The sequence below is a fragment of the Gymnodraco acuticeps genome, unplaced genomic scaffold (assembly GCF_902827175.1).
Source record: "Gymnodraco acuticeps unplaced genomic scaffold, fGymAcu1.1, whole genome shotgun sequence".
Taxonomy (NCBI): domain Eukaryota; kingdom Metazoa; phylum Chordata; class Actinopteri; order Perciformes; family Bathydraconidae; genus Gymnodraco; species Gymnodraco acuticeps.
Genome location: NW_022990647.1, coordinates 688,822 through 1,147,531, shown reverse-complemented (window position 1 = coordinate 1,147,531; position 458,710 = coordinate 688,822). Strand labels below are relative to the sequence as shown.

General features: G+C 41.2%; 18 protein-coding genes across 38 annotated transcripts in view; 8 read left to right on the top strand and 10 right to left on the bottom strand.

Moving 5' to 3' along the window:
• The window catches only part of ppm1lb (protein phosphatase, Mg2+/Mn2+ dependent, 1Lb), a gene marked incomplete in the record, with an annotated part of 29,293 nt that extends 24,007 nt beyond the window's left edge, over positions 1-5,286 (top strand). Inside the window, 2 exon segments of the mRNA XM_034229443.1 lie at positions 983-1,144; positions 3,356-5,286. Coding sequence (XP_034085334.1) covers positions 983-1,144; positions 3,356-3,696 — 503 coding nt within the window.
• A 1,132-nt stretch (positions 5,287-6,418) lies between these two features.
• LOC117554838 (ADP-ribosylation factor-like protein 14) lies at positions 6,419-8,769 on the top strand. Its single transcript, XM_034229387.1, has 2 exons — positions 6,419-6,925; positions 7,710-8,769. Exons 1-2 carry the CDS (start codon positions 6,611-6,613, stop codon positions 8,019-8,021), a joined length of 627 nt encoding a protein of 208 aa, XP_034085278.1. The 5' UTR covers positions 6,419-6,610; the 3' UTR covers positions 8,022-8,769.
• Positions 8,770-15,188: 6,419 nt separating this feature from the next.
• Positions 15,189-26,891, top strand: kpna4 (karyopherin alpha 4 (importin alpha 3)). The gene is made up of 17 exons (XM_034229351.1): positions 15,189-15,494; positions 17,242-17,286; positions 17,375-17,464; positions 19,067-19,096; positions 19,197-19,249; positions 20,029-20,124; positions 20,426-20,511; positions 21,164-21,250; positions 21,362-21,531; positions 21,976-22,020; positions 22,173-22,304; positions 22,424-22,552; positions 23,211-23,315; positions 23,428-23,499; positions 23,960-24,122; positions 24,225-24,319; positions 24,626-26,891. The coding sequence occupies exons 1-17, from the start codon at positions 15,426-15,428 to the stop codon at positions 24,719-24,721; spliced, it is 1,563 nt and encodes a 520-aa protein (XP_034085242.1). The 5' UTR covers positions 15,189-15,425; the 3' UTR covers positions 24,722-26,891.
• Positions 26,892-27,092: 201 nt separating this feature from the next.
• trim59 (tripartite motif containing 59) lies at positions 27,093-31,598 on the top strand. The gene is made up of 5 exons (XM_034229352.1): positions 27,093-27,381; positions 28,665-29,017; positions 29,134-29,355; positions 29,455-29,664; positions 30,015-31,598. Exons 2-5 carry the CDS (start codon positions 28,763-28,765, stop codon positions 30,618-30,620), a joined length of 1,293 nt encoding a protein of 430 aa, XP_034085243.1. The 5' UTR covers positions 27,093-27,381; positions 28,665-28,762; the 3' UTR covers positions 30,621-31,598.
• Positions 31,599-31,837: 239 nt separating this feature from the next.
• smc4 (structural maintenance of chromosomes 4) lies at positions 31,838-51,648 on the bottom strand. Of its 2 annotated transcripts, none has more exons than XM_034229367.1 (24): positions 51,431-51,648; positions 49,841-49,998; positions 48,671-48,861; positions 47,924-48,115; positions 46,764-46,940; positions 43,737-43,901; positions 43,088-43,215; positions 42,718-42,858; positions 41,056-41,206; positions 39,236-39,400; positions 38,892-39,125; positions 38,554-38,739; positions 38,288-38,449; positions 37,959-38,184; positions 37,758-37,834; positions 36,998-37,150; positions 36,595-36,721; positions 36,142-36,331; positions 35,208-35,352; positions 34,717-34,890; positions 34,302-34,484; positions 33,878-34,110; positions 33,584-33,767; positions 31,838-32,271 (listed from the first exon to the last, which is right to left on the bottom strand). In XM_034229367.1, the coding sequence occupies exons 2-24, from the start codon at positions 49,986-49,988 to the stop codon at positions 32,107-32,109; spliced, it is 3,897 nt and encodes a 1,298-aa protein (XP_034085258.1). In that variant the 5' UTR covers positions 49,989-49,998; positions 51,431-51,648; the 3' UTR covers positions 31,838-32,106. The 2 variants fall into 2 exon arrangements, with proteins under 2 accessions (XP_034085258.1, XP_034085257.1); XM_034229366.1 differs by having other exon boundaries at positions 51,406-51,626.
• Positions 51,649-51,788: 140 nt separating this feature from the next.
• On the top strand, positions 51,789-86,385 carry ift80 (intraflagellar transport 80 homolog (Chlamydomonas)). 3 transcript variants are annotated; one of them, XM_034229368.1, is made up of 20 exons: positions 51,793-52,439; positions 52,562-52,622; positions 52,964-53,185; positions 55,113-55,223; positions 55,398-55,466; positions 58,200-58,309; positions 59,353-59,442; positions 59,525-59,662; positions 76,114-76,293; positions 77,672-77,790; positions 78,436-78,510; positions 79,084-79,262; positions 79,351-79,415; positions 80,843-80,978; positions 81,089-81,236; positions 82,222-82,393; positions 84,674-84,763; positions 84,856-85,028; positions 85,219-85,342; positions 85,773-86,385. In XM_034229368.1, exons 2-20 carry the CDS (start codon positions 52,586-52,588, stop codon positions 85,881-85,883), a joined length of 2,349 nt encoding a protein of 782 aa, XP_034085259.1. In that variant the 5' UTR covers positions 51,793-52,439; positions 52,562-52,585; the 3' UTR covers positions 85,884-86,385. The 3 variants fall into 3 exon arrangements, with proteins under 3 accessions (XP_034085261.1, XP_034085259.1, XP_034085260.1); XM_034229369.1 differs by having other exon boundaries at positions 51,817-52,439; positions 79,099-79,262; XM_034229370.1 differs by lacking the exon at positions 59,525-59,662 and having other exon boundaries at positions 51,789-52,439.
• Positions 86,386-89,770: 3,385 nt separating this feature from the next.
• On the bottom strand, positions 89,771-90,828 carry LOC117554825 (uncharacterized membrane protein C3orf80 homolog). Its single transcript, XM_034229372.1, has one exon. The coding sequence runs from the start codon at positions 90,615-90,617 to the stop codon at positions 89,910-89,912; it is 708 nt and encodes a 235-aa protein (XP_034085263.1). The 5' UTR covers positions 90,618-90,828; the 3' UTR covers positions 89,771-89,909.
• An 11,537-nt stretch (positions 90,829-102,365) lies between these two features.
• si:dkeyp-97b10.3 lies at positions 102,366-124,538 on the top strand. Of its 2 annotated transcripts, XM_034229393.1 has the most exons (17): positions 102,366-102,756; positions 105,043-105,074; positions 116,736-116,768; positions 116,964-117,029; positions 117,774-117,803; positions 117,916-117,951; positions 118,314-118,355; positions 118,450-118,499; positions 119,014-119,066; positions 119,147-119,373; positions 120,287-120,540; positions 121,584-121,709; positions 121,832-121,967; positions 122,254-122,301; positions 122,388-122,459; positions 122,608-122,898; positions 123,234-124,538. In XM_034229393.1, exons 1-17 carry the CDS (start codon positions 102,707-102,709, stop codon positions 123,269-123,271), a joined length of 1,584 nt encoding a protein of 527 aa, XP_034085284.1. In that variant the 5' UTR covers positions 102,366-102,706; the 3' UTR covers positions 123,272-124,538. The 2 variants fall into 2 exon arrangements, with proteins under 2 accessions (XP_034085284.1, XP_034085285.1); XM_034229394.1 differs by lacking the exons at positions 116,736-116,768; positions 116,964-117,029.
• Positions 124,539-124,566: 28 nt separating this feature from the next.
• Positions 124,567-126,436, bottom strand: il12a (interleukin 12a). Its single transcript, XM_034229395.1, has 7 exons — positions 126,397-126,436; positions 126,107-126,264; positions 125,940-126,029; positions 125,590-125,631; positions 125,203-125,346; positions 125,076-125,117; positions 124,567-124,905 (listed from the first exon to the last, which is right to left on the bottom strand). Exons 1-7 carry the CDS (start codon positions 126,413-126,415, stop codon positions 124,765-124,767), a joined length of 636 nt encoding a protein of 211 aa, XP_034085286.1. The 5' UTR covers positions 126,416-126,436; the 3' UTR covers positions 124,567-124,764.
• A 3,634-nt stretch (positions 126,437-130,070) lies between these two features.
• Positions 130,071-350,908, bottom strand: schip1 (schwannomin interacting protein 1). 5 transcript variants are annotated; one of them, XM_034229412.1, is made up of 15 exons: positions 350,786-350,908; positions 350,455-350,548; positions 339,211-339,278; positions 338,818-338,904; positions 337,751-337,892; positions 287,182-287,246; positions 286,916-286,987; positions 286,235-286,370; positions 167,829-168,608; positions 139,784-139,902; positions 138,221-138,338; positions 137,397-137,594; positions 132,593-132,716; positions 131,820-131,913; positions 130,071-130,969 (listed from the first exon to the last, which is right to left on the bottom strand). In XM_034229412.1, the coding sequence occupies exons 1-15, from the start codon at positions 350,806-350,808 to the stop codon at positions 130,918-130,920; spliced, it is 2,172 nt and encodes a 723-aa protein (XP_034085303.1). In that variant the 5' UTR covers positions 350,809-350,908; the 3' UTR covers positions 130,071-130,917. The 5 variants fall into 5 exon arrangements, with proteins under 5 accessions (XP_034085303.1, XP_034085305.1, XP_034085304.1 ...); XM_034229414.1 differs by lacking the exons at positions 286,235-286,370; positions 286,916-286,987; positions 287,182-287,246; ... (3 more) ...; positions 350,455-350,548; positions 350,786-350,908 and adding an exon at positions 171,335-171,875; XM_034229413.1 differs by lacking the exons at positions 286,235-286,370; positions 286,916-286,987; positions 287,182-287,246; ... (3 more) ...; positions 350,455-350,548; positions 350,786-350,908 and adding an exon at positions 170,353-170,880.
• Positions 350,909-351,322: 414 nt separating this feature from the next.
• On the top strand, positions 351,323-352,315 carry LOC117554861 (P2Y purinoceptor 4-like). Its single transcript, XM_034229429.1, has one exon. It carries the CDS (start codon positions 351,323-351,325, stop codon positions 352,313-352,315), a length of 993 nt encoding a protein of 330 aa, XP_034085320.1.
• Positions 352,316-352,707: 392 nt separating this feature from the next.
• On the bottom strand, positions 352,708-369,301 carry mfsd1 (major facilitator superfamily domain containing 1). 6 transcript variants are annotated; one of them, XM_034229417.1, is made up of 17 exons: positions 368,978-369,301; positions 368,756-368,808; positions 368,448-368,560; positions 368,283-368,325; positions 368,061-368,128; positions 367,748-367,856; positions 367,498-367,600; positions 366,888-366,986; positions 366,474-366,585; positions 365,786-365,842; positions 365,297-365,453; positions 364,645-364,742; positions 364,404-364,516; positions 364,262-364,309; positions 363,990-364,056; positions 353,309-353,417; positions 352,708-353,093 (listed from the first exon to the last, which is right to left on the bottom strand). In XM_034229417.1, exons 1-17 carry the CDS (start codon positions 369,132-369,134, stop codon positions 353,034-353,036), a joined length of 1,566 nt encoding a protein of 521 aa, XP_034085308.1. In that variant the 5' UTR covers positions 369,135-369,301; the 3' UTR covers positions 352,708-353,033. The 6 variants fall into 6 exon arrangements, 5 of the variants coding, with proteins under 5 accessions (XP_034085308.1, XP_034085311.1, XP_034085313.1 ...); XR_004570326.1 differs by lacking the exons at positions 352,708-353,093; positions 353,309-353,417 and adding exons at positions 353,597-354,027; positions 357,017-358,281 and having other exon boundaries at positions 368,978-369,297; XM_034229420.1 differs by lacking the exons at positions 352,708-353,093; positions 353,309-353,417 and adding an exon at positions 357,187-358,278 and having other exon boundaries at positions 368,978-369,298.
• A 2,112-nt stretch (positions 369,302-371,413) lies between these two features.
• Positions 371,414-375,716, bottom strand: LOC117554860 (P2Y purinoceptor 13-like). 5 transcript variants are annotated; one of them, XM_034229425.1, is made up of 5 exons: positions 375,521-375,716; positions 375,204-375,292; positions 374,297-374,501; positions 373,824-374,213; positions 371,414-372,424 (listed from the first exon to the last, which is right to left on the bottom strand). In XM_034229425.1, exons 3-5 carry the CDS (start codon positions 374,477-374,479, stop codon positions 371,951-371,953), a joined length of 1,047 nt encoding a protein of 348 aa, XP_034085316.1. In that variant the 5' UTR covers positions 374,480-374,501; positions 375,204-375,292; positions 375,521-375,716; the 3' UTR covers positions 371,414-371,950. The 5 variants fall into 5 exon arrangements, with proteins under 5 accessions (XP_034085316.1, XP_034085315.1, XP_034085318.1 ...); XM_034229424.1 differs by lacking the exon at positions 375,204-375,292; XM_034229427.1 differs by lacking the exon at positions 375,204-375,292 and having other exon boundaries at positions 374,297-374,498.
• Positions 375,717-376,518: 802 nt separating this feature from the next.
• On the bottom strand, positions 376,519-378,885 carry LOC117554856 (P2Y purinoceptor 13-like). Of its 3 annotated transcripts, none has more exons than XM_034229409.1 (3): positions 378,741-378,885; positions 378,279-378,341; positions 376,519-378,055 (listed from the first exon to the last, which is right to left on the bottom strand). In XM_034229409.1, the coding sequence occupies exon 3, from the start codon at positions 378,045-378,047 to the stop codon at positions 377,052-377,054; it is 996 nt and encodes a 331-aa protein (XP_034085300.1). In that variant the 5' UTR covers positions 378,048-378,055; positions 378,279-378,341; positions 378,741-378,885; the 3' UTR covers positions 376,519-377,051. The 3 variants fall into 3 exon arrangements, with proteins under 3 accessions (XP_034085300.1, XP_034085301.1, XP_034085302.1); XM_034229410.1 differs by having other exon boundaries at positions 378,291-378,341; XM_034229411.1 differs by lacking the exon at positions 378,279-378,341.
• A 4,308-nt stretch (positions 378,886-383,193) lies between these two features.
• Positions 383,194-385,493, bottom strand: p2ry12 (purinergic receptor P2Y12). The gene is given in 3 exon segments (XM_034229406.1): positions 383,194-384,489; positions 385,235-385,327; positions 385,329-385,493. Coding segments are annotated over 3 exon segments (1,059 nt in total). The 5' UTR covers positions 385,488-385,493; the 3' UTR covers positions 383,194-383,682.
• A 9,995-nt stretch (positions 385,494-395,488) lies between these two features.
• Positions 395,489-409,416, bottom strand: igsf10 (immunoglobulin superfamily, member 10). 2 transcript variants are annotated; one of them, XM_034229337.1, is made up of 10 exons: positions 409,304-409,416; positions 408,725-409,003; positions 405,530-405,659; positions 404,889-405,279; positions 403,691-404,461; positions 401,624-403,513; positions 399,993-401,498; positions 398,823-399,720; positions 397,938-398,304; positions 395,489-397,857 (listed from the first exon to the last, which is right to left on the bottom strand). In XM_034229337.1, the coding sequence occupies exons 2-10, from the start codon at positions 408,925-408,927 to the stop codon at positions 396,328-396,330; spliced, it is 7,686 nt and encodes a 2,561-aa protein (XP_034085228.1). In that variant the 5' UTR covers positions 408,928-409,003; positions 409,304-409,416; the 3' UTR covers positions 395,489-396,327. The 2 variants fall into 2 exon arrangements, with proteins under 2 accessions (XP_034085228.1, XP_034085229.1); XM_034229338.1 differs by lacking the exon at positions 409,304-409,416 and having other exon boundaries at positions 408,725-409,138.
• A 14,948-nt stretch (positions 409,417-424,364) lies between these two features.
• aadac (arylacetamide deacetylase) lies at positions 424,365-431,953 on the top strand. The gene is given in 6 exon segments (XM_034229342.1): positions 424,365-424,786; positions 425,916-426,144; positions 426,685-426,754; positions 428,438-428,609; positions 429,920-430,240; positions 430,242-431,953. Coding segments are annotated over 6 exon segments (1,233 nt in total). The 5' UTR covers positions 424,365-424,645; the 3' UTR covers positions 430,542-431,953.
• Positions 431,954-438,937: 6,984 nt separating this feature from the next.
• LOC117554864 (succinate receptor 1-like) lies at positions 438,938-441,019 on the bottom strand. Its single transcript, XM_034229430.1, has 2 exons — positions 440,569-441,019; positions 438,938-440,338 (listed from the first exon to the last, which is right to left on the bottom strand). The coding sequence occupies exons 1-2, from the start codon at positions 440,569-440,571 to the stop codon at positions 439,388-439,390; spliced, it is 954 nt and encodes a 317-aa protein (XP_034085321.1). The 5' UTR covers positions 440,572-441,019; the 3' UTR covers positions 438,938-439,387.
• Positions 441,020-458,710: the final 17,691 nt, after the last annotated feature.

Sequence of the window (458,710 nt, the reverse complement as noted above, 5' to 3'; positions counted from 1 at the left end):
TGTTCTTTCTCTGCAGGACTTTAGATCTCACACAATAGGCCTCAGATTCGGAGTCCAGACTCTGCTTTGCCTGGCTGGGAAACTAAACAAAGAGAGGAAGGAGGAGAAGGGGAAAAAAGCATTTTAGAGAGTAGTACAAGGAAAAAAAGTGACTTCAAAGAGTGTTTGCCGTGTTTGTGCAACAATTGTTCTCATTATTTTTACTGAAGTTGTTCATTAGTGGTCCTAAATTCAGAGTAGCTTTATATGAAAGAACATACATTTACATTTTTATGTTACATAATTTTTAACCAGGACTGTAAATTACAATTTTCCATAATTGTTTTAACATTGCTAGCACTGTGACTCTAGTCATGGGGACGTAGTTCTGTGCTTTGGCCCACCACTCAATGATTATTGAAAATGTCTTGACAGCTATTCAAATGAAACTAAAATGATGATATTTGGTAAAGAGATTCATGCATCCATCAGAATGATTTGTTATTAGCGATCCTGCTGTCACACGTAAATGAGATGATAAGCCTTCTGAACATCAGCAGGTTAGTGTTGTCATTATGTGATGTTGTATTACACCCTGCATTGCAATAGGTGTTACTCTTATGGTTTATGAATGTAAAAATAATACCTTTTATTTGTCATGGGTTTTAGTTTGTTCGATGCCAAAAATCTTATTTTCTTGGTTATTTTAACCATGAATAGTTGTATTCACGGGCAGAAGCTCAGTCCGTAGGAACTTAATTTGGAAACAGGAGGGTTGCCGGTCCACTTCCTAGGCAGTGCCAATGTGGCCTAATGCAAGGATGCACTATTGTCATGGCAGTGCAATGCCTTGAAAGTGGCATCTTACCCCTTATAAATGCACTATATTGCAATAGTTATTGACAGAAACTGTTCCTTTTAACTGCCCATTCTAACTCTGATATAATCCACTTTCTTCTCCCTCTGTTCCCTCCCGCTCGGCTCTCTCCTCCTTCTGTCTCAGGTACTACGTGTCTGGTGGCCCTGCTCTCTGATAAGGAGTTGACGGTGGCCAACGTTGGAGACTCGCGTGGAGTTCTTTGTGACAAAGACGGAAACGCTATTCCTCTGTCGCATGACCACAAACCTTACCAGCTAAAAGAACGCAAGAGGATCAAGAAGGCTGGTGAGGAAACAGCTGCAGTCCAGACCAGTAGACCTTTCTCCAGCAATTTTAAGCAGAACAAGGCTTTAGTTCAAACTTAAAGCTACATCGACACACAGATTGTTTTCATAAAGAGCATAAAATAGTCTTCTTATGATCAAAGCTGAGCACCATTATCCTTTTTCTCCACTTTGTGCGTGTCTGTGCTGAGGCTGACATCAAACCCTAGTGACTGATAACTCTATCTGCCTCTAATGCAGCATGTTATCAAATGCAGCCAGACAGTGCACAGTATTTAAGGTGTATTTGAAGGCATAATTCTCCCATCTACCCTATCTGCATACTCTCCATGCTGAAGAGAGTTTGATGGCAGTTTGCCAGATGAATCAGTTACAGCGTGGTCACTGTCAGGAAAGCCCACCATCTCCATCTAATGGTCTACTTGGGTACTAAATGAAAGCTCACAGATTTAGTTTGCATTGTGTTGCTGTTTACTTATTCATGTGACATACTTGCAATTATAATACTACACTTGAGTTCCTACTGTTTTAACTTCAGTGATGGGGCAGAATCTAATGATCATAATAATTATAGTTTCTCATAAACAGGAACCAGTGCTATACTAATAAAATAACAGCATAGACACTAGTCCTCTCTCCTGGGGCGGCATTTTATTTTGTTACGGTGGTGTTTATCTGTCTCTGTGACACAGTCCTGTAAACACTGATACTCCAGAACAATTACTGATAGAAACTCAATACCAAAACCACAGGCTCCTCTAATTAGTTTTTGGAGTACCATACATCTACATTTTCATTAGTGAAACCAGATTTTCTGGAATCTGTTTCAAGTACTAAATGGTAAATGAAGTCTCTGCACTAGAAAAAGAAAAGTAAACAATAACACTTGATACTAGAACCTCAAATTGCAACAACCATTTACAAAACAGTCAAACCACAAACGGCATTTTTTGAAAAATAATGGAAGTATTCAATTAATACGATTTTTAGGAAATGGTTCACTTATAATATGTATTATGATGTATCAGACTGTTGACTTTATATTTCCTTAACTAATAATTATAGTAATTAGTCATTATCTATTTTTGTATCTTTCTTTATTTTACTTCAACAATTGTTTTATTGTATTCTGTAAATTTTAGGATACATTGTAATTATTGTCATTTTAGGATTTTTGCAAATCCATTACTAAAGGTTTAACTGTCTGTGGCTCTCATACAAAAAACGTAAAAAAAAGTCATTTGAATAGTCCTCTGACTGAAAAATTGCAATTTCAAGAAACTTAGTGCTGACTTTAGTAATGAAATCTAACTGATTAATAATTAAAATTGATTTTAAATACAAGTAATTGGTAATAGTGGTGAGCATAAATAAATATAGTCCCATGATAATTTCAGGGCATAACTAATTAATGCATTTATTAAGCTAACTGCTGCTCTCAGCCGCTAACTGCTTAGGGTAATACTTCAATGACTAATGTCTCCCTTGCTTCTGAAAGCAATTTGTACATTCTATTCCCTGGTTATATTAAAGCAGTTAACGACATGAGCAAACATGAGGACACAGAGTTCATGTTCTCTGCTTTGCTGGGAAATGGGGAGTTTAGCAAACTAATAATAGTAACAGAAAGTTACACATAATGGGATTTGTTTTTATAGCCTAAACTCGGATTGTTTTTAAAACAATTTTTTTTTTTAAATCCTTGCTATGGCCTTGCTCACCAGGCTAGGGAGGCATCTTGACCTCATATGGAATTCCTCATCCTATCAGTTCCAGTACAATTCCCTCCTTGCAAATCTGTTGAAGCCATAGAGGACACACAGCTGTACTTGCAGGATGTGACATAAATTGAAATCAATCCAACATAAACAATTGCGTTCCATGAGCGTAAACAATGAGCACTGAGTGAACACATGTGAAGGGTACTAATCCAAAATACTATTTGCTTATTCGATGTGAACATAGTAGTCTCATAGATGAACAGACATGTTGCCAGTTGGTTCAGAGAAACAAAAATAGTCTTTTGTTTTGCAGTTTCACGTCAGTAACATGGAAAACATCTGTTTCTCTACTGTTCCCTCTACCTTTGTTTTCCTCTATCCTCTCACTTCCTCTCATTCTCTCTACCACCTCCCCCCCTCCATCTTGTAATTTACCCTCAACGTTTTGCTTTGGCACTTTCCAACTATTTCCCCTCTGTCTTCCTCCTCAGGTGGTTTCATCAGCTTCAACGGCTCGTGGCGTGTGCAGGGCATCCTGGCCATGTCCCGTTCTCTGGGCGATTACCCGCTGAAGAACCTCAACGTGGTCATTCCCAATCCGGACATCATGACGTTTGACCTGAACAAGCTGCAGCCGGAGTTCATGATCCTGGCCTCGGACGGCCTGTGGGACACCTTCAGCAACGAGGAGGCGGTTCGCTTCATCAGGGAACGACTGGCCGAGCCTCATTTCGGCGCAAAGAGCATCGTCCTCCAATCCTTTTATCGTGGTTGCCCTGACAACATCACCGTCATGGTAGTCAAGTTTAAAGGGAAGGCCAGCGAGAAGTAGACACAGCAACACACAGCATCTATATCATGTTTGAATATTAGTGAGAAGTAATAGGGTTAAGATGAGAGATTTAAAACTCAAAACAACATTTTGGGTGAGAACAATTTCTGTCACAGATATTTGCAGTTCCCCTCCTTTACTTTTATTGCTTTCATTTAGTTATGCAACAACAGATTGAGCTGTGTGTGTGTGCGTGCGTGTGTATGCTTGAGAATATGAAAATAATTGATATATTTCACGTTAACAACCAATGCATTGCCTGTCCAATAATGAGAAAATGACAGTAAACAAGCTAGCATGGAGTTTGACTTCCACGTTATTTCAGAGGTAAGGTCTTCCACTATGTGACCACTAATGTTTATGCTTTTAGTTTTCTAACTCTGTTGTCACATCATTTAATTGTAGACTTGTGTCTACCAAGTGACTGCACTGAAAAGGTATTTTTTTCCTGGATCAATTACATGTCACTGGTGCAAATATGATTGTATTCCCTTTATACAGGAACAACACAAATGTTTAAATATCACCATTGATATTGTACAGCAATACAACCAATTAAAATGGTCGCATCACACTTGCTGATCATGGGAATTTGATGTAAGGATGAAAGTGTTTTGTCTTGAGTTTTATAATTTTAGATGTTGAATGTCTAAGTTCACTTAAATTGATTGCTGTTTTTGTGCTGATAAAGTCTCAATTCTGTTTTTATTGTTGATACATATTACATTTGTTAAAGCTGAGACTCTGGTATGATCCCCACCTTATCAGCATGTATGTAACTACTGATAATGTAATGCTGCAGATTGTTAAAAGAAAATCTCACGTACAACTTAAAAAAAATCATTTTAAACTTGAGGAAGGAGGTAATAATTAAGGTCTCACAGGCAGTTACAATTGTGAATGATTTAGCAATTTCAATTATCAAGAAAGATTTACCACCGGCTTCTTTTTTTACATAATTATTGACGTGCTAGTCCTTTATCTGAGGTTTCTTCAATTATCACATGACAAATTAAAGTTACAATTTCAGCCTTTAATGCCATGTCCTCTCTGCTATTGATCATTATTAACATTTTCCTGAACTGTAACTCAAAATTTAACAAGCCTTTGAATGAATTGTTATTGTTGCCTTATTTTTTAAACTGTTGATTTCCTGTTATGAAGTCTGCTGCCAAAACTACTTTCAGTTTAATGTATTGCCGTCGATCATGCCATGCACACTGCTCGACCCTGAAGTCGTACATTTGAACTCACATGTAAAATAGCATTATGGGAAGAAATGTCTCTTAAGAGACATGGAATTGTAAGATGAATGTACATACTGTCCTCATGTTAGTATCACCCCTCCACTGTTCATGCATCAATGAATAAAAGCAGTGCGCCTGTTTCTGGATTGTTTAACTTCAGAGATATATATATCTATATCGATATATATATATCTATATATATATATATATCAGAGAAAACTGTCTGTTTGTGCTTTTTCAGTTCACATTCTTCCTAAAATATGTACCTTACAAAGTGTTTATGTGGGATTTGTACTTGTTTTTGTTGATTTTAATAAACTGTACACAAATACAATAACAATTATTCTGAAATTTCAAATTGTAAATCTAAAAGCGAACATTAAAAATGATATATGATCATTTTGTGTGTTTTTTTATTTAGAATGTATTCAGTAAAAGTAACTCATACATAGACAATAACCGGAAAGAAAAATAAACGAGATCAAAAATTGTAAAAACAGTACCCGTACATTATGTATGGGGACTCTGGGGATTAATATCAATAAAGGTAATACTTCAATTGATAGTAAATATAAGACATCTTTTCCCTGAATGCTTGACATATTTGCACTTGGGTTAAATGTATAGGGGCACTAAACAGAAACATGAATACCTAATCTTTTCTCAAGTATTTCCCTAAAGTTCTCTTACATGTTTGTTTTTTCCAGCGAAATAAATTAAACAATGGGTAATGAAGAGCTGATTTTAGTCAGGTTATGCCACCTGCTGGGCGATGACAATATATTCTTCACAGCAATCCACATTTAGTATGTCAGGTGATTCTGCTGATTGTTACTAGAAAGTAAGGAATATTTCAACAGATCTAACAAAAACAATTCAAAAATAACTCACCCTAGCTTTAAGATGTCATACAGAATGAATTGGGCAAACAATCAGAAGTCAGCCAGAATTAGAAATGAAATAAGATGCACTCAAATTAAATCTAGTGTACTAATTGTGACAATGTATAATTCCAATTATATTGTCCAGTGCTGATGTTGTACACTATTGTGTAATGCTAAAGTCTGTTTCAGTAATTCAAGATGTTTAATGTATGCGTATTTATTTGGGATCAATAACAGATTCCCAGAAACCATTTTTGCTGACAGGTTTCTCAAAGGCTCACATTTTGCCTACATAATCTCAGTCTAAAGATAAAACTACATTTACCCATCAGCCCAGGGCGAGCTATCCCCCAGCTGAATGTTCCTGTGATGACATTGCTCAGGGACATCTAGCCAGGAAGAAACATAATCTTACCGGTGTACCAAAATGGACTTCCTGGTTGGTGTATCTGATGATCTGTAGCAGGTGTGATGTGACTCCTCTACTAACTGTGCTGTGGTAACCAAAGAACTGTACGCAGTTAGTTGCACCATCACTTTGGATATAAATAGCATTACCGAAAGCTACGCAGACACAAGAGGAATCCCATCACAACAGAGGGGAGGGATCACTCTGCGCACATAAAGCATACTGACTGCAGCCAGTCTCTATAAGAGACGGGACACACTAAGCCTATAGATAGTCAGTACAAAGGGAGCCATTGGGTACAGCCTATTTCACACAGCTATACAAAAAGAAGAAGAAGAAGCTTACTTTATAGTCACGAGCTGCACTGTTAGGACATGGGCCTGCATGGATCCAAGCCTCGAAAACAAGCACAGGTCCTGATGCTGGGTCTGACTGGATCTGGAAAGACCACACTGCTCTACAGGCTGAAGTACAACGAGAGTGTGCTGACCGTGCCCACTGTGGGCTTCAACGTGGAGACGCTTGAGACGGACAGGAGCAGCCCGGGCCTGACGGTGTGGGATGTGGGGGGCCAGAGGAAGATGAGGCCCTATTGGAAACATTTCTATACTGATACAGCCGGACTGGTGTTTGTGGTGGACAGCTGGGATCAAAAGCATCTGGATGAGGCCCGCAAGGAACTTCATCGGGTAATTTAAACAGATACTTTTATACTCTTAATTGCACATATTCTTCCTTCAGTAAGAATTGTGTTTTTGTTACTTCAATTGGATGTTTGAGCTACATTGAGCAGAGTGATGTATGCAGAGTTGTACTCTTTAATAAATGGCTCATAGCAGAAGTTAAGCAGATATAAGAACATTTGCACATGCTTATTAATGTCTTGTCAACAACTATACTATACTAAACCAATTTGTACAAAACTGTGTATAATATTTTAATGAATGATGACAATTCACCCTGCAATAACACTTGAACTTTGCTTAGTTTATATGTAGTATAAAGAACATTTCATTATGACTAAATTCAAGATTCAAGGCTTTATTGTCACGTGCACAGTTGCTACAGTGTAGATATGGCGATGGAAAACTTAAGTCACAGGCTCCTCCAACAGTGCAACATGAATACATATAGGACATAGAACAAATAAAACAGATAAAATAGAACACATGCTCTATTAGTGAAACAATGTATGAGTAACTAAATCATATTTCATTACAACTGTTTTTTGTGTCTATCATTAGTCATCTGCTTATGCACCAGTACAGCATGCCAAACAGAACAAAATATCAATTGTTCGCAAACATATTAATAAATACCCTTATCTCTGTTTAAAACGACATTACAGTGTGCAGTATGTGTGCTCAACTACTCAATGCTTGATAGATATAGGTTAAACACAATAAACCAGTTAACTAAAAGATTTTGTACACAAGTTGACGTTTTTTTGTTTGCTTTCTTCTCCACTTTTAGGTCCTGAGGCATGAGAGTCTCAAAGGAGTCCCTCTCGTGGTCCTTGCCAACAAACAGGACCTCCAGGGCACTCAAAGCCCAGAGGCTCTTTGTGTGACACTGGACTTGAGAAGATTGTGCGAGGGCAGGACCTGGTTCATCCAGCCTTGCTCAGCCACCACCGGCGTGGGGCTGGAGGAGGGCTTCAGGAGGATCGTCTATCTGATGAAGACTCCATTCAAACAGACTCAAGAGGACATTAAGGTTAAGATGAAGTCCAAAGGGTTCAGTATCACAGCTATGAAAAAAGTGGTTTGTCTCTGCAGCAGATGATGGGGGAAAATCTGGTTTGAGAATCATTCAAGTGATTTGCAGGAGTCCTTGTTGTCTGCCTGTGTAATTCAGCAGCAAATGGCCTCACTGTGGCGTCTATAGGATCAGAGTATAGGAGGTGATGAGAAAAGGGATGAGATTATCTCAGTTTTGATTGTTAATCTACGTAACAGAGAGAAGCTTTATTCAGTGCTGATAAAGACAAAGTGTCCTTGGACCATGGTGATATCCCATGAGGGTGCTGTGATCTTGGGTTAAGACAGCTGGTGTGTCAAAAACTGATATTTGAGCTGAGCCTGAGAGAGAAACTGAACCTTTTGTAAAACAGAGTATTTGCAATGATTCAATCTAAGAGTTGTCTCTATACATGGAAATACAGACCAAATATATATTGGTCTGTGCATCAAAACAATTCGGTTCTCCAATTGTGCAACTTTTGCTTGTTTGTTTGTTTTATTTATGTTTAGTTTTATATTTATATTTTTATCAACTTTTATGAAATATAAAGACTTGTTGTTTTGTATAACTATTGGGTCTGTACAACACACATTTGACTTAAACAAAGGCCTATTTGTGACATTGATGTAAAATGTAGATGTTGCTACATCATACAAATTAAAGCCATGACAAAACTGTAAAATCTGTCAACTCAAAGCGTGTTTTCAATATGTGTTTATTACCATGCTTACAATATGTCAGTGTTGTTTTGTCTAATGTTGCAATGAAATAAAGAAAAATTCATGTTAAAGTCCTGAAATTCAAATTCTTAGATTTTCACATATGGGTTATACCAGGCATTTTTAAAGGTATGTCTTAAAACATACTTACATGCTTATTTTTTGTATTGCAACTGCTGCACAACAATTTCACTTAGGATAAATAAAGGTGTTCTTTATTTTATCTTGTCTGTTTGGCCCCGGATTGGTAAACCGGCCGTTGGCTATTATAGCCTACTGATAGTATCAATTAAAGTAAAGCAAAGTATCTATAGCTGTAAGCTAAAATAAATGACTGTAAAACTAGAAAGAAATAGATATTCAGTGCATGACATTAAGGATTTTGGGAGATGGCCCTGTGGGCCATCTAAGCTAATTTACAGATGGCCCTGAGCCCAATAGAGATTGCCCTGAAAAATGCGCGCGGACAAAATGACGCACGAAGGGTTTGGGGGGCCTCCCCCTAGAACATTTAGATTGTTGCAGGTCTTAGATGCTGTCTGGTGCAATCTCTAGACTGAATTATAAGATGAACCACCACAATATTATATTGTACAATTTAAATTTTATTTTTAATTTCACTTGTTTGTTTGTTCTTGTTTGTGTTTGCTCGCTTGCATGCCCTGCATAGCTTTAAGAAATACTTAAGTTGTTGGTCAAGACACTTTCCATCTGATGAAGGCAAATGCCTTCCCAGATGTAAAAAAAGTAGAAAACATTACATTCAGTTATAACTGCCAAAACAAACATTATTTACACTATTATGGCCCCTGTTAAAAATGTTTGTAATGTTATCTAAATTGGTCGAACGAATGCCTCCTCATCCGGAAGCTGACCGAGCAGACCCGAGCAGCAGTCGAGAGGAGCCGAGCGCATCCGCGAAGCACACAAAATGGCGACGTCAGAGTTCCCGTTAGCCGGCAAATCTAAATCTCTTCGGTCAAAATAATTTCCCTTTAGCGCAATACCGCTTCAGTTGCGCCACTTATGTGACAGACAAGAAGAGTATGTGACAGACAAGAATAGTCAATTCTAATGTCCAGGGGCGTCGCCTGGACCTGGAAACATTCGGGGCTTAGCCCACAGTGGCGGCGCTACAGTCGAATTTTCTACTGCAAGACTCCCCACACGCACATACACAATTGCGCCATCTGGTGTCACAAACGTGTGCCTGCATTAGCTTTGTTACGGCAATGGATTGTGGGAGATTCTCATAGCAAGTGAGGATCTCTTGAGGGTAAGGTGCCTGTATTATCTTGGTGGACAAAATGTATGTTTTTATTTTATAAGGACAATAACGTACTGTTGTGTTTGTTTAGTTTAATGTTAATTGTTTAATGCTCACAGTCACAGCAACATGTTTTTTGTGTGATTGGCTATTTGTTTTATATGATTTATCAACGTGATCATTAATAGCTAATCTGAGCAACAGATCCCAGCTCACGTGTCCTTTTATGCTGTCCATTGAAATGCAGGTATGTGAGTTTTGTACACCAGTTTATTTATGTTTAATGTTTCACATTGCTCCACATGATGCCTCGACTACAAAGTCTTCCATGTTTCTTCGCTTCTTCCTCTGTGTCACAGTTTCGGGAATATCAAGATCATTGCACAGGGCCTTGGTCTTGTCATAGACCTCATGTGCTTTCTCGTTACTTCGGTAACTTTTCAGTGTGTTCTCAACTGCTGTCTTGTAATCTACAGCCTGCACCAAGTCAATTGTTTCTTTCTGCAGGTATTTGTGCAGGCCCTGAGTGGTTGAGAGCCGTGTCTGGAACATGACAAGCATGTAGATGGTACTGAATTTTCAAAGCTTGCTTTCCAGTCCCTTTGCTAGAGGGGCTGAAAGGCTCCCTAAAGTCTTGATCAAAGCAGGGAGGTTTTTGACATGCCCAGCGAACAAGTTGTTTGTCTCCTACCTGTTTCTGAAATGTTTGCAATCTCTGATGGTGGAAAGAGATGTGGAGAAGAAAGAGTAGAGACACTCCAGGAGATCAACGCAGGTATGTGAGTTTTGTACATCAGTTTGTATAAGTTTAATGTTTCACATTGCTTGTGAAAAATATACTACCACTATACGATCACTGATGTTTTGTTGTTGACTGGACACTTATTTTGTAAAAGAGATAGCATGAGAGGATCTCTTAAACAATGCAGCTCACGTGTCCTTTTTATATGCTGTCCATTGAAATGCAGGAAAGTAATCACCAGCTCTGAGTGATCTGTTGCAGAGGGGACACTACACCGGAGTTACATAAGTGCAATGAGTGCTATTTTGGGGGGAACTAACCTCCTCTGGGGTCCCCCAGGAAGATTTTTTTTAAATTTTGAAGTTAAAAGCATCAATCTTGTGCGGTTTGAGAGCAACATCAAGAGATATGGATACATCTCTCAACACCCATATGTCAAAAAAAATCAAAGAATCAGAATCAGAAACGGGTTTATTATTTTTTTTTTTTTAAATTGTTACCCATTGACTCTTGTCTGTTCTGGTGTTCCTGTTCATTGTTGTCTCCATTGTCGTTCTTGTCTGTTGTATCTCCTTCTTGTGTGTCCCTTTCTCCTGTTCTCCTTTCTTCATCCTCTGTGATGACTGTGTAGGTAAACACAAACAAGTATGTAAGTCAATCAGTTTCCAATGTGTCTTTATTAAAATGAGTGTCACCACACTGTCACAAAATGTAATACTAACCAATTGAAAATAGTTAAATTTACATTGGAAACCTCTTGTAGATATCACTATTAAGAGTAGTTATCTGCCAATAGGACAGAATCATTCCTACAAATGCAGTTTGAGTAATTCACTTAATATATTCACTTAACACTTTAATATAGTCATTTTCACTTAATACTCTAATATAGTCATCTTTCTGCATTCAAAACTAAGGAAAGCTGAATTTGACATTGAAAAATTTGACAGGAAAAAAGGCCTCCGACAATGCAGATCATTTTTTTATCATATCAATTTTAAGATGGGGGTCAAGGCTTAATATTTGGGAGCATAAGGCACTTTCACACTGCGGTACTTTTCCCACAAAGGTTCATGTGAACTTAGTTCATGTGAACTCTTTAGTTCGCATGAACTAAGTACAGATCGCGTTCACACTGGAAAAAGTCCCTGGGGGTGGATTAGGCAAATGAAGCCACTGACGTCACTTGTTCTTCTTCTGCTTTGGGTTTACTGGCAGGCCGCAAACCACTTCACGGCGTATACTGCCGCCCAAAGTCCCCGGCCGGAAGTCCCCGGAGTTGGGGACTGGCTTCAGTAGAAGCTGCTGGGAGTCCCAGCAGCTTCTACTGAAGCCTTCCGAGTAAATCACCAGAACGCCGACACCTCCTCATCTCCACCACTCCCATGTTTTATTTTGTGTTGCCATAAGTTAGTCTCTCTGCGTTTCTGCGCTGGGCTAATGCTAATAATGCTAATGCGAGGATAATAAAATGGCGGCTTCACAAAACTTTTTGGGAGTTTTGCGGGGCGTGGTTTGCAATCCTTCCAGCCAATCAGAAATGTAGCTCTTTTCTCACAAAAGAGCCGCTCGAAAGTCCCTGCTCTCTAGCAGGGACTTTCGTGGGGGTAAAAAGGTTCACATTAACTAATTTTAGTACCGGCTCTTTTTGGTGTGAACGCGATAAAAGAGTTCACATGAACTAAGTTCACATGAACCTTTGTGGGAAAAGTACCGCAGTGTGAAAGCGCCTATAGTGTCCCTTGCCCCCTTTCAGGAGCCCCACTGGATTGGCTTTGATCTGAAATATTTGTATAAAAAGCTTGTTAGCTGGCTGTCCATCTCATAATGTTCACATAGAAACTAGCTGTCAATAGGAAATATCAATCAGAAGAATTATAATTTCATACAAAAATCTGTCACAAAAAGAGGTTGCACATTTAAATGCAGGTGTTGTTATGGCAACGTCAGTGACCAAATAGCCACATTTACTGCTGCAAATACTTCAAACATGCTGTCTACACGTAAAGCAGTGGCAACTATGCCACCATTTCAGCTGACTTTTTCTCAGAAATACTGTCACATAACATCCATATATTTCAGTGCTAGGTTGATGCTTAGCTAAGCTAACTATGAAACACTTGAACTGACAGGTCTCAGGATCAACTGTGTACTGTAAGGTAGCTTCTAGCTTCATGTCGAACACTGACAGTAAGTCAACATTTCCCAGAGAGCTTTCTTTGAAATCACCAAGTAACGCTAAAAAACACAACATTTAGATTGTATGACAAAGTGTTTATTTAATATATCTGGCTAGCTATAGCTACTTGCTAACGGTTTAGCTTACCCGCGCGATTCAAAGTAACGTCAACGTAGCTATAATGTATGCTTTGCTTACATGTTCGCATAACTTGTAAGTTTACTGACATTTATATACCTTGTTAACCTGGCTCAGGTGGTGGCTCTGGGGTTGTTGTGTGAGCCACCACTTGAGAATTGCCATCTTTTTTATTAAAAAAATGTCTAATGTCCATCTTCAGAAACTCCGCGTCCGCGGCTGAAAGTTTAAACACCGTCACAGAGGAGAGGTAAGTACCTGTCAGCCAAGAAAACACGTTTATTTCCATGCAACTCTCTGATTGGTTTGGTGGTGTCTTGCCTCTGTTGCATTCACTGAACACGGGAAATTACATTCCTGCCGTCCTCTAGGTAAAGTACGGTTCATGTATTATATTATTGAGGGAGAATTTGTCCGGGGCTAAAGAAAAAACATCCGGGGCTAAAGCCCCGGATGCCTACCCCAGGCGACGCCCATGCTAATGTCTAACACTTAATGTGGAGAAAGAGATGTCCTGTATGGGTTGATTGTGCGTTGATCTGTTGGTAATGCCTCAGGGTTCCGGTGGGCATGTAAACAAATGCATAATGCTGCGCTATACTTTGTGGCCTCATCCGGTTGCATAGCGACACTTATTGTTTAGGTGTCTTTTAATAAGCAGGTAGTCATATCATTAGCTAGAACTAGCTGGATCTGATCGATATGGACATAAACGCGAGTGAAGTCTAATCTGACGGGAGAGAGAGATCAGCTGCTGCTGACGAGTCGACACGCAGCTCTGCATGATCACATGCAGCGGTGAGCGGACAAAACACACACTTTAGTTTAGAATATCACACGTAGCTATTTTAATTACCTCTCAAACTACCTAAACTAGTTATAGATAAGTTTAGTTTTACTGTCGGGTCTCTCATTACTGGATCCGCGAGCTGCATGATACTGGCATAATAGATTGCCCGATCGGGCAACCAGCAGGTGAGGCTTCATTGCCCGAGCTAAATACTAGATGGCCCCGGGCCATCGGGCAGTCCTTAATGTCGAGCCCTGATATTATGGATGCAGTGGTAGAAAATAATAAGTAGCTACATTTATTTAAGTGCTGTACTTAGGCTTACAATGTTGAGGTACTTAAATGGAATGCAGCTTTTCTACTTCACACACTTTAGTTACTCGACGACCTCTAACGAGGTATATGAAATACATTGCCTTGCATTTATTTAAATCAAAACACCTTCACGATAAAGATTAATTAAAAATATTGCAGCAAAGACCAAAATTAAAATGCATCTTACATTGTAAGAATGTTCAAGAATAATAATCTAATATAAAATATGGTGCAATGAAAGCGCATCTGGCTGAATAGTGATTACTTCTACTTTTAAATTCAAGTATTTGTTTGACTATCATTACAAACTTTAACTAAATAATGTGGGACTTTAATTGTAACAAAGAGTTTTCTAAATTATGATATTAGTCGCCTGTTAATTGTCATTAAATACAATGATCAAACACAAGGGTGTTTCCCCCCCCTTTTATTCAAGAAAATATATATGTACATCAACCTTAAATTTGTGATTCATTGACATCAGTGTACAGTTAAAAAATAAAAATAAAATAAATATTAAGAAAATAAATCAATATTAAGAAAAAAGTGATACAAACAAAAGGTAACATCTCAAGTTAATATTAATAAAATACACATTTGGTTTTGAGTTCCTTCTTGTTTTGGTGCTTTTTATCTAATACATCTAATTTGTTGTACAAAAAAAACATTTGTATAAAATCCATCACCTTTAAAGTTTATAAAAAATGTCTTACTCAACATCAGACAAACAGTGTGAGTATAAACAGTGATTGAATAAATGAAAAATGTTATCTTCATGTAAATTACAGAAATCACAAGAATAGTCAATATCAATGTTAAATCCCTCTAGTGTCTTTTTTTACAAAATATATTGTATGAAAAATGTTGACTGAAAACTCTTACACTTTTATTGAGTGAAAATGTATTTCCAACTAGCCACATTTATTTCCAATTGATAACTTCATTAAGTGAAGCCCAGAAGAATCTCCCAGAGGGCAGAGTTACACTTTGGATGCTATTTCTCTTATATTTATGTGAGCATTTATCCATGGTAATCTGGGTTTGTATCTTGTAAAGTGGCGCGCCCCGCAGAGACACGTTCACAGTGAAACCAATGAGAGTGAAGGGGATTTCCCCACCCTTCCTCTACGCCACAGCGAGGCTGCCCTCCACCACCGGCAATCCCAGTATGCACCGCGGACAGAGCAGCAAAAAATAGTCCGCTAACGAAAGGCTGAGAAAAAGGAACCAGAAAAGGATAGCTCACAAGCTAAATTCACGATTTAGATTGTATTTACCGCAACTAAAACTGCGAACATGGCTGACAACGAGAAACTGGACAACCAGCGGCTGAAGAATTTCAAGAATAAGGGCCGTGATTTGGAGGTAAAAGTTATACAGATTGGTGTCGAAGATCTCTTCCTTTTCTCGGCGCCGCTCTGTTCACGGACAGTTTCGCCTTCTGGCTTCCTTGTGACGTCGTTTCTAATTTCTACCATCGGGAACTTTTTTACCTTAATCCTTGGCCAGGGCCAATATAATCAGTTATATGTCGCTGGCCTTAGCTGTGCTAACTCCATTTGCTTTCGCTGGTTTCGCTTCACCGTGAGAGCGCGGTGGTTATAAAACATGTCAGAAACGCTAGTCAGAGTTCATCGCCTCCGCTGTATGTACTCTGCTAGCTCGATGCTAGTGAGGCCCACGGGGGACATGCTAGCGCTACTCGGGCATATCAGCCCCCGGATCGGTTTAGGTCGATGTGTTGGCTAGGAAAACTGATATACGTGCCTCTAAAAGTATATTTAACTGACTTATATGTTTTATTAGCCGTATATTTGCATGTTTGGAAAGCTAACAGAGCGGCAGATTCGCGTTATTTTGGTACTGCAGTTAGCTAACCTATGTGCTAACTGATTTGCTAGCCACCGTTAAGCTTGCTGGTAGAGCTTGATGGTGGCTGCAGTTCCACCCATCCCCCGTCTTTACCACCAAAAACAATGGCGGAAACCAGTTAGCCTTTAAACTGGCCAGTTATCTAGACATTTTTAAATTGTGGCGTAGTGTTATTGCGGTATTAGGTGTTTTACCAACGTTACACATGCTTAGAAAACGAGGTTAACACGACCAGCTAGTTAACACGATCACATGACTCTGTTAGATCAAAGCTACACGTTAGCTAACGTTGCATCCATAAGTTACCACTTGATTTATAGTCGGCTCAACATGCCTTTGCTTCGTTAGTGTTCGCAGGGGTGTTGTTTTCAGGCGCCTTCACTCAAGACGTAACTATATGAGCAGGATATAATCACACATCCTGTTTGACAAGTAGCTACTGAAGCGGTCTAGGCCTCTAGACATACGACTAGCTACTTGATAATCACTTGGTGGTCTGTCGGTGATGAACACAAGCATAACCAACAAATAACATCATTTAATGTGAGGTGTATAGTAAAACCTTTATACTCAGTTACCTGTTTATCAGGCATAGTCTTATAATTCCAATGAACACAATAATACATGTCCCTGTTTGTGTTGAAACTGCATTAGATAGGTGTTGAATCACCTGCATGGATGTTTTGGAGATTCACTGTTAGATCACTAAACGATACTATTCAACAGCAGGAAACAGTACAGTCTGTATAAAAGACAGAATCAGCACCTCTTTCAACCAGCTTCAACAAAGAAACTGAACAGTAAAACCTTCATGAAAGACTCACTGTGGGACTGCAGTTTTTGCTGAATAAGTATACTTGTAACTATAGTCTTTTTTTTGGTTTTGATAACACCATGAATTGAAATTGTATATTGAAGAATATGTAAGTTAGAGGTATTGTTGAGGCACATCTTACAGTAACTTAAGCGAATTAGATCAGGCTCGGGTTTAGGGTGTTCAGCAGTCACATGCAGATTGTGGGATGTTGACCTAATGCTCCAGGTATGACTGATACTACAGATTGACCCTGCTTTCATAAACTTAAACTTGATCCTTTGCCCAGGTTTAATTAGCTTAGCAGTGTCACTATTTGGCAATGGCATGTTGGGATTGATCAAAATGGTTGCTGGTTATTTGTATGCAGATCTGTGCCGCTCTAGAAAATAGTTCCTAAATGTTCTTATGCTATCTCACCCACAGACTATGAGAAGACAGAGGACTGAGGTAGTGGTGGAACTCAGAAAGGTTGGTACATTTGTATTATCTTGTCTTCTTATGATGAATTTCTTCTGAAATGTGCATGAAGTAATATCTCTGTTTCCCTCCACTACAGAACAAAAGAGATGAGCACCTTCTGAAGAGACGAAATGTGCCCCATGAGGACATCTGTGAGGACTCTGACGTTGACGGAGACTTCCGATCGGTACGATGCTAGTCAACTGCTTCTTCTGAGGGTGGCCCACATTAGGTTCCTCTCCCTGGCAATACAGTCCAGAGGTTTAGGATACGATAACATTATGTCCCTATGATGCTGTGTTCTTGCTCAATCTCAGTTGGGTGGGGCAGAAGTGTGACAAATATACAGTCAACAAACGTTCTCCATGCTAGGCGGTGTCTCATTATCTTCAAGTAAGAGACCGGTTTCAGTGCAGCCTCCTTTGTAGAATCACAAAATTGCACTTTGTAAAGCTGTCCGTCATCAGCATTGTAGTCTTTTCTAAATATCTTCTGTGCTCTTGTTGCCCAATACTTCATCTTTGGGACCGGAATTCATGTTATGCAGCATTTCAATTTCAGATAAAACATGCAGTTATAAAGAGAATAAATGACTACTCTCATAACAAGTATTCAAAGTTATAGATATGGGTGTGGTAATAATTTGTGATACATACAAGAGCTTTTTATAATGCAAATAGTCGTTGGATTGTGCCAATTTGAGGCACTTTATTTTCAGGTTAGCATTAATATTACCATCATTGATAAGCCAAACCATTAGGCCATGTGCTCATTATATTTAAGGGTTCACAGTGAATGTCACATCCCTTCATGCAAGTAGTTTTGGCACACGTCACATACACGTTTTAGGGTAACAACGTAAAATCTCCCAAAAATCGATGGATCGAGAATCCCACCATCACTGGGGGGCTCTAGGTCGTGTGGTATTGCTGGAATAAAAAGCCACTCAGCACTTCAGAAATTCAATCACAGTAACTGCCTAGTGCCATTGAGAAGGCTGACTTTAAACAGGCTGCTTAGCAATATATCAACAATGACATGCTGCTCTGACTCACTGCAAGACATTAGAGTGGCTTTTGTGTGTACTGACCAATCTGGTTTAAATACTCAACCAGCACCACCTGAGTTCCAGCCTTCGCTGTTTTCAACATTCCTAGGTTCTAGTGGTCAACTTCATGTTGTGTATTCAGGGTTGTGTTTGGGTGTTTTTCTTTTCTAGTTAGTTTTTTGTTGCACGTTACTCCACCGCGTTTATTTAACCGTGCAAAGTAATCGGCTGGCTATTGGAGGCACCAGCCGACTCTCATTTAACTGGGCCTGCTTTCATGGTCAGGGCTTAATTAAAAGTAAGAACGATACTCTGCACACTTGATTCTACACTGGGCCTTCAGCTCCATGTAGAGGCAGTCAGGTGAGGGTGCCAGTTGGCACATTCTCACGTTGAATGCTGGCCTTCACGTCCGGCCTGCTGACTGTTCCAATAGAACACCAGATTGGCTCAAGTGAGAATGCAAGTCACTGCTTTGTCCTGGTGGTATTTCCTGATTCCTAATGTCCTGTTTCTCGTAGTTTCTTTGGTGGCTCTATTCCCTGCCGTGTCAACTTTACAGAAAAAGCAATTCTAGGAAATACTTGTTTAAATGTGAAGCTAGGAGCTAACCTGCTCAGCCTCCCGTAGTACTGCCAGGAATTAAACTGGGGTATTTTCCTTGATCAAACCACTGGATAAAAATGTACTGCATCTTATCATCTTGTACTTTTGACTAATGACTCTTTACTTTCCTTTCAGCAAAACACTTCCCTTGAAGCAATAGTACAAGTAAGTAGGATGTTACATGAATTGGTTATTCTTTGTCATTTATCTCCTCTTATGGGCTGTGTATATAATGCAGAATTTAACTTGTGTACTTGCGTTACAGAATGCCACCAGTGATAATCAGGGCGTCCAGCTGAGTGCTGTTCAGGCTGCCAGGTAGGAAAACCCACCCTCACACTCTTCTATTCTACTGATCATCTCTTCAGTTTACACCAGCAGCTGGCATCTCGTTTTATATTATTATACTTTCTTTATAAACATTTAGGGTCACATTTCTCATGTTGCCATTGATGTTCACAGAGGACTATAGAGCGCTACTATGTACTCTGCTGCTTATTAACCTGTCAAAGACACATTTGGATTAAGCCAAACTAAAATGGCTGTTCGCTATGAATGAACTATACCGAAGCTGGACAATAGTCAAGTAGTATTTAAATGTCTGGTTCATCGGGTGTTTGTGAGCCAGAGACGCTGCACCAATACTTTGATTCAAATCGATGGCCTCTTGCTAAATACAGTTCCAGTGTTGAAATTTCAAGGACTGAATGTTTTTCCAGCTCTGTTAGACAGCGGTGATTTACAGTAAGTCAGCCCGGTCTGATTAATGGACATAGTAAATGGCACTGCGGCTCAGGAGTGCAGCCCTGTTTGAGATGAAGAGAATGCTGCATGAGGAAGCCAATGTTTCTTTATTATTTTACAGCTAGTTATTTTTATTCTTTCATCTATTCACGCGGCTTTCTTGCCTTCAAGCGTGTCCTGACTTAACGTTGAGGTCATGAGCCGGGCGTTCACTGAGATTGTGATTGACACTGTGGATTCTTGACATTCTTTAGCTGTTTCTCTCTGTGTGTCATTGGTTCTTCTTGTTTGCATTTCTCTGTAAAGCCATCAGTATGAGTAATGGTCTTTTGTGCTCTCTTTTGTTTTTGTAGGAAGTTGTTGTCCAGTGACCGTAACCCTCCCATTGATGACCTGATTAAATCTGGGATCCTTCCTATACTGGTCCACTGTCTGGACAGAGATGATAAGTAAGCAGGCTGCGAATGTTTCTTTGTGCTTGTGGCAACGCATCATGCTCTTTCACGTGTGATAATATTAGTAGCATTATCCCGATCATGTTGAGTCTATGCACACTTCAAATGTATTCAAATGCACACGCAGGGTTTTATCCGCGCCTGCATCTGAAGCACTTATGTAAATGTGTTCTAGTTTCACCTTCCAGGGATGGCAGAAATATAAATGACTCATCAGCAGGCTCTGACTGTTACGCCACGGCCCAGTCACAGTGACTTCAACTCAGCCTTCCGTTTCTCTCTCACCTCTTCACAGCCCGTCTCTCCAGTTCGAGGCAGCCTGGGCTCTCACCAACATCGCGTCTGGGACCTCGGAGCAGACCCAGGCCGTGGTCCAGTCCAGTAAGAGAACACCTTCTTTTCTCCTGTCTCTACAACATCTCAGTATAAACCTCAATCTATTACCTTTCACTTTATAAACAAATGTGCTTTTATTTATTATAGTAGGTGTGGCATCCACACGTGTTGCCATGTTATTGCATTTGCTTTAGTCAAATGCATCAACGCGGATTCATGTATTTAATGGAGACATTTTTGTATAAGTGTTATTTATTTATTTCCATTAGTCAAAACATTGAAATGGTGGATGTGATGAACATCGTAATGGAGCTAAAGCGAGCTGCAACATGAGAAAATGAAAACACTTAAATGATTGATTTATTCATCTTGACAATGCATGACATCTTTATCTGATTGAATTATGCAGAACAGCAGTGTTTAAGTGTCTCTGGCTTCAAATACTTTAATAATAAGATTCAAAGGATCTGAATGCCACATCTTTAAGCGATGTACTACACAGTGAAGTTACTTTGATATTTTCCTACTTTTGCTCTTCTTTTTATTTCTAAGCATGTTGTGGCCTATTCCTTTTTAAGTGTAGATGTGTCCAAGTGGTCATTTAAAGATTCTGAACAGATGAGCTGTTTGAGTAAAAGCCCTGCAGCAGAGAACAAGATTCCTCCTGTGATTGATACCTATCTGTCTCTTGGTGTAGATGCTGTGCCTCTGTTCCTGAGGCTGCTTCACTCCCCTCACCAGAACGTGTGTGAACAGGCGGTCTGGGCCCTGGGCAACATCATAGGTGAGTCGCTGTGTGTGTGTGTGTGTGTGTGTGTGTGTGTGTGTGTGTGTGAAAAATACATACCGTGAGTCCCTGGACGGCGTGTGAACCGTGTGTGTGTGTTCTCTCCAGGTGACGGCCCTCAATGCAGAGACTACGTGATCAGCTTGGGCGTGGTGAAGCCCCTGCTCTCTTTCATCAGTCCCTCCATCCCCATCACCTTCCTGCGCAATGTCACCTGGGTCATGGTCAATCTGTGCCGCCATAAGGACCCTCCACCACCCATGGAGACCATCCAGGAGGTGTGTATGCCAGAATGAGACATGAGTACATGTGTGTGCTGTGTGATGCACAGTTACATGGGTGTTTGTGGAAAAGCAATGATTCAGTGTTTATGAGCGAGAAGCTTCCAGTGAGGCATTAATCACCCAGTCTTCAGTTCATACGGTTCCAGGAGCAAAATATCCTGATCGTTAAAAAACAAGAGGATGCTTCATACTGTCTGAAGCTAACAGATAGAGGATCGTTTATGATACAGGAAAACCCTTTCCATACCAGTCACGTCAGATGTGGAACATTCATGTTAGTAAAATATGGGAATAAATCAAAAATAATAAATGTGGACTTCTTGGTTTAAGTCAGGCCTGAGGATGAAGGCAAACATAAAGCTGGTTTACATAAAAGAAAAGCCATGTTTGTCTTTTTCTCCCCATAGTCATCCCTCCTGTGTTTTCTTCTGTTCTCAGATTCTGCCGGCGCTCTGTGTGCTGATCCACCACACTGATGTCAGCGTAAGTAGCTTGAGTTTTTTTACACAGGCTGTGGTGCCTTGGTCTCTCTTTACTATTAACAGAGCAAATTCAATAAATGCTTCACTGTTGGAGGAAGTTGTTCTGGTTGCAAAGTGTAATGATGGGTTTCCTTTCTTCTTTGCTGCCTCCAGATCTTGGTAGACACAGTGTGGGCTCTGTCCTATCTGACGGACGCTGGGAACGAGCAGATCCAAATGGTCATCGACTCTGGCATCGTCCCTCATCTGGTCCCTCTGCTCAGTCACCAGGAGGTCAAAGTTCAGGTATGAAGGGACACCAGGCACGACGATGATTATGTTAAGGATCACACCTATAAAACATCAAGCATGGTTTAACGGTTATTATTCTCTTAACAAATGTAACGCTTCCTCTTCACACCCAGACTGCTGCTCTGAGGGCCGTGGGGAACATAGTGACCGGCACAGATGAACAGACCCAGGTGGTGCTCAACTGTGACGCTCTCAGCCACTTCCCCGCACTCCTCACACACCCGAAGGAGAAAATCAACAAGGTAAAACTACCTCCATCTTCCTCCTGCACACGTACATGCCCCCCCCTGGCAGGTGTCGTCTGCCTGGAAGTGATGAAATCAGAGACTTGGTGCTCGTGTGAATGCTGTGTGAAAGTCATAGATGGGGCAGATAGTCATTTGTAGGGATTCGCAACATGAAGAACCTCCAGGATGAAGAAGAAGACCTCAGTTGAAGTTAGTCAGTCAGATCGGGGGGGTTGGGGGAAGGGTTGTTGGTGTGGTTGTGATTGAATGAGTGATCCCTTGGGTTGGTGGCCAGAGGGTGCTGAAGACCACGAGTCTCTGCTGATATCGGAGTGCATCTGAGACCAGTCACTTTGAAACAGAGGCCCACTGTGACCCGGACGATGATTAGAGCCTCAAGAAACGCCTTGGCCCCGCCCACAGCACTCTGTCTCGCCCAGAGGTCCCACCCCTCAGCGCGGACCTCTGGATTCTGATCCAGTTTAAACTCATAAGTCTTTAAAAAGAGCGAGTGCTGTTCAGTCCTTTTGGCTGCTAATCATGGCCCCATGCCGTCAGGTTCCTCCTCTAGTTAAAGGTGTGACACGATTATAATCTTCTGGCTTCTCTGGTTAGGATAAAACGTCTATGTTTCTATTTCCTTAACAATGTATTTGTGTTGTTTGTCCTGTAGGAGGCAGTGTGGTTCCTGTCCAACATCACAGCCGGCAACCAGCAGCAGGTGCAGGCTGTCATCGATGCCAAGCTCGTCCCCATGATCATCCACCTGCTCGACAAGGTGTGTGTCCGTCTGTCTTTAGAAGCTGTGCAAAGAACAAGAGGATCGTGAAGGATTCCGTTTAATGAGCTTGTGGGTGAAATATGTGTTATTAATGTACTTTTGTTTTTAGGGTGACTTTGGCACTCAGAAGGAAGCCGCCTGGGCCATCAGCAACCTGACAATAAGTGGCAGGAAAGATCAGGTAAGAATCTTCTAAACAATTCAAGTTTTAAAGCAATGACATGTAGTCATGAAAAACTGTGGGCATATGAATACACTTGATTTATGTAGCTCTGTCCTTGGGGTTAGATTTTTATTTTAAAAAGTACTTTTACAGAAGAAAATAAAACAATCCAAATAAAATGTGAATAAAGCAGAATACATAAGCAGAGAGTTAGAACCAACACATGAACAATTTAGTTATAATAAAACATTTCCTAAAGCTTTCACAAATGGATATTTTATAATTCAAAAGAGGCTGAAGTGTGTCTGAGTAAAGGGAGAAGTTAAATAATGTTCTCTCAATTTCGTTTAGTTTGTGAAATGATTCCTTTTGACAACAGACATTTGAAATGTTGTTTTGAAACCAGTCATTTTTCAAAAGGACTGGTAAAAGTAGAAATGAAAGTGAATACCATGTTGCTGTTCCCTTCTGCCTGCAGGTGGCGCACCTGATCGAGAAGCAGGTGATCCCTCCGTTCTGCAACCTGCTGGTGGTGAAGGACGCTCAGGTGGTGCAGGTGGTCCTCGACGGCCTCAGCAACATCCTCAAGATGGCAGACGATGAGGCCGAAACCATTGCTAACCTTATTGAGGAATGCGGCGGTAAGTCCCATCAATGTTTGATTATTATCTGTGTGTTTCTTAACATTAGGTTTCATGCGTGGTTGTGTGGCGTCTGACTTGTTGTTTTCTTTGGTTCCTCAGGTTTGGAAAAAGTAGAGCAACTGCAGAATCACGAAAATGAAGATATCTACAAATTGGCATACGAAATTATTGATCAATTCTTCTCTTCTGATGATGTAAGTGAATCCAGTGTCAAAGATGATTTCACTAAAGTTCAAAGTATCAATCCAGTGTTGGTTATCAATAGATTTGTAAAGTTGAAGCCTTGGACTATCACATTTTATATTTGAATGTAAAAAGAAAAGGTTCCACCACATTTAAGTTGATTGACAGACGTGTTGACGATAAACAGTGAAGATCTAATAATGACTCGCAAGTTAGAGTTTGCTTTTGGTAAATCTTATTATGTAGAGGCACCATTAGTGTTTAAAGTACTGTCATGTCTGCTGCACCTTGTTAACGCTCTCTCTCAAACCCTTCAGATTGATGAAGACACCAGCCTGGTCCCAGAAGCCATCCAAGGTGGAACTTACGGCTTCAACTCTGCCAACGTGCCAGCCGAGGGATTCCAGTTCTAGACGGCATCTGGGGTATTCTGGAGTTTTGTTCACGATGCAGCACTCTGTTCAACATAAAAAAATTAGGAGAGAAAGAGCGAAAGAGAGCGAGTGTGAGAAATTTGATCCATTGTGCTTGGCTCGTGGGATCCATGGCTGCATCTTATCTGAGAGAAAAATGTGTGGATTTCATTTGGCCTTCCAGGGCAACCAGCCCAGATGAAGGTTGAGATGGCGAGTGGGTGCGAGTGAGAATGAGTGGCTACATGTTGCAAAAAAAGCAAAACATCTACATCGAATGCGTTGAGAGACATGCCGACATAACTTCTGTGTTATTGGAGCTGTCGCCTTCGGAAAACTACTTCAAACGACAACAAAAAAACTTGCCCGGGGAGAACCAAGGACATCCAAAAATAACAAATCAAGAGATCTTGACATATTCCGATACAACCGAAAATAACTAATTTTGAACTGAGATGAACCACGAACCATCACAATTCTACGGTCCTCCGAAAAGAGAGGGTGCCACCCTCAACGTGCCCCTCCCCCAATCGGCCACGCTATCAGACATGTGTGTGAATGGACCCATTGTGTATGAATGTCTGGACTCAGTGCTGAGGAGCCAGGTTCATCTCCTCCAACGAAACGCCCCGACAGGGCACCATCCTCTCCCTCTGGTGGGCGGGGCCAGGAGTCCGGCTGCGCGTGTCGCATGTGCGAGAGAATGGACGGATGAGTTGTTGTGTGCTTGGCTGCGTGCGTGACTGGGAGTATGCAAGACTGGGTGAGAGCGCATGCAGAGAAATTCAATTACAACATCTGAAGAGAAACAAAATTGCAACAATGAAGTTAGCAAAGGTTTCAGGAAAAGAAATTCTGCCTTTGAAAGAGAGGCTGATCCACAAATCCCTGAAAGGAAGAACTTTGGAAATGAAAAAAAAAAATCATCGTCATCACAAGGATTCTTTTTCTGTTTTGAATTATTGTTAAGTTAGTATTAATTGACACTGGACAATGCTATTGGCAGGTGTGGAGCAGCAGTGCATTGTATTAAGATGCATTTGGTGGCTTTTGGGCTTTTTCTTTTTGCCTCCAGTGTGTTCCTTTTTATGATATTTTTTATTTTCAGCTTTTAGTTTCATTGCTTCTGTAAAGGTAATTGACGACGATGGTAATCCACCCTCACCTAGGCACCAGACATGGGCTTGATGCTGTGAAACTGACACCATCACTAATCAAACGACCTGTTCCCGTCACCTCATTATTCTCCCCTCAATCTACAGCAAAACCACTGCTTTGCAGTATCGTTGCCATAGCTTTGACTTATCACAAAGGGAGAAGAGAACAATGGCCATTTCACGTAGGATTGTGAATCATAACCTTTGCATGTACTAAACTATAGCACAGTTATTTTTTAGGGTATTTTAGTTTCCTTAGACTGTGGATACAGTGTAATTTTCATTTTAAGTAAAACTGTGCTTAAATGTTACATGTTTCCCTTTCCCTTTCCCTCACTAGTGTCCGATTTGCTAAATAATCTATGGTTTTGCACATGTACTGCAAAGTGAGGCCTGAAGGCATGTTGGTGGCTTTCATAGGTTTTGACCTGCCAACAACATCCTACAATATGCATCACTCAACCACAATCTTTGTTGTCTTTCTAGAGTAATCCAATGATGCTTTTTAGTGATACTTGAGAAAAAAATAAGGACTTTATTTCAGGAGCAGCAGGAAAGGATCTGCTAATGTATCTCAGCTAGACAAAGAGAGGATTTAGCCTCCTTTTTCTCAAGGTCAAAAGGTGTCCCACACGTCAGACTGGAGTTGTCCAAAGTGGGTTCTCCGGAGTAATAAATAACCCATGAACAAGTTTGCTGTACCTTTTTAGTACCTTGCAGAGTCATTAGCCCCATACTACTCTTCCCTCTTATACCAGCTAGGTGTACAAGCTTACCCTTTCCATTTTTTGTGTTAACTTCAAACACTGTAGTAAATGATTACACATTGTGCTCATAAACCTTCTGTTGAACATAGGGGTCTTTTTTTTGCAGCATTCCTTGTTAGCAAACATGTGGTTTCAAATCTGAAATTATGATATGGAAGGTATAAAAAGGTGGTTTGCCCAAAAACCTTTTTGGGAGATAGGCTACAGGATAGGTTGTCTTCAAGAAAATAAATAGTGAAACCCAAATCGAGAGACTGTGTGTGCGTGTGTGGTCTGTTGTGAAGATGTTGTGTGAATAATCACTGTCTTTACACTATTTTGAAATGCTGATATTGCTTGAAATTCAAATCGAGGAAAAGCGGGCCCTGATTGGCCAGGAAGACCGTTTCAACGCATGCGTACTAAAAGAAACAAAACAAATGATGCCTTCAGGACTGCCGGAAAGGTCGCAGTTATGACAGGGGTGGAGTTGTTACATCCATATGAAGAACATGTGCCATGGTTCATTTCAAACTTGCAGTACTAGGGAACTAGCCAAGACATTACAAGAGTGAAATATATATATATATGCGTAACATTATTTTATTTTTGGAAAGAAGAGCCGATTTAAAGCAACGTCTGGAAACAAACATTTAATAACAAGATTTTTACATACGCGCTTGAAGGCATCATGAGAAGGAACAGGAAATGAGAGCTTTATTTTGGACAGACCCTTTGCTCCGAGCACGAGCAGACGGTGAGTTCAGATTTAACGCTCAACATCTTCTTAAAACTGTCTACCTTGTGTCACCAACCCTAAATCCATTACATGATAAAAACCGATGAAAACAAATGGTTGACAGGTCGCTGAGAAGGTAATCGAAATAACTTAAATGTGGCTTACGAAGCCATTAGCATTTGAGGGCGAAGTTGATGTAGTTTAGGAAATGTTAATCTAAACCAAATCAATTATGCGGAAACATGGTGTTTTCATTTGATGCTTTATGAACCCACATATGCAGTTATGTGCTTCTTTTCCTGTGAAATAAAACTATGCGGTTGGTTAACTATTCAAACTTCACATGTCCGATTAACTTCGCGAAATAGTTTGATCTTTTCACTCTCGAATCTGTATGGTAAAGCAGTCAACTTTAATGCACTCATTACATGTTGTAATATGGCACATTTAACTAATATATATATTGTTGATCGGGCTGCAACAAGACACCTGTTGCAAGTTTGCACCTGGTTGCTCACACGGCTGCAGAATTACCCTTAATTACAATAAATAAAAATCTCTAAATATGGATCAGGTTTGTGGGGTCAGTTACACAACTGAACTGTGGGGGTGTGGCTGGGGGGAACTGGGTGTGTGCTGGCAGAGGGCCTCCTATTGTCACTGTGGTGCCAGCTGTAACAAGAGGAACACGTGACCTTGTTGCTGTTTTTCTGTCTGAGGCATTCCTTACTGTCTTATGAGATTTGTTTGAAATATAGGCAGTGGTCACTTTACTAGGTGAGGCACACCTGTACAATCTGATTAGTAATAAACAAATGTAAACACTTTTTAATTTTAAAAACTGAACATTGTGGTAATGTTTGTAGAATTGATGGCATAGCTGTTGTATTTGATTGTTACAGATGAACAAAGTTTCAGTCCTCTTGAGTCTATAACTCAGTAGTGCACTCAGTCACAGAATGTAGTACTGGAGACGGTGATGAAAAGGGGCTTTTTACAGTCATGAAAATACAGTAGCTGAGTGCAGTGAACTACTAAAGATAATTGTTTATAACTAATTAATCTGTTGAATAGTCTTCTCTTAGAATATTCTGTTAAATTCCGTTTACAGTCCAAAGAACCATCAAATCCTGACACATTTAGGAAGCTGAAACTTTCAACCAGTGTTTGGAAAATAAAACACAACAATATTTGACGATCAAAATAGTTTCATTTTAGGTTTGACTCCCTAAACTCAATCACATTCTGTCCCATTTTTCTATTTCTACTGATATAGAAACAAAATGTGTTTTGCTAAACAGGTGCGGCCCGTAGCTTTTCCTCCGTCCTGCTGTCCTGGCTGCCAGATCTTCTCCCCCCCCCCTTACCTTCCCCCTGAGCCCGGCCTCTAGTCTCCACCATGGACAACCTGGAGGAGGACCTGACGTGCTCCGTGTGCTACTCTCTGTTCTCGGACCCCCGGGTCCTGCCCTGCTCACACACCTTCTGTAAGAGCTGCCTGGACAACTTGCTCCAGGTGTCCACCAACTATTCCGTCTGGAGGCCGCTCCGAGTCCCACTAAAATGCCCCAATTGCCGTGGCGTGGTGGAGCTGCCTCCGATGGGCGTAGAAGCTCTGCCCACCAATGTATCACTGCGCGCCATCATTGAAAAAGTAGGAGAGAACACAACTTTTACCCTTTGGCAACCTTTACGAATGAAATCCTCTTATTGGTTTCTAAACTTTGCTGCTTCAGTTTGACTTACATGTTTGCTCATCTGCTGTTTCAGTACCAGAGTGACAGCTCGCCGCGACACCCTTCCTGTGAGCAGCACCTCAGGCAGCCTCTGAACATGTACTGCATCCAGGACCGGCAGCTGATCTGTGGTCTGTGTCTGACCATCGGGCAGCACCAGGGCCATCCCATAGACGACCTGCAGGCGGCGTTCATCAGAGAAAAACAGACGCCATCTCTCCTGCTCGCCAAACTCTCTGAGCAGAGATGGGCGCAGGTGGGGAATCTTTTAAGTACGGGCTGTGGAAATCTGTTTCACTAAACTCAATGTAAATGCATGTAGGAGTACAAATCCTTTCTGTTCCTCCTCTGTCAGGTGTGTGAGCTGGGGGAGCAGTTGGAGCAGGAGAAGGCCCGCTGCGAGGGTCTGGTGAGGCAGGACCGCCAGGAGGTCAATAAGTATTTCCAGACCCTGGAGGTGGTGCTGGCCAGGAAGAAGCAGGCCTATCTGGAGGCGCTGGATACAGCCGCTGCAGAGGTGTCGCGCGCCTACGACCCGCTCATCCTCAAAGTGAAGGAGCTGCAGGTGAGTCTCGGGGCTAACTGCCGCTATCCATTGTATCTGGATTAAGCTGTTTCCAGTGACGGATTTTGCTGAGGTGAGGCGTCCATGCTGGTTTAGCTTCAAGCGCCTCAAAAATGATTTAATGCCATTGCAGATATGTCAGAGTAACCTAGGGTTCTGTGTCATAATTTCCACTTGGGTATTGACAATATCACTATGTATAAACTTAAATACTGATCTGGGCGAGTTGTCGTGAAAAAGGGCTGCCCCAATTTCACATTCTCCCTGATTGATCACATAATAATCACGGCCCAAAGGAAGCAGGAACGAGCACATGTTGAAAAGTACCGCTAACCGCCTTATCCCTGCAGGAGGAACAGCTGGACCTGGTGTCGATGGGCTCCTCGATGGAGGAGGAGCCTAACCCGCTGGTGTTCCTGGAGCAGGTGCATCTGTTCAGAGAGAGGGTGGAGGAGTTCATCAAAACGCCTCTGCCCTCGGCAATCAACCTCTCCGTCACCCCGAGGGCAGCGGAGCACCTCCAGCAGAACTGGCCCGCCGTGACTATCGGCAGCCTGGAGGAAGCCCCCGTCCCCAAGGTGTGCTGCTGCGCCAGATGTGGCGGCGTGGAGGCCGGCGTGGAATCTGAGGCTGGGGGGGATCAGCTCCACGGGGAGAACTTGTGGCGTGAGCTGCAGCCGACTTCTTCTGTGGTGCTGCTGGGGCTGCTGCTGCTGGCAGCGCTGTGGGTGAACCCGGTGGGGGGGGCCTCGCTCGGTTTCTCTCTTCTCTCCCAGTTCAGTCAGTTGGTCCAAGGTCTGAGCGGTGATGTCATCACATCTGTGTGGGACTCGGCGGGGTCAGGGTTCACGGTGATAGAGGCTGCTGTGGAGAGATGGAGCGCTCACCTCTCCTCTGTGGGAGAGAAGGCCTTCGAGCAGCTGGCCGCCTTCTTCAGGACTCTGACATCACACTGACACACACCGAGTCTCACTGAAGCACTCCTGTAGTACAGCGGGTAAAATCCAACTGAAAAACCTTTAAACATCTGCTTTTGTCAATAAAGGCAATAAATAAAGGCAATGAGTAAATGAATAAACACAAGGCAAGACATAATTGATACTACAGAAATAATCATTAAATATAATTCATATGACCTTATCAAGCTTTAGTCCCCTTCAAGATTCCTTGTTGTCTTATGCAGACCTGGGGAAAAACCCGAGTTACGTCTCGGGTATTTATGTTCAAGTTCTTGCAAGTTCAAAATGTGAGCAGTTTACTTTTGATGTATTGAATTGTGTTACTGTCAAGTGTTATGTTTTTCTAGTTATGGTTCACACTGCCTCGCAATTAAGCATTTATCCTACCCAACACTAATCAAACAGTTTTGAAGCTTTGCATAAAGGACTGTAAATATTGGGGCATTTCAGCAGCTCTCCTGGTGTCAGAGAGCTGCTGACCTCAGAACAGCTGCTCCTGTATATCCTCACAGCTGTGTGTGGACTTTAGAGCTGATGGTGAACACACGACTCAGTGCCTTTAACCATCACGCTCTTATCTCGCCCAACTTATTTGCCTTTTTGTACTGGATTGTAGTTTCACCAGGACCAAAAGCTCAACCCTCTTTTGTTACTCCAGCGGTGGGCAAATATATGAATTGTATTATAGCCTTTATAAAAGCTTTACCGTTGCAATTTTGCATCAAATAATTAAGTATTTTTGCTCTGGCAGACCCTTACTGAAACACCAGTCAGTATGCCAAGCTGCATTCCTAAATATTATAATCTCATGTATTGTTTATATTATAATATATCATAACGGTATGCTGTTACAAGCATCACACACTCAGACATTTTGGTTCATGTCAGGCGTTTTCCACAAATGTCACGCCAACCTGTATTAGTTTAACTTTTTGGTTACTGTATTATGTAAATTATAATAAAAGTTTGAATATATATATATTTGTTTTTCTATATCTGTCCATGTGCCAGTGCAAGATGGGCTAGAATTCAATGTGTAGCAGTATGTCTGAGCACAATTAACAGCCGCTTGCTACATCTGTCTGTCATATGAAATCTGTGGCGTCCAACCATCACATGACCTCAGACAAATCACGACTGTGCTGGTCTTGCACAAATGATATTTAAAATGATAAAGTCGACAGGTTTGTTTCATCATTAGAGTATTTCAGAAATATACAGCATGTCAAAAGAGTTTATTACATTTTCATCACAAAACTATTTGTACAATTACACATTCTTTCATGGTTTCAGTTAATTGAGTTAACAGACACTTTGAATACAACTTGGTTAAAATATGCACAATAAGTGTCTGCAACATTTATTGCTTCAGAGTACAAATAAAAAATAGTAAAAAGAAAGGCAGCATTTCGTAGGGTAAAAAGATGTACATTATGTCCATGGTGTGGAAGAAGGAAAGGAACAGCGAGAAGAAGCGTGAGGGTTAGGCAGTGACTGCGTCGTGCTCTTTGAACACGACGGTCTTGGGGTTGATTCCCACGCTCTTGGTGGTGTTGTAAGTTTTGTAGATGCCGATGAGACGGTCAGCGATCTCGAACATGTTGTTCCTCAGCGAGATGATGATGAACTGAGCGTTCTTTGTTTGCTCCTGCACGGACACGACAGAAAAGAGAAAGAAAGTATTGATATAGAGAGCTTGAAACTGCTTTAGAGCATACAACTGCTGCAGAGGTTCCTTCAGATCGTACACTGAAGCAGGAAGTGGATTGTGTTTGCGCTCCTAAAAACAGGCACTTTTCTCTGCACCCCCATCAAACCAGGGGGGCACCTCAGCAGAGATCAGCTCCACAGTTCTGAAAGAGCTGGCTAACATGTTTCATTGTTGAAGCATCACTGAACTCCGAAAGAACCCGACTTGCTAATCCACTACACCCTTACTAAAAGTGTACTTTCATCTCCTAACACACATCCATACTAAAAGTGTACTTTCATCTCCTAACACACATCCATACTAGGGCTGCACCATTTTGGGAAAAAAATCTAAATCTCTTCGGTCAAAATAATTTCCCTTCAGCGCAATACCGCTTCAGTTGCGCCACTTATGTGACAGACAGGAAGAGTATGTGACAGACAAGAATAGTCAATTCTAATGTCTAACACTTAATGTGGAGAAAGAGATGTCCTGTATGGGTTGATTGTGCGTTGATCTGTTGGTAATGCCTCGGGGTTCCGGTGGGCATGTAAACAAATGCATAATGCTGCGCTATACTTTGTGGCCTCATCCGGTTGCATAGCGACACTTATTGTTTAGGTGTCTTTTAATAAGCAGGTAGTCCTATCATTAGCTAGAACTAGCTAGATCTGATCGATATGGACATAAACGCGAGTGAAGTCTAATCTGACGGGAGAGAGAGATCAGCTGAGCAGGCTGACGAGTCGACACGCAGCTCTGCATGATCACACGCAGCGGTGAGCGGACAAAACACACACTTTAGTTTAGAATATCACACGTAGCTATTTTAATGACCTCTCAAACTACCTAAACTAGTTATAGATAAGTTTAGTTTTACTGTCGGGTCTCTCATTACTGGATCCGCGAGCTGCATGATACTGGCATAATAGATTGCCCGATCGGGCAACCAGCAGGTGAGGCTTCATTGCCCGAGCTAAATACTAGATGGCCCCGGGCCATCGGGCAGTCCTTAATGTCGAGCCCTGGCAGGCACTTTCAGAAGCACTTGGCAGGTGATTGGATCAATCTGTCTATCACCTTCTATCATGGGCTACTTCTGATTGATTAACAATGGCTGGTACATGTGGAGCACAGCACTTCTGATTGGTGTGGATGACTGAGACACAAGAAAAAAAAATCGCAGGCTTTGCGATTTCATAATCGCATCATTTCAAATCGTGATTTCGATTTAAAATCGATTAATCGTTCAGCCCTAATCCATACTCACATAAATGTAACAGGCCACGATGGAGACGTTCTTGAAATCGAGCGCAGCATCGATCTCGTCCATGAAGTAGAGGGGGGTGGGTTTGTAGTGGTGCAGAGCGAACACCAGCGCCAAAGAGCTGAGGGTCTTCTCTCCTCCTGACAGGTTAAAGATCTTCTTCCAGCTCTTCTTTGGAGGACGCACACTGTGGACGGAGACAGAACACCACAGCTCAAACAGAAGGTCAGAATCCATGTACACAAAGGTAACAACCAAAAGGTGTCTGGTCTTCCGTCAGTGCATCTGTCCTCCCACCTGAACATGATCCCCTCAGAGAAGGGGTCCAAGCTGTCGACGAGCTCCAGCTCTGCGTCGCCACCCAGTGTGAGCATCTGGTAGTTCTCCTTCAGCTTGTTGGTGATGATGTTGAACCCGGTCATGAACTCGTTGAGGCGCTGTTTCCTCAGGTCCTCGTAGCCGTGTTTGAAGCGGTCCCTCTCCGTGGTGATCTGGTCCAGCTGAGCCACGCGCTGCAGGTACAGCTCCTCCTGAACACAGACAGACACACCGTTCCCTTTGTCAGGACTTCAGAATCACCATCACAACTCACCTGAACTTTGTAACTCAATAAATGACTTTCATTCACAATTCAAATGTAGTTTTTCTATTTATTATGAGCACTAATGTGAACCTCTGCTGGGGTTAGACAACAGGATGTCTGTTGTTAATGTTTGCATACCTTCTTCTTGTACTCAGCGATGGCCCCGAGGTTGGGCTTCATGTGAGCACACTTGGTCTCCAAGGTGATCATCTTGTTGATGATGACGTTGGGATTGGGGATTTCTTCCAGTTGGGCCGGGGTGAGAACAGGAAGCTCCTCTGCGGGCTGGCCCTCGACCGTATGAAGGGACAGCTTGGTGGCCTGGGAAATAAGATCCAAGATCAAGACTCACACAAAATATTTCTTCCAACCAGACAATAAATAAGCAAATACCTAAATCCGCCCTTCATTTTAGAAAAACCTAAAAGATGGGTGGAACTTCTAAATGTTTACTTATTGGTTGTTTAAACATCAAGTGAACTATGTTTGTTAATTCCCCCCCATGGCAGGGCTCAGCTCTCTCTGGTGAGTATGGAGTTATAATCACAATGACCTCTTTCTGCCAGTGCTTGATCTTGTTGTTGTGCTCGGTGATGGTGGTGTCGATCTGCTCGATGCGCAGCCGCACGCTCAGAGACTCCTGCTGCATGGCGTGCTCCTGCTGCTGCAGCACCTTGATCTCCTTCACCACCGCCTGGTACTGCTCCTGCACCTCGGGGAGCGCCGCCTGCAGGGCAACAAACAATAGCACTTTCAAATGAATACTATTATTTATTCCAGAAAGTGTCCCGAATGATCAGGAATCCCCTCATTCAGATCAGGACAGCAACACCTTGAACTACACTTTGACTTCATGTCAAATTGCAATAGGGATTGTGGACTTAATCGCTGTGACTTCTGATGGAAAGGACTCTTCAATGTACTCTTCATTCCTTACTCACTTAGTTTCTTCAATTCTCAATTGACAAGGCCCTTTTGTAACCTAGTTAGAAGAGACCATGTTTCTGTCTCTGGGAGCAGGACTAGTGAATAAGGGGGTCTAACCTCAGCCTCCTGGCAGGCCTTCATCACGTCCCCCGCCTCGTCCTCCAGCTTCTTCAGCTGCTCAGTGAGCTCTGCCATGGACTTCTCGTTGTCCTCCAGCTCCGCCTGCTCCCGGCTCACGCTCTCCTCACACTTCTTCAGGTTGCTGCAGAGGGCACAGGGAGACGCCATTAGCCTCTGTCAGACTGGTTAGTATGTGTCTGTGAAAAACTGAAGATAATAATGATAGCAGTTCAGGTGTATTTTGTAAAATGAGGGCTAGGGAAAAGGCAATGGCAACATTCGAACACTACTACTTTAGGAAGGTGTGCACCACAACATCATAAAGCTCTTCTTGCACTGAAGCAGCAAAGCTCCTGAACGATCCAAACCTTTTTCAGACCTGAGATCTATAACTTCAAAATGCTTCTCCAGTCAAAAATAAAGTTCTCTTAGGACTCCGTTGAACTTCACAGGACAGTTATTGATACAACGGCAATGTTTGTGCGAAGAGAAAACCTCTGCAGCAGTGTCCTCACTGCCTGTCTGAACACATGAAGGAAGAAGAGCGCTCACACAGGAAGCCTCGGCCTCTAAGTCACGCTGTGTTCTGAAAAGCTCCTTCAGCGGAACCAAAACACCTCGCATGCAGGCCTCAGCCTCTCCTTTTGACCACAGCATCAGTCTTTGTGCTCCAGATACTGACGACCAGATGCCTATTCCAGCTGCTACAGCCGCAACATTTATACCTCAAAGACGGTTATAAGAGGAGAGGAGTCGCTGAGCGTTCCTGTAGCTAATGCTACTTATAATGGATCATTCAATAATGAATACATGTTAAACATAACACTAGTTACTTCCTTGTCTCACATAGTAAGCCACTTCAATGAACCACCAGGGGAATGAAACATATTTCAGTTGATCCATTGGACTTGGAAAGACGTGATCTCCTCACCGGTCGGCGGTCTTTATGGCCACCTTCGCCTTGGTGATGATGGAGGAGCAGTCGTCTAACTCCTTGCTGATCTTGTCCAGCTTGTCCTTCTGCGCCTTCAGCTTGTGGCTGTTGATGTCTACGATGAGGGTGTGGAGCCGCTTCACCTCCGTCTCCACCTTCCCAGCCTCACTGGACGCTGCGTCAAAGTCTGAGGGAGAGAAAGAGGGGCAGAACAGAGAGGAGGGTATTATTTCAATATGCAGGGTCTGATCACAATGCACAGAGGAATACACATTAATACCATTTTCATGAATATTACTGGCATTTCGATATTAGAACTCAATATGAACGCTTTGTCAGCACCATTCCATGATGTAGAAGGACAGCTTCTCCACACATTGCAGCTCAGACTAGCAGGAAATAATCAGTAGGTTGAAAATAATATGTCTACAGTTTAGAGAAGAGCTCCACCTTTCTTGAAGGCGGCCAGGCTCTTCTCCAGCTGCTTCTGTCTGGCCTTGTCAGGGGCAGCAGCCAGCACGTTGGCCTCCAGCTCCTTCATCTGAAGCTTCAGGTGAGTTTCCTGATCAGCCAGACTCTGAAGGAAGGAGAGAAGGACATATGTGACCTGCTCTATCGAAATCAGTCGTATACACTGCTGGAAAGAGGAGATTCCTAGCTTTCACGAACCCCGGAAAACGATCCACGTTTATTTTGAAATGAGCCGTTGCGACTTCCGACTGATTTGGATAGAGCGGGGCACATATACTTTAATTTCATTTTGGGCTATTAATAGTAGGGCTTATTTAAAAAATACAACATCAAATTGAGAGACATCCCCAGTGAATGAAAAGAAAGATGTGTGTGTGCGTACGGTCATGCTGTTGGAGTATTTCTCCAGAGTGTTCTTCATGTCTCGGAGCAGAGTCCTCAGCCGCTGCACGCTCTCCTCCAGCTGCAGCCTTTTCTCCTGGCAGTTCTGCAGCTTTGACACTTTCTCCGTCAGCTGGCTCTCCATACGGTCAAGCTGCAACAAAAGAAGGAGAAAGAACATCTTCATTAATTCAATTTTCATCCAGCATCTAGGAACTACTTCCAGGAAACATTCTTAAAGTAAAACTTCAATCAGGAGTTATTCATCAAACTTGCTTCACCCACTTGGAGTTGTGAGAATAGTTTGAGAGTGAGTCTGGGTTAGAGTCACATGTCAGGAAGACTGACCGCACCAATAGATTCAACTTCATTCCAGCTAAAGTGTCACTTGTATCAAAATCTAGTTCAATGAAAGTAAAACATGAACATCATTTACATGAACTGATAGTAATACATCTAATCTGCTTTTGAGTTGTTGTATTGCATCTTCAATGTGAGCATGCCTTGGTACAACAAGTATACTAAGCAAAGCCTTTGCACAGAAGGCTCTGTAGTTTAAATGTAGACTTCAATGTATCACAGACGTCCCTATCAACAAGTTTGAATGTACAGAATTGTGACAAAACTGTTTCTTGTTATTATAATTCAATCCAAAACTGCTTTTTTTTTAAAAATCTTTTCCCGTCTTGAAAAAGTGAAAGTAGCAGCTAACATGCATCACTTTGAGTTTGGTCCACTCAGGAAGTGGGATGCACTCTCACCTCCTCCTGAGAGACCTCGGTACCGAGAGAGGAGCCCATCCTGCCCTTCATCGCTCGTCCTCCTCCAGTCATGGTTCCTGTGAAGCACACACCCCACAGGGAGATTCAGACAAATGAATACAAGAAGAAAGTATAATCTTCACTTAGAACTAGCTAGAGCATGATTAACAAAATAATTATGGGGGGAGGGGGGGCACCCACCAGCCATCTCGATGATCTGTCCCTTCAGGGTGACCACCCTCCAGCGCTTGTCCTTCTGGAAGGCCATCCTGGTGGCCTGCTCCATGTCCTGGGCCACCAGGGTGTCCCTCAGGGCGAAGTAGAAAGCTGGCCGCACACTCTCCTCCTTCACACGCACCATGTCGAAGAGACGAGGGGTTTCCTCTGGAGTGCGGATGGGAGCCATGTTTCTCTCCCACACCTTCATCTGGGGGAGGAGATGAGGAGGTATGAGGAGATGATCTGTTTAATCAGAAACCCAGAACTACTGTCTTGATCAGCTAATAAAGTCAAAATGTATTGATCTTGACCTTGTCCAGACCAATGAAGGTTGCAAAGCCGATGTTCTGCTCTTTAAGGAACATCACACACTTCTGGGCGGTATCGATGGTATCCACCAAGATGTTGTCCAGGGCGCCGCAACTAGAGGAAATGGCCACATCGTACTTCTCCTCTATGGCTCCCAGGTCTCCCTGCAAGCACACAAATAAATGATGAGACAACCTCCACTGCTTACATTTAATACAAATGTTTTGAGCACACAATAACTAGAAACCAAACATTTATTTCTTTTTACCAATCTTCCGAAGATGCCAGGGATTCGGCCACTCTTTTTCTGCTGCATGAGGGCGTCCAGGACTCTTCCTCGGCTGCGGTTGGAGGTCAGAGAGCTCTTGGCTTCGTCCACCTTCTGCCTCATTTCCCTCACCACTTCCCTGGTCTCATTATCCGTCTTCATCAGCTGCTCCAGCGCTTCCGCGTCCTGTAGAGAGAAAAAGAAAGAAGCAATTCAACAAAAGCTTAAACAAATGGCGCCATACGTGTGGCAGCAGTAGTCAATAGAAATAGTAGGCCTAGACGGGCTCGAAGTTAATGACATTAATAAGATGCGACTATAATAACTGTTGGTTTGACCTTCTTGAGCTCCTGTTCTTTCTGAGGGATCTTCACTTCCAGGTCCTTGATGGCGGTGCGGCGCTCCCGCAGCGTGCCAGAGGTCGTCTGCAGCGTCTGCTTGGCCGTGTTGAGCTGAGTCAGCGCCGTGTTGTGGCGGCTCAGGTAGATGTCGAGCTCCGACTGAGCCAGGTCCATCCGAGACCGGGTCTCATTCACAGCCTTGCTGAGCTCCATCAGCTCCTTCTCTTTGGTCTGGAGAACACAGGAAGAGCACACTTAAGCTTTACAGTAATAATGCAGAGTTTACTATCTAGAGTGAAACGAAGCATGCAACAAACTAACACCATGATTAATACACACACCTCTTTGTCCTGTTGCAAGCCGCTGGTCTCTTCCTTCAGACTCTCCATCACCTCCTCGAGTTTTTTCTCTTCTTTCACTTTCTGCTTTTCCATCTCCTCCTTGCGAGCGGTTGCCTCAGAGATGGCCTTTTCACTGCTGGCAGGCACCCCGCGCACTTCCTCCAGCTGCACACAAACAGATGAGATGTGTCAGACTCTGGAGTCTAAGCAACAGAAGCTATGACGCCTGTCTGAGTTCAACCTGAGGGCATAACTCATCAAAACACACTTGGAGCGACCAGAGGGATAGCCCCTTAAGTCTGAAGGGAGATGACGAGATTAAGGGATCGGGGAAGACGAGTTATAAAGTGAATTGATGGAATACGCTATCTGTGAGAGCCACACATTCAGAAGCAGGCCAACTGTAAACTATAAACACACACTCCGGACTGAGCAGGCCCTGGTTGGGACCGGCACAACAGTAAGCCGCGTGGCGGAGCAGGAACCAGGCAAGGCGGAGTGCTGTGTGTGCAGTGTGTGTTTCGTGGGGGTTAACTGCGGGTGAAATGCTGGGAGTGTTACACAAGCCTGGCCATAGTTGAGTACCACACGGAGCCCGGCCTGCCTCGCCCAACATGTTTCCAGAGCACGGCCATGTAGGTGGAGCAGAGAAGGAGACGGGAAGCTAGACCTACATTTACAACAGAATTCTCTATCTGTATGTGAAGAAAAGGCTCAGAAAGTGTGCAAGAGAAACATTAGTCCACCATTAAGTGAAACAGAGCACGAGTTGGCTATCAACAGACACACACTACCAATCCACTTGTGCGTTACTTCACAGCCCTCTAGTGGCTACTTTACGGCACATCGTCCTTCCTGCCACTACATTGGATTTACAATTTATTGAAGAGTTTATTTAATGCATCAGGACAAACAATCTAGAAGAAATCCAGGGGGTTTCCCTTTGTCCAAGGAGAGGAACATATGGACAAATAAAGCAAGGCCTGGACACCATTTTGCAACTGAGACAACATATTTGTTTTGTTACATAGGTAAAGAGAAATATCTGAGAATGTATTTAACCTTTCAGGCAGAATGACGACAGCTCTTCCTCTGGAAACTGTCGCTCTGCCATTAGCCAGGCACTACACAGCCTGAGACATTGTTACACAAATTAACATTATCTTTGAAACTTAAACAAGGCTTCATTTTCACAATGATCCAGAAACATTAACTTCTTTACATTTAAGAAATGAATCACTTTAGATCCCACATTAATTATGGCTAATATCTCTTAAAATACTGAAATACAGACAACAAATAATGAACAATAGAAAAATAAACAGCTTGCTGTTCTGTCTGTGCAGTTAAACACGAGCCTCTGAAATTAGAGAGGGGGGAAATGTGACAGATAAGAACCTTCCTAACCTACTTGTTAACGTTTGACTCAGAAGAACAAGTTACAATGTTGTTAAATGCTGCAATACATGACGGTTCCTGTAAGGACTGAAATGAATGTATTTCTCTCCAGGCTTCAAAACAACATCCCCTTGTTTGTTTTTTATAAGAAACGGGAAATTGTATTTTTAGTGCCCATGTATCTTTGTTGGCCGCGGTCCAGAATAAACAGAGCAACACTGTCCCGCCGGTTCTAGCTTGCCTTGATTTAGTACAACCATGTATTTCTTTATGGTTATGCATTGTACATTAGGAGGAAATGGCAACAGTATGCTCTCCTGACATATCATGCGACAGTGGGCGATCACTATTGCAGAGTAGCACACGGTGACACCAAGTCCTTTAGCAGCCTGTAGTGGAGCACCTTCTAAAGAGCAACATACCTTTTCTTTGTCCTTTTCCAGCTGCTTCTGCAGTTTCTTGTTCTTGCTCTTGGAGTGTTTGATTTTCTCACGCACTTCAACGTCCTGCAGGTCCAGCTGGGTGAACTTCTCCTTCTGAGTCTCTATGTACTTGTTCAGCTTGTTTTGTTTCCTGGTGGAGAAACAGCAATTTCACTTTAGTCAATCATGGAGAAAATGTCTTGAAATACTACAATTAAAATCATATGAATGCAGAAATTAGGGCTGTGCGATTATAGCAAAAATCATAATCACGATTATTTGGGTCAATAATTGATATCACGATTATTTTGACGATTATTCATTGACCATTTATTGAACTTTAAAACAAATAATATTTTACCAATAAACAAGATCAACAAATATGTTGGAGCGCACTTCCAAAACCATACTAAACATATATTATTAATATGATAAATAAAAATAAATTAGACCAAAATAAATTAAATCAAATATGATGCAGTGCACTGTCACAACCTACTGAAAACTCCTGAACATATAGCCAACATTTTGGTAAAACATATTCAACATATTCCACTCAGTTAAACGTTGAAGGCTGGCCAACCGTCATGGTCCAGAAGTAACAGGAAATAAATGTTGAACTACAATTTAAGACCAAATAAAAATATTTAGGCCACCATGGCAAATGCTGGTAGGGCTGCTCATGTCATCTCTTAAAGATTGTTCGCTAGAAACACCAGCCTGTTTACATGGTCTGGTTTCAGAGTTGAGCGCAGGCAGGTGACAATATTGCCACCTGTACTGACTGAAGACCCTCAGCCACGCCCCGACATATGGGGTGACGCCGGCCAATCACAAAGCTTTGATGCGTTCAAGTGCATTATTCTGGCACAGGAAGATTATGTTACAGGACATTAACGATAAAACAGAATATTGTTGTTCTATTTTTAGACACATCTTGCGATCGGCTGGTTGGGCACCTCTAGGATAGACCATAGGTCTGTTGTGGTAGCAAAGTAGTCAGCTGAAGCCACATCTCTCTCAACTTCCCCACGGCATTTGTCATATAGTGCAGGCAGCGCAGACCTGCTGAAATAATACCGAGACGGCATCGCGTAACGCTTGTCCAACGTGTTGACAAGTTGCTTAAAGACCTGGTTGCTAACAGTGCTAACTGGGCACATATCTTTAGCGATGTGAAATGTAATTGCAAAGTACTTCCAAATAGTGGAAATAGTTTGACCCTTCTTTTTAACGAGTTGCTGCTCTTGATCTGACATCTTCGCTCGCGCTGAACACTCACAACACATGTCACTCCCACGTGGCCGAGTGGGCTTTTAGGGAGGGGCGAAAGCGCACCCAGCAAAATAATCGTATTTTGTCAATTATGCTGTTTTCATAATCGTCGCAAGCCATAATCGTAATCGCGATTAAAATACGATTAATTGCACAGCCCTAGCAGAAATGTTTCCATTATAAAACAATAAGAATGATGATAAATAATATGAATATGGCTAACTCCTAACAGAACAAAACTATTTAGGACACACACGTAACAGCTTTCCTGAATCCAAACTGGACAGGGAAAGAGAGAAACTGACCACCACCAAATGATTGGATGAGTCCAACAGATTGTAACCTTTAACGCATGTTGGTTCGAGGGGAAGCACAAACATTTCTTACTTTTCTACATTTTTGAGCTCCTGGTTCATTTTCTCCATTTCCTCTGATATCTTTGCATTTTTCTCAGTGAGTTCCTTGGTGTCCTCCATGATCCTCTGCTTCTCCTGATCTTTATCCACAGCACGCTTCTGCAGATCATCGCTGATGGCAAAAAGAGATCCGGAGGAAAGTGAGTCAAACTTAGTAGTTTACACATAAACCAAAGAAACCGGCATCTGACCCCAGAGGAGGGTCCTGTTGCCCCTGTGAGGCTCAGAATGAGAGGAGAACAATGCCATTCCTATGCTAGGGTAACATTGAAATGTAATGAGGATGTTTTCTTTTTGAATTAGTCTTGGAGAGAACAGGGACATGTTGCTGGTGCACTCACACGTAATACTGGCAGAGCCGACTCTTGTGTTTGAAGATGTCGTTCTCCAGGGTGAGGAACTCCACAGCTTTGTTCTTTTCTCCCTCCAACGCATTCTTCTCCTTTTCCACCAGCTTCACTCGGTTAAGCTAGGGCAGTAAACATATTGCTGTACTTAATATCATGTGACAAAACTGTAATAACATTTATAGACAGAAAATAATATGCATTAGAGACTTATTAAAACATACAGAATTAATGTTTTATAGCATCTCCATCATTCTGATCCCACATCAATATTTCGATAAGAGCTACAATAGTATTCATTAGTTTCTAATCACTCGAGTATCGTCTTACTTGGACAAAATGAAAATACGGTTGAAATACTAATATAGCTCAATGCATGTGTGTTCAAGTGTGTGTGTGTTTTGTGAAACACGATGAATCATGTCTTGGGCAGTCTGCCAAACCAAAGGCCAAGTTATCTTACATTTCACAGTACACAACTATTAAAAAACATTTATTTTTATCCCTGATATTTGCATAAAAAGCTTACAAACTGTGCACATTTAAACCTCTACTGTATAAAGGCACAGCATATGAAGTCCAGACACAGGAAGCCAAGTTTGTCATCTCATGAGTGTGTGAGCAGCTGGTGTATGAGTGTCACCTTCTCTCCCCTCTGCTCATTGAGCAGCTCGATGCGGCGGGCCAGGGTCAGGAGGGGCTGCTTGAGGCGGCAGGAGCCGATGATGTCCTCCAGGTACTCCAGCATGCCCTCGTCATGCTCCGTCTGACCTTTGGGCTTCATCATGGCTATCTGCTCCACCTCACCCTAAATACAGTCCAGATCACAAGGGAAAAGATACTTTCATTTCAACATGGAGCCAAGAGTTCTAATAAAACACTCTTATAATTGAATAATATTGTATTAAGACTATTAAGAAGTGGTCAATTGAATTTAGATCTCTATACTTTAATGAACTGTTGATCTGCTACACACACACACACACACACACACACACACAATGGCAGATACACAGTCATGTAAAGTTTGAGAACACGATGGCTCTCCGCAAAACACACAAATATTACACTGAGCTAAATAAAAAGAGGACATCAAATTAAAATAATTTAAAACAAATGTTCAAAATAATAGACATGGTTCAATTAGATAAAACAAGTATACCATAAACATGCTTATTTACACATTATCCCAACCCCACCAATAATGATGGCCCATTACACACTTTTCTTCTTTTCCACCTTTTTAGGATTGCGGACCTCTTTGATCTGCACCGTGGGTTAATTTCCCACAGTGTATTCTAGTTGTCACCGAGGCAAAGCTCTAAGGAGTAATCATACTGGTCTGAACATGTTATTTTTAAGCATGATGGCTTAGAATTAAACTATATCTCCGTTAAATATTTGATCTTAACTCTATATCTGCAAATATAGAAACATCTCGTTCCAAAATGATACATCCTTTATAGGTGTAGAAAAAAGGAAGCTCGGGTACAACTTATGTGTGAAAGAAAAGAGAAGCCAGCAACAGGTAGGGGAGTTCCCACGTCAACCTCTGCTCTCACCAGTGAACAGAACCGACAGCTTCCTCTTAGCCAGAGGCCTGGAAAAGTGACTTTGGAGAAAAGCTAAAGCCTCTTCCAATACTCATGCAATCATGGCATGGACAGAGAGCTGAACATCTAGCAGGGAGAGTAGACATGCACACACACAAACACAAATCTACATAGAACAAAGTCAAGCAGAACACATGTAATCAACCTAACCATAAACAAGAGGATAGTAGACACACAGCAAAAATAATAAAATAAAATGTAAGAAATGGGACAACCAAGATGAAATCAGCCTTTTTGTTTTGTTCTGACCTATTGCATCACCCCATAAGCCATGGGTTAATTAGTAATAATTAGGGGTGCACCGAATAGGAAACAGTTGGCCGAAAACCGAATGCCCGAAAATGATTAATAGAAATAAATATATATATATAATGTATACATTTTTTACCAATGTTGTTCAGCTACCTGATTATGGAAATAGACATGATTATGGCAAAACTTAACTTAAATAATAATCACTATTATGGGTCCATAAAACATTTATTCAGCACTTTTGAATGCATACAGTACATTTATATATGTCATGTATTATTGCTAAAAAACATTATATCGCAGTCTTAGTGTCACCAACTCGTTTCTAATATGCAAAGACAACAAATGCGTCTATGATGTATTTTCGATCAGACGAGATCTCTCTCCCCCGTCTGTGTGCGAGGGGGCGGGGCAGTTTACACACACGCAGCTGCTACATGCAGCGGAGCACACTGCGGAGATGGCGGAGAGAACGCGCTCCGAGGTGTGGTTAAACTTTACCCGTCTCGATGTGGAGAATACTTGTTACCATAAGTGCAATAAGAGTTTAGCATGTAAGCACGAGCAATTTGTCTAAACATTTAGCAAAAGTGCACCGCATGCAGACGGAGGAATGTACCGGGTTCGACCGTCTTTCTAGCAGCTCTGTAGCCCCATCCACGAGTAACGTTTCCACGTCAGGTGTTATGTATGCTAGCAGCAACACACGGAGTTAACTACATTATACAAACATGGGTTAATGATTAGAGGAAACTGGGGTATTTAGTTTGTTCAAATTTCAGCTATTCTGTTTACAGTCTGTCATCAGATTATTTAATACGATTTGTTAAAGGCTCAGGGCAATCTCGATGACAAAGGTCAATGTCCCCCCCCCCCCCCTGTGAGCCAGCCGCGAGCATGGTCGCCGCGTCTTTATTACGTCATCACAACAACACGTTAGGTTACCAACGTAAGTCTGTTCTGACATTCGGTGATATTTTTTCGGTGCTAAAACCCTTTCGGCCGAAAGGGCCTTTTTAACCATTTTCGGCCGATAATTTTCGGTGCATCCCTAGTAATAATGGGAAGGTTACACATGTAATACAATCAGGAGGGAAAGGGATGCAACAAGAGAACTGGTGCAAACTCAGCAACACAATGCTAAATCAAATGTTCAAAATCATCTAAAAACACAAATAATACAAAATGAACAGGAATGCAGTTCATTTGCCATGGAGGTAAACAAATAAACAAAATGTTGAACCAATAAAAGCCATGGTAATGGAGGGTGTTTGATCCGGCCACACTGAAGCAGCACTGCCAATATTGGGGTTGGGGTCTCACACGCCAATATTTACGTGCTGCTAAAGCGTGGCAGGTACATGGGAAGGGGGGGGGGGGGAGAGGAGGTCGTCCAACCTGTACCCACTGGAGCGCAAAACCCATAAAAAGGCTCCCCCACCACAAAACCAGAGTTCATTTTCAAATACAGCCACTCACAAACAACCGGTCCATATATGGGTACAATTGAATTTATTCCTTAAAATTCTAAAGCAGCAAATAATGGTTCGCACCTTTTCCACACTGTTTCAAACCATGATGCGCTGCTATAGCAGTCTAAGGACTCGTAGAGAGCACATCCTCTCCTTTCCAATTCCAGGGCAACAGGTTATCCCCGCAGACAGGTCACCATGAAACATTTGACCCACAGAGGACTGTGAAATGGGCAAAGAAGGACGAGCAGAACATCTCTGACAGAATGGGATGGTCAGAGCAAGAATACAAAAGCAGAGTTAAAAGACAAATACAAATAAATGCACAATTACCTGTAAGATCAGAAATCTGTTGTGGTCGAGGTCAATGCCATGGCTTCGGAGTAAAACCCCCACTTCTTTGAATGTGGCTTTTTTGTCACCGATATGATAGGCTGAGGAGCTGTCTTTGTTGGCCGTCCTGGAAACATAGAACTTGCTGTTGGGGATGACTTCGTAGTCATCTCCTTCCTGGCTCAGAGGGGGGGGGGGGAGCAGAAGACAGAGAGCAGCTTAGTGCAGAACAGTTGGGGAGAAACTCTAACAGCTCTACTCATAAAATGATCATGCCCCTAATACTGACAAATCCACTGAGAGTGGTTAGACAAAAACACTCAATATTAAAAACAATCAACAAAAAGGCTTGTTTAAAAGCACAACACAGATCTAGGGCAGATACAATTACAGGTTAAACCACATCAGGTTAGTGTATTATATCCAGTTAAATGTACCACATTTTCAAAATGTGTCAGATACAATGAGATTATAAACGCATTGCAAACACATCGATTATTTGGCTAAAAAAGTAATAATAACAGGTCAAATAATCTAAGTTGTCTACATCACATCTAACAATAATTTTAATAAATAAAAAAAAAAGAGCAGATTGTAAAGTCAGCAGAATGTATAGAAATCAGTTTAGTAATTTCATTTTAATTTAATGGGAACTGCTTAACAATAAAGAAAGGCTTAGAAAATGAGAAGAATCAGAAATGTTACAGGGGTCAAGACAAAACTAAAACTCTGTGGCAGATCAAATTTAGATTTTTTTTAACTTTTAATTCATTACACTTTTGTCAGGAGTTTTGACATGTGATCCAATGCTAATAATAAATGGTCATAACACCCATGTTATTGAAATTCACAGTACCATCAAATAAATACAGCTTATGTGTAAGATAGAGGACTCAATCCTAGCCCCTTTGTGAATTGACTATGACATGTGTAGGTGGTAGTTGGAACTTTCATGACTGCTTTGAGTCTCGGTTTAATCAAGGGTCTGATCATTGTGTGGCAATATTATATCATGATCAAGGAGTAACAACATATAATACAAAAAAACAACATCTAACTACAAGGAAATATGAATGGTCACCCCCCCAGGCGAAATGAATTGTGTTCTCTCCTAAATTGATAGAGTGAGTGTAATTTACATCTGTGTGACAGATATATACCTTATCAATTATCTTTTGAAAATGGACTTCCACAGTACAGCTTTGCACATCCTTATGTTGATCAGAGCTGTGAATCAGCACTGAGAGCTTTTTTGATCTGATTCTTTGAGCTCTATATCCAAACACAAAGAGCATTGAATCTATCACATTGGACTTCCCACTCCCATTTGGACCAATGATGCAGGAAAAGCGCTGAGAGAAAGGTGGGGGAGAGAAAAAAACAGGTCAATCAATCATATAAAAATATACTGCAGCCACAAGTAAATACTGTAAATGTCATACAAGGCTATACGTTACAATTTAAACAGTTAGTTTGTGATAGTGAATGTTTTCCAAAAGGGTGTAGTGAAGATTTACTTTAATACACTTATATTCGCAGCGCACAGGGGGGATCAGAAAATGGTCAAAAGACAAAGTTTAACAACATATATAATTGATGGGATATGTCAGCACATCACTACCCCTTGCACAATGCACTCACTAAATCAAAATGGAGGAATGTGACTTTTCCTACCTATTTTTTTTAATAACTCAATTAAATGTTATAATGTAGTATAAACAATTATTTATTTATTTTGTATGTATTTCCAGGCAACATGTCCACAGGCACAGGTAGTTGAGCAATATGACTTTATTTAAATAAAATTGAGAAACACTAGAATGATGGTAAATCTGGGAGTTTAAAACAACACATTAACAAAGTATTTCCCACAATGGGATGACATTTGTAAGAATGTTAGATCATACCTTGTGAAAAGGCCCCAGAATCTGCTCTCCTGAGTAAGATTTAAAGTTGCGATTAACTAAATGCGTTATCATCAGTCGTGGAGCGCCCGGTTCATTGGTCATCGCTGGGGGCGGGGGTGGAGAGATGCTGCCGAGAATCTCCTCCAAACTCCGATTATCAGCCGCCTCGGCAGCTTCCCCTTGAGACGCATCTGTGGCACAGAAAAAGTACAACTTTTATTCCCCTGTGCGTGTCGTTTCAGGTGGGGGACAGTGGCGCGTGGGGGAGGGGTGGAGGAGCCAAAAAAACAAACAAACAAAACACAGGCAGCAAGTTACAACCGCAGTCAAACAGACACTCCGAGAAAGTTGACAGGCGTTATTTTTTCTTTGTTCTGAAAACAAGAGCAAAGCCATAAAAGAAAAAAGACCATGGCCGCTTATGAACAAACCCACTTTAAAATACAAACGCTCTTCACGAGAAGCGTTCATACGAGAACGTAGATACGCCACATTCATTTCGTCGATAATAAATAAGTAAATTCCACATTTCTATCATCAACGTTACACATTTACTCATGCTGAACTGCACGCCAAACGCAGGGAGGCAATCGTTTTATTTATTTATAATAATGTATAACGTTAAACCGATTATGTTGCCATCACACCAAGCCACAACGACCTGTCCAAAATCTATTGTGCTCACAGAAGCATAAACAAGCTGAGGGGTCGATGTTTTTTTAATTAAATGCATGCAGTCACACACAGTGAACAATTTCAACGTATTCCAAAGAATACACACATCACTTAATGCCGTTATGTATCTTAATCTTGTCATACCATTTATTTTACAAATTGCAAGTTATAAGAAAAACGTAAAACATACTTTTGATCTACAACATAAAACCCTCCATAACCCGAAATAATTTACCTCGTTTGTTGAGAAGGTCCGGGGAAGAAGTAAACTCGACGATATTAAAATCATCTCAAAAATCATAAGACATGTATTGATGACTGACACTTTATTTAAAAAATGATCAGCCATTATAACTACGTGTTGAGATTTAAGTAAGAAAAAAAGCTTCACAGCTGTGGCAATTGGCCACTAACAGAACGGCAGTACACGCAACGCCATTGAGTGAACACAACTTATTTAGATTCACAGACACCAAAACAGCCTTTGTTACTTGCCAGTTGTCGGCGGTGCCTCCTCTTGGCCATTGGACTTGGTCTGTGGAGGGGGTACATCCAGCTCGTCTTCGGAGTCATCCCGGGGCTGCGACCCTTTCCCTTTTGACTTGGAGGAGGCAGTAGAGATCTTTGCCGTTTTAGATGGCATGATTTTAAATCTAAAGGGGTCATTGGTAAAAAAGAAAAGAAAAAAGGATTATCCACGAGTGATTTTTGTGCCTGTCAATCTCCCAACTCCACTTTTAGTCGGTCACACGCAGCTACCAGGCTTTAATCATTTCCACAGTCAGATCCCCCTGCCGCCCTATCCAACTGTTAGTCGGTATATGTTTTTAATTGGACCATAGCTTGATTTTTTTCTCGCTCCCTCTTTTACTTACATCAAAACATACAGTAAGAACATGAATCATCATGTGTATAACCTGACGTGTGATTAAACAAAGGATATCACCCTGATAATATCAGTAAAGAGATCAGACTGACAACTGCCTGATTGATTGTAACAAATTAGATGATATTCTAACAGCAAACATTACAAATTAATAACTTCCTATGCTGTGACAGATTCGTTTCAGTACCCCTCTGCATCACATGTAGGTTTTTATTTCTGCGTCACAAAGTTGAACGAATAATGACCCTTGCAATGATGGGAAAAACGGAAAATATTGTTAACGTAACGCTAACAGGAAAACCCTGTTAATATGCAAATAGCTACATTTTCTTCCCAAAGTGCACAACCTTTTCTATGTTGTATCGTTATTACTTTAGCTAAACTGGCTCACTACCCGGTGGTTAAGACGCAACGTCCTAAATTAAACGAAGAGCTTAAACTGACACCAATATCAAATGTAATCCACTGTTATGTTGGGGGCGGAGGTGCACACGCACTAACTCGCTAACTCATTCAAAGAACGAATGTAACGTCAATATAACGTTATAACTACATGTACCTATGCAGATAAGTACTTTCGTAACGCTTGCTCGGCCACAGGATAAACGCATTTATTGTTAACTTTGCCACGTTAATGAGCTGACTTGGCTAATGTTAACGTGAAGTTAGCAGCTGTAGCTAACTATCAGATGTAAAATAATGCAGCATGCTAATGAAATAGCAAACTTTGACTATCAAACCTATCTTCGTCTTGGATGTGTAACGTTACCGAAACACTGTAAAGCATACTGTACTCAATGTGAACCGTATCGCAATTGAAAGGGGCGAATTGATATGGTATTCGCATAAATAACATTGCCAAACGCTAAAGTGGTTGACTTTAAGCAGCCAAAAGTATTTCTGCAATTTAACGTTTAGCATAGCAACATTAACGTTAGCTTAGAAAAGTTATATTTCAGCCAGGGGCGTGTGTGACTACAACAAGGCACGTCTTGCGTTAAATGTAATAAAAGGCAAAAAACAGACCACTTCGCGTTACATACCGCAGTATTGTTAGTCATTACGTTTTTAATCTGAGCTAATGTTGAAACGTATCGCGTTGTTAATGTTAACTAAGGTTGGGAGCTAAAGTTATGCGTTTCAGCAAATAGACGGAACCCAGTCATTCACTTACTCTCAGCTAAAGTGTTTCAATATACCTTCCACGATAAAAGCACGGTCTGTTAATAGTCTTCCTTTCTGACCCAAATCAGGTAATCGGAAAAAGTATTCGTTAATCCAAAATCGGCTAATATAATCCATAAAATATAGCCCGTGTCATTCCGAGTCGCTCTCCTACTTGAAAACTGTAACTTGTAAATGGCGCCTAAACTGTGCTGTCGAACCAGATTCGTTACAAACTGACGCAAGGCACCATGGAACGTTCAAAGGGCAGGGGGGAAAAAAACACGAAATTCAAAAAAGGGGACGAAGCCAACTCCGCCTCGCTCCAAATAAACAATAATAAGACGACACAAATAACAAAACTGGAAAACGCAGAAAGTAACAATATGTGCTTTTCACAATGGTATATTGAGTAAGATTATTGTCATATATTCAAAGCGTAAACTTTCTACGTGTCCAAACGGTTGCCTGGTTACATTAGAACAAAGTCCCGCCCAGAGGAACAGTTTTACATTCGAGGAAGTATTATTCGATCAATGGGCGAGTTGTGTTATTTTATTGAGTGCCATTACGAACATTCATTTTAAATGTGCCATTTATACTGGTAAATCATTCGAAATATTTGTTTTCGATGACACAACTCTCGCGATAACTTGCGTTTCAACTAGCTTCTTATGACGCTCATGACCCATTTTACATGGCTACCAGCAGTTAGCATGGATAGCTTGAGCGAGGAATTGCTAATAAGTGATGGATAGGCTTTCTGTATACTTTAATAACTATTCATGCATATTTGCAGGACCAAGTGATACGCATACATTGCTGGCTGTCCCATAACTACAGTCGGTAACGACAGAAGGATGTCCGTTATAAGCAGAAAATCAAGTTAACTTTAGCAATCAAGTAGCAGGCAAGGCTCTGGGACATCTGAGGATTCACGTTAGCAACGGTGGCATGGACCGTAGCAACTGCAGACGCTTGTTTCATCCACCGTTACAGAGAGCTACCAGAGCATGCTAACAGCTAAGTCGCCATATATTAAGGGTACGGTTAAATGTTTTGGATTGAATGTTTATGTTGTTTCTTTCTGTTTTTGACATTGTTGTGTTATAAAGAGGTTTTATATGAGAGGGCGTTCACTAACTGACAATGTCTTGTTCGTTTAGGGATCAACAGAGCAAACATCCACCATGAGATTGAAAACGTCGTTGCTACAGGAACCCAAACATATCCTTTTTACGATGTCGTTTACCAACCTTACATTGCGTTTCTGTACAGTTCAAATAACTCAACGTCAACACTTTGAAAGTGTTTCCACTATACGTGTTATCAGAATCATAATTCGTTTATATATATCCCACAGTAAGTATTATTATATTTACAAGTGTAGTCATTTAAGCCTTGTATTTATTTGCTGGGGTCGACCTAGCACCTAACTTCTGCTAAATCTAGAACTTGTTCTATTTTCAAAAGTCCCTATTTATTGCAAAATCAACCATGGGATTTCGAATGACCAATTACAAATACATATGCCTACCTTTCTAACACTTTCCTTAACAGCAGATCACATAAGGAACTTGTGAGTTGTGTTGGCTGGACCTCAGCAGATGAGCTGTACTCATGCAGTGAGGACCATCAGATACTTAAGTGGAACCTGCTGACCAGTGAGACCAATCTAGTTGTCAAATTGCCAGATGACATTTACCCCATTGATCTACACTGGTTCCCTAAGACCGTTGGTGGCAAGAAACAGAACCAGTCTGAGATCTTTGTCCTTACCAGCACTGATGGCAAGTTTTTTTAATCTCTACAACCAGACCAGCATGCTTCAAAGATTTGTATCTGAGTGTATTCATAAAATCAAAGTCAGTTTTGTTTCACAAGTTGTTTATTTAGTTAACAGCCCCATGAGAAGGGTCAGTGCAAAATTAGTTCGACAACTTTATGTTGAATGTAACCATCAAATGTTAAGTTAACCACTAAACTCATGTAACTAAACATAATGAATGGTTACAGAGTTTGTTCAGCCTGATTGTTATTCTGAGTTAACACCCAGGGTCTTCCTTGATCATTAGAAAAATCAGGTAATGACTCAGGAGTTTTTCCTTGTAGTTTAATTAAATAGCCTCCACCAGTTTAATGATGCATACAGGCATATTTATTTCCATGATTTAACTTCAAAAGAGGATTGTAGTATTGCACTAAAGAGTGAAATACTACAACCTGCTGTAGTTTTATTGATATTCAATGTCAAATCACTAAAAGTTCATTTTTGTTTTGCATATTTATATGGGTAGTGTTTGTGTCATGCATCCACATGGCCTCTTATTTCTCTTCAGCCTATATTAGATATAAACACACATGATATGGATGTTCTTTTATGGCAGGCAATGTGAGGTCACAACACTAATGGCAGTGTAGGGTTGCATAAACACACCCACAGACTGAAGCAGCAATTTTCTTTGCCAGACAAAGGAGTAGTAGTGAACACTCTGTTAAGATTCACTTTTGCAACTTACTTTTGCTTTTTACCTTCTAACAGTATACAATATAAGTTAGCTATTGTTTTCTTTACGGGGGGAAATTGGATTTAGTTTCACATTTTGACAACATTTGCATTTAGTTTCACATTTTGTGTGTAATCTTATATTCTCAGAAACAGAATATTCAACATCACATCAAATTCTAAACATCAAAATAATAAGTAAACTTAAGTGTTTAGTTTGTGTAATATTTTCTCATGGCAAAGCATGATTGCATGACTGATTTTCTTCAGAAAGGATATTGTGGTGAATAGTACCAGACTGTCCTAAAGCTGAATCATTTAGCATGAAGGATATTGCTTTGGCTGTCTGTTTGGAACAACAGTCTCATTCACTTTAACCCCGTTGAACTGCATGTGGTGTTATTATGATTTCCCACAAATGTATCATCAGGAATGTTGCAACCAACCCTATATAAATAGAAATAAAAGGGCAAGGGGTTAATACATTTTAACTTCAAGTTATCATACACATTTTAGAACAACAAGAAACGATCAATGCAAAAACAGAAGCATTGCACAGACAACGTTATGACCACTCAAATATGAGACTGAGTCAGTGCATATGTGAGTAAATCTTTGTAATATTACATTCATTCAAAAGAGTCTTTAAGTACAGCTGTACTTTCCTGTTATACTCACTACCTGCTGGACCAGTAACATCCACGTTTGTTGGCATGTCCACATTTAGCAGTGGGAGAGCTGCAGCATGCTGATTTGCAGTTTTAGGCCAGATTTAGAATTGTTTTAATACACACTGCCACAAAAATATATGTTAGGCTAGCGTTTTCAATAACTGTCTCCATGCCTGATCACCCTTCTTGTCTAGCAAATACAAAATGTCCCCATTTCAACCAACTGAAACCCTTAAGCTGTCATATATGCTATATGTTTTAAGATGATCTGAGAGGGGGAAATGAAGCTTTGTTGCTTCTTGTATATTTATTTACAGTCCTGGACTATACAGTCCTAGTTTGATCATTTACAAACAGTGTGTGCTTTTGCTTGATGCAGCAGCCTGAACCAATCAGACTTATGGAAACATATAGTCTATGTAAACAGCAGCCACATAGTAGCTAGAGTATAACGCAGATGTTAATATTCCTGAATTATTGACTGCTAACATCCAAATCACGCATAGAATATTTTTATAAGCCTGTTCTGCCTCTTCACAGGGAAGTTCCACCTCACCTCGAAAATAGGGCGCGTTGAGAAGAGTGTTGAAGCTCACAAAGGAGCGGTTTTGGCTGGAAGATGGAACTACGATGGCACTGCTCTTATTACAGGTAAAGACTACAGAGATATACATATATTCTTTTGGATTTAAAAAAACAAACATTGGTTTAATAAGCTTATATAAGCACATATGCTATAACTTTTACTTGAAATATAATGTTTGTGAATTAATCAAAAAGAAAGAAAGAAAATCTTTATATCTCTTTCTGTATTTTATTATTCAGCTGGAGAAGATGGGCAGATCAAGATCTGGTCAAAAAGTGGGATGCTACGCTCAACACTCGCCAGCCAAGGTAAGGCTAAAGACCTTTCCTTTATCTGATTTTAAACATTTATGTATCAAGTGCTTGGGTGAAACTACTCTCCGTAATTAATCATATTCACCTAACCACACCCAAAAATAAATTCACAAAGCTTAGCACATAATTGTTATGCTGGCATCCTCTGCACTATGTTGTCAACAAAATGTCTTCTGATGCCCGTCTTTTACAATACTTGCAAGACTGACAACTACAAGTAAGTCTTAAAGGTATAAGAGATGATTTATAATTCATCATTTGAATGACAGTGGAAGAAAAAGCCAATCTGAGTTTAGACCAATGAAGTTTAAAGCAGGTCACATCCACAACAGCTGCCAGCCAGCATCAGAAGCCATGTGAAGCTCTGACCAACCAGCTGCAGGCATTTAGTTAACACAACACAACATAGCCCAACAACAATTACAGCAGGGTGTCCGCGGGGTCTTAAAAAGGTCCAGGTTGATAAATCAATTTAGCGAAGATTAAGGCTATTAAAAAGTATTAAACGGCATTTTCCAAGGTATTACATTTTGTAAATTGTTTTCAATAAGTATATAAATTGTCCAAAGAGGTTATATTCTAACGTCTGCCTGAATGTAATCATTGCGTAGGTGTGTAGTGTGATTCTGTGTAGTTTATTTATGGCATCCCGTTGGATTTGACGTCATCTGAACAGGACATCGCACGCTCACTGCTTGATAGCGCGCGAAGGTCCGTTTACGCCGGTTGTTAAACAACATCGTTATGGGGAAATGCAAGTTTGCGTCCAAATGGTTGGAAGATAAGGAGGAAGGACAATCAATACTATATAATGTGAGGTAAAGTGTGTCGCCAATGTAACCGGTTAAAACTCAAAGTGGCGATGAGGTCTTAAAATGTATGGAAAGGGTCTTAAAAAAGGTCTTGAAAGGTATTACATTTGACTTCAGGATTCCTGCGTATACCCTGTACAAGCCTGTCTGTCTGCCTCTGTATCTCTTACATACACACGCGCATAGTACTAGTGATTGCCTTAGGACCTTCTGGCTCAGCGCATCTTGTGATCGAGAGAACAAGAGCAAAAATCAGACACTTGACGAGAGGAGCAGGCGCAAAGAACTTCAGTTTTATACACGTGAATCAGGGGAGCCTTCTCCTTCTGCTGCTGTATTGACACACAATTTCACCTCCTCCTCTGGCTTTTGTTTAGCACCAGACCCAGAATAACCCCCAGTAAATTAGCCTGGCAAATTGACTGTAACATTTGTACCCAGATGGCAAATAAATAGCAACACCTAATGTGTTCTCAGATTGTAATATACTGTTATTTTATATGTTGCACTGATATTTTCTTTTTCATTGTAAAAGTCTATCTGTGATTTTTGCATACATGGGCACCTCACATGCACGCGTGCCGGGGTTAGCACACTCCCTGAGCTTTCTGCAAGATTTTCTTCTGTATTAAACTCAAGGTAAAATGACATTCAAGGAGGAAATGCTTTTTTAATCCTCTCCTTGGCTGTTGGATTGTGTGCAGTGTGTACATGCTGAGTCTATTAGAACGTAACTGTGCTCAGTTCAACCAAAAGCTCCATGTTGTTGTTTTTTATTATATAAAAAAACCAGGACGTTGCAAAGATTTATGGGAGTGGAGTTTTATTAAAAGCCATAAAAAAGACTCCTAATGAATGATACATTTCTCTATCCAGCGTTCTCCTCACAGATGGCGTACTTATTAATGAATTCATCATGCTGCTTGACTTATTAAAGGTTTTTCTCTGTTGTGGGACCGAAAAAGAGATGGGGGTTGGGGGGGGGTGAATGAAATGTGGCTTCTGGGGAAATGGATGGCACACTCCTACTGAATGACGGATGCTGTGGAAAACCTGGCTGGGGCAAAGCAATTCAGCCCCAGAAGTTAGGAACAGTTTCCTTAGCTGGTTGTTTAGAGAATGAGCTGCAGACCTACAGGCTTTGTAAAGCACCTGGATATAGTAGACTTGGCACAGTTGCACACCATACTCCACATGGCACTCAGATCACTGCAGGTGTTGCTTCACCACCATATACACACACACACACACACACACACACACACACACACACACACACACACACACACACACACACACACACACACACACACACACACCATAGGAGAAGGCTGTTCTTCTTAGGTAGTATGACCCATTTGAAGAGAGAGAGAGAGAGCTGTAGGATGAAGTTCGAAATGCAAGAGGGAGGAGAAAGCAACTTGCCTCAACCCCTCTCATCGCCTTTGTCAGATCATGTGACCAGTTGGCATTTGTGAGGAACCACATGCACCTGGAGTGGGGTTAAATGTCAAGCCCTCTCCCCTCCACACGCACATAGGCACAACCCAACTCATACACACACACACACTTTCCCCTCGTTTGGGCTTATACTGTAGAGGTCAGACAGGTTTTCTCAGCTGACGTGCCTGCAAGCTAAGTGCCGCTCCATCCGGCTGAATGAGGTGAGATCTCTGAGGGAATATAATACCTTCTGAGGAGGAATTAGCACTGCTGTACCCTCGAGCTGTTGTTCGTACCAGCTCCTAGTGTGTCAAAGAGGGAGGGAGATATTCATACTCACACAGTTTTCCATTTTCATCTTTTAAATATTACATTGAGGAAGAGACAAAAGTCCTTATGTGTGAAAGCACAATCTATTGCTCTTGGTTTGAGTAACACACCATTGTTAATCTTCTGTCTTTGCATCTTTCAGGGTCTCCTGTGTATTCTGTGGCCTGGGGTCCAGACTCAGACAGAATCCTCTACACCTCAGGGAGGCAGCTAGTCATCAAGCCTTTGCAACCCAGTGCCAAAGTCATACAGGTACACCATTTTTTTTAATGTACTCTCTCTCAAGAGGTATAGATATGTGACTTAAGTAAATGTTCACTTAAGATTTTATACATCAGGGTTTTAGAATATATGTGTTATATGTATATGTTACTGAAACTTGTTTTTAATCTCGCGTTTGTATAGCAATAACTTTACCTGCCTGAGTACCTGACATCACTGGACCCTTTACCTATTTTCAGGTCTTTGTAAATTAAACTAGAGGTTTATTGATTTGTATTACAAAGGCTAAATTAAAGAAAATAAAGACAATAGATCTATGAGTCTTTGAGTGCTGTTGTACTAGGGAGGGGGCAACACTGACAACCTGGAACACCAGTAAGGATTTTCCTTGTTCACATATACATTTTTATATTATTATTTTTGATTCTGGACACCTCCTGGGACCTTATATAATAATAATAACAATAATAATAATAGTACATGTTATTTATATAGCGCTTTTCCTTGTGCTCAAAGCGCTTAAGTTGAGGGTCTCTATTTGCTTCTTTTAAACCTTTTGCTCTCTCGTACCTTTGCTGTATGACACGTGGTCACAAGCACACACATCACCTCCAGTGATGCTAGTTCAACCTTTGTTGGCTTTATTTGAAATGGGTTAACATGGGTTAAGAATGACCTGGTTTGGGTATCTGATAAGATAGGTTTGAGACAAACTGGACTCTCCAAAGGATCTTCTTTGATCTCTGCAATCTCTTACAAAGACATAGAAACACACAACAAACAAATGCATGTGTTTACGTGGATTTCCTTTTGATGCATCAAATGAGCAAGTAAGGTACTATAGATAAATGATAGAGCGTATGCATGGAAAGGGAACAGGAACAAGAAAGGCACATAGTCTAAGAACAACAATAATGCTACTCTCTCTGGAGCTTATCCTGCTCATCTTAAGTTTGTCTCTCTTTTTTCGACTCGGTAAAATTAGAGGGTTTCATTGCTCCCCACTGCTCTTCAACATAAGTGAGAAGTTATGTATGCATGTTGGAATAAAATGCTCTCTCTCCTCCCTTTAGTGGAAGGCCCATGATGGGGTTGTTCTGAAGGTGGACTGGAATTCAGTTAATGACCTCATACTATCAGGTGGAGAAGACTGCAAATATAAGGTGGGCCGTGTTTGCGTTTATATTATTTTAATATATATATATATTTTTTAAAACTTTTTTAAACCATATACTCCCTTATCAGGTGTGGGACAGCTTTGGCCGTGTGCTTTACTCCTCGTCATCTCATGACTACCCAGTCACCTCTTTGTCCTGGGCTCCAGATGGAGAGTTGTTCGCTGTGGGCTCCTTCAACACCCTGCGGCTCTGTGACAAGACTGGAGTAAGAAAAAAGTGTATTATATATATATATATATATACCTTATTTCTAAGTGGTGTCCCCTCATACAGTAGGACGTCAGGCATTGGCAGTATAAACTAGGGCTGCTTGATTATGGCAAAAATCATAATCTCGATTATTTGGGTCAATAATTGTAATTGCGATTATTCATTGACTTTGAAAACATCCATTTATTGGAGAAAAAAAATGTGAACAGTATGTTTTTAACAGTTGATTACCCTGAACTTTAAGTATAATTCAACTGAAAAACCAATAATAAAATAAATAATAATAATTAAAAAATCGTTTTATTTCGATTACGTTGTTTTCGTAATCGTTGCAAGCAATAATCGTAATCGCGATTTAAAATACGATTAATTGAGCAGGCCTAGTATAAACTATTACATACTGTATATAAATAAGTACACAAAAGCGCTCTTGTATTAACAGAAACAATTAGTCTTCCGCGGTCTTACTCACTTGAACGAGGACTGTCAAAATGGTGATATCAATTTGTATACCATCTAAGGTGGCATCATTTCAGTTGTATGTGTTTCCATTTTGGTAAAAGTTCTTCTTGTCAGTTGTGCAGATGCAGGTTTAAGGGGCTCTGTCAGATCAGCCCGTTGGATGGTTGAATTTCTTTGGAAACCCTTGCCACCCCTCATACACACCCTCTGCCTTTAAGTTAGGAGGAGGTGTGTCCATTTTATAACTTTCTGGAAAGTTCTGCATATTGCAATTCTCTGTTTTGTATATTGTAAGTCTCTCATCTGCCAATATGACATTATGCTTTGAAGTCAGTTAAGTCTTTTTTCTGAACCACACAATATCTGAGGTATGTTTCCAGTGCAGTACGGTTTATATTGTGTAGCTCTTTGCAGGCCTTCTATATCACTGTTACTCTCAAACAACGTTAAGCTGCTTTCCACATGTTCTTGTTACCTGGTGCTAATGGTAACCCGAGTTGTAATGAAAGGAGAGAATGAGGAATAGTAAGAGTTGTTTTATTATTGCTGAGCTTTTTGCCAGGAACAATGTTAATAGCTCCTCACTCTGCCCTCATGGGACATTTAGGGCTTCTTTGAGTTTATGTGGAGCTGTCAGTGCATTGCCATTTCAGACCTGTTGTAATGAAGACAAAGCGCCAGGGCCGGGTTTTGTGTGCTGATCACCAGGCATGTCATGTCCATTTTGATTTCATGAGGTTCAAATGGCTTTTATTTTATTTTGGAGAGCTGAAAAAAAGTGGACTGGATAGAGGTCTGAGTCAACACATTTATATCCTCAGTCCAGAGGTGTCATTTGTGTGTGTTTTTGATAGGTCACATTAATATATGTGTAGAGTATGGAGATCCAATTAAAAGACTGGGGAAATCTGTTGTCCGTTACTTTTAATATCCTGATCCAGGGATTTCATTGTCTTTGGGAAAGTTGCCAGACTATAGCCTTGAGCTGATTAAATCATTAAAATGAAGACAGCTTGTATCCATTTTGTGTAAACAAACATAAAAACTAAACAGGAAGAACTCAGTACAACTTGCTCCTTTATTTTTTGTAATGACCCGATTCACCTTACAGCCTCGCATTATGAGTTTGCTTACGTGGTTGGTTTGTTCCATTGTTTTGTCAGTGCACCACTTGCTTTGCTGTGGTATGTCTTGGTTAGGACAGTGTGATGATGAGGATGATAATTATGATGATTATGGTTCTGCCTTGCTCTAAGTGGAGAAAGGGTATGCTGCTCGCCTTCTCCTCCCTAAGCCCCCCAGAGACTGAGTGTTCTGTAGCATGGCGTGGGAGGCTTGCTCAACAAGAGGATGGGGGGGGGTAAAAGTGAAAACCTTATGTGCAAATTCAGACGTACACTCCTCTCGTGCATCAAGTTAGAGAATGTTTTATTTGCATCCGTGTGCACACTTGGTCCCTTTAATTACCATAATCCCATTGAGCTTGTGAGTTTACACACAAACACAGAAGCCATTACCCAATTAGAGGGGCTTCACCTGTGTTGTTGCTGTGGTTTTGTCGTGGTGCAGCAAGGGTTAAGCAGTGCGAAGAGTCTTTTCAGTTACTCACGTGACTAATGGGAAGGAGTTTCATTCTGTATCTGCTACAATGAAACCTTGCACTTTAACGTATTGCTGCTGGCTCAGCAGGATCAGTCCCGCGCATTTAACCCCTTCACCTCCCGTCCAGCTCGGCTCTCCTCTCCCCCTTAAACTCTCAACTCGCTCCTAATCTCTTTTTCTTTTTTTCTTCAGCATTTCTTTCCTCCACGCACCACAGGGCAGATGTAGTTTGTTACACCCCTAATTATCACGGTGGAGGGAGGCGGAACACAACTTGCACCCACACAAAAACTTTACATCCAGGCAAAAGAACTGGGGAAAAGTGTAGGCCACATTGACTGAACGCTAAGTCTGTTCTGTTTAGTTTATCCATAGAGAATCAACATTTAGTCATATTTGAATACCATAGTGAATTATTAAGAAATATTTAATTATTTTCATAGCGTTTTGTTGAGAGTTTGGAGTTCCTGTGTGTGGAGTACATGAGCTTTAACAGGACACAAGACACAAAGCGGTTCACTGTCCCTTTTACAAGATTTGGGATAGACAATAAGTCAGTGTCTGTCTGTGTGCCTGCCATAGTATATGCATGTGCCCACATGCCTGTGTGTGTATGTGTGTGTGCAACCATTGCCGTGCAAATGTGCCTGTGAGACAGCAGTCTATTTACGAGGCGCTGCAGCTGGTGTCTAGCGTCTGGACTCTGTCACGATCCCTGACACTGTCACTGGCTAACAAGTAGGACTCATTGTGCCAGGCGAGCACCCTCTCGCTTCTTTCACCGCGCCTCCCCTTCCTCCCCCCTTTTTCACTGCGCTTGTTTTTTTCTCTCTCCACTGTAAGGCCATGCTCGTAATCGTATACAAAAATGCAATGCTGCTTGGTTTTGCATTTCTAAATCCGGCACAATATACGTTCTTTTTGTAAACTCAAACGGGGCGAATAAGATATCATGTTAATGATGTAACTGAAGTTCTGCAGATTTATTGTCAATAGTTCAGAGTTCAGACACTTTAATATTAAATGAAGATTAAATTCTACTTTTATTACAGGAGTTATAAACTGCAGGACGTGGTCCCAAGAAATGATCAGAGGATGGGTGTTTGCTCACATAAACAGAGCAGAATCTTCTAATCTAGTCCAATTTCATATTTATTTCACCATCCTTCCTTTTGGTTTGACGCTCATTCAGGGACTTAGCGGGCATTCAAACCAAAAACAGCCTTGTGTTAAAGTGAGGCAGTCCACCACAGCGCCTTTCCACATGACATCACATTGCGTTGTGGCAGAACCTTGCCTGGTTTAACTTTTTATTTATCATTCAATTGAATGTCAATTTGAACATGGCTTAGACCCAGGCCTCATTTAATTTAGTAATTACTCCTCCTAGGGCTGCTCCATTAATCGTATTTTAATCGCGATTACGGCTTCCAACGATTACGAAAACAACGTAATCGAAATAAAACGATTATTTTTTTATTATTTTTTCCAGTTGAATTATACTTAGAGTTCAGGGTAATCAACTGTTAAAAACATACTGTTCACATTTTTTTTCTCCAATAAATGGATGTTTTCAAAGCAATGAATAATCGCATTTAATAATCGCAATTACAATTATTGACCCAAATAATCGAGATTATGAATTTTGCCATAACCAAGCAGCGCTAACTCCTCCCCTCCCTCTTCTGATCTGCTTTACCGATAAGTCAGTGTACATATCCCGAATGTCCCTTTTCTCTGAGCCTCTTTTTTCTACTTCTCTATTTGTAGTTTATATAAACAATAAGAAACCTAGTAAGAATCATCAGATGGTTTTAATGTTGGCCTCGGCTCTTGACATGTAAAAAAACTCAAATGTCTAATTCCTTGGAGTCTACATGCTTGCAGTTTTTTTCTCCACGATGTGATGTCATATGTCACCCTCCCTATGTTTTGGGAGATGAGTAAATGAAGGTATCGAAGTTAAAGGAAATAATGGCATCATTTGTTTCCATAGCTGGGTTTGTAGAAGTGTGAAACTGTGAAACTTGTGGTTACTGTCTGTTATTTAATACAATTGTCAAATGGCCCTCAACCATGACAACCAATGATTTATTATTTTTAGCTGTGGTTTTTCGCAAGCTCCACCTTCTTTGGAAAATAAATGTCTATCTATCTATATCACGAGTGTGCTAGCAAACAGCTATTCTGTCTGAATGTAAGTGGGAGATTGAGCAACTTTTTTCCATTTCCTCTTTTTCAATGATATATAAGCCCATTTCCCTTTGTGAAGCATAATGTATAAATCCCTCTATCTTTCCTCCCTCCTCCCTCTGTCAGGGTGTGTTGGACTACCTCGTGCTTATCAGTGCTCCCCCTCTTGGCTCACTTTCACTTCTGCCTTCCCCGAGGCCCTCTTTACCTCCCTTTTTCTTCTGGGTGAGTCCGGGGGGTCCCTTTAGGGTCTGTGTGAGCCTTGCTCAGCATTGCCACTCGCATGGGAATGGGTCCACGTCCAGCTGGAATCACCATCGCTCCTCTCCCTCTCGATGTTTCTTCCTCCTCCCTTTTCTCTCTGTAACGTGCAGCCTCATTCTCTATAGGATCTTTGTCAGCCATCCTTTTTGCTGCCAACTATTATTTTCTCGTAGAAAGTCTATCACTCTTGACTATCCATTAGTCTGACGGTCTTGTTCTTTTCTTGCTGTAGACTTTCATCCCCTATGACATGCCATCTTCTCTTTAATTGCCCGACTCCAGGCTTCCCTGTCTTCTCAATTAGTCCTTTTACCAGTTTTCCCCTCTATCATTTGGGAGTGTATACCTGAGCCTGTTTTGACAACATGCTGCCAACAACAGGCCCGCCAACATCTGGAAATTGCCACTGCTTGAAAAGAATAAAACAGCCCAGGGCTCTGGTCCTGATCGTGAACCACTGTCAGTGAAGCATGAAAAGGCAAAAAAAGCAACCCAATGTAGATTTATAGCTGCAAGGCTTTATCTGCTTTCATCACATGAGAAGGTGAAGTTGTGCAGTATAGTTCAGATGGAGAAAAGTGATGCAGCAAAGGTAGACCTAGAGGATTGGGTTTGGAAAAACAGCCATGAAGGGTTAATACACAGGAGAAAATATGAAGAAATAGTCAAAAAGCAATTATTGGCATGCATCTGGCAAACAAAAGAGCATGTGCACATGAGAAAAGATGGTGACTGAGCGTTTGAAAAAAACGAGAAACTTTTAGAGCGAGAGAGAGAGGGAGAAAGAGAGAGAGCAAGAGTGAGGGAGCATTGTCAAACAAAGAGAGTCCTGAGTCAGCAGCAGAGCCGTTCTCTCTCTCTCTCTCTCTCTCTCTCTCTCTCTCTCTCTCTCTCTCTCTCTCTCTCTCTCTCTCTCTCTCTCTCTCTCTCTCTCTCTCCACTTGCTTCACCCCTCCCTCCCCTTACAAATCTGTGCTTTTGCATGCTATTTCTTGCTCTCTGCGCTCTTCCTTTCTGCTCCCTCTCTGTCGTAAGCCCGCTCCCTCCATACACTGCAAACTGCTAGAAAGAAACCACAAGTTTCGCAAAGAGCCACGGCTCGATCTCACCCTTCAGAACGATCTGCCTCGCTCTTGTTTTTATAGGAATAGGAGTGTGGACAGCATATGACTGTAAGGTGCTTACATGGAGACTTCATCTATCGTCCCAAGGAGCTCATTAGTTTCCCTCCAGAATGTGGGGATAATGGTTTCTCCTTTGTGTTCTAGGTCCTTTGTGCCGAACAGGCTTTGGTGTTCTGTGTTGCTGAACTTATTCTGGCACACTCTACGGAACACAGTATACTAATGTCCTTCTTGCAGATGATCGACCCCATTTTTTTGTTTTGTGCAAGCTCATGTGTGTGTAAGCCGGTGCTTGTGTTCGTAGAGTGGGTTAGAGTAAAAGGCACTGTTGACATGGTAATACTTTTACACCTCTCTAGAGTTCGGCTAAAGGCTTGCCTTGTTGGAAACCAAAAAGGAGGGGAGCATGAAAAAGAGCTGAGAAAAGAGAGCAGTTGGAGGGGTGGGGGGCGGGGTAGTGTGGAACTGTCCAATATATCCTGTAAAGTTGGCCTAGGCAGTGAGGCTTGGAGGATTGGTCTCCATAAAAGACGGTGGTTTCTCCTTCCCTCAATCCTCCCTCTTTCCTTCTTTCTCTCTCACTGTGCTCTTGTCCCTCTCCTTTTTTTCCCCCTTTACTTCTCCACCCCTCCATCCTTGCCTCCCCCCAAAACGCTGGAGTAACTATATGACAGTGAGACAGTGCCCTGCCAGCTCCTCTGGCAGAGTCATCATTCTCAGCAGCACTAAATCACTGCCTCCACAAGCTAGACCAGCATGTCACACTCATGGAGAGAAAGAAGCAGAAAATGGGGATAAAATAGCATTAAAAAAGGGCTTTGATTGTGCACACAAATGAGCGCACACAGAGCATGTGTGTAACTGGGGTATCACTTGTAGCTTTACTGCCAACCCAGAGTTCATTAAGGGCTGTTATTGAGGAGTAAGGCTGGGCTGGAGGCAATGGACCCAGATCCCCAAAAGGATGATTTGAAAGGGTTTCATGTTGGCTTCACCCTGGGGTTCCTCCCCCCTTCTGCTGGCTTCCACACAGATCATAATGGTGCTACGCTTTGACGTTGACTAATTTATTGACTGGCTGGCTTCATATGGTATAATTTGATATATATGTTTGCCTCCACAGAGAAGTAATGGACTTGTCATCACATATATGCATGTATGCACTTAGCTTAATGTATGTGTTTGTATGGCTATGTGGATACCTGTGTTTATTTAAGTACTATGAAACCAGTATTCATGGCCATGCGTGGTTTCAGTGAGTACAGAAGACCAGCCAAGGTGTACGGATAAAGTTCAGCCTAGTTGTTATCAACGGCGTATCATGAACCCTTGAAGGATTGAGTTGTGCTTGGCACTGTCTTTGTGTGGGGGGATTCAATAGAAAGTTGTCCAGGTCTATTGGTTACAATTCATCAATTCTTTCTACCTGTATGAAAGCCTTTCGATCATCTGAGTACCCCAGTATATTTTGTACCTGCCATCGTGTGTGTGTGTGTGTGTGTGTGTGTGTGTGTGTGTGTGTGTGTGTGTGTGTGTGTGTGTGTGTGTGTGTGTGTGTGTGTGTGTGTGTGTGTGTGTGTGTGTGTGTGTGTGTGTGTGTGTGTGTGTGTGTGTGTGTGTGTGTGTGTGTGTGTGTGTGTGTGTGTGTGTGTGTGTGTGTGTGTGTGTGTGTGTGTGTGTGTGTGTGTGTGTACATGATTGTGTGTGTTAGCGCATGTGTGCATAGTTGGTGCTAATAGAATTCTGCTGTCCAGCTCACAGCTGTGTCCTGCTGATGAGTCCCAGGAGGCCCCAGCATGTGTCTATGGTTACTATGTTGAGGCTCCAGCATGAAACCATGTGTAGATCATTACTCTCTCGCTCGCTCTCTCTCTTTCTCTCTCTTTTTTTCTCTCGCTCACTATCTTCTAGTTTGTCTTGCTCCCCTCTCTCTCTCTCTCTCTCTCTCTCTCTCTCTCTCTCTCTCTCTCTCTCTCTCTCATTCACTATCTTCTAGTTTGTCTTGCTCCCCCCCCTCCCTCCCTCTCTCTCTCTCTCTCTCCCTCCCTCTCTCCATTTTTCCCTGCACTGCCAAAGCTCCAACTTGTGCCACTCTGAGTCTGCACTCGTCCCAGGCCTCTGTATCTCTCTAGCCGAGCCAAGTGGGTATTTGAATACAGAGATTTGCAGAGCTCCTCTCACTGGCCTATATTTAGAAATGGGCTTATACGATAGCTATAGTTGTTGTGTGTAACTGCAGAGTCAGGGAATGCAAATGGTTTATTGTGCAGCAGGCAGAGAAAGCACTGTGCTCGTAACTTCACTTAGTGCATATTGGGTACTTTAACAGTTGGAAATGTAAATGGTTGTTGTGTTACAGGCCATAGCTATGTAATAAGAACAAAAATCCCCTCTTGCACTGTACATCAGTGCATGCATACATACATACATACATCATTGTACACAATCACATGAGGAAACAGATATTTGCAATGTAAAGAGACACAACCAGCTGAGAGGACAGATTGTGTGGAAACCTCAAGCCACACAAATACACAGTACTGTAACCGTATTGTTGTTATTATTTATCTTGTTTATTATCATTTTTATAATAGAACATCACCATTATGTGCACACTTGTTTTGATAGTGAGTAATGTAATACAGGGACTTTTTTTTATAAACACATGATCCCATTAGATGCACTTGATTTTAATAGTATAACTTATCAATCTTCCATGAACAATAATGTACCTATACATTTGTGTTCACACATGATACAAAAATGACTAAGTTTTGGTAGATGTTGCATTAACATATTGTTCACTTGTATAGAAATATAGAATGCACACTATAGGACTTCATTGCAATGTGGCATAACGATTCAGAGATGTTTGGCAGCGAAGTAAAACTGAATAGTTAAATAAACACATAGTTTGAAAGTAGTTTGGCTCATAGCAACATCATCATATCTGTGTGCAGATTTGAATTGTGTATTCTCTTTTAAAAGGCAATTCTGAGCTAGAAGAGTCTGACCTGTCCTGGACATAAGCCCATTTCGTTCTTATACCAACAGTCAGCCCCATCCCCCATGGAGGGGTCACTGCAAACTGACATTTACAAGGCCTCCTAATCTGCTGAGAGATTGATGAACCCTCATCATAAACTGCCTCCTCCTCCTCTCCACCAAACAAATGGCTTTGTTTTTGGTTTCACTTACATAATCATACATAATTGGTTTAGGAATAGGAGAGTAGAGTGAAGAGTAGATTTGTGTCAGCATTTTCATACATGGACAGTGTATGTTTATGGCAAGGTACGTGCCTGTATATGTCAAGTGTCCGTTACACTCAGACATGTGTGTTGTGTTTATTATGTGCAGGGAGTTACACTCTGTACCTGCACTGCCAGGTCCTACGCACGCGCGCACGCACGCGCGCGCACACACACACACACACACACACACACACACACACACACACACACACACACATACACATACACATACACATACACACACACACACACACAGGCAAACTGAAGCCAGCTGGCTTTAAGGAGAGTCTGCCATCTGTTCTGATTTACTCTGGACTAGGTTGGTTCCCACTAGCTCAGTGATAGACCAGCTAAGGTAGTCCTCCTGCCACCAATGTCTAAAGTGAACTTAGTGCTATAGGCTTGAACAAAATGGTGGCTTTTCGTGGTAATGTCATGGCACAAAAAAAAAAGCCAAAATCTATTGAGTGGTTGGTAAAATTCGATCACTCTAGCTATTTTTGCACCCTGATTGCAACGTAATATACAAAGTTTTCACCTTTTTTTTACCAGATGTATGCAATTTCCTTCTTTGTACGAAGGGTCATTCAGCATTCAAGCATAATTTAGACGTTTTTATAATTTGCTTGGTCGAGAAACTTTACTTGGAGTATTCATGTGATCTAGGATGTCGAACTTGTTTTACTCACTCGTGACAATTCATAACACTGTGGGTAACTGTCATGTTTGGATGTCATTAAATGTTACTGACACAAGCAAGGGTCTGTGGATCATCACTTAGGGGTCCCACTGAAACAAAAGAGAGCCAGATAGCAACACCAGCCAGATAAGGTGAAGGATGGTAGAGCAGCGTTATTAAATATTCTGGCAGCATCCCACCAGGTCATTTTACTAGTTCACTTGTGACCATTGATAACACTGTGGGTAACTGTCATGTTTCGATGTCATTAACATTTTCGGACACTATTATATTTTTGCATTTGAGATTTTAATGACAGGCATTACAGTGTAGATTATCAATTTGTTTGTAATGTCATGACTCATGTCACATACCGTTGACAATCAAGTTAAGACAATTGTTGCAATGAAGAGGTGGGGAATCAGATAGATCTACAGCCCACAGTCCATATTAAGTGCAGGATCATTTCTACAACATAAACTCTGTACAGTACCGTATGTGTACTAAATATAGGGCCAGTACAGTACTTGTGTTGCAGCTGCATAAAATGCAGGTTTTTAGCAGGGTCACAGACTCGGGTTGACCCATTAACACTAATGGCTGGTGCAAGTTTTTCAAAGATGCTTGCTTCAGTGTGACAGGAGTGTCAGACGTAGGGCTAGAAAAGCATAGGAAGTCTGGAAATCTCATGCACCCCCTCTGATTAGCATGTTGTTGACTTGCATTAGGGCTGGGGGGGAGCAGAGAGCGGTCAGGGCAGACATATTTAATGCTTGTGAAGTAATGGGGCTGAATCAGCAGATAGCTCCACTGGGAGCCATTAGTTCAGACATGTGTCATTAACCCTTTCCCTGGCCCAAACTGCACCCCCGCCCACCCCCACTCCCCTCAGCCCGGGCCATGAAGACCAGAGCAGTGTTTCAGGTAGTGCAGATAGAGAGAGGGGGAAGGGGTAATGGCACTGATACAAACTTTATTTTTCTCCTTTGACTTTGTTTCTGGAGTATTCACTCTGTGTGCTTCAGTGCTTTGTTTTCACATTAGCATTAGCTTGTTCTGTGTATTATTTTAGTCAGTATTCCGGCTAAATAAGGGGGTTTGATAGCATTCAATTGTTGTTCCAATAAAATCCTTTATATCAAACATTTACACCCTGTCTGCTTTAAAGGTGAAGGTTAAACAAGAAGTCAATCGACTGTGTTCCCCATCATGTCAGTTGTGATAGATTTGAATAATTAAAACATTAGAAAACGTATCAAAAGGTCCATACACACTTCTCAAACTACTCCAGCAGCAAATCCAAATTTGAACTATCCAGCCGCATGTGCAATATGTTCCAACGCTCATATTTTAGCTAAATATGACCAAACACACAGCGTCTACGTAGTTGGCTAACTACTATGCTTGTGACAACCAAAAAAAAAGCTCACCATGAAGGCAAGGCAAGTTTATTTATATAGCACTTTTCAACACAAGGCAATTCAAAGTGCTTTACAAAAACGAAAGACATTAAGAAAAAGGCATTTAAAATCAGTCATTAAAAAGAAAAGCTAATAAAATAAACATTAAAAGATTCAATTAAAAGCAGCGGCAAAAAGAAAAGTCTTCAGTCTGGATTTAAAAGTAGTCAGAGTTGCAGCGGACCTGCAGGTTTCTGGGAGTTTGTTCCAGATATTTGGAGCATAATAACTCAACGCTGCTTCTCCATGTTTAGTTCTGACTCTGGGGACAGAAAGCTGACCAGTCCCTGAAGACCTGAGAGATCTGGATGGTTCATAATTTAGCAGGAGGTCAGAAATGTATTTTGGGCCTAAACCATTCAGTGCTTTATAAACCAGCAGCAGTATTTTGAAATCTATTCTTTGACACACAGGAAGCCAGTGTACAGACTTCAGAAAAGGGGTGATGTGATCCACTTTCTTAGTGTTAGTGAGGACTCGAGCAGCGGCGTTCTAAATTAGCTGCAGCTTCCTAATAGATTTTTTAGTGAGACCTGTGAAGACACCATTACAGTAGTCGAGTCTACTGAAGATAAAAGCATGGACAAGTTTTTCCAAATCCTGCTGTGACATTAGTCTTTTAATCCTAGATATATTCTTTAGGTGATAGTAGGCTGATTTAGTAACTGTTTTAATGTGACTGTTGAAACTCAGGTCAGAGTCCATGACTACACCTAGATTTCTGGCTTTATCTGTTGTTTTGAACATTGCACACTGAAGCTCAGCGCTAACTTTTATACGTTCTGCCTTGGCTCCAAAAACCATTACCTCAGTTTTATCTTTGTTTAATTGGAGAAAGTTCTGACACATCCAGTCATTGATTTGTTCAATGCACTTACTCAGTGTTTGAATTGGAGCATAGTCTCCTGGTGAAATTGTTACGTAAATTTGTGTGTCATCCGCATAGCTATGGTAACTTATTTAGTTGCTTTGTTGAAAGCAAACTTGATACCTTTACATTGTTATACTTTCTTTCTGCCATGTTGTCATTATTGGAATGCCTGTTAAGTGACTTAATTCAAGTTGAACACCGCTGCTGTTCTGTGGAAAACCCAAACGTTTGACTTTCAGCAGCCGCCTTTCAAGCCTACAGGGAATAAGTATTTCATACAAAATACTCCAGTCTAATATCACTTTAATTGTCTTGTGATTTTAAAAGGAAGAGTAAAAGGGCAGAGTTACTTGTATGCCATAGAGGCAGAGGGTACCTTTTAGAAACACGTGTGGGATATATACGCTGTATTTATTTTGAGGGAGTCACATTGTCTTTGCTTTTGAGCTAACGTTTTACTATATTTTTACGTAACCTTTTTGCAGGCCTCCCCATGTTGGCTGCGGCTGCAGGGCAACAATAGAGAGAAGGGGCAGGCACACAACACCTGCCAGTCTTAATGGTAAACATATGTCGAGAAATTCAGAGAGATTGAGCAGGAGGTAGGGGGGAGAGGGCAAGCACACTCCTTAAAGAGGCTCTAAAGAGGCAGTGTGTTGGCTGTGTTTCTTTCGTGCGTGCGTGCTGTGTGTCTGTGTGTGCAAATGTGCCGCTGCCTGCAGAACTGTCCCCATGTCTGTGTGGGCTCATGGCGGGATGCATGCTTAAAGTCAGGGTCTGTGGATCATCACTTGGGGGTCTCACTGAAACAAAAGAGAGCCAGATAGCAACACCAGCCAAATATGGTAAAGGATGGTAGAGCAGCGTTATCATATATTCTGGCAGCATCCCACCGGGTCATTTTGACCAGTTCAGCCCTCCAGAGTTTGTCACCTACATGCAACTTACGTCTGTGTGTCTGAGTCACATTAACACACACATGTCAACACACACAGGATGCATGTGTGGGCGTTCTGCTTGGTGCTCAAAGTGATCATCACAAATGTTACACGACCAGCCTTGTTCTTTGACACAAGTACATGTGTGGGTTTGTGTGTGTTTAATCCACCTAGAACTTCCATGCACAGCCATACATTGCTGCTATGTGTACATAGTCTGCGTGTATAAGCTCATTGTACGCTTGAGGGGTCTCCCCCTCTCTCCCACAGAGCTCAGCTGAGAACTACACGTCATGTCTGCCACCTTCTCTCCGGCCACAATGCTGCCCATTATGAACAGACAGGGTTCAGTGACCAGAGAGTGGGCTCCAGCTAGAAGAAGGCCCAGACCCAACTGCTACAGACCCCCCCTTACTTTTCATTTTGGCCCTTATAGACTGTTTCTGAATGTCTGCTTACTCTTTTGTTTCGCTGTCTATTACCTATATCTCTCTGCACACATTTGAAATAACCTTTCAGCCTTGTCCAGTAGCTTTCTCCGTATACAGTAGAGCTCCGCCCCTTTTATCTGCTTCAAAACCAGTTGCTGAATCAACCTCCACTGATTGAATAGCCCCCCCCCTGCCGCTCTCTCCTTTTGCTTTCGCCTACATTTCTCCTGTCTTAGTAATAGTGTATTATCAACCCAACCACCCATTTTTCCCCAGCATCAAACCTTCTCCAACACTAGTTTGGATTAGTGTAAAAAATAAACAAATGATACAATACTGTATTGTTTCATTTAGAAATGATACAATACAGGTGTTGTGATTGATCAGAATTTATATTTATGTTACAACAAAAGTTAGTTATTTGGTCTCAATGCAATCTTTAATTGTGTTTGTGCAACTCAAAAAAAAAAGTATTATAGAGTTAAATGTTTAAAATGTTCAACCCACCGAGGGTACGCAAAGTAACTACATTGTGCCAGTCCTACGTTTACATTTTCGATGTTTCTTTTTGTTTTCTTTCTTTTCTCTTTGAAGAACTTCTTGATGCACTTTTTCTCCTTTCGTGTTAGGCAGCCAGCTTTCAGAACCTCTAACCTCAAGTAGCTCATGGAGGGGAGAGACGCAGAGATTTTGTATCTGCAAGCTTTTCTTGAAAAGGAAATTCAGTAATCCCACTGTGTCCTAAACTCAGACATCGACTGACAACTCTTGACAGGCCATGGGATCAATTCAATTGAACGAATTAAATTATTTGACACACATGCACACCTTCAAAACAGACATTGGACACTCACCAGAGGGGGTAAAAACGTTCATTTTTCCTGTCGTCTTGCACACACATGAATTCCTCTGATGTGCAAACACTATCTTCATCTCATCTCTTAGACACACATACACAGAGTTTCTGTGTGCACAAATGAAAAGACACCCCCCCCCCCTTCCCACATATCACATACACACACACACACCCATTCTCACTTGCTGGCTTGCCGGCTGGCTCTAGAATGAGTCAAATGGCTCAATGTGTTAAAAGCATTAGGTAAGCATGAATCCAGCAGTGCTCCTTGGGCTGATATCATATGTCCTGCTTCATTACAGTCTGGTGTATACATTCAGCTGCATCTCTCCATCTATCTATCCCTCTCTCCTTCATCCCCCTCTCCTGTCCCCTCGGGGTGCCTTAACACGGAGCGAGTCATCTCAAGACTTTAGCTGAAAAAAAGACTAGATATCTCAGATTAAGAAAAGCTGAATCCTTTTGAGGGAAACAAAGGTAAATAGAAATTAATCTGTTTCTTGTCCACATAGCTGTACTGGCCTAATTTTACCCTCCAACTATTTAAGTTCCTGATATGACTTTAACTGCTGGGAGGGTGCTGACCAAAACCATCTGAATGGCGTGGGCATAAGGAAGACAAACAGACAGACCAGGAAGAGGGATCCAAGCAGCGGCATGTAACCTGCAGCTTGCCGACTGTTACCTCACACCACAGCTCACATCTTGCAGCTGCATGTGTATGAGGCAGCGAACAAAGTCCACCACGGCACTTGGCCTGCTGCACCACACTTGCCCCTCAATCGCAGGCAGCTCTAGGCTAACCTTAGCACTTTTCTCCCTTCGTAAGCAGTTTGCAGTGTGAATGCATGTATTTGTGTGCAAGATCACAGCTGACTCAGATCAGTCAGCCACTTGGGTTTTAAGCAAGAGTGAGGTCAGAGGGCCGGCTGTCAGATGTTGATGGGTCTGTTTGTTGGAGATGGATCTTTTGTGAGACAGTCAGCAGTATTCAAGATATAACAGAAATATTCCAGGTGTGCACAGTGGAACACAGTAAATGATATTTGGAGGAGATCAACAAATATGAAGTGTACCACACTCTGCTTTTTGGAAAACGTTAAACTGCTGGTGGATCGAGACTGTCTCAACTGATTTGTGTTGGATCAAACTGCATGAATGTTGTTGCACCTCATTCCTGCATGGGGTCATGTGTGAATAGCAGCAGGGATAATTTTTTCGGGAAATTCGTACAGTCAAGTTCCCGAATCAAGAAAAAAGACAAAAGCCAGTACAGCTGTGTTGTGAATGAAAGCAGTTACATTGCAGGGACAAACGAATAAAGGTCGTCCAACTGACACGAAAACTGATTGCAGATCATATTTTAATATGTGATATGCTTACTATTTCAAATGTACGCTAATATTTAGCAGATGGTTATTTCGTCACACAGTTATTTCTTTAGCCAAACATACCTTTTTTTCAGAAAAATGTAATGTTCTGCTGTGTGCATGTCTGCAGAGACTTGTCCTAGCGTCTTCTTCTTCTGCTGATTTTTCTGACAGTTTGCATCCATAAGTGTTGCATTATCGCCATCTGCTGGACCATCTATTTCATCTTTCCCATGGCTTGTGTGAAAAAGGCCCAGGACTGCTACATTTAGAGCATCTGTGAATATTGATAAATTCTAGCTGTGCCTGAGAGTTTATGCCAGTAGTTTACGGGCTACTATGAGTAAAATACACTTTAGATGTGCATATCCCTTAGATGTGTCTTTCACAATCTAACAGTCATCAACAGAGCAGAGTCTTGCTGACACAGCAGAACCTACATGGAGAAAAGCAACTCCTTTTGGAACTTTGAGTCCCCTCCCCAAAGCTCTATCTCTCTCAAGCATTTTCTTATAAAGAGAAGGGAGAGGTCTTGTTAATCAGCGTTTGGCTTCAGTTTGGGGGCTCGTAAACCCTCACGCTCCTTCCCTGTATCCCTGCCCCCCCCGTGTATGTAATAAATGAGGATAGCAGAGTATATGTTTACGAGCGCGAGTGCTGGACTTGGCAGGCCCGAGCGCTACTTCAGTGTCTCACAGTTCATCACAGCTCAGTGACTGACTGACTGGGCCTCTGTCTTCCTTGCAGAGTTTACATTATATGCATATGCACTCACTCATACTTGACGCCTGACACACCGCTTCTCTTCTCCAAAAATCCTCATTGTTTCCAGTTACTAAGCTGCCCCGCAGGTAATCATTACAATTGTAAATAAATATCCATAGCCATTAACTATATTGCTCTCTATCTCCCACCTATTCCTTTCTCTCCCCCTCCCTCCAGTGGTCCTATGCATTGGAGAAGCCCAACACAGGCAGTGTGTTCAGCTTGGCCTGGTCTGCAGACGGCACCCAGCTGGCCGGGGCCTGCGGCAACGGGCATGTCATCTTTGCCCATGTGGTGGAGCAGCATTGGGAGTGGAAGAATTTTGTGATCACCCTGACAAAGAGGAGAACCATGCAGGTATACAATGAGCCATCCACATTTCTGCTTCAAACTAAATAGTAAATTGTCTTTAGTGACTCCTGCTATTGGTAAGTTTAGATGTATCCTAGGAAACAGAAGAAATGGTAAAATACTGATATAATACATACTAATGAAATAAACAGAAAGGAGAGAAATACAAGTTTAAGTAAATCTCAGCTTAACAAGTGGCACAGTTTTATGCATTTACAAAAGAGTCATGCTGGAACAATTAAAAGAGAGTTGTTGTTTAACATGTTAAAGCTGCCTATGAGGGTTTTTCAACAAATGAATACCAGCATGTCTGTGGGAAAAGATAAAGGATTCTCAAACATTACCAGAGTTCTTTCAACATAACAAGAGAGAATTGAAAGCACTGTGAGGCCAGGCAGAGTGAGTGAACATGCCATGTAGAGAACCCAAATGCTTCCTAGATTTTGACTCGTTGTGGCTGTATATTGAAGTAGGACCCTCCCAGTGTGCAGCGCTGCGATGACAATGACCAGCCTGTCTAGCTGCCTCTCTCACTCCACCGTTCTCTACTGTTTAAACCAATGCTAACCTCAAGGTAGCGTTTACATGTGGTTAACACACCCGAATGTGCATATATACACACTTGGATGATTTTCAGACAGGTATACACAAGCACACCTACTGAAGCAAGGACACACACTTGCTGTGTATGGTTGCCTACATACATGTGCACTAATTTGCCATAGACCTTTTTTACCAAGTGCAGTGTGTGTAAACTAAACAAAGTTTGTTCATCAGCTGTTTATTTTCAGCGTTGCAGGCGCTTTTCTGTCTCCCTCCTCCCCCTCTTCTCCTCGTAGTCCTTAAAGTTTACATCTGCCAGTGGTTATCAGCCAGCTAAATTTACCACCTTGCGGTCAAATGTTTTTTTATTCCTGGTTGTGTTGCATTTAAATGTGGCTTGCTGGAAGGAGCAGAGGAGGAAGATTTGTAAAGCTGTAAAAATAACCCCACCTTTCACCTGGTGCTGGAAAAGGCCTTTTCATTCATTCACAGAGATGGCCGGAGGGAAGTATTTATCTATGCAGGTGAAAAAAAAGAGTACTGACCACTGTATGCACACACCTCAAACAGTACAAACTGCTTTCATCTGACCACATGCCCTGCGTAAGCTACGACATACTAGACTGTTTCCTGTATAAATAAAGAATTAATACACTCCATTCAGTTAGTGAAGCCAGTTTGTTGCATGTTCAGATTTTAAGTGTTTGTTTAGAGAAAAATGTAAAAGTGTACGCCTCTTCTGTAATTTGTCAGATGTATTAATTTGTACTCTTGTACAGAACTCTTTTTTTTTACTGAACGTTTTGCCCTCTCTCTTTCCTTTTGCTTCTGTTTCCCTCAGGTGAGGAATGTGATGAACGATGCGGTGGATGTGCTTGAGTTTCGGGATCGAGTCATCAAAACTTCTCTTGCATACGGTCACCTGGTGGTGGCCACTTCCCTCCAGTGCTATGTCTACAAGTCAGTAGCATACTACTTCTCCTTTTCACCTGAAGCTCTCCTGTTGAAAATTCTTATGTCTGATTTTAGATTTTCCATCACACACCAGATATTTGGGAATCTATTGACCAAATCTTGTTGATTTCCTGCAAATGTAACCGAAATATACTAAGATTCCACACCATGTACTACAGCTTGATAAGCTTCCACATTTTAAACTTCAAATGTGGTTAAATAATTTAAAAAACACGGGAAAACTAAGAAGTCTTGATGGGGAACAAAACAACAACCACATCACTAAAGTGTGTCTTCATGGGTAATGTTATCAGACTTCTGTGTATGTTTTTGCAGGTTCATTTGAGTTGTCTTTTTACGTTTAAACATAAGGGATATGGTAGCATTAAGAACACAGACAGCCCCTGCCCTTTTTTTCTAATTAATCTTTATTTGTCATTTTTGTCCGTTCTTTTCTATCGCTGCACTCTTCATGCTTTATAACATTTCCTTTGTTGAGTTGTCTTTCATTCTTATCTTTTACTTTCTTTACCTGGTCATGTTTCTGTGGCCTTTCCGCCTCTGCACGTATGCCAGATGTAGAACTTTAATCTTAGAAGTACGTTTTTACAGATTTTCACGTGTGCCGTTTGTTCTGTGTATTTCTGCCAGCTCCAGAAACTGGAACACTCCGCTCATCTTTGACCTGAAGGAGGGAACAGTGAGCCTCATCCTGCAAGCAGAGAAGTGAGTGTCTCGATTCCAGGAGCCGAGCAACAAGAGGGGGAACAGACTGTTGGATCGTCTAACAGCTTCTCTAATGCTTCATTGCTTCACATTGACTTCACTCATCAAGCACACACACACACACACACACACACACACACACACACACACACACACACACACACACACACACACCGGGTCTGTGCTCTCGATTAGCCAGCCATGTCAAACAATAAGGCTGGGAGTGAAACCACTGGGGGAAATGAGATGAATATGGAGTAGCTCTTGTGCAATACTCCAGTGCTAGGTCCCTGACACTCAGCATAGAGCTAAACAGATTACTGGCCATTCTGAATTCACAGTTGAGTTACATGAGTCTTGCTGAGTCAAGTCAGTCAATGCTTTGTTAATGTGCATAACATGTCTCCATTACCTGCTTGTGAAAGTCTATTAGCTGTTATAGACTCTTGACTCTTTCATTCATCATATCTCCTTACAGGACACCCTTCTTCCCTGCTAATGCCATCCCACATATAAAGTGATATATTGATATATACAGTACACTTACTTTGCTCTCATCTTCTGTATCCTCCGGTCTCCTACACCCAGGCATCTTCTGCTAGTGGATGGAGCAGGCTTGTATGTATTTTCCTATGAGGGTCGATTAATATCATCCCCCAAGTTCCCTGGTATGAGAGCTGACATCCTAAACGCCCAGGGTGTTTCACTGAGTCACGACACAATCGGCATCAGAGACAAGAGTGATGAAAAAGGTGAGGGAAGAACCTCTGTCACCGTTATGATTCCACACAGTCCTGTACTTTGCTTTAACAATGTTCTCCTTTCCTTTTGACTCACCAGTCATTCTTCTCTTTGACGCTCTGAGCGGGAAAGCCCTTGGCGATGGCAAGCCTCTGACTCACAAGGTGGGGAATCCTTTGCCCATATATTACACTTTATGTTATGTTTTTTTTAACTCGCTGTCTACACTGAATGTGCCCCATTATGTCAGTTAATTTTCTGTCTGTGATCAAGTTTCGCCTGGATTCATACCTTACCAGTTCCGTCATTCAACATAAAGAATGAAGGATTGACAATGCTGGAAGAAAATAGGGGCACAACCCCAGGATCAGCTGGTCATGTTACTGTTATCAATCTCACTGGGGATATCTGAATGGTTTGGCATTGTGTTTTATGTGTTACAATGAGTGAAAACGATAGCATGGCATGACAGAAGCAGATTGTTGCCAGTCAAGATATTTCTACATGCATACTGGAGACTCATTTGGTTAGTTACACGACACAAAGCCCAGTTAGCTATGACTCATTATTGTGTGACAAGCTAATTATTTCAAATGTTATAATCAATACATAATTATTATATGTTGCACAGTTGGGTGAATGCGAGGATTTATTATAAGTTTGGCAATCAGATTCATCACACCAAATATCAAGTAGTTTGTAAAGAATATAAGTATTAATAACTTGTGCCATGAAACTGATACGTTTGCACAGCAACTGCAACACAGACACAGTAAACCAGTTGGAGCAGAATTACATTTTGCACCAGATGTTTTTTTGTGTCACTCTCTGCAGTAGATGTGGTGTTGTAAAGACAAATGAACCCTTGAAAAATGTAGGCCTGCGTTCACTAGGTTTGAGAAATTGTAAGTAGTACAATTTGTATATTGATGTAGCCATCATTAGCATTTACCCCTACATCTTGTAGTTTAATACTTGCCAGACCCAACCTGTACTTTGAGATTGAAGTTGTTCTTTCTTTTCTTTCTTTTCCAACTGTTGATGATGCTGACTTTTTGCCCTCAACCTTAAAGCTTTAGCTAAAGGTAGTGACCATTTATTCTTTTAGCCCTGATCATTTAACAAGCCACATTTCATCCAACTAGATATGGCTGAGTATAAGCAGTATTTTCAGAGTGAGTGTCTGTGCTTTAAAGTATACTAACCCATATTCAGAAGGGAGAGAGACAAGAAAGACACAGTAAGAGAATGGGGGAAGGGTTTTGGATTCAAACTGAGAGGGAAATAGACAAAAAAAGAATTAGAAGAGAAGGAAAGGAAAAGAAGTGGAGGTAGCAGTAGTTACTGTTTGTCAGCGTGGCTTTGTCTGCCAGAAGTTCCACAGCTCCAAGACACAGCTCCGAGGCCAGCTGGCTCTGACCAAACACACACACACTCTCACTCCTTCCCTCTCATTCTGATACACACACGCTCACACACGTTGCAGAAGGGCTGTTGAAGGGCCCCTTTCCCTTCTCCTGATCTTTTGTTGTCCCTTCATCATTCACTCCCTCTTACCTTTGTGCTTGTGTGTGTCTTTATTGATATGCAGCTGGAGGTGGTGGAGATAGCTCTGGACCAGAGTGGCCCATCCAATGAAAGGAAGATCGCCCTTATAGACAAGAACCGTGACCTTTACGTGACCTCTGTGCGTCATCTTGGGCGAGAAACCAAAATCTGCAAACTTGGTGAGACGAGGAAGAGGAAACTAATGTGGCAAATGTGTAGGGACTCTTTGTTTCTACCCACAAGTGCTGCTAACACTGGATAAACATGTTGTGTGTGCTCTGTCCTGTAGGCAGCATGGTGCACAGCATGGCATGGAACGATGCTGCTAACATCCTGTGTGGTATCCAGGACAACCAGTTGACAGTGTGGTACTACCCGAGTGTTGTCTTCACTGACAAGGAACTGCTGCCAACAACTCTACTCATAAAGGACGGCAGGTAGACATCCCTATCTCTCACTTATGTACTGGATTTTAACCAAAAACGGCCGACACTTTTCACCAGAGAGTAAAATGTGTCACAAAATAGCTACTAAGAAGAGAGAGAGAAGCAGCTTTCTTGCACCGCCCACCTTATTCCACAAAGTACAACACATTCTGATTCAGGTAATTTTTTTCCAGCAGCTTCAACCATTACGGGAGGTGCTAAAGCCTGCCTGCACTACTTCTCTGCTACATTACGCTGAACCTTTGGTTGCACAGTTTTGTTTTCATTTATGCTTTGCGCCAATCCAGTGGTTGAAGTAGTTGCTTATGTTCACACAACCTCAATTTGATTTGATGTTTTTCAGTTTATTTTTTCAACATTTTACTTTTGGTGTTCTACAGGCCGACTTTATCGTGGCAGTCATTAAGATTGTTTTCATGTTATGAACAAATGGGGAACACCAGATATCAAGTGGGCTAATAAATAAATACGAAGTCTCCACTTCAAGGAATGCGTCTAGGTTTTTAGGATATCTGAGATTGAAGGGAGTTTGGACCAAGCACAGTGCAAGTTACAAAAGCAGCACTGTCAGTATGTCAAATAATCAGAACAGCACAATTGTATATGTGGTGGGCTGCCACAAATTGCACTCTCTAACAGAAATTCTGACACACACGCATTCACACATATGGAAACTGGTCAAAAAGTTGTATTTTCACACTTATTCTTGGCAGAACTCATCATTCTCCTCATGATAAATGTTAACTTGTTTATAATATATTACATTAACCGGTGTGTTTTATTGAACAATCAGTCGTTTTCTCCAACATGATTATTCATACTTTTTTCTCACGCCTACTAACACTTCTTACAAGCAGGCAAACACTGGGAGTTTTCCTTGCTGTTTTTTTTCCGTTTGACAGCAAATCTCTGAGGATGTGGCTACATGGATTTGTTCTAACTTTGAAGTGTGCGTGTGTGTTTGTCCCTGTCAAAGTGAGTTCAGCCGTGCTCCCCACATTCTGAGCTATGTTGGCACCAAGGTGACGTTACGCCAAGGAGACGGATCACTGGTGTACAGCAATATACCGCCCTACCCAGCCCTCCTGCATGAATACAGCGCCTCCGCCCGCTGGGAGGATGCTCTGCGCCTCTGCCGCTTCGCAAAGGTAAGAAACAAACACAGTAAAATTCTCACGGCCAAAATAATTCAAAAACAAAGATCTTATATCCATAGCACATTTGAATAAAAAACAACAATATAATGCTGTCATTCAAATTCTCAAAATACTCAAAATCAAAAAGAGCTTACCAGTTTCTGTCACTTTGTCACTCACCTTAAGCTGTGCTCCCAACAGCACTCTGTTTACAAGGGAGTCTTTACCAATAAGAAATAATTAATGGTATACACATGTCAAACAATAAATGTAGTAAATTGGAACATAGGGAAACACTTTGAACAACGTTTTTCCAGGTCATTGTCCAGGTCAACGCTGTCACTCAAATTCATCTTTAACTTTGTTTATTTATGTTTTTCTCCCTTTTTTGGCAAAGAAGTTACACTTAGAATACAAGTGTATGTAGTCTGTACCCATAACTTAAACCTATGTCAAAAGCGTAAAACATTCTTTAGATTTTTTCACAATCTTACCATGTGTATTATTAAGATGATATTGTTTTATTTTTAAATATCATCTTCATCGTCAATGCTGGTGATGTGTGCTTATTGTCCCTGTGAAGAAATAGTTTTCTTACATCTTCTTTGTTTCTGTATACCCATTTGAAATGTCTCTTTAGATGGTAGATACCCAAACTCAAATAAGGTTAAGGTTAGTTTATTTATAAACCACATTTCAGACACAAAGGCAATTCAAAATGCTTTACATAAGCATTAACACATAATAAATACACACACACACACACACACACACACACACACACACACACACACACACACACACACACACACACACACACACGCACACACACACACATGTATGTATGAAAGAGAGTGAGACAGAGTCCGAAATGAGGAGGTAGTAGACAGGTTTATGGGCCCAGACCAGCAGGCTTTAATTAGCCTTCAATTAGCCTGGTGACACCATTTACCGGATTTAGCCCCCATAGACCTCACTCATAAATACACGCTTCACTATGAATGTGTGAACTCGCCACATGCACACACACACACACACACACACACACACACACACACACACACACACACACACACACATGCATGCGCTGTGTTGGACTGGGTCTTTGCTTTAGCGATGATGCAATAACCACAACCTCAGGAGAAATTGACTGCTAGTAGCAAGAGAAGGGCGGGACTAAAGGGACAGAGAGAGGCACCCCCCCCCCCCCCCCCCCCCCCCCCCCCCCCCCCTCCTTGACTTCTGGTAAGAGTTTGGTGGCAGCACAGCTTTTCCCAGAATCACAGTCATTGCCAGTAAGCCCTGAACTGATAGGAGTTGACACACGTAATAGTTTAGAGCCGTATACAAACAGACAGACGTGACATACACAAGATGACAAATCCGACACATGTACACCAACGAAAGATTTAGTGAAAGTTGTCAACTTTTTGCATGAAGTTTCTGACGTCAGGCCGTGGTTGACAGTGTTATGTGTTTGTTTTTCCAGGGGTGTTTTTTTTTTATTCAATCATTTGTCATAGTGATGGACAGTAATTAAAGGGAGGCTTACAGAGTGGTGACTCCAGTGTGAAGTTTGCTCAACTGTTGTTGGGCAATTGGTGGTTAAGGCTTCATTTGAATGGATGCAGCTGCCCGGAATAAAAGTGGTGACACATTTGTTTACCTTCATTGATGTTGTAAATGGCAGACATCTTTGTTTATGTCGGTTTTCTGTGTGTCATGCATGTTTTCCTAATGGCTTGGAGCATGACTACAATGAGGCCTGCCAAAAGGATATAATAGGGGCTATAAAGCAGAATCATAGACTACACACACACACACACACACATACACACACACACACACACATACACACACACACACACACACACACACACACACACACACACACACACACACACAGTAATACACAAACCTTTAACTATTTTTGAATCTGCTATCCCCATCATGTTTTGCATAGTATTGGTAATCATTGCTAGCTAGAAAATTATTTTGCATTTTAAAAAAAAACATTTAGCACACGGTCACAAGAGTTGTTAATATAATATATAGAGTCCAGCAAAAATAGCTAACCAGTTTCTTACCTTAAGCTGTGCTTCCAACACTCTGTTTACAAGGGAGTCTTTACCAATAAGAAATAATTAATGGTATACACATATGTCCAACAATAAATGTAGTAAATTGGAACATAGGGAAACACTTGGAACAATGTGTCTTCAGGTCATTCTCTCAGATGGTGAGATTTTCTGTTTTAAAGATGCTCACTACCTTTGCTCCCCCCACCTTTAGGATCAGTCATTGTGGGCGTGTCTTGCTGGAATGGCGATGGCCCACAGGGAGTTGACCACAGCGGAGATGGCTTATGCTGCCATCGGAGAGGTAAGCAAATTAGTTAATGGCTATATCAGTCTAACACGCCTTGTTTTTAACCAGGTTCTCAAACATAAGTACCCCAACCTCTCTTCTTTCAGCTACCTAGGGTGCAGTACATCAACTTTATAAAGGAGCAGCCATCTAAGGAGTCATCTTTGGCCCACATGCTGATGTTCAGTGGTCAGGTCCAGGAGGCGGAGGCCACACTGTTACAAGCTGGTCTCATCTACCAGGCCATACGAGTCAACATCGACCTTTTCAACTGGGAGAGGTACAGCTCAGGGATTTATGGAATCTGTGTGTGAAGGTATAGGTGTTAGGAGAGGGACATTTTAAGTCTTTAGGAGGATGCTTTTTCTTAGCCTCTTAAGGCTGTCTCTTCTATAGAAGGTTTAAGTGAGAGTTCGACCATGCAGGATGGTTGAATGTGTATCTTAGTCTTCTTTTCATCTTGTGTCCAGGGCACTGGAGCTGGCAGTGAAACACAAGACCCATGTTGACACGGTGCTGGCCTATAGAGGAAAGTTCCTACAGAAGTTTGGCAGGGAGGAGACCAACAAGAGATTCCTGCAGTACTCTGAAGGGGTAAGTAAGGACAGCACTGCACTGCATTAATTCATTAATCACACTGGAAGCCACTGTTACAGCTGTTCAAGTGTTATCAGCTTTTTGTACACTCTTTTAACTCTGAGGGGATACAAAATTCAATATCACTTCAGCCTTTTTCGCTGCTGTCATATTGGAAAAACCTGCGGATGTTAGCCAGAAATGACGAAAAATCTAGAAGTTGTTGCTGTTAGCTGCCGAACTCTGTTTCTTTTGGTGGAGCATTATTAAATGATCAGGAGGAAAGAAACTTGAACACGCACCACACTTTTCAGGCGTCCAGTGTGAACCTGTCTTATTATGTAATGGAATTAAATAGCATCCTTTCGTTTTGATCCTATACTGATGAAAGCAAAATGCAGTACTGTGTCTTACTTCTCCTATTCTTGTCTTTCTGTATTTCTGCCAGGTTGAGGTGGACTGGGAGAAAGTCCAGGCGAAGATAGAGATGGAGTTGTCTAATGAGAGAGAGAAGGCTGCTAACAGCTCTGTGAGGAGCAGCGTGGCCTCACGACGTTAATGTTCAGTGGACCTTTCTTCTAAAATTCTACTTGCATAACATGGCTACGAAGCATTAACTTCAAGATCATTTGGAGATGTGAAGATTAGAATTGCTCTGATGAATATGTTGTTGACTTTGGCTCTTACACTAAAATCTTGTGGGTTGTGCTGTGTAATGTAAAACATTGGCATTCTGTTACCGCCGGCTGGATGATTTTGACTTCTGATAAGAGTATATACACTTCGCAGAGACTACAACATAATGGCCTTTCCGTCATCAGCTTCAGAGTGATTTCAGTGTGTCAAGTTCAAATCTGAATGTTATCTTTTACAGTTGTCGAGAATTACTTGATGTGCTCAGTCATGCAAAGATGTATTGCTTTGTTTTTTCAGTGATGTATGATTGATTGATTGTGTGTTTTTATATGGATAGATATTTTTACAATTTATATATTCAACATTTTGCCTCGTGTAAACACTAAAAAGAGTTCAGTAAATAAAACTGATGGAAATAATGTATACCTTTCGCCGAATGACCCTCTTTTACCTTGCTCTTTCTCTATTTTTCATACCCTTTTAATGTCTTGATGCTTCACTGGATTTGTATACAGAGATCATAGAGTATCTTTGAAATGTTTTTTTCAGCTTCACCCACAAGGTATTTCTGGGTACATGTGTGTTTTAGAGTTCAATACATCTACAGTATGTTCTTCTCTTTGAGTTATTCTTGTATTTCCTTTTCTGCTGAGGTGTGAAACCAAGTGATGGCATGAAGCTCAGCCCCCTGGTCGGCAGGAGGCCAGTACATCAGCGGACCATTATAGCCTATCCATCTCCTCTAGCCGCCCAGGAGGGACGAATGAGGGAGAAGATCTGGTCTAAGGGCTTTCCGAAAAAACAACTGCTCAACCATATCCCCCTGATGCGCGCCGACGTGGTAGAAATTGATCGTCCTATTGCCTGGAAATGTGAGTGGCCACTCGTAAAACATCAGAGACGGTAGATGTAGGAAAATCTATCAATGGGTTATTCTCTCTTGCTGTTTCTTTTTTTATCAGCACTGTACTTTTGGCTGCTTGTAGCCCAAGTTTCTCTCTGACTCACTTTCTTCTTCATATTTTACTCCCTCCATCCGCTTTCTTTGGAAGCCTATACTCACTGTGATAAACCTACTCCTCCGGGCCAAACAACATTAATTTATGAAAGGACTTATCAGCGGTGAGTCATATTTCACTTGCATTACCACGAGAGAGGCCACACACACTGACAAATCTAAATGAACAATGTGTTGTATTTATACTTTTTTTTTGTTGCATTTTGGTAATTAATTCATTAAAATAGAATACAATTCTAAATAAACATTCTTAGCCTCAACTGTAAATTAGGAATAAAATGGTCCAATTAGATTTCCAATCTTTACACTTTTGACTCTCAGTGCTATTTACTGAACAGCAAATAGACTTTTACCGCATTTCATATCTTTGAAACTACACAGAACAAAAAAATAATCAGATATTATACTTTTATTAAACCACTGAGCTGTATATCCATGTACAATGACTTGCAAGTTCTCAGAAATGAGATTGATGGCCAAACAATGAAGCTCACCTACAAAATACACTTAGTGGATAATATTTATGAGGAGGTTAATGCTCATTGATTTGACCTTTATAGTTGATCCGTTCTTTGGTCCAGTGACTCCCTGACGCAGTTTACAATGTTGCTTGTGCCCTGTGTATTTTTCCCTGTGTCTGTCAGTGTGTGTTTGTGCGTGCAGTATATGTTTTGATTTAAGGAATAGAAACCAAATATATCACTGTCCTCTCCTCTGACAGTGGATGTCCCACAATATCTGATTCCTGTCTCATGCTGGGAACTGTAGGAGACTGGATATGCCCTCTGCTCCTCAACCCACTTTTACAGTTTAGTTCATAATGAACTGCGATAGCTCCAAGGACATCCTGAAGTGCAAAATGTACACCTTTTTATGGTTTGAGTATAGGACTTTCATATGGCTTTATGCATCTAAAAGTCACATACTCCCACCTGATCTACCCATTTGTGGGCTTTAGGCATGGATTTATGCTTTTAAGTGCAAACTACAGCCACCCACAAATATCCCTCGGGAAAGGAAATCCATCAGTGTTCACTATTGGCTTTGCCATCATGGTCTGGCAGTGTCAGATTACTCACGCCACCACAATCCCACTCAGACTTCTAGTGTCGGGAGCATTAGAGAAGCTCAAGGCCTCTAATTGTGAAGACCACGGATAAAAATGCTTTAGCAGCAACTTTCTCTGTATTTGAATAGCTAAACTTGGCCAAAATTGAAGTTTATTGGTGAAGAAGAGTGCTTTGATAAAATGTCAGTTATTACACTCCCCAAACAATATGCATTTGGCTTTCTGATGGCAGATTTCATAAGGTGAAGGTGACTGGTTGCTTTAAACGCAGTGATTCACAGTTAAAGGAACATTAAAGACAGTGTAGATTAATAAAGCTTCACAGTTTATATACTAACAGCACTTAGGTAAATAAGTTGGTGTATATATTTGCCCTCGATCGAAACATTTTGTTTTATGTAACTGAAGTTAGAATAAAGGAATTTGCAACTATTTTGATTATTGTTTAAGGATGAGAATATAATGTTTACGTCATTTGTTTTACAATGTCTGATTGTAATTGACTTGACTTCTACTTGTTTGGCCTGGGACATGAAATGTACTAATGTTTTTCAAGTCTGTGTTTGAGAGAACGAAAGACAAATGTGACCATTCTCACATGTCAAATTAAAGTGACAATGACAAAGGAGCTTTTTCAATATACAATAATGAGGCATTTTAATGGAAAGTTAAATACACCCTTCAAACTTTAATCTTGGTAAACAGGCCATTTAGCTTGATGTAATGAGGTGTGTGTGGTGTCAGTTTGGTTTTCAATTTTCCAGAACCCCAAAAATATATTTTCTTATTAGACAGTGATGCAAACCAGCAAGTAACAGTAACACATACATACAAATGTATATGGTATTCTCAGTCCACTTTACCAGAACAAAGAATGGACTGCCTCCTGTCTCTGATAGATCTCATCTGTCTTGTCCTTCGTTTGGTCTGAGCTGTATAGGGTCGTGTTAGTTCTACTTGGGACAGCAGTTGTGACCTTGTTTGACTTGCTAACATTAAAACACAACTTTGGAAGCTTACACCATATCACATGGCGGCTGTAATATTTGTCATAGCTTTACTCATTTTAGAACCTAGGAGATACTAATATCTAGCAGCGGACACATGGTTCACAGCATCAGAGCATATAAAAAAAAATTGCACTTTTCTAGCTCTTGCTGTAGGCGACATGGCTCAGGTCACTGATAAAATACTAATTTATAATTTCCCTCTGAACTGTGTGAATGTGCTTGTGTGTGAGGCAGTTTGAGGAAAATATTGCTTTCATGCTGATGAAATATTTTTAAATGAAATGGCTCTAAAGCTGGCTGATAAGGAAAACTGCAGAAAGTATTCAAATTGATATTCATCCCCTCACTCCCTACTTCAGCACACATTCCAGGGTATGGTGGGAAATACAAATCGAAATATTATTCCTTTTGGTTGCACATTCAATAAAGAATATATAAAAGAAAACCAGGTATTTTCGGGTTCAGCAGAACATTTAACAAAGAAAAGCCGATAATTTGACATAGGCTAAGAATAAAACCGTCTCACAGTGCTGCTTAAAATGAAGGTGTTGAAGTAAATCTTAATGCGATTGTACCGGAGCCAAATTAGCTGTCCCTGCCACAGAGACCTTCAATTTCAGCCGCCTTCGCTTTCTTCATAATCCCCTTTACTTAACCCAGGCGGTCATTTGCATACAAAAGGCGATACATCCGCCATAATCTTACAAAACACGTACATTTTCTCAGCCTTCTTCTTTATTCTTAACATTCAGGATTATAATTGCACTTGAGTTTATATCTCTGCAAGATAATTACCCTGATAATATTAAAATAAGAGTGCTATATAGTCTCTAGCTTTGCCCGGGCTCAGACTCAGACAGAGTTCCGGGATGTCCTCGGGCTGTGTTGCGGTGCAGTCTCCTCGAGGACTTCCCGCCTCTGCTCCGCGGCTCTCGGTCCCGCCGCTCTCGGTCCCGCCGCTCTCGGTCCCGCCGCTCTCGGTCCCGCCGCTCTCTCCCTGCCCTGCCCGATACTCTCGTTTTCAGACAGCAAGTTATCGTCGGACCGGTCTCTGTGCATCTCCTGCATGCTTTCCTCATACGTGGGCAAATATTTGACCTCGTCGTATGCTGGCAGGTTCGGAGAGGCAAAGTCCCCGAGGCTATACTCGGGGTATCGGTCCAGTAGGGAGTCCTGGGACGCCGATGCGTGCCCGTGAAAGAGGGAGGGCTCATCACTGCGGTCATTGTGCGGAGGCCGGCGGGGCCGCGGGCAGATGATCCTCTGAATGAAGTAGCCCATGGCGAATAGCAGCAACAGGATGAGGATGCCGGACAGCTTCCGCGTGAACCAACCTACGTTGTCGAAGAATATGTGGATAGGGAGCTTGCAGCAGCGCACCGCGGAGTTGGCACTGCCGTTCCCGTTGGCGATGGGCGGACAGCACTGGTGGCCATCGCCGCACTGGACCTCCCCGCAGGTCCGGAGAGCATGACAAGCGGAGACCAGACACGCCGACAAAAAGGTGCCAGTGGTCCTGCACGTTATTCTGCCGCCGCCTGGCAAACAAGACGAGATCATTGTGGGGTCTCCCGGGATGGAAAGAGGCCTAATGGACGTGTTGCGTCTCCCGTGCGTGCTAATATTATAAGTCCGGTCAGGTGTTACAGGTCTGCCTTTCCTTCCAGCTGTACACTTTTAATATATGCTACTCTCATCACAGCCAGTGCAACGCGGGACAGCAGGTGCCCCCCCTCCACTGAGGAAGACCTGTCTGCTGTTATATGGTCGATATGAGTGGAGGAGCAGCATCAGTGTCTGTTTGAGCACTGATGGGAATCATGAATAGGCTACTCTTACATCATTACACGTATGGATGGTCATTAACAGTCTAATGAAACCCATATTGCTGGTCCACAGCATCTGAGATTGTCACTTTCAATCAATCAATCAAAGTTTATTTATGCAGAATATCACACATTTTACATTTGTCTCAGTGGACTTTACAGTCTGTACAGAATGATTGCAAATATGACATCCTCTGTCATTGGACCCTCAAATTGGACAGGAAAAAAACCTTTAAAGAAAACCCCAAAGTTAATGGGGGAGAATTCCCTCTCCCAGGACAGACAGATGTGCAATAGATGTCGTGTGTAAATTAAACCTCTTTCAACTTTACCTGAACTTTCCTGCCCAAGAGGACACAAGTGCAGGTGGTTTTATTGTGACCCCAAATAAAACAACCCCCACTCGGAACAATGCATGTTTTATGCAGAGCCATAATATCAATCTTGTTTGATTAAGGAATTCTGTACATTTAGGGGGAATGACCATATGAGTGAGAAATCTACAGTATAATAGTCATCATTCCGCAGTGGTTGAGGGAGGATTGAGATCCTTAAATATAAATATTATGTAAACATGAACAACTATCTACCAAATTCCAAATCTACAGCACTAGCAAGCATTTGGGATTTCATTATGCAGGTCTGAGGATGCTGCATAAACAATGAATTGGGAAATATGGTAAAGATAACACAAGAGCAGCCAGTTAATTGTTAACTGAGGTTACAGGGATAGTTTATTTGATGGAACACTATAATAGATTAAAGCTCATTCTGGAATTGAAATTAAAACAAACATTCTGTGATCAAAATCAGTCCTATACATTTATTGTCTATGGAGCCGTTTCAGACCTAATACTTGATGACATCACAATTTAAGACTTCCTTCTCTGCCTTCTGGCTTTGAAAGAGAGAAGATCATGTTCACGAATATTGATTAAACTTTAATAGGCCATGGAAATGACATATGGCCATTATTAATTAAAGAGGTTTCCCCTTTTTAAAGCATCAAAAGTAAAAATAGGCCCTACTCATCTAGCAAGAAAGTAGTTCCCATTAGGGAATTAGCTTAAATCATAAGACTATTATGTCTGATGCTTTAACGTGTAAGTATCCTTTTGCCATTGTATTTGGATTAGGTGAAGCTAATTTGAACTGTTTTATATAATGGTGATCTTTAACAGTGCCTATTGTGTTTTAAGATCCTCGTATAAAACCTTAATTTGTCAGGTAACCTTTTTAATAACAAAACTGTCAAATAATTGTAGTGGAGTCAAAAGTATCTCAAATCAAAGTAGGCTATGTAAAAGTACAGTACTGTAAATGTACTCAAACTTCATGCAAGTCCCCAGATCCGACTTCATGATCCATCGGCCCAAAACGCTGAACAATGCTTAAAGCTTGCAGCTTACTGAATCCTGTACGAACATGATGACTTTCACCAATATGAGGCGCCGACAGATCTACCCCTCTCATAAAAAATGAATAGATCCTGCAGTGTGGTTTGTAATGGCCCCCATTAGAAGAGTGTCTGGAATCACATCGGTCAGCCATCACCGAGAGGACCATGTGTCTGCAGCATTTGAGAACATAACCATAAAACGAAATCTCCAGTTGAAATGACAGTCTCCTCGCCCAACGTGTTAATTTACACTAAAGATGTCTCTGGATAACATCCAACTATGATAGATGGCTTAGTAAGCTGCTCTACAATAACAGCATATTAACTGATTTATTAAACCAGTCTGCATACTTTGTTGTATTGCAAAATAAATCTGACAATGTGAATACTTTTCTACAGGCACACGGAGGGACCAAGGTCACTTTCAAAGCTGTGTGTCCTTATGGGATCTGAAAGGATCCGAAGGAAGGATTTATGATAATGGGAGTGAACAAAGAACACTTGTTACTTTATTTCCAATAAATCACTGATCTTTGTAATGAGATTTGGCCTCGACAGTCTTTTATCCAGTCCTCATGGTGTAAATCATGCATGGAATCTTTTTAAATGACGGGAACATTTCACCCCCTCCTGTCTTCATGTTACTCTTTGTCACTAATAGCCAGTCTATTTTTATTTTTTTTCCTAAACAAGGCCTAATGCACAAAACACTAAATCTAATTACTGGAGCATTATGACGTGAAATTCAGTAGAAGGGTAACATCATGCAACCTAATTTATGCAGCATCGTATTTCTTTCAGTAATCTGCCTCGATTAGGGAAACATGATCTCAAGGCACTCTTCTAACCGAATAAACAAATACACAATCAATAGCCTGTGGACATTGGCTCTGAGAGAAACCCTCGTCAGTTCCTTTGTTATGAGGGCTTTCCCAGCACTTTTGCTATTCTACTGCTTATATAGGCTCCTATTGACTGCTATTTTTAAACACAGCTTTGACTGCTGTGACTGGAAAATGGAAAAATGCTCCAGAGTATAGAGAACAACGTGAGGCTATTAACCATTTCAATCACATCCAAATCCTACCCATGTAAGCAATTATGAAATAAGAAGTCAAATAAAAATTAACTGTGGCAAATGTTAAGTATAACTGACAGTATATTACATAGTCATATTCCCATTTTAAACAATGAATACAAATATGCCAATTTCCTTTTTCTCTCTTATTGGTCTTATTGCTCTGAATATTTCTTCTCCTCAAGTCTGTTTCCTGCTCACCACATCCTGCCCCTTTCCCCACTTTTACTGAAATCCTCCACAAAATTCTCTACCTCCTCCACTTCTTTGTCTCAATCCATCTAGGATCAACTTTGCGTCAAACACATCAAACTAATTGGAGACCAACTACATCCCAGAACGCATATTTACAGAAAGTTGAGTGTCATTGCTCTAACAGAAGTCATGTGACACCAGACACGTACTACTGTAGTTGCCGGTTGACAGATGTAGACAAGAACTGAGATGAATAGGCATCACAATTCACCAATGTAATCAAATGTATTATGCTTTATTGACACACAGAACAAATCTGTTACCACCAGCAACAAAAGAAGGGAACTGCTTCTGTTGCGTTTACTGACAAAATAATTTGAAGTTGCAGCCTCCTGTATGGCTAACAATTAAGGCGATAACACAGCGACTAGACTATATTACTGTTATAAATGTGCTGTGCTCTATGCTTCCATTAATCTGCTACAAAGGTCTCTTGTGTTATGCTTAATAATTCAGTTTTATGGGGTCCATTAGGCCTGGGCGATGATGAATGGCAGCGTTCATTTTCATGTGTCATGAGACGTTGATGTATGGACCGCCCAACTGTCAATGTCACGGTTATCGCGTTTGCATTAATTATGAAACAAAGAAGGCCTTGTCCAGCCTCAGGCTTTGTTAATAGACCCACTGATGGTTCTGGGTTTTACACTTTGTTGGCACGAGAGCAGAAGTCACGACCTCAGGGTTACTGCCCTGAGACCAACTACAGCCTGTTTAGCTTCTTTACGTACTGTATTGAAGGGCACCAACTGAACTTAACATGACGTGCCATAGTCATACAGCATTGTCCACACACACACACACATCTGAAATATATTGTGTTAGAACTTGTTACAACAGTTTTGTATTTACAGACTATGGGGGATATATGTTTTGGCCTGTTTATTTTGTTTGTGTGTCAGTTCTTTGCCCAGAAACGCAGGATACGAGTGTGGGTGTCATCAGTGTCTGTGTATTCCCATCCGTTTGAACTCTAATAAAAAGCAGGGCCTGCAGTCGATGTAGATTGTGTGAACCCAGAAAGTCCCACACCACAGCTATTTCACACCCACGTACTTCCTCTAATCTTATCGCTCTGCTGGCTCAGAGGTCTTTAAGTTTACGGGTTGTGTGTGTGTTGAGTATGGGGCATCTATATTTGTGTTTCACGTTGTTGTGTAGGTGTCGTTGTAATGGTTTAAGCATTTTTTTCACTAGATGATGTGGTTGAGTGGGACATGGCAAATGAAGAGAGAAGGGATGATATGTGAAACAGGTTACGGGACAGATTTCCTTTTAAAACTTTTCCTCAAGACTCAAAAGAGCAAGCGTATGGATGTGGTAAATTCTGGCAAATACGTTTTAAAGAAAGCGTTTAACTCTTACCTTTTATGTGGCTTGTTCTCAGAGCGTGCCGTTTTTGGCTTGAAGAAAAATGAGAATCTGACTTCCTTTGAGGAGAAACTTCCTCTAAGAGGCCAAAGATATTTAACAGAAGAGAGAGAGAGAGAGAGGGGGGGGGGGGGGGGGTAAAAACCTTTTTATGTCTCAGGGGAACAACTCTCAGTGCTCTTAATAAATCTTAGAGTTGGTAGGTTTATGCTGAGCTGGGCTTTTTGATTTTACAGTGAAAACTGTATAAGGCTGCCATATAGGCCCTAATACGCAGCTATCATTCAGAATGGTTTGATGGGTAATAGCACTAAGTGATTTGACTCAGCATTGTTGCTTTCTGTTTGAATAGAAAATGTATGTTGCCAGGAAATATTTGTATAGACATACAGTATATCAACTACTGACGTTTACCTCCTATCATTAACCAGCCTTAGATCTTAAACCTGGCTAATGTAACTGTCTTTGTAAAAAATGATGTATTAACTATAGAGGGACAATTCTTTACTCTTTATTACAAGGTGGGCTGTTTTTCGTTCAACTTTTTAAATATAATATAGCTGACAGCAGATGATGGGATTTCATTATTTGCATTTCACACAAATCAAATCCACACACTAAAACCTTTTAGAGACAGATTTCATGGGGCAAGTTCTCATCAGAGGGAGGTGAGGCTGGAGCATTTAAGGTCATTCACACAGCTTTTCCTAAACTGCTAAAAGCCTCCAACCAAGCCCCCAAAACAACGGCAAACTCATCATCCCCTATAAGATAAGCCGTCTACCGACACACAGCTGCATATGACTCAGTTACTGGGACTCACACACACACACACACACGTAAACCAGACAGACACCTGGAGGTTAAATATAGGATAAAGTTTTCCCATTCCCACATGTTTTGAGTGGAGGCGGAGGGCAGGGGATTTTTGACCCCCTGCCTCCGCACTATTGCATTGAGTCACCACTTAAGGAGGGGGGTCTGCGTCTCTGAAGGTGACTAGACCATGGCCTTCAGTCGCGTCCCTCCTACCAAACGCCCACAGTTGTCCCAGTATTCTCCTTTTCCTGGCCCCTAAATACACAGGGTTCCCTAAGGGCTCCAAAATGTGGGAGCAACAAAGCGGGAAAGATAAAAAGAGAAAGAGGCCATGACACAACATACATTACACAGAAACGCTGACAGGCTAAGTATAATAAGGAGCAATAAGTGGAGGGTTTGTGTAAGAGAAGGGAGGGTTTAAACTAATGTGAGGGTGGAAAGGGAGAGGGAGGCACATCTGAGTTCTCCAGAGACCATGCAGACACTAAACTCTCTTTATAACCCTTTTTGCCTAAATTATGGCCTCCATTCCTGTTTCTTCCCTCCATCCAGTTTTATGGATGTCCAGAGACAGGAAATCTGGTAATATGTGAAAACGCTCAACAATTAAAGCCGATCCTCTCTTGTGAAAGGAGAAACAATGAAATGGTCCCAAGGCCCTCTTAGTAACACTGTGTATGTGTTAAACACTAACATCATCAAGGACAGCTGTGCTCTCAGAGAACACAGTTTACACATGATACAGATTTATTTGGGACTAACTCTTATTTCCTTCACGAAGAACACATACTACAACAAGAAATGTTAATTGTAAAGCTTAACTTCTTCATCTTCATGCACTTTTTGGTGGGTGCGTCATCATATACTTATTCTATGCAAAGAGAGATTGCTCAAAACGTTTTGCTTTAAATTGGGATCGATCACATTAAGATCAAGTATTGCATGCCAAATAGTAGGAAGTTATGAACAGTTGTCCACTCAATGGAAAATTGTAGCTAGAAAATAAATGTCACCTTTGTGTCAACAAAAACACACACAAAAGGGAAGGGTTTCCTTGGTTTATTTTCTCATCTAAAATCACAACACACTGAAAATAGAGAACAAAAGAAGTGTAAACTGTGTGGGTGAGATGAAAAGAAACCCAAGGGACTCATAAAACATCTCAACACGTGGAAAAAAAGACGACGGCAACAGCAAACAGAGGTAACTTCTGAAAAACACACACGTATAAAAATAAAGAACAAACAGAGAAGGGAGGACTTGGATAAAGAAAATGAGGTTAGGGAGAAGTTCAGTACAAAGTTGTTTGTGTAATTGAATCCAAGTCATAGAGTTAACTTCGATTACATCAACTTACATTTCATGAAATACAACACTGCCCTGTTATTGGGCTCCCGTGCTTCCATATGGAGTATCTCCATCAACTCTTAGCCCATGCATTATACATTATGCGTTGTATGAGATTGAATGAGGATGCCCCTGAAATCTGTCATGGCTGGATGATTTCCAGAGCCTCTCTCCCATTTTCTATATGCTAAGGTGTTGCTCTTTGTGCGTGTTCACCTCTCTCCAGCTTCTTTATGCAGGGTTGCAGCCGCCATGGCTCTTTTGTTACTCTGGATCTTTCCCGTGATAACTCAGGCCGGACAGCAAAATGACCCATTGAAATTGAAAGGATAAGGAGTTCCTCAACTCCAGAGTAAGAGGACACCTTTTGTGCATCTGTGTGTGTGAATACATGTATGTTATAAAGGCAATGTTTGAGAACAGAGGTTATGGGTTTTTTCCTGCCTGACCATGTCTCCTCATATGTGAGTGCTTGTGTTTTTGTGTGTCATTTTGAGTGTGTGTCGATGTGATGGATAATGAGTCTGCACAATGAGGGCTCATATTATACGTCTCGGGTGTTTAACATCATCGTTTCCAACCAGGTTGGTCAATCTGTACAAAAAAAAGCCCTGTCTTCTCACACACACACACACACACACACACACACACACACACACACACACACACACACACACACACACACACACACACACACACACACACACACACACACACACACACACACACAATTAACTACTGTTTTAACTATTATCAGGATATGTTCCACAATCATTCAAAGTAGCAGTGATAAAACCGCTTCTTAAAAAGCACAACCTCAATCCAGAGGTTTTAGCCAATTATAGACCTATTTCCAATCTTCCGTTCCTCTCAAAAATTCTTGAGAAAGCGGTCGCAAAACAGTTGTGTGATTACTTAAAAAACAATGATTTATTTGAAGATTTTCAGTCTGGCTTTAGAACACATCATAGCACAGAGACAGCTCTGGTTAAAGTCACAAATGACATTCTAATAGCCTCTGACAAGGGACGTGTCTCTATTCTTGTTTTGCTCGATCTCAGTGCTGCATTTGATACTATCGACCATGATATCTTATTGCAAAGACTAGAGCACTTAGTTGGCATACAGGGAACTGCTTTAGGTCCTACTGTATCTATCTGAACGCTCTCAGTTTGTACGTGTCAACGATGAATCTTCCACGCAAACCAAAGTTAGCCATGGAGTGCCACAGGGCTCAGTGCTCGGACCTATTTTGTTCACATTATATATGCTTCCGTTAGGCAATATTATAAGGAATCATTCTGTACATTTTCATTGTTATGCGGATGATACTCATCTATATTTATCAATCAAGCCTGATGAAATTAATCATCTAAATAAAATTCAAGACTGCCTCAAGGACTTAAAAACGTGGATGACCTTAATCTTTTTGATGTTAAACACGAAAGTTATTGTACACGAAAGTTATTGTACTTGGCCCGAAGAATCTACGAAACAAATTATCTAAGGATATATTAACTATGGATGGCATTAATTTGGCCTCCAGTGAGACTGTAAGGAATCTTGGTGTTATATTTGATCAGGATTTATCCTTTAACGCCCACATAAAATCAATTTCAAGGACCGCCTACTTCCATCTACGTAACATTGCAAAAATCAGGCATATCTTGCCTCAAAACGATGCAGAGAAACTAGTCCATGCATTTGTTACTTCAAGGCTGGATTATTGTAACTCTTTATTATCAGGGTGTACCAAGAAGTCAGTCAAGTCGCTTCAGCTGATTCAAAATGCTGCAGCTCGTGTACTAACCAGAGTTAGGAAAAGGGACCACATTACTCCTGTTCTGGCTGCGTTACACTGGCTCCCTATAGAACACAGGATAGAATTTAAAATTCTTCTTCTCGCCTACAAAGCCCTTAATGGGCAGGCGCCATCTTACCTTAAATAACTCATTATACCCTACTGTCCTACTAGGGCATTACGTTCCAAGAATGCAGGGTTGTTGGTTGTTCCTAGAGTCTCTAAAAGTACAATGGGAGCCAGAGCCTTTTCTTATCAAGCTCCACATTTGTGGAATCGGCTTCCAGTTTGTGTTCGGGCGGCAGACACCCTATCAGTTTTTAAGAGTGCGCTTAAGACCTTCCTTTTTGATAAAGCTTATAGTTAGGGCTGATTAGATTCAGCCCCTAGTTTTGCTGATATAGGCTTAGTTTGTCGGGGGACATCTTACTTCTTCCTTCTCTCTGTCTATACCTGTGTACTCTCATGTTCCGATTAACCCAGCTTCCCCAAATGTATTTCTTTTTGGTGTCTATATATGCCGGGATCCGGAGTCATGGATGATCCTGCGCTCCTGTGCCCTGGATCTTGAGTCGTGGCTGTGGTCCTGGATCATAGGTACTGGATAGATAACCTCGTGGATTCATCTTCCTATTATACACACATGCATTTCCAAACATTTGGACTACCTATGTTGCAAATGTATTATCTTTTCAATTTACACACGGCATCTATTGCACGTCTGTCCGTCCTGGGAGAGGGATCCCTCCTCTGTTGCTCTCCCTGAGGTTTCTCCCATTTTTCCCTTTAAACTGTGGGTTTTCTTCTGAAGTTTTTCCTTGTACGATGTGAGGGTCTAAGCCTAAGGACAGAGGGTGTCGTATTGTCATACTGATATTTTGTACAAACTGTAAAGTCCACTGAGACAAATGTAACATTTGTGATATTGGGCTATATAAATAAACATTGATTGATTGATTGATTGAACTGAGCTACTGTAGAGATTAGAATATCATATCAGTTGTTTCTTTTGAAAAAGACCAATACCTTTTTTCTTTTTAAATATACCTCAATTACATAATATTGATATGAAGTATGCATTTCAGGTTGAGTGACAATGTTTTGGATCAAGTCCAAGTCAAGTCTCAAGTCTTTGAAACTTGACCTGCAAGTAAAAAAAGTATTTTTAGTGTATCAACACTTCGCATGATAATTACATTGGCAAAATCGTCAAGCCACAAATACATACCACAACAGTGCATTAAATGTCCATTTGCAAATAATGAACCATCTCTTTGTGAGCGAAAGCACAACAGCTCAGCATTTTAGCCACATTAGCTAGAGCATGAATCAAAATATGACAGTATTGGTCAGTCAGTACACTTTATTGTTCCTGATTGATAAATTGAACAACACAGGTTTAAAAAAATGTTGGGGTGTGGCACTGGAAGTGAAACCCATGTGAAACAGATCCAGAAAATGTACCCCTTTCTAAACCGTCTGTGGTACAGTTTCTAGTCTTAGGCCTTTAATAATTTAATGATCTGAGGGTAAGTATGCTTTTATTGTCTAAAAGTCAAATCAACTCTTTAGGTAGTCAAATCCTAAAGACAAAGTCCTAACTTTTGTGTAGGGTCTAGTGACATCTAGTGTTGAGGATGTAAATTGCAACCAACTGAATACCCCTTCCCCTTCGGAGGTGCTACATGTTAGACTCTGTAAAGAGGACCTGTTCCCAATGTAATAGGTAAATGCACTGCATTTGAATAGGTATTTTCTAGCAAGTCAGCATTCACATTCATACATTGGAAGCATATGCTGCCATTACACGTGCTGCCTGCTAAGGAGAGACCAACATTCACATGCACTATGTCGTATACGGTGTTGCACAACACTGTTGGCAATGTCAACTTTAGTCAATTGGATTTTGGTGTTTTGCCTTTGCATTCACACTTCAAGGACACTTCTACATGTGGATCACAGTGCTGGGGATCAAATACGAAAGGAATGGAAACATATCATGATTATAATATTCAATTTCTGCCAAAATATCCCCCTAAATCATACAAGCTGTTGTTTAAATAATTCGAATAACTGCTTCCCTTCTTCTTATATACTGAGCATATCTTTGTATTTACTTAGTCTCCTCACAACCCACTGTCTCGTTTCTTTCTGACCTTTCTCGTCCTTTTCTCTCTATTTTCCCCTTCCCTCCACTTCTCTCACTTTATCTCCTCTTATTTCCTGAGGTATTGGTGGTATCGTCTCGCCACTGAGTCTAATGTTTTGCTGTCTCTCCTTGCACCAAGGAAATGATCTCTCCCTTTAGACTCTGAGACTTGGATAATGTCCCTAAGTCTCCAGCATATCTCTTTCTCCTCCCTCATTGCTGCAAACACATCAATTCGTGAAAGTTGGACGAGCAAATCGAGATAGGGGAAAAGGAAAAAAGATCAATGTGTGGAAAATCAATAGGAAAGCCCTTGATCATTCACTCATCTCTCCCAATGGACATTTCAGACGCTCACAGAGCTCTCTGTGATGGACAGTGAGCTTTTGCCACGGATTGACACTTAAATTATTTTTATTTCAACTTTATTTTATGTTGAAACTCTTATTAGTCGAACCGTCATGAATCTAGTTTGAATGTGATCTTCTGCAAGATCATTTGAGGAAGCATGTTTTTTCTGCTGAGTTCTACTACTTGTTTTGTTGTCTGCTGCGACATCTGCTGGGTATTGCAGTTCTGCAATCTGTTGTGTTTTCCGGCATAGACTGTATATATAAAGGTTTCCCCGCTTTCTGTGTTGTATTATGGAGTGCTCTTGTCTTTCCCCTCTTGAGTCTTCTTTAGATGTGGGAGAAAATCAGCAGCTAAAAAATACGTCTCAGAAGAACGCAGCGGTCTTCTTTTTAAGCAGGGGAAACAGAATAAGCTAATATTGCTTCTTGTTTTACAACTCCCTTTCTAGTTTTTGTATAGGCCTACTTTACTTTACTGGGATAGCCTATTTGCTTGTAGAATAAACCCTAAACCCTATGGTTAAACCTTGGTGCGAAGTAATGCAAAACAATGATTATGAATGGGGTCTAAAATATTAATTGTTTTCCTTTTATTCTAGCTGTTCACTCCGCAAACAACAGGGCTAGACATGCAGCAGATTTCAATCTTGTATTTAATGCAACAGCAAACATCTCCTTATCTACTCGACCAGCGACTACTTTATTCTTGGTATCTAGTGAAAGTCAGTCTACTCTGTAAATCATCAATATAACATTACGGAGCCCGTGCAAAAGGCGGGATTTTGGGCCCCACCCACATGTTGCCTTCAGTATTGCTTCTCCATGCACTGCGCTGCAACTGCGCAGCCATCGCTAGTCTTGAAAGCTGCGCATTGTGCTATAAAAAAGCGCAGTTATGAACGTCATGATCTGTGTTGATGTATTGTTTGCACACAAGCACCGTGTTTTTAAGAGGAAACAAAACATTCACATATACTCTGCAAAACGGTTGATTTCTATATGGTTTTTAGGAATATTTCTTTTTTTCCGGTCGAATCCAGATGCTTTGCTTGTGGATGCTGCTCCAAAGTGATAAGAAGCAGTTCAGCCACGAGGGCTCCGATGACCATTACCGCCAATTACTGTCCTGCGTGTTAACAAGATACTGATAGCAGATGATAGGATCATATTGCCTTTCAGGTGCTTTAATGCGCAGCCGCTGCACGCGGGGTGGACAGAGAGTGTAACGGGGTCCGGTTACACAGGAGGATGGTGGCGAAGATGGCGAGCTGCGGAGCGGCTTCTCACCTGGAGGACGGGTAAGACTTTGTTGATATATTAACACACAGGTTTCTTCTTTTGGCTTTACAAAAGTGTTCGTGCTGTACTTACAGACAGTATGCATGCACAGGATGCGCGCTTAAATCGTGTCGCTTCAAAACAGGAAGTGGTGACTTTTGTTGCTGTCTGTTCCGAGCTCATGTGTTAGTGCATTTATAAACATTGACAAATGAGTTCCTCCGCGTTATATTCTCGTGTAATTGAATATATGTTCAAATAGAAAGTGACTGGAGTGAGACACTTTGTTGGTGTCTGTTTGCGCTGAACGCTTTTGTGTTGTTATATTGCGATGACTCACTGACAACAACGTAACATCAAGCTGTTCGAAGGGGACGATTGGAGAGCGATTGATAAAAAAAAGATTAAGTTGTAAAGCAATACGTATAAAACGTTTTATACCAATTTTTGTAACAGATTAGATGTTGTAAATACACTTGAAAATCAGTATAGAATATTGTAAGAGAGAAAACATCATACAGTGGACTACAAACAAACACTCCACTATAACTTCCTGTTGACAGTTTTGAATGAATGGTTTATGATGCAATGCATGTAGTCCCATTTGAAAGGACACTTTTATTTTAAAATGATTCATACCATCTCTTTAATAGTTGTTATATCAACCGCAGTGACGCATCGTAAAACCCGGATGTAAACTCTGGACATTTTTCCTTGTACGATGTGAGGGTCTAAGGACAAAGGGTGTCATATTGTCATACTGATATTCTGTACAAACTGTGAAGTCCACTGAGACAAATGTAACATTTGTGATATTGGGCTATATAAATAAACATTTATTGATTGATTGATATAGTTTAATGTACCTTATTGGAAAATCAGTAGAAAGACATAATTGTTGTTGTTGTTGTTGTTGTTGTTGTTGTTGTTGTACTTTTCCTGTATTAGGTGGAAGCCAACTGACATTTGTTTATCTGCACACAGATGTCCTCTCAATTCATTGTGTTTGCACAAGTTGTAGAAAGTATTTCAATGCTGTGGCTTTTATCTTTCAGCCAGATGCAGAGGACTGGGTTATCATATTGTGTGGGAGTAAGATAGAAACAAGTGAGAGCAGAGAAAGTCTGAGAACTTGTGCAGGGAGTTTATTTATTATCTGAAAACATCAGAGCTTCGCAAAGGAGAACTTTGCTAATAGGAAGAGAAGATTACCATAGCAACTAATGAGCCTTGCTGTTGTTGTGCTGTGACTATCTGGCAGAGAGAGAAAGAGCTGACCTTGAAGAGGAGGAGAACACATTGTTTCCTGGACATATGTTTGAAAGCAAAGGAAACCACAGGGCCTTATCAGGGTTAACAGACGCTAAATAAAATAACCTAATTCGTCCATTCTTTATAATCCTTTTCCTGATAGATCATATTTTTCTTTTGATCGCCAAGCTGCTACACTTTTCAATGCCTACTGGTGGTGACCTTGTTCTTCTTGTAGGTTGGGCTCTCTGTCTTTTCCCCCCTACGGATCTCAGGCGTGTTTCCTCTTGTTGGAGCTGAGCCTGCGTCAACAGGTTGCACCAGTCATCTGCTCAGACACAACATTACACATGACATGGATTGGGCTCATTGTTTGTTTGATATACTACATTCATGGATAGTGGAGCACATATAGTATAGTCAGAAGCATCAGGTATTCATGCCCCCTGTGCACGACTGGGTGATATAGTTGAAACTAATGTCAGGTTTTTGATAAAATCCTTTTCATACATGTTTAAAACGATAATGCAGATGTATGGACAATCACATTTAATAAATTAGAATGATGTGCTTGGAATCAATTCCGCAAAGTTACAGTGCAGATATCGATACTTGGATGAAACCTTATGATCAAATCAACACAATATGATGCCACTTAAAGTAAATAGAGGTTCAACTCTGAATATAAATCGTCCAATCCCCTTGCTTTATTTGAGTAATGAAAGCAGAAAAAGTGTCCAGACCAGTTTTGTTTGATGAAGAAAGTAACCGCCAGTATCTTTCCATGGCTGTACCATCGACACTGCTCTGAAAGTAGGTCAGTGTGGGAGTTGGGGTGGAAAGGTGAATCTATCACCCAACAGGATGGGTTGTGTGAAAAAGTGAGATGAAGGCAGCATACACCCTTCCTGTTTTTTTATGTGGCTGTGTGTTCCTATGTGAAAGCAGAACTGGCGTACTACACAAGCCTTTAAGAGCTGTCACTGTCTTCCTTCTTTAAATCCTCCCAGAGTGTAACTTAAAGATGTCTGAATGTTATCTCCTCTGCCCTACAGAGACGGAGATGTCCCCGCGATGGAGAACAAAGGTAAACAGCACACCAAACTCATTCTTTCCCTCCCCCGCCCTCACTGTTCTTTCTGGTTTCGCTTTCTCTCACAGCACACGTTGTGACGTAGAGCTACCTGTGTCCGCGTCTTTGTTTTTCCCTTTCCACTTTCTCTGACCTCACTCTGGCCTTCCTGCTCTCAAATACATTTGCATTAAAGAGCAGGAAGATTTATGCTCAGTCATACGATCTTTGGTGTCCGCAGTTTTGCATTTGCTATATCCTAACACTGCACACCTGTACACGAAATATTTGTCAGACTTTTCTCTAACATTTGCTTTGTGACCTTTACATTTCTTTACCAAAGTAGGCCTAGAATAATCCCAATAGCATTATTAATGTCCATTCAGTGTTTCCCCTAGGATGGAGTCATAGCAGCGGTGCTAAGGCAGGTGGGCCCAGCATAATGTGAGCGCAGAGCGCATGGAATGTTTTAGTGTGTGCACGTGCGAAATGCGCCCCGCCAATTTGTTTCTATGAGTCTGCCAGCACAAGAAAGGCTCTTAAGGCCTAGTACCAGGGCCGGTTCTCGACAATTTGCTGCCCTAGGCGAGATTTTATATATAAAGAATAAATGAAAAATCTCTACAAAAGACAAATACACTACAAAAACAGAAACGTATTGACATAGGTAATATACGTCAAAATGGCTTCAAATGTATTCAGTATTGTATGAACATGTTTGAATTGGGGGGTGGACGTCACATCCTCTATGGGGGTCCGGGGGTATGCCCCCCCGGGAAGATTTTTTTTGGAACATTTTAAAGTAAAATGCTTCAATCTGGTGCACTTTGAGCACACAATTACTAGAGACTAGATCTAGGGGGTACAACTCTAAAACACCCATATGAAAAAGATCGGTTTACATTTTAATAATCAAATAAGTATGTGAACATAACCAATAACCTACCATAGCCAATAACAAATAAATGTAACTTATTTTATTTCTGTTGTTCATTCATATCTTATTTTACCTAGTTAACCTAGTGAATTTATTTATTCATGCATATTTTTGTATCTCTCCAACTTTAAACGATATTTTTGGTTTACTGTCCTATGGTATTACATTGGAATGATTTCAAACCTGTTTTTATGTATCCTAATAATTATAAAGGAGTGCCTTGGAAATATGTGTTTACATAATTTGTGGTCAAAACGTTTGAGACCCACTGAGATAACTTAGACTAAAATTAACTATCTAAACACTCAGAGAGTCCTTTACCTCACTGAGCCTCTCAGTCTGACAGGAGAGCTCTCCTCCACCCTGGTTGTAGAAACATCTACTTCTTATATCCGTTAGCGCAGCTAGCACCAGATTCTAATAACAACAGCGCCGGTACCGGTGCTCCCTCGCTCGCTCGCTCTCTCGCTTCCACGCTCGCACTTTGGCTGTGAGCTGCGGGCGCCTGATAAGCCAACATCCCCCACTTTCATCACTTACAGCGCCCATCGTACAGGGCAAATGAAACGTGTAACCGGGGTGAAAAGGGTGTTACATTTACTTAATTATGAATGTTGTTACATCAAGGCGGAAAATTAGGATGAGCGCCAACGGTCAAAAATGTTTTTTCCTCTCCCAGAGCTACCAGCGCAGCGCCCCCCAGATCTGGCGCCCAAGGCGACCGCCTTGGCCTATGCCAAAAATCGGCCCTACCTAGTACATACAGTGGCAATGTCTCAAGACTTAGCAAAAATACACCTTTATTGAACATACAGTAACACAATACTACAAATCCACATAACAAACAATCAAAAATGAAAAAGGGTCGCCACTTATTATTATTCTAAAAGATTATATATATATATATTATTTTGTTTTGGGTACCTCACTGCAGCGGCGCGCATATTTCAGCAGCGGCGCTGTGCCGCCACTATTTGTATATAGGGGAAACACTGCCATTTTATAACAACCTGCAACAGTAATACATGTGCAACTGCTGATGATTAAGAAACCAGTGATTGGACTTCTTGCCAGATACCAGATAAAATACATCTATACAGATTACCTGTCAAATATGAGTGCTTTATTTCTCACAAATCTGAAACGTGTTAATCACATTGTGTAACTAATTTGCATAATGTATGTAAGGTAACATGAGGCAAGGTTCAAGATTCAAGGTTCAAGGTTCTTTATTTTGTCATACGAACATAGCTACAGTGTAGTTATGCCGATTACAATCTTAGGTCACAGGCTTCTCCAACAGAGCAACACAATAACACAGATAAACAGAAAAATATAGTGCAAGTAAATAGTAAATACAAAAAGAAAAATAGTTTAAAAAAGTGAAATAGTGCAATAAGAGTCTATATGCAAGTTATTGGAATGATATATTAGAGAAATAGAGAAATAATTACTAAGTAGCAGATGAATGTTATGGATGTTGTTTCAGCAGTTCAGGTGTTTAGCAGTCTTATTGCCTGTGGGATGAAACTGTCCCTGAGTCTGGTGGTTTTAGTCCGGATGCTGCGGTAACGCCTGCCAGACGGCAGCAGACAGAACAGTTTGTGGCTGGGGTGATGGGGGTCTTTTATAATCCGGAGGGATTTCTTCCTGAGGCACTGGGAGTATATGTCTTCCATGGATGGCAGCTCCGTCCTGGTGATGTTCTGTGCAGTTTTCTCCACCCTCTGTAAAGCCTTAAGATTGAGGGCGGTGCAGCTGACGTGCCAGGCCGTGATGCAGCCAGTCAGGATACTCTCTATGATGCACCTGTAGAAGTTGCAGAGTATCCTGAAGATATGTCTGTGTCTTAATGAATATAAAAGAAAGGAGACACTGAATCTATATTGACACACTAAAATGGAAACAGTATTTATTGTGTATCGGTCATGTCTCGCCAAAAGATTCATAGCCATTGCTGTACACCACACATAAACCTTTTTAAGCAGTGCTTTTGCTATGTTGTGGTGACCAGCAGATGGCAGGCAACACCCATGAACCAGTCCCAACCTTTGAAACTGCTAAATAGTGTGCGTTTGTTTGTGTCTGCATGTGTGTATCTTTACTGGTGTTTTATCTCCACCTTGTTTGTCCATCAATCAATCAATGTTTATTTATATAGCCCAATATCACAAATGTTACATTTGTCTCAGTGGACTTTACAGTTTGTACAAAATATCAGTATGACAATACGACACCCTCTGTCCTTAGACCCTCACATCGTACAAGGAAAAACTTCCGGAGAAAACCCACAGTTTAAAGGGAAAAATGGGAGAAACCTCAGGGAGAGCAACAGAGGAGGGATCCCTCTCCCAGGACGGACAGACGTGCAATAGATGCCGTGTGTAAATTGAAAAGATAATACATTTGCAACATAGGTAGTCCAAATGTTTGGAAATGCATGTGTGTATAATAGGAAGATGAATCCACGAGGATATCCATCCAGGACCTATGATCCAGGACCACAGCCACGACTCAAGATCCAGGGCTCGCGATCCAGGACAGAGGAGCGCAGGATCATCCATGACTCCGGATCCCGGCGTATATAGACACCAAAAAGAAAGACATTTGGGGAAGCTGGGTTAATCGGAACATGAGAGTACACAGGTATAGACAGAGAGAAGGAAGAAGTAAGATGTCCCCCGACAAACTAAGCCTATATCAGCAAAACTAGGGGCTGGATCTAATCAGCCCTAACTATAAGCTTTATCAAAAAGGAAGGTCTTAAGCGCACTCTTAAAAACGGATAGGGTGTCTGCCGCCCGAACACAAACTGGAAGCTGATTCCACAAATGTGGAGCTTGATAAGAAAAGGCTCTGGCTCCCATTGTACTTTTAGAGACTCTAGGAACAACCAACAACCCTGCATTCTTGGAACGCAATGCCCTAGTAGGACAGTAGGGTATAATGAGTTCTTTAAGGTAAGATGGCGCCTGCCCATTAAGGGCTTTGTAGGCGAGAAGAAGAATTTTAAATTCTATCCTGTGTTCTATAGGGAGCCAGTGTAAGGCAGCCAGAACAGGAGTAATGTGGTCCCTTTTCCTAACTCTGGTTAGTACACGAGCCGCAGCATTTTGAATCAGCTGAAGCGACTTGACTGACTTCTTGGTACACCCTGATAATAAAGAGTTACAATAATCCAGCCTTGAAGTAACAAATGCATGGACTAGTTTCTCTGCATCGTTTTGAGGCAAGATATGCCTGATTTTTGCAATGTTACGTAGATGGAAGTAGGCGGTCCTTGAAATTGATTTTATGTGGGCGTTAAAGGATAAATCCTGATCAAATATAACACCAAGATTCCTTACAGTCTCACTGGAGGCCGAATTAATGCCATCCATAGTTAGTATATCCTTAGATAATTTGTTTCGTCGGGCCAAGTACAATAACTTCAGTTTTGGTCGTGTTTAACATCAAAAAGTTTAAGGTCATCCACGTTTTTAAGTCCTTAAGGCAGTCTTGAATTGTATTTAGATGATTAATTTCATCAGGCTTGATTGATAAATATAGTTGAGTATCATCCGCATAACAATGAAAGTTTACAGAATGATTCCTTATAATATTGCCTAACGGAAGCATATATAATGTGAACAAAATAGGTCCGAGCACTGAGCCCTGTGGCACTCCATGGCTAACTTTGGTTTGCGTGGAAGATTCATCATTGACACGTACAAACTGAGAGCGTTCAGATAGATAGGACCTAAACCAGTCTAAAGCAGTTCCCTGTATGCCAACTAAGTGCTCTAGTCTTTGCAATAAGATATCATGGTCGATAGTATCAAATGCAGCACTGAGATCGAGCAAAACAAGAATAGAGACACGTCCCTTGTCAGAGGCTATTAGAATGTCATTTGTGACTTTAACCAGAGCTGTCTCTGTGCTATGATGTGTTCTAAAGCCAGACTGAAAAGCTTCAAATAAATCATTGTTTTTTAAGTAATCACACAACTGTTTTGCGACCGCTTTCTCAAGAATTTTTGAGAGGAACGGAAGATTAGAAATAGGTCTATAGTTGGCTAAAACCTCTGGATCGAGGTTGTGCTTTTTAAGAAGCGGTTTTATCACTGCTACTTTGAATGATTGTGGAACATAGCCTGATAATAAAGACATATTCATAATATTTAATAAATAAGTGCTAATTAATGGAAAAACTTCCTTCAACAGCTTAGTTGGAATTGGGTCTAAAATGCACGTTGATGGTTTAGAAGAGAGAATCATTGAATTTAATTGTTCAAGGTTTATGGCTGAAAAGCATTCTAGTTTACTATCTAGTGTAATATTAGAACTTACGTTTCCGGGAGCTGTTGATAACACTATACTGGTCAAAGGCAAGAGGTCATTAATTTTGTTTCTAAGAGTAACAATTTTATCGTTAAAAAAGCACATAAAATCATTGCTACTGAGTGCTATGGGAATAGAAGGCTCAATCGAGCTGTGGCTTTCTGTCAGCCTGGCTACAGTGCTGAAAAGAAATCTTGCATTATTCTTATTCTCATCTATTAATGAAGAGTAGTAAGCTGCTCTCGCTTTACGCAATGCTTTCTTATATTCATTGAGAGTAATATGCCAAATTAAACGAGATTCTTCAAGTTTAGTAGAACGCCATATCCTTTCAAGTTGTCTCGACTTTTGCTTTATTTTGCGGGTTTCGGCATTATGCCATGGAGCTAGTCTATGTTGTTTTATTTTCTTCTTTTTCAAAGGAGCAACAGAGTCTAATTTTATTCGCAGCGCATCTGTAGCACTATCAACAACATGATCAATTTGGGGTGGTGTACATTTTGTATAAGTTTCCTCCCTTACATGCAGACATGCTATCGAGTTAAGTATTGGTGGAATCTCTTCCTTAAATTTGGCTATAGCACTAACAGATAGGTTTCTGCTGCAGGAGCTTTTGACTAATGCTTTGTAGTCTCGTAACAGTACTTCAAAAGTTACTAAGAAATGGTCGGATAAAGCAGGATTATGCGGTTCGACTAATAGTTGCTCAATTTCAATACCATAAGTCAGAACAAGGTCGAGAGTGTGATTATAGCAGTGGGTTGGTTTATTTACACTGACAAAAACCAACAGAATCTAATATAGAGTTAAATGCAACAGTAAGGCTATTTTTATCATCGTCAACATGAATATTAAAGTCACCTACGATAATTACTTTATCTGTTTTAAGAACCAAAGTTGATAAAAACTCAGAGAATTCAGATAAGAATTCTGAATAAGGACCTGGTGCACGGTACACTGTAACAAATAAGATTGGCTGCAAAGTTTTCCAGGTCGGATGCGTAAGACTAAAAACGAGACTTTCAAAGGAGGTATAATTTAATTTTGGTTTAGTATTGATAAGTAAACTTGAGTCAAAGATGGCTGCAACTCCACCTCCTCGGCCCGTGCCTCGGGCAATATGAGTATTGATATGGCTGGGTGGAGTGGCCTCATTTATGCTGACATATTCTTCATGTCTCAACCAAGTTTCAGTGAGACAGCATATATCAATATTATAATCTGATATTAAATCATTTACCAATATTGCTTTAGATGCTAGAGATCTTATGTTTAAGAGACCACATTTAATATTCCTGTTTTGTTGCACTGTAGTAGTTGTTACATTTACTTTGATTAGGTTATTATGTATGACACCTCTATTAGGTTTTACCTTAACTTGTCCTTGGGCAGACACACACACCGCTAATATTGGGTATTTTATTGGGTTCGGGATTCCTATGGATGACTGCCTAGGAGAGAGCGCAGAGAAGCGTGTAAGACTGCGACTCCGCCTCCTGGTCTCAACTCCAGTTTGTCATGGATTAAGTCCACAAAGCCCTGAAATGTTTGCCGAAATGAGATCGGCACCTTCCAAAGTAGGATGAATGCCGTCTCTCTTAATCAGACCAGGTTTTCCCCAGAAGGCTGTCCAATTATTTACGAAGCCCACATTGTTTGCTGGGCACCACCAAGACAACCAGCGCTGAAATGATGACATGCGGCTATACATGTCATCATTGATCAGATTGGGGAGGGGACCTGAGAAGATTACGGTGTCCGACATTGTTTTAGCATAACTACACACCGACTCCACATTAAGTTTGGTGCATTCTGATCGGCGTATACGAACATCATTACCACCGACGTGAATAACAATCCTACTGTATTTACGTTTATTTTTAGCCAGCAGTTTAAGATGCGCCTCAACGTCGCCCGCTCTGGCCCCCGGAATGCATGTGACTGTGGAGGCTTCGGTCTCTAATTTCACGTGTCTCATAATAGAGCTACCAATAACCAGAGTTGGCTTCTCAGCGGGTGTCTCGCTGAGTGGGGAATATCTGTTAGATACGTGAACGGGTTGGTGGGGACCTGCGGGTTTCGCGTTATGCCCCTTCCGAACAGTCACCCAGTCTCCCTGCTGCTCGGGAGTTGCCGGGGGACGGCTAATAGGAGCTACCTTTTGCCGGTCCGCACCGGCTAACATGGGCTTTACTGTAGCTGAGTTTCTTTCTAAGATGCGGAGCCGGGCTTCTATGGCTATGATTCCCGCCTCCAACCTAACAACTATACTACATTTAACACATGTACCGGTACCAGTAAAGGAGGTAGGGAAGTAACCAAACATGAGACAGTTAGAGCAGGAAATAGCACCCGAGGGTGGGGAAAGAGCCATGGCTAGCTATCAAGCTAAAGTAGCTACCGTTAGCAAACCCGAAAAGAGTGTAGGCAACTGTGGAGTTACAGTCGCTAAGAGAAGGAGAGTTGTGAGAGCTTAAGTTATAGTAACGTGTGATTACAACGTCAGGCAGTTGCCGTGATCAAGAGTTTTAAAACGATCGATTAAGTTAAGATAATAAGCTATCAGCAACAGAACGGGTGTCAGTACCAGATATGTTCGGGCTACCAGATATGTTCGGGTGTATTTCCGTCGCATCCGTCATCCGTCATATTCGTCATATTTTACGGCAACTCAAGAGGGCCCTCACGGTCAAATTCCGAACATTTAAACATAGCCGACACTTCATTCTTTACTTTGTCCGTTATTATATGTAGAACATTATACTTTTTCTCCGTCATGTTGTTTCCTTAGCAACAACTTCAAACAGGCATAGCCTACACTTCATTCTTTACTTTGTCCGTTATTATATGTAGAAGATATTAATTTTTTCTCCGTCATGTTGTTTCCATAGCAACAACTTCAAACAATAACAACTAACCGCTAGCCGCAAAGCTAGCATCACAGCCACTGCTCCGTTTTCGGAGACTTTGCACACGTTTTTCACAAACATTTTTCACACGCTAGGAGTACTTCCACTAGCTTCGTCTGGATCTGTATATGTGATTTGATGTGTCGTGTGTCCCCCAACTCCTCTCCAAAGTTCAGATATTTAATAAAATACTCAGGGGAGTTTCCTGAATTTTCATGCCCAAAGCCAAGCACTAGGCCCTGGGTAAATTTAAGAGGCTGATCTCGGGCACTTTTGTCCACTTTCCCTGGTGGTCGAAACTCAAGCCAGACATCCTTAGAATCGTCTCAGAGAGTAGATGATCAGTGGGGCCTTGTTTTTACTGAATGATGTGTTTTTTTATGGGGAATTCAAATATGAGCTTATTTTTAGGATTTTCGGAGACTTTGCACACGTTTTCACAAACATTTCCACGCTATGAGTATGGGAGTACTTCCATTCGCTTCGCCTTGATCTGTATATGTGATTTGATGTGTCGTGTGTCCCCCAACTCCTCTCCAAAGTTCAGATACTAAAAGGTAAATAAAACATTAAACATAATGACAAAATAACAACCTGAAATATATGTATTCTATCTACACATTTCATAATTATCTAATCTAGTGGCCTTATAAAAGTGTTGGCTAAAGTAACGCAGAATATATATATTTTTTTAATTGTAAATAATTAGAAACATTATTTATGTGCACAAGTACATGGGACCCCACCATAGCACCCCACACATAACAAGCTGTCCCGAGTTCCTCCGGCTGCAGTTCCGCAGACGGCCGGTGTGTGGCAGCAGAGCGCTGGGAGCAGAGGGAGGTGAGTATATGACGGATGACGGATGCGACGGAAATACACCCGAACATATCTGGTAGCCCGAACATATCTGGTACTGACACACGGGATACCCGGAGATGACAACAACCGGAAGTTACAACATGCTTACCGCAATAGTGGTCCGTGTAGAAACAATGACAGAGGTCACAATGTGACTCGCTTGGCCTGCTTCCATCGGAGTGAAGAGGGATGCCTGCTGGCTCAGATGAGGCGGCAGCAGTATAGAGAGAGATTGGCCATAGGAGGCACACGAGGACAAGGAGAGAGAAATGGAGGAGGGTGAGTGCAGTGAGAGGTGAAGCAGACAGATCGAGGCGAGTGGAGGAGAGAGATTGATGAGGCAGGTGTTGCGTGTGGAGTAGAGATGTTAAGATTCACCGATTCGCATCGGTGCACCGGCATAAACGTTCAAGATGCGAGTGCACCGGTTGAAAGAGTGCACATCGGCTACAGTTTGGGTTGAACCGGGTTGAACTCGCGATGCATCGATGGCGTAGCGTCTTTGCATCGGTAAAAAACCGATTCATTCATATAAAATCCCCTCATCTTGTCAACGCTCAGCAGAGACGATCTTTGATATTTGCTTCGCCACTACGGAGGCCGAGAGTCTCAGTTATCAACACACACGGAAGTTGAGGAGAAAGAGAAACAGCGCACTGAAAAATACCTACATATCAAACGTTTGGCAACACTTCGGATTGTTCAAGAAAGACGGTGTAATAGCCCTTTATGCTATATAGTTGACCGCAGGTCATGGAGAGTAATAAGGTATCTTTATTACTTAACAGGTCTACAGCCATGATACATAGATCCGTCCTAGATGCGGGCTTGTATACACACAGTATCACTCCGCAGCCGCACCCCATCAGTAACGTCCTGATGGTATATGTGCGCGGCACTATATACTACAGACGGTCAACTTGAAAAATCGCTCGCAAATTGTTAACGATGCCGAGCCGCTTTAAAGTACACAAGTAGTACGAGGAACTTAGCGACGCACATAAAGAGGCGACATGGGGTCTGCGGCTGAAAAGAGAAACCTGAAAGTTAGACATATGAGTTAAATCACTCTGTTCTGTCAGAGAGAGTGGTGTTTAGTTTACAGCAGCCTGTGACGGCCAATAATAGTTTAAATGTCTTCCTTACTGTAAGCAGTTATGAAATACCTGTTTGTGAAAGGTTATTTTCTTTATTGTTCATATAGAACCCACTGCTTTCTGCTCACTGGTGAGTTAGCCTATGAATGAGTGTTAAGCACATCAGGCAGCAGCTGTATGGGCATTGCACTATGGTAGCTGTTATTTGCACATTGTTAATCATGAGCAATGCAGCCTTACATTGTTTAACTGTGAGGTGTTATAACATTGTACTCTGGAGAGCTTTTAAAGGCAAACAAATAAACGGCATGATGGGATGTGCAGTACCAAATATATAAAGCACTTTTTTGTTAATGTATGATTTGCTGCATATAAGGAATAAAACAAAAATCCTCTGTCATACCATATTGAAGTATTATTTTTGCATCGTGTTGAATCGTATCGCACCGAATCGCATAATGTTGAATCAAATCGTATCGAACTGTATCGCAACAGGGGTGAATCGTATCGTATCGCATCGCCTGGTGTTTCAAATGTATCGTTAATGTATCGTATCGTGGCAACGTATCGAGATGCGCATCGCATCGGCCTCAGTGATGGAGATGCACATCCCTAGTGTGGAGCAGTGATGGCAGCATCTGCTTGTTAGTCTAAGATACAACTCTGTGGGCTAGAGAGGACGGGCTCCAGCCATTAGGCGGCCAGGCACTCAGCCAGATGGCCTGGTGCATTCACTGCTGCTGGGAAGAGAGGACGCAGCAGCTCCTCTGGACCCATCTATATAAATGTGCCAGAATGTTAATGCATGGCACTTATCACAGGCTTCTTCACAGGGTGCCACAGTTCAACTGCTAAGGAGTGATGGATATGTAAAAGCTAGTGGTGTAAGTCAGAAATGCTGAGGGATTTTTGATGAGTAATATGGATGAAAACACACACACTACATGCAAACATAGATATTTACTAAAAGTTGAGGTTTCTCACTGCCTGGGGTTGCACCTGTTAAAGGAAGAACCCCAGTGACACAAAGTAATACTTGGTACTTTTACAAATGTTCTGACATACATTAAGATTCTATTCTTTTTTTCCTTAGGGAAGTTTAAAACAGAGCTTCAATGCATGATAAAGTAAAGAAGCAGACAAGTTAACATACTTCCCCCTATATAGTAATGGATTATTCTGTAGAAAATGGTTAGTGAAACGTTTGTGGCTAAATAGAATTAGGTTCTGTTTTTAATTTTATGTTTCCTGTTCAGGTCAAATTATCATGAGACTTTTTTGTTTACTAGTTCTGAAACCTAAGTCGGTCAGGAACTTAACTGCTGGGCAATATGATAACCACATAAATGGGTCGATGAAACTATCTAACCTTTGAAAGTTCCCGTAAAGATGATGATGATTATCTGGTTAACAACAAGTATTGGTAATGATGTATGGTAATAATAATAATTACTAATAAGATGGGAATCTACATTGACCTTTTCTCATATTTTGACATTATGGAATTCATTTAAATGGCACTAACTCTAAAATAATTACTAATATGTTACAGATAACCTGAGAGAAAGTGACGGCAGCAGTTCAGGTAAACACACATATCACATCACAGAACTTTAACTAATTTGATCTTTACATAACTGAAAAACATAATTTTAAATGTAATTCCCTTATTTAAATGCAACTTATTTCTCTCATAACATTTACACTTTGTGGCATCAATCACTTATACTCATTATTCAATATTTTACACGTGTCACTTACACTTTGAATTGTCGAATAGAGAACACAGAAACATCCACTGAGGAGAGCTCAGAGGAGGAAGACGAAGAGGAGGATGAGAATTCTGGTGAGAGGCTGCCTTTGACTCATCACTAATCATACATCTAATGAATAGTCATTTAGTCATAAATTACTTTTTAGTAGAGCGTGAGATAAGAAGATCAATATCACTCATGTCTGTACATTAATTATGAAGCTACAGCCTGGACATTGTTCATTTAGCTTAGCATAAAAATATTGGAAAACAACTAGCCTGGCTCTGTCAGAAGTCAACAAAATCCACAAGCCAGCCCCAGTAAACTAAAGCTCATTAATTATCATTTTTATACCTTTGTTTTAAAAGTACATAATCCAAAGTATAAAACATGTATTTTGCCACAGGAGTTGTGACTTTCTTGTCTTATCATCGCCAAGAGCTTGTTGTGCAACCAAGGAAGGATTCAGGACTCAATGAGCTATAATGCTTTTAATAATCCGCTTTAGAGGGGTCAGCAGTAAGACATTGTTACCATTGCACGGAGCCAGGTTAGCTGTTTTCCTGTTTCCAGTGTTTGTTTAAAGCTAAGCTAATTAGCTGCTATTGGTAGCTTCACATTAACCATACAGACAAGAGACAGATTGCTGGTATTCTGATCTATATGTGCAAGAAGATAAATACGTTTTTTTTAATGTCAAGCGAGGGACCCGTGTAAGAAGGCTAAACCCTTAGCAGCCATCTGCATTCTAAATCCTATCTACGGCCTTTGCTGCATGTCGCAATTTTTTTTTGTTGTACTTTATCCTTAATTATCCTCCTTTCTTTCACCATAAGGCTGTGCTGAGAAGAATGGAGAAAAGGAAGGTAAGAACCAACATAATTTTATCAATCCATCAAAATCTTTGGCACCAAGGATTTAACAAGGTAAAAAACAAATGGTGTTTATCTAAATGTATCTCCTTTATGTTCTTTGCAGACAATGAAGAGGCCAATGAGGAAGAGTCAACAAATGGTGAATGCAACTTGTCTCAATAACTGCTTTGTCAGACTGAGTCTACTTAACTACAACTTTCTTGTATTTTACATCCAGATGGCCATGTCAGTTTGTTGTCATAGTTGCAACTCATAACTCAGTATAACATTTTAATGGCAGCAATACTGCATAATTACGCCATCAAATGCAGAACCTTGCTGGCTTTCTTGGAACACAATATTGATGTGTAAGTAACTGTGCTCCACCCTCGCTCACAACCAAAAAAAGCTGCCCACAATCTGAAAAGATAATCTAGGGTGTTTTCCCGGAGATTTAACACAAGCTTTAATTTTCTGACACATGATTTTAATATGTTAACGTTAATTATTTCACCCTTTTAGATTCAATCCCTGCACCTGAAGCGGAGGTTTCAAAAGGGAAAGGTAGGCAGATCGTAACTGATATCAGCACAACAAATGTTCTGCAGATCACCCTGTTAACAACATCCCATTTTTTTTAATACATATGTCCTTGCAGAAGAGTGTCACTTCAAATCATGCTGTATGAAATGCAAAGCCGTTCAGCAGGTGAGCTCAGAATCCAGATGTTTATTTGACAAAATGTGTTGATCTTAATTGTGTTTAATTCTGCCTGAGTATTTTTATTATACTTGAATATAGTTGAGATCTGTATGATATTAGGGAGCAACTTGTGTAGGCCTTCTTCTTGTTTACATATCAATACTTATTCTTATTATTAGGATCCCCATTAGCACTAGCATGCACATTAGCTATTCTTCCTGGGGTCCTCACACACACAAAACATACATAAACATACATAAAACAAAAACAAAACAGCTCATAATTTCATGCAATTTACAGTGCTATATGAAGTGAAAACTAAAATGGTCATCCAATTTTATCATAAGGCCAAACAAAAAAAAATACAAATAACTACATAATAATACATACATACCCCACAGGCACAGTTGAATTGTACTTTATAATACAGAGATAATTTTTTAAGCAACCTTTTGAAATGTACTTGATAAATTTTTCTTTACGTTAATATAACATCATTTCCAAATTGTCTGTTTGACAGAGCCATGGCAATGAGCTTGTTACCCCCAGGAGGATCTCTAAGGGACGATTGCAGTGAGTATGACCACTGATCTTGTCCGTACACATTTGAATTGATTCTGTATGTCCATCATCTCTGACTCTGTATGTTTCAGGGTGCAGCTGGAAGGAGAGGGCACATACGAGTGTTCGCTCACCGGCCTGGTGTTTGAAGCATCGGAGCGGGTCATCGTGCGGTACTCAGTCCTGTCCTGGTCCAGGTTTGGCGCGTTTCTGCCGGACTCCTGGAAATTTGCTGGACCCATCTTTAACGTGGACACAGTCAATAAGGATGCTTCCGTCCTCACGTCTATCCAGTTCCCTCACTCCGTCTGCCTTGCTGGTGAGAATGAAGTACAGGACTCCTGTGTACTCTGTGTAGGACAGGGGTGTCCAAACTACGGCCCGGGGGCCAAATGCGGCCCGCGGACCATTTTGAATCGCCCCTCAGCAAATTAAAAAGTATAATGGAATATGGCCCACAAATGAAACTTGTGCTTGTCTTATATTGTACTTCTTAAATATAAAAATATATTACAATAGTAATGTGTTAATAAGACCACTTTTCAAATAAATTCAGTCAATTAAAGTTGCAAACATTTTCTAACATATCTTAGTTGATAAGAAAAAAGCCCAATGACTTATTTACATAACAAGCTTGAAATACACCCTTCCTATTTCTCCATATTATAATCACTCTGAGGTTTCTGTTGTAAGGGATGAGCTGCCAACCCTCACAAGCATAATTTACCTACATTTGATTAATTTTTCTAACTTATAACTGAACTTAAGAGGCAATATACCTCTGGTGAGTGGCCCAGCCCTTCGTATATTTTTTCTGTATGTGGCCCTCGTGAAAAAAGTTTGGATACCCCTGGTGTAGGATATAATTCATAACCATGGTCTTGTGGTGACTCCACGGCCCATAATGCAATGTTAATAGTATACATTTTTTCCAAGATTTTGCCTGGAGGTTGTCATTTAGTTGATGTTAGAGTATACTTATTTGAAGACCTGTGAAGCTGACAAAACGGGAGGGGGAACACTTTTCAAAATAAAACAGGACAAACTAAAACACCATCGAAGCTATACAATCCGTAACGGAGGCCGAGATCTATGGCCCCAGAGATCACCTCCGTTACAAGGCCTTTACACAAAATAGGTTATTTTAGTGAGTATCATATTATTTTATTTATGATTTAAAGCTGCTCTAAGGGAAACATCGAACCTTCTCTTTTCCATATGACGTCAAACAGATCCAGAAAAAGGGATGACATTCAGTGTCCTGCACATAAAGGACAACCGTCCTCTCATTGAGCCGACAGTGGACCACTCTGGGAGCCATGTTAAGTGGAACGTGACGTCTCTGTCTCCCGTGGGTCCCATCATTCAGACGAGCCAATCTGTAGAACACCACGGGGTGGTCCTGGTCTACAAGCAGGTGGGCAGTGACAACAACAACTACAGCTTCCACGTCTACCTGGCCACCAACAGTTCATCTGATATCAAGGTGAGCATTAGATGAAAAGTGAATGTGGAACTGAATAAAACATTTTTCTCAAAAATAGATGATTGACAGTTGACTTGCTCCTTTTAAGACTTGGTGTCTGAGCTGTCGTTGTCAGCGGTCTTAAGATGCATTTTTAAACCAATAAAAATGTGACTGTTTGAGAAATGTGGTCATTTCTCAGAGACTTCCTGTAGTTGCAGTTTTCCACTTTAAACAGTTACTTCATGTCTGAACCTTTGTTTCTTTTGTTGCTTTCACCATCTGTCTGGACTGACTGACATTGCTGTATCTGTTCCTTTACGGTGATAAATGACTGCGTATCGACAGGACGTTTGAATACATACAAGCTTGTATTATAAGTGCACATCTTTTACTCGGCTTCCTAAGGCAAATTAATTACACATTAATTTTGATTCATTTGATTCTTACACATATTTAAATAAAACCAGTAAAGATTTACTTTTAAGATGTGAATGAGCAAGTTTGTTGGTCTAATGCACATTTAAGTGTTTTCATTTAGGAGAGCCCAAGGGAAAAAATCTAACGGAACAAAATCCCCCAAATTTCTTTGTGCTGTTTCCTTACCAATAAATATTCCATTTGTCAAACCATCCCTTGAGTCTTCCTAAAAATGTAAATCATGACTTTTAATCATAACAACTGCCTACTGGATAAAACTCCAGCAAAATGCCTTGCCAATGAAATTGTGTGCCAAAATTGAGAACAGAATCAGAGCCAAAACAAACAGTAACTTTCACTTCTTGTTAATTTTGCTTCATCACTTGGTAGAGTTGGCCACAGATTTTCAGTTTTTCGTAATACATTAAAGTATATTTGGCGATTGATTGGTGACTAATATTAATGACCTTATCAAACTCCTTCTCATACATATCATAGTTATTTCCCGATCTGTGGATGTTTTTTCCTTTGAGACACCTTCAGTTTTTCCATTAGTAAATGTTAAACCATTTAGCCTGCTCATCAAGCTGCAAGGAAGTGGCTTATCTTTTACGTTGTCTTCCTGCTCTCCTTATGTCAAACAGGATATAGGCAAACAGGTGCGATGCTACAAGAATCGCTACATCCGAATAGAGAAGCCTCCCACATGCAAACTGGACGAGGGGACGTATCATCTCCTTAGTGAGCCAGAGGGAGAGATCAAACCTCAGGTTGGTCTCTTCGCATATGCTTGTGTGTCTACTCTTATATATAAATACACAGTAGTATACAGACATCACAATTGAATTATGTTTCGTTGTATAAATATATGTATATATTTGTCCCTGTACAGGATTTGAAATTCACCCTTGCTGTGACAAAGATGAAGGGCTACTTTGAAGCTTTCTTCGAGCAGCCTCCTCCCTTTAAATTGTCTCTCATAGAGATTAACACTGAGGAGACCGTATGGTCCGCCACCATCAGAGAAGGTACCTGCTCATTGAATCTCACACTGAATATGTTTGGTGATTTGTAGGGGGGGGGAACTAAAAGCTAGGAGCTGAGGCGAAAGAATCGGACCATATTTGTTTAAAAAGTTATAGTTTTTCAACCATTTTTCTTTGTTTATAAAACAGTTGACAATAAAAGAAACAAGGATTTTTCATCTGAAAATAAACCAGCTTTGACTGGGCTCCACATATTGTTGTGTTTTTAAGTTTGTGTGTAGTGTTACTTAACTCCAGAGCAGTCATGATGTTTACTTTCTTCTCTTAGGTGACTGTGTGGACAACACAGAAAAAAAGTCAAGAAAAAGGACCATCAGTAAGCTTCTTGTTTTTTTAATAAGATTGTTTCCACCATGCTATCAGCTCTTACCGGTTGTCTCACATCATGTACCTCTATTACAGGCAGACAGAGGAGCAGCATCCCCTCAGAAGAAGAACTCGGCTGTAAAAGGACTCGGTGGCAGGATGTGTCAGGTAACTGATCTGAGAATAACTTCAGGCACAAGCTTTAGTTTTCTCCCAAATCAGGTCATCTGAAACCGGTACACACCTGAACTGTTTACCGGTGCCCCTGTTCCCCTAAAGTTATACTGACATAAAGTACCTGTGGGTCTTTTTCCAGATGGAGTGAAACCAGCGATGACTCTGGGTCAGGACATGTCGGAGAAGCAGCTACTGCAGGTGGCCAAGCGGCTCGGGAAGGAGTGGAAGCAGGTGGCCATCTATCTGGACCTGAACTCCAGGGAGCTGGACGACATCCAGGCGGCAGAGAAAGATGTGACCATGCAGAAGCTGAAGATGCTGGTGGAGTGGAAGAGCAGGAGGCGGGCGGGAGAGGCCACGGCGTATCACCTGCTGAAGAGTTTAGAGGAACTGGATGACTTACCAAACGAGGTCCACCAGACATTGAAAGGTAATAAACACCATCTAATTGAGATAATGATGATGGATAACCAACAAAATCACAAGTGAATGGATCTCTTGTTAAAGGATAACTGTTTCGATTTCTTTTTTTATTTGATTAGATTTTTTTCGAATGTGTAAAACAATAATACAAAAATGTAACATGAGAATTATTATACAATACAAAATTAAGCAGTGTCAAATTGATATACAAAAATATTATTGATTCTAAATTATATTAAAACAAATAATATACTGTTATTGTTACTGTAATTGTCCATATTTATCTATAAAGAAACTAACAAGACTGAGTTTATTGTGTTTTGTTTTTGTTGTCTTTTCCAGGCATGGAGAAGACAATTGACAATCGAGCAGCTAAGTGAAAAAGAAACAACCTTTGGATATCTTCGGGAAGAAAATACGATTTCAGGAATTCAACAAAGCAGCGGATTGATACAGTCCAAACTTCACCTCTTCTGTTTGTGATTCTCCTCGACAATATTTCCTGGCCCTGATACCTGGGTTTTTATTTTGGCACAGTTAAAGGAAAGGGCTGGTGTCTTATCTTTCGAAGGACGCTTTCCCTATTTTTGTTGAAATGTAGTCCTCAGATTCTGTAATGAATACAGAAAAGACAAGCTGTACCTAAAGCTTCATTTATGTAGCTGTATTTTGTTTTAAAAAAAATGAACAGTAGAGTTCATTGTGATGTACAGTAGCTAATTATGTAGCCAGTAACATGTTTAAATGTAGGTGCTGCAGTGTTGAAACTGAAAAAATGGGAAAAATACAACCTGTGTATATTGTTTCCACATTATGTTTGTGGGATTCTTTTTATATAAATATTAGGCATTACGTCACACGCACTTGATTGTCTGACTGTCCTAGGCATACGGACTGATGTACTGAGCTTTTTTTATACATTTTTATATTTGTCCTGTACATAATCTTTTTTTTTTTACTACCTGTGATCTATTTTTAAGTCGGTTTTGTATGTTTATGTCCGTGTTTTATTTCACAACTCTGAACCTTTAAAAAGCTCAAGGGAGTTGCAAGAGGTCCTTAATTATGTTTCTGTGGTTGAACTTGAATTATAAATACATTCCTGCCAACCTGTGATCTTGTTATATATATACATGTTGTTTGTGTTTAACAAAAGTGTACACTCTGGGGAACAAACAAACTAACCACCAGCATTTGGATTCAGGGCCTAATTGAAGTGTATGTGGTGCAGCTACAGCCTGGCAATGTGTGTATATATTTTGATGTATCGTCTTGTCAATGCTAATTTCATATCTGTACAACTTCGAACGCCAACTGTACTGTTGAAAACATTTCAGTTAAATTATCTTATCATAAGTCATAGCTCTGATTTTGTTTCCACCTTTTTGCAAATGGCATTATTTCAACACATCTCACACACTATTTAAAAAAATAAAAAAAGCTGGAGAAATGGCATTTGGATCATGAAATCTTTGAAGGTCTACCACTATGATGAGTATTGTTTACAATCCATTGCTTCCTTAAACCTCTTACCAACAAAAATCCAGTCCGTCCTTTCTGCACCTCTTTCTATCATGTCTCTCCAAAGACTTTGTAATAATTGTAACACGGCGATGTTGACTGAATAAAAATACAACTTGACAACTTTCTGTTCACTTAAGTGTCATACGTTTTTATTTGCAAAAATTCACTTCCATTTTCAGTACTTCATTAAAAAAAATACTTATAATAAATAACAAATAACATCACAGGCCATCAAATAAATAAGTAAATATAAATAAATAATTAAAATAAATATTGTTATGCAGTGTAAAGGACTACTTGGTCGGAAGTTGTAAATGGTGGTGATGATGGGGAAGGGGCTGCATGACGTCTACTTCCTGTGGTCTCCTGAGGAAATGTAGCCCAGAGCTCTGTTGATGGTGATGATTCGGACCTGGAAGCCCTTCATCATTTTAAACATCTGTTGTCGGTTTTCGTATGAGCTGTTTTCCCACTTCGGTGCACCAACATCCTAATAGACAGAAAAGAGGTTACCAACATGGAGACTCAAAAGTCGCATGCCCTCCCCAAACCCTCTTTGGAAAATGTTAACAAGAATTCATCTAATATCAGTTTTCCTCTAATACTGTAGGAAATGAAGGTTAAATAGGGAAATAAAAAGAAGTAGGAAGACAGAAATACCTCTAGAATGTTGTTCTCTCCATTTGGCATCAGGGAGCAGCTCTGTAAAAATGAAAACATTTTATAAGTGACTTTCATAATGTTATTCCCCAGGAGATTTTCTCCTACACGTGCATGATAAACACACCTTCCTCAGGCTCTGTATTATTTCCAAAGTTGAATTTAGAAGTGGCACTTCTGTTTCAGGCAGTCTGAGGTCGGAGTTGGTGTAGGACTGAATAACAGCAGAATAGTAGGCCAAGTCCTTCATGATGTTCCCCAGACATTCACTCTGTTGAGTCGAACAGGAACAAATTACACATACATTTTTTGTCTGCTTTATAACAAAGTAAGGAGGATAACATTTATATTGGAAAATATCCTGATTCTGATGTATACAATGGCAGAAATAACATTGTAAAGCTAAAATAGATAAATAATAAATTAAAAAATTAAAAATAGATTCTGGATTTACATTATAATTGTGTCTCATAATTTCAAAAGCATTTAAAAAGGAAAGTTAACTTAAACATACCTCACTGAAAGTTGAATTTCTTTGCATCATGCAGGTTGAGTTCTGTGGGGTAAAATCATTTTAAATATGAACATTTGTTTTAAGTCAGATGGCCCTTAAGAATCGTTGGATTTGGTTATATGACTTGGTCAAAGTAAAAGTCCGTGAAAGCTGTGCTGAAATTATGAGGGTGTTTCCAAAAATATGTCCAAAATGTCTCTATCTTATTTGAGAAAATACACAAATCAGTGGGATCTTTATTTTTCCCTTACACAAAAAGCATGAATAAGCCAACAAAAAGTTGTTTTTTATTTGTAATAGTGATTTTGACCATTAACAATTAATATCAATGATATTTAAACAATTCTCACCTGAGTCAGAGTGGGTGCGCAGGCCAGTACTGTCTCAGCTTGACTGATAACCACAGCTGCATCAGTGTCAATTCTATGGAACAACTCCCTCTGTAAAATAAAACAAAGTGTAACAGAAAGAAAAATAAACATATGAACTATATGCTAGTACCGTGAATTGTACTCACATCTTTGAGGAGTCCTGTAATATTCAGGAGGAGTTTCTTAAAGAGCAAAGAGCAGTCTGCGCACTTTTCTCCGCTCAGCCCCGTGCGCACCGGGAGTGCCGTGGATGTGCGCCAGCTCAGAGACAGCAGCAGCAGCAGTATCAAACAGCTGGCGGAGTCTGCGTGGCAAGAGAATAAGAATCATCAACACATGACACTTATCGGTTTATAACAGAATAGCATGATAAAATAGTAGAAACTTGGAATATGTTCTTATATCTTAAGTTTTTTGCTCGGGCTCGCTGACTTACAGAAATTACCAAATGCCATATTTCTGGTCAGAGAGATAACTGTGCTTAATCCAGGTGAATCAGTATAAGTGTGTTGCTGACTCCCGGTGTGATGTTTTTATATGCATATACATCGGGGGATTCCCTGACACTGCTGCAGGAGAGCCAGCAAAAAGAAAACTAAAACGTCATAGGCTATGTAATTTCCTCCTTGATCTCTCAGCAGAACATGCAGAAACGGGAAGTTGCATTGTTTGTTTCAAATGTCTCACCGAGCGAAAGCAGCTCCGGGAAAAAAAACAAGCCAAAGTGTGATGTTAGTGTTTAATATTAGACACCAAACAATTTACGGTCTTACATGTGTACCAATGTTACGCAACTGTGCGTGATTTTGCCTTGTGTTTTTTTTTAAAGATGCAGGAGACAACACTGGGTCTCCTCTCTATCTCTGTGGTAGGCTAATATTAATACAGATGGCTCTCTTCTTGTCAGTTCAAAAACGTTTCCACAATAAATACTTACATGTTACAATTGATATTTTACTAGATAATTTGATTCAATAAACTTTCCATGGCTACCTACAATTATGAATCACATCAAAAATACTATGTATAACCATGAATAATCAAAACCCCTCCTACAACTACTACCATCAGAAATGACTGAATTTAGTGCTTTTACTATTTTCTATGATTAGTGTTCAGCAGTTTCTTTATTGGAAAGTCTGATTTATGTTGAGAAGCTTCTATGTCATGTGACCCAGTGAATGCAAGTCAATGTATCAGTATAAGTGGGATATACATCTTTACTAATTATTTAGCATTTTTTTTAACTATATCTTCCATTAAAAGGTTTTGATTTATTTGTAAAAAGCTTCACTGTTGTTTGACCCTATAACTCCAAAACATTGTCGTACTTCACTGGACAACTGGATTCTGCATCAAGTCATAAAGTCACAGGATATGGAAGCTTTCTCAAAAAGAAACAAGATCTTTCTTTTGAATATCCAACCTGAACAGTGCAGTTCAGTCAATGAATGCTCCAATTAAAGTCAGTAGTATATCATGTATATCATGTCTAAATAAAAAAAACATGAAAACATCATGACACATTTTTTTGTTGAAAAATGAATAGTACACCATAAAAACAGACATAGTTTAGTAGGCCAAAAATGTCTCTAAATACTCATCATTTTGTAATAAAGAAAAAAATCCTAAATTCAAGTTTTCAAAAGAAGAGAAAGAAAGTCATAAAAAACCATTAACATATAGTCAAAGAATAATATGGCATACAAATGTATCGTATGTTTTCATAAATGAAGTCATATTATGCTATAAAATGTCATGGGATAGTAGCCATCATAATAAAGTAAAAAAGTGAAAGTATTGCATGTCAAAAAGAGACGCAAATATGTCACAGAATAATATTTTATAAAAAAGTTAAAAAAGCTATGATAAAAATACAATTGTAACTTTAACGGGGGTCACCACTGAACAAACATAATAAAACGTTCCTTGAAACCTTTGTCTGATTAATAGAGCATGTTGGATCTTAAATTGATGAATATTGAACGTAATGCAAGGCCCCGTTGCTTCCCTTGCTTAGATCATGGCAATCTTTAAACTCGACCTGGATTTACGACTGCATCTCGCAAGGTTGTGACAACCTGCATCTCGCAAGGTTGTGGATTATTGTAACTCATTATTATCAGGGTGTACCAAGAAGTCAGTCAAGTCGCTTCAGCTGATTCAAAATGCTGCAGCTTGTGTACTAACTCATGTACTAGGAAAAGGGACCACATTACTCCTGTTCTGGCTGCCTTACACTGGCTCCCTATAGAACACAGGATAGAATTTAAAATTCTTCTTCTCGCCTACAAAGCCCTTAATGGGCAGGCGCCATCTTACCTTAAAGAACTCATTATACCCTACTGCCCTACTAGGGAATTGCGTTCCAAGAATGCAGGGTTGTTGGTTGTTCCTAGAGTCTCTAAAAGTACAATGGGAGCCAGAGCCTTTTCTTATCAAGCTCCACATTTGTGGAATCAGCTTCCAGTTTGTGTTCAGGCGCCAGACAGCCTATCCGTTTTTAAGAGTGCGCTTAAGACCTTCCTTTTTGATAAAGCTTATAGTGCATTGACGTAGATACGTTGTGCCTCTTCACCTATACATTTTAGTTCTTACTCTTTCACTTAAATCCTAAAAACTTAGATCTTATATTTAAAACTTTATCCAAAACCTTTCCCCTCTCTGACCTCTCGAGGTTCTATTAGAGGGTAACAGGTTGCAGAGAAGGCCTAGCCCGGCCTGGGTGTGGTTTCCTCTAACCAATTCAGGTTCCAGTGGGGACCTTTCTCCCTGCGTGTGCCTCTCCACCTCTGTTTCCTACTTCTTACTTGCTACCCTTTTCCCTCAACCTATCCTAAGGGAGTGCATGTATGTAGACACGTTAGTTTAGCTGCTATAGGCTTGGACTGTTGGGGGGGCACCTTACTCCGTCTTTCTGGCTGTTTGTACCTGTGTACTCTCATGTACCGATTAACCCAGTTTCCCCCAAATCTCTTTTTTGTGTCCATATATACGCCCGGATCCTGAGTCGAGGCTAATCCTGTTGCTGTGGTCCTGTGTCCTGGATCCTCTATCCTGAGTACTGGATCTGAGTCCTGGACTTCGAGTCGTGGCTGAACCTGTCTCTGTGGTCCTGCCTGACTCTCATCATACTACTTCCCTGATGGCTCCCACAGGATTGCTGACATCCTCGTGGATTCATCTTCTTCTTATAGACACATGCATTTCCAAACATTTGGTCTACCTACGCTGTAAAATGTATTATCTCTTTGATTTACACACGGCATCTATTGCACGTCTGTCCGTCCTGGGAGAGGGATCCCTCCTCTGTTGCTCTCCCTGAGGTTTCTCCCATTTTCCCTTTAAACTGTGGGTTTTCTCTGGAAGTTTTTCCTTGTACGATGTGAGGGTCAAAGGACAGAGGGTGTCGTATTGTCATACTGATATTCTGTACAAACTGTGAAGACCACTGAGACAAATGTAACATTTGTGATATTGGGCTATATAAATAAACATTGATTGATTGATTGATTGATATCATTGTGGCAACAGACACTTACATCCTTGCTTGACACCGTACCGTCCCAGTTTTCTTAGGAACGGTGATTTACTTGTTGTGCATTGAAGAAAGGGCACTCTGAAACTGTAGTGGACAGTGAGTCGCTGACAGGAGTTTCCTGGCCTTTTTCTTGCTGCACCATAAGACCATTCAAGACTGAAACTGACTCTTTAAATGCAGTATATGATCATAGAGTAGAGTGGGGGGATTTTCTCAGAGATACATTTTTCATATTTGACAAAGAATAACCAGACATCATTCATATAATGTTTTCCTAGAACCACAACTGACCCGTCATCATACATACAAGTGCACAAGCTGTCATCTTCATGTGAAAGGAAAAAAAATCCTAATTATGACTCTAAAGGGGTTGTCCAAATTAATAGTATTAAAAGCGACCCAGATGAGAGAGCGAAAAAAGGGGAGTTGAGTCATGCTCCGTGTATTGTGCCGGTGTCTCACTGCAGTTGCGACCACTTATTACACTTCCTATGTTCATCAGAAAGAGGAAGCTCATTTCAATTCTTACTTGCTGCAACACAAATTAAACATACTTCACAACAAACCAATGTATATGAAACAAAGTTTATTCTTTATTTTACATATCTGTACATAAACATTTCTTCCCTCAAATAAAGTTTCTGATTACAGTAGGATGAAAACGATATTAACACACTTATTCATTTAAAATGACTTGTGTCAGAAAATCAACATTCACAAAATGTCGAAGAGCAATTAGAGTGAACGTTACCAAAAGCTACAACTCCACTACAAGGCAGGCATGTTTCCTTTACACTCTTTTAGCACCTTCAAATAAACATTTCTCAGTTGAAAACTACCATTTGTGCAGAATAAAAACAGGTCGACTTTGAAATACTTGAAAATTACTGTCCAACTTAAAATGGTCTGAAGAAGTTAGTTTCCATCTGTACAATAGAGTTTCTTTTTTTCTCATGACTGACTTTCTACTTAATTTTTCACTATTATTTTATTTTTTCCCACAATTTTTGCATTTGACAGTTATAATTTAGTGGCGAATGTAGAAAGTTAAAAAGAAACGATAGCAAAGCAAGGCCGATCACTGCACAGGAAGCTGGGTACAGAATCCATGACAACACACAATCAGTTTCCTTTTTCTCCCAGGAAGCAGGAAGTGCTCCTCCATCCTTAGCGCTGGGAGAAAACCACAGAAGCTTCTTCTGTGCTGCTGCTGCAGTGGGTTTGGACAGGAAGGGAGACAAGGGGAGATAGGGGAAGCAGCAAGGAGCAAAATACTGGGGACAAGCGGGGGGTTTGGATCGACACGGGGCAGAGGTGGAATGGCCAGAGGGGGAAAGTCTGGTTTGAAGTGGGAGCTGGGCAGGAAGGGGGTGGGGGGGAGGGGAGAGGGGGGAGGGTGGAGCAGGGACTGGCATCTTATTTGGATAGGGTCCTCTCAGCCAAATGCTTCTGTTGGCTCTCAGCATGCCTGGAAAAAGAGAAAAGGTTATTATACATACAGTTATAGAGAGGATAAGACTGGTGATGTGTTTATTCATTTTGTTGTGAAGAAAAAACCCAAAAGAAAACTCCCCAAAAAACCAAGCAAATAACAAATACATGGTCCTGCTGCACTACATGCTCAGTAAGCGCACTAAATCTGTGACTAAAAATATCTATATAACAAATGCACTATTTACTTCTGTGTGAGTTACTATTTGTTGAAGGGATTCCCCAAAAATGTCACACATGAAAGTGTTCACAGGTTTTAGGGACGACAACTACAAGTGAGAAAAAGGTTATTTGTGCCTTTTTGTGGTTTCAAGGTAGCTGATAAACAGCCTCAAGTGGTGGGACACCTTTGTAGCCCACTCCTCTTAACGGCTTAGCAACTTCAGACCACATCAGCAGATACTACTGTTACAAATATAATTCTCTGAGTTAGATTTTGGATTATGTCTTGACAAACAACAAACTAATTTGTATTTTTGCTGTTTTAATACTGGTAACAATACGTTGTGAGTTAGCAAGTTACTGTTTTAAAAACTACAATTTAAAGCAGTTTTTGGGAAATAATGAAGCCTTTCGGGAAGAAATGTATGAACTCTACACTTAGGAACAGTGGGAACAAATAGGCTTGAGGTTGAGAACCACAGAATAGGAGAGTCAGAAAAAGTATTGAAGTTGGTTTGGTCCTTTTTTTAAGAGACTTGGCAATAGCAAACATATATTATGACTATGTCTTTCCAATCTTCAAACAAATATGTTTCTTGCCATACCAGAAGAGTAGAAAGAAAGGTACATGCAGTGAATAAGGTCCTCATTAAATGCCTCATCACCTGGTGAGGTCCTCTATGTCAACCAGCATGGCATCTTGCTCCATGTGTAGTTCATCCCGAATCAGCAGCAACTGTACAAGCTCCTCATTCAGAGCTGCAGGCGCAGATAACATGAGGAAGAATATAAACGTCATGTCAGGCTACAGACTTATTGGAATGACAAAGCAGGAATGTATCTACATCATATATGTACAATATGGAAATACTTTAAACACCACATATACTGTGACGCTTATCAATAGATGGACAATATATCTGCATGAAACCCTACCATACTGCCTAAAATCTTTCATTACGTGTTGATAAAATGACTCACAAAGCCATCAAACCCATAATGAGTATTGACACTCGGACCACACAAATGTGATTGTTTTCACATCACATGTTTTTCAGCTATTGTTTCTCCTTTTTCCAGAAAATATGAAGCACACACAAAAGACATTTGAAAGGGAAAGTCTGTATGTAAGTAAAAATCAGCTTATGACTCTGGACTCATTGGGGAATTTTGGAGCTGGTTAATGTTAGCTGAGAGATTATTCATCCCTGAGTAGCAGGGTCAATGCTCAGTTCAGTGCAGTGACAGTAAATACTCACAGGGGAAGCTGTGACCTGGTAAAATTCTATGAATTGTCGAACATAATTAACAGTACTTTCACATCCACTTAGAAAGGTAGGGGTCAGTATGCATGTTCATGTTTTTCCCCATTTGGTCATATCTGCAATTGAAAGTAGAGGTCAGTAACTCGTTGTATGTGTGTTTGTGGTCAACTCACTCTCGATCTGGGAGTGCAGGTCATTGACTATAACCTGGAGCTGTCCCAGCGTCATGTCTCTCAAGTCGGTGGGCTTCAGGCTTCTTTTCATTAGACACTCACTGATGTGAGGCATGTGTGGAAGCTGCCAGAAAAATACACACAAATAAATACATATTTATGCACAGGTTAAAACAAGGTTAATCTACAAAAAAACATGTTCCTGCTGTATGACTTGTGTTTCACATATTTACGCAATTCCCTTTGTAGACATTTGTGTTGAATTATGTATTTCATGCAGCAAAAAGAGCATGAACTCATGGATCTTTTGTCTTGTAAAATATATAGACATGAATAAATAAGAATCCAAAAAACCATTAGTCTGCTGTATTGACAGAATCTGTTGACAGACAATTATTCAACAACAACTCCGATAATCCATCGAACTTTTAAATAATGTATGAAGAAAAACTGCCAAAAATTCATTGGTGCCAGATTCTCAAAAGGGAGGTGTGTTGGATTTTTCTCTCAAGGAACTGGCGCTGTTATCTTTTACAACTGTTCTGACATTTTACACAAAGTAATTGATCTATACCTGAAAAAGAATAATCAAAATGTGTGCCCCTGTCCCTCCTTTGTGTTTTCCTTTGTATTTCATGTCCCCTGTTTGCCTCTCTGTGTGTATAAGACTTGTTCCCTCACCCCTAACCCTACCAGCAAACCTGCCTGCATTCAGCTCATCACCACTTAAGTAAACCAACCCCAGCTCCAGTCTTGGTGGTATGCTCTAGCCAAGATATAATATATGTTTGAAGGAAAGTGTTTATTGTGTACGTGTTACCCAAGTGAATGCTAGCTTGTTTCCTGTGCTTTGTTCCTGTTTTCCTGCCTGCCGGCAATCGCTGCCCTGCTTCCTCTTCCTGCCATGCCATCCTGACATTTATATCCATATATTTCCTCTTTCCTCTGCCAGTCATCCTCTCATCAACCCATAGCATATTACTACTGTAGAAAGTTTGATTTGAATCATGAGGTCCTTTTTGTTTTCTGTTGTTTTTATGTGTAACCAATGTGCTGCAGGTCTCCCTTGAAAAAGAGATCGTTGATCTCAATGGGATTTTCACCTGGTTAAATAAAGGCTACAAACGACGTTCTGTGTTTTTGGATTTGGTCCTCTTAGAAACAATTCTTAAAAACATAGGCATGAATGATCAAATAGGCTTTATGATTTGGAGCTGGGAACATTTGGAAAAAGTCCAGTCTCTTGGCTTCTCCTGATAACGCATCTGATGAAACAAAAAGGAATCTTACTATTTCTTTGTGTTCACAAGTGTTCACAACAACGTTTAGGGACACTGTTAAGCTGGGGGATTCCAAGTATTTAAACAAATAAACAGCACATGAACTTAGTGAATGTGTAGAGCTGAAGCCAGTAGTGATGCTGATGTTTCTCATATTAGAAACTGGAGCAGGTTTTTATTAATATCTCATTTTTAAAATTACAATCTGATTTCCCTTTCCCTTTATACTGGAACTTTGAAAATGTGTGATCCAAGACAAAGGTACAGCAACAACAAACGGTGAGAATAAACACATTACTCCTTATGAGTGAAAATGAAAGGCTTCTGTTTAATGTAGTGCTTAATATTGTATTGACTCCAAACAGTGACTTTGACAACGTATTATGTTCTCAGTCAAATTTGGAGTGTCGTCACAACATGGAATAACATTAGGCGTTTGCATCAAATTGGCAGAGAGTTTGCCTGTTGTTTACCAGACTCTCCTTCGATCAACACGCCCATCCATTCTACATTCTTTCATTTTCCCTCCCACTTTATATCCATTATTGACAAACAGTAGGTAAGAAAATGTGCACGCTCTGTTATTGCATGTGCTACACTGAGTGATGTCATGTCTCACCCTTCTTTCACTTTCACATTGGCTCTATGACCAACTGTACTAACGGTAGCCATGTGTCAGTTTCAGTTTCGAGGGACAGGACAACGCACACGTGGCAGTGGACCGAGACTTGGCAAAGAGATAATTGTGATGTGAGAGGAGATTTGAGTAGGAGAGCTCAGAGACGATGTTCATGACTCAACAGGTCAGTCTTCTGACTGCTGCTGCGTAAGTTTCTGGGATCATTCGTGCAATCTCAAATCACTGAGTGAATCTTTAAAGCAGCAGAATCTCCAGCGATGACTCAATGTCAGATTGAGGAACTGCACCTACCTCTGATTGAAGTTGAGGGAGAGGATTGCGGTTTTACAGTAGAATCTGAATAATTTCCCCTTTCTTCTCGCGATTACTTTACTTTTTGTCAGTGACTCTGTGTGTACAGATTTAGGAGAAAAAAAACTCCCAGTACACAGGCTAACAGTTGGATTCAGGCTTATTGAGCGGGCCGAATTCACTTCATTTTTCCATTGACAGTTACTTTTGAACTAAACTAAACCAACAAGAGTGATTGGTCTTTTGTAGTTTGATATATCCCCCCATGTTTCTTTGCTGTTCACCTATGAATTATCTTTTTCGTCCTTCTCTAATTGATAACTCTTGTTTTTGCACTCTGTGTCTGCTGTAACACTAAATATGTGCCCACTGTGGGACTAATTATATTATCAGATTAACTTAAGTATTTAATCAGTTAAGTTAATAAAAAGTAGTTTGTAACAATACATTTTCCTACAATTCAGTTGTCAATGGTTACCACAACTGTCTTATCTGGCCATTTGAATATTTATCCATCACTTAAAGCTATTATTTAAACTATTTATGTATTACTTTGGGCAAAGTATTCTTATTGTTCATCCAATTCTTTTAATAAACTTGTCTTTCAAAAGTCTATCAATATTTTTAGCAAGTTTTGTCAACTGTATAAATGACCTATAAATTCAACTACTTAAACAATACTTTAGCTATTTATTTTAACATTCAATCCTTACATTTAAGCTAACAATTGAAACAATAAAACCATTACTTATAGCTATATGTTTCATCTAATTCCTTATTATAAATCTAACTATTTGGATGACTCTTAGTTAATAATTTCAAATGGTTACCCTCTCTTAACTGAATATTTATTGAATATATCTATTGTTTTTACGTTATTATTTTTGATTTGTCACTTCCCAAATCATTTTAATGCAATTTATGGAGCAATAAGTGTTTGTTGAAGGTGTAATCTTATTTGAATTTGCATATGCTTTTAATAATTTATCATTTCAATTTTGTTCCCACATAGTTAACTACTTCACAATTCCCTACTACTACTACTACTACTATTACCTTAGTACCCCTTAGTTAAGGATCAGTGTTCTGGGGAAGCATTTAGCACATGTAACTTTTACAATTGAATTGATCTCTAGTGCTGAGGCCATGGCAGATGGCTGGGTCTTCAATACATCTTATTATTCACTGTCAAGATGTCACAGCAATGTCTTCCGCCTGCAGAGCACGCACTGCTATATCCCTAAACACTGAAGTCAATGCTCTCCGCCGTATGAATTATAGATGGCCCCGGCCGAGCTGCCCCTCTCTGCACTTCTGGGTGGATATATAGTGTGTGTAAATCTGACAGTGCGGGTGTGTTTGCGTGTGAGCTCCTGAGGAGGCAGTGAGGCAGATAGAAACGGCTGAAAAAATTATGAGCTGTGTCGTCATCACCTTCCTTCCTCTAAATGGGCCGAGAGGAAGAAAGCGAGGAGGTGGGGGAGGCTTCCTATGATATCATCAAAATAAACACATGTGACCTGTTCTGCTCATACTCATATGTTACTGAAACTCAACCCACCAATCTATTCCCACTTTGACTAATCAACCAAATAATGGATATCTTTTGAAATTGAATGTCACATGATGACCACAATATGTCTTAACCATAACAAAACAAAGAGAAACAGTTATACCGTATGTATTTTATACATCACATCTGGTGGATCTCTGTTCCAAATAGCCATCTTAGTTTATTTAAGGTGAACATAGGAATGTATGACTTACTCAGAGGCTAATTTCAAAGCCTTCTTTGTAAACAATAAGCCTTGTTTTTATACTATGGTTTTATAAAGTTACTTATGAGTAACTATAACAAAAGGATACACACTGTTTCAAGCTTTTGGGTTTACTTTAAACTATCATCAGTAACAGTAGAGGCGTTAGAAAACAACAAATAAGAAATACAAAGTTCTCAAAGTGTTTCTGACCACCAGGCGAATGTGAAACCAAAGATCACACTTCTCTCCATCAACTCAGAGAACAAAAAGGATTGGCTGGTGAAAGTCACACATTCCTCCCCATCTAGTCACTAATTGGGATTTTTGATCAAAACAGTGGTTTGCCGAAAACTGATTAGAACCATAAGAAAGAATCAAAACAGTAAAGTTTGTTGGTTGTCAAATCTTAACAATGAGCTGAAAGATGCTATAAATCTCAGTAGAGCTGAGGGAAAGGACAGAGCGAATTCTCTGGAAGTTAGTTCATCACTAAAACACACCCCTTTCACATACAAGTAAGTAGTCAGTTGATCCATTGTTAATATGAAAATACTGATTATAGTTGCTCAGGTAGAACCAAATGCTTGAAAACAACAACTATGCCTATTCTATTATTATATTCATTTAAATCAGTGGATTTAATGGTCCCAGTTTTTATATTGTGTCACGTATTTGCATGCTAACATTATCTTTTCTAAATATACATAAATGAATTGTGTAATATGTGGAAATACAGGAGTCATATAGAAAATAAGACTAGGTATTTTTTGGCAAAAGTTTGCATTGTTAATCTGAAACTTCATGGTCAACAGCAGTGTAAATCTGGTACTGACCAGGTCGGCCACAGGTGATTTCTTGCGGTTCTGTTTCTCCACCTCCACCTGCATCTTGGCCATGGGTTTGGCCATAGCCAGGGCCAGCTTTGCCTCCGCTTGCAGCTTCTTCTGTCGACTCACAAAGTCCATGTCCTCCAGAGACTCAGAGTCCTCCTCTGTGGTGTCCCTGTCCGAGTAGGACGAACTCTGCTTGGACTGCAGGGAGGACAGAGGAGGAAGAGAGGGTGGAATTAAATATGGAGAAGACAATGAAAAGGGAATGAGAACGAAAAGGAAAGACAAGAAAGGCCAGGTCAGAAGATTAATATTGATGTATTCTTTGCATTTTCTTATGTAGATTTGACAGGAACGTCAGTGATGGGATGTGAGGAGAGCGCAGATGAACATGTAGGGTGGTAATAAGTCTCCTCTTCTCCCCCTCTTTCTGTTAAATGTGTCTCAAGCTGGCGGGAGGTTAATGTGTGCAGTCATCCATGGCCATGGCGAGCGTATTCCAGTTCACCTCTCATTTGCTGCTTGTGAATTGGTTAACGGGCCAGAAAACATGATCAAAGACATTCATAGAGCAACTAAACCACAATCTATCCATGTGATTCATAATGAATACCTCCCCCGTTTCATTATTCTTCAGTCTAAATTTCACTTCCTTACGATCAGATCTCTACCCTTTAACCCTTTGACACAGTCAGCCCTGTAAATCAAAAATTCCCAATTCATAGTCATTTCAAGATTTAAGTATTTCTTTTAAATCTTGAATTTTGGATAAATGCTATCAAAACTCTGTGTAGGCTTCAAAGTGCACAAATGGACACGGTGCATACCATGGGGGACAGAGGAGTGTCCAGACTGGTCTCTGTCTTGCTGTCGTCTGCATCGCTGTCCTTGTCGCTGCCGCTGTCGTTGACAAAACAGATCTGTAGGTTCATCCCACTCTGAAGCCTGCAGGGAGAGATGTTCATATTAGCATAAATGCAGATAAGAGTCACGTCAGGTCACAGTGGGCTCATTCTGCAGTCATCGACTCGGACAGCAACGTTCACAGCTCAGCAGCCAATACAAATGACCTATGATGAGTTCAACAAAGTGCTTTGCCTCAATAAACGATTTAGAGTATGCAAAGTGAGCTGTGTACGCTATGAAGTAGTGATAAAGAGAGAAAGAAATGAAGACAAATTGAAAAAAGATCCTAACAGACACAAGCTACCTTAAACCACCAGAGCAAAGTGTTGGCAGAGGATAGAATTAAAGAGGGCTTTTGTTTTTAATCATCTCCCCTCTTTCTTCAATAAAGATCGATCCAGGAAGCCTCCGGTAGGTCTGATCCAATCTGCCTGGGACCGGTGGGGGTGTCTTTGTGCCACGAAGCAGCAGAATATCACTAAGTGTAGATCCAGCCCTCTGTGGATCAATAATCTGCTTATTCAATGCAGTAATTACAAACAGAGGTGATTGATTACACAGCATCCAATCAGTCCTCGTTAAAATAGGGCCTGAGAGGTTTTGTTTGGGGTAGCAGCATTAAAAACCTCCAATACAACCTACAAAACAATTGCATATATCAGCAGTAGTATATGCTATCCGATAAGTAGAAATAATCTGCAAACAGAAATACCATGGATTCGATTAAGATAATTTTTTATTAATATCTGAAGATAGACAGGAAAGTAGGAGAGAGAAAGGGGACTGAGTCTTGGTACATGAGAACTTTATCTTTTAACTATAATTCACTCAGTACATATCTTGGTGTGTACATTATTTTACAACCACACTCAAAAATCCAGAATCAGATGGGCTCTGATACAGTGTGTGAGTAATGTTGGTAACTCAGACAAGCATTGCACACATTACTGTCATCTTACTTTTTCCAAGTACTCATCAATGAGGCTTTAACCACCACTATCAGTCATAACAGCACTATTGAGGAATCCACGTGATTCAAATCACAGGAATACAAAGAGCACTGGAGTGTTTACAGGACATCTAGTTCCAGTAACTTACAGTGTAGGAGGTGGTAGTAGCATCTATGTGTGTGTGTGTGTGTGTTTTGAGAAGTGAGAGCTTCATGGTCTGTCTGTACATGGCTCACTCACACTTCACAATTCCTCTCTGCTTCCTGTCATTCTCTTCCTCCATGTCTGTTCTTCCTTTACTGGTACACAGTCAATCATTCCAAGAGCTATACCCTAGCTCTTGGAATCTTACACAATGTTTTTGTTTCTTTTGTATGCTGCTGAAATTCATGTATCTTTGGCACTCAAAAACGGCTCTTAACTTTGTGGTGGATCCCCTTTCAGGACATCCTTCGTCACGGAGATGTGACCACAAAAAATACCTGAAAACCACCGGCCACAGTTTATGTTTGAGAAATAAGTCAGAGGTCTTACCGTGAGGACAGGCTTGGTTTGCCGCTCTTGCTGCAGCTGGTGTAGATGCCCGGCCCATCGTCGAAGAAGCTGCCCAGAGCCAACTTCTGCCTGATCGACTCCCTCTCATTCTTTTGGGCCTGCAACAGAACATTAACAAGATAAGGTTACTCTTCATGGTCTTCTTGATAACCTTTCACAATAAGGTCAAGGTGGTAGGGATTACAGTAGTTATCTTTATCAAAGATTCTTGTTGTCATGGCACGTCAAACCAAGGTACTTATAGTTTACTGGCATGTTATTAAGTTACCCCGCACATTCTGACAATCCAAATCTCACGTGGCAGTATATTTATAACAGCAGCCTGATCTTAATTTACAGTAAGAGCTTCAGTGTCACCATAACAAGCTCTTATACAAAGTGTGGAGTCAGCTGGAATACTGAAAAAAGGAAATGAAATATCTGAGTAGGGATCACCTCAAGTTGGTGGGGACTAAAAGGCACAAGCAGGGGGTGCGGTTGGGCTCAAAGAACAACCAGGGAGGGCGCCACACACACACACACACACACCACACACACACACACACACACACACACACACACACACACACACACACACACACACACACACACACACAACACACACCACACACACACACACACACACACACACACACACACACACACACACACACACACACACACACACACACACACACACACACACACACACACACACACACATCACACACACACACACACACACACACACACACACACACACACACACACACACACACACACACACACACACACACACACACACACACACACACACACACACACACACACACACACACACACACACACACACACACACACACACACACACCACACACACATCTCACACATCACACACATCTCACACACACACACACACCTCACACACATCTCACACACATCTCACACACACACACACACACACACACACACACACACACACACACACACACACACACACACACACACACACACACACACACACACACACACACACACACACACACACACACACGGTCTCCTAGTTTACATATGGTAAACTCCAGACACCTGTACTACGAAGCTGGTTCAACCTAACCTGGATATGTTTGAGTTAGCCGGTTGGCCTAATATCCAAAACATACGCGCTCTCGCTAAACGGTACTACGACGCGGGTTATCAAGTGGATCGCTCAAGCCAGCCGTGTCCTATCTAGTTAGGTGCACGTTCACATGAAAGGGGTGGTATTTGGAGCATTCGACCAATCACAAACATGGAGAAGCGTACTGACAGCTCAGCGTCATACTTCCTGAATGAAAAGTCAACTATAATATTAGACATATGAAGAAGTTAAACTTTAAACATCCATGACTTAAACACTTTATCCAGGATAAAAGCCACAGAGCTGCACCTGCGAGGTGAATACAGCTGGCAAAAGAAAAAGTGTTTGAATGCATACATTAACAGGTTTATGATATCACTGCCCCGTCTAAAACACGAGTGGATCTGACTTTAATTACATTTGTCTCGAGTATTTTGTCAACTTAATGTGTTGCTTAAAATAATACTTCTGCATACAGTATGTGACACTGTGAGTGTTGCACGGCCAGATACGGCTTAGCTGACTCAGATAAGAAAATATGATACATTATGAAGTGATATGCCGCGGACTGTACTTAATGTTACTCTGATCCGGTTACTTATGTTGTGGCAGATATTTAAGTAAGCTTTCTTAACGCTAATGTTATAATAGTCAGATTGCTCTGAAGATGGAGGTGATATTCTATTAATGTTCACGTTCACACAGTCGCTGATTTTTGCCGGCCGTCTTTCCTGCGACGGCAGCTTTTCTGTATTTCCTTTCTCCTGTAATATGACTTGATCGCTTTAAACTCCGCACACTGAGCTCTGATTGGTCAGCAGGCAGTGCTTTCACTGAGTTGAGCTCTTAGCCTGCAACCTAACCTGGTCCCGACCAGGTTAGCCGCTAAGCATAAGTTACCATGGAGATCTAGCCTGCTAAAAAGAGAACCAGCTTCGTAGGACCGGAAAGCCGGAGTTTCCCCTGAATTTAGCCGGCTAAGCGAAAATCATGCTTCGTAGTATACGAAGAGCCGTTTCACACATGCTTAAATCTGCAAGAATTCCAAAGTTACACAATTCCACGGTTGCTCTCGCTTGGCCTCCTCCCAATCCTGAATTCCTAACTTATCGTAGCTTCAGCTTTGGCAGCACTTCACACACGCTCACACACACCAGTGCCCATAGGATGTCTTGTCTGTGCTGATAGCAGGTAAACACATCCAACTGAGGTGCAAACAAATAACAAGCGACTGTTTCTAATCAAATAGGAATGGGAGTTAAATTCTCTGAGGCACTTTCCACACATGCTTCTGCCGAACACAAGCATGCAAAATGAACACGACTTGGTAAGGACTTTTTTTTGTAAAAGATCAGACACACAGTCAGTCCAAACACTGCAGTGCTTTTGTCACTATACTCACGAGGCCTGGAGGACTGAAAGAAAGTTTGAGAAGAGATCATTTGACATGATTGCAGAGTTTGTTCTGCAGGGTTGGTTGTGTAGGGTTTAAAAATACTGTGCATCGACAACATTGCACTATATCCACTGACAAATAAACTTAGGGTAATGTGAATATACTAGTGTGACACCTCAGAGGGCCTTTTTTCCCAAAGCTGGGATCTACTGGTTTCAATACTTTCAGGGTGTATGAGGGGTTAAACCATGTTACACAAAACCCTTGGCCATTCACTATAGTTTTGCTTTGTATCTCTACTTTCACTGTTTAGGTGGGAGAGCAATCCTTTCTCTATAAAAATGTGTTCCTTTTCAATTATGGCCCCTCACCCCTTGCTCCCACATTCATCATTCTTCCTTTCTCCACTACCTCTCTTGCTCATTTTCTTCACCCACCTGATTAAACCTCCCTAGTCTTTATCTCTCTTCTTCTTTATCCCAAACTCCACTCTTCTCCTTCCATCTCCACTTCTTTCCATCCGCCTAAGGCCTTTCCTATTCTTCCATCTCTCTGCTGTTCGTTTTGTTCTTCCCTTGCTTATTACCACTGCAGCTCTCTCCCACTCGTTTTCTCAACTCCTTTCCCTCTCTCTCTCTGTCTGTCTGTCTGTCTCTCCTGAGTGCAGGCGTTGGTGAGAGTGCTTTCACCAAGGACAAATTAACATAATCCCACTCCACACAACAGCCCGCAAGACACACTGGCACTGGCACTGGACTGGACCTGGCACTGGTCCTTTGTGTGTGTGTGTGTGTGTGTGTGTGTGTGTGTGTGTGTGTGTTTGTTTGAAAGATAGCCTATTGAGTCAAGATGAACACACTTGAGGATTTCTATGAATTGCTTCAAAAGCTCAACAGCAGCCTGAATGATACAGTGCAGCAGACACACATTTATGTACACGTACAGAACTCAACGACGACACAGCTAACACACTGTCAGTCACGTTACTCCACAGATCAGCTCCTCCGAGAATTGTTTACAGTTTACTCCCCCCATAATGTGAGTGCTGAGAAAAAAACTAAAATATGCAAAAGCTGAGGGAGAAGACATTCAGGAAGACTCAGGGGGTGTTTTGCCTCAGAATGCTGCAAATGGCCTCATCACAAACTTTATAGCTCAACAAATGAATGCAAGACCACACACACGCACCCACAAGGCTACAAAATCCATGAACAGTAAGAGATAGTCTTGCATTTTCCATCCGATGATATGGTTGAGACAGTTTATACATAAAATATAAATGGTTTGAATGATGAAAACAATGATTTAAAATAAACAATACTTTCATTCACTGATCCTGGTAAGCTCATCAGTCCTCAAGAAAAACATACATATTGCTATCTTCGGATAATATTTGAGATGTATTTATACAAACAACACAAGGACACACACTTGCACAAAGCTGCTGATGACATGCAGCCAGAGAGCAATGTTTCATCGTAGCGCTTAATACTAATCCTACTATTGATGCTTATTCTATCCAATTACATTATGTCACAAAATCAGGGTGACATTTATTAGATGTTATTTTATTTAGTCTATACAATGTTGATGACCAGTTTATCTTCCCAAGATGACGTCAGTAGGTTTACCAATATCCACAACCAAAAATTACTTTTCACAATTATACCAAAAAATATATAAAACTAAGAAAAGCAGCTATTCTTTATAATGCTGTGGCAATGATTTGCTATTTTTTTTTAACAGACTATCAATAACGCAATAATGATCAAAATAGTTGCCAATGAATTTTCTAACGATTGGCTGTTTCAGCTCGGAGTCACAGCCTTATAGACTTAGTGACCAGAATGAAGTTTAGGCATAGTCAGGTTGAAAAGTATTGTCACATGTGAAATCGACTGTAATACTTCAACTTCTCATAAAAAAGGAGGAATAAAGCACTGCTGGTCAGACGTTACCATTGGTCGGCAGTTGGATTTGTATGCAGGACACCATCTTTGCATCCGACACCTGCCTGACAAACCAACATCCTGTCTTTGTATTGACATCATCTGTTATATGGTATGTTTGTATTGTGTGCTTGTGTTGGTGACTGGGTGGGCTGTGTGTGGTAAAACAGTCATCATGGAAGCCCAATAAACCATTTACAAAGGTGTGGAATAAGCCACTGAGCGGCGGATGTGCGAGATGGGTAGCATACAGGTCCTGCCTTTCCTTGCTATTTCATCAACCATAGCTTACTCTATCTTCTTGTCGTTCTAATTTACATGTGCTATTATGTAAATCTCAATGTTATACCTTTATTGGAAGTAAAATAGATGAATTATTAGAGCCTTTTTATGCAGGAGGCAATCAACTCCTGTCATGTTCACAGTTTCCACATGTGTGCTCCTCATCCAGGTGTGACCTCACACAATTACAATTTGAGTTCAGTGTGAATGAAATGCAATCTTGTATTTCATGGTCCAAAAATAAACAAACTTTCTGCTCCTTTGATTGGCTCACTCACTTAAACTGACATGCATATGATGTTAGTGTAACCTTTTGAGCACTTTACAGGGTCATTTTCTCACTAGAGCTTCTTATAAAACGGTATCAAATCATGAGGTGGCAAATCATACTTTCACATAGACATGAAAATTGCAGGATCCATTGCATTAACATTGCATGTGTAAAGTGGAATAGTGAGAGAGAGACAGAATGAGTGACAGTCTTAACCACATCCCTCATTTCCTGGCCTTGAGCGCCAAATTAGATTGGAGGGAACACAATTGGGGTAATTTGTGTTTTTCCTAAAATTCACAAAGCAATTTCCTCTGCTGGAAAACCCTCATTGACAAAGACATTTTCTCCTCCACTCTACAAAACACCCATTCACCCACAGATCTCGAGGGTGCTTGTTTTGAGCCCTGAAATCTTCCCTGAAAAATCTTTATTAGACAAGGGAGATGGATTTAATTATCTGTGCTAACAAATAGCATATTCTGCTAAAATGCTGGCTCTTGTGGCCAGAATTATTTAGTGGTTAAGATCCGAGATCTGATCTCTGTTTGCCTACGGATTTCTGTCCTGTTCCAAAACGCCAGGTCCAACTCATCTATTAATACTTCTTTCTTCCTCTCTTTTCACAATGAAGGCTTTTCACTTGCTCATACCTCATTCCATGTTGAACACAGGAACCAACTGTGCTCTGTGAACCCAAACACATGCGCACATGCACACACAAATACCAGATATTGTAAATCAGGGCTATGAGTCTATTAAAGTGAACCAAGAGTGATATGCGCAAGTGCGTTTGAAAGAATTGGAAGACTACATTGATATGTTTTTCAGGCCTGACAGTGAGCCGCCGCTGAGCTCACAGCTCTACAAACAGATACAAGGTCACAGTGTCTCCTGTGTGTGTGTGTGTGTCTGTGTCTGTGTCTGAGTGTGTATAGAATGTGCTGAATAGCTTCACAGTTCACATAGATGTAGGCTTTGGTTGGATTAAAATTGAATCTAATAAATGTATGATCTTTCCTTGATTAAAACAAGACCAATTGCATAACTGTTAACATACAGTTGTCAGTGAACATGGTAAGACTGGAAGCAGGGGGGAAGTGTTCAACTATTCCTTTAGAGTATGCAGACTCAAAGTCCATATCCTGTGTGTGAGACCTTCTCTCTTTCCGTGCTATCTGAGACCTGTCTGTCTAGGCAGTGCAACATTCCATCCCAGATAAGGCACCTGACCCCCGACCGCTCATGTAGTTCAGCCTCAGGTCAGTGCCAGGCTGTTCCTGTCATTCAGATTGGAAGAGAAAAACTCAGCAAGAGGCTGTATACGAGTGTGTAAAAGAAGTGGGGGAGGGTTTTAGTGGAATAAAAAAGAAAAGGGAGAGAATGACAAAGGGAGGGAGGAGAGATGAGGAGCATGAAGTGGGTTTAGACAAGACATTGGATCTCCAAGTGACATTCGAGCTTCTCTCTGTTAGAAGACCAGACTATGGATTTGTGGGAAAAGATTCAGTAGAGGAATCTGTTTTTTTCTCCCAAAGACTGCAGCAGATTTGAGGCTAAAAGCCTTGTTACTCACGCCATTATGTCATAGCTTTGCCCAAAATATCTAACCACTTTAATACCCAAACTTCAAGCATTACGTCAGTCTAAGTCTTTGAGCTATGTTAAATATAGTACACACAACACACTTTTAAAGTAATATCGATGAATACGCTTTTAACAGCTAAAAGGGCTCTTGAAAAAAAATACCAAAATCTGCATTTGGCTAATTAGCAGTTTAGCAGAGGTTCTGGTAGAGAATCTCTAGACTGAGCACTGACTGACTGAGTTTCTCCAGCTTTGAGTATTTCCGAAAGCTAAGGTAACCTGCTGCTGGCTGTAACTTCATATCAAAGACATGAGAGCAGTATCCATCTTCTCATCTAACTCTCTGAAATACATTTTGAACAATAAGTTGATTTATATGTGGCCACATATTTGGCAGACACTGTCCAAACCATCAAATTAAACATAGTTACATGTCAGACCAAAACTATTCCACATCCATTGACCACATTGGTTTTTCCAGTAGCCCTCAGTATGCTTTAGTTTAAATTAATTAGATTTATAAACCACGACGTGGTCCTTTACCTCTTTGTAGCCATCATTGAGGATGAGGCTTGACGTTCGCCTGATGACATCATCCACTCCACCAAATCCATCCATATTATCCAGCGCCTCCCTCATCTTCCCTCCCTCCTTGTCTTCCTGTCCTTTCCTCTCTACTCCCCAGTCAGTAAATTAGTCCAGACCAGCTCTTGGTGTATCCCAGTCAGTATGCATCATATTCTCAGCCAACACTCCCCTGCCATGGTCTGACAACACAACATTTTAAAGGAAACTCTACTGCTCTCCTGGTGCCTTCTCCTTGTCTTTCTCTTACATGTTGTGACACCGTTACTCTCCCACTCCTCAGCACTTCTTGACTACTCCACTCTCTCCTCAGCCTTTCCCACAGGACTGTGAAAGCACAATGGTCAGAGGTAAGGCCCCTTTAGACCCTCCCTACCTTCCACCCTCTGGTCAGGGCGGCCTCTCACAGCCAGAGTGAGCAACCGAGAGGGAGAGGGTGAAACTCACACTGGTGTTTTTTTTCCCGTTTTAACGCCCTGACGTGAGGACAGCAGCTGTTCACAACCAGTTTGGAAAGAAACACCTCAGCCATGGGATAGCCACAAATGTGATAGTGTGTGTGTTTGGGGCAATGTACTTGTGTCGATCCTGCCCGTGTGTGTGTTTATATGACTATTGGTGTGTCTGGAGCCTCTTCTGGACACTATCTCTCTCTGTCTGTCTATATTTATTCTCCCTCTGTTACACTAAGGACTCTTCTTAGATGTTTTTGTCTTTTAAGCTTCCTAACCCTCTTATCTGCAATGGCTTACAATTCTGTGTATGTTTTTCAAAAGAGAGATTAACTTTAAATGTAGATTAGCCTACATATTTTAGGTGAAATGAAATGTGAAAATGTGTGTGTTTATCTAACAGAGGAGGTAGTGTGGTTCTTTCCTACTAAGGTAAAAATAGGGCCCTGTCTGGACTCAAAAGCCAGCAGCCCCGGCCAGCTAAATAAACCCTGACAGAGCACAATGGACCATTAGCCTGGCTCACAAACACTTATACACACAAAGTCACTCACTGAGATACACAGAGATTGCTTGTGCCTTGTATCAGTGACTTACATTTTCAATCTGAGCTCTCTACGTTGTGTAATGATCTCATCTTAGCGAGACGTTATCGACCCGTGACTCATATATTTGTCATAGCCGCCCAGACAGAAAAATGATGTCCACATATGGCAGCAGAATCACACAGCAGGGGAACATGAGTTCACACAAACCATCAACTGGTTACACACAGAAATGTGAAAACAATTTCAATGTTCAAATTTAAATGAACTCATAATTCATATGCACCAAAAGAGGGGAAAGCATTACTGTGGGTTGCAACTACTGATGATTTCTCTTGATTGATAAGCTATCTGTATTTTATTCAGGCTTTTACTATGCAGCCAGCTTGTATTTCTTCCTTTAAAGTGCAGAATTCATTATGTATTGCAGTGGTAGTGCCATTATTTAAGCAATAAAGTCAGGTATTTTATTGATGTATGTGTAGTTATCTTTAGTTAAAGGCTAGCTTGCTGCATGGCTGGGATGAAAAATGCATGTAATTGGAAACCTACTATTATTTCAATGAAACAGTAGCTTAGCATGTAACCTCAACTATACATATAGAGTGAATTCTTCTTAACATTTTTTTTTTTAAGCATCAGTCATCCACCTAAAGACCGAGTCAGAGGATGAAGCATTCTAAATAGTCAGAGATGATCTAACGGGAAGACAGTGATGACAAATAAGAGATGAAATAGAAAGTCAAGGACAACCGGGTTAAAAAAAGAGTGGATAAGACAAAGACAAGAGGCAAGAGAACTCCAATGAATACTGATGCACATGAGTCACATTCATTTGTTACTCTGCCAAGAGAGAGGAGACGAAAATAACAAGAGGGAGAAATTCAGAGATAAAGTCAGTTGGGAAATAACGCATTTGCATGATAACATCAAAGATCATCTAAACAGAAGCACACACACGCGCACACACAGAACACACACATACAAAACACACAAAAAACACACACAGGGGTTCAATGGAAAAACAGGAAGTGGGTTTGATTCAGTGCTGATCCCTAAGGATTATGGGTAGAGTAGAGCGAATTGTCTGGCTGTTTCCTGAATCCACCCTCCCTGGACTACTGCTGAACACACGCATGCAAACACGCGCACACACGCGCACACACAGACACACATAAAACACTGAAGGGTGGGGTCTGCCCCTCTGATTCTCATTACTGAGGCTGACTTCATAGTGTAGGTGAGGTCAGTGCTGAATCAAATGGGATAGGAGGATGAAAGGGAAGGGTGATCCATGGGCAATGGCAAAGGGAGTCTACATACACACACACTTAGTTCAAGGGCAAAGACTGGGGATACTTTCAGGTGCATATTTGAGATACACACACAGGTTAATTCTTCTGATGCTTGACTGCCGGGTCAGCTGAGAAACAGCGAGACAGAGAGAAACAGCGAGAAATAGAGAGAGACATACATGCACAGAATGGCTTATTGTTCCAAGTGAACAGAGGGTGACTGTGGGAGAGAGGGTTCCTGGCACCTCCTGTAAGCCCGCGATCCAAGGCCAATGGCACTGTATGTGTGTGTGTGTGTGTGAGTGTGTGTGTGTGTGTATGGTACGAAGACACCTAAACCTGTGATACACTCGCTCTTTATATCAGCCCCAATCCCTGTTTGTTATCAGGTTTCTGTATCTGTAATGTCTATGGTTATACAGTATTATAACACCAGATCAAGGAACTGTGGTAAAGACTCACAAGATCTTATTTTGGAAAGAGGAGGAAAAGAACGGGGGCTGCTACCATAGCAACGTGGTAAGAATTTCTCCATGGCGATGCTGTGTGTTCCAAACAAATTGGGCTGCAAAAGGGAGCATGAGGCCACCCATCAGGAAGTCTGCTAACTCACACAGAGCCCGGAGTTTGAGGGCTGACGTTTTGGCAAATTGTATAATATTAGATCAAAAAGTTTGCTTGCTGCCCAGCAAATCTCTGATATATGGGATAACCATACTTCACTGCGCAGTCTCATATCATCTTAGAAACAGCACTTTCAAACTACACTTGTGTCTTGTTTGTGTGTATGCTAAATATGACAATATGTAAATAGCATAATACATTTTTGAATACATAAGTTCATGATATATAATCTTTTGTGTTGACTCTGTTCTCATAAGTTTGTCTGATTCATTACGATGACCAGTTTAAGGTGTTGTTTGGGGAGTGTTTGGATATCTGTGTTATTACTTCAGAGCTGGACAAGGGACATGTTAAACACAGCTTAACAAAATGACTAGAGACCATGGATGTAATTTTGGAACTAGTTATAGGAGTGCTTTTCAGTCCAATAATTGTTTTCATAGCTTACGAGTTAATATCCTTCTCATGCAACTAATAATGAACCTGACCTTGTTTGCAGTTTGAGGTGTCCTGTCATCAGATGTCTCTTTCATGATGGTGTATTATGGGAAACATTCTAGAGTGACTCTGGACAGAGTGAAAACTAGGTCTTTGTTGTGTTGCATTTCTTTTTGGGTCATAAACAAAAATGTACAAATGACACTGTGTGAAGGACTTTACATGCCAAAACTACTTCCTGGCAAACTAAACTCATTTGTTATTGTCCGTATTTCCATACTATATGTTTACTGTCTCGCCTTATTGATCTATTCTGTAACTCTACCACGATCCATCAATGGTATCTACTCATCTGCTGGTCCCCATTTATAATTCATCGGGCCACACCTCATTTACTGTGTCACAGACACCAGAGCTCTCCTTCATTCCTCTCTAGCCAAGCATTACAAACTGCTCACAGTTGTTGAGGGTAAATTGAAAATACACATACACAAAAATACTTTGTGTGACAATGTTCAGCATTCAATCAGAGCTGTGAGGCCTTGGCATGCTCACAGTCTTCCTACGGGCCAACCCGATACATCTCCCCATCACCCTTCATCCTGCTGGTAGTGCTGCTGACAGCAATACGCCGCTGCAAGATTTATAGATTTACAGGAGAATCTGAAAACAGGATGACATATTGAGACCTCAGACTGTAGAAAACACACTGCATGCGTTTAGCTAACTTAAGCTTATAAATGAACTGCAGCATCAGGATGTAGAGGACAGCGATCATAAAATGTTCTCTTGTTGGCCGCATGGTTTATTTGCTAAACTGACATGGCTTCAATTTATAGATGGTTTTGGTTGACAATGGGTCAAATGGATGCTTTATTGGTTCTCCCAGGGTCAGCCTGTGACTTAATTAACTAATGGCTTCTGACACTAAGTGAGAGCTCACCTTAAACATGATGGGGTAGGGAAAGACATTCAATATCGCAGCCAAAGACAGAAAGACCAGGACCACATCCTAATTAAAGCAGAGGAAAACAATGATACTAAAAAACAGAGATCGCCTTAAGACATGGACTGTCCCACAAGACCAACAGAAATACAGGGACAACACCCAGCATGCCGCACTCTTTTTCCACTTCGTCTGTTTACTCCCTTCCCATATTAACCCTTAATTAAATCCCTTGTTCCATCTCCTCTATGATTCATCTGTTCTTTCCCCCCATCTCGCTTTGCCTCTTTCTATCCCTCCATGTGTGTGTGTGTGTTTGTTTTATGTGTACGAGGGGCGCTGGCTGCCTGCTGGTTGCCAGGTTACCAGTCTAATTGAGGGGCCTCTAGAGAGTCACTGCTATCAGAGTCTGAACCCTCTGTTCTGCTACCCACTCTCATTCATTCTTATTCGTTACATCTTCCTGTTTCTGGTACATCTCTTGCATTAAAGCCACCTCGGCTTAGTTCACTTTCTTTACATCTGTCGACAATAAACTTCTTTAACTGATATCAATAATGTTTTCCATCATTGCTATGTATGATCTAATTTCCCTCAGAAGTAAAGTATGTATATGGCGTTCTTATTTAGTTAATTTACCTCAGCCTGTGTTGCCAATACTTCTTTTGATGATGTTTCATCTCTGCCTTTCATCTGCTGTCTCCACTAGCCCTGTGGCGTCACTTTTCTTTGCTTATCTGCTGCTCTGCTATTCTATCCTGCAATCTTTCTGTCACTCCATCTAGCTTTTATCTTCTACGAAACAAGGCAGCAAATCCTTATCCCATTACACAACTGGTCCCTTACCCACACAAGCACACATCTACCCTCCTGACATGTAGAAGTTCATTTTTTTTGGGAATGATTTTAGTCTTTTTGAGGTTTTATTACAGCAGAAACTAGAGACCTGAGGGCAATTCATTTCAAACCTAATCTCCTGTATTGGGGGCATCAGACAGAGCTGACAAGAAATCTCCTTTTATAAATGTTTATAAAGCCAGTGAGGTAAGCACTTGCACTCTAACTGCAAAACTACACACAAAATAGCATGTTCCTATGCATTCACAACAATGCTTCTACATTTAAACCCAGGGGAAATGTTGGAGAATGAACTTGGACTCGAGTTTTCATGTTGCATGTTGATTAAACACTTTAAGTGCCCATCCATCTCTGAAGGACCCTCATGTCTCCTTCATCAGTTTCTCTGCAGCTTTTCGTGCATCACTCCCTGATTCTTCTACAATTGTTTCCCCCATCAAAAGAAACTCCATTTTTCCCCTTGGAGGCCTTCCCCATATTCAACTCATTTCATCTGCCTTTCATCTACCTCTCTGCTTGTTCCCGCTCTGTATCTCTACTGCATTGCAGACTTTCTTTCCCAAGCAGCGCTGGTTACAGAAAAAACAGATCTACAGCTGGGATGCAGTGCTTTCCTTTAATCACGACTCCTTCATTCCTCCCAACTCCTTTTTAGATTAAGTGGAACATTGCTTTCACATGCCCCACCAGAGTCACACAAACTCATACACAACATGCGTGCACACATTGGCACAACCCTTTAAGCAACCATTCACATTTAAATTCTCCATTTCAATATGCACCATACTCTCAACAATATGCATCTCCTGCATACAACTCACAGCACAGAATACACTTGCACCCAAAGAGTCTATTCACAACATTGTGAACTTGCAGTTACATGCACACCTCATGCCTTCTTGACATGGATTGATTATGCTGGATGAGGAGGAGTAGGAGGGGAGGACGGACATTATTCCCTTGAGTCAACTGCTCTCTTAGCAACCAGCCAGCCATCAGATTCACAACACAATCACCTAACCACAAAAGACAAACTAATACGTCTACACATGTGCAACAATGTCCTAGTTTAAATGTGACGATAAACTCAACTGAGGAGATAAAACATGATATTCCTACAATCACAGGAGCTGACAACCGCAAAATCAGCCTCCGCTTGTGTCTGTCAAGACGGCAAAGACATTGACAATTGAAATGAATGTATGTGATGTGTCATGAAGCTCTGAGAACTACCTTGTAAGAACAGTTTTCCTGGTGGACCATCCTTCACAGCATCCTAGAGCGAAGCTGGCTGAGCTTGGGGAACGGGAAGAGCAGCGGGACAGGGATAGGATTCCCAGACCTGCAGTATTCCAGCGGAGAGGAGAGGAGGGGTTCTCACCCACTCTTCGATCCAAAGTAACAATTCAGTTCTTACCCTCTGCTTCCTATGTCTGTTTTCTGTTGTTTTTCTGGTATGTCTGTTTGCTAAAACTGAATGACAGGGTCTGATCGCTGCTTCCCCAAAGCTGAAAGAGGGAGGGGAGCAAGAGAGAAACTGGAGGAGGGGTGTGAGAACGGGAGAGAGAGAAAAAGAGGGAGGGAGGGGAGCAGTAAAGAGCAGAGTACACTCCCCGGTTGCCTTTCTCTGTCTGGTGCGGACAGAAATGGGGGAGGAGCTGTTGGACTGAGTGTATGCAGAATCGGCCATTGGCGAGAGGGGACGGTGGAAAAGGGAGGGAGGTTGAGGTTGGCGTGGGACAGGGTGGAATGTCATTCTGCTGGATTGTAATGCCGGAGAGGAATAGGGAGAGAAGGAAAAGGACAGAAGAAGAACTTTCTTAACCTTTAGCTAAATCTATCTCTGTGCTGCATGGATAGTCAAGAAAGATAGGATGCTGCGATACAAAACAATTTTGTAAATGTCAAGTTTGCATTAAATGTCATTGAGCATTTAGTCTACCATGGCCACTTATTCAAAATGTAAACCAACATTTAGCCAGTTTTAATAGTTTGATTCAGGCCAAGATGTATTCACTGATGTGTGAGTTTAATCTTTGCCTCACTGTGTTTAGGTATGTGTAGTACGTGGGCTTTGCATACATGTACATCTTCCCTTCATTTTCTATCTGTCTGTAGGGCTAGAATCTTAGTGGCAGATGGCCCGTCTTTAATCCTCACGCAGGCCAACCTACTCAAATAATCTCTCCCTTCCCATCTCCCCATCTATTCCTCTCTCCTGACCTCTTTGCATTACTGTTTAAATCCCTTTTTCTCCTGAGTTATCTTTTCCTTTTGATCTCACTGAGATGTAAACATGTGTTCTCCCTTTTGAGATTTTAGAATTGGGGCATAATCCCAGATTTTTTCCCATTTTGTCTGGTCTAGTCAATTTAATTTATTTAGCAAAAAATAACAACAACTGCCTTTTAATTTTACACTGTACAGTATTCATTTTTCTTTATCTTTAAATATCGGTTCGAACTCCGCCCCAAAAAAAACGGCACAAGCCTAAAAAGAAGATATCTCAGAAATAGCAACACATAATGCTGCATAACTCTATGTCTATAAATGGTCCGATAACAGACAAAAACTTATTCAATTTCCCAGATATCCATGTTTTATTCTACTGCACAAACAGCCTAGACACAGTTATATCCAACATTGAAATAAAGCACAAATAATACCTAACCATTATGTTTGAGAAGTTGGACTCAAAATGTTTCTTTTATATTATCCCACATAGTTTCTAATCACATCGATTAGATGTTTCATCACTAATCAAAGTACAATTTTTTAAATGCCTTTTGTTCGACTGATGGTAATTATCCAATCCTTTTAGCACAAATCCGATAGTTATTTTCTTGAACTATCGAAATGAAAGCAGTGGAACAGCGTTGCACAAGAATGTGGGGATTGTGGCATCCTGCTGTGATTTACATCTGTTTCAACTTTCTATATATTTTTTAGCCAGCTACCTCCTGTTATCTCAACCCCCCCTTCATGCTAGATCTCTCTATCCGATATTGATCTCTGCTGGGTGACCGTGCTTTTCCCAATAACACCACTCTTGGGTTTAATGACCTGGAAGTGGATCGATGAGCTCCCAGCTCTGATCTCTCTGCTGCACATCACTGGCTCTGATGGTGCCCATCTGGGGCAGATTGGAACAGGGCCCATCCCGTCACACTCACATTGGATATAATTATCTGTGCATGACATTGGCCAGCGATAATCGTGTTTCTTCTTACAGTGGAAGCTACCAACTGGGCCACGTTTAAAGCATTCTTAGGCTTATGAGAGTCGACCGGCATATAGTAAGCAGGGAAAAACAAAAAGTGGCCGAGAGATTTTAAAGTGGCTGGTGAACAAAGTCCACATTTTTGTTGGATCTTTTGTACTATTTAATGTCTATGTTGTGTTTCTGTGGGATATTTGAAGTTATGCATTAGCCAGTATACTAGAAATCTAATCAAATAATAGTTGTTGTATATTTGGTGTCTAGTCTCTGCGATTGAATGAGTCTCAAGAGAATTTTAATAGACTTATAGTAAAGTATTGTTGGATTAGCCCATTCACGTGTAAATCAACATCCCAGGTAAATCATTAGTGTCCTTATTAAAGTACTAACCAGGGGTTTGTATGTTTTAAAATAAGTGCTTGTTGGATCAGTTTACAGCGTTTGAACCTCCCAAAATGTCTTGTTACTTCCAAAGCAATTGATATCCAAAGTCTGTGAAGGATGCTTGAATACAAGAAGACACAGCATCCCCTTTTCTCTCCTCTATCACCATGGCAGCAGTCACTCTGTTGACCCCCCACCCCCGCTGACCTTCACACGGTTGTCGAGGTTACAATCTGAGTCACTGCACAGGTGTAGACTAAGACAGCACGTCCTTATCCTAATTACAAGAAGAAGAATATATCTGACACTAACAAGACTTTAAAGTGTGAAGCTCCTGATTCTCACATAATATGAGCATTAGCCTTCTTAAAAAGCTTAACTAACTGTGATAATGTAGGCAGCCTGAATCAGAACAGAGACAATTCAGATTGAAGATTACTTAGTGCAAACTGGCAGACTGCAGTTTAGCCTCCCACACACTGCCCACATTATGAAATGTCCGCCTTGGTAGCTGTATGTTGACTATGATTCCACACGTTGACAGTATATGTAATCTGTATTCCTTAACAGAGCAGGATACATTGCCATTATGTGTTTCAGTCTCCCTGTGTGTTGTATTGTACACCGAGCACTGGAGCAAGCTTGTGTCTTCGTCGTTTCCCTCCTCTCATCCCGTACATCAAAACACCACCGATGTGTGGCTCTGTGTGTTTAACTCTGCTGCGTGGGCATATTTATAGATGCAAACAGAGAAAATGAATATCTAATCATAAGTCACTGATAACAGATTGGATACCATGGTGATTCTCTCTACTGTACTTAGTGGGATACAGAAAAAGTTTGGAGATGATACTGTGGGTGGTAAATAAAACACAGTTCATGGCAAAGTCATGCTGTGACGTCTCCTCCCTTTCTCTGAAAAACAGCTTCTTTTTATTCTGCTTGCTGTTTACCCCTCCTTTTATTTTCTCTGTGGCCTTTTGGTGTAACTGCATTTGCTTTCTTTTCTCCATCGTCCTCCTCCATCTCTCAGTTTTTCTGCCTCCCTCTCCTTCTCAGCAGGACGGAGGGAGCACAGATGCTTTTAGCAAGCTGACATTTTGTGCCAGAGTGAAAACACTGCATAGCAAAGCAGGTTCGCTCAGTGTGAGGGCCAGATTCTGGCAGTAATGAGCTCGCTCTGACAGGGAGGAACTGATGTGGAAGGCCAGGGAGTGTGTGTGTGTGTGTGCGTGTGCGTGTGTTTATGTGTGTGCTCTCAGTCTTACGATCAGCCACCAGAGGTTGTTCTAATGAGGACTGCAGTTGGTTGAGGAAAGACTGAGCATGCTGTGACCATCGCATTAATATTTGCTTCACATTTTTAAATGTGAACAAATGTGTACACCAACTGAGAAAATGACCACCAGTCTTTGATGAAACAGCATTAATGACCTGACTACATTTGCCTTGACGATAAAAAATTGCACAAAGCTTAAAGAAAATCCAAAAAATCTGAAGAAAAGAAACAATCTGAAAAGAGCTGAAAAAGGTGTCATTAAACTACAGTCTAACTGATTAGTCCATCATCACTTTCATACAAAAACATCTATTATTCCACAATAACTAAATACTAACTATATAATAGTTGATAATTATAATAATAGTTTCAAAAACATTGTTCATCATTATAACCTTATACTGTACCCTTGAAATGTTGGTTGGAATTAATTCAATTCAATTCAAGTTTATTTATATAGCCCAAAATCACAAATCCTATTTGTCTCAGAGGGCTTCACAAGTCAACAAACACAATTGGAAATGTAAAACAATGTAAAAACAACAAATGTATCTTATAAGATCAATGTGAAAATACCAATTTAAAAAGAAACATAACACAATGACACAAATACAGTTAGAGTACAATAAATACAATTCCATAAAACGAAGGGTCCATGAGGATGTATAAAAGGGGGTTTAAAACCAGTCTTAACTGTACGCTGTACTAAAAAGAAAAGTCTTTAACCTACTCTTAAATGTGTGGACACTGACAATCTGACAATCGTCACTGGAAGTTGATTCCAGAGGAACGGGGCTTGGTAGCCGAAAGCTCTAGCACCTGACCTCTTTTTGTGGACTCTGGGAACCACCAACAGACCTGCACTCTGGGATCTTAATGCCCTAGAGGGGCAATAGGAGATTAAAAGATCCTGTAGGTAGGATGGTCCCTGACCATTTAGCACTTTGTATGTGAGTAAAAGTATTTTAAAATCAATCCTGGACTTAACTGGTAGCCAGTGCAATGCTGCTAAAACAGGAGTGATGTGGTCCATCTTCTTTGTTCCTGTTAAAACCCGTGCTGCAGCATTTTGTATGAATTGAAGGGTCTTTAATGATGAGTTTGGACAGCCTGATAAAAGGGAATTGCAATAATCCAGCCTGGAGGTGATAAAAGCATGGATTAGTGTTTCTGCATTGTTGTGATTTACGATGTGCCTGATTTTTGCAATATTCCGTAGATGGAAGTAGGCAGTCCTTGAAATTTGCTTTATATGGGATTTAAAAGACAAATCCTCGTCAAAAATAACATCAAGATTTTTTACCGTGGTGCTAGAGGTCATGGTAATACAATTCAAATAAATTATGTTGCTGGACAGTTCGTTCCGAAGGTGCTGGGGGCCTAGTATAATGACTTCTGTTTTGTCGGAGTTTAATAATAGAAAGTTGCTGGTCATGCATGTCTTTATGTCTGTGAGGCATTCTTGCAGTTTAACTAATGGAAATTGTACATCTGGTTTAATTGATAGATACAATTGTGTATCATCTGCATAACAATGAACATTTATGGAGTTATTCCTTATGATATTGCCCAATGGTAGCATATATATGATGAACAGGATGGGTCCAAGTACAGACCCTTGCGGTACTCCATGACTGACTGTAGTTTCTAATGAGGATTCATCGTTGACAGATACAAACTGAGACCGTTTTGATAGATAAGACCTGAACCAGTTTAGTGCAGTTCCCCTTATACCTATCAAAAACTCTAATCTTTGGATTAGTATGTTATGGTCAATAGTGTCAAAGGCAGCACTCAGATCTAACAGAACCAGGATAGAGGCAAGTCCATTATCAGATGCACAAAGCAGGTCATTTGTGACTTTAACCAGTGCTGTCTCTGTGCTATGATGTTTTCTAAAACCTGACTGGAATTTCTCAAATAAACAATTTGTATTTAAAAATACACACAATTGTGAGGCCACTGCTTTCTCGAGGATTTTTGAGAGGAAGGGAATGTTTGATATTGGCCTGTAGTTGGCCATAACCTCAGGATCAAGTTTTTTAAATGTTTTATAATAGGTTTAATTACAGCTACTTTAAATGACTGTGGAACATAGCCTGACAGTAAAGATATATTCATCATATTTAATACAGGTGTATTAATTAGGGGTGCAATTTCCTTGAACAGCTTAGATGGAACAGGGTCTAAGATACAGGTAGATGCTTTAGAGGATGAAATAATTGAATTTACTTGGTTTTGGTCTATAGGAGAGAAGCACTCTAAGTATATGTCCGGTGTTAAGGGTGATTCAGTGCTGGCTAAGGGTAGGTGGTGGTTTATTTTGTCCCTGAGAGTTATTATTTTATCATTAAAGAAGTTCATAAAGTCATTACTACTGATGGATGTAGGAATAGAAGACTCAATAGAGCTGTGACTCTCGGTCAGCCAGGCTACTGTACTAAAAAGAAACCTGGCATTGTTTTTATTTTCTTCTATTAGGGAGGAATAATAAGTTGCTCTGGCAGTGCGTTAATTAACACTTTATGATAGAGGAAAATAAGATGTTTTCAATACTAGGATATTTTTAAAACCAAAATGATTGATTTATCAAAAGGAAGAAAATAAATTGAGATAAACTATAATTGGCTGCCCTTGTGTGGGGGTATGTTGAATATTTCTGTATTTTGGACTGTTGGTTGGGAAAACAAGCAATTTGAAGATGTTGTCTCAGGCTTGAGGAAATTTAAACAAGTATTTTCCGAATATTCCGACATTACATTTATTAGCAAATGAAAATAATCATTAGCTGTAGTCTCACTACAGACTGATGGAATGATTATTCTAGTCTTATGAGTATGTGAGGAGATACAAATGCTCCGTTCTCTACAGCAACAGATGAAGCTCTCCGCATGACCACACACACACCCACACACCCACACACACACACACACCCACACACACACACACACACACACACACACACACACACACACACACACACACACACACACACACACACACACACACACACACACACACACACACACACACACACACACACACACACACACACACCCACACGGTCTGTTGGGGTCTGTGTGGGTGTGCAGACATGATTTAAACATGCCTGTTATTTTTAGCCGGATATAAACAAACCAAGATCACAACCCACTTTTCTCTCTACCTCTCCACACACACACACACACACACACACACACACACACACACACACACACACACACACACACCACACACACACCACACACACACACACACACACACACACACACACACACACACACACACCCACACACACACACACCACACACACACACACACACACACACACACACACACACACACACACACACACACACACACACCACACACACACACCACACACACACACACACACACACACACTATAATTAGGAGCAAAGACCAGTGTTTCATGTTTCAGCTCCACCCAAATGAGCATACATGTCCACGCAAGCAGCCACTCATCACAGACCTCTGTGTGTGTCTGACTCAACCTCCGGAAATAATAGAGCTGATGGATAGGAGTTTAAAACCCTTCCATGCTTGAAGATCATAAACCCCTTTTCACTCTCTCAATTTCCCGCTCTCACTCTTTTTTTGTATCCTTCTTGCAATAAACCTGCTTTTTTGAATGCCTTCAGCCCCGTTCCTACTATTAAAGCCGGCCTGTGTGCCAGTGTGTGTGTATTTGGCTCTGCTCCAAAGTGACTTTGCAGTTTGAGGACTGACATGAAGCTATAACATTGGAGGCCGTCTCCTCACTGCTACATAAATCCTAATTTCCTCCACAGCACGCTCTGCCACTCACAGCCTGAACCCCTCTTTGATCGTTTTCATAGGGTGGATAGGGGGAGCCGGGCGGAGGGGGAAAATAGTCTCCTGTTGTATTTTGGCTGTGTAAGAACATGAGGCCATAATGCTTCCTGACGCAGTGAGGAAGAGGACAATTAGCAGGGAACACAAGTGGGAATGGGAGTAGGGACAGGGGGTGTCTGGAACAAAGGAAGAAGAAGAGAAGAAAGAGAAGAAGGTGGAGATTTGCGGCTGTGGAAAATGAGTGAGACTGGGTATGAGCCTAAGCTGACTTCCATGCCAGATAGGATATACTACATTCTGAAGGAGGTATGACTCTCAGACCTTGGTGAATCATTTGAATGAATCAGAGGAAGTGTATGTTTGTCTAAGCTTTCGTGTATCAAGCAAGATGACCAATGAGACAAAAACTGCAGGAATGTGTAGCTGTAAGTCTAAACACTTTCCCATTCAAAACACTGTTAATTTATCCACAATCATAGCAGCAACTCTGATCCCTGATATCTGATATACCCACAATGCAAATGACTTGCCTGGTGACATAACTATGAATCATTAAACACAGTAGTATAGCTATAATGCTTAGTAACCAGAAAGTAAGCTTTTCCAGTTAATTTACATAGTGTTATTATTTATTACTCATCAATACACATAGATTTGAATTTGTTTGTGTTTGTTTATGTGTGCAGTCTATACTATACTGTATATATACAGTCTATGGTGCAGACAAGGGGAAGTAATCAGGTAGCTGATTAAAGTGCACTTTGACACCAGATAAGGGCCGTTTAGCACTTCTGTCACTTGAACTTGATAACTCGTATTTCTTGGGTGTTCCCAAGAGTGTTTTCCTTAGTTACAGTTGGTGTGTAGACTTTGCAAGTAAAAGTTTTGACCATACCACCAGCAAGCAGGTCAAATCAAGTTTACATGCGCTAGTGCAGCTGCGTACCTATAGTCTAGACAAAACATTGTATAATATATCAGACCACACTTGTCAAACTGACTTGCCTTTGCTTCTAAACTTGGCCATGGGATAAACACTGGGATGTTGGCGATAAATGTCTTTCAACAGCAAACACTAATATATATCTTTGCTACGTAACACACCGAGCAGAGAGTAAGTTATCAGGCTCATTTAGGAGGTTTTATGACCAACGTTTCTACTAATGTTTTTCTTCTGCCTTTTCTTTTCCTTCTTGCACAAGTAAGGGACCGAGGGCTGTCAAGGCCAGTGGCAGCTGTGCTTTCTTATCTAATTTATTATTTTCTTTATTTGTATTCCAAGTAACTATAACTTCTAAACATACTATCTTGTTTATATTTCAGAGCTGTTTTTGACTGCCTTCTTGTTTTCTCAATGCAGGTGCACATGCGGGCCGGACACGCAGTCACTCCAGGTATATGTGTGCTATAGTCTAAGGATAGAGGGTGTCGTTTTTCTCATACTGATATTCTGAACAATCTGTGCTGTTGTATTAGCTGTAAAGTGTCTCTACTGTAGGCTATTTTTATTTTATGTACATCACTTTGGCTCGACCAAAAATCGTTTATAAATGTGCTATATAAATAAAACTTGATTTGATTTGATAGTGTAACTATTAACAGAAGACCTGAAATGACATGTGGCATCCAGAGTCAACAAAAATATTTTGATCAATTTTACTAGCTGTTTGAGCTCGCCTTGGTTTGTTACAGACTTTCTCTGCACCACATGGTAAAGGAACATTCAAAACAGGCCAAGGTTTGCTTATTTAAAACAGGATTCAAATACATGAGCACTGCATATTTGAAGGTATTCTTTCCTTGACAGAAAGGGAAAAAAGTAGAGGGCTACCAAGTAGAAACCCATATATGGTCAGAGTCCAGACAGCATGAACCTGCCCTTCATTAAAGGGGTCACACTGAACACTAGTTGTGAGGAAACTGAGATGCATGGACAGATGTGCAGCTGGTTCTACTTTATGTTTCATTCTGGACATATTTAACTTTTCTGTAACACACAAACTCAAGACAAAATGTCACAACAAAAGAATGTACTGCCCTAGGCTAAAATAACATTTGGAGAATTTGTCAAACAAGGCATCTTACTTTGAGTCTGAACTTTCTGAACTTTTGTCCTGGTTTGACTACGGACACATCACGTGAACATGTTGTAGTGTTGAAATAGGTCTGACAAACAATTCAGATGTTTTGCTTTACCTGAGCTAGGTGCCCAACTTGCTGTGGGGAATCCAAGGTTAAGCTTAGATGAAGGATACTCCAATGGAAAAAAAAAAGAGAAAGAAAAAAAACATCTACCGACAGAGGCAGACTTTCAGGATACCATCAGAAGAGAAAGATATCCTTTGATCCAGTGAGGTGAAGGGGTGCCTGGACTAAACAGAGACAGAAAACTGCCTGACTAAAGCAGAGGCGGCGCAGTAAGTGTGTAAGGAGAGTGTGTGTGAGCTGTGGTGCGCAGAGGGCCGGGCGTGTTTCAGCTGGTACCGGTACTCACAGACACGAGGAGCAGTGGTTAAGCCTAGGGGGCTGAACCAGACACCAGGCACTCTCCACACCTGGCTAAAGCCCTACCCCCCACCTCTGAACCCTCCTCCCTCTTTCTTCCCATTTATACGTTTACTGTCTGCTCCTCCAACTTTCTGCCCTTCTGTCTCGCTGTATTCTTCATTCAAACCAATCCACTGAGCCCACAAACCTTCCTTTACTCCCTCCTCCACAAGCTCTTTTTGACTATGCGCTTCCTTTCTAACTTCAGGCTTCCCTGCTTTGTTTCCCCATGCAGGAGCTAATTCCAGTGTGACTACTTTATAATTATTGTTGTTGCCTATTTTATACCCACTTTAACTGCATTGAGGACTTTCAAACCCAACAATTTCTCCCTTTACCCTCTCTGCTTCTACGTGGCACAGTCTGGGCACAGGGGCGAAGGTAGTAGTTAAGTTGTTAGTGGAGGGCGGCGTGCACAGTTCAACTGCTGAACTTGTACATAATCACAGAGCACGGAGTGGAGAGAAACAGAAAAACATCTCTTTGCCTTTGCTCTTTTCTCCCACCTCTCTCTGTCCACCTCTTCTCTCTCTCATACTTTTATTTTCTAAATCATTTTCAACGTTATATGGAGTTTTTCAGCAGCCCTCTCCTATTAAGTATAGATATTCTTCCAACTTTTCCTCATGCTGAAAAAAATCCTCAAAACTGTCCTTAAAGCAGAGATGATATATAGCCCAACTTTTTACAAGGCAAATGTGTTAATGTTGCTTTTTTATATGACTTTCTTATTACATTAGTTCAATGCATAATTGTGTATCGCATTTTTACAAGTTTAGAGACTTGCAAGAAACTGAGTAAAAGTCAGCAGGGGCCTACATTTCCTGATTTGTATTTCCTGAGTCAAGATTAAAAAACAAAGCCCCCCTATGCAATTTGTTATTTTCTTTAGACCTTTTAAACCTTTTTCTAACATAGGTTTTTCTGGTTTAGGAATTCACATAATCAGGGGTTAATTCCTCAGATTTAATCTGACCTTCAGGGCCACCAAAGACACAAAACTGTTTTCAAAGTTAACTGATACAGATGTGTAAAATTGGTGAAGCTCATCTTTAAACCTTTAAAACTACCTTTAAAACCTCTAAATACAACATGGTAATACTGTGTGTGTGTGTGTGTGTGTGTGTGTGTGTGTGTGTGTGTGTGTGTGTGTGTATGTGTGTGTGTGTGTGTGTGTGAAAGAGCTCTTCTTTAAAAGTTCAAAGTAGAGTGGTGCTGCAGGTCTCAGCACAGGCCCTATCTTCTTACCACAGTTTGCCCATGGGGTGTTTTTAAATTGTGTGAGTAAGTCTGGGTGTGTTCACCTTCGGATTGAAAATTAAGTAGCCTGTAGGCGTGGATTTATTACAACACACAGGTACTTTTCTGAGTATAGAGGGCCATACATGCAGACTGACCCCATCTCTGTTTTGTTCACCTCAAGACCGGATTGGAAGAACAATATTATTGTTTGCCTTCGAGGGGTGGAGATAAACGGAGGGTTAGGGATAGGGTTACCCCAAGTGTACTTGAGGTCCCTGTGGACCCCTCTCTGCCACGCGACTCCAGAGTTCATAAGAAACTAATTACAAACAGGTCAGCCACCCGCTCAATCCTCCTCACCCAACACCCACAGCCTGCAGGCAGACGCTGAGATTACAGCAGCCAGAAACCACACCCTGACTGAACACACCTGTACCAAGATGACTGTTTCATTAAAACAATAATGAAATAACTTACAGGCTATGTGCTGGTTTTTATGGCACAGTAGCTCCATTGCCCAAGGTGTACATGTAGACCAACAGCACAAAGAAACATGTCATTGCCTGTTTAAAGACCTAAGTGACTGTAATAGGTTTTTGTTTGTATTATTGAATCCTATGTAGGGCTGCAACTAAGAATAATTTCAAACATGGATTGATTTGCTCATTAATCTGCCAATATTTTCTTGATTTATAGTATAGTCTATAAAAGGTAATACAACTGTAAAAATATAATCAGACAACTCATCACTTTAAGTGCAATCTAAAGAAAACGGTTAACGTTTTGCCTAATTGTAGTAGGAAGAATTAAGTCTGGAAATGTAACACCAAAACAGAAATGATCAAAAAGAGCTTTAAAGGTGCTGATAGGGGGATTTGTTACATTCAGACAGACATATGCCAGCTTTTTCCAGTCTAAATGTTATGCTAAATCCTGGCTGCAGTACTGAGGCTGTACTAGATCTGATTGGAGACCAGCTAAACCAGTCTCCAGGGTTTTAGCCACTACAGAATAATATCTTCCCTGTGTCCCATCTTTCTAAAAGCACTGATGCTTTTGAAGCTCTTGTGAAGCATGAATAACTGTCCCTCTGGACCCCAGCAGCATCCCAGACAGACAGACCCCTCCACACCAAACACACACATCATCATGCTGGTGGGTCCTGCCTGAGTGGATTTCTAAATATTTGACAAGCTTTTAAAAGCACCAGCCTCCTTTCCTCCAGGGTGTCTGCTAAATCCTGCAAATGTAAGAATTAAGAAACTCAGATGCCCTCTGACCTAGAAAGACACCGGGGATGACTTGTGTGAATGTTTCAGTACTGGACACTTGACTGCTTGTGTGCTCTTGTTAGCAGGTTAGCAGAGGGTCAATTCAAGCATGGTCCTCTTTTACCACATGTGTAAGTTTAGAAATAGGACTTAAAAAGAACAAATCACTTTCATTGAGGGATTGTATTGATATGATCCATATCATGGGCATTCCTCTACAGATGTAACAACAGCACTTTAATGACAATAACATTGGGATTGTGCAGGATATGAGTTTGTGCCTGGGGTCTCTTCTGGTATATCTTCAGTTCAGGTGGGATTACACGGTTAATTCCAATTTCCTATCTACTGAGGGCCATCAAATCTAAGGCACGGTTCTTCTGAAAATAGGTTTTCCCTCGTAATCGGAGAGGCAGTTGGAAGCTGTGGCACTTTATCAGCATCAGGATCAGGCTATCTCTTCTAAACACAGCAACCTACACTACCTGAACACACATGTGAGGAGACAACATGTGGTGAAGAGCATGTGTGTGTGTTTGTGTGTTTGTGTGTTTGTGCTGCATGTGAGACAGAGGCTCTCTTTCAAGATATTTTCCTCCACCCAGGTCAATTATATCACAGCCCACTGCCTAGGGAGGGAGAGACGGAGAAAGAGCAGACTCTCCCCAGACTAAAGCCAGCCAGGAGGTGACCTTCTCGTTTAAGTCGGACAGCAGGTAATGAACATTGACACACACACACACACACACACACACACACACACACACACACACACACACACACACACACACACACACACACACACACACACACACACACACACACACACACACACACACACACACACACACACACACACACACACACACACACACACACACACACACACACACACACACACACACACACACACACACACACACACACACACACACGACCCAAAACGGCCTAGTCCTAAAGATACCATCTACTATCCTTTCCTCTCTCTTTCCTTCCTCTCATCCCCCATTTATTTCTCCCGCTGCATTCCTTACATGCCTCAGGGAGACAGGGGGGGGCCTCCAGGACAGAAAAACAAAGACACACAACACACTCACAATGGCACTGGCTGCAAGCCATTGTCTGTGTGCACTGAAGAAAAGGTCTTGGTGCTTGAATACCAAATGCCCCACCACACCAATGCCCCTTTATCAAACACACATTTGCCCTCGCTTACTTTTACTCAGTGACACAAGAGCTTGTAGTTTGCACTGGATACTGTGACTGCTGTAAACAATTTTCTCCTGCTCCTCCCTAAACATTTTCAAGGCTACACCCTTTTTGGACCCACACACCAACAATAAACCCTAAAACTCTGGCAGGGATTTTGATTTAAACTGAGCGATGTCATGAGATTGTAAATGAATCATAACAGCTTTTAGAGGTTGAGCTGCTGGTGTGGCATGAAAGGCCTGCAGCGGCTCTCTGCAGACCATCAATGCAACACTGACCTCTTCTGGTAGAAACACCACATAGCCACAACAAAGTGCATCCAGATTTCTTTAAATTAGGTTAAACCAATACAAAACTGTAAGGTCAGAAACATACATTTGCTGTAGTGATTATCTGCCCAAAGTCATTAAATAATGCTTGCACTGTTGGACATATATTCCCTGAATCAGTGTACTTATGAGGGCCAGAGTTGATAGTATAGTTGAAAGCAGGGCCACATAGCTTAGCGCTACATTAGCCGACTAATCCCTCTTTCTTACTCCAGCAAACCTAACCCCATGTTTCCAGGGTGCATCTGACACAGATAACTGCTGGATTACAGAAGCCAACCAGGGCATGTGAAAACTCGGTGAAAGATAACCTTTGACACACAAGCAGCAAACCCCACAGGAACACACAGAAACAACAAGGGAAATAAAAACTTACCGAGGTGTAGTTGGTCTTGCCCATGATGTGGTTCTGGTTGTGGTTGAGGTTCTGGTTCTCCTGCTCTCTGCACTGCAGCCCAGCCAGGTGCCTCTCAAGGGCTGCCCAGTCCATGGTGGGCAAAGGCTCCTCCTCTACAACCTCGTCCTCTTTGTATCCCCCCATCCGTCCCCCAGTCCCTCCACTGCTTCCTCCTCCACTACCACCACCCCCGGCAGTGCTGCGGCTCCCCCTGCCTTTGCTGGAGCTGCGGTGGCGGGGTTTAGGAGTTCCTGTGCCACTCCGTGTACCGGGGGAGCTGAGCTGGTGGCTCCTGGGCAAAATCAGATTGCCGTTCTGTTTCAGTTCCTCTGGGACGGCTGCGACCGAGGTGGCAGTGTGTCCGCCGGAAGCCGGGGGGGGCGGGACAGTCTTCACATCCTCCAATTCTTCAGCGAGGCTGCGACTGTTCACTGTCTTCCTGTAGCCCTCACCAAGAATGTCCTCCCCAACAACGCCTCCTCCTCCGACTTCCTCCTGACCAGGAGGCTGTGGAGAGGTGTAGCCCTCTCCATACTCACTCTCCCACTCCTCTATCACCTTCTTCTTATACTCTTGGTAGTCCTCGTCCTCCTCGTAGTCCTCTAAGGTGACAAGGTCCAGAGAGGGGGAGGATTTGTAGTCCTCCAAAGTGGCCAGGTCAAGAGAAGGAGAGCAAGGTGTTACCTTGTTGGAGTTGGACTCTGAGCTTGAGCGACTGGATGCATCACTCCCCAGGTCCATGCCATCCTCCCGATAATCCTGCAACGAGAAGGGAACAGAACAAATAATGAAACTAAGGAACAAGCATGTGCAAGGACAGGAGTTTACAAATTGAGAAAAATAAAAGATAGGGGAGGAGGGAGAAGAAGAGGAAAATTAAAAGAGAATTTAAGGAAGTGTGTAGACTTAGATTAGTCACACCAATGTTGTGGTTGGAGACCAGCAACCACAAAGCACTTCCTGTCCCGCAGGAACTTCCTTTCTGCTCAGAATTATGTAGTCGTCCCTCTAAGACTTGTTTTCTGGTCTTCTGTTACACAACTGTACTGCACAAAAGCTTTCCTTAAAGGCCAGGCTTACTCATTATATTTTTCTCTGGTAAATGTGTACATGTGTGTGTTTTTGGGCTTATGCAACACTTTACAAACAAAGAAAAGGCGTAGTGCGTGTGGCTGGATATGTTAGAATAATATCCCACCACCCACTGCTACATCTGTACAGCACCACAGGGAGAAAAAACAGGGTGGTTAGAGTGAGAGTGAGTGACACTGACATGTCAATACTCAACACACCAAAATGTGACATGCACAGATGCGACCAGGGTTCCTGATAACCTTGACTGTGTTGCTCCTGCAGAGACCCAATCACTGCCTGACTGATTAGTTCACAGCTAATGAAAACGTCTGTGTTGTTTACAACCCACCACAAATCTCCACCTGACCTGAGTCATCATTATTTTCCTACACAGGAGTGACATTTTCGTCTCACACCTCTTTAAAAGTTAATGAAAAGCTACATTTCTCTAAAGGCCAAGAGAAATTAACGACACGTTCCTACGTGATCGACATTATGAGCTGCTTTGGAAAATAAATTAATTATGAAGATTGCTAATTACTGGTGTAGACCATCAAGATTTACTGTCGTTTTAAACAAGACCTTCGTGGATGAAATTGCCAAACTGTAATACAGTATTATCCAAATTATATAAAGCTTTCTTGAGGTATGGCTACTTAACCACACCTGCTCAGGCACTGGCTGTTGAGTCAAAGCACAATGCAGAAAATATCTGTGTTAGGCAAAGCAATATGACTCAGCATCTTGGAGTCCAGATACACAAATTGCTGATGGGATTTAGAGACATAAGCTACTCTATGATGAGGGGCTTGCATTTATCCATGAAATGCTAGTGTGTCAAAGAGAAGAAATGAAGCTGCAGCAGAGATAAAGATGGTACCAGCTGCTCATATTGGGCCATAAAGCCACATTTCACCTTGCCAAGGTGTTATTGGATACTTTAAACTATATCTTAATGTTATGGAATAGGCTACTTGGCCTTGGTAACATATTGCATTGCCACTAGGGTGCTGGGACCTCCAGTGTGTTCATAGGGAGAGTTAAATTGTAGTATTATTAAATCACTCGTGAATTAGGCAATGCCTAAATGTATGACAACCGTTTTGCTTGTTACTCCAAAGTCTATAACATGTTTAATCCAATAATCGGTTCAAAGGGATCATTACCAACAATATGTGGGTTCTTGACATGAAAAACTCCAGGAGCCCCCGTTGGCTTTACAATTGAAGAGGGAGGATTTAAGGTCACACAACAGTACTGGCCTACTTATGGCCTGATTATCTGAAATCGCTTAGACCTGTTATTGTACAGCAATACGTAGTCACGATTATACAACTAACAAAAAAATATAATGTTTAGCCTTCAAAATGTAGCAGAGTCCGAAGAATATATCAATCTTGCCTAGCAGTAGAGCGGAGAACAACCTTACCGACGTGCTCATCAAACGCGCTGGATCACCACACTGTCACCAGTCCCCGTGGTGTGTGAGCCAGCCTGTCATCCTGGCTTTCTCACCGGCTCTAAGTGCTATAAAACCCCGGTTACAGTCACCGGGAGGAGTTTTTCTCTCCAAAGTAGGAAGAACGCTGAATGAAATCAGCGTAGTCAAATCAAATATCGGTCAGCGATCCTTCTTCTTGAACTGTTATCCCGATCTGTGCAGCCTCCAAAACAAGCGCTTGTTTTCCAGATATGATCGCGTCAATACATGATGGTCACATGAGCCCGATTATAATAATGTAATCATTTAAAGTGTGTGCGTATGAGCGAGGAATGCGCTGCAAGGCGGCAGGCTGGAGCGGTAAAGCTGATCCGCTGCGGGATTAACGCGCAGCCAGGCTGGATTTGGCCACGAAATACATGCAAATTGACAGCTGCACAGATCCCCAACCCGCAGCCGGGCGGGTGTCTGGGGGGCGTTTAATTTATGTCAAATACTACCCTCACAACTATTCCCGTTGTTCTCTAGGTAGCTTGCAATGGGGCATCATAGCATACGCCCAGTCTTTGCGTGCGTCGAGTGTAGACTAGCCACGCCAAGTGGCATTTCTACACGGATGACAGTTGCATGATTTCATCTGTCAACATAGGCTATCATGTCATTAAGTGTTGACATTTGATTTTTAGTGCAAACTATAGAAATGTGGATAATACGCGTGAGTTTCCAAAATGTGGTCATTCATATAGGCTACTTAAATGATGTAATGCTCCCAAAAAGTCCCAGGAGGCACCTGATATCCCCCCGGCAACAGCGGTGACAGAAACGCCTTAAAGCACACTATCACACGGAGACTGACACCCAATACAACCGTGACCCCCTTAGATTCACTACAGCATGTTACCAGACACAATTAAAGTCACCGCCTGCATTAACCTTACCGGGGCTACGACCTAAAATATACGATACTCACTGTCATCATCTTTGTAGCTTCCCCGTCGCGTCTCAAGACATTGTAAAGTATAAATCCCAGCTGTTAGACAACGGCGACGCTGCTGACTTGTTTCACAGCAGCTTTATTTTAAGGGCGGGTGGCGGTGAGGCTGGCTTCGCTGGAGAAATTACAGAGAGCCGGTGAACAATTCAGTACAGTCATCGCTCTGAGTGTGTAGCCTAGTCCATGCACAGAGGAGACAACCGAGGAGTCCTGCCTGATTGGACAAAATAACGTAGATGTCTTTAAATCCCAGCAGGTCAACGCATCTTCTCTCCTCATATACAGCGATGTCCAACCAGCAGTCCAGTCCGCGCTCTCCCGCTCCCACGTCAGCTGGAAAATGAATAAGCTGCAAGTAAAGTGCGTCCCCTTATATTGTGGGCACGTTTGAAGACGCCTTTATCGCTCAGTTATTACCTAGAAACTTAAAACTAAGCGCACAAGAAGCATGCTGCTGCTCCCCGGCTGGCACAAGCTCTCACTATAACCGTGGCTCTCTGTCGCAGCCTGCAGCTCTGAGGAGAAAGTGACGACGACAGAAAACACAACTAAAGCCCAACCTTCTGCACCCACTGACCTTGCAAATTACAGCGAGCGAGAGAGAGATAGAGAGAGAGAGAGAGAGAGAGAGAGAGAGAGAGCGAGAGAGAGAGAGGAGAGAGAGAGAGAGAGAGATGAGAGAGAGAGAGAGAGAGAGAGAGAGAGAGAGAGAGAGAGAGAGAGAGAGAGAGAGAGATGAGAGAGAGAGAGAGAGAGAGAGAGAGAGAGAGAGAGAGAGAGAGAGAGAGAGAGAGAGAGAGAGAGAGAGAGAGAAAACTAACTATACAGGTGAATTATTAAATATACATCTGGTGTTCGGATTTTAGAATATTTCTAGACCTGGTTTCCATAAAACCTCAGGGACCCCTGTTCTTATATCTGCTATTTGTCTTCACATAATATTACAAAGGCTGTCATTGTGTTCTTAATCAGAGTTTAGTCCACTTCATTACAATTCATAATGGTTTTCGATGCAACAGCCCTGCAATGAATCAAGTCTGTGTGAAGGTTATAATGTTCAGATCTTGTCATTAATACTTAAAGACGTGTAGCACCTGAAGGTGGCCACAAAAAGCACATTTAAAGGTTAGCACAATAAAGACACATGGTTATATTAAAAACATAACTTCTTGTTCTACACAAATATAACTTTTTCCAGACAATAAGCACAAAGAGCAAGTTGATAAAAATACACCCACACATCAAATATGCTTGCAGATTTGAATTAGATTACCAGAGCAGTAGGAATCCCCCACAGTGCAAGAAAAGCTCACTATCTCTACAACAATCTGCACCATTAAAGGTTAGTCTCAACAATACTGACATTCTGCCTTCCTAGCCAATACTATAGAGTTTTCTAATTATGTTTGGCAGCATTTTAGACTTCTCTAACTCAACCCAGTACAACAACAACACCACAAACTTCTGCTTAGACATTTTTTATCAGCCTATATCTGCACTTTGACAAAAAAAGAGAGGACATTATAAGCTTCACAAATAATCAATAAGCCAGTCAGCTAAAAATGAATCAGTTAATGATGATTCATTGATCTTTTCAGCTATTTTTCAAGAAAAATGCCAAAAGAATAATTGGCTCCAACTGCTCAAATTGGAAGTTGCGCTGCTTTTCTTTGTCGTAATTGAAAAAGAAATGCAACTATATAAAGACCTCACTTATGGCCCTATTGAAGTTTAAGAAGAAGTTCAAGCTCAAAGATTATTCCAATAATGAAGGAAAATAAAACAGATTGATTGCTAATATATGAAAAATGTATTATGATATACTCCAGTATCATTTTTAGCTTTTGCTGGATGTAAACACTGTTGTAGACATATGAGCTAACACACACACACACACACACACACACACACACACACACACACACACACACACACACACACACACACACACACACACACACACACACACACACACACACACACACACACACACACACACACACACACACACACACACACACACACACACACACACACACACACACACACACACACACACACACACACACACACACACACACACACACACACACACACAGAGACGACAGCTGCAGTGTTAGAGCTGAAGAGGGGTTAACACCAACATGGCATGATATCTTCATGTTGCATTCCGTTTCCTCTTACAGCAGCTGGTAATTTACATATTCCGGCACCAAGATCAAGTTAAATGTTAGTGATAAACTAATCTCATCAACAGCAGGAGTAAAACATACTCCAAAGCATTTGTATAACAAGAGTTATGATTAAGAACTAGATCTGTGTCTCTCGAGTGGTAAGCCAAACATTTGCGCTGTAAAAGCGCTGTGTTGTACTTCAGTGATGTTGTTGGGAATCTTTCTCTGCTCTTCACGGCGCAGCCTAGATTTGTAGTTGTTTGAGGGATGGGAGCTGTCCTCAGTTATGTTGAGCTGATTGTATAATAGCATCACAAAGGAAACAAGCAGTCCATATAATAACTAAGCATTACTTCAAAGATCCCTGGCTGAGCCTTTTCTTCCACAAGAGTACGGAGAGCACTCATTGGGATCTCCCATGATGCCCCTTTCACACCAACGCGGTTCCCGTTCTAGCTCCGTGCTAGTGCTCTTCTGGTTCGGAACCGGTTTTTCTTTTCAGCCCCCGTTTTGTTCACACCGCCCAGAGCCCGACTGGTGCTGCCGCTGCTGCGTCATGATGTCACCGTTTACGTTGCTGATTTTCTCCCCAACGGCGCTCACAACAACAACAACAATGGGGGACTACGTTGGATCTTGATTAATACTGAGCAGAACCCAGAGGTATCACACTCAGTGGGGGATGGATGATCCCCGCAAAATGTCTCTTAACATTTTCCGGAAGCACTCCACGGACTCTGCGATGACAGCTTCTTCTGGTAGCAAGTTCCACTCTCTGATTGTTCTTGGAAAGAAAAAGTATTTAAGAGTGTCACTAGTAGCGAAAATTCGCTCAAAGTTCAAAGAGTTGGCTTTGCGGGTTGCACTTCTAACTGGCTCTAGGTACATTGATGCAACAATGGCTGAGATGTTATGGACAATCTTGAAGAAGAGAACCAAACGAGACAATCGCCGCCTTTCACTCAATTCCACCCAGTTCAACCGCTTGAGCATTTCCGTGACACTGCTGTCCCATTCATAATCTACAAAAATGAATCTTGCACCTCTTCTTTGTACTGATTCCAGGGCATCAATGTCTTTATCAGTGTAGGGGTCCCAGACCGAGCTGGCGTACTCTAGTTTAGAGCGTACTAGGGCCACAAAAGCTGTCTCCTTCAGTTTCTGGGGACAACGTCGCAGGTTCCGGCGTAGGAAGCCGAGCGAACGGTTTGCCTGTGTTACAATCAGGTTATTATGAATTTCTACCCCAAGATAAGGCTGGTGGGTCACCTCTTTTAACACCTGGCCACATAGAGTATCGTTTTTAGTGTACGGGTTTGTTGATCGGCTTGTTTGTAGGACGTAGCACTTACTAGCATTAAAGCACATTCCCCAAGTGTTAGCCGATTCCTGAAGTCTGGTCAGGTCACCCTGTAGGTCTTCTTGGTCACTTCCATTTTTAATAGGCCTGTAGAGCAGGCAGTCATCCGCGAATAACCACACTGTGGATGCTACATGTGACGGCAGGTCATTAATGTAGCATAGGAAAAGCAATGGACCCAACACAGTGCCTTGTGGGACACCAGAGTCAACATGAACTGTACTTGATTTCACCCCTTCTACGACTACTTGTTGGCTTCTTTGCATGAGAAAGGTTGTGGTCCAATCAAGTATTGGGCCGTTATACCCATGTGGGCCCAAAGCCTTTGAGAAATCAATGCCTTTCCAGGTGATTTAACAGGTGTTTTCAAATGATGTGTTCCAGGAGTTTACAACATACTACTGTCAGGGAAACTGGTCTGTAATTTGTGGCTGTGTGCCGGTCCCCTTTCTTGAATATAGGCATAACGTTTGCCTGCAGCCAGTCATCGGGTACATTTCCTGTCTGCAGTGACTGCGTGAATATGCACTTGAGCAGTGGGCCTATTTGGGGGGCCAGCATTTTGAGTATGTGATTGGGTAGACCATATGGGCCGCTAGCCTTGTTGATATTTATATTTGCCAGTAGTTTGGTCACTCCTTCAGTCGTGATGATCAGGTCTTCTATCTGCGGGGCTGGATCTCCTGATATAGACGGCTGGCTACCATCATCCTTAGTAAATACAGATTTCAATTGTTTGTTGATTAGTTCAGCCTTGTCTTTGCTGCTACTGTAGAGGTCTTCACCCTTTCGAATAGGGGAGATTCCAATGTTGTTCACTCCACACTCTGACATATTTCCAGAATAGTCTGGTGTTGTTTTCAGCAAGACTCTGGGTGAGTGTGTTTTCGATATAGTCCCAGTGTGCACTAAGAAGGTTATTTTGAACATGTTTCTTTTGTTTGCGGAAGTTTTCCCAATCACGAGTTTTGCCTGATCGCTTGGCTTTGTTGTATAACTTCTTTTTATTTTCCGTTTCATGCAGTGAGTGAGCCAGGACAGATTGTGCCGTGTGGTAGTGAACTTGATTGGGATATGCTTATCGATCTGTGAAAACAGTTAGTCTCGGAGCATATTCCAGTTGTCATTCACAGTTCGCTGGTTTTCTGTTCTAACAAATTCTGTGCTCAGTTTGGATGGCTTCCCAGCCTGCTAATGAAAATGTGTACATTTTTCTCTGGGCTTTCTTTGTATATACAGGATGGATACTAGAGTCCATCATGACAGCATGTGATCTGATATGCCTGGTATTGTTTGCACATTTTGCACAAGCGTTTGATTTGAAGTGAATATCAAGTCTAATATGTTCTGTTTTCGAGTAGGCTTGAGTTGTACTTGTGTTAGTGAATATTCTTTGGCTATGTCTAAAACATGTTGGTTTAGAGCAGGGGTAGCCAACACGGTGCCCGCAGGGTCAACGTGAGTCGCCGCGCGGCATGTTCTAAAAATAGCTCGCCAAGCAAATCCAAAATGTATAAAATACACAAAACAAAAAAGGAAATGTAATTAAAATAATCTACCCTATGCATAAACGAAACCAAAATCATAGCGAACTCTATCTACTTACTACAACTCTATATATATCTAACACCCCTCCTCCCCCCACCCCGACAATGAATATCGACCAATCACGTTCTTGCTTGATTTGCGGGACCAGCGTTGCAGTCGGGAAGAAAAGCAATGTGGCACCTCCCCGCTGATTTTCCTTCTGGCAGAATCTACACAACACATCAGCCCCATTGAACACAGCCTAGTCATGCCAGCCTATACTGCACATGAGGGGCAGAGTTTTACTCTGTGTGTTGTAACTTGCATATATATTTATTCCACTTGACGCACACACACGCATGGCGTAATCTCCACTGGGGACAGGGGGGGGGGGACATGTCCCGTTTGTGTCCTCCCACTTTACAAATATGTTTATTATTATTTTTTAACGCAAGCCGTCATCGCCACGGAGGAGCACACAGCCTCTGTGAGCGAGCGAGACAGAGGGAGAGAGAGAGAGAGAGAGCGAGGGAGCTAGGGAGGGAGGGAGAGAGAGAGAGAGCGAGAGAGCTAGGGAGAGAGAACACACTTATCTATTTAATATAGATAAAGTAAGAAATCATTCCAATGTGTACTATAGGACAGTACAAAAAACAGTTTAAAAGGGGAGTGATTAGTAAAATACGCATAAATAAAAAGAAAAAATGCTAACATAAGATAAGAATAAACAAGTTGAAATGATTTGTTATTGGTTGTGATAATATTCTAAAGATGATTGGAGTATTGAAAAGTATACAGCTCCTTTTCATATGAGTGTTGAGAGCTGTATCCATAAATTCATTTTGTGCTCAAAGTGCACCAGATTGATGCATTTCACTTCAACATTTTAAAAAACATCTTCCCGGGGGTGCATGCTCCCAGACCCCCCTAGAGGAGGTGAGGACCCCCCTAGAGGATGTGAGGTCCCCCCTGGAGGATGTGAGGCCCCCACTAGAGGATGTGAGTCCCACCCCCAAATAAAGCAGGTTAAAATAATTAAATTGCATACATGTTCTTTTAGTAAACACTGAAAACGGGTCCCACAGACCCAAACAGCACACAAAGGTTAAAGGTAAGCATATAATAATGTTAAAATGTGCTAAATATATACACTGCAAAAAAGAAAAGAAAAGAGGAGTAAAAGTAGCCCCCGACTTGTTTTCTTTTTTTGAAAGTAGCCCTCATCCTAAAAAAGGTTGGTGACCCCTGTTCTAGACCGACAATGTTTTGGTGCTTGGTAAGCACCGGTTTTCTGTGCTTAGAGCCAGCTCCGCTGCTGTGTGAACAGGAAAAAATGGTGCTTATCAGGCTCTAGCTCTGCCCTGGAACTGCGTTGGTGTGATAGGGGCAACAGAGGATTCAGCAGGAGTTCAGCCCAACAACTCTCCTTCCAAGCTGCCATTGCTTTCAACTCTCTTATCAACCAGAGAATCACTCCTCCCCTCTGCATTTTCTCCTCTACTCCCCAACAAATATTTGGTCATATTGAAGTAAAGTAAAGAGTGGTAAAGTTAACTGAAGACCTTTATGGAGGATAAGCTTGGGTTTAATCTTGCAGACAATGTGAGGAGTTCGACTTCATGTGCCCAACAGGCAATTAATTTATCATGAACTTGTCAACAGGAGGCCAATATTGTTTATGGCACTCTTGCACTATACAGGCACACGCAGTTTGTTTTCTTTGAAGTGTGCATTTCCCAAAAGTGTCAAAAGCTTCTGAAGACAGTTTTGACATGGCATCCTTCCCCAAAGTGAATTGTTCCACACAACAATAAAAGGAGAAAGAAGCTTGAAGGCAGGAGCGCCTTATGAAGATGTTCATGATGTGTCACATCAAAGCTTTTTGACCCATGTCTTCAACACACCTGGAAGAAGAAGTCAGTCTTTTTGATTGAGTAGGTGGTCAACAAAAGTTCATCCTGTTACACTTCAGCCTCAACATCACCTGTTTAGGTGTGGTGACTGTCAAACTGACATTCACTGGGATTTACCGATCACAGAGGGTACAAAAACGGAAGGAAAAACAGCTATGTCTAGTTCTACAGTATCTGGGAAAGCTTTCCTTTATCTGCCTGCCTAACAGTCCATCCGCAGCAGCTATCTGGCAGGAATCACTGAAGGCCCATTACTGACAGAGAGATAAGGCCGGAAAAAAGAAAGCCCCACAGATAATACTAAAAAGTCAGAAAACATCTTCCTCTGCTTAAATCTGTCTCAGATGTGTTTAAAAAACAGCGAGCATCTTGTCAGTTGGTGGGAAATTGAAACTGTCTCTGCCTTGTCAAGAACTCGCCAACTTTAACGGTGAGACACCAAAAATGACCTTGGAGGATACTCTCTCTCACATGCCCCCTCTCCCTTTCTCTTTTCAGGGACCAAGGGGAAGAGCTCACCTTGAAGTAAGACTCGGGCAGAACCAGAAGACAGAAAATGAGGCGTCAGAAACATGACTGTGCTACAAGGCCAGACCTACTGATGGGAAATGTCCTGCCTGGTCACAAGAGGCCAGAAAATAGATTCAATGCCCAGGACCATCACCATGTCATGTATTTCAGACTAAGAAGAACCAATCCTGGCTGTCATTACAGAATTCCCTATACTTCATAGAATATATTAATAATTTATCCCCTAAACACTCCCGCAACGTCTACCCATTATGAATTATCTAAAGCTAAGCCAAGCTGAGTTTCTGAGACTTGTAAAACATTTCATCAGATCAAAAATATTTGATCATCAAAGCAGAACATAATGTTTTGTACTTCAACACACAGATAATCAGAACATCACATACAGAAATATTTTTTGCAATCATGCAGTCCTTCAGTATTTACCAAAATGAACTAAAGCACCCTGCCATACAGTATTGTATTAAAAGGACTTCAATCCAAGAATAGCAATATTATATAATATTGCCGATCCTATGTAACATACACCTTTTTCCATATGCGGCAACATGAACACAAGTGCCACACAAAGCAGTCTGTGCCTTGAGAAAGCAGCAGCAGGATGCAGCCTGTGTGATGATGAATGGAGATGTCAGATGACCACAATGGGGGTCGGCTCCTTAACTGGACGACTGACCTGTCGTTCTAAATAGAAAGGTTAGCCAAACCGTGGAGACCAGCCATCAATCTTCTTTCTAAGCACAATGATGATTTACTCCATTCAAATCACTGAGTGAGTGAAGAGCAGCACAACAAAGAGGAGTATGTGTGTGTACATTTCTGGGTATTCCTCATTTACAAGTTAATTATATGCATGTGTGTGTGCAAGCACCACCACGTGTATGTATATTTTGAGTCTGATATGTTCATGGACTACGATGCATAACCTAGTTTTTGTAATTGTGTTTACACAATCTGATGAACCCCATGCAGCACTTGTATTGGATTGAACTACTAATACATGGCTATACTATATTGATCTTCCCTTCCATACTGTATATCCAGCCAACAATTTCACTTGCTAACAAAGTGTGAAATGAATTGTGAGACAAACATCTCGCCCATTGTATATACAAGCACTCACAGCTATTACATTCATTTGAATGTGAAGCACGTCTGTTTACCGTCTGCAGTGTAGTGAATGTGTACAGATTGGCCCAATGAGGACAGACTCAGACTTACCAAAATCACCTTAGTTTACAGGTGCTAAATGGATAATTCAGTCAGAGTTCACATAGCTAAGCATTAATCAAGAAGCATTATATCCAAACTAACAATTACAGAAAAGAGAAAAAATATGTACATATTTCTGTAGGCATAAAGAAATTGAGAGCGGGAAAGAACCACATTAAATGTGATGAAGGGAGAAGTAATATATCACTGAGGGGTATGAGAAGAGTATTACTGTGATGAAGAAGTCATAGAAGATTGAATCGGAATGCTAATGATAATGTTGACAATCACTAGAGAAATCAGAGTGAATATAGCCATGCTTTTGTGCTGATGACAATTACAGTTTCTGAGGCTACAGTTATGAGTAAGGGGATGATCATGATGAGAATCAAAACCAATATTGGCTGGAAAGATATTAATACATATAGTGGAGAAAAAAAAGCAAAAGCATTTTCGGTAGAAGTTAGCAGTTGGGAAATCTTTAAGAAAAATGTTAAATCCAACACTGCAGGCCAGACCAAATCTCCTCAGGGAGACTGGAACCAGCAGAGTTGGAGAAAGTCAGCCAAGTTATTAATGAAGTAATGACCAGAGTCACGCTGTGGAAGGAGATCTTAATCGCCTGCAAGAATGGAGGGCCAGGACCCAGTCCAGACCCATTTGGTCCATGCGGCACACTAATGCTAATTAGAGCAAAAGAAGGGAAGGTTTGTAATCTGTGTAATTAGCCCAGCCTACAGAGGCGTCCTGTGGGGCTGAGGAGAGATTCAGGCGTGGGACAGTGTGATTTTACAACTGTGTATCAATCAATCAATCAATCAATCAATGTTTATTTATATAGCCCAATATCACAAATGTTACATTTGTCTCAGTGGTCTTCACAGTGTGTACAGAATATCAGTATGACAATACGACACCCTCTGTCCTTAGAACCTCACATCGTACAAGGAAAAACTTCCAGAGAAAAACCCCACAGTTTAAAGGGGAAAATGGGGAAACCTCAGGGAGAGCATGAGACACATTAGTCTTGGCTCACTGCATTAGTCACAGTGGCTTGCGTCAGTCTGCAGTAAAGGTTATGTTAGGGCCATAGTTGTATGTGGCAGCCACCATTAGGGAATGTGTAAAGATCTTTTCATGTAGGCAGAGACCTGAAGGTTTATGTAATGGTCATAGTGAGATTTGTGACACTTCTATTAAATGTTCAAACTTTAGATCAATTTAAGTCAGACTTTTTTCTCCTCCTCTCACTCCTCTTCACGTTTCCCTATACGCTATTACTCTCTTGTCTTGCTCTTCCTGCAACGCGGCAGAAAATATCCACTTTGGTTAAAGAGTCAAATATAGAGACGGAGAGTCTGAGAGTGTGTCAGGTCCCATTCCACAGTCTCTCCGCCTACCTGGTACCCCTCCATGGCTGTTTCTGTGCCCTGTCAGCAGTACAGCCAAGCAGAGCTATGCCTCCACCCTGCCCTGTGCACAGCTTCACGCCGTGCAGTGCGCAGATGTCCACAGAATTTACTGCCCACACCAAATTGGATTGCTTTTCCGGTGTTTTGAGCAGGCCTTGTGCCTGCTGTTTTCCACCTTCTTTCATAAACGACTAAACATCCAGAGATTTGGGAGAAACAGAGAGAAGGGAGGCAGTGGGAGTTGATTTAAGAAGCAAATTAAACCAGGAAGGGGCTGAGTGAGATTTAATCAAAAAGAGAAGGGGTTGATGGTTGTTATTAAAAAAGGGGCGCTTCTCTACTATCACAGCAAATCCTTTTTTTATACATGCACACACACATGAAACAAATGGAATGGAAGTCATAGAGTAGTCCGCAGGTTTCAGTACCAGCCCAACATCAATACAACACTCATGTTTGACACAGTTTGACCTCAGAGGCAGCCCTGGAGTCTGCCAGGTTACTAGGGTGTTGTCAAGGTCAAGCACAATCTGACATCTGATCAGCTGCGATATGACCGAGTGACAACTCCATTTTCTGAAGTTGGCTGTGTAAAGATCATTACAGTAATAGAAGACAAAGAAACACATGTGTGCCTGTGCTTTCTGATGTGCATGTGTGTGCATGTGAACCCTGAGGGATCCTGGCAGGTGGTAGCACACTGTCTAGATCAATTATTGATTCCTCCTGGACTGCTCAGGTGTGAGATACTACTGCAACACACTCAGACATGGCCTCTAAACTCATAATCGCAGAGATGGGAAGAAAAAAGGGCACCTCGAAGCAACATAATAGCTGAGCCTTTATTCCATCAGCAATCTTGCTGTTGTGTGTGTAACCATATCACAAACATGCACTTTATATAAAAAGTGACAGCAGTAACCATAACCAAGATGGCCTAAAACCAAGGTGGCCGTTTCCATCTTGGTAAATATTAAACCCGCGTCACATCTTGTTTTTGCGAACCAGAGGGCCTTAGGGTTTCCTCACTTAATAATGTAAAGACCACAGTACTTCCCACACTCGCACTGAACACCAGCATTAGTTTCATTTCTGCATGCAGAGTCAACAGTGTGGACCAGAGAGTTCCAGGGATACTGCTACGATACTTGCTGTCACCTCTGGGCATCGCTGTCCAAAAGAAAAATATTGTAATCTCCAGTTTATTAAAATAAGTGTTCTCCTTATCTTTCATGCATTTCATTTGAGTCAGTTATATCTGCTATAATCAAAAGCAGACCGCCACTGAGCAACCTCATCATCCAATCAGGTTATTGGGCTGTACAGTGGACAATCTGCAATATTCACTCTTTTTGTACATCACAGTAATTACAGAGAATTACCACGTGTTTCCCGCTGACTACGACAGTTAAATGTTCCTTGAACAGTCGGTAATAGCTCCTATGGATTTCCCATGTGAACCCATTACTGCATCGGCATCTCACTTTTCTTATTTGCTGTACATTTAATCCTTAAAGGATTCTACAAAGGTTATCTCAGGAGAGTTTATTGTCATTGAGACATTGTTTTGATCTGGATTTCAATATCATCTAAGTAATGTTTTAAATATACTGTAACCATATCTGTCTAAGATAGAGCTTACTTTTATTAAAAATCTTCTTTTACCTTTTCAATTTACAGGAATTGTATTGGATTTCCTCTGATATAGTGTTTTGTTTTTTGCGAGTATCAAGTACTGTTTCTATCTTTTCAACTAATAGCCTATCTTGTTGTTTTCTTTGTTTCTAAAAGCATGCAAATAATTACCTACAATTTGATTATGTGCACAAATGTAATTTACTTTCACCCTTTTTCTTACTCCCACAATTCAGCATTATACATGAAGTAATTCAACCATCAACTACCTGGTTTGCTGCCTAACAGGATAATATGTGCAACCTTTCTTGTTGTATTTTCTAATCTGACATTAATTTATTAAGTCTCCCGAAAGTGCTCCTCTCTTCAAGGCGAATGTGTTTTATGTTCTGAAATTATTAAGTGCATTCTGGCACCCTGGATACTGTTCACTGTTCCTGTTATATGTCCTTAATTTCCAAGGGGGGAAAACTCATTTTTTATTTGCCGCCCTTTATTTTGATTGCCTTGTGAGTGTAAATTACTCAGTTTCTATCATGGATACATTATTATCTGTGCAACAGTGGTTTTCACCAGGCTTAAATATGTTAACAACACTCCTACAGGGAGTCATAGAAATCCAACCAGAATCCATTGCAGTGTCAATATTTATTATCCCAATTACATATCTACCAAACAATATGTATATAACAGTTTCCCTCTTTTCCACATACTCATTCATGTTTTTCTTTCTATCAATTGTTTGTGTCTGACAAGATAACTTTAACCTCTGTGGCTGTATTGTACATGTACATTTAGTAATCAAATATCCCTTTAAGTGATGAAAATTTCCTGACTCTAAATTAGTATTGCAGCATATTCACAATCCTAATTTTGGAGATTAGGTAAATGATGAATTAATTGGGGAGACAGTGGAGGAAATGAGATCAGATTATAGCAGTATAATGCATAATAGCCTTCTTTTTTAAGTAGATTTTATAATACAACAGTGATGATTAGAGCTAATCCATGACCACAGAGCATGGATAATGGAAGAATCAGTGAATAGATTGCCATTTTGTATGAAACGATGGTTTGGTTTCTGTAATTACATCTGTCATTTGTTAATAAAATCATTCAACGAAGGCCAGGGTAAATACCAGACCCACCAGCACTGGCTTGGTCATTGCAGCTTTGCTATGTTAAGGGGATTGGCAAATTCTGAGTCATCAGAAAGATGCTTTGAATGAGATCCAGGAGAATTGGAATATTCAATTAAAAGCCTGCTGAGCCAGAGAGCTGTGTTGGATTTGCTTTTTCTAAATTAAGACCAATTCATCCAATGGCACGTGCAGTAAACCTCACTCTGAGGCTTGAACATTTTCTCTACTGAAAAGCAATAATGAGCAAAAGGCAATCCAGCTGAACTATTGAGAGAGCCATAATGGTAACCAGCCATCCCTGCAGAGATGCCCTGCCCAAAAGCTCCTCGAACCATAAGGCCCGTCCACACAGCGGCGTGCGTTGAAGCTTGCCGGCGGGCGTGTCTGAAACTCGACCAACAACCAATCACATGAATCTCCCGCCCCAGACACACAAGCAGCGGTTTGATTGGCTAGAACTTGTACTCGCATATAATTCGATTGGCTGACGCTTCTGCCGAGGCTTCAAAAGTTGAACATTGCTCAACTTTTGCAGCGAGCCACGCCAGCAACGCTCCGCGTCGCTTCCCACAATGCAGTTCGGCGAAAAGTGACGTCACCCCATTCAAAGTGAATGGTGAAGCGTCAACGCACGCCGCTGTGTGGACGGGCCGAGTGAAGGTGTCACCACAGCCAGTACAGAATACACCCTGAGGGGGCCTTATAACCTCCATCATGATGAGCACCCTCCACCACCCCTTTCATTTATCACGTTCCTCCTTCATCAGAGCTTGTCAATGTTACAATTTTGTGTCTTTTTTCATCTTCACTGGCCCTGTTATTCTCCTTTGTGGTAAAACATTTACCATCCCTCTTCATCTCTCTCCTCCAGGCTCTATGTGCCATCGCTGATGCTCTATGCAGCATCAGAGGTGCTGCTGAAGAGGCTGGGAGGGTAAATAGGCATGAGGGCATCGAGCCCAAAGCTCCCTGGCAGAAATGGGGGGAGGGATCATCAGCAGAATATTGAGAAAACCACCCTGACTGAAGGAATCAGACAGCAAATGCAGCCTGCAATAGAGCGTGTTGAATCATTCAAAGGCTAAACAGCAGAGTTGGACTTCAATGTAGTATAGTGTGCATGCACTTATCGTTATCTGTGTGCATGGCTTTGCATCTTTGTACTTCAATAAACACATCGCTAGCAAGTCCAAGAAAATAAGTGCAAGTAATGTAAAAGAGTTTCAAATTTGCAACGCTTAAATAGATTGTGAGAGTTATAATTCACGGAAAAGGCAGGTCACTGGAAGTTCAAGTGATGAAGTTATATATGATGTCATTCAGATAGATTAATAAGGCTTTAAAGAAGATGTTCATCAGTAAATACACTTAATTATGGTTTGTAGTCTTGTTATGTAGGAGGGTGAGAGAGAGGAGGTAGGTGGTGAAGACAGCACAGGGCTGTGTTAGTTTTAAGTAAACATGCTGCAACTTTAATGGACTCTAACATCCTTAGCAGGCCCCCCTGCTAGTAACGGAGGTAAGAGAGGATGTGGGAGGCTTTCAGACCACTTTGCTCCTCTCAATCCGTCAATTTTGTCCCACTTTTCCCAGCCTGCATGTCTACTCTTCTTCCCATCTTCTTTTTCTTGAGCTCTACTCATGCATGTTATCACTAAGCTGGCAGCAGTGGGAGGCTACAGTGGAATTCTTACGCCCGAAATGCTCCCCAGGTACCATCTAACCCTCCACCACTCCATCTCCATTTTCGATGCCATCGTTCCAGAGCTGTCTTCTTCTCTCTCTACTGTAACCATTATACCATCATATCTGCCAGGCATCCAATGTGTATGTGCCCTAACTACAGACCCTCCCCTCTCCTCTCCTCTCTCCTGCATCGGGAAAGGCTGGCTGTGTTCCTGCCGTGAGCCTGAAAAAGTCTTGGATAACCGGAGTGGACTTCAAACAGGTGTGACAGGTTAGCATTTTTATACGTTCAGATACTGACTCCCTCTCCTCCTGTGGGACCAAAACGATGCGACTAATCCACAATCATACACCCTAACCTGCTGCTGGTGCTCCATTATACGACCCTGCAGTAACTGTGCCACTCCAGGCCATATCCCAAATATGTGTGCCAAACACCAAGGGATATTGCATTGACAATGATGACAGCCCTTCACTGCCATTCAACAGCTCGGCCCCTCAGACAAGGATCCACGGCTCAGTGTGAGTGGACATGCAATCAGGTGAAAATGTGATGGAGCACAAACAGCTCAGCCACTCTGTGTGTGCCCAAACACACAGAGACTAAATGTTTGTGGAGGGACACCCCTTGCATGGAGTTCTGTTCGAATGCACTCACAGGTGTTGTCTAAGTTCCTTTGTAAACATTCAACACAATAAGTGCAAATCGTTTGGGCATATCTGGGCATGTGGTATTCAATGATTATATTCTCAAACTCATATCTCGTGTATAAGCAGCTAAAAAGTGTGCTTTTAGCCAAGTGTTTTTATGCGCAAATTGAGAATGTGCATACAAATAGGTGACATTTCAGAGTAGTGCAATGGAAGCAGGCTTTTTAAAAATAATTCATACTTCAGCTTCACGGGAGAGATTCAATTACAAAGTGCTGGAGATTTTTCCAGTCATCATTTTTCTTTTGCAGTTTTTTTGTTCTGGTAATTCATTCAACATTTGGATGCAAAGTAGCCAAAGGCACATGAGGAACATGACTCACGAAGCGAGCAGAATGCATATGAGCTGATTGAACAGTAAAGTGTGTGGTTTTCTGCAGAGTTAGAGAAGTAAGGTGCAAGCACATGGCAAAACAATTAAACTATGGGCAGATAACTGATATTTAAAGTTGAAAATATAATTTAAAGACAGCTCATTAAGTTGTTAGGCAACACAGCAATTCAATATGAATAGGTTACTTTGTATTATAATTAGAAATGAATAATTAAAATAATATTATGATACACAAGAATGTTTTTTGGCAGCAGCCTGGTGTTACATGTTGTCAAGGTAAAGACAACGGCTCACTGTGTTTTATTGTGCAGCACTTTATATTGGCTCAGATCCTGAAGAAAACATATAAAGTGACTGTCTGTCCCCACTCAGATGACAGCACCGGGCTTTAATTTAAAAGCAGTTTGCACTCATGAGAATCACCCAATAATCTTTAGTTTAGCTCAGGAGTGGCAGCCTTACTGGCCATTTTGGTTCAGTTTCCCCACTTCACAATAACACATCCGTCCACTTTCCCCTAGTGGTATTGATCTCTGCAGATAGTTTTATGTGCCCCGCTTTTCAGATGTCCACTTCTGCCTCAACCCAATACAATGATGGTGATCCGGGTTTGGTTTGCAGTGCTGAAAGTATAAAAAAACATTTGTTTTTCCAGAACAAAACGTCTCAGTTGCTGTACAATCTCATATAGCTTTTCAGACCAGTGTATGCAACATGCGTTTGCCTATCATTTCAGCTATGATAGAATCTTATAACCTTTCCATTAGACTCTACATGTCAGACATCACAGTCCAAATGGTAGGGAATCACTACTCTCGGAGAAAGAATGAGATCACAGAGGAACAAGAGGAGAGCAGAATTGATAGAAGACAAATCGTCCAGCACTTTCTTTAAAAGTAGGGATTGTCTCTCTCTCTTCCTATCCTCTTCCTTTTCTCACCCTCTGTTTTCCTCCTTTATTTGAAGCTCACGTGGATACTAAAATGGGAAAAACATGGAGGAGGGATCTGGTATGTGTCTCTGTTTATGTGTTTGGAGATTACTTGAGAACACATGAGAGTTAAAAATTAGACAATAAAAAGGAATAGTGGCTTGTAGAAAAACCTTTAACAAAGATTTTGCTTTAAGGTTGTATTCTGTATAGTATATTTGCAGCCTCACACACGCGTGTGTACACAGACAAAGCAAAGAGAAAGCCATAATGCAATGCAAATCTTATGATGCATAATTTTGAGATAACAGTACAGCAGGGGTTCACTGAACATGTAAAGATGGATGTGGTAATCATTTAAAAAGCAATATGCAGCCATGCTTGTAGAAAAATAGAAAGTGGTGAAGACAGAAAAAAGAAAAAAAAGAACAGTACAAAGGAAATACGCTTTGAGGGGAGGTTTCAGATATGTACAGCAGAGATGAAGAAAAGGGGGGGGGGAGGAGGAGGTACAAGTTTTGAACAACCTCCAGCATCCCGGCGCAGTGTGAACAAGACGAGGTCATCTCTTTGGGAGCTGGGGCTGAATTCTAATCACAACAATAAGGTCAAACTAGTAATCCCTGTCCGCTGAAATGTCACTGTTCCCCTGCTCTGACACGGCTCCCCACGCACAGCATCACAACAACCAGCTATCGATCACACACTAATTAGGAATGGATGGAGCCTGCTGTATAGGATACAAGGGACACAAATCTGTACTTAACGGCACACACATCCACAATATAATTAAATATATCACATTAAACAGACATGGACACACATACTTATGTGACTAAGCTGTTTGGCTTGCATGCAACCTCCTAGGATGGGAAGTCAGGGAAATAATCTCAATGTGAATTTAGTGCAGGCTGATCGGTAAAGGAAATGGGTCTGAAGGATTAAGATAAACCTTCTATCATCACACACACACACACACACACACACACACACACACACACACACACACACACACACACCACACACACACACACCACACACACACACACACAACACACACACACACACACACACACACACACACACACACACAACACACACACACACACACACACACACACACACACACACACACACACACAACACACACACACACACACACACCACACACACACACAAAATGAAGACTATAAGAGGAAAATCCAAACATTTTATTGGGATCTGTGGTGCTCCTGGGAAATATTAGTGTGTCACTAACTAATTTACGGCAGTGAGAAGTCTGGGTTACAGATTTTCATCTGACTGGGATTTGACAGAACGAGACCAGCTTGAACTGCTGACCTCAGCTTCACAAGCTCAAGAGAACTGAGGGACCATAATATCCAGGGACTACAGAGTGGTGCCCATGTATGCACGTACATACATACATTAACAGTATTTATAATGGTTATCGGCCATATCAACAACATACTTTTTTTTAATGGAATAGCATTGTGAAGTTAGTGGACCCCAACAGAATCAAAAATACCCCAACCTACCGCTATGAATTCCTATTTCTGTTCCTATTTCAGGAGACTATGGTCCTTAACATGTTCACCTGGATAAAACTATCATGTTATGTTTAAGTTACCAGTGACTCAATATCTGAGCAACCAGGATGCTGTCTTTAGCAGAGAATGAGCTATTCATAGGTGGTATTCAAAACTGGGTACAAGGAATTTGCTATTGCAGTTTTAAAATATTGAGCGATGTTTGTTGAAACAGAAAACTAGAACATTCATGAAAGAGAGAAAAAATTGTTTATAATCTAAATTGTAAATACAGTATATGTCCAAGTTTAAATTACCCCAGGAAAAGCAGTGGCACACCAATTTCTTTTTTTCAACTTAGGGTTGGTGCAGATCTGAGGCGTTCTGGAAGTTCATTCTGCAATAGTCCAATAAAGTCTGAGATATTAAAAGATATGAATAAAATATATGGTAGTTGTATGGTACACAGATACATAATGTAATACTTAAGTTAATCTTTGAAGAGAGGAGGCACATTAGTAAGCTGCTCTGCCATCGTTGTTCAACTCATCTAGACTAACATCTAGATGGGAGCGACAGCATTGTCAAAGACCCTGTAACCCCACTGGTAGTGTGTGTATGTGTATTGTAATGTTGGTGAAGAAAACATGTGAACTATCTTTGTCAGAAATACAATAACAAAAAAGTATAAATGACAGCAAGGTGCAGCCAGAAGGAAATGCCTGGAGAGAAGAAGCCCCTTCAAAGGAAGGTAGGAATGCAGCACACAAAGTCAAAACAGAGGGAACAGTTTTTAAAGAAACTATAAAGGGAGGATAAGAAAGGATGGAAAGAAGTTTATGCACATGATCAAATACAATGGCATTTTTGAAGCTATGGGCATTATGACTCTTGATTTGCATTAAGTATTCACGTCAGCATTATGGTATTCCTTATGAAGCCATGATTGATGAGCCTGGCTGTGGTGACATTATTAAACTGATCCAACTCATTAACATTTTAACTACCTGGGTGCTTTGGTCAGAAGGGCAAATGAAAGGAGAACGATGCTAATGTAATGCAAAGATATCTTACAGTTTTATTCACTTGGTCGACACATTTTTATAGCCCAGAACATGTAGAAGTGTAAATTAAAATTCACATTGGATCGAGACATGATGTGCTAGATTTTGATGGAAGCATCGATGTATTCCCACCTTTATTCTTCTCATTCGCCTCCTTTTTGGCAATGACCCTAAGCACAGTTTTATAATATACAGGCTACCAGTCTGCTGAGTTAGACACACATTATCTATACATCCACAGAGGATCGCAAACAACAGCCTATTGCTCATAAATTGCAGCCAAGCTTTAAATCCCACGTACACACACATACAGACACCTACCTACGCAGGGACTGTTTTTCATTCAATTATTAGCATGTCTATGCAATCTCAAACAGCTTAGAGACAGACAGAGTGCTGTAAAAATGGTCTGTGAATTCTGGCCTCCATAACCGTGAGAAACAAAAAGCGGTGTGCTCATAACACCGGGCACAATTATACCACCTCCGTCTGCCTCTGCTACTTTCAGACAAAATGGATAGGTAGATTAGTTTTGCACTTGACTGGTTTTGTCTGGCAGCTCAGTCGGTCCCCGTGTCACATGCTGTCGACACATTTCAGCACTTCCCGAGGTCCGGTCACAGCTAGACAAACTCATTTGGTCTGCTGCGGGGTCTCTGACTGCCATCACCATCCTGCCTCTGCCTCAATTACTGTGAGGTATAGGAACGCAAAGATGGCACAAAGGCACTGTGAAGATGTGAGGGATGAGAAGAAGGGTCTTTGAAAGGATGGATGCAGCGATGGATGAAAAGAAGGATGTAAGGGTGGATGGGTAATAAGAGTCATGAAGGTTCATTGAAGGGGGTTGGCGGTGAAAGATAAAAGGTTGTATCAATAGTCTATCTATCTTATGCCACATCAAAGACATATAGCACAGAGAGATATTGACAAGTTCAAATATTGTGACATTGTCGAACACTCATCTTCTAGCAATTATCTTGACATCAATCCAATGCTCAAATTGCAGTTGTTGCTTTATGAAACGCAGTACAACAAATCTATTAAATCGGTTATACAAGTAGGATGAGTCACGGTTTAGTATGCTCGCTTTATCCCTATCAATTTTGCCTTTGAAGTAGCACAACACATAGTGCTGTATGAACTTGTTTAATTCAAGCATACTTGTTTAACTTGAATTCCACAAAAAGACCAAGTTTAAAATGTGCAGACGAGTGATTGATTGAAAGATACGGAAAGTACGGAAACTTCGATGAAGAGCATTAAGGGTCAATGAATCTATATTAGTGTGTATGTGTTAGTGTATGCTAGGGTGTGGGTGGTGAGAAGTGAGAAGTGTTTGTGTGCCTACATGCATGTCTGTGTCTGTGTGAGTGTCAGTATCAGAGAGAGGGTGTTTGGTAATGCTCTCCCTGTGTACGTGGGTGTGTGTTTGTTGGGGGATTGAAGTGTGTATTGCACATTTACCTCCGGAATTTTCTAAAAGCATTAAACAATTAACTAAGACCACTTTATTTGTTTATCCTTTGCCACTCATCTTGACATTGCGATAAGGGACATTGGTGAGGAATACAGAAACATGCAGAAAGATGAGTAGATGTGGGGAAAATATAATTCACTGGATGAGGGAATAAGAAAGGGGCTGATGGCTCAAGGGATGAAGCAGATGAGAATAGATGAGCACAATCAACGTTGGTGAAAAGAATCGCGATGAACCCCATTGGCCTAAAAACTAGTTATGAGCATATACAGTTTTTCAAGGCTCTCGTTCTCTCTCTCTTTGTGTGCATGTCTGCCTCTTTCCTGGTGCAGACAGGTGTACAGTAGCTGGAGCCCAGCAAACAGAGTGGCAAATATTTCAGTGTCCTGTCATCATGCTAAGAAAAGTCAGCCATGCGTCTGAAGCAGCGGCTCACAGAGAGAGACTCACTGGATGACCTCAGATCACACACAGGAGTTTCTTACTGCCATACCAAAGTGTAAACAGCATTTCTGTGTATATGCATGCTATTTACATACAGATAGAAGAGCATTCCCATCACATGCCCCATCTTGGACTCTATTTTGTCCACAGCTACAGCCAGATCTCTTCCCCTCTTCCATTTCACTCCTCAGGCTCATATGTATCTCTGTTCCTGCAGCACCCTCGGGCCCCCAGGGGACAACAGGCTGCTGGGTTGTCAGGCTGCTGAGCCCTCAGAGATAGAAGGGATGACAACGTATATGTCCCTTCGGGGATTGGCAGGGACAGAAGGAAGGATAGGAAAGCATAATGGAGGGACAGAAAAGTAGAGAAAGAGACAAGAGAGCACACCCCACAGTCTGTGAGTGGGAACAGAAAGAGGAAAGTCCCATCTTAACCCGCCCCGATTCCCTGTTCATCAAAGTGATATATTCTCTTTCTGCCCCGGCGGATATGGAGCACATACAAGCTATATCGTTCACTTTAATACCATCTCTACTACAATTCCCAGATGGGAAAAGGGGACAATGAAACTTTATAGTGTAGAGAGAAAAGAGTTTCTGTCTGCCATGCTGTCATAGGCCATATTCTATATAGGGCCTAAAGGCTCAGTTAAATACACAGGGACAGACAAGACAGGGAAGCACAGCAGGACACTTCAGAGAAAAAGCTAGAGTCAGAATATAAAACATCAGCTAAATCAAAACACTGAATTATGCATGATTTTCATAGTAAAATAGAAAACTGTTGCATAGTGTAAATCTCAGCCAAAAGCGATGAAATAGCAACCAGAGGTAAAGGTCACAAATCCTACTCCGTCATCACTGGTGCTGGGTGAGTCCAAAATATAGAGTGGCAGGAGTAAGTGACTATATAATTTCAGAGATTGCTGTGCAGTACAAGATAATGCTGCTTGCACATAAACTCTCATTCGGAAATTCAAACAACTGAACAGGGAGAAAGTGGAACAGGGATGCTGTCCAGAAAACGTGGAAATACACAGTGAGCGTCAATTTAACTGTGTCACTGTGTGTGTGTGTGTGTGTGTGTGTGTGTGTGTGTGTGTGTGTGTGTGTGTGTGTGTGTGTGTTAATGTGTGTGTGTGTGTGTGTGTGTGTGTGTGTGTGTGTGTGTGTGGTGTGTGTGTGTATTTGTGTGTGTGTTTGCGTAATTTGCCTCCAGCCTTGGTGCTGGCCGGTCTCTCTCTGGGGCCCATCTGTGTAACCATAGTGATTGAGCAGTCCCCATCTCTTTGTGTTAATAGTCCTTCATGTGTCCTGCCATGGGAGTTGATATTTGTATGTGTTTTTCTGTAGTCTTCCCATAGGAAACAACAAACAGGTGTGTGACACTTTCATTACAAAAGCTCATCAATTTCCCTTAAACTGCCGCTGGCTAACACCACTTTCCATAGTGCACTTTAAAAAAAGAAGTGGTGTGTGTATGTGTGTGTGTGTGTGTGTGTGTGTGTGTGTGTGTGTGTGTGTGTGTGTGTGTGTGTGTGTGTGTGTAAGTGTGTGTGTGTGTGTGTGTGTGTTTGGGGTATGTGGAAAGAGCAGGGTGACATTCACAGGGCAGCTGCTAGTTAAATTGAGCCTGAGCTATGTGACATAAACACATGCACACACACACTCATTCAAGTTTAGCCCAGGTTAATTTAAGAGTGTGTGACGTTAAAAGGGAGGACAGATTTACACTCAGTCCCTCTGCAAATGTGTTTGTGAGTGTGTCAATGTGTTTATGCTAGACAAGGCTGTTTCATAACACAGGAGGCACATAGTTTAGATTTAAAGGGAAATGTGTGAACATGTGCATGTGATGTTCAGCTTGTTTTGGTGGTCACTAATTGATTGTATTACTTTTCCATTGCCCTCACCATCGTCTTTCTATTTTAATTATATAAGTTAATTTATATATACAGTCTATGGTTAATACCCAAGAAGACAATTAGTGACCGAGTTGAAAAAAATATTGAATTTGTAAAGTATCATTTGGCTAATATTTGAGCAAAGCAACTACAACAATAAACTGAAAGTGTAAGCATATAGGACCGGGAGTTGGATTTGACCGGCAAGACAATGGTGAAGATATAGTCTCAAAGTATTTCTGGATTTAATCACCAATGCTAATAGGAAACTTGTAGAGTTAATGAGGCAATCTTTAAACTTCGGTCGTGACACAGTGGCGGCAGATGGGAACCTGAGGGCCTGCAGAGAAAGCTTCACTTGAGATGCTGGCCACACAGCCATCCAACTTCATCAACAAATATCTATTCTTGTAAATGTCCGGTTTAAAAGGCAATACCGATGTTGCCACAAGTTTATTAACCAGTGGAAAATGTTCCTTACTGTGGCATCCCTGGTGTTTGTGTTTACTTTACACCTCTGCCAATAAGGCTCCCCTTTATGACTAGTGTTCTTCCAGACTGCCTCTTCTTCATAGCCTGACTATCAAATCAACAGCAGAACTGTTATGCCCCGGCCACACGAGGCTTCAGAAGTATTTCCTCAGTGTTACAATGTGACCAGGAGGAGGAAACGGTGTGAAAGCTGATGATGTCAATCTGTGTCAGTGGATCATGGGGGGAAGAGGAGATCAAAGAAGGACGACAGAGTGTGTGTAGTGTTTAATGAGCAGGTCCAGCTCTTCTTCTACTTTCTTTATGGCTGTCTGTCACTCTGAGGGACAGCGTTATTCCTGCTGACACACCTAGTCTCCTACTAATCTATGACTCATACAGGGTACTCCACCTGCAGAGCATCTTCAGAGCCCTTAACTCAACCAAGAATATGTGTATTTAACAAGAAAGACAATCAAAATAAATTGACTTTTCATCCTTGCTTTTTCATCTAACCTTCTGACCACCATGTCTCCTCCTCTTCCTAACTCAATGTGTGTGCTCTTCTTAAACACTTTATCCACTTTACTTTTGTGCGTTAATACACCTTTCCCAAAGTCCCCTTCAAATTCCTTCTCCCTGGAGGACTGTAACTGGGAAATGATAGACAGATCTGCCAGTCTCAAGATACTATGCAATCAAATTAGTATGCCAGTGATACCAAGGCTGTCACAACTCTTCCTTATTAACGTCCAATTAGACATCGACATTCATGTTTGTTCATGCATGAAATGGGTGAGAATGTATGTGCCATACACAGCCAAATTATAAGCAACACCATGATGTCTCTTTCTTATACACACAAAGTCTAAAAATGTCCGCTTGTGTTAATGTGTCTCAATATGTTTCTTTGACAGGTTGCAGAACAACTATCTCTGAGACAAATTGTAACTCTGTATGCCAATTCCTTCAGTCAAAAACTTTAGAGATTTAGAGACAGAGATGTCAATGGAGAGAAGGAAACCCACACAATAAAAAAGGGACTCAAAGAAAAAGAAGGAGAAAAGAAAACAGAAAGATGTATATAGCATTCATCATCCATATTGTGAAAGATGACATACAACCTTCCAGAAAGTCTGTTCAACCGGCCACAAGAGGCCCTGCAGGGTGCAAAAAGAGACGGCTGGAGGGGCCGCTTGACACATCAGTCATACTAAGATCACAGGGATGAGACCTGAGTAGCGTAAGGACCTGAGAGGTGGCCAGCAAACTGCCTGACATATCAATCAACTAAGTCCTATGGGATGCAAGCTACAGGAAGACACAGGTGGCTGAGTGGCACGGACTGGCTGGTTCAGTACACATTGAGAGGTCATCAAAAAATGCCCGACCCATCTATCTGACAGGGAATGTAAAGCTAAACATTAACACACAAACCGACAGACAGACACACAGAACATCTAATGGATAACAAACACACTAAAACAGGCATTTAAAAACAGTTTAATGCAAGTTGGTCTGAATATGAACATATAAAATGCAACAGGCAGGCGGCCATATTCTTCGGGCTCTTCTAACACAGTGCACCCAAGGGAAATTAAACAATATCAGTCTGTAATCTCTCTCGCTGTTCCCAATCATACTCCCATGACTCGATGTAAGAGTTTTAATATGGTTGTGCATTTATGAGTGTGTAAGGACGATGGAGGGAAATAAAGGAACTGTATGGATGTATACTGTGTGAGTGTACAGTATATGAATATGTATTGTACAAGCAGATGGGCCGGCTGCAGTGTCAGGGGGTGCACATCATGACAATGAGAGGCACATATTTTAATGAATATGAATTTGCATACAACTGACACATTCAGACCAATGTTGTAGTTTGTCTGTCCCAAGCTGACAAGCAGAGCATCTGTTTGAAAAGCTGAAGAGATAAAAAGACTGAGAATAGCTTGAAATGTTCTTCCCTCAGTTTCTCTTTATTTCTTTCACGGGTCACAAACTTAAACTACTCGTACAGTTGGGAGTTGTGGGTTTCGGCTCCACAGTAGCAGGTTTCTTGCTTGAAGGGATTTTGGAGTAGTACTTACCAAGAAATAAAACCGATGAATAGCTGACTGTAAGAGCAAGACGCTAAATCTGATTTTCAGCCGCACCTTTGGGCATTATCTTGTTCCTATAAGCGAACAACCTAATTCATTGATTTACCTTTTCCCCTTTTAATGTGGAACATTGAAAGGAGGGATAGTGTGAGGGATTACAGCTCAATAACACACTGGCATTATGGCTCCCCGTCCTCCATCCACACAGGGATTAGCAAGGCAGGGAGAACCCCATGTTAGTGTTGCAGCCTAATAAAATGGCCATCATACAGAGCGGCATTTAGAGGGAATGAATACCAATGAGTGACAGAACATATTGAGAAAATTGGTAAATAAAAGCCATGCATCACAGTGACGTACTCCATCTGTTGGCTGACTGGAGCTCAGATGCAGTTCAACATGTTGGTTTCCTCGCAATGAGACGCGTCTTACTGAGAGCCTTCAAGAGGAGGACCATCTTTCAAGTTGCAGTTGGAAAGCACATTGTGGAATCTGAGTGGTTTCTAACTGGGAGTTTTAAAATAAATAGCACGTTCACATTGTATCCAAACTACATTTAACCTATAGAGCCACAATTATTGTCAATATCATTAAATGTGCAATTTAATTGTAATAATCGAAAATGGGTCTTAAAATTAAAGTCATAACGAGATGAAGACTCATTTGTGGAGCCTAGTGAAGTTTTTAAACTGCCTTTCCAGAGTGACAAATAGCATTGGACCATTTATTAACTTCCATCAGCTACCATAATACGTCCATAGGCCTGATGTACAGTATATTTCAAAACAGCCATCCTGTTTGATTAAATATACTTGTACACATATGGGTTATACATCTCATATTAGGATTCGGATTAGGATCACTTTATATTCTGAGGGGAAATTCACTTCTTCAATCTGGTGTTATTTCAAATTACACACAGGCACAAAATACATATATACACAAACACGCCCTATCGAAGGGAGAGGTGGCAGAGCGAAGGGACAGCGAGTGCCCTTAAAAAATGTACTTAAAAAAAAGGACCCTCTGCTTGTCAATGGGCACACAGACTATTTTGAAATAATATATAATACTTAGACAATCTGAAAATCCTCACATTTAAGATACTTGGTTTCACTGATTGTAGGCCTCTATCTTTGTTAATTTTTAGAAACAGATTATCTTCTCATCTTCCAGAAGCAGAATTGCTGCTGACGTGAGACAGAGAAGAAAGGCAGATGGGGGAGATTCAAAGAGGGGTAAGTGAGGGACAGAGGAGAAGTGAAGAAGAGGGGGACGATGATCAGTGTGGTTCAGCTGTGCTAATAGTTCTGCACTGCATGGCCGTCTCTCCCCGCAATGCCAAGCTTCAATGATTAATGGGCTATTTGGAGATAGCTGGGCCACTGAATGTACACAATCCCTCACATGCAGCTGAGAGAGAGAGGGGAAAGAGGTATAGGGCGGAGATAGCTTGGTGTGGATCATTCCTCACACAACCTAAGGAGAGTAAAAAGAGAAAGCAGAGGGAATTCAGGGGTGAGAAGGAGGGCAGGCATCAGGGAGAAGTGACTGGTAGAAGAAGGATAATTGAGGAGGAGAGGATGGTGCCTGGTGATGAATGCGGGGAGGTAAAAAGTGCCGGAGCGGAGAAAAAGATAAGACAGAAGGCTGGGTAACAGAAAAACTCAGAAGGAAAGAAGAATGGGAGGACAAGATGAGAAAGGGAAGGAATGAGGACCAAGAGAGCAAAGGGATATGCAGAGGAGGCACTTTGATCTGGGCCAAACAGCATTGGTATTCACCTTCACCACTGCAGAGGGAATCTCTACCTGTCACTCAAACTCTCCCTGACAGGGTGTGTACATATTTAGTTTCACACAGAACACCAATTGTGTTGATCTTCATAAAGTATTTCCTTTTAAATGTTGAACATGTTTCAAGTGAATTCCTGATGTTTTGTACTAAAATGTGAACTAAGCATGTGTTTCTATAATTGGCTGAATGATAATGTTTTTAAGATTCAAAACCTACCTTCAAAGGTACTGTTTGGTCTGTTTCCATCAACCTTTATGGTGTTTTCTATTTTCATAGCAGCCTTTCAAACTCAGCCAAGCACAAATGATCTTTGCTATATTGTTTATTGGCTTTGTTTCTATTTTTCTTTCACCGTCTGTGTGTCATTTGATAAAAACTACCTGAATGCTATCTCCATGTTCAGTTCAGCAATTACATGAACAATTTAAATTGTTGCAGGTTTTGACAACCAAAAGTTATTTTTCATTGTCCATATCCCTCAAACTCACCTAAACAAAGTCTTACCTCCAAGTCTCTAGCACTCTGTCCTCTGCCTTGCTTTGCAGAACATTATATGATTAAAGCCTCTTTATTTCCATTGCAGCTTGTTTTATTATGAATTCATCATTTTTTTTATAGATGGTATATAAACAGTTTTATTTCAAATTTTTGTTTTGATGAAGTACGTGTTTATTATAATGCTCATTTAATGATGTTGATTACCATAAATAACAGAGGATGCAGGCGTTTAAATGCTTGAATGGTATGGTCCATGAAGCCAGGATCCAATTGTCTTCCATTTAAGTTAAACAATCAGTGCAGCCCTCTCCTTCTGCTCTATCAGCCTGCCCAGCTGCTCACAGTCAGCCCATCAAATACACTGCATGAAGACCCGCTGACTGTTCTCCAGCCAGGAGTTTGTCAAAAAACAACACCAACATCAAAGAGCCACAGTAAACAAAGAACACTGACCACAACAATGGACAGAAAGACCCTCACAGCTGCTTGTTCTTCAATAAATGAAGCAGGATTTCCTTTTTCATGGTCTTTTGTCTGACTTCTGCCACCTTTTGGCTTTTCCTCTGCTCTGCTTTACTGCCAGGTTCCCCTCAAACAGCCAAACAGTAACGGAACATAATGAGGGAGCCACTAACCTAGTTCTATTGGGAGCTGCCAAGGTGTGACACCTGCCATGTACTGTATGTGTGTATGGGTGTGTACCTTTGAGACTTTAAGCTTACTAAAAAGAGACCTCATTGATCACAATATGTCCTGCTCCATTCATATGTGCACACATACAGTACATTGCAACAGGAAGGGAAGGATGGAGTGAATCTTACTTGTGTTAGAGCCAGTTGAATCATAGGTTTAACATTTTGTAGTCTAAGAACTCGTGAGAAGATTGCCCTTAACACATTTTTTTACATTTATCATACACTGGGCAAAACAGCTCTCAGGGTTTTCTAACAGTGAGACACAATATTAGCTTACAAGTGCAGTAAAAACATGAAATGTAATGTAGACAGAGGGAGCAACAAACATCAGTAATGTTTATCTACAGTGCATTTATACTGTGGCTAACATGTACCTCTGGCCTCTGAGATAAAAGTCCTCTTCTGCACTAACTTGTAAACTAAACATAACGCTAATGACCTGACCAAACACACCAACAAATGCAGGTCTTCATTTTATGCCGATAGTCTAGTATTCTGTCTTAATTGCCATTTATTTTATTTATGCCCAAACCAATATCTATAACTGCTTACTATCCTCTCAAAGCCATTTTCATTCAACACAAGAGCTACATTAGTGGTGGATAAGACGCTCAGGTAAACTGTTTTAGTATTTATTGTTTCACTTTTGCTGTGAATTCAAAATCATGCTGCAGCTGCAGTCAAGAGAACACCTCTCAGCTTTTTATTCAAATGAATCCTCCATCAAGGTGTTAAAAAAACCCAACCATAAACACCAAATCCTTGCAACCCATTTCCTAAAGTAGCAGGTGGACAAGATGATAAATTAGAACCTTTTCTATAAAGCTGTAAGGAAAAAAACATTCTGCTATACATTCAACGTTTAAAGATGCTCAGATTTAAAAGCTGTTACTTCACCACATGTGTTAGGCTCTAACGCCCTGGGACAGTTTTGAAAGGTTACCACCCTCAGTTTCACTTTCAAAGGACACAGCTTTCTCAACCAGAGATGTGGGTTAGACATCTGGAACAAGCTCAGAATAAAGCTCACTGATTGGGAGGTACTGTGGGACAGTTATAACTCTATATTAATCTATATAGCACTAGAACAATGCTTCTTTCCACTCTCCTCTTCACATGTACAGTACTGTATGCCAGTGTGCTTATGTGCATGCTTATGTTTTATGTTACAGAGATTGATGGACTTTAGGCCAGTAGGTTGCAAAGTTGTGTGGGTGTAAAGCCAGCAGCCCTCTGTCAGCCTGTCAGAAAAGCTGAAGCATGCCAGCAGCTGTGTGAGTGTCACTTTCCGTGTGTACAGTAGTGAGTGTATATTTGTTTGCAAGCAAAGTGTGTGTATGCACCAGTGTTTGTGTGTTTGACATGGGGACAGCCTGGTCCCCTGCCAACAGCTCAGCATGAGCCAAGTTGCCTCACTATGTGACACCTGCTGGCCACCGGCAAGAACAGGACACACCGGGGACAGCCCTGATGGATTATGGCAAAAAGGTGTGTGTGTGTTTGTGTGTGGCATTGGTGTTAACACAAATCTATCACACATGTACCACACTGTGGGTTTCTGAATGTAAATGACGTTTGTGCGTGCCATGTGTGCATGCATAGCACATTGATAATGTTGGATCCCAAATAATGAACAGGCTGCTTTAGTATAGGACTGAAAAAGAGAGAGGGGCGAAGCCCTAGGCACTCCAACTGTTGCCTCACAGATAATTGAGCCCACATCTGTAGCATTCTATGCTTTCATCTGTCCATTCATCTCCCAAAAGGGCATGCACACATAGCTTTCTAAACTTCCGACTGAAACTCAGGCTGCGTTCTTTGAGTTTCCTAATTCCAAATATCATAAAACCTATTTTTTCCTCATCTTTGCTGAATGGTTTCTACTTTTCATTCCTATTAAACACCTGCCCTTCTCCTATCTAGTCGTTCTCAAATACTACTCAATATTACTCCTCCCTCTATCATTTCTACATTTGCCCTTCTGTATTCCTTTCCTCATCTTTTTTGCTTCCCTTGCTTAAGGCATTGTTTTCATTCTTCTAACTAATCTGCTACCAGCAGACATTGCTGCACACACACACACACACACACACACACACACACACACACACACACACACACACACACACACACACACACACACACACACACACACACACACACACACACACACACACACACACACACACACACACACACACACACACACACACACACACACACACACACACACACACACACACACACACACACACACACACACACACACACACAGAGCACAGGGTGAAGCAGCCTCAGACATGCATGAAGGCTTAAACAGCGGTTAATCCTTCAACACAGTGTTTCTGTCTTCCACAAGGCATTGGGCCTGATGCCATTCATCCAGATCAGTGTGTGTTCATCTCCCATCCACTCCCCTTCCATACACACAAACACAAACAGCAGCCTTGTCACATACTCCAAATGTGAGACAAACAGAGGCCTGAGAATAGCAACATAAAAGACAAAAAGCAATAAAGCAGATAAAAAGGTAGGACATTTAAAAATGTACTAAGCCAAACATGTGAAGACATGAACAGTGCTGTTAGTTTGGGAGCACAATTGATGATACAGTGTGGTCACAAATAGGAAAATAGGGTACAACAATGATGTGGTTGATAGGATTGTAGGAAACAAGATGAAAACCTTTTGCCTACATTGAGTATGAGGGGCTTAAAGTAGCTTTCAAAAAGCCTCTGACTCACATAGAATGAGGATAGGAGAACAGAAAACTGAACAAAGAGAGAGAGGAAGGGAGAGAGAAGTGTACAGAGTAAATACAGGGCTTTTGAGTTTTGGCCAGGCAGACAGATTGGCTCCACATCAGAAACACAGCACATGAAAAGAGGAAATCTGGGCATTTTCTCCATTTGCATCCGTGTCCCCCCCCCATCAGTTCTGCCTGCCATCCCCTCCCAGGAATCCTCCATCCCTCCCTCTGTCTGTCTGTCTGTCTGTCTGTCTGTCTGTCTGTCTGTCTGTCTGTCTGTCTGTCTGTCTGTCTGTCTGTCTGTCTGTCTGTCTGTCTGTCGTCTGTCTGTCTGTCTGTCTGTCTGTCTGTCTGTCACTGCAGCCCTTTATGTCTCCGTCCATCCTCTCCACCTCTGACTTACTGTTGAATCTACGGCGCCTCTTTTGCCGGCAGTGCCTCTGTCACACCCTTTTTCTCCACTCCATATGTTAATCTGTTTCTCTCTATTTCATTACCACAATCTTAGAGTTTCTCCCTCTAGCACTCGTTCTTTACTTGGCTCTATACTGCTGGGAGAATGAGGTGCTTTAATGAGTCTGTTCATTCGTCCTCATTAGAGGGTGGACAATGATTGATGGAAGGAGGAGGTGATAGCATGCAGACTGAGAGACTGTGTGCACATGCCAACACACAAATGTGCACGGACAACACCCAGAACAGATTTATTGTGTGTGTTTGTGTGAGTTTGTGATACTTCAGTGGAAATGCCTCACTATATCTGAGAGAGATGGTCAGTTTGCCAAGGCCTGATGGGAAGAACAGTTGGTAATGCTCAATTGGCAAAAACATATGTGAGTGTGTATTCATGTGACGCGTGTGGATATAAAAGTAAACAGCAGAACCAGTGGAGGCTGAATAGCTTTGTCTGCCCCCCCTGGGCTCCACAGAGGTTTAACGGTACCAATTGAGAGAGTTTGTATCCCCCTGCATCAGGAAATCCAAATACACAAAACTTAAACTACTGTAAGAGGGAGAGGAAGATCTGCCACCAGGGAAGAACACTGTGTGAAGAGATTTCAAATCAGTGTAAGATTTCACATTGACATCAGACACATAAAGTTCTCACATGAACATTTTTGATTAGCCAATCAGCATTTGGGCCTCTTCGGGTGATGAGGTCATTAAAAAGTGCTAATTGGATGTTATTATTATTATTAGCCCTGATGAAGGGGATACAGGGGAAGGAGGGTGGGCGGATGACAAAATCAAAGACCGCAGCACATGACAGTTCACGATAGGGATGCCTGATACATTAGCAACAATGAGAAGAAGGCAAAGCGACAGTGTTTTGTATATCTGATAGAAAAGCTAAGTCATTAATCAAACTGATAATTGAAATTATACGATGTAATAAGTAATATTCCAGTTTATATTATTTTATTAAATAATATTTTAAACATAAGCGTGAAAGTTAATTGTATACCTATATCAGATATTACAGATATGTCTGATGAAAGATAATTGTACTTTTTAATCGAGAGAATAACAGTGGATTTAAATTACATTTAGAGGTAGTTCATTTGAATAATTGGAAGAAAAAAAATAACGATAATAAACACTTGAATTGAAAAAAATGCAAATTAAATTATATATATAAAATATAACTATAATCCTACCAATGAAACATGATATTCTAGAGGGTACAGCTCAGCCCTTTTTTCAAACCTACACAGTAAATATTTGATCATCAGATGGCATCAGAATAAATGATTGTGTGTGCTTTTGGCCATTATAAACCAAACCTGTACCTGGTGGCAGCAAGATGAAGTGCAGAATACAAAATAAAAAATCTATTTTGGTATTATCATGCTTTTAAAAACAGGGATAGCCCTGAGAAGAAGGGAGAGAAAAGGTAACAGAGAAGGGTGTTAAAAGACAGAGAGAAGGAGACACAGAGAGAACTGGACTTTGAGCCAAACATCAATCACATAGATGAGAGGATGGAGGAGGCATGGAAAGAGAGAAAGACAGTGAGAGAAAGGCAAAGCGACAGGGAGTTGTTTGATGAGTTCATACGAGTCAGGTCCTGGGTGGCCTGGAGCCAGGGATTACTGTTGTGGAAAAGCCTGAAAGGTCAGTATTGATTGACAGCTTTATAGATGAAGCATCCTTGTTTTGCATGTGCATGATGCAGCACTCTTTGCCCAAAAGCTTTCAAAAAAGCTTTAAATTGATTTGTTTTCCAACCTCATGTTTGTTTAAACATATAAATAAATAAATCAGGCAAGCAAATGTACAACCTTAACTGAACTCTGAACAGCACACTAATGCAGAACCTAATACAACCTCCCGGGCTAAACTTTTATCCCTTATAAAAAACTAGGACACACTTTTGCAGCTGTGATGTTATCAGCTCACAGAGGAAGACAGTTGTGTTTTATCAGGAATCTTAACCATGTTTGTGGAAAACCACATGCACATTCGCCCTTCTGCTATCCACCTTCCCCTGCCCTCTATTTTCCCATAAACAGGAATGAATGGAATGTTATCTTCTCTGGTTGAGATAAGTCTGTCACATTAACCCATTGGGCTGAAGCCATATCCTCTGGCCTCTGCGGCTTTTAGCCTTGATCAGTGGAGCATGACAACATTTGGTGAGAAACAATATGCAGCAAACAACTGTATTATCTACTTGTACCAGTTCCCGGCGCAGCTCTACAGCTCACATAATGTACAATAAATTACACTCTTCGTCATCCAAATTATTGCAAAGGTCTAGACCAGTGTTTCTCAAACTTTTTCATACCAAGGACCACTTAACCAATAAAAAAACACTCGCGGACCACCTAACTCCACAAATATCCCAACAGATTATAAATCGCCTGAAAATGGTACAAACAAGTGGCGACATGTGTGACGAAGGGGTTGCCCTGGGCTTTATCATGCAATAGAAAGTGAAACTTAACCTTGTTCCATTGCGGAGATATTTCCGCGAGAGTCCGGAAAACTTAAATGTATTTATTTATTTAAAATGTGAAATGTTACCAATATACTCACGGACCACTAGGGGGCGCTCACGGACCACCAGTGGTCCGCGGACCACACTTTGAGAAGCACTGATCTAGACTCACAGAAAGCTGTTATCCACCCAACAGCTTGTCTCTGCATGGTAAATTGCACTGAAATGCACAGTAAAACTTAGCATATGTATGCATGCATGCATGTATGCACAGCAGGATGTGCAAATGAATGCATTTGAAGGTGAAAGAAAAGTGACTGAAAGCCTTCAGCCACTGCAATCAATCACTAGAGCAGATCAATGGCGTGTGGTTCAGCCCTGCCAGCACTGCAGAAATGAGAGGTGTGGTAGGTGAATATGTGTGTGATTGTGTGGATGTGTGTGTGTCAGCATGTATATATTCTGTAGGCAGGGAATAAGAAGAAGATAAAATCAACTGATTATAGGCGTAAAGAGAAGGTTTCTTTAGTTTTAAATTAATAAGGTAAACTCCACTAGAGCTCAAATCTCTGCGCCTTCAAATGACCCCTCAGTTCCTGCACTGTGCTTTGCTGTCTTTAATCAGCCTGTAGCTCTTTCTTTTGTACAGGAGATTGTCTCCAAGTTAAAGCCCTCTGGTTATCCAAATGACCCTCTCGCACCTCGACTTTTTAAAGAGGTTTTCCCCACTGTTGGACCATCTGTGCTGGCAGTTATAAACAGCAGTCTGCTCTCAGGGAAAACCTGAAGCATGCAGTAGTGCAACCTCGTATTCAAAAACCCAGTCTGGATCCCACAGTTCTGGCTAATTTTAGGCCCATTTCCAAAATGCCTTTTACGTCAAAAATCCTGGAGAAGATTGTCTACAGTCAAATTATGTTTTTTCTGGAAGAGAACAATATACTGGAGGTTTTCCAATCCGGTTTTAAAACTATGCACAGCACTTTAAAAGTTTTTAATGACATCCTTTTATCTACTGACTCTGGGGACTGCGTTGTGCTTCTACTTATTGATTTAACTGCTGCTTTCGATACAGTCGACCATGACATCCTGATCTCTCACTTGGAGAAGTGGGTGGGCATTGAGGGGAAAGCCCTGGAATGGTTCAGGTCATATCTGAAGGACAGAACTTTCTCTGTCAGCCTTGGTGACTCCGAGTCATCCTCTGCTCCACTCCCGTATGGGGTCCCACAGGGCTCAGTATTAGGCCCCCTGCTATTCTCCCTCTATTTGCTCACTCTTGGGTCCATATTTAGAAAGCACGGCATCGCATTCCACTGCTATGCTGATGATAGCCAGATTTATGTCCCACTAAAAAAGAAGGAGGGTTACTCAATTAGCCCACTGCTAAAGTGTCTAGAGCAGGGGTGTCAAACTCAATTTCATCCCGGGCCACATCAGCATTATGGTTGCATTCAAAGGGCCGGTTGTGACTTTAAGACTATATACATATATATAAAATAATGTATTATAATTAGTGCTGTCAAAATTATCGCGTTAACGGCAGTAATTAATTTGTTGAATTAATTGCGTTAAAATATTTAACGCATTTAACGCATGTGCAGAATGGCCCGCCCCATACGTGCCACCAGTGGCAGCGCCAGGGTATGGCTGGGGTAGGCTACACCCATACCAAGAAATGGCTTAGCCCCACCATGAAAAATGATGTTAAAGGAAGCAAAATAAAGTCTGCCAACTCGCGCGGAGTAAATTGCACAGACAGCAGTTAGTAAGATTGATTTCAGTAGCCACGGTTTTGAAAACTTTTGTCACGTAGTGATCGTCTTCTCAATAGAACATCTTTGATAACGGCGTGGTGTTGTTGCAGGAAGTCCCGACTGGTACGCAGGCAGGGCAAAACTACCTAAAATTCCGGCAGGCAGCAAAGGTAGACGTAGACTCTAACGTTACTGCAGATAGACCGCTAGCAACCCCCCCGGCCGTCAGCTCCGAGTCCAGGCAGACAGCCCAGCAGCCACGTTACAGCCGAGCCAGCTAGTCGTGCCTCACGCTTCGAGACAGGTTAGACATTAGAATAATAGAACGTTTTATTCGCCATAACCAGTAAGAGTATGCTACAGGTTACATTGGAATTGGAATCTAATCCGTTCATTTTTGCAGGTCAGCAAGAAGTCAGCTGTGCCCCCTCCGAGGCCAGTTCAGACATAGGCATAGCCAAGGCTGCCCAGCCAGCTAGCTAGTCGTGCCCCCACAGACCCCAGCAGCCCCGTTACAGCCGAGCCAGCTAGTCGTGCCTCACGCTTCGAGTCAGGTTAGAATAATAGAACGTTTTATTCGCCAATCGCCATACACAGTACGAGTCAGTATGCTACAGGTTACATTGGAATTGGAATATAATCCGTTCCTTTTTGCAGCAGCAAGAAGTCAGCTGTGCCCCCTCCGAGGCCAGTTCAGACATAGCCAAGGTTGCCCAGCCAGCTAGCCGTGCCCCGACAGTGACAGCAGCTCCCACCCACCCCAGGGACACGTTGGCCAGCGACAACTCTGTGACTGAATACCCTACTGATAGGGGGAAATTCCCTGTAGATTTAGAAGACGATGATGTTAAACGGTACATTCTGAATAACGGGCCATGCAAGCCTGAAGGGCCATTCAAAAGGGATGGGAAGGGAAGGTGCTTTTCAAAAGAGTTCTATAACAAAACATCCAAAATTGGATGTAGAATTCCGCGCAAGTGGCTATGTTACTCGCCATCTATGGACCGGGTGTACTGTGAGCAGTGCTGGCTGTTCGGTGACAGACCGTCTGCCCATCACCTCCACCAAGCGTGGAGAATAGGAATAAATGATTGGCAGGGTCTCTCTAAAAAGATTAAGGAACACGAATTCTCTCGCTCTCATTTGGCAGCATGTGTCGTGTACGTGGAAAAATAATCTGACCATTGACGCGCAAATATCATCTGAGTTTAAGAGAGAGGTGGGGTTTTGGACCGAGGTCCTAACCAGAATAACTGATGTTACACTAACACTGGCCTCTCGCAACTCTGCTTTCCGGGGTCACAGAGAGAAAATAGGTGATATAGATAATGGTAATTTCTTATCTACCATAGAACTTATGGCGCGTTATGATCCAGTTCTGCAAAGGCTTATTGAAAGCAAAAAGAAGGTGCACTACCATTCATTGCTATCGAAAAAAGTGCAGGACACAATCATTACAGACATACAGAATGCAGAATTCTATTCGATTATAATGGATACTACCCAGGACATTTCAAAAGTAGACCAACTGAGTCAAGTGTTCAGATATGTTACTATAGCAAATGATGAAAATGGAAACCCTACAGAGGTGAAAATAAACGAAAGTTTTTTGGGCTTCCATGCAGTCACAGACCAAACTGCTGCAGGTCTAGAGAGAGAAATTCTCGAATCGATGGAGAGAAAGGGGATACAACTTGGGAAGTGCCGCGGACAAGGATATGACGGGGCTAGCAATATGAGTGGCGTCTACTCCGGTGTACAAAAACGCATAAGGCATAAAGAGCCCAACGCAGGTACATTCATTGTGCTGCGCACAATTTAAACCTTGTACTCAATGACGCATGCCAAAATATACCTGAGATAAAAGACTTCTACGACACTGTTGAAAGGCTATATGTATTCTTTAGTGGAAGCATCAAACGATGGGAGCTTTTGGAAACACACCTCTCAGGGCCCAAGGCTGGCCAGCCTACACTGAAGAGACTATGCCCGACACGATGGGCATCAAGACAAGACGCCGTCCAATCATTGCGGTTCCGTTATGCTGACATTATGCAAGCGCTAACTAAGATAGACTTGCTCTCCAAAAAAAGCGAGGAACGTGCCTAGGCGACTGGCTTGAAAAAGGCCATGGAGAGCTTTGAGTTTGTTGTAATGACTGTAATACAGGGCAAGGTCCTTGAAACAGTCAACATTGTGTCCCAAGCTCTCCAGCGCAAAGATGTGGACCTCTTACAGGCGACAGCAATGCTTGGTAACGCAACCGATACACTTGCCCAACTCCGAGGAGAGTTTGATGGCTTAAAAGCGCACGCGCAAGACCTGGCATCCTCATGGGGTGTCCATAGTCTCTTCAAGACGCACAAAGAGGCACTTTTCAGAGCTTTGCGAGGACCAGCGGCTCCAAGACCCAAGGGAATATTTTAGAGTGGCGGTATTTTACGCAAATATCGATATTGTCGTTGCCCAACTCAAAAATCGATTTGTTGGAATGAGCGAAGTTGCACAGCGATTTTCTTTTCTGCTTCCCCGCGAACTTTTGCGCGCAACAGACAATGATCTGTCTGAGTCCGCAAGTGCTTTATCAGGCCAGTATAAAGACGACCTGTCAGCCGAGTTTCCTTTCCAGATCCTGTCCCTCCGTAATGCTCTTAGGCCTATTATAAAGAAAATTGAGCGTGGAACAATCAAAGACCTTGCACAAACCCTGCTCATTGAAAATCAGTCCATTTTGCCAAGTATCCCCGATGTTGCCACAGCACTGAAATTGTTTTTAACTATACCCGTGACTGTTGCCAGTGCTGAGAGATCTTTCTCAAAACTTAAATTAATAAAGACATATTTGAGGAGCACAATGTCGCAAGAGAGACTGTCTGGGTTAGCAGTCCTTAGTATTGAGAGCCGACGCGCGCGCAGTATAGATTTAAAGACTGTTATACAGGACTTTGCGCAGAAGAATGCCAGGAGACGCGCTCGTATAAAATAATAGGCCTACAAAGCAGCTCCTGATTGCATCCTCTATGTAGCCTATAGGATGTGTTTTATTTGTTTGTTTTTTGTAGGCTACTTTTCTTTTATACAGAACGTTATATATATAAGAACCGTTCCGTTGTGTGAACTAGGCTATAACGTTCTACAATATACCTTCATGTTACACAAAATACACAGCCACTTGTTTGTATTTGTCAATGATGTTTAAATCGGATGTAGGCCTATATTATTATACAGTTCCTACTGACCTTACTGTTTAAATCAGATGTATATTATACAGAAAGTTCCTACTGACCCTATACTGTTTAAATCAGATGTATCTTTATACAGAAAGTTCCTACTGACCTATAGGCCTACTGTTTACAAAAGATACCTGAAAAAATAAATATTTAAAAAAGTGGCCGCGATGTCTATCCCATGTCACTTTATTATTGATTTAGGGGAGGGGGAGGGGCCCCATGGTCCGACCTGCGGGGGAGCCCCGAAATATTGCGCAACACCGTTGTACGCAGGTTATGTGCGTAATCTGAAATGCGTACCGTCACTTGTGTCACAAAGCGCATTTGCGTACCGACGTACTTGTGAAGCTTTTCCAGAAGGCGGTTAGATCACCGGACGACAGAGTCGGTCTCCGTGTGCACAGACAGGGCTGCTGTTAACGTCGGTCTGTACAACGGAATTGTGCCAAAACTACGGCAACCGGCTGCGGAGGGAGACTCCCCCCCCTTCACTGGAGAACTGCGCTAAAACAGCTGATCACAACGTTCACACTCTGTGGTCACAAAGTACTCCACTAGCCGCCCCCCCCTTCACTGGAGAACTGCGCTAAAACAGCTGATCACAACGTTCACACTCTGTGGTCACAAAGTACTCCACTAGCCGCCCCCCCCCCCTCCGTCGACTTTCCTGAAGTACTCCCCAGTTGATAGAAATCAACACGTAATGAATTAAGACCCCACGGTTTGATGATTGATAGGTGTGTGGGTTGTCTTTCATTTTGACACGCAGACATTTTTTATAATAAACATAGATACTGTATGTTAAATGGATATATCCGCCTTCTTTCATTTATCTTTCCATTCCCACAACAATATACATAAATAAATGGCATATTTTGGACATAGTTCGAATGGTGATTAATCATGATTAATTCATTTTTAAGCTGTGATTAATCTGATTAAAAATTGTAATCGTTTGACAGCCCTAATTATAATACATAATTTCCTGTGCATGGAATTATTATCGGATAGGGTAATAACTTCATAATTAACGTCTGAAAGCAGAAGTCCAGGGCAAATAATTGCAAGTCTCTTCAGTGCACATGTCACAAAATAAGATGCATTGTGGGACATGCAGTTTATGGGCAATGTGCCTCTGTAAAGTGGCATGTAACCGTATAATAAACATATTATATCCTTTGCATGCTCTTGCGGGCCACATTAAATGAAGTTGTGGGCTGGATTTGGCCCCCGGGCCTTGAGTTTGACACCACTGGTCTAGAGGACATAAAGGCCTGGATGGCGTGCAATTTCCTAAAACTAAATGAAGGAAAAACATTACATTACATTACATTACATTGCATTTAGCTGACGCTTTTATCCAAAGCGACTTACAATAAGTACATTCGACCAGGAAGACACAACCTTGAAGAAAACAGAATCATATAAGTACATCAGGTTTCATAGAGCCAAACATTTCAAGTGCTACTCAACTGGCTATAGATAAGCCAGTCCTTAGTATATAAGTGCTTTGTGAGTAATTCTATCGCTCGAAGTGGAGTCGAAAGAGATGAGTTTTCAGTCTGCGCCGGAAGATTTGCAAGCCTTCTGCTGTCCTGATTTCAATGGGGAGCTCATTCCACCATTTTGGAGCCAGGATAGCAAACCCACAAAAACAGAAGTAATGGTTTTTGGTAGCACCACTGGCACCACTGGCACCACTTCTGTAGACCTGGGTTCCCTGGCTCAGTACACCAAGCCCACCATTATGAACCTTGGCATTAAAATGGACCGTGAACTAAAACTTGAGTCAGATTAAATCTGTGGTAAAAACAAGCTTTTATCACCTGAGCCAAAGTAAAACCTTTTATCTCCAGATAGCAGTTTGAGACAGTAATCCACGCCTTTGTCACCACTCGGCTGGATTACTGTAACTCTCTCTACATGGGGGTCAGTGGGTCCTCCCTCGCTCGTCTGCAGCGGGTGCAAAATGCCGCAGCAAGGCTTTTAACTGGCACACGGAAATATGACCACATTTCCCCCATTTGGCTTCGCTCCACTGGCTGCCAATACATTTTAGGATTCATTTAAAAATCCTTTTATTTACTTTTAAATCCCTAAATGGCATGACCCCACCATATCTTTCTGAGCTGCTACACCCTTACACGCCCAGTCTCAGGTCAGCGGATCAACTGCTCCTGAATGTGCCCAAAAACAAGTCAAAGCTCAGAGGGGGCCGTTGCTTCTGTGTAGCGGCTCCCACGCTGTGGAACGATCTGCCCCTGCACATCAGACAGGCCGCCACACTGCCTGCTTTTAAATCGCTTCTTAAAACCCACCTCTTCTCCTTAGCGTATTAACATATTTTAGAGCGTTGCTTTTATTGCTTTTAAATTGTCTATTGTTTTTACTTGTTTTATGGTGTGTGAGCTGAGTTACTTTTTGTATGTTTTGTTTTGTTTATTTGCCTGTACAGCACGTTGGTCTGGAGGTTTAAAGTGCTCTAAATAAAGCTGTATTGTATTATTGTACATGAATGAGATTACTGTATGTTATTACCATCAGTGACGTGATTAGCCTCTCAGGCTCCAGCTCTATGAAGCTGCATCATGTGACGCACAGATGATTTTCTAAAAAAAAGAAGGCCATGATGTGATGATGATTCAGCAGATTTTCATCTTTCTGAAAATGTCTACTGATGAACAGTCACATCTGAAACATGTGAGGAAAACCATACAGTATATATCCAGGGTTCACTCTCCCTATACTTGTTATGACGTTCTTCTGACTAAACCACCACACTTTCACGCCCTTTCTCACACTCTGTGAAAACTGCTCTATGCCTTTCAGCCTCTCCAATCAAGTTTAATGTAATGCAGTTTAAAAGGCGGAGGTGCTGCAGAATCACTGGAGACAGAAAGTTTTGACACCAGTGGAACTCTTTTTAACCAAACAGGAAGTGTGATAATATCCACTTAAACTGCTGTGAACTTTTTCTGAATCTGACAATTCGAAGAATATTCCATGCAGCCAACCCTGCTCAGGCTTTTCTGTTTAAGCTGTCATCCAATCAGGCATGAATGTAATAATTGATAATCCAGTTGTCACTCACTGTAAAAGGCAAAGAGAAGCAAATAAGGGTTTCCTGGTTGAGAAAAAACGGGGCAGATTGTCTTCGGCAAGGCTTTCTCAGATTTATGGAAATGTTTTTGAAATCATATTTTGGAAATGTTAAATATTTAAAGGATGGAAGAGAATACTGTACTTATCTCTTGTAGCAGCTAGTTTTATTTTCTTCGTTTTTTCATACTTTCTATAACCTGATAACTGATCTGATCATTTTTGGAATGGTGTCTTATTATAGCAGTGTGTGGAAGCATACAACCCAGTTGGACATTTGTTTAAACTATACTGAACAAAAATATAAATGCAACACTTTTGTTTTTGCTCCCATTTTTCATGAGATGAACTCAAAGATCTAAAACATTTTCTATATACACAAAATAACCATTTCTCTCAAATATTGTTCACAAATCTGAACAAATCTGTGATAGTGAGCACTTCTCCTTTGCCGAGATAATCCATCCCACCTCACAGGTGTGGCATATCAAGATGCTGATTAGACAGCATGATTATTGCACAGGCTGGCCACAATAAAAGGCCACTCTAAAATGTTCAGTTTTATCACACAGCACAATGCCACAGATGTCGCAAGTTTTGAGGGAGCGTGCAATTGGCATGCTGCCAGCAGGAATGTCCACCAGAGCTGTTGCCCGTGAATTGAATGTTCATTTCTCTACCATAAGCCGTCTCCAAAGGCGTTTCAGGGAATTTGGCAGTACATCCAACCGGCCTCACAACCGCAGACCACGTGTAACCACACCAGCCCAGGACCTCCACATCCAGCATGTTCACCTCCAAGATCGTCTGAGACCAGCCACTCGGACAGCTGCTGCAACAATCGGTTTGCATAAACAAAGAATTTCTGCACAAACTGTCAGAAACCGTCTCAGGGAAGCTCATCTGCATGCTCGTCGTCCTCATCGGGGTCTCGACCTGACTCCGGTTCGTCGTCGTAACCGACTTGAGTGGGCAAATGCTCACATTCGATGGCGTCTGGCACGTTGGAGAGGTGTGCTCTTCACGGATGAATCCCGGTTTTCACTGTTCAGGGCAGATGGCAGACAGCGTGTGTGGCGTCGTGTGGGTGAGCAGTTTTCTGATGTCAATGTTGTGAATCGAGTGGCCCATGGTGGTGGTGGGGTTATGGTATGGGCAGGCGTATGTTATGGACGACGAACACAGGTGCATTTTATTGATGGCATTGTGAATGCACAGAGATACCGTGACGAGATCCTGAGGCCCATTGTTGTGCCATTCATCCACGACCATCACCTCATGTTGCAGCATGATAATGCACGGCCCCATGTTGCAAGGATCTGTACACAATTCCTGGAGGCTGAAAACATCCCAGTTCTTGCATGGCCAGCATACTCACCGGACATGTTACCCATTGAGCATGTTTGGGATGCTCTGGATCGGCGTATACGACAGCGTGTTCCAGTTCCTGCCAATATCCAGCAACTTCGCACAGCCATTGAAGAGGAGTGGACCAACATTCCACAGGCCACAATCAACAACCTGATCAACTCTATGCGAAGGAGATGTGTTGCACTGCGTGAGGCAAATGGTGGTCACACCAGATACTGACTGGTTTTCGGACCACCCCAGACCCCCCCCAATAAAGCAAAACTGCACGTTTCAGAGTGGCCTTTTATTGTGGCCAGCCTAAGGCACACCTGTGCAATAATCATGCTCTTTAATCAGCATCTTGATATGCCACACCTGTGAGGTGGTGTGGCAGCGGGGTGTGGTTAGGGCGCCGGCTGCTGGAATGAAGGGAGTGGCTCGGCCGGAGGCCAGACAGCTGATCGGAATCAGGTAATCAGTGCCGGAATAAAAGCATGTCGTAACCTGGTTCTGGACTGTTTTTGCAGTAGGCTGGATCCTGGAAGGTGGCAAAAGGACCTGTGAAGGTTGCCACACGGGCAACGTTGGAGACCCGTGGATACATTTGTTTGGAGCTAATAAACGCCTGTGTTACACGAACCTGCTCTTCCCGTCCATATTTGAACCCTGTGTGAGCGGAGAGGCTCACAGGTGGGATGGATTATCTCGGCAAAAGAGAAGTGCTCACTATCACAGATTTTTTCAGATTTGTGAACAATATTTGAGAGAAATGGTTATTTTGTGTATATAGAAAATGTTTTAGATCTTTGAGTTCATCTCATGAAAAATGGGAGCAAAAACAAAAGTGTTGCATTTATATTTTTGTTCAGTGTATTTGTTTCCTAAAAATATGATATAAGTATGATAATGTTCTTTCACAGTGCGATTGAAGTCACACAAAGAAGAAACAAAAACTGAAATATGAATTTTATGAATACATTTGACCATTAAGTAAATGTATTAGGACCAATGTGTACAAGTTATCAGATTGTTTGCAGGACCTTCTCCCCTCCACCATCAAAAAAGGTTCAAACAAAACCTAAATATATATATTAAAACTGAAAGCAAAGAGCCCTATCAAGTTGTAAGATACTGCACAACAGACAAGAATATAACTAAATAAACCATCTTCTTCCACTCTGAATTTAAACAATACGTTATTCTTGGACAAGAATTCCAGAGATGGTTTGTAATATCCATACCCCACGGATATGACTAAAAGAATAAACCATACTAAGGTCAGGATACTTGTGAGAGGAAACACAGATTAGAGGTTTTGTTAGAGAGTCCAGTAAAGCACATGGTAAATAACTGTTTCCTCAAGGCCTCATGCATTTATCCTCACTGAACTAATCCTACTTTGCATCCTTCATTAGATGAGTTCACTGCAGAGGACAAACATCCATACATTCACACACACAGAGACACACACAAACAAACACACACATGCACATCAGGGAGTGTGAGCAGCTGGTTATACGAGGACGTTGTTCCTTTCAGTAGGAGATGTAGCACTGGGTTGGCAAGGCAGTCACTGAGGTACATTAGATGGCAGAGGGATGAACTGACTCAATAAATGTTGTGTCAATCTTAGATTGCATGTTTTTTTTCAGCCAGGTGTGAATTGTGAGACAAAGATGTTAACATGCTACTGCATATGAACGGATAAGTGCAACTACAATGAAACAACTAGCCATAAAGCAAATACTTCTATAACACTGAAAGTACAACATATCAGCCCTTGTCAAAACTGTCAATAGACAATCATTTTAGGAAACATATTATAAATATTAGTCGAAAACCATGTACGTCCGTGTTTTGTAGGTTATTAAGCTCTGACATAAGTTAATACACAGCATGCAACTCGTTGTTTTACTCTCCCGACAGTCAAACTGATCAACTGGTGTCTTTAACCATGACCAACATCTTCACCAAGATGTGACAGGAAAGGTTCATATCAATTATGTTTGTATAGTCATATGTGTCATTTTGGAAGACACTGAGGAAATATATTTCTCTCTTGATAGGAGCACCTGAAATCACTGAAATGGGTCATTTGAAAAGTGGGTGACTAACAACCTATTTTATTGCTCAAAGAATAAAGTGAAAACAAATCACCTACCTGGGCTAATAAACCTCTTCTAAAACTTACTCTAATGTCAAAGACGTGTTATTTTCAGGCATAAAACAAGGCAATATTCTAACTCTTGATTTTCACTTGTTTATTAGTTAGGGTTGCTTCCCCCAGAGGAATGAGCCAAAGGTCATATTAGCAGTCTTGATAGGAGACATAGCCTAAATGTCTCCCCTTTCTAAAGGTTTTCTTTGCCTGCCTTTCTATCTGTGGAAGAGACACCCAATATCGATCTGGCTCTGACACATCAACGATGAGTCACTGAAGGGGGAGAGAGGGAGGGAATCTGTTTGTGTGTGTGTGTGTGTGTGTGTGTGTGTGTGTGTGTGTGTGTGTGAAGGAGTGGGACAGAAACATATGTGGGTCTTTCCAGTGATGCCTCCAATGTAACAATGTTGTTTTAAGAGGATTATGCAGGGGCTAGTTCTATAGCTCCTTTTTTTGGTGGCATACTTTGAAGGTAACAGCATGACCATTGAGAAGAACAAGTGGACTAGGGACTGGTTAACTCATGTGTCTGTACACCTTCAGAGTCTAAGACTTCCTCAACATCTTTTCTATCTGTAGGTGAAGCTTTCTCCCTCCCTCTGTTATTTTGTTCCTTTGTGTAACTCTTCTTCTCTCTCGTTTACGTCTGTTGCACCACTCCTTCCCGGTTTAAGGAGATGAATGGTTGCAGTGTACCAAATTGGACCGAGCTTGCCTCACATTCTCTGTGATTGGAAGGCCATGTGGCATGGTTAAAAGTTGGACTTCAACACATCAGATGAGTCACTCCATCTGGGGGAGCGACTGAGCAAGGGGAGGAAACAAGTAGGAAGAAATGAAAGGGTAAAAGGAACGACTATACAAAACTAAGTATTCTACTTTCACAAAGTGATTACTGAAATGAAAGACAAGGTTACGATGATCTACTTGGGCTTTTGTTTGTATACAAAGACGTTAAGAGCGTAAGGAAAATATCTGTTTCTAGTACTTCTATGTATTGAACCTTTCTTAGACATTTCTTTTTTATCATTATCTGGGGATGAAAAGCTTTCAGCACGACGAGAGAAACATAAAGGAATTAGAAAGAGAATGAATGGAGCGAAGAAATTGAAAATGAGAAAAAAATGTGATGAAATATAAAGTAGAAAAAGGGACAGGAGTTTATTCGGACAGAGAAGGGAGAGAGAGAAACAAAGACGCCGTGAAAATAACTCCGAAAGGCACTTTATTCTCTCTCGGTTTAACAATGCCAGGTAGCGTTCCAGAACAAATCACTCACAGCTTCTGCATACTAATATATTAATACTCCAGTCATTACTGCTACCATCAGCACAATGGTAAATACTCCCCTAATTGCAGATAACACTACAGCTTTCTGTTGTTTATGTGTGCGGGTATGTTTCGTGTATTTATCCATTTCGCTGTGACAGTGTGGGGGGGATGTGAGTTAATTGGTTGCCACAGATAACAAAGCAGTGTCCCCTTCCATTGCTTTGCTCTCTGCTGCGTTTGAACATGTTTTGAATGACATTTTAAGAATGACCATGATGATTGTAAATACAACATAATTTATCCGAATACATTATGCTGAAAGGATTAGTTGATTCATGGATACACATTTTTTTTAATCTTCTTCAAGTTTGTGGAGGATTGGAAAGATTTGCCTAATTTCTCCGTCTTTTTCCATTGTTAATAACAGAAAAAAAAAAATAGGCTTGGGTGATGGACAATTTGTTCGACAAAACAAGGGATTTGAAGAAGTTATCCTACACCAATAACATCCTGCGCTTGGGTTAATTGTAATTTGCTAATAGCATTTTTCTAGAAGTCTACAGAAATACTTGCAGGTCTGTGATAAGGTACAGCTGTGCTTTGAGGTAATTGCTAACATCTGCATGCTAACTTGCCTATGATGACAATGTCAGACAAGTTACATTTGAGCAGGTTTAAAGCAGGTGCACATAATAAGCTGTGATAGCAAGTTAACAATTGTTAATTATGATGGGAATGACAATAGTTTGTAGGATGTTAGTAGTGTATTTCCAATACTTGAAAATAAATGTTCTGACTTGATGATGATGCTAGATAAAAAGTTAATTGATGACAGTTCATCCTGAAGAGGATATAAATGCCTGAACCAAGTTTCGTTTTTTGCATCAGCTACTGTTTTTCAAGATTTATCTTGCCTGTTCTGTTATCAGTTATTTAATGATTTCTTATAAGAGGCATTGTGATCTGTACGTGATACAGTACATTGAAATCTTGAATTACAACAGCTATATACAACCTATTATCTATTAATAAACAGTTTCATTTTTGGAAGTATCTTCTAAAACTTTGCCGGGATGTGAAGCAATTTGACAAATGCATCCAACCTTTGTTTACATTTACACACCTTTGCTCCTTTATCATGGCCTGATGGGGTAACAGCCTCACACCAAACACCATCAAATATGTGAAAAATGCTCTGATTCAGTAAAAAGTTGAGAATAAAACAAAATCTCTGCTCCCCATTATTAAACACCACTGAACCATCAAGCTATATTTTCATTCATGAATATTACATAGCTGTCCTTGGCTGTCAGGTCATTACACTGAAGTGAGATAATAGGCCATCTAGTGGCGGGGAGAGGGTTATCAAGAACAGCCTACAGTTGTAAACAAGAGAATAATGTAGTTTTGTGTGTCTGTGCACCCAGCTGTGTTTCAATGTGTGTTAGTACAGTAGATAAGAGATAAGGAAGTCCCCAGCTTTCTAAATAAAGATAATGCTGCAAAAAGCCCCCTCCAGAACTATCTCTGGGGTAAATCATGACTATCCAGAGATCAGACAGGCAGGCTGCGTGAGGTATCTACCCAGCGGGGGAGAACTCGTGACAGACTGTTGGAGACTGCATCCTGGACCTCTTTCCTGGAACTTACTGCTCAAACAGGTGTTGGGCTCAGGTGGGTGAGAGAAAAGGGAAACTTAGCAGGCAGAGTAGAAAAAGTGATTATTGGCAACAGAGCGAAAGGAAATGATGGGAAACGCAGACAATTAAGGGACCCACTGCAGTCAGACTGCCTCCTCTTAGTCAGCTAAGACAGTGGTTCTCAAATGGGGGTACGCGGACCCCTAGGGGTACGTTGGAGTACTGCAGGGGGTACGTGAGATTTATTTTTATGTTAATGAAAAAAAAAAATACCAATTTTAGGAAATGTAACGAAGTTTGAGCAGTGTGGGTTTTATATTAACAGAGTTACACATATTTCAAAACGCGAAGTGTAATAACTGCAGTGGCCTTCCTGTCACTGAGAATAACAAAGATCCTCAGTGAAGCACAAGCCCATGTTTCTCACTATATTGTAAGTACAACTTATTAAAAAGATCAGTTCAATGCAACTAATGTCGTCTTAGTGTTATTGCATGATGTTAAAATTGGTTTGCCATGAATTTAGTGATGGATTGTAAACATTTGAAATGTAGCATTTAAGTGTTTCTCAGTTACAAGGTTGTTGTTTTAATAAATCAGACACTGATGGTGCAGCACTGTACTGTACCTCTTTATATAGGCATTTCTTCCCTAACAAATTGTTTTTGTGCTGATCAGGGGGTCCATGGCTGCATTTTTTTTCCAAAGGGGGTACATTATTGAAAAAAGTTTGAGAATCACTGATCTAAGAGACTAGAACAAATAGGAGGCTCTGTTTTTCTGTTTACAATGTAATCTCAGACTGAAGGGTTAAAAAAAAATGCCTCACAGCGCTTTATTCAGCTTCCTCTCTGGCTTCTTTCTCCACACTCTAAAACAGGCCTATATGCATCTCTGGGGAACACATGTAAATGAGAAGAGCTGAGAGGTACTCAGCATCTGTCCTGATTTTACATCCTGCGCACAAACACTGCAACACACAGAAGTACACACACAGAAGTACACACACATACACAAACACAAACTCACTACTTATGGAATATTAGCCACCATACAGGAAAAATGAAGACCAAACCCCTTTGCCCCTGATATCCACCACCACAGCAGGCTGCCATCTTGTGTATTGTATAAACAGCGTGTCCCCCTCCCTATGGGCCAGATACTTTGGCCTTTACACACTTGACCATTCACCCCGTCAATGTGTTTATTGAGCTTGGAATAAAAATGGTGCTCATGTTTATTGCTAGGCAAGCGATCCTGTGTAAAAACAAGACAGTGTTTGTTGAAACATCATCAATACTAGAAACCCCCTTTGGTGACATCACTAAGTGGAAAACACAATAAACATACATCTCCCATGGTAATTTACCCCATGGGCAGCTCTTGCACTATTAAATGAAGAGTAATAAGCTTTTTCAAATGATCAGTGTTTATGAACATTTACACAAAAACCACAGAGGTGGGAAGTAGTGGAGTACAAATACTTTGTTACTGTACTTAAGTACATTTATCTTGTATCAGTACTTTACTCCACTACTAATTTTTCTGACGACTTTTTACTTTTACTTCTTACATTTTTATACCAGTACTTTCTACTTCTTACATTTTCAAAACAGGCTCGTTACTGTAGTTTTAATCTGTGTTTGGTGGCGTGATCCTTATTATTTAGAGTCATTGTGTGCCTATTGATTTGAACACAATCCGTGTATCCATCATCTCCTGGTCTTCTCTAAAGAAGAGGGACCAATGAGAACTTTGTAATTTTGCTGTTGTTCAGCATCGAAACATTCATTAGCTAACAATGACATTATTGTTCTATTAATATAAAGGGAGGTCAGTTACTCTTTAAAACGGTTGGTAGTTATGGGTACCTTTCAAAGCCCATACTTCTTTACTTTTACTTGAGTAAAGAAGTTTAGTCAGTACTTCTACTTTTACCAGAGTATTTTTAAACACGAGTATCTGTACTTCTACTTGAGTAAAGGATGTGTGTACTTTTGCCATCTCTGGACATCAGTTAGTTGGCTAACTTACACAGCTAAACATCTTGAGATCTTTCTAGAGGGTTATCAAGAATAACTTTTATCCAATGACCTTTTCCCTCTCTGTCTGTGTCTGTGTATTCTCTTGTTCCGATTAACCCAGCCAAATCTTTTTTCTTGTTTTGTATCTATATCTACGCCGGGATCCGGAATCGAGGCTGATCCTCTTGCTGTAGTCCTGTGTCTTGGATCCTCTATCCTGAGTTCTGGATTAAGTCGTGGACTTCGGGTCGTGGCTGAACCTGTCTCTGCGATCCTGCCTTGGGTCTCGTCATGCTGCTTCCCTGATGGCTTCCACAGGATTGTAGCTGACATCCTCGTGGATTCATCTTCTTATTACAGACACATGCATTTCCTAACATTCGGTCTATATTCTGTAAAATGTATTATCTCTTCGATTTACACACGGCATCTAATGCACGTCTGTCAGTCCTGGGAGAGGGATCCCTCCTCTGTTGCTCTCCCTGAGGTTTCTCCCATTTTTCCCCTTAAACTGTGGGTTTTCTCTGGAAGTTTTTCCTTGTACGATGTGAGGGTCTAAGGATAGAGGGTGTCGTTTTTCTCATACTGATATTCTGAACAATCTGTGCTGTTGTATTTGCTGTAAAGTGTCTCTACTGTAGGCTATTTTTATTTTATGTACAGCACTTTGGCTCGACCAAAAATCGTTTATAAATGTGCTATATAAATAAAACTTGATTTGATTTGATTTGAAACATCTTATACACACATCAGTCCAGTGACGGCTAATTTCATTTAGGGACACCCAGACCCATCTGTTATTCATGCAGTCACATTAAAACTTCCCAGAGTTTAAAACCTTTATTACTCAGGTTCATGACAGTGAGATTAAATCCCACACTAAGCGGAGACCAGTTAAGACGGCCTGATTTCCACAGAGCCCTCGGGCAGGCCACTTAATCTACAAAGCCTCAACACTCATCCGCATGGATCAATGGATAACTGGGCAAATATTAGCACACACTCCCCTTAGTCTGCCTGCCTTTCACTGGGTCTGTCTGCATTGAGAATGATCTGATCAGGAACCATGTCTGTGTCCACTGAGCGCAGTGCTAGCATACCCTGACATCCTCTTAAATCTTCAATTCTGGCAGAGCTGCACATTTTGAACAAAACTGTGATAATTGTCTTTATTTAAATGCATTGAAACCATGGTGATGTGATTGTGCTGTGCCATTTTGATATTGTCCAAATCCAGGCAAATTAAGGCATAATTTAATAGTGATAAAATGTGTTTTTTTGTAATCTGATGATAAGCAACAGTTTATTGTTTTTTACATTTAAATGATTTTTCATCCATTAGCCAAGCAGAAAGTAATCCGCAACATTTCAGTGGTATATGAGCTGTGTGCCAAATTGTATTTCCAGTCCTATTTCTCTGGCCTTTCTGAAAGTAACATTATATTTTTTTGTTAAGAGTCCAGAAGTGTTACCATATTGTGGTAACAAATCTTTCCGGGGCACAATATGTATTGTAACACAAAGGATAGCTTGGGGAGAAAGGTGTGTGTCTGGCATTCTGAGCGGTTCAGCCCCTGTGGGATGTATAATATGTAATTTGTAAGATATAATATCTCTTTGTTATTGTGCGTGGGCATGTTTGTGTGTGTATGTTTTATAGTCTGTAGAGGGTGTTGTGAATATTGGAGGGAGAAGACAAATGGGTTTACTCTGCACTGATAGTTTAGTGCCATCTCTTCTCACATCCCTCCATCTCTCCTTTGAGTTGTTGTTCATGTTGTGAGGCCCTATGGTGTAATATTGAACATGTTGTAAAAGACTCACGCCCCGCACATTAGGGCTGCTAACAGACAGACACACAGAGAGAAGGACAATGGCATAAAGACGATGCATTTTTCAAAAGTTCCAAATTACTGCAGGGCTGTCTGGGGCAGCGGTGCAGAGAGGACAAAAAAACACCAAGGAAGAGAAAAATACACTTTTTCATCTCGCTTTAATTTTCCTGTGGGGCAGGGTTCAGCAGATCAATAGCAAAGTTTGTCAATGCAGAGTTTGGCTTGGAATAAGAGAGAAACAGTCAGAGTGAATAAAAGAGAAGAAACTCACTTTTAATCCAAACTGAATGGAGTTCACAAACACAAACAAACCTTAGTGTTGATGAAATGTAACAACAAATACGAATGTGATAACAAGCGTGATTAAAGAAACCCCCCTTGCCTTGTCACGCATTTGCACAAAAGCCAAGAGTTCATGTGTCGAAAAACACCATCGTGCAACATGTCTGCAAAATAAATCGTTTTAAGGATTTAGAAGACATATTTGTATTGTAGGAGTACATCTTAAGATTTGCTCTACATTTCTAGCACGAGAGGTGTGTTGGCAGTGTTCCAGCAGTAACACATGAACAGAGAAATGAAAAATAGGTCACTCTATTCAGAGTATGTAAGTGTTTTTCTAGGAAAGGTGCTAGCATCATGGGAGATTGAAAAGGGTTACTGAGTAGTGGCAATCATTTTGACAAATAATAGCTCGCAGCAACGTATTGAAAAAATAACTATAAACTATAAATTAGTTCATTTTTGAAACCATGAACTTTAGTTCAACATTTTGAATTATGAACTATGAACTGAACTAGTTCATGTAGAAAGTGAACTTTCCCAACACTGCTGAGTACATCTGTGTACTTGCTGCTGATTAGTTTTGGCAAGCCATGTGGATTTTGTCTTAAAAGGAAGCAGTCTAACCAGCTGCCACTCACATGTGGGGTAGGGGGGGGGGCAAGCTAGATTTAATTAAAAGGAAACAGATTATGAGGACATGTTGCTAAAATAAAGTAAGTAAGTAATTCAAAGTTTGTCTCTGAATAGAAATGTCATATACCTGAGATACAAAGCTAGAAACTTAAAGTCTGAAGCAGAATACCGAACCGACAATGACTTAGAGATTTTCTATTAAATTGCCATCCCCATTGATACAATACCAGTCCCATTTGTTACAGTCAATGTGTGTAAATAATGACCGATGCTGTGTAAAATGTATCTTGTCACCCTACATTTAGGAAAATGTGTGTTTGTTTTAACAGAACCAAGTGGCGCAGAGGGTAATAGAAGAGAGAGATGTGAGCTTGATTCCTCTTAAAGTGGACCTATTGTGCTATATTGGAAAAATATATTGTAGGGCCATACCTATACAAAACATGTCTGTGAAGTTTTTTGCTTAAAATACAAAACAGATCACCCCTTGTAGCCATGCCTCATACTGCTCATACCCCTCTTTTGCAGACCTGTTAGAGAAACGTGGATTTTGGGTCCTTAGCTTGAAAAAAAAAAAAAGAGGAGGCGGAGCTAATGCCTGATCAGAATTCTACCGGATATAAAGTTAAATTCTGCTGTGATAAAACGCCATCCTGTTCTAAACCACATCAAGGATTATTTCTGAAACAGTATGGAGCTCAAATGCTTTTTCTCTTGCAGGTTTATCACAAGGTGAGTTCCTTTTTATATTTCCTGCTTTTTAAAACAGGTTAGCTCTGAGTGTTAGCGAGGCTTGCTAATGTAAACAAAGACGAGTTTACGTCCAAAACACGTCAGGCATTGTTTCTGATAGCAACTTTCTGTGGGTTTGACGTCATATCGGCAGCAAATCTGTATCCGCTCGTTGTACCCCCGTTTTTAAAAGATTCGGGTACGGAGGAAAAGAGAAAGGGTTTTATTTTCTGACGCTGCGTGAGTTTCCCGACGCACCGGGGACACATATTTATGTATAAAAGACATAAAAAAGTGCATTTTGCATGATAGGTCCCCTTTAAGTTTTATCCTGATCAATTTTTATCAAAAAGACAATGAGTCGTTTTCCAGAAATTGCTTAAAGCATCAGTAATATATTTTAGAAATTGTGTTGTTATATTACTTAAACATATTCCTTGTATACACTGATTGAATGTGACTACTACAACTGTCTTCCACATCTAAAATATGTTTACAGGGTTAATGATAATTTTGGGGGAGTGGCTCTTGACGGAGGCCTGGACCGACAGTGTTGCAAACTTGCCAGCTTTCCATTAGATTTAGTGACTTTTGGAGCTACTTCTGATTGCTAATTCAAGTGTTGGGAACTTTAGGCTTGGTCTGGATTATTGAAATAATCCTACTCTTGTTGTTTTCATATTTAATTTTTTTAAAGGGCTGCACTGTGGTGTTTAAACAGTTTGCCAATTGGTTACTCGGGTATACATGTTGAATATCAATATCGGTTCAAAATAATTTGCTCTTCGGAAAGGATTTCTACTTTCCAAGGTTCAAACTTATAAGTATCCTCCTTTTGAATCTTTGTCTCAGTTCAAGTGAGAACTAAATTGCTTTCCTTTTTTGTGAAACAGCGGCACACTATTTTGACCTTGCTCCTCTCACTCATGTGATATACCTAACAAAGTCACAGGGATGGAAACAACATTTCATTTATATAAGCAACCTTGACTTGAAATGTAGCAGCTGATATTTCAGTATTACATTGAAATGACACCCTCCCTATTCCTGTATGTTCTCACTCTCCATCTCTTTTAATTCTGTGAAGTCAAAGATATAGTTCGGTGAGAGTGATTATCAGATGCCCTCTGACATTTACCACTTTCCTCTTCCTGGTATCTCTACTGATCCCCTTTCCACTTTCTTTCCCTCCACTAGTGCTCTCCTGCCTGCGATATGTAAATCGATTAACCCAGTGTCAACATTATAACAACATTTGATCAGTTCTGTCAGTGCAGAGGCGGGCCGATCGTTACAGCAGAGATGAGCGCCTGCTGTATTCGTTTGGGCTGAAGCAGCTTTCTGATTGGCAGAGTGCAGCATTGATTTATCCATTACTGAGAGGTGATAGCATTAGTGTTTATCACACAGACTTGTTGTCCTGCCAGAAATATGTTACAGTCGGTGTGGGGTTATGCATATTTAATGTGATATATAGATCTATGTGTGAATAGGACTGTGTGTGTTTGTGTGTGTATGTGCTGATGCGTTGTGCTTTGAGATGAACATTTATTGTATTTAAAATGTATCAGAAAGGTTCAAATTGACTTTCTTAAGTTTAAAAGTCATGAACATGATGCTATACAGACGTGACTCCATGGTCATTTTAAAAAAAAAAATTAATTAACTTAAAGGTAGGGTAGGTAATTCACTTCTAATACACTTTTTGTTATATTCCATGGAATGCTCTTAACATCCCGATAGCAATGAATATCTTAAATGCTTTGACAAAAAATCCATAAAAAAATGTCATCTGTGGAAGCCGTGGCACTGTAAAAAGCACGACCAATCATTTTAGCCGGCCCGGCTAAAGTAACTGGATGGCCTACCTGCCTGTCAGCCTTCCTCTGTGCACAAATTGGTCATGTGTGCGTTCGTGTGTGTTGGAGGAGGGGCTCTGTAAGGAAGTGGCAGATTTGTTCAAATTCTAGCGCACTCGAGCTGGTTTCTCCATTCCTACCTTTAAACAACTTCTGAAATATACATTTTATGAAAATATAAAACAAAAGGAAGCAACAGAATACCATCTAATCAGATCCAAATGTAAATCTAGATGTGCTGTTATAAGACTAACAAATAATTGACAGGTCCAAGATAAAAAGTTGATGTGTTTGTAGGTTAAGACCTTGATGAGAAGAAGATACATGCAAGCTTAGATTTGCTTTAAAATATATAATCATTGTACTGGTTTATCTTTGAGAATACAAAAGTGAAAGAACAAGGTCAACAGAAACAAGAAAAGGCATACTGTAGCTTTACTTTCCGGCAAACTTTATATGCAGTCTTGTTGCTACTGTGTATAATCAATTGTCCTTTGTTGGAAAAAAAGGCTTTGCTGCTTGAACCTCGTCATGAAATCTTCTGCCAAGGTAATTCTGAGGGCAGCTGTCACATTGATTCAATCCTTCTGACATATTGAAACAACTAAAATGGAGTGTGGGTGACTAAAGTAGAATGATACCATCACTGATACAGCCAGACCTGGATAAACAAGATGTAAACACTTCATCACAGGCTAAAAGTACAAATAAACTAAGGAAAACAGGACAGGGAAGCTACAAAATGTGAGCAAGAGTGCTCTAAAGCAGGGGCTCAATGGACACTAAGAATATGAATGCAGCAAATAGGCTGTTCTGGCAACTTTCTACACTGTTTACAGCACTCACAGAAAACCCCATGTGCTGCATCCCCAGATCAAAAACATCTCCCACGAGGAATAAATGACAAACAGACAGGGTTATATGAAGTATTATCGGGCAAATGCACATTGCAGTGTTGGCAAAAATATGTTAGTTAGTGTTACGGTTGATATTCTTGACATATTTTAAAATCCCAATATGAGGTATACTTGTGCACAAGCCCATTTCAAGTAAAACAAATAAAGAATATATGACAAACAGCGATGTCAAACTTTGTCAGCCTAAAAGTGTGCCTGCTCTGAAAATGATCCGAAACTTCCCTGAGAGGTGCAGTCCAGTTCTCTAGCTGTATCTCCAAAGCTTTACTCTTTTCAATCCAATCGCTCAAAGCATTATCTGAACTACAGTAAGTGCCTGTCCATGAACAGACGAGGGGATAAATCCAATCTGTTAAAAAGCCACAACTCAACTCCAGAGCCATACGGCCACCATCCAGCACTTGACCCAGATCTGTTTGTGCTGCTACCACAAAGCACACAAGGAGGCTTTGTTTTTATGAACACATGTGTATTTTTGCAGTATGTGATGAGGAAAAGTGCATATGTAAAAAAAACACTGCATAATTGAGTTTGTATGCTATAACTTGTATGTAAGCTTATGCCTGTCATATGTTTAATGGCTGAGTCTGTCAGGCAATGCCCTGTATTAAAGTTCACACATTATGTTGGTTTGCATCCACTTGAGTCAGAGTTTATCTCAGACCTTTGCACCAGGACAATGAGCCACTAGATTACTGAGGCATAATAGTTGTTTCAGGGCCTGCAACAGATTTAGAGTAATGGACATCATTGCCCCATTATTTACAGAGCATGGCTTACATATTAAAGCTTTATTGGTGTCCATCTGTCATACAGCAAATGCACATTCCTGTAAGCCACTGAAAAGAGGAGTTCATATTACATGAAAGATGAAGTCAAAGGTTTACCTTTCATTTAGTTTGGCAATGGATGGATATCATTTTACATAATAATTATAGATGTATTTTTCGTTGGCACAAAAATAAATGAACATGTTTCAGTGGGTTCATAGCTCTGCTTAAAACAATGTAGGACAAGTGTGTGGGTTATGCCTTTGGGTGGAGCTGAGGACAAAGCAGACTAGGAACGAAGAAGCTTAACCTAACATTTCAGAAATCCCTCTCAGTAAATCTCTCTCAAAAGCGAAAGGTATAAAGAATTTGAGGATGGAGAGAAAGTGGTTGATATTGGTAACCAACTTGAAATAAATGAAAATGGGGACAAGGACCAAACAATAGGAAAAAGGTTTAAGTTAAGCCTCAATCATCCACTTATCTGAGATGCAATAATGTTACAGAGTTAGCCCTTTACCGCCATTTAAAACAAAGAGGAAGTGAAAGAGGAGGTGTAGCGAATAAAGAGAACCACCTATCACTCCGTACTGTCGATATTTAACTGCGTATTTTACTCAAATGTGGATTTTAGAAATATCTGCTTTCTTTCTCCCTATCTCTTCCCTTCTCTGTTGGTCTCTCTCTATTGGTTTCCTTTCTTCACTTTAGTGATTCTCTTGGTCCCTGCATAAACACATTTTTGTTTCCACATCATTTCCCTCCTTTTCCCCAGCTCTCTTTCCTGTCTTTATTCGAACAGATAAAAGTGCTGTCGCTCTTCGACGAGACACACTTGGTTGCTTCCCCCTCTGAGACGAAGACAAAGTTAGTAAGAGAAGCGACGGAGTGAGGAGAAGGCTGATACATTCAGGTACAAAAGCTCACAGCGTTTATGCAGCCTTTGATCAGCTAAGCACCTGCCTGCAGCCCTGAGGGCCACCGCAGTTCAAAAGGTCAGCCATCCAATCATCCGCCACAACAGAGCAGCTGCAACCGTGCACTAACATTTTATAAAGCAACACTGTTTATTTATTATCCAAAATATTCTATCCAAAATGTAGAAATGCACCTTTTCAAAACGCTTTGAAGGATACATTTCATTGTCAAACAGAGCGACGTTGAACATCTTTTAATAACCACAACAGAGGCCTTACCTCACCTCCTCTTTTAGACAGTCTATTAACATACGCACAACTGCAACTAGGATAACAAGAGGTGCAGCGAGAGAAGATTGCATTATTCCACTCAGAAAAAGTTCTTTCAGTCAGTCTTCATTTTCTGTTAAAGCTGCTCAGCAATGGAACTCAATCCCACCTCCAATCAGAGACCAGACCACATTCAGGTGATTTCAATCAAAACTCAAAACATGGTTAGTGAGGAATCAGCTCTGCCAACACTGACCCAATCTTCTGCTCCTTACAACCCACTGCCTGTGTTTTAACATGTTCTTTTGTTTTGTTTTGTTTTAATGTTCTGTATTTTTAAATTGTTTATTTAAGTATTCCAAGTAATGAGTGTTGCATGTTTTTGAATGTATTGTATTTACATGTTTAAAATGAAATGTGTTTTAGGTTGACTTTTAAAATCTGTCCGGGGACTACTAAAAATAGCCTCTTGGCTAACTCTGGCACATTTACAGAAATGTTCATTAATGTGAACTGTCCCTGTTAAATAAATGAATACATTAAATAAAATAAATTAAAAGAAAGATACAGGAGGTGGTTATCTGGCCTAATGTGGAAAATGCTAGGATAGGGTGAAAAAGGTTTAAAAAGTAATTTTCTATAAAAGGAGAGATACAGGAGCAGCAGAGACAAAGAGACAGAGCAGCGCAGAGGAGAGGCCTCCTTGTGTGAATAGAGACTGCAGGATGAAGGTGGGTGGTGGGGGGGAGCAGAGGGAGCGGCACCCTGATCTGCAGTCTGTTTGGATTACATCACATACATCTTTCAGACCCATTACCGCTCTGACTGGGAGGGAGGTAGAAGAGATAGGGAATCGAGGGACGGACACAGAGCGAGAGGTTGAAAAAAAAGAAAAACTGTGTGGGTGAGAATACAGAGGTAGAGATAGAGGGAGATATACTGTAAGTGAATAGGGAGAGAGGAAGAGAGGAAGAGAGGAAGAGAGGAAGAGAGGGAGGGTAGTGGGAAGTAGGGCGATGTGGCAGGGCACTTATTCATTATAGTTCCCTTTCTCTCGGATGGCAGTGTGAAATATTCAGAGAAGGACCAGGAACAGAAACACCAGCTCCCGGTGACGTAACGCAGCTGCAATGCTGGAACAATGCCCACAGAGTGATGCTCAGCTTTAAACCAGCTTTGATGTTCATTTCTGAAGTTTTGAAACAATGAGACAAAGTAAAACTTACAGAGCAAGTTTCCAAAAATATCTTATTTGTATCTCATTAGATTGTTTGATGCATTTGTGATGCTTTTAGCATTTTGATTTAATAACTATTTCAAACAAATCTAGATGAATATGCATAGGTGCGAACCTTATAAATAGGATTTTTCCGCTACTTGTAGAAGCCTACATCACACTTGCTTGTGCTTCCATCAGTCTCTTTCTCATCTAGAAAGACGTTTACCTTTACTCCTGTCCATTCCCTGCCACTCTTCTAGCCCTGATAAACCCAAGCATGTCTTTCAGCCCCAGCAACCTTTAATCAAACTCAACGTCATCTCTGTTACCATTCCAAGGTCGCTCATTCAATCATTGCCTCTCTTATCCAGTCAAATGTACCTTTCTATATCTGGTTCCCAGTGGACTCTGCTTCCAATATGTCTTAGGGCGAACAGAGGAGAATGTGCGAGTGTATTTGTGTGTATGGAAGGGCTGTAACATTATGGATGGCTTCATTTAGGGGGGCTATTAACAGAGCATGTCCCTGGGCTGCGGACCTTTTATAAGAGTCCTCCCTGGAGAGAAAGCTAACAGAGCAAATGTAATGGACAGCATTTGAAGGCATAAAAGGAAAAAAGGACACGTCACTGAATGTGTGATGATGCTTGTATACAATTTAAAAGTCAGATTTGATAACCGAACACTGAATAATATCCATTATTTCCCAACTAAAATGAAAATGTTCTGTAAAAGGTCCCCGGACTCTGGACTGCAGTGTTGGAGAATACATGATCAGGTCCAGGGAAAATGCAGTACTCTTCTAAACTTGTAAGTGCAAATATACACATGTGCACAAACACAAATGGTGCAACAAAAAAATGCTAGTGTTTGTGAAGAATGTGTTAATATTGCTCCATTATTCTTGGCGGACAAGCCCCAGCAGTTTGCCTGCAGGAGTGATGATACTCATAATATCATACTGATGCTGTATGACCATCAATCATAAGACCAAGAGGGAACAAATATACAAACTAAATTGCATGAAGTGACTCACCAACCTTACAACTCCCTCTCCATAAATAGAGTATGTGGTAGGTGTTGCAGTTTACCAGCTTTTACTTGATCATGTGCCACAATGTATGGAAAACTGTACTGTGATTGTTTGTCGTATTACTATTTGTTGGGAGATTGAAAACGACTCCCTTTTGCTATATTGCTGTTATGGAGGAACTCTACTGGTAGATTAATATAGAGGAAACATGTATGTGTTTGTTATCCTTCAGAAAGACTAGCTGGGTTTACAGTGTCAGATTGAGGTGTTGTTGAACAAAGCAGACAGCAGTAAAACATGTCATATATAATATACCAAGAGACGAGTTAAAAGCCCAGGCTCCTGCCCACTCTTTTAATCGCTGCACCTCACAGTATATTATACCAACACCTAGACAAATGGCAAGAGAGACTGAGAGAGAGGAGTAGGATGGAGGTAATGAAAAATGTGTCGGAGTGTGTGATATGTGAGAGAAAAAGGATAACAAAAAAAAGGATAAAAAAGGTGTCTTTTATGTCCTGTTTTTATTGCAGAGAGGGATGTAGAAATACTGTAGACATACAACACAGCTTGGTAGAGGAGTTCGGGGAAAAGTGAAAATGGAGTGCAGGATAGATCAAAAAAAGGGCTTGAGGCAAAACACAGCACTTTCACATTATGTTTCCTCACTTTTAGCAGTATGGCAGCCAGAACGTGGGTTCAGCGAGAGGGAACTGGCAGTGAACGGGACTAGCGACTTGTCAGGCAAAGTGAGGTGAGAGGGCAGAATAAGTAACAGAAACGTAAGGATAATTAAAATAACTTGCTCATACATTTTCTCTAACACTCATCCAAACACAGAGTTAGCCTTCCTGTCTCTTTGTGCATGCTTTCCCTCATCAAACTGGAAAGTGGCAGTGGATGCTGGTTGTATTGGTGGAGGTAAATGAGAATCAATATGGTAAAAGAAAAGAAGAATGCTCCTCTCCCACTGCATTGATTCTCAGCTCATTGGGGTAATGGCCCTAATGTTGCAGGCTCTGACCTCACACACAGAACAGCTTTAATTACAATAAATACTCCAGCAGCCCAAACCTTCTTACACCTTATAACTACGTGTTTAAATAATCTTCTGATCGTAATCTCTCTGGAATGGAAATGAAAAAGCTTGAGTCTAGCGCACCATGTAATCAGCTGTTGAAATGTGTTCTCTTCGTGAATTAGATGATAATAAGGACTTGTTTACCTTCTTTACTTTGGTTTAGTAAATAGTTACCTAAGGGGTATCTGGGTTTTTGTGCAATCCATGGTTGTAATGGATAAATCGAAGACTCATTTTGCCTTTGCAAACCATACAGTAGAGTCTATTTAAGAAGGGGACATCCATTGTTTGTAAAGCTTTAAATGTGGTGTTTTGTCCATATATTCTCTTTAATTGATTACACAAATGAGCCTTGCTGAAAGCTCTGTCGCTATAACAAAGTATAATACTGGGTCATTCTTTTAGAACTGCAAACAAACACCTTCTTTAAGATAGTCAGCCTACACTAGTACTCACATTTTACATGAGTTGCAAATCTTTGGTAATTATTACTGGAGAAAAAACGTTCACCTTTGTTGAAGAAATTCCCTCTTTTTTTATTTTATTGTGTCGTATTTCTCCAAACTGATGATCATTTTATCTGTTGACCTGTACTTTCTCTGTCATTTCCTTTCCACTGAGAGATCATTACAGTGTATGTGTGAAGTGATGGGATCCAACAGTCCCTCACTTCATCTGCTAACCTCTGACCCTGCCAACTGCATTCAGCACCGCATCAATGTCAAAGAGGCAGAAACATAGCCCGGTGGGGTGCTAAAACAGGAAGTGCACTCACCACCTTATCTGCTGGAAGTGAGAAGAGAGGAAATCAGAACAGTCTGACATGTGGAAAGCTTGTGACCTCTCAGACTGGTAATCAAAATCAACGGCCCTCCTCTCATTCAACTTCTTTTATTGGTTGCTTCATATCTTTAGGTCAGAGGAAGGAAATGTCAAACCAATTAACAATATGACAGGAAACAGTGGGGTCTCCCCTTTGGAGAAGGTAAATGAAAGCAGGAATATACTGTATATGCCAAACATTGATGATTGGCATTTTACTCATTGTTTTTTTTACAAAAAGGACACATTATTTCCATGACAAGAGTTATAGTTTCACTGCTGTTGTCCTAAAATATAGAGCTCAGTGCAGAACTATGGTGAGAGGATGAATAAAGAGGAACAGAGGCGTAAAGGGAGACAAACTAATGTTGACACTGGGGTCTAATGATTCAAATTTTCTCTCTGTGCTTCCACACTCTCTGCTACACAATAAATGGATGGAAATGAGAGGCAATAAAAAAGACGAGATGAAATCATTTTCAAAGGCACTATATTTATTTTCCTCCCATCTCCCTCATTAAATGCTGCGCTCTGTGGATGATAACCAACACACGGACACTCTAACATGCGAGTTGGCACACAGAGACATAGACGGACAGAAATAGATGGACAGAAAGCAAACAAACAAAACAATTATAAATATATTCAAACCAGGACATACAGTATAAACATCCAGAGCTATAAAGAAAGAGCTACATAACACATTTGACATACAAACTGTCTCTTCCACAACACATACATGCAAGACTTTAAATGGTCTCCCAACAGGTGATTAGAGGGTGGTGGAGCAGTGCCATCTTGACTCATGGTGGGTGCTGCCAGTAATGCTAAGCAGCATGTGTCCCTGCCCTTTGCTGCAAATAGACTCATTTGAATACAAACCTTGCCCTACAGCCTTTAACTCGGCTCCCACGGCCACTCAAGGCGTAGAGCAGGTCTGCCTATTAGCTGCGGAAATATTTGATTGTACGTCTTTTTGCAAATCCATGTTTGCTACCACTAGCCTGCTAATATTAGAACTATTAACGAAGCACTTTTATACTAATAAAGGACTGGCTTACCTAAAGCCAGTTGAGTAGCACTTGAAATGTTTGGCTCTATGAAACCTGATGTACTTATATGATTCTGTTTTCTTCAAGGTTGTGTCTTCCTGGTCGAATGTACTTATTGTAAGTCGCTTTGGATAAAAGCGTCAGCTAAATGCAATGTAATGTAATGTAATGTAATATGATGCCAATTTAACATTGATGTTGTGAATCCTAGCGCTGCCTCAGCATGAACTTTGACCCTCAGGGAGGGGAGAGGAAGGTTGATAATGAGACACTTTCTGCCAATGCCTCCTTACATTCCCCTCTGGATGTCCTCTAAGTACGAACACTGTACTCGGCTTCAGATGTATAGAAATGCTTTAACTGTCATCTGTTTGCACTAAGGGTAGAATATGAGGGTGGCAAAAGTACCTCTGTTGGCTGTCAACAAGCACAGGTTTGGTGATGCCCCCCACTGTATCCAGACCGCATCATGATGAATTGATTGTCAGATTTGTTCTTGTCAGGGACACGAGGAGGTGTCCTGCTATGGAGTGATTTATTGAACACACACCGAAAGAGAGACACACCTCTCACGGATGACAGCTCTGCCACTCTCATTTGGTCAAGGGTGGACAGAGAAGGTGTCTGTCTTTCTGTCTTTCTTTCTTACTTGTGTGAATGGCAGTGTGTGCATTTGTTTATCAGAGTAGAGTTAATATGCGTTACAGAAACACATATACGAATGACAATTACTTTGCAATATTAATTTGATCCATTATTAACCCCTCAAAACATCGTCTTGAGGTTTAACAAACAAACAAACAAACCATAAACTCTCAGTCCCTCAGTCATTGTCATAATAATTAGTTGTAAATTCGTCTTTAATTGAATGGAAGAAAATGCCCTCTTTGCTGCGAATGCAAATGAGCCCACTGTGATGTGAACGTCTCCTTTCTCCATTTGTAAATATTCGAGGCACTTTGATTTGATGAAGATTATAATAACACTGTTCTAAATTGTAAAATATTTCCAGTGCCTATAAGACACAATGTGACCTAGTGAAGTAACCACTTCAGCAAAATGACATGAGCAAACACTTAAAGAAATACAGAGGATAAGATCTCAATCAGTAAAACATGCAGTATACTCAGGGAACCTTCAGGTGCTCTTGAGAATGAAAACACTCGTCATGGAAGAAAGCGTTTTGAAAAAGTCCTTCTTGGGTGGTGTAAAGAAAAATGTTAATGTTTAATAAAAGTCTTATTCATTGATTCATCAACATGTTTCATCAGGTTGGAGATAATAAAAATGCACTGATTGCACCAAGTACTGTTTGTAGATAGCAGACCAGCAGATCACATAATGAAATATACACCAATAGGAAGAAACAGCAAACTAAAATATTTAAATGACTAAATAAATCATAAAGAAGTTGTTACAGGGACTAGCGTTTTGACATGAAAGTGCAAGCAAAAAGCAAATTGATCAAAAACAATGTACTTATAAGATTGAAGACAACATGTACTGCTCCCATAGAGTAACACATATAATTGTAAACTGTTCAAGTTAGCCACAAGTGTCTCTTCAGTGCTTTGAGCCAACCACTATGTCCACTGGGCTCTGAAATGAGAGAACACTGTGAAATAACCCGGAGGATCAGGTGTGGAGCAGGGCTAAGTGTTTGCATAAAATACAGCATTAAATCCCATAAGCCCTCTCTCGCATCCTCTCAATTAATTTCCTCCACTCCTCCGGTCCACTCCTCCGGTCTAATACAGGCCACTGCCCTCTTACTCCTAACATGAACATCAGTGCATGAAATGATTGTCCTTAAGAAACCTAACACATAAACACTTCCTCTGCTTCATGGTGGGACTACTTTATTAGTTTTACAATTTAATTAGCACCGGAAGAGGATATTATCTCAGAGTACACTTTCCAACCGAGTCCAAATATCAGCATTATAGTAGTCACAGCATACACTCGCTCTTGTGCGTATAAAGAGAAAAGTCATGCTGATTGATTGCTTGACATCATGTCCAATATGGTAAATTGCAGCTGTATGGCTGCAGGGCAATACTTGTCATGTGCAGTGCTGGCCCTCTCGGCTTAACAAGGAGCATCTGCCGGAGGCTTTAATGGGATCCTTGATGTCGATGGGTAATATTGGTTTTTTTCAGGCTTTAAAATCTTTATTTAATTGTGTTTGATATTCAATCACTATATCTCTTGTTTTAGCTTTAATCTTCTCAGTCAGCCTTTTCTCTTGTTTTCTCCATGCACTTTACCTTAATATGCAAGACACTGTCTCATGTTGTAGAAAATATCCTCTGTTTTCCTCTCCTCCATAATTGAGGTCATGTGAGTGTTACTTGGCACATGCTCTCGCCCTAACATAAACTTGCCAGGATCCTCCCCTTGTAAGTAATTCCTTCATGCTCTTTTCTCTGCTCACAATGTCTTACATAATGCAGCTTTATTAAAAACCCTGCAGTTTCTAAGCGGCAATTAACTTTGTTTTTCAGGTTAATTGCTGTACACACTCAACTAGTCCATACTCTCATAGAAAAGGTGGATGACATATGTCTTAGCCCGCAGATGATGTTATTACAAATCGACTGTATGTAAGCAGGATGGATTGCCATGAATCAATGTGACAACAGCCATGCAGAAGGCAAGCAAAGCTCCGCTGGATTTCTGTTTATTATTGACCTAAGCACTCAAATGTGCAAATAACCCCCCATGCAGCTGTTAACCCAAACTTCCTCTCTGTCTGACTTGAGCGGTGAGTTGATAGGTCATTAGTCATTCAGCGCTATTGCTAGTTATAATGACTCTCTTCTCTCTTGCTCTCTTTCCCAGTATTGTCTGTCATCCATCTCTCCTGACAGGGATGTTAACGTAGCTCACTATAGAGGAGCTTTCTAGCCCCTGTGCCTGCGTGCGCTGCAGTGTGCTGGTGTGAGCTCAGGAGAGCCTTGAGGTTTACACAAAGAGAAGTTAAGGAAAGATGAAAGTTGAATGATCCCCCTGGAGAAACTGGGTCATTGCACTATGACAAAGACTATGAAACATATACCATTCTGGACAAAAGAACACATTGAATAATTACTGTATACAGTATGGTGTCTTGCACTGCTGATAGTTCTTACTTTGCCTATCATATTCTCTATTAAAAATATATTATTCTACAAGCTTCTGAATACATGTTTAGTCATGCTTGTCAATGGAATTTTCATTTAATTCTACTTTAATTCATTAATTGTATGTAATGTAATAACACAGAAAAAAACTACAGTATATGGGCAAAACTTAAAAAGATCGTGTTATTGATATGAAACCTAAGACTTCTAAGTTTGATTTTAAAATGTGTTTAGGAGATGGAAACAGGATGAAATGACAGTATTTTGTTACTCTTTGTGTAGAGTTGACAAAACAATCTCATCACAAGGTCCATTGTTGTCCTAGAGTTTTTGATTCTGTTGCGCAATCTTACTAAGCAGATGTAGTTATTCAAATGTGATCAGAACGGCAACTAAATTGATTTGATAACTTTCCGAAGAAAAATGTGTTTTCAAGTTGAATAATTACCCTAAGTGTTAACTTTCAAGCCAACATGGACAGGAATTGTGCTCCTGTCCAAGTGCTCAGAAAAACGTAAATTGCAACATATACAACTCCATCACAAGTTGTCAAACTTCATCTGCTGAGGAAGATCCTGTAATAAGATTGAAAGCTTGACAGCAGCTATTGACTTGTGTTGAGAGATTCTTTCGGTAACTATTGATTCATAGGCCAAGAAGGACGTTTTAGTGTTATCTATGCATATCATTTTTAAAAATCACCACACCTCCACTGAGAGTATCAAAAACTCTTTAGTAGATGGACTGAAAATCTTTAGCCAATCGCAAACCAATAGATACATAAAATATACCCTCCAATGACATCATTGATTTCCAAAAAGTTTTCAGTGTTTTTGAATATTAACTTTACTGTTGAGAATCATGTTTTCAGGCTTTAGCCTTTAAGGGTTATGGAGCTTGACAGAAATGCAATGTACAACTAACTCTACAAGTCAGCGATGAAGCAATAGGAGGTGGGATTGTGGGTATATGGGGTGGGATATGACAGGACACTGATGAAGTGAGACAGCAGTCATGTGTTAAATCACTGCTTCAGTCTCCTCTGCTCTCTGCAGCCAGTGGTGAGCAACACGAAAAACAAGATAGGCAGGTATGGGCAGACAATTCCCTTTTTCTCTTCAGCTAAAATGAATCAAACCCTCCCTCCTCTGTCCCCTCCAGGGAAACTATCTGACACATGGGATGGTTTGTTGAAAACCTTGTAAAAAGAAAAATGTGAGCTTCTTACATCTATATTATATATATATATCTCTCTCTCTTTCATTCTCCATGGATTTATCCCTGTGAATGACTGCCAAGCTCATTACACTAGTACAAAGCCAAGTGTGAAACAGATGGTTATTTCTTTCAATTGAAAAAAATGGACAACTCCTTCTCATTCATTTCCATTTGTCACATTAACACTAGGGCTGTCAGTCGATTAAAATATTTAATCGCATGATTGTCCATAGTTAATCGCGATTAATCGCAAATTAATCGCACATTTTGATCTGTTTTAAATGTACCTTAGAGGAATATTTTTCAAGTTTTTAATACTCTTATCAACATATGAGTGGACAAATATGCTTTATGCTAATGTTTCTTATCATTTGAACAATGACAAATATTCTCATGAATATTAAACACAACAACTTCTGAACATTACAAATATTCGCCTCAATTCAACCTGGAACCTAATACAATAAAAATGGTGTGGTGTGTGTGTGTGTGTGTGTGTGTGTGTGTGTGTGTGTGTGTGTGTGTGTGTGTGGTGTGTGTGTGTGTGTGTGTGTGTGTGTGTGTGTGTGTGTGTGTGTGTGTGTGTGTGTGTGAGAGATGGATCGTTGGAGCTATGTGCAACTCAAGGCATATGCTCGAACGGGAGCTGCCTGGACGCTGCAATCATGTTGCACTATCCGTGCTGAGTGTGCTGACTTCTCGTACAATGTCCCACTGTCTGGCTTCCTGCATAAAGTCAAGTGCTCGGCGCAGTTGTGGCGAAATGTCGCTCCTCTGTTTTCATTTAAGCAGCTCCTTATCGCAGCTAGCTAGCACCAGATGCTAACAACAACAATGCACGTAAGGTCTCTCTCTCGCTCGCTCGAGCCACACAGACACACACCCTCCCAGTCCTCCCAATAGCCAGTCGGTGCCTGCCGGTGAGCGTGGAAGTGTGGTCTGCCACAAGCGGGCGGCAGGAGCGGGGCTGTCAGCATCAGCTTGTAGATGGTATTTTAAACTCGATGCGCTCTGAAACTACGGGGCGGCCGAGGACAAAAAATACACATGCTTTAATCGCGTTAAAATAATTAGTGGCGTTAATTTTTTTTTGCGTTAATGCGTTATTAACGCGTTAACTTGACAGCCCTAATTAACACACCTGCCTCCCTCTGCGTGTGTGTGCATGTGTGTGTGTACATGAATGCCATATGAATGAGAATATCAAACAGACAAATAGAGTACAACTGGTAATAAGAGTAAGAAAATGTAAAATGGTGAGAGGGAGGGAGGAGAAGAAACAAGTAGGACAAATGTAGAAATAGGCCATGTGCAGTATTTGCAGACAATTACTCCTTAAAGTTGAAGGCGGAGGGAGCAGATGTGACTGTTGTTGTGCGTGTAGTATTTGTGTATCGGTATTCTTTTTTGTGCATGTGTGATATTTCAGTATTAGTGGGAGGATGAGAGTAATGAAAGGAATAGATAATCATCTCTGAGCATTTACAAACACTAACTACTACTGTACTTCCTCTTCCCTCATTCCTTATTTCTCTAGCTTATTATTGCTATAGGTTCATCCTTTTAGAACCTCGCTTCTAGACCTACCTCATTTTAATGACCTGTAAAAGCAAATGGGCTTCACAGGCCACTAACGACGGACGGGGTTCACATGAATGAATTGATTACATGATCAATTATTTGTGTGCAAGTGTAATTAAGGCCTGCCATATGCGCCTGGCTGATGTGACCAAATCCCTCACATAGATGACCTGTCACTACTGTGGGCACCACCATTTGTTTCCAAGGAAAAAAACGACTGTGTGTGTGTGTGTGTGTGTGTGTGTGTGTGTGTGTGTGTGTGTGTGTGTGTGAGCTCGTTTGATTTCTATTTGTGTGTCTCATTATTGTTTTAGGGCACCATTTATGTGAGTGTGTGTTTATCTCAATTGCATGGCAGACAGATGCGTTGTGTATGATGTGAGGTTGTGTGTCGTCCCCTCCAGGCCTGCAGGCCGATAAACACTTAAAGGTCAGGTGTTCCCTCTCATTTCTCTACCTCTCCAGGTAATTACTCCAAAGCACAGTTCAAGGCACACAAATAAACAGGAGGCAGGTACACACTCACCACAGGGGTTAAGACAGAGCCAGGGAAAGGGAGATAAACTCACTCCGGCTCTTGTAGTCTAACTAGAAAATTAAAGAAAGACACCATGATAAAAGACGTAAGCAAAGCCAAAATGAGAGAGAGAAAGTTTGAATAAAAGATGTGGTTTATTCGCATAGGTAAGAGTGCTCTTCTCATCTGCAGTATGTACTTTATGTACACAGCTTTCCAGTTGATACTCAAGGTCGTAACAAATTATTCCATTCAGCACACAGCTACACCGTGCACAGAGCTGTGCAGAGCGTCTGGGCTCCAGGGAACTACAATGCAGAGAGGTTGAGGCTGTCCTGATCAATACGTCAGACAGCAGGGCGAGGCAGGGCACTGCAGTAAGGGCACAGACACGTAGTTAACAGTGGATATTAAAGTGGAGGCACGTCTAGAAAAAGGATTGGGGTCAGCACGGAGAGAGTAACTGGGCTATAATTGGGAGAACCATATATTTTATCAAAGCCATTAATTATCAGGGATGTTTTTACTGTATGTAGCTGTTGTATCGTTTTTCCCTATGGCAGTAATGTGTGCTTACACTGTGGGTGGTGTATGATTTTTTTTTTAAGAATCTCTTAAATTGTTGAATGTAATCCCCACTAATAATCCTCTTCTTTTAATAGCAGCAGTGATAGTATGAGTGCCGATTACAGTCTCATACAAAATGCATGTGGAGAAATCCTCTTAAGGCCAAAACATGCTGATTCTAATTCAATCAAGGATCTGATACGGTGGATGAGGATTCAAACATGATTTGCTATTAGAAGCATGCATGCCTCAGCTTATGTGTGAGCGGGGCGATGTAATGTTGGCCAATATCAGTTAAGCTCTGACAGTTTGTGATAAAAGGATCAGCTCTAAACAAACATACATGCATGTACACATGCAGAAGTGTCATGATGATAAGCTTAGTGTCGCTGTCAGTGTGCACAAGTAAAGGAATCTCAGAGAATCCCCATATTCCCAGAGAGAAGAAAATCTAATTCCCAACACTCTCCTCCTTTATCCCATTCCTTGCAGCATCCTTGATCCGATCACCAGGCTTTCCCCAAGCTTCAAAGCTTGCAGTGAAAAAAGAAGGAATCCCTAATTCAAATAGGTTTCTCTCTTTTTCTTTCACTTTACCCTTGCGATTATCATTTGTTGCCGACAGAGGGTTTTGGTTACATCTGACAAACAGTCAAGACATCACAGAGATCCGATTACAAAGGCAAAGGACACGAGCACGCTGACACACATACACAGAGGAGCATTCAAAGAAAGCTGTGTTTATAATAGGCTTGCCTTCTGAGAGTGCTGTCCCTGTGCTTTTGTGTGGAACAAACTGAAAAACCTCAGTTTTGCATGAATTCCACATCCCAGATCAGCTCTTTAAAATATCAGACACTGTATGCTTAGTATAAAAGGATTTTCAAAGGAAGTTTTGTGCTTTCTTTTTCCACGGAATAGCAGCTGAAAACCTTATTACCTCTCTGAACTCCATCATGCCAGGAAAGGAATTTATGAGTGTGAGATTGAGAATATGACATTGGTGTGTAATATCTTCTTTATCCTCATGGCATGTCAGTCTCTTTTGATTCTGTTTTTCATCGGCCGCTGGCCTTTTAACAACATCTGGTTGTATGTCCTTAGCAGGCAAGCTTACTGAAATATACTGCTCACAAAAACCCCATCATTTGAGATCAATTCCATAGACAAGGTAATACTGACAAGGACAGGACAAGAAACAATTGTCCTTTGAAGAACTGTGTCATCTTGACTTTATCTGCAGGGATCTGCAAAGACAGAAGTCAGGCATGATATCTACTGTAGGTGGAGCGCGACAATCCGACAGCACTCTGACAGCTTTCCAGCAGCTCCTTGTCATCCCGCAGCATAATCAGGGCCTCACTGTGGCCAATTAACCCTGTTAATCATTGTTATGGCTGGCAAATGCACAACTATTACACACACCTAGCACCAGCCTCAGGATAAGCTCGTCAGTACCAGCTGTCAATGTTATGACCCGACTGGTGAGGAGTGTCCATGCATGAAAGGAGACAGTTGTCACGTGCAAGCACATGTGTGTCTGTGGATTAACTGAATACACGAGAACAGGTTGATAAGAAGTCTTATGAGCTGGCATGAAATGACAAGTATTGAACGCTGAAGCAGAGTGACAAGATGAATTTCAGTGCTCCAGTTTCATCGCTGGGCTAGAGCAAAGCATGAACCTCCTGGGATGCTGTGGCGGGACCCGGACTGATGAACACGGACTGTAATCCATCACTTTACTGTTCATGCATTAGAATTGTGTCCACAGCAGAGCAGAGCAATAGACCATTAGCTCTGTAATTAGCCAGGCACTAGCACAGGAAAGTAGGCAGCATACAGAAACACCATCTCAGCCACAATTAGCCAGTAAACTTTAATTAGCGCCGTGATTAAAGACAGAGAGGCAGAAAATCCTTTAGCAAATTCCTCAGCCTCCCACTCCCTACACACTCTGACAAGAGTGTCCAAAGCTAGCTGCGTCTGCGTTTTTCTAAACAAATATGTGTGCCGGCCTGTGGTCTATCTGGGCTTAAGTAACGCAACTCAGCACTTACACACACCGAGGATGACGACACAGCAAATAGGGGGCAGAGAGGGCTGTGCTATTAAACGACAGAATGAATGTGGTTCACACGTTCACCATCTACAGAAACTAGGCTGTGATACTGTAACTACAACATACTGTATGTGTGCGTAAACTGTGTACAAACTATATTCTGTTATAGTAATATAACCATGCTATAAAGGTACTCCATTTAATTTAGAGGTCTTTCTGTAAGTAATGTTGGTACAATTCATACACCCATATGGACAGAAGAGGAAATTAACATTACATTGGAGACACTTGGGACTGCCAATGTCAAGACTACAATCTTGACTCATCTAGGCAGCATTTTAAGTTTGCAGTTTGTCAAAGTAAAGCAAATTTTTACTTTAAATAAGTGTCCCATCACAGGTTACAGCCATTTGTCCTATTGGTTGCCAACTGTGAAGAATGAAGCCCTTATCTAAAATGAGCCTGCCAGATGTCAGTCACCAGGAGGACAGAGGAAGAGGAAGAGAGGACAGTGGCATGCTGCTGATAGCAAATATATATTTTTGTGTTGAGGCTGTGATGGAAAAAGAATGATAGACCTTATCATTGAAGTATTTTTGTTTCATTTATTTCTCTATCTATAAGAAGGAAGTGAAACCAACACAGAACCAGAGAATTAGGCCGGCTGTAGCCTCTCAAAACTGTGCATATACAAACACAAGTATCGAAAACAGAGAACATCTACTGTATCTTAGGCAGTAGAACACCTCACTGCATGTTCTTGTTACAACCAGCAAGCTCACTCACATAATTGGCCCCACGGCTGGAAGGGATCCATGATTCAAGGCATTGATGAACTAAGCAATGCTAATAACATGTTCTTCAAGGTTGTGTTGACGAAAGTGTAATGTATGTACATGTATGTAGCCTATGTCATGAACATGTGAAGGACTATCGTAAGTGAGCAAAATCTACCATGCCTCCTATATTTCTCTTGTTATATCGAGCCTGCCGTGGGTCAGTGAAACAGGACTTTAACATGTCAGGAAGAAAAACAGTTTACTTTAGAGAAAAGACAGAAACAGAATAGAAAGAAAAAACTAATCCTGAACGAAGTCACAAATAGGGCCAAACAAAAGCAGCAGCTCGTGACACATCCCTGTCTGCCATCACCACTGCAGGTGCAATGATTCACAGGAGAATTCATCTAGGGATGAGCTGCTGGGCTATAAATCACCTCTACTGCAAGACATCTGCACTCGCCCAAACCCTGCCTGCTCTTTCTCTCCCTGTGTTTGCTGGAGTTTATGAATGTCTGTGTGAACGTGGAGGGGCGTGGTGGTGCATGTATTTGAGTGTGCATGTGGAGACATTATTTAAATCTCTACCACAGGATCCCTTCTATCGCTTCTGTTGATTTCACTAAGGCTTCGCCCATTGATTTGTGACTGAGCAGTAAGCTATATTTAAAACATGAACTGACGCTCTCCCTCCTTTTCTCTCTGCCACTCACCCTTCTCTCTCTTGACTGTCATGCATCGCAGTGAATATGCACCATTAGAGCAGAGCTTGGTTAAAACTAAGTTGCTCCTTCCATCTATCTATCTCGCACCGTTTCATTTGGCTAGGCATCCCTGTTTCTCCCTCCTCTACCTCTCTGCACTGCGGACTGTCCCTCAGCAGTTAGACAGTCTTTAAAGCAACATATTTATCTCTGCATCAATGACATCACTAGTGAACAGAGAGGCTAAGAGAGAAATAGGGAGAGGGTGAGGGAATGGAAGAAGAAATACAAAAATTCAATCCAGTCTGATGTCTGTCCGGCAGATGCAGAGAAATATATGTTGGTGTTTATGTATACAATATGATTGTAACGCCCCTATGTTCGTCCACTGAGCAATGCATCTTATATTTTGTTGTCTTTATTGCCCACTTTGAGTTTGTACTGAGGAAAGTAAAGGTGTCTCCTCCCTAAACCAACTGTCCCTTAATGCCTGGGAGGGAGGGGAAACTGTGGGTGCATAAAACAGGAGTAGAAAACATGAACAAAATCAAGCCGTGGAGCCGTGAGGAGTGCTTTTCTTCAAACAGGGACCCTTTAGCTCTTTAGTTCCATAAGGCCTTGATGGTACTTCTGAAGCTTTGATTCCCTCGACTGTTTCTTTTTTCTTTGTCGGGCCCCAATGCATCTTATTTATTTTTCCCCCATCTTTTCATCCATCTGCATTTCAGTCTCTTCCTTTCTCCTATTCAATGGCTTTTTTGGCCCCATGGCAGTGTGTGTTCCACAATGGCTAGAGTCTTCATTGGCTGCTAACATAAAAGCCCACACAAAGACAGATAGTCTGGTTCCTACATTATGGGATGGGTCATGATCACAGAGCTTATATTAAAGATGTAACCTTTGATGTGACAAACCATAAGGTCCTACTGGTAAGTCTGAGTGAGTAAATGTGTGTACTTATACCTTTTGTATGATGGAGCTCATTCATGGTAGAAAATAAACTGGTATAGAATACTGTGTGTGTCATAGAGGACCCAAGGCTATTTATATCTTTTAGATTTAGCAGAAAAAAGGACTGCTGTACACGGGAGCTGGACGGAAACATTGGCCTCTGGTCAAGTAGAGTACAAACAGCAAAAAAGAGGAGGCTGGTATACCAGAACAATGACACCTCCCCTGGTATTTATGATAACTGTACATGGGAAAGTGGAACAAATAACATTTTCATGTTACTTAATCAAATAAGAATTGTAAAATGAAGAAGCTGAAGACACGAGAGTGGACATGGTAGCAAGGTGTGAAATGAACAGATTCAGTCTGACTTCATACAAGATGTTTCAGCAATGACCTATTGTTCTGTTGCTTTCCTTTTTTTACACACATTGGCTATACTTTTAGATTCCTGGAAACAGCCTCCCCCTCCCCTCTGTTGTCCTTTATTTCCACACCATGTCAGCTATTCCTTCACTTGCTCGCCGAGCCAGATCCAGTTATTGTTGATCCAATGAGTCTTATCAGCCAGAGCGTTTATCTGTTGCATTTCATCTTGTGCATTTTACTTGTCTTATCTGCTGAGGTGTTGTCCATCCGTCCCAATCGACAGCACTGGCCCTGTGTTTATTTTAAACCCTAATTTACACAGGGAAACTTTGTCTAAGCACTTATCTTCTTTTTCAGCATTGCACTTCAAGGAGTTGCATACAGTATATTCAGACGACACACAGGGAGCTAAGGTCTTATCACCACTATGGGAAGTCGAGTTGTCCATAGTGATGATAAATAAAACAAGCCTTTCTCGAACATTGGCCATGTCTATCAAATATAAAGCGGGTCTATATGACATTCCTCAATTTGTTCCCATTTTTCAATGACAGGGTAACATGTTAAGAAACATAGCAATTTGCTTGAATGATTTATCAACTAAGGCTAGGGATATTCTTTCATATTTGTATTGTCAACAAATCTCATGTAAACCCCAACCCTAACCCAACCAACCATACATCAGTCTGTCTTCACTTAGCCTCATGCCCATTTCAGAAGTAATTATTTGTTTTATTTAAAAAGGCAGAATAACATTTTTGAAAAAGCCTTTTACTGTTCTTTTACCATGAATCAAACAGAGTGAGTATATGTGTCAGCAAGTGGGATTGATTCAAAATAAACTAAAGTGCTCATGTTCAATGTACAAAATATATACTAAATGAAACAACATTTTAACCAAAAGAAAACATTGGTAGCTCACTGATGTTTATACCAAGTTCTTTGCAACAATGGAGCACTGTTGCACAGGGAGGAAACATAAATCAGGCTTTGTAAGCCCCAAACACTTTAGTATAATCAATTCATTGCTGTTTCTGGTCTTTCATGTGATTTGTTAACAAATGGAGAAATAAAGAATAACTGAACAATTATTATTTGAACATGGATTTATCAAGGTTATCAAAATATCATAAAATAGCATATGCAATTAGCTTTCAAAGACACATAATACCTTTTGCTTAGAAACACTCAATCAACATCAATGTATTTTTTTAGATGAAAACTGCATCTTTAATTGCTTTGCTCCTGATCCAGTTTGGTCCATAAGGAATAGAAATGGCTTCATGCACACTTCTCTATATTCTTTACTCTTGAACTGCCCTGTTAGCAGAAGGCGTATGGTCATTTATTTGTCTGGCTAGTTCCTCTCTATCTGTGCTCTCCAAAGATATACTGACTCTCCAGTTTCTTGCAGCCCACTGTGGCTGACATGTTTAGGTTTAATCAAGGAGCATCAACATCACCATGCACTTGGCACACCTCTAATAGGCATCTCCAGACTAGACACTAAGGCTTATGTGGGCTAAAACACAACACATTCGCAGAGCACCATCCATTCAGTCTCCATTACCCCACAGATAGGTTTTCTCTGTCCCACACTAGCCATCATCATCAGTCAGAAGCTAGCCTAAGCACCAATATAGACCCAGTGTGCTGTCTCCTAGCCAATTAAGTAGCAGTTATGAGTCCAGCAACTGAGCTCTGATGGGACAAATGACAAATAATCAGACACACTCAGTCCAAAATGAGCCTGGGCCTAATTGGTGGACATTAAGCTCTGAAAGGAACTTGGACCAGACGAAACAGTTAAGAGCCTGTAAGGGTGTTATGGCACCCATAAGGAATTAACTAAGCTGGCATATTGCTCTCCATTTTGCGATATCGTTAGTTTTAAATATGTCCACTCTCCACTTTTTTCCTCTCCAAACTTTCTATACACAAATTGCCAGCCAGACACAAAACCAGATGAAAATAGCCATAGAGGTGAGATCTTAAACCATGAAGAAATTAGCCAGACTTGAGGGAGAAAGATGGTAAAAGAAGGAACACTGAAGGGAGGAGCTGAGAAATTCAGAGCACGAGGGATTGAACAGACTGCAACATTTCATCATCAAAACTCCAACAAGCAGCTATTCAGAAAAAAAAGCCCTGAACCGTGTCGATTTGTTTCGGAGGATGAAAAGCCAGCGGTGAGATGAAACAGGCCTTTGATATTTCTGTCATGTAGAAAAGGAAACCATACTCTTGGGAAGATACGTCGGTGAACAAGCTCTTCTTATATCCACTGTTTATCTTGTGCTCTCTGCCAATGTATACATACACCTCCAATGAGTCCCAAAATACACTAGGCTTCTCTCCCCCCATTGCATTTGGAAACAAAACCGTTTTGCTTCTGTTGTATTGTGTCTGTGCTTGTCAGAAGAGTTACAGGATCCTATTTCTTTGACAGGGCTTCCGTGGCTTTCACAACCCCGAAAAGTGGCAACCAGTGGTTCAACAAAACGCCACTTAAACTACATCTGTGTCCATGTCCTTTATCTTTCTGTCACTGTGTTGGATCGAAGCCAGACCAATGTCTCATGTGGGCACAAGACATCAATAGCCGATCTACTGATGAAGAATATCAATATATGAAGAATAGCTGAAGACTTGATGTAAAACCCTGTGGGCAAGGTAAGTGGGATGAAGCTGAGGGGGACAGAGAAGCAAAGGAGACAAAGCACACATCACTTTCTATGAAAATAATTAGTGCTACTGTGATATTGATGGATCCCATCTTATGCTTATGTCAATTTGTTTCATCTTCTTTCTCTCTTTCTCTCTCTGCGCCTCTTTCAATCTCTCCCACTTGCATAATGGTTAATGAAGAAAAAGGAGTTCAAACAAACCCCAGAGTACTATCATCCTGCTGTCTCTCAACCTTGGGAATCAATTCACCAATGAAGAAAAAGTAGACTGTAGCTAAAAGTATGCAAAGATAAATCAAATTACCTCGCTGAGAAATCATTATTCATAAGCCACAAGAGCCGTCTGGGTTTTAGATTCATTCTGTTTTGTGGTTCAATAGGGCCAATAACTTACTGCATAAACTCTACGCTAATTGTGTTAGTCCGTGGGTGTTAGCTCCTGCAGTCCAATGTTTGATACAGGCAGTTTTTCTATCTTGATGACACTACTGTATATGAATGGACATACACACACTGCACACATACTCCCTCAGGAGCTTTCAGTAGCAAAGGTCGGGTATAAATAGAAACAGTTTAATACTTGTATCAAGTCTTACTCCACATAGGACTTTCTGAAATATTGCTATATCATTGCTATGTCTGTATGTAGTGTACTGCAACGTGTGTGTGTGTGTGTGTGTGTGTGTGTGTGTGTGTGTGTGTGTGTGTGTGATGCTTATGACCCTGTCTTGGCTTCATGGAGGATTAATTGATTGCCGTGTGGTGTCATCTAGATTTCATTTCCTTTTGAGAGAGATGTGCATCCAAGCCACAACACACACACACACACACACACACACACACACACACACACACACACACACACACACACACACACACACACACACACACACACACACACACACACACACACACACACACACACACACACACACAACACACCGCGCCCATTTCTCAGACAGCAGCGATCAACACATTAAGGAAACTCAAATCAACGGCATCTCCACTGATCAAATACAAGTACATATGGATGCATTTCGTAGGTTTCAGGACATGGAAAGAAGTTTCAAATACTGTGCTGAGAACCAATGATTGTGATATTACACAAACGCAACCCACCGATTCATCAGAACAGTCTGAAGATCAAAGAAAAAAAAATTGGTTGGGCAGTGGGGATGATTAGAATGAGTCATCAACAAAAAGCCAAGTCATGGTTGAGTTTCCTGCACACCTACCTTCTCATGGTGCAACACAACATACAGTGGGGCAAAAAAGTATTTAGTCAGCCACCAATTGTGCAAGTTCTCCCACTTAAAAAGATGAGAGAGGCCTCAGTGTTTCCCACAGATCTGAAATATACTTGGGCGGGTGGTTGCAGCGGGGGGGGGGGGGGGGGGGGGAGGGTGCCCGAAAAAAAAAAAAAAAAAAGGTTTTAACAACATGTTTCTTTATTGACTTTTCATTCCGGTATAATCATTTTGCGCAAAGATGGCACTGTTTGTCAGAGCACTTCATCCTTCTGGGATTTCATGAAGAACAGCTCCAACGCCTGTGTGTATGGGAACGCCTCTGGTGCTGGTCCATTAACTGCCAGTGTTTCCCACAGATCTGAAATATACTTGGGGGGGGTGGTGGTAGCGGGGGGTTGAGGTGACGTGACGTGCAACAACATTAACATTAACCTTTCTGTTGGTCGCTTGTTAGCAGACCCTTCACGCGATGGCAGAGCGAACAGGTACAGGCAGGGCCTATAATGATAGCCCTATAGTTTAAATCTACTACCCACACATGAACATATGGAAATGGGTTACTATTTAAAAAGATAAATGTATTTATAAATGTATTTAGGAACCTATCCATGTGATTTGTAGTGGGGGTCGACCTCAAATCCTCTAGGGGGGTCCAGGGGCATGCCCCCCCGGTAAGATTTAATTTTTTATTTTGGAGTTAAATGCATCAATCTGGTGCATTTTCAGGGGAAAATAAAGAGACTATAGATCTATGGAAACACCTATATTAAACAGAACTGTATACATTTCAATAATCATAAAATCATGGCCATAACCAATAACATACCATTCCCAATATGAAAAAAACACTGAAACTTGTTTATTAATTTATTTTTGGTTCATTTATAGTTGTGAGTGTGTCTGTGCTCCTGAATCAGCCTCTCCTGTCTCCCTCCTCTCCCCACTGCTCCTCTTTGAGGCAGCAGCAAAGACTAGTTTTCTCTCAACAAGTTTTAAAAGTGTATCTTACCTTTTTTCACCTAGTTAACTTTTTATTTATTTATTCATGCATATTTTACTAATCACATTACATTTCATTTAGCTGACGCTTTTATCCAAAGCAACTTATAATGACCGATTACAGGGACATTCTCCCTGGAGTAACTAAGGGCTAAGTGCCTTACTCAAGGGCACACTATTGGTGGTGTTCCTGGCGGGATTTGAACTCACAGCCTTCCAATCTTCAGCCCACCTCACTATCCATTAGACCAGGGGTCTGCAACCTTTTTGACCAAAAGAGCCATTTTGCTCCTTTTTCCAAAACATTTTTTTGTCTGGAGCCGCAAAACATATTTCATAGTTTTTTATTGTTATATCAGACAAAAACTAGTTTTTTTGCATTTATTAGGCTATTTATTACATGATATAAAACTGTTAACCTCTAATAAGAAACAAAGAACTCTTGGGAGGCTGTGGCTCAGTGGGTAGTGTGCTGGACTTCGAATCACAGGGTAGCAAGTTCGAGTCCCACTGCGTCAGCATGTCGTTGTGTCCCTGGGCAAGACACTTCACCCGAAATTGCTCCTGTGGGGTTTGTCCACAGTACTGATTGTATGTAAGTCGCTTTGGATAAAAGCGTCTAACAAATGAAATGTAATAATGTAATAAGGAGAATTAAAAATAATACACAGGCCTACTTTAAAATAAATTAAACACAGCACTTGGAGAGTCCTCTGCACATTTGAAGGATAAAAAAATATTATTAAAATGGGCCCACTTTGAAATAAATAAAACATATAGCTGCACCCTAAAAAGAGTTAAAGGTAGGGTAGGTAAGAATGGAGAAACCAGCTCGAGTGCGCTAGAATTTGAAAGTACACAACCGGAAAAAATATGCCTCTTCCTTCAGACTTTCTTAGAGTCCCTCCTCCAACACACACGAACGTGCACATGACCAATGAGGGCACGAGATAAGTTTGTGCACAGATGGAAGGCTGACAGGCAGGTAGGCCATCCAGTTACTTTAGCCGGGCCGGCTCAAATGATTGGTCGTGCTTTTTACAGCGCTACGGCTTCCACAGATACATTTTTGTATGTATTTATTGTCAAAGCATTTAATATATTCATTGCTATTGGGACGTTCCATGGAATATAACAAAAAGTGTTTTCTGAAATAAATTACATACCCGATTGAATTATGACTGAAGATCGTCAGCTGTCTTCCTCTCCCGTGTTGTTCCTCGATACGTAAAGGCTGCAGCACCGTTGACAACTTCTCTCTACATATCAAACATACCGGTAAACCAGCATCGTTTGCTGTGAAAGCAGATAACTCTGTCCACACAGAATTAAATCCTGTGTTCCTCTGATACTTTTCTTTGATTTATCCATAGTTCGCTCATCGAGCCGGGGGTCAGGTTATTCGCCTCCAAGAAAAGGCGCTCGCGCGGGACCGTAGCAGGATGTGACGCATATTTTAGTTGACCTAATTAAAACCGTTTTGTTTTTTATTTATGTGTCACAGTATCACCTCAAAATACAAGTTACGAAACATTTTCAACCGTGCAAGAAAATATAAATAGTCCTACAAATACTTTTATTTGATGTCCTTCTTATTTTTGTCTAAGCTCAAGGGAGCCAGAGCAGAGGGCTTAAAGGGCCGCATGCGGCCCGTGGGCCGCGGGTTGCCGACCCCTGCATTAGACCAATCACTACCCTCTCAAATGGAAATATGTGTTTACATAAATGGTGACCACACCGTTTGAGACCCACTGAGAACTTAGACCAAGTTAACTATCTAAACACTCAGAGAGTCCTTTACCTCACCTGAGCTGAGGTTATCCCGAGCTTGAATGACACACAGAGACCAATCAAGGGCTTTGATTTGATCATGTCGGCAGGCCACATCATGTGGACAGCCAGTCACCCTGTGTGAGGCAGGCCACTTAACAGGCCAGAAGGAGGCGAGATCAGAGCAAGGGAGCGAGGGATCATTGTCCACAAGTTAATCGATCGCAGATGGCGTCGTGGTCACGGACGAATAAAAAAATAAATAATAATAATTATAAAAAAAATAAAATAATTTTTTTAATAAAAAATAAAATAAACCTAAATGGGTCGCGAAATATACTTGGGCGGCCGTTAATATACCTGGGCGGCCCGCCCAAGTATAGTCTATGTGTGGGAAACCCTGGGCCTGTAATTTTCATCCTAGGTACACTTAAAATATGAGAGACAGAATGGGGGGAAAGAATCCAGGAAATCACATTGTAGGATTTTTAATGAATTAATTGATAAATTCCTCGGTAAAATAAGTATTTGGTCACCTACAAACAAACAAGATTTCTGGCTCTCACAGACCTGTAACTTCTTCTTTAAGAGCCTCCTCTGTCCTCCACTTGTTGTTGAACTCGTTATCAGTATAAAAGACACCTGTCCACAACCTCAAACAGTCACACTACAAACTCCACTATGGCCAAGACCAAAGAGCTGTCAAAGGACACCAGAAACAAAATTGTAGACCTGCACCAGGCTGGGAAGACTGCATCTGCAATAGGTAAGCAGCTTGGTGTGAATAAATCAACTGTGGGAGCAATTATTAGAAAATGGAAGACATACAAGACCACTGATAATCTCCCTCGATCTGGGGCTCCACGCAAGATCTCACCCCGTGGGGTCAAAATGATCACAAGAACGGACAGCAAAAATCCCAGAACCACACGGGGGGACCTAGTCAATGACCTGCAGAGAGCTGGGACCAAAGTAACAAAGGCTACCATCAGTAACACACTACGCCGCCAGGGACTCAAATCCTGCAGTGCCAGACGTGTCCCCCTGCTTAAGCCAGTACATGTCCAGGCCCGTCTGAAGTTAGCTAGAGAGCATTTAGATGATCCAGAAGAGGATTGGGAGAATGTCATATGGTCAGATGAAACCAAAATAGAACTTTTTGGTAAAAAGTCAACTAGACATGTTTGGAGGAGAAAGAATGCTGAGTTGCATCCAAAGAACACCATACCTACTGCGAAACATGGGGGTGGAAACATCATGCTTTGGCGCTGTTTTTCTGCAAAGGGACCAGGACGACTGATCCGTGTAAAGGAAAGAATGAATGGGGCCATGTATCGTGAGATTTTGAGTGACAACCTCCTTCCATCAGCAAGGGCATTGAAGATGAAACGTGGCTGGGTCTTTCAGCATGACAATGATCCCAAACACACCACCCGGGCAACAAAGGAGTGGCTTCGTAAGAAGCATTTCAAGGTCCTGGAGTGGCCTAGCCAGTCTCCAGATCTCAACCCCATAGAAAATCTTTGGAGGGAGTTGAAAGTCCGTGTTGCCCAGCGACAGCCCCAAAACATCACTGCTCTAGAGATCTGCATGGAGGAATGGGCCAAAATACCAGCAACAGTGTGTGAAAACCTTGTGAAGACTTACAGAAAACGTTTGACCTCTGTCATTGCCAACAAAGGGTATATAACAAAGTATTGAGATGAACTTTTGTTATTGACCAAATACTTATTTTCCACCCAAATTTGCAAATAAATTCTTTAAAAATCAGACAATGTGATTTTCTGGATTTTTTTTCTTCTCATTCTGTCTCATAGTTGAGGTATACCTAGGATGAAAATTACAGGCCTCTCTCATCTTTTTAAGTGGGATAACTTGCACAATTGGTGGCTGACTAAATACTTTTTTGCCCCACTGTATATGTTGGATGCTCTAATTAAAAATGTCTGGTGTGTGTTGGTCCATCCATCCATCTTCTCCCGCTTATCCGTGGTCGGGTCGCGGGGGTAGCAGTTCCAGCAGAGAGCCCCAAACTTTCTTTTCCCTGGCGACATCAACCAGCTCTGACTGGGGGATCCCAAGGCGCTCCCAGGCCAGCGAAGAGATATAATCCCTCCACCTGGTCCTAGGTCCTAGGAAGCCCTTGGTCTCTTCCCAGCTGGACGTGCCTGGAACACCTCCCTAGGGAGGCGCCCAGGTGGCATCCTAACTAGGTGCCCGAACCACCTCAACTGGCTCCTTTCGACGCGAAGGAGGAGCGGTTCAACTCTGAGTCCCTCCCGGATGACCGAACTTCTCACTTTATCCCTAAGGGAGACACCAGCCACCCTGCGGAGAAAACCCATCTCGGCCGCTTGTATCCGTGATCTCGTTCTTTTGGTCATGACCCATCCTTCATGACCATAGGTGAGGGTAGGAATGAAAATGGCCCGGTGGACAAAGAGCTTTGCCTTCTGGCTCAGCTCCCTTTTCGTCACAACGGTGCGGTAAAGCGACTGCAGTACCGCTCCCGCTGCTCCGATTCTCCGGCCCATCTCACGCTCCATTGTTCCCTCACTCGAGATCAAGACCCCGAGATACTTGAACTCCTTCACTTGGGGTAAGGACTCATTCCCTACTTGGAGTGGACAGTCCATCGGTTTCCTGCTGAGAACCATGGCCTCAGATTTGGAGGTGCTGATCCTCATCCCAGCCGCTTCACACTCGGTTGCGAACCGATCCAGTGAGTGCTGAAGGTCGCAGACCGATGAAGCCATTAGAACCACATCATCTGCAAAAAGCAGTGGTGCAATCCTTAGTCCACCGAACTGCAGACCCCCTCCCCCATGACTACGCCTCGAAATCCGATCCATGTATATTACAAACAGGATTGGTGACAAAGCGCAGCCCTGGCGGAGGCCAACCCTCACCGGAAATGGGTCCGACTTACTGCAGAGGACCCGGACACAGCTCTCGCTTTGGGAGTACAGAGATAGGATGGCCCTGAGTATAGACCCCCTCACCCCATACTCCCGCAGCACCTCCCACAGTAACTCCCTGGGAACTCGGTCATACGCCTTCTCCAAGTCTACAAAACACATGTAGACCGGATAAGCGTACTCCCAGGCCCCCTCCAGGATCCTTGCGAGAGTAAAAAGCTGATCCGTCGTTCCACGACCAGGACGGAATCCGCATTGTTCCTCCTCAATCTGAGGTTCGACAATCGGCCTGACCCTCCTTTCGAGTACCTTAGATTAAACTTTCCAGGGGAGGCTGAGTAGTGTGATGCCTCTGTAATTGGCACACACCCTCTGATCCCCCTTTTTAAAAAGGGGAACCACCACCCCGGTCTGCCACTCCTTCGGTACTGTTTCCGACTGTGTGTGTTGGTGAAGTTTGTATTTGTTTTGTACTTTATGGATTCATGAGGAGGAAGTGCATATTCTTGAGTGGAGGAAGAGGATAAGTGAGACACCAGTGTGTGTTCATATGTGCATGTCAGTGGTGAACCGTCAGGGCCTTCAAGGTATTCAGAGAATACCCTGGAACACTCGGATAAAACAAACAAAAAATCGATTTAATTATATAAATAAAATGTATATAAAATGAATAAATGAGAATCGTATCCGTGTTGTTGATCTGTAATATTACAGTGTTACGTTGATTTGTTTGTCCTTCTCGGACCATGCACTACGCATTTCAGTGGTTTTGTGTTAGAAAAGAAAGCAACCAATCAGATCTTGTTCTGGGTCTCTGGGTAGAATATCCTTCAACCAAGGTATTCTACATCCTTGATCGAATGCCCTGGCCGTTGCACTGAATGAGAGCGTACATTAGGACTGACAGTTTGATCAACCAATCATATATTGATTTGTAGCCAATGGGCGTATTCTTTCAGAGTTTCCCTCGGTTCCAGGGTATTCTAGAAGGCCCGCTAGTTAACTGGCTCGAGACAGAGGATCTAGAACGAATGCGACAAGCAATTCATGCTGTTTTATTGTTTTTAACGTTGAAATGACAAGTGCAACAGGTGGAGATGAAGTTGTTGCGGAATTGTTGTGAGTACCCTTTTCAAGACGACAATTCAGTGAAAAGACGGACATTATAATGCCGCGGAGGGGGGAGGCGGCGGCTGGGTGTGTCTACAGAAGGTCCAGTTGTGATAGCCACGGTTCGCCACTGGTGCATGTATGGTCAAATAGGTCTCTGTGGATTTCATTATGTGTACTGTATGTGGGAGCGTGACAGACAAAGGGCATAGAGGAGCCGTGTCTCATGTGATGTGAGACCAAATTACATCAGATAACCATTTGGCCTCTGCTGAAAGGGCCTGTTATAAATCCACAAACTCTTGTTCTCCCCGGGCAAGCTCATTTTATTCTGGCAAAGGATGCATCCTTAGCTCCGTATTATAGCAACAGAACAGCTGGAGCTTCCTCAGCTTGTCAAAGCAGGTCCCAGTCTCTCAGACGCATAGCGCTGTAGTTCTGCTGATCCAATGCTTATCCAGGGAAACTGGACCAGTGGGAGACATTCAGTGTCTTAGCTGAGTGCCTCCCTCCCGTCTGTTTTTGGAGCGCTTAATTGGAAATGGGAGAATGATGTCCGGGGTAGGTAGGTACTCGGTGGTGAAACATAATGATCCTGCTCTGTCGCTCTTTTTTACAACCGTTTCTCTCTCACTTTATTTTATTGTCTTCGGGTTTTCTTTCACCTTTTTACTAGTCTGCAATTGTCTTGTCTTCACAATTTTTTCAGGGTCTGTCTTTGTCCTCCCACATAGTAATGTTGTGTCGATGGAACTTAAGAAGGCCCAGCCTCCAAAAAAATACTCCCAGGCTGACTGGTAGAGTACATGAACGACACATCTGGAAAAATACTTTTTAACATACATCAGACAGACTCAGACATCAGAATGTAAATTAGGCAAAATAAGCAGAAATACACTACAGAGACTTTTATTTGAAAACTGATATTTGTATGTTTGTAGTGTAATTGCTCGAGGCACAGAGCCAACAATACTGCAGCTGGATATAGAATATTGTAGCCGGTAAAGTTTTGCCAAATTACCATAGTATTTTCATCAGTCTCTTGGCTCTTCCATATGAAAAGGTAAATACTAAAGCCTTCCCTTACAGCTCTTCAGCAGCTGCGGAAAAAGTAAATGAATGGATATGACGACGTTAAACATGGACATTTATATTTACCTGTGGATTATCTCAGTTTAGTAATTAGACAGCATTGTCATATGCTTGACACTGGTATGCCAACAGAGCTTTATGGATAATGCTGATGTCGGATCAGCCTGCAGCTATTGTTTTGCATTGTGCCATCTTTGATATGGGCAGGATGATACACTGAGGTGACTGTGAAAGGACTGAAGGGGGTTCCACTGATGTATGTTTTCAAATGAGGTAATATAGATGGGCTGACAATTAGCATTTAGCAATGTCATTACCATGTTTTCTTACGACTGGGGTGAATGGGAATGATCTTGGCCATGTTTCCCAAAAGAGACTTAAAGAAATAGTTAAACGTTTTTAGGAAGTTAGATGAGAAGATTGGCACCAGCATGAAGCTGTAAAAAAGCAAACGGTTGGCATAGCTTAGCATTAAGGCTGGATAGTGGAAGAGACGTCTAGAGCGGCTCTGTCAAAAAACTAATAGTAATCAAATCTAGACCTCAGCAGCACCTCTCAAGCTCGCTTATTTACATTTCATATCACTTTTTTTATTCCATACTTTCTACCACCCATACCATCTTCAATCTTGGCCCTCATTTTGATCTAAACAACACACCTGGAAGGGGGATCTTGCACAGTTGTGACGCTATCGAGATATCAGAAGCTATCCACAGACTAAACACCTTTCAAAGTATTCAAAACTGCCTCTGCGTTATTTCATGCTACAGTAGGTGTCTCCAGCGATACATTGTGCATGATGACACAGAGGATGAATGCAGTTCAATGCTGGTTGTTCCCTTAGATTCTTTATTACGGCTGCCATTCCAGAAGATGTACAACCGGCCTATTAGCTCTCTAATCATCTTTGTAATTACGCCGTCAACTTGTTAAATGTGTTGCCTTACTGTCATAAAACAAGAGCTGAGTGAAGGCAAATCAGGTGTTATTGACACTGGATAGCACCAATCCGGCTCAACTGGAATAACTTGTTATCTACTCATTGGATATCCATGGCCTATGTTCCTTCAGTACAATGACAGTATTCATGTATGTATTCATTTGAATGAAGAGTAAATACAGTTCTACACTAAGTGACCTTCAGCTGTTTGGGAACAGGCACGTATACGCTTGCCTGCTCAAACAAACGGAGAGAGTGAATGAGAAGGACAGACAGAGCGTGTCTCCCCTCTCTGGTTCCCTGAGCGGTGTCCATCAGGCTCAATGAGAGATGAGAGGTTCAGCTTGGTGTGATCTGGATACAATCCTAATGACTGAAACCTGGCTGACAGACTGGCCAACTGCATTCAAGCATATGGATAAGCACAGGCAGACATGCATGCACTTACACACATTCAAACAAACACACGCATGCACATGTACACACAAGGTTACAAACAAAGAGGAAAAATCCATTACTATTGGCAGCTGTCAACTTCAATCAAAGTATTTTCATCAGGTCTGAGGGAGCGTTCATCAGAGAGATGAGGCAAGGACACCTATGGGTAAAAGCTTCAATAACAGCCTTAATTTCTCCTCTACAACAAAGGAAGACAGAGCAAAGAGGTAAAGAGAGAGAAAGAAGACCAAAGGGCAACTCTTTTTGCTTGATTACAGCAACACACTCTCACCCAAAATAAATCCCTTTAGGAGGTAATGAAGGGCTTGCTCAATGAGTAATGAGCAAAGCATGAGCATAGTTGTCTCACCACACCACACAGATATAAAACAGGCATCAACACACACACACGGACTAAAACATACTTTCCCCCATAGAGATGACATGGCGGGCAGGGCTGATCTACCTGTACTTTAATTAATGGAATAGAAGGGTCCTTCCTCTGATAACAGAGTCATCCAGGGAGCCGCCATTGGATGAATAGTCAAGTCTGTACACACAGATTACTAATTAAGACCATTGCAATGTTTATGCCTGGTTCAAGGAGCATTTCGGTGCCCTGATACTCTCTTTGCTCATAACGCATGGTGTGTTTTCACCAGACATTGCGACATGTAGTATCCCACAATAATTACAAATTGTTTCTATTTCAGTAATAGATGTGATTATTTTACCTGACTTATTTTTACTAGTTCCAAAAAAAATGCCCATCTTCTTTGATTTATATCACTGCAAACTATATATATTTGTATAACTGTATTTCTGAAAACATAAGGAATGCATTGGCCTATGGAAATCTTTGTGCTGACAATATCCATCATAACTTCAGCATTATAATTGGTCATTACCTTTGTTTATGGTAAAAAACGTTTCACAAATGAACTGTGTACATCAGCTATGTGTATATTTATGTAATTAATTAAATAAGTATGTGTTTATTTATGTGTAGATGTACATACTTGTTGTGTCCAGAGCTAGTGCGTGTGTTTTGAGTCCCCCACTGACTCAATTATTTTTCTGCCTGCAGCAATCAGGATTAGAACTTTTACACTGCTGTAGAAAAAAATAACTCAATTCATCTGCTGGAAATACCAATAAAAAAAGGAAATTGCTTTTCTTTGGTTGAGGAGAAAGAAGAAATGTGAGAGAAAGAAATATGCGGGTATATGTGAGACACTCAGTGATGCTCAATGAAGGCTAAGAACAGCTCTGACGTAATTATAATGGCACAGTCCACGTCAGTGCACTAACATAGCAGCTGCTCTGACACCTAGACAAAACACTGCAGAGAGAAGTGACGCTGGTGGTGTTACTGTTTGATGGACTTCACAAACGTACTCTAAGTTCCTTATTTCTTGTCTGAATTACACCAAAATGCTACAAGTGAAAGATGATTGGAGTCACAAATGCCACTGAAACAGGGACGGACACCTTTGGCCCCCTGCTGAGCAAGAAAATGATTTGTGGGGGTCTGACAGAGTGCGTACTAAAGCTTGAAGAACTTCAAAGACTAGAAAGCACACGGTTTTTACTTTCAAAGTGTTGCTTAAAGATATATGTGTATGTGTGTACTTTTCCACAAAGCAATGCATCACTGTTAGAACATCACAAGCAACAGTTTAAGGCTTTGACTTTAATTTGCTTACTGAATAATGTGTGTGTGTTTGTGTGTTTGTGTGTGTGTGAAAATTAAACCATTTATCTGTGAAGCAGGATGTTTGTCTCCATGGTGAATTTCTAATATGAAAGATTAGAGGCATTCTATTATCTATTGATCAACTTCTTTACTCCTCTGTCCATACTCTCACACAAATTGACTGTGCAATAAATAAACACACTTTATATATTCACTAGGAACAAGAAATGTCAGTGTTGGAAACATTGTTGATTTTTTTTTACTATTTAGCCATGGCAATAATAGCTTTTAAAGAATGTCCTAATTTATTAATCAAGCAGCTGTCAATGCCTGACATAGATAAACGAGTTTAAGAAAAGCTGGACAGAGAAACAAGACTTAAAAGCAAACGTTTGGAAATGTATGCTATATCTTTCTTTCAAACAGTCATCAAGCCTTTAGGTTTGATACCCTTCGTGGGTCTGTGCGGATCTGCCCTGCAGGCTACTATGTATTTGAGGCAGAGCATTGCTGGTGCTGCACTCATCCTTAATCTTCTCTTGATAAGCATCTTATTAAATCTGTAATCAAATATTTCCAGAGACAGATCTAGATTGCATCCATTTTTTTGTTTCTTTGGATAACACGATTTGATGACATAATCCATCCAGAATATTTGACTGACGCGCCATAAGGACAATGAGGTGTTGACTGTTCCTATCGGTCTTTCACTGAGTAATTATCTCCTCTCGTATTGAGGTGGTCCATGGGGGACCGTCACTTTGCCTGCTTCTTTCACATGTGGTGCAATTATGGTTCTTTTTTTACAGCACTCAGCCATTCCACACACATTAAGGCAGGCGAGCTGAATATACATTTCCTTGGCTTTAATCAAAGACACTAAAAAAAGAGGTCTTAAACACACGCACACACACACAAGCAGAGAAGTTTATGATGAATGCAAGCTGCGATATAACTCCAAAGCTGGCACATTGATGAGTTTCAGACAACAATGAGGATTAAAGAATAAATAAGAAGAGTAGCAGAAGAGGAGGATGGGACTAATTCAAACAGAAAGGGTGCAATGAATACAGAAAAACGTGAAGGAGGTAATTAAATTAGTGAGTAATAAATATAAAGCAAGGAGATAAGATTGACCAAATGGTGGGGTGGAATTGGGAGAATGGAAGGAAAGAGAGGCGGAAGAAGTTGATGACATTAAATGAAAGACAGAGCCAGTCTTTAAGTCTAGGAGCTGCCTAATAACCCTCAGCTGCTGATCGGGCTGTTTCTGGGCACCGACACTAAATGTCCTGTTCAGTCGTCTTGGACCCATAATCCTCTTATCTGAGTTCAGCAGTGAAGAGTCACAAGCCACTGTTTGCTGTGAAACTGTCTGTGGAAGAGCCGTGATGGCCGCCTGTTTCTTCAGCACAGGGACCAAAGCCCAAAGACGCAAGGGAGCGATAGAGGTGGACATACGGGTGTGCACTGCGAGTTCAAATGACAAGAAAAAAAAGCAACCTAAAATAAAAGATTCAACCTGAGGTGATATTACACTGTGTTCCTAAGAGATATGCCCTTGTGCATCCCACAGCACTTAAAACCATATTATCTTGAAGGAAGTCACACTCATAAATCTTCTCTGTTATTCCTTCCAAGGTCATCCACAGAGGACTTTGTTAAATCAATGGAGTGGTGTTAGGAGGTTATCAAAGGTCAAGGACTCAGTAGTTTGACTCTACACCTCCGCCTGGAAGTCTGGCCTTATGTCATGTGACGTATGTACTAGGTAAAGCCTTTATACAGTTTTCTGACCTTGGGCAAGAGCACATGCAGGATACTATATTGGACCTGATAAGACATGCAAGGAGGAATGAGCATCATTCATATTAATTACAAAATAAAACCTTGCATTTATGAAAGCTACTTTCACCTAATCCCAACAATTGAAATGTTTTCCCCTAAAGGATACCTGCAGCTCATCAATTCCCTTTGGGAGCAAAGCAAATTAACAAAACTTTAATATATTTTTTGATGGGGTTTGTTTGGTACGGATGTATCTGTTGAGGTTAGTTTCATATATTTTACCAGTGATCTTATATTACTACGGTGTGACTGCACATCTAAGCAGTTCATAAACTGTGTGACAGCCAAATATAGACATTATTCCACCCAGGTCATATTGCACACACTGGTATTGTAATCTCTCTTCGTCTCTCTCCCTTATTTAATTAGAATGGGCTCATCTCACTCACCTTATACTGAATAATAACCATGCTCAGACAGGAGGGCAGATAGCACATGATATACCACGTATATCAGCTCCCCATTGACATCAGGACGGCAGATAGCTTGCACATCTTCCGGCGCAAACTGAAAACTCATCTCTTTCGACTCCACTTCGAGCGTTAGAACTATTAACGAAGCACTTTTATACTAATAAAGGACTGGCTTACCTAAAGCCAGTTGAGTAGCACTTGAAATGTTTGGCTCTATGAAACCTGATGTACTTATATGATTCTGTTTTCTTCAAGGTTGTGTCTTCCTGGTCGAATGTACTTATTGTAAGTCGCTTTGGACAAAAGCGTCAGCTAAATGTAATGTAATGTAATATAATGTAATTAAGGCTGTGGGAAGATAGCGGGCAGTGAATCGATGGCTTCAGTATTAAAACTGGACAGAGTAGCTGCAATTTTTACATTTCAGCTTCAGGAGCCGAACATCTTCCTTTAGTGATGGATTGAGCTAAACTATGCAATCTGGCAGCTAGTGGTGTCATTGAAGCTATTCATTACAGATTCCATAACTCATATTGTCCCTCCACCATTCTCACTTCTACTTTACTATGGTCTTTGGTTGGGTGGGGACATAGCAGAATATGTCGGAGCCAGAGTTGGGTGTAACGCGGTTACTGTAATAATATTACTTCTGTCGGTAACGGAGTAGTGTAACGCGTTACTTTTATAATTTAGTAATTACACTACAGTTACTAACATTGCCCCGACACGCGTTACTTCGTTACTTTTATAACATAATCACACTCACTGACAGACTAGAGGGGTTTCCGCCGCAGGTTTATATCGGTTTATATACATGTAGGCCTATGTAATCTGCGCGATTTGCGAGACCACATCTCCACGTGCAGTGCTGCATAAACATGGCTGAGTCTTTTCATCTGTAAACTCCCTCAACGGGGCCGCTCGCTCTCTTTTGTTGATCGCCCTCTCACGGGTGAACAGTTCAATGCCCCGCTTCATTGTAGGAATTCTGTCTCTACCACTTTAGTTTGACCATCTCTGTTACTAAGTTATGGAATACTAAATACATAAGTAATTAGATACCTTACCGTTACTAAGCTCATAAAGAATGATAAGAATAATGCGTCTTGAACTGGTTTCATTAATTAGTGTCTTGACGTTTCACAGACTGTTAGCTTGTTGTGGTAGGCTGGTAGCCTATTTTAGAGAAAGACTTGTGTTATGTCTTCCTTAATGCAATAGTAATTGGGGGTGCAAGTGGAGTCTCGCAGAGGCAAAACTGTGGCGCGCACACTGTAGGTGCGCCGCAGTCTGCGTGATCTGCCTGTAGGGAGGGGCGGGCCGGCCCTGCGAGTAAATTAACGAGTAAAGTAACGAGTAAAGTAACGAGTTACTTTATGTAGAGAGTAACGAAGTAGTGTAATATATTACTTTTTTTTAAAGTAATATGTAATATATTACTTTTTTTTAGTAACGACCCCATCTCTGGTCGGAGCCCTCTTTTGCCATTTTTGTTTTCATCTCTGTCAACAGACGGTTTTAGAAGGTAAGTTGTTTTAACCTAAAGATGTTGTATTCAATACTGTAAAGGAATCTATTGCTGACTCTTTTCTCATTTTTGACCGTCTTATCCTCAACTGTCAGGTAAACATCAGCGCTAATAAAGCATCCTGAGACACTGCTACCTTACATGCCAGTCTGAGATAATGGACTGCAGTAAACCAGATATAAATACTGTGGCTGGACACCGGGTGTACATCAGCCTCTTTAAAGGAGAACAAGATGAGCACAAACAGCTTTGATAGCAAGTCTTTTGGGATAAGGCATTTCATTCTACTCAATGATGTGCCCAGCTGTTTTCTATTAGAGATAGACAAGAGGGGTAGAAGACAAAGCTGGAACAGTTTAGATCGAGAACACAGTTTTATCTTGTTTAGTGTAATTAAACATCAGAGCTGATCAAAGGGACATGTGTAAGGCTGGGACCAAGGGGCAAAGGGGCTGGGACGCACTGAAGCTTACAGAACACAACGACACGCTCAAATATAAGATCATCTTAGCTAGTTTTGATAGAAGCACGTTTGACACAAAAGCATTAGGGTTAACAGCAAAGTAAACCATCCTAATGTTATTGTATTCTTGTGTATAGCAAAGGTTTTACGATTTAGTGATTTCCACTACCAAGGTGACCATTTAAGCTTGTGGAAAAGTACTATGATCCATTTTCAGACACAAATATTAAAACAATATTCAGTTTGACAAGCATGCAAATTCATTTGTTACATTTTGTAGCTCAATGTTTAAGAAGTCTGTGTCACGATTGACATTCCTCTGCTCATTTCCGATTTCAGTCCACATATAAATCTGACTCGTGTAGACAGGCTGTCCATCATTACAGAGAGAGAATATAGTGCTGGACTGAACAAAATGTGCTTTTGGGCAAAGCAATCTGCCTTAACGAAAAGTGAATTAGCTCATCTTGAATGAGCATAACTGGCATGACACTGGCTGCATTGAGGCCAGCCATATGGAAGCACGGTCCAGTGAGTTCTACTTAATAGCACATGCAGGCATACCCACGTTCACACAAGCTAACAGCAGTCTTTGTGCACTCACACTTACAAAGACAAGTCAGATGAAATATGTGTTCGCATGCCTTGAAATTGTGAAGTTTGCTCTCTGTCCAACTCTTTTAATCTCCCTCTCAGACTGCATTTGTTTCTTGGTTCTCAAGTTTTGGACATACACTTCATTTGTTAGGTACGACAAGCTTACATGAATGCATTTGAAGTTAACATAACCCTGATTTGAAAGCACTTGACTAAAAGAGGATATTTTCATTTGATTTAAGCCGACTCTGCTGTTGCATTTGTACCAACAATCTCTTCTTATGCTCTTGACTACAGGAATATATCAAAATCAAATCAACAAATTAGAGTCTGCTTAGTCATTTGTCATTTCATTACATGTGGTATGACTGTTATAACTCAAATATGGTAGCTGTGCCTACCACCATGCCACCTTTGAATTCACTAAACAAAATGGATATGTATTGAAAACCCAACACAGCTTTGATGAATGAGGATGTTTTGTGCTGCATTACGTATGCAGAGAGGGTTTCTCCATTCAAAATGGAACTTGTAAGAGCATAGTATTGAATTTGTGAAACTCTTAAAACATATGCAAATGAGGAATTGTGGTATAGAAGCGTATTAGATATATATTGTGATTGATGTTGTACTATCTAAATACATTTACTGTACCTGAGAGATTCAGGTAATTTCCATATCCGAGCATTCATGCCAGGGAGACAGCTGCCTACTGGAAAATGGTAATTATCCAATGAAATATTGATCCACATTCAAGAGTAAAACAGCTGGAAAGAGACAATAAATTAATAACACTAATGTAGTACAGAAAGAAATCTATAGCGATGATGTTTGGCAAGACCTTCATTTCCAGAACTGAAATGAATAAACCATAACTGGCACTAGGAAACTTCCGTCGTAACTAGTTAGCTTCTCCTTGCTCAAACTTTTTACCTCTGCTAGTCCCCGGTGAGATCTGCTTGCTACAAAGGAGTTAAAATGCCGTCGCCTTAATAGCATATGTGATCTTCTTTCTCAGCAAAACCTCTGTTCTCCCCACAGGAGGTGGGAGCCACTGAACAGTTGGATAGTGAGAATTCTTGGAAAACCTCTCTTTTCCCCTCACATTTCCCATCTCCCTCGAACACTCTTCACCACATACCAAATCACTTTATTCTCCCTCTTTCTTTCAGAGTTCATGAACTCCCTGAATGACTGATTTTGAATTGTTGGAGCTCTACATGAGGGGAAGTGTTGTCATATCAAAGCTGTCAGGTATTCTCTCTCTGTTCTGTGAATTCTGCACATATCGTTTTCTAGACATTGAATATGCAGCCTTTGCAACTGCTGCCATTCAGTATACAACAAGGGTATACAGTCATCTGTGTTCGAGGCAATATGTATTACTACAACACACAAACTGAATACGTGTTAACCTGAAAGAGCTGATAGGTGACCCAATTCTGACAAATACTACAAATTCTACCCTGAGCTGAATTTATTTTTGAGACTGCTGACTTACAATACATTGTTATGAGAGCTGTTCATCGGTTCAATTCATATCAATGACAGTCAAATAAATACCAAGTAAGGAAATGTCTGTGAAGAAGTCGCTGCCGTAACATGGGCAGACATATCGTTCTGAAAATGAAAGAGCTTAAACAAAAAGAAAGGCTTGTTTTACCGGTTAAATGATTTGTACTGTCTTTGCTAGCAACAAAGGACCCTGGTTTCACCGAAATAAGGTCGGAAACAACAAGAGGAAAGTAGATGGATCAAACAGAGACGAAAGCTTAAAATCATGTAAGTCTTTGTGATCAGCGCCTGTTCCTGCATCTATGTGAGGTGATTTGAGTCCCATCTAAGGATGGTCACATGGAGTTTACCACAGAAGAAAACACTGGCTGGTAAGAGTTTCTTGGTGAGAACCAAAATTAGGGATCTCCAAGCTGGTACAAAGTAAAATGGTTTGGAAGACATCAATTATACATCAAATCAAATCAAATTTGATTTATATAGCACATTTAAAAGCGATTTTTGGTCGAGCCAAAGTGCTGTACATGTAATAAAAACACATTACTACAATCACAATAAAAGACAATAATTTACAATGGGAATATAAAAAACAAAAACACAGGGAATAGTCAGGTGTAAATTGATGAACCTTTCCATTAACTTTTTAACTTAACTTCCCTTCATCTATTCCTTTCTTACTCTTCTTATCCCTTGTGTTTACATGTATTTTCCTCCCTTACCGCTTTTGCCACTGCCTCACCCTTCCATGGCCTCTCTTTTCACCTTGAAATTCTACATAAAATCTGATCTTGTCTTAACAAAATTCTGAATTTCAGGAGAAATGCTGTTCCTCTTTCTAATTACCATCTTCCCCTTTTATGTGTACTTTTTCCCGTCCCCACTTTTGACGCGCTTACAACAGTTTCCTCTCCCTGAATAATGGTTTGTGAATGACGGCTCGTAGTGCGGTTGCTGTGAAGTCTCCCATGTGACAGTCAGGCGCAGCGTCGCTTCTGATCTTGCTGGCGGCTCTTGAGATGATACTTTTGCTCACCCCTATTCCATCTCTGAACATAGTACAACTCATCTATTGCACTCGTTTGCAACCTTTTTTTTCTGCCACCCTCCTGTGCTTATGACGTGTAAGTACGGTTTAAAACTCTAAGTGACTTCTTCATCATCCACACTCCTTGCTCCTGTGCCCTTTCTGTTCATCACTGCCTAAATAACGAGGCCAAATTAATGTGCTCAAATATCAGTGTAGTTGTGTGCTGGTCGACAGGATGTGTTGGTTACGATAAGGAGAGCACAGCTGATATCAGTTTACTGAGCTAATAAAGCATGAAGGAGCTAAAAAAACTCAGAATATCCTTCATTCCTGTATGTATTCAAATAGTATGTATCAAAATAGACTCTGAATCATCATGCTCTGCATCATTTAAGCACCCCACTATAAATCTAGCTAAGTATTATGCAAAGTCTTTTGCTAAAGTGGAGAGAAAGTTACACAGAAGGGTTTGACTGTGTGTCTTGCAAGAGGTCAGGTGTTTACTTCATGATAACACGTTATCTCAGATTCACCCGCAGAGTGCTTGTGTGATGATAATACAGTACTGCTGAATCTTTTTGGGTTCCCTTTATTGGCTGATTTCTCTCTTCAGCTCCATAATCAACATTCCCTACACACACACACACATCATTACCGAGATGGATTTTCTGCGTGAGAGTGAGGTTAGAGGGAGACAGAGAGGGAAAAAGCTTCTTCTCCATCTTTTCATTAATCACAAATCAGTATATTTCTCTCCGGAGACCAGACCACTCAGTGGGAAGGAGAATGGGCTCTTTCTCCCCTCTTTTTATCTCCCTTCTGTTCAATATATTTCTCTCTGTTCTTCTCCTCGGCATTTCTCAAGTGTCTAAATGCCAAACCAATAAACCGAGAAACAAAATCCCCTTCCTCCCTCTGTCCTTCTGAACAAGATTACATGTTCAGTACGCTGGTAACCCAGAGAAATTGGCTTTACTTGAAAAATGTTGAGGCAGTCGTTTGCCTTAAAAACTGTAAGTAATAAAACAAACGCTCATTCAATAAGAAAAGACTGGAAGAAACAATTAAGCTTAATGCACTAAAAGTGAATTTGACTTAATAGTAAAAAAAATACATTTCGCCCAACCATTCAAGTCAATTAGAAGCTGGCAAAGGGCTGCAGTGCTAATAAGGGGTGTGGTGCAGTCTGTGGAAAGGTGCAATAGGCGCTTGCACACTGCGGTACTTTTCCCACAAAGGTTCATGTGAACTTAGTTCATGAGAACTCTTTAGTTCGCATGAACTAAGTACAGATCGCGTTCACACTGGAAAAAGTCCCTGGGGGTGGATTAGGCAAATGAAGCCGCTGACGTCACTTGTTCTTCTTCTGCTTTGGGTTTACTGGCAGGTCGCAAACCACTTCACGGCGTATACTGCCGCCCAAAGTCAGGGACTGAGTAAATCACCAGAACGCCGACACCTCCTCATCTCCACCACTCCCATGTTTTATTTTGTGTTGCCATAAGTTAGTCTCTCTGCGTTTCTGCGCTGGGCTAATGTTAATGCTAATAATGCTAATGCGAGGATAATAAAATGGCGGCTTCACAAAACTTTTTGGGAGTTTTGCGGGGCGTGGTTTGCAATCCTTCCAGCCAATCAGAAATGTAGCTCTTTTCTCACAAAAGAGCCGCTCGAAAGTCCCTGCTCTCTAGCAGGGACTTTCGAGGGGGTAAAAAGGTTCACATGAACTAATTTCACATGAACCTTTGTGGGAAAAGTACCGCAGTGTGAAAGCGCCTAATGTTTAATTCTAGTCACCTCTGAAGATAATTTGAGTGAAGTTACTGTAGATAGTTTTAAAATTTAAATTCTGTTCATATCTTACAAATTATACTGTACCTTTATGCCTGCTTAGTTCTATGATTCTTGTGAAAACAATGATCCTTTATAATAGAACAATACACTGAGGTAAAGTAAGGTTTTGAAATGTAATATTTAGGCAACATTCACTCATGTTCCTCGTGTAGACACAAATCCTGGACTAACACTGTCTGTTTAATAGAAATCACAGCTTAGATGGTCAGATCTGAGTGAGCAGACAACAATCGCTGTTGCGTGTATATGCCGTCTCTTATCTTTCCACAGTGAGTTTGGTGTAACCTTCTGCTGCACGCCTCAGCAGTCCCTCTGACTATTAGTGGGATCTCACAGGGCTGAATAAGCAGAGGGATTGTTCAAGTTGAATAACAACATAGGGAGCCAATCGGAAACACGACTTCAGACCAGGCGTGGAAAATCACTAAAAAATAAATTGAGTAAAGCCTTCATTCTAACAAGAAACAGAAAAAATGAGAAGCATACAAAATCGAAGGAAAAAATTGTTTGTGAGAGAAAACTGAAGGACAGAAATGAATTTGTTTGGTTTACTCTGATGCCCTTCACTGTTTAAACATGGAATGGTTGGTGCTCCATGACCCTGCTGGTTGAACATGTGTCCTTTCATAAGCATATGAAAATATGACCTTGATTTGCAACATATACTGCATTCAATCATGTGCGATATATATGTGCACAAAAGAAGACATTGAGCGAGTGCTATTCCAGCAACGTTGACACCTGAATCACATCTTCGATATCTATCGCCGCATCGCCATATCTTTCTACACCGATGCAGCATCAACTTGCCTGCAAGATAATGGTGCAAGGAGCGAAGACACCATGCTGACAACAATTTCCACATCGCTGTAACCTTGTTTTCGGATTTCTGTGGCAAACACAGCAAAACCTTTCAACTATATGTTCATGTGCACTCTGGGTTTGGGTTCACATGTAAAAAGAATGCAGAATAATAAGCCTTCTGGGTTCTGGTGATGTGTGTGTTGATATTTGAATAGTAATAATTGATAGTCAAATTTAAGGCCAAACGTTCTAGATATAAGCATGCTTGCACTTAAAACAAGCACATTTGGCTGCCAGTGCAGTAAGCAAATTTCACTTGATAAGATGTCTTAAAACAAGTCAGGCTGTCTGACTATCATTATAGCACAAACAATCTTATAATAAGATTAAAAAGACTAATTTCAAGCAATCTAGTTAAGCCTATTTAATGCAAAAGAAGCCTAATATCACTCAAAACTAGAGTACTTTTAGCATCAAATTACTTAAAATGAGATTTAGAGAGGCGTGTGGCGCAGTGGTTTGGTGTTAGGGGAGCATAGGTTCAAACCCCACTGCAGTCAGCATGTCGTTGTGTCCCTGAAGACACTTCACCCCAAAGTGCTCCTTTGGGGATTGCCCACAGTATTGAGTATGTAAGTCGCTTTGGATAAAAGCGATAACAAGTTACATGTAATGAAATTCTTGTTTTTAGGGAGCTAAATATAGAACACATGCTCTTAAAATAAGTAAACATGACAATTCTTTCAAAAAACACGTTTTTATTAAGTCAGTCCATAACAAACAGGATCATTTATTAAATGAACAAAGCTCTTCAACATATATACATCCTCATAGAACTGACAAACATTGGACACAGAATTCAAGTTCTCTACTTTTTTGTGAATTCTGCCCATTCAGTTATTGCTTTTTTGTATGAATGAGTAAGGTCACGCTCGTGAATACTGTCCTTCAGTACCTCAGTCTGGATGACGGATAGGAGAGTAGCAACACATTTGGGGTAGGTGAGGTGGAAGGTGTTAAAACACCCCATCAGGATGAGTGGAGCCTCGTGCATCATTTCCCTAGGTAGGGTCATCAGTGGGATTTTGCCAACAGCCAGGAGGAGGTTAGTAGAGTCTAGGATGACTGGACTGGTGATGGGCCGTTTCTGGTGAAACGTATTGGGGTCCTCGGATGGCTGAGAGCAACAAAGTAGAAAAAAAATAAACCTCAGGGCATATCAAGTTTTATTTCAGTTTAACTGATACTGACTCAGACTCACCTCAAGAACATGGAACAGTGCCTCACTTGCTGACCCAAGCTTTTTGGGTGGGGCAGTTGGGGAAGGAAACATTGAGGGAAGTGCCTTCATCAAAGCAATCGCTTGTCCAGCTGAAAAACAATATGGATACATGATCAAATGCATTGTGCTTGTTTTTGTTAGGCAATTTGACTTTGACATTAAGTGTTGTGTAACTGAAAAGTAAGCACAAAAGCAAAAAAATAGTTCTGTGCAGAGCCCAAGGGAGTATAAGCTAATCATGGAAAAACTATGCTGTTGGTGAACGACAGTGTATGCGTATCCCTGAAGCGACATGAATCTTAATGTCACCTTGGGAAATTGTACATAAACTGGTGCTACTTTTTTTTCCAAAATTGGCCTGAATGTTGCGCTAAGACAGAGAGCGTGGGAGCACCAAAATCAAACGGTTCTCCTAGGGATATTGAATGTGCACAGCGAAATGAAAGAGTGAAATAAAAACGATTGCAGTTATTGGATCAGCAAACTGAAAGTTTGGCTGGATAATGGGGGGGCAGTGGTCGGTGTGAATTTATAATATCCCTGACACTTTCACTGCAGGGGATATAAAAAGCACTTGTCAGTTGCACAAGGGAAAGCAAAACAATAAGGGTCACCATACATGACATAAGGTAGTAGTGTTTAAACCCTCTAGTGACCACTACTACCTTATAACTACCATTTTGCCATAATTCAGTCATCAAAAAGGAGATCCTGTCCTATCAAAATAATGAAAATAAGCTAATACAATCACATCCCATGCGGCCATTAAATGGTCACCCCCAACCTATAAAACATCAGTGTTATCTATACATTATACTTACATTTATCCAGACCCATTGGTGGCTTCAACGACTTGTTCCACACTCCAAAGAACAGCGCATTTTCGCAAAAGCTTTTGATCTGGTCAGTGAAGTTCTTGTTGCCTGCCTCTAGAATTCGGCCCATCTCGTCCAAAACCTGAGTGTAAAAATCAATAGAACTTTGATACAGAGAAAACAGAAAACAGAAAACAGCAAACAGATGTTAGATGTCTAAATAATTAACAAGAGATTTACATTTTAAGAGTGACACAGTTGTGTCATCAAATCTATCCATCTCACCATGAAGAAGCATTCTGTAATTTACAGGAAAAGACGGCCACTGTCATTTTAAAAGTCAACCCCAAAAAAATCACATTAAAAAGGCATCAGACACTAAATTGTAAAATTGCTGTGATTCACTATGAACTAGCTAGGTCGACGTTAGCTAGTCTACCACCACCCTTTGCGTTTTTAACTAACTGCTAGCTTTTAACAGATACAATTACTGAATACCAAAAGAAAACGTATGATATTAACGTCGGCTAATTTTGTGTTCCTTACAGACAGTTTATTTATCTGAGAGTAGTTAACGTTAGCTAGCTTAATTTTTACATACCCCATTAGTGAGGTTAAGGTTAGCTAGCAACACGTGCTTCGTAGTTAGCTAGCAATCTTAGCTAATTCAGCTAACAGTTAACCAATGAATGTACTAATACTTAATAAATTGAAAGCACTAATATGTTACATATGCCTATGCACTTTTATTCCTACGTTCAGTTACTAACGTTACCTTAACTGCACTTCTTGGTCGCTGTCCTGCCTCTGTGGTGAAGGTGAACTGACCAACGTGTTACATTCCGCTGGCGCTTGGCTTGTGGTGCGTTCAGGTGATCCTCGTGAAATAGGAAATTCCCCGTTTGCCATCATTTGGACACAAACAGCCATCCACTTGTAGACACTGAGGACTGAGGAGGATCTCTCGATGTAAATAATATAGTACTGGCATTCGTTGTTTACATCTTTTAGTGGATATTGTCATTGATCCAGCTTCTGACAAACACATGGTAAATAAAGTCACTAATTTTCCGACTTTATGAGAGATACAAACACCACATGGATGCACATTCCAGGTTTTTCTTCTTTCAGGGCCAATGAGAAGCAGAGTAGGGGCGGGTCTTCGCATAATTAAATAATGCAGCAAGCGCCAAATTCGCACACACCACTGAGAGCAATCGTTTCACACACACATACGGGTTTTGGGCCGAGGGCGACACCGTACTTCCGGTATCAACCATTTCACGCGAGGTGCATACAGAATATCATAGTCTATTGCCTTAATTAATATAGTCAACTCTAAAATACCACATATATGCATTGGCATGATAATATTATTGTGACAAGTGGGGTATTCACCTGGTGTTTCCAGAAGATAGACATAGATGCTGCCAAAATCGACCGAAGGCCACTTTTGAGGGTCGTAATTCCATACATTGTACATCCAACAACCCACACAGCTCTAGTTTACGCTGGTAACGACCTAGAGCACACCCCTCAAGTCCAGAGATGTAATCCGAAGACATGCAGCGATTTCTTCGGTCGTTAATTCAGAAAAAAAACCTAGTGCGCTCTGCCTGTCAATATTAGCTAGCTGTTTATATTAGCATCGCCAGGATTTTTGCACCTCCAGAAAAATGGCGTCTTTATAAAAAAATATATGGCGCGCGTTGCATTGTGGGTAGCTGTGACGTCACTGTGTGTGAAAGAATAGGGTCCTTCTCACTTCGGTTAAATGGATTCCTTGCGTCCCTCACTTGCGTCGTTTCCCTGCGACTAGTCCCTCCCACCAGGGAAGCATGGAGGGACGCAAGGAAACCACGAGAAGCGACGTCCTTTGTGATGACGCTGCACAGCTGATCGTCTGACAGCAGCTCTGTCCCCGTTATTTCCACACACACCCCCGCCTCTGTTAGCACACATTTACTGACACAAACATTTGTATCATCTGTTGTAGACCCAAATAAATAAAATAAAATAAGAACTCATTCTCAAAAAAGATAAACGCCATTCTTAAAATGTCTAAACGAACATTAGTTGGATTAATATTGATTAGAGTGCACAATAGAAATAAAATAATTGAGAGAAGAAAAAGAGATATGTTATCTATCAAAACCCAGTTAGATTAACATTCATTGGATTGCACACTTTCTTTGTTTGTGTGGATATGTAGCACATTCACATTTTAATAGCACTTAATGACTGAATGGAAATGACAATAAATGAAAATGTAAAACGAAAAAAGCGATCATGAAAATGTTTCCAAAAAATGAATAAAATGATTTGTGACCACGTTGTTGTTCAGATATATCACATATTTGTAACTAAATGAAACATTAATTGAAACAAAACACGGTATAAACTGAGGAGTGAGTCTCGTGAGGTTCATGTATTTTCTTCACTCCGCTGGGAAACTGCTCTCATGTCAAGAAGCATCAGATCAGTGCATGCACTGCCTCGTCCAATCAGTGAGCGATACACAGTAAGGGGGCGGGGCGAGTGTCTGAGGATTTCATCGGAGGATGGTCTGGTGGTTCCTCGATTATAGCTCCTCCATTATCGCTCCTCGCTCCTCCGGCAAAAATAAGGCCATTGGGACGGTACTCAAGATGGCGCAGACAAATCAACTTCCGGTGAGACCGAGACCGAGGAGCGAGGAAATGAAAAATAAGAGAAGTGAAACGCAGCCATAGTCGTCCACATCTGATGAAGTGTGTGAAAATCAAAGTCAAAGATATTGTGATATTTTTTTTTGTTATCCATATTGCTCAGCCATACTTGGTGTGTTAAGCTGTTCATGTTTAAATGTGTAATGTGGCATGGATTGTTTGAACAAGTTTGGTGTGATAAATGAAAAGCACCACAACCTCAGAAATTAAGATATTGTTCTTTGTCCAGTATTTCTTATGCCATAGATCAGTGATTCTCAAACTTTTTTCAATAATGTACCCCCTTTGAAAAAAAAATTCAGCCATGTACCCCCTGATCAGGGCAAAAACAATTTGTTATTGAAGAAATGCCTATATAAAGAGGTACAGCACAGTGCTGCACCATCGGTGTCTGATTTATTAAAACAACAACCTTGTAACTGAGAAACACTTAAATGCTACATTTCAAATGTTTACAATCCATCACTAAATTCATGGCAAACCAATTTTAACATCATGCAATAACACTAAGACGACATTAGTTGCATTGAACTGATCTTTTTAATAAGTTGTACTTACAATGTAGTGAGAAACATAGGCTTGTGCTTCACTGAGGATCTTTGTTATTCTCAGTGACAGGAAGGCCACTGCAGTTATTACACTTCGCGTTTTGAAATATGTGTAACTCTGTTAATATAAAACCCACTCTGCTCAAACTTCGTTACATTTCCTAAAATTGGTATTTATTTATTTTTTCACTTAACATAAAAATAAATCTCACGTACCCCCTGCAGTACTCCAACGTACCCCTAGGGGTCCGCGTACCCCCATTTGAGAACCACTGCCATAGATAATAAGAGACCAGATAACAGGGGAAAGAGACGTTGCTTGAAGGAAGAGGGAGGGGGTACTGAGTAGCTGGCAGCCCCTCCCAACAGTGTCCTCACTGCTCAGGGACCCCCACCTTGTTACCAGTTCCAGGGCAGTAACAGAGTAGAGATTGCACACCTACCTCAAGAGTCAATGTCATGCATATCATCAGTTATTCTGGTCCATATCCTTTAGGAGAGTGTGTTATGATGATTATCAGTTCATTTTTTGATTATCATTAAAATAGATGTTAATTCTTGTTTGAATTGTGTCTTTTACTGTCTTTACCAGCTGGGAAAATAACTTATGTTAACCACAGAGCTGATGCTTGAAATTCATTTTTTTTCGTCTTGCCATACTAGTGCTTAAAATAAGGCTTTTTAGCCTTGAAGTGGATGTTTTATAGACAGGTCCCTTGTTTCTAGTTAAACATAACTAAAATAAAGACAAAGTTGCTTATCAAGACAAGGCAAGTAACATTTACTTGAATTAAGTCAAAAAATCTTCCATAGAAAGCACTAGATAAGCCATTTAAACTCAAATCAAGACAAACTAGATTTAGAATCTAAATGTAAGATTATTACACTTGGTTAGATCTGCAGTTTTTGCAGTAAGTGAGGCAGCGAGGGCAGGGAGGAGAAAGGATAATGATCCTGCTGATAATGGAGGAGTGGAATCTTGTAAATGAGGCTGGATATGCACAGTGCTGCAGGCTATTCCTTTACACCCAGTGTCACACACACACACCCACACATCTCAAAGCACTTCAGGTCTACAGTATGTGCAAAATGGTAAAACACTTTGACTTACCTTTTCATGTGCCTCTGTATGCGTGAATACCTGATGTGTGAGGCTGAGAGCACGGGCACTATAAATAACACATCGTCACCAACAGCGCTGCTTAAGAGGAAGCAGGGCTTATTGCACACATGCAGAAGCAGGCTTTACCCTCATCTCCACTCAGGTAAGAATTTTAAACACATGGCTTCGGTAGATTTGAATTTTCTAAATGTGGTATCAGGTGGTGTCTTTTTCCCAAAAGTAGATATCTAATGTTTTCAGATAATTACGACCAACAGCTACACAACTTAATATATATATATAATAGCCTCTTTGTGTCTCTTGAAAGGCGCTAAATTAAATGTATTATTATTATAATAATAACAAATTCAAACAAGATATGGTGCTCAGTAGATTACATCAAAACAATCATTATTGTTTCAGTTGTAAAAAGGTTTGACTTTTATATTATGGTTTTCCTTGAAATAAAATCCTTTCTACTGATTTGTATTCAAATCCATTCAAAATCTTTTTAGCAAATTACAGACACAATCAAGAATGCACTTTGCGCATAAGAATTACAATAATTTGCAAAGTAACCGATTCAACAGATAAACACTGACAAAAAGTAAATTACTTAAAAAATACTTAAATTGGACTGGATTTGATATGGCTCCTCTTCATCCCCTTACCCATTACCCATGCTGAAAAATAAAAAACCACACAAAACCATCCTATATTTCTTTCATGAATAAGTGTTACTTTACTGCCTGACTCTGGAGAGCCCTAAAGTGGAGTTCATGCCTATCAGCTTTTATCTGTGAATGATGTCCGGTATCCATCATCTGAATTACCCACTTATAGTTTAGAAATCTTGCGAGGATGTCTTCATAGTAATGAAAGACCCTTTGCAGCATGTGGCTAATCTGTCCTTGATTACCGAGCAAAGCCCCAATCAATAGATTCCAGATCTAAGATACTGTAGTTCGCAATGGTTTCTTCTTGCTGCCCTTCATATCCCCACTGTCCCCAATCAGATATGAATGATCAATTATGGTCATGTTGCTGGGGAAATAGAAATCAATGAGATAATGTGGTGTTTGGGGGTTGTGGTTTTGGAGAGAACAGAAAAGCCTTTTGATATGTCAAAGTGGATAGAGGGCGAACAAGAGCTGAAGGAAAACTAATAACAAATGATAGAAAAAAGAAGCATTGAAAACAACTGCAATGTGCTGCCTTAATGCTAGAGTATGTACAGTATAGTAAAACGCCATTTAAAAATGTATAGGACATGTTCAGAACATTGCAGCATCAACGCAGGCATTAGAGTGCAAGCCTTGGAGTAATATCCTATTTATGACCCCAAAGGGCTTTGATCCAGCATTGTTTACAGATTTCAGTAGCCTTTTATCATCAGTGTCTCTATGTACTGCCTTTAAGCCTGCGCGTTAAAGAGAACAAACATGTGTTTATACTCTATGTAAAAAAAGAACAAAAGCAGCAAGAAATGAAAATATTGAAGGCAAGCTAAACGAAAAAAGAGCTGCTTGTTCACAAGTCTGACATAATCCTGAAACACTTTAATATTTAATTGGAGTGTCGTGAAATTAAAAGACTCAAGGAAAGGAGGCAGAGGACGAAAGATAGAGGAGACACAGCAAGGGAGAAAGAGAGAGAGGGTCCTAGATAAGCCAATGCAATACAGAACAGGAGCTCACCTCTCTCTTTAATTACACATAAGTTGATAATGGGTTATTATCTTTGAAAGGAGAGGCTCTTAACAATATTATGAGAGGGAAACAGAAGGGGGTATCTGGTTGACTGATAGTGTCCTCCAGAGAACAACATCAAGAGTCCAACAATTTGGACTGGATTTTCTGAATCTGCTTCCATTAAATCCATATTGATACTGGATTAATGTTCAGTAAATAGGAGGAGGAGTTACCCTCCCAAAACAGAGCTTGGATGCATTTTGACCCAGTATTTAACGACCTGGACTACTCCCTGCTTCTATTCTGCTGGTCTGTCCCAACAAAGCAGAACAGTGACCCCCTGTGGATTCTATGAGAAAATGTAAGCAAGGAATGGCATCATTTGAAAACAACTGTCCTACATACATAAGACATGTGCAGATTGCAATACAGTTAATTTTAGTGACGCAGCATTCATTTCAAATGGCTTTTCTAGGCACTTCATGTATGGAAGAAAATGCTCCGGGGGTTTGACTAATTCACACACACACACACACACACACACACACACACACACACACACACACACACACACACACACACACACACACACACACACACACACACACACACACACACACACACACACACACACACACACACACACACACACACACACACACACACACACACACACACACACACACACACACACACCACACACACACACACACACACACACACACACACACACACACACACACACACACACACACACACACACACACACACACACCACACACACACACACACACACACACACACACACACACACACACACACACACACACACACACACACACACACACACACACACACACACACACACACACACACACACACACACACACACCTCACTAGATGACATGTCCCAGGTGTGAAAGGGCCCATGTTTGACTTGAAAGTGATTAGCAGAGAGTCGGCCCTCGCTGCCCCCCGTCAGACATTATTGCAGTGAAGGCTCCATCTCCATAATACATAATTATAAGTTTCATATGAATGCCCTTCACCTGTCTGTGGGCATTTTAAAAGACACAAAGAGCTGGAGTGCATAGACGGAAAAGCCTTATATTGTTTTCAGTCCACTCAGATTGGTTGCAGTCACAAGGGAAAGTAAATTCTGTAGCTTCTACAGCTAGGGCCAGACTCTCTTCACATAAGGGGGTGATGGAGCGGTGAGAGGTCTAATGATTCTGTCAATCACCACCTTGGCTGGTGTGTCAGAGCACGTCTTCTTACATCCTGCCAGGGCTGTCAATCTGTCCCCCCCCCCCCCTTCAGACACAGTGGGGACCCAGCACACCTACACCCGCACCACTACTATTCACTACATCTTATTTAGCTGAGGGATTATGTCAATTCAATCTGCAGCCCTCACTCTCCAGGAATAGGAGTATAACTCCATGTGTGCTGCTTCCTCAATCAATTTAGCCCCGATGAATGAAGACAAATGATTAAACATGTGAATCGCCTCCATGAGGCTCCAATAAACCTAAAATAATTATAGGGAATCCTTAATCTCCTAACCTAGGCTTTTTGCATTGTCCCTGGTATTTCAGTAACATGATTGTAAAAGCATTGGCTGCAGTAACACCCAGCCTCCAGTGATGAGGAGACTGGTGGGGGTAAGCATTCATTTCCAAAGCCTTATGTTTCATTTGCATAATTACCATAAATCATTACAGGGATGTCCTGGTCCACGGTGGAAGAGAAGTGGGGAACACTATTGGGAAATGCCATTTCTTGGAAGGTAGTAGACAACTGGCTTAATAGCTGACATGGTGATGATGAAGTATAATTGTGTGGTTCTTGAAACAATGTTAAGTACGGCAAGGCCTGTCCTTGTGTCTGAGTGAACATTGTTACAGAATATTTGCTCTCCATTATCTACAGCATCAAAAGACCGGATAGTGTTTCCTGACTATGTGATTGCTGCATTATATTTATTTTTAAAATATGTCATGTCTTATAAATTGTTAAAACTGCTATAATAATAATTATATGTATGCTTAAGAATATTAGATGTGTCTTCTTGTTACTTTTCAAAGGGTAATTTGCTGTTCATAAAGTAAATTATTTGTGTTACTAGGTTTGTAATTTTGTAGTCAAAAATAGAATTGACTTGATATGACCTGACATTTTGTCAACACTAATCATGCTTTCTAAAATGTCTTTTTTATAAACATTGTGATTTTACCTCAATAAGCTCAATAATATTGAACAAATTATGTCCCCTGCCGAGCTTCCACTGTGTTACTGCAGCGGCATGACCTGATAAAGCCAGGAGAACAATAGGTGGTTTGCAAGTGGTAAAGAGACAGAGACTATTAGAGTGTGAGAGCCAGAACTAGTAAAGATGCCCGGAAACGAGAAACATAAAGACATTAAATATGAAAGGCGGAGGAAAAAATAAACTATGACGTGACCAGAAAAAGGAGGAGGGGAAGATTAAGAGAGCAATGATGGAGAGGGCAGAGAAGGAGAAACATGACAGCTGGCAGACGGAGAAGGCAGCACTGCTCTGCCCGGACCAATCTCACCGCACCTTAGAGGGCCAGATGGAGCAACCTGCCACGTGTGCCCTTCACCAGCCGAGACGCACATATTCACATACTCATCCATATATATGCAGGAAAACACAAGTCAACAAACTAAATACATATTCTCTACCATCACCATAGCCATTTACCATCATTTAACAAGAGGTTTTAGACCAGTGTTATGCATTAAGGTTGGATAGTTGTAGGATTATCAAGTAAAACTCTAAGAGGAGTGAACTACTAAACAACATTTTAAAAACTGGCAAAAGAATGTTTGTGTCATGATACCATTCAAACAAATGCATATCTATCTTGAGGTTATTGCTTTTTCAAAATTGTCAACAGGTGTGTCTGCTGCTACAACCGAGTCACTCCCTTAGAAAAGGACAACGTTGTAAAATGGCAAAAAAAGAAAGAAAGAAAAGCCAGTGTGATACAGGATTTCCATCTAGTGTCAACACCTGGCAACTACATTATACTGCACTTCAGCACCAAGGCAATGGACAGCTCTCTCCCAACAGATCTGGTAAAAGACAAGACTTTGATCTAAATGTAGGATTAAAACACCTAAAGATAACAATTCAAAATCTAAACGTCTTGTATAGGTTCAGAAATGCTCCCAATATTTGTTTTCATCCTCAGTTCTCAAGTAATTTAGTGGCAATCCTGCTAGAAAAACACCGGGCCAGTCCCCAAACACTATTGATTGATGTCTGGTTATAAAAATACATCTATCATCTAGACAGTCTGAAATTAAAGCGGTCGTGGTCTGTGTGTCCATGCGCCTGTGTTTGTGTGTGTGTGCTCACTCTCCCTTGTGTGTGTGCATGTTTGTGTACTTTTAGGTGGTCGGTAGGCTGAGTGTTGATGTGGTATAGTATTATGAAACAATAAAATGTAGACAGCTGATTCATATCTGGACATAAAAGCCAGAGTTTTGTTAGGTTCCTCTTTAATGAAACCTATAATTTCTGCCTCCCTCTGTGGTGTTGCCATGGAGCAGAGGGATCGATCATAAAGAGAGATATCCAGAGCTGCTCTATTTTTGCAGGATTGTCATGGCAATGAGTGAGCCGAGTTACAACGTGAAAGATCATTTACACAGTAAAGAGTCAAATGTCAACTATATTTCAGTCACACGCTGCTACAAACATCAGTCATCCCTCTTGAAAACACATGAGGCTGAAAAATAGCTTGTTTATGGAAATAAACACACACACAAATATACACACTGCAGCACAGTTGTCAAAGACTCATGTTATAGGCACAAAGGTTACAAATTCAATCACTTTAGAGATGGCTGCCACATCACTGTGTCTCCTTTCCTCCGTGTGTGTGTGTGTGTGTGTGTGTGTGTGTGTGTGTGTGTGTGTGTGTGTGTGTGTGTGTGTGTTGAAGTGTGCGTGCACCCATGAATGTATAGCCTCGCATGGTGTGGATTGAAAATCAATCTCTGGGTCGACAGAAAGCCGCTGTTAGAAATTCAAACAGGGTGGAGTTGTCACATCGACAAAATGCATTTCTTTACAGGGAAGGACAGTCAAATAAAGAGAGGAAGAAGGACGAAGAGGGAAACTGTAGTAAGCGAGACAGGTAACAGATTGTACAGCAGAGGACTGTAGCGATGAGACGTGAAAGATATTAAATATAATCATGAACTCCAATGGGAGAGGAGAGAAGGTCTACTGTCAACACATTCATTTTTGATCTGGTTTCACCCTCTGCTGCTAAACTCTCTCTCCCTTGACCTTAGCCTGGTTTGAGAAAGAGAGAGAGAGAGAGAGAGAGAGAGAGAGAGAGAGAGAGAGAGAGAGAGAGAGAGAGAGAGAGAGAGAGAGAGAGAGAGAGAGAGAGAGAGAGAGAGAGAGAGAGAGAAAGAGAGAGAGAGAGACACACACACACACACACACACAGATTTTGAACAATTCTTGTGAAAACTTATGATTGATAAATAGAAATGAATAAATATGGTTGCTTGGAAAGACCCACCGGAACAGTGTTCTCTTTGTGTTTCTATACTTTTGTATTTACACATTAATCACTGACCTTTGACACACACTCTCGCTCTCTCTGCTGTTCCTGGTGATGATCATCTGCCTTTGTTTAGAGGCCTAAGTGAGTGAGCGAAGTATTGCCTGGCCTCCAATGTTTACTATGTGTGTGTGGTACAGTATGTGTGTATAGAATATAGACAGCCTCTTGACTTTATCCACAACCTTCTTGACCTGAGTACTGACCAGTCCGTTGCTCACTTCACCTGTGACTGAAAGCTGTTTTCTCTGCAGAGAGCGCACATTTGACTCCAGTTACTCACCACTTTGAATTCTCTTCACCCCTTTTAGTCACAGGAATCCCAATCAAACTGCCTTTTTCTGTATAAAAGCTTTTCTCTGTAGCAGATGTGTGGACAAGCACCACTCATTCACAGAACTCTCCAAGCTGTCTCTGATATTGAACCTGCCTGTTGACTTCAGGCTCGGAGATTAGTAAAGAAGTGTGCACACACTTGCTATTCAGCCAGAAGGCGGCAGACCACGTCAGTATAGAATTATAATGACCAGAACATACGCAGTCGAGAAAATCCTGGGGATTTACTCTGGGCCGGTAAAATGAAGGGAGGAAGTGTTGAATAAGAATAGCTGTCCCACTGATTTCAATTCTCAATGTGCTGTTGCTCTGAGTTTGTGTATGTCAAACCAAATCCTTGAATATTTACTCTGCTCCCAGAGAAGAGGATGCTTGTGAGTCTGCATACTGAGGGACTTAGCTGAGGGATATTGCCCCCTTCTGGAGATGAATGGGAACATACGCACTGTAATATATTCTCCACATAAGACTGCACAATACTCTTAAGGCCCCAACTGTAACATTTTGTATATGTCGCAAACTTATATCACAAGTGTGTGCGAACAAAGCCTTATTGAGTAAAAAAACAAAACTATATATATATATACAATATATACTGCGTATGAGAACATTTTCCCATAAGCAATGGTTTCTATTCAACTGAGACAATGCGACACACATCCTCCTCAAACACACTGCCTCCTGAACACGGTCAGTCACAGCGCTGTCTGAAAGCCTGGAGTTTGTAATGTAAAATATGTTTGGCATATGTATGACTTACCGGGGTGCTGCCATCTGACAGGGTCGTCATGCTGATTGACATGCTCATCTTGTCAGAGGAGGAGAGGGAAGGTGGTGAGGGGCTCCTCTTCTCCACTTCCTGTCTCTGGAGGAAGTCACGCCAAGCCCGCTGGATACTACAAGTAGTGAGGAATAGAACATGTGAGAACAATTTATTTTACTTCTGATATACTAGAATGTAGGTTAGTTTTATTGTCATCAGTCAATCCACAAGGGGAAATGTCTTCATATTTCACAGCATACTTCCTAACTTATCCAAATCACAACCAATTTCCACTGTAATAACAGCTGGAGCAGTAGTTTGCAACCTTTGTGGCTTGTTAAAATGACCTACTATCTATTTGAGACCAGTTGTGAAAAGTCAAATGTTATCATGACCTGTACACATTTACACATGTTTTTTTAATCACTTTTTAAAAAGCAAAATTGAACAGTTTTTCAAAGTGAAATGTGGAATTTGAAGAAAACACTTGTGTTTTAGTTTATCTTGTTAATACAGCCTGACCCTCTTGCTATCTCAGGTTGGGAATCACGAACTTAGGAAAGGTCAGAAATATTCAAATCAGGTATCTAGAAATACAGTACTGTATGGAATCAAAAGTACTATAAAGTCCACAATATCCCTTCTTTTATTTTTAGATACAAGATACAGTATACTCACATCAACACCTTGGTCTCAATGGGCGGCATGTTGATATTGATGTTGTTGTCCAGTTTCATTGTCAGAGGATCACTGAGGAGGGGAAGGGGTGCAGGGGACATTCAGAGGACACACACAAGAGCAATCTCAGTCTGGGTTATCAGTAATTAAACAGCGATGGCTAGGTCACATCTGGAGGGAAAATGGGCTTTTAGAGCTGCACAATAGCAGGCTGCTCATGTTATCTCTGTCTTGTGTTTATTGTGTGTGAGTCTGTGTAAGCCCACCTCTGCAGCTGGAAACCCCCATCATGAACATGCTTGAAGCCACTCTGGAGGCTCTTCATCTGCTCCTATGTGAGATAGAGACAGGAGGAGAGACAAAAAAGAGGGGAGGAAAATAAGAGAGCAGTTGGCATATCAGATATGGTGCTTTGGTCCACACACAGCGAGCAAGAGTAGATGCCTCCAGTGTTTGTGTGTGCAGATTTAATGTTTGGAAGATGGGGAATCTTTGTGCTGAGCTCAGGTCCCCCTGCAGCAAGTGGTTTGGCAGTATTTTGGCTCAGCTAGAGGTATTTCTTGTAAAGTTAGTGAAGTGAGCTCTGGAAAAACTTTGCTAGTTCAGCATTTTTCAAGGCATTTGGCCCAAAAGCAGAGAGAGGAAAGTCAAACATAGAGACAGGCAGGGCAGAGAAGATACGGCGGGACATCATTCATGAACTTTAGCGCAGTTGTTACACAGATGGGGCCGACACGATGGAGATTAGAGCAATGAAACTTTACACTCACTTAAATGACTTTTAGCTCCATTGTCTGCTCCTCGCCTGCGGCTCTCCTCCCCTCGGCTCCATACTCGAGCTTAAATAGTGCTGTTTAATGAGGACAGGCCTGCCTCTACATAATTGAGCAGACTAATTCAATTACAAGGGAGCAACAAAGTTTAAGTGGAGCTGTTCTTCCTGATGAGCCAAGTGGGCCACATCAGAGCACTAAGCAGCAACCAGCTACCTCTCGCTGTATTTGTGTGTGAACCTGCAAAATTCCCAACTTTGATTTGACCTTTTTGCTTTATTGCTCCATTACTGCATAATGAAGTGTGCATGGGATAATATATTGCATCTATTAGGTTTCAGATTGCCCTATACATGGACTAACACTAAGACATATATTACATCTATAAGAAGCACTAGCACACTAAGAAATATGGCTGCACTGCAGTGGTTACTTGGTTTTTCAATCTTAGGTGTTCAATATTCATTAAATAGCAATATATGTGCTATGGCTATGTAAGGGTCTAAGAAAAAAGCACCCTTTGAAGTGTAAATGAGCATATATACAGTATATGTATTATATATATATTATATATATGTTTCTTTTCTTTTCACTATATCTTTAAAGCGTCTTTGAGCACCTGTAAGAGCGCAAAATACATCTATTATTATTATTATTATATGTAACTGAATCGCTGTATTACTCGATTTTTTTCAGATAAACACAAAGCCGCATCATGTTGAAATAAAAAGGTTTATCTTGTTTGGCTGTTTGCCCAATTTCACTGTGGCAAGCAGTGTTGTTTTTCTCATGACTTTCCCTCCCAGAAGGAACAAGCAGCTCATTAGACAGAATCAAGGACTTTGACTAGTGATCAATGATTGCATCAAGGAGCTGTTTCTCATCTTTTTGTTTGTCTCTCCCTCTCAATTCTTCTCGGATGAAAAGAGGATCTGGGAGTGTTACTGTGGCTCGGATGTGGATTCTGTTCAACCCAAACCTCCATTAACTTTTCCTGCTTTCAGAGTCAATGTCACCTCAGCGTTTCTTACATCCACACTAATGCTAGAGCTGGCTCTCTCTCCCCATCCAGTCAGATAAACAGACTCTAAAAAGGTGCCATTTGGGAAATCGGAGACAGGCAAGAAAGAGAGGAAGTAAAGAAAGAGCAAAAGTGAAAGAAATGAAGACACAAGAATAAACATAAAAGACACTAAAGAAGAAAAGTCAGTGAGTGAGATGCAGAATAAAGACTTGAGAAGTGAAAGAGACAACAAACAGAGAAATCAGCAAGTGGCAATGATGGAGAGATTAGCCTTGTGGAAACGAGAAGGGATCAGTTTGTGTGTATGTGAGTGTGTGTGTGTGTGTGTGTGTGTGTGAGAGAGATGTTATGTTCTTGGTAATGGAGTTGCGGGGAGAATGAATGAACCGATCATTTCAATTTCCCCTTAGAGTTACTGATGGCCCTGCCGGAGGCCTGGCTAAGCCAACTATAAGTCCACCTCAGAAACAAGCATTCACGCGCAGACACACACACACACACACACACACACACACACACACACACACACACACACACACACACACACACACACACACACACACACACACACACACACACACACACACACACACACACACACACACACACACACACACACACACACACACACACACACACACACACACACACACCACACACACACACACACACACACACACACACACACACACACCCTTACACACGACCAATGATTCTCCATTTATATACTGGCCACTCTATCAATAGCTTAATTCCTCCCTTTGCTCCTTACTTAATGTTCTTTCAAATTAGTATTCTGAGGTATAAACTGACAAGTAACATCCAACTGAGATTACATACAATCTGATTATAATGACTGAGTCACTGCAAATACAACACAGCAATAGAGTAATGATAATACTATTACTCAACATTTCTATAATACAACAGCTTCTAATACTTTCATTGCTAAGCTTGGATATCTTACTATTGGTAATCGTTGCAGTATCTATTTTTTCTTTACTTTGTATCACTGTATCTTTCATTGATTATGTTTCTGTGTGTCTGTGTGCGTGTGCGTGTGCGTGTGTGTGTGTGTGTAAACAGAAATTCCTACACTGATATCCGGAGCGCATTATTCACCACTTTAATAAAACCCTGACTTCAGCAGGACATTTACAACAAGCCTGATACAGAACATTGATTACAAAATCCATGGCAGTATACATTTAGCAATTGTTATGTACCATATACTAAATGCTGTATATTTTTGGTCTGAAGGTGTTTTTTTCTGCTTTACACACCTGTATCTGTACCTCCCTGCTCCGGTGGAAAACCCCATCCTGTATCTGGAGTAGGAATGCCAAAAAAAGTACCGGAACATATACCAGGGGTTTGCATAATTTAGTGGCAGTCGACAGAAAATCTATAGTCATTTTGGGCTTTGGCAGTGCCAAGCAGGATGTATTGATTGGTTTGTGTATATATGTGTGTGTGTGTGTGTGTGTGTGTGTGTGTGTGTGTGTGTGTGTGTGTGTGTGTGTGTGTGTGTGTGTGTGTGTGTGTACACATATGTGTGGTGGTGGATTTATGGTGGAGTCAGGCAGAGCAGAGAGAGAAGGAGGAGGAAGAGAGAGCTGCTGGAGGATAGACCTTGAACCCAGAGTGCACTATACAACAACAGAAGACATAGAGCTACTGACAGCCAAATACAGACCACAAGCCCTTTTGTTATCCATCCCTCCTTCACACCCTTCATTTCCTACTCTGTCATCATTCTCTTCTCTTTCACTTGACTTTCCAAAATGAATATGAGAATAATAAAGCATAGGCGTGAGAAGGCCATGAGAAAGCTCAGAATAAAGAGAGAAGGAAAAGAGAAAAAATAAGATGTAATCAAACAGTGAGAAATGTACCAATAATCTTTTTGGAGAGCACAGTAGAGGTTAAAAGGCACACAGTGTTAGGCGGAGACCAGCAGCTGCTGCGGCATTCGCTCTAACTCAACTCCATGTAGCACGAGCAAGGACTTCCACAATTATATTAGACTGTGAACACTCCGTCCAGACTTGTTGGTGACCTGTTCTGAATCTGAAGGCTGCAGTGGGCTCTGCAACCAGAAGCTTTTCCAGAGCATATCCATACTGGCAAACAGGGGCAGGGACAAGAGGCATTTTGTGTCAAATGATGAACCAACAAACATTTGACCATCTGCCTTAGTCTAAAATGATCTAAAATTCATATAAGTTGGTGACTTTTAACTGCAAATGTTCAAATAGAATTAAATAATGACAGAAACGTGCCTTATTTGAACAAACTGAGAATGCATCTCTGTAACCTCTGCCATTTCAGATTGTAAGGTAGTACATGCATTGATACCCTTAATATGGATTTGTTTACAGCTGCACGATGTACTATTACGCACTTAGCATAAACATTAAGATTTTCTAAAAATCATCTTCAATGCCCAGGATGACATTTTCCATTTTTGTCAGAAAATGGTGTTAATGACTTCATATAAATGCTCCAGCTTGTCGGTGTGCCGAGCAGGACAGGGGGGTTAAGTCAAGCTCAGTTCAGGGATATTTACAACAGGAAGGCGTTTAGGAAGGCCAAAACCATTAGACTGACCTGACTACAGACCATGAGGAAAAAAGGTTTCCTTTGAATCTATGTTATAGCTGTTGATATGCTGGGAATCAAATAGCTCATGCTGCCTGGCTTCTGATACGATCTCAGGGTTTTTATACTGCTTATTGTTTTTATAGTTTTAGTATTTGTACTGCCTCACAGCATTTTACATTTAGTTTGATTGCCTTACAGTCTTCTCTCTGCTGCCTTATTAATATACTGTTTTAAGACCTGGCTGCACATCACATTTTCTATAATAAGACTATAAAAAATGACTTAACCTCGGCTTCAAAGACTTGGCAAAGTGATTTATTTGTGGTGGTTATGTTTTTTTACGTTGTCTTTGTAGAATGTTTTTCAATTTTGGACTGCAGATTCATAAATGTGGTCAGCCGTTTTACACTGTATGAAATAGAATAAAGATATTGGCTCAGGATCATTGAAGATCATCTTCAAGTCATATTCTGTTCAAATGGAAAGCACATATCTCACCTACATTAATGTCATGCAACCTATTTTGAGTCTAGCCATACAAGGTGGCAGCGTTTCTCACCAGATGATCCACTTGTGAGACTCATCTGCGAGGAGGAAGATTCAATTCTCATTCAAAAAAGAAAATAATAAAAAAAGATGTGCTACTGTTTGAGGGAGAGACAGCATGGGAGACATGGGAGGGAGGGGCTGAGTGATGGACGCTCTAAGAGGTTAGATAGCTCAGCTGTAGGGGACAAAGGGCAGGGGAAAGATAAAGATGCAGCACTTTGCAGAGAGACAGAAAGTGATTCGGTTGAGAGTCGGCTAGGGAGTTAAAGAGGAAGAGAATATGAAAGCAGGTTCTTCGTTGGTGGCGAAAAGAAAGGATATAGGTGAAAGAAAAAGCCTCTGGGCTCTGAAGAAATTAAACTGGACCAATGCCAGATAGCCAGGCCACCACAGAAACACAGAAAATAGAGAAACGGCCTGCCTGGGACATGGCCTTCATCTCTGCTGTACATGGGGTGTAAATCTGTCCCCTGTACCTCCAACTGATCCAGGCACACATACTAACACTCACACACATGATTTAAATAGCCCTCCTACTCCTATAAATGCCCTCCTAACTCTTCAGAGACAGAGTGACAGACAAATCCACACATCTAAAGAGCCCATAAAACACAAAGTCATAATCCATTTCCCTCATTGCTGCACTATATTTTCAACTCTTTGCTCTTTAAGGTCACCATGTTCTCCTTCACTCCCTTGCAACATAACACACACGATACATCCTCCTTTTCTATTTCTTTGTGTCTACTTCTTTACTCTCATTTCTTCTTGTTTGTCTTGATTTCCTTCAACAGTCTCTCGATCTAAGTCGGTTTTCCTCTTCAATACTTGATGAGCTTCCTGGTCTGAAGTGCTGGCAACAGATTCTGGGTTTATACTCTTCCAGTCATCTTCCAGCACTGCAGAACATTGGACAGCTGTGTTTGTTTTTCAGATGAACTCAATTAACTCCAGTGCACAGTCTTCAAAAAGCTGAACGCACGCAATACGGGGCACTCCCACCCTCAAACAGTATAACCTTGAGGCTGAGAGTTATTTTAGTCACTTTTTTAGCCAGAAAGCTTTCATGACCTGTTCCTCTGCTGATGGTAACCCAACTGGTTTACACTCCATCTCACACACACACACACACACACACACACACACACACACACACACACACACACACACACACACACACACACACACACACACACACACACACACACACACACACACACACACACACACACACACACACACACACACACACACACACACACACACACACACACACACACACACACACCACACACACACACACACACACACACACACACACACACACACACACACACACACACACACACACACACACACACACACACACACACACACACACACACACACACACACACACACACCACACACACACACACACACACACACACACACACACACACACATAATCCAGAGGGCTTGGAGGCAGCTTCTATCAGTCATACTTCCCTGGGGTCCTTTGGACCAGCCAGCCAACCGGCACCATCTCTGCCATCACATTCACATCCTCATCACTCGGGGACACAGAACCTGTCAGTACACTCTGTGTGTGTGTGTGTGTGTGTGTGTGTGTGTGTGTGTGTGTGTGTGTGTGTGTGTGTGTGTGAGAGACAGATAGCAAAAACCAAGGACAGGTGCCGTTATCTGTGGCCTTTTCTGGCCAGACACTGTGTATTCTAGCCCTGTATGCATGTGTGTGTGTTTTGTGTTGGTGAGTGTGTGTTGGCTGTTTCCATTGGGTTTCAGTGTCCAGACACATGCAATGTCGTCCCAGAGTGACCCTGCAATCAAAGCTAGCTGGCACACTCTGTGCTATTGCATTCCCTAATACGTGCACACACACAAAAACACAGCCAGAGACACACACACAGTCCTACTTTCTGCTCTAGGGGTTAGGCTAATGACTGACGGTGTCAGAGACACAGAGGAGAGGAGCTGCATACTGAGAAAGAGGAAATGGCACAAAGAGGAATCTCCAGACAGTCACATGAGCTAATGCAGAACCATGGAGAAACTTCTCTGCTGTATAATGAAAAGTTTCCTCTGCCAAACATATATCATATAGCTAGATGTATTCAGAGGAGTAGGCTTTGTGGAGATCAACCAATTTGTGGATGCAAGCTTTACAGAAGGAGACTAGAGGAGTTTCCACACATATACATACATACATATTACATTGGTTGTCATGGCAATGGGCATTGTGTGGAGTCAGGCTGGGGCAGAAGCTGGTCCAACATTGAAAAATATAATTGCATTCACACAGTTTGAATGTGTGTGTGTGCATCTTTTTCTGTGCCCTATGAAGTCCATAAGGTTTTTGCTTGTGTGAATAAAATCTAAAGTGATGTGTTTATTTATTTAATCAGTCAGACTCATTGCGATTAAGAACTGTTTTCCATAAGATACATTCATATTTGCTACAGTTTCAGTGCAAGAGGGCAGAGCTGCCAACGGAACAAATACCTACAAAAAATACTAATAATAAACAGATTAGATAATTATCTTCCTGAAACATATAATGCAAATGATTCATATCAAAATGTATGATTTTGTTTGCACATTCACGTAAGGATATGACTGAGTAAATCGGGGCCAAACTTTTCCAAAGCACCAGATATTAAAGATCAGGAGAGACCCCACAAGAGGATATTTTTAATCGACACCAATGCACACCCTGAAGAGATGTAGATTACAAAATCCTTCTATCCTTTTTGCCTGCAGCAATTCCCCTGTGTAGCACTCCCTGGTGGGCCAGAGTAAAAGCTGTAAAGCTAGCCGTTAACATGCCAGAACAAACACGCAGTAAAAACAGCTCCTTTTACAACACTACTCAATACTACCTGTCCTCCACCGCAGCCGAGCAGAACACCGCTGTACTAACGACTGCACTGCACGGTACAGGGCAATATATATGCAAAGAACTGAATGTAAATGTATGTAACTATAAAGTCTCTTTTATTGGCCATTACAGTCAAGGGGAGGGTTCGACTTTGTTGCTTAATAAGATTATAAAGGCAGTTTGTGTAAAAAATAAAAAGGGTAGTAAAATAGATGCAGAGGTAAACAGAACAAGTTCCGCAGGGACTTTTTAGTAAAGTGATATGATCCTAATTGGAACTTTAAAGTGTGGAGTCTAAAGTTTAACTACGTGTAACTTTATTTGTGTCTTCCTCAGTCATTGGAAATAAGTCTATAGGGCGCTCAGTGGAAGTACTCAGACCAAGGCCCTCGCAAAGGAGGAGGTGAAATTACACCTACAAAACAAAGAACACTTAAATGTGCCATTTGGGCTTAGAAGAGTCCTCCCCTGATTTATTATTGCACTTAAAGTGAAGTTTGCAAACTTGCAAGAGACACATTTAAAAGGGTCAAATCAATACTGCAGAGGGAAAGTTATTCAGACTCCAGACAGGTTAATCTTCGAAAAACAGAGAGTCCTTCCCATGATCCAACTTGCTAGTGCCTTTTGTCAGACCCTCCCTGACATATTAAATCCCAGCTCTTTAGAAATCAGGTTTATAATGCAGGCTTTCTTTTTAAAGTTTGTAGTCCCTAATTCCAAGACGAGATACCCAGGTGGTGTCACATTAGTGATTTCAGCAGACGTGACGAAGCCACAAAAAACCTTTGAAATGTTTTTACACAGGCTGTGCTGTGCCCTTTATTAAATATATTATAACATGTAAAAGTCGCATGAAGCTTTGAAGGTGTGATAGCAGCTTCTGTACCTAAGACCGTTGTTTTCCTGCAACTCCAAAACTACACACAACTGACCAATGAAACAGACACATAAAACCGGATTTACTTTACCATGTTTGTGATCAAACTAGATGTAAATAGGTTTTTACACACACACACACACACACACACACACACACACACACACACACACACACACACACACACACACACACACACACACACACACACACACACACACACACACACACACACACACACACACACACACACACACACACACACACACACACACACACACACACACACACACACACACACACACACACACACACACACACACACACACACACACACACACACTTGAGTTGTGAGTTGCAGCAGAGCCTGTCTATTAGCAATGGTCCGTCACTATTTCAGGCTTAATGAAGTAGAAAGCCAGAAGAAAGAGAAAACCTGCAGACCTGATTAACGAGAGGGGGGGGGATGAGAATGAGAAAGGAAGAGAGGGATAGGGATGACAAAATACAAGAAATGCATAATTAGAGGTGATGAAGAAAGAAGGGAAGGGTAGAGAACGAGAGAGGGGGGGCTTTAATTGATCCGTGTAAAGCTGCAATGTGAAAAGCGCTTACCTAGTCTTAATTCCTTCAACCTCTTTACTAAATGGTCCCTCTCAAAGCTATCACCTATATCTTCTTCTCTCAAAAGTCTTTTGAAGAATCTGTGTTTCTATGACCGTAGCTTAACACTGTGGAAAGCCTGGCTTACCTCTCCTCAGCTCAGCTCAGCAGGAAATAATTAAAGTCACGGTCCAGTTAACGGCTGGTCACACTCAGCCCTGTGGGCCTCGAGTGGGAACACCCACCTGTGCTGGACCCCTTCGAAGGCTAAATGCTTATCCACACACACACACCAATGAAATCAGCCACCTGTGTAGGGCCATGCAGTGAGCGTTAGGCATTAGCTGTGGTGGGCGCTAGCTAAAGCTTGGCTATGCTCTAAAAAGCAGCAGCATGAACCGCACGGCAGGCAGCGTGGGTGTTCATTAAAACACCCAGCACCATTCACAGGGAGAAACAAGGCCATAAAAGCAATTAATCTGCCAATAAACAAGCTATTCTGCCTGTCCAACACACACGGGCATGACAATGGGAGCAGGGGGAGGGGAGCTGGGCCTCTTCTTCCTCCCGGCTCTCTTTCTCATTATCTCAGTCAGGATTTATCTGAGTAGTTCAGAGAAACGGAATCAAAGATCTTAAGTTTTTTTAATTTTATTTTATCTATTGCCATCTAAATCCTACAGTGCTAAAATGTAGAGATAGCTCTACAAAGACGGTGGGTAAAAGTCTTACATCCCAATCGCTACGGATCAGTACACTGGGTTTAGATGAAGCAGCCGCACCAGGCGGTGATGTCATCCAACGGGATTGTGAACTGTTTCAAGAAATTCAGATCTCTCCATCCCTTGTCTCTTTGCTTGATTTCTGTCTTTATAGAAAGATGTCAACTCATTTTATGGAACAATATTAATATTACATATTAGGTGGTAAAAACAAATAAAAAATTGCACATAAACACAGAAAAATAAATATTGTTGTACAATATTATAGTGAACAGCACAAGAATCTTAATGAAAAAATCAGTAAAATAAGTCAGTTTTGAATCATCTTAAAGATGTTATGGATTTGTCGTGTAATATGGTTTATCACAAAATAGCAAATATATGCACAATCACATGAAGAATATTGTAAATTATGTTCAAAGTAATAACTAAACCTTTAACACATAAAAACTAAAAGTATTTTTTTATGACAATTACCAATTGAATCATCAATTTGTATAAACCGTGAACAGATTTGTCTCTAAGTCATGGCTAACTGGGGAGCAGTTCTATCTTTTCTTAAGTGCAAATATAAAAACTTCACAGAAAATGGATGGCATAACACCAACTGCCTATTTCATTTCTACCTTAGGTCCTAACAGATATGTGTATGATTTTAAATCATCTTCACGGATCCCTAGACATTTTTCCTCAAAGCAGATGTTTATTCCCCCGGGGAACAATAGCATCCGTCAGAGTTTCTAAAACACATAAATGAATTTTACACCGCTGAGTATGAGAACAAAGGGGCTTTATCAGCCTTGTTACCGGTGTCACAGTTTGAGTATTGATGGACCTCCCTCTCCTATCCTCACTTAGTTGAGTTCTGCAAAAACAATAAACATATCTGATACAATACATTCTAATAAGCAACTGAGTGTGAGTGAGTGAGTGAGTGAGTGAGTGAGTGAGTGAGTGTGTGTGTGTGTGTGTGTGTGTGCGCGTGTGTGAACACCCAAGTGCATTTATTGCCAGGAGCTGTATAGATGAGAGATGATGAGTAACATGCCTCCACCCTATTGAGTAATGAGAGTGCTGTGATTGCCTGAGCTAAGAATAGTAAGCTGCAAGTAGCTTTAACAGAGGCATTGTCTCCCTGCTATCAGAGCCTACAGCCATACTGTAACTAGATTTATCACTACAGGAGCAGACTCGTAACAATGCTGGAGAAGGCATACGCACAAACTAATGAGCATGGAAACACAAGCATGTACTTTAGATAAACTGTACACACAGTCAGACAATGCTTTAGCTGTTAGGCATACAGGCAGGAGAGAAAGTCATAGAGGACGTATGGAAAACCGAGAGGAAAAACAAAGACACGGAAGCATAGGAGACTAAAACATATTTTTCCTCCACGGAAGGTCAACTTTAGAGTCCAAAGCTCCCATACCTCTGCATTCTCTACATCCAATCATCTTGTCTCCATAACCTCTCCTTCAGAAATGCACTCTTTGTGTTCACTTTCTTTATGACACTCTGTCCCCTCTCCTCATTATTTTCGAAAAGCCTGATATACCTGTCTGTTTTTCAACCCTGACTTTCTACAATTCAGTCCAACAAGTGTCATATGGGGTTATTCTTTTATTCAGGGTCTACAAAAACATGAGGACACCAGGTAATGCACATTAGTATATACACCATCAGGCCGTAATGCACAAACAGGCAAATGAGATGAGCGATATGCATTAACAGGTTACATCCCTCATAAAAGATGGCAGAGGAATACAGAGTCATTCCTCTTGTAAACCATCTGCTTTTTCTCAGCCTCAATGAGGGACTGAGAAATGGTAATGCAAACCACAAACACATATCCCCTCCCCAGTATGCGTCCCCTACATTTGTATTTTCCAGTCTTCCTGTCTTTTCATCTGCAATTGGCCATCACCCAGAGCCAATCTTGTGGAAAATGAAAACTATCTGAATATTCTCGGAAGAGTTGTGTGCTCTCCGAGCCCCATTTCACCTTCCGTATTTACGGCTCCACGCTGAGCTATTGCATGACTTGTCTTTGCTCTCCGGATGGCAGAGGGAGAATGAATTTGAAATTAGTTCCGGGGATATATGAGTAGGAAGGTGCATAGACACACTCACAGAGGAGTACACACACAAACATGCACACAGGTTCAATTAGTGTCCAATCGTAGGGGACTTGAGGAATAAGTCATGTTCGGCACACCTGTCTCTTCTGCAGGACTGGAATTAAAGCAGAGAGTTTAGGAGCTCTGCCATGAAAGCATCAACTGCAGGTCATAAACACACAGAGGAGACAAGCTGGAGTCTCTCCTGCTTACGTGATGACTCTTAGGGACAGATGCAATAAATAAATCACTACATCCCCCAGCCTCAAGCACCAATATAAAACACGCTTGCGTAAACAACATGAATAGATAGTGGGGGAAAAAATACAAAAATGAACAAAATATCTCAATGCAGCGATTATCAGAGATAACACCACGGCATCTATTCAAGAATATGCGTGTGTATTTGTGTGTAATATTCACCAAACTGTTCCCACCTGAGATCTTGAGTGACATGTACATGGGTAACTGCCACTGGTAAACAGCTAATGAATATGCACACTGTTATTCTAACTGCATTATTCAGACCAGCAAGAACACACACAAATGCACTATCTGCATTTTAACTCGCTTGAACTGAAACATTTCAATACAAGCGAATAAGTGAACAAAAAAAAAAGAAAGACAGACACATTTACATTTCTGCTAATCACAACGGAGTGCATAGCTGTCAGTGTGTGAGCTGACAACAGGGAGAGCAATTCAGCCCGCTAGGGTGACCTTGACTTTTTACACACACACACACACACACACACACACACACACACACACACACACACACACACACACACACACACACACACACACACACACACACACACACACACACACACACACACACACACACACACACACACACACACACACACACACACACACACACACACACACACACACACACACACACACACACACACACACACACACACACACACACACACACACACACACACACACACACACACACACACAACTCCAGTTCCTACAGAAGTTGTGATTATTCTTCCTTCTGTGTTTGACTCTGTAAGATTCGTATGTGCCTGTCATTCCAGGACTCTCTTGAAAAAGAGATTTTTAATCTCAATGAGACCTATCCTGGTTAAATAAAGGTAAAATAATAATAAAAAAAAAAAATGATGTCCATCTCCGTCAGTGTGTCTGTCTCTCCTGCTTTTAAATGCAAGAGAAATAGCAGCGTTTTAGGCTGTGAATGTGCATGCATGTACTGTAAGTGTGCCTGTGTTGTGTGTTTTAACGCAAGGATGGAGAGCAGTAAAAAAGGCAGTTGCTTCCTCCCACCACTGAATAAAACATCCCATTTAGAACCAACAGCCATCCACCATAAATCAACTGTCCACTACCACTGGGCACCGACCCAGAGAGCGGCAACGAGAGAGAGGGGGGAGCGTTAAGAGAGGATGTGTGTGAGAAACAAGATGACAGAGATGCAGTTGAACAAAAGGAGCACTGACATTACGTTTTGAAAGATAGAGATGTTTTAACACAGTGAAAAGTATCTGGTGCAAAGAACAAAGAAAGCTAAGAGAAATTCTGAAGCACATGATTGACAGTTACATTACGCATGAAAACAACACAGTTGTTGCCAATGAAAAGACCTGGTTAAGTTTTAGAGAAAATAAAAACAGCTACAGATGTCATTTAAAGAAGTTGCCTCATATTACATTGTAGTTTCAAACATCACACAAAAGATGGGTGAAAGTCCCACCTCCCTTCTCTCTCATCCTAATTGGATTGATGTGCTCGTTATAAAAGCCTGTTGTCCTGAACAAATACAAATGACAAATCTAGGTTTATATTAGAGTTACTTAAATCCTGATGCTTCTCATACAGACTCTGAGGGGTGCTTTGTGAATGAGGATCAAAATGCTGACCTCCACTGCACAAGCTTTGGTAATTCACAAATTGTGTAATTACCCACTAAGAATATAAATACTTGAAATCATAATATGTGTTTTGTAAATGTATATTTTCACTTGATTTTTATTGATGTGTGCATACATGCCATTATGTGTGCATAGTAACGTCTTTGTGTGCATGTGTTTTGAAGGTCAACTTTAATTACTCTTCTCGTTGAAAGAGTTATAATGAATGTGAAATCAGAATGAGGTGGACTGAAGGGAGGTAACGGTCAAACAGAGTAAGCGATGAATTTTTCTATAATTTTTTTTAGAGAGGAGTGTTTTTAATAGAATACTGGGGAGAGGTAATCATGTCAGAGTACCAATCATTCCTGCATTAGGGGGTAAAAGTGGGTTCCCGCAATAGGCGGACTGTTAGGGGAGGGTATCTGACTCCAAGCGGCTATCAAACCTCATCCACTCTCCGCCTGGCTGAGTGAAAGAGGAGGGGTAGGGGTTTTAACAGCCTGCGTTTGTCCATTTGACCATCTGTCTGTGTACCTGTGAGTGTGAATGCACGAGATTAAGGTGGTTCTTGTGTGCCTCCACGTGCCTGAGTCTGCAGTGTATTTCACCGGCCACAGTTGTCCAACCTTTTATAATAGCTTGCCAGTTATTTACAGCCAACACACGCTGCTGCATTTAGCCAGTCGTATATCAGGCAGAATGCATCAAGAATGGCCACACATGCAAGCACACAGTGATGTAATGCTCTTGACTTGGATGCAGGCACATAACAATAAACCTCTCTTCTTAATTATCCAGTGCTGACAAACAATAAAACGTAAAACACCATTAAAACATGGTAGACATATATTGGAAGAAACAACTATAGATAAATGAAAAGCCAAGAAAGGGATTGCTTTATGAACAGCATATGGCATGGGGGTCATGTATTAAGATCAACTTGAAAATAACTGGATCTATCCTTGAATCTGCAGGGTTTTTATATAAACAGTACTGTAATCTAGTATGGTGACACTTTTGCCACATGATTTTGTAGGCAAACAATAATATGTCAATGTCGGTTTTTTTGTGTTGTTTCCTCAAATATGTTAGTAGCACTTTTAGATTCTCTTATTTTTTTCTCTGACTGCATACAGTACCTGCATGCTATAACTTTAATTTAAAGTAACCCCAACTGTATATTCTTCTCCATTGGAAAATCTGATTTCAATCTGTCTTGTATGCTTGGGTTCATGCAAATAAAGGCCCAGTCGATGCCATTGGAAAGCATGAATGCGCCTGAGACTGTTTAGTATCTGCCATGAGTTCTCGAGATGGTTGGAACAATTGGATTTTAATCCATCTTAAAAGCTTCTGGGGACCCTTCACACTTTTAAGATATCAGATAGCATTCAGATCCGAACAAGAAGTGGGAAATGTAAAGTGGGTTTTATATAATCGAAGATTGTGTGTACTAAGGGCAAAGAAGGTCAGCCAACAGGAGGAAGTGGCTTATAGCAAAAAACACTGAAAGCTGTGTTCAATATGTTTTATTTAGGGCCGGGACTCGATTAAAAAAATTAATCTAATTAGAGGCTTTGTAATTAATTAATCGAAATTAATCGCATTTTTAATCACATATAAATATTTGACCTGAGAACAGTGAGAAGCAATTTTTTTCACATGGATTTTAGTATACCATTAGGCGCATTCACACCGCAGTACTTTTCCCACAAAGGTTCATGAGAATTTAGTTCATGAGAACTCTTTGAACCTGGGGGTGGATTAGGCAAATGAAGCCGCTGACGTCACTTCTTCTTCTTCTGCTTTGGGTTTACTGGCAGGCCGCAAACGGCGTATACTGCCGCCCAAAGTCCCCGGCCGGAGGTCCCCGGAGTTGGGGACTGTAAATTGCCAGAACGCCGACACCTGCTCATCTCCACCGCTCCCATGTTTTATTTTGTGTTGCCATAAGTTAGTCTCTCTGCGTTTCTGCGCTGGGCTAATGCTAATAATGCTAATGCGAGGATAATAAAATGGCGGCTTCACAAAACTTTTTGGGAGTTTTACGGGGCGTGGTTTGCAATCCGCCCAGCCAATCAGACATATAGCTCTTTTCTCACAAGAGAGCCGTACGAAAGTCCCTGCTCTCTAGCAGCTCTCTGCTCTCTAGCAGGGACTTTCGTGGGGGTAAAAAGGTTCTCATGAACTAATTTTAGTACCGGCTCTTTTTGGTGTGAACGCGATAAAAGAGGCTAACGTCCACGCTAGCTTCCACGCTAGCTGCTATATGTTTTGCATTGAGGTGATACTTGAGGCTTGATGTGCTGCGGTGATATGCGAATTCCTTTTTGCATAATTTGCACACAACCGTGCTCTTATCGACGCTTCCATCCGTCCGTTTTTTAAAACAACATTTCCCACTGTTGTTTGTTGTTGTCTGAAGTCATGAACGTTAGTTGGTGCTCCAGTATAATCGGTACGCCTGAAACTCATCCAGTGAGAAACGTTCCGCGGTGCAAAAATAAGTGCGATTAAAATGCGTTAATTTTTTTAACGCGTTAATTTTTGTGTAATTAATTAATCTTAATTAACGCGTTAAAGTCCCGGCCCTAGTTTTATTTACTAAACCTGCCTTAATGAAAGCACTCTCTCTTACACACACACAATTGTAACCAAGTCAGCACACAAACACACACAGAGGGGAACAAAAGATACACATTATAGGCATGTTGCAGGGGTAATGGACTTGGTAATTGCTTAGCAACAGGCAGTGGCACCACCACCTGTCTACCATGGTGCCCACTGAAGGTCAGTGTGTGTGTGTGTGTGTGTGTGTGTGTGTGTGTGTGTGTGTGTGTGTGTATGTGTGTGTGTGTGTGTGTGTGTGTGTGTGGACACTTTGTTGCATGCCGCAAACACCCAAGACCACATACTCTCACTGTCTCTTAGATTTGTCTCTTTTCCAGTATTATTTCCTCCCTGCTGTGTTTAGATCTCCGGCTGGAAGTGCTGTCAAGATACATTACACAGTATAAGACATGACATCACAATAATGTGTAAGCTGGAAAGCCTTATATAAAGCTCAGCAAGTGCGAGACACACACATGATTGTGATTTTTGTCTTCCTGAGTGGGAGGAGCGGCCGTTATTTGTGTGTGTGTGTTTAAGTGTCCGTGTGAGGGACCTGCCGGGTCATGGGTCTTTCAAGGGCCTCAGAGGAAAATTGAATGATCTTTGGGCCCCAGGAGAGGTGTGTGCTGATGCTCTGCTTTTACACCCTCTCTTTATATCACCCTTTCATCACACGCCTATATCCCTCCTTCACTCTCCTCCTCACTCTCTCACTAACCCTGCTCATGAGTTACATCACATGACACAGACACACTGAGACCCTCTCTATATCACACTCTGAATTATGGCTCCCTATAGGGTGGGATGTGTGTGTGTTGGAAAAAAAGAGACCTTGAGTGCATGCTTGATTTTGAGAGTACAAAGATGGACGGTTGGAGGATTGCTGACTGGACTATGAGTGAGTGTGTGTGTGTGTGTGTGTGTGTGTGTGTGTGTGTGTGTGTGTGTGTGTGTGTGTGTGTGTGTGGTGTGTGCGGTGTGTGCATTAGTATAATGTGTACCTGCCTACCACCAAGAAGTGGAAAAAGAGTTAGGACCTCCCTCCAGGAGTGCACAGACTATATTTCTCCTGCAAATGAAAATGGAGTGGACCTGCCACCAGTGTTTTACAAAGGCATGAGGTTCAAATCATATATATGACTAGATCACAGTCACAGTGAAACATACATGCATTTAATATTCATGACTGCTTGTGCATGTCATGAATACCCTGCAAAATGACAGGACTACTGAGGGTTATAACTGCCAGCTATTGTTTGGCTAAAAGCATCGAAGAAAAGGAACACAGGAAAGCGTTCACCATTAGTGCGATCTGCTCTTTTACTACTGACAGTGAAGAGGCATATACACAGGGCTGCACATAACTGGTGCGCATGCGCACCTCCACCAAAAAAAGAGCACCGTGTCATTTGAAAAAAGGCGCGTTTGCGTACCAACATTGAGAGAGAGAGAGGGAGAGAGAGAGAGAGAGAGAGAGAGAGAGAGAGAGAGAGAGAGAGAGAGAGAGAGAGTAGGAGGAGAGAGAAGGGGAGAACGAATAGAGAGAGAGAGAGAGAGAGTCGAGAGAGTAGAATAAGAGCGTAGAGGCGTCTACTCCAGGAAATTTCTCTTCCTTTACTAAGAGAGAGAGAGAAATATATATGCGAGTTGCATATGGACTCAGGGCCGGCCCGTACAGTGTTGCCAACTTGGCGATTTTCTCGTTAAATTTGGCGGATTTCCAAATCCTCCGGCGACTTATTTGTGTCAAAAGCGACTAACGACTAATCTAGCGATTTATAATGGTGTTATTAGCGACTTTTCTGGTGTTTGGAGACTCACATTGTTCTGCAGTTAACGAGCCCGCGGGTTGCTGCCGTGAGCCCGCCTCCCTCCCATCGTACTCACATGGCGCTCAGACTGACAGTTGCCTGGCCGCAAGCCCGAGTGCTGCTGCAGTCAGAGCAGAGAGGAGACAACCACACTCCCCCGCGTCGAGACTGCAAATGAATTGCGCATGCGCCAACTGCCAAGCCGTCCTGGTTTTGAGCGGGATTTAAATGTTGAATGTAAATGTTTCTTCACTCACTTTCACACTATAATAAATAACTGCCTTTGCTTTGCTTTGCCTCACACACAGCCTCAGTCACTCAATCACCTCGTCCACTGTGTGTGTGCCTCTCTGTGACAAGCTAAACATCATGGCACAGTCTAAATTGTATTCTCAAAAATACAGAAAGGAGTGGGAATCAAACCCTGAGTATAAAGGATGGTTGAAGCCATTTATTGGAGATGACACACGGGCATACTGCCTTTATTGTAAGAGGGATTTCTATGCCAAACTGTCATGTTAAAACCCCAAAACATACTCAAAAGGCAAAGACATTTCTGATCTACTGTCGTCTGGATTTAACTCCGGTGGTTTCAAGTTTTGATCCTTGAAGGGTTGGGAACGTTTTTTGCCTACAGCCGCCATTACATGATATGCAAATTAGGCGATGACGTCATTTAGCGACTTCTGGCGACTTTTCGGACAGCCAATAGCTACTTTCCTTACTTGGAGTTGGCAACACTGGGCCCGTAGCGCTGGCGTAATAGATGTTCGCCTAGGGCGCCAGATCTGTGGAGGCGCTGCGCTGGCAGCTCTGGGAGGGAAAAAAACTTTTTTGACCGTTGGGGCTCATCCTAATTTTCGGCCTTGATGTAACAATATTCACAATTAAGTAAATGTAACACCCTTTTCACCCCGGTTACACGTTTCATTTGCCCTGTACGATGGGCGCTGTAAGTGATGAAAATGGGGGATGTTGGCTTATCTGGCGCCCGCAGCTCACAGCCAAAGTGCGAGTGACCGTGGGAGAGAGGGAGGTGCACCGGTTCCGGCGCTGTTGTTATTAGAATCTGGTGCTAGCTGCTTTAACGGATATAAGAAGATGTTTCTACAATAATGTGGAGGGAGAGTTCTCTCCAGTCAGACCGAGAGGCTGATACTACAGCTCAGTGAGGTAAAGGACTGAGTGTTTAGATAGTTAACTTTAGTCTAAGTTCAAACGGTTTGGTCACAATTTATGTAAACACATATTTCCAAGGCACTCCTTTATAATTATTGGGATAAACAGGTTTGAAATCATTCCAATGTATACTATAGGACAGTAACCAAAAATATCCTTTAAAACTGGAGAGATAAAAAAATATGCATAAATAAATAAATAAATGTTAAGGTAAAATAAGATATGAATGAACAACACAAATACAATAAGTTACATTAAATTGTTATTGGCTATGGTAGGTTATTGGTTATGTTCACATACTTATTTGATTACATCCACTTTTCTAAGATGACAACAGAGACTTTCGACCCAAAACTGTTGACTTGTGGATGCAAACATCTAATCGCAGACTCAACCAGAGAGGAAGAAGTAGGCCTACATCATCAGCTACCATGTCTGACAGAGGAAGACAGTGAGGAGAACAGTCAGGAGGGTAGTGATGACAGCTTGTAGGATTACTGGTCGTGCTAATGTTGTCTTGTGTTCACCTCTGCATGTGTGTTCAGCGCGTGTGTCTGGCAAATAAAGTCAAGACCCCCGCAAAAGTTACGGTTTATTTCATTTTAAGATGAGCACCAAGCAACATCTCCAGGTGCTCCTTTGAGAACCAGGGCAAAAAAGTTATGTGCACCCCTGCATATACAGTACATATACAGTTAGCATTAGGGATGCCTCGATCGATCGGTCACCGATCGAGATCGGCCGATACTCACTCTCTACAGTACCGATCGATCGGTGCTCTCTAAACATGCCGATCGCGAGAGCCGATCGCATGACGTAAAATACATGACACTTTTATCTGTGCGCGGCAAAACAAGCTCGCCAAAATGGCTTCACCGGTCTGGCATTATTTTAAGGTGTCCCAAAAAAAATAGCGGTATGCAACGTGTGTGAAGCAGAAATCCTGCAGCTCCACCCACTGTGACGGACCGGTGGGCGGAGCGAAACACACAAGAGTTAGACCTAACACACTTAGCTATTTTATCTACCTCTGGAACAAGCTAAACTAGTTATAAATATATGTATTCTTCACTGTCGGGTCACTGATTACTGGATCAGAGAGAGAGGAAGAGAGGAAAGGAGAGCGCTTCCGCTCATTTCTCCCGTGTTATTCTCCAAAGTGAATGTAAACTTGAATAATGTACTTCATTTTAATGTAATAATTAAGTTGGTTGTTGTTTGTGGAAGCTCCAGTGAATGAGCCCCATTAACTGAGTTTTAAACATCACTTTAAATGGAAGATTAAAGTAATGTTTAAATCATCCATTTATGCCCCGCCCACTCGATCGGATCGGCGATCGGTATCGGCCGATACTGATTCCGGCGATCGGCCCCAAATTGGAGATCGGAGCATCCCTAGTTAGTACAAGCTGATTGGATGTAGAAATGTTCAGCAAATGCACTAAAATGTTAGGCTGAGATTGTGCTTTAATTCTGTTGATTATTTAAAAAGAAACAACGTAAAAACTCCCCCAACGCACTATGGGAGCAAGGGAAAACAAAGCTCTCCAGATTATCTTACTATCTTGTTTAGTTCGACCAAAGCAAAACTCTCAATTTATTTTCAATTAACAATAATTTACTGTTGAGCAGAAGAAAGAAAACACTAAATGTTAATATTTTAAGGGCATATTTTATTGATAATTGAAGCAAACAATGAATCTGTCATAAAATATTAAATGTTCTGATGACAGAAGCACAAGTCCAACAAGCCTTCTTGGCCATGTATCTAATGTTAACCCTGAACCTTGATGGGTGTATTAACACACAGATTAACACAAAACTAATTAATATTGATGATATGTTTATGTCAGTAATCTCTGTATTGTGAACTGACCAGATGAGAAATACATGTGTGTCTTTGAAGATGATGGATGAAAACCGGCAACACTTTTGTCATGTTAACACACACACGCACACAGTAGAAGACCATGCCACTCCCCGCTGATTGACACATGTACACAGCATACCTCACACTCCCATTTTTGGGAAGCAGAGAAAATGAGCACTTCCCAGGTTATTCAGTCTGTCTGCCTCTCTTTACCTCCCATACATATGGATGACCAAACTTGTCTGTGCTCCTTCAAATCAAACACAGTCTCTTTGTCTGGCTTAATCTCTGCCTTTTCGTCGCCTTTTCGTCTCATCTTCTTCCTCTCCTTATTTCTCCTTTCCCACCTCTCTCACATGCAGCTGCTCCGGGGTTTTTCCAGACATTTCGTTTTTCATTGTTTGCCTTTTGGTGAGGTGACACATGACACATTGTGGAATCTAGCCACCCTGGGGGAATACTAATAGGAGAAGAGCGAGTCAGTGAGTCAGGGAGTCAGGGAAACACAGAGAGACTGAAACAGAGTGAGACAAAGATGTGAAAGTGAAAAGGAGAGATTGTCATCAAAATAAATAAAATGAAAGTGAGCCTGAGTAAGATATAGAAAAGAGAGAGAAAAGTAGGGCAGCGGTGGTCCAGGAAGGCGGTAAAGAAAAATTAGAAATTGAAATACAAAAGGTCAGATCGTAATAGTAGAAATGGACAGAGAGAGGATAACAATGTGAAGACGAGAAGGAGAGGAAAGGAAAGAGTAAGGAGGGGAGATGGACAGGAGGGGGTGGTGGACATAAAGAAGTCTTGTGTTTAGTCAAACTAAAAAAATCGGGGAATACTGAGAGGAGGAGGAAAAGAGCAGAGAGGGATGAAAAGCTTTTGATGCCGTAATGAATAATTCAATTGCAAAAACAATGGAATCAGCAAAAAAGCATCCACCAGAACACTCATGTGCATACAATGCACATACTGTTGATATTTGGTTTGTTGGACAACTTCTTTCCAACTCATTTCTGTGCCGCTAGAAGATTTTATAATTGCGTCTAACTGGTCAATATCCTCTGTATGTGAATGTGTGTTGCAACTTGTATGTTTGGTTAAATGTACACATTTACCTCTGGTACCATGTGGCCCTACAGCAGGTCCCAACCTGACTTTCATTTAAATCTTTCAGTCTCACGGCCCCCTGCTGCATCGCACCATTTGCCCTCCACTCTCGGGTCAGTAACTATAGCACCCCCCAACGGCACACGGAGATTACTGAACAGCAAAGACAAAAGTAGGGATGTGGGGCAAAAAGCAGAGCTGGACAAAAAGTCTAGGGACGAACCCGTTGTATAATCATATTTAAAGATCAATAAAATAAGAATTACAAAGGCAAGACAGGGAAGGCATTCTGTACTTGAAATTAAAATGTTTAAACCCATATGTCCATTAAAAAAAGGACAGAAACAACTGAGCAGCTGTTTGTATGCGAGTCAGTTATTAAGGATGGCACTTACACACCAATTTTAATCGATCCCATATTTTCAAATCAGTGGGCCCCTCCATTTGTTGTTGATTAATTTGTTGATTTGTGTCTGGAATGTGGCACATTTGTTTGCTGCTTCACCAAGAAAAGCTAAAATAACACATAAAGCGGTTTGCAGTGAAGGGAGTGGCAGTAAAGCGATTTCTCTGCTGATACATTTATTTCTATCAAAATCTGGCACAGATTAAATCTACATTTGTTTATGCTCAGCTTTATTGACGTCAAGCTGTCAGTACACGCGTTAAATATCGAGTTTTGGTAATGTTGAAAGTGCAACGCTACGTGATTACTGACCATCTCTTTTTACAGCTTCATCCCTCCATCCATCTTGCCTGTACCCACCTCATCCTCCTTCCTGCTGGCTTTTCGTTTATCCGTTAATATAAATCCTGGGTTATGGTGTCTCATAAACAGGTCAAGCTTTACCAAATTACAACTACAACATACTTGCAACTGTGCACATACACAACAATTAAAAGGAAAAACACTTGATAAATCCTGAACACTCATTCTTTCATCAAAAAAGCGCATTCTGCATCATTCGATTTCCTATGATTACTAGTTTGTATCAGTGCAACGGGTGTGGGTCCACTTATAACCTGAGCAGTGGTTTTATGGAGTATGCTATATTTTCTTTTACACCAAGGGTGACATTCAATTGATCAGCACTTGCCACGTCCTGCACTGTGGACATTACAGCCAGCAAACAGCCTCGTCAATCAGAAGGGGCTAAAACAAACCCTACGTTTACGGCGTCTTCACACACTCCTATTATCTCGTTCCTCACCTTTAAAGCTGCGACTTTTCCATCATCACTTCTTCTCTTGTGCCTTCTGTCTCATCCGCTCTTTCTAAAAGCTAATCTCCTTAAAAAAGAAACCTTGTTCTTCCCCTTTCATCCTTCTCCCTTTGTCTCTCCCGCCTCTCTGTTTCTACCACAGATTGCCCTCTGCCCATCACCAGACCTCTCTGTCTTCCCACCTGTCTTGCCCTCATTTCTCTCTCGGCATATCCTTACCCATCATTCTTTTCACCCGAAACAACTAGCCTGTTTCCTTCCATTCCTACTGATGGATAGATCTTTTCTTCACACTTCACATCGGCCTCATTTCAAGGTGAAGTTTATATGCCATAGATCATTTTCCAATCCTGCAGCTAATTCTAATTATTAATACTGTATTATTGATGAAGCATTCAGCAAATACCCACCTCTAGTCTTGATGTTCATCCTTTAACAAATTGGGAAGGTTTGAAAGCAGGATATGTGAAGGTCGAACAAATAATTTCCTACGTGCACAGACACACACACAAAACAAATGTTCCCTTCATTTAGCTGACACTTTTATCCAAAGCGACTTATAATAACTGCAACAAACCATGAGCAGCAAATTCAGAACGGCAAGAAACATGTAGAGGTCTCTTAAGGTAGGGGAAACCATTGAAAGTGCTCGTGCATGAGCTTCAAATGGGCTTAATTTCTAAATGCTGCATTTCTTTATAGTTTTTTTTTGTAGGTTTAATGGTCAAGGTGCAAGCAAAACAGGCACAGTTTTTAAGTAACAGTAGCAACACATATTCAAAAGGTAGCAATTAGAAAGAGGGGAAGAAATGTGTTGCTTTCTAGAACACTTGAGATGGATGTAAGGAAGAAATAAACAATTGGGAAATAAGGCCGGGGTGTTTGGATAGATAGACTGGGAGGATGGGGTGAAAGATGGGGGGAGAGATGGGAGGAGAGATGACGGACCAGATGCGGGGAAAGTGTTACACGGTGCAGTGAGGGGAATGGAGACAGGTGGCAGGTTGGGTTGCTGGTGATTGACTGATGTTCAGGACAGCGGGAGATTAAAGCAGAGCCACGAGGCCACCTTGAACAACACACAGAGGGACAACTGACAGGTGGGAGATAAAAGAAAGCAGGAGAGGGAAATAGATAGAAGTAGTAGATATACAAAAACGTATTAGAAGGAATGGGTAATGTAGTCTAGTGTGAGTAAAAAAAATTGAAAGTAAAAATAAATATATCTACAATGCCTTGTTGGAGTTATCATTGTTTAACATGGTTCAGTAGTTTAGTGACGAGGGAGCCCATTGGGGAGCCGTGTGTTGTTTTGCCTGGAATATATCAATTCAAAGAAAATATGGATATTGATATATACCATTATTCACCTGAATAATATTTTCAGGTGAAAATGTAAGGTTACTACTGGTATTTTTGAGATACTGTAGACCGTGGTCGTGCTTATATTCTATGTAGCCTCTGCTTTTATGTTAATGTGAAATAAAACTGTATCTGTCAGAACTGAAAATGTTCTTCTTTTTAATGACTCCTTGTTAGGATCCATGTTCGATGTTTCATTCTCACAGGTAAGGATGGATAGGGGAATGGTGAGTGTAAGGGAATACAGGTGACACTTTTGAAAGGAAAGAAGAAAGACACAAAGCCATATGGAAAATAGTGCTGGAGATAGGAAAGAGGGGGACAAAACAGAAAGAGAAAGTAATGCAGGTGAAAAACACTAAAGGAAATGGGAGCAGAGGGAGCTGTACAAAGAACTAAATTATAGCAGGTAAGAAAAGGAAATGTAGAGGCCGGGGGGCAGTATAATGGAAGTGCAGATGAAGCAAAAAGGAAATACAAAGTATACATAGTCCAATCATATATAGGTAGTGTATAGAGGGAATAATAGAAAGGATTGTTCAAATATGACGTTACGGAAAAAAGTTCAGGTTGGATATAGAGTTTGGCAGTAAGGAGAGGTTTTAGAGGGAAAAGAGGGGGGGGTGACAGATAGAAAGGAAGGGGATGAGCTGGATAAGCAGAGAGGGGGTGTTCAATGGGCCACAACGCAGCCACTGAAAAGCCCATCTCACTCCCAGTAGGACCTCTTTCTACTAAACTACTTACAGGTGGTGGTGTTACACACATACACACACAAACACACATTTACAGATCTCAAGCAGAGCCTGTGCAATGTTTCAGTCTCTCCGTGCGTGTCTCTGTTGTAGCTGAACTGAGAGTTCAGCGCTGTGGATAACAACCCTCTGTGAGACCACACGAGCCAAAAGAGCTCAATGTGAGGAAAAATGAGTGAATGTGTGTCTTAGTGTTAGTGACAACCCTTAGCTGAAATATGCACAACTGCACCTTTTCATATCCAATGACTGTGTAGTTGCTGTGAAGGAAATATGTAATATTATACATATATTTCTTGGCGTTGATTTTTCATTTTGTAATAAAGTCGATTTTGACTTCAGTGTGACTCAGATGTTCAATTTAATCATTTTGTTTCAAGACTATTCGGAAGGTGTAAAATATGAGAATAATGTAAATGTATGAAGAAGTCTAAACATTACCTCAATAACTAAGATGCAGCAAAATTGAAAGTATGTAGTTTGACGTATTTTAAATAAAAATAAAAAAAGACCATTATCTGCTTTAGAGGCTCATGAGAGTGCTGCCTGTAAAGGATGAAATAAACACCCTCTGCAGTGGCCTGGAGTTGGGAGGAATGTATATGCTGTGATGTACTACATCTGTTTTATGATCTGACATTTGTTTTATATTTATGTATGCTGTCGCATTTCAGCATGAGGTCATGATGTATGATTACTAGTGCAGCACAACTTCAGAGAACCTGCTTGTGTAAATAGGAGTCAGGTAAGTGCACAGCATGTGATACAAGTTCAGAAATTGCACAAACCTCTGAATGATCCCCTTAATATTTAGAAGTGCTGCATAAGGTATTAAGATCAATGCAGGTTTATGTGTAGAAGTACTTCAATGTATTGCTCAGGGCTGAGTTTGGGGTGTAAGACAAGAGATTTATGTAGTAGTCTGCAATAGCCCTTTAATTCTGAACTCGGCGCAACCCATCGCACCCTCACAACCTCTCTTCATTATCATTACGGGCACTCTGCCAACACCACCTGCTATGTGTAAGTGGCCCATATCCTGCTGCATTACAGTAAAGAATATCATCTCTGGTGTAATTGCTACTCTGGTGAATGTCAATATTGCAATATTCTATTACAGAGGAGGCAAAAAGCCAATAAAAGTAATTCTTGGAACACTTGCTGCCCTATTTTGGATAAATCCTTAACGAATTTGGATTGGAAATGTATATTTGGCTGTGTCAGTGAATGGGTCATATTATAATGCAGTGGACATTGTACATCAGCTTCACTGTGTTCATGGTGAAGGGCATGCACATCTGTGTCCATGTGTGCTCTGTGAATGTCATTATTGTCTGCCTTTTAGGGAGCAGGCAGGTTAGTTGGCTGCCGTGTCTCAGCCTGTGCTCCTCACTGATAAGCTCTACTGCTTATCTCAATGAGTAATTGAGAGGTGTGTGTGTGTGTGTGTGTGTGTGTGTGTATGTGTACCTAATATTATGCGTTATTGCTTGATAGAAGCCACATGGCTTAAATATGTAGACAGACCTTATTCTCGTATTCTCTAATTAATGCTCTTATCTATTTGTCAATTTTATCATTGGACGAATCGACTATATATATATATATAACGTAAAAAAGGGGGCGCTGATTATAATCATTCAGCCAACTCTACAGTTCTCGTCAGCTTGCAAAGCATTTTAGGCCCCAGCTTTGACTTTTATGTTGGCCATCACTGTATTTACGCTCTGTTGGTCTTCCTAGTGGGGATGGATTTTATTTTCCTCGAATGGGAGATAAGTGCCCATAATGTGATTGTTCACACAACATTTGTACGCTTCCTAAAGTTGCCAATGATCCAGTGTTAAGAGGAGTACACACAGGGAAACACATATTTGGAGACATATTCAAACAATGGATGATCTCTAAGCCTTGGGTAATAAATCTCCACCGATCATTGGTTGGCTAAGAATTTGGTGATTTATACAAGACTAGCACACTTCCAGATACTCACAATGAGATATTGTCTATCTGACCTTGTGCCATCTGCCAGACGCAACCCTACTTGCCTCACACATTTCTGACATCCAATCGCACTGACAACCATGAGACCTGATCTGTGTTGATCTAATGACTAATTCTAGCCAGTTGCTGGGAAAGGCGTTCCTGTTTCTTATCAGTTCAGGACAGATGAGGTAATATGGATGAAAATTGCCTCACACAATTACCACCAGGTTTGTTATCAGTGTATTATTAGTCTATTAGTCATGCAGCATGATGCTGGAGTTAATGAAGCAGTGGCTGAGTGCAAAGACGGGCAATAGGACAGCAGCCAGCATCGAGTTATTCTCAGTAAATGTGGGGTTAGCTAAGGTGTTCCAACTAAACTATTGCTCCTATCACCTCAATTAAAAAAAGAAAAATCACTGTGGCTGTACTGAAATGAATCACGGTTATCGCTCTCTCCTTCTTTGTCTAATCACTCTGCCATTCTCACTGTGAAGCAGACAGGCACACAAACACAGAGAAAAGGAGACTGTGGCATCTCTAATCCTGTACAAGCAGCAGCAGGAGGCAGAGAGCCTTGTGACGGGAGTGTTGGAAAGAGAAAGCTCGCCTGCAGCGATGTCTCTGCTTTTGGATACACTCGGCTGGTGGAGAATCATGCATCTACACACACACTATGTGCACACACATTATGCTGGGAACCATGCGTACATGCACACACTCACACAAACCACAGCATCGGGGGTTTATATATTCTCTGCCTGCTGTCCCACCTGGATGCTCATAGAGCCTGAGGAGCACGGCAAATAAAAGCGGGTAGCAGTGAAAAGCATTTCACCGCACTGTGGGAGGGGGTGACAGGGCTCAGCTACCACACACTGGGGCAGTGTCAGGTACGCGCGCACACACACACACACACACACACAGACACACACACACACACACACACACACACACACACACACACACACACACACACACACACACACACACACACACACACACACACACACACACACACACACACACACACACACACACACACACACACACACACACACACACACACCACACACACACACACACACACACACAACACACACACACACACACACACACACACACACACACACACACACACACACACACACACACACACACACACACACACACACACACACACAGGATGTGAGCAAACCAAAGGATCTGACAGGACCTGCATTGCGGTGACACTCTTTGTTTAGAAAAGTTTGATAATAATCTATCCAACATGCCCTGTCTCAGTGTCTTGTACATGTGTGCAGTAAACGACAATATAGTAAGTCATGCTTTACAAAAGATTGAAATAAAAATAGGGTTTAATTGCTTATAGGTGTTTAATGGCAGTTACATTCTGACAGATCTTGAAAGTGTCACACCACATCTCATGTTTCTCTTTAAATGCAGTTCTTCTTCCTTTCCGTCCTTCCTTCCTTCCTTCCTTCCTTCCTTCCTTCCTTCCTTCCTTCCTTCCTTCCTTCCTTCCTTCCTATCCCTTCCTTCCTTCCTTCCTTCCTTCCTTCCCTTCTTCCTTCCTTCCTTCCTTCCTTCCTTCCTTCCTTCCTTCCTTCCTTCCTTCCTTCCTTCCTTCCTTCCTGCTGTGAATGTCTCAGTATGGAGCACTGCAAAGTGTGGACATTTCCTTTGAAGCCTGAGGTCTGCAGTTAAAGAACGCAAGCTGTGCTTTTTGAAGTTTCCAGGTGTACTCATGGCCAAGCATTAAAAGTCAATAGTGATTTAAAGCTGTGAAGTTGCCTAAACTTTTTTCACAATTCTTCAAGAAAATACCCCAGTTTTACCATCCATGCTGACTAAACGCAGTGCATCCATTCTCTGTTGATAAGGATCACACTCCCAAAACTTATATTTCCAAAAAGTTTTTGTTGGTAACATAATGTGAATACCTTTGTTCAGACCCACACAAATGTTCTTTTGACTCCCAACGCTTTGTCAACATTTGTCAAACTGGATATTGGGGGAATGTACTGTTAAACATCCATCACCAACACATTTTGGAAAAAGGGGTAAGAGTGCGACACACACACGGAATTTGTAAGGCCATTAAATTCAGTTTGATCTTATCATCAATCCCAAAAGGAACAGTGTTAACTAAATGTGTCTCATCGTCGTAGGAAAATGTGTCAGAAACAGTTTCCCAGGTAACCGCAGGACAAGGATGAGGGTGAGGTAAGAGAGGGGAGGATGGGAAATGAGAAGTCATGAGCATAAGCAGAAAAGAAGACATGTAGATAAGATGAAAAGGCAATATTTAAAATGAGCAACTCAATAGAAGACATTCAACAATACAAAGGACAAACGGACATGGTTTAAGTTAATTGTACAAGGCACGGTTAACAGAAAGTCATTCTAACCTTGCGTTTCTTGTACGAAAATTGGAAATTCTCATTTCTGCAGTATATAATTATATTCAACAGAACCAATTGACAAAAAGTAAATCTGTTCTTCCTATCAGTTGGCTGATGAAAACCATGCTCCTGTCTGGAGCTTTGAGGTGTTCAGCTTTTACCCTTGCGTCCTTTCACACTCTTAATGCTTTCTTTCACCGTCTCAGACTGAAGGAAAAGAGGAAGGGGGGGTTATGAGAGATGGCAGAGTGTTTTCCCCTTTGTGCTATTCCATCCCATTTCTTCAATAGGATCATTGACAAGTCAGAGAAACTCCCTTCACAGATATTCACCAAGGAAACTACTTTTGTGTGTGTATGTGCGCGCGTGTGCGTGTGTGCGCTTGCCTATGGATGGTAACATTATTATATTTTAAAGTAGAACCTGATGTTTTTGGCAGTATAACGGTTGTATGGTCTCATCAGTTATCCTACATTTAATTCTCCAAATATGTTATGTCACTCCCATCTTCCATCATCCACCTCTCCAACCCCATTCTCCTTACTTCCCATTCCCAGGCCTATTTTCATTCCTTGCACCATTACCGCTAATACAATGTGAAGTGGCATAATGTCTGGTAAATTAAGACAACGCTGTTGTGGATGACAGCTCCCTGGCTCGATATGGCTTTAATGGGCTTGTAAATGTTGGTAGTAAATGCTTGTCAGCAACAAAGTGGCTTCTCATCAGGAAAATGTATTTACTGTATAGAGAGGATTTGTTTCACGGAAACCTGCGTAAACAACCTCAGAATTGGCTTATTACAAGTAAAGCAACCTGCAACAGGACGGAAATAAAAAGATAGGTTTATTTGAGGAAGATTAATGCTAGTGACTAAGTTAGTTGGAAATAAAACTGGTAAAGGGTTAGCTGAGCCAACTGAGCAAAACAGTTTTTAGAATAGTCAAAATTGGTGCAGCATGGTTAAACTCCTAAAATTGGATCCTACATTTAAAATTACACCCCACCAGTTTTTAATAAAGGTTTTCTGTTACAAAGATGTATCTTGGCCCCAGAAAGGATAACCCTGAAGACATAATAGTTTCCACACGGTTAGTTTTATTTTTCGTTTCTATTTTGTGCATCATTTATTTGAAGAGTTGTATATGAAAATAAAGTACGCAAGACGTTTTATATAACTTTATATATACATTGAGGTCTTTTTAAACAATGTCTTACTGTAGTTTTGATGCAGCAGATTTGTTTATAATTCCATATGGGCTGACAAAGATACAGAAATTCACTAAACGAATACCTCAATCAAAAGTTTTTCTACAGGGTAATAAACATGTGATAGGCAAAGTGCAGTTAAAACTCATATAAGTTAAATGTGCTCAACTCCAAATTGAAGGGGGAATTAATTATATCTTTACAACACATTTGATAGATTTTATAGGCTATGGTGTCTTGCAAAAGTGCTAGCAAATTGAGTGTGGTGTATACGATTATGCAGTGCATTCCCAAGTACGCTGTGTTATCCAGTGAGTGTGTATCCGGTTATATCACATTGTGTTGCAACCTTCCAAAGAAGCAGGGGGCTTAGCAACACCTGGAGCGTGTTTGGCTCTTTAATAGCCAAAGAACATCTACATAAAATTCCAATTACACACACTCATAAAAACTCACCCAGTCTACAATATATCATCTCATCTAAGCTAGATTGATGTGGAATGGAAAGGTGGGCATATTTCAAAACAGCAAGGAGCACCCTGAAACGACATGCATCAAACATTGCCCCCCAGCAATTCGCTTCGTGTAATTAGAAGGTGACATTAATGCCATATTAATGAACATCAGCAAATACACACACAGAAAGAAAGAAAGATAGAGAGATAGAGAGAGAAAGAGAAAAGAGAGAGAGAGAGAGAGTAGAGAGTAGAGAGTAGAGAGAGAGAAAGAGAAAAGAGAGAGAGAGAGAGAGTAGAGAAACTGAGAGTGGAATTAAATGACGTAAAATGTATGTCCCAGCCATATTTACTGCTATAATAAGAGTTGAGTAAGCAAAGAGAACTGCTGGAGGGCACACAGCCTATGTCAGTGCGCACACGTGCGCGCGCACACGTCCTTGTTCATGTGACCCGTTTTACATATCAGTCTCTTGAACCAAGCGGCAGCCTTTAAATCTCCCACCTTTGTGCAGCTGACATATCAGGCATAAGAATGGGTGTGCACGTTCTCACACTCTGCATTAACCGCACATCTTACAAGCTATAGAGGTCAACCCTAAAAGGCAACAGCTGAAGATGATGCGGTGTGTGTGTGTGTGTGGGGGGGGGGGGGGTGATGGGTTGTAACACCTGTGAGAGAGATAAGAGATCGAGACATTCAAAAGGAAAGTAAATGTAGAGGGGGATGGAGGGAAAGTGAGAAAATTGACCAGATGTAATTAAATGCCCCTCAGACATGAGCGGCCTTCAGCGCAATACTCACTGATAAATCCATCCTGACTATCTCTCTTGCAAACAAAGCTTTAACAATAACCCTCTCATTCTTTCTGTTAACTCACTTGTATGTTCACACCTGGCTGCACACAATGACAAGAATGAACATCAAAACACAATGTAGCTTGTGTACAATACCGTTGTCCATCTAACTCAACCCCGACAGTGGAATGGTTCATTTGATGAAAGTGGTTGAGGTGGTGGTGTGGTGGGGGCAGCGGGAGCGAGCAGCTGGCCACCCCGGCAGCTTGCTGAGCTCCGGGGCAGGCTGTGATATCTGACTGCTGGGTCGGGGTGAGGATTGAGGTTGTGAGGGAGGTGGAGATAAAAGTTCACTGATAAAAGCAATGAAAGCAAAGAAGGGCATCGTACAGAATCTCAATCAGCCCATAATACAAACCCTGAGAAAAAGGGGCAGGGACTGTGTCTTTGCACGTGTGTTGAAGCCCTTAGATGTCATATCTGCAGTAGATGCGGCTTTACCATCTGCTGGTACGAGAGCAGCACTGTGGGTTACCTTTTTAGAAGATGAAAAGTCATTGTTTTATCACAGCCTCGACAAGCTCTTACCCTCTGCTAATGAGCGACATAACTGCATCATGAGAAAATCTCCTGTGTTTCATACACGCTAAATTTGTGACGCTTTGAAGATGCTGTCACTGTGAACAACGACCTTTCAGAAACCAGCAGGACATAAAATCCAAGCAAGGACTGTTGCCAAGCCGTTTATCAATTTTCTTTTTAAATAATTAAAGGTGGGGTAGGTAAGTTTGAGAAACCGGCTCGAGATACACTTTTTGTTATATTCCATGGAATGCTCTTAACATCCCGATAGCAATGAATATCTTAAGTGCTTTGACAAAAAATCCATAAAAAAAGGTCATCTGTGGAAGCCGTGGCGCTGTAAAAAGCACGACCAATCATTTTAGCCGGCCCGGCTAAAATAACTGGATGGCCTACCTGCCTGTCAGCCTTCCATCTGTGCACAAACTTATCTCGTGCCCTCATTGGTCATGTGTGCGTTCGTGTGTGTTGGAGGAGGGGCTCTGTAAGGAAGTGGCAGATTTGTTCTTGTTGTGTATTTTCAAATTCTAGCGCACTCGAGCTGGTTTCTCCAAAATTACCTACCCCACCTTTAACTAAATGAAAAAAGGAAAATATATAAATTAAGTTTATTTTCCTTTTAAGTAAACATACATTATTATGAAAAAATTACAAATATCCCAATACATCTCATTAAATGAATGAGAGAGTTGAAAAAGGGTCATGTGATACTAAGTGGTCATACTGGGTAAATAATGACGACTACGAGTTAAGACCTTCTGCCTCTTCAAAGTAATAGACTTGGCGAGACTTTATATTTTGAAAGTGCTAAATGTAAGAATCCTATCTTTTGTAATGGGATGTTTACAATAGAGCTTCACCTACTGATACCTTGCCTGAAAAGATTTAAGAAAACCACTTTAAAATCTTTAAAATGTCAGATTTCACCATTAGTGAACTAGCTGCAAACCTTATTCTATCCAGCACCAAAGGGCACATCTTTATCTACACACACACAGACAAAAAGTAATTTCTCAGTCTGAAAGCATACTCTAAATCTGTGGAGATAAATGTCAGTCAGTGACCCTCTGTCCCACTGGACAGGGTGGACCAAAAATTTGAGAGGGACAGAGAAAAAATGGAGGGAGGACTGACCTCTGGCTAGCCTTCTCCCATGAGTCCACACTGGGAGATTACATGTGCGAGGGAATGAGAGTGAGGGAGGGAGACAAAGAGATGTATGGGAGACTGATAAGTCATTTCTCCTTGACATTCAGGGTAGTCAGGCTGCCTGGCATGGGAATAGGCTTTTCTAATACAGGAGAGAGTCTTCCAAGATCAAGACATCACACACCGTAATAACGTTTTGTTGATCCCATAGACCACATTATAACTCTGAGTATGTGTGTGTCCATAGGGTGAGCATGTGAGCATCCAAGGTGAGAGATCACCCTCAGCACGAGATAGAGACAGGCCCAGAGGCATTCACAGCACCATCACTGCCAGCCGGTCAAGCAGAGAGGGAATGCTCTTATTTGTGTTTGTTTGGTGTATGTGCAATGCGTCTTTTTTTGAAAAAGCAAATAACTGTGCGTCTGCAAACTGTGCAACTCTTCCCTTCCTCTTTGTCTCTCTGTGAATCAATGGCCTCCGACCCAGCTGCACCAAATACTGGCCGGAGAAAATTAAACCAGAGGAATTGAAAGGACAGCAGTGTCCAGCCTGGCTAAAGGTTAGATAAAGGTGTTAAAACGTCTGATCCACCCACCTGACCTCAGCAAGAGCCAGACGGAGTAACACAAACAGACACCACTGAGCCAATAGACAGAAGATAGTTGGAAACAGCACATCAATCTACCCACACTAATCCCTATAGTTTAAAATAAGAGACTATATGTCGGTTTTTAGAATGCATCAGATATATAAACATTTTTTATTTTATATTCCATTATTTACTTTGGGCTCTTGCTTGCAGTTCCACAGTAGAAGTGATATCTCTATTTTAACCTTTATAGCCTCGATATAATGCAAATAAGGTCAATTTGTTTTTGTAGAATTCAACTAGCCCAATAGAGCCACTCCTTTTTCCAAATCCGGTAACTGAGCTAGGGTAAGTTGAGCTCACACTCAGCAACATGTTTTTGGTGAACTGTAGAAGTACAGGAAGAAAATACAATTGTCCGGAAGCAAAGTATTACTTAAAGTAATAAAGATTGTGCAGTGAGACACAATATACTATACAATTTGATTGATTGTGAATAAATGTCACTGAAATGGCTCTGCACTTTGTTGTAGGTCTGATCTTGTTAATTCAGAATATAGTATTGTTCTGTTGCTTTTAAGAATTTGGAGGACAAAAAGAATACTGCAAAATGTCACTGGTTATTATTTCTGAGCATAAGCAAAGATATTGTTACCCTCTTCCCTACCCTCATTTCCTTTATCTTTGGCTGACATCTTGTGATCTGTGGAGCATCTCAGAGATTGGTAGAGGGACAGACTAAGGCAGTAGGCAGTGGATGAATAGTGGAAAGTAATCATTGACATTGGAATCATCTCACTACTTGCTTTTTGATGTGATTTTAGAGGCCTGAACTTCAGATTTCCGGGGAAGAATCCTTGGTGGACCGAAGTTTGTAAATGAGGTAACAAGGTTTTGGCTCATGTTAAAACCATAGTAGTTGAGGCAAACATCTTCCAAAATATCTCTTGAAGACTTGATAACCCTTTAATGAAACAAAATGTTCAAGTGTTCTCTAAAACAAGTGAATGAAGGCAGGGCCGGCCCTCGGCATAGGCAGTATAGGCGAATGCTAAGGGCGCATCAACCCATAGGGGGCGCCGGAAAAAAAAAAAAAAAAAAGTTAGAAATTAAAAATAATTTTTTTTTTTTTTTTTCATAATACACAATTTCTCGATTTTGGATCAACAAAGTACATCTTATTATCTTATACTAACAGAACTACGCGTACAGCGCCCATAAACTATGGCACACCCCCCCCCCAAAATCAAGTTGAACTGCCCCAGTCCCAGTAAAAAGGTTTATGTGAAATTGTTCTTTTTTTAAAATAATGGTTTTAGTGTGCAATTATAGGTTTTAATTTATTTTGTATTTGTATTCATTTAAAATAAATCAAACTCCCAAAAAACATACACAGCTTCTTTTATTAACATTGGAATTTACATTGTAAGCGGCCGCGGGGGTGAGAGCTTTAGAGAGCTCTCTCCTGAAAGACTGAGAGGCTCTGATAACCTCAGCTCAGTGAGGTAAAGGCACACCTCTATATGATCATTATAGTTATAAAAAAATAAGAGAATAGATGAAAAACAGGTATAAAATACTGACAGTACAAAAAAGTTGTTATTAATAAACAAGAATACAGTTTGAAAGGGGAGTGATTTGTAAAATATCCATAAAGAAAAAGAAAATCTGTTTACAGTTCTGTTTCATATGGGTGTTGAGAGATGTATCCATAGATCTCTTCATGTTGCTCTCAAAGTGCACCAGATTGATGCTTTTAACTTCAATATTTAAAAAAAAAAGTCTTCCCGGGGGCATCTTTCTGTTTTGGTGGTCATGCCACTACCGGGGGGGGGGGGGGGCGCCAGCTAAAATCTTGCCTAGGGCGGCAAATTGGTCAGGGCCGGCCCTGAATGAAGGTATCGAGACCATTGTGCTCTGCTCAAAATGTGTATTTAGTTACTGAGTTCGTAGAGAGATGTTGTGGTTTGGAGGCTGTATCTTAGAGCATTTTACAGTGCCTTCAATGCTCCCTAATGGTGGATCTCAATGCCAATGTGAAAGAGATCAAAGGCTTGCACTACAGAGGCAGTTGTGTGTGAATGCACTAGAGTTGTGTTCTGGTGACTACGTGGAATCGGCCTAAGGCTAACCAGCAGATAGCCCCCAACTCGGAGAGTGTTACCTCCATATACACAAGGCATCATGTATTAAAGATGAGAGCTGCTCACACCAAATACCAGCAGAGAGCCTCCTTACACTTGTGGAAACACATGCAAACATGCAGAAAAACAGAATAAGCACTTCTGACGTGCACAAGCTTCGGCTGTTTTAGAGATGTAAAGCGCCAACATGCAACAACTCTCAGAGAGAGAGACAGAGGCAGAGGAAGATAAACTTAATTTAGAAAGCAAACAAGCTGTTCACAGTGTCTTCATCTATAATGCAGAAGAGGAAGCCCCAGAGTGTCAACAGCAGAATATACTGTCATTGGCAAAAACATACCTGGAAGTTTAAAAGCGTGCAACACACATGAATGAATGCATTTGTTCTGTGCCTATGTGCAATCCTTTCAGTCGATAAAAGTATGCATATTTGTGTCTGTGTGTTGCTCATGTTCCCACTGGATTCATGGGAAAACTAATGCCTTTGCTCACACAGAGATACACTATGACGGAGGGGCTTTGGAGGCAGTATAGGGAATCTGATGTAATGCAACTTCAAACACTCATAGGGATCAGAAGGAACATCACACACTGTCACAAAAAACATACACACACCCTCTTTCCAACTCTCCTTCTGCCAGACAGATTACTGAGGGAAAGCAGCTCTGGGAGAGAATGAAAAGATGGTAAAGAGATAATACAGGTGAGGAGAAAACTCAAAGGAATTGAAAATAAATCTGTACTTCTTAAACTACATACGTGAGTATTGGGAAAATAAAACTGACAACCACTGCAAAAAAGTATTTCATCATACGCTTAGGGAAAAGAAGTATGGAGCAAACTATTCGTCCAAACAAAAGATTATTGAGGCTATAGTTGTGTCTGTCCCAGAATGGAACTAGCTGTTCCCAGTTCGTCAGGCGAATGTGTGCTCAGAGAGCTGTCTGGGAGATAAGGAGCTAAATATAACCATTACAGAGCCTCTACACATGCTACTGCAGCCACCAGCCCACTGTCACTGATACAGCCAAGCTCCTTCAGAGATGCTGCTCTATTATCATGATCAAGTGTGGTTGGCTTCATGGGCAAACTGAGATAGAACAATTGCAGAGGTGTTTTTTGATATTCTAAACCTCAATCATTGATGTATACGGAGGTTATTCACTTGAGTCCAGCGTGTTGGCGCTCTATCATTGCAAATGAGTGGAGTTGAAGGTACGAAAAAAGCAATAGTTCAGTATATTTAGTAATACGCCTATTCACATTGTTGCCGATAGTAAGATGAGAAGTTTGATACCACTCATGTATGTTCAGTAATTATGATGCTCCTACTAGCGGCCTTAGCTTAGCAAGAGGGGCAACAAGAACTAATGGGTAAAAAGATTAAAGATTAGAAAGCAAAAAAGTAAATTAGCACGACGAGGTGTATGGTCTACGAACATATCTTTAGGGAAATTCATTTAGGAGTATACATATTTAATTGAGAAGTTAATACATGTTTTTTGGTGCAAACATTTGATACATACCTTACTACTGTACATACATTCACAGATCTATACCTTATAGATTCAGAGCTCTAGCTGATCTGTGTAAATGTGTGCTCCATATCTGAGTAATCTGACCTTGTACATGTAACCGGTGTGGTTAAGTGGTCTCTGCGTTGTGTTGATAATAAATTGTATTTACGAGCCAGCGTAAAGTTGAGACGATCTCTGTTTAATGACTGACAACAGATAAAAACGATCAGTTTTACATCAATTCCTCACAATGACTCCTCTCACATGGAACATTTTACGAAAAGCCAGAGGAAACGTGAGGACACAATATGTAGGGGGGGGAAGTCCTCACAACAAAAAACTCCTGAGCACAGCGACCACGCTTCAGAGGTTCCGCCCACTGATCTCCGACCTTGCCAGGTATTTAACATTCAATAAAATGAAGAACACAGAATAAAATAATATAAAACACAGAATTTGTGTGATTATACAAAATTATAACATATTTACATCTGTTACATACAGCAGTACCCCTGTGAAATGTGTGCATGGCACCAGAAATGACTTAATAAGGTCTCATACATTGTTTGGAGAGAAATAAATGAGAGAATGAAGTGTGAAGGAGAGAGGGATAAAGACAAAATAGGTATGAAAAGCAGTAATAGAGTAGGAAATGCTATGCTGGGTTTTCATGCAATATTTAGCAAATCTCTATCATTATGTCCAGCCTGAGATTATTCGAGGTACAGTTTTTAAATAATACCTTACGGTTTCTGGTTTGAAGCTAAAGGTCATTTTGTAGGTACATCTCACTATTGTCAGACAATAACATTTAATTTTTAACAAACTGCTTTATATTCTTATAGTTCTCCAAGACAATGTGTATTTATAAGCTTCACACACACACACCAAGGAAATAACTATTTTGGGGTGACAGACACACCAATTAAAAGGCTACAGAGTGAGAGAAAGAGAAAGGGAGGAGATGTCAAAAGATAGAGATTGTAAAATGAGAGTTAATTAAAACTGCGCTCATAAGCTGATTGATTATTCTCCTTCTCTTTCTCCCTCTCTCTTGTTTTAATGGTCTTTATACACTTTAATGAAGCCATTTTCACCACCAGTGGAGATGGTTAACCACTGCACCAATTTAAGGAGTAAGATTTATGACTAACTGTTTCCAGTGCTGAGTAAATAAAACTCTGCCAGAGGAAATATTGGATCCCCAGAACGCCATCTGGGGTTTAGTAATTAGCTGCTATGCTGGAATGGTACTCTCCAATAGTATCATCCTTTCGTGTTGCCTCATTTTAAAAGAATCAATGAGGCAATACCTTGGAAAAAGCGAAATTATTAAGAGTCCTTCCTGGAAGCTGCGTGTTAAAGTTTTAAAGATTCATACCTCCATTTTTCACCAAAGCGTTTTATCTCCTCATCTGCCAACTTCTTTTGAAGACTCTAAAGTTAACGAACTTCTCGTTGCATACATAATGACTATCGTGTCCTTTTTTTGTGCTCAACTGCAAGAGAATGTGGTAACTAGGGCTGCTCAATTAATTGTATTTGAATCGCAATTACGATTTTGGCTTGCAACGATTACGAAAACAACGTAATCGAAATAAAACGATTATTTTTTTATAATAATAATATATATATATCTTCTTTTTTTTTCAGTTGAATTATACTTAGAGTTCAGGGTAATTAACTGTTAAAAACATATTGTTCACGTTTCTTTTTCAATAAATGGATGTTTTCAAAGTAAATGGATAATCGTTTTTCATAATCGTGATATCAATTATTGACCCAAATAATCGAGATTATGATTTTTGCCATAATCGAGAAGCCCTAGTGGTAACACAGTGTTATATTTTCTCAGTTGTTTTCTTTCTGTGTACACATGCACAGACCCCTGCTAACTTAACAATATACTGTAGCCTTGCAGCAGCTCCCAAAGTGTTGGAAATTGAAGAAGTTAGCACTCAGGGTGTGAAAGATGAGATGAGGTGCAATAACAGGATTATTGGAGCAGCTAAAACATATGTAAGTTTAAAAGAAATGTGCAGCATGTATTCTGTGAAACAGCAAATCAATTCATCTATTACTGTTGCTTGACAGAAAACAAATAGACAACTATTGTGATTGATCGTTTGAAGTCATCAGGTTATCTGGTTATCCGTTTGCTGGAGAGGTTTCTCTTAGTTGATTTGCTTTATACTAGCGTAATTGTACATATATACAGTATATATATATATATATATATAGATATATATAGATATATCAGTGGCGAACCGTATCTATCACAACTGGACCTTCTGTAGACACACACACCCTGACGGTTCGCCACTGATATATATTGTAATATTTGAGGGTTTTAATACAAACAGGCTGTCTGCATCTGGAGTTTGAAATTTTTTATTTTCTAATAACTTACTTTAATACGCCATCAACAGTAAAAGAGAAAATACAGACAATTGGATTTAAAGCTATGTTTGCCTTTGTATGAAACTAGCACGCTTATTGGTGGCATTTAAAAAACGTTCAATAATTATGAGCATAATATAATAAGCATAGAAAACAACTGCACATTTTTTGTTAGCTGAAAAATAATTTAAACTCATTGATCTTATATACAATTATATCAACGTTTAATAGTCTACTTGTACAAACTTAAAAAGAGAAGGAAAGTAAAGCAAAGATTATGTTGAAATGTTCCTCCAACAAATCCCTTCATAGCATCTACCTTTAAATCCAGAAGATATGTTAACATTCAGCCAATGTTCCTGCACTCTCATCTATTTATTTCTCTGCCACTCTTCCCGCTCTCTTGGAATTCTATCTACTAATCCCTGTTCACTCTGTGGCAGGAAATTGCATCTGCTAAATGACTAAAGGAGCTGATGCATGATATCATTCTTCAAAGCAAACATTTTACTGTAAACAGTATCGTAAACCTTCTTCCCCTCACACTTGGACACAAACACACAAACACACACACACCATTATGTTCACAAAGATAGAACAGTAGCTCACAAGTAGTCATTAACCATGCACAGTGGCTACAGACTCAGTGTTTACTGTATGCCATTACTGATAAAGCCTTTAGAAATGGCATACACATTGTGTTTCACTGCCAAGATCAGAATGATTTATTTGACAGGTAGTGACAATCACTAGGGCCAATAATACAAAATGTCAGGGACCTCAGCCATTATTATTACCTCCTAAATTGTCAGGATACTGCGATACTTGTATAGCTTTATTTTCTGTCACTTATCTGGATCATCGTGGTAGCAGGCTATGTCAAATATAATATAATAATAATTTCAGTCTTAAGTTAGACTCCCAACATGGCCATAAGGTAATGCATGAGTAGCCACTGATTTAAAAACTTTAAAGAGGCATTGATTTCTACAGATAGCACCTGGCTTACACACTAACTAACTTGTCACAGTGAAGGTTACATCAGTCAGAGCTGAGACTGACTGTGCTCACCTATTTGGCTGAAACTTAACAATTTTCTTTGGATTGTGATTGACAGGTACGAGAACCGCAGGATGTCATTTGCACAAGTAAATAAGGACCTCTTGAGCAGGTTCACTGTTACCATGGTGATGGTAAAATGAGGACAGATTTGGCCAATATTTAAACTGCTAGAGGGGGCAACCAGGCAGGTGCTCTGTACGTGGGTTCACATGGCACACACATGTACTCCACACACAGTAACATGCCTGTAAAAACCTTTACAGTTGATGTAAATGCATATGCAAATACGCAAAAAAGCTCCTAGGCTGGGAAGATTACCCAGCACACCCAGAAGATTACCCAGCACCGTTTTTACACTCTAACCTGCACATGGACATCATGAGGGAAGTGCATTGCATTGGGCCAATCTATATTTGTAATCCTTTAATGTGGTATGTTCTTTTCATTGTGATGCAGTGAAGAACTGATCGTCTTTATGTGCATCAAACTAGAAGACAACACCCCCTCCCTTCAAGCCTGACTCACAGATCAAAACACACGAGAAAGGGCAGACAGAGATCAAATGTGCCTGTGAGAAATCCACCCACAGGACATCTCCAGAGCCTCCACAGGCAGACTTAACACACTTATCCAATATACCAAACACACACTTGCAAGCACAGACACACACACTCACACATATTTAACATGGCTCAGTGGTTAAAGGTTAGCTTTTCAGGAGCAAGTGTAAATCTCACAAGGTCAGTTTTCAATATGAGATCTTAGGCTGGAAAACATTGCCTGAGAATCGACTGAGCCCCGCGGCTACAACCCTTATCAGAAATCCCCCTCTGATATGACAACAATTCAGATATGCCTCATACATCTCCTGTAAATTGTGTCCCACTATTTGACAAGGACTAAGGAACACCCCTGTCTATCTGCAATTAAATACAAAGACAAACAAACAGCCCTGTGAGCAACTATATCAACAAAGAGGAAAGACACAAGATCATTATGTTGCTACAGCAGGGAATCCAGCAGCTGAAACAACAGCACTATGGCAACTGAAATACTTAGTTAGTGTAATCTCTTTCAGGGCTTTAGGTGTGCTTCAGAGATAAACAAACAGAAAGAGAAACAGATGGACACACATACACCTGGAAAGACAGAGATTGCTAGATACATAGAGGAAAAGAGGATAAATGCATGTGTCTGTGTAAGGACCATCAACACCACATCGACAAAAACAATGTCTCCTTAAATGGCCAGAGAACATTCCGTTAATCGAACTCAAACTGTTGGATTAGTGATGAGAAGCTTGCATCTCCATTATGGCTCAGACTAATGAGACAATCAGCAGAGGGCCGTCACAGCCTGGACTTTATGATATCAGGGAGGTGCTTCTGGTTTAACAGTCATTGACCAGCTCATCAATCCCTTCTATTTAGCCTGTGTGTGGTTGATGTACAGTAGAGGGGAGTTATCTGTAGATGGTGCCAACTTAAGTTCAACAATAGAGGAGGGATTATTATTCAAAGAGCTCAAACTGACCAAATAAAAGACCCCCATCACCCCAGCCACAAACTGTTCAGTCTGCTGCCGTCTGGCAGGCGTTACCGCAGCATCCGGACTAAAACCACCAGACTCAGGGACAGTTTCATCCCACAGGCAATAAGACTGTTAAACACCTGAACTTCTGAAACAACATCCATAACATTCATCTGCTACTTAGTAATTATTTATCTATGTATCTAATATATCATCCCAATAGCTTGCATATAGACTCTTATTTCACTATTTCAAAACTATTTTTCTTTTTGTATTTACTTTTTAATATTTACTTGCACTACATTTTTCTGTTTTTCTGTATTATTGTGTTGCTCTGTTGGAGAAGCCTGTGACCTAAGATTTTCATCAGCATAACTACTGTGTAGCTATGTTCGTATGACAAATAAAGAACCTTGAACCTTGATAAGAGCTCCGTAAGCAGGAATCCTAAAATCACAGATGTATAAGAGAAAGTGTGTTTGTAGACTCTCTCTATAAGGACTGTGGTTTTGTGACAAGCAATGTGCCGATGATCAAATCAGCAGAAGAAGAAGAAGAAAAAGAAGAGAATACCTTATGGACCTGCTGCCCTATTGATAAAACTTACAGCAACTTTAATTTTCTCCCCCCCTTTTGCTTTTTCCACCCTCCTCCTATATATTCACACTTTTGATTTCATCCAGATTCCCTCTCCTCTCTGAGGATTGCTACCAATGTCTGTTTCCAGTTCGCCCTTAGCCGCTTCTCACCACGAGTGTACTGCACACACAGCAGAGAGGCTGTCAGAAGAAGATTATAATGCCTCTGATCTGGTTATTGGACAGTAATGGTAGATGGCGGATGAACGGAAGAAAAAGGGGGGAGGAGATGATGGAGAGAGGGAGGGAGGTGGAGAGAAGAGGCATGTGAATGGTGAGATTTAGAGTGGGGGTGAACTATTCCAGAATTTTCATATCTTAGCAGGTCAGAAAGGATATCAACTCTCAACTATTCTCCTCCCTTCTGCTGCCCTCCTCTGCTCTTTACACTACTCCTCTCTCCCCCAGGGATCTCATTATCACTCTCTGGCCATGAGGACTGAGCATATATGCGTATGAACTCGGCTAAAGAGGGGGACGAGCCCTGCAAGGAGGGGAGTTGGGAAAGTAGGAGATAGAAAGAGATGTTGAAAGAAAGGATGAGGAGAGACACAATCTGGAGGCTGGAGAATGGGGGAATGTGTGTGTGCAGAGAGAAGTGTGCTGTAATAGAACAGTAGAGCACATAGCCTTAGGTACCAGATTGTTATTGCTACATCTGCAGATGGTCGGGAGACGCTTCCAGCTGATTTATGTTTCGTTATAGTCTCTGCGAGTGTGTATATGTGTCACATCCATATCTATATGAGGCCATATGTGAGCATGCTATATGCTTGTTTAGTTTAAGTAATGTCAGCTAAATGGCATGTTTTCTAGATAAATAACCAATTAGAAGCTCACTGGGGGGTTGCAGTAAGCTACAGCATCCAATCAAATCCCCATACACCAGCTGTAAACTATTGCTCTCATTATAATGCCGCACACACCCTGCTGTAAATATCAAATTAAGTGATTCAGGATTCTGTGCTCACACTGAAAACAACAGTAAGTGAGAAGACTACAATTAGCTAAAATGCTCACTCCCTCCACTCCATATTTGGGCCAAGATCTATCTTTCCCTCTGCTCTTTTTTCCCTCTGTCAGCTTTTCTCCATTTGTGCAACAGCTTTCATTGATTTTTTTGTAGTAGTCCTAAGATGCTCTTAATGTGCCACTGAAGACAACATTGGTGTGTTTATATGTGTGTACATGAGCTGATGTGAGCGTGCAAGTGTGTGCTTCTTTGCAAGTCCACCGGACATAATGGTCAACATTAATCTAATCTGGAGCAGTTTGGAGAGAGACGACGATGAAGAAGAAATGAGACACTTTGACATACATACCTGCGCTTGCGCATACACTCCACCTCACACCCACACAAATGGCTCACGGAGGCTCTAATGCAGAGTTATTATCCTTATAATCACTCCAAAATCCAGCACATCTTCTTTTCCTACCTCCTACTTTCAGGATTTGAGGCATTCATCGTTCTCTCTCCACCTCCCGGAGACATCAGCTCTCTCCTGCTCTCGTATTCCCTCTCTAGCACACAGCCATGATAAATCTCTAAGATATCTTCCCAATGGGCTTTCATGAAATCAATGGCTATTTTGGAGCTTCACTTTCTCACTATCAGATCAGGTGTATGCCGGGGTATATGCCCTGTGTCTATGAAGATTCTCATATGCTGAATCTTTCCACATAAAAAGAGTCATTACATTTAATTATTATAGCTGGGGGCACATAAAGAATAATCAAATAATGGCAGGGTAAAATCATTGAAGCTGCTCACATGTACGCCTGAAATGTTCATTTCTGCAGCACTAATTTCTTTAGTGCAACAGTCATGTCATATGCACCAATCTACAGAGCAATCGATCACTTTACAGATGTGTTGTTAAGCCCTTGTTAAGAGGAGACAACTATTCAGCAAAAGTTTAAATCCAAGAAAATACATGCAGGTAATTACCAGCAAAGAAGCTGTGTGGTTAATATGGCATGGCTGAGTTTGAGCTGATTGTACCAATGCTAAAGGACATGTACATTATACTGAATATATATAGAGACAACAGAAAAATATATATCATTAAATTGTTTAATTTACCGCAAACAGCAGCAAATCTTCCCAAAAAAAAAAGCAATAAAAAACAAAGGAGGCCTAATGTCAGCTTGTGCAGCAGAGTAAACTGTGTGAGTCCATGTCTCCGTGTGTGTACTTGAGTTGAATATTCTTCTGGAGTTTATATTTTGCACAAGCAATCATTTTCATCCCTACCGTATACAACTGCGAGATATACTGTTTCTCAGGAAGCCAGCTGAGCCTGAGCCTGTTTTGACATTAAATAAGCTAATAGGCAAATGTCATGGCTATTAAGTGAGTTAAGCCCGATCGATGTCAACTCCGGGGCAGAGATATATAAATTCATTTCAAATGAGACACCAACTGACACCAATAAAACAAGTAATCTGTTAGCATCTGTCTGCAGAAATGGGGGACTGTTGAGTGTTTGGGAACGTGGATGTGTGGATGTGCTTCGAGAGGCAGTGGGAGGGAAAACCGATGGATGACATAGAGTGAGGCTGGGAGAAAAGGATTAAGGGGGGTAGAGGTGGAGGCATGGATGAAGCCGTCACTTCGCTTTGTGAGATTCTCTGCGGTGAGAGATGAGAGAATGATCTCCCACGCAGGCTGCAGAAATGCTTACACTAACACTTTCTCTCCGCCTTTGTCCCAGGAAAGGAGGGGAGAAAAGTGCAAACATGTCACTGCGATAGGAAGAGATCAATGTCCACAAACACTGTTAGAAAGCAACAAAGTATGGATGATTTAGTTCATTTTTATCTAAATTCTACACTTTCTTCACAGTCCTTCCCTTCTTTTAACCATCCAGCACTGAAATTATTTCATTAGTGATCAGGCAGCCTTGCAGCAGTATTGGTTTCTTTGTGATGAAGAGGCACAGCACTGGAGCATTTCATTTTCATTCTCATCTCAAAACTTTTGCTTTGATGGTTGGTTTGTGTCTCTGAATAACACTCACCCAGCCATCCCAGAGGGCCACACTGTGAATCATGCATCCACTCAGGCTTCAGAGTCAGCATTACGATGCTATCATGAAAAAACACACTTATGCACACCTTCACAACGCCCTACAAAAACAGCATGGTTTAAAAGCTACACATACAGGGCAAACTATTCAATATGCCTATCCATTTATGTTATAAAGAGGAACAACTGAAATCTTCATTGCTTCCAATAAAACTTGTTGATCTTCCTCTATTAGTCTTCACAGATCTAGGTTCTTTGCTGTGGCCTAATTTGTGTTCAAATCTGCAGCCAATCAGTTTTGATGTATCTTTCGCAAATGAATGCAGATAAATGGACATGCAGAATGTTAAGTTGAGCCTGGAGCCGGAGGCAAGTTAGACACATGGATTGCACTACAAGTGCTGCCCTCAGCATTTCGCCTTAAACATGTTAAGCAAGTCGGCTTCATTTTAAATGGACAGACATGAAAGTGGCATCAGTCTCTCATCTTACTCTGCAAGAAAGCCAATAAGCACATTTCATAATAATGTTAAACTATTCCTTTAATTAGGAATTGCACTGTTAGATATCACAAAAAGAGATATCAGGGGAGATTTATAGTTTCAAATGATCACCTTCAGCTCATTTTATGTTTCTATATTTTGGAACAAGCTCACACCGATCTACATTGTAATCCCTGCTGACCAAGCAACACACAGCAGCAGTGTGTTCAGAACAGTCAGACTCATTGATTTACTATCAACGGGCCAGGCATTGACCACAGCAGCCATGTAGGGCCTGCCCCTCTGTGAATTAAGAATTAATTTGGGTCTAGGGTTACTGCAGGCTCAAACTCACCCTTGCTGGACAACTGCAATACATGGAAAATACACACAGAAAGTTACGATAGAAAACTTGACATTGGTATAAACGGTCAAATTCTGGGAGGTGTAGTGAGAGTGAGGATGTTTTTTCTCTTAAGAAAATGAGGAAAGAAATCCTTAGTGTGTTCTTTGGTGTCTGGTATGTGTGTGTGTGTGTGTGTGTGTGTGTGTGTGTGTGTGTGTGTGTGTGTGTGTGTGTGTGTGTGTGTGTGTGTGTGGTTCAATATGAGGTCCATGAAATATGCATGAAGTACTGTATGTTTGTACCTCCCCCCCTCCCCTACAGGCCAGTACCAAGGTCCTTCAAGCGCATGAGCTCATATGAGCCTACACACACACACGAACACACAACATGTTGCACCCTCGCCTCACATTGATGAATGTCTGTCCTTCAGAGAGCACGACAGCCACTGGAGAGTGATACAGTGGGAATGAGGACAGGCAAAGAGAGTGTGCGAGACACAGAGGGAAAGAGAAAAGGCAGAGCAATAAAAAAAACACAAGAGGTAGGAGTGTGTTGTGGGCGGAGGTAGAGGCAAGAGGAGCGATGCAGGGTAGTGGAGGAAACTAGTTGGAGTGAAAAACAGCAGTGGGTGTCCCGCATTACTACAAAAACACTATGTTGAAACGTACTGTGTGACCGGACCAGGTATGGCAAGTGTATATTGTGGCCAGATTATGTGTATTCTTGGATATTACATATACATCTGTAATGTTCTGCATGTTAATTATATTTATCTTAAAGTGACAGTAGCATATCATACTGTATGCCATATGTTCAAGAAAAATTAACTCAAATGGAATTTAACACTTAATATTTATATTGTTGAAATATATTGAGATCCATCAATTTATAATTATAATGTTTTAATTTATAATAATAATAATCAACAATTTATGTTTCTGGATTACTAAGTTAAAGTGTTATTAATGTCATGCTTCTTTGTTAAACTGACAAGACCACTCACTTTCAATTACTGGTACATTGGTTTGGATGATCATGATCAAAATGTGTTGAGTCTCAATAGATATGTGGATACTTTTTTTTAATTTTGTTTGCTTAATGTTCATGTTAGGTCCAGTATGAACTGTTGCTGGAACAAGGTTAACTTAATGTTAATTGTGTGTTTAGGTCTAAGATTTTTAACTAAATAGAACTACATTAAATTGAAAATTACTGCATACTCTATTTCTTTATACCATGTAGTGCTATAACACCGCATTAAACAGATACTAAAAATACATTCCACCACAGGTGTTAATCAATGTCACACTGACTACTAAGGGTGGGGTCGGTAAGGGGGTATGAAAGACACATATCAAGTCACCACTGCAATAAATGGATTAGATGGCTGGTAGGAATAATATATCATTTGGAAGTCTAATAAAGACGATGTTGAAAAAAGGAAAAGCAAAGAGGGCAGAGATAAAGGGGGGGCGGTTCTTTATCACATTGTTTTTTAAGTTACAGTAACTTTCTAATTAGGAAGACATTTGCTGCTGTGCTAATGAGCAACAAACTCTTTCAAGCAGAACAAACAACATAAAAATAAAGCACACATGCACAAACACACACAGTCTCACCAGGACACCAGCCCATCTGTTTGCTAGGGAATCTTGCTTCTTCTCTAACTCTGCTTAAAAACTAAATGGGAAAAAATGCATCCCACACACACAGTGAGTATGCAGACATGACATCATATTTCTCTGAGCCTCTCTATGCAAAGAGCGTAGGCAGGAATGCGTGGGTAGCTAGTGTGATTACTACACTGTGAGAGCCAACACAGACAGAGCAACTACCAAAGCCAACTGTGTGTGTGTGTGTGTGTGTGTGTGTGTGTGTGTGGGTGTGTGTGTGTGTGTGTGTGTGTGTGTGTGTGTGTGTGTGTGTGTGTGTGTGTGTCCTTGTCTGTCACTTAGAATTTGGGGCGATCCAAAGACATCTATTTCATCGCATTCATCTCCTTATCTCTGCCTCTGCCTTTCTCCCCCGACTTTGTTCCCTTCTCCCCCCTTCTCTTCTCACTGTTTATTTGCTACTCATAGTCATTTTTTCTCCTGCTTTTGTTTGGCTGCCATGCCCTGTGAGCACTGTTTAATTCTCCCCCCTGCACTCCCTCTGGAGACTGAAAGGGTGAGGAAGTGGGTGGGGGTTGAGATGGGGGAGGACAAGGGCAGAGGCACTTCATTAATCAATCAACCAGCTTTGAAAATTTACCTAATTAATGGCTAATTACAGATCTGGGCACTGTGCCAGCTGGCATCCAACCCACCTCCACCGATATGACCCCCGCAGTCCCCCAGATGACACTAGAAGTAAACACCCCGCCTTGCTCCCACTTTTTCTCTCTTCTTTATTAGTCTACCCATCCATGCATCCACTCACCCATTCTTTTTTCATCCTCGGCAGAATAAACAGATCACAGCTAATATCTCAGACGTCATAACAGAAAAATCTAGATCTCTCGCCACACTCATGTTGCACCATATGGCTGTCTGTTAGATTTTCTTTATGCGGTCTTACCGGAGAAATACCGGTGGTCACCACAGGGTCCTGGAGGCCCTCGGGAGGCACCGTCTCACCCCGACTCTGGCTGTCGCGGTCCTCCCCTTGTCCCTGCCAGCTCTCTCTGCGGGATGTGCACGCACGCCAAGCCCGCTGAATCCTGTGGATATAAGTGGACAAAGCACGTATCAGTGACATCTGCATATCGGTAGGAAACTAAATTAGGGAGTTGCCATATGGGAGGCATAACTTTGGGCATCCTTGATTTTTAGACGTTTGCATAAACAATGTGTTAAAGCAATTCCAGGCTATAACTTTACTGGTTTAATTATCAGTAAAACGATAAGAAACTTTTAAATCTATATGGTATTTTTATTTAAAACATGATGTCACCATGCACCATATCTAATTTCTCTCTCAACACTGTATTTTCTTCTTTTGAGACTTTTCTTTCCTAAATGTATTTCTTGGCTATTCTGAAACATATTCTCTCTAGATATGTTTTTTGAACTTTACTCCCCACCAAGTATCTCATCCCTGTTTTTCAACCTCCACAGATACCTCTCTCCGTCTCTCTCTTTAAACTTTATTTCATCCCTGTAGTCACCCCAGCACGAAGGTCCAGGATGGAGTGTTGGATCAATTACCCGATGGAGAAACACATTCACCTCCATTGGAGCAGAGAGACAGCTGGGCCAAATGGAACAAATTGAATTAAGCCATAACTCCTAGCTCCAAAACCAATACTCTTCCCCCCCCCTTCTTCCTCAATTCCTATTTCTGCACTTTTATTCTCCCTTTGGTCTGTCTATCTGTTCCTGCATCCTATTCCTCTGCCTGTTAAACCTATAAAAGCGAGGGCCCTTGTTTAGGGAAAATGGTGCGAGATGGCAGCCTACGAGGATTCATGCACTCAGAAGTGCACTCTGACCCTGGCTCTGAAACCTAATCAGCGGGACGATTGAATTAAAGCCGCACATAAATTGATTTCTCCCACACAACAATAAAATGCACTTTTAAGGTCAGAGGTAACATGGATGGCACTGTGTGAAATTGACTCAAAGTGTAGAACAGGTGATACTCACACAATAGCCTTGATTTCCAGATGCTTTTGTTGCTCACGGCGACAAGGGCTATTGTCATCCTCTTCCTCACTCCTATGAGGACGGCTTCTATGATAATGGCAAGTTAGATAAACACAAACATGAGGTCATAAACAACAAAAACAGCACACAGTTTTAAGCAAAACCAAATCAAGTTTATATTTCAAAGGATATTAAAAGTAATGGCATAATAAGCTCTTGGTAGAGAAAGAGGATGTCACGGTAGAGTTCATGCTCACTAGTGGGCCTTGTTATGGTAGAATATGTGTATGATTTACATCAGAGTATACGACCCTTGTTGTAGATTAAGTGATGTCCATAAAATATGAGTACTTATGCATGGAACAGTAGAGACACTTTTGTGTAATGTCTTACCTCTCCACCTTGGGAACTGCTTGCCCTCCACTGTGATTGCAGAAGCGATGATACCTCTTCACTTCATCCTGAAAAACATTAATATGCAACAAGGCTTTAATTCAAGGTTCAAGCTCAGAGACCTCGGGCTCAACAGCGCCCTCTGTGACTGGATCCTGAACTTCCTGACGGGCAGACCCCAGGCAGTGCGGGTTGGAAACATCACATCCTCCACCCTGATCCTCAACACCGGAGCCCCTCAAGGCTGCATGCTCAGTCCTCTCCTCTACTCCCTGTTCACACACGACTGCGTGGCCACACACAGCTCCAACACCATCGTGAAGTTTGCGAGGAGGTCGAAAACCTGACATCTTGGTGCCAGGATAACAACCTCCATCTCAACGTCAGCAAAACCAAGGAGCTGATTGTGGATTACAGGAAGCAGCAGAGAGAGGGAAACGCCCCCATCGGTTCCTCTGTGTCCACATCACTGAGGACCTGACATGGACTCTTCACACCACCACCATCACCAAAAAAACTCGACAGCGGCTCTTCTTCTTCCGCAGGCTGAGGAGGTTCAACATGGACTCCAGGATACTCTGAAACTTCTACAGGTGCACCATAGAGAGTCCTGACTGGCTGCATCACGGCCCGGTACGGCAGCTGCACCGCCCTCAACCGTAAGGCTTTACAGAGGGTGGTGAAAACTGCACAGAACATCACCAGGACGGAGCTGCCATCCATGGAGGACCTTTACTCCCAGCGGCTCAGGAAGAAATCCCTCCGGATTATAAAAGACCCCCCCATCACCCCAGCCACAAACTGTTCTGTCTGATGCCGTCTGGCAGGCGTTACCGCAGCATCCTGACTAAAACCACCAGATTCAGGGACAGTTTCATCCCACAGGCAATAAGACTGTTAAACACTTGAACTGTTGAAACAACATCCCTAATATTCATCTGGCTGCTTCTTAAAAAATATTTTGAAATGATTTATCTATTTACCTATATATCCTATTTCAATAACTTGAACTTGAACTCTTATTGCACTATTTCAAAACTATTTTTCTTTTTGTATTACTATTTACTTGCACTATATTTTTTCTGTTTATCTGTGTTTTGTGTTGCTCTGTTGGAAAGCTTGTGACACAAGATTTTCATCGGCATAATTACACTGTAGATATGTTCGTATGACTAAATAAAGAACCTTGAACCTTGTTATGACAAATAGATAAATAATGATAATAAATCAGAAGCATTTTGCGTACCGTCTGATTGGCATAGTAGCTGAATGACTATGCCTACATGTACTGTAAGAAAACTGCTCTTTTTTCATGATATATTTCTGTGTATAAACCTTAAGAGTGCAAGCATGTCTGGGTATATTTACAGAGATATTAATAAAGCATAAACACAGGATGTGGTAAGGAAAACAACAGGGTGTATGCTATTTCTGATGCATAACAGCATGCGTGTGCTCTGCAGGTGCCAACCAGCTATACTCCGGCTGCAGGCCAGGGGGTGAGGCCGGTCTCAGGCAGCTCTGGGCCAACTGCCATAAAGCTCAATGGGACTGGACAGATGGATGTGCTCCCAAAGCAGCAAAAGCAGCTCCCCTCCATCTCTAGTATTAACTCATCTTTACGTTAGCCAGCAGGGTAAAGCTGCAATTTGTCCATGTTTGTGTTTAAGTGCTTGTGTCAACATCGAGGGTGTAAGGATAAATTCAGCTCACAAATCAGTAATATACAGGTACTAAATGACTACCAAAATGACTTAGGTATGTGTAATGAGCAAGGCCACCATTTACGTGATTAACCCACTGAGAATTATAACCTGACTCAAAGGTTTCCTTTGCACCATGCGTGTTTTAGTGTCTATTAGCTTGTTGTTTTACACTTTATTCCTTTGGGTTAGATTCACTGCTCTCCTCATATACAGCTGCAGCAGGCAGGCAGGAAATTGTCAGACAAACCAAATAAACCCTCCCTGCGCAGTACCAAACAGCAGACAGACAAAGTAGGGACTCGCTGGTAAACATAGTGGCTCATTTAGGAGCTTGGGGGAACATATTTTTGTAAAAAACAGGTCTAAAAACAGTTTGAAAATTGAATTTGCATTTAATCAGGTGCAAGAAACTTGACTTGACAGTTATGCTAGTATTATGTAAACTGGATGTGTAAAATGCCTATTAGTTCGCCATATATGCTTCAAACCTGCTTCACACAAGTTGGAAAAATAATAAAGTGAGACAATGCATGTGGTTGATATATTGTGCATTACACATATAATGTACATGTGTGTTATTTGCACTTCTACGCTTATAGTACATTTGGGAACATGTAGTTCAGACATTTCGAAGTTACTGCATTAGTTCTGAATGTTCTCGCCTTGCCTCTCAGTGAAGCCAGTTGAGATTAAGGGTTTAGGATGCCAGGCAAATGGCCAATAAGGGTTTAAAATACAACCATATCAACAAGTGTTCTGCTTTATTAACTGCAAAATCCATCCAGATGCTCAAACTAAAATAAGAATTCAGACAAATAACAACGCTGCTGATTAAGATCAGAATTGTTTTACCTGAATATGAATATTCTCAATAAGATAATCTTATTAATATGAATACCATTTAATGAATATTAAATCATGATATAAGAAAGACCAATGGACTACTATTCACTTCTATTGTAAAACATTTTTGGAGCTTTCAAAGATTGCAACACTTGATAAATCTTGTGTCTGTCATTCTTTTGCAGGTGATATCATTGTTTACTCATCTTTTTACTTATTTTTCCTTATAGCTTTGTGAAGCACCTTGAGATGACGTTGTCTTTAAAGTGTGCTATATAAATCAAATGTATTATTATTATTATTATTTTCTACGATATTGATCTATTGTGTGTTTACAACCAACTGTATGAGATCCAGATACATGCACTTAAGTTATATGAGAGCAATAGAAACACCCAGGGAGCAAAACAACTGCAGCTGATGACAGAAGAAAGGCATTACTGGCAGCCCATAGGGTACATGACTATCTATATAACCCAGTGGCGTCACCTGGGCATTCGGGGCATTTCTGTAGAGTAGCCCCGGACAATTCTCCCTCAATAATATAATACATTAACCGTGCGTTACCTGAACCTCATCATGACACTAGAGAGGACGGCAGGAATGTAATTTCCCGTGTTCAGTGAATGCAACAGAGGCAAGCACCGGTGCCAGCAGGGACCGTGTTGTTAGCATCTGGTTAGCTAGCTGCACCATGCCCGGCGCCGTGGGAGGGCCAGGCCCTCCCATTTGACATTCCTGCCCTCCCCCAATAAACACGTTTTTTATTATTTATTAAAAATATATATATATATTTTATTTTTTTAATTATAAATAAACTGTGAACTTTTATGCTACGATATATGTGATGTCAGAACTAAAAAAAAAAATCGCAGGCTACGTCAAATAAATGCCTGCGTCTGTTGTGATTTGTGATTCGTCCCCATTTAGACCAATCACAGCGTCACACTCTGCCGCCTATTCTGGATTTGTTTATTGTTTATTGTGCATTCTGTAGACTCCCATTTCTGTTTGAATTACAAAATGGACATCATAAATCGGCTTACAAGGTCTAAGGATTTATTCAAACGAAATAGCGATGAAAGAACTGCACCTGCCGTTGCAGCAGCACGCCTTAATGTCACAAGCTTGACCTCGGCAAACCCCTGGGCTGAGTTAGCGAGCCCAATCCTTGACTCATCAAGGCGGCCGCCACCAACGCTGTCCTCCGAGGCACAGCTCCCTGTGCCCCTACCGTCACCTGCGTTGCCACACCCTGTACCACAACCGCCAGCATCCTCCTCCTCCTGCTCCGTGCCGGTGCCTCCACTACAGACGCTACCTTGCAGCACATCAACAGGTTCTATTGGGCCAGCAACCGCTCAAAGACCAACAGCCCCAGATGATCTTGGGGTTAATAAACCCAACCAGGTGAAACTGGATCGTTATCCAGGGAGATTGTTTTCAGGAAAGAAGCGCATTTTTGCAACTGCATGGGACAACAACAGACCATGGTTTGAAGATTCGTTAAAAGCAGACGCAGCCTTTTGTTTCCCCTGTAGACAGTTTAAAGTAAATACGTCTTCATCTGATGCGGCTATACTGTCAAAGGTTTTTGCGACTGGAAACACGCATTACAGACTGATAAAGGACTGTTAAGACATGCCGCATCAAAAGAACACATTTCATGTGAGAGTTTGTGGAGAGAGAGACATATACGCGAGGAAACAAATAAGGAAATTAGAACTTTGGTGCAGATCAGCTGGCACGGAGCCGTTATTACGTGTCAGCTGTCGTTGATATTATAGCTTTTTTAGCTGTCAACCAACTCCCTCTCAGAGGTGACTCGATTCACTCCACAGCATGTCCGAGTGCAGTGCATAGGAGAATAAACCATGCCCAAGGCGGGCTAAACAGCTCATCGTCTCCGTCTCTACTATTTCTCTCCGAGTGCAGCGATGAGGAAGCTGCCATCCGTAACCAGTGTGCATTGCTCGTGATTTACCAGTGTCTGTGCTGCCACGCACACAATGTTTCAAAGTGGTTTCTATGTTGCCCTTTATTTGTGTATGTTTGCGATAAGTGTGCGTCTTTACGCAATGCTGTTGGCCTTGCTGTTTGATATTGTGCCGCAGGCCCGCAGCACGTGAAGGTTTTGTGTGCCCTCCCATGAAAATCATATGCCCTCCCTTTAGATTTGTTCTGGCGCCGGGTCTGAGCTGCACTAACGGACAGGAGCTGTTTGTTCCACAACAAAGCATGCCCCCGGACCCCCCTAGAGGAGGTGAGGACCCCACTTGTAAATAAAAATAGCACTTTACCCCTACTTACACCTATATGCCGTGAGCTGATTATCAAGCCTTCCTTGTAACATACCTCATTCACACCAACGCAACTCCGGTTCAAGCTCCGTGCTAGAGCTTTTCAGGTTCAGAACCGGTTCTTCGGTTTAGCTCCGGCTCTTTTCACACTGCCCAGAGTCCGACTGGTGCTGCGTCATTGCTGGTCTCTTCAGTGGACCACTGCTGCTTGTTACGTTTCTCCATCGTTGTGTACAAACTGGATAAAACGCCGGCTTTTTGTTGTTGTTCAGGAGTTGATCCCGCCCCTGCCCCTGCCCCCGCCTCGACGTAAGCATGACGTATGTGGTGCTTTTGCTCTGGCCGGACAATTTTTTGGTGCTCGAAATGAACCGGATTCCGGAGCTAAGAGGCTGCTCCGCTGCGGTGTGAACAGGAAAACCCGGTGCTTTTCAAGCTCCAGCTCCGAACCGGCCCTGAAACACCGTTGGTGTGAATGAGGTAACAGTCGCGGGTGTACTGTGTATGTGCGTGTGGGGATTGTTGCGGTAGAAAATTCCACTGTAGCTCCCGGTACCTTAATGGGAAACCCTACATGTTTGAGCACCCTCTATTACCTCATTCACACCAACGGTGTTTCAGGGCCGGTTCGGAGCTGGAGCTTGAAAAGCACCGGGTTTTCCTGTTCACACCTACCTCATTCACACCAACGCAACTCCGGTTCAAGCTCCGTGCTAGAGCTTTTTAGGTTTAGCTCCGGCTCTTTTCACACTGCCCAGAGTCCGACTGGTGCTGCGTCATTGCGTCATCGTTTGCGTCATGACGTAACCGTTTGCGTGCCTGCTTCATAAAGCCAAACCTCACGGAAACCCCTCACAGCTGACACCGACAACAACAACAATGGCCGATTGTGCTCCAGCTTCCTCTGTACCTCTTCGGAAGACCAGATTCCCAGTAGGTAGCTGGTCTCTTTAGTGGACCACTGCTGCTTGTTAAGTTTATCCATCGTTGTGTACCAACTGGATAAAACGCCGGCTTTTTGTTGTTGTTCAGGAGTTGATCCCGCCCCTGCCCCCGCATCGATGTAAGCGTGATATATGCGGTGCTTTTGCTCTGGCCGGACAATTTTTTGGTGCTCGAAATGAACCGGATTCCGGAGCTAAGAGGCTGCTCCGCTGCAGTGTGAACAGGAAAACCCGGTGCTTTTCAAGCTCCAGCTCCGAACCGGCCCTGAAACACCGTTGGTGTGAATGAGGTAACCGCAGCGGAGCAGCCTCTTAGCTCCGGAATCCGGTTCGTTTCAAGCACCAAAAATTGTCCGGCCAGAGCAAAAGCACCACATACGTCATGCTTACGTCGAGGCGGGGGCAGGGGCGGGATCAACTCCTGAACAACAACAAGAAGCCCACGTTTTATCCAGCTTGTACACAACGATGGAGAAACTTAACAAGCAGCAGTGGTCCACTGAAGAGACCAGCTACCTACTGGGAATCTGGTCTTCCGAAGAGGTACAGAGGAAGCTGGAGCACAATCGGCCATTGTTGTTGTTGTCGGTGTCAGCTGTGAGGGGTTTCCGCGCGGTTTGGCTTTATGAAGCAGGCACGCAAACGGTTACGTCATGACGCAAACGATGACGCAATGATGCAGCACCAGTCGGACTCTGGGCAGTGTGAAAAGAGCCGGAGCTAAACCGAAGAACCGGTTCTGAACCTGAAAAGCTCTAGCACGGAGCTTGAACCGGAGTTGCGTTGGTGTGAATGAGGTAACGTCAAGCTACCCCACAGCACCCCCAAAAGAAAAATCTCTGGCGCTGCCACTGTGGGCTAAGCCCCGAATGTTTCCAGGTCCAGGAAATGCCCCAGCTATAACCTAATACATAATCGCATAAAAGTAGGGATATTAACGGATATCTATTTTGCTAGGCACGTAAACAGCTTAATGTTATTATTTCCAATATCAAAATAAGGGCAATCAATAGACTGAAAGGCTAGGGAAGGTGAAGGTTGACAGTAATAGGCATAATGTGACTGAAAAATTAGAGAAGGAAGGGAAACAGGAAGGAAGGGAGGAGAAAACAACAGCAAAAAGGCTGCTTCCCTCTAATTGACGAGTTATTAAGATCATCATTTCTCAGAGTCCTAGTTCTATCACAGAGATTGATGGCAGGCACAGAGGAATGTCCGCACTAAAACACACACAGAGTTTTCCCTCGAGTGTGTTAGAGATGGTAAGCTCTCTGTGCCCTTCAGACTAGTGTGTCCACTCAGTGAGATAATTTCTCACACACATCTAAGCAAACAAACAGAGACACACACCTGAGTGCACTGAGGGAACAAACACGCCTGCACTGAGGGAACAAACACGCCTGCATGGACACAACATACCTACATACACGTTAACATGATAAAGAAGACACAAGTCAATCTGATCTCAGAGGATTTGATTGTAGTGAGCGATGCGCGGATACATCTGCATCACACTATCGGCTGTTTGGCTGCTGCTCCACTGGCCGATCAGCCTGTGGAAATGTCCAATCGGGAGAAGAGCTGTGCCAGTGGAGATGCTCGTTAATTGTGATATCGGAAATCAATTTACATGCGCAGTGCGTGCAAGGAGTTATATGGAAGTCCACATTTACTCTTTCGCCTCAGTCCCCGAGTACAAAAAGAGCCCGCTGCGAGATGAAGGTGTTACTGCATCATGTCAGAATCAGAATCAGAAACAGGTTTATTACGAGGTAGGTTTACACGTACGAGGAATTTGACTTGGTGTCATGGTGCATAAAAACAAGAATTAAAAACACAGGAAGAGAACTAGAAACATATTTAAAATAATAAAAAATATATAGTAAAATATAACAGTATTTACATTGCAATGGAATTAAATAGAGGAATAAAATATGGAATACAAATCAGCTGTAAAACTAAATAATGTTGTACAGTGTGTGTGCATTAAATGTAATGCATACAGTACAGTAGAGTCATGACATGATGACAGGATTGGAAATGCTATTTTCTTTTGGTGTTAGGGCTTTTTGGAACTAAACAGATAATTTCTACAGAGGGAAACAAGTGCATTTATGTCATTTTGGTCATCCTTTAAATCCTATTTGAGTAGAGAGGGAGCAGGAGACAGAGAAAAATATACTAAGGTTTATAAGCGTGAAATGAGAAAGAATGAAATTGATGAACTTTTATTGACTAAGAGCTGCAGTTTTATAATGATCAGATAACAGCGTTTACGAACCAATACATTCTCTCAATACCAGGCCGCTGCAGTAACAAAGCCATCAATACCAAGCTGGAGCAAGAGGTGTAGACTGACCTATGAAGCACTTATAAGAAATAGCAACTTCAAGCAGGTTTAAATCATGAACACATATGGAGGTTAATTTCCCATTTAAAAGTATGCGGTTTATCAAATACAGATAGATCCACTTCTGTTAGAGCCATGATATACTCCCCTTAGAAAGACAGTTTAAAGCATACACACAAAAGCTGCACTTGTGGTTATTTTTACTATCAATTTTAAGGTTTTTCTTTTCATTAATGGTATCATCAAGAAGTTTTTTTAAATGGGAAAAATGTACATAGGTAACAGCATTAAAATGCTTATTTTGTCCAACCAACAGCCCATAAATTAAATGTTTTAAATTCACAAAGATTAAAAATGGAAAAAGCATAAAATCATCACATTTGAGAAGCCGGAACAGGCTAATACTTGCCATTCTGCTTGATGAAGGATACATTGATATACTGTAAATATACAATATAAAAATGTGTTGTTGATTGATTTTCTGCTGATTTTTGCAAACTGATTAATCAATTCAGCTTGTAGCGAACAGAATACATACAATATACAAACTAGTGTTGAGCTGACGTTAGTGCAGTGAAGAATGTTCAGCATTTAAAAGAGGATGGAAGGAGAGGAGAGCAAGAGGCTATCAATAAGTAGGAAGAGTATGTTAAAAATAAATTGGGACAGGAGAAGAGAAAGACATCCAGGGAAGTGTGAAGCTGGGTTGTGACGAGATGAAGAAGGTGTGAGAGTGAGAAAAAATACTGTATGTCGATCAAAATGCAAAAAGGAGAGCTTGGGAATATTCCCCCAATAGAAAGCGGATTTGGTTAAAATAGGTTGAAGGTGTGAGTGAGAGCATGTTCACACACACATATATGCCCATCATCGTTGAGGGAGATTCCTTCAGTGATCCAAGACTAAGCCCTTTCATTTAAACTGGCCTTCCCTGACAGGGGTAATGTGATTGGATGGATATCACTACAAAGCAAACTGACAGGAGTGTGTAAGGCTAAGCATCTTTGTGTATATGTTTTGGGGTTATTGTGCATTTTCGTAAAAGAAAAACATATTCTTTTCTTCGTCTTGCATTAAACCAGAGCACACACACTCACAAAAGGATAAATATTTCTTCATAAAATGATCGTGGCAGGCCAAGAGTTACCTATCCGTCAGTGTGCAGCCTCATCTCGCTCCAGCGCGGGTTATTACAACTCAATTGCAGAGAGTTTGAGTGAGCTGGCGCAAACAGCACTCAGCACAGCTATGTCCCACTGGGAGAGAGACGATAATGCACTTCTGAAATATGACACCCTTCCCTTTCACCACACTCCCACTATGTACATCCCTTTATATATTACAGAATATCTGTGTCTGGTTGGTGAACTGATGCTGCCCTGCACTTGTTTATGCTGGATTGTTGCTCCTGTGAAGCACACAATTCAATAAAATAAAAATATTTCTGCATGTTCTCTGCCTAAAGAACACCAAGGGGCTTCGTGTGTGATACTGATGAATGATTTGAAGATTCCAGCTGCTAATGCTGTGTCAACAATGTTTCCTGTATTGTATATTTCATGCACAACCCCATACGCGACCCCCTGTGGCATGCTGTTTAAATAAGCTGTGTGTAAAATGTTTAACAACCAGAGCTCATGGCCGTAAAATGCATCTGTCCCATTGATTATGAGGTAATAGCTGGATAGATTAATGTCTTTCTCTGGGGGTTCACGCCTCTGCAATGAATCTGAATCACTCACACAGACACAGCAAGTGGAGCAGCCTTCATATCCAATAACCTGCATTTCTGTCCTCACTCATAATTCACATACCAATTACTGGTTAGTCCTACATGAAGCTTCTTCATTTCCTCCCTTGCAGTCCTATATGAACCTACTCTGACATGGCGTCTCACAGAGTGAAGTTGGATTCATTTGGAAAAGTCATTTTTTGAGAGCAATAATAAAATACAACTGTCAAGTGGTGCAGTGGTACAAATCTGAAGTCAAAATTAGAGAACATGCAATGAACAAGACTGTGTGTGTGTGTGTGTGTGTGTGTGTGTGTGTGTGTGTGTGTGTGTGTGTGTGTGTGTGTGTGTGTGTGTGTTTTGGAGGGTTGCACCACCATAATATATTGCTGTGAGTCAGGTGCTGTGATGGAACAGTGCTTTCAGAGCTCACGCGCTCAATATCCCCTGCCGCCGATAATGCGCAACACTACATCACTGGCATTAAATATTCAGAAACTCAGAACAACCAGGTGAACTTGTGCACCTAACACTCACTCAAGCACACACAGGAAACATCATATACTTCTTTTAAATAGGATAAGCAAACTAATTTAAATTAGGCAGTCAATTACAACAACCACTGTTCACAAGCCAACTGTTAAAGTTTTAAAACATGTAAAATACCCCTCTCTCCACACACACCTATTTTGAGTGTCATTTATTAGCCAGAAAAGAGACAACACACAATGAAAAAAGTTATAGATGGTTTTTTTGGTATATATATTGTGATATGATCGTGACTGTGCATTAGTCGCATATGAGAAAAGTTATATGTAGCTGGAGTTCCAATAGGCCTGTATTTCTGAAACCTTTTCAGCTTCTGCCATGACACAAATCTTTAAGCCGCCTCAAGCCAACATGAAAAAGCAATTCTCCAAACTAAATTGAATTCAGTCAATTGTACCATTTGCATGGGTGAATAAAGGGAAGCTAAATCCAAAGCGGTGTACTGTATAGGGTACACAGTTGCAGGGGGAGAGTTTTAGTTTTACAGTCCCTGTCCGTAGTATGATACTTCTCTGTTGTCTCTCCAGCAAGCAGAGAATAGTTGCCTAAATTATGTCAAATTCCCCCCAAAAATAATAGTATACATTCAATTTGTTTCTTCGGTCTATGGGCTCTTTTTCCCATTAGAGACTTTGCTACTGAGGATCAACTTACTGCTCCAAAAAAAGATCAGAAAGTGAATTACATCATTGCTGAAATGTTCCCTCACCAGAAGAGATCCCATCATCCATTAGCAATATCTTTCCAGGGATATACACTGTTCACAGTCATGCCATAATACTGTACTAGTCGGTTGCCCTCTGTCCTTGATGCCTCTTACCTGGTTATTAATGCACAGAGCAAGGTGTTTCCTCTCCCGAGCCACAGCCTGATTCCCGCTGCGCAGCCTCGCCTCTTCTCCCTGATACATGCTTCTGGAAGGACAGCGCTCAAATTAGGATACACAAAATCCCCAGATATAAAATACATGTTATAAACCCTCAGTGAACGATACACCTTCACTGTGTGCGGCTGCAGAGTACCGTCATGCAGAATGATATCACTCATCAGTGCATGTCGAATCAGCCGGTACTGGAGCTGCTCGTTAGTCCTAAATAAACATTGTTGCTTTACATGTATGACTAAGAACAGTCGGTGGATGTGCCACTAACCTGCACGTGCCGTTCCTCAGCATGATGAGCTCTCCCTCTCTCCGCGGTCAGACAGAGATGAAGTGAACACCTTGAGTCGGGAGCAGCCGGAGAGACACCAGACTTGGAATTTCTCTCAGCCAATGGGACGCTGAGCGTGCGCGCGTTTTCATACAGCGCCCACCGCGCGTGTGTAGATGGTGTCATTTAACTCGGCAATCGGCTCTAATCACAGCATTAGTTATTCTGCACGCCTGCTTTCTGGAGAAGGGCAATCTCATACTACAGTATCTTCAGCCTATTATGTGCCAGTCTATTTGCTCATATCCTAGATATGGCTTTATAATGGTTTACATCACACAGGTGTGGGCTGAGACCAGGAGGGAAACACGAGTTGAACAAACACATACATTTGGTTTCAATCTTTTTTTTAACGAAGCACACGCCATCCTTAGAGCACAGAGGTGAGCTGCAGACCGATGAGGTGCAAGGAGAACAAAGTTAATTTACTCTTAAGTTAAGTGACTAGGCCACCAACTTATCAAACCACCTATTTGAATGGAGGACTTCCAAATATGTCCAGTTACCAACTACTACAAAAGGATCCTTCTACCAGTGTCCTACAGCCTCGTGTTTCTGCTGGGCTTGTGTTTGAACGGGGCCCTGTTGCGGTGCGTTTGCGGCCGGACGCGCCGCTGGAGCAGCACGGTCATCTACATGACCAACCTCGCGGTGGCGGATCTCCTCTACGTGCTGGCCTTGCCCCCTCTCATCATCAGCAACGCAATGGGCGGCTTGTGGCCCTTCGGCAACATTATCTGTAAAAGCGTCAGGTTTTTCTTCTTCGTCAACCTCCACTGTAGCATGATGTTTCTCACGTGCGTCAGCGTGCACCGTTTCATTGGTGTGTGCTTCCCTATTGCTGGTGTGCGCTTCAGGACCAGCAAACTGGCCCTCTTTGCGTCAGGGTCGGTTTGGATCCTGGCCACTGCAGAGATTTTACCGACACTGGTCTTTGCACACACGGGGGTCATCAACAACATGACTGTGTGCTTTGAAATGACCAGCCCCGAGCAATTTAAAGAGTACTTTCCCTATGGGATGTTTTTAGCCATAGTGGGGTTTCTGATCCCATTCCTCGTCGTTATCACCTGTTACACCTCCATGATGACGGCGCTTTACTGCAGGGCCACGGACAGCATCTCTCACGCCAGGACTGCTCGTATGCGCAACAAGTCTCTTTCCACTCTCTTCGTTGTGTTTCTCATGTTTGTGGTGTGTTTTGTCCCTTATCACATTTCTCGGACCGTTTACTTGTTTGTGAGGGTGTACATGCCCGCGGACTGTCATCTTCTGAACATAGTCATGATCTCCTTTAAAGTGTGGAAGCCTGTGGTCAGCTTCAACTCCTGCGCAAATCCTCTCCTCTACTTTTTGGGCAGTGATCGGCAGCGTAGGAAGCTGCGGGCCTGGCTGTCGGTGAGGAGGAAAAGAGTGGTGCCCATCCTGTGTCTGGTGGATGCAGGCAGCACTTACAGGTCCGGAGGGTAGAGCATCGTTTAGAAGTCTCAAATATCCACAAGTGACTTTTAACACTAGTCAGAGCGGTAATAACTCTGAAATTATACCACTGTCTTAACTGTTTAATAATTAATTGTATAATTATTTAAATGTTATGTAGGCTATTTAATAATGTATTTTGCAAACTTCAACAGGTCACACAAGGCACTGACTTGTGGGCATATTTATGTAGCCTACACTGACTTATTGCAACCTAAACCTTAAATAAAAGCAAAAGTAAGAGACTATATCCTGCAATGGCGGTTCTGATAATAAATGATACTGTGTGGCCAGAGGTGACATTTAACATTTGAGGGAACTGGTGCCCTCTGTCGTTAGAAGAAGGCTTTGCCTCTAGACCAGACCCAACAGCAACTACAGGCAACATAGCATTAGCTTTTATTTTTATTATACAAGAATCAAAATTGTTTTAGGTTGTGGTGTTTCTATAAAAAGGCACAAGATAAGGTGGAGCAAATAGAAAATAACTGAACAATAAAGGTATTTGGTGATACTAATGATATAACAGATAACAGTCTAAATTTCTAGAATAACAGTAACTTCTGTGGACGATAGGAATACCTTGAAGGCAAAAGGAGCATGAGTATTTTCTGTAAACGGGGACACGTTGTAGGTATTATCTTTCTTAGTGCATATTTGTCTGGAGCCACAGAGCTACAGTGTTGAAGGAGCAGCTGAATGAAGGACATCATTTCAGAACACTCCTGTGGGAAAGTGATGACAGGTGGGAAGAGAAGTGGTCTGGGAGCTGAGAGGATGAGAGAAAGTGATGGGGAAAAAAGAGCACAGTTTATGTGAAATAATAACTTGTTTAATAATAAAGTGAAGCAGTAACAAAACAATTCTCCTGTTCTTCTTTGGAAAAAAAAAAGCATTGCCAGTGTGACGTTTTGAAACTGAATTAGGAAATAATTGGATTCCTAATTGAGTCAAAGCGTAAGTGTTGTGTCTGTTTGTGCATACCTGTGCACCCAGCCTTGAGAGGTACCGGTTGCGTAAGCCAAAAGCAGACATGGGTGCCGCCTTTCCAGCCAGCTCACCCTCTGACACTTTACTGGATCGCCTTTTATTCCTGCAGGAATAATAATGTTGACATTCATCTCCAGCTTGAACTAACAAGCACTATTATTTTTGTATTACAGACAGGATTAATAAGCCACAGTCTGCTGCACAACGATAAAAAAACACCTTATTACCATTGCGGTGCAGTGAACATAAACCTACTGCAGCAAAAAACAAAGCAAATTCAAATGCTTTCAAATAATTGTGTTTAATTACATGCCATGTCTCATTAACAATTGTGATTTGGTTCTACAAAAATACTTATTTTAGTGGCTTTCTGTACAATCTCACTGTCTTTCATTGTACAATGGATCTTGTGTAATTTCTTGTACACAGCTCAATAACAGTTGATACTTTCACACAAACATGTTCAGTTAACAACCACCATAGTGCAAATGAGTGATAGGTGAAGAGAGTGGCATGTTTCTGGTTGTACAGTATGACACTCTGGTCATTATAATGTGCAATCACAACATTTTAACTACATGCTACTGACCGGCTTCTTGCACAGGTTGGGCACTATAGGGTAACTTAACTCCAGATTGAAAAACAGCGTTAGACTCAAGTCTAACCATCACTGGTAATCAACAGTGATGTCACAGTGCAAGGGACAACACATCCTCACTCCCAGGTCGGCCTATGTTGACGTTATGTCAAGTCCCCTGTCGGCTTTTTCCAACGCAAGGGGGGGGGCCTTAGCGTCTATTTTCAACGCAAGGGGGAGCCCTTAGCGTCCATTTTCAGCTTTCCGGGATGTCCATATGCTTCTATGGACGCTCATGGAAGCACGGCATTCGTTTGTGTCGGCTGCCCTTAAAGGCAATGTGAGCGTCCATTCTCATTGGATAACGGAGAATTGTACACCCGGAAGTAAGTATTCCCCTTACTGTCGATTGATTTTACAGTGATATCTGCACTACTCATCGACTAAAACACACCAGATTATCCTGGTTAATTACACAACATTGATTGGTTTAAATTGTGTGCAATGCTTTTGTATTTTTCCCCTTCGATTCGGAGAAAACAAATATGTTTTCGGAGTAAAGGATGGCAGAAGACACTACACTACCCAGAATCCCCAGCTATCGTTTGGACTACACCATGTGCTCTGTTTGACGTCACGTGATCTTCAAATTTCTCCCTGCAGAAAAAAAAAACATGGCCGAACTTCGTTTTATTCTCGGTGGAAAATGCCTATTTTAAAGTTAGTTTGGCCATTAAAATGCGTTTTGATGTCATTTGATGCGAGAAATATGAGTTGTTATTTCAGATTATGTGTGCAGTGGATGTACATGATCTTTAGTTTACTAGTTATTACGAAGATTACTTCAGGAAATTGCGTCCATAACGTTTTCATTATTACCAAGGTGGTTGCTAGGGACGCTGCTATCGATATTATTTCTGTTATGTTGTGTAACTGTTTAATGGTGTTATCTTTATTGCTACCCCCTTCCCCGTCAATGTATAGTGTTGGTCCACAGCGCAAACATATTAGTTTAACAAAATCCGCATCTAAAGATACGTTATTTTCCCCTGTGCAATTCCAGTCTCACATCTCACAGTACATCGTCATTAACAAATACCGGAAACAGACCGAAAACATTTAAAAAAAATAAAATAATACTTTATTCCGAGTGTGCTTGCTTTTCTCTTTGAAAGTCATCACATACCGGCATTGTAATACACGGTTCGGCTGCATTAAATATTACATATCTGCCGTAGTTCTGTATTTATAGAGCCCTGATGAGAAGACTTCTAGACAAACATGAGGAACTGAAAACGTGACGTGGATCATAAATATATCAGCCATTAAACAACATCTTACATTTATTTTCACACAATACGTCTCCTTGCAGTATCAACACTAATTCGGCTGACTTTTATATTTGATCCAATTGGTAGATAGGCTGTATTTACACCATAACGGTGCAGAGCTGATATAAAGGGACACCTAGTGGTTAAAGCATGTTATTGAATTTCATTATTTTTATTATTAGATATTAATAGGATCCCTATAAAGTATATTCATTACTCGTTATTCTCTACTAATAGTTAATTAAAGACTGTATATAATGACTATTTTGCACATCCCTTTCAAGATTTCATGATTTTCTAAGGTTTATTGACATAATTATCATATAGGCCTACACAACTATGGTGTAGTTATGCATTGAATGAAAAACTTGGGTCGCAGGTTCCTCAATAGTGCATTACAAGACATCTATCAATATGTGTGCATACCTCCAGCAATGTTAACTATATGTTGAAGCATTTATTTTAACTGATATTATACATAATGTATTATACTCTTATAAAATGTATGTAGATATTTAATCTCCGGTATTGAACAATCAATAAATAAAGAACACAGAATTGTTGAATATAAAACACAGAATTTGTGTGATTATACTAAATGATTTACAAATAAACACCACTGCATATTTAACTGTTACACATGCTGATGTAACGCAAATGTTCCAACTTGGGATCAATAAAGTATATCTTATCTTAAGCTGATTGATGGCTACTGCCATATTTGCAAAATGTGCCTCTGAACCTTGACAAGTGCATGTTTCAGGCTTTTCAATTAATGTAATGTAATCAATTAACAACAGGGGTCACAAACATAAGACCAGCTGTTAAATAAAGCTCTTCTGACCTTAGCTGGCATGTGTGTATATATATATTAATGCTGCCCATTATGGGCACAAGCAATTTTTACCCATTTATTAATTATATGTTTTAAATGTGAGTGTTTCCTACCCCCTAAACCTCCAGGGATGTACACAGTTTAATACTGGCAACTTCTTATTATGGGAAATACGAAAACGTCTTTTAAAACTACAACTCCCAGTAGAGACGTGCCATAGATAGAGAACATGTTGCGAAACAGAATAGCCAGCATGTGTAGATCTGGGGACGGGGTGGGGGAGGGGGGGACGCGGTGGACCCGTTCAAATCTAGTTTTGGACAGTCTGCCGTGATTCCATCCCATTTCAAGTGCTGTTCGAGGCTCGGCGTAACCCTCGGAGCACACTCTCCAATCACAGAGCTTGAGGACTATCACGGGGTTTGTCAAACAGAGCACATGGTGTAGTCCGAACGATAGCTGGGGATTCTGGGTAGTGTAGTGTCTTCTGCCATCCTTTACTCCGAAAAAATATTTGTTTCTCCGAATCGAAGGGGAAAAATACAAAAGCATTGCACACAATTTAAACCAATCAATGTTGTGTAATTAACAAGGAAAATCTGGTGTTTTTTAGTCGATGAGTAGTGCAGATATCACTGTAAAATCAATCGACAGTAAGGGGAATACTTACTTCCGGGTGTACAATTCTCCGTTATCCAATGAGAATGGACGCTCACATTGCCTTTAAGGGCAGTCGACACAAACGAACGCCGTGCTTCCATGAGCGTCCATAGAAGCATATGGACATCCCGGAAAGCTGAAAATGGACGCTAAGGGCTCCCCCCTTGCGTTGAAAATGGACGCTAAGGCCCCCCCCCTTGCGTTGGAAAAAGCCGACAGGGGACTTGACATAACGTCAACATAGGCCGACCTGGGAGTGAGGATGTGTTGCAAGGGAAGGCCCTATAAAACACTTCTACATCACTGCAGCAAAGTGAGAAGGCAAACTATGCAAGAAAAAAATAACAATATTTTTTGGGGGCGTTAAGTTACTCTTAATTATTAGAGGACTTATTTGCCCAACTGAGGTAGTGATTGTTTATCCGCCACAGTTTTCGACCTTGATACCAACACAGGGATACATCTCTTCCCACTTTACTGGAATTATGAGATTTAATCAGAGTGCATTTTGTCTCAACGTTCAGATGAAGCAAGCAAAGATTTGCGGGCAATTGCTTACCAATACCACTTAGTTTCCTGAGCTTGAAAAGGTTGCAACATTTTCTAAAAACATGTTTTATAGGTCACAAGGATAAAAGCAGTTTGTAAAAAGCTAAACATCTGGGGAATTATTAATACATGGGTATATGCACTTGAAAGTGAGCCTCTTTCTTTTAATTGTCTTTCAGATCATTATAGTGATATAATATTTGATGATGCAACAGAACATTTATCTTTATGAACTCTCCAAACCAGTGAAGAGCAGGTAAATTAATTTAGGAATCAAATAATTAAACATTGAAGATTTAAACAAGAGCTATGCTCTTTTAGACATTATAAACTATAAAGGGTCGATGACGCATATGATTAGAATTAAGTATGAAAGTCCAGAAGGGAGGATTTTGGTTGGCAACTTTTGTGAATGCTGACAACTGATATGTACATAAACAAACTGCTGAGTTGTCTGAAATAAGGCGAGTAACAGGGTTGTTCTGAGAACAAGTTGTAAAAAAACAAAACATGAAAACATCCACAAAGTTACCATTATATACATTTAAAACAATTGAATGAATATAGAAATCCTATATTGGGTGATCAATTAGCATGTCATAAAATCTAAAAAGATCTATCATATAATAGATCATTGTCTTTTGCTTAAAAGGGTTTGAAAAAACTATCAAAGCATCTTGACTTTTTCCGTAAGTTTGACACACACACAAGTCAGTGGAGGATATGACATCAGTGTGAGAGGTCAGAGAGGAACTGTTGAGGCCAAACTGAAACGTGTCATTGGTCCTCCTGGTAGGGACATAATAAGCTATAAAAGGTTGGTTTTGTTCAGACAGTCAGTTGTGATGGGAAGAGCCACAGCTGACAGCACTGGGCGGAGTCAGTAGTGCAGTCCCGCCCCGTGGCAGTTGATTGACAGCTCTGGGGTGGACAGTGCAGCCTGCTGGCTCTGAAGCCCAGGACTAGCCCAGTGTTCCCTCATCATCATCATCATCATCATCATCATCATCATCATCTGGAAAATATCAGTCACAGAACGGACCAGAAAATATTAGTCTGCGTTTTCACAATAAGAAAATATGTAAATAGATTAAACAGATAAATAAATGCATAGATAGAGAGAGAGAAAAATAGATGGCGGTATGGCAGACACAGATCTTATCTCTGGGACGTTTCACTGTAAAAACGGTTCCGATGTTGAAGTCAATAAAACTCTATTCTCTATCGTAATTTACTTGCCCTAAATAAATAAAAAATCAATGTGCGTTTAACTAAGTAACACTTAAGTAACAATGAGAACATGTTTTAAGAACTCATTAATTTATAAATTAATGTTCACATTTTTTTAACCTTCTTATAAATACGTTTTGGAAAACTTCATAAAAATGCTTTTGTCAACACCACGGTCATGACACGCCCTCAAACGAGAATACCGCGGTGTGAGGCTTCCTGTTCCTCTTTACAGCGATTATTCGGCAGCTGTACATGTGCTTGCTTCTGAACTACTTCAAATCATCGTAAAACAATTAAGCATACCACCTGAGTTATTAATTACTGCTTTTTAACTAGCAAGTGTTATTTACTTTTCTTGTATTCACCGTTTCGAACGGAACATCGACATGCCAGCGCCATTACTGCTGTTAAAGTTAGACTCAGCCCTGTCATGCTCATGTAGTCTATTTTTTTGCGCAAATGGTGTTGGGCAAAGTTTGCATCAAGTGCTTACAGACACAATTCTGTTCAAAGTGGTTAAGTTAAGAGTATGTATTAAGAATCGACTCGGCAAACCTTTCACCTGTGCCGCTCTAACGGCCCGTCCACACTACAGCTTCGACAGCTTCAAAAACGGTTTCCAACGCGTCTGCCCATTCACTTTGAATGGGGTGACGTCACTTTTCGCCGAACTGCATTGTGGGAAGCAGAGCGGAGCTTTCCTGGCGTTTCAGGCTGCAAAAGTAGAGCAATGTTCAACTTTTGAAGCTTCTGAAGCTTTCGTGGAAGCGTCAGCCAATCAAATCATATGCCAGTACAAGCTCTAGCCAATCAAACCGCTGCTTGTGTGTCAGGGATTCATGTGATTGGTTGTTGGTCGAGCATCAGACACGCCCAGCTCCAAGCTTTTTTTTAAGCTGTAGTGTGGACGGGCCGTAAGCGTTGGCCGGGCACCGTCATGCGGTCACGGGGCTCAGAGGCTCTGGTGCCGAGCATGTTGTGCGGTAAAATACCTCCGCAAAAACTATTCCCTACTACTTTATAACCCAGCGGTTATGTAAGAATAAGTTACTATAATATAATATTGGGAGGGATGAAACCCTCTTTAATGGTGGTCACACATGCAGAGCACACTGCACACAGTGAAATTTGTTCTCTGCTTTTAACCCATCCTAGTACCAGGAGTCTAGTAGGCTACTAGGAGCAGTGGGCAGCTATTGCACAGCGCCCGGGGAGCAATGGGAGTGAGGGGGGAAGGGGGTTGTCCGGTGCCTTGCTCAAGGGCACCACGGCAGGGCATGAGGTGAACTGGGACCTCTCCAAGTAGCAGTCTACACTCCATTTTTAGGTCTGGTCGGGGACTTGAACCGGCGACCCTACGGCTCACAGTCCAATCCCCTACTGACTGAGCCTAATGCGCCTATTTTATATGAATTCCTCTGTATGCATTTCACCGTTTGTTTTACTGTGAGCAATGAATTATCTTTCTACAATCTTGATGTATACCCAATTTAAACTCATGGTCTGCAGTTACAGCATCCAGTTGTTATTATACAATATGAAGTGCAAACTATATTTTTCATGCTTATGTAACGCTATAGATGCAAATCCATGTTTGAATCTGCAGGAGAGTTAACGTTAGCTCTCAGTAGCCAGTGACGGAGGTGCCATTGACTTCAGTTAAGGTGCATTCAGGCGCAATTCAATAAAAGTGTGTATTGGGCGAAGATGCATTTATAACGTCGGCAAGATGTGTTCAATGTAGTCCAGTAAAATGCAGTCTTTAGCGAGAAATATCAATAAATACTGTTGTATTAAGGAGATGTTTTACTACAATATAAAGTAGATATTAGACGGTATGCAAACGAGATAAAGGAGTGTATATTGAAGTAATTAGGATCCGCTGTGTTGAGAATCATGGAATTTTACTGGTATCTACCAATACCATCCTTAATAAATACCATCCTTAACAATTTATATAAATACAATACCATTTTAAATGATACTTATGTTTTAACAGTGGCAAACCGTGTCTATCACAACTGGACCTTCTGTAGACACACACACACACCCTCCGCCGCACCCCTCCGCCTCCGTTATAATGTCTGCCTTTTCACTGAATTGTCGTCTTGAAAAGGGTACTACTCCCAACAATTCGCAACAACATCATCTTCACCTGTTGCACTTGCCATTTCAACGTTAAAAACAATAAAACGGCATATGAATTGCTTCGTGACATTTATTTAGATCCTCTGTCTCGAGCCAGTGAACTAGCGGGCCTTCTAGAATACCCTGGAACCGAGGGAAACTCTGAAAGAATACGCCCATTGGCTACAAATCAATATATGATTGGTTGATCAAACTGTCAATCCAAAGGTACGCTCTCATTCAGTGCAACGGCCAGGGTATTCTATCAAGGATATAGAATACCTTGGTTGAAGGATATTCTACCCAGAGACAGATCTGATTGGTTGCTTTTTTTTTCTAACACAAAACCACTGAAATGCGTAGTGCATGGACCGAGAAGGACAAACAAATCAATGTAACACTGTAATATTACAGATCAACAACACAGATACGATTCTCATTTATTCATTTTACATATACATTTTATTTATATAATTAAATCGATTTTTTGTTTGTTTTATCTGAGTGTTCCAGGGTATTCTCTAAATACCTTGAAGGGCCTGACGGTTCGTCACTGTGTTTTAATTATGTTTGATAAGTTGGACATTTTATGAACTATATCAATATCATGACTATGAAACCTGCAGGTCCGCTACAACTCTTACTACTTTTAAATCCAGGCTGAAGACTTATCTTTTTGTCGCTGCTTTTAATTGAAACTGAGCCGTTGTGTTCATCAGTAAAGTGGAACTTCTGTGTGAACTATTCATATCTTAAACTGCACTGTAACTTTTTATTCATGTACTTTTTATTCATATATTTTTTCTTTTAATGTTTCTTTTATTATCTTTTACTGTTTTTAAAATGCCTTTGTCTGAATGTCTTTCATTGTTGCCTTGCCTTGCCTATGTGGTTCATTTTCTTGCAAACCAGCCTTTTTTTTGATGGCTTAAACCCCTTGTAATGCATGTGAATAGCACCTTGTTACCTAGTTACCCTCTGTTAACAGCTAATGTAATCTGGCAGTACCCGTTATGATTTCAAGATGGATTTTATTTTTGTTGTTGAGGAAAACACATGGTGTGTCCTGATTTGTAATCAATTTAGTGTTTCGTTTGTATACAGGGAACAGCAGAGGTCGAAGTGCAACAGAGGCTCGTGATGCACAGCATGAAGTTATACGTTGCCCACGAGCCAGATGCAGTTGGAATAACCATCAAGTAATAACCATGTGTCTCCATGTATGTTAATGTGTTGTGCTTTTAAACAAACTTGTTACTGTTTTATGAAAACTGTTTTGAAATAATCAAATTTTAATAATATGTATTAACATGTCCATAACATTCCTTTTTTTTTAAATCTATTTGTTTAATCTGCAATGTTTCAATGCTATCAAATATTTAAAGGGTTGGATTGAAATCAGGAAGAGTTTGTCGTATATAGGTTCCGGCAACTCAATTGTGTTTTATAATTTACTTTATTTATTCTTGTCTTATGTGGTTCTTAGCAGATTGTTATTTGCATTGGTTACACTTAATATCTTGGCTTTTAATTGTAGGCTCAATTCATCTTTTCACATGCAAAAAAAAAAAAATCACATTAGTGAGTTTATCCAACTCCTATAATTGACACATCTAAAAAAAGTTTTGGCAAAGTAACAAGTTCTTGAGTAGAGGAAAACAAAAAAAAAGTACGTTTCACCAACAAAAAAAAATGCAAAAGTTGACAAAATTTCTTGGAATCGCTTGACAATTTATTTTTTATTTTTACCAAAGCAACAGGTTTTACAGTGCATGCTACTTGTGAGAACAGAAAGTATAGTTGCACCAGGAGATCTCGTGTGGTTTGTTTTATCAAGCATCGAGTAGTGCACGTTTGGTGTGCTGTGAAAGTGAGACAGTAAAAAACCATAACCTCAATTAATGTGCCCACTTGGTTATGCTTACTAACACGCATTTGCAACATCATGTTGCAGTCGTCAAAGTCTTGTTTCAATAAGCACTTATACAAAAAGCGCATTAGTGTTTTTCCACCAAACAAGAAGGCAATTAAAGGCTTTAAGCAAAGCATAGTGATACTGCTAACATCGCTTTCATTCTGTTGTTTATTGTTTGTTTTTAATAGGTTAGGAAGAACCATAAATATGTAAGCTAAGACAAAACCATGTATGGAATTTTATTTTTTTATTTTGTCTGTGTTCACATAGATGAGTCAACATTGACACTGATAACTGATAAATTGTATCCTATTTTCAGAGAGGCCATAAATAGGTTTGCTGTAACAACCAAGAATGGCAACATTTCCATGATAACGTGACTGATCACATCTTTGAACTCCTGAACCTTGTAAAACTATTGAACCTAGGGGATGTGGATATGCAGTAAAAAATAAAAGCATGATTCTACAACTTTGCATGTGAATCATGTGTTTGGAGTGTAAAATAAAGAACATTTCCATAAAAGCATCACTTGACTGTACCGATCACATTGAAAATCATACATAACCTGTTAAATAATATATTTTTTAGCTAACTGGAAATTCTAACTAGAAACCAATTAGTACAGTGGTGCAGTGACGAGTCCTAAAACCCGGAAGTGAGTTAGCATTTTACCACTACTGGTTCCCTCGTCTCAGAGTCAATGGGATTTCTCCATGGCACGGATCACGTTTTGTTCTACAACATTAAATACATCAGCAGTGACCCCACTGGTGATTTTTTAATAGTGTACGTGTCTGAAAAACGATGGTTGTTAACAAGTGGCTGAATAGGTCTACAGAAGTTGTCGAGGACGTTGTACGTCATTACACCGAACACGGAAACACTCCCACTTTGAGTTTGTCCGCCCCTGTTCTGCTTGAAAGCAAGTACCTGCGCTCTTGCAAACTGTTAAAACAAATGCTTCAACTTTCACAATTTTGAATCTGTATTTTTTAATATCGATCTTAAGTTGACATGACGTTGAAGTCGTGCGACCCTGATGTACTCGGCTGTCGTTCGTTTTAGCACAACGTTAGCATTTTGCTTCTGGCGATTAGATTTATGATTCAAAAATTATAAAAGTAGAGTAGACATGTGGATATTATCCGGCTGAACAAAACGTGCATTTATCAGACAGGTTCGTTTTTAACAGACCTTATTTCGAGCTATTTTCCCAAATCCTATGGAGAAATCCCATTGCTTTTTTGTCGAGGGAACCCATGCGCAGCTTACTTCCGGGTAAATACGTCATCCCTGCACCACTCTATTACATATGTACCAAAATATGCCTCTGCCCCTTGATTAAATAAGTAACTTGATTAGTATTTACTTTTCTGAGATGCTTGTCTAATTGAAGGTAAGACGGCAGAAGCAGTACAGAAGTGTGAAGGGTCAAAACTACTCACTCTGCATCTGAAGTGGCTTCTTTCTGGAGTCTGGCTCTGCCTGCGGCTGACATGTTCAAATCTCCTCCTGGAGCAAGAGAGGGAGACGGTTAGATTAAGAGGTGAGTGGGGAGAGGGGTGTGCTGACGAGTAACAGGGTGAAGTGAGGAGATGTCATAGGATAAATGGAATATGATCGGTATATTTGGTGGAGAAAACTGAGACAGTACGGAGAGGGAGAGAGCAGAGAGGAGAAGTAAAGCAGTGATTTCAAAGCTCCAGTGTTCTCTTACCTTTAAGATAATCCACAAAGTACAGCATCACCACTGCCATCAGTGAAACTGCAGGAAATAAGGGGGCAAATGTGGGAAGTCACTGACAATGTCACTCAAAAGTGTCTAAAAGGAGTCCACACACAAACAGAAAATAACTGACCGCAGATGCAGACGCAGAAAAACACTTCTAAAAACAGGTATCCTTGATTGTCTAGGATAGCTCCTGCTGCCATGGCAACGAGAGCCAGTCCCAGGTTCTGGATAGACTGCATGCTGAGGGACGAAGGCAGAAGATCAACATCAGTTTGAATTAAAATAACAACAATTATCAGTCATATTGGTTTGTTTCAACTGTGAAAATGTATGTGATTGGTCATAATATAGCCATTGCAGTTACATACAAGCCATAGGCTGTCCCCAGCTGATGCTCTGGTACCACAAAGGCCACCATGGGCCACAGTGCACAGGCCAGTAAGGAGTAGGAGAGACCCAGGAGGGACTGGGAAATAGAGGACACACAGCTGTGATTACTTTTAATAATACAGGGCTCTCCACAGAGAACCTGGGTATAATATACTGCCTAAAAGAGCTTGTATATTGTATAATAACATGGTATGACAATATGCACTTTACAAACAGTTCTTGAAATATAGAAGTAGTGCAATAGAAATATCTGTTGATTCAGTTCTTAAGAAAATAGTTTTAAAATTAAATAAAAATACAATCTGTGTTTTAATTTATTTATACGCCAACTTCTATTATTTTTACCACCTCAGGCTGCAAGTTCACCTCACCATTAAAAACACAAAATGTGTCTCCACAAAGAAAAATCAATCAAGAGTTTGCAACTTTAAGTAGGAACACATGTCAACCACTTTAAGTTTAAGAACTTGTATCCGCACCCACTGTGACTCACATCTCTTAACAGGCGCAGCGAATGTACGATTACTGACAGTGCCATTCCTTCATACAACTAACCCGACCACTCTTTCTTAATGTAAAAAATCCAATGTTGTTGGGGTACAGGTACAACATTTTTTCAAGGGGCCTTACCATGGCGATCCATGGGTTCCAGAAGGTAAAGGCCAGCATCATGTGAGCGGCGAGTGTGGCGATCACAGCAACCATTACCCAAATCACATTCTTGCCTATCCTATCCACCATGAAGCCTAGAACTGGAGATGCAGGGGCTGAGATGATGTACACAATACTGGGGGAAAATAGAGAAGGATATTCATTTGTTATGACTAGAACCAAGGCAAATCCAAGTTTAGGCTGCTTAGCAACAGAAATTTGAGTTCAGAAAATATGTGCTGAAGTCAGTATTTATGTGTGAGGTGCCTTTTTTGTAATATGACATTTTCAAAGTATTCTTCATTCCCAGTTTCAGGGAGCTGAACATTTCTCAGATGGAAATGTAAATTGTCCAGCTGTCCGTTGGATCAAAGAAAATACAGGCCAGGAATTAAATGCAAAATAAATCAGAATCAGCAGACTATAGTGGATTGTTTGAAAAGGGCTATTACACCTGATCCGAGTTACCTGTTGACGGCTCTGGCTTCAGCTGGTGAGAAGTCAAATTTTTCAATGAAGAACACCCTGTAAATAAAAAGACAAGATGTTGGGCTCACAGTACGGAGAGCTGCTCAACCTTTATATTGATGTGACGACAAAAGGAGGAGAAATGGAGTTTTGCAGCAGGTAGGTCTCTGTCTTCTATTCATTGTTTTCTGCCATATTTGCATAACAAGTATTTGCTTTGTAAGCACAAACACTCGATAGAAAACCCATGTCAGTTGCTAAGTGATTTCAGAGTGCCTTTCAAAGAAGGACATGTAGATTGTAATATCCTCAATTGTTTTTTTTCACCGCAAACCCATTTGTCAAACCTCTTTCCATTTCTGACTCTCGCTCCATCCATTTGTGGTTCGATGACAACACAGCATTGTGAGGTTGCAGTGTTAAAGCTGTGATCAGGCACTGTCCTGATTTCATAGCGTTTCTCCATTGAATTCATGCCATGCCACTTAAACACAGTAGGCCTACCATATTGAGGTGATTTATATTTGTATTTAACAAAGGACAAGGAATGTTAAACACTGTTCTTCAAGCATTACATTAAAAAACTACCGCTCCATAATTTTAGCGTACAATGTCCCCGTTTTCAGAGTTAGGAGTTATTATAGTATCTCTCAATTGTGTGTGTAAAAGAAACTGATGAAATACTCACTGTCCCAGTCCAATAAAGGGGAAAATGGCGACATAGTAGCAAACGCAAATGATGAAGATGAGCCACAGGGTTAAGGGGAAGTCTTTCACGTCAGTCAACTTGATCACTTCGCCTAATATGCAAGATTAACACACATGCAACAGTTGGAAAGGCTTGTCTGATAAAGTATACAGTTAGTTCCAAGAGGAAAAATAACACACATTCATTGAACTGTTTTTACAAAGAAAGCCACATCACAGCAGAGAAAGTGCTGAAGCCAATGAACTTTCTGGCCAGAACGTCAATTTTAAATAGATAACAGCAAAAACAAAACACTATTTCATTGTCAACACTGACTTTACTAGTAAATATTGACAGAGGAGGCCAAAGAGGAAAAACAAAAGATAAACAAAACACAATCTTGGAATAGATTACCTGTTTTGCCTTGTTCCTTGTTGAGGATCTTCTCTGCTCTTTTGTCAAGGAATCCCAACACCAAGGCACAGGTGAGTGAAAACAGGCAGGTCACACCAGCTGAACATAGACAAATACAATTATAGACATGAATTCATATGGAGGAGTGACAAGAGAAATTAAAGCAATGTAAATTCAAGTTTTATGTTGGCGATTAGATTATCAAGGAATTTAAGTTATGGGGAAGGCTGATTGATTCTTTTGTCCATGTGAATTCATCTCAAATTGTCAGTGGCAGTGGAGACAGATTATAAAATGAAACACAACTGCAAGGTGTGCAATAGTAAAAGCACTTTAAGTAATGATAAAAAGTGACACTTCTTCTAACTCATGTGACTCATCTGGAACAGCCAGCCAGCAGCACTTTTAGTTCTCTAAACCACTTCTCTCTGTCTCTGCTCTGTGTGTTATCTGAGATCATTAGTTACAGAGAGAGGATCTAGTATCTTTAGCAGAGACACAGACAAAGCGCTCGTAACAGGACTCTTCATGTTTAACACCTGACAATTTCAAGCCTTGATCTCGAATGAGAAATGTACGCCTGGCAAAAGTGGAAATTCATGATAGTTACCGATCATGAGTGAAGCGCCGAGTGCGGTGTGTCCAGGAGCGCCAACGAGGGCGACGGCTCTGCTGTACACCCAGCCCATGATGTTCATGTTTACTGTGCTGCCCTTAAGACGAGTAGAGAGGAACATGAATGGACTATAGACGTTCATTTACTATCAAAAACATGGATTTCTATAAAGTGGGTTCAGTGACCTTGGCTACAGTCAAAACAAATGTTATTTGAAAACAATGATCACGTTGTGTTCCCTTACCACACGTGCCATGCTGAGCTGAAGGCCAAACACTAGATTCAGCTCCTTTCCTTTGAACCAATTCACTGCATAGGTGTTCTGGGCCACAGCCAGGGACTCTCCTCCAATACTGACCAGGAAATAAAACAGAGAGGTGGAGCGTGTAAGCCGAATGATAGTACATGACCAAGCTGATCCTAATATTTGTCTTCAGTGTTGAAGGGCTGTAATATCGGATATGTTGATATCTGGCTGCGGAAAAGTCGCCCTCATGCATAAGGATACAGAGAACTGGACACTGGTATATAAAGATGTTGCAAAATAGTTTGCCCACCCAAATACAAAACGTCCAGCTTCCATGAGCCAGAAGCGATTCAGCAAAGCTCCAGTAGCAAATATTACCTGCAAAGTTGAAAAGTTAAAAAACAACATACGAAATTAATATCTGTTGATTCATATTTAGATATATCATTTTTTTTAAACCACATAATTTTAGGAACATATATTCTGTATTTCATAGAATAACTATTACATTTAGATAGCAAAGTAACCTTACCTGTCCAACACAGACAAATAGGGAAAAGATGATGGTTCCCAGCCTGTAAAAAAGCAACAAAAAAATATTGAAAAGCAAAAAGGCTACGCAACTCTTTCACTTTCACTTTCGGTGACATACTGGACTTATAAATAGTACAATGATATAAGGTGTCAGTCTTTGTACCTGATGCCAAAAACCCTATCGAGCAGGAACCCCCCGAAGAAGCAGAGAACCACATTGGGCCAGGAGTACCAGGCATACAGCTGCATGAACTTAGCAGTGTTCAGATCCAAATCCTAGCACAGTCAGGAAGGTTAAATCAGAGTATTGTCCTCAACTGTTGTGGTTTAAACATTAAAGTCTAGGTGTAAATACAGACGTGTGGAGTGGACAAATAAAACAATCTAATATCAACATTCAGGAGTAGGATTAATGTTCATAAATGTTCCATTAAGGATATAACATGATGTAAAGCTCTGAGGGTGAATTACCTGGATGACTTGAGTTTGAAGTGCAGCTGGGTTATCATAACAGAAGTAGCTTCCTGGAACGAATTAACTACATTCACTTACTGTACACACAATGACAACGCATTTAATGAACGTCACATGAGCAACACAACAAAGCTTTATTTTTCCTGAATGTTGCTCATCAACTCAGTCACAAAGTAACAATTACGAGTGTTTAGGGAAGTGGGGCTTTTGAATGCTCACCAAATCCCAAGAAGCACATGAATACCAGGACCACCACTCGGTGCAGCAGGTGTCCGGGGTCGCAGATGGCCGGCAGGGGTCTGCCCGGTCCCCCGGCCGCCTGTCTGCCCTCGGCCTCATCTCCCTGCAGGCTCTGCCGCTCCTCATAATCCGCCATGTTCGTTTGTTTGGGATTTGCTGAGGGAAAAGTTGAAGGCAGCAAGGAGGATGTATAATCGATCACATGACCTGGCACGAATGTCACGTGGCATTAGCCTTGAAGCCGCTTTTAGCTTGTAGAGCTAACCACACGCTCGTGCCTGCCGAGAAGCACAAGCACCTCGCGGGAGCGCGCAGGGAGAGACTTGTTTCGATGTCAACACAAACTGTTTAAAGCGTCAGCGGCAGTGATGACCCTATGCGTACGGTTAGTAGTATGCCAATCACATAAAAGAGTTTAAATGCATTACTGTACACATAGGACTGTATCCACATAAATAATGAGTTTAAAAATACCATGAGAAAGCATAAAATGCACTTTATCTCCTAATTATGAGAAAAGTGTTAAAAAGGTGTTAGTTTATTTGTTTTATGTTTAATCTTGATACAAACTTTGTTTAACTATTCTTTTGAGACATAAAGAAACAGGACTTTATTAGAGGCAGACATCAAATTGTAGGCTACTGACCTTAGACTTACACTAACCTTTAGCCTATTTCACTACCATATTTTAAAGCTAGATGATGATTATGATGATTTTTAAGCATATAATGCTTCACCGAACACAGGAGGGGGCTTGGCTGTCTACAAATAAAGACGGCTAATTTTAATTCTTCCCAAATATATTGAGGCTGAACCTGAACTTTCAGCTTGGGGGCCCCCTAGTGGCCGCAGGGGCTCTATGCATCTGCATAGTCCGCCTATAGGAAGAAACGGCCCTGCCATCAACAACCAACAGACAAGTAGCTAGCCTTTTCCCCTTCTTTGTTGCACTGTTTGGGCAATGCAGTTTTGAGGCTGTGTCTGGCAGTTTTTGGGAAATAATTGTGTCCTTAAGTGGCCAAAATTGATGATTGCATATTTGAAGGAAGACCTCAGAAAGGCTTATCTCTCTTCTTTGCCTTTACACATTTCAAAGTTAAGGTCACCTTTGTTTTTGCATGTTGTTGAGTTCTAGCTCTGTTTTAAAGTGGAGTTAAATTTGTGTACCCATTGGCCATAATCTTTTAAAAAGTACTTATCTTTTTTACTTTAGTGTTTGCTTTGGAACAGTGAGGTAAGCCTCAAACATTTATTTCATTTTACTCAGTTAGAATTCGATCAATTGAACAATGTGTCAAAATGACTTGTTTTACCTAAATCCTAAACCTAAGCTTTGATACTGTAAGTTGCATATAAACCATTTATCATGGAATTCTTGACAAGAACCAGTTTATAAGCTTCTGATGATTGGCATCACTGACATGAAGACTTGACAGGTTGCTCTGACAGCAAGCTGTTACACATTGTTGCATCAAGAAACTGCAAGCCCCCACAACGACCTACCTCCTATTTATCTGGTTCTCTTCTGTCTCCAGCGTGTGCCTCTGCTCCAGGCAACATTATCTGCAGGGTTTATTTAATTTCCATGAATCTCATTTAGAAATTCTCATAATTCACTACTGCAGGGTCATCTGTCAGAGGATTTAATCTGAGGGTGACAAACAGTCTTTTTCCTGGCTGCAGTATAGCTCTTACCGCTTTGTAGCTCATACATTTCCTGCCCAAATATCAGCTACTGTCAAAGCCGACAGACGGTGGGAATGGAGGAGGATCATATTTCATTAATACATTGATCAGACCCACATGCAGACACAATTGTAAATCAGGTGCAAGGTTTCATTAATCCTGCAGACCAGTCTGTGAATGTCCTGAAACCCATCTTTAGGGTGTTGCATTGCTGGAAAAAATCTATTTATTCCAGTTCTATTTACTCTTTGCTCCTCTTGCTCAGTGCAAAATTAAATGGTGCAGTGCCTGACTGCAGAGTTTTTACAGATTAATATCGGTTAGTAGTTTTGGTTGTGCACACTAATAAAAAGTGCCTCATATTTTGATCAGCACCATGGGAAATAAAAAATCATAATTATCTCAGGGTAAGATACCACAAATAAACCACATCTAAACACAAATCAATAAGCATTCCTTTCATTTTTGATGTGATGGTAATTTATATAATAGCGTCAGAGTGTTGTGAACTATATATGATGAACATCTGTGTCAGCGCCCCTTGGGTAGAGGAACTAAGTTTAGATGGTTTTATCATTTTATGTTATTTGCTGCCTTTGTTGCGCAGCCACCTTAGTTTGCTGTGTATGAAGTGATCACTTTCCTAGTTATTTGTCCTAGATTTAATTAGAACTGTACATTCACCTGGTTTTAAACACCTAATCTAGTTAGTATAAACACCCCATGCAATTTTTCTTTATACAAAAATATTATTTTTATTATGTTATTATTATTATTATTATTCATATTGCACAGAAGTTATAGCTGTAAGCAGTGTCTATTGCAGTCCTTATTTTGTTATCATTTGGTCACTGTTTACATTGTGTGTGTCATTGGAGAATATGTGCTGTCAAGATGATTAGCCTTTCGCCAAAATGTCCGTGAAGGGAAAGTGCAGTTTACATGAGATAAGGGTACAGAAGGAAGTAGAAAATTACAGGGAACACAATTAAGGAAACGTTTTGTATGACTTAGCAAACCGAGAAAGAAGTGCTTGGTTAGTACTGTATCAAAAATAGCCTTGTTTGTGAGAACATTTCACCCGTCATACCAGACCCTTTCCTGTTACAAAGCATTGAATATTCAACAGATTGTGATCACCTTGCATTCATTTAAAAAATGTTTGACGACTGTTGTCATCAAGATAAAATGCTATTTACATGTTGAAAAGCAATTCACACAGTAATCTCATCATTATTAATTTCCCATTGTACATTGTCCAGCCTGTTACTGTGGGACCCCATTATATGACAGTCTTTTACTTGGGGCCATTTGTGACATCTCCAGTTGAGTTGATGTTGCCGTTGGTGACTCCATGGCACCTTTGTTGAACGGCCTACGGCAGAGTGCGGCTGTCAGTCTTCTCCGAAACACTTTACACAGGAACACATAGATAAGCGGGTCTAAACACACATTGGTGGCCGACAGCCACAGGGTGGTTTCCTTTGCAATGTAGAGAGCCTGCTGTGCCTTGCAATGATTCGCCATGCTGCCCGTTTGGGTGAGAGTGTAGGGGACACGGGCAAAGTGAAAGGGGGCAAAGCAGATGAAGAAAACCCCAACCACCACATACACCTTTGCCTTGGTTCTGCGACTGGCTGCTTGAGATCTGCACTTTGAGGCTTTGTAGGACTCATAAACCTTCTTGCTGATTAACGTGTAGCAAACCACCATCAATGCCAGCGTGCCCCAAAAAACCACCTGGAAGCAAACATAGACAAAACATTAAGCGCAGCAAAAGCACTTCTCACAGCTTTTCTCACGACTAATTTTGATGAGCTGTATATCAAAGGTCAGTTGAAATGTCAGCATACCAATAAATGTGCACTAAATTAAAATGTTATTATATAACAGCTGATTTGTTAAAGTTATAGTTCGACATTTGTGAAAAAAGGCTTATTTGCAACATTGGTGGAAGTTAGATGAGAAAAAAATGTATATCATGTCAGTGCTGCAAATTATGAAGCTGCTTCTAGCTTAGGTTAACACAGGGGTCTGCAACCTTTTTGACCAAAAGAGCCATTTTGCCCCCTTTTTCACCAATGTTTTTTGTCTGGAGCCGCAAAACATATTTGATAGCTTATAAAGTTGTATATATTGTTACATCAGACAAAAACTACATTTTTTTTGCATTTATTATTTATTACATTATAGAAAACTGTTTAGGCCTACAGTAATGACTGTTTTTAAATGCCTTTGTCTGAATGTCTTTCATTTTTGTAAAGCACCTTGAATTGCCTTGTGTTGAAAGGTGCTATATAAATAAACTTGCCTTGCCTTGGCCTACCTCTAAACAAAGAACTCTTATAGGAGAATTAAAAAAAATACACAGGCCTACTAATAAATCAACACAGCACTTGGAGTCCTCTGCACATTTGAAGAAAATGAAAATAATTGAAATGGGCCCACTTTGAAATAAATAAAACATATAGCTGCACCCTAAAAATAGTTAACTGATTGAATTATGACTGAAGATCGTCAGCTGTCTTCCTCTTCCGTGTTTTTCCTCCAATACGTAAAGGCTGCAGCACCTTTGACAACTTCTCTCCACATATCAAATATACCGGTAAGCCAGCATTGTTTGCTGTGAAAGCATAACTCTAACCACCAGAATTAAACCCTCTGTGTCCCTCCAATACTTTTATTTTCTTTGATTTATCAATAGTTCGCTCATCGAGCCGGGGGTCAGGTTATTCGCCTGCAAGAAAAGGCGCTGGTGCGGGTCCGTAGCAGGATGTGACGCATATTTGAGTTGACCGAATTAAAACCGTTTTTAAAAAAAAATGGTATGTGTCACAGTCTATGGTCACAGTATCACCTCAAAATACAAGATACGAAACATTTTTAACCGTGCTACAAAATATAAATAGTCCTACAAATATTTGTATTTGATTTCCTTCTTATTTTTGTCTAAACTCAAGGCGGCTCGAGAGCCGCGGGTTGCCGACCCCTGGGTTAGCACAACGGTTAAAAACAGCTTGACTCTGTCCAATAAGAACATCTAGATACCTATACCTCTAAATCGCACTTAACATCTTGACATCTATACAAAAATCATACTTTAAAAAAGTTTAGTAGTATTCCTCTACTTTATAGCTACCTGACAGAAGTAGTTGAATCCTGCATGCCAGAGCATACCAGCGTTGCTCTTCATAGAGGTGCACTTCAGTCTGCCTCCAGGGCCGCGTGGAGGCTGGTCACTTAGAATAACGTTGGGTAATGCTAACGCTAGCATGACCACCCAGACAGCTGCACTCAGCAGCTGACCAACACGAACCCGCTGCAGGGCACACTTCCCAAATGGCCTGACTATCTTCAGGTAGCGGTCCAGGCTGATGAGGCCTAGCAAGAGGATGCTGATGTACATGGTGATGTAGAAGAGAACTGCAGAGTATCTGCAGTGGAAGGCGCGTAGATATAAGGAACCCACACCAGCATCACTTAAGACTCTCAGAGGGATGGTCAGGGTCATCAGCAAGTCAGCCACGACCTGGTAATAAAGGAGGGTTGTGTTTTTTGTTTTTTTGAACGGCGTAGACAAACTATATTAAGCAAAAGCCTTTTGAGTCTTACCACATTTTTTAGAAAGACCACAAATGTTGAGGAGCTGGGGATGCTGAAGAAGATCCATGCAGCCAGGGAATTCAGTATCAGGGCAACTATAAATAAGATGCTGTAGAGACAGGGGAACACCACAGCTGTCACACTGGTATCCCGAACACACTTCATAGAAGTGTTTGACAGGGTGTTGTTCATCTTCAGATCTTCGCTACACCTTCTGAGAGCAGAGGAGAGAAGATAAAACGAAAGTAAGATTGTTACATCATAAAATACTCAATTGAGTCACATAAATATTTTTTTCTAAAGAGGAACAGTGTAATATTTGTTTTTCAGAAAATACAAACATGCCATTTCCTCTTAGAGCTTGTCCTAGAAAGAACTGTAGCTGAATTACCTTTTATGATAAATGTTTCTCTTTCTTTTATATCTTTTACGGCTTAATTCTGAAAATGTAGTTCTTTTTATCTTAATTCACCAAGTAAAGTTCAATCTGACCCTTTCAGGAACAAATAAATACTTTTTTTCCAGAAATAAACTAAACCCAGGGTCACCGCTGTATTAAAACAAAAATATTTAGAATAGGGGTTACCAAGTAGAGCTAATAGTTCTGTCAGTTCCTACTAGTAATAATGCAAACTAAAATGAACAGTAGGAGTACAGATACACCAAATATACATGATTTAGGCAACAGACCTTTGCATTTGTTCATTCTGCATTGTTTTCCGACTGACAGTATATTTACGAAACCCTTAACAGTTTAGAATTACACTAAATACTATGGCAACCAAGATATACTCTAAACATGTAAGTGTAAATGCTAATGTTAATAAGCTCTGTTACAACAATTATATATATCCTTTTCCCAGTTAAGACTGGTAATCTAGGAGAGGAACTTGTAAAGCCAATAATTGAGTCTTACCTTCTTACTGTGTCAATGAAGCAATGAAAAACGGCAGTGCTTAAAAAAAGGAACAAGTGAAATATCCTATTCCGCTTTCCTCTTCTTACCTACAGTACAGGAAGGAAATGTAACAAAAGAAAACCCCAAATTGCTGATTGAAATTCTAAAATATTGAATCTATTAAGAAATAGTACTTCTGACATAAAGAAGTTTAAGCTGCTCTGCTTCCTCAGTATTTCTCTCTTGCTGTCTTTAAGTGTGTGTGTGTGTGTGTGTGTGTGTGTGTGTGTGTGTGTGTGTGTGTGTGTGTGTGTGTGTGTGTTTGATGCTCTTACAATGGGTGGTCTCTGGAGTTACTGTGTGGCTGTCTTGTCACAATCCCAAGGAGTTTGCCAGTCTTCCTCCGGGTGAAAGACCCTTTCCTTCCTTGCTTCCTGTTCCAATTGTCTGCTGAGAGGCTTGTTCTGCTCCGTGCCAGTCCCCCTGCCTCCGCTAGCTTGCGTCAGGCTGGCTATTAACAGGCAAACACCAAAGCCATGGACTCATTTCTCGACACACATCTAGAGACCTCCTGCACCACACTGCCCCTCCTCTATCCTGCCGTTTATTTTTTTATTCTCTTATTGTGACACTGTGCCTAACCACAGAGACATAAGCAAAACAAGAGATGTGAATATTGTGCTGCTGACTTCTCATAAAATTGTGGTTGCATGGTTTCCTTAAACTCATTTACAATAAATGCAAGCTATACCAAGGCAGAAGCGGCAACACATTTACAAATAGTTTTTTTTGTATGTACTTGTGTAATTGTATAGTTTTTCTTTTATTTACTACTAAGACCACATTTTCATACATCTGTAAGCCTGTTTTTGAGATAGCATATCTGCTTTCTACGATTCCATTAGTGCTGTCTTGATAACAATTGTGCATTTTGAGAACACAACATGATTTCCCGTGAGATTATGCTCAGATCTCTGCCAGAAATAATGTCAGAGGGGATAGCATTTGCTGAGAAGTCACAGACATTTTTCTTTAACTGTAGTTCCTGAAGTGAACTCACAATTGACCTGCTGTAATACATAATCAAAATGATCAGGTCACATCATCTTTTAGTAAAAATCACACTGTCAAGAAAGAATTTCCATATTACCACATTTCCCTGCAGCCTGGTTTCTGTTGCAGAATGTAAAACTCAGCAAACCCTGTAGGGTCTGTTCAGTGGTTGAAAAAGTTAGCTCAACTGAAATAATTGTATTTAATGGGAAAAGGGTTATAGTACTGAGCAGAATCGCACCTCAGTGTGATGTTTATTAAGGAACGATTACAACAACTCTTAAGATTTACAGCATGCTTTATTATTCACTCTTAATATACATAAATAAAACAAATGTATTATTTGCAATAACCTTTCATGTTGCGCTTATTAACATGCTGCCAAGCAACCCGGCCAATGGACACATTGCACATCTGAATAAACGTATAAAATACATGACCTATTTTTACTGTCACCACAAACATTTTAGGTCTTCAGTTTGAGAAGCAAATGTTAACTTTCTTTTTCTAACTTGCTTTGCATGGAATCCTCATTTACAGTCTCTCTTTTAAAACTCTATTCACCTAATGGTTTAAACTTCCAGACACAATACAAAACTGTGACATTAAAAAAAACCATCATAATAACAACACCCTATTGTTTCATACTGTTTATCTCATCCAACCTTATTGTATTTCCTGTAAATGTTTTTCTCGCTATTTAGAGCGGCACACTGACAAGACACAAAACCTCACACCACAACGTCAACACTAAATGCACATGTTTGAAACAATATCTTGATCTTTCTGAGCCCAGATCTTAAAAAAGCATGTTCATGACCTTTGTGGTGTAATGCCTTTAGCTTTGTCTGCTGAGGCTTTGAATGAGATGGACACATTTTTTATCATAGAAACCAGTTTCTCCTTGAACTCCCGACACAGAAAGATATAGAGAATTGGGACCATGCAGATGTTTGTGCTGGCAAGCCAGAGGCTGATTTCCTTGGTAAATGTGCTGCTTAAAATATTGCAGCCGGTAAAAGAAGAATAGTTAACTTGTTGGAAAGTGTAAGGGATCCTTACAATATGGTATGGTCCAAATGACACAAAAAACACAACAACAACTAGAAATACACGGAGTTTGATCTTCTTCTGTCCCTGGTTGTTGCTGCTGCCAGAGTTCCGAAAAGACTGGATTACCTTGTTTGCAATGGAGATGTAGCAAACAGCAAGGACCACACTGACAATCCAGAAGAAAGCATTCTGGAAGATCACAATCACTTCATGGATTTTAAGTCCAACCGGTTCTTTCAGTATCATACAAGAGCTGATCTCTGTCATATTGGTCACCAATTTACTAAAACATATATTTGGTAAAGCTGTGCATCCAAAAACTGTTACCCAAATTAAGCCTGATAAAACTTTGCTGAAGATCAGATTCTTACTAAACAACTTGCTGTTAGGTGTCATGATCTTGAAGAAACGGTCCAGACTGATACAACCCAGAAAAGCGACACAGACGTACAGTGCACTGTAGAAAACAGCACTGAGATAACATGAGAGAATGTATAATGTTTTCGGCACATCCTGCAAGTCTCGTGCAGCTTTGATTGGCATGATTAAAGTCATAATAATGTCAGCAGCCACCAGATTCTTCAGATACACCACAAAGTTAGAGGTGGACTTGAGGTGCAGAGACACCCAGGCTGCCACACCATTCAGCAACAAAGCTAAGGGGAACATCAAAAAGTAAAGCGCTGTGACCACATCGTGGTTGTTAGGAAAGCTTTCACACTCCGACACATTGTGAGTTTCTTGATTCCATGTCATCTCTGCACCTGAGGAGAATGGAAAAGTTTAAAATAAATTGTAGTAGCGGGTATTTAATATCGTCTTCATGTAGGCTATGCATCATGCATTTTAAACACACTGTCCATCTGAATAAGTGCAAAATAATTTAAACCATTGACAATTTTTGTAATTTAATTACTGTCACAGAGAAATCATTTAATAGCAAATCATTTATCTGAGTTAGCTTGTTATTCTGTTTTCTCCACTCACTCTGCTGCTTACTGTCAAAGAGAGGATCCACTATCCGGCACTTATCCAAGTCAGAGCTGCAGGCTAAGCAAAGAAAAGGGTGGTGTTTACTACATGGTTGTGTAAATACATTTGTTTTCAACCAATCCTTTATCACAAACTTTTTTAATTTGTAATGTATTTAACTTATACAGTATATACATTTTCCCTAATATTTTAACACTCACTTAAAAATAGAATTAAAAAAAAGTATAAATAACAGACATTCTGAAAACAAATTCTCAAGTAAGGCTTTAATGTTATTTTAGACTTTAAAATCAGGTTAAGAAGGAACAATAATATTTGTCACTTGTCCAAATACTATGCTCTACTTGTATCATAGTATGTTATGATATGTACAAATACTTGTCTTAGATTCAGCTATCATTACTACATTTTGAAAAAATTATACAAATAACATATATTCTGATATTCAGTACTTACAGTTGAAGACTTGAGTCACTCTAGTCAAAGGCAAAGCTGCAAGATGGACCTGACAATATAAACTGACATGGTAGGTGTTAAGGAACTTAAGGATTTCCCTAGAAAATACATCAACGATTCAGCTGTGGTAAGTCTGGCAATGTATCAGGACTTATGCAAAAATAGGGAAAACTCCCTGGTCCTTAGACAAAAGCATACATCATATGGCAGACAGCATGCAGAGGAAACACCAATGAGAGATTGGATGAAGGGAAGGTTTTGATTCAGGCCACCCCTGCTCCCTTTGTTATGCACATGTACTTTAGGCGTCACCATTTCTAAATGAAGCTATAAGCATTTAATATGTTTACAGAACATTTGACCTAACCTCTAACATAATGTGTATACATCCTCATTTGCACAGCAAATGTTCCTCTCCTAAGCTCTGAGCATCATTTAGAAAGCAAAATACACAACATTTGTTTCCACACTCACCATCATTGTGTTGTTTGTAAGCAGTAAAAGCAAGTCAACTTTACCTCTGAGAGATGTTGATGATTTATTGATCCTCATGTGTTTTACAATACTTGTTTTCTTGGATGTTTGTTCCTGCAAACATTATAGAGCTGATTCTGCAGGAAGTGGCATCATTTGACCAAATGTCTCACAAATAGTCCCATAGGAGACACAGGAGCTTGTTGTTAAACAAAGAATATGCAATAGCTTCCACTAAGATGTATACATGAGGCTGGGTTTAAATTTCATTTCAATCTAATTAATTAAAAATAGGTGGTATGGGAAAGTAACCACAATTATTATTGGACTCTAGAATACTGAGGTGACCAACAAAGTGGGTGCATTGATATTACATTTTAACTTTCATTTATCGGCACTTGATACTATAAAACAACAATCAACATTGACACATATTATATTACTTAGAAAGCAATTTATTGAGACCACAACAAACAGAATACCAGAAATTCCTGGCAATTGGGCATAGCTCTTTTGTGGGAATCTATTAAAGTTGGATTAACAAGATTTAAAGAGAATATTTTTATGTAACCTTTCATTTAAAGACTTGAAATAGGTCGGAACTTTGTAAGATGCCATTGATGTTCTTGCAGCAGAAATAAATACACTGACATTCAGCTGAAGCACACTGTTCATTTTAATTCTGTAACACTTTGATAATATATATTTACTGAAACTATTTGCGTAACACTATATCAAAGTGACCCTTTCACAAGAAAATAAACAAATTACATCTTTAAATAAACATGTATTGATATACAGGTCAAACAATAACAACTGAATATGAATAGAAAAGTGGGTAGAAAGATTAAATATACTTACATTTAAAAAATAATGCACAACTCTGAGACTTGACATATATGTGTGTTAAAATGGTTAAACTCAGTACATTTAGAAAAAGAAAGAATACATTTGCCTAGCGCTTTTATTACAGGTTGTATCTCACTGCTTTCTACCATGTTTCTCTCTCTTAATAGACCTTTAGTCTTAACACATGCTATTCCCTATCCGGCCACTAGAGGGCAGTACAACATACCGATCAATGCTGAAAGACTGCAACAGCCTAATGTGTGACTAAAAACATCATATGTATCTCTAATTTATTTATGACTAATCATTATTCTTTCGATTTGGAATCATCTGCATTTTTACCTGAATATAACCCTACACAGATTCCTCAAGCTTTCATCAGTTCAACCAGCTTCTCTCTGTACTCCCTGCACAGGCAGATGTACAGAAGAGGGTCCAGGCAGGAATTAGTAGCAGAGACCCACAGGAACAATTTATGGATAATCGTCACCCAAATTTTAACACAGTCATCCATTTCTTCATCCATTTCTTCATCCATTGTTACCGGAACACGCAAAACGTGAAGAGGCACAAAACACACGAAAAACACAAGAAGGATCAGGAAGACTCTCAGCTTGGTCTTCGTCTTTCCGTGGCTGTTGTTGCTCCCAGAGTTTCTGAAGGACTGCAGGACTTTCAAGGTGATGCAGATGTAGCAAAACACAATCACTATGCTGACAAGCCAAAAGAGACTCTCCATAGATAGAACCACAAATGTGTTGAGAGTCACTCCAGCCGGACTCTTTAGGGAATCACAGAAATATCCTGTTGTATTAACAGGATTCTGGTCTGTTAGAATGATAGTTGGGACGGCTGTACCACCAAATATCACAACCCAAACCAAGGTGGACATGACAAAACTGAAGATCACATTTTGTCCCAGGAACTTGCCGCATGGTCTAACAATTTTGAAGAAGCGATCAAGGCTGATAAGACCTATTAAAGCAATACTTGTGTACAAACAGCAGTAGAAAATGACATTAGAGTAGCGGCAAGCAAAAGCCCTTAACGGAATTGATGCTCCAGGTAGCATGCTAGCTGCCATTAGCGGGAGCGTCAGGGTCATCAGCAGGTCAGCAGCTACCAGGTTTTTCAGATACACTATGAAAGTGGATGTGGACCGGAGGTGCAAAGACACCCATGCTGCTACCCCATTCAGCAATAGTGCAATAGGGAACATGAAGAAGTAAAGGTAGGAGACCGCCATATCTACTGTCACAGGGCTGATAGATGCACAACCAGAGGAGAAGGCTGCTGTGTTCTTGGACACCATCATACCATCTGGAATCAAAGAATCAAACAGACATCATAGAAAAATTCAAATTAGTTTTGACAACTGTGATCGGACATTAAAATAGAAAATTCTCAACAGGTTCTGTAAGCAAGACCTACATCCAGATATGTTGCTTTTGATTGAACACATTTGGAAGTGAAATTAGTAGCTTTTATCAATTGCTAGAAGGGTTTATTGGTATTGATTTAGTGGTGTGAGTAAGATAGGGGGTTCAAAGCAAATGTGTCGCTGAGGTGAAGACCAGAGCGCTGTGTTATGTTTCTCCCTGCCCATGATTTGTTTAAGACTTAGAACAACTACTGTTTTAAATTTATGGTTGAACCTGATTTGCATTTGTCATTATGGTTTAAAAGACATTTGCTACTATGAATTGATTTTGAATGCTTAACCAGTGCATTTGAATGCATCCTTGACACTGAACCTGACACTTACACTCTTTACACTGACTGACGGAAGTTGTTGGATCTGTTTTCAACATACTAAGTAAAGTGAAAAACAAAAACATAAAAACACATTATAGTTGTTTTATCACATGTGTATACAACACTGAAATGCCTTTTAGAGCCTGGTTAGCAAAGCCCCCCTTTCACAATAGATATGTGTTTACTTTGTAAAAGGTTTTGATGTAGGTTTTATCATTTAGAGATTTACCTGGATTTACCTTTTCAGTATATTGACAGTATGGGATAGCTGCATTTTTCCAAACATCATTACAGAAATGTAAGAACATAGATACAAATGTGGTTAAGTTATATACAGTATATATATATAATTTAGACCATAGTCCACACACAGTATTTATGCTTAAGACAATGTCACTTTGAGAGATTTTACTGGTCAAGACCAACTTAAGTTGTTCAGAATACAGTTAACTATAATTTTAAAACAGTTAGAAAGTTTGACTTATATGGAATATTCCATCAATCAAAAGTTTTCCCTAAAAAAGTGAAACAATACATTCTATGAAGTGACTCACCAGTATTGGTTAGCTCCTTCACTCCACAGTGTAGCCTGCTAGATTAACACCTTTACAAAACACATCACAGTGTCATCCACTTCACCACACAGATGCAAATCTATGAGTTGCTGTGGTCGGGCAGTGAGTTGCTGATGGGGGAAAGAGGATTCAAATAAAATAGATTTTGGTAAGCCATGTGTTATCAGGCTTCACTGCTTGAACATCTGTCCCAAGTCGCTCTACTCCAATGTGCTGTATTTGTAATCATTCTTTTGCTTTGCTTGTTTCATATTTACTTGATTGATAAACTTCACTATAGCAAATTCAAATGTTTATTGGTCAATTTATGAAATCCAATACTTATTGGATTGGATTTCAGGATTGATCTTTTCTGCACAAACAACATATTTTAAGTGAGTGTGACAAGTGATGTGACAGTGCTTACAGCTCGTCAAGTGTATTTTGTCTACAGTATGTAAACTGTACTGAAGATGTGCATGATATCATACAACAGGCACAGCAATAAACCACATTACCACTACAGTATATTAATATTTCCTCTTTTTTGTTTCTATATTCATTTCTTTGAAACCGCTAAGCTCCAATGGTTTGGCAAGTGGTTGTAACATAAGGAAATATGTATTCTTTTTATACTTACTTAGATAAGGATGGTTCTTAGTAGCAAAACTGTACAGAAATAAATCTAATGCACATAGCAACTATCTACTGTATCTGATTGTCCTGAAGAATCAGTGAATGCTTACACTAAACAGCAATACCTTCATGCAGCATGCAAAAGTAACAGATCAGATCATTTAAAAGACTTTAATTTACAGGTTGACTTTTTTATTATAGGAATATAGTACAGTATATTCTTTTCAAAATCAGCACAAATGAAAACATAGAAGAGGAACTTCATGTAGTTATAATGTGGAATACAGAACTGAAAGAAAACATACCAGTGTTGGTTTTTCATGTATGAATCAACGACTGCAAAAACATATAATACAAAAATGTTTAAAGTATTTTTACAAATATTTCAACTTTGGTGTGTGTGCTTTCCACACACAATTACTTAAAAGTTCATTGCTTTTAATAACAATGATAAAACTGAAAGGGGTAGTGTTATAATCGTTTTGTGATGATCAGCATGTTGATTATGACAATTAACGAAATATATTTTACCTACTGTATTTCTCTAATGATTATAGAAACAAAACCATTTTTTCCAATACTTGAAAACAAGACATCATCACAGTACACACAGATACTATAAACAAAAGCCTTTATCATATCCGGTGGATTTTATGTACAGACAGAAGGGTCCCTCAGATAGTGCTCACTGTGTCCTCTGATCCCCTCCCTGTGAGCCTGCTGCAGGTTCCAGGAGCCAGTTGCAGGGTCTTGAACAAGGTGTTCCTGAAAGACTTACAGAGGAAAAAGTAGATGAGAGGATCCAAAACAGAGTTTAAGGAAGAGAGGAAGAGCGTACTTTCCTTCAGCTGAAAGAAGAAGAGTTTGAGTTTACAGTCAAAGAGAAACCCTTGGGTTTGGCTCATGGTGTACGGCACGCGGGCGAAGTGAAAAGGCACAAAGCACACAAAGAACACTGCCAGAACCAGGAACACATTAGCACTCATTTTTCTTTTGGCCTGGTGGGGTTTCCGAGTTGAGGCCCCACTTGGTGCTCGACTTATTGTCCCTCCAGTGCTGCGGGAGTAGGACCTGTACAGCTCTTTGGTGATTAAAGTGTAGGATATTATCACCGTCACCAGGTTGCCCCAGAAAATAACTTGACAGACATGATTGACCACCTGGTGCCAGTACAGCCCAGCCTCTGTCTTCAGGTCCCCACACTTAAAATATGGAGACGTTGGTGTTTTACATGTCAGGATCACATTGGGCAAACAGAGAACGAGCAGAAAGGTCCAGATGGCTCCTGAAAGCAGCTTGCGACGAACCAATCGAGCTGCATTTGTCCCCCTGAAGGGCCTGAGGGTCTTTATGCAGCGATCGATGCTGATGAGGCCGAAGAAGAGGATGCTGATGTACATGGTAAGGTAGAAGAGCACTGAGGAGACCCGACACACAAATATGCGCAGCCCAGTGGAAGCCATGTTGGAATCTGATAATACCTGCAGGAACACAACATTAAATATAAAAAAGTAAGATCACCAAGTATTTAAATACAAGCCATACTGTGCATTATATTTGTTGATCAGTTAACAACTTCATTATAACCCTCACTTTATCAAGGATTTGTAAGTTAAACCTTATGACTTTTCTATTTGCTATTTAATAATATTGTCATTTTGCAATTTATACTAGTCATTTTACAATTTATTATAGCTCAATTATGCACCAATATTTATAACAATGGTTGCCAAGTTGTGAAAAGTAGTTTCAGTTGGTTATCTGTCTTTCGTTGGACATTATCTTCATCTTTTTAGCTGCAGAGTATCTGGTGCACAATCAATTTATACAATACTTCCTTTGAATATAATTACCAACTGAAGACTTGATCGATTATTTTTTCAACATTTATAATTGTGGATACCTAAGATTTTCTAACAGGATTTTAGAAACTGAAAATCACCTGACCCTTAAATAATACCACTTATAAGGTTGAAATGTGTGTTTATAACCCTCTATCAACAAGTTATTACCATCTATAACTGCAGAATGTATGCCCAATCCAAAGTAAAGAACACAACATGAGTATTTGTCAATGACTTGAATATGTCTGGCTGGCCCACTTAATGATGAAAAGATGAAAGATGAAAATTAATCTGGTTAAATAGCCAATAATAAAGTAACATGTTACAACTTAAATACAGTTAAAGTGTGCCTCATAAATGAAGAGTACCAGTTAAAACAAACCTTGAAAGGGAATGTGAAGGTCATGATGACATCTGCAACAACAATATTCTTCAGGTATATGATGAAGTGAGACTTTGAGGGGATGCGAAAAAAACACCCACACAGCCACGCCGTTGAGCACAAGCCCCAGCAGGAAGAGAAAGGAGTAAAGAACTGGAAAAACCACGGTCTTCAGAAGGTTGTCACGGGAACAAGTGCTGTTGTTGAAGCTGTGACTGCCAGGGAACGGGGGGGAAGTTGTATTTGTCTCCATGAGTGTTGCCTGAAAAATTGAATACAACTTTTGGTTTCTCATTATGATTTCAAACAAACAAAGATACCAACAACATTTTGACTTTGGAGTTAGGTCTGATCATTACTTAATTCATTTGTCATGATAAAGTGAAGGATTTACTGTATATTACCAAATGAACAGAAGTTGGAGAAAAACGTTTAAAAACACAAACATTATAGAGCGATCTAAGATAACAATGTGCATATGTTAAATGTATGTTGAAAAATGTCTGAAAGAAAATAATATAAAAAGCATTTAACCATATAAAATTCCTAAAAGCAGTTTAGAGGTTTTTATTACATTTATAATATATCTGACTATGTGCCTGACCTGTTAGAGGTGTTGATGTGAGTCAGTGAAGTCCAAATTCAAATGCAGTTCTTTGGTCCCTCTCTCTTTGTGTCCTCGACAAATGTGGTGTGACACTGACCCTCTGTCAAGTGTGTGTGTGCAGGATGACTTTTTTTCTTTTTTACTTCTCCATTTTCTTTCCTGTCACAAGGAAATACTGGAGACCGTCTAGATCTATTTCAACAGACACAAATACTTTAGTTAAGTTATGTGTATGATTAAACACAAGTGAAACACAAGCAGAACATATCTGATAAACACCAACAAGGCCCAAAATTCAATTCAATCCAATATCTAGGTTTTATTAAGCATATTTTATATTCTGGGCTTTTGTTGCACACATGTGTTTTAAAGTGGATTCTCTGATATTGAAAAGTCGTTTGAAACAATGTGGAAAGATACTATTAATATGTGACCCCCTCACTGTTCCTTTATGATACAAGTGTCACGATCCTAATGTTATGTCACGTTTTTAGTTTAGTCTGTCTTGTTTTGGGTGTTATTTTGTAATGCTGTTCTCCCTGTCTCTTGTCTTCATTCCTGTGTTTTTCCTCCTGTGTCTGATTGTCTAATTGTGTTCACCTGTTGCCCTTGTGTTTCTACCTCCCCTGCCCAGCTGTTTCTTGTCCCGTGATTACCCCTCTCTGTATTTAGTCTTGTCTTTTCCTGTGTTCCCCTGTCGGTTCATTGTTTGTCTCTCCTGTCTCCCTCCATGTTGGTCACGGTCAGTTTGATGTGTTTATGCTACCTTGTGCTATCTATGTTTTCGATTCATGCCATGTTTTTATTTATCAGATTTTAAATAAAGCTCGCTTTTGTTTCTAGACCTTTTACCTTTTTTTGTAGTCTGCATTTGGGTCCTACCTTTTCCACGATCTTAACAGTGATCTTGACAACAAGCTAATTATTTTACATTTGGTTACAATTATTGTGTAATCTACATTGCTTCTGCATTACTTAATAGAGTGGCTTAGTACACTTTTATGCATCCTTATATTTATATACATCAGGTACTTGAAATAACAGCATGAGTTAAATAATGAGTTTGTCAATGTTTGTTTTTATATGATTATTGCATTACACATTAACAGATTTCAGAGAATTAAAAACAGTAAGGGTCATGCAATATAAAAAGGATTTGTAACATGAGTCATTGAAGAACATCCTTGTCTTGATTTGGCAGCGTGTTCCAGGTGAACGTTTACTGCAGCCTATCCCAGCATGCACTAGGATAAAGCAATACTAATTGTTGCTCACTTTCAAGTGACTAAAGCGCAAATAAGACTATTACAAAAATACAATGCAATTCCTTTTAAACAAAAAACAGATTGGGAGCATATGGCAGTAAAACCCTTCTGTTTCAAAGTGGAAAAAATATAAAACAGTTTTTGGCTTAACTGCTAACAAAACTTTCTATTTTTATTTTTCAAATGTTCCTCTAATTTCTATTGTTTGTGAAGGTTTTTCACTAAAACATGTTCATGTTGTGAAACAGACATTTGTTCCCATTTTTCGTGGCTTCACCCTTAGATCTAGACAACATGAGGACACTTCCCCAAATTGTTATTAGTTATAACCCATTGCAAACATAGTCCTGTCCCTAAATCACAAAATCTGGATTTTACCCAGAAGTTATGTTCAGTGTCTGATGTAAGAGCATAGTTTTCTCTATAATCTTGTTTGTAAAGATACAAACGTGCTCTTTTTTTGCCACATCACCCATCACTCTGGGTGTAATATTGCATGTCACATGACCCTAAAGGCCTCCTGCCCTTCTTTCTATTGAGTGCCAGGAGTTGGCACAGCAATGCCTCATTTACTGCGTCAAGGGCAAGATTGGCAAAGTCAGCAGAACTCACTTCCCAAATAAGTTTTTATCTGAATGTCTCTGCACATGCTCTTTCTGTCTAGGCTGTAGCCTTTCACACCATCTACATTTAGTCATATACATGATCCTTCATATTTACATGCAGTCATGTTTCGCACAGCTGTGATCTTTACACATCTGGGTCTGATCAGTAGGCTACTGCATCAATGCGCTCTCCTTGAGAGGACACTGCTGCTTTTCAGTTTAAGAGTATATGCATGTCTTTTAGGTAATCTCTCCATTGTTCCACTTTTCTTCTTTCTATTGCTTCTATTCCTTGTCGAATGCCGATGGCTTCACCTCAGGTCTGATATGAGTTGGTCAAGCAATCAATCAATTTTCCATGTGTGATAAGCACACTCTAATATCATATTTATCCAGGAAAGGGAACACTGTGTAACCCTACTTCTTGTAATAAAGTTGTACATTTACATTAATCATTTGCAAAAAAGGCACAATCAAATTGTGTGTGTGAAGGCACAGTTGCAGACACACACATGCAGACATAGGCAAAGCTGCAATATAAAGTACGCACACACATCCTTTTCAGCTCTCTTCCAGACAGACAGGAGGGAAGGAAATAGAGAGAACGTAACACAAGACTTGACTGGATTTCTATTTAAACCCATCTGAGCCCTGTCCCCACACACACACACACACACACACACACACAACACACACACACACACACACACACACACACACACACACACCCCCCCCCTTGACCTGCCAATCTCAGACCACATGCCTGCTTAAAGGCAGCTACTGTGGCGATGATGTAGCTGACGAGTGAAAGGGGAAAAAAACTTCATTTCCTCTTTGCATGTGGGGTATTAGCTTTAGTGGGCCTGCTTTGTGCAAAAATAACCCTGTCTTTACATGGCCTTTGGAGAGTATTTTTTCACAACAGTGAATATGAGGTTATGGAAAGAAACTCTGGTGTTTGAAGTCAAACATCAAGCTAAAAACAGACACAGAGCTGTAACAGCTGTGGTCTAAAAAACAAGTTTGATGCGGGTGAACTGTGACCCCTGACCCTTACAAACAGTCCACAATTGATTATGTTGTCATAGTGACAGGTAGGAAGATGTAAGACTAGGAACTTATTACCTCATAGCGTGAAAAACGTAACCAGGGTGGTCCTTGCTTGTGGTTTGTTTGTGGTTGTCTTTGTCTTTATGTGTGAATGTTTACGTATGTACATTTAATTGGCAGGCTTTCAAATTAGCTTCCACTCGGATAGTTGAAATGTGTGGGCCACACTTTGTTTTGACAGTGTAAGGTTTCCTTGGCTACTGCTGCTAGTGTGCTGTTCAGTGTAGGTTCCAGCGAGTCTGCCTCCCATATGATAGTCCACATGGACAAATCTATAGCAGCTCATACAGTGTGGAGGGGAAGGGGAATATAACCAAAAATAAGTGTGAGCCCAAGTGATTCTAGCGTTTATTGAGGCTGAAACCACATTTACTGTCATGTACCATGAGAGTGTAAAGAATTATTCATAGCCAATGATAATAGTGTATTGATATGGTCGGTTTATCCTACTATGGCTCCTAGTTTCACTTCTTTAGGGGCGTTGTGGAGGGCCTTTTTACATCGGTAACTGCTTGACTTCTAAGTACATTCCTTAATTTCTCATGAGCCCCCATGTGTCCAGTATGGGTGTGTTGACGTCTGTGTCAAAAACTGCAGAACACCGACCACACACACACACCACACACACACACACACACACACACACACACACACACACACACACACACACACACACCACACACACACACACACACAAGCACACCACACACACCACAACACACACACACACACCACACCACACACACACACACACACACACACACACACACACACACACACACACACACACACACACACACACACACACACACACACACACACACACACACACAACTGGCATCTGAGCTTTAGTTTCTACCGGTGAATGATGTAGTTGATTCCATCTTGAGCCTCATTTTTATTGCTCACATCGATGTTTTCCTAGCAACTGCTTTTATTTGGGTAGTGCTACAAATCACTGCTCATCTCTTCGGTCTGGCATATCCATCAGTGATCAGTGAATGACCTACTAAACTCAACCTGGCCTCTTTTCACAAATGTATCCCTCCAGTTCGACACAAGATTTAGTTGTAATTTTAAACTGCATATATGTTTGGTGCAAGTTCTTGTCATTTTGCAAATATTAAGTTGGAATAATAACAATTGATCAAATCACTCAAGGGTCTCATACAGTGACAAACACACCCAATCGCCTAATTTCACATTCCTCAAGAATGTGTTAGGGTTTTCCTCTTTATAGCTTTGGTTTTATAGCTCACAACTTTAATCTCACTGATCTCATCTCTACTTTACATGTCAATGCGACAATTGTCATAGGAATTTGTGTGAATGCTCGAAACTGTTTTACAATGGAAAACTAGCTCAAAGCACAACCACCCTGTGGTGAGGCAGTGGATGGTCACCTTGGTAATGAGGAACAATTAAATTAATCCAAAGCAGGAACTGCTTTTGAGAGCCTCTGGCACCTGTCAGCAGTGGCATTTCTCTTTTACATTCTCATCCTGGGTGCTGATGTGTGTCTAATAATCCCTCACCCTGCGGCCGGAGAAAGCAGGATTCAGAGCTGTGGCATGAACATTTTGAAAAAAAGGGATAACAGCTCCCTTTGAGGGGCTGGCCGGTCTAAGATACCTGGCATATTTGACAGGTTGTCTCTGTTTGCTCAGCAGATACCTGTGTGCACACAGAGGGGAAGCAGATAGGACAAGGGCAAATGTGTCAGCTTCAGCTGTTAATACATGTGTGAAAGTTCAATGTCATGAACAACTAGAAGAGAGGAAAATACTGTGAATGCAATTTCTGAGCCCATCAGCAATTAATCTGAGGAAAAATAAGCCTCTGGGGAAGAGGGGCTTGATTTGGGGGGGGTTCAAGGGATATGTAGATAAAATGGACTTGATGAAAAAACTGACTTTCTTTATGAGCTAATGTGTGTCTATACCCTGCCTTAATTCTGAAGAGCCATAACAAAAACCTTGTAAGGTATTTTGCCGGAACCGAAGTATTTGTTTGTGAAACTAAGACATTCCAATTGTTTTCTTGAAACTAAATATTAAAACAATATGTCAGAAAAGTAGGTGATATAAAACTGCTTAAGGGAATATCTAAGGCAACTTCTATGATTCAAGAAGCAAACATGACTTTAGTAACAACCGGTGAGCTATAAGGGTCTTTTTTTCCTATATCATCGAATCATCTGAGGTTGGTGGGTCCCATTAAGACATTCATGTAGAGCAGGAAAACCACAGCAAGAGGTTTAAATGATACTGTGGCACTTGATGTGGACATGTTTTGAAACCCTCACATTTAAACCCTAAATAATTTAGAAACACAGTTTAATTATTAGAGCTTTTGATGCCATCTCTTGGTTCTCATTGGGATAACAGGATATGAGACTTTTTTTATTTTTGTTCTATTTAATTTTTTATACATGTTTAATGTGTGAATACATGACAATAGGTACAATATATTGTCATTTAAAAGGTTAACAGATAATTACATCACAGCTAACACATTTATACTAATCATGGAAAATACATTTCTACAAAATTGTCTGTACGGGAAACACATCCTCGAGTATCTGAGAAAGCTTTTTCACAGTGCTGTCCAAGTCTAAGACTCTTGCTCCTGTCTCGTTGTTTTATTTATAGGTGTTTAGTGTTTCCTCAGTGGTGTTACAGCTCCTCCAGATTGCATCTAAATTACACATTGACTTTACTGCAGAGTGGTAAATTAAACTTTATTTCCAGAAGCACAGAGGAAATGCTGACCCCATATGTGTCTGAGTGAAAGAATGTAATTTGCAAATTCCTGACTTTCTTTTCACCACAGACCTCCAACTTTGTGTTCTTGTCCTGGTAACATTTCAAAAAAGTACTATCAAACAGTAGAAATACAGAAGACTTCATTCTCACAGCTGGGGGAAGAGAGAAGTGTACGACATTGTTCCCTCATTTCAGTAAAGATGTGCAAGCTTCAATAAAAAAAAAACTCATCCCACTTAGCTTGACTAATTTATCAGTGAACTTTGTATCGTGGAAAAGCTAAACCTGTCAGACTGAAACTTCAGCCTCTGCTGTAAAGTAGCAGTGCCACAGTGTTGATGCAGCCTAATTGGGTGAGCTGGCTTGTCTAAAAGCTTTCCCCCCCTTTGAGACTCAGTCATTTAAAAGAGCTTTGATGTTTTTAGTTTGGTGTTTGTGTGACTGAAGTGAGGAAGGTTAGGTATACAGCAGTGGGCTCCAGCAGTCCACCTGGTTACTCTCTGGGGTCTAAAGGACCACATCTGCACCCGATCACTTCTCACAACCCCCACTGACGTACTTCCACTGCCCTCAGGACAGAAACTGAGGGATGTGGTCCCATTAAAAAGTGTATCCTTTAGGATAAACATACAAAACCTGTGTGCCTTTCTTGTTATTTTATTTATTAGGCCCTTCTTAGATTTAATGGTTGCAGTATCCACTTACTGTTAGCTTTGGACAATTTATGGTTACAATTGGTTTGATTTATGATCACACCTTTGTCCTTATACCTGGCTCCTTTACCTGGCTTAAGGCTCACTTTTGACACCAACAGGGAATATGTGAAGAAGACAAAAACCTTGAGGGCTATCATTCAAGTTGACAAATTACACCTGAAACTTTCCTTTACCTTTCTTATGGTCAACGTGTTATGCTATCGGTAAAACAGCGTCTTCTCTGGGGAAGAAAGGGTTTGAGAAACTTGGAACCACTATCACAGCATGACACATCCTACCTGGGAGAGAGGTGCAAAGATGAATCGTTCTTACTTGTGGTCAGAAGGTGGGTGTGTGGATTCTGAAAAGCTGGTGTGAAATTCCAACAACACCAGAGGTACTAAAGGAGATGCCGATATACTGTACAAGCAAATGTGTGTGTGCACCAGCAAGACCCGGGGTGTAACGGAAAACCCACTTAGGTTATTTGAAAATAGTTTCCCAGACATAGGCTTGGATTGCAGCAAAAATGAAGTAAGTGCTTCACTTCATTTTCTGGAGGATTTTACTAGTTGCCAAGTTTGCAGCATCAAAAACAATAAGACAGACTCTCTGAGCTTACAGAGAGGTACTGTTAGGCTTAAGGCTGCTGAGCTCCCAGGCATCCTCCCTTGAGATCTCAGTTTCCATGTTCAGACTGCTCGCGTTCAACTTTAAGTATGGAATTCCTACCACAGAGAGAAATACATCTCACTCTTCTCTTGTTTTTCTCGTCTACCGACTTTATCGTTACTTTTAACTTTTCTCACATAACTCTAAATCTTCCTCAGTTTGTCATAATTAATTCAGGCATTACTCTAAACCAGATATATGAAAACATACATCGCACATTCAATTTAAGTAGAATTCCTACATTTCAATATCACTATCAATCTTGACGGTTAAGTATCCTATAGAGAACTAATTCAATTCCAACTGAGAAATAGGGGCCTTGAATGAATAACATGTATAAGATAAAAATAAATATAAATAAATAAACATAAAAATCACAAAAGAAATTGAGAAGATATTTGACTAGAATCACTGACTTGAGTGACTATCCAGATGTGGCCTCACATTGGTTCCTGGAGTGGAGATGGACAGCTTTGCTGTTGTATGGAAACATGGAGAGTACTCAGGCAGGAATTGCTGGTTGAACAAAGCATCTATTGTTACATTTTCCCTGCAGTTTGACAAATAGTAGAAACGTTTTGGAGGTAAAAGTAAAGGTGGTCTAAAGTTAAGTTGGCAAAATATAGGTAATTACATGTGAAAATCAACAAGCTGCCTCCAGGAAATATTGCTCAATTTGATCTCTGTCCCTTGGAGAGTGAACTGTGAGGTAATGAGGACAATCTTCGCAGCAAGAAGGCATTTGATCATGTGCAGATTTCGTCTGTTTTTCCACAATCTTCGAGGTGGCCAAGGAGTGGCCACAGTTTTACCTACCTCATCTGGTGTCAAAACAGGTTTTGTTTATTCATCTTGTGAAAGGGCCGTGGTAGTACAGCTCTTAATATTACCATGTCTCACTTTAGCAGCTGCGACCAGACCAGAAATGAGTTGATTTGACCTGGTAAAGGGGACCTTCATACAAAAAAAACACCATTCCTTTCAGCAGCCTCTTATAAAACCATATTTTAAATAATATGTGTTGAACTGTAACTCTTTTACTTTAAAGACCCAAGGGGACAGGAGCAAATGGGGAAAACGTACAAATCCTCATAAATATCCAAGTTAGTGGACATATCCAAACATGAACTGCAAAACCAGAACTGAACAAATAAACTCACCATCCACAAAGGATGAATGGTGTGAAGAATGAACTGTCTTTCAGATTGAAGAGCCATAAAGAATATAGTGGTAATTAAACATTAGTGTTATTTGTGTGTGGTTGTCACACATCTCCCTTACTGTATAAAAGCAGTGTTCTCTTAAATCATGGATCAAGTAAGTCTACATTCCTAAGTTTATGGAAGAAAATTAATTGTCTCCCCATGTCTGTCTCGGCCATATCACACTACTGTAGACTGGCTCGAAACTTTGGAGAAAATCTCAAAAATGGATTTATTGGAAAATATACACCTTAGGACTGACGACTGCCCTTCACCTTTTAATGACAATGTAGCTGTTAGGTATATGGAGCCACTTTGAATGAATTACTTCCTGTTTAATGATTAAAACTGTGCTTTATACTCCAGCATCGTAAAAAGACTGTAACAAACCTTCATCAGAAACATGTGCAACCAAATATAAAAAAATTATTTATAGAATTTAATTTAATATTTATATAAATCTCGACAACATTCAGATACAATTAATAGATTTAAACCCAAATTATATTTGAACCGATGATTTTTTATGGGACACAGAATTGATTAATGATCTTGTTTGTTTGTTTTGTTTTCTCTCTTGTTTCTTGATTTATGAGGCTTTGCAAAAATGAAGTTATTGCGTCATTTAAATGAGCATCATTACAGGAGATTACCAATTGGGGCAATTTACTGAGAAATGGGTTCTAGTTGTTTCCTTTAAGGCATAGGAGTGCATTTGTCTCATGTAATGCCTTTAAAAAGGACTTTAGTTGTTAGATCATTGCTGTATAGTAAAGCATCTCACTCTCACCAAATGTCATTGTTTTAGTTGTTGTGCTGCATGTAATGTATTTCTGTCTTTTCTCAAAATATAAGTTTAAAAAAAGGAGTACATCCCTGTTCCCCCTTTCTGTCTCAAACATTTCCATTATCTCTCTTTTTAATTTGTAGGAGGGTAGTAAAATCAACACTTAGTCATAAAAATTAAAAGACTCCCCTGTGGGTCTTGCAGATTGAAGAGCTGGGTAAAATACTATTTTAACAGCTGGGGAGTTAAAAGTGTTTGTGTATGGAAGGTTTCTACTGCTACCAGAGCCATGACCTTCTTCTTGTACGGTGAAGTACAACTGGATTATCCAAATGACCTTCATTACAACTGCAATGTTAATAGCATACAAGCACTAACAGCCAGTTCTGTGCACCTTTAACAGTGATGTTTCATATGATGCATGCTTTATTGAAAAGGATGTTGGTTTATCAAATAATTAAATAAAACATAAAAAAGACATGAACCATGTTTTCTTTAGAATTTTATTTTGTCTCTCATACTGTTAAAGTAGATACTACAAATAGGTACATATACTGTATTATTACAAATGAGCATAATGTATAACATTACTGTATATTCTTGTGTACAACACAATACATTGATAGGAAAGTGTGTTTTTGACCAATACACTGCACTGTGAATAAACATAATAAATCTGCCTTAAACCTGTCATCAAAAAGTATAATACAGAAATCAGGTGTTATAAAGGTCCATGCAGATATGTTTCCAGTGTAAAACAAGCCTCCTGTTCAACAAATCTGTTTTCTTCCACTGTACAATTGTATGAATAGCTCTTGAAAGATTCTTTACCATATACAGTACTCAGCCTGTCTTTTTCATTTGATGCTAAACAACAAATCGTGTGTCGTGACAACAATCACATCTGGCCAATATCTGAAGGGAATAAAAAGCCTCTTGGGATAATTCTTTCTTTCCATCAATTTCTTACACACTTTTTTCTCCCTCTCTGTATGTTTTGTAATAGTATTCCCATGCTCAGCCAGCAATGCCTGGTCAGAGAAATCACTTTAAGTTCCACTCATTCACTGCCTGTTTTGCTCCCATGAGAACCACCCCAAATGAGAACCAACTATTGTTTTCCAGATCCCCAGATCCAAAATTAACAACTTCCCTGCCCAGGCTGGCTTTTCACAAAAAGCATGTTTTTTTCCCTATAAAATCTCTGCTTAGTTTCTGTTCTGTTAATTGTTTTGATCCAAATTAGTCACTTTTTTAAACAATGTTCCAGAAGCCTTAATCATCTTTAATCCACATGTGAAACGTTGCACCGTTCCTCACGGACAAGTGTCTGTTGATGTTTACTCTTGGTCGTGCCATAGTCCTTCATTGGAATTGTCTTTTTCTCACAATATTCGCACATATGTGACCTTTGAGTCTGTACCCAGGTGGTTCTTGGCCTGGCACTTGTATGTGCCAGAGTCTGAGGCTTTGGGCCTCTGAATGATAAGTGTGCCCTGAGGGTGGAGCAGTTCACTACCCATGGGCCGACCCTGGTCTGCCGCTGACAGAACTGAATGATCGGGTAACTCCCACATTATCTCTGGTTTGGGGATCCCAATGGCGGCACAGTTGAGCTGAATAGGTGTCCCGGTCACTCCCCTCACACTGGACGGTGGACCTGTTGTGATCCGCGGAGGGTAGGCGATGATGATAACAGGAACAGTGAGCACAGCCTCCCCAGCACTGCTCCGAGCCCTGCAGATGTAGTTCCCTTGGTCGTGGATAGTTGTATCCTGAACAATCAAAGTACCATTCTGTAGTACCTGGAAGCGCCCAGAGACTTGAGGCTGAGTAAGAATGTGGCCACCAGGAATGGTCCAGTAAATGTGGGGTCTTGGACTCCCATCAGAAAGACAATGAATGAAAAGAGGTTCTCCAGCAGCACTGCGTATTACGCCTCTAGGTCTTGTAAGGATGTAAGGCTGCCCGACATCCAAAATAATTAGTTTCTCTATGTAGCCCATGAAATTCTTTGCACCACAGCGGTACTTCCCCGCATTCTCTTTGCTAGGGTTGTAGATGACTAAAGTCCCATTTTTAACTAGGGGATGGCCACTAGTCAACCGCGTTCCATTTGGCAAAGTCCAACTGATCTCTGGCATTGGGTACCCACCAGCAGAACAGTTTAGTACTGTGGTTTTCCCAATGCGAGACACAACACGTTCGTTAAAAGGGTTTTTGAAGATTGGCCTCCTGAGAATACTGCTCACCTCGAGCTGCACCACCATTACTGCCTCTCCTCCATCATTCCTGGCCATGCAGATGAACTCAGCTGTATCAGTTGGCCGCACATTACGAATCTCTAATGTCCCATTATGGTGGACATTAATCCTGCTGCCAAAGTATGGTGCTTTTATAAAGATGTTATCAGGCATAATCCAAGTGATACTAGGCATAGGATCCCCATCAGCGTTACAGTCTATTAATTTCCTGGAGTATTTGGCAGCGACATCTTTGATTACTGTTCTGTTCTGCCGGTAGCCATTAATGACTGGTGGATTTCCTTCCATATCAAGCTTGTAGACTTTTCTATTTTCTCCAGCAGGATTTCGAGCCATACAGATATACTCTCCAACATCAATAAGCTTCACATCCCTAATATCCAGCGAGCCATTGACATGCATGAGGTAGCGTTCATTAGATGCTGCAATGACATCGTTGGTGGGCAACATCCACAGGATTTTGGGTTTGGGCTCCCCAAGTGCTTCACAGTCAAAGCGGATGTTCCCTCCAGGCTTCACTCTTGCATATGTCTGGCCAGTTGAACGTATCCTTGGGGCAGCAGTCACTACGGTTATATGTAAATGCATCTCATCCTTACCCACCTGGTTCTCAGCATAGCATGTGTAGTCCCCTTCTTCTGACATACTGACCTGGAATAGCATAACAAAGCGATGTCAATCTTTTGGATATTTGTTTTAATCAAGATGTAACATCACATGTTATTGCATACCTGGTTTAGGTAGAGAGTGCCATTGTCAAAAAGTGTATAGCGCCGTGCTCGTCCTTGTCCACTGCTAGCATCGGATTGAAGAGCGCTGCTGACCACTGTACCGTCTGGTAGACCCCAGGAGATCTCTGGCTTTGGTGCTCCTGATGCTTTACAGTCGACCTTAAAGTCGTTACCGAAGGGTACCTTCTTCTTTCCATAGTGCTTCGGCTCTATCTTGGCTGCCTTCATTGACACACTGACCTTCATAAGATGGAGATCATCACCAATCTTGTTTCGCGCCACACAGAGATAGTCTCCAGCATCTTTATCACTCATAGCGGTCACAATAAGAGTACCATTATCCAGGACCTGAATTCTACTGCCCATCCTGAAAAAACAAATGACATAAAATAGACAGACTTAGTACGAGGGGAGGAAAGAATAACACCTAATTTAATACAAGCAAGCACCATTCACCACAGTGCATGGCAAGCACAAATTACACATACTTTTGTCACAGTGTGGGTATCTTTTCTGCAATAAAAGAGGCATTTTTATTACAGAACAGTATCAGTAAACTTTCATTCCTGGCTATACTTAAATGAATTATGCTTGCAAAGATTTAATATGTCTCTGTTTGTTGTTACCACCTAAAAATAATTAACAAAGCCATGAGAACAAAATAAAATCTGTTCTCTATATTGGGGGGATAAACCAAGAGTCAATACCAAAGTGGAATAATGACTTAATCCTGTAGCACAGAAGTATTATCCAAAAACAATAAGCCTGTTTTTAAATGAGGGATCCAAAATGTTAGTTATGTCTCTTTTAGCTTTTAGTTATAAGTTTGCTGAAAATGCTATTCTTCTGTGCTTTACTGCCACTGATCGAGGATTTTTCTTTTACCTGTGCTCCTGGTCCACTATAGCTTTAGAAGGCAGTCTCCATAGGATTTGGGGTTTGGGGTCTCCTGTAGCTGAACAGTTCAGTCTCAGCTGGTCCTCAAAGAACAACACTGTCACACGCTGGGATGTCTCCACTATTTGAGGTGCAGACTCTTGCCTCTCTACTGTCAGGGTCACAACCCTCCTCTCTGAGCCAGTAGAGCTGGTAGCAATACATTCAAACTTGCCACTGTCTTTTGGAGTCACATCCTTGATGTGTAGGGTTCCATTTCCATACACTGATATCCTTGAGGCAGGTCTGTTAGATTGTACCATGGAGCCATCATTGAGGACCCAGTGGATAGCAGGTTGAGGGCTGCCTTGACCAGTACATGGTAGCCACAAATGTTGGTTTACACCTACTTTTACCTGCTGCCGTTTCTCCTCCACAATACCTGGGGGTGATGCCACCACCTGCAGACGGACTGTAGCAGTATCAGCCCCAGCTGGGTTACTGGCAATACATTTATAATTACCTCTGTCATAAACAGACACCTCCTCAATGACCAGAGTCCCGTCAGCAGACACTGATACCCTTCCCTTCTCTGTGTTTTGACCTTTGACCTGGGTTCGGTTGGCCAAGATCCAGGACAACATGGGTAGGGGGCGACCCTCTGCTCTACATTTCATTTCAACAGTGTTTCCTGCATGAGACTTTATCTCACGTATTTTTGGCTCCAGGATGCGTGAGGGGTAGGCCACCACAGACAGGGTAACAAACAGTTTATCTGATCCATAATCATTCTCTGCTAAACAGATGTACTGGCCACGATCCTTAATGTTGGCATTCTGGATAAACAGCGTACCATTGCTCAATACCTCAAACTTGCCCATCTTCCCCTTAACAGTAACGATGTTTCCTGAAGGAGAGAGAACAATATGTTATTCTAAGCAACATGAAAACATACCATTTAATAAACAAATGTAATTTAAATTGTTGCACCATTAATGAAACAAATTCAAAACACACATGAACCTATAGAACCTCTTTAGGGGAACATCTTCAAACTACCTTCCCTTTTATGACTTGTTTTTACTTCAGTATGTTTTTTTGTTCATTTAGCTTTTTTTGTTGTTTTCACATAGATTTAAATGACGTTTTCACCTTCCATTAATTCAATTGCATATGTACCTGTGGTTGAGGAGAAGCGTTTCCAAGTTATAGCTGGCTCAGGATTTCCAACCGCCTCACATGGCAGGAAAGCATCAGAGTTGGATAACACGGTGAAGCTAGCTGCATTGCCCCCAACTATCTTAGGTTTGTTGGTCATAATATTTGTAGTGGGTTCAAAGCCAGCAGTATTGGCACGTGTAGCTTCATTGCCAGTGGCACGATCGAGATTGTCATAGTGTGGGCCTTTGTTGTTGTATGGTCCCTGTTCATCTGTCATTGCGTCAAGTTCTTTATCGGCAATGTCACTGGCACCACTACTCAGCACAGTTGGTCTTATTTTCCTCACTGGTGGTCTAAGAGTGGCGTGACCAGTGTTACTCTGTATTGGTGTTTTCTGCACTTCAGTCCGAGCGGTTGTGTAGGGCCATTTTTTTGTGGTAATTGGCATGAATGAGGTGGTAGGGGTTAATGCAGTTGAAAGGATCAAGGGTGTCTTGGTTGTAGTAAAGGCAGGTAAACTGCTAGATGTGCTCCAATCAAATTCCTCATATAAGTCAGTCTCCTCCTTTGATGTTTGGTAAGCAGAAATAACTACTGGAGTTCTGTCCTCTTTCCTAGATGGTGTATAAAGGGGGTTGTAAGGTGAAAAAGTATGTTGTGGCAGTGTGGTTGTCTCCATTGTAGTTGTGCTAGTAGGGTTTAATGTAGTGATTGCAGGTTTCTTGAAGGGCCTCCTGCCCCTGAAGGGCCTCCTTCTACGACCTTTTTGTCTTCTTGTCCCACCAGGCGTCTGTCTGAATACAACCAAATTATCAGGAAGTCCCCCAGACCCAGATGATAAGTCTTCATCAGTATTTTCAATTAAAGGTAGTTTGACAGGAGGTGGGGAAGGTAGAGTCTGTGATTTAGGTGGTGTTTCAGCAGTGGTGACAGACTTGGAGGTATAGTGTGTGCTGGGAGTGGTTAGATGGTGAAAGCTAGGTTGCAGTGTTGTTAATTCAAAGACTGCAGAGGTTACATCTCCATAGTCATCATCTAATGAGCCCTTTTTGCCTTCTGTGTGTCTGGATGGGGACTCAGTCTCAGGGTCTGATAGGAAGTTTGCAGTAGTGGTCGGCAGAGCAGCAGGGGTCGTGGTTGGCGTCACTGTTGTAGTGTCAACTGTAGTTATGTTTTTTTTGGTGTTAAGTGGCTTCTTAAGCCTGCTATGTATATTTTCCCTCTCTCTGCCTCCAAACAGCCTGTTCCATGGAATTCTTCCACGGATAACATTTGAGGCGATTGTAGTAGTGGTTGTGCTGGAGATTGACTCTTCATCAGCAGAGGTTATGTAACCACTAGAAACTTCTGACTTAGACTCAGTGTGGGTGAATGGAGAATTTGAAGTAATGTAATAGTTTGTGGTAGAAGCTGCAGAGGAAGGTCTCTCTGTCATGTGTAAAGATGAATCAGATGGAGCTTTTGGTGTAACCATCTGCAAATCAGTGGTTTCGGTCTTCTTTTTGTCTTCATCCCAGTCACACGCTGAGGGCAAAATGAAGAAAACATGAAAAGACAAGAAATATATACAAAAGATTAGCTCAAGAAGTATACACTAAAGAAAAAAGCATAAAGTGAATGATGACAATTCACAAAACAAGGTTCCTCACCTGCGGTCAGTTCAATTCTATATGGCACTGTGGAATTCCCTTCCTTCTTTACTGAGGGTTGTTTCACTTTATTGATGAAGGACTGTATGTCAGTGATCCTATTGGGTTTAATGACCCTCCGGCGGCCATTAAAGATTCTCCTGCGCCCCCCACCTCTGCTGTTCTTGTTTGGGATGATTTGAATTTGCTGACGGGAGATGATGGTTGATCCGGGCGGTAGGTTGGGGGATTTGATGGTTTGGGTAGTGTGGAAGGTTATCTCATCTTGATGTCTCTCTGTGGTGCTGACAGCTGTGAATGTTGTCTGGCTTTCTGGGTCTGTAGATGTGTGAACAATGAGCTCCAATGGTCCTGGACCATCCATCATGGGAGTAACATGAGGGTCCGTGGTAAATGAAAGGGACGTCCCAGTTGACGTCTCTGACTCTGCAGGTTGTCCTCCTGAGAACTGGAGCTGTGTTTCTTGTGACGTGTCAGTCACAGTAAGTTGGAGTGTGACAGGGTGCCTGTTTGAGCCTGGCTTTGAAGTACTTTCCTTAGCATACAAATCTGTGGTGTCATCAACACTTGAAAGCCCTGTGTTGAGTAAAATTGTGCTATGTGGTGTTGCTGCGTCACTCTGTGTGTCCCTCTTTTCTGATGGATTGTGTGTAAATGTAGACTTGATTGGTGTCGAATCTGACTGCATATAGGACTCTGTTGTAAGTGTGTTTGTGTTTTCTGTCACGTGACTTGAATCGATAGGATTGTTGACTGTGGTTTCCGTGCCAAATGTTTGATGTGCCTCCATTGTTGCTTCATTACTATCCTGACCTGCATGAGTAGTTGTTATAGTTTCAGGAAGCCTGTTCTCTTGTCCAATCATCATACCCTTTTGTGGATTTTCTGTGGCTGCTTTGACTATTCTTGGCAGATGATTTTCACTATGACCCTCACCAGAGCCAATTTCACCATCACCAGATAGGATGGTATTCAAGTGATCATATTGAATCCCCTCTTCCTCTGCGCCAGCCTTTATTCGCAAACCATCTTGAGCCTTTTTCATAAATTCAGCAAATTTCTGCGGATCCACTTTCCTGGAAGATTTATCAAACACCCTATTACTCCAGATGCGTCTGTTGCTGACTGGGCCCTTCCTTTTCTTTCCGAGTCTACCTCCAGCACCTACCCTAACCTGTGACCTGAGTCTGGGGTAAGGCCGATCTGAGGTAATGGTCCTGGATTCCTGACTTGTTCCGTCCGAGGGACGGGAGGAGGGGATCTCATTGAGAGTGTCTGTGTTTTCAGTTAGGCTAAGGTACACCTTGTCCTCCATTTCCAGCCCGGATCCTTCACTGTCCAAAACTGTCACCCTTTCAGATGTTTCTCCAGTCACTGTCACCTGAGACACGAGCAGATCAAATCCGAGGTGATTCGAAACTAAACATCTGTAAAATCCACTGTCCCTTGCTGTGAGACCATTAACTAGCAAGGTTCCATTATCATACACTTTTCTGTTCCCATGAGAACTGCCCACTACTGAGTGGTCAGGGAGTATCCATTGGACCGACGCCTCAGGACTTCCTGAGGAGCTACAGTCAAAAAACAGATTTTCACCAAGTGGCTGTGAGAGTTGGACACCGTTAACATCAGATTCTTCCACATCGGGGGACAGAACTGCCACTCGAAAAACAAGGACATCTGCATCCAGGTAGTTTGTGGTGATGCACCGGTAGAGGCCAGTGTCTGAAGCATCTGCACCCCGTAGAGTGAGCTTCCCCTCAGCAGTGATTATGATCCTCCTGTCATCACTGGAGAAAGGAGCTCTGACCTTACTTCTATCTGGTAAAATCCACTCCAACAAAGGCTTTGGCTCACCCTGGATTTGACAGCTCAATTGCACCACACCACCTAAATCAAAATCAAATAAATGTTTTAAAAGGACAACTATAACACATTTTCTTTTTGGAGCTATTTTTTACCGTTTGAAATGCTCAGTAGATTGGTATGCATCAGTAACAGTTTCATTATAGAATCAATTGAAGGTCCTATCAACAAAAGCTCATTTATTTAGCATGAAATTCTTACCTGTAAGTACAGTGTATTCAGTCTGTGTTTTATTGTCTCGCTTGATCATGGTCCAGGAATATCGGTCCTTCTTAGGTGATGTGTTTTCCACACGTAGGTTGACCACAGACTCGTACTTAATGTGCAGAGTAGAGAAGGTGGTAGTAGTGCGGTCCAGCTGGAAGCTCACCTCTCCCTGCATCAACCATGCAGGTGAGGCTTTAATCTCAGCCTCAATGTTTGTATAAATTCCTTCCTCTCCCTCATTTGTTTTCTTCATCTGACTATACCTGTACACCATTTCTGGGCTTCTCGTCAGCATTAAGCCTCTCTCCAGTCTTAGGGCAGAGTCACTGTAGGTGGCCAGCATCTGCCACAGCTGCTGTATGTGTTCATGGTCAATGTTACACACCAAATATGTACTTATGCTCGCAGTAAGCATGGTGGCATTGTTCCCCTCCCCCTCCTCTAAGGTTTGTGTCAGGTTCTCCAAAGCAGAGGGCCTCTGGACAGTGCAGGACAAACTGGCATCACTGTGTAACTGGTCAGTCAGCTTCAGTTGTATGGAGCCTAATGGGGCAATGAAATCCTTGGGGGAAACTGGAGTATAGTCTCCTTCATCCAAGCTGATGTTTTTCTTCTTTAGATGGGGTTGGATCCATGGTTTGGTACAAGTGAAGGCATCACCAGGGAGAAGAGATAGAGGCCTGTTGTGGTAAGGGGCAGGACTTTCACAAACAGGACACAGCTGGCCTCTGGGATATCTCCTGTCTCGCTTGCATTTCAGCACACCTGGAAACATTTAATTCGAGTTGTAGTGTTTAGTTCCTGGCATGTAAGAAAATAACATTTACCATTTTCCAAATTATGGGCCAACTAAACCAAAACGAAAACTTGTGAACCCGAATAAGACAATTATTATTTTAGATATAAGATTTAAGCGTTTCATTTTCTTAGAAATGCCTTTCGTGCTTTGGATACAATACCATACACTATTACCATTTATAGTAAGAGAAAAATATACACATTTTTGTCTCAGTAGAATAACATTAAAGTGCAACTTGTTACCAGATGGGTCTTATCAAAGCTGCTAGAAAATGTAGCTTCAAAAAGGTTTAGATTAAGTTTTATTTTGCATGTATGAATGGGAAAATGGTTTACTAAGAAAGAGGGGGTGCTCGTACATCTCTGCTTTATAAAGCAAACACTTATTCCTCACCTGTGTTCCTTTGTACCCAGACTGAGAACCACTTCATACGGCAATCACATGTCCATGGGTTGCCATGAAGGAAGAGGTTCTCTAACTGGCTGCAGCCTGAGAAGATACCCTCAGGCAGAGTTGTGAGGAGGTTATCTGACAGGTGGATGTTTCTCATGGAGGATATCTTGAACACCTGGCTGTGTCTCAGTGTGATGAATGTGTCTGGGTGGAGCTGCTGGAGGTGGTTACCCTCCAGATGGACCAACTGTAGTCTGGTTAGGCCGTAGAAGGCTTCTGGGCTGATGAATTCAATGTTGTTGTGGTCAATGTGGAGTCTCAGCAAACTGTCTAGACCTTTGAACGTCTCTTTCCTGATCTCCTTTACTTTATTAAAGGACACCTTCAGGACCTGTGGACCCATAATTGAAAAAGAGTGTTGACTATTATACAGTTTTCTTTATTGTCATTCATAAATGCAACATGCAACAAACTAGTTTTTGTACATAAATAATAACACTACATGAAATGTTATAAGCTGTGTTATCAAATATGTTTTGTGGCTTCAGACAACACTTATTTGATGGTACAGAAAACTTGTAATTCAATATTACAAGACAGGATTATGTGTGCTCAAAGGACTGAAAACCACATGAGTTTACCTGTAAAGACTTGAGGTCTTGGAAGGCTCTGTCATCAATACTGTGGATAGTGTTGCTATGCAGCATCAACAATTCTAAGTTTCCAAGTCCTGAAAGATCATTTTCCCTTAAGACAGTTATACTGTTGTACCTAAAAACAGAAAATCAAAGACAGACTTCAATGTATCACCTCAAATGAACCACATACTATTTACTTTAAGTGTTAAAGATGAGAGAGCTATGCTTGTACATTACTGATTATGTCACCATAATGCATGTTTTGACAAGAAACCTTTCTGAGTTTAAGCTGTGCTGCTCTAAAAGATAAACAAAGTATGGGATATGTCAATCAAACCAGATGCACATACAGTCATTAAGGGATAATCAGAGAAATAACTGTGGGTTTATTTATTACTTTTACCATTGACATATTGGTAATCAGTGATGGGCTTTATACTAATTTTTACTGATTCCAGTTTGTAATATTATCAATTAAAAATAGTTCTGTTATCACTCCCTGTTTTATATTAACTTGAATTATTGTTTTTTATTCTAACTATCATCCAATAGTTAGGTACTGGTAATAGTTCAAATATATTCTGCAGGAAAATAATTGATATGTACTTTTAAACATATATTTTCCAAGAAGACCTTTAACCAAAGCATGGATATACTTTAGTTACAGGTCCTGCACTTTCACAGGTGTTTAGTTGAAATGGCTGATTGAACCTTTCCTTAAGTTTAACGTTAGGAACATCACCTTGAAATAAACATTGGAGTGAACAATGGAGCCCTGCAGTGTGCAAGCTATTGATTTGTATTACAATTATGAAAGGTCACTACAGGTGATGTGCAAATTAAAATGTTGCAAGTGTTTTCCTCCCTGACAGGTGAAAAGAGAAAGGAATAAAGCACAAACTTGCAGGTAAGGCCATTTAAAATATATTTTTGTATCTGTAAGACAACCGGGGTAAACATTTTGTTGGCAGGCCAGCTAATAGAAGCGACTTTGTTACCCACTTTGAAAAAAAGGTTGATGATATTCGCTCTTCTTTTTCTGACTCACCTTTACTCACCGCTGGGTCACCAGACCCTCCTTCCACCCACACACTAACCTCCTTTTCCCCTCTCTCTCCAAGTGAGGTTCTTACGCTCATTACCTCTGCCCGCCCTACCACCTGTCCTCTGGACCCTATCCCTTCAAACCTCCTTCAGACTATCGCTCCTGATATTCTACCGTTTCTCACCCATTTCATCAACACTTCTCTAACTTCTGGTCACTTTCCAAACAGTCTCAAGGAGGCAAGAGTAAACCCTCTCCTAAAGAAACCCACTCTCAACCCGTCTGATGTTATAAACTACAGGCCTGTCTCTCTCCTCCCGTTCATGTCTAAATCACTTGAACGCGCTGTCTTTAAACAACTCTCCTGTTATCTCAATCAGAACAACCTTCTGGATCCGCACCAGTCTGGTTTCAAGGCAGGTTACTCCACAGAAACTGCTCTCATTGCTGTCACTGAGGAACTGCACACTGCCAAAGCTGCATCCCTCTCCTCTGTCATCATCCTGTTGGACCTGTCTGCTGCATTCGACACGGTGAATCATCAGATCCTCCTTCGCACTCTCCAAAAACTTGGAGTTTCAGGCTCTGCACTTTCCCTCCTCACCTCATACCTGAAAGACCGTACCTACAGGGTGACTTGGAGAGGGTCTGAGTCCGACCCTTGTCAATTAACTACAGGGGTCCCTCAGGGCTCTGTTCTTGGTCCCCTCCTCTTCTCCCTGTACACAAACTCGCTCGGATCAGTCATTAGCCCGCATGGTTTTTCTTACCACTGCTACGCTGACGACACCCAATTAATTCTGTCCTTTCCCCGCTCAGAGACCCAGGTCGTCGCACACATCTCTGCTTGTCTAGCTGACATCTCTCAGTGGATGTCTGCTCATCACCTCAAGCTCAACCTTGACAAGACTGAGCTGCTCTTCCTTCCGGGAAAAGATTGTCCCACTCTTGACCTAACAATCAACATCGGCACCTCAGTTGTCTCCCCGACTCAGACTGCAAGGAATCTGGGTGTGACCCTAGATAACAACCTGTCCTTCACTGCAAACATCGCTGCTACAACCCGTTGCTGCAGATACACGCTTTACAACATCAGGAAGATACGTCCCCAGCTGACACAGAAAGCGACTCAGTTTCTGGTCCAGGCTCTCGTCATCTCACGCCTAGACTACTGCAACTCCCTCCTGGCTGGTCTACCTGCATGTGCCATCCGACCTCTGCAGCTCATCCAGAATGCAGCGGCTCGTCTGGTCTTCAATCTTCCTACATTTTCCCACACCACTCCGCTCCTCCGCTCGCTTCACTGGCTTCCGGTAACTGCTAGAATCCACTTCAAGACACTGGTACTTGCTTACCATGCTGTGAATGGATCTGGCCCTTCGTACATCCAGGACATGGTTAAACCGTACACCCCAGCGCGTGCACTACGCTCTGCATCAGCCAAACGACTCGCTGCACCCTCGCTGCGAGGGGGACCCAAGTTCCCATCGGCGAAAACACGTGGGTTTGCTATCCTGGCTCCAGGATGGTGGAATGAGCTCCCCATTGACATCAGGACGGCAGATAGCTTGCACATCTTCCGGCGCAAACTGAAAACTCATCTCTTTCGACTCCACTTCGAGCGATAGAACTATTAACGAAGCACTTTTATACTAATAAAGGACTGGCTTATCTAAAGCCAGTTGAGTAGCACTTGAAATGTTTGGCTCTATGAAACCTGATGTACTTATATGATTCTGTTTTCTTCAAGGTTGTGTCTTCCTGGTCGAATGTACTTATTGTAAGTCGCTTTGGATAAAAGCGTCAGCTAAATGCAATGCAATGTAATGTAATGTAATGTTTGCTAATGGGCCACATAACAGTGCAGGACTTTAGCTATTCCTTGGCTACAGGAAGTGGGCCATTTAGCTGTAACAATGTCCAGAAGCTGACGATATAGTCATGAGAAGCTGACGTTACTGTTAGTAGTGGTGACATTTGCATTAGACTACACTTTTGTTAAAAGTTAATTATAAAGGCAGTAGCTAACACTAGTTCCTTTGTGCTTACACAGTCTGTAGTTTAAAAACATGCATCAAAATCAGTCCTTCCCCAGAGTAGGCAATCTGCATTTCTCCAATCTGTTAAAAGCTGCAAAGAAAACGAAAGCTCACCCGAGGTTAATTCTTTCCACAGCTGGCTGGATGTGGTCAGGTATTGCGGTCAGGTATCTGAAGGTGCAGTGCACTTCAGTGGGAACGTTGCATGCGCATGATTTGGGGCAGTCACCGCTCGTCGGCAGCACAGCAGCCAAGAACAACAGAGCCCTCAGCAGAAACCTCCGCAGGTTCGGAGCGCTGCAGCCACACACGCGCATTGTGCACGGAGAGGAGGCTTCAGCTGCACGGACAAGGGGACTAGACTGTGTCCTTAAACATTAATAAAACCAGCACCTGGAGAGAGATGCACAGTGTTGTATCGTATCTCCAAATGTAAATAACAAATACACATAGATACAAATAAATAAACTGGGAAACGTTTTTTAGTTTTCTCTACATTTCCATCACTCCATCATTAAAGTTCGTATTTTATAAATGATGTGCATATTAATATATCATTATTATACGCACATGGCACAAAGTAATAGTTGATCAAGTCAAACATAATGCATTCCTGCAAAGATGAGAAATATTTTCTCTCTAGTCTAATTGTAATTACTAGCAGACAATACAGGGGAACAAATACTTACTTACGGTATTCCTTTTCCGCAGTTGAAAGGTTGCTGCTGCACTTATAATGCAAACAATCCAAATGAAATAGTAAATGGTAAATATTCCCTTTCAGTAGTTCTCCAGTTTGATCCTCAGATGAGTCCACTGTGTCTGAGGCGCAGTGGGACAGGATCATTTCTGTGAGCGCCTGCAGTTTAGCGCACACGTTGGTCTCCTCCGCCCCCCTGTAATCTGCTGAAATGTAATCCTAGAGTAAATGCGACCATGAAATACTCAGAGAAGTGGGCTGCTGCAAATGCCACGCATGTGTTATACTTTTAAAACTTCCTCTAACACATTTATCGGGATACGAGTATTAAGTAGGCTACTACAGTCAAAAACAGAAATATGATTAACGTGATAACATTTAAGAAGCTACACAGAAGCGTATTTTAGAAGATAAATGCTTTACTGATGGGATTCATAACATAAACAGTAGATCCTGAAATAATGTATACATGATCTTGCTTGGCTCTAGTAATAAGTGATCACATACACAGTAGCATATGTGTCAGTATAGTGCCTAAAAACGGACAAACTAACCATTCAGTCACGATGTCCAAATGTGTTCCAGATTAGTTTAATAAGCGTTTTACTTTCTTCTCTCACACCAAATGGAACCTATGAATCCCTTTGTTATGTTTGTGTTTTGCTTATGTTAAACCACAAACCAGCCATCAATCCAGGCATGTGGCGCCCATTTCGTTTTTGTCTTTTCCCAAAAATCCTATTATTTTACTGGTTTATTGAATTCCTCTGCGGCCACAAATCAGCATATACAGGCCAAAGGCTCTTTCTTCACATGCTCCTGCTTTACAGTTATTGGTAGTTACAGAGATACATTTGACATGGCTGTATTTTCTGACTCAATGGTGCATTTACAGCTATAGAAAAACAAAAGTGTTTTGTAAAGCACCCCTGATATAGTTTTAGAATTTAAAAACGTCCTTAAATAAATACATTCTGCATGTAGACTATCAGAATCAGAATTCCTTTATACTCCCACAGCAGAGTGATTTACAATATTACAGCAAAGGTAGCTCACTGTGGATGTCACCATCAACCTGTCTGAGTTGTTCATTTTAAGCAGTATAGATGGCTCAATCTGTCTTAAACCATATGATGTGTGTTTTGGCTTTCAAATTCTACATTCCTTCTCAGCTGGTTCACCACATCTACACTATTAAACATCAACAAACATGCACACAGATATGCATGCACAAAGAGACACACACACAAGAACACATGCTTGTTTCCTTGAACATCTGGACACAACACACCAACACATGTGGACAACACCACCTCTTCTATTTCCTTTTTTCCCTTCAATTTGTGATGTTTCTCAACCAGAAGCCACTGTTTCTCTGATAAAGAGTGATGTAACATTCAATGGGGTTAAGACATTTTCATAAACACTTGATTCACCAACATGATGAGAGATGGCTTTATTGTCAGAAGCTTGTTTACAGCCACTTACCAAATAACCCAGATAAAACAATACATCCCATCAAAGAGGATTTGTTCTGCTAACAGAGAATCATATTTGCACAAAGTAGAGATTATTTTCATCACTACAAGTCATCACCGTAAACCTTTTCTTACAGGTGACCAATCGCAGTGATAAGTGACTCAGAGGGGTGAGAGGAGATAATGGGAGGGACATAGGTATTGTGTGTATTTGCATGTGCATTATGTGATTATGTCAGTCCAATTTGATTTGTTTGTTTGTGATTTTGCTCATCAAAAATGTCATCTGGTGTGTTCTCTCTCCGGCCAAGGAAACCGTTTCCATGTGGCTTTAATTTACTGCGGATGATGGAGTACTTCAAGAGCAGCTGTATTATTCTTCAAACTTCAAAAGTGTAATGCTGTGGAGGACATATTGAGATTCTTGGTTCTTTAAATGACTGTGATTCTGCAGCATATTGTTCGACTTAAGGAAATTCCACATGTTTGCATATACAGTAATAACCACCATAATCTGATATTGCTCTCTTCTGTCCTCTTGGTGTGGGATTTAACGAGTGTGGAGGAACGAGCCGGCTGTTAAAAGTCACAGCTAGCTGGTAGGCTCTGAGGAATCTGTAAACACATTCAGCCTCAGCTCCCACTCTCACCTCTGGTATGAATGGGGGCCCAACTCTGTGGGAGGTGAATGACAGGAATAGTGGAAAAAAAATATCGCCTTACTCTTTCAATATCCTTCAGAGGTTTTTCCTCATGTGTGGACATTCTTTCTTTATAATTCACCATTTGTTATGTCCTGTTTCTGTCCTTGGCATGTATGTTCAAGTATTTGTAATCTACAGTAAACTGATTTCCCTCCAAAGTTTAATTCAGATTGACTTTGTATGTATGTAAGAGAACTATTGTTTTTCTTTTTGCTAGCCCAAATTTGGCTAGTTTAAGAAATAAATTACAAAATGTAGGCCCAGCAGACATAAGGCGGTTTGTGGACAGACAGTTGTCAAATGTTATATTCTGACGTTTCTGGTACCATGAGGATTCAGGAGAAGGGGCCAACAACAATTTGGTTTCTGAACTGTGCAGTCAACCATTCCAGCCAAGCATGAGCTTCACACTCTCAGTACATTTGATCTAAAGTGTCACAAATCATTATTTAAAGATGCTTCGGAGGGATAATATAAAGTCCCTAAGCGATACAGTATAATGACACTGTGAATTCACAAAAAACAACTATGTGTATTAGGTTTGTAATGAGTTTATTATGAGTCCAGGGTTGTGTGTGAGTGTGTGTGTGTGTGTGTGTGTGTGTGTGTGTGTGTGTGTGTGTGTGTGTGTGTGTGTGTGATAAATCTAGTTCCTGGAATTCAGTGTTGTGATTTCACTCCTGCGGACGCCCTGACTCAGGTTTCATAGACTTTTAACAGGAACTATAATAGAAACCCAGCTCTGATCCATATGGCATTAGTCACACGTGTTAACAGCTGTTTGTTGTGAGTCTGATGTGACCTTTGGCCTCTCAGGGTCATGACATGACATAACAAACAAGGTCACTGAAATAGTGACTATGTTGAATAACACTGGATTGTTTGAATGTATCTCAACAGCAGCATTGCATTTGTACAAAGAAAGGATTCATATTGATTTATAATTTATTTCAAAGCATATCTTAACAAACAAAATAAATGACATTATTTCCATTACATATCCTCTGATTTTGCATGCTTTTATCAGGATGTTGTTAACTTGGATATTTTTTAAATCACCCCACAGCTGCATTAGTGTAGTTGCTTGTGAGCTGCTCAGTTAGAAAGCAAAGCAAGACTGTCCAGTTATTTGTGAGCATCTCTAAGTCCTCTATCTGTGGGGCACAGACCTTTTGTTAGAGAGCTTGATCCTCTGCTCTCAGTGGGCTTCAGATGCTATGAGAAGACTTATGTGAGGATTTCTATGGACAAGGCCTCGAGAGTAAGCCTACCACATTCTCATTCCTCTTTTGAATGTGAATATCTCTGTGTATGCTTGTTCATGACCACATGTGGTAATGTAAGGATGTTTTTGTATTATTTGACTTTAACTATAACTATATATTTATTTGTTGTTCCTTTCTTTTCTTTTCACTATATCTGTAAAGCGTCTTTGAGCACCTGTAGAAGCACTAACAAAATAAATCTATATATATATGAAAGTCATGCATGTGTTCTTTAAGTGTGTGCATACTGTCTTCGTGTGTGTGTGTGTGTGTGTGTGTGTGTGTGTGTGTGTGTGTGTGTGTGTGTGTGTGTGTGTGTGTTAGAGCCTCTGCCTGTAAGCCAGAGATGCTCATGTGAGGTTTGCTTTGAAGTGTGAAACACATTCCAGTTCTTGAGGAAGCTGCTCACTCTATTTATATTTTAAATATGTGAGAACAAGTTCATTTCTTCAAAGGTTTTCTCACACCAATTGTAATCAGACATTATAGTGATTGATGTTTGATCGAATAACTTAATGATTATAAGATGTACTTAGTAATAATCATTTATTTACTAAGTACATAACTTCAGTACATTTTATTTGTATAACCATAATCTTAATGATTATCATGGTATAAAAACAGGGGTTTATTACACTCTTTGCCAAACAGTATGGAGATAGATTGTACAGCTTATTGCTAACATGGCTTTCTGCTGAGTCATAGTTAGAGGTTGGAATTTGGTGATGTTATTGGTGCCCTCAAGATTCACAGGGCTGTATGGCATTGACCTAGTCGTTGTTGATTTACAAACATGTCACTGACTGTCAGTGAGCATGTTGATCCCGGAGCTGTTGAAAATAGTGATGTCTACACAGAGGAAGCTTATGATGGTAAACAAATGCTGGATATTATTGTCTGGCTGCCCGATGACTTCATGATGGATGTTTGTTTTCCAACACTGAAATCAGCAGGATGTTCTCATTGTAGTGACTGTATGGGTGTTTGAGCGCCAGTAAGTATTCTAGTGTTTAAGACTAAACAAAACCAGATGGTTGGATATTAGCCTGACAGAGGTCAGGAAAAGTACTTTGTGGAACTTATACCCTTTACACATTGAGACGATAAACTGAGAGGTATCCTATTTTTTAATGGGTTAACACGTTTTTGTGTAACGCAGATCAGCAGTGGAGATGGTTTATAAGTTATTTCGCAGTCAGTTTACTGACTAAGCCAGAACTAATTCAAGAACGACAGATCCCGGAAGAGGCACTGACTCGTTCATACAAATTGTGATCGTACTATGAGAAAGCTTTCATGGTTATTAAATGCGGTACATTTCTGCAACTCAGATATATTTATTACATGGTTTTAAATACTGCTCTGTGATTTGACTCTGACTGATGCACATCCTAGGTTTTCTTAAATACTTTTGACAACTATGCTCTTTGTGTATGAAAATACAGAAAGACTTTGAGAGTCAATACAAACCAGAGAGGTCTATGTAAACATTGTTGATATGCCAATGTTCAAGCCATTTTAAATGAATCATTAACATTTTGCAGGCAGTGACAAGAAGGTAAATCTGTCACACTTTTTTTTTTAAATAATGTGAGACATATGCCTATTTTTTCACTGTGTAAAGTGATAGCGAGAAACACAACACATCTCTTCTCTGATTTATATTTGTGGTGTTTACTGTAGTATACCTTAGCCTGTTATTGTGCCTGAACAGGGCGAAGTTTATAATTTAAGGAACAATATGGTTGGACATATGCAATCACTTCAGCCTCGAGCTGTAAAGCACCCACTGCTCTTTTCTGTATGTTTGGTGCATTCATTCCGATCTGTGTACGTCTCAAGCTCTTCAACAATGCTTCAGATTAACATGCTCAACCTACTCTCTTTACGGGCCACTTTTAGCAAAACACAGTGGGACACAAAAATAGAGAACAAACTCGCAAACGTATACACATTTGTCCTTTCTTTAACCCTCTTCTCATCTTGCTTTTCTTTCATGCATCTCTTATTTACCTCCGCCTGGAACTTGTGAGTCAGTTTCTGATCACATTGCAAGTCATTCCTACTGCAGGGGAAGAAATCTGATCCAATAACAGGCCGAAACTGATATTTTCCAAACACCTTACTTCACCTTATCTTTGTTGCTGACCATTGCTTTTTCCCTCTGGTTATGATGTCTTTCACACCTTTAATCATTTTGCTTTTGTTCGAGACTTCTGAAAGAGGCCTGTTGTGTCTTTGGTTGGTGTGCAGTTGTTAGTGCACGTAAATCTGACCTCATTTCTTGGTTTGTATAAACATGCCAGGAAAACAGAGTTGTAAACTTGTGTGTTTACTGCTTTGTTTATCACCGTGATTGCAGTAATGGGGTTACCATGGTACCACAGTAACTTCATTACTGCAATCAAGTATTTTTTCACAGACTTTTTCTTTGGTGTTACGCTACAAAAACAACAATAGTCCAATGTCAAGTTTAGCTGTGAAATGACATTTAACACAAGTAAGCAACCAGTGTTACAGAACATTCTGTTGTGTAACATTGTTATGTATTTGTATTATCATGCCTTATCTTGGAGCAAGACAGAATGATCACATGATAGCACTCATATTATTAATTATTACATATTAATACATTAATGCTCCCTGTGGGGGAAACTTCTGTAGCAATGGAGAGAGTCAGGACTCGGAGAGACACGAGGAGAGCTGGAGCTTTGATGGCAAACACTGATGGTTTCTTTGGAGCTTCGGCCGGAGAATTGACAAGACAGGTGGTGTGTCACGAGTTGACACAGCGGTTGCCAAACCAATTCTGAAGAACTCTTTCTGCAGCTCGAGGTTTTAACTAGTTCGGAGTGTAATAATCAACATTCTTCATCAGTGAGACTACGGACCCTGAATCTAACTAGAGCTCTCGTCCATAGAAAAGAATGTGCGCCAGGGAACCTTCGTCCCTGAACAGTAAACTACCTCATGGCGGCTTGTGCTCTGTCATAGACTGGCAACAACAATGCGCCCAAGCAATACCCAAGGCCGTAGACCTATGCCATGGGAAAGGAGACAGTGAGAGGAGAAAATGATGAACTGTGTCGAAGGTTGAATACCTGGCAAATTATTCCCTAACACTCCCAGTTAAAAGCAAGTAGGCTACTATTTTCACTCAATCAATGCTCAGGAGAAAGAGGATGTCCTGTCCATAGTACAGTAGTATATATGTTTTATCGCTCTGCAGTAAGTGTTAAATAAAAAAGTCACATTGTGAAGTAGAGCATACACAGGACGAAGGATGTCACAAGCTTGGGATCTGGCTGGTGCACGTTAGTTGCCTCTTTTGGTCAGGGCTGAGTGACTCTGGAGTACAGGAGCACCGAGCCCTCCGCTGTGCTTCCTGTCATGTTATGCTGCTGTAACTGCAGGGATTCCAGAAGTTACAGCCATAGGCCTCATTGACTGAAGACAAAGATCTCATGCACCATATGTTTCTGATCCGGGTGACCCAGGACTTTGAAAATGTGAGGGTCTCCTGCTATCCTATTTTTTAAATACCAATTTATTTCCGTGCCTAGTGGTCCTTTGGGCCCTAATGGCCCCAATAAACAGTACATTCCATAAGAGCCATCAGAGGATATCAAGGTCCTGCTGGTAGTCCTGAATGTCATGCTCACTGTTTATTATCTTCCTCTTTCATCTGCACATTTATAAAAGCACCACATTGGACACACATATGTGACTTAATTCACTGAAGGAGGATGCCATTAATGATGAACAGCTTCAGTTTGCATTAATACCATGATTGTGCTTTTACGCAGTCATTTCATTGCTAATGGAATAACAAGCAAGATGTGCACTTATTGGACAGCATACATTTGAGGTTTTAATGACAGAAGTTATGCGACTGATCTCTCTGGTAGTCACAGATTGGATTCCAGGAATTATATTAAAGCCATTTTGCATTACATATGCAAACAAGATGTGTGTCAAATAATGCAGCAAGTAAAATGAACATGAGAATGGCAGGATTGTATAATACTGAGGGCTATGTCAAGATCTGTTGGCCAGGCTAAATACAAATGGGATGTTGGTATATAATGCAGGCAGTAAATCTACAAGAAAATAATGCACTATATTGTTTAGTAACAGCATACTTGATAAGCATGTGTCATAAAACTTCAACACATCAAAAATCAGTTTTTTTAATCTAGAGAATATGCCTTCTTTTTTCTTTGATTACCTCTAGCCAATTCCCTGATTGCTTGCTGATTCCACTAGTTGCGATGCCTAATATGCGTACCTGTCGCAGCACTGTATATTCTTTGCTGCTCTTCCACAGGCACTCTAACAATCCCTCAGTGTCTCAGGTAATGCCAAGAGGCAGTCACAATCCAAGATGCTGCTCAGTGATCTCATTCAGACCCAGCAGGGCTTTCCAATTTCCCTGTCCTCAGTGCTGGCCAAGTAATATGTCACAGGAACAAATCTGAGTGTTTTACAAGTTTAGTATCAGCATCCAAAAACCTCTAACTTTGGAAGGCGCAGAAGTCTAAAGCAGGAAGAGATGAGTCAGAGTTATCCTCTTAGACCTCATTTCTCACTCAACAATCTATATTTCTGTTCACATTTCAACATTAAACATTGTACAATATAAGGCAAGCTGCCACATTTCCACTCGCATTTGAGGGAGGGAATGAGAAAACCTTTTTAAGGGACCCAATTCCAATGATGGGAACTGACAATATTGTACTGCTCTTGACCTCCTACAAGACTTAGATAGTCAAAAGAGAAAAACTAGTTACAAAAGTAACCACGCAGTCTAAATAGGAATGTAAGGAATAGTGCAAGTCCTGTTGGTCCACAACAATTTAGGAAATGCTGTATATACTGTTAATATTTGTTAAAATTCAAGTGTACAGCACAACTCTGCACTTAACATTACTAATTTTTTCTGGATCTGATTTGATCTTAAAAAGTGATGAGTAAAGAAGATGGATTAGGAAAGGACGGATAGCGTGTCATGGGCTTGAATGTGTCCAATTGTTCTTTCCATATACCGTGAGCAGAGGAAAATGGTTATTTGTCTCAAGGGAGAGGTTCTCTGAAACACTCTGATTCATCTCCTCTGTTATGGCTTGTATCAGCTAGTTGACTCAAACCCTTATAGGTCCTCGGCCATTCCTATAGCACATTTTTAAGTGAATGCTCAAAAATTTGACATCGAGTTGCATTAGCTGTGATTTGTACAGTATATATACAGTATACAGTACTTTGCTCCTACCATGATTTGGTCAAATCTGTAAAATTTTGTATTAAATCTAAGACAATTATTAATAGCAGCAAACTGACATGGCAAGCAGTGCCTTCACCATCAATGGCTACAGTTGTGTTACACATGTAGGTGTGTCTGTTTCATTTCGTCTCGGTTCTCCAGAATCATGACTCTGTTTTTCCATCTGCTCAACTCAGACAGAAAACCAGACTGTGGAAGTCCAGAAACTGAGAATCAACATTCAAACTAATCATTTAAAGATGAATCAGAAGCGACAAGGGGGTAATGTTTATGGTATGGTATAGTCATTAACAGTGGCCCCTCGGTGTGTCACTGCATCTTGGCTCCATCACTCACATCCTTCCTTCCATCTGTTTTTCAGTATTGATTTGGGCCAACATTAATGTGTGATTATTCATTTGAAATATGTCAAAGAAGATTAGTGAAGTAACTTATCTATTTTGATTAGCTTTTTAATTCAATAATGATCTCATACATGTCTGTTTGCAGTGCTGTAAAGTTTCTAAGTAGATTTACTCAAGTACTGTACTTTAGTAATATTTTGAGGGACTTGTACTACTTGAGTATTGCAATTTTGTGCTACTTTGTACTTCTACTACACTACAATTCAGAGGTAAATCTTGTACTTTTACTCCACTACATTTATTTAATACTGTTAGCTGCTTTGCAGGTTTTGATTAATGATATGAAATATTATCAACATTTATATAAGACTTTAGTTACACCTGGAGTCACATTGACAAGCTACCCTGCAGTATACAAAGTCATTTAAACTAGCTGCACCTTTGCCAGCTTTGATAAACACATTAATGCATTAATCATTTTGATCAAAACATTATATATACACACGATACTGAAATGGCCAATCTGCATAATGAGTACTTTTACTTTTGGTACTTTAAGTATATTTTGATGCTTGAGTAACATTTTGATTGCAGTACTTTTACTTTTAACAAGTATTCCTACACTCTGGTACTTCTACTTTTACTTAAGTACAAGATCTGAGTACTTCTCCCACCTCTGTCTGTTTGTGTATGCGTTTATGTTTATGTGTGTGAAATACCTATGCGACAGTGTTTGGGGGTGATTTACACATCTATGACATTTGACCTCTAGGTGTCAGCAAAGCAACACACCATGCACCTAAGGGACCTTTGCATGTCCTTGCTCGAGACCAGGAAGTCTGGATGAGTTATTGTGTGTATATAAACAACACCACCACTGACTAGTCACGTGTCAATAGGGAGAGTTGTTAATGGTGGTATGATGTTGTAGATGATATGAATAGCTGGGGTCCATAAATTGTGTAAAATCTATTAAGGCACCTATGGGCAGCATGAGAGCTTGATATAGGTTCTGGTCTGGCAAAAGTGTGATCAAATGTAAAATATTGCACTTTATGGGCCAGAAGCAGTGTGCACATGGCTACTACTTATCTCTCTTTTATCCAATTGATCAGTAGGCCTACAAAGCATCAGATAAAAGTATAACAAATGTGTACCTGATTGTCACTGTTGATGATGATTTGGTAGTTTGCATACTATATTTGTTGATGTGTTGAGAAATGTTTCATAATCCTAGGGTCATCCTGGAGAATTCAGCTAAATAATGGTTATTCTGTCCGCTTCTTAATAGTTAACATTTTGGAGGTACAAGCTTTTGACCATATGACTGAAATATGTCTTGTATCTGATGATTTAGGTCATACTGCCATCTAGTGGAAAGTAAAGTGGACTGCAACTGACAATGAAGTCATGCTGTTCCCTTCAACATGCTTCATATTTAAAGTTAGTAGCAAAGCACCACAACTGTTGGTATGTTTCGCCCATGAGATAACACATTGTTTTCAGTCTTCAAATATATTCTATAAAGTCATATTGATCCTGTAAAATTGTGAACTGTGTTGAATTTATTTGCTAGAACAAATTATGTTTAAGTACAGTTTTGAGTTACTAATAGTCATATATTGTCATGTTATGCTACTTTGAACTTAAACATACAAATAACAGATTATAATACTATATAATATATGATATATACAGGTATGATATAATGCAATACTACAGTACACATCCAACCCTCCCAGTAGAATACAACGTGTATAAAACTGGATCCACACAAACTACAAAATGAATGGTAAATAGAACAAAATGATATAATCTAGATAAGACTATAAAAGGAGCCATTGTGCATAATGACTTCTACTCTAGGATCTGAGTCATTCAACCACCACTGGGTAAGATAATCAAAACGGCAATGTCACAACAAATAAATCATGCAAGAATTAGGATAACACAATATGATGAAGAAAAAAAGGAAGAATATGCTATTCTACGTTTGTTGTGAGTATTGAGGGGAAATGTGCAAATGGAGACATGCTGGCAGAACAAAAACTAAATGAAAATCAGTTTCAGAGCGAAAGCACCGGTTAACCTTTTTTTAACAATCACTGGAGTTGCTAAAAGTGGAGACACTTGATAACATAGAACATTTCTCACCATTACTAGGAGACACAATGGTTGTAGCATTTCAACCCTGTTAGCTTGGGTAGAGGAAATAGAATGTCGATTGGCCCAATACTTCCAGAATGATATAGTTATACTGACTTTGGTGTTCCCCTGCCTGTTCCTCTAGCGTCAGTGTAAGAGTGAAGTTGGTGGTTTATTTAAATGTCTCCAAAAATGTCTGTCTGAACATGTCAGCATGCTGACTTGCTCCTAAGGGACTTGCTTGACCTGTGCTTGAATACCTATTGTATCTGTCAATGTGTAACCAAACCCAAATTACTTATCGTATCGTTATGTTTGGGGATAACACGAGTGAGGGGCCAACATTCCTAATGACATAAGTGTTGCATAGGCGGCTACTGATCAAGAGCTTATCCACTGCGGTTTCCTACACCCAGTCCCATGACCATGAAGCACAGTGTGGGAATATTAAACCTCAAGATCCTTAGTGCTGTTTTAGTTACTAGTCACGTAAGAAACATGTGTTGAAGAAACGTGATGAAAACAGTAAAACCCTTCACAGTAAAATTCTACAGTGCAAAGTGCAATGGAGGTTTGTTATCTTTTAGACTATATCTTTCCTTAAGTGGTTAGCAGATAAGAATATTACAAGTCAAAGGGAAATGACATACAATGCAATGTGTCTTACCACAAGGGATTGTTTGTGTTGGAGTATTTCTCAGATCTGGTTGGTTATGACATACAATGCCTTCTAAATCAAATACAATACTTATATTTCTGTATATCTAACCGGCCTTGGGTTGGTTTCTGAATCTGTTGGAGCTTTTAGGGACAAGATTGGCTTTATCCTACTATATTTTCTGTGAACTGCTCACGTATATTTCATCTTAAGTCTATTTTCATTTATATAGGGAGACTGTTGCTCAGTGGATAGTGCGCTGGACTTCGAATCAGGGGTAGCAAGTTGGACTCCCACTGCAGTCAGCATGTCGTTGTGTCCCTGGGCAAGACACGTCACCCCAAATTGCTCCAATGGGGATTGTCCACAGTACCGAATGTATGTAAGTCGCTTTGGATAAAAGCGTCCAACAAATGACATGTAATGTAATATACTGTAGCACTTTGTTATGTAAGCCCCCAGCTTTAATCACGTTAGCATACCTCAATCATCATCAGAGTGTATGTTTGTTGCTCTGGTGGATGATGAGGTCAAATCCTTGATCTTACATATTTACTCCATTTCATATATTTAATTTAAACAATAATTGATTTGCTGTCTGATGGATGGCAAAAAGACCTGTAGACTCAGCTTTTGAGTCTTTGTTACAAGCAATCATTTGACTAATATGAGATGTCAAATGTGGCAAGGGTCAAATTAACGACATTGAAAACACAATAAAGAATATAGACTTTTTGTCTACCTTTTCTTTAACTAATTTTGAAAAAGAAGCATAAGTACCTTTTTTAGGCAGAATGTTGCATGCAAATGGAGACCAATATTTGTCAAGTTAATGAGGTGGTTTGCATATATAGAGATCTGAAATTATTGAGAAACTGTGTTCATGAAACTCATGTAGCCGAATATATATCAGTTTACTGAAGCAGGCAATGGACCCAAACCCAAACCTATATTTCTGGATTATTATAATAGAAAATGTTCCTTCCATTCATCTCAGCGTGAAGTCAGAATTGAGTGCCTTTAAATGCCTCTCGTTATATATCCAATCTACTTTACCTCAGCAGGGGCTGTGTGAATTTAAAAGGTTACAGAGCTCTCATACTGTTGATTGTCAGTGCACGTCTGGATTGATTTCCTTCATTATTGAATGACTTTGAGGTGCCTCTGAATATGTGTAAACTCAAAATTGTGCACGCACAAAGTAATGAGACATGGCCTAGCACTCACATTCTAACGCTCGAACACACATTCACACAGAACTCCTTTTTAAGTCTTCAGACATTTTCATATCTGCTCGAGCAACCCCCACATGCAGCTGGTGCTGGGCAGCCAAGTGGGATAGCACTGCACAGCATGGCTCTACCTAGATGAAGACAACATATTCACCCATGCACGCTCTGACACCCGTCCCTCACCCGCTGACAAGACGCAAAGAGTGGAAAGAGCTCCATGAAAGATTTACTAATGGACTGAGGTGGTCTCCCTTAGAAGCTGAGCAGAGGCCGTGGTTTTGGGGAGAAAGGGAGGGAGGGAATTCCAGAGAGAATCCCGCAGTGTGTGAAGTGTATTTCTGTATTCAGAGCAGAAATTAAGTATTCTACTGCTCAGCAGTGATCAGTCTCAGAGGCTTTCACCAAGCCTCCGTCTTACCCTGGTTCTTCAGATTGCATCTCAATAGAGTTTGATAGCTGATGGAAGGAGATAGTGGCCTGCTCCTACACAACAACCAATTACAAAATCCAATTTGACTAAGAGAAAGTTTGAAAGGTTAACATAAAGTCACATGAAGGCATGTGGTTCTTATATGAAGCCTGCAGAGTAGACACATCAAACTTGTGTATCTAATTCACATTTCATGTTGGGAAGTGAGTTTATCAGTGTTTGACACTGATAAACGGTGTGTGCCAACTGTGATTGCACTAACAGAGTCCTTACATTGATTACAGTTTAATCACTGCATTGTTTCTCCCTCTAAAAACACAAGTGGCCGATGAGTGCATTGCACATTTTAACCCTCTACAGACTTGGCATGATGAGTCACATCTCTTTACTTCATGCATCATAGATAGAACTCAAACTGTTTCCCTCTGCAGGACTTTCAGGGTGACTTGCCTTATCAACGCTGTCCTAATACAAATAGCTTTTTACTGTAACTCCTCGGTTGGCAAACTGACTGCTTTACATCTTAATCACTGTATATCCACCTAATCAATGCATCAGGTTCCTCAGTCTGCCTGTTTCATATAGGCTACATGTTTTATTGAATGTTGAATTTCTTGCACAAATATGTGGAAATAAAACTGACATTAGACACAATTAAAATAAATCCCTGTACAGTGAAGAAAAAATAGTCCTGCAGACAACTTCTTTGTCAAACTCCTGCAGCATTACATCATGTTCCTTTTGCAGGGTCCTTTCAAAATGTAAGAGCATGCGAGAATCATATTGCTTCAACACCCAGGCTTGCCAGGAAATTAGATATATCATCCGTCACCAATAATATAATTAGATTATGCTGCCTTGCAACCATGGCTGTTTAGCTGCGCCACAGTCACTGGTACGGCTACACCCATATACAGCAGGTTTCTTTGGATAAAAAGAGACTTTGATGCAGCAGAATGAATCATTGAGGGCCACAGATCAGCACAAGATGGGCACTCGTAAAACGTTAACGACACACATATCTTCACCAATTTCCCTCTATCAGAAACAGGAAGTGGTCTGTCGCTGCTTCTTTCATTTAAAAAAAAAAAAGAAGAATAAAAAAAAAAGTAAAACGCATATAGGTGACAGTATTAGCATCAACTGAATAGATCTGGAGATCTCTTTTAAAAAATCACTATAGGCCTAATAATACCCCAAATCTTACTTTCACATATGCCCATCCCAGAATAATAATATGATAAATAATATTTGCTAATTGTTAATCTTGCTATTTGTTTGTGTTTTATTACTGTAATCTGACTGTTCAAAGTAATTGAATATGTCAAGTAAATGTAGTGCAGCAAAAATAACAATATTTCCCTAAGTGTACAGTAGTAGTAACTTAATGACGGACTCAAATTCGGGGGGGTGGGGGTGTTACACAAGCTACGAAATTAAAGTATAATTTGCAACTGTACACGCTTAAAGGCATCTGAGGAATTTGCAAAGCGAGCCAAGGTGGGACGGTTCTGCCTCGTGAGTAGAGAGCAGTTCATAGGTTGCACGCTCTTGTTCAATTAATTATCCGCCTACACGAGACGAACATGCATCAAGGAACGCGCACAAGCAGCGAAGAAAAGCTCCAAACATGCACCCCGATAACCATCAAATGACACCAAATACGTGCTGTCATATTTAGCTGGACTGGATTCAAAATTACTTCCGAGCGTAAGCTTTGTCCCGCACCGGAGAGACTGGATATCAGCCTGCTCGTGTTTGCACCCTGCAGTCAGTTGCTGGGGACGCACGTTGTAAAATGAGGTTTGGAAGCATCATTGCATTCGTCGCTCTCTGCTCTTTTACCGCTTATTATATTTATGAGCCCATTCCTGAGGACATAGAAGAAAGATGGAAACTCATGCTGACCAACTCTTTCTTCAGGAGTCTCAGCCACCTGGTAAGGAACACGTTCTGTATACTTTGACATTATGTTTACCGGTGCTAATGAATACTACAAAAATAATCCTACATTTAAAAGCCTACATGGTTTAGTAATACAGTATAGCCATATCATATCTGAAAACGTATTAACTTGTATAGGTGGCAAATTAAATGTAAATATTTTTGGCTGAATTGGATATGGTTCATAAACAAGATTATGTCAGATGCTAATCCATGTTTATAGTCTTGCTCATCTGTTCTAATAATAGACCATATTAAGGAAACTCTCCTCTGTTAATGGTTGTTAGAGCCTGTGGTTTACTGGAGCCGATCGTGGTGCCTAATATGAGTTGTTATGAGTTTATAACCCTAAGGCATCGATGGCTGTGACATTAGTATAACAATTATAAATAGCCTTTTTAACTATGGAAGCTTAACAAACTTAGTTCATTATTCGTGTGTGCAGCCTACTGCCTCTAACATAACATTCAGTTTGTTATTAGAACGTATCTAATGCATCACTGTGAAAAATATATGTTATACTTCATTGTTGAATGATACAGCCATATGTATGCCCCTCCAGCAGGCTCATTCATTATATGATTGATTACTTGTTCATGGAGTGATTATAGGTTGTGTTTTACATTGTATTGGGATGGTTCTCTTGGGGGAAGTAGACATTGATAGTACGTGACTTATATTGCTTTTGTTAACAACCACCATTTTTTTAAGTTAAATGCTGAAAAAAGGTTTTGTGGCAACAGTAGAAGAGGATCAACTGATTAGCTTCATGTAAAGCCAATGACTGCTTACCTCAGCAAACATAATAGGGTATGAGTCATGCTTTTACAACTTGTAATTTAGTTACAACTTCTCAAAACAAATGAATGCAGAGGGCGGTGGAACTATGCCAGGAGTGACTCCCATTACTTTCCCTTATTATTCATTACAAGGCCATATACAGCATTTCTGTTACCTTAATTATTTCTGTTTTGAATATTATGAGCTCTGTTCCAGGAAATTGTTTCCAAAAGATAAAACTCCCTGACATAGCTTTACTGAATGATGAAATACGAATGGCTCAGGTTTGATATATCCTATAATGTGTCTCTATCTCATGCTGTCTCTCTGCTTCTCTTTTCCAGGCAGACCTCAGTGAATTACTGGGGCTGAAGGACTACATGGGGGTAATGTACTTCATAACTCTGGCTGAAAAGATAGTGCCCATGTCTGACGAGCATATCAAGGTGACAGAGGAGCAATTTGATGGAGTGGACGTGGTGCTGTACCAGCCAAAGAAGAGTGACGGTGACACTAAGCTCAGGACGGCTGTCATATACCTGCACGGTGGAGGATGGTGTCTGGGTAGTTCCCGTAAGTCCATTGGCTGGCTTTCCCCTCTTTTATCACAGAGACTGCCGACTCTGACTTCTAAAGATGTGTGGAAAGATGGATGAATGGGTAATACACATTCTAATAATGTATTCACCACACAGTGATCCTACCATTTTATTGGGAAACTATTGCTTTACAGATTTATATAAACTGCTTGTGAAAGCTTTCACGACATGATCTTACATTTAGAAAAATATCAAACACAAGCCACAAGGGGTTCACACTTTTTCCCGAGGAAATAACACACCGTCTGCCGAAGCAGTCGGAGCCTCAGAGGGTGGTTACCCTGGCTAATCCACAAAAAAAGACATGACATGCCTTTTGACACATCTCATGCTGCAGACAATCTGTTGAATTGCTGTAACAATTGCATTAACTCACATCTTGCCAGAAAGATAGAGGAGGCATGGTTCATTTATTTTATGTTCTGTGAGGTTTCTGGATTGAATGAATGTCAATAATTATGGTGGTTGAGTTTCTTTACCATTGCTTTAAAATGTTTGTGTTCTCTGTCTACAGTTATGAGCCCATATGATCTTCTGGCCAGAAAAATTGTCAACGAGCTAGATGCAGTGGTTCTTTCTGTAGAGTAAGTAATTTATATTTTATAGCCAGTTATTTATAGTCACTTTTAATTCTGAATAAATGTTTGTTTTTATTTGTATTATTCATAGACTGTTTCCCTAACTCTTTCGGTCAGCCACTCACACAGAGTTTTGTGTAGTCATATGTGCCTGTCCACCCTCATTAGTCAAAGGGGAAAAGGAAGTGAGGATGCAGTAGAGTGAAGCTAACAGGTTTTCATAAAGGCCCAACCAGGGCTTTCCCTGTCAGAGCTCCACTCACTGTTGCTCTTTGGCACTTCCATCTTTTAGTCTGACGATCAGAACAGTAACTTTATTTTGGTCTCTCTATATGACAGTTTTTCAACTTCATCTATCAAATTAAACAGGTGAAAGACTACTACTCACTGATTCAATCAGAAATGTTATGTGTGTGTTATATGGCGGTTGTGCTTGTTGACATTTGACTTTGGGAAGCAGAGTTACAGTATTCATGTACTGGTTTCCGATGTTTGAGGATATTGCCGTATCTGCTTCATCCACATTTCTGTCTTCAATTTGTTAAGTAATCAGTTAGTAATCCCAGAATGGTACATTATCAAAACCTGGCATGTGTACCATTTGGCGTACTGATGGAGACTGAAAATAATTAAGAACATTGTGATGGACATTTCTGAAGCAATGGAGACGAAACTTAGAGAGACACGGAGGGAGCTTGCTGGTAAAACACAAAAAAAGTAAACTGCCGGAGAAGTGATAAGACATAGTTGACACAGCTGTTGCCAAACCAATTCTGAAGAATCTTTCGCAAGTCCCTAGCTCTGAGAGAATAATCAACATGCTGCATAACAAGATCAAACAGGCAAAGCAAACACCTATCAGCTGACGCCAACAGGCAGGAATAGGGAGACAAAACACTGAGGGTGTTTCTCACTGTCGAGGAAGGCTGCTCCAGAGCCACTATTTCAAGGATGCTACGTCATCGAGTCCCGCCGAAGGACTGTTCCAATGTCCAGGATGCTTGGAATTCTACCGAGGCTGGCGTCCTTCGTTGCGGGAAAATTCGAGACTGCACATATGTATCCTCCGCGGTCTTAAAATCCCAAATCTTTGGCGGAAATTGCGCTTCATTTAAGGCGGGGCCTCGCATATGACGCACACCTGCACAGTGCATACCTGTTAGCCTGTTCCACCATTCTTCGTTTTCCGATGGAAGGATTCTTGCCTCGCTTCTGAAGGACTTGACTCGGAGGGACATGTCCTACCAAGGAAGCGTCCTTGACATTGAGAAACACCCTGAGAGCACAGCTTCCAAGGTTGCAGGCCTGTGCTCAGTGAGGGCAGTCCAAACTGATAAACCGGGTCTAAGTTATGGGCCAAGGAACATATTTCCCCAACAAACTTAACATTTTAATTGGATGCACGCTATTGACGTTCGTTTTTTCAATAATTTAGGTACAATTGGAAGTTGTTGCAACACTCAGTTAGAAAATGTCAAGGTGCTTCTTTGAACAAATCTGTTTATGTTCTTTTACTTTGGTGAACTTGTGGTTCAGTGAATACAACTCTTTATAGGAAAATCTGGTTATCCCCTTGAAAATGTCATCATGTTTATTTTCCCTAGCTCAAAATGTTGTCTGTGCACATGGCCCCCATATCTCATGTTTATTTCTGTTTTATCTTTAATCTGCCCCTTTCTGATTTGTCAGGTACCGCCTTGCCCCTGCTTACCACTTCCCTGTCCCATATGAGGATGTATACCGTGTGGTCAAACACTTCCTTCATAAGGGGGTGCTAGCCCAATACTCTGTGGACCCCGGACGCATTGCTGTGTCTGGAGATAGTGCTGGGGGGAACCTGGCAGCTGCCGTCTCCCAGCAGGTACTGAATCTTCAGCTCTATTTTTCTGGTTCATCAAAAATATGAATTGAGGTGACCAATAATGACCTTATATTCTATGGCCTATCATGTTTGTCTCTGTTTTACAGATTTAAACTATTCAGCAGTTCTTAACTATTCATTTTAAGCTAATAAGGAGTTTGCTTTTATTGTTGGAGATATACAAATCAAAAACTACATTGTAAAAGTATGAGGGTAGAGCTGGAGTTAGTGCAATTGCTCTTAAAGGAGTGAGTGGGCAGGTTGCAGGGGAAGAACAACATATTTGTATTCCCCTTGGGCATAAAACAATTCTGATTAAGCTAGACTTGGATTGTAATGCTCACAAAAGTCCATGGAAGCTCATGAAAGAGTACAAAAATGAAAACAAACAGTACATTTACAGCAGTGCCATTGGCAACGGTACCTGAACAGAGAAAACGACGAAGGTCCAGGCAATATGCCCTAACAAGGACTAACATAATCTCTTTGGAATTTACTTGAGATTGAGACAGACATTATGAATTACCTGATACTATCCCTTAACTTTAGTACAGTTCAAATAAAGTTATTGACAATAAAGTGAAAACACCACTTGTATCGCAGTAATGCACACTGCATTTTTAGGTATGCCGCTATAAGCCAATTCAGATTTTTTGGAACTCGCAATGTCAATATAGCAATCTTATCCAATCCATTTCTCTATTAGCTATGATATTGTTCTACTGTATGACCATCTTGTACCAGGAGCCCGTTGCTGCTGGCATGGGAGACCAAAACTAGCGATGGTCAGGATGAAGCCCCATGCTTCATGCTGAAGCTATTCTTAGTGACACAAGTATCTCCTTGCACACCAGAAATATGGTTGAATGCATTCACTTTGCATACTATACCATCTGCTTGTATTACAGGGTGATGACTACTAAGTGGTCAAGCTGGGCAATTGGTTTGTCTCCATAGAATGTTCATGTCTTCAAAACAGTGACTGCACCCTTGCTCTTCAAGAATATACTTTCGACTCTAAAGTTTAGAGTAATAAAGATACGGAATACTTGTCTTCTTTGAGCTGAATAGTAGTATATTACCCGCACAGGGATATCGTCAGAGACAAACAAATAGAGAACAATGGGGATGATGCAATTCTTCCTGTAAACAACTATGACTTGTATACATACAAGTCATAGTTGTTTACACATATATGTGAGCAGATGATGCACCTTTACTGTATTTCTTAAAATATTCACTGCCTATTTCATTGCATTGAGAAACGTTTCTTTGAATACATGCCAATCTCACTCCGTCTCTTTTCACAGTTGCAGAAAGAGCCTGGACAGCAGGTTCAGTTGAAGGCCCAAGCACTCATCTACCCCGTACTGCAGGCTCTGGATCTAAACACACCTTCCTATCAGCAGAATCAGGACATGCCCATTCTGCCCCGCTACCTAATGGTGCGTTTCTGGAGTGAGTACTTCACCAGCGACAGGGCCTTTTTCAGAGCCATGATGGCCAACACTCACAACAGCCCTGAGTCTTCCAGCCTGCTGAAGTTTGTCAACTGGAGCACTTTTCTGCCAGCCAGATATCATAGAAAATACAACTATAGTGCTCCTACTGTGGTGCAGGGAGAGGAGGCATTTGGGAAGGGGGGGAGCATCTCGATCTCTCGCTGACCCGAGAGCATCACCCCTGTTGGTTCCAGACTCTGCCTTGCACTCTCTGCCAAAGGCCTACATTCTGACATGTGAGTATGATGTTCTCCGGGATGATGGGATCATGTATGTCACACGGCTCCTTTCTGCTGGTGTTGAGGTGACTCATGAACACTATGACACGGGATTTCATGGAGGGCTAATGTTCACTGTGTGGCCAACTGACTTCCTGATTGGACGTCGTATGACGGAAAACTATATCAAATGGCTCAAGGAAAACTTGTAAAAATCAAACTCTTGACTACCAGTATTCATTCCGGTTTTCCCACACAATGCACCAGCGTTTGCTTAGGTGCAAGGGTTTTAATAGTTATTGTTATTATAAGATATTGTTGTTAATTTCTTATTTTTTGGTCATCCTAATTTTCTGTCAATGTATCAGCTTCTTCTGTTTTCCATTCATGTATTGAAATAGTTAAGATACCAGCACAAAAGCAGGTCTGAATTGTTCACATAGGTGGGTTTGAGCAAAAGCGTATATTCCGTGAACGTAAGATATGTTTGCAAAACTATAACTCCTGCTTAACAATTCCTAGCATTGCATGAAAGATTGGCAAGTTTTATTGTGTTCAAAATAAGAAACAATAGCCCTTAGTTGTGTAACCTATATCAATAAAGGTACACAGGGGGATGCTTGCTGGTGTAGTTGATGATTTCAAATGCAGTGTAAATGTAAAACGTAATTATTTTGTAATCGCTGCACATCAGATCTACATACAATGATATTTGATGAGCCAGATTCCACGCAACAAAAAGCAACAATGTGCATACACAGCAAACAATATTCACCAATTTCATTTACACATGTTTGTGATTTAATTTAGCTGAATTTAATGTAGAGAAATAACAAAGAATCAAATAGCAAAAGTCTAAAATTATCAAGTGAGTTCTGTATACTAATATTTACAGTATAGGGGTGTGTGTAAATGTAACATTTTTGTTATCAATAAATAAGCTACTATATGTCCAAATATAGACCTGCCTTTGTGTAATGGATATCGGCAAATTAAGAGAAAGCTGCAAGAGCCAGCTTTACGATGAAATGTGTTACATTTAGTGTCTAGCCAAGTTTCTATGGTTTGAGTAGGTACTACTTCAGTTTCTTACCACTTTAAGTTCCTGAAACTCTGCTCTAACAATATTCATAAAAGGAAAATACTGGCATATATTTTCCCTCTGGCCCAACAATCATATGAGGCGGCTTGAAACGATTCCCTTGTCCCTCTCTTTTATCTTCTTGATCTTTCTGTCTGTGGGCATGGTAACCCTGCAAACTCTCATCACATGGCACAGCTATCTGAAAGATAACAGGGAGATAACAACAAATAATCCTGTAAACAAAGGTCTCTGAGCTGTTTCTTAATGTCTCACAGTTTCTTAAGCTTTACTTTTTAAAATGATAACAGTTGATAATAAACAAATGGAAGTCAACATTGAATAAGTCAATCAGAATAAAAATACTAAAGTTAAGGGACCTGCCTGAAGAGGGCTATACTGTAGGTGGGTGCTGGTCTCTAACAGAGTTATTTTCGGGAAACCTGAAGCACTGCTCAATTTTGGAATCCTTCATGGACAACTTATGATTTTAATCACTTTGAATTTCAATGTTGTCTGTCAATAAACTCACTTGAACTGCAATTACTGATCAATTTTATATGTGTTTGCTATTAACAAAGAGAATGACATACTAGAATAGACGGAAAAGAGGAACACAAATGTTTTGGCATGTTACAAGATGTCACAAGATACATTTAACTTAGTGACCTCGAACAAGATGCTGTGCTATGAGGACATTTTGGATAGGCTGACTCAGACGCAACAAATCCTCTTAGAGCCACAGGTTAAGCAGGACTATGTCCACAACGTACGACTACATGCTCCATAGGTCGGAGGTTGTAAAAGAAAAAAGCAGTTATTATATCTCTGGATAGCAAAGAGGATGATGCATGAGTGCAAACAAATCATTTATAGTATGATACAAATAGGTCACCTCGTTCGTCAGGACATGTTCAACAGCCCTTCACGCCTCCTCTGTAAAGAATGGATTATTTATGTAATGGTCATATTCCCTTTATAAGCTGGCCTAGTGTGCAAGTATGTACTTGTATAGGTGCGTATACACATACCGTGTATTACTATTAGTAATCCTTCTGGACAGGAAATGGTGGGACTGTTTCTCTGAATTCCTTCACTGCTATGGAGGGCTAATAACAGTAACGTGAGATGGATTATGACAAATTATTCCTTGAAACTGTTAATATTTAGTGGTTTTACACAGATTATACCTACATAAAGAACACAAAATGCACACATATTTACTCACACAGAAATGTGCGTAAGCACAAGTAAGCTTTCACATACTGCTGATGCAAATAAGCATAAATGTAACATGATTTCTCAAAGGCTTCCTTCAACACTGTTCAGCTTGCAAATATATCATGTCACTCAAAGGTCAAGTACTGAATGATATAAAAACCAAAGCTAGTCAAGGTACTTTTATTCTCTTTCTTTTACAATGGAAGTTTTGTTTTCATTCCTATAATACATGTTCTGCTGCTTTTTCTCGTCTGCTCTGTCTGTGCAGCCCACTACTGAACTTTACAAATGCTTTTTTTTGGTGCTTTTCCAGGAGTGATGCCAGTGTTAATGAAATGAGGCATAAAGCATGTTTTGATAAGTTCTGGATGAGAGAAAGCACCTGATCCTCTCTGTTGTATGACAGCAAAGCCCTGTAAAGTGTGGTTAATAGGAAATCAAGGCCTAAATAAACCTTAAAGGTCACTGGCAGAGCAATATAAAAGGAAGCATTCGTGAGAGCTGAGACATTCAGATCATTTCAACTGTAGACATAAATATTATAAATTGTAAAATATATTATGTTTGTTTACACAGCAAACTCAAACCTTTCATTTTTCTATTGAAAGACTCTGACTAAGGAAATTGCAGAACAAACCTTGGTACTCTAAAACAATGACAAGCGTCTAGGAAATGAAAATGAATATCAGGAAGGAAACAAAGGTAATGCATAATTAGCAAGCAGGGGTCACTATGGGAACCAGAGATCAATTCATTAAACTGTTTTTCTTGGCTGTCTTTAACGGTGATCCTCTCTTAATGTGTTGATGATAACAAATACAACATTTTTGTATTCGAGTTGTAGAAACCGCCTTTAAAAAAGAAATGCAGATAGGAAAGATATGAACTGCTAAAAAAACAAAAGGGCTAATCTCTCGCTCTGCTTATGAGAAAATAGTTGTTGAGGGATGCATTTCCACCTACAGTTGTACATTATTTTAAGTCAGAATTCTTCTTAAATATGATAATGACTCAATGACTACAGCACTTCCTTTCTTGTGAACAACTACAAGACAATTTTCTGACCACAGTCTCGGTACTTTCCATGAGCCCTTTATACTTTCATTTTATAATTAAACACAAGCATGTTTTTCTTTACTTCTGAGACTTCAAGCCCAGGTGACTGAAATATGTATAGTATCGTGTGATCTACGATATAAACTGATTTAATTAGGTAAAGTGAGTGATTTAAAAACATAGAAATAATGACAACACATATTTTTAGACCCAGGTCCTAAAACACTGTCTCTTCACTCTGTAACTAGATGACAAGCGTCTAGGAAATAAAAATCAGGAAGGAAGCAAAGGTAATACATAATTAGCAAGCAGGGGTCACTATGGGAACCAGAGATCAATTAATTAAACTGTTTTTCTTGGCTGTCTTTAACTGTGATCCTCTCTTAATATGTCTTGATGATAACAAATACAAAACTATTGGATTTGAGTTGTAGAAACCGCCTTTAAAAAAAAATGCAGATAGGAAAGATATAAACTGCTAAAAATCGAAAGGACTAAACTTGAAGGGGACCTATCATGCAAAATGCACTTTTGTACGTCTTTTATACATGAATATGTGTCCCCGGTGTTCCAGGGAACTCACCAAGTGTCAGAAAACACAACCCTCTCTATTTTCCTCCATACCCAAATCTCTAAAAAAGGGGCTGCAATGGATCTGATACAGACTGATCCAGATTTGAACACTGTCCTGACGTCAGGACGGTGGCGCTACGGCTATTGGTCAATTATCCACCTATCAGGGGAATGAGAGGTTGGGCCACGGCCGGCCATTGCTGCTCGAAAGCGCTGGAGACGCTGTAGTACATATGCCAGGCCTGTAAGTGGTGCTGTAGTCTGCCACAAAAGCAGCGAAAAATACTTCCCTTGCATGGTTGCCATGGTTGCCCTTCTGTTTATTCTCCGCTGTGGCTCTTTTTCTCCCTCCCCGAGGCAAGCGTTTGTGCCTCCTGCTTTAAAACAAATGAATAATGACTATATATAATCATATGTAAGGGATAATGTGCAGCGACAATGTGCAGTGACCTTCATGCCGATCTAGATCCCTCCGCTTCGTGTCGGGCTCCTGATCAGCCTGTCGGTGTTCTTTTCCCCATAATGACCGCGTCGCTGCACATTATCCCGCTTATTACATGGCCACATTCTCAACAAAGTAACGACATGACTCCCAATATTAATTGAAATGCTTTTATGGATTTAGAAAATGATTTTATTGATTTAAAAAAATTGTTGTATGTATTGATTTAAATTGACATGCATTCGCTAAGAAAAATAGTCCGTTGTTACTGTTTGAACTAACGTAGCAACGGCAGGAACTGCTTCGATAGTGTTTTTGAGGAGCTTTTTGATTACAGATTTGAAAACATTGTTGCTTGCTTTAAAAGTAGCACAATTCATTATGTCAAACCTTGGAAAGTATCTAGATATCTCTGCCCTAATACCAAAGTAACTGCCAACTCCCCTCTCCTGCAGGGGGGTGTGGTCAGCTGCAGCTCACAGAATCAGCCCCCTGCAAAAACAGGGCTGGAAAGAGCAAATAGAGCAAAATGAGGCATGGCTAAAATGCAGGATCTGTTTGGTATTTTGAAAAAATATATATATTTATATACTTTATATAGGTATGGCCCTACAATATATGTTTCAAATATAGCATGATAGGTCCACTTTAAATACTCCAATGTATCCTATTTACCAAAGCATTGGTTGGCAGTATTCAGTAACAAAAGGTTTTAATGATGGTAAACAGTATGGATATGGATTAACTGAGAAATTAATTTTGGAGAATTCAACCAAAAGCATGGATTGGATTTCCAGATTAATGTTAATGCAGATATTGGACACCTATAGCTCAGCTCAACATGAGTTGTGGAGGGACAGTAATGGGGTGATGTGATCATATGCATCACAAATCATTAGGACAGATCTCTTTTTTACAATTTGTGTTGCTTGAGCTCTAAAAAACCTCTTATTTGAAAATTCCATCCAAAGTATGACAGACTTGTGTTGCTGATGAAAAGCTCAGAAATCCAAAAGTAGGATGTGTCTTTTGAACGGTTGCATTACAATTGACAGATTGAATTTCAATTACATCATGAAAAAAAGATAATTTTCTTTCTTTTTCCGGATCAAAGGACAGAGGGTTTCGTATTCATAGTCTGTATAAAGCCCCTTGGGACACATTTTTTATATTGGGTTATATACATTTTTTTTAAATATCTGATTGATTGCTAGATTAATTCTGACTGTCACTTGCATTGCAGTGTGCTGCTTCAGCCAACATTATTATTTAAATATAATGCATATTTTATCATAAGTCACAAAGAAAACAAAATGCCTCGATCCATGGCCAAAGATAATAGATATTTTTTACAATTTATTAACCTTCCAAAAAAGAAAAAGGAAAAGACACATTTCTTTTTTAGTTATTTTGTATTAGTTTTTGAAGTAATATAGTACAAATGAAGTAATATAGTACAAATGACAATACAATCCTTGAATCTTGAACAATGCTGACTCTATAAAAATGAACCTCCAGTTTCAGATGCAGTGTTTTACCACAAAATACAGATCATTTTTCAAAAAGGAGATATTCCCACCTTACTATCTCAGCAGGGTGCATTGAAAGAGGACATCCAGCTGACTGCTCTTGCTCTGCATTACAATGTATAGATCTTATTAACGTGTTGGTCCCTTAGCCAAAAGGCTTTAGACTTTCTAAATCAATATTGATGCAACAAATGAGTGTCTAACAAATACAGATACAAATAAAAACAGGAACCCATACTAGTGTGTAACGGTATCCGTATTCGTCCCGTACCGTCACGGTTCGGACGTCACGGTTCGGCACACACAGTCACACGACGAATACGCATTTTTTTTACGAGTGGGAAAAAAGTGTCATTCAGGGCAGTATCCACTACACTATATATAATCCAGGGGGCGGTATTGCGACTAAAAGCTGTTTGCCAGCCGCCCTTAAACAACAAATGAAGAACAAGAAGAAACACAACAACAAAACGAACAAAATACAAGAAGAAGAAAAGTTAGTATGGCGATTTCAGATAACACACAGGAGCTATAACCCACCTGCTTCTTTTAAATAAGCTGTGTGGGAACATTTCGGGTTCCCTGTGGACTACAATAACGGTGGGGTGTGCGAGTGGTGGATCGGACGAGGACGGTGTGTCGCCGTTGTTCTACAGTGGTGCGGTATGCTAATGGTAACACACGCCAAACATGCTAAATCATATCAGAAGGCATCACCCAGATTTGCCAATCACCGGAAACCGGCAAAAGACATCAGCAGTTCAACAGCTGATCCCCGCCGTGAGACCAAAATAAATAACGGAAGCTTGTGGCATATGTTTTTCAACGACTTTGCGCTCTTGAAACACTTTCTTATTATTTATGATGTCATATTTTCAAGACATTCTTTTTAGCTTTACGCTAGATGAAACCTTTTTGTTTGACATCAGCCATTATAGATAATCTGGCCATCTGAGTGTACTGTGTAAGGTTTGTTTTGAACTGTTTAATACAGTTCATTATTCAAAAAAGAGTTCTTTAAAAAAAAAAACTGAAACTTGCACTACTGTTCAAACATAAATAACAACAAACCTGGAATTATGCATTTGGGACTTTTTTTTTGCTTTTTCTTGTTGTACCGAACCGTGACCCCCAAACCGAGGTACGAACCGAACCGTGACTTCTGTGAACCGTTACACCCCTAACCCATACTGTACATTATTATACCTAACAGAGTGTTAATACAAAAATAGCTACAGGCTCGACTCATCAAATGCATTTACAGTGGTTGTCTTACATTACTTTATTTGGTCAACATTAAAATAAAATGTAATATATATACACCATAATAAAGTATCCACATTATTTATCAGTATAACAAAATACACGTTGTTACGCCCCGGCCTAGGGGAACCTAGGCGCAGCACAAAGTTTGCTCTCTCCCCACTTTTCCCACTCTCAAGACAAAGGCAGAGACAGAGAAGAGTGTTAATACAAAAATAGCTACAGGCTCGACTCATCAAATGCATTTACAGTGGTTGTCTTACATTACTTTATTTGGTCAACATTAAAATAAAATGTAATATATATACACCATAATAAAGTATCCACATTATTTATCAGTATAACAAAATACACGTTGTTACGCCCCGGCCTAGGGGAACCTAGGCGCAGCACAAAGTTTGCTCTCTCCCCACTTTTCCCACTCTCAAGACAAAGGCAGAGACAGAGAATGTCGTTTGGTAAATTTAATTTACCAAATCTGAATTACACAAAAATATACTTTCACAACCAAAAAGAAAACATGCAGAAAGTATGATACAAAAATAAACAAAACAGGAGTAACAAAACCACAAAACGAACTAACCTTAAAACACAAAATCTTACCTAACAGAGAAAAATAAAAATACAGGCTTCTTATCTACTCTAACTTAAAGAGGAGAAAACGAACAATCCAAAAGGGAAAAAGAAAAAGGGTTTGCACTCCTGAGAAAATAAATCTGTCTACAAAGACAGGTAACGTAAAAATAGCTCACAGCCTGCGGAGAAGGACAAAATGTTCTCAAAGTGCGAACATAGGCAAGGCAAGGCAAGGCAAGGCAAGTTTATTTATATAGCACCTTTCAACACAAGGCAATTCAAAGTGCTTTACAAAAAACGAAAGACATTAAGAAAATGGCATTTAAAATCAGTCATTAAAAAGAAAAGATAATAAAATAAACATTAAAAGAAAAAATACATGGATAAAAGTTACAGTGCAGTCTAAGATATGAATAGTTCAATTAAAAGCAGCGGGAAAAAGAAAAGTCTTTAGTCTGGATTTAAAAGTATTCAGAGTTGCAGCGGACCTGCAGGTTTCTGGGAGTTTGTTCCAGATATTTGGAGCATAATAACTGAACGCTGCTTCTCCATGTTTAGTTCTGACTCTGGGGACAGAAAGCTGACCAGTCCCTGAAGACCTGAGAGATCTGGATGGTTCATAATTTAGCAGGAGGTCAGAAATGTATTTTGGGCCTAAACCATTCAGTGCTTTATAAACCAGCAGCAGTATTTTGAAATCTATTCTTTGACACACAGGAAGCCAGTGTAAAGACTTCAGAACAGGAGTGATGTGATCCACTTTCTTAGTGTTAGTGAGGACTCGAGCAGCGGCGTTCTGAATCAGCTGCAGCTTTCTAATAGATTTTTTAGTGAGACCTGCAAAGACACCATTGCAGTAGTCCAGTCTACTGAAGATAAAAGCATGGACAAGTTTTTCCAAATCCTGCTGTGACATTAGTCTTTTAATCCTAGATATATTCTTTAGGTGATAATAGGCTGATTTAGTAACTGTTTTAATGTGACTGCAACATAGCACCACAGGACAAAATATCTAAACATGCGCCGCATTGGGAGTAGGAGAAGTTGAGTCAGAGAGACCGAGAAACTGCATGGCTGCAGCTTAAATGCTCCGGTCTCCTCAGGTGGACCAATCAGCCTGTCGAGGGCAGCCAATCAGCAACCGGACACCACCTGTTCAATCACACGCAGCCACACAAACACAGAAGGAGGAAGAAAATCTGCACACAATACACATAACGACCCAGGGTCGTAACAACGTAAAGAAGGAGCTGATTCACATGTTTGGATTTGCTATATTGATGTTTCTTTTATTTAGGGACACTATGTTGAATTTTTTCAGGCTGGTTCTCTTTGCTGCTCTGTCTTTCTGATCAGCTTCCTGAGCTTAGCCAATAGGAGCTTTTTGAATTTGTCCCCCATGAGGAAGTAAAAGACAGGGTTGATGACACTGTGCAAGAAGGCAAATGGTCTTGTGATGATGTACAGGCTCTCTATGCTCATCCTTGTGCAAAGCTGCAACCCTGTCCAGTCGTGCTGAGATGCTATTCGGATATTTCTCAACACATGGTAGGGTGTGTAGAGAAGCAGAAACATGATAGCGGCCGATACAGCAACCCTGAGAGGACGCTTGTACGTGGTTGTCCGGCGCTGTATGGCCCTTTCCTGGATATGGAGCAAATGTGCAATTTGATACGAGAAACCACACAGTCCAAGCAAAGGGAGAGCGTAACCAGTGAGGGTAAGCCCTAGGCTGTAGCCCAATGTATGGACCTCTCCTTTCAAGCTGGCAAAATCCTTGCAGCTACTCCAGTTTCCTCTCTGAAGGTCATGGACCATCAGTGATATCATCGGAGCAACTTCCAAATTAACAGCTAGCCAGCTCAGCCCTGACACGATCATGGCTATTTTCGGCCTCAACAGGCAGTGGTTACGTGTTGGATGTCTTATGAGCAGGAAACGGTCCATGCTAACCCAAACCATAAACAGTATGGATGAGTAAAGATTGACATGCAGGACATAGCGGTTGATAACGCAACCATAGGGACTCTTCTCTGGTAGGTCATTTGCATAGAGGTACGAGAGGCGTGGAAGTGTGCAGAGGAAAATAAGGTCAGAGACTGCCAGGTTGAAGAGGTAAATATTGCAGCTCTGCCACTCCTGCAAACAAAATATATAGCCAAGTACAACCAAAAGGTTGCCAGGGAAACCAACGCAGAACTCGACGGCATAAAATGGTGACAGGTAGTACCTCTCCAGGACATCCTTGATCTTGGTACAATCAAGCACCTAGAGAAAAGACGGTAAGAGAACAGAAAAGAAAACAGAGTAAAGGACAAGAGAGGGGATAGGAAGGGGAGTCAGAGGAGGGAAGAGAAAACAATGGGTGAGTAACGATAGAAACAAAGTCCTATATTGGAAATGTAAACTTTAAGAACAATGTCTAGTAATGAATTTCAATAGAAACTAATATTTGGTTTAGAACTAAACACATTGTGTTATATGTATATAAGACTTACCATGCTGTAGTTGTTCTAGTAGTTGTGGGTAGGTGAATAGAGAGTAGGACCATGAGCAGGTGCAGTCACTATATGCAGAGTGGACATGTCAACACTGAGATGTGAGGGTACTGCTGCCTTTAATACATACTGGCTGAGAATACAAAAGGCTGTTTGAATTTGATTTGCATATAAAATATGGAAAGATGATGCAAGCTAAACAAATGAAACTAGAAGACTTAATAGGTTACTTAAACAACCTAACAAATAATCAAACTGAAGCCCTGTCTGGTTACAGCTGGAGTTTGTATTAACATGGAAAATATGTCCTATTTCATCTCTAGAGGAAAAGTGCAACACTTAAAACACTTTTCAGATTTGTACTAAATGTCGTACTTATTGTCATTACAATGCAATATCCACAATTAAATATGTTAAATGCACCTTTTATAAATCAATACTTGTATAGAGCCAGCCTAAATGTTGATTTTTAAGCAACCAATTGAGACTCCATCCATGCACTTAGTTAAGACCATAGACTGTATATATAAAGATTAAGACACACTGTATCTTTTTTTTTACTTCATGGCCTTGATGCAAGTCTTTTTTGTATTGTGATAAAGAAAAGGCCCTGAATGTGAAATATAATATAATTTCTGGCCCTTTTAAGAATTTTAATCTAGAGTTGTACTTAAAATTTCCAAAGAGCTGAAGTCTCTACCAAATTGAATCGCAAAAAATGAACAAAATGAAATATGTGGTTGTTGTAGGTAAAACTGACACGATCTAAAAATAAATTCAGGTAGCATTATCTTCGCTTGAGGCCAGCTGTCCAAGCATGTTTTTCTTCTTCCAATGATTCTCTCGCTCTGCTTATGAGAAAGTACTTGTTGAGGGATGCATTTCCACCTACAGTTACAAATTATTTAAAGTCAGACTTCTTCTTAAATATGACAATGACTCAATGACTTCAGCACTTCCTTTCTTGTGAACAACTACAAGAACATTTCTTGACCACAGTCTCTGTACTTTCCATGAGCCCTTTATACTTTCATTTATAATTAAACACAAGCATGTTTTTCTTTACTTCTGAGACTTCAAGCTCAGGTGACTGAAATATGTATAGTATTGTGTGATCTACAATATAAACTGATTTAATTAGGTAAAGTGAGTGATTTAAAAATATAGAAATAATCACAAAACATGTTTTTAGATCCAGGTCCTAAACAACTCTGTCTCTTCACTCTGTAACTAGATGTTCAAATATTTTCGCTTTTTAAAAAGGTTTGAACGTTGGTGTGGAGTTAATTTGGGTTGTTTATTCGTTTATTTCCTATTTATTTATTTCAATCAATAAGCATTAAGCTACTTGTTTAGTTGTGCAGGTTATCATGTAAAATAGGTCTCAGTTGGGAGGGAACCTTGTTTCCAGTATTTTGTTTCAACCCGGCTCGTGGGCTGTAACATAAAGCAGGGAGACGAGAGACGAGAGGTAAGAATAATATAGTTTATTGTTAAAACACAACAAACTAAATAGACACCAGCATCAGGTCCCCGAAACTAGCGCAGAGAAAGTGCCCAGAGGAGTGAGAGAGACGTATCCGGCTGGGCTCCTCCTAGGGCTGTGCGATTATGGCAAAAATCATAATCACGATTATTTGGGTCAATAATTGATATCACGATTATTTGGACGATTATTCATTGACCATTTATTGAACTTTAAAACAAATAATATTTTACCAATAAACAAGATCAACAAATATGTTGGAGCGCACTTCCAAAACCATACTAAACATATATTATTAATATAATAAATACAAATAAATTAAATCAAATATGATGCAGTGCACTGTCACAACCTACTGAAAACTCCTGAACATATAGCCAACATTTTGGTAAAACATATTCAACATATTCCACTCAGTTAAACGTTGAAGGCTGGCCAACCGTCATGGTCCAGAAGTAACAGGAAATAAATGTTGAACTACAATTTAAGACCAAATAAAAATGTTTAGGCCACCATGGCAAATGCTGGTAGGGCTGCTCATGTCATCTCTTAAAGATTGTTCGCTAGAAACACCAGCCTGTTTACATGGTCTGGTTTCAGAGTTGAGCGCAGGCAGGTGACAATATTGCCATCTGTACTGATTGAAGACCCTCAGCCACGCCCCGACATATGGGGTGACGCCGGCCAATCACAAAGCTTTGATGCGTTCAAGTGCATTATTCTGGCACAGGAAGATTATGTTACAGGACATTAACGATAAAACAGAATATTGTTGTTCTATTTTTAGATACATCTCGCGATCGACTGGTTGGGCGCCCCTGGGCTAGACCATAGGTCTATTGTGGTCGCAAAGTAGTCAGCTGAAGCCACATCTCTCTCAACTTCCCCACGGCATTTGTCATATAGTGCAGGCAGCGCAGTGACAGGGCCGCCCCTGGCCAACTTGGGGCCCCAAGCGACATTGTGAGATGAGGCCCCCCCCACCCAACCGACAGGAGTGAAAACAAAATATTTGGAAACAAAGTAGGCTACTTTGCAAATATAATTCCTGTTTATTATTATTATCAACATAGTTACTTTTGTATACAGTGAGGTAAATGTGCATGTATGTCGTTCAGTATGTGTTTACAGGTGAATACGTCTGCATTTCCTGCCAAATACTAGCCTAAAAAATATTAAAATATAATTAATGCAAATAAACTACTTCTACTAATAATAAAAATAATAATAATCCTAATCAATTCAATAATATAAATACTATATTATTTTATTATAATATAGTTGTAATATAGCCAAGACAAAACATGCTTATGACATGCTCAAAAACGGATATTTCTTAAATCTGTATTCAAATGTAGTTCCCTCTGTCAGCAATGTATCAACAACTACACACACATTTCTATCAGTATTTCACTGTGTTGTGGTTGACATGATGATGACTGTTAGGAGTTAAGGGGAGAGGCTGAGCGTCACCATGATGATGGCTGTTAGGAGTTAAGGGGAGAGGCTGATTATCACCATGATGATGACTGTTAGGAGTTAAGGGGAGAGGCTGAGCGTCACCATGAAATGTGCAAATTGACATACAAATGAATAAAAGGGGAAAAAAGGCTCCATGTTTTTTAAGCTGTAAACTTTAACTGTTACGTAAGCGAACTAGACAGACAGTGTATCACTCTTCCTCCTGTACATTAGCAGATACAAGGCATAACATACTTGAATGAATGTTAAATAAAGAATGCTGGAAATAACTGCATCTCCATTAGCCTGTATGCTCTGCAGAGACTGCCTTCTTCATGTCCTGAATTGCAGCTGATGTTTTAATATGGCAATTGGCAATTTGACTTATACAACATTCGCAAGTTGTACATTTTTTACTCATACAATAACCCACCTTCGAGTGATGCTCTAGTTTCTTCATGTTTTGTTTTTTTCCCCTCTTGCTTGTGCCGGACTGAAACTGTCTTTTCACCAACATCTCTTCACCTGCACTAGTGGCCGTATCAAAGTCGTGATTGGTCAGATGTCGATTCATTGCAACGGTGTCGGGTTACAAACATTACAGGACGGACCCCCATGGCGACCTCACCCTGCACCAGATCAGAGTTAAACACAACAGAATGCAGAGGAACAGGCACAACATTCATTCCCATACCTCGCATCCGGAAAAAATCCCCAGTTCTAGATTTGTCCGAAAATGGTAACACAGAGCTCAGAATGTATGAGTCATACAATGCAGTGTCTCTCAACATCTTTACCGGCACGCTGATATCACTTCCCACCAATGAAACGTATCCGGTTGACACAAATGCAGAAAACAGTGGGTCCTTCCACCCGCACGGCTCATTAATCTGCTGACAGGGAGAGATGACATGTAAGGGTACCACAGACACAGCACAAGCAGCAGAGTTAAACTGGCCTACACAGTTCCCCCTGTTAGCCTTAGCTTTTGGACAGTCAACCTTCCAGTGCCCTCTCTCCCTGCAGAAATGACAGATTTCCAAATCACCCTGTGGCTGACCTCGTATCTCACGCTCAGGTTTACCCCAGTGCGGATTAGCTTTCTCTTCCCATCTCCCTGCTGCACGACACATACCAGCTTCATCCTGGCCCCTGAAAACTCGACCGCCCCTGTGCGTTAGCACATAGTCATCTGCCAGAGCAGCAGCCTCTGCAGCAGTCTTCACTTTGCGCTAGCTGATGTAAACTGCAATGTGGCTGGGTACAGAATTTTTAAATTGCTCCAACACCATCAACTCACATACTGCAGTATACGTTTCGACATTCAGGGATTTACACCACCTACTGAAAAAAGTAACCAGATCCCTGGCAAACTCAACATGGGTCTGTCCGCTAGACTTCTCCCAGGACCTGAACCTCTGTCGATATGCCTCAGGGACTAACTCGTATGCCTTCAACACAGCAGTCTTAACAGTCAGATAAACCTTGCTCTCTGCCACCGTCAGAGCAGAGTAGGCTTCCTGGGCTTTACCCGTTAACACACACTGTAACAATAAGGTCCCCTCAGCGTCAGACCACTCTCTGGTCTCAGCTACACGTTCGAACAGGGAAACAAAACTATCTGGGTCTCGTTCACTAAACTGAGGCACTACCCGCAAATTACTGCCAACGTCAAATGGAGTAGCTCTATCAGGGAAATTAGAGGCCTGACCTGCACCACCAGCAGGAAAACCCAACCTCCGCTCCTCTAACTCAAGCCTTTTAATTTCTACTTCCCCCCTTATTTGTTCCACTGCCAGCTTCTCCATTTCTGTTTGCAACAACAGCAACTCCTTTCTCTGTTCAAAAGTCAGGCCTGTATCACTGCAGCCAGACGTACTGCCACTGTCTCTGCTAGGATCAACAGTATGTTTTACCCCCTTTGAAAACACCTAACTCAAACAAATTTGCTCTTACAATCCCTCTTATGTTTTCCTTCATCCTTTTATCCCCAACATCCAAGTGGAAATGTTCAGCAACACCAATCAGCTGCTCACGTGAGAAGCCCTCCAGTAGATCCTCTGTAGGCGCTCTCACAAACTCCTCTACATTCTCCATCGTGACAACACTGTGTGGCACGCTCACGCTACTTACACAGCATATACGCTACCGCGGCCCGTCCCTCTAACTGCCTCACAGAAACGAGCTAAACTCCCCGCTAGTCTTCAGGTGCTAGTTATGGCGGGTACTTATGCACTTAATACCGTAAGCTCGGCAAAGCGACCAGCAAACCGGCAACTCCACCCGCAGCCTCGGCGTGCTCCCGAGCTAATAGCTCTAACCACTTTCACACCACACTAATAGCCCCCCCTACAACCTCCAAGGAAGACTGTACTAGAGCTAACAGGGACAGATACCACGGTAACTAACAATACTGTGCTCGTACTCGCTTCCATACAATCTCTGTGCATCATAACTGCAAAACACTCACCCCCGTAACGCTACTCCCAACAAATCAGCCGCACTCAGCGACAATAGCTGTGCAAAATACGTCCCCACAAAGGACATCTATCATCAAACGTTCCCAGGTCCAAAGCGACGAGCCCCCATATGTTACAACCCGGCTCGTGGGCTGTAACATAAAGCAGGGAGGCGAGACGAGAGGTAAGAATAATATAGTTAATTGTTAAAACACAACAAACTAAATAGACACCAGCATCAGGTCCCCGAAACTGGCGCAGAGAAAGTGCCCAGAGGAGTGAGAGAGACGTATCCGGCTGGGCTCCTCCTATAAGCTTTTCCCCAGGTGTAGCTCATCAGGCAGGTCTCCTCCCCGACAGGTGCGGCTCATCACCACCGGAACCTGTGAACACCCACAAAGCACACACACATAGACGGCACCCCACGTAGTGTGGAGGGGTCGTCACACTTGGGACTCATTTGAGGGGCTGCAAGTCATCTTGAAAAGGCCAGCGAAATGTTTGTCACTCATGTTTTGATCAGCCACAGGAAACATGGGCCGCTGGTGAGTGTTTTGGTTTAAATATGTGTTTATGGTGACAGACTTTTGTTGTGTATGCTTTAAGTAATTTGTGTATCATGTATTTTCTTTTAGGTTGATAACCTAACTTTGTATGGGGGAAGCTAACTTTGTGATACCATGTGCTACTATGAATGGAGAAAGCACATTGAATAAAACAGCAATTCTACACTAAGCTGAGTAGTCACGCCATCACAGCTTGCCATGAGAGAGACATCGAGACTGCCCCAGTTTACAGCCATGGAAGAGGAGCGCCGAGTCCTAGAGGAGGACAGTTACGTGGATGACATCTTAACATCTCACAATGACCCAGAGAGAATGAATGACATCACCTACCGAGTGGAGGAGATTCTCAACGCTGGAGGCTTCTCCCTCAAGCCTTGGATCCGGTCTGGTCAGAGTGGGAGGCCTAGAGCCGTAACTGGAACCAGTGGCGACGGAAGACCTGTGTCGAAAATTCTGATACTGCCGAACCAGATTTGGGAGGAAGACAATAAAGCGCTTGGCATTGGGTACGACGTGGAGGAGGACAAGTTATATATGATGATATCAATCAACTTTTCCAAGCGAAGATGAGGACGGGACTGGATCTCCGAGAGGACGAGGTCAGGGAAAAAGACACCAGCAGTCCTGACCAGGAGAATGTTGCTGAGTCAAGTAGCTGGGCTCTACGACGGTAGTTATATAGAGCCACGGTCACCGGTGGAAATTCAAGGGCCGGTTCAAATGGTGGAGAAACCGAAGAGGATGCCCTTGGGTGCAGCCATGGGCGCGGGAAGGGGGGTGCTGAGGGCGCTGCACCCCCTAGCGGCAGGCAGAGGGTGCGGAGCTCCCCTGTCTGAATTATTATTTGACGGTTATTGCTGCTCCCGCTGTGCATAATCTGTGTAATATGTAGCCAATAAATTCCACATTGTTGGTAAAATAATATTTTGGCCTACCCCGAATGTTTTTTCTGTAGCACCGGACAATTCTACCTCAATAATATAATACATTAACCGTGTTTTACGTGAACCTCATCATGACACTCGAGAGGACGGCAGGACTCCTCATTTCCCGTGTTCAGTGAATGCAAGACACCAGACCAATCAGAGAGTTGCATGGAAATAAAAGTGTGCTTGTGTCATTCAAACTCAGCTTTGTGTGTGTGTGTGTGTGTGTGTGTGTGTGTGTGTGTGTGTGTGTGTGTGTGTGTGTGTGTGTGTGTGTGTGTGTGTGTGTACATAGTGCATTTAGTGTGAGGGAGAGAGAGGGAGAGAGAGAGGAACTGGTGCCAGCAGCAGGGACCATGTTGTTAGCATCTGGTTAGCTAGCTGCACTAACGGACATACGGAGCTGTTGCTGTTGGTTCCACAACAAGCTGGAGGAGAGCTCTCCTCTCAGACTGAGAGGCTCAGGTGAGCTAAAGGACTCTCTGAGTGTTTAGGTAGTTAACTTTAGTCTAAGTTATCTCAGTTGGTCTCAAACGGTTTGGTCACAAATTATTCAAAAGATTATTTCTGCAGCACACCTTCATATGATCATTATAGTTATAAAACAAATAAGAGAATAAAGGAAAAACAGTTATGAAATACTATATGGCAGTAAAACAAGAATACAGTTTGAAAGGGGAGTGATTTGTAAAATATCCATAAAGAAAAAGAACATCTGCTTACAGTTGTGTTTCATCTGGGTGTTGAGAGATGTATCCATAGATGATTGATGCTTTTAACTTCAATATTTAAAAAAAATCTTCCTGGGGGAGCATCCCCCGGGACCTCCCTAGAGGAGGTGAGGTCCGCTCCCCACTTGTAAAAAATAGCACTTTACCCCTGCCTATATGCCGTGAGCTGATTATCGAGCTTTCATTGTAACAGTCGCGGGTGTACTGTGTGTTTGCGTGTGGGGATTGCTTTTGTGCGTGCTCTATAGTGCCCGTAATAGTGTTCACTGGAGTCCAGCACCTCAGCACCCCCACTCAAAATACCTTCCCGCGCCTCTGGGTGCAGCGCTTGTCAGCCTTGTGGAACCTGAACGGTTCAGTACCCTGTCGAAACTATGTGGAGTCACAGCTTGGGTTTCACGGGCCGCAGAGACGTGGATGAGCAAATAGAATCAGTCCTCGGGTCAAGCAAATTGGGAGGCGAAGGTCTCGGAAGTGAGACAGAAGGAACTGCACAAGCACCTGGCATGTCTGGAGAGGGCGTCCGTTGAGGATGTGGCTGCCAGGAACGGCACAGAGTGGAAGTGGGTCTTCCATCCTGCAGACTCGCCCCACCGAAACGGAGCGGCCGAGGCAGCCGTTCGGATCCTCAAGAGAGCGCTTACCAATCTCGGTGGGACCACCAGCAGCTTCACGTGGGGGGAATTCCAAACTCCCCTCTACTCTGCAGTCAACCTGGCCAATGAGCGGCCTATCGACGCCCGAGTTCAGGAGCAGGAAGACGCCGTGGAGTACATCTCTCCGAATTCCCTCATTCTAGGACGTACAGGACAGGAGGAGACCTGGAGGGGATCAGCATGGAAGGCCGCTCTTGGCACAGGTTAAAGGCTATCCAGGCCGGAGTAGATAAGTTCTGGACAAGCTGGAGTGACTTGGCAGGCCCAAACCTGTTCCTCCAAATGGCACCGAGCTGCCAGGAATGTCCAGGTGGGAGACCTGGTCTGGATCGCGGACCAGAACACCTTAAGAGGTCAGTTTCGACTAGGCCGAGTTGTAAAAGCCTATCCAGACAGAAGAAGAGTCGTCCGGGATGCTGATATTTGGACCTGTGTGGGCCTTCCTGCCCCCCTCACTGCTGGATCCCAGAAGAGACGGACAGTCCCAGCCCCAACCACCATCCTCTTCAGGGACGTACCGAGGCTGGTGGTACTGCTCCGCGTGGAAGAGCAGTAGAGGCCAGGGACCTGTCCTGAAAGTTCATCAGGTCTGTGAACGGTTGCAGTGGCCGACCGGTTCCGGCTCCGGTTGTGTGGAGACGGGAGGACCCATTTCGCTTGGCTGGGTGGGCAGGACATCCCAAGAAAAACCAAGAAGTCCCAGACACCCCACTACAAAAGACTCTGGTTTTGGGAGTCCAGGGTGAATTGTGTGTGGTCTCCCTGGATCTAGTGATCGAGAGCCCAAGTGGGAGGTGTGGAGTTAATTTTGGTTGTTTATTTTCTATTTATTTATTTCAATCAATAAGCATTAAACTACGGAGCCCCTAAAGGGACATGGAAAAAAAAGGTTTGAAATGCTGATAAAAAAATGTAAAGATGCTGAAGAAATCTTTAAATATGTTTCTCTACCTGATAAATGAATGTTTCACAAATTATAATAGCTATTAAAAGTAAATAATGCATTAACATCCACTGGTTTGTAATTTGATATGCTTTAACAATGTTGAATAAAATCACATCATTCACTCTGCTTTGGAACATGTGCAGTTCACATAACAATACCACAGTGTTAGCTTTAATTTTTTTATCTAAGTTGTCATGCGCCTTTCCTGTGGTTGCATAACACATTATGATGATGTTGATTCTCAGAGGGAGCCTAAGGTATATTTTGGCAACAAAGCTTACAATGTTGGTCAGCCTTGGCAAAGCACAGGATCGACTGCTGAGAGACATGTGAGACAAAGTCAGGGCAGCTTTTTTCATTTATTTGCTTTTTACTTGCACTGCAGGGACAGTAATCTCAGTACAATATAATATGATGGATATGTCCTTAAGAAACCCAGCCTGGTTTAACATATAGCCAACATTTTGGTAAAACATATTCAACATATTCCACTCAGTTAAACATTGAAGGCTGGCCAACCGTCATGGTCCAGAAGTAACCTCATCATGACACTCGAGAGGACGGCAGGACTGTCATTTCCCGTGTTCAGTGAATGCAAGACACCAGACCAATCAGAGAGTTGCATGGAAATAAAAGTGTGCTAGTGTCATTCAAACTCAGCTCTGTTTGTGTGTGTGTGTGTGTGTGCGTGTGTGTGTGTGTGTGTGTGTGTGTGTGTGTGTGTGTGTGTGTGTGTGTGTGTGTGTGTGTGTGTTCCACAACAAGCTGGAGGAGAGCTCTCCTCTCAGACTGAGAGGCTCAGGTGAGCTAAAGGACTCTCTGAGTGTTTAGATAGTTAACTTTAGTCTAAGTTATCTTAGTGGGTCTCAAACGGTTTGGTCACAAATTATTCAAAAGATTATTTCCGCGGCACACCTTCATATTGTAGTGCCGTGAAAAGAGAGTCGGAGGCGGTGTATTAAGAATGGAGTTCCAATCTTTATTATCCATTACTTTCAGAGAGGTTAACACATGCACTGCTCTGCCTGATGAGCTAGCAGGAATGGCAGCTAAAGCTACAGGTGTTCCCCACTAAAGGGTCCGTGTGGCAACACAATAAGCAAGGTGAATTATGTCCAATAACGTGTCCACCACACAAGCCCCCCCAGAATTCACACATAAACAAAATCAGCATGGCGGGGAGGAACGACACGCCGACTCCCACGACTCCTGAGCACGGGAGTCGGAAAAGTGACTCCCGCCTGTGCGGCCCCCGGAAGGGGAGGGACCGGAACAACAGGTCTTAAATCCGTGACAGGGGACGAGGCCGGGGGGCGGCCCCGTCGCGGAGGTCGAGCCAGCACCACAGGCTGGTCCAAGTCCAGGTGAGCAACCTTCACCCGGTCCACCGAGACGTGCTCGGCCTTGCCACCCAGGTCGACCACCAGGTGCTGGTCCCCGTGCTCCAAGACCCGGAAAGGCCCATCATAAGGGGGCTGCAGGGGGCCTCTGTGCGCATCGTGCCGGATGAACACGTGCTCCGCCGAGCGGAGCTCTGCGGGAACCTGGGACACCTGAGTACCGTGCTGAGTAGTAGGGATCGGAGCAAAGGCCTCAGCGGCGTCACGCAGGAAAGCCTGCTGGGCCGACGCCGACCAGGGAGCCGATTCATTGGGAGGAAATCCCCCGGAACTCTCAGCGGCTGACCGTAGACCATCTCCGCTGTAGAACACTGCAGATCTTCCTTAGGTTGCGGTCCTCAGGCCCAGCATCACCCAGGGCAGCTTGTCGACCCAGTTACCGTCCGTAAGGCCGGCCTTGAGGGCCGCCTTCATGGAGCGATGAAAGCGCTCGCAGAGGCCGTTAGCCTGAGGGTGGTAAGCGGGTAGTCCTGTGCAGCTTAACCCCCAAACCGCCTGCCACAGCGTTCCAGAGCTCGGACGTGAACTGAGAGCCCCTGTCTGAGGAAATGTCTGACGCAGGGTTTCCGTTAGCCGGTAATTACCCGGTTTTTAGCTGGTACAAATTTAATAAAAACCCGGTGTAAATTCAAAACCTGCCGGTCAAAATGTCCGATGCTCCGATCGATCGGCCGCCGATCATTATCGGCCGATATTCACTCTTAATAGTTTGATCTGTGCTCTCTATAAAGGCCGACCAGGAGAGCTGGATCTGATCGATATGGACATAAACGCGAGTGAAGTGTAACCGGACCGAAGAGAGAGATCAGATCAGCTGCTGCATAATCACCTGAAGCTCCGCCCACTGTTTAGTGAGCTGCATGAGAAACTGACGAGCTGTCAGGAGAGAGAGGGAGGGAGAGAGGAAAAGAGAGCATCCGTTTCTCCCGTGTTATTATTCAAAGTTAATTTAAACTTTTGAATAATGTACTTTCATCTACTACAAGTAGTTTATTTGAATGTAATAATTATGTTGTTTTGCGGAATCATTATTGAAAAATTAATCTGAATTTTTCCGATCTGTTACGATTATAAACTGAAGCAATATAAAAACGATCCCCATTAACTGAGTTTTAAACATCAGCATATCCGGTCCTAATCCGTAATTACCTGCTAACGGAAAACTCTGCTACACAATTCTTATTATTATTATTGAAACATGACCGGTAAATTTCAAATTTGTCCGGTAAAATTAATTCTGTCCGGACATTTGACCGGCGAGTAAAAATCCTAGCGGAAACCCTGGTCTGACGGGGTGCCCAAAACGACACACCCACGTTGCAATGAAGGGCCGGGCAACGTCTGCGGCTGATGTCGAAACGAGCGGAACCGCCTCCGGCCAACGGGTCGTTCTGTCCACCATGGTGAGGAGGTAGGAAAACCCTGAGAGGAAGGCAACGGACCAACCAGGTAAATGTTGACGTGATCAAACCTCCATCTCAGGCACCAGGAAACTCTCCAACGGGGCCTTCGTGTGGCGGTGCACCTTAGCGCGTTGACAAGCCACGCAACTCCCTGGACCAAGTCCTCACGTCCCTTTTCAGTCCTTGCCAAACGAACTTCGCCGCTACCAAACGCACCGAAGGTTTAACGCCGGGGTGTGACAGGCCGTGCACAGCCTCGAACACAGGACGCCTCCAGCTGGCAGGGACGGACAGGCCGCGCCAGGCCCGTAGAGACGTCACACAGGAGAGTAATGCCCGCGTCGCCGAACACCACGTCCTCCAAGCGCAGCCCCCGCGCTCTCCACCTTCAGGGCCTGGACGCCGGGATCTGTGACCTGGTCTGCCGCCATGCGAAGTATAGTCCAGGCCCAACTGGACGGCACCGATGACGACCCTGGAGAGGGAATCAGCAACCAGGTTCGACTTGCCAGCCACGTGCTTAATGTCCGTAGTGAACTCCGATATGTAGGACAGCTGCCGCTGCTGACGTGCCGACCAAGGCTCCGCCACTTTTGACATGGCGAAGGTGAGCGGCTTGTGGTCGACAAACGCCGTAAATTCACGGCCTTCCAGCATGAAACGGAAGTGCCGCACGGCCAAATAAAGTCCGAGGAGCTCCCGGTCAAAGGCGCTGTATTTGCGTTCTCTAGGCGTCAGCTGGCGGCTGAAAAAGGCGAGCGGCTGCCAAGCGCCCTCCACCCACTGCTCGTGCACTGCGCCGACCGCGTAGTCTGACGCGTCCGTGGTGATGGAGATGGGAGCCGTAGATGATGGGTGTGCCAGCAAAGCCGCCTGAGCCAACGCGGTCTTGACCTCAGCAAAAGCGCCGTCCGCCTCTGCTATCCAGTCGATCTCCTGGACGGGGGTCTTGCCTTTCAACGCTTCATACAGCTGGCCGCATAATGTGTGCGGCCCGGGCGATGAAACGGTGGTAGAGAAAGTCACCATCCCCAGAAACTCACGGAGCGACCGGGCTGTGAGCGGGCGAGGAAACGCCGCAACAGCCTCCACCTTCGCTGGCAGAGTGTCACACCGCCCTTGGTGACGCGGTGCCCCAGGAAATCGATGTCCGACACCCGAACTGGCACTTTGCAGGATTGATGATTAATCCGTGTTCGTTGAGCCGTGTGAAAAGGGCTCGGAGGTGGGACAAGTGCTCCTGCACTGAAGCGCTGGCGACGAGTATGTCGTCGAGGTAAACAAACACAAACGGCAGGTCCCGCCAGCACCGAATCCATCAGGCGCTGAACGTCTGAGCGGCATTCTTGTGTCCAAAAGGCATCCGCAGGAACTCAAAAAGTCCAAAAGGAGTATCACTGCTGTCTTGGGAATGTCCAGGGGGTGCATGGGCACCTGGTGGCATCCACGCACCAGGTCCACCTTGGAAAACACCCCCGTACCGGCCAGATGCGCCGAAAAGTCCTGAATGTGCGGCACCGGATAACGGTCAGGCGTAGTGGCGTCGTTGAGTCGGCGGTAATCCCCGCACGGGCGGAACCCGCCGTTCGATTTGGGAAACGACGTGCAGGGGGGAAGCCCAAGGACTGTCGGAGCGGCGGACAATGCCCAGAGGCGCTCCATGGTTGCGAACTCCGCCCTCGCTACAGCCAGCTTAGAAGGGTTCAACCGCCGGGCCCTGGCGTAGACAGGAGGCCCCCCGGTAGTGACGTGGTGTTCCACGCCATGCTTAGTGGTAAGCGCAGAGAAGGTGGGTAGCGACAGGTCTGGAAACTCGGCCAACAGTCCGAGAAACGTGTCTGCACCTGACAGCGAGCCTGACAGGCTGCGCTGCCAAGTGTGCACACGAGGGAAGAAAACGTTAAGGCATCAACCAAACGCCTATTCTTAACGTCCACTAAGAGTCCATGAGCACACAAAAAATCCGCTCCGAGGAGGGGAAAATAAATGTCCGCTGTCACAAAATCCCAGCTGAAACGCTGTCCTCCGATGCACAAACACATAGGCCTCACGCCGTACGTGCGAATGGGACTGCCGTTAGCCGTCGTCAATCGCGGTCCGTGCCCCCCACGGGCGACGTCTTCACTCGACGCTGGAACTACGCTCCGTTGAGCGCCCGTGTCACACAGAAACAAGCTCCCCGAAACGCTGTCGCTGACGAAGAGGAGCCTGCACGTGCCGCCGACGCTCAGAGCCACGTGCGTGGTAAACGCACTCTCCGGCGTCTCCACGCTGGCTAGTCACAGCCGTGTCCGGCCTCCGCCACGCTTTCTTGACTGCCGGTGGGCCGCTGAGCGTCGCGGCTAACGTCTCTGCCCCGGGCTGTTGCGTAGCCAGGAAAAAACGATCTGCTTCCTCAGCCAAAGCACGGGGCTCCGTGACAGGCGTGTTGGCCAGCGCCGTCTGTACCCGGGGAGGCAAGTGACGCAGGAAAATCTCCGTGAATAAAATCCGGGGATCTTCCCCCCCTAGCAGATTTAGCATTTTCTCCATTAGCTGGGATGGCTTGCTGTCTCCTAGGCCTTGAATGTCAAGTATCTGGCGGGCCCTCTCCTTAGCAGATAAGCTAAATGTCTTAAGGAGAAGGGCCTTAATCGCCTCATATTTGCCATGATGTGGGGGGGCTGCGATGAATCCCACCAACCTGGACGACGTGGAGCTCCCCAGCGCTGCTACCACATGGTAGTATTTTAGGTCCCCGTCACGGACCTGTCGGCAGCGAAATGTGCCTCCACGTGTGCGAACCATGCCTCCGCGGCGTGCTCCCAGAATTCCGGCAGCTTTATGAAAACATCGCGCTCAGCCATGTTCGTTAATTTTCCGGAAACTTTCTCGGAAAAGTCAGGGTCACCAGTGTAGTGCCGTGAAAAGAGAGTCGGAGGCGGGTTGTATTAAGAATGGAGTTCCAATCTTTATTATCCATTACTTTCAGAGAGGTTAACACATGCACTGCTCTGCCTGATGAGCTAGCAGGAATGGCAGCTAAAGCTACAGGTGTTCCCCACTAAAGGGTCCGTGTGGCAACACAATAAGCAAGGTGAATTATGTCCAATAACGTGTCACCACAATATGATCATTATAGTTATAAAACAAATAAGAGAATAAAGGAAAAACAGTTATGAAATACTATATGGCAGTAAAACAAGAATACAGTTTGAAAGGGGAGTGATTTGTAAAATATCCATAAAGAAAAAGAACATCTGCTTACAGTTGTGTTTCATCTGGGTGTTGAGAGATGTATCCATAGATCTCTTAATGTTGCTCTCAAAGTGCACCAGATTGATGCTTTTAACTTCAATATTTAAAAAAAATCTTCCCGGGGGAGCATCCCCCCGGACCTCCCTAGAGGAGGTGAGGTCTGCTCCCCACTCGTAAAAAATAGCACTTTACCCTTGCCTATATGCCGTCGCGGGTGTACAACAGTCGCGGGTGTAATGTGTGTTTGCGTGTGGGGATTGCTTTTTTGCGTGCTCCATAGTGCCCGTAATAGTGTTCACTGGAGTCCAGCACCTCAGCACCCCCACTCAAAATACCTTCCCGTTCCCGCGCCTCTGGGTGCAGCGCTTGTCAGCCTTGTGGAACCTGAACGGTTCAGTACCCTGTCGAAACTATGTGGAGTCACAGCTGGGGTTTCACGGGCCGCAGAGACGTGGATGAGCAAATATAATCAGTCCTCGGGTCAAGCAAAGTGGGAGCGAAGGTCTCGGAAGTGAGACAGAAGGAACTGCACAAGACACCTGGCATGTCCTGGAGAGGGCGTCCGTTGAGGATGTGGCTGCCAGGAACGGCACCGAGTGGAAATGGGTCTTCCATCCTGCAGACTCGCCCCACCGAAACGGAGCGGCCGAGGCAGCCGTTCGAATCCTCAAGAGAGCGCTTACCAATCTCGGTGGGACCACCGGCAGCTTCACGTGGGGGAATTCCAAACTCTCCTCTACTCTGCAGCCAACCTGGCCAATGAGCGGCCTATCGACGCCCGAGTTCAGGAGCAGGAAGACGCCGTGGAGTACATCTCTCCGAATTCCCTCATTCTAGGACGTACAGGACAGGAGGAGACCTGGAGGGGATCAGCATGGAAGGGCCGCTCTTGGCACAGGTTAAAGGCTATCCAGGCCGGAGTAGATAAGTTCTGGACAAGCTGGAGTGACTTGGCAGTTCCAAAGCTGTTCCTCCAAATGGCACCGAGCTGCCAGGAATGTCCAGGTGGGAGACCTGGTCTGGATCGCGGACCAGAACACCTTAAGAGGTCAGTTTCGACTAGGCCGAGTTGTAAAAGCCTATCCAGACAGAAGAAGAGTCGTCCGGGATGCTGATATTTGGACCTGTGTGGGCCTTCCTGCCCCCCCTCACTGCTGGATCCCAGAAGAGACGGACAGTCCCAGCCCCAACCACCATCCTCTTCAGGGACGTACCGAGGCTGGTGGTACTGCTCCCCGTGGAAGAGCAGTAGAGGCCAGGGACCTGTCCTGAAAGTTCATCAGGTCTGTGAACGGTTGCAGTGGCCGACCGGTTCCGACTCCGGTTGTTGTGGAGACGGGAGGACCCATTTCGCTTGGCTTGGGTGGGCAGGACGATCCCAAGAAAAACCAAGAAGGTCCCAGACACCCCACTACAAAAGACTCTGTTTTGGGAGTCCAGGGGTGAATTGTGTGTGGTCTCCTTGGATCTAGTGATCGAGAGCCCAAGTGGGAGGTGTGGAGTTAAATTTTGGTTGTTTATTTTCTATTTATTTATTTCAATCAATAAGCATTAAACTACGGAGCCCCTAAAGGGACATGGAAAAAAAAGGTTTGAAATGCTGATAAAAAATATAAAGATGATGAAGAAATCTTTAAATATTTTTTTCTCTACCTGATAAATGAATGTTTCACAAATTATAATAGCTATTAAAAGTAAATAATGCATTAACATCCACTGGTTTGTAATTTGATATGCTTTAACAATGTTGAATAAAATCACATCATTCACTCTGCTTTGGAACATGTGCAGTTCACATAACAATACCACAGTGTTAGCTTTAATTTTTTTATCTAAGTTGTCATGCGCCTTTCCTGTGGTTGCATAACACATTATGATGATGTTGATTCTCAGAGGGAGCCTAAGGTATATTTTGGCAACAAAGCTTACAATGTTGGTCAGCCTTGGCAAAGCACAGGATCGACTGCTGAGAGACATGTGAGACAAAGTCAGGGCAGCTTTTTTCATTTACTTGCACTGCAGGGACAGTAATCTCAGTACAATAGAATATGATGGATATGTCCTTAAGAAACCCAGCCTGGGCCTGACATGGTTATATTACCCCAGGTTGGAGAGTAATCTTTCAGCATTCCTGTGTTTGAGTAGTGTTAGGATTTGTTCAAGTGCAAGTCAACAGTAGGGCAATCATTATAAACTGACTTTGGTTAGCCTTAGGTTGTCTTTTTCTTTGTAAATGTGATGTCTCGGTGTTGTTGTTTTTTGTTTTGTTTCTTTCCGTTAACTGTCGAGTGGGAACAAGTATTTTTTGTAGTAAGTTTTTGTGTTTCTCTTATTATCCTATGATACTGTGTGTGAATAAGAAAATATGAAGGACAGACCATCTATTTCCATCCATTTCCATTTTTTTTAGAAAGGGCAGGTAACATAAGATTATTTTGTTCTCCCTGCTCCTTTTCGGTCAATGGTGTCTTAATAGAGACATGTTTTGTAAACAAGTATTATACATTAAGTTGTGCATACCATGAACGGAACAAATACAAAATAAATGAAATGTTAATGTGACATTTGGTTTATAATTTATGTCTAATCATTTGTTCATACATAAATACAATAAGATTACACTTTATATGCCTTGCTGCAGATAACACACACCAATGTCTATCCAAAATTGTCCAAACAAATTCTCAGAACATTAGGCAGTACTCCCCTTGGTCTGTCTTCTCATAGTTTAAGACAGCGGGGTTCATACTGTATGTTGTAAGGCAGTACAGGCAGTATACAGTAGTATACATAACATGCCTCAAGATTAGGTGGATTTAATGATAACAATGTACCTTTTGTTGTGTTATGAACATCATCTCATCTCTCTCT

Coding starts and splice junctions, on each gene's coding strand:
- LOC117554838 (XM_034229387.1), top strand. CDS start 6,611: ATGGGCCTGCATGGATCCAAGCCTCGAAAACAAGCACAGGTCCTGATG. Junction 6,926..7,709: donor CCCGCAAGGAACTTCATCGG/GTAATTTAAACA, acceptor CTCCACTTTTAG/GTCCTGAGGCATGAGAGTCT.
- kpna4 (XM_034229351.1), top strand. CDS start 15,426: ATGGCTGACAACGAGAAACTGGACAACCAGCGGCTGAAGAATTTCAAG. Junction 19,097..19,196: donor CCCTTGAAGCAATAGTACAA/GTAAGTAGGATG, acceptor CTTGCGTTACAG/AATGCCACCAGTGATAATCA. Junction 24,123..24,224: donor CCTTATTGAGGAATGCGGCG/GTAAGTCCCATC, acceptor TTGGTTCCTCAG/GTTTGGAAAAAGTAGAGCAA.
- trim59 (XM_034229352.1), top strand. CDS start 28,763: ATGGACAACCTGGAGGAGGACCTGACGTGCTCCGTGTGCTACTCTCTG. Junction 29,356..29,454: donor CTGAGCAGAGATGGGCGCAG/GTGGGGAATCTT, acceptor CTCCTCTGTCAG/GTGTGTGAGCTGGGGGAGCA. Junction 29,665..30,014: donor TCAAAGTGAAGGAGCTGCAG/GTGAGTCTCGGG, acceptor TTATCCCTGCAG/GAGGAACAGCTGGACCTGGT.
- smc4 (XM_034229367.1), bottom strand. CDS start 49,988: ATGCCATCTAAAACGGCAAAGATCTCTACTGCCTCCTCCAAGTCAAAA. Junction 39,126..39,235: donor GCTTGCAACAGGACAAAGAG/GTGTGTGTATTA, acceptor TGTGTTCTCCAG/ACCAAAGAGAAGGAGCTGAT. Junction 32,272..33,583: donor TCGTGGCCTGTTACATTTAT/GTGAGTATGGAT, acceptor GTGTCCGTGCAG/GAGCAAACAAAGAACGCTCA.
- ift80 (XM_034229368.1), top strand. CDS start 52,586: ATGAGATTGAAAACGTCGTTGCTACAGGAACCCAAAC. Junction 84,764..84,855: donor CTTATGCTGCCATCGGAGAG/GTAAGCAAATTA, acceptor CTCTTCTTTCAG/CTACCTAGGGTGCAGTACAT. Junction 85,029..85,218: donor GACCTTTTCAACTGGGAGAG/GTACAGCTCAGG, acceptor TCTTGTGTCCAG/GGCACTGGAGCTGGCAGTGA.
- LOC117554825 (XM_034229372.1), bottom strand. CDS start 90,617: ATGATCTCGTCTTGTTTGCCAGGCGGCGGCAGAATAACGTGCAGGACC.
- si:dkeyp-97b10.3 (XM_034229393.1), top strand. CDS start 102,707: ATGGTGGCGAAGATGGCGAGCTGCGGAGCGGCTTCTCACCTGGAGGAC. Junction 105,075..116,735: donor CCCCGCGATGGAGAACAAAG/GTAAACAGCACA, acceptor AATATGTTACAG/ATAACCTGAGAGAAAGTGAC. Junction 118,500..119,013: donor AATGCAAAGCCGTTCAGCAG/GTGAGCTCAGAA, acceptor TCTGTTTGACAG/AGCCATGGCAATGAGCTTGT.
- il12a (XM_034229395.1), bottom strand. Junction 126,030..126,106: donor TTACAGGACTCCTCAAAGAT/GTGAGTACAATT, acceptor TTTATTTTACAG/AGGGAGTTGTTCCATAGAAT. Junction 125,347..125,589: donor GAAATTCAACTTTCAGTGAG/GTATGTTTAAGT, acceptor TCGACTCAACAG/AGTGAATGTCTGGGGAACAT.
- schip1 (XM_034229412.1), bottom strand. CDS start 350,808: ATGCTGAGGAACGGCACGTGCAG. Junction 138,339..139,783: donor AAACCAAGCCTGTCCTCACG/GTAAGACCTCTG, acceptor CTCTCCCTGCAG/GCTTCAGAGTGGGATGAACC. Junction 137,595..138,220: donor ACACTCCTCTGTCCCCCATG/GTATGCACCGTG, acceptor TCCTCCCTGCAG/TCCAAGCAGAGTTCGTCCTA.
- LOC117554861 (XM_034229429.1), top strand. CDS start 351,323: ATGGAGGACTTCCAAATATGTCCAGTTACCAACTACTACAAAAGGATC.
- mfsd1 (XM_034229417.1), bottom strand. CDS start 369,134: ATGGCGGATTATGAGGAGCGGCAGAGCCTGCAGGGAGATGAGGCCGAG. Junction 368,561..368,755: donor TTCAAACTCAAGTCATCCAG/GTAATTCACCCT, acceptor TGACTGTGCTAG/GATTTGGATCTGAACACTGC. Junction 366,987..367,497: donor CGGCGCTTCACTCATGATCG/GTAACTATCATG, acceptor GTCTATGTTCAG/CTGGTGTGACCTGCCTGTTT.
- LOC117554860 (XM_034229425.1), bottom strand. CDS start 374,479: ATGAACAACACCCTGTCAAACACTTCTATGAAGTGTGTTCGGGATACC. Junction 374,214..374,296: donor TGGTCTTTCTAAAAAATGTG/GTAAGACTCAAA, acceptor CTTTATTACCAG/GTCGTGGCTGACTTGCTGAT. Junction 372,425..373,823: donor GATTCAACTACTTCTGTCAG/GTAGCTATAAAG, acceptor GTTTGCTTCCAG/GTGGTTTTTTGGGGCACGCT.
- LOC117554856 (XM_034229409.1), bottom strand. CDS start 378,047: ATGACATGGAATCAAGAAACTCACAATGTGTCGGAGTGTGAAAGCTTT.
- igsf10 (XM_034229337.1), bottom strand. CDS start 408,927: ATGCGCGTGTGTGGCTGCAGCGCTCCGAACCTGCGGAGGTTTCTGCTG. Junction 405,660..408,724: donor GTGGAAAGAATTAACCTCGG/GTGAGCTTTCGT, acceptor TTCTGTTTTTAG/GTACAACAGTATAACTGTCT. Junction 401,499..401,623: donor TAGAATTGAACTGACCGCAG/GTGAGGAACCTT, acceptor TTTTGCCCTCAG/CGTGTGACTGGGATGAAGAC.